This window comes from Anabrus simplex, chromosome 1, assembly GCF_040414725.1.
Source record: "Anabrus simplex isolate iqAnaSimp1 chromosome 1, ASM4041472v1, whole genome shotgun sequence".
Classification (NCBI taxonomy): domain Eukaryota; kingdom Metazoa; phylum Arthropoda; class Insecta; order Orthoptera; family Tettigoniidae; genus Anabrus; species Anabrus simplex.
The window spans coordinates 577471197-578047912 of NC_090265.1; the positions used below are offsets into that span (position 1 = coordinate 577471197).

General features: G+C 39.4%; 3 protein-coding genes and 2 non-coding genes across 9 annotated transcripts; 3 read left to right on the forward strand and 2 right to left on the reverse strand.

Annotated features, from left to right (window-relative positions):
* Positions 1–2448: 2448 nt before the first annotated feature.
* Psa (puromycin-sensitive aminopeptidase) lies at positions 2449–167994 on the forward strand. Of its 2 annotated transcripts, none has more exons than XM_067135579.2 (14): positions 2449–3112; positions 3210–3451; positions 16841–17003; positions 27931–28228; positions 33198–33346; positions 35196–35360; positions 53852–53956; positions 56577–56811; positions 75510–75781; positions 82081–82300; positions 108575–108774; positions 118950–119057; positions 134448–134570; positions 167476–167994. In XM_067135579.2, the coding sequence occupies exons 1-14, from the start codon at positions 2666–2668 to the stop codon at positions 167686–167688; spliced, it is 2940 nt and encodes a 979-aa protein (XP_066991680.2). In that variant the 5' UTR covers positions 2449–2665; the 3' UTR covers positions 167689–167994. The 2 variants fall into 2 exon arrangements, with proteins under 2 accessions (XP_066991680.2, XP_066991681.2); XM_067135580.2 differs by lacking the exon at positions 16841–17003 and adding an exon at positions 17052–17202 and having other exon boundaries at positions 2453–3112.
* On the reverse strand, positions 62343–397779 carry LOC136857155 (ubiquitin-conjugating enzyme E2 W). 4 transcript variants are annotated; one of them, XM_067135581.2, is made up of 6 exons: positions 397743–397779; positions 295064–295155; positions 284422–284524; positions 258780–258935; positions 239669–239744; positions 235533–239507 (listed from the first exon to the last, which is right to left on the reverse strand). In XM_067135581.2, the coding sequence occupies exons 1-6, from the start codon at positions 397764–397766 to the stop codon at positions 239491–239493; spliced, it is 468 nt and encodes a 155-aa protein (XP_066991682.1). In that variant the 5' UTR covers positions 397767–397779; the 3' UTR covers positions 235533–239490. The 4 variants fall into 4 exon arrangements, with proteins under 4 accessions (XP_066991685.1, XP_066991682.1, XP_066991683.1 ...); XM_067135582.2 differs by having other exon boundaries at positions 235533–239579; XM_067135584.1 differs by lacking the exons at positions 235533–239507; positions 239669–239744 and adding an exon at positions 62343–62400.
* A 14-nt stretch (positions 397780–397793) lies between these two features.
* On the forward strand, positions 397794–486786 carry LOC136857156 (putative inositol monophosphatase 3). The gene is made up of 5 exons (XM_067135586.2): positions 397794–398402; positions 429418–429586; positions 452808–452962; positions 459953–460064; positions 483693–486786. The coding sequence occupies exons 1-5, from the start codon at positions 398046–398048 to the stop codon at positions 483941–483943; spliced, it is 1044 nt and encodes a 347-aa protein (XP_066991687.1). The 5' UTR covers positions 397794–398045; the 3' UTR covers positions 483944–486786.
* Positions 427225–427298, reverse strand: TRNAS-CGA (transfer RNA serine (anticodon CGA)). Its single transcript has one exon. It is a non-coding gene; the product is annotated as a tRNA-Ser (tRNA).
* Positions 427611–427684, forward strand: TRNAS-UGA (transfer RNA serine (anticodon UGA)). The gene has a single exon. It is a non-coding gene; the product is annotated as a tRNA-Ser (tRNA).
* Positions 486787–576716: the final 89930 nt, after the last annotated feature.

Here is a 576716-nt window from a genome sequence, read left to right on the forward strand (position 1 = left end):
GCGTGGAATGACATCAGTAGACGAATAAGTTTGAGTGGTGTCTTTAAAAGTAGGAAAGATCACAATATGAAGATAAATTTGAAATTCAAGAGGACAAATTGGTGTAAATATTCGTTTATAGGAAGAGGAGTTAGAGATTGGAATAACTTAGCAAGGGAGATGTTCAATACATTTCCAATTTCTTTGCGATCATTTAAGAAAAGGCTAGGAAAACAACAGATAGGGTATCTGCCACCTGGGCGACTGCCCTAAATGCAGATCAGTAGTGATTGATTGACTGATTGTTTGTTTGTTTGTTTGTTTGTTTGTTTGATTGATTGATTGATTGATTGATTGATTGATTGATTGATTGATTGATTGATTGATTGATTGATTGATTGATTGATTGATAATGTAATCTGCCAAGAATACTGGGGTCATTGTAAACACCTGCTGTAAGTCGAGCTCAGTTTAATGTTTGTCTGTGTCTGTTCCAGCATCGCGAGAAAATTTACGGATGGATTTTAATGAAACTTGGTATTTCAATTTAGAACAAGTTTGAGTACGGTCTTAGCTTTAAGTTGTTCAAAAAATGTCAACAGGAAGGGGTGCTTCAGAAGGGGCTTAAAACATAAAACTCGGTGTAGGCCCTATCTCTCCTACGGTCGGTTTTACCCAAAATACTCTTGGCGAAATTTCGTTTTATACCTTTTTTCGATACAATGAAAAATAAGGGAAATGTATCAGTTGCAGTCGTATGAAAGTTGTCCAAGAGCCGGTAACTAACTCTATAGACGGTAAAAAGAGTTACTATGGATCAACGTTTCGGTGATGGCGGCGGTGGTGGTGATTATTGTTTTAAGAGGAAGTACAACTCAGCAGCCATTCTCTGTTAACATTTAATCAGAGAGAGAGAAAAAAGAAGGGGTCCAACACTTCGAAAAATGAAAGTATCGGGCAAAGAAAGACAAGGACCACGAAGGACGTGAAAATGAAAGACTTCTTAAGCCTCGCAACCTGATAGGCCTACCATCGGGGTCGAAAAAGAACAAGAGTCGACCGACGGAGGTCGAATAGGTTGGATGAAGGGAGGAGCCTAGCACAAGTGGAAGAAATGCCATGACTCAGCTAAGGGTTTCATAGTCGCCAATTACTACTACTACTACTACTACTACTATTACTACAACCTGTTTTCCAGTCAATGACCGGGTCAGGGATGGGATGAATGAAGCCCCCAACTTGCGGCGAGGATAGGAATTGTGCCGGCTGCCGAGGTCTGTCGCACTCCTCTGGGGCAATGATTAATGGCTGACAGATGACATGCAATGATAGTGGAGAGTGTTGCTGGAATGAAAGATGACAGGGGAAACCGGAGAAAAACCTCTCCCGCCTCCGCTTTGTCCAGCACAAATCTTACATGGAGTGACCGGGATTTGAACCACGGTATCCAGCGGTGAGAGGCCGGCGCGATGCCACCTGAGCCACGGAGGCTCATAGTCGCCAACTCACGCCCCCAAATTAAGAGCCTCTGGGGCCCCTTTTAGTCGCCTCTTACGACAGGCAAGGGATACCGCCCCCACCCACAGGGGGTCCAGCAACTTTGAAAGACTTTACACATCCGCCAGTATTGTTAAAAATATTAACCCGTTACGAAGTACAACTGAGCAACCATCCTCTATCAACCCTAAATCACAAGGGAAAAAGGAAGAGGCCCCGACACTTCGAAGGATGACATCATTGATAAAAGAAAAGAAAGGACCACGAAGGGCGTTGAGACGGAGGATTCCCTAGACCTCGCAAACCTAATACTGTCGGGGACGGAAGAGAACAAGAGTTGACCAAGGGAGGTCAGAAAGGAAAGATGACAGCAAGAAGGCACAAGTAAGTGGAAGCACTGCCAAACTCAGCTGGGAGAACTGTGGTTGTCAACCCACGCTCCCAAGTTAAGAGCCCCTTGTTCCCCAATAAGTCGCATGGTACAAAAGGCAGGGGATACCGTGTGTTTATTTTACTGCTCCCACCCACAGGGAGTATCACAAGTATTGTGCATAAGGCTGTAATGCAATGTTCGACTTATCTGCAAACTTCTAGTAGGTACAATATGACGAATGTTACCGGGGGCTAATTAAATTCATGTGGTAAAACTTATATGTTTTAAGTTTTAAGTACCAAAGCCAAACACCATGGCGCAACAGCCCCGAAAGGCCTTGGTCTACCAAACGACCGCTGCTCAGCGCGAAGGCCTGCATATTACGAGGTGTCGTGTGGTCGGCACGACGGATCCTCGGCCGTTATTCTTGGCTTTCAAGACCGGCTTTTTAAGTACATGCTTCTATTATGGCATGAATAGCGTGCCACAGCGAAAATCACCCCATGTTGTATTAGAATTTTCGCATGCGCTAACCCGTACTCTCGCTTTACAACCGTGTTTTGTCTACTGATATGGCAGCGCATATGTGAAAAATAATTGCGGCTCTGTAGGCGACATTAATTTGCTATTGTCAGCTGTTAAATCTGAGTGAGTGTTTGCTGATCGTTCGATTCTATTAAAATCTTAAAGAAGGGGTTGTGAAAGTAAACGAAGAAATACGGTAGTTTAAGTGGTGGACTTTCTCCTTCTTTTGACAAGAGGTGGGACTGAAAGGATTTCAAATAGGCCAAATCTACCTGACTTAAGGTCCATTTTATGACTCTTATTATAAGAGCAGGAGCGTGTAGTAGTATTATTGTACGACATACTAAACCGGTTTTTGTCGGACACGGATTGTGCCGTTACCGTTACTCTGTGTTGGAGCAGGAAAACAGGCTCAGACCTACTGATATACGTGTCAGTGGTGTAAGAACACTGCAGCGGGTTGGATCATCCATCCGAAGCCAGCGCCGTCTGTTTATTGCAGTGACTCGTCGATTTTGTGAAAAGTTATTACATCACCGAAGAAGTTTACGTTACCCGTGTACTGTGCCGTCGTTACGTTATTTTGGTGGCGTGTGTCTCGTACGCCCTCTTATCATGCCCGAAGCCAAACCCTTTGAAAGACTGCCGAAAACTGTAGTACCAACACATTACGATCTACATTTAAAGCCAGATCTTAAGACCTTCGTATTCGAAGGCAAGGTGACCGTAAATATTCAGGTAATTAAATGTCGTTTCAGTTTGCTTTACACTCTCCTGTGCATCATATAAACATTCGGTGTCATGAATGTTTGCAAGTGTATATTGTATTTTTCAGGTGAAGTGCACCACCGAAACAGTTGTACTAAATGCTCTGGATTTAGTTATTAAAAATGTAGAGTACACTACTGCAAGTGGTTGTTGTCATAAACCGTCAAGTACATATCTATCTGTTGAAGATGAAACGTTTACTCTGACATTTCCTGAACCAATACCCACTGGTGAAGGTTCACTTATGTTTGAATTCACTGGTGAAATCAACGATAAAATGAAGGGGTTTTATAGAAGCAAATATTCAAGGTAAGGGTATCTGTATTTCTATGTAGTATTCAAGTGAAGTAACTTATTCAAAACTGTTTTCATGCAAGTCTGCCTTTGTGCCATTAAAATGTTTAAGGGAAACCTATTGCATGTAGGGCCTATAGTGAACTAAATAAATAGTTGGTAGAGGTTATCATAGAAAAGAAGTTCCATAAGTCATTTCCGAGATGAATCGTTACATTTAGGCTACTGTGTTGTTCAGCAAACGAATGAATGGGTAGATCATGGTATGTTCGTCCTACTCCTAGGATGTATATTCTGGTAATGTTGTGATTTTATAATTCATTTTCTCCATATTCTTGATATTGCCATTGTAACACATTGTATGATGGGAACTCTAGATATATGTATAGGCCCTTGCTGTGTTCGTAGTAGTGTTTTGTGTGTAGGTCTTTGCTGTCTTGCTGAAAAAGGTTCTCGATCGTTAACAAATTTATTGATTCAATTCTCTCGTGTTTAGAGAGTTATTCCTTATTATAACGCTATCATTTGTTCAGAGCATTCGTTGGTGCAGTAAAGAGGGTGGCAACAAAATTGAGGTCACTATTTTAGAGCTGCCATTTGAATGACTTATGCATCTCTGTAGTAATATACTGTATAAGGATTTTCTAGTATTATTCAAAATTTAATTTTATGTCTGTAATTTGCGTTAGAACAGTCCTGTGACAGATGTTACATACTCCAATACTTCCTTGGGGGCCAGTGACCTAGATGTTAGACCCCTTTAAACAGCAGGCATCATCACCCCTTCCGCTACTTATGGTTGTCCCCCATGACAATGAAAAATGGTTTGCAATATTCTGCTGCCTAACAGGATTCTGACTGTTCTTTGTAAGACACTTTTCATTTTTCTTTTACACAAAATTGTGTGTTAATTCATTGTAGAAACTAGTGTGCACCAGACAGACAGACAGACAGACAGGACTTAAGTTTAAAACAGGACAAGGTGTGCTACTATAAAGCTCTTTATCATCATACTGTTTTGTCCAGACTTCCAAAGCTTTTCTCGGAAACAGTCCATTATGATCCATTATGACAAGACAAGCAAGTAAATCTTAGGCACCATGCCACTCAAGATAATGAGGGTCGGTAGCACTCTCAACCTACTCACATTCTTAAAGGATCAGATAAGAGCCATATTTCCATAAAAGAAATTAATAAAACGTTTCTCGGTTCCGGTAAGTTTAAACCAGCGGTTGGCAATATATTAAGCAAATTTATAATATTGTGTGGCACTTCTGTATCTGTGCCACCGATGATTCACAGCGGTTTATTTATCATATAGCTACACATTATAGTTAAGCATGTAAAATTAACAATAGGCCTACTTTCCTTATATTATAAATATTACACTGAGATATCTAAATTGGTCATCGTCATTTGACATCGTCATTTGCCACCAGGAAGTCGGTGAAGTTCCCATTATAGGACCTGGCCTTGCAGTCCTGTATAATGTGGTGGATGGTCTGCTTGTCAGCTCTGTCACATTTTGGAGATTGTAATTTCTTCCTCTTATGGAGAGCATGTGCGCACCTGCCATGGTTGGTTCATATTCTATTTAAGGCAGACCAAATTCTACAAGGCTGTTTAATTGCAGGAGGTTTCCTCGAGATGCAGGGTAGAATTTGACAGCTTAGAGGGCAGTTTTCTTACCAGCTTTGCTTCCAGGAACTAACAAGTTTGAAGTTTGTCATAGTTAATTTCCAACCAGTGATTGTTGCTGGGTGTCTGGATACTAGTTGGTGTCTTTGTAAATCCTCCATGTCATTATGTATCGGAAGCTGAGGTTTGTTAAAAATTTTCTTGTACTCTCGAAGAAGAGAGTTCCAATATAAATGGTCCGTTATTGGAGAGTTCCGCCGAAGGTCTGGAGGAAGTATATGACTCCAGATTGGTAACCAGATGGTGGGTGTTGTTCTTATAGTTCCATTGATAATTAGCATTGTACTGTTTAGCTGAGTGTCAACTTGTGTGAGTGCTGTTTAGCTACACTGTCATTGCTTGTAGTGGGCAATAACTGAGGGTGGTGGTGTATCAGGAGGTGATACATACGGGGTTGACTGTATTCTCCTTATTGGCAGCTAACTGTACTAAGATTTGATCCTGTACTACAGCATGTACAATATGTACATTAATTTTGCCAGAATTTACGAACCATGAATTAATATATTTTATAATGACTAGACATCCAAATTGTAGATTGAATTGATCACAGCGTAAGACCATTATATTTAGTGTTAAGTTAAGTTTACTATTAAGTTTCGATGTTTATAGTTTTAATTCTTGACCTTAAGATTTAGTATTAGGTTGAAGATCCCCATAACTAGGGTGAAACATGTCCCTAACTGGTGTTTTTAATTCATGTAGAATTTAATCGCTAAAAATATAGCCTATACTCGTATTGAAAAGGTGGACACAATAATTTTAATCTTGAAAGTGTTTTACTTATTGTATCTTCAATATGGACCAAATGAGATTTGATACTATCTTGTTAGCTAGCACAGAAAACGGCTTACATATTATGCAAAGGTCAGTGCTTGTAAAACGAAAGTGATGGTTATTAGCAAAAGTGTGACCTGAACTTGTAATGTTCAACCAGACCCCCTCTAGGGACACCAAGACCTTGACGTCAGTGTGGGGGCTTGTGTGCTTGTTGATCCCGAGGGCTGTGCCAGCTGAGGGTTACCCATGTTGGATTGGTCTCGGTGTAGGGTCAAACTTACAAGGTGTCTTCCGAGTTGCCTGAGAGGTGTCTGTGGTCTTTAGTTTTCATAACTATTTCTACCCTTCTATTCTCACCTTCATAAATTTCATTTCTAGCCACTCTCTCTGCCTCGGGTAGAATAGGTTAGTACGGAGGTTTTATCCTACCCCAATCACAAGTTTCGGGTCGTGGTGAGGTGATGCATGGCTACTGGGAGAGTAGTTCTTAGCGGCCCGCCCCAGTCACAAGTTTCGGGTCGTGGCGAGGTGATGCATGGCTACTGGGAGAGTAGTTCTTAACGACCCCTTTCCAGATACCGGGCGCCCTCTGGAGTATATAGTCTTGCCCTCGGTATGTCAGGGCTCCGCCGAAGGTCGACCTTTTATATCCCGGGCACTCGTGGGACTATGCATGGTTTATGAGTTTGGTTTTGATTCATTGAAAGCTGCAGGCCTTAAAACTGCGTCCTTTAATTGTTCAGTTAGGAAACATAAACGTTTCAGTTGTGTTGACCTGTCTAGTAAGGAAGTTTCTGAAGAGTGTTTGCCACGATTTCTGATTGCGACCATAATCGATGGACAGAGCTTTCAGAGAACCCATTTCTGATAAGCATTGCTGTGGAAGGTCTTGTTGGTGAAGTAGAGAAATGAGGAAATTGCGGTATGGTAGTATACTCATTAAGACTAATACACTCGTGCAGACTAAAAAGTTATTGGAAGCCAAAATGTTCGGGCCAGTGCCAGTTAAGATTGAGAGCCACAAGTCCTTTAACTACTGCAAAGGAGTTATCTTTCATAGGGACTTGATTAAGGCCTCCGATGATGACCTTATCCGGAGCCTTGCTCGTAGAGGTGTGTCAGACGTTAAACGTCTTAAGAGGCATGTTGGTGACAACCTCTACGACATGGGGGCTTTCATCTTAACTTTCAATCTTGAGAAACTGCCCGAACGTATTAAGGTATCCATGTACACACTTACTGTTTGGCCATATTTTCCTTCTCCTATGAGGTGCTACAACTGCCAGCGGTTTGGCTACTCCTCACCACGCTGCCAGGGATCAGCAATGTGGAAAACAGGTGCATGCCGGTGCGGAGTGCACACCACCACCAGTGTGTGTTAACTGCACCACCAAATGGAATAATAAAATGTGATATTTTAATGATAACACATTGTAAGTAGTATTGAATAGGTGGATAACCTTACCTCTGTTTTTGAATGCACTGGGGAGCACGCCCCTCGGTCCAAGGAATGCCCTACATTTAAACAGGAAAAAAAGATCCAAGAGATTAAGACTCTGGATAAACTTTCTTATCCATAGGCACGGAAGAAGTATAAATCAATGGCTCCTCCGGAATTTTCCGTCTCCTTTTCAGAGAAGGCTGCTAGTGTACGCATATCTCCCGTAAGCTTTGTACCCTCTGTCCCACCATCAACTCCGCGAACATCAAGTACCCAGCAAGTAATCGTCAAACCACAGGTTCAGCAGTCAGCAAGCACGTCATTGCCGAAGACGTCCGAGAAGAACTCTTCCCGGACACATTCGGCTCGGAAGTCCTCCCTCAGAAGGGCAGGGGAAAAGACTTCCCCAACAAAGGCTGGAAAATCACCTTCCAGCCATCTTTCAACTGGCCCGAAAAAGGAGGAGAAAGGGAAGCCTAAATGCTCCCGTACACATTTGGAGAATAAACCTTCTCCAATGAGGCCGGGGGTCCCAGGAAACCCAAAAAAGCCTGGCAAGTCATCTGTCTTAATTTAAGTATTCGAGAACGGTACGCAAGAGTGAGGGAACATGATGTTCCTCTACTCGATCACATTCTGTGGAACGAAGTTCTCTCAAGAAGAAGGTCCACCACTCGCGATCAATGAGATCACCGCCTGCGGAGTGCGTGGCTACCGCGTCTCCCACTTCTTCTAAGGAGACGATGGAGACTGAACCACTCATTATCTTGGATGATGACAATACCAACAAGAACAGCGGAAACTGGCAGGTAGCTGACCGAAAGAAGGGCAAGCAATTGTCCTAATTTTGCAACACTACCAGTCCACACAATGGCACTATCGCAGTGGAACTGCAATAGTTATCACTGTCACCTAGCTGAGTTACGTCAATTGATGTCCGTCTATGCGGCCTCCATAGTCTGTCTACAGGAATCTCGTTTGATTCCTGGACACGAGACGACTATGAGAGGATATCGTCTTTATTCTAAAGACAGAGTAGCTGTGGATGGCATGGCTACTGGGGGCATTTGTACCCTAGTTCGCTGCGACATCTTCAGCAACAATCTTCCATTCTGTACTCAGCTAAATGCAGTTGAGGTTCACACTCTGTTGCCAGTAATGACAACGGTGCGCAATGTGTACATTCCACCGGACAATGATATTTAAATGCGTGCACTACAAGATTTGATCACTCAGTTACCTCCTTCTTTCCTCATGCTGGGAGACGTGAACGCCCGTAACACACTTTGGGGTTCTCCGTCTTCCTGTGCTAGGGGGGAGATGCTCGAGAGATTGATAAACCTGTTCGACCTTTGAGTGCTTAATACAGGGGAACCGACACATTTCAGCAGTGCACATGGCACATTCTCACACCCGGATGTCACTTTGTGCAGCCGTGCGCTAGTTCCCCTGCTATGGTGGCAAGTACACGATGACCTCTGTGATAGTGACCACTTCCCGATAATTCTGTCCGTCTTGAATGAAAGACAGTCCGAAGTACCCAAGCGCTGGTTACTTCGGTGGGCAAATTGGCCAGAATTTTCCAAACACGCAGTGATGGCTGATGATGTGCTGGAGTCTATTGACGACAACGTTTCTTCCATTACTACTGGAATTTTGGCTGCTGCAGAGAAAACAATTCCTTCCTCGTCCGGTATTCGTCACAGGAAACAGGTCCAATGGTGGACAGACAAAATTGCAGCAGCCATACCTGATCACCGACGAGCTTTTAAGCACTATCGTCGGAATCCTACGATGGCCATTCATATCACACTTAAGCATCTGCGTGCGATGGCCCGTTTTTTGATTCGAGAAAGTAAGAAAGCACAATTAAAAATAGGAAAGAATTTCCACCAATCAATACTTGTTTTTTATTGCTTATATTAAGCTACAGCTGTAGCAATAAAAAACAAGTATTGATTGGTGGAAATTCTTTCCTATTTTTAATTGTGTAATTCGTCAATACGGAAATGAAGATTACAGATTACGAAAGTAAGAAAGCTACGTGGGAAAGGTATGTGTCTTTCATGATGGCATGTACTCCATTATCGCAGGTATGGACAAAACTCCGCCGTATTGTCGGAGTATAGAATGTGCCCTCAGTCCCTGGTATCTCCATTATTGGAGATATTGTTACGATTCCTTCAGTCATTGCAGGCCACATCACATCACATTTTGCAGATACGTCCAGTTCTGGGAGATATGACCCTGCATTTCTACCAATTAAGCACGAAGCAGAGGCACATCATATCTCTTTCGCCTGTAGTGCTTCGCATCCCTACAACGTGACTTTTGCGAAGTGGGAATTGCGGAGTGCACTCCTGTTATGCAGAGACAAAATCCATAATCAAATGCGTAAGCATTTGAGTGACAGATGTCTCAAGGATATCCTCACCCTATACAACAGAATATGGAGTGAGGGTGTGTTTCCATCTCAATGGTGTGAGGGAATTGTGATACCAATTCCCAAGCCAGGTAAAGATCCAAAAATCATGGATAGTTATAGGCCAGTATGCCTTACAAATGGCCTTTGTAAGCTATTTGAAAGGATGGTTAACCAGCATCTTGTGTGGGCCATGGAAAAGGAAGGTCTCTTGTCTAACTACCAGTGTGGGTTTCGCTCCCATCGGTCTGCCACTGATCATCTGGTCAGACTGGAGTGCGCCATTCAGGAGACCTTTCTCTGGAAGGAGCACCTAGTCGCCATGTTTTTTTGGCCTGGAGAAAGCTTATGATACTACCTGGCGATGTGAGATTCTTTTCACTCTACACCAGTGGGGATTTCGGGAAAATTTGCCTACGTTTGAGAACTTCATGTCCCTCTGGCTCTTTCGAGTCCGATTAGGAATTGCATTTTCTCAATATTATGTTCAGGAAAATGGAGTACCTCAGGGATCTGTATTGAGTGTCACGCTGTTCACAATTGCCATCAAGAGCATAGTTGCCATTGCTGGGCCCGCTTCCATCGCTGTATGTAGACGACTTAGCTCTATATTACAGCTCCGGAAGGGTGACATTTGCTGAGAGACAGCTACAGCAAGCTATTAACCGAGTTGACGGATGGGCCATGCAACATGGTTTTTGATTTTCAGCGGCGAAAACCTCAGTTGTACACTTCTGTCGACGTCGGCTTGTGCACCCTGAACCAGAGCTCTGCTTGCGAAACAGTGTCTTACCAGTGGTAGACACCTGCAGAATCCTGGGTCTCCATTTTGATAAGAGAATAACGTGGCAGCCTCGCATCCATCATTTGAAGGTTGTCTGCATGAAGAGACTTATCATGCTTAAGTTTCTCAGCAGCGCTTCTTGGGGGGCTGACCGTGCGGTGCTGCTACGATTTTACACGGCAATGGTCCTCTCCCGAATTGACTTTGGAAGTGCGGCTTATGGCTCAGCATCAAAATCTACGCTGAGCCTTTTAGAAAGTATTCACCATTGTGGAGTTTGGCTGGCAGCGGGAGCTTTCCGTACTAGCCCCATTCGCAGCCTACTCGCTGAAGCGGGAGTTCCACCTTTACGGATAAGGAGGCAGCAGTTACTTCTCACGTACGCTGCCAAAATTCGTGAAATGCCGCTACATTCAAGCTATCAATCCATTTTTAGTACCCAATACCACCAGAGATACCAAGACTGGCTGAATGCCACACGGCCGGTTGGGTTTTGAATTGATGGCTTGTGTCGTGATTTGAATATCGATATTGGTGGTTGTCTTGAACAAACTTTTAGCGAGGTACCTCCGTGGTTAGTTCCGCGACCGGATATACGTCTAGATCTACTCCGTGGACCCATGGTGAACACGAATTCCTCCCTTTATCGGAGGTATTTTCAGGACTTCATGGACCAATATTCGGCCGCAAAATGTATCTTCACAGATGGTTCTAAAATCTCCATGTTGGTTGCTCTTTCGTCACCGATGATATGAGCACGAAGATCTTGCTTCCTAGTGTATGTAGTGTGTATAGTGCAGAGCTTTACGCCATCTTAGAGACTGTGCAGTTTGCACTGGGTGACGAAAGAAGTCACTTTCTTATGTGTACCGACTCGTTAAGCTCTCTGCAGTCTATTGAAGCCTGTTTCTCGCAACACCTACTGGTGCAGCAGATTCATGACCTTCTAGCCAGGTTAAGTGATGCTGGCACCAGAATCACTTTCGGGTGGTTTCCAAACCACGTTGGGATTGCGGGAAACAAACTTGCGGATGAAGCTCCAAGACCTGTCAATGTACCTGCTAAAGATATCTGTTCTCAGCTACGTCCTGGGAATTGGAGTGGCTAGCTGTCCGAATTCCCAACAAGCTGAGATCAATTAAGAAGACAACTACCGTGTGGCGGTCCTCTTTCCGACTTTCATGGAGAGATGCCATAGTATTGTGTAGGCTGAGGATAGGTCATTTACAATCCACGCACTTTTATCTCCTAAAGAGGGAAGACCCCCCAGTGTGTTCTTGTGGTGCCGACTTCACCGTGGCCCACATCCTCACAGAGTGCGCCGATCTTTCTGGGCTTGGAGCCTTGGCCTGCAGGAAACACTGGAACGTATACTAGCTGATGATGCGACTGCTGCCGATTTCGTCATCTACTTTATGTGTGACAGTGAACTAATCGAGGGTATGTTAATTACAAGTGTACTGTTACTCAGGGAACGCACATTCCCTTTTGATTCGTTAGTAATTTTTTGGCCTAATTCAATAAATATTTGTTTTATTTTGTACTGCGTTTCCAAATTCCTTTGTTGAATAAATAATTTTGTTTCTATTTCAAATTTCTTTTCCAAGTAATTTGTTCAGATAGGATGATTACTTTTGTTGTACTTCCTCTTAAAACAAAAATCACCACCATCACCTGTTCAGCAAGACAGTATTCCAAAAGGTCTCAACTGTTTTTTACGTGGGATCCTCAGTAAAAATTGGAATTCAGTAAAAGAAATTTGGAGTCACATCAAGAAAGGGTATCTGCCTTTATCAGATTAAAAAACACTGTGTAATTTGCAGCTCAATGTACACGTCCAAACTATTGTAGAATACCACAATGTTATAATTATGTTCTCCATCCTTAATTAAGGAGTGAAAGTCTTGACTTGAATGAAGCACAGCTTGACGAATAGAAGCAAAATTATTTTGTTTTGGCCTGCATTATTGAATGTTAGAGAACATTCTTTGCATGTCATAAAGCAATTTGTTGGCATTATTGTTATACACTACTATGCGATACATGGTCAGAAATTGGAGAATTCTTTCAAGTGAGTGCCATTCACTTTTAGTTGCTCTGAGATATTATAGTTTCACTAGCTCCCTGTGTGGATCAGTGGTAAAGTGTTGGCCTCCAGATCTTATGGTCGCTGGTTCAAACCCGACATTGATAGTGGGATTTTTGAAGAACAGAAAAATGACCATTTGGCACTCTGTTCTGTACAATGTTAGCATGTTTACATGGTGACACATTTGGTGTTTATCTGGCAAAATTAATTCAAACTCAGCTGTAGGTCACCCAACAGCAGCCTGTTTCTCTGCCATCTGATGGAGTAAAACAGAACTTTGAAATTGATACACAGGCAGTCTACGTGAAATTAAAATCCCTGCACATGGCAATACAATTGTTATTATGGTTTTATTATAGCATTTATATTGTACTCTTAGTGTGGGGTGAACTCTAGAACCTATTGAATCTTGACATTAATGGTAACTATTTATTTTCCAGTTCTTCACCATGATGCCGTAAATGATCAGTGTTTGTATTCTAATTATTAATTGTCCTGTAATTGGAGTTGTTTTCTTCAGTGGCAGGATATCATTTATCTACAATTGAAATACGATTAACAGAACTCTTAAAGTGGAATACATCCTTGAAAAACTGAACTACATTTAACGTTTTTCTTCATCTCTACTTCACTACAGCCTCTATGTGTCATGTTAACAGTTATTGATCTTATCATTTGAGAATTTTACTGATGAAATGAAAACACATTCTGTTTAATTAATCTAATTGGCATCTGTCCGTCATAGTAAGAGGATGGTCCAGCATACTGATTAAGTTTCTGCATCATCTTAAGTAACTGAGGAGGACCCTTCTGCAGTTTTGGCACTTAAAGCACAAGGGGTCTTGGGAAGAAACCGTTCCCACTCCTTTTGACCGGCCCTTTTTTGCTACCAGATCTTCGTTCCATTTCCTCTCCGCTCTCTGCACCACACTTCCCACTTTTCTCGTATCTAGCAAGGGTTGTCCAAGTCTTAAAAGAAGTATGGTGACAAGGTATGTGCTAAAGACCCATATTTTTAGTACAGGGAGTATAGTTTAAGACTTACCACTTCTGTTCGCAGGCTGTCCCGTCCAGGATGTTTAGCTTTGTTGCTCAGTTCGCTAGTAACAATTGGACTTTTAAGGTGTGTTGTAAGGTTATCACGATGGTTATGTACACTACAGCACAGAGAATATTTTTGATTGAGTGTTATTTGCACAAGAAGAAGGAACCAGTTAAAAGCTCTCTTTGAAAATTCTGTAGAGAGTTTCCCAGTTCTACGGTACCATCCAGTTCACAAGAGGCATTGTACTGGTTCTGTTCCTAATAAGAAAAAAACAGTGAAAAACAGCTCTCACACAAGAGAGGTTAGAAGATATATAGGCAAGACTGCAAATTAGTCCACATAAGTTGCTTCGAAGAGTACCTCAGGAAATGGGTATTTCATATTCATCAGCAATGCAACAAAATGATTACATTTACGATGTTACCAGATTCATTTAGTCCATAACATACACTCTACAGATTTCATTGCAAGAATAAGTTGTTGCAATTGGCTAATGAATAGTGTCCATGATAGTATCGTGGATCCAAACTTTCTTTTTATGAGTGGCAAAGCATGGTTTCATTTGAGTGGATATGTCATTTCACAGAAACTAGGATACAGAGAAGCTGCACATTTTATAGCCAGGACCTCTGCATGATGTGATATTTTTTTCAGGACACAATTACTTCCGACCGTTACATTTACAACATTCTCAAACCATTTTTTGCTGAACTGACTAAAGAAGAAAGAGGTACGGCTATTTCCAGCAGAATGGTGCGACAGCTCATACGGCGCATAGCTCTTCGCAACGTTTGCAGAAAGTGTTCGATGATAATCAGATCATCAGTAAAGGCTCATGGCCCCCCTTGTTCACCTGATTTAAGCACCAGTGACTTTTATCTATGGGGAAATATCAAAGGAAAAGTTTACAGGAATAAACCTTGAACTTCAGAAGAATTAAAAATCGAAATTAGGAACACTGCGTTCCATCAGTGTCCATGAGCTGCAAAGTGTGTTTCGAAATCTCATTACAAGATGTGAAGCTTGCATCGCAGCTCAGAGAGATCACTTTCAACATCTTCTGTAAATACTGGTGAATTCAGTTTCATTTACTAGTTGATTTATTTATTTATTTGTCCTGAGAATGTATATAGCTGGTGAGTTCAGTTCCGTTTAGTTTATATAGGCAAAATCATTCCGCTTCTTTGAGACGACTATGTCTGCTCGCCATTGCGTGCACTGTACTCGCTGTCACCGCTTCTCTGTGCTCCTGTGCCTTGGTACTCTGCATGTAGTCTTAAAATATACTTCCTGTATCTACATTCCGCAGTCTGTTTGATTACACTCTGTTTTTCTGCCTGGACATAATGGTTATATCCTTGGCAAATTCTGTTAGTGATCTCAGCATCCAGAGACAGGGTGTTGGATAAAGTGGACCCTAGGTAAATGAAATCATTAACTATCTTCAGTGCATGTCTATTGATGACAGTGGATGGGACATTGTTGGCTGCTTTGGGCCATAACATTAGTTCCTATAGGATGACAGTAAAACGGAACTATTTGCAGGTATTTGAAAGTCGGTCGGTGAGGTTTTGGAGCTAGAGTTCTGTATATCAACATATAGCATATCAGAAACGAGTACCGTCTTCACCTTTGCCTTAACTTTGTCAGATAGCATTGGAGTCGGGTAGCATTGAACAAATTGCCCTCAGCTTGAGTGTATAGATACACGGCCTCAGTGTATTGTTGAAAAGCATAATTCAGAAGCATGAAAAAGAAGGTTCCAAAGGTGTGGTAGCCAGTACACAGTGCTGTTTCATGCTGAGGACAGATTCCCAATCTGCTTCCATTGAAGCAGATGGTTCCTTGCAAATTTTCATGAAAGGAGACCATCTTGCCAACCAGTTTGGGTGGGCGACCAATCTTTTGAAGCAATCTAAAGAGTGTGCTCCTACTAACTAGTTAAAATGCTTCAACCAAATCAGTTAATGCAGTGGAGAGTGATTTCTGTTGTTCCAAGTCTCCTGCAGATTAGAAGTTATGTAAAAAAAAAAAAAAGCCATAGAGGATGTAAATGGCATCAAGAGAGAAAATCGTGTTCGCAGTGGGTCGGCTTGATCTGAAACTGCATTGTGACTCTAGGTAGATGCATGAGGCACGGCATTGCCAAGCATCAAAGTAACCCATGCAAAGGCTTTTTGTATTATACTCTGGAGTGAGATGCTACTGTAGTTGCTAAAATCACTTTGGTCACCCTTCTGCTTGTAAAGTGTAACAATTTTTGCATCACAAATGTTCTGTGGAACATGACTTTCTTCCCAGCAGAGGCAGAGGAATGTATGTAAATATTGAAGAAGTGTATTTTTGTCAATCTTCAGTACTTCAGTTGGGATGCCATCGTCACCAGGGGTCTTTCGACATGCGAGGGAGTCACTGGCTCTGCTGAGCTCATCCATGGTGGGTAGCATATCTAGGCCTAAATCTTCCATAACTGACATCTTAGGGATGGAATCTAGGGCATCAGTTGTTACATCATTCTTAGTGGTGTACAGCTCAAGATAATGCTCTACCGAATATTCTATCTGTTAGTATTGATTGGTGATAACCTCTTAATTCATCAGTGTCTGCTGTATTCCAGGTAGTTTAAAATTTTATGTACAGTCCATAGGCTCTATCTCCAAAATTACAGTTCTATAATATGTAAAATGATTTGATAGACTGTATGGTTCTAATGGCTATGGTCTATTCACTTGAAATTTGTTCTCAAATTTAGTTGCAAAACACACATTCTGTAATTTTAGAACAAAGAAATATACAGGTATACATGTTTTTAGTTATTAGACTGGTATTTTTCCATATTATCCATTTAAGGGTTAAAAGTTTAAACTGTTGGATAATTTCAATAGAACATGACTGATTTTCTCCTTGTTTGGTGCCCACAAAGTGAAAGCCACATTATAGAACATGTAAAGTTCCTCACAAGTTCTAAAAGGAACTTCCCATGTTGTTGTAACTTGTGAATCATCTTTGGCAGACTATGAAACTATTTACTTATTGTGTGATTTATTATTAATTGCCATGAAAATTTAGTCTTTGATTTTAATGTAGTTTGTTCGTTTGTTATGAGTACGTGTGGTAGAATTATAAACACTTGGTGTGGCCATAGAACAGATGACGAGGGTGTCACGACGCTGAGCTACTCTGCAGTGACACAGCTGTGTTCGGTACATGCCCGTCGCTTGTTCCCCTGCTGGGATGAACCGGCTGTCAAGGCTCGCTTCTCCATCAGTATCAAAACAGCTCCTGGCTTGGTGGCTCTGTCCAACATGGTAAGATCTGTGTAATTCTATTGCAAGCTGTGTGTTGTCTTGTTACAGCCCAGAGGGAGAGGAACGATATGCAGGTGTTACTCAGTTTGAGGCAACGGATGCCAGGCGTTGCTTTCCCTGTTGGGATGAGCCTGCCATTAAAGCGACGTTTGATATAACGTTGGTTGTACCTGAGAGTAAAGTGGCTCTATCTAACATGGTAAGTGGAAAAGAATGTTGTTTCCTGTTTTGGTTGTGCACTCATAATTACTGCTCTGCAAAATTATTTTCTTTACATAATTTTTATTTTCACACATGAGTGCAAAGTTTTAAACAGGATAGTTTTGTAGGAGCATTATTAAAAATGCAATATTGGCTGCAGGAGCATTATTGGGACAAGTAATTCACATTCATATTCTGTTGTGACATCCAACTGTATAGTGTTTTTTATCTGTCCAGCTCCTTGGCTGAATGGTCAGTGTAGTAGCCTTTGGTTCAGAGAGCCCTGGGTTCAAACCCTGGCTGGGGCTTTTAATCACATTTGGTTAAGTCCTCTGATTCGGGAAATGGGTGTTTGTGTTTTGTCTTAACACACATCTTGGTTTACATTCATCACATCACACTTATCAACCATCACAGAAACACACTATAGTAAATACTTTCCTCCATTTAGAATTGGTCTGAGGAAAGGCATCTGATAGTTAAAATGTGCGTAATCCACGTTACTGCTGACCTCAGATAATTAGGAAAAGGCCAAGAAGAAGAATGTCTTAAAATTATCTGTTAGATCCAGTTTAATTAGGAAGGATTTTTAATATTGTTGTCTTGTAATCTAGATACAGGGAGTGTGATTCGATTAGTTTCAATATTTACACTAAGCATGTATTAAAATCAATATTTGTCAATATACACTGACTGACAGAGCAAATGCAACACCAAGAAGGAGTGGTCAGAACTTTATGCCAATTGCAGGGTAGACTGACGTCACTGAGGTATGCTCATGATGTGAAATGCGCCGTTGTGCTGCGCACGTAGCGAACGATAAATGGGACACGGCGTTGGCGAATGGCCCACTTCGTACCGTGATTTCTCAGCCGACAGTCATTGTAGAACGCGTTGTCGTGTGCCACAGGACACATGTATAGCTAAGAATGCCAGGCCGCCGTCAACGGAGGCATTTCCAGCAGACAGACGACTTTACGAGGGGTATGGTGATCGGGGTGACAAGGGCAGGTTGGTCGCTTCGTCAAATCGCAGCCGATACCCATAGGGATGTGTCCACGGTGCAGCGCCTGTGGCAAAGATGGTTGGCGCAGGGACATGTGGCACATGCGAGGGGTCCAGGCGCAGCCCGAGTGACGTCAGCAAGCGAGGATCGGCGCATCCGCCGCCAAGCGGTGGCAGCCCCGCACGCCACGTCAACCGCCATTCTTCAGCATGTGCAAGACACCCTGGCTGTTCCAATATCGACCAGAACAATTTCCCGTCGATTGGTTGAAGGAGGCCTGCACTCCCGGCGCCCGCTCAGAAGACTACCATTGACTCCACAGCATAGACGTGCACGCCTGGCATGGTGCCGGGCTAGAGCGACTTGGATGAGGGAATGGCGGAACGTCATGTTCTCCGATGAGTCACGCTTCTGTTCTGTCAGTGATAGTCACCGCAGACGAGTGTGGCGTTGGCGTGGAGAAAGGTCAAATCCGGCAGTAACTGTGGAGCGCCCTACCGCTAGACAACGCGGCATCATGGTTTGGGGCGCTATTGCGTATGATTCCACGTCACCTCTAGTGTATATTCAAGGCACGTTAAATGCCCACCGCTACGTGCAGCATGTGCTGCGGCCAGTGGCACTCCCGTACCTTCAGGGGCTGCCCAATGCTCTGTTTCAGCACGATAATGCCCGCCCACACACTGCTCGCATCTCCCAACAGGCTCTACGAGGTGTACAGATGCTTCCGTGGCCAGCGTACTCTCCGGATCTCTCACCAATCGAACACGTGTGGGATCTCATTGGACGCCGTTTGCAAACTCTGCCCCAGCCTCGTACGGACGACCAACTGTGGCAAATGGTTGACAGAGAATGGAGAACCATCCCTCAGGACACCATCCGCACTCTTATTGACTCTGTACCTCGACGTGTTTCTGCGTGCATCGCCGCTCGCGGTGGTCCTACATCCTACTGAGTCGATGCCGTGCGCATTGTGTAACCTGCATATCGGTTTGAAATAAACATCAATTATTCGTCCATGCCGTCTCTATTTTTCCCCCAACTTTCATCCCTTTCGAACCACTCCTTCTTGGTGTTGCATTTGCTCTGTCAGTCAGTGTATTTTGACCACTTTAATAATATTCCTTAGTACTGTAGAAACTTTTACCCTATGCAACAAATTTGTGCACCTTCTGGGGCATAGTTTGAATCAGGGGACTGTAAATAAGGTTAGGCATTGAACAATTGCTGGACTCTTCACTTCCTTCTTGCTTGGCATCCCTTATTTTATTATTGTTAACTTAAGTAAGTTTAATGAAAATAAACAAATGACAAATCAAATCATATAATAGAAAGATAATAAATAATAGGATTAGCACAATGACAGGTCATTGTGGGAAGAGGAATCAACAAAATGAGGAAACAAGGACAAACATAAAAATAAAATAACAAGGACAATCTACATCTTCATACACTGATGTTTTCTTGTACAGTAGACAGGCTCTCTCGTCATCAGTCCCAGTTCTACATCCAGGGGCGGATCTACTATAAGGGCCAGACGGGCCAGGTCCCACCTTTGTAATCTTTTGTAATTTTATTATTTGTAGTTATTACTGCAAACACTATGAAGGGAGTGTGATATTCAACGCTAATAGACCGTCAGTGGCCTTGGTTCCGTGTGAGTGTTGATTGTGAGTGAAGAGAAACAGTCTTATTGTCGTTACTGTGTGTTACTTCATGGTGAAAGATTGTAGTCAATGACTGGGTGAAAATTAAGGATCTAAACCATTCAATTGAACGATTTAAAACACACTAGGAAAGCGCACTGTTTGTCCAACCCTTGTCCCGTTTCCCTACGAGGTCGGGTATGAGGTGAGATGAATTTGTCGTGGCGTTTTTTATGACCGGATGCCCTTCCTGACGTCAACCTCATCAGAGGAGTTGATGGGAGATGAAATGAATGACGTGATATATGATAGTAGGGAGAGGGTGAAACCCGGTGCCGGCACATAGCCTACTCCTGTCGAATAGCACCAAGGGGTCTGCTCAAGGCTTAACGTCCCCATCCGACGGACGAATCACCATCAACAGCGTCATATGCCCTCACTCCATATGAGCACTGCGGAGAGGTTTGGAATTTAATCCAGGCTTTTGGCACGCAATCTAGTGATTAGAAATTGTATACCACCACCTCCCCTACCCTGCCGGCCAACATTCAGATGGTGAAATTTTTTTCGACCAACGGGACTCGAACCGGCTAACCTCAGTGTTAGACCGTTTTAGACTTCAGCGCCTTAACGATCATGGCCACCAGGCGGGCACTAGGAAAGCGCACTAAACTTAGAAAATCCTGTAAATATGAAATACAGTACACAGTTCACAAAAATTAGGGGAACATGTTTCTGAATGTATGCCACGCTCCACAAAGCAATACCTCACACCCAGATATATTACCAATTAAACCTTTATTCTTTACCGCTGAAGTACACAAAAGAACATAGATGGATTTGCATTCATTTTCACAACATAAACGAAAATGTCCAAACAGGGGCAAAAATAAAGTGATGACAGTCCTCCAGGCTGGATTTTTATCACAGTTGGAGAGCTTTAGTATGGTGTATATTCTCCATGAGCATTTATCACAGCTTGGCACCTGCGTGACATGCTCCGTATAAGTCGACAGAGGTCACGTTGCGGTATCAGGCCCCATTCTTCAATGAGAGCCTGTTCGAGGTCTTGGAGAGTCTGTGGTGGAACAGGATGCCCACGAATACTTATTTCAAGCCTATCCCACATGTGCTCGATGAGATTAAGGTCGGGACTCGCTGCTGGCCATTCCATCTCTTGAATGTCCAGTTCTGGCAAGACAGCTCTGGTGATGCGCGTTACATGAGCCCTGGCATTGTTGTGCAATAGTATGAATTCAAGGACAACACTGTATACAGCAACCAACAAATGCTGTAGCAGTATCTGTTCGATGTACCCTGCAGCAGTAAGATTATCACGGACGACGACAAGATCCATACGGCCATCAATACTGATACCACCGCACACCATCACAGAACCTTGTCCGAATCAGTCGCCTTCCTGGACAACATTTGGCATGTACTACTCACCACATCATCTCCATACACGTTGACGTCCATCATGCCGTATCAGGGGAAATCGGGATTCGTCTGTGAACAACACAGTTCTCCATTGGCGAAGTTGCCAGTTGACGTGGGTACAGGCAAACAGAAGGCAAGCTGCGTGATGTTGCTGTGTTAAAGGTTCACTCAAACAGGACGTCTGGGTTGTAAAGACACTTCTCTTAACCTGTTCCTTACTGTCTGGCCAGGCACCGTGACTCCAGTGATCCTCCTGAGGTCTTGTTGCAGTTCTCTGGCAGCTGCTGAACGACGCCGCAACGCACAGCTGGTTAGATATCGATCATCCTGTGGGGTTGTCAGTGTCCACGACCTTGTCCAACCCTCCTTGTGAACTGGCCTGTCACACTGTAGCGATTCCACAAATGGTGAATAACTGACGGAGAGACATTGAGATCCATAGCAACCCGATGAAAAGTACATCCTTCCTGGATCAAAGTGACGGCCCTTGTAACTTGAACTTTGTTAAGATGCCTCATGGGATGTGCTGGTTGACATACAACGTGCTCAAATGACCAAAGTAGTCTGCGAACCTCACAACAACACACGGTTGCACCGCTATTCACTTTGTTTTGAGGGGTCACCTGATATTTTAATGCATGGCTATGCCTACAGATGGAGTAAAACTTCGATTTGACATACTCTGAGTAGCTAAGGTCTCAAGGTATGCTGTCCGACCATCAGAACCCCATCTACCAAATTAACATTCACATAGCAGACGTTACAAAACATGTTCCCCTAATTTTTTTTAACTGTGTATTTGGGGCTATTAATATTGGTGCACAAATTGACTGTGCATATTAAATCTCAATCCAGAAACATAATGAAGTAGTCACAAAAAATACACATACTAAATAGAGTAGTAGAGTGCTTAAAACTTTGTGGAACTGACGAGTTAGCACTGAGGGGCCATAATGAAATGCAGGACTCAGCAAACCACCATAATTTCTTTGATTTGTTATATAGTCTTGATAATCTCAACAGTGTATAGATGACCATCTGAACAGCACTCACACATTAGTTTCTAAATATACGTCACACATTATACACAACTAATTATTAAATTGTATGTATTAAGTGTACCTTGAAGATTTGGTCAAAGATATCAACGCTGCAACTTTTGTTTCTCTGCAGGCAGGTGAAGTAACAGACATTACTTGCCAAAGTCAATTTGTTACTGTATTGCAGTAGATTAAGGACAATAAACCTGTTAAAATATTCCTGTCCTTTGAAAATGTTACTGATAGGACAGCCTATGGTTTCAGCAAGTTTCTGAAAAAAAAAAAAATGGCTTGAACATTTCAATGTTGAGAAAAAGCTGATAGCTCAGGCCTTTGATGGAGCTGCTGTGATGCAAGGGAGGTGTTCAGGCTCTGATGCAGAATTCTTTTTCGTATGCCACATACTTTCACTGTTACGCTCATCAACTAAATTTGGTAATACGACATGCTTGTAGCAAGAAGATAAAATCTGTTAGGTTGTTCTTCACAAACATTACAGGATTCACTACGTTTTTCTCTCCATCGCCTAAGAGAAATGATGTATTGCAATCAGTTTGCAATAAGCGGATTTCAACAGTTTCTTCAAGATGATGGAACTTTCAGTCTCGGGTTGTGAGAAGTGGTCATGAAAACAAATAATTTTTATAGGAATGTTTTGAGAAGATTGAGAATGAAGATGGTTGGGATGATGTAACAATAAGGGAGTGTTTTGGTTTAAAAATTTAACTCAATTCAGAATTTTTGTTTTTTCTGAAATTCTTCTATGAGATGCTGAAACCTGTTGATATTTTGTATAACACGATTCAGATGCAGAGTGCCACTGCAGTTACCATATCCAATGCACTGAAAGGTATCGGGTAGATGAAGATGAATGTTCTACTCCAACAACAAAAAGGTCTAAATATAGCTCTGGTGGAAATCTGACTGTAGATGCCAAAGAAGTGTGTGAAATAGTGATCAGCCAAATGATAGATTAATTCCAACAGTTTCATATATTTAGTAGTTTCAAAATTATCGATCCAAAAAAGTTTGCTACAATCAGAAAATTTTTCCAATGAATTTAGTCGATACTTTTCATTGGGTTGCAGTCCATTTAGGCTACTTCCCAAGAGAAATTGAGAAATGAACTTTCAGTGCTTTATCGCAATGATACCTTTAAAGATATTCCTTCAGTCTGTGATTTGTTCACATTCTTCATGAAACATTCCTTTAAAGAATCGTTCTCTGAGGTACACAAAACTCTACAAATTTCACTAACTACTCCAGTTTCAACAGCGGAAGCAGAGCGAAGTTTCAGCACACTAAAATGAGTCTACCGAGCTCGATAGCTGCAGTCGCTTAAGTGCGGCCAGTATCCAGTATTCGGGAGATAGTAGGTTCGAACCCCACTGTCGGCAGCCCTGAAAATGGTTTTCCGTGGTTTCCCATTTTCACACCAGGCAAATGCTGGGGCTGTACCTTAATTAAGGCCACGGCCGCTTCCTCCCCACTCCTAGCCCTCTCCTGTCACATCGTCGCCATAAGACCTATCTGTGTCGGCGCGACGTAAAGCAAGTAGCAAAAAAAAAAAAAAAAAAAAAAAAAAAAAGAGTCAAATATAGTCTAGGAATAGTATGGCTCAAACAGACTGAATTTACTCGTTGTTTGTTCAATTCATAAGGAGGAAATTGGTGAAATTCCCAACTTCAACAAGAATCATTGAAATATTTGCCAGTCAGATGAATAGGCATGCTCAACTGCTGTATAAGTAATGTGCCATTTGGCAAATTCAGTTCTATCTCTTATTTTGCTCTATGTACTGTTTTTTGGAGTTTTTTGTGGTACGGTATACGGTATAGAAATGCCTGCCTCAATCCCATATTCATAGTCAAAAACTTTATATTGGGCCCCATTGGCGAAATTGATCATGAGCCGCCACTGTCTACGTCCATTTCTTCTCAGTCACCTGTGAGCTTTTTTTCTGCTTTCCTGCTTCATCAGGAGGGTGTGCATCAGCTATCGTTGAGGGCCCATCGTGATGTATGTGCAATCTTCATGCAGGAAGTATAATAAAAGGAAGTCAGATAAACACAGGAAAAAGGAAACAAGATGTTAAATATGAATAACGGATGGTAAAATACTAGGAACATGGATCAAACACAGAAAGAGAGAAGGATCTCAGTAGGTCAATATAAGTAATGGAAAGGAACGAACAAGTTTCAGATTAAGTCATGCTTGTATATAGGGAGATAAGAACATGAGAGGGAATGCATAATAGGATAAACAAAATGACAGGTCAGCATGTAAAGAAGAGATAAACGTAAACCTGAAAAAACTAAAGAACAGTGACAATCTTCTCATCTTCATACACTGCATCTTGAAATGGGATGGACTCTCTCCTCATCCATATCAGTTTTCTACATCCAGCCTCCATCAAGTTCATGTCTGCTTCCCACTGCTGCTTCAAGAGGTGAGTATCAATACTCACCGAGGGGCCATCTAGACATATGTGCAGTCCTGATGTGGAAACTGAGGATAAGAAGAAAGTTGGATAAACACAGGAAAAGGGAAGGAACATGAGATTTAAAAAAAAGTAGATTGAGCTACATAGATTGATTCACAAGAACAAATTTTTAAAGTATGAAGGTGGTTCTGCATGATGATGGTTCATTCAGACGTGGAAATGTTTTTCTTATGATGCTTAAGATTGCAAATTGACAGCAGATGTTAGCAAATCCTGGGTATAGCACTGCATGCACCAGTCGCCAGTAAGATTATGTCTATTTCTTCCTGTTCATGCTTTTCTGTATGATTAGGTATCGTTGATTTATAAGCAATATTTGTTTCGTCAGCCATGTTGTATGGCTGGTTACAGCTGGTTTTGAACCACACTGTTGGCTCCACTATACACTATAGCCCTTATTCTAGCATAGTTGGTGATGGTTTATTTTCCTTTTTCTTCCTCTTTGAGTGACTTGTCCAACTTCCTGCAGGACTTCAGCTAACATGACAGATTGTTTGGTGTCTTCCATTATGGAGGATTTCACTATGGTGGTGGAAGAATATGGGGTAAGATTTTGAATATTGGCAGTGATATATTGGAGTATTTTATCCAGCTCAGATCTTGTTACTATCACACATTTATAATTTTTATTTTCACATTTTCCCCTCCACCTGTTCAATGAAACCATTGTTACCTGTCTCGAGAATTTCTTGTTTGAAAGCATTTCTGATATTGCCTTCGAATTGCATTTACGGTATGACCTGACTGCTCTTCCCATTTTTCATATCTTTACACACTATTATCCTAAGAATTCCCTGGTTATTTTTTATACAGCACTTTTGTATGTCACACATTTATTTCATTACCCTGCACCTGCTCACTGCGTATTTCCTCAAATTTTTCATTAAATACTTTCATGTTTACATTTGTTATACTGAAGCTTTTCCACCTTTATCATTCTCTGGAACCGGGCGAATTGGCCGTGCAGTTAGGGGTGCGCGGCTGTGAACATGCAACCAGGAGATAGTGGGTTCGAATCCCACTATCGGCAGCCCTGAAGATGGTTTTCTGTGGTTTCCCATTTTTACACCAGGCAAATGCTGGGGCTGTACCTTAATTAAGGCCATGGCCGCTTCCTTCCAACTCCTAGGCCTTTCCTATCCCATTGTCGCCATAAGACGTATCTGTGTCGGTGCGACTTAAAGCCACTAGCATTCTCTGGATATTCTTAACAGCAACGTATGTACCATTTCATTCATTAAGTGTTGTAAGCACCCAAAGGTAGTTTATCAAATGAACAAGGAGATTAACATGGGTACCTCCCCAATAACTGACCCTGGCTGTGGTAGGAAGTTGTCACTCTTGTATGATCAGCTTGTATTCCACTACATCACAGGGAAGAGCAGGCATTTTGTTTGTCACTGGCCTTCATATATAGTGATGTGATTTTCTTTCTTAATTGACACCAGATTATTATATTTTTTGTTTTTATTTAGGTTATGTATGATAAACAACAGAGCATTTTATAACAAAACGCATCTTTGAAACTAATCCTTGCAAATGGTAAGATGTGCCCTTTTGTTCTTCTTCCATTTTTCCATTTGTCTTACACCATTTTCGCTTTTCATACACTCTTTGTTTCACCGGGAGAGTTGGCCGTGCGGTCAGGGGCGCGCGGCTGTGAACTTGCATCTGGGAGATAGTGGGTGTGAATCCCACTGTTGGCAGCCCTGAAGATGGTTTTCCATGGTTTCCCATTTTTACACCAGGCAAATGCTGGGGCTGTACCTTAATTAAGGCCACAGCTGCTTCCTTCCAACTCCTAGGCCTTTCCTATCCCGTAGTAGCCATTAAGACCTGTGTCAGTGTGACATAAAGCCTCTAGCAAAAACATTTTTGTTTTGATAAAAACATATTACATATTCTTCTTCAGAGTTTATTAGAAGTTACAACCTTGTTTGCACTAGGACACCTCTGAAAGAAAGTCACTGAATCTTAATTATATAAACAATTTGTAAAACAACTGGATCACACATATTACATGGATTTACCAGATCTAACTTCCCAAGCTTTATCCAAAGAAGACACATGAACACATAGACGGATCAATATGTAGTTGGCCGTGATCGTTCTTCCTCTCTGTCTTTCCATCCTTTCGGGTAACATTCAGAAAATTTTTGTTTCTGGAACTGTATGTTCACTAGAATCAAACAATTTCTCTGGGAGAATTCAATGAGTACACCCCTACCTGATTCTTACTGAAATTGTTATAGCTGTTCAAAGGATTCATCATCACTTTCTAATTGGCAAAGCAATATTAAGCCACTTGTATCCACTTTCAGTTTCCATTTTGTGATTCATAAAACTATATCAGTAATTTTTAATTTAATGCAGTATGACTAAAGTTTAGATATATTTCATTAATTGGGGATTGAAAATGAGAAATGATAAAAATTATTCTTGTTCTAATAAGGGTCATGAGTCATGAGACCTTATTCATTTCTTGCGCTATATCTAAAAATACCTATTAACTATATATTTAGAGAGTTTCAGCACAGAATTTCGAATACATACTGAAGTTACAGATCATTTCTCATTTTCAACCCCCAATATTAACATATATTGACTTCTTCCTTAGTGATATAATTGGAAGTAAGTTTGTTATAGGCTTGTTCTGAAACAGAACTATAGCACTTGGAGGTAAATAACTTGTTCTGTAGTTGTTTTGTTTTATTTTTCATCCTGGTTTATTAAAAATAGATGTTTTTCATCCCGGTTTATTGAAAATAGATGTAGGTGATGCTTTTCATTTTATAAGTCCTAAGCATCTTTATCAGTATTAGTGCAAAACTTTAAAAAAAATTGTAAGTTTACAAGGCATTGAGATTCAAAAGTTTCTTGATTTTATATTGAGACTCTAGAGAAAGCGATAATGTGTAGAACTGCTATCGATGTCCCCTACTTAACATTAGAGAATTTATATGTTAATGTGAGGAACTAAATTGTCATTTTCATTTTCACTAAGTAAAATTCTAAATGTGTGCAATTTTTGGTGAGTTGTGTAAAAACAAGTAAGTGTCAAATTATAGACATTATGGATGATATTTTTCAGCCTGTTGTGTCAGAGACACCAGACATCAGTAATCCAGGGCTGCGTATTGTCAAGTTTGATACTACACCCATCATGTCGACCTATCTAGTAGCTGTGGTAGTGGGAGAATATGATTACTTGGAGGACCGTTCAAAGGATGGTGTATTGGTCCGAGTGTATACTCCTGTTGGCAAGAAAGAACAAGGACGATTTGCTCTTGAAGTGGCCACAAAGGTTTTACCTTATTACAAGGACTACTTCCAGATTGCTTACCCTCTACCCAAAATTGACCTCATAGCCATTGCAGACTTCTCAGCAGGTATAAATTCTCTTTTATTCTGCTACATTTGAACTTCATAAAAATAAGTCAATATTAATAAGTGGAAGTATAAAAAGTAAGTACAAAATAAAAATAGATGTGAATTAATGACACACTTCTTGGCACACTAGAAACGTAAAACTTGGTGACAAAGAACCTTATATTTCCAAGATTCTCAAAAAATACAAAATTCCTGACAAGGCCAAGCTGGGGGTTTTGATTATTGTTTGGTTGAAGGAGCTATACCAAATGAATGGAGAGTTGCTATAGTAGCCCCTGTGTATAAAGGAAAGAGTGATAGACATAAAGCTGAAAATTACAGGCTAGTAAGTTTGACATGTGTTGCATGTAAGCTTTGTGAAGGCATTCTTTCTGATTATATTAGACACTAGCTGATGTACCTGTGCTTCGCTACGGGATTCTCAGAAAGACTGACTTTGTGGTTTTCCTAACTGAAATCAACATAGGTCATTACAAAAACGTAAGTATGAATGTAGCGATTAAAAGCAATGCTATCATATAAAATACTCGATCAAATGGAAAGCCGCACATTTTATCACTTTTAACGAACACTGCTACGGTTAGATTGCGGTGCCAATCTAATAGTCCAAAGTTCCAGAGCTGGGATGACCAGGCCGCAGATTGCCATGAACACTCGTCTGTCATTGTTCCGTTAAATATGCACACTGTTCATTCCAATCAGTACCTCAGAGTAGGGATTGAATAGCCCGAATACTATGATGATCCAGTGTGTTATGTACCAGTAGTATAAAAAAATTTATAAACCAGGGGAATGGCATGCTAAAGAAGAAAGTTATCTAACTCACCAGCTACTTCCCATCAATATTCAGGCAGGCTGTTACACTCTGTCCGACTGGGCGAGTTGACCGTGTGGTTAGCGGTGCGCAGCTGTGAGCGTGCATCCGAGAGATAGTGGATTTGAACCCCATTGTCGGCAGCGCTGAAGATGGTATTCCGTGGTTTCCCACTTTCACACCAGTCAAATGTTGGGCCTGTACCTTAATTAAGGGCTAAGTCACTCCTAGCCCTTTCCTATCCCATCGTCGCCATAAAACCTATCTATGTCGGTGCGGCAGAAATCAAATAAAAATACTCTGTACGCAGCAGTAATCCTATCTACCGGAGATGAGGGGCAACAGAAGATGCAAAGCACATCACTACAAACCATGGTCAATGTAATGTTATTGTTGATCAGTGTTATGAGCTTTCTATATTGTAGGCCTACACATTTAGTTTTCTTTCGACTCTGTGATTTGTAAAATATTTTATACCGTAAACTGTAGTTTCTTATTCTCCGACTTTACTTACCGATTTTCATTAAATACTGTTTACCCATTTTCTCGTTACTTGGCGCTGATATGGACTTAATAACAAAAATTCAAATTCATGAATATCTTGGTGATCATAGCCAGTACGGTAACAATGTATAAGACATGAATAATAGGAAATTTAATACTATACAACCTTAGTTATCTAGCATTCATCGACTACACTTCTAATAAGAAATATTTGAGAATTACATTTTAGGCCTTCCCCTAAACTACCATTTCACTCAGCGCGAGTAAAATGATTTATAGCCTAGATTGTAGAGGCTCATCCCCTGACTTCACATACCGATTTTCATTAAATTCTCTTCAACCGTTTTCTCGTCATGTGTGTACATACATACAGACAGACAGACAGAAATTACGGAAAAGTAAAAAGTGCATTGTCTTGTTACTACGGACATGACCAATACAGAAATACCATTATTTTCAAATTCTGAGCAATGTACAGACAAAACTCTTATTTTATATATATAGATGTTTGCAAAATTAATAACTGGTTCGATAGAAGTCAGTTCGGTTTTAGGAAAGGTTATTCCACTGAAGTTCAACTTGTAGATATCTTGGATTCAGGAGGTCAAATGGACTGTATCACGATTGACCTGTCTAAAGCATATGATAGGGTGGATCATGGGAGATTACTGGCAAAAATGAGTGCAATTGGACTAGACAAAAGAGTGACTGAATGGGTTGCTATATTTCTAGAAAATAGATCTCAGAGAATTAGAGTAGGTGGAGTTTTATCTGACCCTATAATAATTAAGAGGGCAATTCCTCAAGGCAGTATTATTGGACCTTGATGTTATATATATAAATGATATGAGTAAAGGAGTGGAATCAGAGGTAGGTAAGGATTTTTGCAGATGATGTTGTTCTATGTAGAGTAATAAATAAGTTACAAGATTGTGAGCAACTGCAAAATGACCTTGATAATGTTGTGTGATGGACAGTAGGCAATGGTATGATGATAAACGGGGTTAAAAGTCAGGTTGTGAGTTTCACAATAGAAATAGTTCTCTCAGTTTTAACATTACTGCATCGATGGGGTGAAAGTTCCTTTTAGGGATCATTGTAAGTATCTGGGTGTTAATATAGGGAAAGATCTTCATTGAGGTAATCACATAAATGAGATTGTAAATAAAGGGTACAGATCTCTGCACATGGTTATGAGGGTGTTTAGGGGTTGTAATAAGGATGTAGAGAGGGTATATAATTTTATTCATCCTTAATAAAATTGTAGTTTAGGGGAAGGCACCTAAAATTAAATTTTTAAATACCTGTGTTATTGGTAGCCGGCCCCGTGGTGTAGGGGTAGCGTTCCTGCCTCTCGCCTGGAGGCCCCGGGTTCGATTCCCGGCCAGGTCAGGGATTTTTCTCTCGACCTGAGGGCTGGTTCGAGGTCCACTCAGCCTACGTGATTAGAGCTGAGGAGCTATCTGACGGTGAGGTGGCAGCCCCAGTCTCGAAAGCCCACAATAATGGCTGCGAGGATGCATTGTGCTGACCACACGGCCCCTCATAATCTGCAGGCCTTCGGGCTGAGCAGCGGTCGCTGGGCAGTCCAAGGCCCTTTCAAGGGCATTATATGCCATGGGGTTATGTTATTGGTCCTATCGAAAAACACTACATAACAAAAGTTATAGAGAATATACTTTCCGATCATTTATGTTTTTTCAGTTTTACCGTACCGACTATGATAATAGTGGTATTTCAGATTCGGAAGAAAACTAAATGTGAAGGCTTACAGCATCGAAAGCGCATAACATTGATCAACAATAACATTACTTTGACCATTGTTTGTTGTGATGAAGATAGGATTACTGCTGCGTACCGAGTATAACAGCCTGACTGAATATTGGCAGAAAATAGCTGGGGAGTTAGAAAACTTTCTTCTTTAGCATGCCTTTCCTCTGGTTCATACATTCCCTGATACTGCTGGTACGTAACACACTGGTTCATCGTAGTATTCCAGCTATTAGAGCCTTACTCTGACGTGCTGTTTTGAATGAGCAGTGTGCACACTTAAGGCAGATGCTTACTCTAGTAGTAGTAGTAGTAGTAGTAGTAGTAGTATGACCTGGTCTAGAATTACAATTTAGGCCTATTCCAAATTATAGCACCACAATTCACTAAGTAACTCAAAATTCAACCCTGAAAAGAGCCGTTTCTTAAGAAAAGTTCCTTTCTCTTCACTTTTATTAATTTCTACATTCATTTTATTCCAAATTTGCAGTGAAGAGGGAGTTTCTCCTCTAGCTTGGAGGAAAAATTTGCCTCCAAGTAGTCAGATAGATTTTTCTGCCACCAGTGTAGTGAATTGAAATCCCCCCCACCAAATAAAGACGAAGAGTGTTCGCGGATCACGGCTGTCTGCAGCTTCGTCATCCGAGCTCTGAAGCTTTGGTCTGTTAGATCGGCAGCATAGTACTGTTCGTTAAGAGAGAAAATGTGTGGTTTTTCATTAGATCGAGCATTTCATATGAAAGCATTGCTATTGCTTTTAATCGCACCATTCCTACTGACGTCATTATAATGACCTATGTTCATTTCAGTTGTAAAAACTAACTAAGGCAGTCTTTCTAAGGATGTAGAAAGGCAGGTGGAGAGTAAGTGTCTGCCATTATAATAATACTGGCGTGTGGCCTCCGAAGAGGCCGAGTGCAGGTCTTTCGAGTAATGAATTCTAATGCTGAAGACGACACATACCCCCAGCCCCTGAGCCATTGGAATTAACCAGTTATGGTTAAAATCCCCGACCCGGCCAGGAATCGAACCCGGGTCCCTCTGGATCAAAGGCCAGCGCGCTAACCATTTAGCCATGGAGCCGGATGCCATTATAATGAAAACTCCCCAACCTGATTGTGACTGATGGTAGGCAAGCGGGCCTACCCTAACTCAGTCTTCATATAAGAAAAGACATTCGGTTCCCCATCGTGTTTCTAAAGTAACGTTAAGAGCTATGCAATTTAATACAATCTTGCTCACAACGTATACACTACCTAACCTAGAATTCTGTATACAATGTAGAATTCCGTAGCAAAGCACGGGTACATCAGCTAGTCAGTTAATAAATGTTATCTTTTATCAGGTATAATCTAATTTTATTTTTGCTGCATTAGTTTTAACAAATGGGAAAAAACCTCACAGTTATAGATTAACTCAGTTGAAACTGGAAAGATATGGCTTCCATTATAACAAATTTTTCTCATGTTGCTAGTTTTCTTGCTAGGCAGTAACATTTCAGATGCTTAAAAGTTGCTAGATCTAACAATAAAGTTGCCGAGTTTGCAACACGGACTGTAAGATGTTTGAATAAATATATCATTATAGACGAAGTTGGTCTGTTCTTGAGAGATGTGCTCTAGTATCTTGACACATGTGGTGGTGTTTTTTGTTTTAACGAGAAGGATTATCTGCTCTAAACTGACATGTCAGTTGCTGTTACAAAAGTTGTATAGCTAAAATCTCTTTAACATGACGATCACAACGTTAATGGCTGAAAGGGAAAAAAGACATGTGCTTTGTCAGTTTAAATTTCTGTTTGGACAAAATCTTTTTCACTTGTGCACAATCTTAGTGTATCCTGCTGTCTTTGCCATGAGTTTAAGTGTGGATTTTTTCAGGTGCTATGGAGAACTGGGGACTGGTGACGTATCGTGAAACATGTTTACTTGTTGACCCTGAAAATACATCAGCTGTGAGGAAGCAGTGGATTGCTCTGGTTGTGGGACATGAATTGGCTCATCAGTGGTTCGGCAACTTGGTTACAATGGTGAGAAAGTAAGCTACAAAACTGCTAGTTCAATGTATACTTTTTTTAAGTCCAGAAAATATGATAGTTTGTTGATGGATTTATTAGAAAAATACTGTCTCTAGCTTTGTATAATGTTCCAAATCTTGATTTCATTGTAAACCCTTAATAAATATTTCCCAAGATCTGAATTTGAAGAGGTTATAAATGAAAATTCCACTTTGATTCAACTATTTTATTGTGCTCTAGCTTGATTTGTAGTTTAGCTTAGTTTCTTGTGCTTTAGATCAAGCTGAGGTTGGTGGGTGTATTGAAAATGGGAAGAAAATCATGGTTGTTCAGGGCATACATATCAGCATGTAAATGAAGTCGGCTATTTTAGTGAACATGCTCACTTAGCAAATTTTTCTCACTCTTGGTACTGAGATCCATTAAATTATAGTTCTTGCTTTTATCCTTGTAAAGCATCGACTTCTGTGCTGTGAGCAGAATGGTCATAGTGCTGACACACAGCAGGTTGTAACCCTCTTTCTGCCACATTTCTTACATTTACTTGTGCTAGGTACATGACTTTCATCGTTTGCATCCTGGTACATTCTTTCTTTGAAATATCTAGATGCTTTCTTACCTGTTTATATCAAAATCCTAATACAATGAACTAGAAAGAAAATATCGTAGTACCATCAGTTTGTTGCATTTCCTCTTCTTTCAATAATACAAAATTTCTGATGCAGTCTAACATGCAACTGAAGCCAGCTGATAGTCTACTATTGTTATAGTTTCAATCCTCTTGATTTACAGTTAAGATTTTCTCACTGAGCGAGTTTGCTGTATGGTACGAGTTGCGAAATTGTGAGCTTGCGTTCGAGGGATAGTGGGTTCCAACACTATCATCTGCAGACCTGAAGATGGTTTTCTGTGGTTTCCCATTTCACACTCAGCTGCTTCCTGTCCAGTCACCCCTTCGTGCCCCATCAATTTTAGTTAATGCTATGTAAAATAACTAACAAAGAAAAAATCTCAGAATGCGGTAGCACGTGTTTTCTGCGGGTGCTTGTGAAATGCTGTTGCATGCTGTGTTTTTATTATCTGAAAGACTGCCCTCTGAGATGGATGAGGCAGATATTTCCACTCTTAATGCGTTATAATGTCATAGATTCATACTGAAGAATAAATTTTTTACAATTTGTTTTACGTCGCACCAACACAGATAGGTCTTATGGTGACGATGGGACAGGAAAGGGCTAGGATTTGGAAGGAAGTGGCCGTGGCCTTAATCTAGGTACAGCCCCAGCCAGCATTGGCCTGGTATGAAAATGTGAAACCACGGAAAACTATCTTCAGGGCTGCCAACAGTGGGGTTCGAACCCACTATCTCCTGAATACTGGACACTGGCCGCACTTAAGCGACTGCAGCTATCAAGCTCGGTATTGAAGAATCAATCGTTATGGGATTTATCATTGTTGAGGAAATTGTTAAACTGAGATGGAATTTACATTACCTTAATGAAATTTATTCCAGAACCAGTATATTTTATCGTTGTAGAAAGCATTACCACTTGTTAGGAGATCACTGTATGTGGGTGGAAACCAAAGGTTTTTGAATCATCATTAAGAGACAGAATTACTTTTTTCTCAACATCAGCATCTCATCTTTTAGAATTGTTTCTTAAAGCTTGTTTTATTTTTAAGAGGTGATTAGGTGTGGAGTGGAACTAACTTTAGATGGATCAACACTAGTGATTAGAGAAAGGTGGCACTAGTCTTTAAAAAACATGAAGTTTCAAATTGTGTGTTCTAGAAATGTAACAAAAATTTGGAGATATTCTTTCAGTTTGTACTAATTTGCTGGTTTTGTGGATATTTCCAGGAATGGTGGACTCACTTGTGGCTTAATGAGGGCTATGCTTCATTTGTGGAATTTTTGTGCGTCGCTCATCTCTTTCCTGAATATGACATCTGGACGCAATTTGTTACGGACACGTACATCCGTGCTCTGGAGCTGGATTGGCTTAAAAACAGTCATCCTATCGAGGTACTAATTTTCTTCAGTTTGAAGGAATTTACATGTAATTGTAAAGTAGAAGTGTAATATGAAGTATAGGGTGCAGAATGAGGATGATATTTAGAGATTTGTTATACAATATGATAGACAGGTTATACACTTCAATAAAGTTTGGCCACCATGATCTGGAAATTATAAGAAATAGATTTTCAGAACTGTAGTTACAGTACATGTATATTTATAACTCTCTTTAATTAAAAAGTAAAATTCTAAAAATTAAAATTGCTTAGAAATTTAAACTTAGCGCATCATACATTTACTTAATAAAGCATTTGCGGCATTGAACTGCAGTATCTTGATGAATCTTTGAATGTTTGGATGAGATATTCTTAGTGTTGGAAAAAAAGAATTTAATGTAATGAAAAGGAATGAACAAGTGATAGTTCGTATTTGACACCTAAGAATTCAAACCTTGAATGTCCGATATAACTCAGTTTACACACGGAGCAAAAAATGTTTTTCTTTAGATTCCAAAGTCTCTGCCAATAGGTTTATTAATAATTATGTTGCATAACATCTTAGAAACAAGCATGTGTTGACTATTTACAAAATGTTTACCTAACCCTTTGACCTACTAATTTTTTTAAACTGTGCGCTTCCATACTCTTTATTTTCCTGTTATTTTAAGGAAATGCCAACAAATATATACAGGGATTTTACATACACAAAAATACTTTTTATGAGTTTCATTATACATTTATGGTTTGGAGATGTCTTCTGTATGAAACACAGGAAAACTGGTATCCTCATCCAAAGCAGCTTTGCATTTGAGACAGTCAAACAAGGTTTCGTTGCAGAGTCCTTGTACTGCACACACTCTGCACTGCTTAGATGGCACTGATTTCTTCTTGTTTGGAGCAAGTTTTGATGAATATATCGAGCCTGAAGTCACATGAAATAGTACCACTGTGAGGACAGCCTCTGCTTGGATACTGAGGCAGCTAGATGCTTTCTGGAAGTTGCTCAGCAACACTGATGCGGAATGAAGTGATTGGGTGTCTTTTTCTTTCCCAGATTGAGAATTTGCTAAATAGGATAAAAATTTAGCAGGGCCATGTCTAGCATGTAAATCATGTTGTAGCCCTCGACATATTTCCTCATAAGTGGGAAGGATGCTAGATGTTGATGGGAGTCAACACCACCCATTCCCTCATTGTAATCTACTACTAGATTTAGCTTCAGTTTTTCTTGTTTTTGTTTTGACAACAACATAATATGGTCTGTCATGTTGAGTTGACAGCATGTGTGCAGGCTTTTTGTCTACCCATTTTACAGCAAGAAGTTTATTTACCGAAGCAAATTTAAGTTCTCCTTTTTTCTTTGAAGATGGGAGGCATTTTCTATTTACTTTACCTGTGTCAACAATGTGAGTGTTCTTTTGCTGGAGAGTCTTATAAAAAAACTGGCGAACTGTGCCAATTATCCATATACAATGGTCTCCACCTATCCAGGAGGTCCTTACACGACAATCTTTTCATTAAGGAGCAGTTCATTTTTGTCACTAGTACCGTACTTCTCCAAATACAAGATGTTTTTTTTCTCAGAATTTCATGTGAAAAATTACGGGTCGTCTTGCCTTTGCAATGTAACTGTAATGAACACCACTGGCAGCTACCACGCTGCTTTCTTTCACCCCCCACTCTCTAACAAAACTCGACATTCAGCGTCTTTTGCTAGCCGCGGCAGTGGATTGTACAGTGTCTCAGTGTAATGTCACTGGTACTCGGAAAATATTGAAGTGAGAATGACATTCTACTAGCCTCTACAAATAAGTTTGTCAAATCTGCAGAATAGCATCAAAATATTAGGCCTACGGTACTCTCTTGAGCTAATTACAAGATCGATCATAATATACTGTACTTCTGAGCCCCAGCTGCACAGGAAAATGTAATTTGATTTGGAATAGCAAGGATGCAACACTTAGAATTCTTAGTAAGGCTACGGTTAATCAATGACAAAGTTATGATGCGTCTACTGTACCTGACGCTTAGTAAAAGTTTTATGCACAGCAGAAATATTTTCGCAATGGATCGTCATATTTGTAGAGACACGTGGAACACGTATTGCCGGCAAATTTTCAATGGGTTCTCTTCGGTATTACGATGCCTACTTTAAATTTTAAATTAATGTTTATTAAACATGCGGAACTAGGAAATAATTATGCAGCCGCAGGGAAATACCGCATAACTAAAGTCAGTGTTCAACGTTGGCGTAAAGACAGAGGTAGTCTAAAAATGCGTACTGTACTAGAAAGGCATCCAGTGGCCTGCAACAAGGAACATGAAATTGCGAGGTATGTTTGTGACAAAAGCAAGGTTGGAATAGCCATAGCATGAATCTGGCTCACGAATGGGAATTCCCTGAACTTTCAAAGGCAGTATCAGATATCTCTAATAGAAATAATTAGAGTAATAGGTAGGATTTACATGACATGTGTGTGTTTATTTTATTTCTCGAATTCAGTTTGAAATTTGTTATAAATAAAACTAGCAAATGTACCCGTACCTCACTATGGTATTCTACATTGTATTTGGATATTGAAGTAAATTACTGTACATGAAGTGAATAAGATTTTTTAAATTACATGTCTCTTGGCGTTATCTGAGAAACAGCATAGGGAGGTCCACAGACGTTTCCATTGTAAAGTGTGAGTTGCGGAGTTGTGATTATAATGATAGGTCTACTTGTCTACTGCAATTCACAAAGGAGTTGGGAATATTAGTTTAACGGCAGGCCCCATTCCCTACTGCGCGGCCACAATCGATTTGGGGAGTTTTCGTTACAATGGCAGGCCCCATTTCCTACTTTCAGACAGATTAAAGTTGAGAAATTTTTATTATAATGGCAGGCACCTTCCCTACTCCCAGTCAAAATTGAGTTGTGTTGTTATTATAATGACAGACCCATTTTCCTAATGCCAGTCAGCTTACTGCCAGTCCCACAGAGTTGATAAGGCCACTATGCGTAACGTCAGTTACATTTTAGATGGGTAAATTTGTTTATAATGGGGAGCACCTTTGCCTACTGATACACAGAATCGGGTAAAGGAGTTTTGAAAAAAAAAAAATTTGCACGCTCTCTTGCCTTCTCCTAATCAAATCGAGAGGGGAATTATTCATTTCAATGGTACACAGGAGTTGGAGGAGGACCTCATTCCTACTGCCAGTCAAAATTGATGTGGGGAGTACTGATTACAATAGCAAATGCCCTCCTGCTGACAGTCACTATCGATTTGTAAAGTATTAATTACAATGGTAGATACACCCTTTCTAGATGCATACCGTAGAGGCCACTGCGTAGGCTACTTAGAGCCACTGGCAGTGCCAGTGCACTTGAGACTTTGTCTCATTACCAAAAATTGATGCCTGCTTGGCTATCATGGCCAGTGGCTCTAAGTAGCCTACACAGTGGCCTGCACGGTATGCACTAGCCATGCGTCTTGGTAGGTGTGCTAGGTACCAACTGATGAGCCCAACCTAGCACACGGGGGCGAAACGCAGGCAACCAGGAATGAGTTAGCTGGAAAATTTATAATGTCCAATAACGGACCATTTATATTGGTATTATGAAGGCATTTTACGTTGTGTATCCGTGGGTACAGTGAAAGCTATATCTACCATTCCTCAAGATCAGAGGAAAGTATTAAAAGGTGTGAAAAACACGAGATAACAAATATGAAAACCTTTTCTGCTGGGGCTTATAAAATAAGAAGTGCACTGAAGTGTGTGAAAAACACCAAGCAACAAATAAGTTATGAAAACATATGCGCGCGGGCCACTAAAATATAACCAAGTATTATTGTAGATCACACTCTTTCAAAAAAAATGTTAGTAGAAGCCTTTTATTTCGGAGCAGTGGGTTGTAAAACATTATCAGGTCACACTCTTAGACAGTGAATTGGAGGTCATACTGGGCCATGTTTGACTGTGACAGAATGACTTTGGCTGCCATTTTGAAAAACTTCGACCAAGTTGGAACTCAAAGGTGTGAGTTCAACATTTCGCGACCTCTGCACGCTTAAAGATGCGGATGTCAGTCCACTTTCTGAAAGATTTTATTGTTTTCTTCATTAGAAAGGAATTTTACTTTCCCCATATCCATACCTAGGCTATCACAAAACAAATATGCACCATGCTAGTCAATTTCACACGTTTATGTTCCTGATGATGATCGTTGTTTAAAGGGGCCGAGCAGCTAATTCAGATATAGGCTACCATGTCACACGCAAAAAGCTTCACTGTACCACTCATCACAAAATAAATTTCTAACTTCTGAATGGAATACAAAATAAAAGCACAAATAGGCTCACTTTTTCCATAATCACGCAACTGTGGGGACAACTCTTACCCGAGTTGTAAATCACGTTTCTTCCACAAGGAATGACAAATAACATTTTCAGGGCAAGGAAAAATGTGATCATACTCCTAAGTGGTAATAGCAAAAATTTGTGATGCGACAGGTACCTATGTTTATATGTTCCAAATCCAGATACTGTATAGGCTTCCATATCATGCGACAAATTTTCGCTACACTTCACTGTACCACTCAACACAAAATCAATTTCTAACTTCTGAATGGAATGCGAAATACAAGCACAAATATATTCACTGTGTTATTCAGCAATCTTGCTGCTAACCGGCAAGCAAAATTGAACACTCCTGAGGTTAACAGCTTCCTCCCCGAACGTGCAACTTATCCTGTGAAATTCAGGATTTTAAAGCCTTTTTCTGTAATCATGCAACTGTGGTGACGGATCTTACATGAGTTGGAAATCACGTTTGTTTCACAAGGGATTGCAAATAACATTTTCGGGGCTAGGAACAATGTGATCGTACTAAGCGGAAATAGTGAAAATTTGTGACGCGATAAGCAAGGTATTTTTATATAGATTTAATACGATGAGAATCGGGACTCGAATTTATGATGTGCTAAGCGGGAAAATGTGTTAATGAAGAACGTACTGACGAGGTTTCGTTATATTTGTCGTGTGCTAGCCTACGTCTGGTTAGGGACATAATTGTGTGAAGTTGACTAGCGTGGTGCATATTTGTCTTGTGATAGCCTAGTTATGGATACTGAAAATGTTGTGAAATTCCTTACTAACGGAGACAAAATAAAAATCTCTCAGAAAGTGGACTAGCTTCAACATCTTTAAGCACGCAGAGGTGGTGCGAATGTTGAAACTTGCACCTTTGAGTTTCGGCTCGTACATTCGAGCTGATCGAAGTTTTGTCGGATTCAAAATGGTGGCCAGTGTTATTCTCTCACAGCTATCACGTATGGTCTGAAACAGAAGGCTTCTAACATTTGCTTAGAAAGAGTGTGATCTGCAATAATAAATTGATATTTTTATGGATCCCTGTGCAGATGTTTTCATATTTGTTGTATTGTGTTTTTTCACACCTTTCAGTGCACTGTTGTTATCCTATAAGCTCCAGTGGAAAGGTTTTTTTTTTTGTTTGTTATCTCGTGTTTTTCACACCTTTTAATACTCTTCTCTCATCTTAAGAAATTATAAGATATAGTTTTCACTGTACCCGCGGATACACAACATAAAATGCCCTAATGTTGGAAAAATTCATATCTAGTGTTTCCATATCTCTGTTGGATACTTCTTATTTGTGTATTCAGTTGTACGTTTTCTCGCTTAACATGTTCCTTTTCCTTGTCACTGGCACAAACCTCTTAACGAGATTTTACTCTAAATCTGCAACAGGTCTAACCTTCCTCAGTTTATCTTTCTCTATGGTAGGGAGTCTGTACAAAAATGCATAAACTTATGCTTGAATGCAGTGTTGCCAACTTATATTTTCAAGATCCGCTAAATACTACTAACCGGGCGAGTTGGCCGTGCGCGTAGAGGCGCGCGGCTGTGAGCTTGCATCCGGGAGATAGTAGGTTCGAATCCCACTATCGGCAGCCCTGAAGATGGTTTTCCGTGGTTTCCCATTTTCACACCAGGCAAATGCTGGGGCTGTACCTTAATTAAGGCCACGGCCGCTTCCTTCCAACTCCTAGGCCTTTCCTATCCCATCGTTGCCATAAGACCTATCTGTGTCGGTGCGACGTAAAACCCCTAGAGAAAAAAAAATAAATAAAAATATACTACTAAAAGTCTGCTAAAATTCCGCCGAGAAATCCGATCTCAAATAATGGGTAATAATAATAATTGAGGAAAATTCTCGGCCCCCGAAAAACAGAAGATGGATATAGACTGAGGTCATGCAAAGTGACAGAAGAGCTTTCCAACATTGCAGCAGACATCCGCAAAAGACGTCTGAAATTTTATGGGCACGTCCGCAGACTGCCAGCAAGTAGACTGACATACAAGATTCTCACCTACATAAAACATCCAAAAAATATTCCATGGGTACTGGAAGTGAAGAAGGATCTGGAAAAAGCCCAGATGAATTCAATTGATACCGTGGATAGAAACCTCTATAGGAAAAAAAATTAATGGATGAAAAGTGCAACCAGAGAACGAAGTGAAAAAGAAGACTCGAGCAAAGTGGACAGAAGAATGAAAAAGGATCCACGGAGAAAGGATGAGAGCTGTTTGGCAACTCAGAAAACAGAATCGTTAGAGCTTTGTGTGATCCATTGGGTCCATACGCACATAATAATAATAGCAATAATAATAGTAAATGTCTGTACTCACCTGATCTGTGAGTTCCACTGGGATTAACCCCTTGCCTGCGAGCCGGCTAGCTAAAACTTGTAGGCGTTTTACTGCCGGGTGCAAACTAGGCATGGGCGCCCATATGACAGTTTGTAGGGGGGGGGGCTAGACCTGGGGGTTCATATTATTTTTAATATTTTGGAAGATAAATGGCAACTTGTATTCTACGGTACAATAATCCACGGTATACCCTGCCTATAGGGGGGAGACGGTAATACCACTTCTACGTAATACTGACTTTCAAATCGTTTTCTTGAAAGGTAAACATTAGATTTTTGCCTTTCCCTGAGAGCTAGAGGGGGGCCGCGGCCCCAGTTTGCCTCCGTGTATGGGCGCCCTTGAAACTAGGTGAATCTCCTACCTCAAGGGCCACACACAGAACAGGCCAGTTCATTAAACGGTCTTCCTTCATAGCATAAATATAAATGCTACTCTCTCACAGTTTCATTATCTGTCGTCATTCGTCAACTAAGAGATAAGTACCCTTTACCCATGCATTATAAATTTATGATACCACGAACTCATAACATCAAATCCAAATAACATGTTTTCCTCATGCGACTGCTAGCTCCTGACATGAAATACAGAATAGCTCAGAGAAAGACTGGAGTACGTTTAAAAAAAAGTAAAATGGCTAAAACGTTAAATTCTGTTATAATAAATCTAGAATTCCGCCAAAAAATCCGCTGTCCGCTAAATGGTATATTTCTCTGCCGATGGTCTTCTAATTCCGCCTCATTTAGCGGAAAATCCACTAAGTTGGCAACACTGCTTGAATGGCATGGATTCAGTAAAAATAGCTGTTTCTATCACTCCACATGTTGGGTTTTTCTTTTTAAATTTTTTATTGTGGCATTAGTACACTCAGAACAAAGTGACCTTTGAACACATCCACAGTGACAGGAAACCAACGTTGTGCCTCATATGTTTTACTTCTTTGAGGGGAATTTGACAAAGATTCAAGACATTTTACATGCATAAGCATTGGTTTCTTTTGTTACATGATTCCAGAACTGTGGAGTTAGAAATTCATTTACCATCTACAGTTTTGTTGGATTATCTCCTCACCTTCCTTTACCACGGAGTGATTTTCACAAACTGGATTACGTGTGACATCAGTAGGTTTATTAGCAACAAAGTTCCCAGATCTACTCATTACTAATATTCTGACCTGTTGTTGTTGTCTCATCTCTCGAATTATCCATGTGCGCTGGCTCCTGGGAACTCAAATCAGATTAACTTTCACACCTTGAAAATGAATTATTTTCACTTCGCCCACTTTCACTGTTACTCTCAACATCACTACTTTCAAGCCACCCATGAATAATATCATTTGTGTCACTCCAGGCCACTGCCATTTATTTTACAAGTGACACATGGTGAGGTGCATTTTATTTTTTGTATTCCAGAAGCAAGTAATCATTTACATAATAAAAATGAGTTCCAGGTAGCTCCTGACATCTATTGGTCAGAGCTTTAAAACATGTTGTCTTTTTTTAATTTTTATTGTGGCATTAATACACACAGAACAAAGTGACCTTTGAACTCATCCACAGTGACTGGAAACCAATGTTGTTCCTCGTATGTTTCACTCCTTTGAGGGGAATTTGACAAAGATTCAAGATATTTACATGCATAAGCATTGGTTTCTTTTGTTACATGATCCCAGAACTGTGGAGTTAGAAATTCATTTACCACCTGCAGTTTTGTTGGATTATCTCCTCACCTTCTCTTTACCATGGAGTGAGTTTCACAAACTGGATTACATGTGACATCAGTAAGAGTGATAGAAACACCTATTTTTACTGAAACCATGCCATTCAAGCATTTTACATCAGTAAATAGGTTTATGCATTTTTGTACAGATTCTCTACCATAGAGAAAGATAAACTGAGGAAGGTTAGACCTATTGCAGATTTACAGTAAAATCTTGTTAAGATGCTTGTGCTGGTGACAAGGAAGTATTGTAAAGAAAGGAATAGAATTGAGTAATTTAATAGATATATACTTACCAGATATTGTAATAGGAGTTGAATCATGGCTGAGAAATGATATAATGGATGCAGAAATTTTCTTGCGCAACTGGAGTGTGTATCGTAGAGATAGGATAGGAATCGTAGGAGGGGGAGCATTCATTATGGTGAAAGAATAATTTGTAAGCTACGAAAAAGTTCAAATGACAAACATGAAATTCTAGGTGTAAGGCTCATCTCTAAAGATAATAGCCAACTTGATGTCTTTGGAGTGTAAGACCGGGAAAGGGTAGCGGTGACGCTGATTCAGAATTATTTGATAAGATAATCGGCTATGTGGGAAATGATAGGGAAAGGAAGGTGATTTTAGCAGGTGATCTCAATTTACCAGATGTCAATTGGGAAGGTAATGCGAACGACAGGAACCATGACCAACAAATTGCAAATATGTTAATATGGGAAGGGCATCTGATTCAGAAAGTGATGGAACCAACCAGAGGGAAGAATATTCTGATGTGGTGCTGGTAAAACCAGATGAGCTCTATAGAGAAACCGAAGTAATAGATGGTATTAGTGGTCACAAAGCTGTTTTGTGGTAGTTAAAAATAAATATGAAAGAAAGGAAGATATTAAAATTAGGATTATTAGGCAGTGCCATATGGCTGATAAAACAAACATGAGGGAGTATTTAAAAAGTAAGTATGATCGGTGGAAAATAGTAAATAAAAATATAAACAGACTCTGGGATGGGTTTAAAGCAATTGTTGAGAAATGTGAAAATAGGTTTGAACCTTTAAAGGTGGTACGGAATGGTAAAGATCCACTATATTATAACAGAGAAGTAAAGGGACTAAGAAGGAGGTGCAGGTTGGAAAGAAATAGTTAGAATCGGCTGTGGATGTAAGGAGAAATTGAAGGAACTTACTCGGAAATTGAATCTAGCAAAGAAGTCAGCTAAGGATAACATGATGGCAAGCATAATTGGCGTTCATACAAATATTAGTGAAAAATGGAAGAGTGTGTATAGCACTTTAAGGCAGAAACAGGTTCCAAGAAGGACATTCCATGAATCATTAATGAACAAGGGGAGTGTGTGTATGCGAAGATCTTCAAAAGGCAGAAGTATTCAGTCAGCAGTATGTAAAGATTGTTGGTTACAAGGATAATTTCTAGATATAGGAGGTGACTAATACTAAAGAAATATTAAAATTTACCTATGACAACAATAACATTTACAGTAAGATACAAAAGTTGAAAACTAGAAAAGCAGCTGGAATTGATATGGCAGACGTGCTAAGTCTCCCGATTTAAGCAGGAGACTCCCGATCTCCCAACTGCCGGGACCTCTCTCCCGATTTTCAGAGCATTATCAGTAATTTTCACATTATTTTAAACTCCTGCGGATTTCCTCGTTCTGTCGATATATGGCTGAGTATGGTTGGTCGATAGTAGTACTAATAATGATACCAGATGGCAGTATGGGGCACGGTGGCCAGTCATGTGCTCCTCTTTGGTCTATAATACAGTCATTCCCTTTGCAAGCGAGTCAAGCGAGTAACCTAACCTCAGAAGTAGCATGCCATAGTTGTCTACCCAAGCCAGGACCTGCAGAAGTGCTCGTGTTGTGTCTTAATATTCTTTTTGGCCAAAATGTCAAAAAAGAAATATGATGCAGTGTTAAAAGTGCTTGTAGGGAAGAGTTTCCATGTTCGAGTGAATCCAGGAAGGGACCAGCGTTCACATTCTGTACTATATGTAGGTGTGATTTTTCAGTTGCACATGGTGGGAAGTGCGATATACTTGAGCATTGCAAACGAAAAACATAAGGAGAGTGTCCAGTGTGTAGAAAGAAACCAGAAACTGAACTTTTCATGTAAAAACAAGATGTATATCCTGTGATGAATGCCGAAGCATTATTTACGTCATTTATCATAGAACATAACCTGCCTGTAAATTGCGCCGATCACCCGGGACCTATCTTTCACAAAATGTTTCCAGATTCGGAAATCGCTAAATTATATGGGTGTGCTAGAATGAAAACAGCGGCTATCATTACAGAAATGTGCATGGAAGAAAGGGCAAAAATTGTATCACATTTGCAGGTGAATGTATTTTCTATTGCTACTGATGGTAGCAATAAAAGCGACTTGAAAATATATCCCATTGTTGTAACATTTTTTAGGCCTGAACTCAATGAAATTCAGAGTTGTCTACGCTCTGTGCCTAATTTAGAAGGTGATGCTACTGGAGCTAACATTGCAAATCTTTTGCTCTCAATTTTTCAGGAATTCCTCATTCCATTAAAAAACTGCGTAGCTCTTGGTGCAGGAATGGTGTGCCACGATGTTTGAAGTGGGAAAATAGTAACATAATCATCGTAGGCTGTTCTTGTCACCTAATTAATCTTGCTGCAGAGAAGGGTGCGGTGTACTTGCCTGTAAATGTAGATGAAAGTATAATTGATATATTTTATTATCTGGAAAGGAGTGCAAAGAGGAAAGAAAAGTTCAGAGAATTTCAGACTTTACACAACACAGAGATCAGGAAAATTCTGAAGCATGTTCCTACTCAATAGTTATCACTAGGAAGGTGTTTAGATAGGATTTTGCTGTATTGGGACCCTTCGGTTACTTTATTTTCAGGAGTGAAATTGTGAGTAAGGATTCTCCGATGGGAACTTTGAAGACTTACAAAATTCCTAAGCACAGTTTAAGTGCAGATGTGTCTTGTTTGTCTGAAAAGGTGAAGAATTGTCATAACATTTCACCACACTCCTCAGTTAAAAGGAAAATCCAGTCATCAGTTTCACAAAAAAAAAAAACTACTGATGACACTAAGAGCCATGCATTGTCACGTGAAGGACTGTTCATGTTCCTTTCATCAAATTTACATAAATCTTTTTGCCATTTTCTCTCAAGTTTTATGGATATCTCTGAGAATCCGAATGTAGCTTTTCAGCCAAGTATGCTTCACATCTACTTACTGAGGTCTGTTTTGGATGAACTGTTGAAGAATGTGAGGGCAAGGTTTGTGAAACCACACATTATTAAAAGCTCCTCCTCTCTCCGTGATGTAGATAATCATACTCCAGCAAATCAAAAGGATGATTGTGATCTGATGATAGGGAACTCTGCATTTGTTTTAGTGAACACTTTGAAGTCTGAGGAAAAGTGCATATTCTTTAAGTCTGTTAGAAAGTATTCTCTTCATGTGACTACATAGTACACAAATATCCATTTAAAGATGAAGTTTTAATGAATGCAGAAGTTGCAAATATTTCTGCTATAAGTAAGGCTTCATTTTCTAGCCTTAGATTTTTCATTAACGAGTTTCCGAACATTCTGACTAGTGAAATGGAACATTTGGATAAAGAAACTGATATTCTGCACTCCCAGTTCTGTAACTTTCAGCTCGAAGAAACAGACCTGGCAAAAGGAAGAATTAATGTTTAATGGGCATTGGTAGGTCAGATGAAATCTGCTGATGGTAATTAAATATGACAAAAAAAAAAAAAAAAAATGAAACTACTGATGACACTAAGAGCCATGCATTGTCACGTGAAGGACTTAATTAAGGCCACGGCCGCTTCCTTCCCACTCCTAGCCCTTCCCTGTCCCATCGTCACCATAAGACGTATCTGTGTCAGTGCGACGTAAAGCAACTAGCAAAAAAAAAAAAAAAACAAACAAAAAAAACCAATTGCCTTAATTGGATTTTAAGTTATAAGTGGTATGTTCCAAGCTGTCAGTGGAGAGATGGCGTGGAATGACATCAGTAGACGAATAAGTTGTCTTGAAAAGTAGGAAAGATCACAATATGAAGATAAAGTTGGAATTCAAGAGGACAAATTGGGGAAAATATTCGTTGATAGGAATGGAAGTTAGGGTTTGGAATAACTTAACCAAGGGCGATGTTCAATAAATTTCCAATTTCTTTGTAATCATTTAAGGAAAGGCTAGGAAAACAACAGGTGGGGAATCTGCCACCTGGGTGACTGCCCTAAATGAGGATCAATAGTGATTTGATTGATTGATTTAGAACAAACCTTGTTGACTCTGACTGTAAATGTGTATTCGTAGCTAGCCGCGCGCGAGGATGGAAGTGTCTGTCAAAGTATGTTTGCATGTCTCATTCAGTGTCATGACTCAGCTAAGGACCCCGTGATCATGAATACACACTCTCAAATTGAGAGCGTCTAGGCCCCCTTTTAGTTGCCTCTTACTACAGGTTGGGGATACTGTGGCTCTTATTCTACCGCCTCCACGCACAGCGGGTGCCAGGTCAGGAATTTTTACCAGCATCTGACGGCTGGTTAGAGTTCCACTCAGCCTACATGTTTACACTTCAGGAGCTATATCACGGTGATATATCAGCCCTGGTCTAGAAAGCCAAGAACAATGGCTGAGAGCATTTCTCGTACTGACCACATGACAACTTGCAATCTGCAAGCCTTTGGCGCTGTTACGCCATGGTGTTTGGTTTGGACTTATTAGCCCAATCTTGGCGTGCAGCATACATCAACACAAATCACGGAGTGGGTGGGGCTGAGATTGGCAGAGCTTCCGTGCTTGAGATTTAGCTTCTTCATGTCTACGTTGTTCCTTTTCAAACAAACTGATATAGAAACAGTGTAGTGCAAAAGTGTACAATTCTCAGCAAGTGTATCCCAGGTTTGAGTGTTGAATCCAGCTGTCTTCATAGTATGCTTTAACTGGTCCTTGAAACACCTCAAAGGGGCTGTATGATGTCTTGTGCCAGAGTAGGAGACCTGGTATCATTCGTGCAATGGACATGCCCATATCCTTCTGAAGCAATGGCCAATGATAGTAGCGTTAATGTTTATAGCATGTCTTTCTCAAGAACCGCAAGATCGGTGATGCGTTCTTCCCATTTGATGTTTAAGATGGATCTTGGTTTTTGCAGATTGAAGCACTCTAGCTTTTTGATACTCAATTGTAGTGTGTCCAAATTTCACAACTGTAAAGCAGTGTTGATATGACAATAGCACAGTAAACTATGATTTTGGTATGCACTGTAAGGTCTTCATTCATGAAGACACAATGGGATAAATGTCCAAATGCTTAGTGGGCAGCACCAATTCTCCTATCCACATCTTGTGAGCAGTTGGCATTTGTTGAGAGGATACTTCCTAGATATAAAGAGTGGTCGACCTGCTCCAATGTAGTATCCGCAATGCAGATAAAAAATAACCTTGATATAAATGTCCATTCAATTAAAAATAAATCACCATCTAACATGATGTTCTGACAAGTCTAAAAACGAAACCAAACCCCACGGCACTTACGCCCTTGAAAGGACTTTGGCCTGTCCAGTGACCGCTGCTCAGCCCGAAGGCCTGCAGATTACGAGGGGCCGTGTGGTCAGCATGACACATCCTCACGGTCGTTATTCTGGGCTTTCGAGACCGGGGCCACCATCTCACCGTCAGATAGCTCCTAAATTCTAACCATGTAGGCTGAGTGGACCTCGAACCAGCCCTCAGGTTGAGGGAAATATCCCTGACTTGACCGGAAATCGAACCCGGGGCCTCCGGGCGAGAGGCAGGCACGCTACCCCTACACCACGGGGCTTGCTCTGACAAGTTTACCCTCCAATTAATGCAGTATATTGTAGGGATGTAGAGTACATCTTTTGGCAAAACTTAAGCTATTGCAGTTGGTGATATTTCGAAGTTGGAATTTTTAGTCTGGTTTCGTACGTTTGTTTATCATATAATTCACGGTTGATTTTCTTTGGCTGTCATGGCAGATCACAGATTTGATCAGAGAAATGAAGTTTGTATCGTATGGTTCCTGAAGGACTGAAATTTAGAAGCTTCAAGTCCCTGACAGAATAGAAGAGTATCTTTGAAGCTTTTTAATCTGCGTAGTTCACAAAGAAATCATACGGAATAAATTTTGCTTCAAGAGGGAAAGGTTTCCTTCGGTCCTCTTTTGTCACAACTGTATAATCTGATGGAAGGTGAATGTCTCTATTCTTTAGCTTGAGTTTAATCATAGCATGGACAGAGTCTACTTCCATCTGAGTGTGGCCTGTCACCAAATACTCATGCTTAATCTCAGTACTGCATTATGTTTAATTACAAACTCGAGTAAGGCTTTTGCAAGATCATTGCGTTTGTTTTGATGTCCACAGCTGTCGCTCCAAATTAGTACTTTTGTATTCAAATAGTCAGTCAAGCAAAAAGCAAAATTTTATGCAAGAAGTTCACCTTCATACTTGGCCTACCAGTAACAAGTACAGTGGCTGGAGGATAAATAATAAATTGTGTAACTTTGGACACACATCTTCGTCTTATAATGCAATGCACTAGCCTTTAGGTTTGGACACAGTTTGACTGACTGTAAGCACTTCTGTATTTTTGTCTTCATTTTGAAACAGTTCCTTATTCCATCTCTTATCCTATCTTCTATCTTCTCCTCTCTTGCAACTTCCTTTTCAAAAATGTGCTTCATCCATTTTTCTTCCACTAAATTTCCTGCTTGATAATCACAGAATATATCACATTGATCCTTTTTCAGTTGATGGAGAGCAATGTTCGCGTGGTCTGCTAAGATGTAAAACATGTTTCCTTCCATCTGATACACATTTCTCTTTGTAATGGTGCTTCCTATTAATAACCATTTCAAGATGAAAATTTGTGGTGTTTTTCCTACAGAAGTGAGCCAGAAGATATGGGAGATCCTTTGGAAACTAACCGCATACACCTTATTGGATTTCTTCCAGGTATATTTGGTGGTGTGTATTTTAATGTGAATTCCATCGTAAAAGTCTTTGACCAATTACGAACACACCATTCTTTCAGAGAGAATGTTTGTAGAAACATTTACTTGCATACATAATGTCTTATTCCCCAGTTTTAATTATTTCAAAGTGCCTGTCTTCTATCACCAGCATTATCCCTCTTTTGTTTTGTTGGCACTTACTCCACCAACAACTTGATGTACAGTTTCTTTTTGCTGAAGCTCAATTTTTTCCAGAAATTGGAATGCAACTCCCTCTAGGCATCCTCAGAACCATTTTGATATTTCACAGGATAATTTGGTGCATCTTGGACTAATATTTCTAGTAGGTCTTGGCACGTTTTGAATCAATTTGTAGTCCGTACTAGAGTTTTGTCAGTAGCCAATGTATTGTTCTCCTGTTATTTGAAGTCTCATACTAATTTTCTCCCCATGTGGTGGGAGCAGTAGAATAACACCCAAGGTATTCCCTGCCTATCGTAAGAGGTGACTAAAAGGAACCACAGGGGCTCTCAACTTGGGAGCGTGGGTTGGCAACCAGGGGGCCCTTAGCTAAGTCCTGGTATTGCTTCCACTTACTTGTGCCAGGCTCCTCACTTTCCCGACTCTGTTAGATTCCAAGTGTTAGAGAGTATTTTATTTTCACCCCCTTCGTGAATCTAGTCTTTTTTTGGCGATATCTGCATTTTTCTCTCTGACTAATATTATACAGAGGATGGTTGCCTAGTTATACTTCCTCTTAAAACTGCCACCACCACCACTACTCCTCTTCTCTTACTCTTTTCCATCTTTTTTACCTGAATTATCACCTTTTTTCCTTCATTTCTTTACTTCACTAGCCGGTTCATTCAAGACGTTAGCTTCTCTTATATCACGCACGATAGGTGGAATAACAGATAATATTTGGTCACTCTCAGTGTCATTGTCAATAGGAGAATCATCTACATTATCTCCTTCGGTAACAGCGAGGGTATTTTAAGTGTCTGAACGAGTGTTGCATTAGCATCACTGTCCTGATGGATGTTGACATTGCCAGCGTTGTATTCATAGTAGCATTCTTGATTAGTAATAAATTTTGCCAAGTTGATATTGGAATCAACTTTCTGAATATCATTCCCTAGCCCAGCCATTTCAATTACCAATTCTGCTTTACCATTAAGTAGAGGTATAATTTTATGCTGGCCCCGTGGTGTAGGGGTAGTGCCCCTGCCTCTTACCCGGAGGCCCTGGGTTCAATTCCCGGCCATGTCAGGGAGTTTTACCTGGATCTGAGGGCTGGTTTTAGGTCCACTCAGCCTATGTGATTAGAACTGAGGAGCAATCTGACGGTGAGATAGTGGCCCTGGTCTAGAAAGTCAAGAATAACGGCCAAGAGGATTCGTTGTACTGACCACACGACACCTCCGTAATCTGCCTTCAGGCTGAGCAGCATTTGCTTGGTAGGCCAAGGCCCTTCAGAGCTGTAGTGCCAAGGGCGTTGGAGGTATAATTTTCTTCAGTAGTGAGAGGATGGATCCTCAATAGTTCTGTCATCAGCTATCATAGATAGCTGAGGCATCACCTTAGAGGTATACTGAGCGAATGAGGAGTGAGGTAGTTTCCCCTTGCTTTCCTTGCTAAGCCAGATGCTGCTGTTACATATCAGTCTGCCAAGTCCACTGAAATGCACGCACCAACCAATACTGTGAGAGTCGTAACAGGGAGTGGCCGCTTAAGAAATGGCATAACTTTCATCGCTCATATCCCAATCACTTTCTATTGTCAAAGCCAGGATGAGAATGAGACAGGTCGGTGAACATAACAAATTTGCTCTAGCTCATACCAGAAGACATAATGCACTATAATGCACTTTGCCAGCAAAGGTAATCTTTTATGGTACAGAAATTAAATTAGAAATTTGTACAGAATAGACAATACTGAAATTATTGCTCATCTGCTGTACATGTTTCCTTAACAATAAAGTTTGACATACTGTGAATTCATATGAAGTGGCATGTTAGAATGGGCCAAGTTTGCTTGATATTAAAGAACAGTATGAGGAGCGATTTAATGAGGAGACATGAAATAACAAAGCAGTATTAGCTGTCGTTCACAAGTTCTATCATATGGGATCAGTCTTAAGCTAATGAAAGGGGACAACAGGGTGCCCGAGAACCATCACCACAAATGTGAATCATGGACGACTTCTCCAACAGGTGTTACAGTCTCCAAAGCGTAGCCTACAATGAACGACGCTGAAATTCGGATTACCGAGCTCGATAGCTGCAGTCGCTTAAGTGCGGCCAGTATCCAGTATTCGGGAGACAGTAGGTTCGAACCCCACTGTCTGCAGCCTTGAAGATGATTTTCCGTGGTTTCCCATTTTCACACCAGGCAAATGCTGGGGCTGTACCTTAAGGCCACGGCCGCTTCCTTCCCACTCCTATCCCTTTCCTGTCCCATCGTTGCCATAAGACCTATCTGTGTCGGTGCGACGTAAAGCAACTAGCAAAAAAGAAATTTGGATTGAACTATAGATCTGTTTGACAGACATTTAAAGAACTGGGTTTATTTGCATACTGCTTTCAAGGTGCTCAGTATCTATCGAAAAGGGATGAGTGAGTCTAATTACAGTATTACAGTAGAGTGTTGATAGATGGAGCTACAGCCCACACAGCAGAGCAGTTGCTTACCCTTCTGCATCTACATTTTTAAGATTCTAATTTCTCGTGTGGAACTCCATTCTCATACCCTTCCTTCTCCCTAGATCTTTAAGGCCCCTGGTGTCTACAAATGGGGTATGTTGAAGGAATATGTTTTCAAGACATGAACCACCGACAGATATTTCCAAATTACAGGAGAAGAAAATGTAATTTTTTCTCTCTATACAGCAACCTTTGTTTTTCAACAAGCTGAATAATCTTCAGAAACATTATGTACAACATGTGGCATGTGATGATACACATGTTAAACACTTAACCATACCAACACAAGTCATATTACAGTATCATTTGTTTTGTGGATATGGTAATTTTGCAATATTAATATTAGTATTTGATATTTTAGGTACCAGTTGGACATCCATCTGAGATTGATGAAATATTTGATGATATTTCATATAATAAGGGTGCTTCAGTCATCCGAATGCTGCACAAGTACATTGGTGATGAAGTAAGTTTCATTGAAATATAATTTTTTCGGATCTGCTCCGGCTTCTATTTGAAACTGAATATTGTTTGGCTCTTTACTTTCCAATTTTCTGATTAACCTTAAAGTCAGGGACACTTTTCTATCATATTTGATTTTAGAGTGAAAGCTGAGTAGTTACATATTTTGTTTGTTCAGTGAATATTTTTTTACAAGAATGTCAACATTTGATATTTTAATTAGATGCACTCCACCATAGTGACGAATTATGCAATAAGGGAAATATGTGGAAAGAGATGATCAAAGTTGGTATTTCAGTTCTGCTATTGTTTTTGACAGAATAGGCTAAGTGGGAGATGCAGAATTTTTCTGGTCATCTGCAAGTTGAGAACATTTAGGCATTAGGAATCCTGTTTTAGGCTGCCTTAAAAAGATATAATAGGCACCATCCACATTTCCTGCACCCTGGTATGGTACGTACAGTATAACCTCAATTTTGCATGACCTTGATTTGATGTAAACCCGCATTTAGCAGAAGAAATTTCCAGCCCCAGAAATTAATCCTTAAGAGCAATGCAATTTTACATTCGATTTAACATAATTCATAATAGGGCAAAACCCACATTTAGCATTAAGGAAATGTTAAAATTCTCAAGTATTTATTTCTATTCGTTTTGGTTATGGGACATTAAGAACCAGTGAAAAAGACGTCAGAAGCTTGCTAAGGATGATTCAAGGCAGAAGAGGAATTTAGAGCGCGGGCACTTAGGGCTAAAGTGAGATGTTGGACTCAGATACACATCCGACTGCGGCCGCTGTAGTAGAAGATAACCCCCGCTTTAATGACAATGTTAATACAACCTTCGAAAATTCCTATATTAATCTGTGCAATATCCTTTGGTTACAACGCGAAACCCATTGTCACGTCCAATCACAGAGACGATGTAACAACACGCAGACGCTCAGGCGTGCGCATGCCCACTGTGCGAAAATGAGTACTGTATATTTTGGAGCATACCATACGTGCACGGTAAACCTAGGTTAGGTGACGCCGTTTGAAGTAAGAAAATGGAAATTTTTGCCACAAGCCTGTAGAGTGATGCTATTACAGTTTTTAAGAATGTGTGTTCAGACTATTGGAATTAGAAAATATAGTACGTGCTAATGAGTAAGCCGCTGCTTGGAAAACATCCACAAGAATGTTTAAACAAATCGGTTGCTATACCGATTTTAATATGTTTTTGTGCGAGTTTGGTATCTTTCCCGACTTTTATGGAAAATCATGTATAACGGCATAATAACAACCTTAAAGCAAAGCGGTTTTTCATTCACTGACAAAAATTTATCAAAATGAAGCATAAACTGTAACTACAGTACAGTCTGTAGGATAGATACTTCCTGGTTTTATTGCTGTCACTGTGTAAATAATGTATGATGGTACACTTCATACAGGCAAAGTTCTCTGGAAAAGGTGTGTTTTCGACCGAAACCTGTGTGATGGTACAGTTTATGTTAATACAGGCAAAGATCTCTGGAAAAGGTGTGCTTTCTACTGAAACCTCGATTTAAGGTAAACCCCCACTTAAGGTTAAATAAAACAGGTTGCTGTAAAAACATTAAATAGGGGTTGTACTGTATTTGCAAAATATGATGGTATAGCAGTTTTTTATTTTATAAAGGAGATTATCATTCTGATGTGTCTCCCTGAATGTGGAATCCATCTTGAAAGTATCGGATGTGACATACATTGTGTTCAAACAAGAAAATACTGTGTTAAGTTTACATACCGTAAGTTGAAATAATTTTTGCTTTAAATTAATTGGTTGCCTGGAGCAAAATATAAAATAAAATTTAACAATTTAGGTGCTTAAATAGGGATTTATTGAGAAAATGGTCAAGATACACATTTATAGGCACTGACAGATGCTTTTATTTTTCATAATTTGATCTAAAACGGATATGACCTAGGCCACCATAGCTCAGCTAGTAAGAGCACCTGACACAATTGGGAGGTTGTGGATTTCAGTTCCACTGGTGTCCGGTTGGCCATTTTCTTCTGTATATAACATCTCTTCGGTACATATTGTGTGTACTGAAGACGACCTAATATATCGAAAGTTTATTTCAAATACAATGTGGTCATGAAAATTCAATATTCATTTACTCTGCACGTTTGGCAGTTGCAGGAACAAGGCATTTTAGGGAATACCCCCAGTCTAGTCATCATGATCAAACAGATCAAAATAGGCATGCTTACCTTTAACAGTCTTCACCATTGAATCCCAGAATTATTTTGAAGGTTTGATACTAAGGTTTACCAAAGTAATATAGTTTATGTACATTGCTGATAAGTGGTAATGTTCATCATGCAAGATATTAAAGTTGTGGTTGTATGGTGATCTTCAATTCACAGCCATTTTTATAACGTGTAGTCCATTGCAAAAAGATTACAATTACCATTGCTGTGCTTTTCTTTAGCTATAAGCCGAGATAGGTTATGGAGACGAGAAAAAATGTACTGTGTATAATATTGTATAATGTATGTCCAAGATTATTATTAGCCAGTAGCAAATACCAGAAGGTTTCTTTATTGAAGTTTATCAATCAACATTTGTTTCTTTTGATGTAATACTTCTCTGTTCAGGATTTTCGTAAGGGTATGAACCTTTATTTGACGAGACATAAGTACAAGAATACATCTACTGAGGATCTGTGGTGTGCATTAGAAGAATCAAGTAATAAACCAGTTGGAGCAGTGATGTCAACATGGACTAAGCAGACTGGCTTCCCTGTTGTGAAGGTCACAAGTCGGCAGGAGGGTACCAGCCGAATACTTACTCTTACTCAGGAGAAGTTCTGTGCTGATGGAAGCACTATAAGTGAGTTTTGTGGAGTATATATGTACATTTAAAAAGTATGGTACTGTAAGATGAGGTAAAACCAATCAATTTTTCTGCTTAGTCTGAACATAGCATATTGAAATTTTCAAAATTCATGTATAGGAAACAATTTTTCTTCTTCTTATTCTTCTACTACTACTACTACTACTACTACTACTACTACTACTACTGCTGCTGCTGCTGCTGCTTTCCCCCCACACTGTGGGGTCATGGGTGCGAACTGTGTTACACATGTGGATTTGGCCCTGTTTTACGACTGGTTGCCCTTTCTGGCGCCAACCCTGTATGGAGGGATGTAATCAGTATCTTTTTGTTTTAGTTGGTAGTGTGTTATATTGCCATAATATGAAGAAGAGAAGGTTGGGACAGACACAAACACCAGTCCCTGAGCCAGAAGAATTAATCACACATTATTAAAATCCCTGACTCAGGTGGGGATCGAATCTTGGACCCTCTGAACTGAAGGCCTCAATGCTGACCATTCAGCCAAGGAGTCAGACAGGAAACTTAGTTACTTACCTCTCACTAAACCACTCCACTCTCATCAGCTGGATTTTGAATTTGAAATGTGATTGAAATTCCCCCAAAGAATGTGGGGAAAGCATATCACTCCTACAATTTTCCCTTGTCATGGTGTTAAGCCATACGTTGCATAAAACCAATAAGTTAAAAAAAGGATAATTTTGTTAATTCTTCTTCTTATTATTGTTCTTCAAGTGCCCTGTCCATTCCCCTGGACGTTGGCGATCACCCTGGAGAAAGCACCCCGTTCTTTAGCTAACTTGAAGTGGTGTTGATGCAAGTCCAGTCTTTGATGTTTTGGAGCCATAATGTTGGTGGTCTACCAGCTCCTTGCTTGCCTTCTGTCTTTCCTTGTAATATGAGGTGTAGAAGCCCATACTTCGTGCCTTGTAAAACATTGCCTGAATAAGCTGTTTTCCTGGCATTGATGTTGACAGCTCGCGCTCAGCTCTAGCTCCCCTTAACACTTCATTATTGGTTGCAAAATAACCACATATGTCAAAATTCATTACATTACATTACAGTACTTACATAGGTGCATTACATTTTTCTATTTGTCCTTTTTTTGTTAAATATCAGAAGACCCATCAGTGTCTAAAGGCAATGCCTTGTCTATGCAACCATTCTTTCCTGTCCTCAGCTCCTCATTTCATTTCATAATAAGAACCATAATGGAGACTCTGTGCCAAGTCTTGAAGGAATTTTTACCTCAGTTGTCCTCGGTCTGTCTTTCCCATGATTTTAGTGTGGTTCACTGGTTCCAGTAAAGATTTTGTATGGTGGATATCTTTTATGTCTAACCGTTTCTTCTGGAGAATCTCAATCAGTTTTTCATGTTTGACTCTGTCGAATGCCTTCTCAATGAAACATGCACATACATCTGTGTGTTGTTCTTGGCATCTTTGAAGGAGAACATTGATACTGAACAATGCATGTAAAGAACAGTGGGGCGCTCAGCGACAAATTGAGGGCAATAGCATGTACTGTCAGAAAAAAAAAAAAAAACTCCATCAAAATAATGAAATAATTCACGATGTAACTATCCAGCAATGGGCTATGCAAGTTATTAATGAAAAGCAATGTGTGGGGTTTAAAGCACGCCGCACATGGGTACGTAACTTTAAGAGCCGCAATGGTATTGTGTCACGGAAAATAAAATCTGTAACGACGAAAAAGCAGACCAAGAAAGAAGGAGAAACCATGGCAGCCAGAAATATTCGTAGAAGTCCCTTGATGAGTGAACCCAACACGTACCGTAGTCCTGTTTAGGCAAGTGCACCCATTCAAACATGAAAACCTTAATGCTTTCTGTAGGTCAAGTAAGTAAATTTCTGAAAGAAATATATTTGTGTGTTGTGTGTGTGCGTGTGCGTGGGTGCTTTCCTTATTTAATCACCCCATACAATATTAAATCATTATACAGTAAAATGTCATTGTAACGAACACCAGTATAACGAAATGTTCAGAATAGCGAAATTATTTTCAGGCCCCTTCCCTTTTCCTTATTTAACGTGTGTTAAAATATTTCATTGTAACAAATTTCAAACTTTCAGTATAACAAATTAAAATGTAGCCTTTTTCTTCAAAATATAATTGAAATTCATCCGGTTTTATTCGCCGGGTATTTCACACATGTCTATACATCTAATACCAGATGGCACACACTATAAAACACACAGGCGAAACTACCCGATTACAAATCAGGGGAAAGTAAGCAAATGCATCACAATTCTGATGAGCGGGTTGCCTACCCAACAGCACATGAAGATTATCTTATTAAGTTTCAGTGTTTACCGGTACTGAATGTTATTACAGTAAAGCCTCATTAATTCGAACTCACTGGGATGCAAAAATCAGACTTCGAATTAACCGTCAACTCGTAATGCAGAAATGCTAAACATTGCCGCATCACAAAATATTCAAAGACCCGTTACTGCATGCAATTAACCTTGATTCACAGTTTAAACCATTCAGATGTCACGGAAAAAGCTATTTTCAAAATGTATCCAACAAGGTGCATGTACAGTATTCAGATAATGCACTCGGATAACTCACTGACAAACATAACCTCGCGCAACGAAAGAAAAACAAATCATGATTCAGGGATGAGGAAAAATCTATGCTGGCTCTCGTCTGCAAGTGTTTTATTCATTGGATTACTGTAATGTATGCATTTTATATGCCCTGTACTTGCACGGAAAGTGCCAGATGCCCTTAAAACGCAGTGACTTATCAAAGTTTCCTATGACAAAGGGATAAAGTCTCTCGCTTCTGTGTGCATTGTAACACAGTACAATGACCCCAACCCTTGTATGATTTCCTGGCTGGCACTTCTCTCCTTTAAAATCAGAAGTCCGTTTGGGCTTAGCATTAAAAGAAACAATGCAGTTTCATCGGCATTGACAATATAGAAATTAATTATATGAGCTAAGTTTTTCGGTAACTGTCGGCAATGCTAGTGTTTGCAGATTCTGCTTCTCCGCACACTGCCTGCTTCATGATATTGTGGCGTTCCTTAAAACGCTGAATACAAAGGAATTATGATTTCACTCAAACCTAGCAAATATGAAGCACACTGTAGACACACCAAAGCGAGTGAAAGTGCGGAAAGCTACCCTGTACGTTCCGGAAGACTTGTTCTATCCTGACGCCGATAAATGTTGAATTTAAGTTACTCTATAAAATACTAATTTTTTTTATGTAAAGGCAGTTTTGAATGAAATTTGTGTTCAATTCAAGTGCAGTGATTGCTGACTACCTTGAATATTTGTTTATGTCTGGGAGTGTTCAGAAGAACATCACAGACTTTTTCAAAAAATTAAGTTGAGGAGATAATGTACCAGTACAGGGTAAAATTTGAAATGCTGAAAACTTCTTGCAAGTACTTGTACTTAATATAATTACTTCATGTAAATATATGTATACTAATTTTGCTCTCATTTAATAAATACAGTATTAAGGTTTTTTTATTTGTAAATTCACGTTGAAAAAGCATAGATACTTCAACAGGTTTAGCAATAGGCGAGTTCTTAAGAATTTAATTATTTCAGTGTATCAAAATTTCACCATAACAAATTCATTTCTGAGGCTCCAAAAATTTTGTTATACTGGTATTTTACTGTTAGTACCTGTTCAAACTGTATTTTATGCTAAGTAATTTTGTCCTGTTTGAATTGCATTCTGGCCCACTGTGCGATGTTATGAAATGAATTGCCTGCAGGACATTGATTTTCATTTATGCCCTCTCTCCATTGTCCACGAGACACACAGTTCTTTGCACTAGTTTATTCCGGTAAGACTGCTTGCAACATTTTATAATGCCTGCATCTAATGGTTGCAGGATGCTAGTGGTACTTGGGGTGGGAATCACAATTTTTATGTTACGAAGGAAAGCAAGGTCCTTTGGATGGATAGCACACTTGTCTATAAACCGAATTATCTTCCTGTTTGAATTGCCATGGAAGCATCCAGCCCGCAAAGAAATCCTATAAAAATGTCAATGGTAGCCCAAGCTTTGGTGTTGGAAAAGTAAACATTGAACTGGTAACTTCTGAATGTTTTTGAAACACCTGGATTTCTGAAACTTTTCTATAACAATAGGTACACGCTTACCAGATGAATCATTTTTACAAGACAAAGTTAAGACATTACTACACATTACTACACAGTCATCCATCCAGAGGCCTTGTGCGCTGCAGAGTGCCTTGCAATGCATTGGAAGGGACTAATAGAGAAACTGGAAATGAAGGAAAGAAAAATTCTTAGAAAAATCTTGGGCCTAGTAACAGAAAACGGGGAATATAGGAGACGGTACAACCATGAACATTACATCCATGTGTAAAAAATAACTGACACCATGAGGAAACGGAGAATTACCTTTTACTGCCATATAACAAGAATGAACTTGATGCGATTGACAAATAGGATTTTCAGTTACTTTCTTCAAAAGAAAACCAAGGGAGCTTGGTTCACTGAGGTGGACCAAGATTAACAAGAAGTGGGAATTACAACGATATCTGGGAACGTGCCCCCCTTACACAGAAACTAACAAGACACCGATGTTTCCAAGAAAAACCTAAGCTTCCAACAGCCAAGAAGCGAAATGAAGAAAGGAAGCAATGGCATCGAAAACTTATGCGAAAGTACTGGGTGGATGTTAAAGCTCGATGCAGCAAGAAACAGTTCAAATGACGTGGTCCTTAGATGAAATAGTTTGAGGGACGTTCCACCATTCAACAAAACACCATTCAACTCTATCTTATCATAACCTATGATGGTCCTTAGATGGTCAAATCAAAAGAAGAATAACAACTCTCAAAATTGTCACAACCTACCCACTGACTCTAAATAAGTTAATTTACCATTATACGAATTAATCAGTGAAAGCATAGCCTGCAAATAAAAAATAAAAAAATGAACAAAAGAAATAGTGCATAATATCACTCAAAGAAAGTAGAGTCCAGGTTTTGGGATTAGCACTCCTATACATATGGAGAATACATATGGAGAAATTAAGACAGAAATTAGGACAGCTAGTTAGGACAAATTTGTGAATATCATGTGGATGCATTGTAAATTCTGATCTTATGAGTTATGGATGTTTGAAAGCGTAACACAGGAGAAATTTAGTCGCAAGGCATGTTAAATATTCAGATAAGATGACTTAAGCCTAAAGAGGCAAGGCAGCGGCAAGAAATTAAAGCAGAAAACCGAAATAGAGGATAAATACAGTAACAATTATAGTAAATGTCAGAAAACACCTTGCTGTGTGAAATAATGGGCTATAATCAATGGTGCTGTTAAAATATTAACAGCCTCGCTTAGCATTATTTGAAGATGATTGTAACCTCCAATGGTATTCACCGAATATCCTGCAGAATGGCACCTTGATGCCTTTCTTCCTTCTACCCAGTGAACAACCATGAGTTTACAGGAATGATGACGAAAATGGCGTATATTACTTCCCTGCTGGCAAGCAGATAGATGTTGCCGTGGCTACCGGTTGATTTGCTGCCGGTCTGCGACTCCTGCTGCAGAGCTTGAAACCTGTAGAGAATAATTTTCTCTGTTATTTGAAGAGTAAGCAAAATTATGTACATAACATAACTGGTTTAAAATGAAGGTTCATTTAATATATAGTTTACAGATTTTTACAGAAAATCAGTAGTGTATGAGAAAATATCAAATAACTCCTTTGGTGTTCCTATAAATCCTCAATCTATTCAGTGATTTTTAAATCATATTGTATATCAAAACCTGCGAGACGGGGAGAAATCTATGTCAGCTTCTCTGTGCAAGTGCTTTATTAACTGGATTACTATACTGTATGCATTTTTAGATGCCTTATACGTCCATGGAAAGTACCTAATGCTCTTAAAACATCGTGGCTTATCAAACTTTAATACAACGAGGGGAGGAAGTGTCTCGCTCTCTTCCTGAATTATAACACAGGACAGTGACCCTGTCCCTGTACAATTTCCCAACCTCGTCTCTGAATCGTGTCTCTGTTTTTCTTTTCCTGGCATGACGTTTATATTTGCCATTGAGATATCTAAATGCATTATTTGAAATATTGCACCATTTTGGACACATTTCAAAAATAGCTTTTCCATGGGATTTGAAATGTTTAAACTATAAATCAAGCTGATTGCAAGCATTAATGGGTCTTGAATACAGTAGAAGTCCGCTATCGCGTATACGGCATATAGTGAGAAATCTGTTGTAATGACAGATATCTTTTTTGTCCCTTGATAATTCCTATATTAAACTGCATTATCCTTCCTTTACATTGAGAACCCTATCACTGATGCATCCGTTATTACGAGCGATTAAGCGTGGGTTATTATTTCCATAATCAATATTTATGGACTCCAGCGATGAATAAAACCGAGATATCTCGGGGCCCGTCACCTACCGCTGGTGAGCGTACGAGATTTCTCGGGGCCCGTCACCCATGTGTTAATAAAGGGCATATGGGAGTTTGTATTTTTGCTAAGACAGGAATTGAATGTAAAGAAAGGAAGGATCTTACAGTGCATAATTTCGAATTAGAATTTGAACTACTGTAACTTCAGTGGAATTTAAGCTTCCCTGTGGTAAAAGAGAAATTATGTTAACCATGTATTGTTCACTGGATGCTGTTGCTAAGATTTTCTTAGGAAATTTAGATCAAGTCCTTCATAACATTTTCGGTAGGAATAGCAGCGCAGGAGTAACACTTTGTGGTGATTTTAACAAAGAATTAGCTGAAGTAAATCTACCGTCAACATCACAACTACTTCTACAACTACTTCTTCAAAGCTGTAATCTAAAACACTTGATTTTTACACCCACCTGGGTAACTGCCACCTCAGCTACAACAATAGACAACATTTGTATTCATTTCCATTGTTCTAAAATGCAAGTGTCCACTGTAAATTTGGGATTATCAGATCATCATGCTCAAATTTTGCAACTAGAAATTGAGAACGTTAACAAGCATTCAACCAAAATGAAGCAAGCACAATGAACTTGTTTTTTCTCTGTAGCTGCATGCGACAGTTTCATTGAAAGTCTTAAACTTCAAACGTGGGCTCCAATAACATTTGGTCATAGCATTGACAATAAGTATAGAACCTTTTTCACCAGTATAGCCTAAGCGTTCGACAAGCGAGGATATATTGAATAGACAGTCCCGGTAGTGAAGGAGGGGAGTGTAAGAAAGAAGTGAGGAGTTTTAAGATGATTGGTGTTGAACAATGCAGGGCAGTAATAGGAAGATGGCTGGGGAGAAAAAGAAAGAAGTGAAATTAGGAGGGAGTAGAATGGTATTGGGAATGAAGGGAGAGATTATGCTGACAGCAGCAGTGATTATAGTAATGTTATGGATCGGAGGAGTTGAATTGAACCCCGGGCCACTCCAGCGGAAGTATGAGTTGGGAAGACGTGGAGCTAATCAAAAGAGTTGTAAAAGAGGTGGTTGAAGAGGTGTGCCCATTTGAGCAACTAAAAAAAATTTGATTCAAGAGCATACAAAGGAGTTTGAGAAAATGAAGAAATGGTTTCTAGAGAAGGCAGATGACACAACAGCCCAAGTGAGAAACAACACCGAAGAAGTGGCATCATTAAGGGAAAAAATAAGTAGACTAGAAGAGGAAACGCTGAAGCTGAAATCAGAAGTAGAAATCTGTACACAAAATCAGAGAAAGAAATGCCTATTTATATATGGTGTGCCCGAGGAGAAGAGGGTGGACAAATTGCTTACAATTTATAAAGTGGTGGACCTAATTTAGGGGAAAATTAAAATTAATTTCAGTGAAGTAGACATAGACGATGTGGTGAGAATATGGAAAGTAAAAGGAAATAGGCCGATTAAAGTGCAAATGTTTTCCACTTTGATGGCCGATATAGTGATGGGAAATGCGGGTAATATACAGAGGGAAGACATGGGAAGTGAAGGGATCAGGAATTACATAAAATTAGCTTCATGGTCCGTATCGCACTTCAATAGATTCACAACTAAGTATTTATTTATTTTCCACCTAGTCGATACAATGATTGCCTAAGGCAATTTAATGGTTAAAAGTGGTACATGTTTCTTATATTATCAACATCTTCAGCCACATAACACTGTTCAGATGAAAAATACATAAATTGACAAAGTAATGCTTTGGAGGAAGTGTCCTTAAAATTAAGAAGCATATGATTCGGGCCAGACACCAAGGTTTGGGAGCTTCTTTCAGGGGACAGGAACTTGTAGTGACAAATGGCTGCTGGAAAAGTATTTGGACCGTGACCAAATTACTGGACCTGGAGGAAAAGATGACACAGGAGGAAGATAAGGATAAGTATGGGGAAGAGAGTGGTAGAAAGGCAAGTTACAAACAGCAATGTTGGAGAAGACGGACAAGGTGATAAGGAAAATACCAATGAAAACAGGAAGGTGAATGAAGAAAGACAGAGAGTGGAGCCTAGTGAAAGTGTAATCGTGAATAGTGAAAAGGGAAGAGCGGTAGACAATGGGGTGGGAATAGGAAGGTTTAGGGATACAGCTACGGGCACAGCAAGTGAAGAGGAAAATCAGAGAAGTGAATGCAGTGAAGTAAGGGATGTGCAGAGTGAAAAGGACACTGCAGAGGTACCCAGGTAGAGAATTGAACTGTGTTTGAGCAGAGGAAGCAAGTCGGGCCTAGGAAGGAACAAGAGCTTAAGGGACCTATGGGGAATAAAAAGAAATGATGAGGCAAGAAGCAAAAACTCTAATAATGTTAGAAAGTAGTTGTAGTTAATATGTTTGGAGGAGAGATTATAGTGGATATGATGGTGTGACTATAGTGGATGAGATGTATTTGGTATGTAAGTGATCGGTGGTTTATGGTGAAAATAGGATGAGGTGATGATAATTTGTTGGTGAAATGTCCTCTGGAGGTGTGTTTAGAGTGGCACGTGGATGGTAATTGTGATTTGGAAGTAATGGTGAGTTGATGATATTAGTATGGGGGGGGATATGTTTTGGAGGAGTGATTATGATGAAATTGTTGGTGTAATGTGTTCTGGAGGTGTGTTTGAGAGGGGGTAAGGAAGAGGTGGAGCTGGAGGTATATATTATTAAGTCGGTCAATGTATGTAGAGTTTGAGTATAGTGGATATGATGAAATTGATGGTGAAACATGTTCTGGAGAGGTGTTTATGGAGGTAGGTGTTGGTATTTTGAGTAAGCTGTATTTGATAAGTGATCGGTGGTTTATGGTGAAAATATGGATGAAATGTGTTTGGGAAGTATGATGAAATTGTTGCCAGATGAAAGTATTGGTGAAATGTGTTTTGGAGGTGTGTCATTCTGAGAGAGAGGGTGAGGTTGAGGTGGAGCAGGAGGTATATATTATGGAGTCGGTAAATGTTGGAGAGAGTATGTTAGTGATATAACGTTATCTGTATGGAGGGAATACGTTGAAATGTTTATGGAGAAGTGGTGTCATTTAAGTGCTGAGAGGGAGGAGCTTTGATGAGTGGTGCTTGTTTATATGGAAGTGTGATTGTGTTTATTTTATGGAGTTGGTAATGGCAAATATGGAGAATGGTTGGGTATTTAAATGAGATTTAGCATGATGAGATATGATAACTGTAACAGTATGTAGTAGTGTAAGGATTAAATTGCAACATAAGCGGCTGGTGATATAAGTTTTGACTCAGCTAGACAGAGTGGGTCAAGTGAGGAATGAAATGTGCAAAGGTTTGCGTGACGAGACAGGAGGGACGAGAAAGTCGCTGACATTAGACATGCCATGAGGGGTGGAAGATGACTACTGTGGTGACCTGCATTTTGGAGGTCACATTTCCGGAGTATCCGAAGGACCTCATGGCATGTCCAAGGAGAATCGTGTTTCCTTTTCCTTGATTATTATTATTATTATTATTATTATTATTATTATTATTATTATTATTATTTGTTTATTTACCCTGTTTTTTTGATCGTTTATGCCCATTGCTTGCCAAGGTCTATGGATCACTAATAAGGGTTGATCATGGCCATATGGCAGTGCATATGGGGAATGATTACCCTTTGTCAGTTTATTTTATTTGGATGTTTTTTTTGTATGTCGTTCAGGCTATACCAAATTTGAACCATGTATTGGGTGAAAACCTGTGAGGTTCAACAAATCTAAATCTATAGAACATTTTAAAGCATTTTTTAACACAATTTGAAGTACATTTTCCAAAAAACTTGCAGTAATTAAAGAAACTTGAAAAAAGCCTAAAAATTTTTCTTTTTAAAAAATAGCGCACTGTGCATATAAGTTTTCATTTGTTTTCCGATATTGCGCTTTTTACTACATTTTTTTCTTCTCTCTACAATTGTTTTTTCAAGTCAACTGTTTACCAAGAACTTAACTGGAGTACGGGTGCTCATTCGGTTGTACTAATTGGCGTTGTATATTTTTATATACGTACTTGGCTTCCCGCAGCCGTGACAGGTTCTGGACCTTCGAAACGTTCTCCACTCTACTTTGGTGTTTGGCCGCAGCGCGTGACCTTGAGTGTGCCGCGCTGGTCACCGGGAGCTGGCGGCTTTCTACTACAGATCTGTTCGTCTGCAAATTCAAGCCTTTTTGATCTTCGCATGTTGATTGGTAGTGTTGTGACTTTGTGCAGGACAGAATGTGGTGTCGTGTCTTTGTGCCTAACAGAGTGTGAAACTGACCTCCAACATTCATAAACATTTTACATGTTTTTTTATGGCTGATGATGACCTAGACTAAGGTCGAAACCGGTCCCATTTAAATAGAAATGTGATTGCTACGTTTCTTTCTTTTGAGTATTGAATAGGTTGAACCTCCTTTCCAGTTATTTAATTTTTAACACCGAATTATGTGACGTTGAAACGACAATAACTTCTCATCGTAGGCACCAGGAAGATGCTGTGAAATTGAGGTACACCTTCGTACGCTCAACCCATTTCTTTTATAAAAATTACGAAACCATCCTCGGCTTGCCTTAAACCCTTCCGATGAAAGTTCCTTTGCAATCTCTAATGCCTTTAGCTGACACATTTCGGTTGACACACCATATCCCAGTTCTCACCTTTCTGTCACATATTTGTAAAGTTTTTTTTCAATTTCTGGAAACTGTACACTCACTCCACAAAAAGCTCTACAATCACCACTACATGTTAATAGCACAATTTTCTTCTTTCTCCAATTGCGAATACACAACTCGCCAATATCGTATTTACTACCGGCGACATGATTTCCAATAATTTTGGCTTTCTGAACTACTTTCAGTTTCTCACTCGCAGTAAAAGTTCGCAAACGCCTTGTGGAATTCATATTGATACTTCGAGAATGTGTGTGAGATTGACGCCAAGCATGGAAGTAGCATATACTGAGAGCGGAGAGATTTGTTGCCAAGCTGCACTGACAGTGATACCCGATTTACGCGCATTCGGATAGATAAATTTCCCAAAATTTTAAATAAGACCCTCACCGAATTTTGGAAGCGATATTTTTGAAAAAAACAGTGCGGGTGGTATTCGAGATTATACGGTATATAAATGATTTCTTTCTATCCCTACCATATAAACTTGAAAATGCAAATAAATCAGATGTATTACCAGAACTCCCAAACTTTATGCAGAACTCTATGCAACTAACTCCAGTAACAGAATGGGAAGTTCTTAAAATCATACAGTCTTTGAAAAATAAAACTTCCACAGGTGTAGATGAAATTCCCACGAAACTCGTTAAAAAAATGTGCTCCTTATCTGGTACAGCCTTTAACTTATCTCATCAATGAATCATTTTTTAGTGGTCAGTTTCCTAATCTTTTAAAAATAGCTTAAGTTATCCCAGTCTTTAAAAGTGGGTGTTTACATGATATCAATACTTACTGTTATTTCAAAAATATTAAAATGTGCTCTGAAAGATCGGCTTACTAAATTTTTAATAAAATATAACTTGTTAAATAATGCACAACATGGGTTCAGAGGTGGCAGAAATACTTTGTCTGCTTTATCACATTTTATACAGTTGGTCGTAAATGCTCTTGATAATGATGAAAATGTGATAAGACTATTTCTTGATCTTTCAAAGGCATTTGATACTGTTGATCATGAAATATTGTTGCACAAATTATATCAGACTGGGGTTAGAGGAATTGTTAATGACTGGTTTAGATCATACCTGGATAAACAATCCCAGTTTCTTGAAATTACACCTTGTAACAGTAAAGGGCATAATGAGACATATCACTCTCAGGTGAAAAACATAGGCTTAAGTATTCTGTCAGGTAGTATTTTGGGGCCTGTTCTTTTCTTGATCTATGTGAATGATCTTCCTCACAATAATGAAGTAGAAACTGCAGTTCTGTATGCTGGTGATACAAACATAATTATTAATAATCCTGACCGTATGTCTATAGAAAATGCAGCAAATGCAGTCCTGTCTAGGTTAGAATCATGGTTCAGGAAAAACAAATTAACATTGAACCTAAAAAGACCCAATACATGGAATTCAAGGCAAATGCAATAGAAAATACGTTGACCACAAAATTTTTAGGTGTCCATATAGATGAAAAATTAACATGGGATTGTCATAGTAAAAAAAATAGAGAAGTCTCAGTTCTGTTTGTTTGCCTTGAGGATTTTGTCTAATAGTTGTAGTGAAGAATGTTAGAATAGCATGTTTTGGATATTTCCATTCACTCATCTCTTATGCTATTGGCCTCTGGGACTGCTACAAATCAAATCTTAGACGTTATTTTTCGAGTACAGAAATGAGCTATCAGAATTATATTGAGACGTAACAGGTTAGATCATTGCAGATCATTATTTAAGAGACTAAGGATACGCCCAGTACCAAGCATATACATCATGCAATGCTTTCTACACTTGAAAAAAAAATATTGATCACTTTAGAAAGAATTTTGACAATCACAATTACCAGACTGAACAAGAAATAATATTTTTATTGAGCGCAGGAGTAAAACCATTGCCTTGAGACATGTAGACTGTTGGCTTCCAAATAAGATTAAAGATATTAGTCCCGTCAGTCCATTTACCACAGCTTTAAAAACATCTCTTGCTGAGTAGCTGCTTCTATAGTACAGAAGAATACATAATGAAGTGCTGGTAATGATGCTAGCACTTATTAACTTGTAAACGTATATAGCCTTAAAAATATGTTGATGTCACATTGCTTATGTACACGTTGTTAACACCACACTCATAGATTTTTATTTTGTCTTGTAAATATTGATTATTAATATTACACTAGTGTCCAAAAGTTAAGCATAAGTTACGAGTAAGTGGGGCAACAGGAAATAGACTGCAAATCACACGACATACTGTATGCACTTACCAACTTTGTGTTCGCTCTGTATAGGAAAGGAGTGTTACCTGCTTTGACTAGGGGCGTAACCGCAAGGTAAACACAGTCAGTGCCTGCGCCCCATATTCCCTCAGTCGCGTTTGCCCTGTTATAGTGTGCGGAGTGTAGCCTCGTGGTGAACATGACAACTAGGGCTCGAAAGTTTATGACCTAAAGAAGCACAAAATATGCAAGCAAATATGACCTAAAAATTACCTAAATATGACCTGAGAAAGGTAAAATATGACTTAAGCATTTTAGGGGTGGGTAGCAAGTATTAGAGTACTGCTAACATTAAACCTGCCAAAGAGTGATTAGTGATGATACAGCAGACACATTCATACTGACAGACCTACACTAGATGCGTTAAAACTTTATACATTCATTCAATATTATAGCACTGTGGCCCAGTTCTCAACTCTGTTTCCCTAAAAAGGAACCCAAAAACGTATTAGCATGCTTTTTTTGTATCTGTCGGCGTACTTTTGTACAGCATCTCTTTCTCAGTACAAAACTTTCTTCAGCTTGTCCTAGTTATGTCTAGGGTCGCTGAAACCACCCAGGTTCATTTTGGTTCTGGCCGGGGGTTTAAGACCGGATGCCCTTCCTGCCGCCACGTGATTTTTAGATGAACATCTCAACCCAGGATTGACCGGGATTAGAACCTCGGCCTACCAGGTGGGAAGCCAGCAGCTAAACAACTGAGATAATCACGCCCCCATCTCTTTCTCGGAATAATGTTCTGTAAACCTGCTACCTAACTGTTTCAAAAAAAAGAAAGAAAAATACGTCTACTACAGTATTTGCAAATACTGTATTTGAAACTCGATGGAGATAACATGTATTTGTTAGAAACGTCACCTCAATTTAAATAAAAATGCTCAAAATACAACCAAATATGACCGTATATCACTAAAATGAGCAAAATGTGACCAAAGCAACAAAAATGGCTGACATGTGCATTTATAAGCAACATAAAATTGCTTTAAGCGGGGTCCGGGATCCATCATCCTCAGTCATTTATCAGATTTCTGGTAAAATGAGCGCAGGAAAGAAATTAACTTTTCCTTAACAACCGAACTTTAGTGACAACATAATGGCACAATGACTCCATTTGGACCCCATTTTGCAGGGTAGAATACTCGGCCACCTGGAAGCAGCCCAGACACAGACTAAAGTCGCCGTATCCTTGAATGTGCCTCAAAGTCTAATTTCCAGGCTTTGGAGGCGATTTCGAGACACAGGAGATGTTAGTCGTAGGCCAGTACCAGGTCGACCAAGGGTAACCACCCCACAGCAGGATTGATATCTGGCCAAAACCGCCCGACTAAATCGGAGTGCACCTCCGAAACAATTGACGGTGGAGCTTGCAGGCACCTCAGGGGTTGCCGTTTCCCGGCAAACTGTGTACTGGAAGCTCAGAACAGCAGGGCTGTTTGCCCGACGTCCAGCGGTGTGCGTTCTGCTCACTCCAGCACTGTGGAGCCGTCAGCATCGAAACTGGACCGTGAATTAATGGAGGCATGTGCTCTTCACAGATGAATCCTGCTTCAGTTTGTGGAACGATTCCCATCGCACATTAATCTGGAGAGAACCGGGTAGCCGATAAAGCAACAGGAACACCGTGGAACGGGACCAGTATGGTGGTGGTGGCATCATGGTGTGGAGCGGCATCATGTTAAATGGCCATATGGACCTGTACATCTTCATGGGTGGTCCGAGGAACACTGTTAACGCTCGGAGATACAGGGACGAGGTACTGAGATAACATGTTCGACTCTTCAAAGGTGCGGTTGGTCCAGACTTCCTCTTAATGGACGATTATGCCCGACCGCACCGTGCTGCTCTGGTGGATGAATTTCTAGCTGCGGAAGACATTCATCGCATGGAATGGCCAGCGAGGTCTGCGGATCTGAATCCTATAGAATATGCCTGGGATGCATTGGGGAGGTGAATTGCATCCCGTCAGCGTCCTCAAGGACCCTCCAAGACATTCGCATTGCCCTTTCGGAGGAATGGGATCAACTGCCACAAGAGTTCTTGGACCACCTGTTAGGGAGCATGCCACGGCGCTGCGAAGCATGTTTGGCCATTAGGGGTAACCATACATCCTATTAACAGCATATTTTGTTGTGGAAGACATTTGCAAGTTTTGTTAGTTGTTGTCAAAGTGTACCTTAGCTATCAGAACCTTTCTGACACTGTATTTTTGGGCAAGTCCATCTTATCTGAAGTTCCATACAACATCTGTTTTCTGTAAATAGCCATCACCCAAACATCAGTAGAACAAAGGTGGACTGCAATTTTTTATGTTTATTGACATTGAGACAAATATAAATATTTCTGGACTGGGAGGTGTTTCTTCTTCATTTTCAGCTCCCAGTCAGGGGTATCTTATCTGAAGTTCCATAATAAGATACTTTATCTGAAGTGGTTTTCTTGCAGAACATGTCATGGTGTGAACAGCTGGTGTGAAAATGTTGTATATCACCATACATTGTAGAACAGTGACAGTGAGAGGTAGGAAGTTCTGCAAGAGTTTCACTTAAAATTACGTTATATTGATATGTATTTTCTGATGTGGAAAATGAATAGAATATTCATCATATTGTCCTGAATTTTCTTTTCCTTCTTCCTTTACACTCTGTGGGTGGGAGCGTAGATGAAGAATTCACATGCGGGATCCCCTGCCTGTCGTAAGAGGTGATTAAACGGGGTGGCCAAGGGATGATTGAATTAGAAACCTGAAACTACTTGTGATTAGTACCATCACGCGGGGAAAGCCATGGGTCGCCTTTACTTGTGAGTAGTACCACTATGTTAGGTACACAATAGGTTTGTGATTAGTAGCAGCAGAGAGCGGTTCACTGTGGGTTTCCAGTACCTTGATTAGTACCACTATATGCGGAACATCACGGGCTTACGTTGCCTCTGATTTGTACCATAATGTGAGAAACACCACGTGTCTGGGCGTTGCCTGTGATTAGTACCACTATATGAGCGACACTGTTGTTCTGCGTTGCCTGTGATTTGTACCCGCTATGTGAGGAACGCTATTAGATAGTAACGAGTCCACATGGGTTTGCGTTGCTTACGAGTGGTGCTATTTTGTGAGAAACACCATAGAACTACGTTACCTGTACGATGTACAATACAAGTAGTACCATACTCTTTGGAACACCGTAAGTTTATGCTATCTTTGATTAGTACCGCAACTGAGAAATACCGTGGTCCTACTTAACTATTGGTAAGTGCCATTATGGGGAACCAATGACCTGGATATTGAACCCCTTTAGACAACAAGTATCATTGATTCAGGATTGTACTTTGGATGCAGTCCCTTGGTCAGTAATGTGCACAGTTCAAAAAAATTAGGGGTACATGCTTTGTAACGTATGGTATGTGAACGTTAATTTGGTAGATGGGGTTCCAAAGGTTGTACAGCACACCTTGAGACCTTAATTACTCAGAGTATGTCAAATCGAAGTTATACTCCCATCTGTAGGCGTAGCCATGCATTAAACTGTCAGGTGACCCCTCAAAACAAAGTGAATAGCGGTGCGTTCGTGTGTCATCATGAGGTACAGACTACTGCAGTCACTTGAGTACATTGTACGTCAACCAGCACATCCCATGAGACATCTTAACGAGGTTCAAGTTGCAAGGGCCGTCACTTTGATTCAGGAGGATCGACTTTTCGTCGTGTTGGTGTGGATCTCAATGTTTCTCTGTTATTCAACGCTTGTGGAATCACTACAGTGAGACAGGCCAGTTCACAAGGAGGGTTAGACAAGTTCGTGGATGCATGACAACCCCACAGGATGACTGACCATCTGTGCGCTACGGCATCATTCAACAACTGCCAGAGAACTGCAACAAGACTTAAGGACGGTCACTGGAATCACAGTGTCTGACCAGACAGTAAAGGAACAGGTTATGAGAAGTGTTCTTACGACCCAGACGTCCTGTTTGAGTGCCCTGTTTAATGCAGCAACATCGTGCAGCTCTGTTTGGCTGTACCCACGTCAACTGGTAACTTCTCCAATAGAGACCTGTGTTGTTCACAGACGAGTCCAGATTGCCCCTGACACAGCGTGATGTACGTAAACGTGTATGGAGACGTCGTGGTGAGCAGTACATGCCAAATGTTGTCCAGGAAGGCGACCGATTCAGACAAGGTTCTGTGATGGTGTGGGGTGGCATCAGTATTGATGTACGGATCTTGTTGTCATCTGTGGTAATCTTACCGCTGCGGGGAACATCGAGCAGATACTGCTACAGCTCATGTTGGTTGCTGCATACAGTATTGGCCTTGAATTCATACTCATGCACCACAATGCCAGGGCTCGTGAAGCGCACTTCACCAGTGCTGTCTTGTGAGAACTGGATATTCAAGAAATGGAATGGCCAGCAGTGAGTCCCGACATTAAGCTCATCGAGCATGTGTGGTATAGGCTTGACAGAAGTGTTCGTGGGTGTCCTGTTCCACCACAGACTCTCCAAGACCTTGAACAGACTCTCATTGAAGAATGGGACCTGATACCCTAATGTGACCTCCGTCGACTTATACAGAGCATGCAACGTAGCAAGCTGTGATAAATGCTCGTGGAGGACATACACCATACTGAAGCTCTGTGATAAAAATCCACCCTGAAGGACTGTTATCACTTTGTTTTCGCCCCTACTTGGACATTTCTGTTTGCGTTTTTAGAATGAACGCGAATCCATCTATATTCTTTTGTATACTTCAATGATAAAGAATAAAGGTTTAGTTGGTAATATACCTGGGTGTGGGGTATTGTTTTGTGGAGCATAGCATACGTTCAAAAACACGTTCCCCTAATTTTTATGAACTGTGTAGTTTCTGGGAAGGCGAGGCATTGTGGGTCGGATCCACTGATTGTTTTAAATTCATATTCAACCATAAATTCTTCATAATCACGTCTTGAATTCTGGTCATTGAATGAATTTTGTACTTTTAAATTGTCAGAGCATTTAGTCTCATTTTTGTACCATTAGGGGCCGACGACCTAGATGTTGGGCCCCTTGAAATAACAAGCATCGTCATTGTGATCAATAACAACCTTCTTCCTGTTTCTTGTTCACTTATTTACAAGGCTAGATCAAGATGCTATCTAAAGGATAATATTGAAAATCTGTGCAATATTTACAAACCATTAGAAAACTAGATTTGTAGTTATTTCTTAATATGATCATATTACTTATTATTTTTCCATTATAAAGGTTGTTTCTCAGTGGAATTGTGTGTATTATTAGATATACTTATCAATAACTTCTTTTTCTTATCATTAGGTAATGGCTGCTTGTGGATGATACCCATCATGTTGAGTACTTCCCAGAATCCGACTGGTACAGTGCATAGCACTATGCTGCAAACTCGTTCACAAGATGTAGTATTGAGTGATGTGGCTCCTAAGGACTGGGTCAAAGTAAATCAGGGTACAGTCGGTTATTATCGTACCCAATACCCACCTGAAATGCTTGCACAATTTGTACCTGCTATTCGTGACAAGAGTCTACCTCCACTTGACCGACTTGGGCTTTTGGATGATCTCTTTGCCCTGGTATGTACATTTTTCTTTAATATTCCACTTTCTAAGCCATTTACAGTGAAACCTAATTATGACGTATTAGTGCAAGCCAAAGAACATGAATTCATAATGAGGGAAATATGTTGAACAAAATAGATAATTAGGGTGACATTTAGTATTAAGCAGAAGAACATATCAGTATTTGTTTGTTACAGTTATATTAGTCGAGACTTATCTTGTGTTTGGAAGCATCAGCATTCCAAATATGTATGAAATCTTCAATATTCCAAACATGTTTGGAATACGTAGCATAATATCATCTTCTCCTCCCTCGCCTTTCCCTGTCATATGGGGTTGGATTTCTTTATCTTGAGGTGCCATTTACCGTACATGTGCAAATAATTCTCACCGTTGAATAAACCCCACACCCTAATTTTAGGAGAGGACATTAAAAAAAGTGTTCGTGTAGCTTTGTTAAATATTTATATTGAATACCATAAATACTACAGTACAATAAATAATAAAATTATGAAGCAATTTATCGCATCTTATCTCTGGTTGGATGATTAGGGTCTGACAAAGCCGGGGATTTTACTGCATATGGCAGAAGTAAGAAGGACATAAAATGCAGACTAGCACAAGCAAGCAAGAGCTTCCTTAAGAAAAGAAATTTCTCACTTCAAACATTGATATAGGAATTAGGAAGATGTTTCTGAAAACTTCATCTGGAGCATGGCATTGTATGGAAGTGAAACATGAATGATAACTAGCTCGGAAAGAAAGGGAATAGATGCGTTTGAAATGTGGTGTTACAGAAGAATGCTGAAGGTGAGATGGATAGATCGAATCACAAATGAAGAGATACTGAATCGAATTGGTGAGAGGAGAGCGATTTGGCTAAATTTGATGAGAAGCAGAGAGAGAATGATAGGATACGTGCTAGGACACCCAGGGCTTGTTCAGTTGGTTTTTGAAGAAAGTGTAGGTGGTAAGAATGGTAGGGGTAGACCAACATGTGAATATGACAAGCAGATTAGAGCAAATGTAGGATGCGATAGTTACATAGAAATGAAAAGGTTAGCACAGGATAGGGTGGCATGGAGGGCTGCATCAAACCAGTCTTTGGATGATGACTCAAACAACAACAACAACAACATGGTTTTTCCCCTGGTTCGGGGACTGGGGGTTTGTCCCAATACTGTAATCTTTATACACAGCACACCACACAAGTAACCACTACAGAAATATGCAACAGTGAATAACAGCCCTCCATGTAGGGTTGGTATCATAAAGGGTATTCAGCTATAAAATAGCACCAAATACACATGCATGACATAGTTTGCACTCGCAACACTGCAAGGGTGTGGGACAAGTGGTAGGAGAAAAATAAGACTAAAAAGAATTCCCTCACATTGTAAACCTTGTAGCCTACACTCAGTGGCATTTCAAAACATACTGGCATCCAGTCTGCATTACCCATTTGCGAAAATACATACTCATTTTTATGGTACAGAGTGGTAGCAAATATGTGGAAATACACTCTCTTTTCTTCAAAATCAGGAACAGGATATATGAATAGGTGACTGAAAAGAGACAGTCTGGATGAGCGGCCGCAGGTGAACTGTGGTAAGATGAAACCTAAATTATGGTGTGTAAGGTTAGCCATGGATGTCTCGCGCATGCTTTAGAATGAAATAAGTTTTGTAAGAAAGCAAACACTGTGAAATGTCTCCCAGTTAATTTTGAAGAAAAGAAAGTGAATTTCCACATATTTCCACCAAGGAAAGTAAAGGACAGAAATTGGGAGTAATTTGGCCACGGTCTATTAAAGGTACCATCCCAGTGTTTGCCTGGAATTGAGAATGGGAAACCGTTGAAAACCATTCCCAGGATGGCTGAGGTGGGATTCGAACCCACGCTCTTCTGAATGCAATCCACTATTAATTCATTGATGGTGAATTCAAAAATGAAACCGGTGCTCCATCAGAAGAAACAATGACTCGTGGAGTAAAACGTCTTTGTGATCGTACTGTGCGCAAACACTATACAAACGCAAAACAGAAAAAACTCCCACATAATTTTAGTGCATAAAACAGAGTCATAAATGTATGAAAAGTGCTCTGATATTTTCGGTACAATTGAAAAAATGTATTACTGTACAACTTATGTTAATAGATTATATAACATGTACTGTATTTGTTTTTTAGTTTTTTTATTATCTAGATTTTCGATAATCCGGAACAGTTCTGGTCCCACTTAATCCAGATAAACGAGGTTCTTGTGTACATGTTAAAATTTGATTTCATAGCATTTTCCTGTAATTAATGTTGCTTGAGGTTTGACATAGCTTCAGTGTATTGAATGACGATAAAAAAGCAAAGCAAAGTCATCTCCGTACAGGCCATGAAGGCCCTTGGAGGGGTGGAAGGTAAAGGCCTCCACTATCCGTAACCTAGGCACTTGATGGGGTAGAGTGGTTACCTCTACGCCCAGCTGCCGTTGCCCCCAGGAATTAACCTGGTACTCATTTTTGGTGTAGGCTGAGTGAACCTTAGGGCAATGTGCACCTCCGGAAGTGAAAATCCCATTTCTTAAATTTTACGATTTCCTGACAGGGATTCGAACACACGTTTTTCATTTACTTGCCAATAAGTGTGGCACGAAAACTGGCAAGTTTCTGCTAATAGAAGAGGAATTTTTGGAATACGTGATACCGTTGCGTAATGATGCTAATGCCATTTCTCATGACGATTTCTTCGGAGATAATTGAGAACAGTGTCAAGAAAACAGGAATCTCAAATGTGTTGGATGGAAATGAAGATGATTTGCTTTGGAAAGCTGCAAAGGAAAGCATTTTCTTCATCTTTCTGGTATGCCATTGTATACAGATGTGATTAGGACTTTAGCTAATTCATATTTATTTTGCTTCAGGTACTATTATTAGCTCGCAATGGGAAGAATACATTTTAGATACCCATTGGCTACTTCAAACTTGTGTTCAGTGTGTCATATGTAAGCTTATGGTCGTGACAGTTCATAAGAAAACTGATCTGATAATTTTACATCATATGACGATCAAGTTGAATTTTTCCTAATGTGGTCTTCTATATATTTAATTTTTTGTAAGTCAGAATTATACAATTAATTATGCAGGTAATTTCTTTGACCATTTTGCATTGTATCAGGTGATTCAATCTTATACCAAGAATTCCCTATCCTTCTGATACTAGTACTTTATATCTTCTGTCGGTTTTTCACAATTTATTAAAATTCGTATCCACCTTATTCAATACATTAAAATGTTGTACATATGTACACATACCGGACAATAGGACAGTATTTCAGATTGTGCGCAATAGCTTTACGTGTTACCTTTCACGATCACGCCCTCCGGAGCTCCAACAGGTTGCCGCCCCTCGTTTGCTCCTTCCTTCTTCCCCTAGTTCCCCTCTTTTGACCCAAACTAACCTTGGACACTTGTTAACACAACAAGGCTCGCTTAGCTACTCGGTGCTTTGCAAGGACAGCGATCATATGAGGTGAGTCACATAAATGTTTGTTATAAGACGTAAATTTTAAGTTTTTGGTCAAGCGATAGCTTACTGGTTTCCTATTATTTCAGGTCCGCATTGAACTGGGAATGAGATAATTGTTAACATCTAAAAGCACCGGCTTCTCATTTTCCACCTCACTACGATTGCTACAATATAACAGCTTGAAGATTTTATTGAATTAGTTTTAATACAGTTCTACATGAAATTTTTTTTATAAAGTGTCAAACAGAGCTAATGTTTTTTAAGAAGATTATGTTTTCAGTGGTTGTTTTTGTTAAACCCACGATAATATAATCTTACATCGGATTTTATCAATTCAAAGTTTAATACTTGCAAGTCTTAGATAATATGGACTTGAAATAGTTTAATTACATGTTTTTAAATCATCAATATGTTTTTAAAATTTGTTTTATGTGATATAGATAAACTTATACTGTATGTTTGCCAAATATTTCCTAGAATGTATTTCAGCAGATGATGACGCAGAATAAGGCGTTGAAACTAGTTCTGATAAAATATATGTTGTAATTTCATCCTAACAACATTTTAATCTATTGAATAAGGTGGATACGAATTTTAATAAATTGTAATCTTGGTTCAATACGGACAAATTATGAAATTTATCTACTTAACTGGTTTTTCACAAGACGCCTGGCTAATCCCCATAATTATTATTCTGTCTTTTTCTTTGCTTCTCTAATGTTTTCCAGCCTTCCTGTCCCACATTAAGAATGAGGCTTTCTCAATAATAGTTCTGTTAATTAGTGTGTAATTCTTTGCTACCTTCTGCTGATGAAGTTGGGAAGCAGAAACAGGTTGTCAGGCGCTGAGAAAATTTATATCTAAAAGACATGTGCACTACTCCCTTCCCTACCGATGACGTGAGACGTAAGATGGTACGCACCTAGGGGAAAAATGAGGCGTGGACCACGACTAGGAAAGGCCAAGAGAACACAGCCTTGAGCTGAAAACGTCCCTCATTGTTGATGAATAAGGATATCAATCTAATACTACAGCAATAAAATCCGAATAAAACTTAAATGGGGGTTTATTGATAAAGTAAAATTGAAACAGATAAGCAAAATAGTGATGTCAGTAACTTAAAAAGGGAAAAGGAATGTAACATAAGCATACCTCGTTCAATTGATGTCAAAACATTATAATGTGAGCACGGCGTTATTACACTCCAAGATACAGATAACTATTATCAGAAGCTCGCCGCCTCAAAATAACCTCGTTACATCATGTGCAGATATTAATACAGCTCACACGGCCCAGTTACGTCGTTCTTTTTACGAGATTGACTTCTTTCAAGCATATATATTCTTTTTGCTCATTATCCACACAACAACAATAGCCATATCACTACGAAAAACCTCTCCGCATCATGGAGAAGAAAAGGCAGGTAAAACAAATATGAAAGACAATATCACGCCAGAGAGAGGAATGTCTCTGGACCAAAGAAGTGTATTAAAATCAAAGGCGGAAACACGGGCACGCGCATCGCCCACAAGAATGAAAGTAAACAAACATGGCCGCCTCACGGGCAAGAAAGCACCCGAGACAGAGACCAAGATAAAATAAGTAATACCATACAAAGAACAAAAATAAGGTACAGAAACTAAATTAAAAACGAAAACAGAACTGACCAGTACATCATCTTTCTGCTCCCCTCACTCACGCACACACTCCCGAACTCACACACATATGCCAGTACGGCAGGCAATACGAGCGGTCGCTCCAATTAACAAAGTCCAACACCTATCCATATAGGGTGACTCACCTGGTCACGCACTGTAGGTCACTCGTACACCAGACAGCAGTGTGCACGACACAAACAATATAACAACGAGATCGGAAGAATCCCGTACTCAAAACCACCATGTCACGTGCCCCGTACGACGAGAATGGAGCTTCCAGTCGACACGGGGAGCACAGATATATTTGATGGCGAAATACCATACGATGCATTGCACATAAATGGAAGCAATTTGAGACTCAGTTATCATCATGGCATAGTCACAAACATACTAGCAGACACACGTCCCATTCATGCAGTTTGGAGCGGAAGACGCATATCGATCAACCATAATCAATAGGGCCAATAGTAATACTAAAGAACTGCAGAACCAAAGTTAAACAAGAATTAACGTACCTGCTATATGAATAATCAAAATAATAAGATGCATGTTACTGTGAGCAAGGTCTGAATATATTAAACACCCATTTATAAGATAGGAATGCAGTTCTGCTATGTGTGGGCTCCATTGTTAATTCATCTCCCGTAAACAAAGCAAAGATACCCTTCTCGTCTCGCAAAAGGAACGATCTTTCGTATTTATATTACACACTGCTGCCCTCTGTAGTACATTGTCAGAAACACATAAGGTATTCGAATTGAGGCCATAGGAAGCCATTTACATATTGAAAAAACGTCACATTTATGGACATGCCATTAGGTATGGCTCACATGATGAGGAGAGAACCTATATATTTTTAGACAGTAGGGTTGAGTTTTATCATTGTCCTTTTGTGTTTTTATTATTTCCCTTGACTCTGTTTTATCTTTCGTGTACATTCCTACCATACTTTGTTGCTTGTAGCTTTTTGTCTGATTTATATGCAAAAAAAGACTAAACAGTGATTTGTTCTGATTTGCTTGTGTGATTATGGGCTTTTTCAAAATTAGTTTCTTGTGGAGGACTGGTGTAAAAACTTTCTTACTGGCTAGGATTTTTCCTCTCTTCACATTTTCAAATTTGTTGTGTTTCATTGTAGGTACGAGCTGGCCAAACACCAACTGTAGAAGTGTTAAGGTTAATGGAAGCATTTACTAATGAAGATAACTACACTGTGTGGTCAAGTATTAGTAATATCCTTGGACAGCTGGGCCTACTTCTCTCACACACTGATTTTGAGCATCTTTTCCGTGCCTATGGTCGGAAACTGATGTTGGATGTAGGAAAGAGACTTGGCTGGGACCCTAAGGAAAATGAAAGTAAGTTTGATCAATTGATTCAGTTCTCTTTAATTCTTATAAATGTTTATACTGTTGAATAAATTTATTACAGCTTTTTAAAAAAATAAATAGTTTAAGTAGTCTTAGTAATTGGTTCAGTCTTATGTATGGTTCTGGATTCAAAGTCGTTTGCAGTTGAGACTTAACATTGACAGGTGATACTCATATATGCGCCCTTCCTGCGTCCAGGTCGGTCAACGTAAAGGATTCCCAGCCAGCTTCTCAGGGAATGTTGAAATTTGGTTCAGTTTCATGTGGGATTCGAAAGACTATTCGATGCGCCTATCACCATATCATCAATCTCAACCTCACTGATGGACATCTCCATCCGACACATCTCGGCAATGATATTCAACTTGAAAAATGCAATACCTTATTTCTAATACGTCTTATCATACTATTATTTCTATAAATAACACTTCAAGTTATCCATTACTTACAACTATTTATTAAACAGAATAATGTAATAAAGAATAGGAAGGGAAAAATATTATATACAAATTGTTTTCCAGTAGATAAGCAATCACTGAACAGTTGATTCCCTATATTATGCAACTAACCTTTGTATCTTACTTTCTACATTCTTCATGTCATTAATTGAAATGGGTTCGCTTTTCTCTTTTATGCTTTCTTATAAGTGGAGATTGATCAGTTACAATCTACATCTGACAATTCACATTATTCTAAACTGATTCGAAAGATTCTTCTTCTTGGTCTATACTCTTAATTGAAAATTGGAGTTTAGCATTGTATCTAACCAAAATTATACCATTTAACATCATCAGTTCAATATCCTAACAAAGGTATAATACTTTTACTGATTAATCTGAATCTATTTGATGTGAATTATTTTTTGAAATTATTGAATTTTATTATCTGAAATGTTATTATCAGTTATTTACTTAGGTTTTGGAATGCTCAATAAGTTTCTTGTATGCAGCCAGCATTTGATGTTATTAACCTATCATTTACAATGAAATATTTCTACATCTAACATTCTATATAAATGAGCATTAGAATTTAGACATGTGCCAAAAATGTATTGTACTTCCTTCTGTGGTGCTATTATAAGCTGACATTACATATACTTTCGTGTGCCATTTATATTGAATCACTTCATCTTGACTTGATCTGGAAAGGAGTAGTTCTTATTTCAAGTAGTGAGGCTATTAGCTGATTAGGGGACATTACTATGAGTTTTACTTAAGGTCAGAATACACTGTAATCATAGTAGTATACTCTCTTCTCAACAAAAACACTGCGATACAATAACTACAGAGTATGATCCTATTCTGGTGTCATCTAATATCACAATTATTCCATCTTTCCTGGAAATCGACGACAGATACACCTTCCTATCTTTTACATTTCTGTATTTACTCTATTCAACTTGTATCACTTCGTAGACTATGACTTTCATATCTTCTTAATACCTCTCATTCTTCAGAACATTCAACTTCCCTCAACGTTATTGCTTCTACACTTGCCCATAATTCACTTAGGATCTATTTCTTCTTATTACAGTATTATACAACCATCGTCCTGTCTATTAACATTATTATATCCTATAACCCATCTTGCCAGCCCTGTGGTGTGGGGTAGCGTACCTGCCTCTTATCCGGAGGCCCCGGGTTCGGTTCCCGGCCAGGCCAGGGATTTTTACCTGGACCTGAGGGCTAGTTCGAGATCCACTCAGCCAGAATTGAAGAGCTATGTGACGGTGAGATGGTGGTCCCGGTCTAGAAAGCGAATAACAGCTGAGAGGATTCGTCGTGCTGACCACACAACACCTCGTAATCTGCAGGCCTTCGGGCTGAGCAGTGGTTGCTTGGTAGGCCAAGGCCCTTCAAGGGCTATAATGCCATGGGGTTTGGTTTGGTTTGGTTTATAACCCATCTTAATTTCATACAGCATGTAACCTCTCCAATACTCTTTGAATGACAACCACATAGACCTTTAATATGATTTGGGATCTATACATCTATTCGTAACACATTCTGCTATGGCATAAAATATATTTTTAAAATGTGGTAAGATTGGAATTAGTTTATAACTATGTCACTTCCTACGCCAATATACATTGATTAGCATAATACTCATTTGTAAGTTCACATGAAATAAGTTAGCTTTGAAGATCACATTTGGCACATTGATTATATGTCACTTGCAATTAAGCTACTGAAATTATTCTCTACCAAATGATACATAAAATTTTGAAGGACAAGAAACTTATCTCTCTTCCTCCGCCTTTTTGGGATGGTCTCTTCTCCTCAGCTGCTACATGGGACCCTCGCGGCTGGTAGCTGCTCCTCTGAGTGTCATCTCTGATCACGGTCGATCATCTTGAGCTAAATTATGCAATCTTGGGCAGTCCATTCCCTCATCTTAGAAAGACTCCATGGTGACAAGCTCGTTCATGAAATCATAAGATACAATTTGTATGAAATAATACATGTTGATGCCGTTCATTAAATTTCTAATTCACTTATTTCTCCAACTATTTATGGTGAATATGAGATTTCTGAGTATTGAATTTGATTTTCTCGGCTAATATGAATATTAGACGCTTGATTTAACTCTTTCTCTTCTCTTGGTGGATTGCCTGAAGTTGCGTATAGCGCTCTAGTTTTCTTCTGATGTTACGGATCAATTTTTTCTGGAATTTTAGAATTTTCTCCACGTGATTTTCGCTGCCTATAGGCAGTTTCATTCAAGATTCTGGTGTTTCCTTGTTCTATAGAGATGATTTAATACAATATTTTATCCTTCCAGCTTACTTGCGTGTTTCTCTCAGAAAAAAGTGATTCAGAAGTCATTTTTTTCTTTCTCTTGTTGTTTCAACAATCCAAATCCTGTTCGTGGTCTTTTACACAGCTATCGCGATTCTAAGCCTTCTGCTATGATGTCAATCTGGACTTCATTGACATTTTTAGTTCATTTACTCTATTCAAATTTGCTGCTGGCACTCGCATTTTTCTTTGCTCTCATTTAATTTCCACTTTAGGGATAGCGTAGTGGTACATATGGAAGGGTCAAAGTACTTTTTGCAATAAATTATTAGTAACTAACTATGAGTGTACTGTAGTTATAAAGGATTACTGGACTTGTAAAAGTTTCATTCAAACAGGTCTCCCCTAGAATGAACCTTAACTCGTTGTTAGGGTGATATACTGCCTGACAAAAAAAATTGTAGCACCCAGAAGGGAAGGAGGAAACAAAATGAAACTTCATGTGTTGAGAGGATATGTAATGTTATTTCAGATTACAAAATCTAGTCAAATTTACAAAGAGCTTGGCAGTACGAACCCACTTATCAGCATGACGTTACACCCCCTCTGCCCTGGATTCATACACTAATTTGGTTGGGAAGGTGTCATGAAGCTGTTGTATCCTCTCCTGAGGCAAGCTGACCCACAACTGTTATAACTGGTCCTTGATATCCTGGATACTGGCACTGGGACGGAGTTGACGTCTGAGCTGGTCTAATACATGTTCTATCGGGAACAGATCTGGGGATCTTGCTAGTCATGGGAGTTCCTCAACACCACACAGAAAATTCATAGAGACACGTGCCGTGTTTGGACGAACAATGTCGTGTTGAAAAATGGCGCCACAATACTGTCGCATGAGAGTTGACACATGAGGACGCAGGATGTCCATGACATACCATTGTGCTGTCAGAATTCCCCCAGTTACTACCAGCTGTGATCTGAACTCATACCCAATAGCTCCCCAGACCATGATGCCAGGAGTAACACAGCTATGCCTCTTCAAAACATCAGAAAAATGGGCCCTCTCTAGGGACTGGTGACTTAGATGTTAGGCCCCTTTAAACAACAAGCATCATCTCTCCAAGATTGCTGTCATACTCTCAGACAATGGTCATCTGGGGTAGTGCAGAACCGTGATTCATCAGTGAACACAGTGTGTCACCATTCATCAGCAGTCCATGCTTTCCGGTCACTGACACCACTCCAAACGCAGCTGTAATTCCGTACCCCGGCTACTGCTAGTCTCCAACAAGTGGTGCAAATGCTGGGGCAGTACCTTAATGAAGGCCATGGCCACTACATTCCCACTACTATCCTTCTGCTGCAAAAAACCTTTGTGTTTGTGCGACGTTAACCCACTAACAAAAAAAATTAAAAAGCCCACACTCACACACTGGTTCACTATTAGGGACTAAATCACACTTATTGAAAGATTGATCTGGGCAAAAAAACCCATTTAATAACCATTTGTAGATGAAAAACTTTCCACAGCTTCCAGTTGTTGTTATGGCCTGAGCAAAATTTGTATACATCTTAATTTTCCTCATAGGTGGGGTTAGATTTGTATTGAAATGTATTCATTGAGATTTAGAGATATACCTTGCAAATAATCGATCATGTAATATTGGTATTTTCATGGGAGGAATAATTTTTTGAGACAATAATGTTCCATGTTTACATTTGTAAATATAGCAGTGCCCAGGTCAAATTGTGATGAACAGTTAGTGGAATCCAAGCATTTTGAGGAGTGGGTAAATGAAATATCAGATGAAAGTGATGGTGAATTTTATGGAAGGAGAATTGTTCGTGATAGCAGTGTGAATTAGAGACAGTGAGAAATTTGTGAACGAAAATGAAATGTGTGATTGGATTTGGATTGGTGACATGAACAGCATTGTAAAAATAAATTAGCTAAAAAAACCAATTAAATTAATAAATTTCATTGTTTGTCCGTATTGAACCAAGATTACAACTTTTATTATAATTTGGATCCACCTTATTTAATACATAAAAAACTGTTGTTTAGATGAAATTACAACATATATTTCAATCAGAACTAGTTTCGACGCCCTTTTTGCGTCATCATCAGCTGATATAGGTTCTTGAAAAAATTGGCAATCACATAAGTTTATCTACGTCCAATTGAACACAATTTAAAACCATATTAACAACCTAAAACTGTGTTACAATTATAATGTTTCAAAGTCTATATTTTCTGCAAGTCCGAGACTTGCGAATCTTAAATTTAAATTGATGAAAACATATGTAAACTGGTTTGCTCACTAATAAACTAACCTGGATTTAAAAGAACAACAACTTAAAAATAAAATAGTCTTGAAGAAACATTAGCTTAATTTAACACACCTCTTAAAACGTGACGTAGAATTGTATTAAAATAATTCATAAAATCTTCAGAGTCGCTTTAATGGAGCAATCCTAGTGAGGTGGAAAAGAGCAATCGGTCCTTTAAGATGTTAACAAGTACAACGTTCCCAGTTCAATGCGGACCTGAAATAATAGGAATCTAATAAACTATCACTTAACTGAAGAGGCATAATATAAAATTACGTCTTATAACGTAAACGTTTTTAAGTGACTCGCCTCAAAAGATCGCTGTCCATGCGAAGCACTATCAAGCCTAGCGAGCAGTGTTGTGTTAGTAATCAAGTGTCCAAGGTTGGTCTGGGCCGAAGGGGAGAAATAGGGGAAAGAGGGAGGAGCAACTGAGGAGCTGCAACCTGTTGGAGCTCCGGAGGGTGTGGTCGTAGAATGCAACTAGTAAAGCTATTACACATAATATGAAACACCATCCTATTGACCGGGATATGTACATTTTAAAAAAACTCAATAAGGAAATCAAAAAGAATATTTGATTTTTCAGAAATTTCATTTAAATTAAGGTTTGGATTAAAATACTGATCCAGGTGTATATAGCAACCCTCCGTAACATCCAGCAAACTTCCTTTTCCTAAGTTCTCCAAGATCTCAATGTCCTGTTCTATAGATGTGACTTTATGCTTTACATCATGTACATGCTGGCCTACTGCAGAAAATCTGTTATATTTTATTGCATTGGTATGTTCCGTGGATCTAATTTTAAAACTTTGTCTTGTTTGACCTACATATGTGCACCCACAGTTGTTAGGTTTAAATCTATACACACCCGATTTGGTATATGGGTTTGATCTATTAACTGAGGCTGAATTGTGCAATACAACTGTATTATTATTATCAGTACGAAAAGAAACCTTGACATTATGTTTCTTGAAAACATTAGTAAACTTATATATATCCTTATTATAAGGCCTAAATATTGCGAACGCCTTCCGATTAGGTTTGTCTTTGGCCAAAGTGGTTTGTAAACGGTACCTGAACTTGTTGATGATACGTTCAATAAATCATTCACTAAACCCAATAACCTTAGCCATTGAACGGATTATATTGAGTTCTTTATTCAAATTAGCTTTCATCATGGGGATCCTAAATGCCCGTTCTACTAAACTATTGTATGTAGAGTTTTTTTTTACTCTGTCGGTGTTCTGAGTCTTGTCTAATAATGACTGGGCTTTGTGTAGGCTTTCTAAAAATACTATAAGCAAAAGATGAATCCGATCTGTTGATTTTTAAGTCAAGAAAATTGATTCATTACTTTCTGACTCCAAAGTAAATTTAATCTGTGGGTCAATGTTATTAAATCTATCTAGAGTAGCCATTGCGTCCCTAACACGTTCGTCTAAAATTACTAATGTATCGTCCACAAACCTAGACCAAAACAGAATGTTGTCAAATTCTCTGTCGTTCTCCATCATGTATGTTTCCAAAGAATCCAGATAAATCTCCACCAAGATTCCCGAGGCCGGAGATCCCATTGCCATTGTCAAAGACGAAGTAGTTATTATTTACAAGTAACTTAACCAATTTCATGAAATCTTGTATTTCAAGTTCACTTAGCTGACTGCAGGATCTTAGATTCTTAAAAACAATAGGAAGCAACTTACTGGTTCTAATACTCGGAAACATGTTGACGATATCAAATGAATGTAAGGTATGGCGAGATTGTAATTTAAAATTGCTTAATTTATTAACCAGTTCTGTGGAGTTCTTTATGGATTTGTTTGCCGTAAATCTATAGTGTTGTTTAAGGAATATTTCTGAATGAACTTAGCTAATTTGTATAGAGGACTGGGTCTGCAATTTATTATGGGCTGAATGGGAACCCCGGCCTTGTGAATCTTGGAAGTCCCGGGTTCATATTTACTAGTTTTTGCTTCTCCTGTTCGGTAAAGAGGAAGGAAGTATTCTTTAATGTTTGTTTTAATTGGCGTTGTAGAGTTTGCGTTGGGTCTTTCTTGATCAATAAAAATTTTTCATTATTGAGAAATTGTTTAGTCTTATGAATGTAATCATCCTTATGCGTGATTACCGTCACAATACCCTTATCTGCTTTAGTGATAATGAGCTCCTCATCTTTAACCTTCTTTTTAAGTTCTATAATACACTTCTTATCAATACTGATGTCCTTGGAACTGTAAACGGCATTATCTTTCTTATTAGTAACTAAACTATTGTGCAACTTTCTTTTCAAATCTAATCTAACTTCATCCTGCATCTCATGTGGTAATTTACCAATCGCAACCTCCGATTCCACCACAAGTTTTGTGGTCTTTTTGGCTAGGTTGAAATTAGGCCAGTTATGTTTTGGGCCTTTAGAAAGAATTTGCATTTCTTTCTCCTTCAAAATGGTCTTGGAATGGTAGATAACTGGTGTATGAAAACTCCTGATTAAGCCTTTATTAGGAAACTGTTTAGCTTCGAAGACTGGTTTGCTTGAAAACGATTCTTTCTTTAGCATTTCTAGATTTTTTATCTAATACTTTCTGTTTAGCAGGAAGAAAGTTATCTAATTTATTCTGAACCGAGTCTTGAAAAATGTTCCATTGTGCTTTAGTAAGCAAGGCAGCGGCCCTGAGGTGAGTCTCATATAATTGCTGATTCAAAAAAGTTTTTTTCTTATAAAGAAATTTTAACTCAATTTTAAGACGAATCTTTTACATTTTTGTTGTACGTTACGTGGGTGCGAAAATACCATATTCGTTCTAAATACCCTCTTTAAAAAATTCGGGCTCAGATTAAATTCAACACATTTTTTGATAAACTTTATATCCTTGCCTATCTTTCCTACCTTGATTCTTAAGCCCAAATACCTATGGGCCACTATCTTTGCCTGGTGGGCCTCTTCAGTTAAATTAATAAATTTCATTGTTTGTCCGTATTGAACCATGATTACAACTCTTATTATAATTTGTATCCACCTTATTCAATACATAAAAACTGTTGTTTAGATGAAATTACAACATATATTTCAATCAGAACTAGTTTCGACGCCCTTTTTACGTCATCATCAGCTGATATAGGTTCTTGGAAAAATTGGCAATCACATAAGTTTATCTACGTCAAATTGAACAGAATTTAAAACCATATTAACAGCCTAAAACTGTGTTACAATTATACTGTTTCAAAGTGCATATTTTCTACAAGTCCGAGACTTGCGAGTCTTAAATTTAAATTGATGAAAACATATGTAAACTGGTTTGCTCACTAATAAACTAATGTGGATTTAAAAGAACAACAACTTAAAAATAAAATAGTCTTGAAGAAACATTAGCTTAATTTAACACACTTCTTAAAACGTGACGTAGAATCGTAAAAAAATAATTCAATAAAATCTTCAGAGTTGCTTTAATGGAGCAATCCTAGTGAGGTGGAAAAGAGCAATCGGTCCTTTAAGATGTTAACAAGTACAACGTTCCCAGTTCAATGCGGACCTGAAATAATAGGAATCTAATAAACTATCGCTTAACTGAAGAGACAAAATATAAAATTACGTGTTATAACGTAAACGTTTTTAAGTGACTCGCCTCAAAAGATCGCTGTCCATGCGAAGCACAATGAAGCTTAGCGAGCAGTGTTGTGTTGTGTTAGTAATCAAGTGTCCAAGGTGGGTCTGGGCCAAAGGGGGGAAATAGGGGAAAGCCAAGACCATTTTGAATGAGAAAGAAATGCAAATTCTTTCTAAAGGCCCAAAACATAACTGGCCTAATTTCAACCTAGCCAAAAAGACCACAAAACTTGTGGTGGAATCGGAGGTTGCGATTGGTAAATTACCACATGAGGTGCAGGAGGAAGTTAGATTAGATTTGAAAAGAAAGTTGCACAATAGTTTAGTTACTAACAAGAAAGATAATGCCGTTTACAGTTCCAAGGACATCAGTATTGATAAGAAGTGTATTATAGAACTTAAAAAGAAAGTTAAAGATGAGGAGCTCATTATCACTAAGGCAGATAAAGGTATTGTGACGGTAATCATGCATAAGGATGATTACATTCATAAAACTAAACAATTTCTCGATAATGAAAAATTTTTATTGATCAAGAAAGACCCAACGCAAACTCTACAACGCCAATTAAAACAAACATTAAAGAATACTTCCTTCCTCTTTACCGAACAGGAGAAGCAAAAACTAGCAAATATGAACCCGGGACTTCCAACAGCGAGAGCACTCCCCAAGATTCACAAGGCCGGGGTTCCCATTTGGCCCATAATAAATTGCAGACCCAGTCCTCTGTACAAATTAGCTAAGTTCATTCAGAAATTCCTTAAACAACACTATAGATTTACGGCAAACAAATCCATAAAGAACTCCATAGAACTGGTTAATAAATTAAGCAATTTTAAATTACAATCTCACCACACGTTACATTCATTTGATATCGTCTACATGTTTCCGAGTATTAGAACCAATAAGTTGCTTCCTATTGTTTTTAAGAATCTAAGATCCTGCAGTCAGCTAAGTGAACTTGAAATACAAGATTTCATGAAATTGGTTAAGTTGCTTGTAAATAATAACTACTTTGTCTTTGACAAGGTCATTTATAAACAGGATGGGTTGGCAATGGGATCTCCGGCCTCGGGAATCTTGGCGGAGATTTATCTGGATTCTTTGGAAACATACATGATGGAGAACGACAGAGAATTTGACAACATTCTGTTTTGGTCTAGATTTGTGGACGATACATTAGTAATTTTAGACGAACGTGTTAGGGACGCAACGGCTACTCTAAATGTACTTAATAACATTGACCCACAGATTAAATTTACTTTGGAGTCAGAAAGTAATGAATCAGTTAATTTTCTTGACTTAAAAATCAACAGATCGGATTCATCTTTTGCTTATAGTATTTTTAGAAAGCCTACACAAACGGCAGTCATTATTAGACAAGACTCAGAACACCGACAGAGTAAAAAAAAAAAAAACTCTACATACAATAGTTTAGTAGAATGGGCATTTAGGATCCCCATGACGAAAGCTAATTTGAATAAAGAACTCAATATAATCTGTTCAATGGCTAAGGTTATTGGTTTTAGTGAATGATTTATTGAACGTATCATCAACAAGTTCAGGTACCGTTTACAAACCACTTTGGCCAAAGACAAACCTAATCGGAAGGCGTTCGTAATATTTAGGCCTTATAATAAGGATATATATAAGTTTACTAATGTTTTCAAGAAACATAATGTCAAGGTTTCTTTTCGTACTGATAATAATAATAATACAGTTGTATTGCACAATTCAGCCTCAGTTAATAGATCAAACCCATATACCAAATCGGGTGTGTATAGATTTAAATCTAAGGACTGTGGGTGCACATATGTAGGTCAAACAGGACAAAGTTTTAAAATTAGATACACGGAACATACCAATGCAATAAAATATAACAGATTTTCTGTGGTAGGCCAGCATGTACATGATGTAAAGCATAAAGTCATATCTATAGAACAGGACATTGAGATCTTGGGGAACTTAGGTAAAGGAAGTTTGCTGGATGTTACGGAGGGTTGCTATATACACCTGGATCAGTATTTTAATCCAAACCTTAATTTAAATGAAATTTCTGAAAAATCAAATATTCTTTTTGATTTCCTTATTGAGTTTTTTAAAAATGTACATATCCCGGTCAATAGGACGGTGTTTCATATTATGCGTAATAGCTTTACTAGTTGCTTTCTACGACCACGACCTCTGGAGCTCCAACAGGTTGCCGCTCCTCAGTTGCTCCTCCCTCTTTCCCCTATTTCCCCCCTTCGGCCCAGACCAACTTTGGACACTTGATTACTAACACAACACTGCTCGCTAGGCTTCACTGTGCTTCGCATGGTCAGCGATCTTTTGAGGTGAGTCACTTAAAAACGTTTACGTTATAAGACGTAATTTTATATTTTGCCTCTTCAGTTAAGTGATAGTTTATTAGATTCCTATTATTTCAGGTCCACATTGAACTGGGAACGTTGTACTTGTTAACATCTTAAAGGAACGATTGCTCTTTTCCACCTCACTAGGATTGCTCCATTAAAGCGACTCTGAAGATTTTATTTAATTATGTTATTACGATTCTACATCACGTTTTAAGAAGTGTGTTAAATTAAGCTAATGTTTCTTCAAGACTATTTTATTTTTAAGTTGTTGTTCTTTTAAATCCACATTAGTTTATTAGTGAGCAAACCAGTTTACATATGTTTTCATCAATTTAAATTTAAGACTCACAAGTCTCGGACTTGTAGAAAATATGCACTTTGAAACAGTATAATTGTAACACAGTTTTAGGTTGTTAATATGGTTTTAAATTGTGTTCAATTTAACGTAGATAAACTTATGTGATTGGCAATTTTTCCAAGAACCTATATCAGCTGATGACGCAAAAAGGGCGTCGAAACTAGTTCTAATTGAAATCATCATCATCATCATCGGTTTGCCCTTCCAGCGAGCCGGGTAGGGTGTCTAATTGAAATATATGTTGTAATTTCATCTAAACAACAGTTTTTATGTATTGAATAAGGTGGATCCAAATTATAATAAAAGTTGTAATAAAACCAAGATAATTCCAGTCAGCCGAGTGATTTGTCTACAGAATTGGACATTTTGATCAATTCTTATATAATGATTTCTGGACACGCATAGTAAACAAAACAAACATATACCTAACAATATTCACAAAGCTCATTTCTTGCCAGTGGTGATACTCTGAATAAATTGACAGGGTTTGCTGTGGGTGAAATCAAAGCATACTTTGCACTCATCATTATGTCTCAAGGTAAGGAACCCAATAACTGTGATTACCGTTCCACCAAGAAAAGTTACTATTCTCTGATATTTTTGGTGAAGCTATGTCTACAAAAAGGATTATACATATTGGTATATATTTCCACTTGTCATCTTCTGTGGTCATCTCCTGTGGAATCAAATTACATATTGAGGAAATTTAGACTGATCTTTGACATGTATTGCAGTCATTCATTCAAGAAAGCATTTTTTCCAGGAAAGGAATTTTGCATGGATGAAGGTCTGATGAAATGTAGTAGTTGACTTTTATATGTACTATTCAATTTTTTGAAACAAGCTTGATTTGGGATCAAAATTTAGAAGTACATAACTGCAATACTGAATATTATCATAATTTCAGGATTTACTCTGGTAAGGAAATAAACATCCCTCAGGAAATATCCTAGTTCCTTGTCAGTGATGGAATTGTTTTAGAAATGTGTTCTGATTTCTTGGATCAGAGAGCCACACTAACATCATTCAATAGCGATGCTTACCTTAGCATCAGCACAACAGGAAGTGACTGCAAGCTCAGCCCAAGGAAGGAATCCTAAAAGAGGGGAATGATGGTACCATAATAATTGGCTTTACTCCAAAATTCAATGAAAGATGACATGAGGCTATTGGTATCAGAAGGAGCAATCTCCACCTTCCTGCACTTTACAGTGGGAGTGATTTTTTATCTAATGCATTTCGATTCACTCTATCTGGGTGATTTTTGTCTTATATACACAACAGACAGGCTGTGAGCGAGTAATCAAAGAAAACCTACCATATAATTAATGGTTAATTAGGTATTTTAAATTGTATTTCGGAGATTGTCCCTTTTGATACTAACTTTCAGATTTTCATGGATATTGCTCTTTTTGATACCAACATGTAAGGAGATTGCTCTTTTTTGCTAATAACTTACAGAATTGTGATACCTACACTATTTTTCTTTACACTAGATTGAAAGGTCAAGAATGTCACTATAATGTACTGTACATTTATTTAAGAGTTACAAAAGTGATGATAATATTACCTAGACTGAAAAACGGAAGACCACCAGCACGAAACACATCAGTTTAGATTTTCAAACAATCTTATTACCAATACATTCAATATAGGGTACAATAACATTTAAACATTAACATTATCCTTCAGATAGTCAGCAAGGGGCCGATGACCTTCGATGTTAGGCCCCTTAAAACAACAAGCATCATCAGCGATAGTCAGTAAAAAGAAGGAAGAGAAGTCTGTAAACTAAGGATAGCTGTTATATTTTTTGCTAGTTGCTTTACGTCGCACTGACACAGATAGCTCTTATGACGACGATGGGACAGGGAAGGGCTAGGAGTGGGAAGGAAGCGGCCGTGGCCTTAATTAAGGTACAGCCCCAGCATTTGCCTGGTGTGAAAATGGGAAACCACGGAAAACCATCTTCAGGGCTGCCGACAATGGGGTTCGAATCTACTGTCTCCCAAATACTGGATACTGGCCGTAGTTAAGCGACTGCAGCGGATAGCTGTTATAATAAAACGCCCTGAGGTTATGATCAGTTCATATGGATATTGAGTATACAAGAGTATATAAGTCCATTTCCCAATTGAATTTCTACCTGGCTCAGTCCGGTGGTATTTGAAGGTGCTCAAATACGACAGCCCCGTGTCGGTAGATTTACTGGCACGTAAAAGAACTCCTGCGGGACTAAATTCCGGCACCTCGGCGTCTTCGAAGACCTTAGAAAGTAGTTAGTGGGACGTAAAGCAAATAACATTATTATTGAATTTCTACCTGGTAAGAAAATATTTACTGACAATGTTATTGCCTCTTTTTTGCAACAACTTATTTCCATTTCCTATGATCGTGAGTCTATTCCCTCACTTTTGTGGGTGACACAGGTGTCACGTTTTGCGGTAGCATGTCCATCACAGAACACACTGAAGAAAGCTACAGTTTATTTTGGTAATATAATATGTTCATGCACGTTCATACAGTTTCAAAACAACGAAATACCTCCAGTATTACTCTAAAACCGAAAAATAGGCATGCATACGCAAGACAGTCTGAATTTATAACTCAGTTGAACCAATATGGCAGCACTCACATGGCGTGAGCAGAAAGAGCTGATTGGTAGTTCTGGAGATTGTCCCTTTTGATACCAACCGATGGCGGAGATTGTTCTGTTTGAAAGTAACACTGTACTTTCGTACTCTGAAACAATGGTATTTTGTTCTTTGTGAAAAAGACAAACAACATAGTTTTATAGATGGCTATTAATACAATATAACGGTATCAGTAACTCATTTCCAACGAAAAGTGGAGATTGCTCCTTTTGATACCAATAGCCTCACATATGGTACAATTTAACCATTCGATCAGTGAGTTTTTGGTGACACAGCCACGAGGAGCAAGTTTTTTCTTGAAAATTTTGAATTCTTGATTTTTAGTTGTTTTGATTCTAACTTTCCTCTATTAATAATGTTACATAATTTACACTTACAGCACATACTGATACCTTCAATTTAATTGAAATCAGTGGCATAGAAAATATTTTTCTCAAAATAATGAAAAGAATATTAAAATTGACAAAAACTTAATTACTGTGTATATGTGATCAAGTTTGTATCCTTTACAACACACTGACTTGACTTTACAAGAGTTTTACCTATCAAAATGTCTTTAGGATATTGTACTGGCCCAGACTTTCCAAAATTTTCATCATGTTCAATTTCTGCTTCCTTTCCAGAATAAACAATAAAATCAAGGATAAACACAGTTTCACAGTAGCAAAGTACCTATAAACACTTTTATACCAAACCTGTGTTTCTTTGATGGAATGGATTGTTTCCATTTTCAGCGAACATTCCAAGCAACTAGGCTCTCATCAATAGAGACATTTTGGAGGGGATAGAATATAGATTGGAAATTGTATCTGAAATATTTTATTATAGGCCTGGGTGTTGTAGATTGTTGTCAGAAAAGTGAAGATCTTAGAATGAGGGAGAAATTGTCGAGAGGGGTCACTTTCGATCAATTTATTTGTTGACCAGTAGTCTTTCATCCTGTTTTTCTTCACATGGCCCATCAACAAAACAGTTGCAGGGAAACATAGTCTCCACGGTTACGCCTTGCCACTTATGTAACTTCAACTTTTCCTTTACGTCCGTATTTCCCGTAACAAATTAGTACTTCATTTCTGACACTATGGAGTTCATAATATTATGATCAACAACTTCTTTGAAAATCCATACTTGAAAATCCATTATTGAATTTCTACCTGGTAAGAAAATATTTACTGACTGAATGTTATTGCCACTTTTTTGCAACAACTTATTTCCATTTCCTATGATCGTGAGTCTATTCCCTCACTTTTGTGGGTGACACAGGTGTCACGTTTTGCGGTAGCATGTCCATCACAGAACACACTGAAGAAAGCTACAGTTTATTTTGGTAATATAATATGTTCATGCACGTTCATACAGTTTCAAAACAACGAAAATACCTCCAGTATTACTCTAAAACCGAAAAATAGGCATGCATACGCAAGACAGTCTCAATTTATAACTCAGTTGAACCAATATGGCAGCACTCACATGGCATGAGCAGAAAGAGCTGATTGGTAGTTCTGGAGATTGTCCCTTTTGATACTAACCGATGGCGGAGATTGTTCTGTTTGAAAGTAACACTGTACTTTCGTACTCTGAAACGATGGTATTTTGTTGTAGATGTTGTAGATTGTTGTCAGAAAAGTGAAGATCTTAGAATGAGGGAGAAATTGTCGAGAGAGAAAAGAAGATGGTGTTCTAAAAACCCGCCAGTACCATGCCAGGAAACTATTTCAAACATTCACCATGAAACGTGAATAGATAGCGGTACAATTTAGGCATGAACTTCGAGAACGTAAATAGATGGCAGTACTCCCGTTAGCCTACAGTTTACAGGCTGTGTTACGATTACCGCTGATGTGGATAGTTGTTTGTGCTCTTCGTAGCTGTAAATATTTTTGGGTTTTAAATAAAACAATATATTTTTGACAACGGTTTGAGAAACACTTTACTACATAAAACAACGGAAGGAATGTTGCACACCGGACTGGAGGTGGGACACAAGATCTGCTACGCCTCGAAGGTCACCATTTTATGAGGCCACTCCCACAAAGCGAATGAAAAAAGTGTAAACTTCTCAGGCAATGCTACATGTACAAACACACTACCCGATCAGGACAAAAGAAGAAAGAAACAAGCTACGAGTATTCTACTTTTGAAGTTGCTCTCTGCGTACATCCTTGCTTTGAACAGTATCATACATTAAAAATATTTTGAAATGACAGTGTTTTCTCAATCTATAATGCATTTTCATGTCTCTCAAAGTTGTAATAAATGAATTTATTGTAATTTAAAAAATGATTTATTCCCCAAAGGTTGTTAACTGGTAAAATACACACTCGGATGCGGCCGTCACCGTGTGCACACTCTTCAAAAGGTTAATGAGGGGGTAACAATAAAACCCAACAAACTAAAGAGATTCTTGAACTACCTCTTACTGCTGCTGCTGCTGCTGCTACTGCTACTACTACTACTACTACATTGTACCTGAGGCTTACTTAGTACAAATTTTAAAATAAATCCATTTTAATAAGAATAATTTAGAAAAGAAGATGGTTGTTATTATTTTTATTATTATCATCATTCATACTAGCCTGTATTTGAACCACAGGAACCTGGAGCATGATCACACCAGTTCTAAGTTGCAAGGAAAATGAAAGCCTCAATCACCTAAAACATAGGAAATATTCACTTAAAATTCCTGTCAGAATGAAATTTCCTTCTTTTTCTTCAGTGTTTGCCCCTGCTGATGCTGGGATCCTCTTAGTACATGTCCAAACCATCATAGACAACTCTCACGCATTTTGTCTTGAATCGGTGCAATGCCATATCTCTCCCTTATGGATTTATTGGTGATGCGATCCAGTTTAGTGATACCAGCTGTCCACTTCAGCATCTTAGTCTCCATGACACCCAGTCAGAATGAAATAAAATAAAGTGCAAAACCACTGTCGTACACAATTCTAAACTCAAATTAATTTAATTACATTCAAACCAAGCCAGGATACGTCACGCCCACCCCAAACATCAAAGAGAACCAACAAACAACTGGATGTACCAGGCAGTGCACGCCTCCCAAGAGAAGAAAGGGATTATCATTACACAACTTACAATGGTGGCCATGCCCAAAATTCCATTGTTGAGATGACTCTAGTATGAATTTTACAAAGAGAAAAATTACTTCACGAATATGATGTTTGAGAATAAAGATAAGAAGGAATTAATTAAAATTAGTGCGTGGAAACAAACTTATTTAAAACTAACCAACAACCCAAGATCCATCCAAATTAAGAATACAATGAAAGGAGGACTATCAGTTACATTTAACACCTCCACAAATTGAAAATAAATTTAGTAATAAATCTTAAGTTGATATTCAGTAAATAAGGTGATACAGTTAAACCAAATATATTAATAAAGGAATTAATAACCAAAAGTCAAACCCCTCCACTCACAAACAAAAATAACAACAACAACAATAAGAACAACCACCAAATAGTACGATATGTAATTATAAGTTTCATCATCATCATCATCATCATCATCATCCTTTCCCCTTATTCAGTTCCTGCCAAGTTGGGACATTTATAGCACTTCTCCACCTTCCTCTCTCCTTCCACTATTCCTCTTCTATCATTTTGTCCCAGTCCAGTCTTTTTCTTGCACTCAGTAAAGAATTTCAAACTTCATCTCCATCATCTGTTTTGGTATTCTTTTCTTCTCCATCCCCTTCACATGTCCCAGCCATCTTAGTTTATTCCTATGAGTTCTCTCATTTAGGTTTTCTGTTCTAACTTCTATTCTAACATCGTTGTTTTTCACTCTGTCTTTCCCTGTCTTTCCCATCATACTTCTTAGGTATTTCATTTCGCTGGCTTGAATTCTACTCTCCTCCCTACTTGTCTCAGCTGCATAAATCAATATGGATGTGAATACAGTTTGTACATTATCTCTTTACGCTTCCTTTGTACTGCCTTATTCCAGACAAGGTTTCTTATATACTGGTAGAATGCATTAACAATCTGTACACCCATTGTAGTCCAACAGGTCTACCAGCCTTTATCATTTCCACAATTATTTCACCCATCCATGGTGCCTTCCCCATTTTCATTTTACAGACTGCTAATTACACCTCTAACATTGTTACATCATCATCTACTGTTGAGTCATCACACTGTATTACCGTATTACCATCTCCTCTGCACAATTTCTCACATTTAGCAGCTTATCAAAATATTGCTTCCATCTTCTCTTTGTATCTTCTGGATGTGTTGTAAACTCTCCACTCTTTCATCAGCTTTGTATAAACTCTTTCTTTCCTATTACTTCATATAATTCTATATAGCATTCTTTTACTGCCAGCTCCATCCATTTCCATCTTTGGTGTAAATTCTTCCCAAATTTTCTTACAATCTACTTTACGTCACACCAATGTAATCAATTACTGATTTTATTTACCTGTCACCCCATCTAAATCTTGTAATTTTCCTGCTGTTTTTCTTCCGAAACAGTATGTTGCCCACAATCATTCCATTCCTCTCACAAAACTCTGCTAGTTTCTCTCCTTCGCGTAGAGGCGCGCGGCTGTGAGCTTGCATCCGGGAGATAGTAGGTTCGAATCCCACTATCGGCAGCCCTGAAAATGGTTTTCCGTGGTTTCCCATTTTCACACCAGGCAAATGCTGGGGCTGTACCTTAATTAAGGCCACGGCCGCTTCCTTCCAACTCCTAGACCTTTCCTATTCCATCGTCGCCATAAGACCTATCTGTGTCGGTGCGACGTAAAGCCCCTAGCAAAGAAAAAAAAAAAGTTTCTCTCCTTCATTCCTTTTCCCATATCCATATAGTCCAGTTACTTCTACTTTTCCTTGTCTTTCGTTTCTCTCCTGTGCATTTAAGTCTCCCATTATAATCACTTCTGCATCCGTTATCTCCTCTTCTACTTTCTCCAGGAATTCTTCGATATCCTCCTCTTTGTTTCCTGTCTGTGGTGCACACATTCATATGAAGTCCTTCACTTCTTCCTCATTCTCAGTCTAATTTTCATTATCCTATCATTGATGCACTTTGCCATATCCACATACTCCTCCAACTGTTTTGATATTGTCGGACCCACTCAATTTTTTGCCTCTCGGCCTCCACTGTGTATCCTATTCTCATTCTCATCTTTCCTTTCCCCTTTTATTGAACTTCGCCGAACCTATCATTTCTGCCCTCTTTCTCCATAAAATCCACCACTTTTTATGGCCTTCTTGTCTGGGTTATAAGGTTGATTATGCCTTCCTTCATGATGTTTTCACAGTTCTCTCAGCACCCAAGAAACTGTGTCACTTGCAGGGTACGCCCTAACCTTTTCCAAGGAAAAAGTTTAGAAGCACCATACTCATATTTAGGCTATTACTGCGGTGAGGTCATCACTGCCAGAAGCATTTTATACTTACTGCCAGGTGTAACTTAGCCCCCTCTTCAGAAGTACAAACGTCTTTCGCAACAGCTTCACTGAAGTACAGACTTTGCTGACAGGAGAAAGTTCTTTCGTTTTATCTGTCGTTGGCACTTCTTCTGCCATCTAAACCATTGACCATGTTCTTGTTTCTGGTGTATTCCATGTCATTTCCTACACAGAGGCTTCATCTGACTTCCAAAGGAAGGACTCTTCTGCCCGTAGCCATTGGTCCCTCCCCCCTTTGAGTGTCAAGTTCGGTAATATCCATTTGTCTTCTAAGGTTATCCCATAATAAAGGTGAAGAATTCATGCACATCACCAGAAATTACAATATCAAAGCCCAAAAACGTTACTAGTGCATGTTAACTTTCTGACGTAAAACCGTAATTGTTCATAACCATTTTATTTATCTCGATAATATTTGGGCCTAGGAAGCCATCTTGGTTTCAAACAAATTAATACAGTCCTTGCTCTAAACTCAATAAACTATTCAGTGGCCTTAAATATACAAACAAAAACATGTGAACACAACACACTGTGTACTTAGATCCCACAGCTGGGTAAAAGGTGCATCTGAGCACTAGAAACATTTTTAAAAATTAAAAGAAACTAATGAACGCCCAGAAATAATTTCAGTAATTGAGCACACATTTTTACAGGTCACTAGCCTTTATCAATCTAGGCAACTGCCCCAAAACCTATGGTTGAGGCACAATTCCAAGTACCGAGAGACATAAGATCCATCGTGCTCAACACTTCAACTCCAATTGCTGGACAAGCTTGGCATGGGGAGTGCTACCAGGTGCGTAAGATCCATCTTGCTCAACACGTCAACTCCAATTGCCAGACAAGCTTGGCATAGGGAATGCTCAGACAGTTCAAAACAAACTTGCCTGTGTGAGAAAATAGTCAACAGCTCTTATCGGAGGAATAGTAAACATTCATTATTGTTCTTAAAAATTAATATTAGTCTTAATGGAATGCATAATTAAATTGCAAGTTAAAACTATTCTATAGATAGGTACTGAGACCTAAATGACACAATTTTGGAGTCCATTTTAAGGATGTAGTTTAAATAAATATATTTGCACAGATAACTGGTACAGTTCACTACACTTGTTTTACGTATTGCTCAGAAGAGGGTCTTATGCTGTAGGAACTGTTAGGCAAGATAAGAAAGACATTCCTACAAAGATGAAGCAATTAAACTTAAAAAAAGGGGAACTCATTTACTCCTCAAGCAGTGGTCTGTTGTATGTAAAACGGAAGGGCAAAAGGGATGTTGTGACATAGTCCACAAAGCATGAGAAATCATACTACGAAGAAGTTGTGACACAAAGGCAAAAGGGAAATGCCAACTGTAAGCCAATGCTGAAATCAATCTAGACTTCTCATGAATTACAGTGCAAACATGAGAGGATTTGACAAAAGGTTGTGCTCCTTCCCATTTATGAGATGATTTGGAAATAGTTGTCAGGGAATTTTCTCTCATTTGATGTGGTGCTGTACACAGCAGGTTTCCAAGAAAAACCTTCACTTCATAAAGTTCTGGAACGGTCTGGCTGAACAGTTGCTGCAGTCTGTTGAACATCCAGCATGGCCCCAAGTGGGAAGACCTTCAACATCTGGTAATTGCCCTCTCAGGTTGCAGGCAAAGTTTTGGACACATTTTATAGAGAGCATTCCACCAACTTCTAAAGCTTGGCCATCTAGAAAGTGTGTGCTGCCAAAGGAAAGAGATCTGCAGTTTGGTATCAGTGCAAGGTGTACTACATACCTTTGTTCTTAGAACTATGTTTTGAAGTTTATTGAATACAATAAAGAACTATTAAATTGCCAAGTGGGGAGGAGGGATGAGGAGATATTTTGAAATTGACCTGAATAAGAGATTTTGAAAAATATTCAGTGTGAGTGGGCATGAGTGCGCTAAAAAAATTTTCTCCATTCGGTTAAGGAACAAACCCCCTGTATTTACAGGTGGCCATTAAAACAAGGCAATGCATATCAAATTGTATCTATATAATATTTTTATTTCTTACTGTTAATATTTTATATTGTTATACAGTCATTGTAAAATGGAGTGTTTAATACCTGTAAAATGGAGTGTTTAGTACCTGTATCCAGTTGCTACTAAATCAATAAATAAATATATAATTTTAAAATATGAAGGAAAACCTGTAAAATAGAATGTGAACAAATGAAAATGAAAAAAAAGGTTTTTATGACTAACGTAGTGTGATACTTCTGCACTGTAGAGTTGGTATCTCTGGACCTTGATGAATCTTTGAAGGATGAGATTCTCAATTTCCCAAATGCATTTCATTGGAAGTTGAAAGCACATCCACGTGGCAGCAATTGATGAGGTACGGTACCTCGAGCTCCGAACATTAACCCCATTATTTCAGTTTCATGAAGGTGGTAATAATAACAATTTCGTGTGGCTATTTCTAGCTGGGTGCAGCCCTTGTAAGGCAGACCCTCCGATGAGGGTGGGCAGCATCTGCCATGTGTAAGTAACTGCGTGTAATTGTGGTGGAGGATAGTGTTATGTGTGGTGTGCGAGTTGCAGGGATGTTGGGGACAGCACAAACACCCAGCCCCCGGGCCATTGGAATTAACCAATGAAGGCTAAAATCCCCGACCCGGCTGGGAATCGAACCCAGGACCCTCTGAACCGAAGGCCAGTACGCTGGCCATTCAGCCGACGAGTCGGACATGAAAGTGGTATTTTGATTTGTGATAAAGGATGGTGGTTTTTTATTTTTCATAAAGCCAGTTGTTAAAAAAAGTAATTAAGAGCTATCATGTTAGTTCTCGGTGAACTGCCATTTTTATGCCAGTCTGTTTACCTCTTCATGTAAATTGAATCCCTTCTTTCTCAGTTCTTCAGTGATGTATTCTTATAATCGATACAAATAGTTATTTCGTTTTCCAAGAAATTAATGGGAGTTTTCTGGGTCTACAAGCGTATAATTTATTAAGTTTCTAGTGGGTTAATATATTTTGTGAAGTTACATATTAAATTATACTTCTACTCGTTCAAGATGCACAGTTTTCAAATAAGAGTAAGGAAAAAAAAGCTAAAAAATTGAAATTTTGGTTCTATCCATGACCATTTGCTCGTAAAACAATTTCCTCAATATACTTTATTGATTTTAAACTTTTCAGAACATTTTATGTGGTTTAATACAGGAACTTTTTTAGGCTCTGTGTGAGTGTCTGGGAGGCTACACGGAGAGGCGATAGTACATCTGGGTGGCTTGTTTGCCAAGAGATATATTTTGTAAGATCTGAAGCCAACTCTTTTCATTTTCGACTCATTTAGTTTATAACTGTTAGGCTGTTCAGTATGCCGAAACTAACTTTGAGTAAATAAATTTATAAATGACTTGGAAGAGAAAACATATGGTAACAGTATTATACCTGCAAAAGGCAGATGAATAGCCTAACAGTTATAAAAGGAAAAGAAATAGATATATTGCTTCATGTCCGGCTGATGTGATATAATGCAGTAGCGATTAAGCAGCAAGTCCCACGTCTTCACCGCAGTAGTTTAGTTTAACATCTGTGGTATTGATTGTGCATTCAGTATATTAGCTTTGAAATAGCATAGTTTCTGTATTAATACAAAAGTTATCATATGTTTAATGTCTGATTTGTACAGTAGAACAGTGTGTATTCATTGCTTTGTGCTATGCGAAGCATTCTTCTGTTAGAGAGTGCTGCTTTCAATACATTTGCAAATTTCCTGGCACCCTCTCTCCTCATAGGAGTGTAGTATGTAATTTAGTGAAGAAGTTCTGCACCACCTGGTCTGTTCTTAACAAGAAAACTTGCAGGAGGCAAACTGTTTTAACAGAAGAAAAGCTTGATGAAATAGGAGCTCTCTTGGAAAGAACTCCAACAAAATCCCTGTCTTGTCTCGTCTTGTCGTACAAGCTAATATGTTATTATCTTCTGTCCACAAAGCAACAAAACTGTTTAAAGCCAAACAGTATAAACTAGTGTCGTGCATTGTTCGAACTTGAGACAGGTAACCGAGACAGAACATCGTGTGCCTAGCTGCATATGCAACCAGTATCACGCATGAGTAGAGCGTGTAAGCTAAAATGTCCGAGTTTGCTCCAATTCGTTCGACAGGTCATGTTCAGAGCAAAGCTTGCTGACTAGGGAGGATGGCCTTGCTTGCTTTACTGACGTTGCAAGCAATGCGGATTTTCCAGATATAGGGAATCCCTTGTTTACATACAGCAAAGCCCGGGAATTCGGAGCTATAAAAGGGCGAAGGAATGGTTGAGTTACCCTTTTGTTTTGAGCTGAAGTTCACCATGGCACGTGAATCGACGGACAGCGTTAAGACTAAAAAGCAGTGAATATAAGCTAATCAACAGAGATGGGCTCAGTTCTGATGTTTGGAAGAAGTTCCTGCTTGTGGTCACTGCAGATAGTCAGCAGACATGGTATGTTTCCTGTGAAATGTGCAATGCACTGTTAACATATAACTCAGTACAACTCATTTAAAAAGAAACACGTTTGCAAATTTAATGCTGGCTTTTCTCGCCAAGTACTGCCCGGCATTACAAAGCAAACCGTAACTAGCGCGTGTGATTTCATGTGTGCCAAAGATTTCCGACCGTTTAACACTGTTGCCGGAGAAGGCTTTAAAGAACTAGGGCAAGAACTGATTAATATCGGTGCTAATTTTAGAAAAGTAGATATTGTTAATGTGTTACCGCATCCTTCCACCATCAGTAGAAACTCCAAGCAAAGACAGATGAAATGCGAAGCGAAATAATGCCGCTGATTATTTCTGCTATGCACGACAAATGTTGCTCGGCTACTGTTGATATGTGGACTGACTAATACAACCAAACCCATTATCTGACGCTGACTACGCAATATATAGACAGAGAATGGAAGCTGATCAGTAATGTGCAAGTATAATTGAGGAAGTTCACGAAGGAATGTCAGAGTTAAACATTCCTCAGTGTGATTATGAAGACATGTTTTTTTGTAACAGATCAGGGTTGAAACATAGTGACAGCTTTCGAAGAACATAGACGTGTGCCTTGTGCTGCTCACTGCATAAATACAGCACTTGCGCACATATTCAATGAAACGAGATTTCTTATGAAAGATGCTCCACTATTTGCAAACACAATAAATGCCACAAAGGCAGTAGTGAGTTGCCTGAAAAAAGCGGTCTTGCTGCCCAGCTTCAAACAATGGTACAGCAAGAAGTAATGACGACGTGGAATAGTCTCTATACGATGATACAGTCTGTTTTTAAGCAGGAGGAATACACGTGGCAGCACGTGAAATTCATTAACTATTTCTCCGACAGGAGCGATATTTACTACATTATTTTCCAGTATATATACGAGGCCACCCGAGTTCAGTATATTGTAGCATCACCGTCTAAAAATACGAGTTTAATTATTGACAGTTACTCAGTTGTAAGTCCACCATTGAGGCAAAAGCGAATGTTTCCATAGATAAAGGTGCGCGAGACAAACAGCAGAGTACGAGGGGAAGCGAGCACTTCTACTGTGCCTGAGACAGCGCGTGAAGGAGCGAGTATGAAGGGGCAAGTTCGAACGAACATAGCTCGCCTCGCCTGTGAGAAGCGAGGCTTGGTCATAGCCATACTCGCCAAATATGAACCGAGCATAGAGCGTGTTTTGCACGACACTTGTACAAACCCACCACTGCCCAACATTTAAGAGGACTTGACAGTTTCGCTAGGGTGCTGTATTGTAATTGGTTGCTTCAGTCTGTTCACGATGGGTTTTTGACCCAGAACTTTTATTTTTTTAGTGATGAGCCATGGCTGTACTTAAGTGGTTACATAAATAGACGAAACAATCGCTATTGGAGTGCTGAAAATTCCCACTAGCTGCATGTAGACCACTTCATGATGTAAAGATAGGAGTTTTGTGTGCAATAAGTGCTCTCTTATAGTCTGTGAAACAATAAATGCTGACCGAACATAGACCTCATTACCAGGCCTTTTTTTTTTTCAAGAGCTGATGGAAGGGATTAATGGTTACTTCACGCAAGATAATGCGACAGCACACACTACTAATTGGTTTATGGAGATAATACAGTAAGTTCTTAAAGATCGTATGGTTAATTACCCTGCTGGATCTTCCAATTTAAATCGCTGTGATTATTCCCTGTGGGGGGTGCTGAAGGGGAAAAGTGTATGTGCACAACCCTCACACAAGAGAAGAACTACAAGAGAACCTTGCACAAGTTATTTCGAAGATCACAGAGTGAGATTATGAGGTGGCACGCGAGTTTGACAGTTGAGGGACAACATTTTGAATATCAAATCTAATGTCAGGTAGGGTTTAGACTAATAGTTTAATTAGAAATAGCTTTTTATAAATGTGAGTTGCGACGTAGTGGGAAGGAAGGCATGCATTATACTGGCTAGCAACAGTGTGTTATTGCACCAGCCATGCCATACTCTTGAGTGGTGCTATGACCAAAGCTTTAAAAAAAACCACAGCTGTATGATATGGCCGAACACATAAAAGCATAAAAATTAATTCTGAGTTGTTGATTCCAGAGGACAAAATGTTTTGAGACCTTGACTAAACAAAACAACCTGAGCCTCTCTCATTTCTTGTAGTGTGTGGTGTGTTCATCTTTGATGCTCTATTTCATAATTTAACTTCAGTTTAAATATCTTCATCTTATTTTCAAATGCACTTCAGTTTTCCATACATGTATACTGGATGGTGTAATTGTCTCTATTGTTTATTGGAGTTATCGTATTGCAGGTCATTTGGATACATTGCTTAGGTCATTAGTGATCGGTCAACTAGCTTGGTTCAGAGAAGAAAGTATAATAGCTGAGGCCAAACGGAGATTTGCAGATCATGTGGAGGGCAAGGTGTTGCTGCCTGCTGACTTGAGGAGTCCTGTGTACAAAGCTGTTCTGTCAGTCGGGGATGAATCTACTTATAACACAATGCTGAGGGTATGTAAATATATATGTATTTTACATACTGATCATATTTCTTCTCTTATATTGGACTGATTACTGCAGCATTAGGCCCCTTAAAATAAGTCTTTATAATCAGTTCTCTTGTACTTTTTTTAATAGCTGAGTAAGTGGGCTGAATGTTAAGAAGCAGATGCAGCATGAAATAATTTTGAAAGAGTGGGATTATTCTGAAAGATCTTAATTACGTTATTTCAGGTCTAAAATTGTTTTAGAAATGCAAGTAAAGGCAAATCACATTATAAAAGATTTGTTGCAGAAAATTATCCTTACCTTACACCAGAATTGTTTCCTATTTTAACAAGATGGTCAAGTTGGTTTGTTGCTTTGAATTGCAACTTGATTACAAAACCTATATTAGAATTTCAGACACATAAGAAACCTGTAGCACACTGAGAGTATTTCTCTGAATCCAAGAAGACCCTGAATGCAAGAAGACCCCCCACATTTTCCTTCAGAAAAATTAAATCAAGCTTAAAAATTGCTTTGTGAAATTATAAGCTTATTTATAACAAATTAAAAATTTAATTTGAAAAAACCAAACCAAAGCCAACAGTGCAACAGCCCCGAAGGGCCATGGCATACCAAGCGACCGCTGCTCAGCCCAAAGGCCTGCAGATTATAAGGTGTTGTGTGGTCAGCATGATGAATCCTCATGGCTGTTATTGTTGGCTTCCTAGACCGGAGCAGCCATTCAACATCAGATAGCTCGTCAATTATAATCATGAAGGCTGAGTGGACCTCAAACCAGCCCTCCACGGCAGGGCCAGCTACAAATTTGAGAAAACAAAATAAACACCAAATATCATGTAAATTATACCTGCTTTCCTAGTCACTTTCATTAGAGGAATCTGAATCACTGTCACTAACATCCATCCACAGTGTGTCACACTATGTAACAAAATTTGGCAAAGTTTTTGTTTATTGATTAATTTGTAATATAGAAGTAGTTTTATTGATTAATTTGGAATATAAAAGTTTTTCTTAACTGTCAATATTTTGGACATGACAATGACTTTTTTTCTTCTTAAAAGCTACTGATATTACATGCTTATTTAGTACAACTAGAGTCCTATGGAAGAAAATTACATACAGTTACTTTTTTTTAAAGAAACAAATACACACATACACAAATATCATGTAAATCATACCTAATTTTCTGAACAGTTTCATTGGAGCTATAATTAGAGGCACTGTTACTGATCGGAACATTTCACTGCATGCCATTTTTATAAAATAATAATTCTAATGAGTAACAAATTGAATTTGAGAAGAAAACAAAAAAGAAAAAACATTGCACTAATATCATGAATTCTGCCTAGCTCCTAATAACTTTCACTGGGGATATCTGAATCATTGCCACTGACCTGAACATCCTTTCACAGAATGTCATGTTTATGAACTTCACCTCCGTAGCATAATGGTTAGCACTATTAGCTGCTATCCTTGGGGGTCCGGGTTCAATTCCCGGTACTGTCTGAGATTTAAGAATGGTAGGAGGGCTGGTGTGGGGATAAAATTGTACATGCATCTCACCTCCATTGTGGGGTGTGCCAGAAAAGAACTGCATCACCTTGGGAGGAGGACACAAGTTTTCTTTTTATGTCCAGCTCCATGATTAAATGGTTAGCATGCTGACCTCTGGCCCCGGGTGTCCCGGATTTGATTTCCACCCAGGTTGTGGATTAACTTTCACTGGTTAATTCCACTGGCTTGGGCAGCTGGGTGTGTGCGCTGTCTTCAGCATTAGAATTCATCATAGGTTGGGCCCCATCCTTGCAGTGCACAGAGAACCTATGCAACATCAAAAAAACCTGCACCATGAATCTTCGGAGGCCACACACCATTAAAGAAAGTAAATCTTTATGAAGTCATATTATTTAGACTTATAATGAATTCAACATTTAATTGGAGAAAAAAGTAAAAACGCACAAATACAAAAATTCCACCCATTTCCGTGGTCACTTTCGTTGGAGCTGTCATTGGAAACATCTGAATCACTGCCAATAATCTGAACATTCTCACTCCCATCTAGTACATTGGAGATACAACACTTCTCAAAACCTTCTGCAGGTGAATTACTGAAGATCCAGCCCCAAGTTGTGATGATCCACTACCAGAGTAGTGCTGTTGATTGCTTCTTTAGTTTCCCTGTAGGCTTCAAGCATGATCCCCATGGAGTAACCAGTCAATTCTATTGCTTCAGGTAGTTCTTGAATGGCCTATTTGCCACCACATCCAGTACTTGCAGTTGTGACATCATGCCTTCTGGGATAACAACAAGACCTGTGTTTGACTTCTTAACTTCCTCCTTGATGTCAGGAGTGAGATGACCCTTAAATGCATCTAGAACCAACATCTTACAGTATTTCAGGACACTAGGTTCGGGGCCCTGACCTAACTTTAGGCTAAGATTTATTTTCGGCTGATGATGCTTACGACAGTAAGCGAAACATGCCCCATCTTACAACGCCTGTTGTAATGTTTATCTCCTAAATATAAGGAAAGTTAAGCATTGAAAAGGTGGTGTTAACTATTACTCTTATTTTAAAGTTCATAATTCGGTTATTTTGTCATGCCAATTTTTGGAGAGTAATTTTTGTAATTTGATCATATCTGTACTTGTAGTCTGTATTTGCCATTAATCGACAACCTGAGGTTATGTGCTGGATGGTTTCTGGAAATGTATTATATCGTCGGCACTGACCTGAATAGAATATGAAGCCCTCTGTTTCTGGGTATATATCTGAGTGTGACAGTCCTTCATGCAACGTTTGTTTGTCGATATATGGCTAATGTAACTCATTTGGATGCCGTCCATGAAGAGGTTTCTTTTTCCATAGAACGATCTTTTCCTCATTTGTGGACATTGAAATTGTAAGTGAAGCCAGGGTGTTTAGATTGAGAGGTGTAAAACCATTATCTGCTACAACCATTGCACTATGTAGAGCAGAGGTTTCTGATTTATGTTTGAAGTAGCACTTTAATGGTGCAGTTTGTTCATTGTGTAATTTTTCAAGGACTGTCAGTCCACGACCACCATCGGAACAAGGCAGAGTGAGTCTTGCTGGGGCTGATTTTGGATAATGCATGTGGTGTTTTGTCAATAACACATTCACTTTCATTTGAAGATCCTTCAACACTTTATGATTCCAAATGAGTATATGAGAACAGGTATAGCAAACGTGTTGATGGCCTTAACAGTGCGCTTAGAATGCACAAATCGTCTTACTCGTTCAATATATGTCAGTCTTAATGCCTGTTTTGTGTCTTTGTGTTGAATCCTTGCTGATTGGTTATATCCAAGATATCAATATGTTTCATTTGTTGTTAGTGGTGAGATATCTGTTGCTTCAGACTGGATGCCTTGTGCCGAGAAAGAGCCGACGGAAAAACCAACCCTGGAGAGTAAACATATTAAGAAAGGATGAATAATAATAGTCCGCCTCTGTGGTTTAGTGGTTAGTGTGTTTAGCTGCCATAGGTTGTAGAACTCAGTAAGTCTGAAAGTGGGTTCAGAGCAAGACAAAACCATAGCAGACTGAGGGAATCCCCTTGGAAAATGCCTCTTTTAATATTGATATGAGGTCAGTTACCACACAGTTTTGTCCACTGTGGAGGTTAATAGTAAGTTTTCCAAGTCTCCTTGGTAGTTGCTAGGAATGTCACTATTTTAGGATCAACTTTATATACTCTAAGGACCTCAACAAACCAGGAATGTGGTACCGAGTCAAATGCCTTTCTGTAATCTATGAAACAAGTGTGTAAATTGGGAACATGCATCATTTTCAAAAATATTTTTTTTGAAAAGCACACCAATGAAATAGTACGTAAACGTATTACATTGTGGTATGTTGCCTTGTTTTCTACCATTAAAAAAATATTTAATAGTGCCTTTCCGCAAGGCGAGTGAAACGGCCTCTGACGTAAGCGGCGCGCTGTGACGTCACGATCCAGTACCGTATGGAGCTCTACCAGCCGTTGTGCATCAGCCGTTGCTAAAAGCCGATTGTTTATTATTCATGATCGCGAATAACTTCGAAATGACAGAAGAAACGTTCAAAACAGCACAGTCAGACAATCTACCATGTGTAGATGTCATCATTCTTGAAAAATGTGACTTTTGTGGCCGCAGAAATTCGCGGATAACAAGCAAGTTTGTAAGTGGCGTCTTTTATATACGTGCAATGTACTGTAACCCATAGTATTAGGATAACAACGAACCTGGATAGATATCACATCACTTTCAACATTTCCTTCTAGACTGATTCCCCTATTAAAGAATAACATTACATTTTCGGGCTTTCAGCATTAGTAAAGTAAGAAATCGGATTTCAGCACTAACATAAACATATAGGTAGCATTATAGTACTAGTCCGCTTCTGTGGTGTAGTGGTTAATGTGTGTCACTCCCGGAGGCCCGGTTTCGATTCCCGGCTCTGCCACGAAAGTTGAAAACAAATAGTACGAGGGCTTGAACGGGGTCTGTTCAGCCTCGGGAGGTCAACTGAGTAGAACGGTTTCGAATCCCACCTCAGCCATCCTCGAAGTGGTTTTTCGTATTTTCCTACTTCTCCTCCAGGCACCTAAGGCCACGGCCATTTCCTTCCCTCTTCCTTGTCTATCCCTTCCGATCCTCCCATCCTCCAACAAGGCCCCTGTTGAGCACAACAGGTGAGGCCGCCTGGGCGAGGTAATGGCCCTCCTCATCAGTTTCATCACCATACTCAAAGCCTCACGTTCCAGGACACTGTCCTTGAAGTGGTAGAGGTGAAATCCCTCGCTGAGTCCGAGAGAAAACAAACCCTGAAGGATAAACTGATTAAGAAAGAAAGAAAGAAGGAAAGAAAGAAAGAAAGATCATAGTACTATAGGGCTATAATCTATCATTCCCCCCCCCCCAAAAAAAAATATTTATGGTTGGGACAACTGGCCTACCCACTTCCGGGGCCCATGAAAGAGAATAAAATATCTTTGTTTAGGGAAAAAATTAAACATGATAAAGATAAATATGACTTCATCTAGTTTTCACAAGTCGGGCTGAGTGGTTCAGACGGTTGAGGTGCTGGCCTTCTGACCCCAACTTGGCAGGTTCGATCCTGGTTCAGTCCGGTGGTAGTTGAAGGTGCTCAAATACGTCAGCCTCATGTCGGTAGATTTACTGGCACGTAAAAGAACTCCTGCAGGACTAAATTCCTGCACATCGGCGTCTCCCAAAAATCATAGAAGTAGTTAGCGAGGCGTGAAGACAATAACATTAATTACATTTGGCTTTTAACAAGCTGAGCATATCAGGAAAGCAAAGTGTCCTGGTGACATTTTAGTCGCTCAATACAGGAATGTCATTGGGTGCTGTGACTTCTTTTTTTTTTGCTGTTTGCTTTACGTCACACCGTCACATATAGGTCTTATGGCGACGATGGGACAGGAAAGGCCTAGGAATGGGAACAAAGCGGCCGTGGCCTTAGGTACAGCCTCAGCATTTGCCTGGTGTGAAAATGGGAAACCACGCAAAACCATCTTCAGGGCTGCCGGCAGTGGGGTTCAAAACCCACTATCTCCCGGATGCGAGCTCACAGCTGCGCGCTCCTAACCGCACGGCCAACTCGCGCGGTATTTTTACCCTTCGGTTTATTGACTTGGCTTGTATAACCTAAAACTTTGGCTAAGTAGGATAATATTTTAAACACCTACATCACTATTTTCACCTGTGTGCAATTATGTTATTTATTTCATTAATATTATGATAATTATTATAATTGAGCATTGTTAACTTATAAGACCCCCAACAGACAAGCATTGGTTTTGTGTAGAGTTATACGTTTGTTAAATTCACGTTGTTTCCTTTCATGATGTACACGCCTATTCTTTGTTACATTATAGAGTATTTAGATATAGCCAAAATTTCTTTACCAATTAAGCTCTTCAATAAAGACATACGTAACTGTCCCATGCCAAGATATATTGGTAGAATTAGAGCTGTCAAAATGGTTCATAACCCCTTTGATTTATTATCTTGACATGGATCACCCAAAACATAGGTTAGGTTTGGAGAATACTTTAATAATCAGCATTATTTAATGCACTGTTTATTACTTTCATATTCCAAGATGTAATTGAAGCATTTAAATAAAGCATAATACATTAAAATTTAAAGTTTTACCACTAGAACAGCTGACATGGAAAAGTGATTTGAAAATTCAAACAAATTCATCTTACGTTAAAATCTTCAAAAAAATAAACTGTAGACTTTTCCGATATATCACCAGCATTTCTCCGGCTCGCCAAAATCCATTTCTGCCTAGTTTTAGCGTCTTTGGAACATTTATAAACAATTTGTTTGGTATGGTATGCGATGTGCTATTGCACATCGGAACTCTACACCATTTATAAGTTTTCTGCCTCACTGTCTGCGCAGGATTCATTTTAAGTCTTAAATATACCACTCAGATTATTATCCAATGTATAGACCTCGAATTTAACCATACCAGACACTAACATAAAGTATAAATACGCGAAGTGTATCCTGCTTCTCACAGCACACTATGTGTTATTTCGTCTGCTAATTCAGTCAACCTGTACGATGACGTCAGACCAATGAGATCGCGTACTTGCGTGACGTGACATTTTCGTAGATTTTAATCATGTTTGGAGTTATTATTTGTACATTCTGATCACATTTTTGAATTCTGCATGAAATTTTGAATCAGATTAGCATATTTTTAATTAAAACCCCGGATCATGCATGTTCCCTATTTTGGTTGTAATGGTATGCTTGTTCCATGATTATACTATCAATTATTAATTGTTCTTTACAGCCTTTTGTGAACCATTTGCAGCCCTTTTGTTCCCCAGCGATGATGTAATTGTCCCTGCAATGCTTCTGGATTCTGTTTGCTACAAGTGATGTTATAATTTTGTATAGAGTGGCAGGCATGTGACTGGCTGGTAGTTATCTGGATTTGCTGTGTTGTTATTTTTAGATTTTAGGTACATGATTACTGTAGTAAGAAAGTGTGGGAGGGGAACTGGTTTACTGATGAAAATTTGTATGTGGTAGGTAAGTAATCTGTGCACACTGATGAATTTCTTATAGTAGTAATTGTGTATGCGGTCTATTCCTGAGCATCTGGTTATCTGATGAAACTTTGTATGTGATAGATAAGTAGTCTGTGCACAGTGGTGAATTTCTTAAAGTATTAATTGTGTATGTGGTCTACTCCTAGGGTCTTCCAGTTGTGTAAATTGTTAATCGCTGTTACAACCTCCTCCAATGTGAAAACTGCTTGGGTCATGCTTTCAATTTTCTCAGCTTTTTTCTTGATAGTTTTATTATTATTATTATTATTATTATTATTATTATTATTATTATTAGAGCCTCCGTGGCTCAGATGGCAGCGCATCAGCCTCTCACCGCTGGATACCGTGGTTCAAATCCCGGTCGCTCCATGTGAGATTTGTGCTGGACAAAGTGGAGGCGGGACAGGTTTTTCTCTGGGTACTCCGGTTTTCCCTGTCGTCTTTCATTCCACCAACACTCTCCATTCTCATTTCATAGCATCTATCATTCATTAATAAATCACTTTGGGAGTGGCGACCCCATCATACTAACAGCCTATATCTGCTTCATTCATTACATCCCTGACACGGTCAATGACTGGAAAACAGGTTGTAGGTTTTCATCATCATCATCATCATCATCATTATTATTATTATTATTATTATTATTATTATTATTATTATTATTAAATTTGCCCGCCTGTTGGCTGTGATCGTTAAAGCATTGAGTCTATACAGTCTGACACTGTGGTTAGCCAGTTTGAGTCCCATTGGTCAAAAACATTTTCACCATCAGAATGTTGGCCGGCAGGATAAGGGAGGTGGTGCTATGCAATTTCTAATCACTAGATTGCGTGCTAAAAGCCTGGATTAAATTCTAAACCTCTCTGCAGTGGTCATATGGAGAGAGAGCGTATGACACTGTCGATGGTGATTCATCCATCAGATGGAGATGTTAAGCGTTGAGCAAACCCCTTGTTGCTATTCGACAGGAGTAGGCTATGTGCCCTTCCTACTATCATATCTCACGTCATTCATTATATCTCATTAACTCATCTGATGAGGTTGATGTCAGGAAGGGCATCTAGTCATAAAAACTCGCTACGAAGATTCATTTCACTTCATACCAGACCCCGTAGAGGACTAGGACAAGGGTTGGAGATAATATTATTATTATTATTATTATTATTGTTACGGGGATACCCGTGGAATGCAGAGGTGAAAGAAGGTGCGGGCTGGAATGGGTCTAACTACAAAGCCGAGAAATGAATTAAAATTTCATTAAAGGTTATATTTTCAAAACAGCCAAACTTAACAGTTTTCACATAGAATTTCCAACTTTAACCAATAACAACAAGTAATAAGGTACCAGTAACAAAATTTAAGTCTAGGAACGAAAGATTTGGTGGTATAACAGAACTTAGGCTTCAAGCCTTCACTTTACATTTTCTGAGCTCTCAGCTCCCAAACACATATTTACCAAAGGGCAGAAAACCCCTAATAACATGGAGCACTTGCTCCCATCTTCGAATATCAAACCTCTCTGAGATGCTTTTACCACAAATAAAAGAGCTGACCCGCTGTCAATTTTCGGAGCCTATCAAAGGCCACAACGAACCTTACTATCAACTGCCCTCAAGGCACACTTACAAAGAAACAGAGGTATCTTGTACCCAACCTACTGGGCCTTCGTTGAAAAAGAATAGGTTAAGTAAATGGCCCGCAACACCAAGTAGAATGGAGGCGTGTACTTGCAGTCCTACATGAAATCTTTTAAAACCTAAGAGGCACTAGGCCGATGAACCAGGGGCTATTCCCAAACTGTGGAGGTGACTCGTATAAGAAAATTTAATACATTAAGGAAGAAAAGGTTACCAAAACGTAGTCACCTCAAGGCAAAAATGAAGGGGCGCTCGAGAGGGTAAAGCACTCTCTATCCCCGATTTACAGTTAAAGATATATGAAGTTTTACAAAAGTGACGGCAATTTACATGTTTGAAGATAGGTTACATAATAAAGGTTTCGGACCTTCCCCGTGGGTTAAACTGCTGAGCTAGCAAGAAATAAAGAAGGTTAAGTGGCCATTACTTTGTTGAAGAGCTGCTGTCGGATGAAAGAGGTGCTTCCCGCCTCCTGCTACACTTCCATACACTAGGCTAGATGTTGTTCGAGTGGCCAGTAGACAAGAAAATCAGCAGTTTTTATACTCTCGGGGAAGATTCGAGATCTTTCAAGAATAATTAAGACACACCCCCAGTCGTTTAATAGGTAGCTTACAGTTACACATCAAAATCGAAGAAGAAAGACACGATTGGTCAAAAATTAATTACAGAAATTCCGGATTAGCTCAATTCAAAACAGGCAGAAAGAAAAGATTAATATTGCCAACCCACACATGAAGGAACGAAATTTAGTAAAAGCAAAAACTTATGAATACAAAATTTCTTCAGGAAAGTTCCTTCACTTCGCACCAGGGGGCATGATCATAGTTTTTAGGCGGTGACATCTATGAGAGAATGTCCACACTTCTTGATTAATAGAAAACAAAACAAGTTGAAATCCACACAGTATTGACAACTTTGTAATCACATTTATGGTAGTGACATCTTCTGAGAAACTAATGAGTTGATCCAGTTTTTTAAGTTCAGAGTTTCTCCTGTAGAGGAGTACTTATTGGCGGAAGATTTAAAATTGCAGCGTAAAGGTGTACCACCAGGTACAATTATTATTATTATTATTATTATTATTATTATTATTATTATTATTATTATTATTATTATTATTATTATTATTGTTATTTTTGTTGTTGTTGTTGTTGCTGCTGCTGCTGTTAATGGTAGGTCCATTAATGTTTTGATATTTTACTTTGGAGGCATTCTACTGTATTACTTTATTCATTATCTAAAAATAATAGTAATTGCAATTTTGTCTTATCAAGTTTTAAAAAGGAGGAGGGGGGGGGTGCAAAATTATTTGGGCCCAGAGGTATTGCAGTAGTTAAATTCGGCCCTATGTATCTCCTTGAACATTTTTTTTTTTCCTCTTCGCATTCAGTCAAAACATTGGACTAATACCTGGTATTTCTATTTCAGTTGTATCGAGAAGCTGACCTTCATGAAGAGAAGGATAGAATATCTAGAGCATTGGGTGCCATTACTGATGAGAGTATTCTCAGGAAAGTTCTTCAGTTTGCAATGTCGGTAAGTTATAATAGCATTTTGTTTTTATCCTTTTGTCTTTAGTGTCTGGTGGCTGCCACCTGAGCCGCGGAGGCTCTGTCTAAAATTTAATTCTCAAGTATTTATATTATTAGTGGTCCTATCGATAAATACTACATAACTAAGTTATATAGACTTAAAATTTCCGATCATTTATGTCTTATACACGTTTACTGTACCGGCTATGATAACAAAGATATTCATGAATTTGTATTTTTGTTGCTAAGTCCATATCAATGCCGAGCCACGAGAAAATGGGTTAACATATTTTAATGAAAATCAGTATATAGAGCCGGGGAATAAGAAATTACAGTCTAAGCTATAAACAATTTTATTCACCCTTGATAAATTGTAGTTTAGGGGAAGGCACCTAAAAATTATGTACCTATGTTATTGGTCCTATCGAAAAGTACTATAAAAGAAAAGTTATAGGAGAATGCAATTTCCGATCATTTATATTTACCGTACCGAATATGATAAGAGTGGCATTTTCAAGTCGGAAGAAAACTAAATGTGAAGGCCTATAATATCGAAAGCGCATAACATTAATCAAGAATAACGTCATCGAAAGGGGGTAGCAGCCTTTCGGTAGTTGCAAGGGCGGCAGTTTAGATGATTGACTGATACGGCCTTGTAATAATACTCAAAATGGCTTAGCTGTGTTGATACTGCTACACGGCTGAAAGCAACGGGAAACTACAGCTGTAACTACCTCCCGAGGACATGCAGCTCTCTCTGTATAAATGGTGTACTGATGGCTTCCTCCCGGGTAAAATATTCCGGAGGTAAACTAGTCCCCCATTCGGATCTCTGGGTGGGGACTACACGAGAGGGGGCGATCATCAGGAAGATGGATACTGACATTCTGCGAGTCGGAGCATGGAATGTTAAAAGTCTGAATCGTTGTGGTAGGTTAGAGAATCTGAAAAGGGAGATGGATAGGCTAAAGTTAGATGTAGTTGGTATAAGTGAAGTACGTTGGCAGGAAGAACAAGATTTTTGGTCAGGTGACTACCGAATTATCAACGCAAAATCAAACAGGGGAAATGCAGGAGTTGGTTTAATGGTGAATAAGAAAATAGGGCAGCGGGTAAGCTACTACGATCAGCATAGTGAAAGAATTATTGTCGTCAAGATGGACACCAAACCAATGCCCACCACAGTAGTGCAGGTCTGTATGCCTACTAGTTCAACGGATGATGAAGAAATCGAAAGAATATATGAGGAGATAGAAGATTTAATACAATATGTAAAAGGTGACGAGAATCTAATTGTGATGGGAGACTGGAATGCAGTGGTAGGCCAAGGAAGATAAGGTAGTACAGTAGGAGAATTTGTATTGGGACAAAGGAACGAAAGAGGAAGTCAGCTGGTTGAATTCTGCACTGATCATAATTTAGTCCTTGCCAATACTTGGTTTAAACACCACAAACGACGGCTGTATATGTGGACGAGACCTGGAGACACTGGAAGGTATCAAACAGACTTCATTATGATTAGGCAGAGATTCAGAAACCAGGTGTTGGATTGCAAAACTTTCCCAGGAGCAGACGTGGACTCTGACCACAACTTGTTGGTCATGAAATGCCATCTGAAGTTGAAGAAATTGAAGAAAAGAAAGAATGCAAAAGGTTGGGATCTAGACAAGTTGAAAGAAAAGAGTTTGAGGGATTGTTTCAAGGAACATGTTGCACAAGGGCTAAATGAAAAGGCTGAAGGAAACACAATAGAGGAAGAGTGGATAGTCATGAAAAATGAAGTCAGGAGGGCTGCTGAAGAAATGTTAGGAAGGAAGAAAAGATCAACTAAGAATCAGTGGATAACTCAGGAGATACTAGACCTGATTGATGAACGACAAAAATACAAGAATGCTAGAAATGAAGAGGGCAGAAAAGAATACAGGCAATTAAAGAATGAAGTGGATAGAAAGTGCAAGGTAGCTAAGGAAGAATGGCTGAAGGAGAAGTGCAAGGATGTCGAAGGTTGTATGGTCCTGGGAAAGGTAGATGCTGCATACAGGAAGATCAAGGAAACCTTTGTAGAAAGGAAATCTAGGTGTATGAATATTAAGAGCTCAGATGGAAAGCTACTTCTAGGGAAAGAAGACAAAGCAGAAAGATGGCAGGAGCATATCCAACAGTTGTATCAAGGTAAAGATGTAGATAATTTGGTTCTGGAACATGAAGAGCCTGTTGATGCTGATGAAATGGGAGACCCAATTTTGAGGTCAGAGTTTGACAGAGGTATGAGTGACCTAAATAGGAACAAGGCACCTGGAATTGATGACATTCCCTCTGAATTACTGACTGCCTTAGGAAAAACCAGCATGGCAAGGTTATTTCATTTAGTGTGCAAGATGTATGAGACAGGAGAAGTCCCATCCGATTTTCGACAGAATGTTGTTATATCTATCCCAAGAAAGCCGGTGCTGACAGGTGTGAAAACTACCGCACCATTAGTTTAGTATCTCATGCCTGCAAAATTTTAACACATATTATTTACAGAAGAATGGAAAAACAAGTTGAAGCTGAGTTGGGAGAAGATCAATTTGGCTTCAGAAGAAATGTAGGAACACGTGAAGCAATCCTGACTTTACGTCTGATCTTTGAGGATCGAATCAAGAAGGACAAGCCCACATACATGGCATTCGTAGATCTAGAAAAGGCATTCGATAATGTTGATTGGACCAAGCTATTTATGATTTTGAAGATGATAGGGATCAGATACCGAGAATGAAGAATTATCTACAATCTGTATAAAAATCAGTCTGCAGTGATAAGAATTGAGGGCTTTGAAAAAGAAGCAGCAATCCAGAAAGGAGTGAGGCAAGGCTGCAGTTTGTCCCCTCTCCTTTTCAATGTTTACATAGAACAGGAAGTAAAGGAAATCAAAGAGAAATTTGGAAAGGGAATCACAGTCCAAGGAGAGGAAATCAAAACCTTGAGATTTGCCGATGATATTGTTATTTTATCTGAGACTGCAGAAGATGTCGAGAAGTTGCTGAATGGTATGGATGAAGTCTTGGGTAAAGAGTACCAGATGAAAATAAATAAGTCCAAAACAAAAGTAATGGAGTGCAGTCGAATGAAGGCAGGTGACGTAGGAAACATTAGATTAGGAAATGAAGTCTTAAAGGAAGTAGATGGATATTGTTACTTGGGTAGTAAAATAACTAACGATGGCAGAAGTAAGGAGGACATAAAATGCAGACTAGCACAAGCAAGGAAGAGCTTTCTTAAGAAAAGAAATTTGCTCACTTCAAACATCAATATCGGAATCAGAAAGATGTTTTTGAAGACTTTTGTGTGGAGCGTTGCATTGTATGGAAGTGAAACATGGACGATAACTAGCTCAGAAAGAAAGAGAATAGAAGCTTTTGAAATGTGGTGTTACAGAAGAATGTTGAAGGTGAGATGGATAGATCGAATCACGAATGAAGAAATACTGAATCGAATTGGTGAGAGGAGATCGATTTGGCTAAATTTGACGAGAAGAAGAGATAGAATGATAGAACACATCTTACGACACCCAGAACTTGTTCAGTTGGTTTTTGAAGGAAGTGTAGGTGGTAAGAACGGTAGGGGTAGACCAAGGTATGAATATGACAAGCAGATTAGAGCAGATGTAGGATGCAATAGTTACATAGAAATGAAAAGGTTAGCGCAGGATAGGGTGGCATGGAGGGCTGCATCAAACCAGTCTATGGACTGATGACTCAAACACAATAACGTTACAATGACCATTGATTGTTGGTATGTTCTCTGTATCTTATGCTGCCACTCAAATTCGATAGATGGGATTACTGCTGTGTACAGAGTATAACAGCCTGAGTGAATATTGGCGGGAAATAGCCGGGGAGTTAGATACTTAGAGTAGAAAACTTTCTTCTTTAGCATGCCATTCCTCTGGTTCGTACATTTTCTGATACTGCTGGTACATAACCCACTGGTTCTTCACAGTATTCCTGCTATTCGATCCCTACTCTGACACGCTGTTTTGAATGAGCAGTGTGCACACTTAAGGCAGAGGCTCACTTAGTAATAGCCAAATTAGCAGTGAAGAGGGGGTTTCTCCTCTGGCTTGGAGGAGAAATTTGTCTCTAAGTCAGATAGATTTTTCTGCCGCCAGTGTAGTGAATTTAGATTTTGCAACTCATCAGGTCCTCCTAGGAAATAGATTAGCAAAAGGGAATCGTTTTTGCCCTGGGACTCCCAACTATTCGACTCCCCACCCCCTGCCGAAGAAAGACGAAGAGTGTTCACGGATCACGGCTGTCTGCGTCTTGGTCATTCCGGCTCTGGAATTTTGGACTGTTACATCGGTAGCATAGTACTGTTCGTTAAAGGTGAGAAAATGTGTAGTTTTTCATTTGACCAAGTATTTCATATGAAGGCATTGCTTTTAATTGCGCCATTCCTACTGACAACATTGTAATGACCTATGTTCATTTCAGTTGGGAAAACCACTAACCACTTTCTGAGGATGTAAAAAGGCAGGTGGAGAGCGAGTGTCCGCCATTATAATGAACATACAATGAAAATTCCCCAAACCAGTCTTCATATGAGAAAAGACGTTTGGTGACTTCCCCGTCGCGTTTCTAGGCTAATGTTAAGAGTTATGCAATTTAATACAATCTTGCTCACAACGTGTACACTACCTAACCTAGAATTCTGTATGCAGTGTAGAATTCTGTAGCAAAGCAAGGGTACATCAGCTAGTTTATTTCATATTCATTATCTTCTCAACTGAGGTTTGCATCAGGAACTGCATCCGGCCATAAAACTATACTGTAAAATATAATTTCACTTCATCCCTGATTCCGTACTGTGTTGCGGGGCTAATGGGACGATATGCATTCCATTGATAGCATCAGTAAACATTTATCTGTAAAAGTGCTTCTTCCTTAACCTTTTCACTGCCGAGTTTTGATGACCAGCCGAGCCCTGTGGGCCGGGGCTTTTTTTTTTTTAAGGAAGAAGCCCTTTGACTGATACATATTTACTGATACTATTAATGGAATGCATATCGTCCCCTTAGGCCTGCAGCCCAATACGGTGTCGGGGATGAAGTGAGATTATATTTTATACCATATTTTTACGACTGGATGCTCTTCCTGATGCAAACCTCAGTTGAGATGAATAAGAAATGAATTATGGTGAATGAAACGGCATAAGGAGATGGAAGGAATCGGCTGTGGCTTATGACTAGGAACTGTCCCGACATTTGCTTGGGAGTGCAAAAGGAAACCACATTTTTTTTAAAAATTCTCAGGATAGCTGACGGTGGGGTGCAAACCCACTCGCCTGCCGAGTGCAGAGCTTGGCCCCATAGCGGCAGCATGTTAATACGCACGGCTACTCCGCTCGGTGATGCTATTACTGAAATATAATATTGTTGATCCAAGAACTGGTATTATCAAAATCATTTACATTTGGGGGAAAAATAATTTATCTGAGGAAGAGGTGACAATTCCGCATGAGATTCATCATTACTGCTTTGTTTCGCACTTTCTTGTAGTTCAATATCGCCACTTAGATATTCTCCATTTTCATTATCAAAATATAGCTCTCCACAATCACTATTTATGCGGAAACATCCAATTTCTTCGTCAACAAGAGAGAAATGTCTATTTCAAGACCCCATGATGGCTACACGTTAGCGGGAAAGATGTTCCACTCCAACGAAGGTGAAATAACACCAGATCGCTTTCAAAACACGCAAAATGGAGTGGTATATCTGCAGTACAGAACTTCTTTGAGCATTTCCATGGAATGTCAAAGCATGAAACTAAATCACGTTCATTTGTGAGATTGGTGAAGTACACACAGCATCAAAACGTATATATACCGTTCAGGTTTGGCGGATGTGGCACGTCGTTCAATAACATATATATACAGGTTTGGCAGTGAATGAATTTTAAAAAAACCGGCAATGAAAAGGTTAAATTAGGTCTGTCAGTAGACCGTATATAACGAACGTTTAAGAATGTGTTATTTCTGTTATTTTATGCTGTACGTGTATTTATTGTATGACTGTAAATAACGGAGATGCTTATGAAAAATTGGATTTTTAGTCCAAGTCCCGTGGAAATCTTGGTGCATTTCACTTCAAGGTGGGTTAACGGGTTGAACTAAAGAGCCATTTTACTCCTTTCGATAGAACAGAGAATAGAGGAGGTTATCACCAACGATGTGTTCATGAGTCTTCAGCCACATTGCCTCTGCAGTTGTCAAAGAAACAACAATATATAACCGAGAAGCACGGAGAATTTCGCACATCTTCGGATCTGTAACTGTACCATACAATGAACTCTTTAATTGTCCTAATTCTGTCTGGACTTTGTTGATCTTTATCTTACTTCACGTTACTGCTGCGTGAATTCGTAGAAAAATATAAGTTTACATGCCGTATTAAACGTTTGAATGAATGCATGCATGTAAATTCACATGTATTATTGAAGGAAACATTTAATCCATTACCAATTACCATGCGAAGAACAGGTAGAAATGCTAGTTATTTTATAAACTTGGGAACTTATCCGGTCATTTCGAAGGATGCTCTAGTGATTCCAGTATTAAAGAACACCACATCAAATTCTCCATCAGATTACCATGATCTATAACCCCTCCACTTGCTAAAGCCCTTGAACACCTAATACACAGCCAATTAACTGAATATCTCGCAAATCATTCGCTACCGGACACTTTGCAATCTGGCTATAGGAAGGGCTGCAGTACTACGACAGCACTTCTTCGGGAACAGACGATATTATGCTTGCTATGGATAAATGACAGGTGACTGTACTAACACTCCTTGATTTTAGCAGTGCATTTGATAAGTCAACAAAAAACTCCTTTCAAAATCGCTCTCCCATGGCGCCGATAGGAGAGTGATCAGTTTCTTTATATCCTACCTCACAAATCGTCTTCAGTGTGTCTCAATAAACAATGTCCAAAAGGGCTATCAAATTATATGGCATTCCTCAAGGATCTGTGCTGGGACCTCTGTTATTCAGTCTGCATATCAATGGCATTTCATCCCCACTTCTTCACTGTAAATACCATGTATATGCTGATGACTTACAGGTATATTACCATACTAGAATAGATCATATATGCGAAGCGATCAAACATAAATACGAGTACAGACCTACGACGGCTCACTACATACGCCAGAAACATCTCCTTACTCATCAACCCACTACATACGCCAGAAACATCTCCTTACTCATCAACCCACGAAGGACCCAAGGCATAAAAATTGGAGACCAAATATTACTATGTGCTCTAAATAATAATGAAAATCCTCCTCCAATTACCATTGGTGATGATACTGAAGTCCCATACTTCAAGATGGTTACAAAACTTGGGGGTTACCTTAAATGTGACTCTGACCTGGAATGGACATATAAGTACTGTGTGCAGAAAGGTACTGTACCCGCTCAAAGCCTGAGTCCCAACCAGCATTTATCTCAGCGAGTGTTACGGTCCGAATCGGTCGCAACTAATAAACAATAAAATTTAATATAGAGATATAAGATCTCAAACTAAATGTATGGGCGCCATCCAGTCAGTACTACAGGGTTGAACGGGACACTTTAATCATTAACTTTAAGGCTCATTATAAAACACACAAAATATATTAAAAATCAAAGGGAAATTATGAAGGCTCCGTCCTAGGAATGGGGATGGATATTTAAACGGTCACCAAGGGTTTACTATTCTACAAGAACAAGAACCTGGAACTGTTTCCTTGCAAATGCTAAAAGAGAATTTTATTTAAGTAAAACAAAATAATTTTTTTACACACAACCAAAATCTGTTGATCCTTAATTTGCCGGTTATTTGGCAAATCATTCCTGAATATATACATCATATTTTACACAATATTTGACACTTTTGACCACCGTTGTTATCTGAAGGTATCAGATTTACCCTCGTTAACACAGTGACCATTTATGGTCATGGACCAATTACCTGTTGGCCAAGTGGGCGTGATCACATGACCCATGTCATCGCCTCCACTTTTATTTGAGATGAGACCAACCCGGGACACTACAAACTCTCGCCGGGTTCCTAACCAAGATATGCTGATCGTTAACTGAAGGAAACGACAAGGGGACTCTGGAATGGTCCAGATGTAGGGATTTGCCTTCATATTACAAATATTAACTTATTATTTACAACAACTTGACATTATTACGTTATTTCGCCAGCTGACTTCCCTAGTATCATTCATCATCATCCAAAATAATAATAATAATAAATATTTTTATTATTATTATTATTATTATTATTATTATTATTATTATTATTATTATTATTATTATTATTATTATTAATAATAATGGAGATCATGATTATCATAACCTGTAATCATCCTCGCTCTAATATTTCAACTTCTCACTCTTATTATCATATTATTATTGTTATTTTTATAGTAGTTTGAAAATTTCAATATTTTCATTTCAACTCCCACCATCATTATTATGTTCAGAAATATAAACAAATAAATTCTTCTTCTGCCCCTTCAGGTTATTATTATTATTATTATTATTATTATTATTATTATTATTATTATAAATTAATTTTGCTTGTTACACGGCAGTCCACTATTATTAGGTTTAAAGCATAACCCCTTTTACAATCAATTAAGACATGATTTACTTGGAATATTATTATTATTATTATTATTATTATTATTATTATTATTATTATTATTATTTCAAAAATTTTTATTTTAATTTCAATCTTTAGAACTTAGTCACATATGTTAACTCTCAAATATGAACCACCAAGATCCGATTTCATATCGGTTGGGACATAATAACGGTATTCGAACCCGCAACCTTATTTTCGTACTGTCGTTAATTCATGGAGACCATGTCGTCCTAAGACAAATCTCAAATCCCATAACACTTCGCAGTTGGGCAAATACCTCCAATCTCTGCAAGTGCTAAAGCATTCCTTTCTTTTCCTTTTGAAACCCATTTATTCCACTGGGACTCTTCAAAACATTTAATTAATTAACCCTCGGTGCGTGGACTCTCTTCTGCCACTCATAACACCGGCTCAGCATACGACCTCATTGTCGGCCTTAAGATTCATCTATTTCTTCATGAACATCGGTACAATTCACTTTCATCTCCTGCCGGATTTCTGTCCCACACGACTTCCGACCTCAACTTTTGGCTCAAATCACTCTGGGCTTCCAACATAGCGTGACCATCTTATACAAGTGCCTCTATCGTTTCTACAAAATTATTTATGATTATTATGGAGTCCAAACAAACGTTAAATCAACCATTAGTGTTAAAATCAGATTTCCTGCCCGAATTAAAATATTCACGCCACATGATATCTCCACATTTTAATTACTTTAATTTGTAATCGTTCTATCAAATTAGACCCGTGCCTTTATTCACAAAGCATTATTATTAAACACGCATTTACACATTACCCATATTAATTCATTACTCCGACACTTCTACTGATTATTATTATTTCTGTCCACTGGTGAAACTTCGTGGCATAAATAATCATCGATATTTACAGACAATTCAATGGACTTCATTCCGTCCCACAACAATTAAAATCACTTGGCAACCCTCTACTTCCGGAAAATCTTGCAACATGTCTTAATATCTCTAAAGTTTCCGTTAACTGAAAACCACAGTTGAGCACTTCTAGAAAGAATATTAATCTTATCTTTACGTGAAACGTGCTCCATATAATTTCAAACAATTCATGCACTTGAATAAACAAATCCACCCTACTCTACTCTATTAAATAATCAAAATTATGATGAGTGCTTGATCTAATTATGTACATATTAATTTGTCCCTTTGTCTATCTATCTCTGAATTTATACGAGCCGTAAACGGTTCGTTTCACAATCAAGTTACCGTAATGAAAGAATCCCGCTAACGATAGCAGTCTACAAATGTATATTAATGGGTACTCATCTCAGCCTGTAGTTTGCTAAACCGGACGAGGAGCATAGCCCTCACCCATGTTTAGCATTGCATCTTACTGGTATTCATGCCAGCTTGAAGAGGTAATCCAATGCACTTTTCAGATTTACACATTTTAAATTTCAAGTTTTAAAACTTTAATAATTTAGCACACACTAATATTGAACTGAAACTTTACATTTCTGGCCTTTTATCTAGTCCACTTAATGTCAATATACATTCTTCATTCCTTTCCCGGACACTAGGAACATGGGATACCTCGGGATCCCCTTTACAATTGCCCGGGCGCGCGCTCGATTTCCTGTCACGCGTTCGCGCAGCTGACCAGGTATCAGTTGATGATTGACTGTTTACTGGGTGAAATACGTCGAACACCCGTGATCGTTCTCACGCCACGTACTTTCTAATTTCTTTGTGTAGAATTTCACACTCCTATCTGTAGGTTTTAATATACTTTGTTCGGTAAATATTGGAACTTTTCTTGCTAATAGACTGTTCAAGACTATAATATGAACTGCTACACGTCACGAATCACTGTGCTACGTTAACATTCTAACACTTCGAACACTACTCCACGAGTAAATACACACATGCTCCCTGGCATAGTAACAGCACAGACAATATTCACAAGTAAGTTAAGCACCCCTGGCGTGGTAACAGCTCGAACACATTATCAGAAGTAAGTAAGTCCGTCTCCGCGACCCTATATTTATATTCGTCTCCCCTTTCCTCCGAGTTCACGAGAGGTTATCTTACGAAGCGCAGCTCTGATATCCTCATACGACTATTTGCGGCTCTGCCAGTGGCTTAAATATGGGATCCAATGATGTAATTATGTTCTCAATGGCTCTATGCCAATTCTCAACTAATATCGTTCGCTGGTAATTGATATAATTGCGAATTTAGCTCTTGTATCCTGGCCTGGGATTTCACGCCGTATTGTAGCGTCTCTTGCCTGCAGCCAATCAACGGATAGCATTCATGAATTCTCAGAATTACGCCAATCAATCTCCCTCAGTTAATAACTTTTAATAACTTTTATTATATGGTTAGGCTTCTAAATTTCACCTTATCCCGAATTTATAACTCACTTCCTTCTGTAAATTTAATCCGTGGAGTTAATGTTGCTAGTGCTTCTTACAATACAAAGTTATCGTGCCTGCTTCCTGGCCTGCGAATTTTACAATTGGTCCAAGCTAGCGCGGGAGAGAGAAGTTTCATAATTTTTTCTTCAAGTGCCAACTGTGCGCTCAGCTCCTGCTAGTAACTTGGAGCTCCCTTGACGTCTTTTCTAAGAATTTTGCACACGGCTCTTGCGGGGTTGCCACTGCAAATTTCGCTCGCGGCGATGAAATCTTTCCACTAACTTGTCAACAACTCTCGCCTCTCTCTTTTCCCTTCATCACCATTTCTGAGAAAACTAATTCTGCTGGCCATTGTGTTTCTTAATCTTAGTGGAGACATCGTCTGTGGTAGGTTTCACAACACCGTCTGCCTGGCTCGTACTTACAATACATAAAGTACGATTTTCTTGCTTCTGAAAATTAAATATATATTCCCCCATACTTAATTACAATTGAACGACGCCTATCACACCCCCACCAGGGCGCAGTACATGCGTCCCTATAATCCCTTAAAGCATAATAAGAATGTTCTCCCACTGGACCTTACATTAAATTAAAACCTCATACAAATACTTCAATTTCCAATCTTTGACTATGGTGACAGTATACTTACTGACCTAACCTGTGAACAAGCAGCAAAATTACAACATGTACAGAACTCTTGCATTTGATATGCCTTCCAGCTCCGACATGATGCACATATAATACTATACTACAAAAAGTTGGGATGGTTACGTTTAAACGACCGTAGAAAACCCCACCAAATAACCCTCGTGTATCTGTTGCTTTATACAAACTTTCCCACCTATCGTCCAGTTCTAGGTTTCTGTCTTCATTCCACGAAATTAATACTTGTTCTGGACCACTACTTGAAATAGAACAGCATCGAACAAGTATCTACAGCCATTCATTGCTGGTCACTGATTCGAGGTTACGGAATACGATCCCGGTAGTTATTAGATAGTCTTCCACCGAGCGAGTTGGCTCTGTGTGGTTAGGGGCGCGCAGCTCGCAGCTGTGAGCTTGCATCTGAGAGATAGTGGGTTCAAACCTCAGTGCCGGCAGCCGTGAAGATGGTTTTCCATGGTTTCCCATTTTCACACCAGGCAAATGCTGGGGCCTGTATCTTAATTAAGGCCATGGCTGCTTCCTTCCCACTCCTGGGCCTTTCCTATCTCATTGTCGCCATAAAACTTATATGTGTCGGTGTAATGTAAAGCAACTTCTGAAAACAAAAAGTCTTGCTTGTCTAGAATGTTTAAAACAGCAGCCTACTGTAAATTCCTCCTGAGTACATACAGTTGACTCGAATGAATGCAAGAGTGAATGACGTATCAGTGAAACAAAAATTACGTATTTAGTTTAACTATCTTACATTTTTACTCTTCTCATTTAATAATAATAATGTTAATGACTTTACATCACACTAAATACTTTTATGGTTTTCGGAGATGCCGAGGTGCCGGAATTTAGTCCCGCAGGAGTTCTTTTATGTGCCAGTAAATTTACCGACAGGAGGCTGACGTATTTGAGCACCTTCAAATACCACCGGACTGAGCCAGGATCGAACCTGCCAAGTTGGGGTCAGAAGGCCAGCGCCTCAACCGTCTGAGCCACTCAGTCCGGCTCTCTTCTCATTAAGAAATTTCCTAGAAATAGGTAACATAGTAATATGATTGTTAGTGAATTCAGATTGTAAAATAGTAATATTCAGTTAATTTCATTTTGCCTCGTATTAGAATCAGTTTTCCTTTTAGTTAGTTAGTACATATATTCTTTAATTATTAAGTTGATATCTTTCTGTTACTGTCCACTCTCTATTTATCCCGTAATTTTTCATCAGTTGCAATCATAATTAATTGTATTGCTGTTACTCCTTATCTGATTTACTTGTCTTATCTCATAAACTGTAATTGATTACCATAATATTTTAAATTAATGTCTAAAAATTGTATCTGGTTAAGTGTAAGAGAGGGCCTAGAGCCATAACTTTGCCACTTTATAAATAAATAAATAAATAAATAAATAAATAAATAAATAAATATACATAGTTCTGCATCGAATATCTTTTGAAAAACTAAACCAGGCAAACCATATATAGATGATAAACATAGTGGTGGAATGACGAGGTGCAGGTTAAAATAAAAGAGCAGTGTGCCTACAAAAATTTTCGGGACTCTGGTATTGATAGTGACATCGAACAGTATAGAAGACTTAGGTCTGAGGCCAAAAGAGCTGTAGCCTTAGCTTAAGCTTCTCATTTCAAGGACCTGTATGAACATTTTGATATGTCAGAAGGAGAAAAAGGTATTTACCGTCTGGCTCGATCACGTCATCGCCTAAGGCAAGATATTGGTCATGTAATGTATGTTAAGGATGAAGTGAACAATGTACTCCTGAAACCTAATGCAATCGCCGATCACTGGAATAGGCATTTTTCAAAGATCTGTAACGCAGAATTCCTGCATCCTCCAATACACAGTTTAACACCAATCTCAGGACCTCTCCCACTTATCATCTCTTCAGAAGTTAAGGTCGTCATGCAGGAAATGAAAACTGGCAAAGCCACTGGACATGACAATATTTCAGCTGAAGCATGAAAAATGCTTGGACAAGAAATTGCTGAGCTATTTGTAATCTTCTTCAAACCGTTTATCATAGAAGTAGTGCTGCCATCATCCTGGTTTACAAGCTTTACTGTGACTATTCGGAAGGGTAAGGGTGACGTCAATAATTGCGCAAACCATCTATTTGCCAAGAAGCTCTTTGAACGCATCATCGATCAGTGTTTATGGAGTATTGTCAGCATCAGTCCAAACCAGTGTGAATTTGTGAAAGGATATAGGATAATTATTTCCATTCATGCAGCTTGGTTACTAGTAGAAAGGCACTGGGGAAACAGGCCACTCCACATTGCCTTCCTGGATCTAGAAAAGGCCTTTGATCGCGTTTTTCATGAACAGACTTGGCATGCACTTACATCTCACGGTGTCCTTGAGTATGTCCACTGGATAAATTTGCTCTATCAAAGATCTACCAGCACTGTCCGATGCCCTGCTGGAATTTCACCGCCATTCTCCATTTGGGTTGGTGTCCACCAGAGATTGGCCCTGTCACCACTTCTTTTCATATCATGTATGGACACAGTCGTCTCCGATATCCAGTCATCACTCCTGTATGCTGACGATGTTGTACTGGCTGCTGAGGGGCATCAACAGATTCAAGAGCAGGTTCAGAAGTGGAATGAGAGACTAACAGTACACGGACTTCGACTGAATATCATGAAAACTAAATACGTGGAGTGCGGTCTGCAGACGGATGGAATCATTCAGATAGATGGCCAAGATTCAACAAAGTTGAACAATTTAAGTATATGGGTTCTTCGATCAACGCTGAGTATGACACTATTCCATACGTCCAAGCGCGAGTAAATTCGGCCTGGATGAAGATGCGGCAAACTACTGGTGATCTGTGTGATCGTTGAATACCAATCCACTTGAAGTCCAAAATTTACAGGACTATTGTTAGCTCAGTTGCTCTATGTGGCTCTCAATGCTGGCCAGCAACAGTCTAGCATGAACAAGCACTTCATGTTATGGAGATGCACATGCTTCACTGGTCAGTTAGCCTGATATGGCTAGATCATATCACCAACACAAGACCTTCAGAAAATCATGGGAGTTGTTCCTATGGTAGACAAGATTGGTGGTTTGATCATGTAATGCTTAGAGAAGGTAAATCTGTTGTAAAAATGGCGCTTTGCATCACTCCATCTGGAAATTGGCCATGTTGTCGGCCCAAGAAGACATGCGCACGGGCTTGCAAAACAGCAGACCCTGTTCCATTGTGGGACAAATACTAAGAAGATGGTGATGTCTATGGATATAGATATACAGACAAGAAGCTTGGAAGGAAGAAAGAAAGAGTTACACACAAAGACAAATGCAATAAAAATTAAACATGATAAAAAGAAGGGCAGTAGATAGAAGAAACAATGGCACACAAAAACCAACTGAAAGAACATGAGCAAAATCCACATTTTGCATTGATAAGCTTTCTCCTCATTAGTTTTTGGTCTTGTTTTATTTTTTCTCAGACCCCAATGATCACTCATTTCTGTTTCCCATTGGGCTAGATGTGTGTTCCCATTGAAAAGTGCTTCAACCTTGCAGTAAACTGGGACATATGGAGTGACCCAATTTGATTTTGCCTGTTTTTATCTCTCTTTCCATTATATAGATTTTTCAGTGAATTAACGTTTTCATTTCTTTTCAGGATGAAGTTCGTTCCCAAGATTCTGTTTTTGTCATTGTCTCAGTAGCAATGTCCAGGCGTGGAAGGGAACTTGCATGGGAATTCTTTAAGGAACATTGGCAAGAACTGATGAACAGATACCAGGTTTGTACATTTTAAAATTAAATCTGCTGTTTGCTTTAAATCTTACCCTAGAAAATACAATTCTTCAAGTGCTCCATTGCGGGTAAACTCTCATATCTTAGTAATTTGTAATGTGCTTCAAATCAATTGTAAATATGTGTGAAATATTTAATTTCAAACTAGCTTTTATATATGCATCATTCATGTGTCTTTTGTTTTTTTGTAATCTAAACTCTAATGTCACCTAACAGAGATGAGTGGTAGCAGAAGAGAGAAAGCACATCTCAGCTAACAGTTGTCATTCAAAGTAATGTTATTGTTAATAAGTTCTCTTCCAGCTTGGTATTATTCTTAGAGTAATGGTACGTTCTTGTTTTTCTTCTTATTGCGATTATGTTCATTATCTTCCTGATCTATAGGGACTAATGACAATGCAGTTTATAGCTTATAAAAAAATTGCAACAGTGAGCAACACATTGTTAGTTCATTACCATGACATTGGAATAATATTTCCATGTCAGCGATGTGATATAAAAATCTAAATTCATGAATATCTACATTAACCCTGACAGTAACACGTCTATAAATATATCGCTTTAGTTACACCACACGTTTCGAAGACGTGTCACTCAAAGCCTATTATTTAAAGTTACATTAAAGTTACCAGATGGAATGAACAAGGAATAGAGGTGGTGGAGGGGATAACTCTCCCCTCCTTAAGAGGAATAGATGGCATTCATTCGCACAACATGTCAGAAAAACGTATGGTGTTACTGTCAGGGTTAATGTAGCACATAACAGTTCTTCAAAAATGTTTTGTATATAAATGATTGGAAATTAGTTCTATAATTATTATATACATATTTCATATGCAACTAATATTTTCAGAGATATTTGAATGTTTGAGAATAATAATCGTAAATATCTCTTATTATTCCTTTCACAGTAATAATGCATGAAACATAAAAGATCAGAAATTATAATACGCTATAACCCTGATTTTGCGTGACCTTGATTTAACGTAAACCCGCACTTAACAGAAGAAAATTCCAGTCCTGAAAATTATTCCATAAAAGCAATGCTATTTTAGATTCAATGTAATTCACAATAGGGCAAACCCCACATTTAGCGTTACGGAAATGTTAAAATTCTCAAATATTTACTTCTATTTGTTTTGGTTATGGGACATTAAAAATCTATGAAAAAAGCGTCATAAGCTTGCTAAGGATGATTCAAGGCAGAAGAGGAAATTAAAGCTTGGGCACTTAGGGCTAAGGTGAGATGTCGGACTTAGATGCACATCCGACCGCGGCCGCTGTAGCTGAAGAGAACGCCCGTTTTCATGACAGTGTTCTTATAACCTTTGAAAATTCCTATACAGTAGAACCTCGATTATACGTTCCCCGAAACTACGTTTTCCCTTATTTTCCGTTCAAAATACGTGGTCCCGCGAGCATCCTAATTAAATCACGTTGTAAAAATCCCGCATCATCCGTTCCTCGAAGAAACTATTTCCCCGCATCAACCGTTCAGAAATTTCAGTCCCATCAACGCTAAATCCTCGATCATGCGTTTTTCAAGAAACTGTATCTCGCGAAAGGACGGCTACGGCATACTTGCGGATCTTGGTGTTAACGTCCAGTCATTGCGGTAATTTGAGGAAGAGGAAAAGTGATCGGCGGTGAACTTGCATAAGGGACCATCTTAGCATCGCATTCGGGTGGTATTGTTTAGAGAATCAAAATCATAAAGCAGAGTGTGTCCACAACAATTGGAAGGAGACAACGCATTTCGACAACTCTGCTTGAAGACGGAACGAGTTTCGTCAAATGTTCGTACTTGCAAAGCATGTACATTATGTCCAGGGTTAGATGTTTACTTTTTTTTTTTTTTTTCCCCGAGTGTATCGCCGAACAGGTTTTCGGCACTTCCCTCAGGGCACTGTATAGTCACTGAGCTTTCAGGTAGGAATCTAAACTGCTTCTTCTTAAGTACAGTAACACAAATTGAGTATGGTATCTTAATATTATTGTAGCCTATACGATTATGTTATCGAGACCTGAACAGATGTTGCACCTTACATACATAAAGTCATGGGAGGTTTTGGGATTGCCTTTTACTGTTTTGGTCCTAATGTAAGACTAGGAATTTCACGTTATTGTGTTAAAATGTTAAAACCGCAGTCGTTTTATTTGCTCACGTTACATGTAAAAACCTTTGCATCATTTTGCACTCGTGCCGACTTGGACAGTGAGCGCGTTTTCCAGCTGAGCTCAAGGTCACGAATAACCATAAATTCTGAAGTTTTGATGATAATTTTTCTCTTTCCAATGTAATCGTTATTAGTGACGGACATAATTGAATATAATGCATTCAAAAACTTGAGAATCGATTCTTACATTCGAAACAATATTCTCGAGTTCAACATAACCTTTAAAAGTCGATATAGGCCGTAGGCCTAATTTGCGCGGTACAAGATTTCCACAAACTGACTACGAACAGTACCTAGGTGCCAGTGACCAAATTACAATGGAAGATTTAAAGAAAAAGGGATTTTGCCATCATGTTGCGCGCTTTTGTATCTAATGTGCTTTATTTTATTAGATTTGAGAATTAAAAAATACTTGTGGTCGATTGTTTGGCTTGATGTTATTAGGTTTTTCAAACAGTTTGAAAGATCAAAGTTGCTGATCTGAAAGAAGTTTTCAGAGGAAACCGACGAAGTTTCCCCGGTAAAACTGAATGTAAAGATGTAAAGTTGAGAGACTTTCAAGCCGCATACCGGTAACTAATATTTGAAGCCGGCCCCGCGGTCGAACTTGCCTACCTCTCACCCGGAGGACCAGGTTCGATTCCCGGCCAGGTCAGGCATTTTTACCTGGATATGAGGGCTGGTTCCAGGTTCACTCATTCTACAATAACCTTTAATTAAGGTGCTATTTAATGGTGAGATGGCGACCCTGGTCTAGACAGCCAGGAATAACGGTCGAGAGGATTCGTCACACTGACCATGCGTTACCTCGTAATCTGCAGGCGTTCGGAATGAGCAGAGGTCGCTTGGTAGGCAGAAGGCCCATTGGGGCTGTAGTTTGGTTTGCTTTAGGGGTGTTTGTAAGATTTTAAGTATACATATTTTTTTTGGTGATGTTTAGCCAAATTGTTCATGGTTCATCAATTCCCGGATTTTCCGTTTTCCCGTGTTGTACGTTTTTTTACGGCGGTCCCTCCAAAAACGGAGAATCGAGGTTCCACTGTATTAATCTGTGCAATATCCTTCGGTTACAATGAGAACCCTTTTACTGATTCATCTGTTATTATGGGCAAATTTGGGTACATTAATTTGTATTCGTTATCAATATTCATATACTACCAAATACAGTATGTGACCCTACTCCAATGTTCATAATTTATATTGAATGCGATCGATAATCTTCCTTATCGATTCTTTGTTACGCGCGAGTGAGTCTATCTTGAGCGAGCCTGAGGTCTCCTCACAACTTCGAGTCTCCGACTCGTGTAAACAAACATCGGGATAATATGTTTTCGTAATAAGTGCAATGCCAGGAGTAGTAACTCCTGAGAAATAAAAGCTGAAGTAAACTATTGCTTAGTTTTAATACTATGTACTGAAATAAAAAAAGAATGCGATACTTCTCAAGATACAGCAGTGTGCACAATTAATTTCAGAGGTTAGGTTATGTACTTTCGCGTCTTGTTAAATTTCAGAAAGGCTGTTCTCGTGTAAATTGATACTGGTGTTGGTATCCGTACCAAGTGCACGTAACTTACGAACAACATAGGGACATTCACCTCCAAATTAATGAAACAATAGATCACTACATTGATAATAAGAAAAACCTATTCAAAGTATGAATGCTCCCCTTAAAGCTACATAAATCTAGACCCATATTACTATGAATAAACATGAATATCAATCAAGTTGCTCATCTACACAGAAAAGGATACCAACTCACAGATCAACTCAAAAGCAATGCCTGTTGTAGAAACGACAATATAGTTCGCCATCAAGCACAACATTCTTGATGTGTTATTCAGTTTAAAGTGTGGATATGTTCTTCAGACTTCATCAGTGGTTTAAATTATATCAGTGTTTACACAGAAAAAGATACCAACTCCCAGATCAACCCAAAAACGATAGCTGCTTGCCATCAACCACATTTTTGATGTGTTATTTAGTTTTAAAGTGTAAATATGTTATTTCAGACGTCATCAATAGTTTAAATTAAGACTATAAATTGTGTCATATCAGTGATTATATCATTATTGGTTATATATGCTGCGTATGTCTTCCAATTGGAGTGTGGCTGAAGATGACCCAATATATATGGGGTTGAAACTAGTCCCAGTTTTATAAGACAATATACAAACGAATAGTATTGAATAGGTGGACCCTTCCTACCCTTTGATAGTAATAAATGTTGTTTAGTCAGATGATGCGAAATTCAACTGCATGAGAGTTTCTTTGGTCAGTTGATGCAGGAATATCTTCAGGTGATATTTAGATTGGTGCATGGTCCTAATCGATTTATTTTCGATGTTCGAGAGTATGAATATTTTTTTCCATGTAGTTTGAAGCCTCGGCTACCAGGTGGTGTAGATATCTGGAAAATTGAGAATTGGCGCTTGGTCAAGTGATGCATAACACAATCCAGTTTTACTTGACTGGGAAGTAAATGAAGAAAAAGTCATAAGTTAGACATACGATGGCATAGCTGTAATGACAGGTGGACAGGAGGAGTTCAAAAGCTAGTGAAACAGTTTTGCCCATATGCTCTTTTTGTCCATTGTTAAGCCCACCAATTAAATTTGGTACTTCTGTGTGGCTCAAAAACAATTAAAACAGGTTCATTTGTTTGTCTGTTCCTTGTCTGCTTTTCACACATTTTTCAGCAAGTCTTCTAAAAGGACAGTTATGTTAACCGAAAGAGGATTTAAGCTTCCACCAGTTAGCCATACCAGATGGAAATTTCATTCGAGGGCAGTTTTCACCATTATGAAACATTTCAAAGGGTTGTACTGTATTTTTGATGAAATTATTGATATTTCTGCATTATATGCTAAATGCTGAATATTTGTCTAAGAAAAATTTGAATCATTGTGGATTAGAACACAAATACAGCTAGACAAAAGAGTATAAATGATGAATGAGTAGTTAAAACCTATTAAAATTATTTAAATTTTGTGTGTGCGTATTCCATTTAGGGCTATTTATATATTGGTGTTTAGTGCTTGTTGGTAGAAATTGGTAGTAGTATTATTTATTTAAATTTTATAACAAGTAATTCAATTGGTGTTCAGTAGATTACGTTTTCTAGGTTAAGTAAGCTAGCTAGGTGTACTTTATTTCGAACTTAGGTTTAGGAAATACTTTAGGTAATAATATTAACTTTTAAAATAATATTTTTAAATATCTGTAGGTTCTTTGGTATAATACTTACAAAGGCAGATTATCATAAGGAGTTCTAACTTATTGTAATTTCCGCCGCTACTTTTCCGATATTTCGTACAGGTATCCGTTCAAACTATCACGAAAGTAATAATTTATTACATTAAATAACACGATAAGCCTGTAAACATTGATTTAAAGAGAATTCACGGTAATTTCACTGGATAATTACGGTACTTAACAGTTACTTCGATTGTTGATGATTGTTGCTACATGCACATGATAGTTGTGTAAATAAATACAAAGTCAGCTGATTCATTATTCCCATAATTTGTAGTCTTAGTTCCCTGCATACTTTGTCATTTCCACCTTCGTTTATTCATAGAGTAAAAGTTAATAATCAAATTCCTATATCCCAATAAAATTTGCATTTCAAGACCCCGGCATGGTTTTGACAAAAATTATAGTAGACAACCTCTTATTCTCAGCATTTAAGGACACTTTTATTCTCCGTCCCGTGTAGTAGAGAAAATAATACTAATCCACCAGCGGTAAAAGTTCATATAACTACACTTCAGCTGAAAATCGTTGTGTGGATACAGTATATTTAGATAGTGCCATATCTTGCCTGCTATATTCGTGTGTTATCGTTTGTGTGCATCTATTAGAACGTAGTTCTAATAATAATTTGTCTAAGCATTTAGCTTTGTTGGTAATCTTTGAGTACAATAGTTCTTGCAAATTTCATTTCTGTTTGTGCTTAGTAGTGACATACGGTACCGGTATTGTAATTAGGATACATCTGAAAGTAGTTTAAAAATTTCTGTAGTGTACTGTACAGTAGTATACGAGAAGCCTAATATCCTATCAGAATTTAGTGTGCTTATTTTATTATTGTAAAATATTTGTGTAGTACTGGTGTATTAGAGGTATCCGTAGAAACTCTTACTAAAATTCTGTTGTTGTAATTAGGATAGGCTTAATTGCAGTTTGGAATTGTGTAGTTCTTGTGTATTCCTTTAGATATTCAGTATTAACAGCAGTTTATATGCTGTTAGGGGTTGTAGGATAAAAAAATAGAGTAGTATTGTAGTGTAGTCGTATATTAATGACCTTATTGTTGTGTGATCTTTGAGTACTATCCCAGACAATGTATCCCTCCGTTCATTTATTTTTTGCAAATAAGTTATTTTATTTTTATTTTTATTTTTTCCGCAAAAAATGGCTAAGGAGCGCAAGTGTACGAACTGTGGGTGTGGCGAGGCATTGAGGGGTATGAGGGAGGAGTTGGAGATTTTGAGGGAGATAATTAGGATTCTCACAGAAGACAGGAAGGAAGATAGGACTCCCTCAAACAATGCACGGGTTACAGTAGGTGTACAAGAGGGAGGGGAAGGAAAGGGGGAAGTTGTAGAAGACAGGTGGTCTAATGTTCTAAGGGGAAGGAGATTCCAGGCTAAGGGCTCTATTCAGGATCAGAATTCAGGACAGGTGTCTGTGCGAAATCAGTACGAGTCACTCCAGGTAGAACAACAGAGGGAAGATGAGGGAAAGGGAACTGTTGCTGAGATGTGTGGAAGTAGGAGGAAGGGAAAAGGTAGGAAAGGGAATGTAGAGTAGAGGATAGGAACAGACAGGTAGAACAGGGTCATGGGAAGGAGAAAATGGAGGAGGAAGTAGCTTCTGCAGCTATCAGGAAAGATAGGGCTGATGAGGAGGGGAGGGTATCAAATGAGGTGGGTAGGGTTGAGGCTTTGGTCATGGGGGATTCCATCGTTAGACACGTGGGGAAAGTGTGTGGAGGAAAGGGAACCAGGGTAGAATGTTATCCAGGAATTAGGTTGAGGCAGATGTTGAGGAAAGTAGAAGAGAGGGAGGAGGGGAAGGAGAAGGTGGTAGTGTTTCACGTTGGTACTAACAACGTAAGGCAAGCTGATAAAAGTACCAACATAGTTGGTAAATGCAGCGCGGGTGAAGTTTAAGAAAGCGGAGATTGTTATTAGTGGAATACTGTGTAGGAGGGATACTGACTGGAGGGTGATTGGGGATTTAAATGAGACCTAGGAGTAGGTATGTAGGAAACTGGGAGTGAAATTTCTATATCCTAATGGGTGGATAGGAGATAGGGATCTGCGCTCAGATGGCCTTCACTTAAACTGCAGTGGTACGTATAAGTTAGGAAATTTGTTTGGAAGGGTGATAGGAAGGTACATTCAGGGAAACGGGGTGGCCTAGGGAGCGGTGGTAAGGGAACAGGGAACTGGAAATCAAGTAGGGATGACATAAAATTGTTAGTGTTGAACTGTAGAAGTATGTAAAGAAAGGAATAGAATTGAGTAATTTAATAGATATATATTTACCAGATATTGTGATAGGAGTTGAATCATGGCTGAGAAATGATATAATGGATGCAGAAATTTTCTCACGGAACTGGAGTGTGTATCGTAGAGATAGGATAGGAATAGTGGGAGGGGGAGTATTCATTCTGGTGAAAGAAGAATTTGTAAGCTACGAAAAAGTTAAAGATGAGACACAGAAATTCTAGGTGTAAGGCTCATTTCTAAGGATAATAGGCAACTTGATATATTCGGAGTGTACAGACCGGGAAAGGGTAGCACTGACACGGATTCAGAATTATTTGATAAGATAATCAGCTATGTAGGAAACGACAAGGAAAGAAATGTGATTGTAGCGGGAGATCTGAATTTACCAGATGTCAATTGGGAAGGTAATGCGAATGACAGGAAGCATGACCAACAAATGGCAAATAAGTTAATATGGGAAGGACAGCTGATTCAGAAGGTGATGGAACCAACCAGAGGGAAAAATATCCTGGAAGTGGTGCTGATAAAACCAGATGAGCTCTATAGAGAAACCGAAGTAATAGATGGTATTAATGATCATGAAGCTGTTTTTGTCGTAGTTAAAAATAAATGTGGTAGAAAGGAGGGTCTTAAAAGTAGGACTATCAGGCAATACCATATGTCTGATAAAGCAGACATGAGGCAGTTTCTAAAGTAACTATGATCGGTGGAAAACGGTAAATAAGAATGTACACAGACTCTGGGATGGGTTTAAAGAAATTGTTGAGGAATGCGAAAACAGGTTTGTACCTTTAAGGGAGGTAAGGAATGGTAAAGACCCACCTTATTATAATAGAGAAATAAAGAGACTAAGAAGGAGGTGCAGACTGGAAAGAAATAGAGTTAGAAATGGCTGTGGAAGTAAGGAGAAATTGAAGGAACTTACTAGAAAATTGAATCTAGCAAAGAAGGCAGCTGAGGATAATATGATGGCAAGCATAATTGGCAGTCATACAAATTTTAATGAAAAATGGAAGGGTATGTATAGGTATTTTAAAGCAGAAACAGGTTCCAAGAAGGAAATTCCAGGAATAATTGGACTGTGTTATGCATCACTTGACCAAGCGCCAATTCTCAATTTTCGAGATATCTATACCACCTGGTAGCCGAGGCTTCAAACTACATGGAAAAAAGTATTTGTACTCTCGAACATCATTTATATTGAAAATAAATCGATTAGGACCATGCGCCAATCTAAATATCGCCTGAAGATATTTCTGCATCAACTGACCAAAGAAACTCTCACGCAGTTGAATTTTGCATCACCTGACTAAACGATATTTGGCGGTCGCTTGGTCATGTTATGCGTATTGCTCTTTCCCGCCTTTTTATTCCCGTGACAACAGTGAAGTTTCTCCGTGATTGTCTACAGTCTTCATATCAACAAAATTATTTTGAGAGTGCTTAATAACACTATTCACTTCTGTTTTGGCATGGATCACTCTAGGTCTTCCTCAAGAGCCCATCGAATCGTCGAGTTAGCAAGGAAGGAAATCTACTTGCAAACATTATTACAGGTTAGTTGTTCAGTCTATATCACAGTACCACTAGCATACATGACAAATACATGTTACTGATGGATTGTTTTTCAAACAGTTTCACCATTCTATATCCTCTTCTCATTACACAGGAAGATGAGCCGGATTTACATCCACAGACACCAGCTATTGCGACACCCGTTTACGAATCTCCAAAAGATGTCACTTTCTCCAGCAGTCTGACTGAGCTGAGTCCAATGAAACGCTGTCATGCTACCCAAAGTACTGTTCTGAGGTGTAGTACAGCCACGACTAGCAATCTTCAGGATGATTATTCAGATTTAAAACTGAGATGCTCTAGTGATTTAAACTTTGTTGAGGGAAGAATGGATGCAACAACATTGTTGAAGGTAAGTACAATTTAGTTAATGGAAAAGAAACACTATCATATCCTATAGCATTGCCAGGCAGATACTGTAGATTAGAGTCGGGTAAGGTTTTTCTAGGAAGAAATACATTCTTACTCCACAATATAGTGTTTCTGTTTTACAGGAAAATACACGGTCTGAAGATCAACAGCAGTCCGTTCCTGTATTACTGGACGAACATCACTTCTCTCATTCCCATACAGACGTTAGTTCCGATGATAGTAATGCTACTAATGAACATGTTGTTTTAGACTCCAGCATCTCTAATTATGCGGCTAGCCAGACCCATTATTCAACTCCTCAGCCGATGAATGAAGCATCTCAGATATCAGAAGCTCAAAATAATGATTCTCTGGGAGAAGGGAGACCAAAAAAAGGTCGGAAAAGAAAATATCCATTTCAGAATCGAAGAATTAGGAAGATGAAATGTGTTCAAAATGAAACCTATATCACACAGCGGGGATATCTTAAAGAACCCAAAGAATTTAGAGAATACATTTGTTCATGTAAATGTCTGAACAAGATAGGAATTGATGCAGTGAAAGAAGAGTTTAAAAACTTCTATAGTAGTACATCACACGATGCACAAACAGCTCTTATTTGTGCCATGGTAACAACAAAAGATGTCAAACGGAAGAGAGTGAAGGACTCAACAGCCACAAGAACTTACACCATCCGCGGTGTCAAAGTATGCAAAAGTTTCTTCTTGGAAATGTTTAGGATCTCCAGTGGAAAGGTTCATCTGGCAATTAAGAAGATACAGTCACCAAGGGGCGTTGTGGATCATCATGGATTGGCTGGTGGAAGAAATAAACTCCCTGAAAATAAACTGAGAGAAGTCATAGACCACATAAAGAAGTTTCCACGTTACAAATCTCACTATAGGAGAAGCGATACACAAGCAGAATTTCTTGCCCCTGAAATAACGGTCAATGTCATATATGATATGTACAAGGGCGAGGTTTCAAATCCTGTATCAAAAGCAAGTTATAAGAAGATATTCCTCACGAAGTTCAACATCAAAAGGAAACCACTGAAAAAGGACACATGCAATGTTTGTGACACATTGGAAGTTCAGATCCAAAACACACCTGGATGCGAAGCCGAGAATTTTAAATCAAAAAAAGAAAATCATCTTGAACAAGCAAAAATTGCGCAAAACAAAATGGTGCCCTGGAAGTTCTTTGTTTTGACCTAGAGAAAACCTTGCCATTGCCTAGAATTCCTACAAATACAGTCTTTTATAAAAGGCAGTTATGGCTTTATAACTTAGGAATACGCAGCAGTAAAGATGAAAGAGGACACTGCTATGTCTGGTTAGAGGGTGAGGCAGGCCGAGGGTCACAGGAGGTATCCTCATGCCTGATGAAATATTTAATGGAAGAGCTACCAGCTGTTGAAGAAGTAATCTTGTGGTCATATTCCTGTGGAGGACAGAACCGAAACATAAAAATGGTTTTGATGTTAAAAGCTGTCTTAGAACAGCATCCCACAGTGAAAAAAATCACTCAACGTTTCCTTGTTCCAGGACACAGCTTTCTCCCCAATGTCAGTGATTTCGGGGACATAGAATGTGCACTGAAACTTCAGCAAAGGTTGTATACAGCAGAGGACTACATCAATGTGATGAAATTTTGTAGGAAGAGGAATCCCTTAGTTGTTCACAGAATGAAGTCTGAGGATTTTAAAAGTACAGATTTACTTGAGAAACAAATCGTGAACCGGAAGACAAATAATTTGAGAGAGAAGATAAACTGGCTGAAAGTAAAAGAGATAGAGTTACATAAAGACAAACCATTTAGCATTTTCTTCACGTAGGAATATAAAGGACAGCCAGTTGAAATAAACATTCAGAAGAAGAAAGCTGTTGGTCGTCCTTCACAAAATGGCGTGACCCACTATTTTAGCAATGTGTTAACACCTCTGTGGCCGAATGGAAAACCCATTTCAGAAGCGAAGCTCAGCGACATACGCTCTTTGATGTCACTTATTCCAAAAGATGCCACTGATTTTTATCGTAAACTCTGCAGTCATCCGGGTATTGAAGACGATATTGATGGATTCGATTGCCAGGAACTTAATTTCATTGTTGAAGAGGAAACTTAGATGAAGCTGATGATACTTCCCATTCCTGTGTCAGATTGAACATTCTGAAGTTTATTTCAATTTCTGTTGTTAGTGATATCAAGTAGATAGACCGGCATAAGTGAAACCCATCTGTAAAATGTCAGTATGTAGTAGTGTGGATAATATGTTTCTTTGTATGTATGCTAACGGTATTGTAGAATAATAAACAAAAGTTTTGTTCAACATTACTCATAAAACTATTTATACGTCTGTTTACCTAGATTATTACCCTTCCGTAGTAACAATCCCCAATGTAAAAAAGTAAAAGCATAACATTAATATGCATCACATGACCAACCGACAAAATTATCACCTGGTCAGTTGATGCGAAACAGAAAGAATGAATTACTTCAGAAATTTAAAATTGACTAAGCGACATTTTATGGAAAATAAGACACTTAATGACTTGCTATACAGTTGGTGATTGGTCTGTAAATAGAACTGACCTTAGTCCTTCTTATGGTGAAAGAAATCTGCCAATTCATTCACGACTCAAATTTATATGCTAACAAACGCGTTCACGTCAATATCTCGAAATGACAATTTGGCGCTTGGTCAAGTCATGCATAACACCGTCCAATTAAAGAACAAGGGGAGTGTGTATGTGAGGATCTTCAAAAGGCAGAAGTATTCAGTTAGCAGTATGTAAAGATTGTTGGTTACAAGGATAATGTCCAGATAGAGGAGGAGACTAATACTAAAGAAGTATTAAAATTTACATATGATAACAATGACATTTACAGTAAGATAAAAAAGTTGAAAACTAGAAAAGCAGCTGGAATTGATAAGATTTCTGAGGATATACTAAAGACAATGGGTTGGGATATAGTACCATATCAGAAGTACGTATTTGATTATTGTTTGGTCGGAGGAGCTATACCAGATGAATGGAGAGTTGCTATAGTAAGCCCTGTGTATAAAGGAAATGGTGATAGACATAAAGCTGAAAATTACAGGCCAGTAAGTTTGACATGCATTGTATGTAAGCTTTGGGAAGGCATTCTTTCTGATTATATTAGACATGTTTGTGAAACTAATAACTGGTTCGATAGAAGGCAGTTCGGTTTTAGGAAAGGTTATTCCACTGAAGCCCAACTTGTAGGTTTCCAGCAAGATATAGCAGATATCTTGGATTCAGGAGGTCAAATGGACTGTATCGTGATTGACCTGTCTAAAGCATTTGATAGGGTGAATCATGGGAGACTACTGGCAAAAATGAGTGCAATTGGACTAGACAAAAGAGTGACTGAATGGGTTGCTATATTTCTAGAAAATAGATCTCAGAGAATTAGAGTAGGTGAAGCTTTATCTGACCCTGTAATAATTAAGAGGGGAATTCTTCAAAGCAGTATTATCGGACCTTTATGTTTTCTTATATATATAAATGATATGAGTAAAGGAGTGGAATCAGAGGTAAGGCTTTTTGCGGATGATGTTATTCTCTATAGAGTAATAAATAAGTTACAAGATTGTGAGCAACTGCAACGTGACCTCGAAAATGTTGTGAGATGGACAGCAGGCAATGGTATGTTGATAAACGGGGTTAAAAGTTAGGTTGTGAGTTTCACAAATAGGAAAAGACCTCTCAGTTTTAATTTCTGCATTGATGGGGTGAAAGTTCCTTTTGGGGATCATTGTAGGTATCTAGGTGTTATAATAAGGAAAGATCTTCATTGAGGTAATCACATAAATGGGATTGTAAATAAAGGGTACAGATCTCTGCACATGGTTATGAGAGTGTTTAGGGGCTGTAGTAAGGATGTAAAGGAGAGGGCATATAAGTCTCTGGTAAGACCCCAACTAGAGTATGGTTCCAGTGTATGGGACCCTCACCAGGATTAGCTGATTCAAGAACTGGAAAAAATCCAAAGAAAAGCAGCTCGATTTGTTCTGGGTGATTTCCGACAAAAGAGTAGCGTTACAAAAATGTTGCAAAGTTTGGGCTGGGAAGAATTGAGAGAAAGAAGGAGAGCTGCTCGACTAAGTGGTATGTTCTGAGCTGTCAGTGGAGAGATGGCGTGGAATAACATTAGTAGACGAATAAGTTTAAGTGGCGTTTATAAAAGTAGGAAAGATCACAATATGAAGATAAAGTTGGAATTCAAGCGGACAAACTGGGGCAAATATTCATTTATAGGAAGGGGAGTTAGGGATTGGAATAATTTCCCAAGCGAGATTTTCAATAAATTTCCAATTTCTTTGAAATCATTTAGGAAAAGGCTAGGAAAACAACAGATAGGGAATCTGCCACCTGGGTGACTGCCCTAAATGCAGATCAGTATTGATTGATTGATTGATTGACAAAAATAGTGAATGGGACGACGACTCTGTGAACTGTGTCATTGGTCTCAAAAGATATGGATGACCCCACTTTTGTACATTTGCTGTGTGTGTTCGAAGTTTGTTTCATTTACACAGTTTCAAACAGTTATAATCATCGACAGTAAGTATTGTAATACCAATTAAATGGTCCGTTATTGGACATTATAAATTTTCCAGCTAACTCAATCTTGGGTTGCCTGCGTTTCGCCCCTATGTGCTAAGTTGGGCTTATCAGTTGGTACTTATTAGCACACCCACCAAGACGTATGACTAGTGCATACCGTGGAGGCCACTCCATAGGCTACTTGAAGCCACCAGCAGTGCCAATGCACTATGAGAGACTTTGTCTCACTTCCACTTCCTGGCCATCAGATGATATAGATGTTGATTCCCACAGGGAATATGAAATATTTGTCCTCATCCCCCTGTGGGTGGGGGCGGTAGAATAACACCTACGGTATCCCCTGCCTGTTGTAAGAGGCGACTAAAAGGGGCCGCAGGGGTTCTGAACTGTGGAGCATGGGTTGGCGACCACGGGGTCCTTAGCTGTGTCCTGGCATTGCTTCCACTTACTTGTGCCGGGCTCCTCACTTTCACCTATCCTATCCAACCTTCCTTGGCCAACTCTTGTTCGTTTCCGACCCCAACGCTATTAGGTTTGCGAGGGCTAGGGAGTCTTTCATTTTCATGCCCTTGTCTTTCTTTGGCCGATACCTTCATTTTTTCGAAGTGTCAGATCACTTCCATTTTTTTCCCTTTGATTAGTGTTATGTAGAGGATGGTTTCCTAGTTGTACTTCCTCTTAAAACAATAATCACCACCACCATCACCTCTGCCATTTTGTCGATTAATTCTACTGACATTTGGAATTGTAAGAATAGATTTGCAGCTAGATGACGAGTACAAACTGAAAATGATCATAATTAGTAGAAAATAACAGGAAGGTTATCCAGTGTATAAGTTAAGACAAGGAAGATTCTATAAACTAGAAATTGAAACAAAAACCCTGCTGAGTACGAGACACTGGCAGATTATTTTAGAAAACCACAGTACTCACAGTTTATACTGTATTACAAAATGATTGACACAGTTGCCAGTACAGTAGATCCCTGGTAATCCAGACCCCGCAAATCTGATATTTAGGATAATCTGAATATAATCCATGAGTGAGGAACCAAATTATATATCGCACTTGCAATGTAAAGGAAGATTTTGATCATACTTCGGTACTTAATGATTACTTAACCTAGCATTTGCCGGAATAAAATTCAAATACTGTACAATATACATACGTACATACATACATTATCATTATAGACTGTTATGCCTTTCAGCGTTCAGTCTGCAAGCCTCTGGGAATTTACTAAACGTCGCCACAATCCTCGATTTGCAACTAGTGTTGTGGCCTCATTTAGTTCTATACCTCTTATCTTTAAATCGTTAGAAACCGTGTTTAACCATCGTCGTCTTGGTCTCCCTCTACTTCTCTTACCCTCCATAACAGAGTCCATTATTCTCCTAGGTAACGTATCCTCTTCCATTCGCCTCACATGACCCCACCACCAAAGCCGGTTTATGCATACAGCTTCATCCATCGAGTTCATTCCTAAATTAGCCTTTATCTCCTCATTCCGAGTACCCTCCTGCCATTGTTCCCACCTGTTTGTACCAACAATCATTCTTGCTACTTTCATGTCTGTTACTTCTAACTTGTGAATAAGATATCCTGAGTCCACCCAGCTTTTGCTCCCGTAAAGCAAAGTTGGTCTGAAAACAGACCGATGTAAAGATAGTTTCGTTTGGGAGCTGACTTCCTTCTTACAGAATACTGCTGATCGCAACTGCGAGCTCACTGCATTAGCTTTACTACACCTTGATTCAATCTCACTTACCATATTACCATCTTGGGAGAACACACAACCTAAATACTTGAAATTATCGACCTGTTCTAGCTTTGTATCACCAATCTGACATTCAATTCTGTTCAATTTCTTACCTACTGACATCAGTTTAGTCTTCGAGAGGCTAATTTTCATACCATACTCATTGCACCTATTTTCAAGTTCCAAGATATTAGACTGCAGGCTTTCGGCACAGTCTGCCATTAAGACCAAGTCGTCAGCATAGACCAAACTGCTTACTACATTTCCACCTAACTGAATCCCTCCCTGCCATTTTATACCTTTCAGCAGATGATCCGTGTAAACTACGAACAGCAAAGGTGAAAGATTACAGCCTTGTCTAACTCCTGTAAGTACCCTGAACCAAGAACTCATTCTACCATCAATTCTCACTGAAGCCCAATTGTCAACATAAATGCCTTTGATTGATTTTAATAATCTACCTTTAATTCCATAGTCCCCCAGTATGGTGAACATCTTTTCCCTCGGTACCCTGTCATATGCTTTCTCTAGATCTACGAAACATAAACACAACTGCCTATTCCTCTCGTAGCATTTCTCAATTACCTGGCGCATACTGAAAATCTGATCCTGACAGCCTCTCTGTGGTCTGAAACCACACTGGTTTTCATCCAACTTCCTCTCAACGACTGATCGCACCCTCCCTTCCAAGATGCCAGTGAATACTTTGCCTGGTATACTAATCAATGAGATACCTCGATAGTTGTTGCAATCCTTCCTGTTCCCTTGCTTATAGATAGGTGCCTTTACTGCTTTTGTCCAATCTGAAGGTACCTTACTAACACTCCATGCTAATTTTACTACTCTGTGAAGCCATTTCATCCCTGCCTTCCCACTATACTTCACCATTTCAGGTCTAATTTCATCTATTCCTGCTGCCTTATGACAATGGAGTTTATTTACTATCCTTTCAACTTCCTCAAGCATAATTTCACCAACATCATTTTCCTCCTCCCCATGAGCTTCGCTGTTTGCAACACCACCATGATGATTTCCTTTTACATTGAGAAGATGTTCAAAATATTTCCTCCACCTCTCCAGTGATTCCCTGGGATCTATTATGAGTTCACCTGAATTACTCAAAACACTGTTCATTTCCTTTTTCCCTCCCTTCCTAAGATTCTTTATTACTGTCCAGAAAGGTTTCCCTGCTGCTTGACCTAGCCTTTCCAGGTTATTACCAAAATCTTCCCATGACTTCTTTTTGGATTCAACAACTATTCGTTTCGCTCTGTTTCTTTTATCTACGTACCAATCCCTGTCTGCCTCGGCCCTTGTTTGGAGCCATTTCTGATAAGCCTTCTTTTTACGTTTACAGGCTGCTCTCACTTCATCATTCCACCAAGATGTTTGCCTTTTCCCATCTTTACACACAGTTGTTCCTAGGCATTCCCTTGCTGTTTCTACTACAGCATCCCTGTATGCCACCCATTCACTTTCTATATCCTGAACCTGCTTACCGTGTACTGTTCGAAACTTCTCACTAATCATATCCATGTACTTCTGTCTAATTTCCTCGTCCTGGAGATTTTCTACCCTTATTCGTTTGCAGACAGATTTTACTTTCTCTACCCTAGGCCTAGAGATACTTAGTTCACTACAGATCAGATAGTGGTCTGTATCATCGAAAAATCCGCGAAAAACTCGTACATTCCTAACAGATTTCCTGAATTCAAAGTCTGTTAAGATATAGTCTATTATGGATCTGGTACTCCTAGCCTCCCATGTGTAGCGGTGAATAGCCTTATGCTTGAAGAATGTATTCGTAACAGCTAAACCCATACTAGCACAGAAGTCCAGTAAATGCTTCCCATTCCCATTAGCTTCCATATCTTCCCCACATTTACCAATCACCCTTTCGTATCCTTCAGTTCTATTCCCAACTCTCGCATTGAAATCGCCCATTAGCACTATTCTATCCTTGCTGTTGACCCTGACCACGATGTCACTCAATGCTTCATAAAACTTGTCAACTTCATCCTCATCTGCACCCTCACATGGTGAATACACGGACACAATTCTTGTCCTAATTCCTCCCACTGACAAATCTACCCACATCATTCGCTCATTTACGTGCCTAACAGAAACTGTGTTGCGTGCAGTGGTATTCCTGATAAAGAGCCCTACCCCAGACTATGCCCTTCCCTTTCTAACACCCGTCAAGTACACCTTATAATCTCCTATCTCTTCCTCATTATCTCCCCTTACCCGAATATCACTTACTCCTAGCACATCCAGATGCATCCTCTTTGCTGACTCAGCCAGTTCTACCTTTTCTTCCATAAGCCCCATTAATATTGATAGCTCCCCATCGAATTCCATTTCGTTCGCCAAGTTGTTTCCAAGGAGTCCCTTGCCTGTCAAATGGGAGTGGGACTCCATTACTCCCATAGGTCCGAGGCTTGCTTAAAGTGTTCTGAGCTCGGTAAATTCATGAAGCAGGATGCTGCTCTACTTGCACATAGTCCAAGTGAGGATCTCTCCTCTAACGGGTTATGGACCACCGGTGAATTGTATAGTCCTAGCCGCCTGTGCACAAGGAGGGCCAGGACTCAGAATATGTCCGAGATGCCCACTCCCATTCCATAGCAACTGGTATCCCGACTCTCAGGACCACTTACTAGGCCACTCAGCCGTTGCCCATGGTTCACGAACTAGGACGTGACTACAGTAACCCACAAACATGTTAATTAAATTCTAATATACTGTAGCTCTACAGTGTTATACCATGTGATTCAGCCACTCCTTCCAATGTAGTTTTATGCAACCCACAATATCAATTCCGCCCTGAAAACATCTGCCATGCCGGTATGCTCAGATGACACAACTGGATATAATTTGCATACAAATTTGTATATTTCATTTTACTATTCCACCTTTTCATATGTATAACACAAGGAGTAGAAACATGAAAGCAAGCAGTCACCGTAATGTAACAAGTACCACGAGGCATTGTAGTAGCAGTCAAAGGGATGCACCATCATTTAAATATTGTAAAAAGAAAACATATCAACACCTCAAGATTCTCGGATTGACGTCCCTTCTGACTAAGCTCTCATAAAAACGAACTACTTCCAATGTAAAATCTGCTCGTAAAATCAAGACTAGTTCGAGGAAATGACCAATAGTTGCATTTCACCATCTACAACTAATAGATTACAGAAGCATGCCTCAAATCAAGACATGAAGCAGAATATTTCCAACGCATTTAAGATTTTAAACTTTAGACACTATTGAGTTTTAACAGAATTTACAACTCAAATTTTAATACAATAAATCAACTAACAATTGTTTTTAAAAAATAAAGAACTTGAGAATTTTAGCCAAATATAGTTATTGTGAAGATATTACCTCAGTCTAATATACACAGTCGCGAAGCTCGGCACATTTTTTTCATCCATGCGACTGTAGCGCTCCACGCGGCCAGCAAGCCACCGATCTTCTGGGATGTGTAAGTTGTATACGTTTTGTGAGGTAAGCGTGAGGTAATTACATTATAGATGATCGGTTTTCTATTAAATTGACATGGTATTTACGAAAAGATGTGTGTGTGGCGCAATAAATTGCTCAATTACAAGAAGACACCAGAGCTATCATTCTTTAGGTTTTCTAAAGATCCTCTACAGTAAAGCCTGAGTTACTGTTTACATTTTCGGATAATGGAACAATATTGTGAAGATTCATAAATTTAACTTCAGATAAGTAGGCATTTCGTTCATCAGTGATTCAGGAATGTAACTCATTGTGAAATCCATCCAATTATAATTATATGAACTTAAATAACGTTTTAACGCAACCGTAACCTCTAACACGAAGCGGTGTTGTAATTTTCAATGTGTATAAAATTGCTTGTCGCCTCTGTGTAGTGGTTAGTGTGATTAGCTGCCACTCCCCGGAGGCCCGGGTTTGATTCCCAGTTCTACCACAAAATTTGAAAAAAGTGGCACGAGGGCTGGAACCGGGTCCACTCAGCCTCGGGAGGTTAACTGAGTAGAAGGGAGTTCGATTCCCACCTCAGTCGTCTTCGAAGTCGTTTTCCATGGTTTCCCACTTCTTCAGGCAAATGCCGGGATGGTACCTAACTTAAAGCCAACGTCGCTTCCTTTCCTCTCCCTTGTCTATCCCTTCTGATCTTTCTATTCCCCACAAGGCCCCTCTTCAGCATAGCAGGTGAGGCCGCCTGGGCGAGCTACTGTCCCTCCTCCCCAGTTGTATCCCCCAACCCAAAGTCTCACGCTCCAGGACACTGCCCTTGAGGCGGTAGAGGTGGGATCCCTCACTCAGTCCGAAGGAAAAACCAACCCTGGAGGGTAAACGGATTAAGAAAGGCAAGGAAATTGCTTGTAAATAGTTGGAGGGCTGATTTATTGGAGAAACATGTGAACTATTTGTACAATAACATCACGTTATGTCCGAATCATTTTGGAGACAGCCAGTTCATGTCAGCAGAGAAGAAGAAATTAGTATGGAATCTCCGCAGATTTCTTCGAACCAAAAGTTATTGATAAGAGATGATTAGCTCGTCTCAAAGGAGCACACCACACAGTCATACGTTGCACTGACATAGATAGGTCTTTTGGCAACGGGGGGATAGGAAAGGGCTTGGAGCGAGAAGGAAGCGACCATGGCCTTAATTATGGTACAGGCTGTTTTGACAATGGGAAACCACGAAAAACCATCTTCAGGCCTGGCGACAGTGGAGTTCGAACCGACTATCTCTGAAATGTAAGCTGATAGCTACGCGACCTAAACCGCGCGGCCACTTGCTCGGAGGAGCCGAGAGAACATGGACTGTTTTCAGGAATTTCCTGTATGCTCACTAACTTGGATGTGCTATACTGTCAATTCCCTAATGTAAATACCTGATTTTCCACATTAATGCTCTGAAGGTACTAAGTCATTAGTGTAGAAATTATTTTTGAAACTAAGATTAGATTACATTGTGATATTTTGCAATGAAAGTTTTCAGTGTCATAAAACAAAAAAGCTCAAAATTCAGCCATTGAAGTACCTGAGATCTTTGAATATTATTTGAATTGTTTTGTAGTTCATTTCTATTTTTATGATTTATGTGAAAGTATCAAATTCAGTTCAATAATAGGACTTCGAAATTGGCTAAGGCCTTAACTACAGTGGTATGATCAGTTTTTCCTTCGAAAATAAACTATTGTTATTTTCCTTTGGTATTATTACCACGCTGTAACAATAAGTAGTCTGGTGTATCAACGTATTTTATTAAAATGTACAATTAATGTAGTTGAGGTGGTTACAGTTTATAATTTACGTGTGAAAGTGCAATCAGCTGTTGGGTAGAGAATTGTTCCGGACAGTTAGAGCTTGCTGGCCGCTACGATCGCTGGTGTCGTTCCACCTGTCAACAGGATGCCATTTCATCACTAAGGAGCTTCGCGACTGTGTATATTAGACTGTGATATTACTGTGTTTTGGACGTCATTGTTATTAGAATCACATTTGAATTGTTAAACTGTCCAAATGCCTATGTTTACGTATTTTACTACTTAGTTTTTAGAATCATAATTAAGTACAAATTAGTTATAAACAAATTAACAAAGACAGGTCTTAACCTTGAGATAAATTACAAAGGCTGAGGATGCTTGAGACCAAGTGAAACATGTCCCTTTTAATGTAGTTTTGTAGTAATGTGAACTTCTGACAACACAAAATCAATTGTATTGAAAAGGTGGAATAGTAAAATATACAAATTTGTAGGCAAATTATAGCAAATTTCAGTACGGGTCTAAACATGAGATTAGTTACATGTAAACAACTGGATATCACGGTATTTACTGCCTTACCATTATAAGACTCTGTAATATACTTGTATTAAAGCCTGGAGGGCATGCTTGTGCCTTCTAGATCATATGAACCTGCCACCCCAACGAAACACTAAATTGATCTTGTGACTGCAGTAAACCTGATGCATGTTATAAGCTACACAGTGTGCCGTACAGAACCGGAGCGTAGTTGGTAAAGGTGAGGCCGAGGGGGCTTCGAGTCCAGGGCGAAGATTCCATATTTTCAAGATATTTGTTTAATACGTATCGCACGCAATGCAAGTTCGTGCAAATTGTGTGTGAATGAATGTGTTTGTGGTCCTAAGAAGGGCCGATTAGTTAGCAGGCCAGACATGTACGGACCGGAAATCAGAGGAACACAACTGCCCTGATAGTGTTTTATCGCAGCAAATGCTTGATGTGATGACTGTCTTGGCTTGCACACTGAAGCATTTCAGCATTGCTCAGCAGGTGTTGTCCATGGTGAGTTGCCGGAGCTGGTCGGGGCTTTCCGGCGCTGGCAGTTCCTCGTCCAGTGGTTATGAATGGGTAAAGTCAAATGTGGCGGAGCTCCATCCTGTTGCAACCACATCGTCAAACGATCGTGCAAGGGCACATTCTCCAGCAGCAGTGGGAGTTTCTGACACAGAAATTGCAGGTAGTGTGGGCCCATCCAATGGCCCTCAAAGAAATAAGGTCCAATCAGACGATCCCGAAAGATTCAACATCACACATTCACACCCCATCAAACTTGATGGGCTATTTGTCGCACCCAGTGAGGGTTGTCTGGACTCCAATAGTGCATGTCGTGGTGAATGACGTTCCCATTATTGTAGAAGCGCGATTCGTCAGAGAACAAGATGTGCGATACGAATGCTGCATCATTGTCCTGCCTGCCTAATAGCCACCGACAGAAGATTCGAGTTTTGAAATCCCACTCTTGGAGCTCTTGGTGTAGCTCAAGATGGTGTGGGTGAAATTTATGTTCATGCAGTATTCGCTGGCCGGACGGCTGGCTGGTGTTCACCTGCCCTTGTACTGATGTGTGGATTATTACGAGCTGCCTCCAGAACGACCTCTTCTGTTTCACCCGATGTAATGGACCTATCGTGGACTGGTGGCTGCTTGGAAATCTTGCCTGTTGTCCTTTGGCGTCTTTGAACTCGGCGGAATGTCATAGCAGCCGGGTGTTGCCTGTCAGGATACTGTTTCTGGTACAGACGTAGTGCCTCGCATGTGTTTTGTCTTGCTTCCCCGTAAATGAGGAGCATGTCAATGTATTTCTCTGTGGAAAGCATGCTGAATGATAGCAGAGATTACATTCAGGCCCTAACCAGCGGAGTATGCGCAGGGCACAAGATGAATAACAGTGTCACTCTACTGTTTGAATGTGGCAAATGTGGGCCTCTGTTTACGTATTCAAACATCATACCGATGCAAAAATATTTGAACGATGCAGGATTCAAATCGCCAATGGCACATTTTGTTGATTGCTAGGCTAATGCCTAACCACATCCGCTACGCTACACTGCTGGGAACACACTGGTAGTACGACAAGAGTAGAGTACATACACCATCCGGTTCAGTGTTTAAGACTTTAATTACCGCACTGTTACCTATTTTTATGCATCGATTTCCCTCTTCGTTACATCCAGTCACGAGGCACAACACACTAACATAGTTATGGTCAAAGGATGTCGCTACACGATTTTGAGGCGTCATGTGTGAGCGATATAACCTGCCAGTAGGGTTCAGAATCATGTGCAAAATGTGCTCGAGCGATATAACCTGCCAGTAGGGTTCAGAATCATGTGCAAAATGTGCTCACTGGAGATGGCACCGTACAGTGCACTTGGGGGAGAATAGCCACCTCATAGCCATGTCACATTAGGTGGGTTGCTTAAAACTAAATTGGAAGGGGCGCTGAATCACACAGTACGTCTAGGAATTGATAGATAAAAAAAACAATTATTTTAATTGAATAAATCTATAATTGAACATTTTGAGGTCGCTGAGAATAAAATTATTACATGTCAATTTAATTATAGTATTTTATTTTATTTTAATTTTTTTAGTCAGGTTTATGGAGGTTTTTCTCCTTTTTGTCAGCCCTATACTGTTTCATTCTTTCTGAACGTAATTTTCTTTCTGCTTCTGGAATCACTCTTCCTATTCTCTGCTTGTTGATTTTTGTCTGTAGTCTAGTGTGTGTATCTTTCAATATTTTGAGTGTGTGGGTTTTGTATTTTAAATCTTCTGTTGTAATATGCAACTCTCTCATGTCTTCTTTAAGTTCTGTGGTCCAGCTAATATTACTCTTACATAATTTTTCTACTGATTCTATTTTCTGGTGACCGTATTAGATGGCCCAAGAATGATATTCTTTTCACAGGTTCTATTTCTTTATAAACTGTCTCATTGGAAGCTAGTCTCCAGACTCCATTTACTTGATAATTCTCCTTTCTAACTTGAGTACTCTATCTGTTGCAACTGTGTTTGTTGGTTTGAATAATGTTTCACTTGCATATGTAATTTGTGGCTGGGTGACTGTATTGTAGGGTTTCAATTTGGTTGCTATTGAGTCACTTTTTATTATATGTATTCTTGGTAACATGCTGTGCTGTAACCAGTTTATCTATTCTATTCTGTCATGCTGGTTTCTCGTTCAGATTATATGTGATTATTTCACCTAAATATTTAAATTTTTCTACAATTTTTATTTCTTGCTCTCCCAGCTTAATTTTGTTTGCAAGCGGAAGTTGAGTTAGCATAATTTCTGTTTCTTTAAATGAAATTTTCAAACCAATATTTTGAGCTATTTCCTGTACAAAAATTTATTTGTTGTTTTGTTTCCTGAATATCATTGGCCAGAAAAGCTAGATCATCAGCAAATCCTAGACAGTTCAAATGTTATCCTTCTGGGTTCCAATTTTTATATTTTTTGAGTTGTTCTTGTATCATTCCCTCATAACGTACTCCAGTGCCCAGTTAAAAAGAAGTGGTGACAATCCGTCACCCTGTCTTAAACCAGTTGTTACCAAGAATGGTTCAGAAAGTTCTCCTCTGAACTTAATTTTAGAAATCGTATTAGTTAGAAAAATAAGTTCAATCAATTTGATTAGCTTTGGGAGAAGTCCAAAATGTCTTATAATTTTTAATAATTTTGGTCTGTGGATGGAGTCTTAAGCTTTCTTTAAATCTGTTAATGTTATTGAAAGGGGCTTGTTTTGTTTTCTGTAATATGCCATGACTAGCTTCAAAGTTATTATTTTTTTCAGAGCAGCTTCTCCAAGGTCTGAAGCCTCCCTCGTATTCACCTAACTCTTGATCAAGTTGTTCTTTAATCCGATTACATAGTATCTTAGAGAAAATCTTATATGCGCAGTCAAGGATGGAAAACCTCTACAGTTGTCAAATGAATTGGATTAATTCCATTGTTCTGGGAATTTTTCTGATATCCAAATCTTCTGTAATATCATATGGAGGGATGTTTGAGTTGCACTGCCGGCATATTTCTACATCTCTGCAAAAACCTGGTCTTCTCCACACGCTTTGTAGTTCTTCATTTCTTTGAGCACTGTTATTTTTTGCTGTAGGTGGGTTTATATATTTATGGTTTTGTTTTTATTGCGGTATGTGTATCAATTAATAAGAACTTTTCAGGTTCATCACTGTTCAAGAGCTTGTTAAATGCTTCCGCCATGATTTCTGCATTTTCCTTATTGTTACGTGCTATTTTTCCATCTTTATTTTTCAACAGTAATGTGGGGGGATTGTATTTTTGCAATTGTTTACCAAAGGCTTTGTAATAATCTTTAGAATTGGTTTTGTAATAATTTTCCTGAATAGAGTTTATTAAATCTTTTTGATATTTTGATATATTGTATTATTTTATTAAAACAAACTGTTAAAAGTGAATCCACCTGTTTCAATACAAACTTTGCAAACAAATGCCATTTTGCCTGTCGTACACGTTCAAAGACCCCAGGCCTGTGCTGTATAGAGTGCGCTGCTGCAAGCATCTGAACGATGAGCTCTTCTTTGGATTTAATTGGAGTCTCATGCACTTGCTCTGCCCTGAATGAATGAAAGGAAATGTACTGTAGTATAGTAGTGTTGGCTACTGAATGCATGATTCGAAGCAGTGTATCGATTCATTCAAGTGTACGAGTGAATCGATTTGCAAGAACGGCGAGCTCACGGCACACGATTCAACTTACTCCCAGCGGACAGTGCTGAGTGGCGCACTCACTGGACGTTGACGGGGAACCAAGCTTCCACTGCAGCGAGACAGTGAATCGTGGCACATCGAAAGAATCGTGAACGAGCGCGGCTCAGTGAGACACATGATACACACAGCTCCTTATCGGTTCACTGGACACGCGGAGAGCCGAGCTTCCGCTGCAGCGAGACAGTGAATCATGGCACACCGAATGAATCGTGAACGAGCCAGCTCAGTGAGACACAAGATACACACGGCTCCTTATCGGCTCACTGCAGCGAGACATACAGTGGGCCATGCTACACTGAAAGAATCGTATGCTATAATGGACTCTCGAGCTCAGCTCATTTGAAAATAATACCCATTTGCATTGACTGTCCTCTTTTTACAGGGAGGTTTAAATAATAGATGGATTTATTTGCAGTATTAAAAGGCCAAGCCAATCACAACATAATTCTGAAGTAGCTAGTAAGTAGGTAGGCTATTAGGTTATACTATTTATTAGTTTAATGAATCTTAGTATTATAACTTAGTTGAATTTTGACAATTAAACTCGACTCTAGCCTGCCCTATGACTATGAGTCATGCTCATGACCACTCAAAAGTACCTGTTTTATATTGGGAAGAACGGCTCAGTATTCTCTCAGTTCATATGTCACATCGTTGCACAAGACTTCAATCATATGTGGACAGACGCAATAACAGTATGTTGAATCAGAAAACCAGCGGGTAGCCTATACAAAATATGACGATTTAAAAAAATCCTCAGCTGATAGAAAAATACATATTTTCAAAAATGACTGACCGAGTTGTCGTGCGGTTAATATCGCGTGGCTATGCGCTGGCATTCGGGGGATGGTGGGTTCGAGTCCCACCGTCGGCAGCCGTTAAGATGGTTTTCCGTAGTTTCCCCATTTTCACACCAGGAAATGCTGGGACTGTACCTTAATTCAGGCCATGGCTGCTACCTTCCTAATCCTAACCTCTCCCACCCTGCGTCGCCGGAAACCTTCGATGTATCAGAGTAACTAGCATTTTTTCTAAGAAAGGAGTTCATAGTATGAAGACCAGATGGCAGCTGCGAGCACTGAATGCTGTTGCTGCTGTCTTACCAGCACATACTACACAGATGCAGTAGGAGCGGTGACCAATGAGCCGTGAATCGGATCACTGTATCGATTCAGTAACGTGAACGGAATCAAATGAATCGATTCAGTAAAATGAATCAAATGTCCCATCACTACAGTATAGCCATTGCATTCTGTCATGGCATGTTTAACAGAATATGTGATATTGATGGTTTTGAAGAATGGGAGTCGTAATTAATTTTTACCCTTCCATTACAGATTTTGTTCTTGTCAGTAAATAATTTGTTTCAGACCCATGGTTATATACCAAACAAACATTTATTTTGGTCTTTCCTGTCATCCCTAGAAGTTGTAGTATTGAATGTTGATACCTCTTATATGAAATAATGAAAATAACGTAGTCATTAGAAGGGTAAAATGTTAATGATGAACCTATTTATGTACTGATGCAGGCTTCCCTAGAAAAACTACCGATATTTCTTCCAAATCCCAACTTCCATTTGGTGTTGAATTGTCGGCTAATGTGAAATATAATAATGATATTTTGGATTTATAAATATGAGCACGTCACATCACTGATGCTCTGGCAGAATACATATTTTACATAAGAAAAGAGTACAACTACTTTTTCTAGTGATTGTTTTAAAGGGCAAAACAGTGTGTTTTCTTGAAGTATTTCCTGTGTTGTGGAATTAAAGACTTGTTGAAACTATTCTTGAATGTGAAGTGAAAAGGAACTATGCAGTCTAGTGATAAAAGAGTTCCTTAAATAAAAAAGCACTAAATGCATATGACTTAAGTAAGACAGGGAAATTTATCGTCTGTTTTATTTGATTTGTTTTGTGTTTCCTTAGTAAAATAAACTAAGATGTGATGTATAAAGACAGGCACAATATGAAGAAAATTTTCCAAAACTATTTAGGACATATATGAGACGAATATTCTATTTACAGTGAGAGAACAAAGTAAAACACTCGTTATAATTACTGTAATTACAATATTATATTCTATATTCCTAGTGTATTGAGCTGTTTGCTCTTTCATGAGGATTACAATATGATAAAAGCAGCTTTTCAATATTTTTTGGCAAAACATTGCATCTTCTGTCAGTAAGTATTGTTTTGTACAATGAGAAAGACTGCTCCACATCACATGATGAAATTGGGATCATACTTGCTGTATTTGGTAGCTTAATATATACTAGTATTTCACTGCTCTTTTCTTCAAGCACCTTACTAATTTGAAGGATAATACTGTATGTTGAATTATTTTTCCAGCAGGTTTTTTTTTTTTTTTTTGTGTGTGTAGAAACTGCTTTTACAGGTGTCCCTCTAACTTGAGCCAATTCTTCTGTCAGGCCTTCTACATACTAGACTGATGTCAACAGGGGCAACTTCTCCATCATAGTAGTACTCTGGCAAAATGTGCCTGTATGTACGCTAGGTCTCCTTTTAGGTTTTTACTGCAAAATTCTTCCTGTGAAAGTTGCACACAATTTGTATTTGAGTGATAGTCGAAACTATTTATCACCTGCACCAAATTAATAAAATGCCAGGTTGAGTGGCTCAGACAGTTAAGGCGCTGGCCTTCTGACCCCAACTTGGCAGGTTCGGTGGTGTTTGAAGGTGCTCAAATACGTCAGCCTCGTGTCGGTAGATTTACTGGCACGTAAAAAGAACTCCTGAGAGACTAAATTCCGGCACCTCGGCGTCTCCGAAAACCGTAAAAGAGTAGTTCGTAGGACGTAAAGCAAATAGCATTATAAAAAAATTAATAAAAATCAAAACAAAATATTCATTAAAATATTCCAAGTTTCCATCATTTGATTCTCTATCAATGTAGTAAAAGTGCCAATAGGGGGTGAAGCTGATTCCTGCTCGTGGTGCCCCTGCATAGGTACCTGGATTAAAATTCCAGTACTGAACTGAACGTCAGCATTCCAGAAGTATCTACCAGTCAATATGACCCAATCGCTATATTCAGAACGGTCTTTATCAAGACCAACACTAACCATTATATCTGTAAATATTGAAGGTTTATCTCCATCTAAAGAAGGAATATTACACCAGCTTTGTCAAACTTACAAATGTGATATATTATGCCTTCAGGAAACTCACAGGGATGAGCAACTACGGCGACCAAAAATAGCGGGAATGAGACTTGTGGCCGAGATTCCCCACAGACAGTATGGCAGCGCTGTTTTTGCCAAACCAAATTTACAAATTTTGTCTGTTGCAACCACCAATGAAAATCAAATCGAGATAATAACTGTGGAACTCAGTAACTGCACCGTTTCGGGCATCTACAAACCACCAAATGTAGATTTCTCCTTTAAAATTCCAGATAACTACTTCAAGCAAAAGACAAACTTTGTGGTTGGAGACTTCAACAGCCATAACAGTGCATGGGGATATACAGATGATGATAATAATGGAGAAGCTGTATTAGAATGGGCTGATGATTACCAATTACAACTTATTCATGACCCCAAACTACCTCCATCCTTTAACAGCAGTAGATGGCGACGAGGCTTCAACCCAGACCTGATATTTGTGAGTGAACACGTGGCACAGCAATGTGTGAAATCAATGTGCAATCCTATTCCAAATACCCAGCATCGGCCTGTAATGTGTCAACTTTTCTCTGCAATTCAACCAATAAAGGTTCCGTTTCGAAGGAGATATAATTTCAAAAAAGCAGACTGGGAGAAGTTCAGCTCAACCCTTGATAAAATAATATCAGATATCCACCCAACACCAGAGTTTTATGATCAGTTTGTTGAAGCTGTGAAGAAAGCTTCCCGCGCTTCCATACCACGAGGATGCAGAGTTAACTATATACAAGGTCTAACTTCAGACACAGCTGCCCAAATGAACACATATATTTCACTGTTTCAGGAAGATCCACTAAGTGAAGACACTATCTCAGCTGGAAGGAAACTGCTTTCCTCAATTGCAGAGGCAAAGAAAGATGCTTGGATCAAACTTATGGAGGAAACTGACATGTCAAGGGATAGCCGAAAGGCTTGGAAGCTTCTCAAACGACTTAGCAACGATCCAACAAAGGGACCAGTCCATGCAAATGTTACGGCAAACCAAATCGCAAATCAGCTTGCCATCAATGGGAAAACAAATCACCCAATAAGGAAGATGGAACATAATATCCTAAAAAGCGAGGTAATGAAGTCCAGTAACCTATCCCGGCCATTTGAAATAACGGAATTACAGAAAGCGATTCAATGCGCCAAAAATGGAAAAGCGGCAGGATTAGATGATATCACAATAGAACAAATAAAACACTTCAGTTCAACCACACAGGCATGGCTTTTAAAATTCTTCAACAACTGCTTTACTTCCCTAAAAATTCCAAAAATATGGAGAAAATCCAAGGTGATCGCATTTCTGAAACCTGGAAAGGAACCTTCGAACCCTAAAAATTTCAGACCAATCTCCTTACTCTGCCACCTATACAAAATAATGGAAAGAATGCTGCTCAATCGCTTAATGGGAGTAGTAGACCAAGTCCTAATCCCTCAGCAATGTGGCTTCCGCCCAGGAAAGAGTTGCACAGCACAGGTTTTACATCTAACCCAGCATATCGAGGACGGGTTTGAAATGAAGAAGATTACTGGTGTGGCTTTTGTGGACCTCTCAGCCGCCTACGATACAGTAAATCACAGGATATTATTACACAAACTTTATAGAATGATTACAGACATCAAGGTAACCAAGATGATAGCTACTCTCCTGGAAAATCGTCGCTTTTTTGTCGAATTCCAAGGACGCCGAAGCAGATGGAGGAATCAAAGGAATGGACTACCTCAAGGCAGTGTACTGGCTCCTGTTCTTTTCAACATCTACACTAATGACCAGCCATTACCAGAAAATACTAAAAGCTTTATCTATGCCGATGACCTTGCACTTACTACTCAAACTGATACCTTTGATGAAGCAGAGATCTCTTTAACTGCTGCATTAGAAGAGCTAGGTAACTATTATGAGAAAAACCAACTCAAACCAAATCCAGCTAAGACTCAAATCTGTGCGTTCCATCTGCGGCATGCGCAGGCCTCTCAGAAACTCAAAGTACTATGGAAGGGGAACTTACTGGAACACTGCTTTACGCCAAAGTACCTGGGAGTTATGCTGGATCGCACATTAACATATAAGAAACATTGCCAAAACCTGAAACAAAAGATAGCTGCCAGAAACAACATTCTACGAAAGTTATCAGGAACAAGTTGGGGAACACAACCACAAACAATTAGAACATCAGCTCTAGCTCTATGCTATTCTGCAGGAGAATATGCCTCCCCAGTTTGGTACAGGTCAGCTCATACGAAGCAGGTCGACATAGCTTTAAACGAAAGCTGCAGGATCATCACTGGATGTTTGAAACCTACACCCATTGAGAAGGTCCAACTTTTAGCTGGTATTGCTCCCGGTGAGATTCGTAGGGAGGTAGCAGCTAACAAAGAAAGGCTCCAGGCATCTTCTTCAGAAGCACATCCTCTCTATGGATACCAACCAGCCATACAGAGGCTAAAATCTAGGAAAAGTTTTCTCCGCACATCAGTCAACCTTGAGGGGAAAGCAGAGAATGCTAGAGTCACAATGTGGAAAGAAAGAATCCACCACCTTTCCAACTGGATAGAGCCAAAGGAAAGTCTTCCATGTGGACACCAGGAGAAGTGGACAGTATGGAAAGCCCTTAACAGACTCCGTACAGAAGTCGGCAGAACCAAAGTAAACTTGCGGAAGTGGGGCTTCTCAAGTGATTCATCACTTTGTGATTGCGGAGAGCAGCAGACAATCCAACATCTATGTCAGTGTGTTTTATGTCCTTCAATGTGCACTATGAAAGACTTGATTGCAGCCTCCCCCAATGCTATTGACGTCGCCCAATACTGGGCAAGCATCATCTAGCTCTTGAATATTGTTGCTCTATCTGTGATTGTATAATAGACTTGTATATTTGTATAGTAGAAATGTAGATGTTGCTTTTTGTTAAATATCTATAAGTTGATACTTCTGACACGAATAAAGAAAGAAAGAAAGTGCCAATAAAGAAAATTTTAATATTTAGTGGAAATATTAAGAGAAAAAAAGTTGTAAACCTTACAAAATGTGAAGCAGTATGGAGATCTTCACAAAATATGAACGTTTTTATAAAATGTTATGGAATATTAACTATTTTTGTGTGCATTGCTGCCCAAACTCCACCATTTGTAAATATCCTACTTTCCAGAGTGCTAACAGCCATGGTTTAGAATATTTTTTTCATATTGTGCCTGTCTCTAGTGATGTAGTATGAGCCACATACACTAATAAGAACTTTGAGATACTTGTGTACTGCCTTCTGTACATAGAACCAGTTAAAATTGGGACAGATTTCACTGACAGTAGTTCAGGATTTTGTAATTTTGTTCCAACATTAATTGTTGGGTATGATATAGCTGAACATTATTAGCAATAATACAATCATTTGTAAAGAAAATAGGCAGTTTAAAAAATGTAATTGGCTTATATTTTGTTTCTTGCATTTTATATACCTGGTGCTTGTTGCATATGTAGTTTATATGTAGTTGATATTGCTGGTAGATGATAGGCCTACAAGACATGAAAATTAATGTTTTCAGATACTTGGTCACTAGTTACTTCTCCTTATTGTGTAAAATTTAAATTGCCAAATTTAAATTTTGTTTTTTGTTAACTTGAAGTGTGATGCTTCGGTGTTAAAAAATTTCTGTACTGTATGAATTTGTTTGCCGTTAGGGTGGCTTCCTCCTTGCACGACTCGTCAAGTTTACTACTGAGAATTTTGCCAGTGAGGACCGTGCTATAGAAGTGGAGAATTTCTTCAAGGATCATCCTACACCTGGTACAGAAAGAACTGTACAACAGAGCACCGAGACAATTCGTCTCAATGCTGCTTGGCTGGAACGTGATGGGAAGGACATTTCTAACTACCTCAGTGCTTTTGAATAGTGCAGACAAGTGTGCCAAAGTATATGCCAGAATCGTACAATTTATATACTTTTCTCGTCTGTATTGATAATTACTAGTATAAAGTGAGAATGAAGTAATATATTGCCTCCTGCACGAGCTGAATTCCAGTGAATGTTTTCTTTTTCTGTGGTTATCTAGAGCATATTATTTCATAAAACCTGCCTCATCCTGTATTATGTCTGAAATTTGTCTTACATCTATTTCTATTTATTTATTGAATGTTAAACCTCTCAAAATTGTTACTAAAAAGAAAACAAATAAATGAGTGAATGAACTTTACACTTATTCCTTTTTTTATTATTATAAAACCCCATCCCTCCCTGCAAGATTTTTAGTACATATTTCCTAAATTTTATTTTTCTCACACTTGCATTAAGAAATTGGGATACCCCTGGCTCCTAAGATTGTTTTGTGGATTCCAAAGCCCACCTGGCGGCCATGATCATTAAGGCGTCAAGTTTATATGGTATGACACCATGATTAGCCATTCAAGTCCCGTTGGTGGAAACAAATTTCACTGTCAGAATGTTGGCTGGCAGGGTATTAGGGTATTTTATATGGTATGACACCATGATTAGCCATTCAAGTCCCGTTGGTGGAAACAAATTTCACTGTCGGAATGTTGGCTGGCAGGGTATTAGGGTATTAGATCATTAGATTGCCTGCCAGAAGCCTGAATTCAACTCCAAGCCTCTCCACAGTGTTCACACAAAGTGAGGGCATACGCTGCTGTTGATGGTGAAGTTAAGCTTTTAGCAGACTCCTTGGTGTTATTCAACAGGAGTAGGCTATGTGCCGATATCAGGTTTCACCCTCTACTTACATCATCATCTCGCATCCAGGCGTGCAAGTTGCCCATAGGGGTCAAACAGAAAGACCTGCACTAAGCAAGCTGAACATGTTCTCAAATGTTCCCGGCAATAAAAAGCATGCAATATATAAATAAACAAATAAATAAATATATAAATGAATATTGATTCCCAGAATCTTTGCACAGAAAATCCAAGGTCATCAACCAATCCTTCTCCTTGCCTCCCTCTTGGCAGGACCGGAGATAAAGAAATAAGTAGCAGCGATCAATCTCTCAAACCAGCAATGCAAGTGTGGTGTGAAATGGGATGAAATAATAGTAGTTATGGTGCACGTTTGAAAGTTTTAAACTGTTTATTTTGCAGAAAAAAGTATGCATGAAGAGAGTTCAGGTAGAATCAAAATTAATTTGATAGTGAAAGGTTCAGAAATAAGAATAAACGAAAGACCAGTCCATACGTCAATTTTCATAACCCAAACTGCAGAAAATATCCCAAAGTTGAGAAAGAAGTGCTTGATGTAATGGAACTGAAAAATGATATCACTTTATCCCATAAAATGTTGCAAATGAAAGCAAAGGACACAAGAAACATGCATTACAAGTGTGCAATTGAAGGCGAGCATGGATTGGACTGTTCATTTCATGAGCAGACATGCACTTGGTGTTTGAAGATGAATTACATTGACTCGGTGTCTACCACATAATTACACATGCAAAGTAATGGAACTTTTACAGTTTTGTCATCAAACTTTAAGGATAAAATAATTTTCTTATCTCTCAAATTTTCCAGCACCATGGTCTAGCGGAAGGAAGCCTGCCTCTCATCTAGAGGCCCCAGGTTTGATTCCCAGCCAGGTTAAGGGATTTTTTTTTTGCTAGGGGCTTTACGTCGCACCGACACAGATAGGTCTTATGGCGACGATGGGATGGGAAAGGCCTAGGAGTTGGAAGGAAGCGGCCGTGGCCTTAGTTAAGGTACAGCCCCAGCATTAGCCTGGTGTGAAAATGGGAAACCACGGAAAACCATCTTCAGGGCTGCCGATAGTGGGTAAGGGATTTTACCAGGGTGTGAAGGCTGATTCAAGGTCCACTCAGCTTACATGAGAACAACTGAATACCTATCAGACGGTGAAATAATGGCCTAGGTCCAGAAAGCCAAAAGTAATGGCTTAGAGGATTCATTGCACTGATCCTGCGTTGCCTCATAATCTGCAGGTCTTCAGGCTGAGCAGCAGTCACTTGGTAGGCCAAGGACCACCAGGGCTGTAGCACCATGGGTTTTCATATTTGAAATGCAAACCAAACTCCAATGTTTCTGTGATAAGCCTCAAAGTACGATGATGCACATGAAGGAAGCATCCAGTGTATTTATACACACTACTGTACACTAGACGTTAGCAGTTATGGCAGATGTCAGAAAGCTTATACTTTTAAAAGGAAAACGTGATAAATTGCAATCTTGTTGCTGTCATTGTCATAGGAGTACATGAGGATGGATATCAGATGTTTTACAGCTACTAGACATCTCAGTTAAAAAATACTCAGACATCTCTGTCGATTTAGCAGGAAATGGATGGCAGGTAGTTTCTTCGATCTGACAAAAAGTGACATCATTAAGAAGCCCACAAAAGAACAAGTGTGCTTTTGGATTCTTTCACCATAAGCTTTGATTATGGAAGGAGAGAATTTTAAGACTGGTATATCTAATACAATGGAGGGCTCAGAGGATGACATCACATGGGATGATATGATAGATGCAAACGATGATGATTCTGCTGACAAAGTTGATGTGTCTCTACTGGTATGTTTTCTGATGAATGCTGCGCAGAGCAAAATACAAGTATGCTGATTTTTATTTACGCAATTATTGGGCTAATTTTGATGTTGTCGTTGTTGTTTAAAGGTGCCTAACATCGAGGTCATCGGCCCGGCTAATTTTGATACACTTATTTTGTTATATTTAACATTGCAGTATTGGGTAACATAACTTTTTTTTTTAAATTCCTATTTGTTCGGGGCATCGACCCATGTGGATCTTTTGCCCCTATTGTGTAACATAAAATATAGCAAATATTTTCCAGTCTGTCAAACAAACAAAAATTTCAATATAAATTATAACACTATAAACATACCTGTAAAAAAATATACGCTATTATACAAAGAACGACATTTCTATAAGAACATCCTCAGATTCTATCAAATCACTTAAATCATGTATATATATGTACAGTATTGTTTACATTGTGTAAACTTGTCAATGATAGGTGATACTATGAACAATTATTAACTCACTGGCACCGACTTAGGGAACCGTTCCGTATGCCGCCATACGGAACTGTTCCCGTACCAAGTTTTAAACATTTGTAGTTTTAGTTACTAGCAAGTGATGAGTCTTGTGCTGCATGTAGATTACTCCTTGAAGTTCAGTGAAATCTAAGTGGAATCCACCCTTCTAGGTTCACTGAATACTGTATAAAAAACAAAATGCTATCTGCTTGCGCTTGTTAGTAAATAAACATGGCTGATGATTATGTAGATATTGTAAAGTGGTTAGAAAGGGAATGATTTTTCTTCAGATGATGCTAATGATAATAGTGATGTTGATAGTGTTGGGGAAAATGATTCTAGTGATGACAACAGCATGGACGATGTAAATGAAGACCGAGATGGCAGGGCTGCTTTACGAGATGGATCTTCAACATGGAATTGGTCAAACATTTCCAATACACTGAAAACAATTCCATTCACTGGTGTTTCTGGTCTCAGTGCGTTGTTTCGAGAAGATTGGGCACAAATTTTTCTTTTATTAGATGTGTGTTCTGAATTTCTTGGAGGTGAGTTCTGGGAAATGACTGCGATAGAAACCAATGACTATGCTGCTTTCCAGGTGAATTATTTGATGAGAAAAAATCTGAAATGTGACAGTAAATGGTACCCTTCCATGGTTAATGAGATAAAAGCAGATTTTTTGCTGATGATTCTCATGAATCAGGTAGGAAAACCTAAACTTAAGTTTTACTAATCTAACAGAAAGGTTATAGAAACTAAAATATTTTCAGAAACTATGTCATTTGGACGATTCTCTCAAAGACATGATACTGTATAGGCTTTTGAGCTTATGCCGTGTCAAGAAAATAAGGTAAAATTCTTAACATTTCGCAGGGAACTGTGCCCTGCGTCTTCAGAAGAAATCTCGACTGTCCACGAGAAAGGCTTCTTAAACAATGACACTTTAAATTTGGAACATTATAATAGAAGTGGAAAATGGTACGTTCATTCGCCACCAGGTGGCCCCCCAGGACGTGGCAACAATAGCGTTCAAAGCGGAAGCTGGCCGAACCATCACAATCAGTCTATAGTCAGCATCAACTCAAGTCATAAGTGGCGCCTTTGATGTTATACTGGTAGTCAATTGAAGAACTAACAAAAATATCCTTCCGCATGTGAACATTTCCCCTCCTACACCACGCTCAGTCTCGGTTCTCGTCCTGAACGTGGCAGGTAATGTAAACAGCGTTTATAAACAGACATAACATCAAAGGGACCAGTTAGGACTTGAGTTGACTCCCAAGTATAAGCGGTTTACATAACGTGTTTGCGTAACACATGACATTGGCAGGTGTATGGCATAGCACAAGCCTGGAATGAAACATCGGGCAACGAGGAACGTACGAATTTGGAAAACACCGAGACAAAATAACAATAGTGAAGGGACCGGGAAGGGAACTACCGATGTAAATTCTTAATGGTTGATAGCCAGTGTCCCTGTTGAAATTGTTAGGATTTCTATGTATTTCCACAGCTTCCCGTATAATCCTGGACCTGTAGTGTAGTGTCTAGAGTGGGTAAGAGCTCGAGCATCTTGGAACATGACATCATGACCCGACGATAGAGCGTGCTCAGCTATGGCCGATTTGTCTGGTTTGTTGAGACGAATATTACATTCTTGTTCTTTGATACGGGTACCAATGGACCAGCATGTTTGGCCAATTTATACCTTACCGCAAGTACAGGGAATTTCGTATACCCCAGGATGTAAAAGTGGGGACAAACTGTCCTTGGTTTTACTCAGACTATGAGCAATTTTAGTGGCGGTGCCAAACATGGTTTTTATATTGTGTTTGGGGAGGACCTTGGCAATTCGATCTGTGGTGTTGTGAATGTAAGGCAAGTAGGCAGTTCCCTTCACTTCTTCCTTCTGTGAGCTTTGCTTGGTCATTTCTCTGGGATGTAGGGCTCTATGAATCTGCGAATCACTGTAACCCTTACCCTTGAACGTGACTTTGAGCGTGTTCATCTCCACCTGCATATGTGATGGCTCACAGATTCGTCTCGCCCTCTTGGCGAGTGTCGTGAGAATGCCTTATTTTTGTGCTGGATGGTGGTGAGGATCTGCTTAAAGATAACGATTTGTGTGGGTAGGATTACGATAGACGGTGTGTCCTAGGGAGCCGTCCGGTTTCTTTCTCACTAGAACATCCAAGAAAGGAAGGCATCCGTCCGACTCCATCTCCATAGTGAATTTTATTGGAGGATGTTGCTGATTTAGGTGGTTTAGGAATAGATGAAGTTTCTCAGGACCTTCTGTCCAGACCACAAATGCATCATCAACATACCTCCACCATATCATAGGCTTGATGGGCGCCAAAGCAATAGCCTCCTTCTCAAAATGCTCCATAAAGAAATTAGCCACTACGGTCGAAAGTGGACTTCCCATAGCCACTCCGTCCGACTGTTCTTAAAAGTTCCCACCCCACAAGAAATAGCTGGACGTCATGCAGTGGTAAAATAGCTTGGTAATGTCCTCAGGGAACAGGTGTTCAATGAGAGACATGATCGAGTCAATTGGCACTTTAGTGAACAAGGACTCCACATTGAAACTCGCCAAAAGTCTGGGGTAGGGCTCTTTATCAGGAATACCATTGCACGCAACATAGTTTCTGTTAGGCACGTAAGTGAGCGAATGATGTGGGTAGATTTGTCAGTGGGAGGAATTAGGACAAGAATTGTGTCCGTGTATTCACCATGTGAGGGTGCAGATGAGGATGAAGTTGACAAGTTTTATGAAGCATTGAGTGACATCGTGGTCAGGAACAGCAGCAAGGATAGAATAGTGCTAATGGGCGATTTCAATGCGAGAGTTGGGAATAGAACGGAAGGATATGAAAGGGTGATTGGTAAATGTGGGGAAGATATGGAAGCTAATGGGAATGGGAAGCGTTTGCTTGACTTCTGTGCTAGTATGGGTTTAGCTGTTACGAATACATTCTTCAAGCATAAGGCTATTCACCGCTACACATGGGAGGCTAGGGGTACCAGATCCATAATAGACTATATCTTAACAGACTTTGAATTCAGGAAATCTTTTAGGAATGTACGAGTTTTTCGGGGATTTTTCGATGATACAGACCATCTCAATTTACGCTTATCATATCAACAAGAACATCATAAGGACTTGTCTTTTACATTACACGATCTTTTTATAATTGAAGAAGAAAGGACTCATTTTACCATTTTAACATATAATTTATTTTAAACAACCTGTCAAATTGGTCAATTTTCATGTATGTATAACACCTTCTTATGTGATGTTTTAATAACTATATTTGTATATGACAGCTGAAGATGACCCTCGAGAGGTCGAAACCGGTACTGTGATTACTGTAACTAATAGTATATAAATAAATGTATTGATAAGGTGGAGGCTTCATTATTATTCTTATGTTGTAGCTCTGGTTTCAGCATGATGCTCCACCACGCTTTGGAATGACTGTGCATAACTGGTTAAATGAAGATTTTCCAGGGAATTGGATTGGTCGTGGGGGGTCCAATGTTCTGGCCTCCACGTTCCCCGGACCTTAATCCTCTAGATTTTTATTTGTGGGGACACTTAAAGGAACATGTTTATAGTACTCCACCCATGGATGTACAAGACCTAATAGCTCGGGTGCATGCTGCATCGGCAATGGTGGATGCAGGTGTGTTGCGTAGGGTCCGGCACAGTACGCTCCAGCGAGTGGCGAAGTGTTTGCAAATGCAAGGTGGTTGCTTTGAACATCTGCTGTAAAGTGAACGTTGCTCGTAAGTGTACGTACCGGCTCTGTGAAGATAAGACTGGACGTCACACATACACTATGGAATTATTGTGCGTAGCATAATGGGCAATCCAGTGTAGCCTACCTACTGTACTGTATTGTGTTTCCTTGTACCACATTGGATAGAGACGATGTTACTGTATCAACTATTGTGTTCTACGTATTGGCTTTATTTGTGCCATGGACGAAACAAAGTGGTCGTTTACGTCTGTAAGAAGTTCATGTTATGTTTGAATGTTTAAATAAAGGTAACTGTAACGGTAAGACAGAACATAGTGTATTGCATAGTGGAAGGTGTACATTGGATACAATTTGATATATTAACTGAAAAAAATTGGCACGAATGCAACTTGAACATCGGCGTGTCCACACAACCGGCATTTATGTTATTACCTCGTCTCGCTGAGCTAATGAGACAGCTCTGGCAGAGCGCCGAGTTCATGTGACCTGTGCTTGGCCATGCTGCATGACTTTACAGTGTTGCCAGAGCCTCGTTTCTTAACTTGCATTTCTATTAAACCTATTGGTGGGACTAGGTTTTGCAATATAAACTTATCTCGTGAATTTCAACGAGGAACCGCATGCCGACCTCCACGTGCGGCATTTTTTGTTCACCCTGTATAGGCAACGTGTGTACTGGACAAATATATATTTAAATAGTATGACAAGAAATACAGTACTTAATTACTAATGACCATACCACAGGTCAAGGTATACACAAGAATCTGTTCAGTCTTCACATCAGGAAGTGTACCCTGTGGAGAGTAATACTAATTCTCAAATGGAACATTTCAAAATCATTATAGTTGAGGAATGGTGGAAGATTATAATTTAGTGTTATTCTTTTACATGTGAACATAGTTGGAGTTTCTGAAATTTATCAGGAACTCTGATGCAGATGTTCAATTGATGGAAAGGAACAAATAAGAACAAATCTCATATATACAAAGATGGAAATACCGAAAGCAACACACAATAGGCCTTGGGAGAGTGGTAGATATCATAGTATTTCACTATTATTTTTCACTCTTGTTCCGATGTATTATCAGACCTTATGCTGGTAAGTGGTTTTTCCTTGCAATTGTGTAGTTTCCTCCTTAAGATTATCTAATACTTAAAGATTTCCATTTGTGCATGGAGTATCAAAGAGGGAAAGTATGTTATTCAAACATAGTTTAATATCAAGCCAATGGGCTCTTATGCAAGTGCTTGGGCAACTAAAACACACACAGCTAAATAATGTAAGAAAGTTATAATAAATGTGTGATGATAAGTTGGATATTGAGTACTGGTAGTGTATTTGGCCATTCTACATGTGTTGCCATATATGAAGTTATACTTGCATCTGCAGCATACCTTAAGCTGTACGTGTCCCCTGGCTGGTCTAAAATGACAATACTGCAATGAAATCGAATTGTCTGAATAGACCTCTCGGGCAAAGATTATGGAAAGGTAGAAGTAGAAATTAACAAAGAGGACAATTCCAGTAACCACAAGTTTGAAATATTAGACCATCACTACAAATCTATCAACTAAACATACAGGATATCAACAGGTCAAATGTGAATGCCTAGCCCAATCTTAGAAGGGACATTCGATTGATACTGTTGCACTTCAGGAAACTTATTTAGCAGATGACCTACAGTTGAAACTAGAAGGAAAAACCTGGGATTTAAACTAGCAGCTGCTCTTAAATCATCCGAAATATGAGTTAGCAATTATCGGGTGATAGCTTCAAGTTCCAATAATGTCTCCTCCATCACATTCATGACAATTGCGGCAATGTAACAACCAATATAAAATACCAATATAAATGGTCCGTTATTGGACATTATATCAATGTAACAACTGTCAATTTTTTACAAACCTCACAGTATCAACTGGCGAACTTCACTACTGCCAAACAAATGTTATTGTAAGGGACTTTAATAGCCATCATACCCTTTCAGGATGAAGAAATCAAAAATGGAGAAGAACTTTGCGGTTGGATGAAAACAGAAAATGTACTCATCTATGATGCTAAAGATAAAGCCACCTTCTACTCTGTACGATGGAACAAATCATATTACATGTGATCTCAAGTACATTACACAATCTTAGAACTTGTACCATCAAGTGAGATGCAAAGTAACTGAGAGATTTCCACCCAGCCAGCGTAGGCCTATAATTCTCCAGGTGGGAACGTATGTACCTATCGAGCAAGTTGACTGCATTGTTTGGGTTACGTAGCTGTGAGCTTGCATTTATGAGACGGTGGGTATGAACCCCAATGTCAGCAGCTCTGAAGATAGTTTTTCGTGGTTTCCCACTTTCACAGGCAAATGGAGGGGCTATACCTTAAGGTCACAATTGCTTCCTTCGCTGACCTATCCAATCATTGCAATTAAGACCTATCTATGTTGGTATGATGTAAAAAAAAAAAAAAAATGGAAGGAAAACCGGTATGTACCCTTCATTCAATCATATCCTAAACCAAGATGAAATTTTATGAAGGTAGATTGGGCTGAATTCTCCATACAAACCAACTCTGATATAAGATGGATCAGATATAAGATAGACAAAGCCAATGTACAATTACGGAAGATTCAATGGAAACCTAACCCCATGGCACTACAGCCCTGAAGGGCCTTGGCCTACCAAGCGACTGCTGCACAGCCCGAGGCCTGCAGATTACGAAGTGTTGCGTGGTCAGCACAACAAATTCTCTCGGCCATTATTCTTGGCTTTCTAGACCAGGGACGCTATCTCACTGTCAGATAGCTCCTCAATTCTAATCATGTTGGCTGAGCGGACCTCGAACAAGCCCTCAGATCTGGGTAAAATTCCCTGACCTAGCTGGGAATCAAACTCGGTGCCTCTGAGTAAGAGGCAGGCACGCTACTCCTACACCATGGGGCCAGCAATGGGATAATTAAAGGTGCCACCAAACATTGCATACCCAGAGGTTATTGCAGACAGTATGTTCCAGGCTGGAACAAAGACAGCGAGCGGTTTCTTCAAGATTTTGAACAATGTGCTGAAGCTGACAATGCCACTCACCTATTCCAATCGTATGAAACCAGGAAGAAAATGTGGTAAGAAACTGTAGAATCCTTAGACCATACCCACACAAGCAGAGAAGCAGGATCTCTGAAAAACTGGACACAATAAAACCATCAACAGACCACAACTTGGATAAAATTGAAAGAGAGTGCTACAGAAAAGAGCCTTAAAAGCCAAATCAAATCTTAGCTGTATATAAAGTAATGCTTAGCATCAAAATTCTCAAACTTTTCAGTCTCTTTCCAGCTGACCACAGAAGCTGCCCGGAGCATAAAACCAGGGAAAGCTGCAGGTATTGATGGAATTTACCCCAAGTTTCTTCTACATCACAGACCAGTTGCGATTGGATGGCTTAGGCATCTTTTTCTCAAACTTTATGAAGACTGGCAACTAACATACCACCATTTTTCAAGAAGACCAAAATAATTGCAATCCACAAACTCAATAAAGATTTGTCAGAAGAAGAAAAATTATTGCCCTATTGCCCTCTTCAGCATCACACTGAAGCTTCTAGAAAGACTAATCTATAACAGAACCTGTTACCACCAACAAGCATGTCCCACCAAAACAAACTGGCTTCAGACCTGGGAGGCAATGTTCTGAACAAGTTCTTGCCCTACGACCCAAAATGATTGTAGTAACATTCTGAAGAATAGATATTTGCAGGTCTTAGCAGAGTATTTACAGAGCAAAGTACATACGCTAAATGATGGGTTTCTACAAGGCTCTGTGTTAGCTTCTATTCTCTTCAGCTTACCTGAAACCAAAGGAAATTCATTTATGCCAATGACACTGCTTTGGTACGTCACGAATGAAGTTTCTCTGAAGCATAAGCAACACTTACTTCAGATGTGGAGAATCTGGATAGTTATTTCAAATGATCCTGTCTCCAGTTTAATCCTAAAGAAAAAAAAATAGCACCTATCTTCTACGTCCACAGTAAATAGACAGATTTTAAGCTAGTCGTCACATTCAGGGACACCTCTCAACTAGGTATGGGAAATGAGGGCACATGTTTCAAGAAGCCCTACAATTTCTCGATGTCTTGTTGATGAGGCATATCTTGTGAGACTCATCAGAATAGTATGTACACTTCCGATGTCATGCGGTACACTTGAGAGCGATAATGTGCTGTGATGTCTCGGTCAGTTAGACGAATCAGGAGGTAGTTTGGTCCTCCATTCACAGCAAATAGCATAGACGTTTGTGCAAGCAAGAAGAAAGATGGCAGGAGGTCTGATTTACCCCAGTCAACACACAAGGCAGACAGCACAAATCATCATTTCTTTGAGCCTGAGCCTTCAATTTACAGTGGACTCTGTTTGTAATTTACTGAATGTAGTCGTATGTTAGCATACATTTATGGCCACCAAGAGAAAGTCATCGGCCTGGTAGCACTCAACAAAAATCCTAGAAAATTAAGTGCAATATAATATTTATTCCGAATGTATTACGCCTAGTCCTGAAAGTAGAAATACATTGGACAGTATTTTTGCCACTGAAGAGCTACGAGTCACTGCAAGGCAGTAATTCATAATTAATTAATTAAATCCGAACACACACATTAGTTCTCATTTCTTTCTTTCTTTCTTCTTCTTCCTCAGACATCCACCTTTCATGATACTGTGCCTACAACCAAGGCCATACCATCATTCACCTTTTACTTCAACAACAATAACAGCGACAGTTTCAGCAACCAAGCAGATGTTACAAAACAACGAAGGATGTTCCCCCAACTCCTCAGCTAATTGTTTGAACTGCTAATTGTATTAACATAGGCACTTTACAAAATCATCAAGTTTGTACATGTTTTTACCCTCCATCGACAATTCAACTATGAATGTTTGAACATTGTAACATATGTTTTTTATTATCCACAGTAATAAATTAGAGCCGCACAGTCTTCCTCAATTTCAAGTTTTTATGCATCATCTTAAAGCTCTGTTCAACATCGTACAAAGGCACTGCAGTCATCTGTAACCTGGATCCTAGGATATTCTGTAAATATTAATGTGTTTTATGTCATTTAACCCATGTCAACCATTGTAAATATATTTAAAGGCAGATTTCATGTTGATTGTTGCTAAGAAGATCCTTTGATTTATCTATTTAATGTGAACTGATGATGATTCCAAGGGAATTGAAACCAGTTTTCACCTAATAAATGTTATGTATTATATATTGTGTTGAATGGTGGAACATCCCTCAATTAATACCCTATGATTTAATACTAAGCTGGACCAGGTAAATACATGAGGAATATGCTCATTTTTGCCCAATGTCTGTCCATAGCTCAAGCATCTGAAGCATGTGTATTTCATACAGGACACAATTTGGAACCGTACTCCCTCTTTTAACATTTGCAGTACCATTACAGGCAATACGGTTGCAGTCTTACAGCCACCCATATAATGCAGAAAAGAAATGGATAAGTATTTATGCTCAACAACCCATTGCACAGAGGAAAGTAAGAAAATAACATTAATATTTGAAAAATAAGCATGTCTTCCATAAAATAAAGAGAAAAGAGCATAACAAACAGGCTTACGGACCTAATACTTCGTCCACATGCTCTGGACTTCCTTAGTTCTTTGGATTTCCCACTGGACACAGTCCACCAGGTTACAAAAATAGTTCTCGTCCTGGGCGAGATTTTCCCGGACACTGAGAAGTTGATCCCACTACTAGTCTGCATTCCTTGATGGGTCGTCAATGTAGATGAAGAGCCTCCTTCATTTCAACACTGCCCATATGTTCCCAATGACGTTCAGGTTCATTGACTTCGAAGCCAATCTAAAACCACGATCGTAAGCCTCTTCCAAAACTATGCATGAACTACTTCTGATTGGTACGCTGGATGGTTATACTGCCAGAAAACAAATCCTTAATGATAACGTTCTAGGGAATGAGGGCATTCTCCAAAGTGTCAATATATTTATGAGTGGTTAACCGGCTGTGGATGCACTCAACATGCCAGTGTCGTCGGCAGACATTATCCAGCCCCTGCATAGCATGCTAAAGCATCCCAGCCTTTGATGCTGGTTCACATAATGTTATTCATATCTGATATCACGCTGATAAATGGACCCTACCAGTCAACTGAGATGCAAGTCTCGTTGGAGATGATGATGCTTCCCTATTCTATGTTCTCCCAACTGAGGACAGAAGCTTCACAGTCCACAGCATGCTCCTTTGTCAGGGCCTTAAATGACACCTCACATGATGTGCTACTACGCTGGAGTCCAGAGCTACACTAATACTTACCTGTGCAGCACAACAAATTTAGTACCTCAAGATTACATCACCCAATGATGTCATAATGAGGTCAGATTCTTGTTGCTACATACATTGGTCCTTCCTCTTTAAAATGAAGTATTGAACACTGCCGTCACATGTGTTATCTAGAAATTATGATTTTACAACTTTCACGTTTTTTTAATTCTTACCGGCCCATGTATGGTTCTGAAACTATATATTCTCTCAAAAAGTGATCTGATGCCAATAATAATAAAATAGTATGATTATATGTGAAACTGTATGTGAAAAAAAAATGAGCAATATATTCTGTTGTGGCAAGGTTCTTTGACCTCTGTGTTCAGGAGTGAGCATGCCACCATTGAGCGAACTCGATGCTCGGTCTAAAGCCATATATGTATTACTTGTGTCACTGTCTCTGTCTCAAACTAGATGTTACTTTGACTGCTTTCGATGAGATGTGATCTATGTAGCATTAGTTGTGACTATAGCCTTCATATGTTGGGCTGACTAGTTCAGAAGGTAGAGAGCTCAAGTGGTAGGTTCGATATTGAATAAGTCCAGCGGTATATGAAGGTGTTCAAATATGTTTGTCTCGTGTCAGTAGATTTACTGGCACTTAACAGAACTCATGCGGGACAAAATTTCAGCACCTTGGCGTCTCCAAACACTGTAAAAGTAGTTAGCAAGACGTTAAATCATTAATATTAGACCTTCATAATTTACATGCCAGTTATAATAATGACATACCTTAAATACATTAAACTGGGATGAATCTGTACAAAAATTGGAAATACTGAAATTTAAAAACATTCCCTTCACTGCAGTTAGAGCGCAATGTAAATTTGAAATTTTTGCTATTTAACTACGGTAATGTTACATCATTAATTTATATTTTGTTCAAAATTTTACCTATCATTAACACAGGACAGCCACAGTAATAGTACATAGCAAGAAAATTAGGAAGAATGCTGATACAGTAATATTAAGTCACAGTTTCTGCTGTTATTAAAGTGTTAAACATAAATTTACTGCTCCCGCAAAACCAGCGACGTTTGTTCAGACTATGTAGTCTATATAGACACCAATAGATTGTCTGTTTATTGTTTTATTTTCAGTGAGTGAGAGGTAATACCAAGGATCATTATTCTCTTTGGTGCAAGCTGATTTGTATTTATTGCTACTGGTATTGCTATATAGTTGTTTTCTTATTCATTGTGGATTACTTTACGTGTTTATGCTTGTGAAAAAATGAGACACGTTTAGAGAACATACTGAATGATATTCTTGATGAGTCTTCAGATGATGAAATCAATATATTCAAAGATTTTTTTACATTTTCTCTTCTCAATAAATTATAATAATTTCGAATCAAACTCCTGCACATGTGTTTTAAAGTTACTGTTACCAAAACTAAGACATGTCAGGTTCAAAGTCTAAACTTTCATTCACCGTTTTCAGTTCTTCTCTACCACAACACACATTCATTTGGTGACCATTAGAAGTTTACGTATTTTAACAAAAATACCCGTTGTTCACAGGTAATGGTGCATGTTTACTACAGTGAGTTTCTCTCATTGGTTGGCCGCCAGGTGCGCCCAGCTTATCTGCCTCCCATTGACCCATCACTTCCCGATACACAGCACAATGACAGCACGGGAATTTTCACACTTCAGGTCCATGTTTAGAACGTGTATTAAGTGTTGATCTGTCGCTCCAACTGTTCTCAAATTGTGAAGTGTTAGTTCGGAGTATACTTCTCACAATGCCTCCACATGTGTGCACGGTAAAGGAAAGGGTATTTATGTATTATAATTGTATAAAAAGAGAGTCTTGCAGGAAGTCGTTAGGCGATTTGTAACCCAATTTCCAGGTGTACGCCCTCCACATAGAGAGACCATGCGGAAACTCATAAACAAATTGAGAGGAACTGGTTCTTTACTTGATAAGAAGTGAAGTGTTAAAAAACGTGTACTTAATGAGGAAAAAGTAAATGAAATCACAGAAAGATTAGAACATAGTAGCTACAAAATCCCTAAGATGACTTCGATAAGAAGCTGAGGTTTTGAAGAGCTCAGCATGGCAGGCTACAAAAATGTTAAAATTCAAACACAGGGTAACTGTTCCTAAATTCTTTATTACTAATTTTCTTAATTCTTATGTTCTTAGTTTTAATTGTTATCTCATGTCATACACGGATAAAGTGAGCAAAGTGCTGTCCTTGTTGCTATGCCGCGGAGTGGGGATTAATGAATCAATGGGAGGCAGATAAACTGGGCGACTGCCAGCCAACCGATTAGAGAAACTCACTGTATAAGTGTCAAAAGTTAACTGTAGGTTGAAATCTGATCACTAATTTATTTTGCATGTAATAATGGAATCAGTCTATCAACAGGTGAATTCAATCCCTGTCTGTAGTTTTAAAAACTATGTAAAATACTGTATTTACAACAATGTAACAAATTTTATTAAGGCCTTAACAATTTGGAAAAATAGTACCACACACTTAATTCTAAGGATAGTGCTGTACAAAACATTTCAATTCTTCTTCTTCTTCTTCTTCTTCTTCTTCTTCTTCTTCTTCTTTTATGACCACATAGGATCACTTTAGTCAGTCCGTCGTTCAGGTCTCTTTGAAGGGATTGTTCGGGCTTTGCGGTCCTCCCAGTACTTCTTCAGACGCTCCGATCTTCGTGCCCTTTCCTCAGTTGAAAATGTGCGTGTTGTTGGTTTGTTTTGTGTAAGGGTAAAGCGGAGGTTTGTATTCTTGAGTTTTGTATTCAATTTTATCTTATTTTTGGTGTCTTCTGTTGTAAGGCCTATTTCCTTCAGATCCTCTCTTACTTCTCTGATCCATTTACATCCTGTTGTGGTATTTTTTGAGACGAGATTGTGTTGTACTAGTTGTTTCAGAAGTCTCGAGTCCTGCATCCTCATGATATGTCCAAAGAATCCCAGTCTCCTCTTACGCATAGTATCTGTAATGGGTTCTAGCTCTTTGTACACGACTTTGTTAGGTATTAACCGCCACTGTCCATCTTTCTGATATTTTTTGTTGATACAGGTTCTTCCAATCCTCCTTTCATTTCAATTATGAATGGTTCCTAAACAAATCTAAATTACAAGAGTTCCAAGAGGTAAAAAAAATAAACTGCCATCATTAAGAACGATTTACTCAATATCACAATCATTTATGACATTAAATATGTATATCATTTTGTTCGACCATACCGAAATGAAAATCCACAGCCTGTTTCCAGTCATTCGACCAGGTCAAGAATGGAATGAATGAAGCCCCCATCTAGCGATGAGGGTGGGAATTGTGCCGACTGCTGAAGCTTGTCACACTCCTCTGCGGCAATGATTAAAGAATGACAGATGTAATGAAATGATATTGGGGTGTTGCTGGAATGAAAGATGACAGGGAAAACCGGAGTACCCAGAGGAAAACCTGTCCCACCTCTGCTCTGTCCAGCACAAATCTCACATGGAGTGACCAGGATTTGAACCATGGAACACAGCGGTGAGAGGCCGGTGATCTGCCACTTGAGCCACGGAGGCTTGTTCGACCATACTATAATATGCTTATTACATGTGATATAATTGTATCATAATTCTTCACACCGTGGAAGCTTCACCTCTAAGATACAAAACCTTTACAGGGAGGATATTCTCAAAGCTACTAGGCAGTTCGACAACCTTCGGAAGAAAATGAGTAACTACCTGGATTGACTCGCCTTTCTGAAATGCTGCAGGGACAAACGCATTATACCAGCATGTGTGGGACTGAAATATCACACCAAGAACCGACGGACAGAACGTATTCTTCACAAAACCAGCATAAAACTCTTCAGAGAATGGATCAGTGACACCAGACAGACTCTGGACCACCTCAACAATAAATTATTTCACCTCCACCTGCAACTTGCCAGCACTTTGTCTCTCAATGACTGGACCACGTTAGACGGTATTAGCAACACACAATCCCAACATACACTGGAACTAGCCACTGCCAAACAAAACAAGAAATTCAACTGCCTCCTACAAAAACAGAAACCGAAACCACCTGTTCCACTGCAGAAGAATGTAATAGTTAACCTCACAGACAAGCCACTCAGTGAACCTACTACCTCGGTCTTGAAAAAAGTAGAAAACAACAGGAAAGAAAAACTGACCCACCCGAAAACAGCGATACTGCCATACATTAAAAATACAACAGACAGGATCGGCAAGATACTGGACAAATACGACATAAAAACCATCTATAAACCTTACCGGAAGCTAGCCCGTTATCTACCACCAGTAAAAGACACAATAGAATTACAGGCTCCTGGAGTATATCACATTGAATGTAGCTGTGGAGCTTGTTATGTTGGTGAAACAAAACGTCTGATCTCCACCCGCCTAAAAGAACATATCTGTCGCACCAAGAACCAAAACACAGATATTTCAGTGGTAGCCAAGCATTCCTACGAAACAAGGCACGGAATAGCATTTGACAAGACCAAGATCCTAGCAGATCCCTTGGAATCTGGAAAGGAAAATCCGCGAGGCTATCGAAATCAAGAAACATCTGAACAATATAAATTTAGAAGAAGGATATAAAATCAGTAATTCTTGGATGTCCATCATTCATAGTTTAAGACATACAGACCACATAAACACAAGGGCTGAAACCCCATTACATAACAGTGCGGTCAAGCCCGCACTACCTGGCTGTGACATATCTTCCAGAATATTCACGAGACAGCCAGGGCTTACGTCAGCCAGAAAGGCTAGAATATAAAAGGCCAAGGTCAGGGCCATTCTAGTAGTGTAAATTTCTGCCTGGGAGACTGATTACCTCGGACTGAGTAGGGGTATTTCAGTCGCTTTGACAAAGAATACTGCAATGTATTTGAAACGTCGGTAAACTGTACGTGATGTACAGACAACTACAACATGGTTCAACCTGGAAATTAAACTAAATAATCCTCTTCTTTATATAATTTGACAATATAATATTGCATAATATCTACTTGCTGTAATTAAATGTATATTATTTATTTATAGATTTTACATTTTATTTGAGGGGGCCCGAATTTTTATTTTAGCAGGTGGACCCGTATCACATTTCCTATGCCCCTGTCGGTGCTGGCACATAGCCTACTCCTGTCAAGAGCATGAAGGGGTCTACTTCAGGCTTAACTTTCTCATCTGACGGACGAATCACCAGCCACAATGTCATATGCTCTCACTCAATAATGAACACCGCAGAGAGGTTAGGAATTGAATCCAGGCTTTTGGCACACAATCTAGTGATTGGAAATATGCCACCATCTCCCTCATTCTGCTGGTGACATTTTTTCGAACAACAGGACTCAAACCAGCTAACCATGGTATCAGACCATATAGACTTTGTCACCACAATGATCATGGCCACCACACAGGCTGATAAAACCATTAAAGTTGTTTCATGAATATGAATATTTTCATTTCAGTGATGTACATCTTGTTACGAGTATTTCTGGTAAAGACTGATTTTAAATTTTTTTATCAAAGTACTTGTAGGTGGTATACATGCAGTATTGCACTAGGAATATCAAATAATGATTGAAAGAAGAAAGTACATACATACATACATACATACATACATACATACATACATACATACATACATACATACATACATACATACATACATACATACATACATACATACATATGTATTGTAAAAATTCAAAACTCAGACATTTAATTATGGTCGAACAAATACAGCTGACTGCATCTTGCCTATAATGATTATTAAGATGCTCATATGAAAATTATGAAACTTGCTTTGATCGTTTCATAAACATACCTGTCTCTTAATAAATACCATTATAGGCTTGTTGCATAATATACTATTACCAAGCCTTCTACCTCCACATTATCTAACCGTGATGTAGAGGAGCATGAGCGAAATGAAAACAAAGGAGCAGACCAGGAGTGGGACAAAGAGAGTGAAAAATTAAAAGTAAAGTTGTAACGATTGTAAAATTTCCTATCGAAAGAGGGTTGATAATTTATTGGTGCCATTGAAGATGATGCGTATGTGAGGACATTTTTGAGAAAATAAGTTGTTGGTAGTAATGTTTACTTTGTCTTTGTGGTAAATACACATGTACCTGAGGCAGAAAAAGCACAAATTGTTTGAAAGGTTGTACCGTTTTATGAACTTACATGATCGGATTCACACTGCAAAATTACAATATTAAAATTAGATATGGATAGTGTCATAATGGTGGTAACTGTGGACATGCTCATGAAGAGTAGTATTTTAGATGTTTGTATGAAAGTAAAAATATCATTACTTAACACTTCTACAACTGAGGTACTTGTCGGCAATGGAGGTTATCCAACTGATGTCTTTACTTACGAGTGCGGCACACACGAGAAACATCTGCTGACAATGACAATTGTTAGTTCTGTGCACTACAACTTAATGCTGATGTAGATCTGTTCATCCAGAACTCAAAATCACTGACTGATCAGCTACACGACTGTTGTTATAATGCCATGCCAACATTTCCTATTGTTGAAACATATTTAAATGATCGGATACATACCACCTGATTGATATCGCCTCATTTTACAGTACAATACCAGTTGCCTTTTAACGAATACTAGTCCCTCAGTCTGTACCAAAATGTAAACACTGCTTTGTGTCCTTGTGCATGCACAGTGTCTACTATCTGATGTTTCAACCATTCATGTTTGTCATTAATTATTTCTAGTACTGCACATAATCTGTATATATCTTTATTATCATATCATGTGCTAAATAAATAAAACTGTATGTTATTTCAAGGTCTATTTTTTTCTTTTTTCTTTTTACAATTTGCTTTATGTTGCACTGACACAGATAGGTCTCATGGCGACGATGGGATAGGAAATGCCTAGGAATGGGAAGGAAGCAGCTATGGGCTTAATTAAGGTACAGCCCCAGCATTTGCCTGGTGTGAACACAGCTGAGTGCCCCTAACTGCACGGCCAACTCGCCCGGTGGTCTGTTCTTTTCTTCATAGAAATCCAGGTGTAAACGTGGGGTAGAAAGGCTAATCAAGGGCAACATAATACAAGATTTAAGAAAAAGATTGGTAGATGTGGCTTACCAGGTGGTTGCTTGTTGGAACAAATAATGTCATATAGTCCAGGATATTTGGTGCAATGTTTGTTGAGGTGAGGGAAGTAGTGGCTTTCCGGCCAAATGCTATGTGGCCACCACAATACAAAATTATCTGCCCCCATCAATATTTTAGTTTACCTAACTACATTTGATGGCAGTTTCAGTGGAACTCCTTTTCTCTTCTCTCTCTCATCTTGAAATTCCATATTCATCCATTTTAGTTACGGAAGCTATTGTTCCCAATATTGGACAACTTTTCCTTCTCTTTCACCCCACATTTTCACAGGACACTCCCAATCTTTATATTGCCTTCCATAGCTTCATACTGTTGCCAGCTTTTTGCTAAAGTAACTGCAGTCAATTCAGGCAAGATTTGGAAGATTCCATGCATGTGGCTTGGAATCCATAAAACTATAGGTAGTGATGTGTGCGAATGATGCCTGGAATCGCGATAATCGGTTCCTACAACTCCAAGGTTGCATTCAATGTTGCATGCAAGGAATCGGTTCCCCAATGACGTCACCAGATTGTACTGGGTATACTTGCTAGGGTGAGTCGTCCGTATATAAGTAGGGCAAATTCGAACGTGCAATATTTACTATTTCTTTTGTATACAGTATAGTATGATATATCAACTTAAAGTATTGGTTGTCATGAATGAATTATGCCACATAATAATGAAATAACAATTTAACCCGGTAGTCTGGAAATCACATTACACATTTTGACACTGGGTGTAGCAATCGACATTGTTATTTATGCTTATACTGTATTTTTCTAATGTGGTTTTCAAATATCGCTAGTATAAACGTACATAAAGTCTGTGGAATTAACTCACATTTTTAATAAGTACACAATTTGTTTCGTAGCATACCTGTCTTCCATTACATTTAATTTGCAATGAACAATTCGTACTACCATCCGACTCATTGGATGAATTGGATGAGTTGAGGCCTTTGATTCTGTCACAGGTGTACAATGTGTTGGAAAATGGAAAGTGTTTATTGAAGACTTTATTTCTAAACCTTCCGTAGTACTTACTGTATGATATGAAGTATGGTGATAATGTTTTATTGGTAACAACCTAACCTGTACAGTGTAATATTTGATAACATATTGTATTTGTAAATAGTAGATTTCAGTTCTATATTTACTGGAAGTGTCCAGAAAAGTTGTGACACAAATTTTTGAACAGGGTGTGTTGCCTTTTGTTGGTTATGTATTCTAGAAAGTATGTTCTGACTATTCTGGAAATGGAAGATTCACGAGCGTGTGTATTCGAGAAACTTATTTAAAGTTCGCGACTGAAGTAGGAGTTGTGATAGGTGAATCTGGGTGACAATAGGCGGGCTCATGCATTCTGATTGGCTACTCCAAGGCCAGGGTTTCCCTTATTAAGAGAGCAGGACAGCATTTCATGGTCTGTCTTGGTCCGACTGGTCTGCCTTGGTCTGTCTGGGGTCTGTCAGCAGTCTATCTGGTTATCCGAAGTTTTGACGTCGTCTCGCTACCGGGATGGGCCACCGTCTGGGTAAGCACTCTTGATTTCCGTTCCAGCTTAAATTTCCTGTAATGTTCGCTTGCCTTTTCGTATAGGAGTCTACCGTAACCTCACCTAGATTCGCCACTTAATTATTTCTATTAATAATCTTGACCATAGTGGCCGGTATTGGATCCGTATTGACTTAATAACAGCAAGTATGTTGGCATATGGTCTGCCTAGTGAATACTATTATATAAATAATATATATTATAATATAATTATATAAAATATAAATATATAAATAAATATATAATATAAATATTTATAATTATAATTTTATTATATTAATTATATAATTATATTATATTATATAAATAGTATTGACTAGGCGGACCATCTACCAACATATTTGCTGCGCTTAATTATTTATGATGCCTTAGCTTTTCAGCTGGGCTGGCCTGTTTGTTTTCGAGGCATTCCCAGTCTCTTGTTTCGCTAAATATGTAAATCGTAGTTTAATATATTTACCTTGGGGTTTTGCCTCTGGTAGTTCAGTGTCATTTAATGTACGCCTGAGTTTTTGGAAAGTACGTTTAACTTCACTGTAAATTGTAATACCGTATTACGTTTCTTCTTACTTACTAAATTGCATTGTACAACTGGATTTGTAACTAGATGTATAGTTTGTTTGAATCCTTGAACTTGTAGGAAGCTATTGTCAATGAACGCGTATTAATAATTGGTGTGTGTCTCAGCTGAACATGTAGGTTGTATTTTATTATCGTTATGTGTCGGTACCTTCCGCATGGCGGAATTTGTTCGGAATTTATTTGTATAATCCATTTGTAAATAATATTTTGAAAATTAAGGATCACGGTTGATTATTTCTGAATCTGCGACCTAAGCCATATCCATGCCTTTGGTAGGTTCCCAGCCTCTTCCCACCTTCCTAGTTTATTGTCATCTAGTTGGCCCTACTGATATTTACTAAAGTTGTTATCGGCGGAGATCCGGGTAGTTTCAGCTGATGTTTCATTGAGTGTGTAGTGGTTTTGGTATTGTGTAGTTGCTCTTACTTTCCTCCCTTTATTGTGTTTAGTGTTTTCTTTAGTGTAACCACTGTAGTAGCGGTTACAGATTCAGAGGGCCCCGGGTTCAATTCCCGGCCGGGTTGGAGATTTTAATCGCCTCAGATTAGTTCTTTTGGCCCGGGGACTGGGTGTTTGTGTTTGTCCTAACACTTTCCTTTTCATATTCAGACAACACACTACACTACCAACCACCACAGGAACACGCAATAGTGATTACATCCCTCCATATAGGGTTGGCGTCAGGAAGAGCATCAGGCCATAAAAACAGGGCCAAATCCACATGTGCGATATAGTTTGCACCTGTGACCGCACAGGTGTGGGAAAAGTGGTAGAAGAACATTTCATACTACTGCTAAATATTTTATGAGACACAGTTAGAATTACAATTTTTGTTTTCATCACTGTTTACCATTAGTTAAGGCTGTCTCTTTAGTACAATTGTATTTTGCTGAAACAGTAGTATTATATTACATCATAATCCACGTACAAGTTTTAATTTGTTGACAATCCATACAATTAGTTTCAAACAGATAATCATATTTTCTGATTAAATTACAGTTGCGTTAAGAGTATATCACTCCAGGACACTATAATGAAAAAAAAAAAAGCATGGCTTGTAAAGTGACCTGGTTATAAACAAAAACGAACTCACATTACAGAACACATTTGTGCTGCACGTGTTAACATATCTGCATCATAGATGGTGCTACTAGTTCTTCGGAATCAATTCCGGAATCGGGTACCCTATTCGCCAGGCATATGGAATTGACTCTTCACGATTCCAGTCGCAACCCATCACTAACTATAGGTCCTTTGATAAGATCAACATGGTAGTCACCTTCTCGTTCTATCTATTCTTGAGAAGAATTCAGGTAACTCTGGAAGAACACTCTTCATTTCTCCATCGCAAATTGTACTGACATTTTTCTTCTGTCTGCATTAACAATTGCATCTTCCTTGGCAAGTTGCTACTCTCAATAAATTTCCTTTACTAATGTTATAGCACTCTCAGTTTCAGCTTCCTAATAAATCTTTGTTTAATGTATCATGAACAGAAATCTTGTGGATTTATGTGACATTTGACATTGTGGTGATAGCCAGGGGTCCTCTAGTGTCCACAGGGATGTGACCTTTCGTTTCAAAGTTCCTATGTCCATCAGCCAGGATCTGAACTGCAGACACTTTGGTGAGATTGAGAGTAACTGTGTCATGGTCCCATGGCTGTCATGGCTATTTCTTGGGTCATCTGCATTTCTTCAGTAATATAATAAGAAAAACCATCAGTCATTGATTTCTGAAAGGTAAGGAATCATGGCACTGATGTTATGAACAGCGAGAGAAATCTCTTGGCCTTGATCGATGCCCTCCTCTCCAAATTTCCTCCACTCCCTACTCATCCTCTTGTTCTCTGGGGTACAGAGATGGACACATGTTTTGTCGCAGGTCACAATACGGTCCAAAAAAGCCACCCTTCTTCTTCAAAGCAATTCAGAAGTCATTGACAGATGTCTTTCCGCACATTCTTTTGTGCCTCAGTGAGAAGACGTGGAACCCACCTTACCTAATTTTTTTAAATCCAAGTGTGTCCGATACAACGGTACAGACACTTCCAACACTTATCTCCACCTCAGATGCAATCTCGGCAACAGTAATGCAGCGATCACATTCAACAAGCTCAAGCATGGCTTGAATATTGTCTTCACCGACTCTGGTTGCTGTTTATGGCTTTGACTTTCCACTTCATCATGACCATTCTCCTCAAAATGTCACTCAATCTCACCCCTTTGGTAACAAAGAAAAAAATCACAATAATAACGCATTGCACAACAGACACTGGTACTTTCCGTTCACTCATAGCGATACTGAAATGGTGGATGTATGTAGGCTGTGAGCATGGCTATCCCCTCTCTATTCTCCTGCAACTGATCTCCCGGTGCACCACATTGCTCACATCACTACGCAAGTCAAATGAACAAAGTTCCAGTTCATATAAATTACCTTTGAAAATTTTATAAACTACCTGAAAAAGAAAAATTGTTTCTTTTTCAGGCATACTACTGTTAACACGTTTCTTTTAGGTAGTTTCTAAATTTTTTTAAATTCATAAATTAGGTTTGACAGACTGAGTTGAAACTGAAAAGAAATGGCTCTAAATATGATAAAATCTTGACCTATGGTATTGAAAAATGCACCCTCACAAAAAGAGACTTATCAAGACTGCAGGCATCACAGATGAAATCCCAGAGGTCCACTGCCCAGAAGAGCAGGATGGACAAGTTACCTGGAAAGAGAGGTTGAATGCTTGGTTTGAAGACTCAGAACCTGCTGGATGTATACGGCCAAGACTGACATGGCAGCAAGGGGAAGGATAATGGATGATGTCATGAAGAACAAGACATTCATGAATAAAGGAGAGTGGAAGTTCATCAAGAGTACCCAGGAAGCTGGAACTGTAAACCAATAATGACAACATTATTTACCAATGAAATTGCCAGGGTTGTTTATAATTTAGCAGCTCTTAAAAAAAACGTGAAGTACCCTATGGCACTACAGCCATCATGGGTGGATTAAAAGTCATTTTTAAAATTTGAAAAATTATAGACTTGAATAATTTTTCCTTATCCAGATGAACAGCTGGGTTGGGGTTGATATGATTCCCCATCTAGCATGTTCCAGATCAGATTATGTTATTGTACACTATTCTATTACATTGATAGGAGTCACCGAGTCGGACCTAAATCTCCAGGGAAACCTCGGCCAATCATTGTCAAATTCACATCATATCGAACAAGGCAGGAAGTGTTTCGCAATAAGCAAAAATTGAAAGGTACCCCGGTAACTATTCGCGAGGATCTAACCTCCACCAGGTTGTCAATTCTTAAGGCAGCTATTCTCTGCTTTAATCAGAGCAATTGTTGGACCTCGAGTGGAGACATCATTATTAAGAAACCAGATGGCAGTAAAATTAGAATTAACCGGCTGAGTGACATTCCTTAGGACAGTGACAGCAGTTAAATGTTACAATTCACTGAACTGAGTACACCAAACTGAGTGTTTATATTCCTAGATTAGCCCATATTTATTTCTCTCAAGTTCGTTAAGTTTTATATTAGAATAGTTTAGTGAATTATCATTTATTTTCGTTTAGCTTAGTTAAAATTTCTTTTTGCAACTATTTATCTATATGTTTTATTAAATAATTGCATTTACTTTCTTATTTACTTATGATTAATTTAATAACTTTCAATTTTAAATACTTTTAATTTTTATTTTATTAATTTAGACACAACACCCTTAATTTAGTCGCGCTTTACAATAATAGGTAATTCTAGGCACAGTTGATTATATTCCTGCACCTCACTACTTCAATTAACGTTAAATTCCTCCTAGCTCTTTGTGTTCATCTGTACATTTTGTTAACTTTCATCGTTCCAAGTTGGCAAGAATTACAAGTGACAAAACAAATTCCTCTGATGTCACCAGTCGATTTCAACAGTTACTGTATGTCGCCTCAGACCAGCTACCCTCTTCCGACCTTCCGCTGTCCCCATTCCCCTCACCCTCTAGCGCAAACCTTGACCAAAGCACCGCTAGTATCCTCAAGAATTTCGTCTCGCAACATCCCAGAGCCCTACACGTCTGTCATATAAACGCGCAAAGTATATTAGCAGCCAACCGAATGGACGAGATTGTAGAAATATTCACTCCACCTGTTTTCCATGTCCTGCTAGTGTCGGAGTCATGGTTAAAAGATAATAAGCCAGTCTTCTTTGTGTCAACTTGAAGGCTACTCGCTTCTGAGAAATGACCGCACTCACAAACGGGGTGGAGGGGTATGTGGCTATTTCCTAACTAACCTCAAACCTAAGCTGTTCGGTCATTCACCAGGCAGGTATGAGAGAAAACCAGAATACATGTTCGTAGAAATAACAACAAACGGGATTAAAGCCCTTGTAGGAGTAGTTTACAAACCTCCGGATACAGGTCACTTGGAGGATTTTGAAGGTGATTTAACTAAATTACTGCCAGACTACCCTCACACAATAATTATGGGAGATTTCAATACAGACTTAACTGACGCAACTTCTTCCGAATCCACACGACTCAAAACATTGTTTCAAGCCTATAATATGGAAATCTTACCTCTCTTTCCAACTCACCATACGTCTCATTCGCACACACTATTAGATCTTATAGTTAGCAGCAACTCAGACAGAGTTCTCAATGTTGGTCAAGGCTCCGTACCTGGTATATCAGCACATGACGCAATATACATCTCGTATAACCTCCGGCCACCGAAACCCTCCCAGAAATTTATCACCTACAGACCATTGAAAAATATAAATAAAGATAGACTCTTAGAGGATGCAGGCAAAATACCCTGGCATGACATAGCAAACTATAACAATCTAGATGACAAAGTTGACTTCTTTAATAGCAAAGTAACGGAACTATTTGACAAGCATGCCCCATAGCGGTGAGCGAGAATATCGAAAGGACCCTCCCCGTGGTTAAATGATGAAATTAGACAACTAATGAAACAAAGAGACTGCGCTCACAGACAGTACAAAAATGACCCTACCGCACAAAACTTTGAGGAATATAGGAAGTTATGAAATAACACAACAAATACAAAATGCTAAACTGCGACATGCTTAGAGCTTAATTACTCCTGACGGTAGAACAGTGATGACATTTTGGAAATCTATTAATAAGCTTGGACTTACGAAGAACAAGACCAGAGAAGAAATTACAGTACCTCTCGAGACTCTTAATGAGGACTTTACTGCTAGCTGCTCCGCAGTACGACATGACGACAAACAGAGACTTATGAATTATTATGGTACACACCCTACTCCTGACAGAGAGAAATTCTATTTCAGTCACGTGACGCCCCTCCAAGTCAGAAAAGCAGTCCTCAGAATAAGCACGAAAGCAAAAGGAATTGATGACATTGGGACTGACATGGTAAAACTAATTCTTGATTGTATATTACCAACCTTAACTCATGTAATCAATTTCTCTCTTCTATATTCCACATATCCAACTCTCTGGAAGAAGGCTATTGTGCTAACTCTTCCGAAAAGTCAAACGCCTTCGAATGAGGGAGACTATCATCCAAACTGTATTTTATCAGCTTTATCTAAAGTCTTACAATATGTAGTCCATACACAAATGTCGGAGTACCTTCGAATGCACAATCTCCTTAATCCTCTTCAGTCCGGTTTCCGACAAGAACATAGTATAACTACAGCCTTACTTAAAGTGACTGAGGATATTAGACAAGCAATAGACAGTGGACAATTCACAGTTCTGGTACTACTAGATTACAGTAAAGCTTTCAACAGTGTAGACATTGACATTTCACTTGTAAAACTGAAAGCTCTACATTTTTCTCAGAGTACGATTGCTTGGATGCATTCTTATCTTCACGGACGTCAACAATGTGTGAAAGGTAATAATGGAATCATTTCCTCGTGGTGCCACGTGAAGAGAGGAGTCCCTCAAGGCTCTGTACTTGGTCCTCTTCTTTCACACTCTTTGTGAATGACATATCATCCAATTTAAGACACTGCAAATACCACATGTATGCTGACGATCTTCAACTCTACACAGACTCTACAGCATGAGACCTCCAGGAAAATATCGACTTACTAAATATTGACTTACAGACTGTTAGTAATTGGTCTGCTGCGCATGGCCTGAAATTGAACCCTACAAAGTCACAAGTAATCCTTCTTGGCCATCAAAGTCAAATAACAAGTATAACTAAACATCAGTTGCCAAGAGTAATCCTGCAGGATGTTCCAATTCCTTCTGTATCACAAGTGAAGAATCTCGGTGTTATCATGGACGAACGTATGACTTGGTCTGCACCATGTCTTACATATCTGTCAAAAGGTTTACTCAGCTTTACATTCTTTATATAAACATATATTTCCAATAAAGCTTAAAAAGAAATTAATTGAAGCTCTTGTAATGCCACATTTTGACTATTGTGATGTTGTTTTCAATGATGTCAGGCCGCAATTTTCCCTAAGGCTACAGCGCACTCAAAATGCATGTGTGAGATATATATGTAATTTAAGAAAATATGACCACGTGTCACCATCTTTCCTAAAATTAGAGTGGTCGCGACTCCATGTTCGTCGTAACCATCATACTTTGTCTCTCCTCCATCAAGTTCTTACTACATCTTCCCCATCTTACCTTTCTTCGCGTTTCCATTACTTCTCAAATGTTCATGACAGACATACAAGGGCTCAAACATCCAACCTGCTCATCATCCCTCACCATCGAACTGCCGCATATAACAGCTCATTCTCGGTGTTTGCCGCACGAGAATGGAATCGTTTACTGGACGACGTCAGAGGAATACCAACTACAGTGTCATTTAAAAGAGCGTTAAGAGGTACAACAGGATGCAAGTGACCTGTGAATTTCTGGCCTTTCAGTGATTGTGCTACTACAATATCATTACTAGCTATTATTATCATCATCATTAATGCTGTTGTATGTCCTACTGTGGTGGAATTTTACTTCAGTTGTATTTTGATTGTGTTTTAATTGTGTCTTCTAGTATTAATTACGGTAGTATTACTTATGACTTTAATGTATACTAATTGGTTAAGTGTAAGAGAAGGCCCAATGGTCTTAACTACGCCAATAAAGACATTTATCTATCTATCTATTACAAACTGGATCTTCCTTGGCCAAATAACTCGACTCCTACGAAGGGATGACGACTTTGGGCAGAATTTAGCATGAATAATCACTAGATGACATTTGTTAATTGAATATAGGTAGATAAGGGTTATTCTGCCCGAAGGCAGGTCCGAACCTCCGCAGAGGTGTTCCTGAGCCGGAGTTTATGTGCAATTGAATATGATGGGACATTATCCAGAAAATGAAAAAGAAAAGAGTTATTCCTCTTTTGTCTACTCATTTTCTTGCCAAAGTTTTTTTTTGTTAATTCCACTTCATTCAATCACCCCTTTTTTTTTTTTTGCTAGGGGCTTTACGTCGCACCGACACAGATAGGTCTTATGGCGACGATGGGATAGGAAAGGCCTAGGAGTTGGAAGGAAGCGGCCGTGGCCTTAATTAAGGTACAGCCCCAGCATTTGCCTGGTGTGAAAATGGGAAACCACGGAAAACCATTTTCAGGGCTGCCGATAGTGGGATTCGAACCTACTATCTCCCGGATGCAAGCTCACAGCCGCGCGCCTCTACGCGCACGGCCAACTCGCCCGGTCAATCACCCCTTTGGTAGCACCCCCGCCCCCCAAATAATAACGCGTTGTGCAACAGACACTGGTACTTTCTGTTCACTTCAAGATGAGAGAGATAAGAGAAAAGAAGCAAAAACTGTTCTCCTTTGGATTTCAAAGTCTTCTCTCAATAGGTTTACTGATAATTCTGTTGCATAACATCTTAAAAACATGTGTGAGTATCGACAACCTGCAACCCATTTACTTAATACGCCTGTACTGGACATACAAGTTTTTCATACTTTCGTTGTTAAGAGTCACAAGGTTTTAATTACATTTCAGTACATGGTCTGAGACTTTCCTGTAACTCATTCTGCATTAAAAGTGGAAATGTTGAAATGATTTATTTTTATTTGAAAAACTTACTTAATTTAGGTAACTGTAATAGGTAATTTGACAACTTGATCTTTCATTAGTTATTTTATTAAATAAGCATTATTACAGACATCTACATCTAAAATGTTTAATCACTATCAATGACCGAGTACTTCACACTAAATTCTGCCTACTCAGATATATGTTACGTGGTTTACTAACTGATTGCTGGAGGGCAATATTATCCATTTTTTTCTATTTTTTATTAGCAGCTTGACATACAAGATCTGCAACCTTTGGTCCAAATATCCCCATATCAGAAAAAATCTAGTTTATGAGGTTTTCATTCATAGGTGTCTCTATGTTCTTTACAAAATTTTGTTAAAGGAACTTGCCTTCAGTACGGTGGCTCTTTTTAACCATTCCCACTGACAGAAAGGAACTGTTATGGACTACCTCAAAACTTGCCTGACTTTGATATGAAGGATTTTGATGGCATTGCATGAAAAGATAACCATATTTAACTGTTACAGGGCAGGTATTCCTTCTAGTTATTGCATCATTCATGTCATCTGCTTCACCACAGACCAAGCAGACCACAATGTAGAGATTCACTCTAAAAGCGTTGGAGCCAACCATTGCTTTTTGTAAAGATATCCCCATTGATAGCAACTGTTACAGACTACCTCAGAACTTGCCTGACTATAATATAGGAGGATTTTGATGGCATTACATGAAAAGATAACCATATTTAATCCGTGTTGTAGAGGGCTCTGACAAAATATATAGAATTGTTACAGGGCAGGTATTCCTTCCAGTTACTGCATCATTCATGTCACCTGCTTCACCACAGACCAAGCGGACCACAATGTAGAGATGCACTCTAAAAGTGTTGGAGCCAACCATTGCTTTTTGTAAGACATTTACTCCTAACTACATGGCAATCTTCAAAGATATTTCCTTTGTTAATGGCTTGCTTATCTGAATGTTCATTGAACTCTTAATTTTAAACTCTTCCAGTTTGAAGGTGTTAACTTAGCCAAACTTCTCTTGTGACTTCCTTTCCTCATCACTATTGACATCTGATTCCTGTTCATTAAAGATAATGACTTTTGCAAACAGTTTAGAGTAGATGTAGTACAGTGAGTTTCTCTCATCGGTTGAATGACAGGTGCGCCCAGCTTATGTGCGCCCCAATCACTAATCACTCCCCACTCCACGGCATAGCAACAAGGACAGACAGCACTTCGCTCACTTTATCCGTGCATGACATAACAATTAAAATTAAGAAAATAAGAAATAAGAAAATTAGTAATTAAGAATTAAGAAAATAAGCTCGTGCTTCAATTTTAACATTTTTGTAGCCTGCCATGCGGAACTCTTCGAAAACCTGGCTTCTTGCCACTTTGCTTCTTATCGAGTAAAGAACCAGTTCCTCTCAATTTGTTTACACCGGGCTGAGTGGCTCAGACGGTTGAGGCACTGGTCTTCTGACCCCAACCTGGCAGGTTCGATCCGGTGGATTATGAATGTGCTCAAATAAGTCAACCTCGTGTTGGTAGATTTACTGGCACGTAAAACAACTCCTGAGGGACTGAATTCCGGCACCTCGGTGTCTCCGAAAACCGTAAAAGTAGTTAGTGGGATGTAAAGCAAATAACATTATTATTAATTTGTTCACTTGTTTCCGCACGGTCTCTCTATGTGGAGATCGTACACTTGTGTTACAAATCGCCTAATGACTTCCCTGCAAGATTCTGCTTTCATATAATTATCATACATAAATGCCCTTTCCTCTACCGTGTACTGTGGAGGCATTATGAGAATTGTACCCCAAAGTAACACTTCACAATTCGAGAACAATTGGAGTGACAGATCAACACTTAATACACATTCTAAGTATGGACCTGAACTGTGAGGTGCGAGCATTCTCGTGCTGTCGATGCGCTGTGTAACGGGAAGTGATGAGTCAATGGGAGGCAAATAAGTTGGGCGCGCCTGCTGGCCAACTGATGAGAGAAACTCACCGTAGTTGTTTTTTTGTCCAACCCTTGTCCCGTTACTCTATGGGGTCGGGTATGAGGTGATATGAATCTGTCTTGGCGGGTTTATTTATGACTGGATATCCTTCCTGATGTCAACCTCATCAAAGGAGTTAATGAGATGAAATGAATGACGTGATATATGATAGTGGGAAGGGGGAGCGTGAAACAGATAGCCTACTCTTGTCGAATAGCACCAAGGGGTCTGCTCAAGCTTAACATCCTAATCTGATGGTCGAATCACCATCAACAGCGTCATATACCCTCACTCCATATGAGCACTGTGCAGAGGTTTTGAATTTAATCCAGGCTTCTGGCAAGCAATCATGTGATTAGAAATTGTATACCACCACCTCCCCTACCCTGCCGGCCAACATTCTGATGGTGAAATCTTTTCTGACCAGCGGGACTTGAACTGGCTAACCACGGCGTCAGACCATTTAGACTTCAATTCCTTAACGATCATGGCCACCAGGCGGCCTTCACTGTAGTTGTGTACAAATTAAAAGGTTAGCACAGGATAGGATAGCATGGAGAGTTGCATCAAATCAGTCTATGGACTGATGATCCAAACAACAACATCGACTTTTGATTTTAAAATTGTGTTTTATCTGAGACAAGAGAGATTTAGCTAATTTTATTTATGAAATAGCCTATCATTGTCATATTCATAACTCATAACTAACTCTCAATCTTTCCAAGCTCAAGACAATACTCCTTTTCAACAATCAAAATTTTTAGTGCACACCATGTTTAAACTGTGCATGATATTACACTTAAATCTTACTTTACAGTTAATCTGTTCATAAAATATATATATTTTTGAACAGTGACAAGGTAAATTTAATTGGGATCTCTTGTGAGTTTAAATTATGAACCTGCTTTCTGTCTAGCAACTAACAGCTATGTCCTTTATTCAACTCATGGAGTCCACAAACTGCTTGTAATGTTGGCATTCTGTGTAAACATTTTAGTGATATCAAGCCTATTAAGAATAATGATTTCATGTCTTTTGTTTGCTTAGGACCAAGCGAGTTGGCCATGTGGTTAGGGTTGCGCAGCTGTGAGCTTGTATTTAGGAGATGGTGGGTTTGAATCCCACTGTCAGCAGTTCTGAAGGTGGCTTTCTGTGGTTTTCCATTTTCACATCAGGCAAATGCTGGGACTGCACCTTAATGACTGCTACCTTCCCAATCCTAGGCTTTTCCCATCCTTGCATCACCAAAAACTTTTAATGTGTTACTGTGTCGTTACACCACTAGTGAAAAAACAAGTTTACTAAGGAGTTAAAAGTAACAAAAGAGCTTGTTAATGGTGGAACAGATGGGTGATCTATTATTGTAGTTCAAACTACATTAATGTCACAAGTTTTAAAATCAGAGCCCAGAAAATACAGAAGTTAATGGAGTTTGTCACTTTATAGGAAATGCTTGTGCAAGAGGTGTTGCTGCAATAGCCTGTGTATATATATACATGTGTGTGTGTGTGTGTGTCATCGTATGTGTGTATGTATTACATCTCCTCCTAAACCACAGGAGCTATTTCAACCAAACTTGGTACACTTATGACTTAGTATCAGGAGACAAACTGTGTGGGCGTAAGACACCCCAAGCAGCCTTAGGGGTGAGAGATATAAAAATAATCAAAAATAGTATTGAATCCATACCTTTCAAGGTCACTGAGATGACTATTGACACTCCAGATATTTTTAAAATCCTAGTTCAGCGCCCTTTGTGTTGGGTGGTGAGAGGGGAGTGAGATATAAAAATAATCAAAAGTAGTGCCAAATCAATAGTTTACGGGGTCGCTGAGATGAATACTGACACTCCAGATTTTTTCTAAGTCATAGTTCAGCCCCCCTTTGGGTTGAGGTTGAGATGGGAGTGAGATATAAAAATAATCAAAAACTGCAGTGAATCCATACCAAATACTTTAATACACCAATACCGGACAGCTCTATCTCAAGAGCATTGAATGGAGTGCGAACAGCGATGGTGGTGACATCTAGCGTGTTGGTGTAAACTGCATACTTGTCTATGCTAAAGTTGAGAGGATTGCACTACACTCATTGGAAATATTTTTGTTAAGATAATTGAATAATCACAATAATTAAGAATGAAATTTTTAAAATGAAATGCCTCTTTCATAAACCTACAAATGAGCATTATGTTAGCCATGCCTTTCGCTATGTCTTAAAAATTATAAAGCAGAATCTGTTTGAGGATCCACCCAGCCTCTGGGGGAAATATTTAACAACTACTCTCTCCTGTTCTTTCTACCCTTTTCTTAATTACCTAGTGCAGGATTTTGTATGGACTTAGCCTAGTTTTCCAGCCAGATGTCTTTCCTAACAGCAATCATATGTGGAGGGATATATACCGTACTCACTATTGCTTGTTTCTGGGGTTGTTTTTCATATGTGTTGTATATACTTGAAGATGCGTATGAATACGAACACAAACCCGTAGCCCTCGATCAACAGGAATTAACAGACGCGATTAAAATCTCTGACTCAGCCGGGAATCATACCAGGGCCCTCTGAACCGAAGGCCAGTACGCTGACCATTCCGTGGTGGTGATTATTTTAAGAGGAAGTACAACTGGCTAGCCATCCTCTATTAACACTAATCAGAAGGGAAATGGAAGAGGTCCAACACTCCGAAGAATGATGGTATCATAAAAGGCGGGGGGGGGGTGCACGAAGCACTAACCATTCAGCCAAAGTGACAAGAGGGGGCAGATAACTTAACAACATCCATGATTTATTACGATTTTGGAAAAGAGAAGCGGTAGTTAAGGAACAGGAGTTTTGGTCCATTATTTTGATTTTTTTTTGGTACAGCCGATCTTCCCGAACTCTACAGGTGAACTCACCTCACGCTGCTATCTCGCTTTTGCTGTACTTTGAATTTTCTGTTTTACTCTGAAGACAGAAATACATAATATATATAATACATATTGGGGTTACGTGAGTGTACTACGATGTTCCTGACAAGGAAGAAGTGTTCAGAATTTCCTAAAGTCTCTTTCACAAATTTATACTTGAAGAATTACCATACACACATATTAAATTAGTTGGACTGGTGCTCAAGCCTATGCTAATAATACACTGAAATAATTTTCTTACGCCGGACTGAGTAGCTCAGACTGTTGATATGATGACCTTCTGATCCAAATTTGGCAGGTTCGTATTTGAAGGTGCTCAAATACGTCAGCTTCATGTAAGTAGATTTACTGGCATGTAAAATAATTCGTGCGTGACTATATTCCGGCACCTCGGTGTCTCCGAAAACCGTAAAAGTACTTAGTGGGACATAAAGAAAATTATTATTATTATTTTCTTACAGTAAAAGAACAAGGTGACTGTATTCGAAACTCATGGCCTTCAATTTTCAATTTCAAAACTACTGCGATAACCATTACACTACAGGCCCACAAGTTTTCGATTGTGAAATTTATGGTACTGTATAACAATGTGAACCCTCAAGTTTCAGTATACTAGAGTTCCATATTTTGGTTTTATGTCCCACTAACATTTCAGTAGAGTATTTGATTGATTTTCTTAATATAAGGGGCAAAGAATGTAACCTCAACCCAGATGCGAGGTCATTACTTTTTTACTACTTGCGGTCCTTATCAGTTACCATGCCCATTATCTTGTTGGGTAATTTGCTCAGCGCATAACACTTTTCTTGGAATATAAATGCAATGTAAGATTATTTAGTGATAAACACTGATACATTATAAACAACACGGCAGTGCGCCAAGAATCATACAGATGGCAACATATTATTGAAGATTTGGTCACACCAAGCCATGTAGGTAGCAGCACTTACTGTATTGTCATATTAAAGTATTTGTCCATACTTTTTGGGGTCACTGAGATGAATTTTTTATAAGTTCAGCACCCTTTTGAGTAGGGGGCGAGGGGGGTGTGTGTGTGTGTGTGTGTGTGATGTAAAAATAACCGAAAATATTGTTGAGTCCATAGTTTTCTGAGTCACTAAGATGAACAGTGACACTCTGGATTTTTTAAAGTCCAAGTTAAGCCCCCTATGGGGAGAAATATAAAAATAACCAAAAACGACCGATATTTGTGTCGAATCCATAGTTTTCAGGGTTGCCGAGATGAACTGTGACACTCTGGATACCGTTTAAGACAAAGTTCAGTCCCAATCGGCAGGGGGGGAGAATGGATGAAGAAAAGAAAACGTACAAAGTGACTGAGTTTAAGGACGTATGTGTGTATGTTCTAGTGTACCTCTCAACCAAACTTGGTACACATATGACTTACTATCTGGAAGAAATTACTGTTGGGGTAAGATACCCCCCAGCACCCGTAGGGGCGGGGGTGAATGATTAAAAAATACAGAAAAAGGGGTGAAATATAAAAATAATACGTAACAAATATTAATGTGCAGTCCATAGTTTTCGGGGTCTCTGAGGTGAATAATGACAATGGATGTCGTTGAAGTTCATGTTCAGTCTCCAACGGCATGGAGATGAGAAGGGGTGGAAAGGAAAATGTCCAAAATTACAGATGTATGTGTGTTTCTTCCAGCATAGCCCTAATAAAAATTGGTACACATATGACTTACTATCTGAAAAAAATACTGTTGGGATAAAACACCCCTATAACTCCTAGGGGAGGTAGTGAAATATAAAAATAAATTAAAATTATATTAATGCTGAATACATTGTTTATGAGGTCACTGAGTTGAACTGTGACACTGGATAGTTAAGTCATACTTCAGCTGCAATCAGTATGTTGGTTCAGATGGGGTGAAAATTAATGTAAAAAATAACAAAGATTATGGATGTATGGGGATATGTTCCAGAATAACTGTCAACAAAACTTGGTACACATATGACTTACCATCTGAAAAAAAAAAATTACTATGGAGATAAAACATCTCAACTCCTGCTGGGGGGGGGGATGAGACGGGATGACATGTAAAAATAATGGAAAATATCCTATATTAATGTCAAATCCATTGTTTATATGTCGCTGAGATGAATTGTGATGCTCTGGATACCGTTTAAGTCCATGTTCAGACTCTATTGAGAGGGGCTTAAAAGAAAATAATCTAAAATGACCAAGATTAGTGTTGAATCTACTGCTTTTGGGGTCACAAGGCTGATTGGTGACAGTCTCAAATGATAGTTGAAATCATGGACATCATATCTATAGCATTACGGGGTAAATACATAAAGATATAACTTTTTTTTTTTCTTGAAAGGATCAAATACAATTCGAGCTTTCACACGGACACATTTTTACTTGAATATAGGCTACTGTTCGGATCAATATGACCCGACATATCAAAATGCTGTAGAAAACTTCTACATTTTTTGTACAGTTATTAGCTATTGATATTATTGTTTTATATCAATACTTTGTAGGGAATAATAATAATAATAATAATAATAATAATAATAATAATAATAATAATAATAATAATCATACACAAAACTTTATTAAAGGACATTAAAACATTGCTTATATAAATATTCACATAAATTTAAAACATCAGAGTTTTCAATACAGACATTCATCTTAGAAAGCACTACAATCCTTTTCTTACTTTTCTTCTTACTGATTGCAGTTTGGACACAAATAGGTGATGTGTGTTTTGCAAATATGTTTATTACATTTTCCATATGTTTGTTTGTCATTGCTTGACGAGCAGAACAGCGAGCACATTCCATAGGTTTTGTTGTTACTAATTCTGATACACTAGCCACATCTTTAGGATTTTGGATGCTCCTGATCATTTTCAGAGAATCTTCCTTTCTTGGGAATTGTGTTCTTGATGCAATCTTCTCTTACCAGTGACTTTCCAAGTTCCTCCAAAAATATTCTCCTCCTAGTCAATTTGCTCACATTCCAATTAAAGTCAATCAAAGTCCACAAGAGGTTTTCATTATAAGCAGAAACATCAAGAATATTGTAGAAAATTATCACTGACCACCTACTGGTTTTTCTTTTTATATCTGCATCCCCCTTTGGTTGAATTATATTCCAGCCCTGTCACTGATTTCGTCACCATGGTGGAGAGTACTCGTAACTACAACATTCTTATATCTCTTAGTAGCACAGTATTAAAGAATGATTACCAATGATAATGTAGTCTTTGTTATGATGTGTTTGTACGTTATTAATAGGTGCTAGGATTGGGAAAGAATCAATCAAATATCCAGTAAGGTGCAGTTTCAATATTTACCTTGCAATGAGATGAGGAGAAGTTAAAAACTTTTTCAGAGGAATTCACCATATACAGCAGTCATGAGCTTTAACTCGCACAAATAACCTGTTTAGTAAATATCTATAAATTTAATAATAAAGTAAGAAATTCTAAGGCACACACTAGCCAATAATGAAATTCCTATACAAATCAGTAGATTAAAATGTAGGAATTATTCTTCTTCTACCGCTTTCCCTACACCTGTGGGGTCGCGGGTGCGAACTGTGTCGCATATGTGGATTTGGCCCTGTTTTACGTCCGGATGCCAACCTTATATGGAAGGATGTAATCACTATTGCATGTTTCTGTGGTGGTTGGTAGTGTAGTGTGTTGTCTGAATATGAAAGTATTGGAATAAACACAAACACCCAATCCCGAGCCAGAAGAATTAATCAAAAACGATCAAAATCCCCGACCCGGCCGGGAATCGAACCCGGGACCCCCTGAACCGAAGGTCTCAATGCTGACCATTAGACCAATGTGTCAGACAGTAAAACATAAAAATATTAATCTTAAATTATTGTACTCTACCTAATCATCTGTAAATACACACTAAAGTTCTAATGGTTCACTATTGCTAATCATATATAGTGAAGCAATTTCAGCCCTGACTTGCAACTATATATCGCCATTTTTAGTTGAATTTAATACGCTACTGTTTATGACACAGCAGTATATTTATCATTCACTCAAATTTTTCAAGAGTGATTTTAATAACACCAATATTCTTGTCCCAATGAATCCTGTAATTTGTAACTTGATTGGAATGATTTCCTCTTTCTTGGGTAATATTTTGCAAATCAAATATTGGTTGCTATAATAATAATTTAAAAAACTGAATATTTGCACATTTTTAACTTATCTTGATTTTTAAGTCTCTTATTATATGGGGTGTGTATAAATTCCTATTAGAGTACATACTTTGAGGGCTTGTAGGGGACATTGATAGATAAAATTTTGAATAGGAACCCATCTCCAGAAATGTACAGTCTCCTCATTACAAGTATAGAGTTGAATAGCCCTTTTTACTTGGAAGGCTACTATTAATCTCATACCTGCAAAGAAATTCAGAAAGTATTTCCCATTTTTTTAGCTTCTATATCTTTCCCACATTTACTCCTCAATGTATCTGTCAGGTTTGGGTCACTTACCTTCTCATTATCAATTTATGTACAAACATGGAAACAAAAAGGATAACAACAACTATCAACAAACTTCTTTGACTGGCATATCAATAAAGCGTCCCAGGTATTTTTGAGAAGCAGACTATGATCATTAAAGAATAGAATTAACCAAAATCACCAGTATACTTTTGGACTGTAATTACGCGTTCAAGATCTGAGTCAAAGGAAAGTCAATGCAGTAAGTTTGCAAGCCAAACTCTCCTTACTTTACTCTATTTGACTAACATTGCTATATGGAAGCGAAAACTGGGTGGACTCAGGATATTGTATTCATAACCTGGAGCTAACATACTCAAAACCTCCCACAAGGCCAAACCCTCGTCCATGTCGTGGGAGGTGGGCAATGGCATGAAGTAGGGGATTGCCTGTAGGGGTAATGTACAGTGGGGACTCTGTGTGCCCCATGACCACTACAGTAGCTGTGGAGGCCCTACAGGAACCCTGAAAAGTGACGGCTAACGGGACTCTGGTGAAGACCTCAATGGCAGCAACGGTGGAGAAGGAGTCCTTTGGTACAGCGAAGCTGGCGGATGAGGCACCCTTCTTCTTGGGGATAAATAAAGAAGAAACCACTGCCTTGCGGTAAAGAGGGATCTTTAAAGGCTAAGGGAGATAACCCCTACAGAAGAATCCTGCGGTCTAGTGCAGACAGGAGGCAGCCCCTCCACTGGACTTAGGGTGCTGTGGGCTAATAACTCACACACCTGAATTAAACTTATTACAGAAACCAGACAAAATTTATGCCGGCCAGATTTTATGGAGACAGATTTTGCAATGAAATACAGGACACAAATCGTATTCTGGAATGTGAAAACTATGTATGAAACTGGCAGACTGAGAGAAGTAATGGCAGAAATGAAAAGGTATAAACTGGAGATACTTGGGTTGAGTGAAGCAAGACGGACAGGCTACAGAGAGGTGAGGACAGAAGAGGGTGGTGTCTTCATTTACTCTGGAAGAGAAAAAAATGATCAACATTCAAGTGGAGTGGGTGTCTTACTCACAAAGAAAGCAAAAAATAGCATAATGGAATGGACCCCTGTATCACACAGGATAATTACTGTACGAATAAGAACCAAAGTTTGACCTGTGACCATAGTACAGTGTTATGCACCAACAGAAGAAGAAGAGGAGGAGGAGTTTTATGATAGGCTGACATCAGCACTGGCAGGGATAAAGAAGATGGACATTGTGGTATTGATGGGAGATCTAAATGCAAAAATCGGTAATGAAAATGAAGGAAGAGAAATCATCATGGGTAGACACAAAATAGGAGAAGAAAATAATAATGGCCAGAGATTCATAGACCTATGCAGTAATTTTGGATTGGTTATAGGTGGATTATTGTTTCTACATAGGAACTGCCACAAGATCTCATGGGTGTCACCTGATCTCTGGACAGAAAACCAAATTGATCACTTGGCAATAAGTAAAAAATGGAGACATTCACTCTTGGATGTGAGGAATAAACGTGGAGCGGATGTAGGGAGTGACCATCACCTTTTGATTGCTGATATTAGATTGAAGGTGGCAGCACCAGTAAAACAGGCAGCAGTACGAATGAAACGTTTCAACTCCGGGAAATTTGGGAAACTTGAAATGCAAAATTAATTTAAGATACATTTGAAGAACAGGTCTGAAGCCCTCGCCGAAGAACCAGATGAAGATGTAAATACTAAATCGAACACAGTCAAGGAACTCTTTCATGACACATGTGAATCAATCCAAAAGCGAAGAGAATGCAAGGCACTTGTCAACTCCAGTAGAACGAGAAACCAGAAAGCAGTAGCAATGGAAAAGTACAGGGAGGCCAACCAGGAGGTTAAGAAGTGAGGAGAGATAAACAAGTGTTTACAGACCAAATGGCAACACAAGCAGAAGAAGCAGCAAGATTCGACAACAGCAAAGAAGTATATGCCATTACGAGAAAGCTTTCTTGGAGGAACTTTTCAGGAGAGAAACCAGTCAGAGATGCAAACAGAGTAGCCTTGACATCTGAGACACAACAATTGGAAAGATGGAGACATCACTTCATGGAAATACTCAATAATCTTGGTGAGGAATCGAGAACTGAAGAAACTGAAACCATTTTGGAGGATCCAGACATCTCGGTAGAACCACCAACACGACAAGAGATAGCACAAGCAGTGAAACAAATGAAGAGTGGCAAAGCACCAGGTATAGATAACATTATCCCAGAAGCCCTAAAGGTAAATCCAGATTTAACAGCAGAAATCATGGAGCCACTTCTAACACTAATATGGAACGAACACCTCCCTGAGAAGTGGAAGAAGGGTGTCCTCATCAAGATACCGAAGAAGGTGACCTCTCAGATTGCAATAACTGGAGGGGAATAACGTTGCTCTCATATGAGGAAAAGTGATGTCAAGAGTCATACTGAACAGAATAAGCATAGCCGTTGACAGGAGACTACGTCAAGAACAGGCAGGTTTCAGAGAAGGTAGGTCTACTGTGGATCAGATTAACACACTATGGCTAATCATTGAACAATTTGCTGAGTATCAGGCATCTCTGTATATACTTTTCATTGATTTTGAAAAGGCCTTTGACTCTGTCAACCGGAGGAAAATGTGGAAAGTTATGGAAAAGTTTGGAATTCCACAAAAGATAGTCCATCTTACACAAGGCAATGTATGATGGATATACTTGTCAAGTAGAACATAAACGGAAGCTGTCTGAACCTTTTGCTGTAAAATCTGGAGTAAGACAAGGATGTCTACTGTCGCCAATCTTGTTTATCATGACAGTAGATTATATGCTGAGAGAGGCAACGAATAGAAAGCGTGGCATTCAGTGGGGGTTAAATAACCGATTGGAAGAACTGGATTATGCGGATGATTTCTGTCTTCTTGCAGAATGTTTTTGGGACATGGAAATCAAACTGAATGTCTTAAAAATAGAAGCTAAAGAAGTAGGCTTAAAGATTAATAACAAAAAAACTAAAGAAATGCGCATAAACCATTGTAACAATTGTAGCTTGACTCTAGATGGAATGGATATATAAAGGGTAGAGGAATTTTGCTACTTAGGAAGCATGGTAAGCCAGGATGGAGGTGCTTTTAGAGATGTGGTGAGTCGTATAAATAAAGCCAAAGGAGCTTTTGCACAGTTACGACTAATATGGAGATCCCCTCACATTCGTATAAAAATGAAGCTAAGGATATTCAACTCAAATGTTAAATCTGTGTTACTGTATGGAAGTGAGACCTGGAAAGTGACCAAAGACATTATCACAAAGTTACAGACTTTTATAAATCAGTGTTTGAGGTACATTATGAGAATATGGTGGCCAAAGACCATCTCAAACAAAGACCTTTGGGAGGCTACAAGTCAAAGTCCCATACAGGAACAGATAATGAGAAGAAAATGGAGAGGGATTGGGCACACCCTGAGAAGACCATAAGAAAGTATCACAAGGCAGGCACTGAGTTGGAATTCACAAGGCAGTCGCAGGCAAGGCAGACCGAGGATTACCTGGAAGAGAACCATAGACAAGGAGATTGCTGGAGTTAACAAGACATGGAGGGAGGTCAAAGCAATGGCGGCAGATAGAACAAGCTGGAGAAATTTTGTCGAGGCCCTATGTTCCACCTGGAATTAAAGGAAATAAGTCGTCAACATACTAAAAAATAATGAGAAAGACAGGAGGAACAAGGCAGGAAGGTATTTGTAACGAGGATATAACTGCTGAGTTAGGAATGAACTCATTTTATAAAGCTGTGTGTATAAATGAACTGGGTGGTTGAATTATGTGAGGAAAATGGAGGGAAGAGATTAAGAATAATGGACAAAACGATAGCGGAGAACAGAAGCAGGGAAGACAATGAATAGATTTGTTTAATGATTTAAAAATAAGAGAGGTAAGGAAAGGTATCAAGGTGGTGTCCACTGAACTTGCTAAATATTTTTAAATGTCCGGGTTACCAAAAAAAAAAGTATAAACAGAGAAATGTATTTAAGGGGTAAATTATCTCTCTAAGTAGTGCATGTTACTGTCCAATTATATATTTTCTCTTAACAGCTGCTGTTACACTTGAACAAGACAAATGTGATGAATAGCTGCTCCACAACCAGGATGTCATCAATGAAGTACATTGATGAGATAGAGAAAACAGTTTGTTAGATAAGTAATGAAATACAGTACATATTTTCAGCGAGCTTTTTTGCAGGTACTGTACCCATGTAAAAACATTTTTTGCAGGTAATGTATCTCCATATTGTGACCGTATCCAGGTCTCGGCTGACTGAATATGGGTCAGTGTGTTACTGGGGTTCGCTTTGTCGGCAACGGCGCGTGTGGCCTTGGCCAGGTGATAGAGAACCAGTTTCTGACTTGAAGGGGGTAGCTGGCTGACTGGGAAAAAATAATACAAATGAAAGCGGGCAAGAGATAAAAATAGCCAGAATATGTTCGTCTGCAATCACATCGATTGGTAATAAATGAAATATTTATAATATCTTTGGTGGCGTGATATGCATAATTAAGAAGGTACACATGAATCATATTTTACTGAACTATGTTAATAATGTCACGTGTGAATTATAAAAATTAATAATTGAATTTTTACTTGATTTCAACGGCATTTCGGCTAGAAATGATGGTGAAATTATTTAATCAAACCCCAGAAGAATTCAGTACTTGAGCTGACTTCACTTCCTGCAACGATATTTAAGACAAGTCATAAGAGTACAAGCTCTCACATGTTCCTGGTCTACTCTCTGCAGTCACTTCGTGTACTTCGCTAGCTGGACTTCAACGCAAAACGTCAGTGGAATACTATCATCAGGGATAGTGGACTCATTCCTGTGTTCGACGCTTTCTACAACTGTGCAAATCTACGACCTGAGTTAGTGCAATAAACAGACGTCGAAATAGCAGATAAATTTTTAAAGTACGTGTTCCTTCCATCCTAAATTACATGTGTGCTCAGGATTTCTCTTAATACATTTGGTACAAGTTTCAGCAACCTTACGAGAGTAAAAGTGCAAGAGGACCTCTACATTATCATCGTCAGAAGATGGAAGTTCATGCCAGGGACTCCACACATTTCATCATGAAGTTCTAAGCCCATTGACCAGCGTCGGCAGCGGCAAAATGCAGGGACTTTCGCCTTAGAATGGGTGATTGAGGAACCCGGACTTCAAGATGTGAAGACAACTAAATAAGTTAAGTCGACTACATCTTATTTATATCTGTTCTATGTAGCTCTTTATTACTACTCTTAATCTTTCCTTAGATTTGTTCTGTAATATCTAGTTGATTTATTTTCACGGTATTTCACTGGTTATTTCCTAGAGGTGAGATAGGACTTGTAGCTTAATTTGCATACTTGCTTGATTCATGACCACGTGCTGTCGAGTTTGAAGATGATGGATCAGTTGAAGTTATCCATTTGTTATCGGAACCATCCTTTCTTATTGTATGAATTTCATTATGGTAGTGAGTTAATCTGTATCCGATGAATTTATCGAGGTGATATTTTCCCAATATTTTTAACATTTTCATGGTAATTGGACTTTTACTCGTACCTCATATTTATGATAGCATGTCATCAGGATATTAATTCCGAATCGAGTGTATGAATTTATTTAGAGTACATGCATTGTGGTATATGATAACTAATGGATTATTTAATCACTGAAACAAATTTAATGAGGATAAGATGTTTTGGGACGATGACAGGTCCTTATCATTTTCATGACTACACATGCTTGATAATTGGTTACGATGAGTTATGGTCGTCATTATGATGTTGTACTGTACGTGTAATTTATGAGGAATTTGTACGTACGATATGAATCTTTGTGAAATTGAATTTTCACGTGTTAATGTAGTAATATTTTTATACATGATGTTGATCATGATATAATGGAAATACGGAATCTTTGAGATTTTACGAGGTGTAGTTAATATAGGAATGTCTTCTGATGATAAGGACAAATTCATGTTGATCGATGTACTCCATAATTCAGGATAATATCCTAATAGTGTTCATGAATGTCAGTAATTCTAAGTTTAAGGTACGTGTAAATCTTACTGGAGGACCTTAGATCTGGGGAATAGATCCTCAATTGAATATGCTGATAATGTTACAGTTCAGAACCAGGCTGCTCACTTTTCGATGTCTTATTTCGTACTCACGTGGAGACTTTATTTTTTTTAACAATTTGGAATGAGCTAATGGGAGAATGGTGAGATTGATTAACAGCCAAAGATGATGACGTGTAAATATTGTAGATATTTCTTTCTTTGGCATTTTTCAGTAGGTAGTAGTAGATCTAGAGATTTTCTAGTGTTAAGACATTTATTTTCTGGGCATTTGTGTTGTGGTGATGTGTGGCACTTTGATGGTGTTAATTCATTATGTGGACAGGATTTCCACGTTGTGGATATTTTTTTCTATTTATTGATTTTTCTGAAGGGTCATAATGCTAATTTTTGTTCATATAATGACCAAGCGATAATAAGTTTTGTTATTAGTTCTCACAAGGAGATAAGTGGGAAAACGTGAACAGACATACTCGACGTCTCGAATTAACTTTCAGAAAACAAAGGCAAATTCAAATTTTCATTTAAATGTTAACTTAATTTTTGATGAACTGAATTTCACTCATGTTTTGTCAGGGTAGTAAATTAACTAATCTTGGATATTTTCTATTATACACTTTCTTAAAATTAATGCATTTTTCCAGACTGTTCGAGGAATTCTACGCAAGATCTCATTTTTCTAATCAATCAAACTTTAAATTACTAAATGAATGTTGTCAAACGAAGAAAAAGTAATGTTATATTCAACATTCTGTTAGAATGGTAGGGAAACTAAATTACGAGTACCATCCCATTTGTTAGTCTTTTTTTTTTGTCACATCAAGTAGTAATTAACGTAACGTAGCGATCATTTTCATTATCATAGATGTCAGGGTGGCAATATTTTATTTTCTTTGAACAAAAGTGTAATATGTTCTCTATACTTAAAACATTCTTATTTTCTGAACCTTATGTCAACCCTGCTACTTGCATATTTTTTAAGTCATCGGCCCTGCAAACTGAGCACCCCTGGGGTGTGTCTTGTTCGCTGGCAGACCTAGTACGGGGATAATTACATTAACATTCTTATAATAAAACTACTGAAGTTTCCAATGTAAAAGGTATTATTACATTAAAGAAATAACTGTTTTACTACATAATTATATTGAAATTCTTATAATAAACTGCTGACATTTTAATATAAAATGGCTTTATGATTCATCACAATCAGGACAGTCGTTTAATCTTAAACACTCTTTCGAAATCAACACTCTGTTGAAGTTATTTTGGCTTTGTCAGCTTTAGCTAATGCAGTTGGATTTTCTAGTTTTTATTCCTGTAAAAAAAAAAAGTTAACGGCACAGGGCATTACCGGCCTTCTTGTCATCCATGAAAAGAAATAAAGTTAAAGACACACAAATTCAAATATTAAACACACAATGTTGCCAGTACAAGACCAAACTAATAAAACATTTCTCCCATCCCGTCTATCAGCCTGACCAGAGTGTAATAGTACTGTTTAGTCCAAGTGATTCCAACTGAGGTGCTCCCACGGCCCCGGCCAGCCCCGTCAGCAGTCCCGGTGCTGTGCTATAGCACCGTTGAGGTGGTGGGGGAAGAAGGGGAAGTGACAGAGGCAGAACCACAGGTCGTCAGGTCAGCGCGCACCTTATGAAAACAATATTATTTATGACAATTCTGTGAACACATAAACACACAATTTATTCTGTACATACTTTGTGTTTGCCTTAATGTATATTCAGCGTTTAAGTCAATTGCTGACATCATTTTGCGGCAACTAATTTACCAACTGTAAGTACAGCCTCAAAGTCCGCATCAGACGGAGAAGTCCTAGTTCTCCATTAATTTAAATTCAGAATTGAAAACATCTGTTTTTTTGTTTTGTTTTTTTGCAATTTTCAGAGCAACAATAGCCCATAACGTGCTCGAACTGCGCCTTCTAAAGTATTGGGTTCAAGTATCTGTGGGACAGGGAGATAAAATAATTAAAATAATTATCTTTGTGGGTTCTTTTTTTGCAATAGGTCTTATGGCGATGATGGGATAGGAAAAGGCTACGAATGGGAAGGAAGCGGCCGTGGCCTTAATTAAGGAACAGCCCCAGCATTTTCTTGGTTTGAAAATGGGGAACCACGGAAAACCCTCTTCAGTGCTGCCGACAGTGGGGTTCGAACCCAACATCTCCCGGATGCAAGCTTACAGCTGAGCGCCCCTAACCGCGCTGCCAACTCGCCCGGTGTTTTTTCTTAGAAGCACACTAAGTCTAATTCTAAACAGTTCTTAATAATACAAAACCAAAAACGAAAGCAAATCTCCTAAACTGCATGTAAAACAATTCCTAATGAGTAAGTTATTACGTATCTCCGAAGAACTTAGCAATTCCGATTTTAACTTAGCAATTTGTTCGGTTCTTGCTGCGCCAACAATGTCATCATAGGTGGAAACATGTTTATTGTGGTAGTGTCGTCGCACGGTTGAAGACTTTACGCTTAAAATGACATGACAAATTAAACAGTGAGCTTTCCCTTCGGTACTGAGAACAAAATATAAATCCACCCATGAAGGATTAAACAACATTTTTAACGAAGGTGAAACCAACTGCTCCACTGTCTGTTCTATCGAATAGATTCTACTGAGAATGACACACACAGACAGAGAATGAGAATGAATGTACTGTCTCTTACGCACACATGCAACGACCACTGCGCGGGGTAGGTGGGGAAGGAGGGGAACGGTGCTGCTGAGTGCAGCGCTGGTGCGCCCCAGCACTAAGTGCTCGAGTTGGAAAGGCCTGGTTTAGTCAGATATAGTAACAGTACCTGCAAATAGTGTTTTTATAGGTAGGTACAGTATTTGTAAATAGCATCTCATGTGTAGGTACAGTACCTGCAAATAACTACATCAATTTATTTTAGCTACAAGCTTGCACATTGCTGCAGGTGGCATCAGATTTCAGCTTACTATATTGTTACACCTAACAAGAAGCAGGTTGTGAACACATGAATTCCTATGTCATGAAGTTGTTAGCTAAGCTAATTATTAGATGACAATATGGAACGTACTTTACACAATGCTACATTTCATATTTCACATGGAGAGGTTGGTCAACAGAGTCAACCACGTGGGAATGAAGAAACATAAAAGTGCTGTTGAGAATAAAGCTTCCAGCAGTAGAACTGTATATGTAATATCTTCATTGTGAAATTTGAAAGTGAAATAGGAAAAACAGTTATCCCTGGCAGAGCATAAAGCAACTTTCACTCATTGTACTGTTGTACACAACCACAGTTTTATATGTATGGCACAACAGCAATCGTGAAAAAACACACAACGATAAATTCAGATATTCTCAAATCAAGTGCAAGGCAATAACCATCAATGTTATTGCACCATTTGCAAGAAATAAGGTTGAAGAGCTAACTGGAGGTCACTTCATATCAGTGTTAACCAACTCATCCAACTAATTGTACAAAAACGTCAGTGCTTCCTATTAAAACAACAATCACCACCACCCATGGTGGTGAGATATTATCAAGGAAAAAATTGAGAGGGACACCCTAGATTTGCCATAAGACACAGAATAATACACAATAACAATTTTAAGGGAAGATAAAGAAAATTAATGTTTTAAAAAATGATAGATTACAATTAACCATGTTAAATGGCATGAACTCCATTTAAATGGTGTCAAAGAATCGAAACGGAGTATTTGATGAGTTTGACGACTATCTCATCTTGTAGACTTCTCGCTAGTTTATATTTTTGTCGCCATGTGACAAAAGATTTGGGAATTGTTCCCCTCGCGCCAAAGAAAAGTCCAGTCACTGTAATTTTTTTAAGGTTATAAACTCAAGAAAGAAAGGGATAGTTGGATTATAGATATCCTTTTTCTCATTGTCTACATCAGTCGGCTGAGAGGCTGAAGATTTCAAAGCGTACCATAGGATCAATAATTTCTGCTTCGTTCTTCCGTCTGTCAATCGCTATAATATCAATCCTGCGAGTGCTGCTGGACTTCTTCGTACACTTCTAGATTTTTGAGATGAAGAGCAGTTCTCCTTAAGGGCAACTCCCCAGCACATGTGATAAGGTTTCAAACTCACTGCCTGTGCTGATAGAACGTCCCGGCAGAGTACGTACTGGTGCAACCATCATGGTAATCTTCAACATCTTCCTCCATTCCGAACAAGTTAAACTATTCCTTCTGGTAACCCAAGAATTAGCAGCAGGAACTTGAGCAAATAACTCAACACCTCTTCCTTTCTGTGGATATGCACACCAAGCTTCAAATTCGCGTGTTCTAAGTATATCGCGCAGTTGTCCAACAGATTTCGTTGATGTCTCTTCATTGAGTTGGATCAGCGGTAGAGTGTCGGCCTCCGGATCCCAAGATAGCGGGTTCAAACCCGGCAAAGGTAGTCGGATTTTTGAAGGGCGGAAAAAAGTCCATTCGACACTCCATGTCGTACGATGTCGGCATGTAAAAGATCTCTGGTGACACATTTGGTGTTTACCCGACAAAATTAATTAAATCTCAGCCATAGACGCCCAAGAGAGTTTCGGTTTACTCGGTCTGCCACCTAGTGGGGGCCTAGAGAAAAACGGAACGTCGAAATTGACGAGCAGACAGCCAGATGGCGTCAAATTGAAATGTCTGCACACGGTAGCTGAGGCCATACGATTATTATTATTATTATTATTATTATTATTGAGTTGAAGTTCAGATAGACAGTGAGTTTTTATTGCTGTGAAATTTCGAACAGCATTTACGTGCCAATCATTCACAGCTTCTAGCTTAAGATTGATGTTCAGCTGTTGAAGGTACGCTTCCCAAGTAGCGCGCATTAATGCTAACCCTTTATATTTGTTGGATTGTTCACCCACTAATAGGGAACGTGAGCTGGGTTTAGACCGTCGTGAGACAGGTTAGAAGTTCAGATAGATAGTGAGTTTTTACTGCTGTGAAATTTCGAACAGCATTTATGTGCCAATCATTCACAGCTTCTAGCTTAAGATTGATGTTCAGCTGTTGAAGGTACGCTTCCCAAGTAGTGCGCATTAATGCTAACCCTTTATATTTGTGGCTCGAATAGATCGTACTTGTTGGCGTGTCACTCAGAAGTTGTAGAATTTCTTTAAGTGCACTTCTGACCATGTTGTCGGCTTTTAAAAGACTTGATTTGGGAATTTTCTCAATCGAAACAGTCTGGAAGGGGTATATCAGTGTAGGGCCAATAAAATGATCTATTACAGTCAGTTTTTGATGTGGTTGGAGTAAGTGAGTCCTGGTAATCTGATCTAAGTTAGCTTTCAATTTTTCAAGTACCTGATTATCATTGAAGACTAGTCTGTCTGAAAGTTGCCCCTAAATATTTTATTTCTTCACTATCATTCATACTTGTAATGTTTCCAGAGACTGTCACAATATCATCAGAATGAAGTTTACCATTTTTTATAATAATGGCATTTGATTTGTCTGCATTTATATGCAAACCTATTTCTTGAAGCAGATTTATGACAGAAGTGACTAGGATTGAAGCTGCTGCTTGGTCTTTAGCTATGATCACCAGATCGTCGGCAAACGATAGGGATGTTAAAGGTACAGTGAGTGTTAGGACTCAATTGAAAACCATACATTTCTGATACTTTGATGTCTGCGAGTTCATCAAGGATGTGGTTTATACCCCAGTTAAATAAGAAAGGTGAAATGGGATCTCCTTGCATCACTCCACATTTGATGTTGTATCTTATCTGTATGACCACGAGCAGTTTGAATTTGTGTTGTGTTTTCTGTGAGAAGGTTGACTAGTAACTTCTTAATGGATCTGGGTAGTATAGAGTTCTCTATTGTCGCCTTTAAGTGATTGTGTCCAATACTATCGAACGCTTTGTTGATGTCGAGGAATACTACACAGCCCAAAATCGTTTTCATTACAGCTGTTCGTAAAATGCCATCAACAATATTCATGTTAATGAAAGAGCCAGGGGTCATGACAAAACCTCTTTGGAACTAGTTCAAAGGGATGTATTCCCTTACAATTTTATCAAGGATCTTACTTAATATGTGCCGAATAATGGAGCAAATACTAATCGGTCTCCATTTGGACAGATCATTCTCTTTACCGCCTTTATGTATAAGAACAGTTCTCGCTGCCTTGAGAACCTCAGGAATGAACCCGCTTTCAAATATTCTTCTGATATAGGCTAAAATATTAGCAGCAAGTGGATCATAAACAGATTTCAATAAAACCTTATCCAGACCTGGGCTAGTGTCCATTGCTATGCTCTTGATAATAGAGAAAACTAACTCTTGAGATATTGAAATTGTATCATCTAAGGTATCATTCGTATAATCAATATAGGAGTCTCTTATGCAATCATTAGGAGTTTCAAATCTGTTCCTAAAATATTCTTCAACATCATCTTTCTCTAGTTTCAAATTATTAGTTCTTTTGCCACTTGAAATTTTTCTAATTGCTTTCCTCCTTTGGTAAAAATATTCATATTGAGTCAGTTCATACTCAAATTTAGCCTTCCGACATTTATGATCATTCTCAGAGGATCTCTGTAGGTTACTGGAGGTTTTATATTGTCGGTTGTTATTTTTGTAAGTGCCACGTTTACGAGCTTCAATATATCTAGTAACTGGACTCTTTGGACCTGGCAGCAGGTCTGTAGCTGTGGCAAGGAAGTTTACAAAATTAGTGACTTGTTCATTGAATTCAGCATCATTCAATTCATGCTGAAAAATACCTAGCCTTTACTCAGTTCATCGTGGTAAGTTTACATTTTTGCTCTCTTTGATCAGAGGTTATTTCCAACTTCGTTGACTGACCATTTTTACTAGAAATAGGAATAGGATCTGAAGGTGGAATCTTAGACTGGCTAGGTGTGGTCATAGATGGATTCAACAAGCAGGAGAGTTAAAAGATGACAAGAAGAGGGAAAGAAAAATATTGAGAATATAGCCTAACGAATGATTAATGGACACAGAACACTTATATGATAACAAGCGGCTACCTTAGTAATTTGTTGGAATTACCACCTAGATGGCGTTGGTTTGTCTTTAGCTTCTCTGTATAAACCTAAAGCTACTGGACATATAAATCAACGCTGAACAATATAAATCAAAATGGCTGTCGTCTTGGCAAATATTCAGCTCACTTATTTAGTGAAAATTTTCTATAATGGGAGTACAGGTATGATAGATAACATCAATTGGGGCACTATACATCTCAATATGCCACAAAGTATATGAATCAGCCTATAAATAAACACAATTCAGCGTGTTAAACCACTCCACCTACTTGGATTCGGAAGGTTATTAGAATTGGTTGTCCTGCAAGTGATACATAATGTGCAGACTGCTGCTGACTATTTACCTATCAGTTGTCCGTTAATAATTTATAAGAATTATAACCATTTCCACATTAACTGTGCATGAGTTGAGGAACTTAAATCATTTTGTGAGTTCACCAACACAGAATATAAAAACTCTTCTGGGCAACAGCAAGACAAGAAGGCTATCTCTTTTTCCTGCTGTCCAAAGAGTCAATTAAATTCTTCCTTCTACTGACACATATCCTACCAGTGACAAAACATTCTTTCAAAATCCCCTTTCAATTACTATCCTGTATTTCATTGCCAGCCAGCTGCAAACTTTTTCTGATGAAATCAAATATGTCAAAAAGCAAGATGTTACAATAATTGAAGTGAAGGATGAAGTAAACAAATTGATAGAAAAGTTAAATTGCAGGAAGACAGAAAAGTTTCTTACCAGTGCTATGAAAAATCAGTTGCAAGAACCGGAAAACAAAGGACACACACCAGTTGAAAAGTTCTGAAGTAGTAGATTTCTATGACACTTGCCTTGAATATATTTAGGACTGGTGTGCACCATTTCTCACCCTCTTCAGACTATGGATTGGATCAATTTGAAGGAAAAGGAGTATAATAGATGGAAAAACATACAAGAAAGCTATATATTCATGAAGAGAGTGTCACCAAAGTTTTCTGTGAATGGAGAGGACTTGTTTGATGTGTTTGCATGAGTGAAAAAAATATTGTAAAAGTAAATTCGAACTGTAGAGTGAACTGAGAAATCAAAATATCAGTGATAAATGGTGTGAAATGTTTGAACATTTTACAACAAAAAAAGGATAAAAACACTATGAATCTGAAAATCCTGGTAAGATTTGTTTGGGTCTGCCAGGATACAATGCAGCTGTTGAATGTTTCTTCATTAATAAATGCATTAAGGATGGATGAGAAAAACAGACTTAAAATTGAGACAGTGAAAGTATTAAATCATTGTAAAAACCCATTTAAAAGAGATCTTGTGCAGAGTTCCATGCCCAAAATATCAAAAGGAAACAAACTTCTTGAACAGGTTCATAAATCTTTGATTTGCTTTATGTCGCACCGACAAAGATAGGTCTTATGGCGATGATGAAACAGGAAAGGGCTAGGAGTAGGAAGAAATCAGCTGTGGCTTTGATTATGGTATATCCTCAGCATTTGCTTGGTGTGAAAATGGGAAACCATAATGTACAAAGTTTCTGTGATCATTTCTATCCCTGATATCATTAGACCTTAGTACAAAGAAGAATCTATCTCTTCTCAAGGAGAAATATCATGATTCCAGGCCAATGTCTAACTGTTGAGGCCAGTGACCTACATGTTAGCTTCCTTAAAACAAGTCGTCATCAACGTTTACTGTTGTTATACTTAAAATAGTTATCATCCATTGCCACCACTATTTCATTTGTAGGTGTATAAATAAAGTTATGCCACCACAGAAAACCATCTTCAGGGCTGCTGACAGTGGGATTCAAACCCACCATCTTCCACATGCAAGCTCACAGCTACACGACCTGAACTGCATGGCCAACTCACTTGGTTCGCCTTGCACAGAAGGATCTGTCTTTGTGAAGATATACTTTCTCTGTCTGTCAATTAAATATGTCCACACCATCTCCATCTATCCTTGTATTCTGTTATACATGTTTAATATCTACTATCTTTACCTTTATTACTGGCCAGATTACCTCCTTTTATGGATCAAAGGTCATGTGTCAGCCTCCGGATGCCAAAATCGGTTGAGATAGTTGAATTTTTGAAGGGCAGAGAAAAGTCTTTTCAGCATGTAAAAGAACTTTGTTGACATATTTGGTGTTCGCGCAACAAAATTAATTAAAACTTGGGCAAAGACCACCGAACAGAGAAATGTTTCTCACCTGATGGAGTGGAAACGGAATGTTGAAACTGACATGCAGGCGGCCTAGAAGGTGTCCAAACAAAATACTTACACACAGTAGCTGAATCCATATGATGATGATGATGATGATGATGATGATGATTATGATTATGATTATTATTATTATTATTATTATTATTATTATTATTATTATTATTACCAGCCAGAATGTTTAGATCTTTTTTTCTTTCTTTCTCAAGTTCCATACTGACCTTTGGTATAAACGATTACAGACTAGCACAGATCATGCGAAGGTATAGGATTTTACACGTTTTTCTCTACACTCAATCAAGGATAACAAGCATGTAATGTGCATGCATGCATGCACCAAGCATTCCTATTGCTCTCCATATTTTATGAATTCAACAGCAATAGTGTTCAGGAACCATAAAAATTTGCTATGAAAATTATTAAAGATTGATCTGTATGAAGAAGCCAGCCTCGTAGAGTAGGGGTAAGGCATGTGCCTCTAAACTGGAAGCCTCAACTTTGATTCTCAGCTCATCCAAGGATTTAAATCCTGGACTTAAGGGCCGGAATAGGATTCACTCAGACTCATGAGATCAACTGAGGAGTTGTCAACATAAGAGGCAGAAGAATCTGTTACGAGAGTCAAGTATATAACAGTGATGGGATATTCCATTCATTTTACTGAATCGATTAATTTGATTCCGTTCACATTACTGAATCGATATAGTGATCCAATTCATGGCATATTAGAGTCACCGTTCCTATTGCATCTGCTCAGTGTGTACTGATAAGACAGCAGCAATATCATTCAATGCTTGCTGATGTCATCTGGTCTTCATTCTATGAACTGCTTTCCTATGCATACGGCTGACTTGATGCGTCACTCTAGGTAGTTCTTTACTGGCCTTGACAATTGGGTCGACACACTGTAATCGGAGTAGTTTCATACTTCGACACGTGGTGCTGGCGGCCTAAGGTTCTGCAGCAGAAATGCATATTCCTCTGTGGAAAGGATATTGACTTTGATTACTGATTTATCTTAATTTAGAGGAATGGAGAATGTTATATAAGTTAATAATGTTAAATGATTAATCCTAAAGGCTACTTTCATTGATATTGCCGAAATAACGTTGTGGAATAAAACTGCGGAGAGATGGTGTAGTCCAGCTGATGTTCCTTAACTGTGAGGAGCAATAGTAGGTAATCACTTTTATTATCCATAGCATTTACACACACACTAGAACTTACCACAAGGATACTGTTCAATACTTTTGTCTTCTGATGTTAATCTTGAGGTTAATTATCATTGTTAAATTAGAGTTTTAATATTCTTCAAGTGCTGCAGTCAGGAAGGGGGTATGGTCGAAACATAAAATACTTATTTTTTCCTACATAAATATCCGGTGTGTGGATAATACAAATATTTTGACTCAATCATGTTTAAATTTTAATTTCAATATATAGTTTCAGATTACATTTCATTCATACTTTGCACTAGAATTTTACATAAAAATTCACTGAGATGAAAGTATTTTGAGTAAATACTTGGTAAACTGTTCACGGCACAGGTAACACTTTGCTTCATATGTTGGCCTTACTGTCGATACAGTAATGGTTTAAATTCTGAAGTTCAGCCTATTTTGGATAAAAATGTGTTGTATTGCTGTCATGTGGCAAATATGACTTCACCTAAAGGATTATTCAATAAAAGAAAATTTAGGGGTAATAAATATCCGAAAACAGAAACAGAAAATTAAGATGAAAGTGCTAATATAAGGGTGGTAGTAGAGAGCTATAATACAAACTTAGGTGTTTTCAATTATCCTTTGTGTCTGTAAGGTGAATTCTGCTACAGGCATATTTTCACTTTGTGCTAGTTGTTCTACAATGAAAATGATATTTAAAAATGAATACGTAAATCTCAACAATATCAGAACTCATCAGATCATGTCTCTATAGATTTCAACTTAGTGTTCTCAGCTTTATGTCAGATTGTTAGTAGTAGAGGGAGGCAAGTAATAAAGGACTTCTGAAAAATGCAAAAACCTTGAAGTGATTTCTTGAAAGATTACAGATTTTACCACCTAATACCATTATTTCCGAAACCAATGAACACGAAAAGAAGAAATTCAGAACACATGTAAATATTACACCTACTTCTCTCTCTGGCAGTATTGTTTTAGTAATCTTTCTTCTGGGACTCTTGGTACTAGCACATAGTCACCTTACAACAAGGATAATTAGGAAACACTGATGGTACAGAAAATTTCTCTACTACTCTCCAACTTTTGCCTACAAATGAATAATGATGTTGTTCTTTGAAATGAAGGCTGCAGACAATAGAAGAAGCAGAATTAGCATTAGGGACAAAGATAGCGAGAAATTGCTTTGAGACACTCCTTAGTTTAGTCCTGGTCTACAAGGAATTTGTGAAATGATAGTGTCCCTTTACTTTGCTCTTTTCCTGTCTGAAGTACAAAGAGGCACACAGTAATACGGCATGTTTGAATATTTGCAAACACAGTTTAAAAAAAAAAGAATCACAACACAATTTTTTTAAATGAATTAGTGCATAAAGGAGAAGTCTTGTTTAGGACGAAGTTACGGTGAGAAATCGCTTTGAGCCACTCATTACATTTGTTCTTGTTTGCAGAAAATTTCTGTTAGAAGTACAAAAAGGCACACAGCAATATCACACATTCCAGGATTTGCAAACACAATTTAAAAAAAACAAATCACTACACTATACAATAAAAAGCTAATTAGCGCATAACTATCAACTCCCAACAAGAAAAATCGCATTACAAACCCATTAACAACACTTACAACAGCATAATACAAATAAAACTGGAAATACAACAATTTGCACTATACAGCTTCCTGTCAGTGCCATAGGTGGCCAGCGCTCTACCGGCATTATGAGGAAACTTTCCAATTACTGCTTTATGCTGGGCTTCATAAGCGATTGTCAAGGCCAGTACAAGGAGGGATTAAGTCAGTCGTGCTATGCGCCATCTACTTTTCAGATTCAGGATTCTCATGATGATGATGATGCTTGTTGTTTAAAGGGGCCTAACATCGAAGGTCATCGGCCCCCAGGTTTCTCATGCAGCCACTTCTTCAAATCAAGGTTTGATGTTACAAAGCCTTTTCCCCACAGTGACAACTCCATTAAATAAGTATATAGATTAGATGGAAAAAATATGTGTTCACAATAAGTAGCCTTCATATTAAATATAACTCTAACAAGTTGCTTTACGTCGCACCGACACAGATAAGTCTTATGGCGACAATAGGATAGGAAAGGGCTAGGAGAGGGAAGGAAGCGGCCGTGGCCTTAATTAAGGTACAGCACCAGCATTTGCCTGATGTGAAAATGGGAAACCACGGAAAACCATCTTAACGGCTGCCAATGGTAGGATTCAAACCCACCATCCCCCGAATCCAAATTCATACCTACGCGATCCTAACTGCATGGCCAACTTGCATGGTCATCTTTGAAAATATGTTTTTCTATCAGCAGAGGATTTTTTAAATCATCATATTTCGTATATGCTACCCAAGATGTACAGCAGCCCTCTGGTTTTCTGATTCAACACCTTTTTATTTAAGCTATTGCGACAGTCGGCTCACTTACTCGCTGTCCACGTACACCGGTGATTTCGTGATTAGATTATCGAAGTCTTGTACAATGATGCGTCATACAAACTGAAAGAATACTGACTGGTTCTTTCCAATATAAAACAGACAATTTTGAGTGGTCACGAACATGACTCATAGGGTAGGCTAGAAAGTTGAGTTGAGTTAATTGTCGAATGTCAACCAAGTTATAATAGGCCTACTGATTCATTAAACTAATAAATAGAATAATCTAATAGCCTACCTATTTACTAGCTAGGTACTTTGGAATTATGTTTTGACCTTTTTAGCACTGCAAATAAATCTATCTATTATTTAAACTCCCCTGTAAGAACAGGACAGTGAATGCAAGTGGGTATTATTTTCAAACTGGCTGAGAGCGGGAGTCCATTATAGCGTACGATTCTTTCAGTGTGCCATGGCTCTGTAAGTTTCGCTGCAGCGGAACTTCAGCTCCCTGCCAATGCCCAGTGTACCGACAATGAACTGTATGTGTTGTGTCTCACTGATCCGTGACTGCGTAAGATTCTTTCAGTGCCATGCCTCTGTATGACTCGATGCAGCGGAAGTTCAGCTCCCTGCCAATATCCAGTGTACCAATAATGAACCGTGTGTGTGTGTGTTGAGTCTCACTGATCCGTGAGTGCACCACTCAGCATTGTCTGTTGCGAGTCAGATGAATTCTGTGTGCCGTGAGCTCACTGTTCCTGTGAATCGATTCACTCACACACTTGAATGAATCGATGCAATGTTTCGAATCATACACTCGGTACCCAACACTAGTATATAATAATGTTACTGATTTTACATCCCACTAACTACTTTTATGGTTTTCAGAAGAGAGCCAAGTAATACAGCTGACAAATTCAACATGCTGAACAGATCACACTCTGCAGGTCATTAGGATGGGTAACAGTCGTCTTGGTAAGGATAGGTCCTTAACAGGTTATATGATCACAGACCAACCTATATGAAACAATTTACATCCTAATAATGATTTAAATTTCACTTCAATATTTGTAATTTATACCAATGCTATTATTTCCTTTCTTTTTTTTGAAATATAGCTTTTACTTCTCTCTATTTCTATCAGAAATGACAGAAGAGATTCAGGAAAACTTACATAAGTTGATCTGAGCAGCTAGTTGCCTGCAATATTGTTAAAATTATCTGTTGCTCAGAAACTACAAGCTGCTTTATGTCGCCCCGACACAGTAGGTCTTATGGCGACGATGGGATAGCAAGGGGCTAGGAATGGGAAGGATGCGGCCGTGGCCTTAATTAAGGTACAGCCCCAGCATTTGCCTGCTATGAAAATGGGAAACCATGGAAAACCATCTTCAGGACTGCCAACAGTGGGGCTCGAACCCACAATCTCCCGAATACTGGATACTGGCTGCTCAGAAACTACATTCCCTCAAATGCAAACTCGTGTCCTCATACCGAGGTGGTGTAACTCTTTTCAGGCACACCCCTAATGGAGGTGAGCTGCATGTACGACTTCAACCACATACCAGCCCTCCTGCCATTCTTAAATTTCTGGCAGTACCCGGAATCGAACCTGGGCCCCCAAGGATGGCAGCTAGTAGCACTAACTGTTACGCTATGGAGGCGGACATTCTCTCAAATAATACCAGACCACTTCTTCAGTTCCAAAGTACAGAACTTTTCTTTAGCAAGTTTAGGTCACAAACAGGACATTTTTGTTTGTCAGAGGAAGGACATTACCAGTGCACATTAGTTTGTGGCAGAGAATGGTCGATTAGGGGATTCTAATCCAATGGCAAATTTGCTAAGTGAAATCTCTGTACTATTTACAGTGTTAATGGCATTCTTAGCCGAGACTACATCAATGATGCCGTGGTGTTCGATCATTTCACAACTTTCCACCACAACATAATGATGAATAATAGCTTCTAGCAATCACAAGACACTTTCTCATATCTTTCCCATTGTTTGCTAAAGAGCAATGCTGAACATGTTGCTTGCACATGATCTGATTTTACGACATGTATGAACTCTAAAGGTATTGTATTTCAGTTTTGGAAGCAAGCAGATCAGATTTCACTTGACCAGTGAAATATCAGCATAGCATAAAACAGTAGTACGGTATGTAGTAGTAGTAGTAGTAGTAGTAGTAGTAGTAGTAGTAGTAGTAGTAGTAGTAGTAGTAGTGGTGGTGGTGGTGGTGTTTTACACTTTCTCATATCTTTCCCATGGTTTGCTAAAGAGCAATGCTGAACATGTTGCTTGTACAAGATATGATTTTACGACATGTATGAACATGTATGTATCCTCAGTAATGTTAATTCTTTACCATTATACTATTGTACCACATCATTAAAATTAGAGCATTCATTAATGAAAATACTCATGAACTTCTGAAAATGTTACATATTGAATATGCTTCCAAAATTATTAACCATCTACAAAAAAAAAAAAAAAAAAAATATACATATATATATATATATATATATATATATATATATATACTGAAGAGTGAGAAAATAGGAGCTGAAGGTTCAAATTTTAATAAAGCAAAATGAACGTTGATACGAGTATTAGTTCATGACAAAAGATCTTTTATATTGATGCATACTGACACTGTGTGGAAGATCCCCACTTGCCTTTTAATCATAAATGTACAAATAAGTATAGTACATGTTGTAAAAGTACAGTACATGTTTATACTGAATTGATTATATTAAGGAAATTCTGTCCGAGAGAAATTTTCTCAGCAAAATCTAATGAAGCACACTAACCCATGAAAAAAGTTACACACTTATACCTGACTCAACTGCGAATATGAATGTCATGAAGAGTGTAGTTAAAACCAAACTGAGATGAATGGAGCAGTTAGTTTCAAAGTTGAAGGACTATCATTTAGGTTAATATTCTGCATTATAAACAATAGTAAGCTCTGTCTAGACAGAAATAAGATTTAAAATGCACAGAACACAATTTGTAATTGTAAGCAACGAGTTATTATAAGCATTCAAGAGAAGAAAACGAAAAATAAGATCACTGGCTGGTGAACATATTTGCTAGGTCAGAGCATTCAGCTTTGCTGTGAAGAAGTTAAAATTGACAATTTTCTGTTTTAGCAAAGTGTAGACACTTCTCAATACTCAGGTCTTTAATTACATCCAAGAACAAAATAACATTGCTTTCACTTATTTGTGTCAGACTCCTCTCTTTCATCCTATCTATTTGAGTCCCTTCAGTCCACTCTAGTTCTCTTCTGACTCTGACAGTATGTCTGTGAGGCATAGGTTATCCTTCACTTTCATGTTGTTAATGGACTTTCCCTTTCTTTGGCAAATAATATTATACTTTCTTTGAAGGTCAGAACTATTTTTCTTATGATTTGTGTTAAGAGAAGCTGATATTTCCACTGTTTTGAGCTTTAATATTTCAATCGCCAGCAATAGCAATACAAGCATCAAAACACCATCATCTCTCAGCCAGGCAAACAGCTCCACCAAGAGAGAAACAGAAGAAAAGTTACCATAGCTACATAGCGTCACTATAATATAGCTAATACTAGAGTAATATGATATATTCTAGTACCACTCCATCTATGGAAACCAACTTAATTAGCAGTTTAAATGATTTTAAAGACAATAATTTATTTAATTTTTTATAGATGTAAGCATTAATCTGAGAGAAAATATCACTAAACCTACAGCAAGATATTTTCTCTGGAATTCACACCCAGGAATATTCACACATGCTTATTCTCCACCTATACTGATGTGCTTGTTTCCCCAGTTTTACTACAGGAAATATTTTTAAAAAATTAAAAAAAGTGTATGGAACTATTGAGAAATAATGTACACGCTCTTCACCTGAATCACACTATTACAAAACCAAGACACACTTCTACACGTAGAGAAATGATACCAAATATTCATTTCATGCATTCTCTCATCAGTTATAATGAAATATAGGCAAACATAAAAAAGATAGCATTATCATGAGAGTTCTTCTAGACCACTATACTTCAAATTTACTATTTTTTAGATAAATATTAATTTAAAGAAAAAATATAAAATTTTAGACTTGTGCTTGCTAATATTGTCAGGATCTAGAAATTCAATCTCTGAAGTGGGTAGTGGAGAGTAGAATAAACAGACTTCATAACGTAAGTTACAAGAAAAAAATATTAAAAGTCTGTTCATTACTTACTGATGAAAGAAAATGTCTCATTCTCACTACCATGAAATTTAAAAGTTGGAGATATTATTCCAAATACTGCAAAGAAATTGAACAATATTGTATCTATGAAGTTTTGAACATCATGTGTAACTAAAAACATATAAATGGCAGCAATACAGTAATGTACATGGCCCATTCCAGCTGCTTGCTTACTAACTAGAATACTGTTTAAACATAAAGAGTGTTTTACCTTCGATTCAACAACTACAATTAAAAAAGTTGTTATATAATAATAACAACAACAACAACACAAGATAATTATGTGAACACTTTCTGCTATAAACTTCAGCTCAGTACAAGAAAAGAATCATTAAGGCTTGAAAAATACCATCATACAAGTATGACGAACTGGCAGTCTATCAGTGATTTAAAGAAATTGTTTTCAATATTTCAATTATTATCTTCTATATTTATGCACGATAATGGTTTTCGTACATCCTATAATAATTAGAACATCACAGGATACATGACTCCTTCGTTTTTCTACAACTGGTTCAGGGACATGCACTTGCATACAGCAAATTGCAACCATTGAAAGAAAACCCAAATAACAGCAGTGACTGATATTTAGGCAAAACACATTAAGAATATTGCTCACAGCGATATGTAAGATAATTTAAGGTACGGTGTTCATTCCAAAGTACATAGTGAAGAAATATAAAATATATAAGATTTTCTTTGTTTAGTTGTTTTTTCTTTGTCACTCACTATTCTTTGTGTATCCCTCCGTCAACTTTTAATTTTCTCTTAAAAAATGAACAAGAATGAATGGATTCTGTGCCATTTCTTGTACTTCAAAACAGTTACAATACTCAATCATAACATTAAAGTACAAAAGTCAACAACAACAGAATTATACACGTTAAGTAAACTAAGAGCAGCAACTTGTTACATTAGAATGTATTGATAGCATATGCTTAGAAGAAAAAATTTCCAGTTCTAACCTTCATCAGTGGAGAATAAAGTATTATTATTTCTCCAAATTGCAGAGTACCTGGATGCTGCAAAGGGAAGGTGGAGTAGAGAAATAGGGAAAGAGAAAACAGGAGCAATTACTGGATGTTAAAGATGGAACTGAACAGTTGTACAGGGTCCGAGTCTCTCAAAGTAACAAGGTGAGAGGAGGAGAACTGCTTAGAAACCTTTACGGTGACCTTGTGGTGTTTGGCTAGTGTGTTGGTAATTTGGCAATTACAGAAGGTTGAGCAAAGTCTGCACTGAAAATAATATTGGTTGAGGTACAGCCATGACAACCTTGTATAGGATATGCATGCTGGTGAATGTAGTGCCAAATACAAACAGAAAACAGACTTTACTGAAGGAAAAGAGCCAGGAGGAGGTGGGATTTGACATGATTCACAATGATTTTTCTTTTGTATGTAGCTACCTATAAGCATGGGGCATTTAGGAAAAGAATCCCAGATGTGAGGCAAGGATTACACAGGACCAAAAGCTTGCTTCAAAACACTATTGACCTCCTTTTCAGTCATTTTTAATTAGGTGCTAACTAAACTTTGACATTTCCTCACTCAATATGGATCGTATCAACTTCCACTTCCTTCACAGGCAATTTATGCTGTGAATGTAACTGCTGTAAGATCTCATGCGCGTGTGCCCAGCAATAAGTTTACCAACAAGCCTTAACCCATACAAAATCACCATGACTTCACCTCAAAATAACATTATTCAATATCTGCAGAGTAGACTCTGCCATACCTTCTATAAAGACGGATCAAATGAAAATAGAACAAGGGCTACAGAATGAAGTCAACAAAGGTTTATCTAAGAAGTAATCTCCAAAGTTATACAAGCGCATGCCGCCCCACTGTTTCACCAAGTGATGAATACCCTGATCATAGAACTCCTTTGACTGAGATTAGAACCAACTGTGACACTGTCGACAAATTCATTGTGCAAGCAGAAGCAGACCCTTCAATACCCTTTTCAACGAACTACTCACTGTATAACCCTGATCTATCACCTTGCAACTTCCATATCTTTGGTCTCTTGAAAAAAGGCATTGAAAGGTCAGCGCTTTTACATGGACAATGTTAACAACTGGTGCCAATCTCAACCAAAGGAGTTCTACCAGTATGTATTCACCTCTTGGTGAAACAGTGGGACAAGTGCTTGTGTATGGGGATTACTTTTGGAATAAATCTTGTTGATTTCATTCTGTGGCCCATGTTCTGTTTTAATTTGATCCTCATTTATACAGTGATCTTACTACCAACATTCTAATGGTCTAGGCAAATGACTGTATGGACATTGCAGTTCTAGCAAATTCCCAGCACTGATCTTCCTATTCTCACCTTGGTCCACAACAGCATGTTTGATGATGGCTTCATCATTTGAGTCCTTAAACCATTAAACATTAATCCCTATCCTTCTACCCTCTGTCCTAAGAGACTCCATGGTTTAGGATTAGCCAGTGTTCAGCTTCAGGGAACCACCTGACCTCAGCATAAAATAACTGGTCCTATTTGCCTTTCTCATCCTTGTCCCTCATCACATTCTCTCTATTGCAAAACAGCATCCTGATGTTGAACCACTAGGAGACCTATTACTCTCCCCTCCACTGAAAAATTTGGGTATGTGAAATGTTTTACTTTATGTGTAAGTTATCAGTGAATTTCTTACCTGATAAGTGACTGTTTTTCATCTACGCTTTGAAACTAAAGCACCTAAACATCCCAAAGAAAAAGTAGACTAACTTAACAAGATATATATACACACAATGGTCAGAATTCCTGCTCCTTAACAAGTATACTGCCTACTAAGCTAACGTGCAATGCTCATACTGTACTCTGTCTATCTGCACTGAATATATATGTCTGGCATTAACAATGCCGTTGTTTGTGTAATATATTTCAATACCATTAAATTTAAAAAAATCTAATCAAATATATTCTGTTTAAAATATCGACACTTTGGCCATTGCTGCAAAGGTGGATTTTCCAGTCTAATTCCTTTACAAATTATGAACAGAGTTAAAGGCTATGTGTATTACAGCCTGTAAAATAACACAACAATCCAATAATAAAGAATTTTAAAATACTGACTAGAAAAGGTATTTACTGTAGATTAGATATTTGAAGTCGTTCTGTTATGACTTGGCATTGCTGACCTCTACGTATTGTATACGAATTGCAAGAGTACTATTATAATTTAACTGTTCACATAAACAAAACAGTTAACACAGTTTAACAGACCTGATATTTTATTAATTGTATTTCAATAGTTTGTATCAGAATATCTTTCAACAAATATGCTCTAACAATATCAAGAGATACTTAACATTATTTTTATATTTTATGATCAGTATTTAGATTAGTAAAATTTCAGTTTGTTACAGAGAAAACTCAAAATGAATAGATAGATATTCTTAGGGCATATGCTGAAGGTAGCATTTCAGACTTAATGAAATCTTAAATGCTCTCCCAAATGGAAACATTAATTGTACATTTGGGTGATTATAGTTGATTTGCAGGCAGTTTCTTTGCATATTTACAGTTACCACTTGAAATTGAAATATCAATGCCAAAAACTTGGGAAATGGTCCCTATTTTGAAATAGCTTCTCCAACATCAAACAACAGTCTTACTAACATTACTTTCTCATTATGCACCCCAGGTACAAGAAGCAAAGTTAGCAATACCTTGTCCTTTGAACATCTATCTGAAATGTTTCATGAAACACTGAAATCCTTAGGAGCAATACCATTTCAATAAACCTTCTCAAGTAATAGTTTCTGCAGAATATGTGGAACATAGTTTTTGGAGAGCCACACAGCTATTACACTATTTATGTAGCATGAAGTCCAGACCTGCAAAGTTTAGTGCTATGGATAATTTACCCATAATTTATAAACTTATTTAATAATATTTCACCAGATAATGAAATATTTATAGATATTGGGCAAACTGTCTCTCTCATCACTGCACCAAATTCTTTATTAGAACTTACTAAAATACTACAAATTATGTGCAATAAATGAGCAATCCAGGTAAGAAGATTACTTTCCCTTTTTTGTTTTTAGGAAACATATAATGCCTAGTATACATTTGTATATGATAACGTTTGTATATTATTTCCATCCTGTAGAAATTAATCAATTTGGTATTCTCTAGAGAAGATATCATCTATCATCTTCCTAATCTACTGGTTACAGTAACAGGCTGCTGACAGAAGTCCCAAAATCCTGACTCTGGCAATAATTGAAGTGATCTGGCATGTTCTGGTAGCTCAATCTTGTAAGAACAAGTGGGAACCTACCTAATTTTGTGGCAGATAAAAGACTGGAAAGAAAATGGTCATCTTACTGCAATGAACTCTGGCTCAATTCTCCTAGCCAGAAGTCCTAGTCATATTACAATGACTTTGTCAAAGTATGACAGTGAACTGGGCTCAAATTAATTTAAAATATACACAATCATTTTGGTTAACAGAAGAAAATTAAGTCTAGTCTTAAATTTTTGACCAGTGTTGTAATTAAGCTGAAAGAATTACTAATAATAAAGTTATCTGTTTAATATCCATTCTAACTAAGTCAATGGCATGTAGTCATCACATTTAAACACCCTCAACACCAACAACCTCAGCTTATATCAACCACACTAGATTGGAAACAAAAGGCTAGTGACTTACCAATTGTGCCACTAGTCAGCAGGTTGATATATACATATATATATATAATCTTGTATATTATCACAATACTTAAATCCAATACTTAAATACTTATACTTAAATGATTATCCAGACTAATTGGTACTAGGCATTATATCGATAAGTAAAAATCTGGATAGTTGAATTCAAAATTTTAATGTAATAAAGTAAACATAATATAGGTACAGTACAGTATATGAAACACTGATGAATAATTATGAATTCAATTTTTTTTAGATAGATCCATACGAATAATAAAATAAATATTCAGTACAATATATAAAATATTTCTTTCTCATCCTGTGACTGCCCGGAAACCAGATTTTATGACAAATAGTGACGAGAAATCTTGGAAAGAAGACAGGAAGACAAAGGATCCACAAAATTCAGTAAGATCTCAAAGCAGCTGGACTCGAGATAGCAGATGTAGAAAACAAAAATAAAATTAACACCCTTCTTAAGGCACACAGTTTTAGCAAAAATGACACATAGATGAAATGAGAAAATTACATCGGAACAAATGAAAAAGTATTTGGCAGATCACAAGAACCAAATGGTACAACCTTCAAAGAGAAAGTGAGTATGGAAAAGTGGTCCAATGTGGCTAATAATAACGAAGTCTCAAAGCTTATGTAATATATTGATGGAGTAAAAAAGAAAGCACTCTTCATGTCTGGATAATTGAGGATCTGGATGACTAAGGTTCAAATAATCATTTTCTACTGTATTAAAGATTTCTCTTCCCATCTGGGTTACATCAGATTGTGTCTTCTGCCACATGATTATCCTATACAAAATATGAATTATAATTAGTCATTCTTCCATATAGCTGCAAGAAATAACCTTTTACCACAACATAATAGGGAGCATAAACAGGCAAGTTAATAAAATTTAAATTTCTGTTTTCTTGTGTATAAAATATCAAGTATCTTAATGAACTGTAGTAACTACTGAAATAAATGCTGAAAGAGGTGTTAGTATAAATACTATATACATGAAAGGAGTATTCAAATATCAGACAACACCCTTATTTTTGAGAATGCAAGATGTCTTCTACAGTTTATGCTTTTTCTCTGAATGACTAAAAATGAATCCATTAGTTCGAGGTGGAAAATTACCTCTCTGAACGTGAACTGAGGTAGAATGACCAGAGTTTGAGTTCTACTATTAAATACTGCATAGTTGGCCCATAATTTAACTGTAATGAGAAGAAACATCTGAAGCATAAATTGGGAAGCACTATTTTCCTCATGCAAAATTCTGCATACAGAGAGATCTGTGTATAGAATCCTCTATCAAAGATGAAAGGTAAGAAAGAAATCAAGGTGGAGATATGACGTAAAGTGACCAAAATCAAATTAATGTGCATAAATGTTCGGTACATTAATAGAACAGCATGGTACTCTTCGTATGATTTACATTCTTTTTGCATTCTTTGCCATACTAATTCATAAATAGAATGAAATAGTGTTTAATTAACTTATTAGGTAGTATCTTTATAACTAAACAATGATTTAGAGATTGGAAAATGAATGCATAGTAACAGTGGTTCTATAGTTGATATGAAAATATGTGATTTTAAGAATGAACTGTTTATCACATAGTTGTCAATCCAAGGTTGCACAAAGCTGGACAAGAGATGAGTATGTATCTGAGATTAAAGGTATGTTTCAACCTTTCTCATTTTAGTTTGTGTCATGGACAAGGACCAAGCTGTTAAGAACAGATTAATATGAGTCATACCATATATCTGAAACTTTAATGTTTGATGAATGAAGGCAAGAACATGAAGTTTGTCATGGAAGGAAAAAATGTATACAATAAAGAAAATAATAAAAATTCATTCTGAATGAAATTGCAAAATATCTGGGAAATGTACTTTTGAAAGCATTTCAAGATGCAGATTCTACTCTGTTCAATTGTTATATATTTGACAATTTATCATTATTATACTTCTCAATAAATAATAATATTGATGAACTGTTAAGGGGTTACTTTAAAATTTGGCTATAACAACTGCAGATGCATTTATTATGGTCAAATTATATTTTGAGGAACTACCCCTCATTGGAGATAATCCCGCAGGACTCAATATATTCTTAAAACAGGCTTACAAAAATAAAATTATAAATAATTTACATGCATACGTGCTGAATTAATACTTTCATTTGCTTTCTTAGGACTGCTGTTATAATTCTATCTCTTAAAGAGAGTGCAAATGTTTTAGAAAAACATCAAAGATTTAAGTATAACACTGTGAGATACTATTAGAAATCCTGCTACTTCTAGCATCAGATAACCCTTTTGTTTGAATTAATCAAATTTTACTACCATAAAGAAAAGGTCTCTTTTTTTCCTACCACTTTTTTCCCCACACCTGTGGGGTCGCGGGTGCGATCTGCGTTGCACATGTGGATTTGGTCCTGTTTTACGGCCGGATGCCCTTCCTGACGCCAACCCTATATGGAGGAACGTAATCACTATTGCGTGTTTCTGTAGTGGTTGGTACCATAAAGAAAATATACTGGAAGTTAAATTTTCAGAACATTAAATGCTTAACGAATTGAAGGAAACTCCTGGTAGCTGACAATTTTCTGTTGAAAGTCTTTCTCAATTACAAGTTAATGTTCTCTTTTTACAGCTTGTATTTTGTAGAAGTCTTTGAAAAAATAAATACATATAACTTCCTTACATTATCTGTAATCACTGTCTTGCATATACAGTATGTGTACATACTTTATTTTTTCTATAACAAAGGTTACTTGCTGTAGTCCAATTATTTATAATTCAAACCCTTTTCCTATTATACATTGCGAACTACATCATGAACCTCACTATCTCCGACCACTACTAATGCAAGTTTAGGAAACAAGAAGAAAGTGCAATGTTGTATGTATAAGCCAGTCCTATAATTTGGTGATAAATAATAAGAAGATAATATACTGAAATATTGAAACTATATCTCCCTTCATCTCTAGGAATATGATTATTCTAGTACTTGATTGTTCGGTATAATACCTCAACTGATGCAGGTAGTTTCATTCACAATATTCTCTTTTAACCGTTTCTACTTATCATGATATTTGAATGCCTGCAATGAATACACAGGTGCCATTTCATGAATACAATATATTATGTCTATGAACACCATTTTTGAAAATCTGACAACTACTGGGTAACTTATGCCATGGTCTTTTAACTATTTTACTATGGAAATCTCTAGTTTATGAACATACGAAGTGTTATTCTGGATTCTTCTTCACTCAAAACAACGGTAATGAATATAGCATTTGATTAAAATAGTTTTAAAAATAAAAGCTGAATAGATTATCGAGAAAATAAAATCCACCAAAGCTGCAATCTATCTATTTCCAACAATTCTCAAAGATGTACTGAACTGAAGCTCATAGTTTGTAGTACACTGACTTCACCCTTTTATTTTTAACTCTACGTAAAAATCACTGTGGCAACAATTAAATAAGCAGCAGTTGAAGGATCGTGGTTTGTGACAAGTAATTTGACACACTATCAACCACCGCTGATTTAAAACCTAGAGAAAAACTTACAGTAGTGCAGGTTTTAAACCTAGCTGAGCTGTTTGTCCAGATGAACAACTGGTTTCCAAGTCAGTCTTTGTTATTACAAAACACCACTTAATATTTTTTGTCTTGCATAATTCTTCTCATATACAAATATCACAACATATACAAATAGCCCCATTCTTGAGAACTTTTACACAATGGAAACACTTTGATACCTACAAAACGCACTGCAGGATTTATATTGTTTCAATAAAATGTGTTCACTGGTATCGTGAGATTAGATGTTCAACAACAGGTTAAAGTGGTAAAATACATCAAGTGTAAAGCACCAACACTGCATAGAATGAAAATAGAAAATTATCGGCAGATGTTTTGTCTTCTCTTGATCGAAACAAGCAAAATAGTAATATTCCAACGCAATGCATAGCCTGCTGTGATTTTTAAGACTTCCATTTTTCTAGAGAGAGAGAGAGACAGAATGAGTTTATTTTTACAGAACTAATTCACAGCCTCCCCTATACAGAATCGTCTGAAAGCAAACAATAAGAAATTATCAGTTCAACTATATATTTTTTAAGACGTTTAATACATTCAATTTCACTGAAATTTTCTACATACCATGGTACCACCACTTGGTCTTCTTTGGATTTTTATTACATGTTTTGACATAGAATGAGTTATCTGGAGGCCTTTTCTGCAGGAAAATAAAACAAAATTGTATGTAATTTACAGTCCGAAGTCAAATAACAGTTTAATGTTCTCATTACAAGTGTGTTTCAAATAAGTTCATGCAGAAATAAGTTAATCATGAACAGAGGATGCAATGCAGTTTATGTGTATGTAGACATTCAACATTTAATTTAAACTTGATTCACAACATTTTTTTCTATATTCATCTGTGCATTTTTTAATAGTATTTTTAATTTATCATGTAAAGCTGATGAGAAGGGAGTGAACTGGAATATGAACAGAACACAACATATCAAAAGTATCAAAAGTGCTCTGCATTTGCACTGTTTTCCGACAAGTTACTACTTTCCACCCAAATAAATATAATCACCGGTCAAGTCCTTTTCTTTTTTAGCACACTTATAAAGGAGCCAATATCAGCTTCTTTTGTATCATTGAATCAGCACAATAGGTCAAAAAATATAGAGTCTCGACCTCCATAATCATACTTTGCCTTAGAGCCAAAAGTTACAAAGAAGTTCACCATATTTAACACACATATGTATAAGACACAGGGGAGAGCAGTGAATTACCACATAAGCACTCATGGATGGGGAATATATAAAAGAAAAGTGTGGGTAAAAACGTTTTGGCTGTCGCCTTCACCAGTGGATAGTTTCCTTTCTTGGATCTCCTTTGTCAGAACTTACAGGTACAATCTCAAATTTATTATCTACCTACTTTCATGAGTACATGTTCTGAGAACATTATACCATTCTCTTCATCAGCCCAAAAACTCTCTTAGCATATCTAGAACTATTAAATTATAACATCACTACATCTACTTAAAATAATCTAAAGCTATGATTGAAGCACTTGAGCTTAACCTTATAAATGTTGTTGAAATAGTGTTCTATATTTAATAAATGAAATTAAGACAATTATTTAAAACATACAGGTAAGTCCATTTATGCATAAATATGACATGTTGAAATTTCAGGATCCTATGGTTTTCCTTTGTTTACAACTAAAATTCAATAGGTCTCTTGATGTGGTCTAAAATGTCCCTTTAGTGCATCAAACCCCTTGTTAATTAAAGCAATCCAATAACCAATTAGCTTTGACCTTGTTTACATTGTAGTGACAAAGTGTAACCATTAACGTCCTGGATGTGAATGTTTTTGCCTGCCAGGTTGTATAAAATTCCTCCTTATCTAAAAATAAGATGAGGCTTACCAAAGAGGATAATCACAAGGTGTTTTATGGAAGCATAGAATAACTCATTGGAAGCTAAGCTTGTAATATAATTAAAGAGTACTAGCATTCCCCACAAAAAAAAAAAGGATCTAGGAAAATCAGAAAGAGGATGATATTATTCCCACAGTACATGTTTGTACAATGATAATTAGTGTTATTGCTAAGAGGGTGGTTAGCTTGGGCAAAGGCAAGACTGTTTAGTAAATTAAAGGTAAGGACTCTTCAAGTTTATAATTCAGAGGGTAGTTTAATGTAAAATAATAATTTTGGTGATTAATAAGAAGAGAATTCTTCCCTCTGACTTAAAAAAAAAATCTTAATATCTTAATAGTGTTTTTATTAAACTTTTAAAACAATGGTAATAAGTTGAGCTATATTGATTTCAGTATTCTTTATGATTGAGTAATCGACCAGCTCTCACAGCTTATGGAAACAGACAGCTGAACTTCCAGCGCAACTTGGTGCAACAGATGATAGGGAACTTCACATCTCGCAAACGTACTAGCAGGAAAATAAGTTTACCCATCGGCTGTCCATCCCCTAAATTATTTCATTCTCTTGTGAAGATACCTGGTCGTGCCAAAGTGTGTGCTTTGTGTTTACAAATGAAAAATAGGGCAGTTTCTGGGAGAGGCAAACAAACAACATTCAAATGTAAGCAGTGCGATCTATCACTGTGCAGGACAGGGTGCTTTTTGGAATACCATCCGGAGCGAAATGTGGTTATTCAAAATAAGGGTGAGTACACATTTATATGCACTAATCTTTTAGGAACAAAATGCAAAAGAAATTACATTTATATCTTTATTCGTTTGACTTCTAGTTATTTTCTTTTAAAGGATGATATTTATGCTGCTGTGCCTATTGGGACTTAAAGGACTCTGTCAGAAAACACGGTAATTACGGCCAGGCATCCGCCTTTAAATGGTGTATGGCAAAAGGTTAATTAACATGTGCAAACTGTGTATGGATGGTAATGTTAGCTGTGTTTTGCTTGAGGGCAGAAAATCAAGTTCCTTCCTATCTCCTCTTCTATTCAACATTGCAATGGAGAAGATTATCAAGAAATTAGCTCTTGTACTTGCTGGCATCATATTGGGGAGACAACATAAAGTCCTTGCATACGCGGATGATATTGTTCTTATTGGCCGCAATGAATTGGAAATTAGGCAGTTATTTGTGGAACTAGAGGAAATGGCAGCAAAAATTAGCTTACGGGTAAATGATAAAAATACACATTGCATGGTTGTACAGAGACTGAATCATGAGGAGGTTGACAGATTGCTTTTGAAGATTGGGAAATATATATTTAAAAGAGTAGAGGAATTTAAATTCCTTGGTGTATTAATCGATGAGCAAAACCGAAGGCAACAGAAACACCAAGCTAGAATTAAGAATGCAAATAAGGCATTTTACTCTATGAGCCCTATATTAGGCTCAAATTTTTTAACAAGGAATGCAAAAAGGATTATCTACAATACAATCATTTGACCAGTACTCCTGTATGGTTCCGAGACACGGAGTATAACCAAGAAAGAGCAACAGCAGTTGCAAGTCTTTGAGAATAAAGTTTATAGAAAAATATTTGGCCCATGGTTTGATCGTATCTCTCAAAGCTGGCAGAAAAGATCCAATTATGAGATTTACACCCTCTCTCAATAACACACTATAATGGGTGCGATAGAATCCAACAGACTGCGCTGGGCTGGATATGTACTGAGGATGCAGGATAACAGAGCACCATAGATCTATACAAGGGATCTCTTAATGGGAAGACCCCGAAGCACATGGAAGAAGGAAATCAACAAGGTATGCCAGACCCTTCAAATTGATAACTGGGAAGAGCAGGCTCAAGATCGAAAAGGATGGAAGAGGACTGTGAGATCGGCACAGGAACTTCACCAAGTCCTTCAGAAGCCTACGGAGTGAGTGTGAGTGAGTGAAGAGCTTTATTTTAACATGGATTTTTAACATGTTTTTTCTAACGTTTTCTGTGTGTGAGGGGCCTTAGGGCTGTCTGTGCTAGTTTCTATAATTCGTAATCATGGCAATGATTTTTTTCAAACATTTAGAATTTTACAATGTTAAAATTTAGGTTTATGATTATATATATAATTTTTGTTTTGCTAGTTGCTTTACGTCGCACCGACACAGATATGTCTTATGGCGACGATGGGATAGGAAAGGGCTAGGAGTGTGAAGGAAGCGGCCGTGGCCTTAATTAAGGTACAGCCCCAGCATTTGCCTGGTGTGAAAATGGGAAACCACAGAAAACCATTTTCAGGGCTGCCGACAGTGGGGTTCGAACCTACTATCTCCCGAATACTGGATACTGGCCGCACTGAAGCGACTGCAGCTATCGAGTTCGGTGATTATATTTTTAATCCCACTGTGTTTTTTAATTGTTTACTGATGTGTGGTTCAGTCTTTAATATATTTTATAACTTTAATATTTTTCCTAGGGTGTGTATTATCAGGAAGCTATGGAAATTTGAGATTTTTGGTTGTGGCATTTTATCTTATAGGCTTATTTTATTGAGTTTTTTGAATTTGTGCTGTAATGATTACTGCTAGAGAATCAATCTTTTGTGTTAAATTATAAAATCAATTGTTTCAGGTCTATATTTTACTTTTATTATGAGGGCCACCCAATAAATAAGTTTCCCTATTTTTCCATCTGCTAACCACATGCTTTAAAATTAAGTTGGTACTGTAGAAACTGTCACTGTGGTATGGTGGCTGCGCTTGACCTTCAACAGCACGTGCTTGCTCCGTGTTTGGCAGTATGGCGCCATCTGCCATCGAGCTACCACTTGAAAACGTGTCCGCTTTTGAACTCCATTCTGTTATTCGCTCTTTCACGGAAAAATATGAAATGGCTATCAATATTCATCGCCATTTAGTGTGTGTTTATGGCGAAGGATGCAAGAGCATCCAAATGGTTCACCGCTGGCATTCATGGTTCCTGGAAAGACAGCAAAATGTGCATGATGACGAGCGCAGCGGCAGGCCCGTTACCGCTTCACACATTGCAGCCACTGTTGAAGTTCGGAGTGGGGTGGACGAAGATCAATGCATCAGAATTGATGAGATAATGAATCAACTGCCTCCTGGTATGGAAATTGGACGCTCCTCTACTGCGACAATCCTGTCAGATGTCTCGCAGTATCGAAGAGTCTGTGCAAGATGAGTCCCATGTTTGCTTACTGATGTTCACAAGCAAGAACAGATCGAGGTGGCTCCAGCTTTTCTGCAAATGTTTCAAAGAGAGGGAAATCAAACGTTTTCCCGCACTGTCACTGGAAATGAAAGCTGGGTGCATCATTCAACTCCAGAAACAAAATGACAAAGCATGGTATGGAAGAAACCTTGTGGACGTGCCCAAAATAGTCCAAGACCTCAGCCTCTGCGGGCAAAGTTAGGGCTACTGCCCTTTGGGACTGCAATGGTGTTCTATTGGTTGAGTACCTGCCCCGATGCACTATGGTCACAGCCGAGAGGTTCTTATGAATCTCAGAGCTGCAATCAAACGAAAACGTCCTGGTCTTCTGTCTCGGAATGTGTTGCGCTTTCATGACAACACAGGCCCCCATTCAGCTCGAAGGATCCAGGATTTGCTGCGGAACTTGAAACGGGACCTTTTCCCCCCATCGACCTTATTCTCCGGATCTTGCCCAGAGTGATTTCCATCTCTTTCTACAACTCAAGTTGCACCCTGGAGGCAGCGGTTTGCGACTGATGAAGAGGTGGAAGCGAAGGTGAACCACTGGCTACGGAGACAGGACCCAACCTGGTATGATGAAGGTTATCAAAAAACTACTGTCAAGATACCAAACGTGTTTGGACAGAAATGGTGACTATGTGGAGAAGTAGTGAATGAGTTGTAGAATGAAAATAAAGTATTTCACAAGTGTAAATAACCCGCTTGTATTTTTTGTAAAGTAGGGAAACTTATTTATCGGATGGCGTTCATCCTTATATTGTATTTTACTTTCAGAGATAATGAATCGAATTGGCGAGAGGAGATCGATTTGGCTAAATTTGACGAGAAGAAGAGATAGAATGATACAACACATCTTAAGACACCCAGGACTTGTTCAGTTGGTTTTTGAAGGAAGTGTAGGTGGTAAGAACAGCAGGGGTAGACCAAGGTATGAATATGACAAGCAGATTAGAGCAGATGTAGAATGCAATAGTTACATAGAAATGAAAAGGTTAGCACAGGATAGGGTGGCATGGAGGCATCAAACCAGTCTATGGACTGATGACTCAAACAACACACTTTCAGAAGAACGAGAATGTTTTCTTTTTATTTGTTTTTTGAAAGTAGTTTGATTTCTACTTTATTTTTAATTTTGGATTTGGGTTATCAACCTGAGTGTATGCAAGCAGGGGTGTATTTGTTGATTTATACTTCACTGGCTTCTTTACCCTTGTTGGTAGGGTTACTTAATGTCTATAGTATATATGGAAACTTGGATTTGAGATTAGTGACAAATGTTAGTTTATTTAATGTTTTATTTGGTTTTAATTTTGGCCTTTTTAACAAAGATCGTGAAGATTAGTAAAGTCTTTCTGACTGGTGGAGTTTTCCTTCAATTTTCTCAGGTTAAGTGTATAATAAACTGTAATATAATATCTTAAGAGGTCACTCTATTATCAAGTTACAACATTTTAAACAGCCACCATCTTGAATATCAAATACCAGTAATAAGATCAACATTATTTTTGTATCTACAGCTTGGGTAGCAGATTCCAGGCCTAGGAGCAGGAAATTCCTGTGGAATTTAACTTGAGCCTGCTACAGAAGGATGAAACTCCTGCTCTTTTACTCATACAATAGGTACTGTATCTGTCATTATTTCCATCATCGCCTACTCAGATCATTCATTTTGATGCAGAAGGGACATAATCAACATCTACATCATAGTCAATATCTTCTTCTTTGGACACTATGATAAATATGATGATAAATAATGTATTACTTCTTCCCGTGATCTAAAACCGTGACTTTCCATAGTAATGATGAAAGCTAGACTCTACGAAACAATACAATATAATTTTATACTTATTGACTAAACACTGTACAGCACAGAAATAAAATCGAAAGAATGCAGTTGCAAAAAGGAAATAATATATACAGGTGGCATGAAACGTAACACAGTTATCACTATTGTGATCTCCTGGGTTGCAAGCAGAGAAGTTCTGAGATGTTAATATCTCAAAATATACACCGGTCATAATGACCAACAGGGGTCCTTTAAGGTAAAAACTTTCATAACTCTCTCCATATATTTGGTAGAACTTCAATTTTTTGAGGAAACTCACTGTTGTAGTTCATTAGAAGTCTTTAAATGGAGGTGAGTTCAAATAACATCTGTGTAATTTCTCTAGTCTAGCAATAAAGCACTCTAACACGTCAAAATAACGAGTATGGTCTTTCTGGTGTTTACTGAGTTTTGACCATTGATGTCAAGGGAATGGAATCCTTCAGCATTCTTTGAGGGTTCCTGAATGAGATGGCAATAGAAGGTGGCCGTTTCCTTATGTTCTCTTGATTCTGCTCTTGTAATGAGTATCTCAGCTGTCTGTAGAGTAGCCTCAGATTGTTTACAGGATTTCAGATACATCATTAGTGGTTCCTGCAGTGCCCTGTACAGAAGTCTCAGTAAAAGTTGGTTTTCTTTATTAAAATAGCCTTTGCTGCTTTTCTTCTTAGGTGTGGAGGAACAATATTTGCTAAGACAACTAATGAATAAAGGTAGATCTGTTAAGTCATCATCATCATCATCATCATCATCATCATCATCACCACCACCACCACCACCACCACCACCATGTGCTGCAACGAGAGGTAAGTCTCATATAACCTATGCCATTTTACTAACACGCTCTCTCTCTCTCTCTCTCTCCTTCTATTCATTAATTTTATCTATCATTTATTCAGGTTAACTTCATGGACACTGCAATGAATTGCGATTTATACCAGCCACAAATTAAGAATGTGTCAGTTTTAACCATAACTCCATGTGCCGTCCTGACAATGTCCAACAGCATTTCAGCATGATTTTAATAAGCACTACAGGAACATTTCATTTTATTTACGTTGGTCGATGTGGAAACACCATCTAGCAGTTCTGCGTCAGCTGGTGGTTATTTACAGTGACATCCATACTGTTAACACCACTCAAGTAGATTTGGTGATTGATGATCTGACTACAGAATCAACATTTACCCGTTCCTGTTTTGCAATTGAAATTGTAATGATTAGCAGTGATGGAACTAACATTTCTATGAATATCAATACAAGAAAGAGTCTGGATGATGAGCACACTCCAGATGCTAAGAATTTAGAACCTAAATTATTTTTCAGATTTTACACTTAGTTCATCCCAGATTTTAATGTTAATTGTGTGTTTGTACATTATTTTTCATGTCAATTGTTTGTTTTTACATCTGATTAGTTATTAGATATATTACATTAAGGCTGAAGATGGCCAGCCAAGGCCGAAACTAGTCCCTAGTTTAGTAATGTGATTCAATGAAAAATGAAATGTCGTATGGCTTTTAGTGCCGGGATATCCCAGGACGGGTTCGGCTCGCCAGGTGCAGGTCTTTCTATTTGACACCCGTAGGTGACCTGCGCGTTGTGATGAGGATGAAATGATGATGAAGACAACACATACACCCAGCCCCCGTGCCATTGGAATTAACCAATTAAGGTTAAAATCCCAGACCCGGCCGGGAATCGAACCCGGGACCCTCTGAACCGAAGGCCAGTACGCTGACCGTTCAGCCAACGAGTCGGACATTCAATAATATTGCATAATATAGTACTGAAAAAGGTGGACCATACGACATTAATTTAGGGCTTGTACTACGACAGCCAGATAAAAGTGCGGTTTAAATTTATGAGGCAGATTGCACATTTATCTGGAAGTTTGGTTGAAAACGCATACTACGACTTTCGTTTATGTGCAATCTGGGAGAATATTCTCGAGGTTAGCTATGCCGAAGTTGTAGAGGCAGTTAACACTCTTATCTGGGACTTCGCTCCTATCAGGGATGCTACTGTAAGAATCAAGATGGCTACACATCAAGATGAATCTACATCTGCATGATGCTGTATGAAATTAAGTTGTTACAATGTAATCTATGTATATATTTATAAAGTATGTCATGCTTCCTGTCCAGCTATCACAGAATTCTTAAAGTTTCACCAAGCTAGCAAGTTGTTGCTACTGACTATATCAGTTGTACACAAGCAAGTCGACAGCAAGCTTCACGGATAGCCATGGTCGTTAGGGCAACATCGTCTACTGCTATGCAGTTTTTCGTGGGTTCAAGTCCCAATAGTCTAACATTTTTTTTTTACCCTCTAAATGTTAGTCAGTAGGGTACTAGAGGTGATAGTACACATTTTCTAATCATTAGAATGCGTGTTAAAAGCGTGGGTTCTATTCCAAATCTATCCGCGGCGCACGTATGGAATAAAGGTATACGATGTTGTTCATGGTGATTCGGCCGTCGAATGAGGATGTTAAGGAGGTTATATTTCTTTGACTTCATAACAACTTGCTACTAAGTATTTACACTAAAGTGAGATAAATGCTTGCCAGTTACTATTCTCACACTGTATTGAAAAGAAAGAACCTAACTACTTATTCAATGAGCAAACAATAAATTGAATTAATAATAAAAAATGATCCTATGTTGCATCAGTGGCATTAATTACGAATATAAATTTTACTTTCGTCGTAACGTGCATCCTTGTAAACAGTAGTAGGAAGGAAAAAAAGGTACATAACCTGAATCTTAACGTTTGCGTTCAGGTTACATTTTCAGTCTTTTTATTTTCTATAATAGTTTCAGTTTCGTTATATAGTTAATTAATTTTAACATTTCTTCGTATGTGTAGATTTCAGTCCTAATTCTGTTTTTGACCTCAACTTCCACATTATAGCTTAATAAGAGTCTGATATTGGATTCTAGTTATACAATTTCAAAAGGAATAGAGTTAAAAAAACTAAAACACCAGGGAACACGTATACCACCGTGCTAAATTTCACTATAATTTCAGTAACCTTATTACCAACCCAATAAAAATGTTACTACATCTTCCGCATTACAATACCGTCGTTAAAATCCGTTGGTAGTACGCAAGAAAATATTTAACTTCTAGTTTGCAAAACTGCAGCCTACGTATCTGGCTGTTTACCTGACAGTCGTAGTACAGGCCCTAAATAATTAATATTAGTAATCATCATCATCATCATCATCATCATCATCATCATCATCATCGTCGTCGTAGTCGTCGTCGTCGTCCTAGTCCAATTTGATCTCGGACTAGGTTCTCTGCCCGCCTTTCCACCATTCTTTCTCAAAGAGTTTGCCACTCTCTTCCTTAGGTCTTGTTCTCTCTATCGTTTCCTGGGTCTACCTCTGGGTCTTTTTCCTACAACCTCTAGTTCAAGCATCAACAGTGTTCTCCCTAGGACCTTTCCAATGGGCTAACATAACCTAGATATGTGCTAGTTACATAATATTAACACATATTTGAGTCACTGGGTGCTTCAAATTAAAATGTAAATACTGTAAAATTATTTACTAATATTATAATAATGTTATTTGCTTTACGTCCCACTAATTACTTTTATGATTTTCGGAGACACTGAGGTGCCGAAATGTTGTCCCTCAGGAGTTCTTTTATGTGCCAGTAAATCTACCGACACAAGGCTCATGTATTTGAGCACCTTCAAATACTGCCGGACTGAGCCAGGATCGAACCTGCCAAGTTGGGGCTAGAAGGCCAGCGCCTCAACTGTCTGAGCCACTCAGCCCGGCACTTAAATTATAAGTCTTATTTATTGTCAGCATAATTGCATCAATTGCATCGGAGTTTAAATGTTTAGCTTGACTATAATGTAGTGCATTCAATTCCGCATGATGTCACAAACCTGCATGGCACTCCACAACAACGGAGTGGTAAGCCGCGGTGAAACATAATTATGAACGAGCAGTAGAACACTAGAAGTTTAGAACACTCTGTTATATCTTGTTTGTGATAATAACACTAAAATACACTGAGCGGCACGAAAAATTTCCTTCAAAAACTTAAATTTATTCTAAATTTATGACACTTTTATGACATTAATCCACCATCTTATGATGGAATATTGTGGTACGGTCCCATCTAACGGTCTAACAATGAAAAGAAAAGACGATTATAAACAAATTGAACAAATTAAGCGAGAGATGCACATTTCAAGGAAATTTTGAGTAAGCTCATAAAGGTAATGCACTCTGTTTTAATGTTACACACTTCACACTTTCACTTCACAGACCTCGGAGACTATCTCGGGGACCACTGTTCGTATCTTCAAAAGCGTGTATTGCTACCTCTTGCAGCAATGTCAGCATTCAACATTTCAGGCATGCTCGTGATTAATGCGGTAATGTTCTATTGAGGAATCATCTCCCATTCTTCCAGGAGGGTGTTCCGTAGGTCCTGTAGGGTCTCTGGATAGCACTGACGGACTCTTCTCCCCAGCTGGTCCCAAACATGCTCAATGAGATTCAAATCGGGGCTTCGAGCAGGCCAAACCATAGCATGAATCTCTGTTTCATCCAAGAACTGTTGCACAATTCTCGCAACATATGGGCGTGCATTGTCGTGCATTAGTGTAAAACCATCACCAATAAACGGAGCGAAAGGCACAACATGCCCCAGAAGGATTTCCTCCACATACCGATGTGCGGTAAGGCTCCCATGCTCCACGAAGACTAAATCCGTCCTTGCAGCTGTATTGATTCCTGCCCACACCATCACAGAACCACCGTGAAAAGGCGTTCTGGATGAGAATGGGCAAGGGGAATACTTTTCGCCTGGCCTTCTCCAAACCCTTTCTCTTCCGTCAGGTGATTGGAGGCTGAATCGCGACTCGTCTGTGAACAACACTTGATCCCATTGTTGTACTGTCCAGCCAAGATGTTCCCTTGCTAAACGCAGTTGAGCTGTGCGAAGCTCTCTGGTGAGTTCCGGTCCTGTAGCAGGTCTTCTGGACTGAAAATTGGCTTCTTTCAGTCTTCTTCGAACGATTCTCTCACTAACATTGACCCCTCGAACTTGGTGGAGTCGATTTCATGCTTCAATAGCGGTGGTGTGACAGTTGCGGAGAACTTGAAGTTGTAAGAAGCGGTCATCTTTCTCCGATGTTGCTGTTCTCGGGCCTGATCCTGGTCTCCTTGCAAAGCCTCCAGTTTCCCTGTACCTTCGTACGGTTCTGGAAATTGTAGAAGGTGTAGTACACATCACTTCTGCAATGTAATGCATGCTGCCACCATCTTCCACCAAATCAACAGCTTTCGCAGCTTGTTCATGGCTTAACGGCATGTTTACTCCAGAAAGCTGATTAAGAGAAGCACAGAAAGATCCTACAAACACGTGTGATTGAAAGGGGAACAATTGACGGTACAACAATAAGCACTACAACAACGGGAAAACATTATTGGCTCACATCCAGTGATGTGTTTTCCAGGTTGCGCGGGAAAAAACAATTGAGGCTAGTGCAATAAACAATCAACACTTCACAGTTTACTCGCAAAGCAACGCCAATAGCATACCCCGTCTAAAAACAATGGTTGAAGTGCTTCACATCGATTAAATAAATAATTACACATCATTTATTGGGTGTTGCATTTTTCGTGCCGCTCAGTGTAGTTCAATTTTGCAGTTAATGTTTACCTATTATTGTTAATGCCCTGAGGGGAATAAATCAAAAATTTATCATTTTCAGTTTTTAAATAGTCTTCCCCATTCGGCAACTTACTCTTGCCACCCGGCTGATGAAAATTTCTGGGAAGAACACTGATCAACTTGGAGATCCTCTTCCTCCCATTTTTTTACGTGCCCATACCACTTCAGTCTCGATCTCTCTATTCTCTCCCACTCCACAAACACTTAGAGTTTCTCATATTACTGTATTTCTTATTCGGTCCTGTGTTGATTTTTGTTTTTTGCTAGTGGTTTAACGTCGCACAAGCACATCGAAGGTTTTCAGCGATGCCAGGATGGGAAAGGGCTAGGATTGGAAAGATAGCAGCCATGTCTGGTGTGAAAATGGGAAACCATGGGAAACCATTTTCAGGCCTGCTGATGGTGGGATTCAAACCTGCCATCTCCCAAATGCAAGCCCACAACTACGTGTGCCACTAAGTGCTCCTGACTTGCCTTGGCCAACAAACTTCTTAGGAATTTCATCTCACTTGCCTCGATTTTACTTTCCTCTGCTTTGGTCATTACCCAAATTTCAGCTCCATACCTCACGACTGGTAGAAAGTAGTTCTTGTCCATGCTTTCCTTGCATCATATTGGCACTTCCTTACTCTATAACAGCCCTCTCACACTTTGGTAAAATCCTCCACCTAACTAGACTCTTCTGTTTTTCTGCTGTGTCATTCTTCCATCTTCTGATAACACACCCCCCACGGTACAGAAATGTTCTTACTACCTCTAGTGGTTCTCCCTGAACTGTTACACCTCCTCTTCTGTTCCTTGATCTATGTGTAAGAACGACAGTTTTGCTCCTTTCTTTGTCAATTTTCATTCCCTATTCATTCCAAGTTTGGCTGTTCTTGAACTCCCTCTTCACTTTTGCCCAACAGCACAATGTCATCAGCAAATAACCATGCTTTTAGTATTCCTACCCCAGTCCTCTTTTTGATTTCTTTGAGTATTTCATCCATGATGATAATGAATAGGAAAAGCGATAGCACACTCCCTTGTCTCGGTTCAGTTCTAAATTTGAATTCTTCTGTCTCATATGCTTCCTTCAATGTGATAAAGGTCAGAATTTTATCTTTGTAGTATTCCCAGTATTTTTTCCACAATCTGTTGCATTGCCAATATCAGATCCACTGTTGATCTTCCACTCCCAAATCTATGTTGTTCCTTCCAGCTGGGGTTTCACCTATGGCCTTCATTTTCCCCCGGAATTCTATTTAACACTTCGATTACATGCAAAGTCAGAGTAACTCCTCTGTGGATTCCACAATCTCTCTGGCTACCTTTCTTAACCTATCACCATCATGTAACATTTCCAGCTTGCCAGGTAGGGTGGTGTTGAACAAACTCTTGCCAGTGTTGTCTGTCCATTTAGATTTCTCCCTTCATGATCACTCTCCAGTCCCCTCCTCTACTTTTGACACCTGTCTTCAGTTAGTATAGCCCTCGTTTCCTTGGTCGTCCAACAGGTCACCTTCCACTAACTGTCTGTTCCATGTGTGCATGTGGTGTTCGAGTGCCTGGTATTCTCTTTACATGCGCAAACTATTTAACCAATATCTGCCCAAATTATTTTTCTATGGAATATTGCAATATTAGGCCAGTTGTCTATAACCTAAATGAACAGTTTATGATATTTTTAGGTCTCGTTAACAAATTTTTCTGGAGATTTTCCACATCAACACAAGTTAACAGTGAGAATGGATGGACAGGGTAAAGGAGATGTCTGATGAAAGTACATTTCTTTACATTTTAAGCTCATATGAATGTAATAATCAAGAACTTATTCACACAAGTGTTGAATCGGCACAATAAAAATCACAAAATACATTATTTAAAACTTAACTGAAGAACAGTTTGGTCTCAATTTCTTTTTTTGCTAGTGGCTTTACGTCGCACCGATACAGATAGGTCTTATGGCGACGATGGGATAGGAAAGGGCTAGGAGTAGGAAGGAAGCGGCCATGGCCTTAAATTAAGGTACAGCCCCAGCATACGCCTGGTATGAAAATGGGAAACCACGGAAAACCATCTTCAGAGCTTCCAACAGTGAGATTTGAACCCACTATCTCTCGGATGCAAGCTCACAGCTGCGCGCCCCTAACCGCACGGCCACCTCGCCCAGTTGGTCTCAATTTCGAATGTACACTGTTCAAACATATCAGGACATTTATTCATATGTTTGTATTACTGTTATAATACCAAATTTTCAGCAAGTAGGGTCACTCTGCAAACAACAAAAACACATAACTACCAACAGAACTTCAGAACAGTTTAGTCTGTTTCGAAACTACACTCGCTTTTTTGTAGTCCAGTCTATTTTAATGTGAGTGAAATGCCATGAAGCAAAGTACATGGCAGTCAACATTAAAAGTCTCTGCACTGCTTCCTGGCTGGTTTACCACATAGTGTGCGTCACACTTGCTTTTTCCTTGTTTTGAGGTAGTGGGATACCCTATCATAACAATCTTCTCGTAACATGAGTGAGAATACTTTCATATTCAATCTTCCAGCATTAGGATGTTGAGCAGCACAAGACTGAATATATATTCCCTAGCCATGCACTGTGTCAAGGTCTAGTTCTTCTCTTTGTTCTTTGAGGTCAAACAGTAAAGTAGCCATGCACTGCTCAGGAAGACATTCAGAAAGAACGCAATTAGAGGTCAGTTCTATTTCTTATTTTTGATGCTGATGCGATAACAAGATACATTTTAAATGAATCGGTTGAGCTGCCCGTCATCGGAATAACTTGAAGACATACATAGTACTGGACCAGCTGCTACTTCACTAACATGACGCACTTCATTTTCGCTCACTAGGCCATTTTCAGTTAGTTTTATATATATATACTAGTTTAGCACCAGCCCAAAGATGACTGCCAGACAGACTGTTTATATCCCTACAGGACTTGTCACCATCGCTATCGCCATCACTATGAAAAGCATTTTCAGGTGGTTCTATGTACATATTAGTATTCAGGATGTCTTCTGCTGATACTAACGATTTCCCTGAGAGTCAATCTGAGAAAAATATGTGAAAAATCTTAACCAGTACTGAGGTAATTCCATACACACCCATTGTCAATATACGTCGACATGGAACTTTCATGCTCTGCTAGAGAAAAACAACTATCAATATACCAAAAATAAATTTAAAATCTGTTAAATGCACATTTCATTATTACAGTTAACACAACAGTTCGATTTTTACTAATAAACGTAAAAATATAATTATAAAATCATACTCACTGTGATGGAAGCATCATTCTCTTGGCTGTATATGGAACGATATTTCACACCCAGTCACTCGATAAGGCATGAAACTGAGTGTCTTGTGTTTTCGTTTTGTGCAGTACGTGTCAAACAATGAACTGTAAACAATAAATCTCAAACATGTTCTTTCTGTTGTCTGATATAAGATCAACAATGTTCAGATAATCACAAATGTTAAATACAGGGACAATAATTCCCTTTTCCCAATCTTCTGGGATATTCTTCTGTCTCCAGAATGTTTTAAACATCCTACTTAACCAATGTATTCCCAAATTCCCAGCAGCTCGAAACATTTCTATATTCATTTCATCCACTCTTGGGGATTTCCCATTTCCCATATTCTTTAGTGCTGTTTCTACTTCAGACAGAGTTACACCAATCTCATCGTGTGGATCATCCATCAGTGTCACAGATTTCTCGTTTGATTCATGAAGATCCCATTCCAATATCCAGTAGGTTCTAAAAGTACATTTTTCATTTTCTCTTGATGGCAGAAGCTTTAGTGATCACATTGCCTTATTCATCCATTACAATTAATATTGTTTCGTAGGGAAATTGCTCATTCTTAGGGATCCATACAGTTTCTTCTTGTCCTGACTTAACTCCTCTTCCAGTTCCCCTGCAAACTTTGTCCACCATATCTGTTTCTCTTCCTTTACTACCTTCTAACACATCCTTTTGGCTTCAGAGTACTACTACTACTTCTCTTCCTCACTCCCATTTTTATCCCACACCTTCCAATACCTTTTCTTTTCTCTCACCACATCTCTTGTTATTTAATTTCACAACGGTGTTTCCTTTGCTTTCTTTGTACAGCTAAGTCTTTTACAGATCTCTTCAGCGGTTTTACACAAATGCTTCGTTAAAATTCTCCCATTCATCTTCCACATCTCTTATTTCTGATTTTGGAATTTTGGCTTTTATCATTTCCAAATAAGTCTGTTTATCCTCCTCTTTCAATTTCCAAATGTTAAATCTTCTTTCTCTAACCTCTTTTATTTCTGCCATTTTCCCAACCCTTAACTTTGCAACAACTACTCTGTAATCACTATCAAGTGCCTCTCCTGGTATTATGTTAACATCTAGTAGCTCTTTCCTTTTTCTTTTCTCTATCAGAGAGTAATCTACAAGTGACTTAATTCTCCTTTCTTCCAAGCCATATCTTATTATTTTTCTTGATTTACTTTTCCTGAATGTGTTTCCAATTATCATCTCATTTCTCTTGAAAAAGTCCAATAATATCTCTCCTTCTCTGTTTCTACTTCTGCATCCATAGGGCCCAACCTGTTAGTACCAGTAATAATTTTCAAGACCTCATTTAGCTGAACATCTTTCCCCACTTCTATGTGGGGTCGATGTTTCTGACAGCTATTCTCCACTTAGCCTCGTCGCACACAGCTGTGACAGCTTTTTTTTCTTTTCTGTCAGATCATCCCCTGCGCGACCCATCAATCCATCCACCTCCACTTATGTCTTCCTCCTGCTCTTTACCCTTGTATCTCCACCACCCTCCTCCCTGCATATGTCTTTTCTCTGCACATGCCATATCACTGCAGTCCTTTTTCTTTTATCTTCTTTGATATTTCCACTACCTTCATTGTTCCTCCTTTCATTTATGATCTTGTCCATTTCAGTTACCCCACATATTCAACTGAACATTTTTATTTCAGCTACAACTAGCTTTTCCTCCTGCACTTTATTTACAGCCATTTTCAACACCATGCATCATTGCTGGTCTTTTTACAGTCTTGTATACTCTTCCCTTGACTTCGATTCTATGACCACAAAGAACTCCTGACATCCTTCTCCAATTTTACCATCCTGCTTGTATTCTGTGTGTTATCTCTTCCTCCATGTTTCCATCTTTACCCACCAGTGAGCCAAGGCATTTAAAAACTTATTTACTCTCTTCAACTATAACTCATATTCTTGATCCTCAGCCTCTGGGGCTCAGGCGGCAGCATGCCGGCCACTCATAACTGGGTTACATGGTTCAAATCTCTCCATGTGAGATTTGTGTTGGACAAAGTGGAGGAGGAACAGGTTTTTCTCTGGGTACTCCGGTTTTCCCTGCCATCTTTCATTCCAGCTACACTCTCCAATATAATTTAATTTCATCATCTGTCAGTCATTAATCATTGCCCTAGAGGAGTGTGACAGGCTTCGGCAGCTAGTACAATTCCTATCCTCACTGCTAGATGGAGGCTTCATTCATTCCATTCCTGACCCAGTCAAATGACTGGAAACAGAGTGTGGATTTTCATTTATTCTTGATCCTCTCATTAAACTCTAAGTATTCTGTCGTCTTCCCACTGATCTTAAGCCCTCTGTCTTCCATAGCTACTCTCCACTGTTCCAATTTTCTCTCTGCTACATCTCTGCTGGTCTTACACAATGTGACATAAACAGAAAACATCATACACCGCGAGGATCAATCTCTTATTCCATGAGGCACTAATTTTGGGTATATGCATATGGTTTTTCCCACACAGGAATGTAATAAACACCGGATAAATATGTAAAAGATTTACTCCAGAATTAAGCTTCCTGGAAATGTTCTATAAGTGTTGTTTAAATCCCACATATAGATAAAGTGGGGATGTTTGAAACAGCTCCTTATAATCATATGCTAAACAGGTGGAATGCAGTGCCCCTAGTTTTACTTAGGTCTGGTTGAAGCCTCCATTTATGGAAGGAGATGCTTAAAACAATTAGATCTTGAGAAAACGTTCTCACAAAATATTTGCTCTAATAAACTCATGCTGAGTCATCTGCAAATTTGATGTGCCTTGAGCATATGTAAGGTACAGAATATACAAAATAGGGGCCAATACTGATCTTTGCAACAAATGACTATTCAAGGTCCTACAAAAGAAATCAAAGATGCTAAGCATAACTTAACAAATTTAATCATCATCTACCTCCAAATTGCCATAAACTACTGAGAAATCAACAAAAGCTGCAGCTAATTTTAATCCTCTCTGGAAAACAGATTAAATTACGTTAGCATCTATCTTATCACAGCAACTACAATTTTTCCTTAAGTCTCCTTGTTCCATTAAGATAATAGTTATTATTTATTCCACTAAGATGATTCTGTATAGACCATATCCAGCAAGTAAGTATATATTAAATTAACCCCTGATCTAAGCTTCCTGGAAATGTACATAAAGTGGTGTTTAAATGTCAAGGTTAGATTAGTATGACCCAGATGCATTTAAAATACCAGACCTGGCCAGGAATCGAACTCAGACCCTCTGAAACGAAGCCATGATGCTGACCACTCAGCCAAGGAAATGGACAACAAAATGGGCAATAATACACATAAAATTTTTATTCTGAGTGGCAGTTGCATGGTTAGATGAAAATGTGTACTGTATATAGTTTCATAATATGTGGATAAAAATTTTCTGTCACAGCATAATTTGTGTAAGAATAAATTCCTAATAATGAGATTATTTCCATATTTTATAAAGCTCTAGTATAAAGTTAAATTTTAGGATGATACTGGTAGTAATGGTGATTATTATTTTAAGGGGAAATACAACAAGATAATCACACCATGATAGGATAATATACATGCCAAATGCAAGATCCCTACAGTCTCTGTACACCCTGTTTGGAAATGAAATAAGCTAGCCTTCAAACCAAGTCTTACTAATACAGTTGAATGAAACAAAATATACATAACAACTTTAAAAAATGTATACATCATTGCATCACAATTCATGACAAGATGGAATATTACCTTCTCTTTACAACTGCTGAGCATTGATACTATGCTGAGGCACACAGACTGGACAGAGAGCGCGGGTGACCAATCTTCGGTGAGAATCGATAGACAAATGTGACCATTACTGTACACGTGTGGATGGACTGGAATGTTTGGACCAATGAACGTAACCTGTATTAATAAACAAAACAAAGCAAATTATTTGCATGGGGCACTGTTGTGTATATTCGGATTCCAAAACAGTTTTGTTTAGCAAGCATATGGCGCTGCTGTGTTGTATGGTTGAATTTCACTGAAGGGGTCATACATGTATATCCTTTGTCTAATGTGTTTACTTGTGTTGACAGAACAAGTTGAACTTTTTTTTCCCTAGTGATTTAATGAAAGTAGTGGGCATGGCCTTACCTAAGGTAGAGCCCCAGCAGCATTTACCTGGTGTGAAAATGAGAAACCATGCAAAAACTACCTTCAGGGCTGCCGACCATCTCTTGAATGCTGAATGTATTACATTTTGTTCTCTAGTGTGATTGCAGCTGACACGAAAGGAACACAAATAGGAGGAAGAAAAAAAAAAGGGGTAAACAAACGTGCCTGTAAGAAAATGAGAAGTGATAGCGGTTACAGCAAGCAACCTCTATTGCATGTAAGCATATGCATGATGTCTTAAGCATCAGGTAGACTTTTCATGTAGTTATTGAACAACACTGGTTTTCCCAATCAAACAGATTTTTAATAATAATGTTATTTGTTTTTTACGTCTCACTAACTACTTTTACGGTTTTCGGAGATGCTGAGGTGCCAGAATTTAGTCCCGCAGGAGTCCTTTTATGTGCCAGTAAATCTACTGAGACAACGCTGATGTGTTTCAGCACATTAAAATACCACTGTACTGAGCCAGGATCGAAACTGCCAAGCTGGGGTCAAAAGGCCAGTGCCTCAACCATCTGAGCCACTCAGTCTGGCACAGATTTTTATTAATTCAGGTAACATGTTCATGCAATTTGGGTTGCAAAAATATATCAGCCATGCACCTTGAGTCTCTATTCCATAGTTTTTACTCAGTGACAAGTCAAGATAAAGCACTTTTCTTCCAGGTGGGTTTTTAAAAGAATGCAGAAAAACTTACCAAGATAAAATTTGCAGCAAGAAATAAGGTTGTCAGTGTATTAGTTGAGAAAGGGAAGGAGGGCCAGACTATCTATGAAGTAAAACATGGGGGGGCACACTATATCATTGTAATGAATGAGATGAAGGATGACATTAGCCAACATAATATACTCTCTGTGTCTGACGAGAAGCCGCTGCAGTTTGTAGGTATGGCACAAGTAACAGATATTATAAACTCTTATACACTCATTACAAACATCAATCGCGACAAGAAATAGATGCATGTTCATTATTTAACCGTTCATTATGAAGTACCTACAGTATAATAATAAATGTGTAGCTAAAGCACAACTGCACGACCACTTTAAAACTTCACAACTGCACCTCAATTCGCAAAAGTCACCACGGGTGAAACAGATGTTTATTGTCAGGCCTTGAGACATGCCAGACATGGCTACATATGATTTCTCGTCATACCGATCATAGTAGAATTGATATTAGATAACATACAGAATCGTTTCCATATGAACAAACCACTATAGTCAAACAAAATCAAACAAGTGCTTCTTGATTCTTAATTTAAATATCAATCGAATGTATGTAGCTTTCAAAAACAATCCTCCTAATTCTTTATGAATAATTCATAGTCACGGACGAGGCCTACATAAAACATGGTTATATTTAAAATCCTCCTAATACTTTTGTCACCTACAGAATGTACTATTCTTTATTCATGATGGAATACTCTTACCTGAAATTTGGAATGCCCTGCTCAGACTGTTGCAGAAGATGTGATCTACTGCAGGCCAAAATGAACGTAGCTTCAAAGGAAGAGAGAAAACATTTCCAACAATAACTAGAGCATCATCGGAAAGCTCAGAAAGCAAGAGGCAAGATAAAGGCAGACATAACAGAATCACAGACACCAACATGCATAACATTGGTGCTCACTATATATTTCCAACAGGTCTTGTTTAATAATAATGTTATTGGCTTTATGTTACACTAACGGCTTTTTAAAATGGTTTTCGGAGATGCTGAGGTGCCGGAATTTAATCCCACAGGAGTTCTTTTATGTGCCAGTAAATCTACTGACACAACACTGACATATTTGAGCACCTTCATATTGCACCGGACTGAGCCAGGATCGAACTTGCTAAGTTGGGGTCAGAAGGCCAGCACCTCAACCAACTGAGCCACTCAGCCTGGCAGCCCATACTCACTCTCACACGTTCTATTCTCAACAACTTTCAGTTTACAACTTGTGTGTTCATGTTTGTAATACCAATGACACATTTATGTGTTTGTGTACTGATGCTGCTGCAGAAAGAGGAGAAATGAGATAGCTTCAGTGTTACTGAAACTGCTCACAGAGAGGTTTGTGAACATTCACTCCAATGTAATTAGCTGCTGTGATAACTGCATTAGTCAGAATATCAGAATAAAAATTGAAATGGTGCTATTTGTCATGATGTTTTTGGTGTCCACTGTAATATGCAAAATACACAATTTGAACAGAGGTTTTTAATAAGTGGTCATTCTTTTTGCCCCTTCGATCAAGATTTTGCTGTAATAGAGATCTTTCTGCCTACTTTCAGGTTATAACAGTTAGAAATTTTGAAGGTTTGAAACCTTTTAACGATTTGATTGCCAACAATGTCAGTCCGGTCTATTCTTACAACTGAACCACTTTATTCCAATTGTATAAGTGAATCAATGTGTTTTCTTACATTTTACTCAATTTCGTCAGTATCAGATGTTTGGCACTTACTCCCTTACGCATTTCAACTCTTCAGTTTCTTTCAATACTAAATATGCATAGTTAATTCTGTAAGATGCCAGTTTTGTTATTCCTAGGCAAAATAAGCTACATAATTCCTTTCACCACATGTGGTACATATTATCTATTGTTTAATTATATCGACAAGATACAGTGACCAAAATTGATACCAGTTCCTTGAGCACCAATACCCTTAGTGTGGAAGAATATTTTTGAGGAATACTATGCTGATAGATTTGTAACTAATATTTTTCTTCGTCAACCGGCACGTTTACTTTGAACAAATTAGAGTGCTTAAAGCAGGCCGGCTGCACCTGAATACTGTGTGCATGGAATAATGGAATAGGACCTCGGTTCTATTTTGTTGGTTTTCGGAACCCGAGGTAATGATTAACAGGGACAGGCAGGGGCATTTGTATTGCGACGTTAGAGGTGAAATGCTTGGATCGTTGTAAGACGGACCGAAGCGAAAGCAAGTATGTTTTCATTAATCAAGAACGAAAGTTAGAGGTTCCAAGGCGATCAGATACCGCCCTAGTTCTAACCATAAACGATGCCAGGTAGCGATCCGCCGAAGTTCCTCCGATGACTCGGCGGGCAGCTCCCAGGAAATCAAAGCTTTTGGGTTCCGGGGGAAGTATGGTTGCAAAGCTGAAACTTAAAGGAATTGACGGAAGGGCACCACCAGGAGTGGAGCCTGCGGCTTAATTTGACTCAACACGGGAAACCTCACCAGGCCTGGACTCCAGAAGGATTGACAGTTTGAGAGCTCTTTCTTGATTCGGTGGATGGTGGTGCATGGCCGTTCTTAGTTGGTGGAGCAATTTGTCTGGTTAATTCCGATAACGAATGAGACTAGCCTGCTAAATAATCGCATCCGGTATCCGTTTGTGCTACCGGCGACAACACATCTTCTTAGAGGGCAGGCAGCTTCTAGCCACTTGGGATTGAGCAATAACAGGTCTGTGATGCCGTCTGTGATGCCCTTAGATGTTCTGGGCCGCACGCGCGCTACAATGAAGGAATCAGCGTGTCCTCCTAGTCCGAAAGGACCGGGCAACCCGTTGAACCTCCTTTGTGCTAGGGATTGGGGCAGGCAAGTGTTCCTCATGAACGAGGAATTCCCAGTAAGCGCGAGTCATAAGCTCGCGTTGATTACATCCCTGCCCTTTGTACACACCGCCCATCGCTACTACCAATTGAATGATTTAGTGAGGTCTTCGGATCGGTGCATGGGATCTGCTTCGTGCAGTTTCCGATGTGTCTGAAAAGATGACCAAACTTGATTATTTAGAGGAAGTAAAAGTCGTAACAAGACTTGCCCTCCAATGGATACTCGTTAAAGGATTTAAAGTGTACTCATTCCGATTATGGGGCCCCCTCTCCGGAATCGAACCCTGATTCCCCATTACCCGTTACAACCATGGTAGGCGCAGAACCTACCATCGACAGTTGATAAGGCAGACATTTGAAAGATGCGTCGCCGGTACGAGGACCATGCGATCAGCCCAAAGTTATTCAGAGTCACCAAGGCAAACGCACCGGACGAGCCGACCGATTGATTTTGATCTAATAAAAGCGTCCCTTCTACTTCTGGTCAGCTCAAGGCTAGTTTTATCATTTGTGAAGAAGGGAAAAGGTCACTTAACACAATGAGGACAGGTCCCAAGGAAATTCATGTTTGCCTTGCTGCGTGCTGCAGACAGGTTTAGAGTTATCTAGTGTCTGCTGCAGACTGAACTTTTGGGCTATTTTTTTGTGTTATATCAGAACTATTTGAAGGTCATGGATGATAGAACTGTTGTTGATGGTTTTACACAGTTGATAGTCGTATTTCTTTTAGATTACTCTTCATTTTATAGTTTCCTGACATCATATTTACAAAGTTTAGAGAGCCATGAAGTTAGAAATATGGCAGCCCCCAGAGATCAAGCATGTTTTAGATAGGGATGAAATTATTTGTGAATTATGTGCTGAGAGTTCAGAATGTCCAAATGATGGTGAATAATATTTAGAGTTTGATGACAGCAGAAATATTTCAAGTGATGATGATACACAGCCTTATCTTCACGGTGTGAAACTGCCATGGTAAAAAAAAAAAAAAAGAGCCAGGATCAAACCAGCCAAGTTGGGGTCAGAACACCAGCACCTCTACCTTCTGAGCCAATCAGCCCAGCTCATTACTACAAAGGAGCCAGAAAAAAAATATATATACATACACTGTTTACTACCTTGTTACACAATTAAACCAATTTCTTAAAAGTACAGTATACTGCTGATTGTTACTTATGCTCAATTCAGAATATTTTTTTTCTCCATTATTTAAACCTCTATATCAGAAAGCAACAAATGTTTAAAGTGCACGACAACTGATAGCATATATAAAACAACTAAACTACTTTTAACCTTTAATTCATACACGTAAAAATGATATTTCAAAGTATTTTAGTTGTTATACTTAACTGAATAGCATCTGGTTCTCTCCTGCATTTAACCTTGAGAGAGAGAGAGAGAGACACACACTTACTGTTCCTGTCATATTAACTATAGTGACGATAAGGAAGCAGCAAGAACATCACTTTCTCTGTTACATGAGTGAAATATCTACTGCCGGTCCTCTTTGAACAACCTTGACTATCTAGGCCAAGGCAAGTCACCACCTGTGATATATGCTACAATGTTTTGTTTTTCTTTAATTCAACCTATTGAGGGGAAGCTTATGTCAAACAGTAACAAGAGGAGAATTTTGAAGGACGTAGCAAGTGATCGCATGTGTTATTCTGGCATGTTACGATCAGGAAATACGAACCAATGAGACTTCATGTAATCATTTATGATAACCAACAGGATATTTGTGCTGTATTACACCTCAAGGCAGGGTAAAGGCATATAAGCAAGTTTACAAGTGATTATAATTATTAATTATTGATTATGAATAATCCTAGTATAGCATCCACTCAGAGCTCTGACTTGGAGATAGATTTTATGGCTGATGATGCCTGCAAAGACAGGCGAAACATGTACCATACTCAAACTTAATATAATGACAGTGTTATAGTCCTAAAGACTTAACTAGTATTGAATAGGCGGTTTCAATAACAAGCGAGCATCGAGAGAATTCTTTTTTTCCTCATTTCTGCTCGGAACTGCATGTTAACCCGCGAGTGGTCGCTAGCCGAATTGTAACATGAGTGGTCGCACGTGAGACTTTCTCTCACATTAAACTTCATTTAAAATAAATATATCTTCTACTAGCTGTAGTACCCGGCGTTGCCCGGATAGTTTCTGAATATTTACCTTTAAGATTTGCATTACCAGTTAGTTATGTGTGATGTAAATTTTTATAGAATTCCTTTCTGACTTGCAGATTGATATGTTACGATTTATTATGTAGTTTTAGAATTACTTGGATGTGTTTGATTTCAAGTTTTAGATTATTTAATTTTCGAGTAAAACTTCGTCCTTATGGAAGCTCGAATCGACTGGGAAGTATCTGATCCTGTCAAAAATTAATAAGTGATAACTATATGTATTTAGCCGTCGCACTATAGATACGATGTACAGGATTTCAACTGTCTATGAGACTGTCCCCCTCTCGCCCCCCACCCCTAAGAGATAAAAAAATCTGGATTGCCACCATTCATCTCAGTGATCCAGCAAACTGTAGATTTGACACTGTTTTAGATTATTTTTGTATCTCACTCCCCCCTCACCCACACTCCAAAGGGGGCTGAACATAAACTACAAAAAATTCGGAGTGTCACTATTCATTTCAGCGACCACGAAAACCATGGATTCGATAATATTCTAGATTATTTTTATACCACCCCCCTCGCCCCCTGCCCATAAGCGTGCTAGGGGTGTCTTACCCCCGCGCGGTTTGTCTCCTGATACTAATTGATAAGTGTACCAAGTTTGGTGAAATTGCTCCAGTAGTTTAGGAGGAGATGTGTCATTTACACACCCATGCACACACATACATCCATTTTTATATATAGTAAGACGAAGAAGATAAGATTTTTATATATAATTTTTCGATTATTTTTATATCTCACCCCCTTTGTTTTTTAATTATTTCTATATCTCACCCCCCCTTTCGCTCCCCACCTAAAAGAGGGCTGAACTTGGACTTTAAAAAATTCTGGAGTATTACTTTTCAACTCAGCGACCCCGAAAACTATGAATTCGACACTATTCTCGATTATTTTTAGAATAACCCCCCTGACCACCCTCCCTTAAGGGCGCTACGGACGGCTTACCCCCCACAGTGCTCGTCTCCCGATAGTAATATGTATACCCAGTTTGGTTGAAATTGCTTCAGTGGTTTAGGAGGAGATGTGTTATTTACTCACACACACATGCATCCATTTTTATATATGGTATAGTAAGATTTTTATACTTCACCCCCTTTCCATCCCCGTCCAAAGGAGTCCTATGAGTGCCATACACAACAGTATATTATTTTTCAGATATTAAGTCTTATTTGTTCCAATTTTGGTTGGCAGCTATGCCCAAACGTACATACATAACTCGCAGCTCTAGAATCCTGGAGCTGACATTGCCATGGTTACAGCAGTTCATTTCTTTTATCCGATTCCTAGAGCAGGGGTAGTGCGGTGCCAATATCTTTGTAACGGTTGGTTTTAGGGCCTTAAAACATGGTTTTCGGGCCCATAGGGCTTACCGAGTATTGTTCTTTGCGTCAAGAGGATTAAATTGAGCTTTGTCTCGTCCTTACACGAAAAATTTGATATTTTGCCTATATTAGCCTATTATTTTTATATATCCCCCGCCCCCCGTGCCCCCCACCTCGAATTGTTTTGAAAATAAAATAAAGCCCATGTTACTCACTGGCAATCTCTCTTTCTTAGCATTAATCCCGACTTGCAGGGTCTGCTGCTTTGCTAATCTCCTCCATTTCTGTCTGTCGTTGACATCTTCTGGTGTTAAGCCAATACTGTGCATGTCTGCCCTGATGTTGTCAGTCCATCTCTTTGCCAGTCTTCTTCGTGGTCTTGTTCCCTCTGGGTTGATGTGGAGCGCTGTTTTGGCAACTGAGTCGTCCTGTTTTCTCATGACGTAGCCGTACCAGCGGAGACGGGCTTCCCTCACTATGTCTATGATGGACGCGACACCAAACCTTTGCCGGACGTCCGTGTTCCTTATGTGGTCACATCGGGTCAGCCCCATGGACCATCGAAGCATCTTCATCTCCATGGTTGTCAACATTTGCTCCTGTTGTTTCGTCATGGGGCGACATTCAGTCCCATAGATCGCTGCTGGCTGTACCACACTCTTATAAACTTTTGCCTTTAGATATTTAGGCATCTTTTTATCACAGAGGACTCCAGTGAACTGTCTCCACTTGAACCAAGCTGCATTTACCCTCATCCGAGTATCAGGAGTGGTATCACAGTTTGAGGTGACGACGGATCCCAAGTACTTAAATTGCATGGTCTTCTGCAGGTTTTCTTCACTGATACTTATGGTACCTCTGGTTTGGGGGCCACATTCCAGGTATTCTGTCTTCTGGATTTTGAGGTGCAGTCCATTTTCAGCCAGTCTGTCCTTCCACGTTTGAACCTGATGCTGGAGTTCAGGACGGGTTTCTTGTGCAAGTACTACATCATCGGCATAAAGAAGGGTCCAGGGATGTGAAGTCTGTATGTCAGCTGTTGCCGTATCCATGCAGAGGATGAATAGCAATGGTGAAAGGGCAGAACCTTGATGAACACCCACAGTGATATCGAAAGGCGGAGAGATTCCAGCAGGACTCCGCACGACACTAGTGGAATTGCGATACAGAAGTTGCACCCAGCTTACATACTCATCAGGGACGCCATGACAGCGAAGAGCTCGCCAAATAAGTTTGTGTGGGATACGGTCAAAAGCCTTTTCTAGGTCTAGAAATGCCATGTGTACACTCTTCTGTCTCTCTCTGTGCTTTTTCATCAAGAGGCGTGTGGCATGGATAGCATCGATGGTACTGCATCCCTTAACAAATCCACACTGGTTTGGTGTTACAGAGACAATACATCTGAGTCTGCTGTCAAGTACACGTTCAAAGATCTTGAAAGTATGACAGAGGAGTCGTATAGGGCGATAGGTCGAGCAATCACTCACATCTCCTTTTCCCTTCCAGATTGGAACTGTTGTGCTAGTTGTCCATGAGTGTGGAAGCTGTTTCTCGGCGATGATTTGGCTGAAGAGTGAGACAAGGAACTCTGAAGCAGGCTTTCCGAGCATTTTCCAGATTTCCGCTGGTAAGTCATCTGGACCAGTTGCTTTTCCATTTTTCATTTTGCTAATGGCAAGCATTACTTCCTCGGATGTAATTGAGGGAACAGGGCCTACGATAGGATCAGGACTAGAAATTGGTGGATGCGTAAATTCTTTGTTGCTGATGTTATTAAAGTAATCTGCCCAACGCTGGAGAATGGATTGTTGATCTCGTAGCAGTTTGGCGTCGGCTCCCTTGATGTGCATGACGTGTCCAATGTCCTGAGTTGAACGGTGACGGGACTTAGCAAGACGATATATATTGTTTTCTCCTGATGGTGTGTCAAGCTGGTCGTATAGTGACTGGTAATAATGGTCCTTTGCTGCAGCTACAGCTCTTTTTGCTGCAGATTTCAGGTCGCGATAATGCTGAAGATCAGTATCAAGACGTGAGTTCCACCAAGTCTTGTAGGCTATCTTTTTCTCCTTGATTGCTTGCTTGACTTCGTCTGTCCACCACCAGGTTTGTTTATCAATATATTTTCGTCCGGGTATGGTTTTTCCCAACGTTTTTGTCGCCGCCTGATGTATCTGTTCCACAGCAGCTTTCCACATGTCTTGAACCGATTGATCATACTTCACGGAGAAGTTTGCCAAGGCTGTCATCAACTCGTTTCGTTGGGCATTCATCCGCCACCACTTAATTCGGTCAGGCCCAGTCTTAGGTTCAGTAGTTTTTGAGTCTATCCGTTACAAACAAACAAGTTTTTCCTCTTTATAATATTAGTATAGATAATTTTGCTGGGCGTAAGAGTGAAACGAATTACGGAGATGAGACTAAAGACTGTGTTATACAGTTTAGATTTTTAAAAAATTTATCCATATATTACAGAAACAAATTACTCCTTAATGGAAATTAGTCAATAGTTCAGTCAAATATAAGTACGTAATATTCACAAGAGTACCGGGCTGAATGGCTGACGGTTAAGGCGCTGGCTCTCTGAGCCCTAGTTGGCAGATTCGATCCTGCCTCAGTCCAGTGGTATTTGAAGGTGCTCAGATACGTCAGCTGTAGCTTTACTGGCATATAAAAGAACTCTTGTGGGACAAAATTTTGGCACATCGTCATCTGCGAAAACCGTAAAAAGCCGTTATTGGGACGTAAAACCAATAACATTGTTCTTAATAGAAAACTTTCTGACAGTCTCAATACAAAAGCAAGAATAAAGTACAATAGGTCTTCTCTCTAACATTTGAGTTAGCTGGAGTTTGTAACAGCATTTACTTCACAGCATTCTTCTTGGACTCAATAATTTTTGAAGAGTCGTTTATCAGTGATTGCAAATGGAGAACGTTATGCACATGATACTAACGCCTACAACAGAAGAAAGTTCCCCTCTCGACTTCAACATAACACTAACGCCACTGGCCGCGTGATGAGAGAACCAGGGCGCACTAAATCGTATGAATCTTTGTTCCGATTAGAGGAGGGGATACTTACCCTTCAAATGTGAATTGCCTTACTCACGACAGTTATAAACTCAGCTAGAAGAGGGAACAGTCACCTCCCTTGCATCGCTGAGAAGTAAACTCACAATACAAAATAATGTGAGAGAAAATCTCATATAGCGACCACCCGCGGGTTAAGTATTCTTCACGCAGCTCTGCGTCATCATTCTACATGTGATTTTGGATATACTCCTAAAGCTATTGTCTTAGTTTCAGCTTCCTGACAAATCGAGTGTGGACTCGGCAGTGCTGGTTAAATGCCTAATAATATATCTATAAGAGGATTTTGACGATATGAAGAGGTATATATATTGATTCCCATGGGCAATCTCAAATATTTGTCCTGAATGAGTAAATTCATAATTCCAATATAAATTGTCTGTTATTGTAAATTATAGTATAAATTTTCCAGCTAACTCATCCTTTGTTGCCAGCGTTTTGCCCCACTGTGATATGAAGATATGATATGGAGATATAAACTGGACTGCAACTTGTAAAGTCTTCACCAGCATGTTCAGCTGAAATGGTAGCATAACCCTAACTGTAGGAGTGGAATGCCAGAGAAATGAAGCCACCACGAGGTTGAACACCATCACCAATGGCTACAATTTTCCAATAGAATTTTTTTCGAATTCTTCCGAAAGTGCATCATGATCTTTTCTCTTTTTGTAGTGTAAATTTTCCTATTAGCTAGAATTCTTGTAGTATTAAACTTTCCATTTCTATTCCTTACTTTGGTAAACGGATGTTCTGTGATTTGATTATGGGATTAGAATTATAGTCACATGTGTGCAAGTTACTTCTTCAATTTTTGCAGGTCAACATGGATAAATAATAATCATAATGGTTCCAAATATTAAATCGGTGAACTTAAATCATATTTTCAGTGCTAATGTTGATCTAATTAATTTTAAGAGGAGTTAGTTGAATTCTTCTCTAATTATTATGTCGAGGATATTTTGTGCAAGTCATCTAGATTTATTCTCGAATAATCTTAGCATGACCCCGACCTGGCAGGAGCTGGACAAGGGAAAATGAAAATGATTATAAATCTTGGCATGGTTGGGTAACAGGAATAAAAATAATGATTATAAATGTATATTGCTTATTACTGGGATAATTAATCAGTTTAAATAATGCTATGGTTGAGTGTTTAAATTTGGTACACACTGCTGATATCTGAATAGAAATGTGAAGCTGTGTGGTCAATTTATTGTGAATTGATGGTGGAATAAATGATTAGGTTGTCATAACTAGAATTATATGGATTATTGAGCACTATCTTGGCTTGGTTGTTGCCATGCTGTTAGATAAAGAGGAATTTTATGCACACTCAACTCCAACTAAGGTGATAATAACCAAGTATAAGTCCACATCAGATGATATGAAGGTTATTTAAGAGTATTAGAGTTATCTTTCAACTTACTGCTTCAATTGCAAGGAATGAAATTCATATTTCAAGTTCTGTATTGACTATAGCATCTGAGTTAAAGTATAAAATTTCCACCTATCAATACTGCACATTATAATCTTATAGATTAATTAATTAACATTATATTTTAAAAGTGTACATGTTCAGTTAAACTGAACCATCATCAGCACTGGAAAGACATAAAATGAGTACAAACTTATTGAATAAAATATCTTGTAATGATATGATTATTTTATGGTATATATTATACATATACCATTCAAACCCAGCTGTGCTTCACTGTGGCTCAGTCTGATATGAAATGAATGTAGTAAGTAAATAAAGTATTCCAGTGAACATATATTCACCGAGAAAACACATCATTCAATTCAATACCCTGCCCTGCGTTGCTGAGGCTATGCTGTGGACTGCAAGGGAAGGAAGGAAAAGAGATGTTTTTCATAGAAATTTTTTTGTTGTAAAGCTAGAGAACTGACTACTTTTTTTCTTGTTTGTCTATTTTTTGCAGAAACTCGTAAGATCAGATGGTTTACTGACTCTGGAACATGCGACGTATAATTGCCCATGAGAGAAGCAATCGCTTTCTAAATTCAAACCGCACACTTGCAAAGATTGTCTTTGTGCTTTATTAGTAGTCATAGCGAACGCAAGGTGTATTGGAAATTGAAGTCGTTTGAACTTAAATGTTATGTCAGTCAGAATGAGTAGTACATAAATATAAGACTGATGGATGATCCTTCTAATCAATACAAAATATATTTGGTAAACAATAATACTATTATATAATGGTATTAGTTTCAGCCCTGCATGGGACCATCCTCAGCCATAACCATGAATATCTTAAAAATTAAATAACCTACGCATTAAAATGTTTCTCAACATATACACTTAAAATCAGTTTGTTAGATAAGAACATGGTAAAATGAGTCTGTGCTTGTGATGATGATGTTTAAAATACTTTGTACACACTTGAACTCTTGCATTGTATGTCACTTATGATTGATGTTGACAACATGAAGTTCATGTTGTCCATGTATTAAAAAGATAAAAATCACAATGTGCTAGTACATGTATAGGTGTTGACAAATAATTAACATCATTGTATTGTGAGTGTCACTTCAAAAAACAGTTGATGACTAGGAGTGCTATTTAAATTTAGTTGATTGGAGCATGTTGTGGTGGTGAAATCCTTTTTGTATGACTAGCTTGGATGTACTGAATGTCTGTAAATACAGAGAATTTGTATAAGAAACTGGACTACACGAGACTATAGGTGTGAGAGGCGTGTTAAATAGTGTACTTACTCCCGCTGGTTCGTGCAGATCTTCTTAGTACTACATTAGAGCCATATTGTTTGCTGTCATCTGTGCGAGATTCGCTGTGTGGTTAAAGGCCTTGAGTAAGGGGAGGGGAAGGTGTGGTGGGCGAGCTTGGAGGCAGAGCTTGTATTCGTGGTGCGGGTTGATTTACAGTATGTTATGTAGGTTGGAGAATTATTTGAGAAATGTTTTGGAAATGAATGGAGTAATAAAATCAAATCAAATATTTGCTTCTCCAGTAACTCATTTAGATTGTAATTTGGTTTGATGTACTGATCGACTTTACTGAAGAATTCCTCAGAAATGTTAAGCAGAGTGCCTTTCTTTTTGTAAAATTTTTTGATATGCAAATCTAGTTTTATCTTGCTAAAATTGTGTTTAAGGTCTATCGTATGCTGGCCATTAGCTGAGAATCTATTATGTTTGATGGTATTGGTGAGTTCGGCGTAGCATGTAGGAATGTTCCGTCCTGTCTGTCCCACATAACTTGCTTTGCATTCTTTACATTCCAGTCTGTATATTCCTGGGTTATGAAATTTATTAGTGGAATTGATCGTATTAGAATTATGAAAAAGTTGGGTGTTATTATTGGTAGTTTTAAATGCTATTTTAATGTGCTGTTTCTTAAACACATTAGTTATGTGGTGGATATTGCTGTGGATGAAGGTGAAGATTGAAAATACATTTTTGTATTTTTGTGGGACCAAGCTATAATCGTTTGCTGTAGTGATTTCTGCTTGATGTTCAATCAATCAATCAATCAATCAATCAATCAATCAATCAATCAATCAATCAATCAATCAATCAATCAATCAATCAATCAATCACTACTGATCTGCATTTAGGACAGTCGCCCAGGTGGCAGATTCCCTATGTTGTTTTCCTAGCCTTTTCTTAAATGATTGCAAAGAAATTGGAAAATTATTGAACATTTCCCTTGGTAAGTTATTCCAATCCCTAACTCCCCTTCCTATAAACAAATATTTGCCCCAATTTGTCCTCTTGAATTCCAACTTTATCTTCATATTGTGATCTTTTCTACTTTTAAAGACACCACTCAAACTTATTCGTCTACTTATGTCCTCCCATGCCATCTCTCCACTGACAGCTCGAAACATACCACTTATTACAAGTCATTAACCTCATTTTTGGTCCGTATTGACGACAGTGATTACACACCACTTAATCGAGCAGCTCGTCTCCTTTCTCCCAAGTCTTCCCAGCCCAAACTTTGCAACATTTTTGTAACCCTACTCTTTTGTTGGAAATCACCCAGAACAAATCAAGCTGCTTTTTTTTGGATTTTTTCCAGTTCTTGAATCAAGTAATCCTGGTGAGGGTCCCATACACCGGAACCATACTCTAGTTGGGGTCTTACCAGAGACTTATATGCCCTCTCCTTTACTACCTTACTACAACCTCTAAATACCCTCATAACCATGTACAGAGATCTGTACCCTTTATTAACAATCATATTTATGTGATTACCCCAATGAAGGTCTTTTCTTATATTAACACCTAGGTACTTACAATGATCCCCAAAAAGAACTTTCACCCCATCAACGCAGTAATTAAAACTGAGAGGACTTTTCCTATTTGTGAAGCTCACAACCTGAATTTTAACCCCGTTTATCATCATACCATTGTCCACCATCCATCTCACAACACTATCGAGGTCACCCTGCAGCCGCTCACAATCTTGAAACTTATTTATTACTCTGTACAGAATAACATCATCTGCAAACAGCCTTATCTCTGATTCCACTTATTTACACATATCATTGATATATATAAGAAAACATTAAGGTCCAATAATACTGCCTTGAGGAATTCCCCTCTTAATTATTACAGGGCCAGATAAAGCTTCACTTACTCTAATTCTCTGAGTTCCATTTTCTAGAAATATAGCCACCCATTCAGTCACTCTTTTGTCAAGTCCAATTGCACTCATTTTTACCAGTAGTCTTCCATGATCTACCCTATCAAATGCCTTACATAGGTCAATCGTAAAACAGTCCATTTGGCCTCCTGAAACCAGAATATCTGCTATTTCTTGCTGAAATCGTACAAGCTGAGCTTCAGTGGAATAACCTTTCCTGAACCCAAGCTGCCTTCTGTCAAACCAGTTATTAATTTTGCAAACATGGCTAATATAATCAGAAAGAATGCTTTCCCAAAGCTTACATGCAATGCATGTCAAACTGACTGGCCTGCAATTTTCAGCTTTATGTCTATCACCCTTTCCTTTATATACACGGGCTACTATAGTAACTCTCCATTCATTTGATATAGCTCCTTCAACCAAACAATAATCAAATAAGTATTTCAGGTATGGTACTATATCTCAACCCATTGCCTTTAGTATATCCCCAGAAATCTTATCAATTCCAGCTGCTTTTCTAGTTTTCAACTTTTGTATCTTACTCTAAATGTCATTGTTATCATAGGTAAATTTTAATACTTCTTTAGTATTACTCAACTCCCCTATCTGGACATTATCCTTGTAACCAACAATCTTTACATACTGCTGACTGAATATTTCTGCCTTTTGAAGATCCTCGCATATACACTCCCCTTGTTCATTAATGATTTCTGGAATGTCCTTCTTTGAACCTGTTTCTGCCTTAAAGTACCTATACATACCCTTCCATTTTTCACTAAAATTTGTATGACTACCAATTATGCTTGCCAGCATGTTATCCTTAGCTGACTTCTTTGCTAGATTCAATTTCCTAGTAAGTTCCTTCAATTTCTCCTTACTTCCATAACCTTTTCTAACTCTATTTCGTTCCAACCTACACCTCCTTCTTAGTCTCTTTATTTCTCTGTTATAATACAGTGGATCTTTACCATTCCTTACCACCTTTAAAGGTATAAACCTATTTTCACATTCCTCAACAACTGCTTTAAACCCATCCCAGCATCTGTTTACATTTTTATTTACCATTTTCCAGCGATCATAGTTATGTTTTAAAAACTCCCTCATGCCTCTTTTATCAGCCATATGGTACTGCCTAATAGTTCTAATTTTAATACCTTCCTTTCTTTCACATTTATTTTTAACTACGACAAAAACAGCTTTGTGATCACTAATACCATCTATTACTTCGGTTTCTCTATAGAGCTCATCTGGTTTTATCAGCACCACATCCAAAATATTCTTCCCTCTAGCTGGTTCCATCACTTTCTGAATCAGGTGCCCTTCCCATATTAACTTATTTGCCTTTTGTTGTTCATGCTTCCTGTCGTTCGCATTACCTTCCCAATTGACATTTGGTAAATTGAGATCACCTGCTACTATCATATTCCTTTCCGTATCATTTCCAACAAAGCTGATTATCTTATCAAATAATTCTGAATCAGCGTCAGTGCTACCCTTTCTCGGTCTGTACACTCCAAAGACATCAAGTTGCCTATTATCTTTAGAGATGAGCCTTACACCCAGAATTTCATGTTTTTCATCCTTAACTTTTTCGTAGCTTACAAATTCTTCTTTCACCAGAATGAATACCCTTCCTACCATTCCTATCCTATCTCTACGATACACAGTCCAGTTCCGTGAGAATATTTCTGCATTCATTATATCATTTCTCAGCCATGATTCAACTCCTATTAGAATATCTGGTAAGTATATATCTATTAAATTACTTAATTCGATTCCTTTGTTTACAATGCTTCTACAGTTGAGCACTAACATTTTTATATCATCCCTACTTGATTTCCAGTTCCCTGTTCGCTTAATACCACTCCCTAGGCCACCCCGTTTCCCTGAATGTACCTGCCTATAACCCTTCCAAACAAGTTTCCTAACTTATATGTACCACTGCGGTTTAAGTGAAGGCCATCTGAAACAATGAAACAAGCTGATTTAAAGGCATACAATGAGAAACATTTTAATGCTAAGGCTATTTAGTTTTTAAGATATTCATGGTTATATGGCTGAGGACGATCCCATGCAGGGCCGAAACTAGTACCAAATATATTTTATATTGATTAGGAAGAACATCCACCAATCTTATATTTATTTACATGCACCATCAATTAGGAACATGAAGCTTGTAAGTTATAAAGCTAACGCCAACTATGCACATTAAAAAAAAACATATAACTACCATAATTTAAGAACTAAATTAAATTAAAACATAACGTTTTTGAAAATGTATAGCACAAAATTTCGTTCCGAATTTTTTAAAAGGCTACAACAAGAAACATAGAAATACACAACAGACACGCTTAACTCAATACAAGACTAACATGATATGGTTATGAGATGAAGTAAAATTACTAAATAAAAAGATAAACTTCTTGAATTTGAAATTATATGAGACCCATTTAGAAGCTGCTCAAAGTGTACCAACCGTATACTGAAGTAATTTCTTAGTCCAAACCCACTATAAACTTGATTTCATGATCAAAAAACAACACACTCTGGATATGAAAGTAAACAAACTCAAACAAGCACATAGTAACCACAATAACCAAACCCATCATAATATAACAACTATCAATGAACCTGATAAAGTTGAATCAAGTAGTAATGACTCACCAAATATATCCAAACAATTTCATCCTCCAATAAAAAATGTGTCTAATACCAAATTCAATGAAGAAGAACTCAATATGCTGAGCACAGGGCCCAAACACAATTGGCCTAGAAACAATACATTTGACCATTTAGCAATCACTATAATAGAAACAGAAGCAGTAATAAATAAATTGCCTACCAAACAACAGGAGGTTGAGATTAAAAGGAAACTACCGAATTACATAAAGACTCTCAGAACTGAACAAAATCATAACAGTAATGACATTAGTAATTCAAATAACTAACAAATAAGAAACTTAAAAAAAAACTATTATAACTAAAGCCAATAAAGGCAATATGCCAGTAATTGGACTACATCAATAAGACCATGCAATTTTTTTAATAATGACACATTCAAAGCCATTAAAAAAGATCCAACTACCAGAACCAAAATTCAAAAAGAATTAAAAACACTAATGAAAAACATCAACTTTCTCCTCAATGATCAAGAATCCAGCACGATAACTATGAATCCAAAAATTCCTACAGAAAAAGTATTTCACAAAATTCATAAAGACAACATACCCATGAGATCTATTATAAATTGTAGACCCAGTCCCACTTATAAAACAGCAAAATTTGACCATACATTTCTGAAAAAATGCTATAATTTTAAGGCTAACAAAACCATTAAAAAACACAATATAATTGTGCAACAACACAAAGTCTTTAATGATATATCCCTATCATAATATAGCACCATATGACATCAAGGATATGGTACCCAAGTATACCAACAAAAGATACTATTTCCCTAATAGAGAACAATCTCAAATCACATGGACAACTTAGCAGAAATGAGATAGATGAGTTTATTACAATCCTCCAATTCATTCTCAATAACAATTATTTCAAATTTAATGACAAAATCTACCTACAAAAAGGATTGCCAATGGGTTCACCAGTATCAGGCATTGGGTGACTGTACTAGTGGTTGAACACTTAAGACATTTTTTACACTTAAATTTTAATAAAACTTTAATGGTTATTTTAATGTAACATTTGAAAAATGTGTCTGAAAGAGCAAATTTTACTCTACAAAAGGCATAATAAGTAAGTTACCAAAAATACATCTACAAATCTTTCATGTTAAAGAAAAAAGTTGCATTTCACTAGTAGCTGAACAACCCATCCCAGAAGTTGCATAATAGTGACACCATTATTTGAACAGTATTAAAACATCACTGTGATGTCCTCTTCAAAGTTCATCTTCAGTTTTGTCTTCCTACAGACGTGCTGTGAAGAAACTGGTACCTGTTTCTGTAATATTAGGATCATTTAGTTTTTTTAAAATCTGAGAGATGACCACAACCCTGACATCATCTTCCTCAGTTCTAAATACCGTACAACTTTCATCACAATTTTTAGAAGTCGTTACTTGTATTTCATCATTTAGAACTTTATGTATGATCCATACATAGTTCTATGATATATTTTTCTTTCCCGGAAAAATCACAAGAATAAAGTTTCCTTGTTTGCAGACACCTCTGACTTCATTAACACCTTCTTCTTTCTCATTTCCTTCATCTTCAATTGACAGAAACAGAGTTACATCATCCAGGCTGTCAGCACTTTCCACCTATTCCTCACTGGTTTCAGAGTCAGTTTCTTCAATTCTTCTTTTTTGTTTCCTTGTTTTCCGTTTAATTTTTTCATAACTGTCTGTGCATCATTTTCAGGATCTTTTCTAGCTGATTCTTTGCCTTGCAGTTTTCTTTTCTTTCTATTTTCTTTAACTTCTTTAATTTCCTCCTTATGCTGGACCCAATTTAGCCACTTTTTGGATGTTGTTGCATGCGGCAAGCGTTCCTTCTTTCTTCCTCCTTTAGCAGTTGGAGAATCGGTTGGCCAAGTGACATGATTATCAAATGAAGGACTAATCCTTGACTTCTTTACTTGAAAGACCTGATGAGCATTTTAAACCTTTGTAGTCCTACGCTTTACAGGAGTTAATGTTACACTTGGGCATGGATCTTGCTCAAAGTCAGTATTCTGCAAATCTGCATTGCTTGCTAGGCTCATTCTTGGGGCAGTGGAATTGACATTTTTCTGCTACTCCAGAAATATCTTCATTTGCAACAATTTTGTCACTCTGTTCAGTTACAATGCACTTGTTCCTTATTCCTTCCATACATCAAACAATTCTTTAGCTTCCAAAGGCCCTTCCCAGCCAGTTTTTCAGCATCTCTGAACTGTTTAGCGCTACCAGCTTTCATAAAGGATTCGAACATAAGGAGGCGTTCAATCTTGAACTCTGCTGGTTTCACAGACTCCTCGGTCATCACAACTGGTAGGCACTTTCTGACATCACTTGACATACATCTAGCATAGTCAACTGCATTGGGGTCAGATGGATAAAACCCACATTTTCTAAATCCATTTCTTATTACATCTGGAGTTGCCTTGTCACAGAATACTGCTGCTAATAATTTTCCAAATATGGCTTTGTTCACAACTTTATTGTTGTTCTTTTTCTTCCATTCATACACAACATTTTTCCATCCAGACTTTTAAAGGGTCAAAATATGCTAACATTTGCAGGCTGCAAGATGTGGGTAGCATTGGGCAAAAGTGCAAAGTGCAAAATATGATTATCTGAACAGCATTTTGCCACATTTTAGATAGTATGTGATTTGTGGCCATCTACTAGCAGAAGTACTGGGAATTTTATGTTTCTAGCCTTAAGCCAAGGATAAAAAAATATTAGCAATCTATTCAAAATAAATAGCCCCCCCCACCCATCATCCAACCATTTTTAGACCTGGCAATACCCCAGTTTGGGTCCATTTTTCCTGAAATGTCCCTTGGTATTCTTTGTAATGGAAAAACTACCATTGCAGGAACAGTTTCTCCAGCTGCATTAAAATTAGCCTTAACTGTAATAGCATCTTTTTCATTTTCAGTCTTTATTTCATATAAATTGTCAAATGATATTGGTCAAAGAACTTGTCCTGTCTTTGGACATGTCTGAAAACCACTTTCATCTGCCTTGAAAATCCGACTTGGATTATCAAGAATGTCCAAAGCATTTTCACTTTTGAGATAAGCATGCAGTTCTTCAAACCATTCTCTAATGTTTTCTTCAGTAACCCTGGCACGAGCAGCATTTATATTATCAATATGACGTTCAGATACTGTTGGATGCCTTTTCATAGAAGCTGAAAACCACTTTCCTCCAGGAGTACCATAAGTAAAGGGCGTTTCCCTACAATCTTCTTTTACTACATCAACAACAGTATCCATTAATGTTTGTCGTTTCACAGGAAAAGCTTCCTTGGCATAGGCATGAATCCAGCACACCAATAAACTTTCTTCCTTCTTAGAAAGAACAGTCTGCAGCCCCATTTTACATATTGTAGGAACTTTGCCACTTACTTTATTGGAGAGTGTGCTCAGAGGAACATTAAAATCTCTAGATACTTTCCGTAGACTTAATCCTGCATTAATGGCCTGTACTGCTGCTAACATAGTATCTTCGGAGTATCGGAATAACTGTTTTTTACTCTCCTTTAACATTTGTCCTGTGTCAGGGGCATGATGTAGGCCTAAATTTAATTCATCCATTTCGTCTGTCTGTGAAAGGGAAAAATTAGAATATTAGAATATTCTATAAGCTTCCTCTGTAAGTTGGCTATTACTGCTTTTGAGGGGTTCCAGTAATTGAACACACCAATGGTTGAACACCAAAACAAGTGTTCAACTACAGGATACAAGCAACACAAGCTCATGCTAACCTTAAACTTTTCCCAAACAATGTACAGCAGAACCCCTATTTAACGTTTTTACAGGGACCTGATTCTTTTAACCTTAAATGGGGGTTTACCTTAAATCGAGTTTTCAGCAGAAAGCACACCTCTTCCAGAGATCTTTGCCTGTATTAACATAAACTGTACCATCATTCATTATTTACACAGTGACAGCAATAAAACACACACTGTACTGCAGTTTGTGCTTCATTTTGATAGATTGTTGTCAGTGAATGCAAAACCGCTTCAGTTTAAGGTTGTTCTTATAACGTTATACATGATTTTCCATAAAAGTCGGGGAAGATATCAAACTCGCACAAAAACACATTAAAATAGGTATGAAAAAGCAATCAGTTTGTTTAAACATTTCTGCGTATGTTTTCCAAGCAGCGGCTTACTCATTAGCACGTATTTTCTAATTCCAATAGTCTGAACACGCATATTCAGTTTCATTCTTAAAAACTGTAATAGCATTAGCCTACTCCAGAGGATCATAGCAAACATTTCCATTTTCTTACTTCAAACGGCGTCACATCAGGTTTACCGTGCACGTATTATGGAAACATATTTCAAGCGCCCTGTAGAATAATGGTAACATTTTTACTATAAATTTATATGGGAACAGCCTTTCTGAAATTTAACAAGTCGCGAAAGTGCATAACCTAACCCCTGATATTAGTTTCACACACCGCTGTATCTTGAGAAGGAGAAGTATTACATTCTTATTTTATGTCACTACATAGTATTAAAATTAAGCAATCGTTTACTTCAGCCTTTATTTCTAATGAGTTAACAACTGTTGTCAGTGTCATTGCACTTATTGCAAAAATATGTTCTCCCGATATTTGTTTATACGAGTCGGAGTTTTGAGGAGAGCTCATGCCCGCTGAAGATCATCTTGCTCGAGCGCAGCGAGGAATTGATATGGAAGATGATCGATCGCATGCAATATAAACGCTGGAGTAGAGTGTCTGAATACTGATAACGGATTAAAACTAACACGTCCGAATTTGCCCTTAATAACGGATGAATCAGTAAAAGGCTCCTCGTTGTAACCGAAGGATACTGCACAGATTAATTTAGGAATTTTTGAAGGTTATAATAATATTGTCATTAAAATGGGGGTTCTCTTCTTCTATAGCAGCCGCGGTCAGATGTCTATCTGAGTCCGACGTCTCATATTAGCCCTAAGTGCCCGTGCTCTAAATTCATCTTCTGCCTTGAATCATCTTTAGCAAGCTTATGCCGTTTTTTTTCATAGGTTCTTAATGTCCCATAACCAAAACGAATAGAAATAAATAAATATGGGTATTTGAGAATTTTAACATTTCCTTAATGCTAAAAGCGGGTTTTGCCCTATTGTGAATTACGTTAAATCGAATATAAAATTGCATTGCTCTCATGGAATAATTTTTGGGATTGGAAATTTCTTCCGTTAAATGCGGGCTATAACCGATATGCAGTTACACGACACATGGTAAAGAAATAATAATAATAAAACTTAGATTACATGGAATTTGGACACCTTTAAGATAAACCAATGCATCCGATGAAACTGTATCGAGAAATAAACAAATGAACATCAGGTTGATCAACATGTCAACTACAGTAAAAGGAAGGAGTTGGAGGAGGTGTGGGAATCCTACCAGGCCCATGGGAAGATGTGCACTGCGGATTAAAAAAAAAAAAAAAAAAGGTGATCCCTTGATCTGTAGATATTTTTTTCCAAAATTTAAAGTTACAAAATAAATTTTGACAGTCCAATAAAATCAGGTTATTATACCCCAAATCAAACGAGTTAAGATGTAATTTACCAAGGGCTATTCCCTTAAGTCAAAGAGGCTAATGGAAAGAGATACATTAACATAGTACAACTTCCAGACTATAATGATTAAAGGTAATAGGAACCACATGATTAAAAATTTACAATATTAAGTGGAAGTAAACGACGCTTTCAGATAATCGTGCTACATAAGGGAACATGAGGGAAACCAGAAATGATAAAACTTGATGCAGAGGCTAGTTTAACTTACTCCCACACCAAAAACACTTCTGGTGTGCAGCAGAGGAAAAACTAACGTACATCAAGTGACACAAAGTTACAGGAGGCAAACCCAGAGGGAAATGTAATTTATCTATTAATTACACTGTTCACAAAACCAAAAGAAAATGAGAATTGCCTCCAAAATCAAACAGCCGGGCCCAGCTGAAAAGCTAAGGCATGTTAATAATTGAGTGGCGAGTCAGAGCGAGTAGGGGTAAACTCCTATGTGAAAAGCAAAGCAAACATTGAATTTAAATTAAGGTGGAAATGAAACCAACAGTGCTTACCCCCAGGCAGGCCATCCCGGGTGGGAGTATCGCCGAAGTGCGTCTGCTCGCTAGACTGGCGAGAAGCGAAAGACATCGAAGGTTTGCCTCGCTCTCTCGAGGAGGGCAAAGCTGGCCCCGGTCCTATCACCAGGTAACCAATCAGGCCACAGAACCGCTCGCCACTCAGATTCACCAATCAAAACCCCTGTTATTTCCTCCAATGGAAATATTTATCGAGAACCTTCCATCCTACGAAACTAGTATACAACCAGAAAATCTTTCTAGAATCAACACGGGCAGACACCCCCTGTTCCGAAAGTCCAAGTCACGAAAATTTCACAATGTTACAATTTTCAATGTTACAAAATATCACCCAACAATAATGAAAACAACCCTTTACAATTTAGTAATATTATAAGTACACCAGTCCAAAAACAATACATTTTTTTCTTTTTTCCCCTACGTTTTTACGTTAAATCGAGGTCACGCAAAATCGGGGTTATACTGTATTTATAATTAAGTTTTATAAGAGCATTCCTTCAAAAGAATTTTGTTATGCATGGTGGGTGACAAGCTTTTCAAGCTCTATAGCATCCAAAGGATTCAGAATATTGACGAAAATATCAATTAACTTAATGTAAATAAACAGTAACTGAAAGTAAGTCTCTCACAATTTCTTAATCCTTTGTCAGGAGAAGGAATGTTGCAAGTGTTCTCTTAAATAACTACTACAGGATGATAGCACAAAGGAAACTCAATTGAAAATAGTGGAACAGGTTCACCAATCTTTAAATTATAAATATCCTTTGTCGGGGAAACACAAAATTTCCCCCCACCTTATACACGGAGCTAAATTGATACTGTTCAACCGCTGGTGACTGTTCAATCATTGGTACAGCCACCCTATTAAACAAAATATACCTAGACCATCTTGAGCATACCAAGATCAGCAAAATTAATAACATCTATTACAGGACGAGATACATAGATGATGTGTTCACAATTCTACACACACGTCATGCTAATAGCAATCAAATATCAGAGAAGCTAAACACAATGAACCTACATATTAAGCTCACAGTGGAGAAAGAAATTAATCAATCACTCAACTACTTGGATTTACCAGTCGCAAGAATAAATTACCATTTATAATACAATATTTACAGGAAACCAACACAAACAGCAAACACTGTAAGACAAGATTCTATACTACCTACATCTCAAAAAAGAGTAGCTTTTTATAGCATGATTTATAGAGCATACAAGATACCATTATCAAAAGACAATCTACACAAAGATTTAAATTCTCTTATAAACATAGCAAACCAATATGACTTCTACAAAGATTTTATTAACAAGTTAATATCAAAAATAAACCTACATCTAAATTAGTCAAGGAATCAAATAACAAAAAATGTATTTTTAATCTTCACCTTCAACCATGGAACTTGGTCCTTATTTCCTCAGTCTGAGTACCCCCCTTTCATTGTTCCCACCTGTATGTATCTGCTATCAGTCACAATACTTTCATGCCTGTTACTTCTAACTTCTGAATAAGTTATCATGGTCCACCCATCTTTCACTCCCATACAGTGAAGTTAGTCTGAAAGCAGATCTTTATATCAAAAGAAAAAAAACTGTACTTACCTCTGGTGAATCAAAAGGGTATTTTGGACTAAATTTGAACTGTAGTTGGAATATTTCTCCCTCGTATAGTGTCCCTTTAGCACCATCCATTTGAATAATCCACCTATAACATAGTATCAGATACAGCAATTATGGAGCATTTCTAATTAAAGCTGAAATCTCTATACTTAATGTTTTTATAGAATTAAACAAAGGAATCGTCCCTTAAGAATTAATACACCGGGCGAGTTGGCTGTGCGTGTAGAGGCGCGCGGCTGTGAGCTTGCATCCGGGAGATAGTAGGTTCGAATCCCACTATCGGCAGCCCTGAAGATGGTTTTCCGTGGTTTCCCATTTTCACACCAGGCAAATGCTGGGGCTGTACCTTAATTAAGGCCACGGCCGCTTCCTTCCCACTCCTAGGCCTTTCCTATCCCATCGTCGCCATAAGACCTATCTGTGTCGGTGCGACGTAAAGCCCCTAGCAAAAAAAAAAAAAAAAAAAAAAAAAAAAAAAAAATAATAATACAGCGTAACTGATATTTTTGGTGAAAATTACCTTCTGGCACTGTTGTCAACCTTAATGAGTCCCTCACCTGTTTCAGCAATGGGAATTTCAAAATTACACATTGTTGTCCAAAAATTAGAGATGAAACAATACCGCTTAAGTACAGTGACATATATTTTTGAAATACCGCGTAACTGCATTGTCTTGTTTGGTGGGGTTTTGTGAATCAAGAGGATTTCCCTTGCATTTTTTCACTCCTGCCGATTCATGCATAGTGTAACATGCCCCCTCTAATAAAAAAATACATTGTTCTGTACCTGCTCATCAGCCTCGTGCACCCGTCATCTTCGCCTTCCTGCTTTATACTCAACATGTTCTACGTGCATCTGCTCTTCGACCATGTGACTTGTGACATCAGCAAATTTTCTCAGAGCTCCTCCACACTTCCTTTTTTTTCTTTTTTTTTTCCGAGGACATTCCTTCTGTCCTCCTATAAATACTTGTGCTATTTACTCAACAAATCATACAGCTTTGATAGCGTTCTGGTGTGGACGGGTTCTGGTTGAAGTGCGTGTTTTTACACAAACTCATTTAATTTCCGTCCATCTGGAATTCATCTCTGCGTGACGACTGGGTGAGCAAACAAAACGTATGTTTATTTCAGCATCAAAAACAGGGAGCTTGACTCCCGTTTCGCACTTCAGTCTTGGACTAGAACTATTAATCCCCATCTTTATCATACATTGTGTTCACTCTTTCATTCTGTGTACTAAACATATCTTTATTCAAGTAATTAACTCCGTCGAACACATTGTGCATCAAGATGTTGTCAAGGACTTGTGTTCTATTTAAATTCACCTAACTGAAATCAATGAACCAAGTTCTAGTGGTTCCTTTCATTTCTACAGTAATAAACTTCAGATGCAGAATTCAACCTCTCTCTCCCGACCTCTCCTTATCCTTCCCCATGTGTTTTCTCAGGGTAAAATTCTTTTTATTTGGCCTTTCCACTGGATGGATATGTTTTCAACTCACCCTTAAGGTAAATTTACTGTGGCCGAATTTCTCGAATTTCTTGATCGTACGATCTCTGTTGTCAAATTTCATATCCTATCAGAACACTATTTTTTTTTTTTAGGTACTTGTTCTAAAAAGAATTGTTATACTTCTCATATTCTAAATACATTTTGTCCATAGTTTGTTGAAAATTCATCTGTACCCTTTTTAAAATATGGTTCCCTATTGTTTATCATCTCTCTGTACCTACCACGGAATCTTTTTGGTTCCCAGCACTATCCCTGTACTCTGCTGATAATGTAATCATAGCGAATAGAAGGTAGAAATGTGATCCCCCCACTAGTTCATCGGTTCCTCCGCTAGGCCGCTCTTCCAGCAGTAAGTGAGCTTGAGCTTACAAGTCCACATATGAATAAAAGACTATTATTGCATGCAAAATATTATGCTTTTGCTTACCAATCCAGAAGTCAGTTGTCAGACAGTTTAGATAGCTTCCGGGTACACTTTGTTGTCTTAAAAGATGTCAGTTCCTTTCTCATCTGTCTTGTTACAAAATAAAATCGATACTTCATATAACGTAACACAAGTTTAGGGTTAATGTCCACAACATGGTCATCGCAGCATCCTAATTCTTTTGAATTAATAGTGGTACTGTGAAAACAGTCCAAACACTTGTAAAATACATCGTCCCACAGACTATGTTCACAGGAGAGTTTTTGTTCCACTACACCTTCAACTTGCACGAACACATTATAAATTGCTCTTGAAGGATGGGTGAGGAAAATGCTGTCAGTGCTATATTTATTGCCATAGTCCCTAATAAATGTGAGGGCTGTGGCAAGTATCTCTTCTGTAGGCTCTCCGTGAAGTAGGCTGACACATTTAGGACATTTTGTGACCCTGGATACATTGCGTACTATATATCCTCGCAGATAATATATCAAACAGTCCTTTGCAAGACTGCAGCTATCACTGTTAATTAGACCCAAATTGTTCTCCAAGTCCGGTAGGAGGTCATCCATGTTCTCAGTGAAGTCTAGTGCTTGTTTTATTTTATTTTGTGCATTTTCTACTACAGCCTTATTTGTCTCTTCTATCTTCTTAGCCAGTGTTCTCATTTGATTGATGAATGATGTCAATGTTAGATCAAATTTGGGCTCACAATTACTACCCGATGACAGGGCAAGTTTGATTGGGATATAAACAGGCTGCAACATGTGTAAATTCAGAAAATCTATTGTTGAAGGGTGGTCATCACAACTTAATGAGCGTAGTATACCAAAGTGCCGTTCTAGTGGACCTTGATTAAATTTGGCTGTGAGCACATATCGGAATCCATTATTCCATAAATACCTGGACACCTGTATGGTGCTCTCAATTGTTACTCTTAGGGATTCAAGAGTTCTTTCTGAAGCAAAAGTATTATTTTTCCCACAGAGGTTTTCTCTCCATTTTATTAAGGTTTGATGCCCTATTAAATCTTTATAAAGAGCCCCTACTGGTGTAGAAGTATTTAATACATCTATTAGGATGTTTAATTTCCTTGTGAACGTTTCTGTTGAACGCTGTCTTCAAATCCCGCAAAGTTTATCTGTCAAAAGAACTTTATGCCATTTGCAACAGAATTACTTTTTTTTTTTTTTCTGCTAGTGGCTTTACATCACACCGACACACATAGATAGCTTTTATTCCTGGCTCTGTCTCACCCCATAGCATATCATCTGCAAATACCAGTACATTACTTTTTACTTCTTTTATAACCTTATTCATTATAATAATGAAGTGGTGATAGACAACTTCTTTGTTGGACTCCGCTCTTGGTTTCAAAACAACTTGACCTGCATCCTTGAATTTTTACACTGTTCTTTGTTTCTCGATATAGATGTTTTACTTGAGCTATAATCTCATCTGGCAATTCTTTACGGATCAGACATTCTCATATATGTTTACCCAGTATGTGATCATCCAAGAATACAACTACAACCATTCTATTCTTATCCCAGTATTTTTCAAAGAGCATTCTTGTCAAAAAAAAAAAAATGAGGTCTAGGGTTGATCTGTATGATCTAAATCCATGTTGTTCTTCCTCAAGTTTAGGTTCTACAGATTTTCTGATTTTTCTCTGCAGGATGGACTCGTCTAGTTCTTGTACAGCTGATAGAACCAGACAGCGCTTATAGGAAAGGAGCAAATCAACACGAAAATAAGAAAAGGAGTGGTCTGTCACTTCTATTATTCAATGTGTATTTAGAAGAAGCAATGAAACAGTTTCCAGCCACCTCCACCCATGGAATAAAATAAATGGCCAACTGTACAAAACAATATGTTTTGCAGATGATATTGCCCTCATAGCTGAAACTGAGAAGGAGATAGAGACCTCACTAAAGAAATTGAATGATCTACTAATACTAAAATGTAACATGAATGTTAACAAAACAAAAACAAAGATAATGAAATGTACTCCGGATGGTAAACAGGATGTTAATATTTCGTTGGAAGGAGAAAAACTGACTCAAGTAAATCAGTTCATTTATTTGGGAAGCATCATTACATCTGATGGGAGGTGTGAAAAGGACGTTCGTTCTCGAATAGCCCAGGCTAAAGAAGTTTTCAATAAAAAAAGAAGCCTGTTAATGTCCAAGGCAATATCCCTACCAGTAACAAAGCATTTCATTAAGAGCTTCATTTGGAGCATTGCGACCTATGGCTCTGAAACCTGGACTCTATTAAAGGCTGATAAGGAAAGAATAGATGCATTCAAAATGTGGTGCTGGTATCGAATGTTACAAATACCCTGAACTCACAGGCTAACAAATGAAGAAGTTCTCAAGAGAGCAGAAAAAACCCATCAGTCTAGAGAAAATGATAACGAAAAGATGATGTACCGTATGCGAACCTTTTCTTGATTCCGAGTTTTACGGGGGTGAGGAGTAAGGAGGGAGCTCTGCCGGTTCCGGTTATACTGCCAACTGAATGGAAATTAAATCTAAATGGAATCGATAATATGATCGATCACTATTACTTTATTAAACTTTTATTATCTTAAGCCAACAACTGTGTCACACACATTATATAACATTATATAACATTTCTCGATGCAAATCTTGTTCCTAGCGTGAATTATATAGTTTGGCTTTCCTGTGTAAACAACAGCAGTACTAGAACGTGTACGCCAGATGTCTCACGCCGATGCATAAGCGATTCATAGTTTGTGTTTCAAAGGTTGCCAATACGAATCTCGAAGATAACCGAGGTCTACCAATTCAGCACTAGGGAGCTCAGGTATCAAGAAAAGGTTCGCGTATAATAGTTGGATAGGTCACTTACTCCGGCATTCATCATGGTGCACCACATTGCTTGAAGGGAAAGACTAGAAGAGAACGACCAAGATGGCATTAAAGGGCAACGTCCATATCAACTAATCAAGCAGCTGGCTCAGGATAGAAGGTCATTAGACGAGGACAGTCATGCTACCCACCAACCATCAGGTTGAGGAGAAGGAGAGAGAGATGGACTCGTATTATTTTTAACCCATGAGATAGAAGGGTTATACATCCATAGTTATCATACTTCTTTCGGTTACCTTTCCTAAATAATGGAAAGATCACGCCTTGCCTCCAGTCACTGAAGATTTAATTTTCTTCTAAAATTTTATTTAGTACTCGTACATCCATTGTATTTCAGGTTCTCCAAGTGTTTTGATGTTGTCCACACTGAACTCATTCTGTCCATCAGACTAATTGTTTTTCATTTTACATATTGCTGCCTCCACTTCCAGTCAGGTCACACTTCCTGCATTATTGTTTGCACAGTTATCTTGTGGGTCGTCATTTGTATTGCAGTTCAGTAAGTGATTGAAATATCTAATATGTACTGAACTCATGTAATATTTCATCTTCATTTCTAGTTACCTCTCCAGTTGGAAGCTCTAATGTAATATTTTGATAGTTTTATCATATTTAGACCCTTAAGAATTAATACCACCTAACTGACAAAACTCAAAGTTTACAGGAGAGACGAGAAAAAAAATAATTTCAAAATAATGCAAGATAATCGAGTTATTTTTTGATAGTGTGATGTAAACACTTTTTTTTTAAATGTTATTTGTTCGGGGCGTCGACCTATAGAGATCACTTGTACCATGTTATATGAACCTGCGTGTAATTGGAATGGAGGAAGTGTAGAGTGTTGAATGTGAGGAAGGGAACGTTAAGGACGACACAAACACCCAGTCCCCAGGCCAGGGATATTAATCATTTAAAATTTAAAAACCCTGACCCACTCGGGGATCGAACCCGGGGTTGCCGGGTGACAGGCGGACGCATTGCCCCCTATGTAAACACATTATTGGATTCTCAGATAGTGCTATTGAATTAATTTTTAGGTTTTTTTATCCGTAGCGTCAGTTACGCAGTATTGGATCAGTTGCATTTTCGGAAAACTTTGAGTTACATGGTATTGGATTCCATAATAAAATTGATAAAGCCTAATTGTTTACATTATTTTTAAACCAATTTTTTACTGACACAGAAGATTTACCATTAAATTTAAAATATAACCTTAAAAACAGAAGTCCAACATCCTTGATTTTTTATAGTACCCAAATTGGGCTACATGAAATGAGTCATCAGCTATGATCATGATACAGAATTAATAGCTTGTATTCTTTCTTAAGAGTGTGGAATATTGTCATAATAGAAGTGACAGTCTTTAGGAATTACACTTTTGAGTTGCTGAAGATGATTCCATTTTCCTATTCTTGATCTTTAAGCACTCTTAGTAAGTTTTGGAAGCTCTTGTTCATTTACTGGTCTGGGTCTCCTGGGCATCTCCACAAAATCACCCTAAAAATCCAATTTGTAGTAAATGACTCCTGTCTGATCGTATTTAATAACTTTAAGGTCCGTAACAGTTAGGTCATTAACTTTTTGTCTGGGACAAATGGAGTCATAAATCCATTAATCTTACGGCATAATTGGTAAAGAATGAGTAGTCGAGATAAACAGCCTTGTATGGTTGGGGTTTTCCTCCTGCTCCTTTCGACACAGATGCTTATTGTCTTGCAAATGTGATTTTTTCGTTCTTTAACTTCAATTGCACTATGGACTGAGTCACATTCCATTTGGGTGCAACCCTTTTCTAGGAATTTCTGAAAAATTACAACCGCAGTTTTCTTGGCTAGCTTCAACAAAGCATAAGACATCACTACATTCCGATTTCGATAGGTGCATCCGTTGGAATAAAAGATGATAGGAACTGTGGACTTTTCCAACTGCTTACTTATTGTATCAATTATCTAAGAGGCAAAGACTGAAGCCACCAGCTCAGCTTGACTTTCATCGAACCAATAGCATGTTACATCATGTGTTTCTGAGTTATATCCAGTAAATTATGTACTGCAAGCTTTGTTTTGTAATTTAATGCACTAGCCCTCAGAAACAGAGTTACCTTTACTACCTGAAGGTCCACAGTAAACACTGCACATGCTCTGGCTTCAGCATCCTTTCTGTTCATTTTCTCATTTCGAGTATAGCGATATGTTTTAAATATTCATACTCACTTATATTGCCAGCTCTGTAGCCAACACACTGGTCATATTCATCTTATCTTATGTTTAAGTCAGATAGAATGGTATCGAAGGTGTATCTACCCACAATCTCATTATTCGTTCTTTGGCAACTCTCTTTGTACAGTTCATACAGATGACTTACTGGTTGAATTACAGGCTCCAGATGTACTTTTGTTGGCTTGCTCCTGCAGTAGTGAGGTGATATTTCTGCCAATTTTTCCAAAAAGTCATGTACTCCACTCTTCTTGTTACAATTGCCTAATGAATAAAAAACATTCATTCTCAGCACGAGGAATAGTTCCACTCTCCAAAGCTCGACCTTTCCGGTACCTAACAGTCCACTCATTAATTCCGAATGTGTTTAAAAACATTTTTTTTACAAACTTATTTTTTCTGGTGGCTGATGTGAATGTAATGGTCCAACATACCACTGCGTCTTGATTCCCCTGTACAGGGTCGTTTTCTGGGGATAAAATCCTCGAGCCCAGAAATGTACAGTTTATGCTGATCCCAAGACATAAACCAAACCAAACCAAACCCAACCCAACCCCATGGCACAACAGTCCCAAAGGGCCATGGCCTACCAACCGACTGCTGCTCAGCCCAAAGGCCTGCAGATTATGAGGTGTCTTGTAGTCGGCATGATGGATCCTCTCAGCCATTATTCTTGGCTTTCTAGACCGGGGCCGCCATCTCATCGTCAGATTGCTCCTCAATTATAATCACGAAGGCTGAGTGGACCTCGAATGAGCCCTCAGATCCAGGTAAAAATCGCTGACCTGGCCAGGAATCAAACCTGGGTAAGAGGCAGGCATGCTACCCCTATACGCGGGGCTGGCACGATCCCAAGACATGTTCTACCAAAATTCCTTAAGTACCTCTTTTCTTTCTTCGTCTTCATTGTTGTTGCACTCCCTCAATTTCGACTTTCGCACATATTTGAAGTGCAAGTAGGTCCCTGCTTCCTTTTGTTTCTCTCGACATCTTGTATAACTTTTCCTTCTTTTGTCCTTCTGTGACCTAGGTGTGGTTTGCCTTTCATTCTTAATTTCTTATTTTTGTGTTGTTTCATGTATCTACTTTTCTTCCTTTTTCTTGATTCACTTAAATTTCCAAAGAATTCTTCATCTTGATCACAATCTTCTTTTTCGCTTTCTGGTGCACTGAATAGTTCATCCGATGTTTCAGGGGTGTAATCAGAATCACTTTCTTCAGATACTTCGCTGGCAGGAGGAAGGATGGGTGGACTTAAAAAGCAATTTTGGAGTGCCATTCTCAACAGCTTCCAACACCAGTACCTACCAAAATAAGCAGTTAAATTGACATTTTAACAAGGGCTCGGACCAGGATATCTGAATTATAAGTTGGAGATTCCCGGTGTAAGCAAGGCTCACTGATGGTGCCTCAACCTTCCAGTCAGCTCTGGATCGACACAGCCTATTCTGTAAATAAGTAGCGATATTATTTCCTCCAGCAGTTTGCTATCTGAGGACCAGAGCTGAAGGAACTCTCCTGTCAGCAGCACATTAACTTAAAAATCTCATATTACTGTATTTCTTATTCGGTCCTGTGTTGATTTTTGCTAGTGGTTTAACATCACACAAACACATCAAAGGTTGGGAAAGGGCTAGGATTGAAAAGATAGCAGCCATGTCTGGTATGAAAATGGGAAACCATGGAAAACCATTTTCAGGCCTGCTGATGGTGGGATTCAAACCCGCTATGTGATAATATTTTTGGAGATATACTGACCCACAGCACATGCATTATGAAGAGCGAGAATGCCTTGACAATATTCACACAATATTGAACCTTAGATGACACAACCTTACTGGCCACAAAGTTCTAAGCTAAAATTTTTCACATAGGAGATTTTGTCCCGGCAGCGACGATATCTTATACCAATTCTAACAAACAGACTGGAAGCAGCAACTTTGACTGGACATGCAAAAAGTTACGTACAGGTCACTGAAATGAAGTTCCTTCGGTCTTGACTCCAAACGACGAGAGATAAAATAAGGAATAAGAATATCCAGTAACAACTTGGATTACACACGAGTCTGTTGGAAACCTTAGAATTAACCAGATTATGATGGTATGGACATATGAGAAGGATGGGCCCAAACAGGATCCCAAGAATGTTGTTGGTAAGAGGTTCAGAGGGAGACCTCGATGTTTGGTTGGGAAAAACACATTTCCAAAGACCTTGCAAAACATGATGTAAATTGGCAGCACAAAATAGAACTTCAGCTGCTGATGGACAGGACTAAATGGAGAAGGCTCGTAAACACCCACACCCAGCTTGCTGGAGTAAAAAATTGATGATGATGATGATGATGATGATGATGATGATGGAATTAAACTTATTTTACTACAGTCTTCTTATAGTAAATTAATCATCTTGTTGGAGTGCTTCTGACGGCTTCTGTGCCTCTATCCTCATTTGATGTTCCATGCCTGTTACCAACATTGCAGTTAGAAAAGCAGTTTTGTACAATGTGGCTGTCAAGTGCATGTGAGTTGTGTCGGTTTACTCAGAATGTCTGCGTGTTAGAGAATATGAATTTTTCATATTAATATGGATTGTTTTTCATACTGTTTTACAGTGTTAAGTGTGTGTATCCTTCAGGGATGATGAGAAGAATTTTCATGCTTGTGTTGATATTGATCAGGAAAATTAAGAACGAAAGTGAGAAGATTGGGTTGAACTTAGATATCAGAACATAGTAACAGCACAAAATATAGATGTTAAGATTAAAAACTAACAATGAAGAAATAGAGGTAGTTAAGGATTTCATCTTCTCAGTTCTAAAATTAATCGGGAAGGCGACTGCATCCGTGAAGTTCATGTGGAAATTGACAATGGAAGGAACACAATGATAAGTTTGAAAATATCAGGAAAAGCAGGGACATCAGCGAGAGAACCAAATGCAGAATGGTCAAAGCCATCATTTTCTCTGCTGTAAAACATGGACCTTGAAGAAAGCTGATAGGAGAAGGATCAATGCATTTGAGCTTTGTAGTTCATGAAATCTGCTGAGAATATCATAACAGCCAGAATCAGTAATAAGAAAATCTTGGGACTACAGTAAGCCAAGCCAAAAATCTCTTTGGAAGGGAGTAGAGTGAAATAAAAGCTATCTTACTTTGGACATATAATGAGAAGTACCTCCCTGGAAAAGGATGTCATGCTCAGAATGGTGGAATGCAAAATAGGAACTGGAAGGCCTAGATCACACTGCCTAGATGATGTCAAAGGAGTTGCTGGCATGATGGTTATTTAACTGAAAGAAGTTGCCAGAAAAGAGCTGAATGGAGATGCTTGATCCGTAAGAATGAGAGATGTACTTGATTGAACAGATTAAAAACTAGACAGAGATATTGACGTCAGCATATTTAAGTCGTGTGAAGAGTGTGGCTGGCAAAAGCAGATTTTGTAAGATAATAGTGAAGTTAATTTAATTTTGTGAAAATGTTCCCATCACTACATAATGAATGTAAACAATGAAACATTATTTTGATGTTTCTGTCATTAATAGGTTTAGTAACATTTAACAGTAAATACTTACTGTGTTAGATTCTGCCCAGCACCTTCTGCATCGACCGTAACACCTGGTGGAGGTTCCTTCATGAGTGACATCAGCTCCTTTTGTAGCCGTCTCTGAAGAAAATAAAGCACATGATTCCTCTTGAAACAGTACTGGTACACATATATACTCTTCTGTGAGATACAAAGCAATTCTCTGCATAAGAATGAGCAGAGAACAGTCGCAAGAAATAAATCCAGTACGTATTTCCCCACAAATTTGAAACATTTGAGAGAACATAAGTACCGGTATGTCATTTACAAGCACTCTGGAATTAGTTACATTAGCATACAGGGTTGGATAACTGGCTAGACAGCAGGAGGGTTTTCCCATATTCAGTTGAATTCTATTTGGTACAAAGGAATCTATCACTACACATTAACATACTTTAAAAGATGCATAAAGAACATTAAACACGAAAAGAAACTTATATAATGAAAAGTGGTCTCAACCATCCTACTGCTTTGTATTCTAATGAACTTTCCTTCTCTGATCACGAACAAAACTTCAGCATCCAACAGAAATTAGTTCAACAACAAACTTTTATAACTGTAACCATTTTTAGATTCTAGTATCAATGCTATGCCATATACATTTCTTTGAAGTGGCAAAATATCAGAGGTAACAAACAAAAGATAATTTTCTTCTCTTACAGAAATGGATAGATGTGATCACCACAAGTTTCACCTGTTGAGTAGCACTGAAGTAACCAAAGGATGTATACAGAAATTTACCCTTGTTAGACTATGGACATACTCACAGAGGCAGACTGACTGACTGACTGACTGACTGACTGACTGACTGATTCATCATCACCGAGCCAAAACTACTGGACATAAAGAAATTAAATTTTGAGGATACATTTACGTTACACTAAGGGAGGATTTTTGGATATTCCGTCGCTAAGAGAGTGCAAAGAGGGGTGAATTTTTAAAATGAGTGTGTCTATAACTCAAAAATTTTAAAAGTTTATGGATGTAAAAATTGGTATTTAGAAATAAAGGAACACATATTTTTTTGTTTTTGGAAAATCCCACTAGGAGGGGTGAAAAAGGGGTTGAATGCCTTTAATGAGAATACTTACATATCAGAAACTGAAGGCATTACAGACCTGAAAATTGGTATTTGGAATCTCCTTTAAAAATAAAGAAACTCATATATTCCATTTAATGGGGATAACAAATGGAATGAAGTTTTAGAAAGACTATATCTACAGTATATCTCAGAAACATAAAATGTTACAGACGTAAAAATTGGTACTTGGAATTTCCTGTAAAAGTAAAGAAACAGAGGCGATTTATTTTCGGAAACTCCACTTAAACGGAACTGAAAAGGGGGTGAAACTTTAAAATGAGCATGCCTACAGTATACCTAAAAACTTAACATGTAACAGAAGTGAAAAATGGTACTTTTTTCTCTATTAAAAATAAAGAAACAAGTATTTTTGTTTTTGGAAAAATCACTTGGATTGGGGGGGGGGGGGTAAAAATGACTGGAAATGGGGTTGAATTATTTTTATTAGGATACCGATATCTCAAAAACTTAAGGTTACAGATGTGAAATTTGGTATTTGGAATCTCCTTTAAAAATAAAGAAATACGTATTTTTTGTTTTCAGAAATCCACTTTAAGGGGGGAGGATATTGAAAAATCATTTGAATTATTTGTATGAAGATACTATTATCTCAAAAACGAAAGATGTTGCAGACGTGAAAATTGGTATTTGGAATCTGCTTTAAAAGTAAAGAAACACGTATTTCTTTGATTTCGGAAAATCCAAGGAAGGGGGTGGGGTGTGAAAGAACTGAAAAATTAATTGAATGAATTGTATGAGGATACTTACATCTAATAAAAACTAAAGTTGTTACAGACGTGAAAAATTGGTATTTGGATCTCCTTTAAAAACAAAGAAAAACGCATTTTTGGCGGAAAATCATCTTGGGGTGCAGAGGTGAAAAGGAGTTGAATTCCTTTTATGAGGACACATATCTCACTGAAGATGTTACAGTCGTAATAATTGGTGTTTAGAAGATCCTTTACTAATAAAGAAACACGTATTTTCCCCGGAAAATTCACTTAAGAGGGAAGGGGGGAATGTGAAGGGAAATGAAAAAAGTGAATTATTTTTATGGGGATACTTACATCTCTAAACTGAAGGTAACAGACGTGATCATTGGTATTTGGAATCTCCTTTAAACATAAAGAAACACGCCTTCTTTTAGGGGGGGAGGGGGTGCAGGAAATCAACTTAACGACGGTGGGGTGAAAAAGAAGTTGAGACCAATTGATTTTACTGTTCACAATGTACTTGATTCTGATCATAAACTGATCATTTTAAATCTTTCCTGGGTTCGTTTTCAAGAGCCATCTTTTACTTTGGAGAACTTAAGTTAGATTACAGTAGATTCTCGTGGCATATAAATGAAAATTTAAACACATTTGAAATAAACGAGAGGAATGATATCGATCGTGTAATTGTTCACCTCTATAACAAGGTCAATAATGCACGGAAGTATATCACTCGTATCGCCAGAAATCCCGCACACTTGCCTACGCGCGACAATGGTGCTGGTCACATTGTCAGCAATGACAGATGTAATTTACCGCTAAGTAGCGGTCTTACATCTTGCTGCGGGGTCCAGCACATCAACAATATTATTATTATTATTATTATTATTATTATTATTATTATTATTATTATTATTATTAAGATCGCGAATTTTGGCGGATTTATATAAAATGTTAAGCACTCAATTATAAATTTCAGTATAATACCGTAGCGAAGCACGAGTATCTTGCTAAGTGTAATATAAATGTATCCACAAAATTTCATTTTTTTTAAATGTCCAGTAGTTTTGGCTCGGCGATGATGAATCAGTCAGTCAGTCAGGACATGTTCTTAGATTATTGGTCATCGGGCTCACTGCAGTCCGCGCTATCATTCCCATAGCTTTCGTTCTAGGATTATTTAATGCACACAGAGATTCTCCCAGCAGCTGTTAATGTTTTGAGTGTGCACTGCATATTTTGTGTACTGATAAAGAAGATTAGGTGCCTGTAGCAGATGTACCAATACGCAGTTTGATGTACACGCCCTTGAAGAGAGAGTTATCATGCTGTATCAAAATTCGAGGGTTCCATTTTGGTGAACTCTGGCGCCCAAATAACGGACATTTCAGTTAATCATTTTATTCATTGATTTTACTTATATTTGATAACATTAAGATTTAAAATTAACTCCTAAGCGTGAGGTGAGTATTACAGCTGTCGACATGAGAATTACAAAGCTTCCCGAGCCTTGTAAACCTGGAACCATCAAAGTTAAAAACGAAGGAGAGTTGATCAAAAAGGTCAGAAAGGAAACAAAGATGGAATTAAATTTAAGAGTTTGGCCAAGTAAGTTGAACCAATGCCTGACTCAGGTAGGGGTCTCATGGTCACCAATTAATACTCCAAAGTAGAGAGGTGGTGGTGGTGATTATTGTTTTAAAAGGAAGAACAACTAGGCATCCATCCTATATTAACACTAATCAGAGAGAAAAATAGAAGGGATCCAACACTTCGAAAAATGAAGGTATCGGCCAAATAAAGATAAGGTCCATGAAGGGCGTGAAAATGAAAGAATTCCTAGGCCTTGAATGCTCTTATACCGTCGGGGTCGAAAAAGAACAAGAGTTGACCAAGGGAGGTCGGACAGGGTAGATGAACGTGAGTAGCCTGGCACGAATGAATGGAAGTAATGCCAGGACTTAGCTAAGGGCCCCGTGGTCACCAACCCAAGCTCCCAAGTTAAGACCCCCTGGGGCCCCTTTCAATTGCCTCTTACGACAGGCAAGGGATACCGTGGGTGTTTTTCTACCGCCCCCACCCACAAGGGGTTCAAAGCAGAAAGCCCTTGGGAGTAGTCACCCTCTACGTTTAACTACATTTTACAACAGTCCCGTCACTGAATAATAATAATAATAATAATAATAATAATAATAATAATAATAATAATAATAATAAAAGAAATATGGGCACAATGGAAGGCAAATGCACGTCTCTAAGTACTTTGCTTAGTCCTAATAAGCTTATTCGCATATAATAATAATAATAATAATAATAATAATAATAATAATAATAATAATAATAATAATAATAATAATAATAACAGAGGACGAGGAGACTGCCATTAAACAGCTCGAGATAGTTTAAGAAAGTGCAGAAATGGTGGAACTACAGATATCAAGAGCCTGAGAACAAAATATTGTACAACTGACAGGGTTCCTTACTTGAAATACCTGGAAGAATTTATCGAACCGGGAGGCCTTGAAAATATCTCATAACAAATTCGTCCCAAAAAATTAAAGAAGCATTACGGTTAGTCCAAAACATCTACAACAAAAGATCCATGTCAAGACATACAAACATTCGGCATTACAACACAGTCAATTAACCAACTGTCCTTTACGTAAGTGAAACACTGCCACTCAACAGAAAACAATAACTTGAAGAAATCCAAAAAGAAGAGAGGAAGATCATTTAGGAAAATCTTAGGAGCAAGATACACTCAAGACGGTTACAGGTTACAATGAATCACAACAGAAAAGTTCTCAAACATCGAAATTGAATTTAGGAAAAGACGAATGAAATTCTTCGATCATCTCACTAGATTACCAGAAAATCAACTGAAAAAAGGACTCAACACCCTGGTTTTAACGAACTTCAAACGGACCTCAAAAAACGCAAACATAAGTGCAACAGACATTCTAGAAAGAGACGTCTTTAGACACAAAGTAAACAACTGGAAAACTATATCAGAGCAACCACAACAAAAACAGTACAGACCAAAGTGGTCGGAAGAACGAAAACAAGCCTTCTCGGAAAGAATGAAAACCTATTGGAACAACAATAAGAACCCACAGAAGAATTGATTGAGTTGAGTTATTTGCTTAACGTCTTCCAATATTGGGAAAATTCGCCGCCACTACTACTACTACTACTACTACTACTATTACTAATAATAATAATAATAATAATAATAGAGCCTGCCTGGCCGAGGCGTGCTCGATTCACCCGGAAGGACGTGGGTTCGATTCCCCGCCAGGAAATCAAACATTTAAGAAACGAGATTTCCACTTCCGGAGGTGCATGTGGTCCTGAAATTCACTCAGCCTAAACCAAAAATGAGTACCACGTTAATGCCTGGGGGCAAAGGCGGCCGGGCGTAGAGCTAACCATTCCACTATACCCCATCAAGTGCGGAGGTTACGGATAGTGGAAGCCTTTACCTTCCACCCCTCCAAGAGCCTTCATGGCCTGTACAGAGATTAATTTGCTTTGCTAATAATAATAATAATAATAATAATAATAATAATAATAATAATAATAATAATTGTACCGGGAGGTACACCCCAACGCCGCGCATTTAAATTTTGCGCCTAAAAGAACTCCTCTACTGGAGAAACCGTGAACTTGAAGCTAGACCCACTTAAAACTTCACTCTGAAGATGTCACCACTAAAATCTGATATAATTTTGTTATTGTGAAGTTTTCTGAACTGACTGTATTTCTACTTGTTTTGTTTGCTATTCATCAAGAAGTTTGGACATTCCATAGATGTCACGGCTGAAAAAATATGACCATGCACCCTGGTGCGAAGTGTATGAACTTTTGATTTAAAGAAGTTTTGTATCCATAAGTTTTTTTACTAACTGATGCTCATTTATTTTTGGGTTGGCAATATTTATCTTTTCTTTCCGCCAGTTTTGAATCTAACCAATCCCAAATTTCCGTAATTAATTTTCCTCCTATCACAGGCTTCTTCTCCGATTCTGTGTGCCACTTTTGAGCTCAACCAATAAAATTCTGTGGGTGTATCTTGATTATTCATGAAAGGTCTCGAACTTTCCCCGAGGGTTTATAAATTGCGGATTTTCATGTCTCTCGGCCAATTGATCGTCATCTGACCTAGTGTGTGTGTGTCAAGCAGGAGGCCTCTTCGTCAGCTGCTAGAACTTCTAACAGGTAATGGCCACTTAACATCTTCATTTCTTGCTAGCTCCGCAGTTTAACCTGAGGGAAAGGTTCGAAACTTTAACTATGTAACCAACTTCTCTAAAATGTAAATCTCCTTTCGGCTAATGTAAAAATTTCATAAATCTTTAACTGTAAACCGGGGATAGAGAGTGATATACCCTCTCGAGCTCCCCTTCATCTTGGTTTGAGATGCCACGTTTTGTTTCTCCAATGTATTAAAGTGATTTCTGTGATATGAAAATGGGAACTAATATTTACTGGACATAATTGAATTATAACATCAAAGCATCTAAGAGTATTTATTTATTCATCTGTCGTGTCGACTTGGGTATCGAGCCGTTATCAATATTATCGGCCATTGAAATTATACCTATGGCATGCTATCCATTGTTTTGGACTTGCGCCTCCCCTGTGTTCTGGCTTCGGTAGGGGAGGACTGTGATGTGAAAATGGGAACTAATATTTACTGGACATAACTGAATTATAACATGAAAGCATCTAAGAGTATTTATTTATTCATCTGTCGTGTCGACTTGGGTATCGAGCCGTTATCAATATTATCGGCCATTGTTGGAACTGTTACCTAACTGTGGAGGTTACCAGACAAATTTAATTCAAGTTACTTATCCATTATTGTCACGCATTTGACTGGACTATGTGATGCGCTGAATTATTATTTGTGACTTCTGCGCACCTTCGCGGTGCACGCGTTGAATCATAGGACTGGCTACTTTTCCAGATCAGTGTGAGCTCGGTAGTCTGGTCGCCGCTACACTCCAAGATGGCTGTGTTGTGTGAAGCTCCCAAGTGGACGGCTTGGCAAGAAGGGAAAGCGATTACAATGGAGCCTGACTCCGGTGGTTAAATGATGATGTTAGGGCTAGGCCCTGTTATTCTTTTGAAAGTTATCCAGTGTGCTCCAACCTTAATATTTTCTTAATGAAACATGTAAACTTGGTGCTGCGAGTTAACCGTTATCGGTATGAAAAGTTTTAAGTGTCTTGTAAGTAGGATATCTTAACTCCAAGTAAGTACTGAAAATTATAATTTATTGAAGGGATTCCGTTCGTTCAGACACTAGAGTGAGTAATTTCATCGTGGACATGACCAACATCATAAACGCAACTTTTGGTATAGTGTAACCTTGTAAGCAAAATTTGATATATATTTGAAATGAATCCGTTGGAAAAAGAAAATTAATGTAATGTAGGGAGATCGGGATCGCTAGTTATGCGTCTATGAGGTGGTATTTTGTGTAAGTGATTTTATCTTATGGTTTTGTCGGTGTGCATTATTGCCAACTGTTCTTCTTGATGTTCATAATGATGATAATGATTATTATTATTATTATTATTATTATTATTATTATTATTATTATAACTTATTCTTTTAGTAATTCATTTCGGTGCGTGTTTTCTCCCTTAATTTTTCCCTGGTTGGTGGTATTTGCTGTCTGTTTTTGTCCTATTGCCTTCGTGGCTGATTATTTGTACGTGATTATTATTGCATTGTTCCGGGCGTTAATTAATGACACCTCATATTCGCATCGTAGCGCAATCCAGGGCCCCATCTGTTCTAAAGTATGTAAGCCGCAGGGGAATTGATTAACTAAAGCTAATGCAAACTGGTACTATCACCTCTTGGATAAATAATAATAATAATTATTATTTTTAATAACTTAAAATCTTAAAATTGAAATTTGCTGGTCGAAATTAAGTTTAATAATGGGGGTCATCTTTCGTTGTCTTATAACATTTCTCCCATTGTTTGTGTTCCTTGCTTTTGTCTTTATTATGTCATGTCATCCCTTCTTATCTAATCTGAAGATACGTTATTTTTTGGGTGGCTTTGATGATTATTATGGGACACTGGCTTCGCGTCGGTAACTGGTAGCTCCTGTTGTGAGCTTCTGTGTTCTATTATTATTATTATTATTATTATTATTATTATTATTATTATTATGTGCGCACCGTTACTTGTAAATTTCCTTTAATATACTTCTTTTTGTTGGGGTTGCTGTGCGCTATTATTTTATTGTGTTTTCATCTAGCTCGTTTCTTTGGTGTAATGTTAATTCGCGGTTGGAGCCACGAATTTTTTTTCCGTTTTCGTGTGTCCTTGTGTGAGTCTTGTAATTTAGCATTTTAGTAGTGTAGCAAATTTCAATTTTAAAGAGATTTTATATCGCGGGCCCGCATATCGGTTGCAACCAAATTTTAAAATATATTTTAATCTTTCTGTATGTAAGGTAATGAGTTAGTAATGAATTTCAAACTTTGATTTGGGTGGAAGCCAATGTTAATTTTATGTAAGCTTCATTTCATCTTAATTTCAATTTATTATAAAATACTGTTTCTCTTATTTAGTTTAATTGCATTTTAAATTTTTGGAAAAGATATATCTATATATATATTTATTGTTCTTATTTTATACCATTTTCAAATTACATTTACTTAGTAAATTTTCTTCATTTTAAATTTATCCCGTGTATCATTTAGTAGCTAGCAATATTCACCTGGCAACCTGTCAAAGTTATGTAAGACCCTGGCTTTTTTAATTCTCGCCTTTGCCCTCCACGCTTCATATTTTATGCTACTGCCCTTACGGTAAGTATTGTGCTTGTTTTCTTCTTGATGTTTGTGCTTTTCATTTGGATGTTTTGTTTACTAATTGGTAAGGTTGCAGTAGTGATTGGTAGCAGAGCGTGGTTATCACTACTGCAACCTTACCAATTAGTAAACAAAACATCCAAATGAAAAGCACAAACATCAAGAAGACAACAAGCACAATACTTACCGTAAGGGCAGTAGCATAAAATATGAAGCGTGGAGGGCAAAGGCGAGAATTAAAAAAGCCAGGGTCTTACATAACTTTGACAGGTTGCCAGGTGAATATTGCTAGCTACTAAATGACACACGGGATAAATTTAAAATGAAGAAAATTTACTAAGTAAATGTAATTTGAAAATGGTATAAAATAAGAACAATGAATATATATAGATATATCTTTTTCCAAAAATTTAAAATGCAATTAACTAAATGAGAGAAACAGTATTTTAAAATAAATTGAAATTAAGATGAAATGAAGCTTACATAAAATTAACATTGGCTTCCACCCAAATCAAAGTTTGAAATTCATTACTAACTCATTACCTTACATACAGAAAGATTAAAATATATTTTAAAATTTGGTTGCAACCGATATGCGGGCCCGCGATATAAAATCTCTTTAAAATTGAAATTTGCTACACTACTAAAATGCTAAATTACAAGACTCACACAAGGACACACGAAAAAGGGAAAAAAATCGTGGCTCCAACCGCGAATTAACATTACACCAAAGAAACGAGCTAGATGAAAACACAATAAAATAATAGCGCACAGCAACCCCAACAAAAAGAAGTATATTAAAGGAAATTTACAAGTAACGGTGCGCACATAATAATAATAATAATAATAATAGAACACAGAAGCACACAACAGGAGCTACCAGTTACCGACGCGAAGCCAGTCCCATAATAATCATCAAAGCCATCCAAAAAAAAAGTATCTTCAGATTAGGTAAGAAGGGATGACATGACGTAATAAAGACAAAAGCAAGGAACACAAACAATGGGAGAAATGTTATAAGACAACGAAAGAAGACCCCCATTATTAAACTTAATTTCGACCAGCAAATTTCAATTTTAAGATTTTAAGTTATTAAAAATAATAATAATTATTATTATTATTATTTATCCAAGAGGTGATAGTACCAGTTTGCATTAGCTTTAGTTAATCAATTCCCCTGCGGCTTACATACTTTAGAACAGATGGGGCCCTGGATTGCGCTACGATGCGAATATGAGGTGTCATTAATTAACGCCCGGAACAATGCAATAATAATCACGTACAAATAATCAGCCACGAAGGCAATAGGACAAAAACAGACAGCAAATACCACCAACCAGGGAAAAATTAAGGGAGAAAACACGCACCGAAATGAATTACTAAAAGAATAAGTTATAATAATAATAATAATCATCATCATCGTCATCATCATCATCATTATGAACATCAAGAAGAACAGTTGGCAATAATGCACACCGACAAAACCATAAGATAAAATCACTTACACAAAATACCACCTCATAGACGCATAACTAGCGATCCCGATCTCCCTACATTACATTAATTTTCTTTTTCCAACGGATTCATTTCAAATATATATCAAATTTTGCTTACAAGGTTACACTATACCAAAAGTTGCGTTTATGATGTTGGTCATGTCCACGATGAAATTACTCACTCTAGTGTCTGAACGAACGGAATCCCTTCAATAAATTATAATTTTCAGTACTTACTTGGAGTTAAGATATCCAACTTACAAGACACTTAAAACTTTTCATACCGATAACGGTTAACTCGCAGCACCAAGTTTACATGTTACATTAAGAAAATATTAAGGTTGGAGCACACTGGATAACTTTCAAAAGAATAACAGGGCCTAGCCCTAACATCATCATTTAACCACCGGAGTCAGGCTCCATTGTAATCGCTTTCCCTTCTTGCCAAGCCGTCCACTTGGGAGCTTCACACAACACAGCCATCTTGGAGTGTAGCGGCGACCAGACTACCGAGCTCACACTGATCTGGAAAAGTAGCCAGTCCTATGATTCAACGCGTGCACCGCGAAGGTGCGCAGAAGTCACAAATGATAATTCAGCGCATCACATAGTCCAGTCAAATGCGTGACAATAATGGATAAGTAACTTGCATTAAATTTGTCTGGTAACCTCCACAGTTAGGTAACAGTTCCAACAATGGCCGATAATATTGATAACGGCTCGATACCCAAGTCGACACGACAGATGAATAAATAAATACTCTTAGATGCTTTCATGTTATAATTCAGTTATGTCCAGTAAATATTAGTTCCCATTTTCACATCACAATTTCCATCCGAGCAACCTCAGTAGTTTGGGATTAGCCCCTGTTTCGTTGGCTAAGTGCCCTATACGTCTTTAAATTTATTTTTGGAGTTCAATCTTCGACTCCATTCAAGTTGTATTCGGGCCATTTATTTAACTTGTTCCTTTTCACTAAGGCCCTTTAGGTTGGGTACTAGATACCTCTGTGTAATAAGATTTCTATTTGTAAATAGTGCCTTGTAAGGCCAGTGATTATTAGATTTTCATGTTATGTCGCCTTGAGTAGGCTTGGAATACTGAGAGCACCTTAGCTCTTTTTCAAGTGTTGTAAAAGTGCCGCTGGGAGGCCTGATATTGTAGTTTAAGGAGCAAGTGCTCCATGTATCAGGGGATTTCTGCCCTTGTGTAAATTTGTGAGCTTTATAAATTTGAGCTAGGAGCCCAAGAAATGTAAAGCTAGGGGCTTAAAGCCCAAGGTTCACGTGAACTCGAGGCTACGTGACATCTCCACAAGCACTATCACCCTAACACGAAAAACGACTTGAGCCAAAATTCTACGCGTTAACTTTTTACACTGATTGCTCAAAGATATGATGATAACTATTTCTAACCTGTTATTTGAAGTATACATTAGAGGGTTAAAAAAAAGAACAGAGGTGAGCTATGCTGTTACGAATCATCAACAGCAGTGCGCTACAGTGGACGCCGCAAATGTGTCTTGTTTCAAATTGTGGGTGGCTTCAAATAGAAAGTATATTACGTTATATCTGTAGCAGAGATTGGAAATTTTAGATAAGTTGGGCTGAGGCTCTTCGCGGAGAATCGTTGTTGCTGAATACATGTCGTTTTCCACACAACAGAAGTACGGGACGTAGTGGAAAATACTGCCATAATGAAGAGCTGGAGGAAAAAAGTGGCTATTGTTGCCATCGAAAGGTCCGGCTCCTCGGCTGAATGGTAATCGTAATGGCCTTCGTTTCACAGGGTCCCAAGTTGGACTTCCGACCGGGTCGGGGATTTTAGCCACGTCAGGTTAATTCCTCTAGCTAGGGTATCATCTTAACACACATATTCGTTTACATACAACATATCATAATACCAACCACCACATAAACAGGTAATAGTGAATATATCCCCACACATAGCGTTGGTGTCAGGATGGGCATTCGTTCGTAAAACTAGGCTTAATCCACATTATTGTCAACTCCAGACAACTGGGAAAAACACTAACTGACATCAAGTGGGAGTCAACAATATATATTTGCTTTACGTCACACCGACACAGATAGGTCTTATGGCAACGATGGGACAGGAAAGGCCTAGGAATGGGAAGGAAGCGGCCGTGGCCTTAATTAAGGTACAGCCCCAGCATTTGCCTGGTGTGAAAATGGCAAACCACGGAAAATCATCTTCAGGGCTGCCGATAGTGGGGTTTGAACCCACTATCTTCCGGATACGAGCTCAGAGTTGCGCGCCCCTAACCGGACGGCCAACTCGCCCGGTGAGAGAGTCAACAATACGCGATAGTGAAGAGCCACTTATTAGGAAATCATTAATTCCTGACATTCAGTACGGTACACTGGCATCGTGTAATCATTTTTTTTTTAAACGGGGGTGTTTTTCACACATCCTCCATTCTATCAATAATTAAAATCACTCTTCACTGAACATCGTGCGTTTGTTTAGAATATAATATTTCTCACTCTCTTGAACCTTTCGAAGAATTAAGAACAAGCGACGTTTTTAACAGGAGACAGCCAGCAAATTCTTCACATATTCTGTAGATAGCCTATTTCTCTCGCTGTCCAACTAATTGTAATGTCTTTTCCACGACTGCCATTATGGGCCCGGATTGCAATGGAAAACTATGGCATTTTCAACAATTGAATGCATCTGTTTTCAGAATGTCGGTTCATGAAATTTGTAAAGTGAATATACTTCTTTAAATACAGTTCTTTCCTACAGATATGAGAATTAACGGAAGTCTAGTGTATTAAGATACTGTTCCATTCATTCATATCCTAAAGGCAAGGCCTTGCCGCTACAACCACATTTGTCTCTCCTCTGCTGAGCTGTTCCAAGCTATTTTAATTTGCTAGTCATTTTTATATTTCTCATTGTTTTGCTATCTTCTTACTTGTGTTGGCTTAATGCTATTGACTTTTCACGTACTTAGAAATAAATAAATAAATAAATAAATAAATAAATAAATAAATAAATAAATAAATAAATAAATAAATATATAAATCCGTATGAATACATAAAATTACAGCATTTTTCTGATAAGGGCAATTCAGTTAAAAATTTACTTTCTAGAAATCACTTATATATGTACATAAATACAATTTACTTCTCCTAATTGCAAATTATTGTTATTATTCTAATCATTAACAACTTATTATGTACTAGTTATGTATTAACATAATATTAAATGCACTGTGTGTATTTCACAGCGATTTAATCGTTCCTTTTCGAATTCCTGCCATTGCTCTCGATGAAAATATTTGTGTTCTATTTGTCATGCAATACAAGTGAAAAACTATACTGCTGACCTTGAATCGAATCCTTTTCTTTTTTTCTTTGTATGAATTTTCCCATTTTTACGGCAACCGTCTGTACAGGGAAGTATTCACTATTGTATGTATCTATGGTGGTTTGTAGTGTAATGTATGGCATGGAAATTAAGAATGTGTAGGCCTACTTCGTATTAAGACGAATACAAATATACAGTCCAAGAGTTACAGGAATTAACTGGACAAAGTTAAAATCCCCGCCCCTGCCTGGAATCGAACCTGGGGCACTCTGATCCAAAGGGCACTACGCTGACCATTCAGCCAAGGAGCCGGACCTTATTTCTTGTAAATGATTGTGCAAAAAGGATTGTCTACATACAAGCAAGCAAGTGCGCCAACACGCTTAAACACAAATACAAATAAAATAAAAGGAACAATGGTTTGATGTTAAATTATATAATTCGTATTATATGCAATGCGCGCAAAAGATACACAAAGACTCCAGTTTTGTGTATATTTTGTTATGCAAAGAAATGGTTGAGGTCAGGGTTACCATATTCTGAAACCCCAAAATGAGGATACCCTCAACAGGATTGATTCCTTTTGTTGACACAAACATTTTAAAGAGGTTTTGCATTGCACAAGTCTAAAATTAAATTTTACCATTGCAAAATCTTTCTCAGAATCAACAGTCAGTCTGTTTCTCTTGTTTGTCCACTGTGTCTAAATTAAGGAGAACATCTTTTCAACACAAGCATTATGGGCTTGCACTGCAAAGAAGAACTGCACAATTTTAAGTAATCACCATTACCACATTTTCATCATCAATTTCAATATTTTTATCCAACAAAAATGTGATATATTCTTCCACATAATTCCATGATACATCTACAAAATCAAGCCTGTTAAAACAAGAAAATTCACAAAATGGTTGCATCCGCATGTTCAGATACTCTAAAAGTCCTTCACAGACGGTTCCAGCATTGCACTTGAAATAGTTTACTTTCGATGCGTAACTACTCATCTCCCATAGGAATCAATTTTTATTCACCTCACAGGCATAAAATTATCATAATTTCTATTTGAAGAACATCACGGAGGGGGGAGGGAGTTTTCTTTTTTTACTAAGTTGCTGATATAATTATGAAAAACACCCACTAAAGACTGGATATGCCATAAATATATCTCATTGATAGGATCCATAAAATAATTCTTGAGGACAGCTGGAAGTTTGTTTTGAGGAAGGGAAAAGGATTTCAGATCAGGAAACAAGTCTCTGAATAGGTAGAAATAGTGACAGCCATAATGTCTTGCTATGACTGAGAAGTTGTTGGTACTTTGGTACTCTATTTCAACAAAGTCACAACATTTCTTTAAGAGACTCAACAGGGACAGTATATACTGAAAAATGGTTATATAATAATTATTATTAAACCTTGTAAGTCAATCCCATGCTGAATGCAGTTGTTATGGACATGAACAAGGCATCCCACTCCAACCAACACCTTGTTAAGCATCCTCTTGAGGTTAGCAAACACATTATTAGTATCACCTCTTTTAAAACCACACCAACATTTGTGTTACAACTGCCACCACCAAACGCCACACATTTATCCTTCATTTTAAACTTCATAAGGGTATTAGTGTTATAAGTTGAAATAGTTTCTGCAGTTTCATTTGGCTTCAATTCGATATTGAGAAGCTTAATTTGCAGTCCTACATTCTCGTGGTCAAAGTAATGAACTACAACGGGGAAAATTTTAATATCCCCATGGTTGCAAGCATCTGTCGAGACACCAACAAAAGGAACGCATCCAAGATCTTTTATGAAGCATACTACTGAATGAGGTACTAGACATGAATTTACAATCGCTTCAATTTTGGTACGTCCACATGAGATTTTCGATTATATGAATGGGTGAGGGATTTTTTTTTTTCTTAATAGCCAGGGTTACAATCCACAGATTTATAACTGCTGTCGTGTAACACAGTATGATAAACAAGAGGGCCTTCAACAGCACTTACTTTATTTTCCGGTTGACAATTGAGTTTTATAAAAATAAAAAAAAAGGCACATTTCTCGATGAACTTGCACCCCTAAAACACTTCATATGTTTGTCTATCTTCAAGTGGAGTTCCGGGTCCCTGGCGCCATGATTTGCGATTGTAACATAACAGTGTGCACCGACTCATACATTCTGCTTCCCATTGTACTCTTCCGGGACGAAAGCTTGGACATTTGTATCGAAGTTTATCCGTAAATGTACATTTCCTCTTCGGTATGATGATAAATCATCTTAAACAAAAAACGAAACAAAGCATGATCAAAACGCATTGTTCAGCTATTAAAAAAACCTTTACTTATAAAATAAAACAATATTTCTGTGCCGTACATTTTGAAAATCAAGAAACTGTTGTTTCAACTTACCTAATAAGATGATTTATTGGGCGAGGAATGTGTAATTTAATGAAGACGCAGCTAGATGAAGGCACTAGTTCGCTCGAGTCTACAAGTGTATCGCGCAAACATGAACTGTTAAGTGAAAACCGGAAGGAAGGAAGGAAGGAAGGAAGGAAGGAAGGAAGGAAGGAAGGAAGGAAGGAACTATATCAACTAGCTAAAAAGATCGATTACATCGATTGTAAGCAATGTAAATCTATATTTCCAGTTTTACTAGCAACTAGCATAACATATAGATTGTAAGAGAATAACAGACTGTGTAATTCAATAACCGATAAGTTATAAAAATATATAACTTGTTGGCGATAAGAGATGAAAACAAAAATCAAAAGACCTTACTTCTCAAAAATAAAAAAAAAATGTGACATTAGCAGAAATCGTAAAAATTACGCAGACGCTATATTAAACGTCGAAAATACGGTCAAGTCCGCATAAATGCGAACGAATGGCAACCCTAGTTCTTATTAAAACCCTTTTTCTGTATTGATAATAAAACAAAAAGCACAGCTGCAACCCTTATCACCAAGTAATTCTGGTAAGCAAGCTAGCTTGTACTCTTATGTGATCATATGCATGGGACAACAGGGTCATGACTCATCATTTCAAAAATTCCACACTCCTTGGCTGGAATTCGAACCGTGGAAGCCATGGTGAGAAGCCAGTGATTCTGCCACTGGGTTATTATGCCCCTCCCACCAAATGATCTATTCTAAAATAAATTCTAAATATGCAGCTGCGCAGAAGGGCAGCATTCCATTATACATGCTTGGTTGATAGCTAAAGATGATAAAGCGGGGACATGCAGGAAAAAAAAAAAAGGAAAAAAAAAAAGAGGAACGTGTGCCTAGCAAGTGAGAGACGAAAAGGAAAAATCATCTTAGTTGCATAGAAATCATGTAAAGTAGGATGATATTTCTTTAAGTACACAGGCACCTTTTTATTTAGATGACAGTTTACACGTCCATCATTAGCAGTGCATTGAAGATGTATGACGTTATATAACATACATTTTCCCAATTATCTTTATTTCGGAGATATCAGGTCGCGTTACGTGCTATTTGTGTGGCAATGTAGGTCATGGCTATACTGTGAAGTTAGGTCAAGTTCGGTCATTTTCTGCAACAGAGACCTCCTTAGCACAGTTTATGAACTGGATGGGTGGTGATACCCGTCTAACATCATTGTTACATCCCTAATGAAGATCAAAGTAGTCAATTCGAGCAACCAAACATTCCCCCACCACCTCCCTTTTTTTTTTTTTTTTTTTTTTTTTTTGCTAGTGGCTTTACGTCGCACCGACACAGATAGGTCTTATGACGACGATAGGATAGGAAAGGCAGGAGTTGCAAGGAAGCGGCGGTGGCCTTAATTAAGGCACAACCCCAGCATTTGCCTGGTATGAAAATGGGGAAACCACGGAAAACCATCTTTAGGGATGGCGACAGTGGGATTCGAACCCACTATCTTTCGGATGCAAGCTCACAACAGTGCGCCCCTAACCGCACGGCCAACTCGCCCGGTCCCAAATGGTTCTGGATTAAGGACAATGCGAGGCGGAAGGAGTTTTGTTGCTTTAGTATGAGCGACTATATTGCCAGCAACATAAATGGTCATATTCTAAGTGGTGACCTGTCGCTAGTTTGTTAACATTTTAGAGGAGTTCTGGAATGCTTTCGTTAGTGATACTATTAAATTCCAAACAGAAACTTTCTTCAACCAGCCGGGCTGAGTGGCTCAGACGGTTAAGGCGCTGGCCTTCTAACCCCAACTTGGCAGGCTCGATCCTGGCTCAGTCCGGTGGTATTTGAAAGTGCTCAAATACGACAGCCTCGTGTCGGTAGATTTACTGGCACGTAAAAGAACTGCGGGACTAAAATCCGGCACCTCGGCGTCTCCGACTTACCAGTTTAGTTACTGAGCATGGTTTGTGTGTGTGTGTGTGTGTGTGTGTGTGTGTAGTTGGTTTATAACGTCCCGATGAAGAGAAACTGCTGTCTTCCTCAATATGCTTTCGGCTTTACGTCGCACTGACACAGATGGTTCTTACGGCGACGATGGGACAGGAAAGGGTCAGGATGGGAAGGAAGCGGCCGTGGCCTTAATTAAGGTACAGTCCCAGCATTTGCCTGGTGTGAAACTGAGAAACCACTGAAAACCATCTTCAGGGCTGTCGACAGTGGGGTTCGAACCCACTATCTCCCGAATACTGGGTACTGGCCGCACTTAAGCGACTGCAGCTATCGATCTCGGTCTTCCCCAATATACTTCATAAAAGGTATACATACATACATAGACCCTCCATTCACCTGAAACACTGCAACACTCGAGATTGTCTTCGACGTTTGAGTTCGAGAGTGACAGTTCGTAATAGTGAGTTACAAGCGAAGAAAATTAAATTTTCATGTATATTAGGTCTATATACAGTAAATGAGGAATATGGAAATTATAATATTTATAGTATACGGTATATATCAGTCAAGTATCAGTCGACCACGCGGTCGCCTGCTTTGATAACATCCCCCTGTAGTTCCGACCTTAGCCGCTTGGCTGTTGTATACACATTTTCCAAAACTGCTGGCATGACTGTCATCACTTCACACACGCGTTTGGCTACTAAAGGGTCAAAGACAATATAGCATAGTACACAAGCAAGAAGGTCTGACTTAAAGCACTCTATAGAAGAGTATAAACAGAGGTTTTTCTAAGCACTTATTAGCCAAGCTGCTAATGAATATTACTTTAATATGATACGCCCAATGCATGCACAGATAGATAACGAAAATACAACTAACCTCCCAACGAGAGGCGTCCAGACCGGGTTTACACTTGATCGTGTTCTTCTTCTCCAGAGAAGTCATATCACAAAATAAAGTAGCGACTGAACTGATGTTTGCATCATCATCTCGCTCCCATTGCCAGATGCTCGGTCGGGTAATGCAGCATGTCTTCCATTTGCCACCAGCTACACTGCCGGAGATTACGATACTGTCCTTTCATCACAAATATGTATTCAACTTCTGGCGCCCTGCAAGGTCAGCCATCGACAAACCTACACACAATTTCTCCTTACTTTTCAAATCACACATTAAATTGGCTCTATTAGCAGCTGTGTTGCTTTGGAGTTAAGAGGATAGAATAAAGGTATAAAAAGAGAAATGAGAAAGAGGGAGAGAGATCCACATCTCGTATCTTCCACAACACAGGCATTTGTCTACATGTCAGTATGAAGGTAACCGCACCATGAAAATGTTTTATAACAAAGAGGAACGTGGAAAACAGACGAATCAGCAAATTAAAATAAAAGAACGATACACAAGTTGTTGCTCCTCTTCTTAAGACAGATTAGCACTATGCGGTGATGTAGGTTAAACTGCAAATAATTAATCTATATACACTCATGTTTTTCCTTTCCTCGTCCGCTCAGGAGTGTATGAGACGCACAAATCCATATTAAGTACCTATTATCACATTACACTGACATGCATACATGTATGCATGCATGCAAATAAATAAATACCGGTAAATAAATAAATAAATAAATAAATAAATCGTAGGATGGTAGCATTTAAAGGTAATAGTCGATGGCGCCAACGTGCAATGACGTCTTTAAAATGCCAGGACTTGTATCAGGTGTGAAATGATATCTCAAGAGAGAGTGTAAACACTGTGCTGGTCGTGGCAAGGCAACATGAATTATAGTTATTCCAATGGGACATGATAATGGGGACCAAATGAATGGAACATTCTAGTGTCGAAGTCGAGGACATTTAACAAGCTTCGATCGACGGTGCCACGTGTGAATCGAGAATACCTCACATAAGGCATTATCACTCATAGTGAACAGCGCAGTGATGAGACGGATGCTTCGTGAATGCGATTAGCAGCGTCTGGATAAAACTGTCCGTGGTAATGCCGCGTTTACACGATGCCAGTTGATGAGACAATTGTCGGAATACAGTTGACTGGCTTACAATTACTGGCTACACTTCGGTCCAGTTGTCTAGGCAATTGCCCTAACAACTGTTCACGAAAGATCTTCCTTGCGACAATCACATAAATATGATTGTAAATAAAGGGTACAGATCTCTGCACATGGTTATGAGGGTATTTAGGGGTTGTAGTAAGAATGTAAAGGAGAGGGCATATACGTCTCTGGTAAGACCCCAACTAGAATATGGTTCCAGTGTATGGGACCCTCACCAGGATTATTTGATTCAAGAACATTTCAAATCCAATTACCTCTTACCCAAACATATACCACTCATAATCACGTTCATCATCTCTCTAAACATCATCTTCTCCCAATAATCTCATCACTACCTCTCTTATCAATCAGACGTACAGACCCAAACAAACTCCACATATCAAATTATCATCCAACTCCTCAACTAGTTTTCTTCCATTCCAATAACTCATAGTCAAATTCCCCACTTAAATTCAAATCACATATCCATCCATTTTACCATACTATATCTGAAAAACCATCACACTTTTATCCACCATACCACCAAATCTGCCTCTTACATTTATTATTGAACACTCTCCCATTTACCATATCAAAATCACTCAGCCAACCGTATACAATCATATCAATACATGGACACCGCCATTACACACATCAAACACTCACCACCTTCGACCAACTTTAACCCTACATCATTTACTATCTTTACTTAGCTTTTGATCCCTACTTACCATACATTCTTCATTTCTATCTCTCTTCCCCGACAAATCTTTTAAGCTCACACTTCTCCCTTTGTGTAGAGCCTTGCTTTTGTTAACTTTCTTCTCACTCTGAACTGGACCTTCACTTATATTGGGGCTTCAACCGCCTTCCATTTCGTTCAACCCTCTTAATTCACTACTCTCCGTTCTTCCCTTTCACGTTCTATACGTATTTCTCTGCCAATTTCCCTGGCCCACATTTTCCTTTTCTCATTGTCAGACCAAAACTCTTCGAAGCTATGATCTCGTCTCATTCCACCACACTCACTGCCACATTCAATTCACTCGACTCACTGCTTCTCTTCCTTCTGTCCCTTTCATCTTGCCCGTCATCTCCGCCGCTACATCTCGCACTCGGTGCACCACTCCTTCTATCAAGCATGCCCTCGCCAGCCCTACTCGTTTCGTTCTTATTTAAATCCTTCTCCACAGACAAAAGTGTCGACACTCCCCACTTTCGAGTCCAGTTTCCATTGGACACCACCAGCACTTGGCCCCTAATATGAGCTCTCAACACTTGCAGTCTTGCCCTGATCTTGTGCTTCCTCAAAATTTTGAAATTTCTAAACCCATCTCTTCCTCAGTCTCTCTTAATCCACATTTTTTTTCCTTCTGTGGGTTTCCGGCGTTTCTGATTACTATATCTGCCATCAATGAGGATAGCAACGTGACCTTTATTGGTCTGCACCCCCTCAGCCTGCCTATCCCCTTCACGTCATCTATATAGACCTCACTGAGGTTGACTTTCATTTTTCTTTGTATTACATCTACCACCTTGTATATTATGTCCACTTTAGTCTCTACCTTCTCTTCTTGAACTCCATAAATAAAAATGGCTTTCTTCATGCTCTCATGTCTGTACACTTCAACTTCTTTCTTCAAATTCATCACGTCCTCGTCCATATGTTTTATTTTCTCCTTTAGAAAAACTACATCTCTCTCACTGCTTTCCATTTTACCTTTGACCTCATTAGTGTTTTCCTGGATCTACCGTCTCGTCGTTTCATGCTCCTTAACTTGCTCTTGTATCATCCCTTTTCACTGCTCAAACGGATAGAGTTCCTCTACTACCTCCTTAACCACTTTCGTTATTACTTGAACGTCCTCCCAATTCATGCAGCCACTTCCCTGCGGGCCTGGGTTTACTTCCACCCCCCCCCCAAAAAAAAATCCAGCAGGACAGTGACAACCGCTGCCACCATCAGCATCTCGCCTTTCAGTCTCGTCCCTAAGCTAACTTCACTACTTTTGGCTGTAGCATTCTTCTTACTTCCCTGCCATCGACCAATAATGGCCCTATATTGTTCAACGCTGATCATCTTCCTTGTAGCACTCAAACTCGTCCTGACCGCTCCTCACTCCTACTCCACTCTCCCGGCACACTTCGCACAACATGTCCGTTCTCTTCGCTCGCCTTAGCTAGACCGCGTATTAAATGACTTAATTCTATTCCTTTCTTTACAATACTTCTACAGTTCAGCATTAACATTTTTATGTCATCACTTCTTGATTTCCAGTTCCCTGTTCCCTTATCACCGCTCCCTAGGCCACCCTGTTTTCCTGAATGTACCTCCCTATAACCCTTCTGAACAAATTTCCTAACGTATATGTACCACTGTGGTTTAAGTGAAGGTCATCTGAGCGGAGATCCCTATCTCCTACCCACCCATTAGGATCTAGAAATCTCACTCCCAGTTTCCCACATGCCACACTCCATAGTCTCATTTAAATCTCCTATCACCTTCCAGTCAGTATCCCTCCTACACAGTATTCCACTTATTGTGATTGACTGACGGTCAATTAATGATTCCTGGAATATCCTTCTTCGAACCTGTTTCTGCCTTAACAAAACCCAGTGTAGGAGGTTTCCGTAACAAGTAAAAGCCCGTAAGACCCATAGTCTTTTATCAATGCTGGATGCCTTACAGAAAGAAGTATAAAGGCCTCCACACACAGAAAGCTAAGATGAGCTAAGCAGTGCTAAGCTCTGTTGTGCTATGTCACCAGTGACGGTGGGCTCTCAGGAGCACATGGGCACGTGAACTTCCAGTTATAATGCATATTCACGCATTCATGGATAATTAAAAACTGTTTCCTTTCTTTCGACCTGATTTCGACAGTCGATCGAAAGCATTCGACTTATATCGAAGCTCCGTCACACCGACAGTTGTTTGTTTCGATTGACTATGCAGGGAGCACAATGGATATTGTGCTAATATGCTGAAGACAATACGCTTGCGCAAGCAGATGACGTTATGGTTTGTGCTCAGATATCCCCCATAAGCGAGGAGCATAAGGAATGTGCCTTCCTGTCTACAACCACCCTCAAACGAGAGATAGTACAGTATTACAGTTGACAGCAAGGGTCCACTACCTCCCGTATTACTGTTAGCCGCAGCCCTCCAGAAGGTAGTATGGCATTACATTAGCGGAAGACTTCGCTAGTAATTCGTTTTTTTTTTCTATTGGCTTTACGCCGCGCCGACACAGATAGGTCTTATGGCGACGATGGGACAGGAAAGGGCCAGGACTGGGAAGAAAGCGGCTGTGGCCTTAATTAAGGTACAGTCCCAGCATTTGCCTGGTATGAAAATGGAAAACCACGGAAAACCATCTTCACGGCTGCCGACAGTGGGGTTCGAACCCACTATCTCCCGAATACTGGATACTTAAGCGTCTGCAGCTATCGAGTTCGGTGCTAGTAATTCTGAACAGGCACTTTTTAGTTAATTGTGAACAGGTGTCTGTAATCACGGGAAAAAAGTTTGCTCTCCGAATTGTTGTCACAAACCCCATCACGACAACGGAGCCCTCTGAGAGGTGTTTTTCTACTTTGAAACGAATTGAAAGGTTTCTGAGGAACACTGACTGGAGAACGACTTGCTAGTGAGAAAATATTTGTCAGCAACATCAGTGACTTCAAGGGTAAAGTGAATGAGAAATTTGCACGTTTGAAGGACAGACGGACTGCGTAAATAATCAACATTTACGTGAGTTCCTAACCTAAATGCTATTATTTAATTAAGCATGATCTATTGTTGTTGGTTGTATTTCATGCTAAATTGTTTAGAGTAGTGCTGCTATAATATCCGAAATGATATGCCTTAATATGTGATACAGTAGATCCCTGATTAACCGAGATCATGTGGAGACTGTTGCGGTCATTTCGGAAACACTTATAAGGTATGTAAAATTCGACCGGTAAATGCGGTGCACATTATTGCTATGCTTCTCGTCACACGCAGGTGAAGTTCGTGCTATTTAAAAACCAAGAATAGTGCTTGCATGTTAGGAGTGTAGTAAAGTGGCAGTGAATTTTAATTTTGTTGCACTCTTAACAGATTAGGCTCGTAGGGCCTATAAAATTGATCCTCGGTTATAGGGGTTCTACCATATCAAGAGTAAAGATGATGATGCTTGTTGTTTAAAGGGGCCTAACATCTAGGTCATCGGCCTTTAATGTTACGAAATGAGACGAAATGTAATGACAAATTAAAAATCCCAAATCCTCCACTGACCAGAATTCAAAACGCGAGGACGAAGAATGCATGGAGAACCCTGGTATGTGTCATGTTGCGGTACTAATCAAAATTAACGTAGACTCGCGGTATTCCACACATTATGGTACTATTCACAGGTAATGAGATTCGCACATGTAATACAGACCTATGGTGTTTCGCACATTGCGACGCCATTTACAGGCAACGCAAACCTATGGTGTTCATCACATATGTGTACTAACCACAGGGACTCGCACTATCCCGTGGTGTTCCTCATATAGTGGGTACTAATCATAGGCAAGCCAGAACTATGGTGTTGCTCCTAAAGTAGTACTAATCACAGGTACTGTAAAATGCATCCTTAGCCACACACTATCGCTACTAATCACAAACCTATTTTGTACGTAACATACTGGTACTACGCGCAAGTAAAAGCGACCCATGGTGTTTCCCGCGTGGTGGTACTAATCACAAGTAGTTTCATGGTTCTAACAAAATCATCCCTTGGTCGCCCCTTTTAGTCGCCTCTCACGACAGGCAGGGGGTACCGTGGATGTATTCTTCGTCTGCATCCTCCACCCACAGGGGGTTGTGTGTTTGGTCCGCGAGAGGTATTCATTTCCCTCTAGTCCGCCGGCAAGCTGGTTAGGACCCCCCTATCCGCCACCTGGGACGCGCCACGTGGGAGTATCACTTCTCCCCCTGCTACGGCAGCGTAGTAGGTTCGTGGTTATGAGTGAAGAAAGAACCGTATAGGCAACTGAAATTATTAAAGTACCTATGCTATTTTTTAAACTGATTTGAGACATGAACAAAAATGTTGTGAACGTCTGAAAATTTTGTCACGAGCCATCACTTTATGTCACGAATAAAAAGCTAAGCTAAACTATGCTAGGCAGCCGTTTAAATATGGCGAATTAATAGAAGAGGAGACCTTTTTTTTATTGGCCGCTGACGTGGAAGATAGAAGAGAGAAAGAAACAGAAAGAGGAGAAGATTCTGTATACGTGAAATTGGAGGGAGAATAATAATGGTGAATTCCATAATTTGATTCAAGCATTGCGTGAAAATCAGTTCCGTCTAAATCAGGAACAGCTACGTGAACTTCTCTCTATTACTGAGGATGATATTTTTAAAAAATTGAACATGAAGTACCCAAATTATAGAATGTAAACATGTATGTAAAAGTAATAAATCATACGTGCAATCCGTTTCCAGAGTTTCATTTATTTGTTACCAACAGTTGTCCTTCATGGTTATATCTCTAACAATTTGACAGAAACGTATATTTTTGTATCTCTTCAATCAGTCTTTTATCCTTTGGTCTGCCTTCTATGATGAAATGGCGTATGGCTTTTAGTGCCGGAGTGTCAAGTAACAAGCACAGGAACAATTAAGCAATATAATAGCTGCTGTACTGCTGTATTAAGCCACACACATAAAACGACTGTTTGCTAGACACCGGGCAAAAAAGCGATTGTGCACATGCGCGAAGCCAGTTACAGCTATGAAAATCGCCTCCTTGGCGATCTGTAAAATTTAGCTTGGCATGGCTTGGGTTAGCGTAGCTTAGCATAGCAGTCTGTATTCTATATAACTTCATTGGAGCCATGTTTTCGTTGGTTTGCGTAGTATAGCGTAGCTTAGCTTTCTGTGCGTGGTGGCCTTAAGAATGTGGCTAGCGCGGACTAGCGTACGTTCTGGTGGTACCAAAGCGAAACAGCGGCGCCATGTTCTAAGCGCCCTCCTTATACACTAGATTTGTCCGCTTATAGTGCGTTACTTATAATATATTAGACCGAATAAATTAACTGCATACGTTACGCCGTCAGTGTGTGCGGCGTACAACTGAACAAATCGTATAGAAAACACAAAGGATGAATCATAGGCTATTTCAAATATGTTTTTCTATTTGTTTTACGACACAGGCAGGTCTTATTGGCGACGATGGGATTGGACTGGGGAGGAGTAAGGCTCGAACCCACCATCTCCTCAAATATATTTTTTAGTAAATCGCACGGCTTTCGGTGATTAGCAGAGTGATGTTGTCTGTGTTTTTAACAGAAACATGCATATGCACAGTAGGCATACTTTTCTTTTCTTGGAGGTTAGGGATTTTTACTTGTATCTGAGGGTTGGTTCGAGGTTCACTCAGTCTACGTGATTAAACTGAAGAGGTAACTAGCGGTGAAATAGCGGGCCGGTCTAGAAAGCCAAGAATAACGGCCGAAGGGATTCGTTGTTCCGACCACACAATACCTCGTAATCTGCAGGCTTTCGGGTTGAGCAGCGGTCGCCTGGTAGGCCAAGGCCCTTCGGGACTGTTGCACCATGAGGTTTGGTTTGCTTTGCTTTGCTGAACTTCTCAGAAGGAAATCATAATTTAATTGCACTCATAGTAAATGTTAGGGGCTGCCTGGCCGAGGCGGTAAAGGCATGCTCGGTTCGCCCGGAAGGACGTGGGTTCGAATTCCCGTCAGGAAGTCGTAAAATTTAAGAAATGAGATTTCCACTTTCGGAGGTGCACATGGCCCTGAGGATCACTCAGCCTACACCAAAAATGAGTACCGCAAAGGCGGCCGGGCGTGGAGCTAACCCCTCTACCCCCGAGGTTACGGATAGTGGAAGCCTTTATCTTCCACCCCTCCAAGGGCCTTCATGGCCTGTACGGAGATGAGTAAATGTTAAAACATTCAGGCTCTCTAGGCCCTTTCAGTCGTGAAATGGCTTCCTTCCGGAAAATTTCCTAAGTATATAAAAGCCAACGGAGGCATTTTATACACGTGGAGGTGCACTGTCACTGCGTTGTCCTACATAAGAGGCTTGCATTGGTGTCTCAACGGCTCACTAGCCGTCAGCTTCTACGAAAAGTGAGGCTATCCAACCGCCGAGCGCACCGCCACCACCACCACCACCACCACCGCTACACTTGGACAAAACGTTAATAATTTCATGATTGAAAAGGCCCAAAGAGCTTGAATGTTTTAAACAGCCGATGTGATGTTAATGCTATCAGTTGTATGCCATTAGGATATTATATGTCAAAGGATTTAGTTTTCTTCCGACTCGGCGATATTAGGGCATCCGAAGTCAAGGGAGTCTTTTATTTCCATCTTCCTTCATGACTCCCTTTTCTCGTATTAGTTTTCTTCCCATTTTCCTTCCCATTTTCATGGTAATCTGAATCATCTTCCTGATCAATATGGGCTGTTGATCACGCGGTTTTGTAGCATATATTAACTAACAGGACGCAGGACACTTAATAATGCGTGTTACGACTGTTGGCATCAATAACAGCTTTCATCCTAATCGGCAGGCTGGAAATTAAGGCGTCGATATCATTTTGTAAGACTGCCTTCCATTCGGCACAAAGAGCTGCCTTAAACTCAAGTAGGATTTGAAAAACTTGCTAACGAACAGCTCGTCCGAGCTATATGTGATTGAGGTCAGCTGGCCAGTTGAACGAGATGATTCCGGAGTCCTGCAGGAACGTTGACGCACATCCTCCTCGATGTACCGATGTGTACTTAGTGGTTCATTTTCAATAAACACCAGCTCAGTCCGGCCACGAGAACTAATCCCTCCCCATACCATGACGGAACCTTATCCATGGGTTGTTCTTGCTGAGAAGGTACAGGAGGCAATATCGCTCTCCAGGTTTTTTCCACATCCGGCGATCTGATGCATCGGTGAAGGGGACATTACTCCACTGTTCCTGAGTCCAGTTCTGATGTCATGAGCAAATCGCAGACGGGCCGCCCGATGCTGACATGTGAAGTCGGGGCCAGTAGAAGGTCTGCTTGAAACTAGAGCTGCCTCTCTGAATCTTCTTCGAACTGTCCACTCACTAACTCTGACATCACGCACTTCCTCTAGGCGACTTCTAACCTCCACGGCTGTGACATGACGATCTCTTAGGAATTGTATAATTAAAAATCGATCATATCTGGCCCTTATAGACCTTGGACGACCAGATCTAGATATCCTACGAAAGGTGCGGTGTTCCCGACGACGCCTAACTGCACTATGTATACTTATTGGTTATGTTCTTCGGACATTTGCAACATACTGGAAGCTGCACCCATCATCCATTAGCGCTACAGCTCTTGCAGCATCTTCCGGACTCAGAGTCACCTCTTTCACAGATTATAGGAAGTGAACTAAATTGGCGCCACGGGAGAACAATGAATGATTTTCATTATTCGCTACTTAACTTGGTCCCATTCTTGTAATCAATGATGTCATTCCTGTCTACAAAGGTGCAATATAACAATATTGTGAGGATATATATCATGGATAAGACCATTCTTGGACACCAAATTGTAATTAATTACAAAAATATACGTGCTACGATTTTTTTGCTCGGCAGTGCATTATAAAAAATATCTGTAGTGTTGAAAGAGGCCGCTCAACCGAAGAGGTAAAGACATGCTCGGGTCACCTCGAAGGACGAAGGTTCGATTGCTCGTCACGAAGTGGAAAATTTTAAGAGAGGAGATTTCCACTTCCGGAGCGGCACATGGCCCTGAGGTTCACTTGGCTTACACCAAACGATAACTAGATTAATTTCTGGGGACAAAGGAGGCCGGATATTGCTTTGTAGTCCTGAAACTACGTTCTGTACGCTAACATTTCTAAATACTTCCAATAGATGACAGAGCCATACACAACAGGATTCGAGCATTCGTGGCAAAACACTCCACTTCAGAGTGTAATTCCTTGTCTGTTACTTTCACATTCAGCCATGTCAAGTTTTTAAGATACCAGTAATTTAAATTGTTCAATAATTTAAATTGTTTTGGTAAACAACTCAGACTAAAGGCGGCTTAATCTCTCCAAATAATTTTCGAAAATAACTCATGAGCTCTTTCAATAACTCCATTCAACATAACCTCTCAAAACTGTAGCCTGAGATCAGGATCGTCATCCAACGGAACATGTATGACGTCTGGAATATAGCGCTTGCATTTAGACTGTATTATGTAAGATGCTTTGCACCGATCCACTTGATCTATCTACACTCTGCATGTGGTTTCCTTGGAACTTTGGACAAGTGAGGAAGACGAAATTATCGTTGCAATTACTGGTAGCTGTAATACGCCTATCTGCCGTTAGGCGCCCTATAATACATTCGTGTTTTTCGAAACGCTGCTGAAGTTTGTAGATTGGATTACGAATAGGTAGTGATAAATTAAAATGATAATTCCATCGATTGTTAACTTGATATCCTTATACCACATCCAAAATCTGTTCTTTCATAAAAAATGTTGTCATTAAACCGCAGTTTACATTAACTAGCAACAGTTGTCTCGTACAATGACTAGTAATGCAAGCTTGTGCTGACATGAAACTGAGGCTAAAAATGTTTATACTGCTAAAACATTAAGTTGCTGCACAGAAAGGTTATCCACAGTTACTGGTTGTGACCATCGCAACGAAATCATGTTTTAATGGATTTCCATTTATACTCCATGTAAATGAAGGGATAATACCTTTTTTTTCCACAGACCACGGTAGATTGTCTTGCTAACCTCGGCCCATTAGTCAAAGATCAACACAGCAAACAGGCCACCGCAATAATACGAGTTGTCAGAAGCATCTCACATGTGTAGTCGTAAATGTAACTGGTGACTATCAGGCTCTAAAAATGACAGGTGATGGAGGTGGTGAATTTTGTTTTTAAGGTAAGCACAACGAGGCATTATAGTAATATATTCTTAATACAAATCAGAGGAGAAAATAGAAGAGTTCAGAGACTGAAGGTAACGGTAAAGGAAAGAATGACCAGAAAGGGCGTGGAACATGCAACTGGAAACAATGCTAGACTCAGCTAAGGACCCCGTGATTGACACTCCACGCTGAAAGCCAGCACCTTGCAACACTGTCACTACTAAATCACGAAACAAATTATTCTGTCAAGTAAAAATGACAGCGAAATGCGCCAAAGAGAGCCTCTTCTTTTTTTTTCTTTTCTATTTGCTTTACGTCGCACCGACACAGATACGTCTTATGGCGACGACGGGGTAGGAAAGGCCTAGGAATGGGAAGGAAGCGGCCGTGGCCTTAAGGTACAGCCCCGGCATTTGCCTGGTGTGAAAATGGGAAACCACGGAAAACCATCTTCAGGGCTGCCGACAGTGGGGCTCGAACCCACTATCTCCCGATTACTGGATACTGGCCGCACTTAAGCGACTGCAGCTATCGAGCTCGGTAAGAAAGCATTTTCATGTCACCAACTCTACATCAAGCTGGAAGCTTTCCATATTGTAATACTTTGACGGAAGCCACACAAAAGTCTTTCACACACGATGGTCACATAATCGATAGCCATGGAAACCCTACAATCACAGATGACCTTCTGTGCATACGTCCTTCACGAGCGTACCACAGCGGGTTTTTGAATAATAATATTTTAAGGTAAGGACTGGATACAATTTGCTTTAGGTCGCACCGACACAGATAGGTCTTACGACGACGATGGAATAGGATAGGGTTAAGGGTGGGAAGGAAGCGACCATGGCCTTAATTAAGGTACAGCTCCAGCATTTGAATGGTGTGGAAATGGGAAACAACGGAAAATCATATTCAGGGCTGCCGACAGTGGGGTTCGAACCCAACTATCTCCCGAACGCAAGTTCACAGCTACGTGATCCAAACCTCGCATCCACTCGCTCGTTTAATTGACATTTTAACAAGGGCTCGGACCAGGATATCTGAACTATAAGTTGGCGATTCCCGGTGTAAGCATGGCTCACTGATGGTGCCTCAACCTTCCAGTCAGCTCCGGATCGACACAGCCTATTCTGTAAATGAGTAGCGATATTATTTCCTCCAGCAGTTTGCTATCTGAGGACCCGAGCTGAAGGAACTCTGCTGTCAGCAGCAAACTTAAAAATCTGCAGGTTGACACAATAATGTTGCTGAGGAAACGGTCTGGTAGTTATGGCAATGGCCATCGGTCTCTCTCTCTCTCTCTCTCTCTCTCTCCCTCTCTCGAATTACATTTGTACACGCTCCTTCCAAATACTAAGATCAAAACAAAAATGCATAAGAGAAGAATAAAAAACCGCCTTTAATATAAAATAATGATTTATTTTATTGCATTTATAAGCCGCTCCGACATAGATAGGTCTTATGGCGACGATGGGGCAGGAAAGGACTAGGAGTGGGAAGGAAGCAGCCGTGGCCTTAAGTAAGATACAGCCTTTACCTGGTGTGAAAATGGGAAACCACGGAAAATCATCTTCAGGGCTGCCGACAGTGGGGTTCAAACCCACTATCTCCCGAATACTGGATACTGGCCGCACTTAAGCGACTGCAGCTATCAAACTCGGTGATAACATGTTTAAAATCTATATATATATATATACATACATGTATAAAATAAGAGTTTTGTCTGTACATTCCTCAGAATTTAAAAAGGATGGTATTTCTGTATCAGTCATATACACAGTAACAAGGAAATGCACTTTTTTTTAAAAAAATCCGGAATTTCTGTCCGTCTGTATGTATGTATGTATGTATGTATGTATGTATGTATGTATGTATGTATGTATGTATGTATGTATGTTTGTATGTACGTATGTATGTACACGCATCACGAGAAAACGGCTGAAGAGAATTTAATGAAAATGGGTATGCAAAGTCGGGGAATAAGTCTATATAATCTACGCCATAAATAATGGTACTCACGCTGAGTGAAATGGTAGTTTGGGGAATGGCTAAAATTTAATTCTCAAATGCTTATGTTATTAGTGGTGGTATCTTAATGAAAATCGGAAGTCAAAGTCGGTGAATAAGTCGCTATAATCTAGGCTATAAATAATTGTATTCACGCTGAGAAAAATGGTAGTTTAGGGGTAGGTCTAAAATTTAATTTTCAAATATTTATGTTAATAGTGGTCGTATCTTAATGAAAATCGGTATGCAAAGTCGGGTAATAAGTCTATATAATCTACGCCATAAATAATGGAACTCACGCTGAGTGAAATGGTAGTTTGGGGAATGCCTAAAATTTAATTCTCAAATGCTTACGTTATTAGTGATGGTATCTTAATGAAAATCGGTATGCAAAGTCAGGTAATAAGTCTATATAATCTACGCCATAAATAATGGTACTCACGCTGAGTGAAATGGTAGTTTGGGGAATGCCTAAAATTTAATTCTCAAATGCTTATGTTATTAGTGGTGGTATCTTTATGAAAATCGGAAGTCAAAGTCGGAGAATAAGTCACTATAATCTAGACCATAAATAATTTTATTCACGCTGAGTGAAATTGTAGTTTAGGGGAATGCCTAAAATGTAATCCTCAAATATTTATGTTATTAGTGTTCGTATCGATAAATACTACATAACTAAAGTTATATAGTAAAATTTCCTATCATTTATGTGTTATACATTGTTACCGTACTGGCTATGATAACAGAGATATTCATGAATTTGAATTCTTGTTACTAAGTCCATATCAGCGCCGAGTCACGAGAAAATGGGTAAAAAGAGTTTAATGAAAATCGGTATGTAAAGTCGGAGAATAAGGAACTACAGTCTACGCTATAAATATTTTTATAAGGCGCCCTAATATCATAGAGTCGAAAGAAAACTAAATGTGAAGGCCTACAATAGAAAGCTCATGAAATTGATCAACAATAACATTACATTGACCATGTTTGTAGAGATGTGCTTTTGTGTCTTCTGTTGCCACTCTTCTCCGATGGATAGGATTACTGCTGCGTACCGAGTGTTTTTTTTTTAATGTTTAACGTCGCACCGACACAGATAGGTCTTTTGGCGACGGTGTGATAGAAAAGGGCTAGGAGTGTGAAAGAAGTGGCCTTGGCCTTAATTAAGGTACAGTTCCAGCATTTGCCTGGTGCGAAAATGGGAAACCACAGAACACCATCTTCAGGGTTGCCGACAGTGGGGTTCGAAACCACTATCTCCCGGATGCAAGCTCACAGCTGCGCGCCCCTAACCACACAGCCACCTCGCCCGGTCGTACCGACTGTAACAGCCTGCCTGAATATTGGCCATTCCTCTGGTTCATAAATTTTCTGATACTACTGGTACGTAACACACTGGTTCTTCATAGCATTCGATCTGTTCAATCCCTGCTCTGAGGCACTGAGTGGAATGAGAAGTGTGCATATTTAACGGAATAATGGCAGAGGAGTGTTCACGGCAGTCTGCGGCCTGGTCATTCCAGCTCTGGAACTTTGGACTGTTAGATCGGTACCGTAGTACTGTTCGTTAAAAGTGAAAAAATGTGCAGTTTTTCATTTGATCGAGTATTTTATATGATATCATTCTTTTTAATCGCTACATTGCTACTAACGTTTTTGTAGTGACCTATGTTGACTTCAGTTAGGAAAACCACAAAGTCAGTCTTTCTGAGAACCCCGGAGCGAAGCACGGGTACATCAGCTAGTACTGAAATAAATGGAGGTAAATGAAGGAATAATGGTTAAGTGTAGGAAATAAATGAAGGGAAGGTGATCAATTGCATAGAAATGTCACTGTAACAATGATGTGAAAGGGCATGAAAGAGAGGTAACTATATGTTAGACAAGGATGTAACTTATCGTTCATCAGGCCTATGTCCTAGTTGTTAGGTCCCCCTAAACAACAATCACTACCGTGCATGATTCTCAATGAGATTTGTAATAAAGGAATATATATTATTACAATAAACAATATTATGCATTTCTTCATTATAGAAACTGACCCTAAACGGGCTTGCCGTAAGACACAATATAGTGAAACAAGTGTCTTACTGTGCATAAAGATGATATCTCAAGAAGAGGGGAAGCCCTTTCTGAGAACCCCGGAGCGAAGCACGGGTACATCAGCTAGTACTGAAATAAATGGAAGTAAATGAAGGAATAACGGTTAAGTGTAGGAAATAAATGAAGGGAAGGTGATAAATTGCATAGAAATGTCACTGTAACAATGACGATGGAAGGGCATGAAAGAGAGGTAACTATATGTTAGACAAGGATGTAACTTATCGTTCATCGGGCCTATGTCCTAGTTGTTAGGTCCCTCTAAACAACAATCACTTCCGCGCATGATTCTCAATGAGATTTGTAATAAAGGAATATATATTATTACAATAAACAATATTATGCATTTCTTCATTATAGAAACTGACCCTAAACGGGCTTGCCGTAAGACACAATATAGTGAAACAAGTGTCTTACTGTGCATAAAGATGATATCTCAAGAAGAGGAAGAAATACGAAGCAGGAGTAAAGGTGCAAGCTGAAATGATCATCAGCCTAATATTTGCTGTTGATATTATCTTCTTAGTTTGTGTATGTGACTTCAGCCCGAAGGGGGGTTGCATTCTCAACAGCTCCACTATCAGCTACCACAGTAAACAAAAAGCCCCACTGAAAATACGGACTAAAGAAATGATGATTGCTTGTTGTTTAAAGGGGCCTAACATCTAGGTCATCGGCCCCTAATGATACGAAATGAGACGAAATGAAACGACAAATTAAAAACACAAAATCCTCCACTGACCACAATTCAAAACGTGAGGACGAAGAATGAATGGATGGATGTATATGAATTTAAAACGATCAGTGGAACCGACCCACAGTGCCTCACATGCACAGAAGCTGGCGTAGAACAGTAGTATTACTGACCAAGGGACTGCCTCTATAGCACGATACTGAAACGATGATGCTTATAGTCGAAAGGAGTCCAAAATCCAAGTCATCGGCCCCTCGTAATGGTACTTATCGCTAGAAAAATAGAACCATGAATTTGTCATGTTGCGGTACTAATTAAGAGTAGCGTAGACTCGCAGTATTCCACACATTATGGTACTACTCACAGGTAATGAAATTCGCACATGCATTACAGATCGCACATTGCGGCGCCCTTGACAGGCAACGCAAACCTATGGAGTACATCACCTAAGCGTACTAACCACAGGGACTCGTACTATCCCGTGGTGTTCCTCATATAGTGGGTACTAACCATAGGCAAGCCAGAACCATGTGTTCCTTCATCCCATGGTGTCACTCATATAAGTGCTACTAATCACAGGTACTGTAAAAGCCGTCGAGCCCTCGTTTGCTACTAATCACAAACCTGTTTGGTACCCAACATAGTGGTACTACACGCAAGTAAAAGCGACCCGCGTGGTGGTACTAATCACAAGTAGTTTCGTGGTTCTAATTTGATCATCCCTTGGTCGCCCCTTTTAGTCGTCTCTTACGACGGGCAGAGGATACCGTGGGTATATTCTTCGTCTGCATCCCCCTCCCACGGGTGGTAGACAGAGAGGAAAAAGAAAAAATAAGGGACCCGCCACTTCGAAAAATGAAGTAACGGACGAAGAAAGGCAAGAGCCACGAAGGGCGTGAACATGAGACTCCCTGGGGCTCGAATGCTCTAATACCGTCGGGGTCGGAAAAGAACAAAAGTTGACCAAGGGAGGTCGGACAGAATATATGAAGGTGAGGAGCCTGGCACAAGTAAGTGGAAGCAATGCCAGGACTCAGCTAAAGGCCCCGTGGTCGCCAACCCACGCTCCCAAGTTGAGAGCCCCTGGGGCCCCTTTTAGTCGCCTCTTATGACATGCAGGGGATACCGTGGGTGTATTCTTCGTCTGCGTCCCCCACCCACAGGGGGTGAACTAAAGAAATGAAGAGCGAGGTAGTTTCCCCGCTGAACCAGAAAGTGCTGTTACAGCCTTTATCAATCTGCCAAGCCCACTAAAACGCAAACATCAACCGACCCTATAAGCGACACCGTCACATTATTCATCACGGGGCTGTTTGCATAATCAGAAGTTACGGTGCATGGCAAATGAAATAAAAGCTACAGGCAGGAGAATCGCCCCAACTACGAGTGGGATTTTCAATACGACCTGGGTGTGGCGACAGGGAGAACATCCGATCTTAAATCTCCAGCCAAGTCCTAAACTGAGCCTAGGTGCTCTGCCAAATTCGCATAAACATGGGAAGAAAAATAGTAGTTCAGCTGAAAGTGGATTATTTCACCAGGATAGCGCATTTTCACAACCGTAATCATATTATTTTCATGATATACATACACGGAGCTAAATGCTGACCTTTAAAATAATTACGTGACTGCAATTAAAGGTCTTCATTCAATTTAGTAAATGCACGCAAGTCAAGCTTATGGTCATTCGAGAGATAACCCCTCTTCAAAAAGTTCTGGTTACGTAGTCCATGAACATCCTGAGATGTGCACCAAATCGAGGATGATCGGCTCTCACTGTAACAACTAAACTACTGTATCCGGGTAAAGATATTCTATACAGTCAGTACTCGAAACGCATGGCATTTCACGCTGCCTAACATGTATAACCTCAAAGATGTCGTTATTATCGGGTTTCTGGTCGAATAAAGGTAAAGGTGAGATTGTTCTGCGATTTTTGTGCCCACTTCGGAATAAGTGAAATAGCAGGTCAGGGCGTAAGTTGTGTATATTTCCTCTAAAAGGTTCTCTCAAGATTCTAAGAAATAATGTAAACAATCCTCATTTAGTATACAACGTAAGTTACCTTAATCATATAGTTTAATTAAACCACGGCTCGTACGGTTCGGTTTGTCATTTCAAGCCATAAATTAGGAAGTAATTAAATTGAAATACAACAATCCAGAACGGTACCCCGTATCCAATGTGTAAGTTGCTAATTTACAGCACACTTTCATTATTTATATTTATTAGACTTAAGTCAAGTGTATATCTTGTGTTGGGTGTGCTGCAGTGCCAATGTTTACATCTGTACGTAGTCGAATTCCACTAGATATTCGAAATTTCATGTTTCTCGGAGTGTAGAAGTATTGTGGATATATGAGAGTTAAATTATTCCTCTCGGGTCTTCTCTTTGTGATTGATGATTTTTATTCCTTCAGCGATTCAGGATTCTAGAACTATATAAAGAAAACCCATAGCAACCGTTACCCATAAAGGCTGCTTTCAGTGCATCAGTTAACTGCCTCTTTTGATTAGTAGTAGAGTGTCAGTTTTCGGATCTCAAGATCGCGGGCAGAGGTAGTTGGATTTTTGAAGGTCGGAAAAATGTCCATTCGGCACTCCATGCTGTACGAAGTCAGCATGTAACTGATCTTTGACGACACATTTGGTATTTACCCGACAAAATGAATTAAAAAGAGAGATCCGTTCCTCTGGCTTCTCAACATTTGTTTGATCTTTTTCAGTGTAACTCAAAAGGATACATGTCTCTTTTTCACGACAGCTGGTGTAAGCCTGCATATAAATAGTATGTGGGTTTGAGGTACAGTGAATGTTGTTACCCAGAGAACAGTCCGCTTCTTCGCGATAAAGTCAAGTAGTGAAAGCTGTCTATCCTGGAATATGATGGTTGATATCAACGTTTATATCTCGTACAATGCGGTCCAGAAAATTAAATATTCATTAAAACAGCTTAATAAGGAGTTAAACAAGAGGAAATGAATATGAACATAGTGAAAAATATTGCTAGTATGCTGGGCTGAGTAACACAGACGGTAGAGCGCTGGCCTTCTTAGTTGGCAGGTTTGAACTCGGGTCAGTCCTGTGTTATTTTAAGGTGCTCAAATACGTCAGCCTCGTGTCGGTGGATTTACTGGTACATAAAATAACTCTTGCGGGACAAATATTCGGCACCGCGGCCTAATCGAAAACCGTAAAAGTAGTTAGTCGGAAGAAAATCAAATAACATTCTTCTTATTATTATTCTTATTCTTCTAGCGCATGCACTTCATCTGTGGGGTTGCAGGTGCGAACCATGTCGTAAATGTGGATTTGGCCCTATTTTACTGCCGGAGGGATGTAATCACTATAGCGTCTTTCTGTGGTTATTGGTAGCGTAGTGTGCTGTCTGAATATGAAGTGGAAAGTATTGGGACAAACACAAAAACCCAGTTCCCGAGCCAGAAGAATTAATCAGACGCGATTAAAATCGCCGACCTAGCCTGGAATCGAACCCGGCACCCTCTGAACCGAAGGCCTCAACGCTAACCATCAGCCAAGCAGTCGGACAACACCAATAACATTATTATTATTATTATTATTATTATTATTATTATTATTGCTAGTATGGACAAAGGTAAACAATTATACAAGGTGTTCATAATGATCCGATTTAAGTAAAAATACTGTTATTGGTTTCATGTCTCACTAACTACTTTTACGGATTTAGGAGTCCCAGATTCCGGAATTTTTCCCCACAAGAGTTCTTTTACGTGCCCGTAAATCTACCAACTCAGACACATTTGAGCACTTTCAAATTACACTACACCAGGATACCAAGGAACTCGGACATAGAGGGAAAGTGAAGCAGAATCCATTTTCAGATTTACAATAATAATGTTAATCATTTCAACATGAGATATACAAAAGCCTCAGTGACAAAAGCACACGATACAGCGTTTGCTAGTAAAAGATAATTGCGAAACGCACAATTTCTTTACAAAGGCTTGCAAACTAAAGAGATAAAAAAAAACCATGGCACCACAGCCCTTGAAGGGCCTTGGCCTACCAAGCGACCGCTGCTCAACCCGAAGGCCTGCAGATTACGAGATGTAGTGTGGTCAGCACGACGAATCCTCTAGGTCGTTATTCTTGGCTTTCTAGACCGGGGCCGCTATCTCATCGTCAGACAGCTCCTCAATTCTAATCACGTAGGCTGAGTGGACCTCGAACCAGCCCTCAGGTGCAGGTAAAAATCCCTGGCCTGGCTAGGAATCGAACCCGGGACCTGCTGGTAAGAGGCAGGCACGCTAACCCTACACCAGGGGCCTGCAAACTAAATATATAACAGTCTATAATTTAAATGTATAGGCTACCTATGTATCACACAATACGGAACCGGTCTTTCTGTATTCATCCATTTCAAAGCAACTTCGATTGACTGAAGGCAATTTAGCACGTAAAAGAACTCCTGTGGACCAGAATTCTGGCACCTCGGCGTCTCCGAAAACCGTAGAGAGTGAGTCGTAAATTCAATAACATCATTATTACTTAAATCGATTTCTATCTCCACACTTGAACACCTTGTATAATTTAGATCACATATCATAAATAAACAAATAAATAATATAAAACGAAGTTATGTTATAAAATAGAAAACTTCATTGCTAGCATCCACAGTAAGCCAATGTATCGATTAATAAGATGTTCAGATACTCTCCGTAAAATGGCGACTTCTCCCTTTCAAATTTAACAGCATAATCCAATTTCTTCTCAAAAATCAATTAGTCTCACATATTCAGGAATATTTTACCAACACCACATAACTTATTATTAACTTACAGGAACGACTAAGGCCCAATCATTTTACTAATGGATACCAAATCTTCAACTAGCCTAAGCCTGACGAGGAAATGCCTTGCCTATTATTATTATTATTATTATTATTATTATCCAACTCCAAATAATATACTGTGTATGACTGTCTTAGGAAGTAAAGGCGAGTGGATTTTATTGTGCTAGAGAGGTGTTCGAAGAACTAATCTGAATAGTCTGAAATTCATTTAGAAGAGACACTAACGTGTGTTGTATTTTACGGCTTGATATCACAAATTCCTGGCAACGAGAGCCAAGCAATACGGCTGAAAATGTCGTCAAGGTGACCACGTGGTAATACAATATCTGCAGGCTATCAGTATGGGTATAAGTCGTCTTAGACTTGAACTCTCTTAATGAGCTGTATGTGTCATGGGTTTGTATGTTAATCTCTTGAAATCGTGACAATTTTTAAATTTTTCCAGCCAATGACCACTTGAAAATTAAAAACATTCTCGCACCTTAAAATTATAAAATGTCTTTTCCAAACGACGACTTAACCAGTGCCCTAAACGAGGCTGTGTCGTCCCATTTGCGATCACTCAGGTGGAATACAAGACCAGTTTATTTTTTACGAGTTAAGCATTGTCCCATTTGCGATCACTCTTATCAGTGACATACAAATAGTCATGTACAGGTTACTGTGAGGGAATTCCCTACTGAAGAATTAGTACAGGAAGACATCCCTCAAGTAACTGGCGAAACTACATACTAGGATTCTTACGAATCGTATATTGAAACTCATTAAATTACTTATATGTACCGTTTGGGACTGATGCTTTAATATCGGGACTAACATACAATAAACAAGATTCAAGTGAACCTTTTATTTAGTGTTACCAGATGGCTGCAGATGTAAAGGCGGTTAAATGAGTTTTAAGAAGTAGGACCCCCCCCCCCCAAAAAAAAAAAAAAAAAAAAAAAAAGCGTATTAAAACCGTTCAATTTTACAACTTCCAATTTCAAAACAAAGTATTTTGCTACGATCGTGCTATCCTTTTTGAAGCAATTGTAGCTCTTCTCAAACTTGACAGTTACCCCCTGCGGGTGGGGGACGCACATGTAGAATACACCCGCGGTATCCCCTGCCTGTCGTAAGAGGCGACTACAAGAGGCCCAAGGGGCTCTCTACTTGGGAGTGTGGATTGGCGACCACGGGGCCCTTCGCTTTCATTTTCACGCCCACCGAGCTCGATAGCTGCAGTCGCTTAAGTGCGGCCAGTATCCAGTAATCGGGAGATAGTGGGTTCGAACCCCACTGTCGGCAGCCCTGAAGGTGGTTTTCCGTGGTTTCCCACTTTCACACCAGGCAAATGCTGAGGCTGTACCTTAATTAAGGCTACGGCCGCTTCCTTCCCATTCCTAGGACTTTCCTATGCCATCGTCGCCATAAGACATATCTGTGTCGGTGCGACGTAAAGCAAATAGCAAAAAAAAAAATCACGCCCTTCGTGGCCCTTGCCTTTCTTCGTCCGTTACTTCATTTTTCGAAGTGACGGGTCCCTTCTTTCTTCTCTCTCTCTACCCCCTGTGGGTGGGGGACGCAGACGAAAAATACACCCACGGAATGCCCTGCCTGTCGTGAGAGGCAACTAAAAGGGGCGACCAAGGGATGACTGTGTTAGAACAATGAAACTACTTTTGATTAGTACCACCACGCTGAGAACACTATGGGTCGCCTTTACTTGCAAGTTGTTGTACCACTACATTAGGTACACAATAGGTTTGTGATTAGTAGCAGCAGTGTGTGTGTGTGTGTGTGTGTGTGTGTGTGTGTGTGTGTGTGTGTGTGTGTGTGTGTGTGTGTGTGTGCTGTGGGTTTCCAGTACCCGTGAGTCGTACCCATGTGAGCAACACCACGGGTCTGGGCGTTGCATATGAGTTGTACCACTATATGAGCGACACCGTCGGTCTGCGTTGCCTGTGATTAGTACGCACTATGTGAGGAACACTACGGGAATACCCGCACCCATGATTAGTACACCTAGGTGAGGAACCTCATTGGTTTGCGTTGGCTATGAGTAGCGTCATTTTGTGAGAAACACCATAGGTCTGCGTTACATGTACGAGGTACAATACTTGTGAGTAGTACCATAATATTTGGAACACCGTGAGTTTAAGCTACCTTTGATTAGTACCGCAACTTGAGAAATACCATGGTTCTCCCTCACTAGCAGTAAGTGCCATTATGCGGGATCGTTGAAATAGATATTGCCCCATTTAGACAAGCGTCATCGATTCCGGATTGGGCTCTGGAAGCAGTCCCTTGTTCAGTAATATTGTTTATGGCAATGTGAAGCATTGCGCGTCTTATCCACTGATTGTTTTAAATTCATGTTCATTGATTCATTCCTCATCATCACGTTTTGAATTCTGGTCAGTGGATGAATTTTGTATTTTTAAATTGTCATCGCATTTCGTCTCATTCCGTACCATAGGGGCCGATGACCTAGAAGTTAGGCCCCTCTAAACAACTAGCATCATCATCATCATCATCATCATCATCATCATCAAACTTGACAGTTAACTTACACTTTCTTTTACAATAGGGGACACTGTTAAATTACTGCTTAAATAATGCTCAAACTGTTCGATTATTCACACTGACACGGTAAGTCAGCTGCTCAAAATATGTATAATTAGCCTACTTTCATCTATCTCTATGTTTGTCTACCACTTAGTCTCGTTTCTTGATACTGGGTCGGGATAAGATGAGATTAATTTCTACGGGATGTTTCTACGGCCGGATGCCCTTCTTGGCACCAACCTCAATTGAGGAGCTAATGAAGATGTAATGTGTTATGGTGAATGAAATTGGGTAAGGGGTGGGAGGACACAGCTCTGGCCTACGGATAGGAACTGTACCGGCATTTACCTGGAAGTGAAAATATTAAACCACAGAAAACCATTCGGAGAACAGCCGACGGTGGGGTTCGAACCCACGCGTTTCGCGAATGCAGAACTTGGCTCCACGGCCGTAGCGTGTTAAAACGCACGGCCACTCAGCCTACTTTCACCTACATAAATAAAATTATAATTTTTGTCTATACGCTCGGATTAGATGTACAAGAGTCCAGAACTTAATGTTAAGAAAATGTTTAGATTAAAATAAGTTGAAAAAAGTGATAATTCTATAATGATGGCGCGAAAAGATGAGATTACATTCGGGAAATAGTGGGTTCGAATACCATTATCGGTAGCCCTGAAGATGGTTTTCCGTGGTTCCCTATTTCCACAACAAGCAAATGCTGGGGTTGTACCTTAAGGCCACAGCCGCTTCCTCCCCACTCCTAGCCATTTCCTATCCTATTGTCGCCATAAGACCTATCTGCGTCGGGGCAATGTATCAAAAAAGCCTTCAAGAGAGAGGTTCTGCGGAGTACCCCCTAATTAGCAGTCCCCGTGCTGCATGGACGTTGGAAAACCCTGATAGGCTGCTGGTAATTTTACAGTGGTCGCAAATGGGACACGAACTGGTCTTTTTCACATTCTTGTTTCCCACTCTAACTGGGAGTGATCGCAAATGGTACTGATCGCAAATGGGACACAACCAACGAGGCCAGGGTCTACTGATCATGCATCTTTAGTCAGAGTAACTTGCTACCCATTGAAGTGGTGACCTTGCTTAACTTTGGGGATTTCGTGGGATTCGATGTTTCAACATGGCAACAAAGTTGGCACGAATACCTGTATAAGATATAATTACCCTCCAGTTTTCTCCCACGTGGAACATTTATACCTATGTACAAAATTTTCAAACTTAACAGTATGCTATGGATTAGCCGTTATAATTTAAAGCTAAGAAAGACTGGTGTTCTGAAATAAAGCAAAGAGAGGTTTAAACGAATGAAAATCAAAAGATCTTAACTTGAAACATTATAATATTTATGACATCAAATATGCTTTAAATCTAACGTGAACAACGAAGCTACTCCTTAGCAATTACTTCAGCGACACTTGGTTTAGTATCTGTTTTAACTTTCAAGTTACAGTCAACTTAAAGGCAATTTCTTGAAAATTTCTCCAGAAATTAGTTGAAATTAAATAATACTGGAATCTCTTACAAATTATTTTACAACCGGGCGAGTTGGCCGTGCGCGTAGAGGCGCGCGGCTGTGAGCTTGCATCCGGGAGATAGTAGGTTCGAATCCCACTATCGGCAGCCCTGAAAGTGGTTTTCCGTGGGTTCATATTTTCACACCAGGCAAATGCTGGGGCTGTACCTTACTTAAGGCCACGGCCGCTTCCTTCCAACTCCTAGTCCTTTCCTATCCCATCGTCGCCATAAGACCTATCTGTGTCGGTGCGACGTAAAGCCCCTAGCAAAAAAAAAAAAAAATATATATATATATTTTACAGTCGAGAATTAAGATTTAGGCTTGCGGTATAAAATCCCCTCCCTCCGTTCTCCGAAAATTTATAGCGAAACTCATTTTAGGTACCCCTGTCTAAACCAATACCCGACAATATTAGAATTATAAAAATAAAAATAAGTTCCTTGTGATTGTCACCCATCCAGTTATTGCGTACAGAATGCTTCAGAATAACCCAGAGAACATCGAGCCGCAGTCATAACGAAGAAGAACTGAGAATATGTTTCCTTGTGTGGCGTATTAAACGTTGTGTATTATTTACTTGACTTCGAATTCACACATATTCTATGCTACGGAATGTTACAACAAATATTCGATACACTAGACTTGCAAATCCTTAAAGAACCTTTCAGTTCGCCAGAATTATTCAAATATGCCTCAAAGGATTTGTATTTCAACGACGAAATGAATGTGAAGCTGTGTACGATCCACGAACAGTATTTCGAATACCCTTTTTAGCATGTAACATGCGTACAATTCTATAAAAAGCAACAAGTAATGAAAACCCACGAAGCTTAATGAAAAGTCTGTTGTCTTTTAAACTGATTGTCAATCAACCGATCATGTTTAATTAAGCTACCTTTCTTTATCGCATAAATTTTGCAATACTTTCCTACGGACAATACATTTTATCGTAGGTGGAAGGAGTAAACAAAAATCGTGCATTGTCTTAAAAATTGATCACATACAGTAAGATGACCACTGGGATTCTTGGTTTATTATAGTTGGTACCTACATTATTTACCATCAGATTTAGAACACCCTAGACACATACATTTTAAGTAGGTACAGATACTCTGTAAGAAGAGGGCACTAAACACACTTAAAATAAACATTTTATCTATAGAGAAAATAGAATACAAAAATATTGTGCCTCTGCTGGCGAGACCTAGTCCTTACGCTGCCAGTCTCTGGTCCGTGTATTTCAGTGGGTTTGGCAGACTGATCTGCAATGGAAACTTCTGGCTCGGCGAAGAAAGCAACGGAAAACTCTCTTTTCATTTCCCTAGTATGCCACTTCGGTGACGCCTAGGCCATTTATGACGACTGATGGAGGAGTTGTTGAGGATAAAACTACTCTTCGGGATGAATGTTCAACATACAAGACTGCTTAAAAAACAGAAACCAAAAATATTTTCGATAATATTCTAGGCTGATTGACCACTGACCTCTTAATTAATACAGATATGCCGGTCCTTAAAATAACATTAAGATATTAGTTTGTTTGTTCATTTATTCATTCGATTTTATTCTCATTCTTTATTTACTTCCTTTTTGCCACGCGCTGTTGGTAGGGGGTAAGGGAATGGAGGAGCGGAAAGGAACTGGCCACCCTACCGTACGTAAACTCCGGCTCAGGTACACCTCTGCAGAGGTTCGGACCTGCCTTCGGGCAGAATACACCCTTACCTTACCTTACCTTACCTTACCTTAATCAACTAACTAATCTCCAGATGTCTCGTGCAGTCTTTTTCATCCTGCTTCAAAATATAAACACTTCGCAGAAAACCACCTTAAGAAGACGATTCAAGCCAACCATTAATGTGCTTAATATAAGAATATAACGGTTTGGTTTTGAGTATGATCAAATGTACCGTATAGAGCGGGTAGAACCAAGGAAAATCTCGTATGATGAGTGAAGTTCTATGACAATGATTACTATACCCTCAAGTAGACACGTCTCGCTACGTAATTCTACTCAGTGTTAAATAACATCTACTGAGTTTTATAAAAGTAACAGAATTCGTAACCCATCATCAGCAAATAATTTACAAATAATGACGCCCAATGTAAGACGAAGATATAGACAGTACATACATGCCGATGCCATCTTAATTATTTCATTTTCACAATAACAGGGTATAATTCCATTTCAAATGACAACACAACATCTTAGACCATCGTCGGTTCCTTAATTCCGTAAAAGTGCAGGGCGCCATTTTCACATTAAACATCCGCACTGCACGAGAACCGCGAAATGACTGGAATCGATCAGCTGACGGCTCAGCAAGCGAGCATGCTCCCATGGGTCTGTCCTTAACCTCATTCTAACTGTCCCCAAATATACTTGCAAGGTGTCAGCACTGAACACAATGAAGAGAGTTACGATAAGGACTAAACAGTTTCCACTGAAAACTTTGTGCTAAATCAATCTCATGTTTTACGCCTTACTTCCGTTGCCAGTAATAAACTACTTTTTTTTTTTAATATTTCATTTAAAGCTTACTTACTGCCAGTGTAACTGAAGTAACTGAGTAAAAGTAATCGTATTACTTGTAACGATTATATTCTTAGTAATTTTTATTTGCAATCGTTACTTTTTAGAAAAAGGTAATTTGTCTTGTAATTTATTTTTTGAAATAAAATTGTAATCGTTACATTCTAGTAATCGTTACTTTCTAGTAAATGATATACATCAAAGGGAAGCACAAATGGGAAAAATTATGAAGATAACTTTTTCATTTTTGTTACACCAGAACCAGTAACTTCACCGGTTTTGGATGAGGTACTTCCTTACCTCTCCTCTACTTCCAAATACACCATTCTTACACCAACGATGTTCTTAAAAAACACAGGTATTCCTTCATGTGATTTGTACGGCGTCTTTCCAATAAATGCAGAGATGCACTTCTCCCTCAAAGAAGTCGAGACTTAGCGATGAGAATTTTAATAATAATAATAATAATAATAATAATAATAATAATAATAATAATAATAATAATAATAATAATGCTATTTGCCTTACGTCCCACTAACTACTCTTTTATGGTTTTCGGAGACGCCGAGGTGCCGGAATTTAGTCCCGCAGGAGTTCTTTTACGTGCCAGTAAATCTACCGATACAAGGCTGACGTATTTGAGCACCTTTAAATATCACCGGACTGAGCCAGGATCGAACCTGCCAAGTTGGGGTCAGAAGGCCAGCGCCTCAACCGTCTGAGTCACTCAGCCCGGCATGAGAATTTTAAGAACCAACTATTTTATTGGTAGAAAAAAAAAGACAATCCACAGCCTGTTTCCAGTCATTCGACCGGGTCAGGAATGGAATGAATGAAGCCCCCATCTAGCGGCGAGGATGGGAATTGTGCCGGTTGCCGAAGCCTGTAGCATTCCTCTGGGGCCATGATTAATGAATGATAGATGAAATGAAATGATATTGGAGAGTGTTGCTGGAATGAAATATGACAGGGAAAACCGGAGTACCCGGAGAAAAACCTGTCCTGCCTACGCTTTGTCCAGCACAAATCTCACATGGAGTGACCGGGATTTGAACCACGGAACCCAGCGGTGAGAGGCCGGCGCGCTGCCGCCTGAGCCACGGAGGCTTTTTTGGTAGAGTAAATGCAAAATTATTTGAAACGATAAAAGTCATTAACTAAAATAAAAATTATGTGAAAAGATTATTTCGAAAGTTCCAAACTATCATGTTTAAGCACACCTAGTGATGATAGCCACTTAATTAGTCTCTATGCTAAAAAAAAAAATCCCACACAAAATTAATAATATATTCTCCTTGCAAACTGTGATATTGTTACAGCCCCGTGCGAAAAACTAAAAGATATCAGTAAATTTCTTAAGACTAGCGTTCTGTAAAGTAATTGTAATTTCGCTGATTACTAATTGAAAAAGTAGTTTGTAATATTGTAATTGAGTAAAATATTTCTCAGGTAACTGTAATTCAGCCCAATTGCTTTTTTCTTCTTCTCTTCCCATTACTGCTTATGACACAAATATCCTAACTGCAAACTAATTAAAAACTTCGAGCCGCGTAGCCAACTCACTCGTCCAAACATACACAATGCGGCCACTTTATTCCCTATCTTCTCCTGATCTTTTTCCTAATTTGGGGGGGGGGGAGTCTGAATCGGGTGTTTATCTGGCCCAGTTTTACGACCATATGCCATTCCTGACGCCAACCCTACATGGAAGGATGCATTCACTACTGTGTATTTCTTTGGTGATTGGTAGTGGGCTAAAGGAATTAATTATACGCAGTTAAAATCCTCAGCTCATCCAGGAATCGAATCCGGTGCCCTCGGAACCGAAGGCCACTACGCTGATAATTCGTCTAAGGAACTGGATACTTTACTACCTATCTCCGCTCTAATGAATTGCAAATGCACATTCTAATAAAATCTTCATACGTACGTACATACATACATACATACATACATACATGGTTGCATATCCGTAGGCCTACACATTACCAGTTAGACAACCACCTTGACGATAATGTCATTTTCTGACTTAAATTGGTAACAGATTTCCTTACATTTTGCACTAAAATTCACATGACTGACATTATTATGCTTGTCATCCTGTTGTCCTTGGTTGACTTATTTGCTAAATCCACTTTACAAGTAAGTTAATTGAATCTCTCCTTACTTCCACAAACTTTCGTAGCTTTGTTTCTTTCTAACCTCAATCTTCTTCACATCACTGAACTTTTCCAACAACACACAGTTTACTTCATGTAAATGAATCATTTCTCACCACAGCCTGGGAAGAATTAAAAGAAAAAAAAGTACCCGGTTCAACTGTGGTCACTTGCGTCGCTTCATTTTTAAAAATCGTATCTTACGCGAGATCTTACACCAAATTTAAGTAATCTACAAATGGTCTGATATAAGCTTCCCGCACGACGCAAAAACCGTACAAGAGATACTGAGGCCCACTATTCTGATAATTTGTATGAAATATGTACTGTACTGTACAAACTATATACACCCTTCATAGCTGTCACTGGAGATTTTTAAAATTTGCTTTACGTCGCACTGACACAGATAGGTCTTATGGCGACGATGGGACAGGAAAGGGCTAGGAGTTGGAAGGAATCGACCGTGGCCTTGATTAAGGTTCAGCCTCAGCATTTTCCTGGCGTGAAAATAGGAAACCACGGAAAACCATCTTCAGGGTTCCCGACAGTGGGGTTCAAACACACTATTTCTCGAATGCAAGCTGGCAGCTACGTGACCCAAACCGCGTAGCCACTCGCTCGGTAGGAGATTTGTGTCGTATTGGTCCAAGTAGGAATTTTCGTTAAAGAGAATATGGCGGAGCGATATCGCAGAAGACGTGATAGGTTACGACTATTACAGCCATACCTGCTCATCACCGTATCCTACAGTTTCGTCACAGCAAAATTGATAGAAATGTTCTTTCTTTTTCAAATTATTGTATACGGTTCAGGTAAATAGTATACAGCAGACGTGATAGCTTACGCCACGTAATTACTACTGCGATAACGTTCAGTAAAGGCTTACAACTGGAACATAAGGATTTAACACAAAGCAAATTTTCGAAGTGAGAACTTCAGTCTCCTAGTGAATACAAAGTTATAATGACTTCGAGACGAGAATTATAGGCACTAAAAACAGTTAAAATAGGCAGGCATACAGGCTCTTAAATTAGCCAAAATAGGCATGTAAATAGACAATAACGTGTAAAATAGGCAGCAAAATAGGCGTGAGAAATACAGTTTAATAACACACTCAATTACTATAAAAGGAATTTACAACAAGGCACTTTTCAATGTTTCCCAGTAAGAATCTTGCTCTCCTGTCGCGCAGACTGATTTTTTACAGAGAGAAAGATCTCTCAACATCACAGGAAGTGATTGGACAAAACTTCATTGAAGCCACTTCATCTGGTTTTAGTTCAACTGCTTTATCTACCTCACCTCGTAGCACCCTGACTACTTTTACTGTCGCTTTCCATCATGGATTCTGCTACAGGACTCTTCTGAACGTCGCAGGAAGTGACTGGACAAAACTTCAATGAAGCCACTTCATCTGGTTTTAGTTCAACAGCTTTATCTACCTCACCTCGTAGCACCCTGACTACTTTTACTGTCGCTTTCCATCATGGATTCTGCTAGAGGACTCTTCTGAACGCCGGTTTCAAAACCTCAAAAACGTCCACGAGAAGTAGGACTTGCAGAACGATACCTTTGTAAGATACAAGTGTAAAAATCGAATTGGTCTGTATATCCTTTTAACATATTGACCCTTCTATATTCTTTTAACATAATGACCCTTCTAAAGTCCTCTTCTCAGACAGCGGCTACCTTCCCAGAGGTCCGGTCAAAACTTCTCCTGACTTCTTCCACAATCCTCAATGGCACCACCAGGGGAAAGCCACTCTTCTCCAACTCGGTGATTGCTCCCGGCAGTTTGTTGAAGTTTGAAGATGCTCCAGTTTATGCAGGGGAATATTAGCTCCAACCATTGCAGTGCACAGATCTACAGAAAATTGTTGTTGGTCGCTACTTACAGTGGACAGGTAGAAAAGCTGTGATGACACAGCTTGCTGTACTCGTGTCAAATGCATCGCAGTATTTCTATGTTGATCTATGTACCGGGCGGTACACCCCTACGCCGCAGTTTTAAATCTTGCGCCAATAAATCCTCCTCTACAGGAGAAACTCTGAACTTTAAAAACTGAATCAACTCATAAGTTTCTCAGAAGATGTCACTACCGTAAATTTTGTGATTACGAAGTTGTCAATACTGTGTGGATTTCAACTTGTTTTGTTTTCCATTGATCAAGAAGTGTGGACATTCTCTTATAGATGTCTCTACTAAAAAACTATGATCATGCACCCTGGTGCGAAGTGAAGGAACATTTTTGAAGAAATTTTGTATTCATAAGTTTTCTCTTTACTAAATTTCGTTCATTCATTTGTGGGTTGGCAATATTAATCTTTTCTTTCCGCCAGTTTTGAATTGAGCCAATCCAGAATTTCTGTAATTAATTTTTGACCAATCATGTCTTTCTTCTTCGATTTTGAGTGTACTGTCTACACTGACTAATAAAATTGGTGTGGCTGTTTTATTCATGAAAGGTCTCGAATTTTCCCCGAGGGTATAAAAACTGCTGATTTTCTTGTCCCTCGGCCACTTCATCAACTTATAACCTAGTGTATGGACATGTACCCGGTCTAGAAAACCAAGAATAACGGCCGAGAGAATTCGTTGTGGTGACCACACGACACCTCGTAATCTGCAGGCCTTCGGGCTGAGCAGCGGTCGCTTGGTAGGCCAAGGCCCTTCAAGGGCTATAGTGCTTTGGGGTTTGGTTTGGTTTGGTTTGGTATGGACATGTAGCAGGAGGCGGGAAGCGCCTCTTTCATCAGGCAGCAGCTCTTCAATAAGGTAATGGCCATTTAACATCTTTATTTCTTGCTAGCTCAGCAGTTTAACCCTCGGGAAAGGTCCGAATCCCTTTACAATGTAAACTATCTTTCCGACATGTATTTTTTTCCGTTTGATGTAAAAACATTAAATCTGTAACTGCAATTCGGGGATAGAGAGTGCTTCACCCTGTCGAGCTCCCCTTCATATTGGTTTGAGGTGACTACGTTTGGTAACTGGTTTTCTTCCCTTCTGTAATACTTAAAATTTTTCTTATACGAGTCACCTCCATAGTTTGGGAATAGCCCCTGTTTCATCGGCCTAGTGCCTCTTAGGTTTTAAGAAGATTCACGTAGGAGTGCAAGTACACGCCTCCATTCATCTTTGTTTTTTGGGCCATTTACTTAACCTGTTCTTTTCTGCTAAGGCCCAGTAGGTTGGGTACAAGATACCCCTGTTTCCTTGTAAGTTGTGCCTTGAGGGCAGTTAATAGTAAGGTCTGTTATGGCCTTTAATAGGCTCAGAAAATTGAGAGCGGGTAAGGTCTTTTATTTGAGGTAAACCTGCCTCAGAGAGGCTTGATATTCAAAGTTGGGAGTAAGTGCTCCATGTATGGAGGGGTTTTCTGCCCTTTGGTAAACATGTGGTTGTGAGCTGAGAACTCAGAAATTGTAAAAATTGGGGCTTGAAGCCCTGATTGTTAATTTGTTTCTAAATCTTGGCTTTCCTGGTCTTGTACCTGATTGTCGGTTATTTGTTGACTTGTTATTTGTTAAATTTTGAAATTCTATGTGAAAATTGTTTAGTTTTGCTATTTTCGAAAATATAACCTTTAATGCAATTTTAATTCATATCTCGGCCTTGTGGTTAGACCCATTCACCCCGGCACCTTCTTTCACCTCTGCTGTTCCACAGATACCTCGGAACAATCTATATGGTATCTTTTAACATTTTGTCTGAAAAGTAATAAAATTGACTTAAATTACAATGTTCCTATATCTTAAATTTCTACAGGTGGGCTAATTGGCAATAATGCTTAGTATAATCATGCATTTGTTTCATGTTAAAGAAAAAGACTATTAGAGGTGATGTTTCTAGAAGTACAAAACTTTAAAGTAGGAAGAAGAGAATTCGTAATTTACATGGAAATACTGTTTGTCCTCAAAAAATGTTCAGTTATAATCTGGCAGTTTCCTGTCGAGTTCACCGTGTTAAAAAAATAATAAAAATGACTTGAAACGATACCTGAGTTGAGAGATCCTTCCTATATGCTTCCTAGGGACTCGCCAAGCTGCCCCTAGCAATATTCTTACTTATACAGAAGAATTAAAACGGAGGCACTATACATTTCAGATTTGTGAACATTTTATATGTTGCTATTCGCCGGCTTAATAACCTACCCTGTATGGTAAACAGATTAAGAAAGAAGGAAAGAAAAATGAAAGAAAAATTAAAGAAAATATTTCACTTATAAATCTCTATTTTCACAGGAAATGAATCAGATTTCAAAATACCGATTTTTAATTTTCATCCACTCTGTGACAAGAGACCGCCAGCGTTCTAACTCCTCGTTCAGTAATTAAATGCTTATTTAAATTTTAGTAATATAAATTACTAGTGGACCCGTGCGCTGCTCCACAGCATTCCTTATAAATAGGTCAGATAACTCATCTTGATATGCCTGTCGTAGTCATATTGTTTTTCCTGCCCATTTCAATAATTTTATGAACATTTAGTACCGATAATGTAATTTATGGATTTTCCAAAAAAAAAAAAAATGTGTTTATTTTTAAAGATTTCAAATATCAATTTTAACGTCTGTAACATCTTCAGTTGTACCATCCCGCCCGTATGTGCATCCTACCCTACAGTTTTCTTTCCCAAACAGTAAGTCATAATATGTTTACCATACCGATTGGGAACGAACTTTGACTTAAACGGCATTCAGAGTGTCATAGTTCATCTCAGCTACCCCAAAGACTATGAATTCGTCACTAATATCGTCATTTTCGGATTTTTAAGTTTCACCCACTTCCTTTAGGGGTGCTAGGGGTTTCTTGCCTCTACAGTAATTTTTCCAGATAAAAGCAGAAATAAGTTTTAAGGAAAACATCATGATCTTCACATACTGTTGGGTAGGCAACCCGCTGATCGGACTACCAATCAGATTTCGTTCAAACCACTTCATAATCCCTCTCAGATGTAATAAGAACTGCGAAAAATTCAGCGAAATCGGTCCAGTAGTTTTTGAGCCTATTAGCTTTTAAACATACCAACATCCAATTTATATATATATATATAGATTGAAAGTTCACGACTAACACAGCGTTGCAACAAAACAACTTTCCATAATACGTAATTTAATAGGCCTATAAATGCTACAATAAAATGCGATCGTAGTTCAGTCAAAAAAAAAAAAAGAACGAACGAACTTACTTTCTTACAGCAAGCTTGGCAGAAGACTACCCTTCCATCCGTAGTGAAATTGGGATCACCTGTGATCCACCGCTTCAGCCAATAGGACTTCAACAATTTTTCTTTGCAATTACATTTTTTTCGTGTCACGCCGACACAGATAGGTCTTATGATGACAGTGGGATGGGAGAGGCCTAGGAGTGGGAAGAAAGCGACTGTGGCATTAATTAAGGTACAGCCCCGCATTTGCCTAATGTGAAAATGGGAAACCACGGAAAATCATCGTCAGGGCTGTCGACAGTGGGGCTCAAACTCACCATCTCCCGGATGCAAGCTAACAGCTGCGCGCCCCTAAACGCACAGCCAACTCGCCGGGGATTTTTCTTTGGGCATTGCCACAGACACACTTCTTCACAATAAATCACAACACGTTCTGAAGATAAAGCGTACGCGTACAACAGTTCACATCGAGAAGGAGGTATAAGGGATATGGGTTGTGCAACGTAGTTCGACGTTGTCAAATTGTTCCTTGTTTCTCCTGACGGAAATTTCCCAAGAACTATTTCTGGTGACTTCCGAGAATTCCCATTTTTATTCGTGGGGTAAACAGTTCTTGAGAAATAAGATAATTTTGTCGAGCACATCAGTTACCAGTACTGGAAGAAAATCGGCTTCGTTAAAATAGATTTAAAAGGCATCAAATAGGCAAGTATACTCAAAACAGGTACAAACCCCTGAAATAGGCATTTATAGGCACAACAAAACCAACGAAATCTAGCTTAAATGACCCCAAAACGGACTCAAAACCTACGTTTTTGAACACAGGAATAAAATAGGCAAATAGTCAAATACCCGTCTCTAATAATGAGCCTACCAGCACACTTCAAATAGCTATGTGGAATTTAAGTTTATGGTAAATACCATAAACTTCTTGGTGTGGCGAGGGTTCAAAACCTCCTCAACTCATCACTTTTGTTTCTTTTTGTACTCGGGTAGTATCCTGTACGAAGCATTTCTGAAGTCTGGTGATAATGATGATGATTGTTGTTTAAAGGGGCCTAACATCTAGGTCATCGGCCCCTAATGGTACGAAATGAGACGAAATGTAATGGCAAATTAAAAGTCCAAAATCCTCCACTGACCAGAATTCAAACCGTGAGGACGAAGAATGCATGGATGGATATGAATTTAAAACAATTAGTGGATCCGACCCGCAATGCCTCACATTCACAGAAACTGATGTAAAGCAATAGTATTACTGACCAAGGGACTGCGTGTATAGCATAATACTGAATCGATGATGCTTGTAGTCGAAACGGGTCCAGAATCCAGGTCATCGGCCCATCATAATGGTACTTATCGCTAGGAAAATAGAACCATGTTTTTTGTCATGTTGCGGTACTAATCAAAAGTAGCGTAGACTCGCGGTATTCCACACATTATGGTACTATTCACAGGTAATGAAATTCGCACATGTAACACAGACCTATGGTGTTTCGCACACTGCGGCGCTATTTACAGCCAACGCAAACCTATGGCGTTCCTCACATAAGTGAACTAACCACAGGGACCCGCACTATCCCGTGGTGTTCCTCAAATAGTGGGTACTAAGCATAGGCAAGGCAGAACCATGGCGTCGCTCATCCCATGGTGTTGCTCATATAGGGGTACGAATCACATGTACTGTAAAATGCATCCTTAGCCACACACTATCGCTACTAATCACAAACCTATTTTTACCTAACATACTGGTACTACGCGCAAGTAACAGCGACCCATGGTGTTCCCCGCGTGGTAGTACTAATCACAAGTAGTTTCATGGTTCTAATAAAATCATCCCTTGGTCACCCCTTTTAGTCGCCTCTTACGACAGGCAGGGGATACCGTGGGTGTATTCTTCGTCTGCGTCCCTACCCACAGGGGGTTTTGTGTTTGGTGCGCGAGAGCTATTTTATTTCCCTCAAGTCCGCCGGTAAGCCGGTTAGGATCCCCTATCCGTCACCTGGGACGAGCCACGTGGGAGTACAATCTCTCCCCCTGCTAAGCCAGCGTAGTAGGTTCGTGGTTTCTGAAGTCTTGGATATACTGTACTTATACTGAAAGTTATAAGAAATAATTCCAAGTAAACGCATAATATGGACAACCTTATTGTGGGCACCATTGCCAGCAATATTCTGTACCTATTCAATCAAGTAACAGGTACAATACTTCACTCACTGGGAATGGCTGCAACTATCGGAGCCTAACAGGAGCATAATTCAACACACTGTGGTCTTTGCAGTGGTTTAACGTCGTACTAACACTTCGAAGGTTTTCGGCGACCCAAGGATGTGTCTATACATTCGAGTCATAGTTCTTGTACAGGCAACCACTATGTATTCAGGTGATGAGTACGTGAATATGAGACTAAAGACGTAATGCATGAGATGCACGACGCTTATACAAAGAAAGATCACCTGGACGAAGATACCGGCTTTGCATACGTTTCGAAGGGTTGGAAGACGGCTGCGTGAAACGATGCCCTTTGGAAGAGATCTGTTCGGGATGCGAAAGTGACTTCTTGTGGTGATACCAAAGCTGGGAACGGAGAAGTTGCTCCTATGATTGCAATTGGTAGTCTGAGTGCAGCGCTACAACCGTTATTATCCGATAGTAAACTGTTGCTCGTGAATCAATCGGTGCTCTGGAGGGCGAACGGAGGAACAATACTCCGTGCGGGCTCGCTTGCACTTGCAATAGTTGTGCTTGCGACGTGGTAAATACTGCTTTATACGTACGAAGAAGTCGAATATATGAAATATGAAAATTTGTACATTCTCATTTATCGTTAGTGTTTAATTTGTCGATTTTTTAACAATTTGCTTTACATCGCGCCGTCTTATTGCGACGATGGGATAGAAACGGCCTAGGAGTGGAAATAAAGCGACCGTGGCCTTAATTAAGATACAGTTCCAGCATTTTTCTGGCGTGAACATGGAAAACCACGAAAAGCCATCTTCAGTGGTGCCGACAGTGAGGTTCGAACCCACTATCTCCCGAACGCAAGCTGACAGCTACCTGACCCAAACCGCGCAGCTAGTCGCTCGGTCTGTAGGTTACTAGAACACATTAAAATGCCAAGAAAGCCGTCTGATGCCTGACATTTGTTGACGTATGTGAAGAAAACAAATCCGCGAAATGTAAGCTGTGTGATGAGGTTTATTCCACGGTGGTGAAATATCTAAACTAAAGGACCATGTGAAAATGGCCCATAATGAGAATGTTGATGAAATGACTTCACGATCTTGAAGTCGTAACAACGTCCCTGTCATAGTAACACTGGGGCAAAGAAAAAATTAGATCACTCTTTGCCTCCATTCGTGGCAAATGATAATCAAACTTTGTGAAATGTGGAGAACGAAGTGTTTAAAACGTTCGTACGTAAATTAAACCGTCGATACGAACTTCGATCACATTGCACTTAGCCAGGTGTGACACAAATGCGTCAGTCCGGTACAGCATATGACAACCTTCCAATCAGTTCTTAATCTTCTGTAATAAATGAGCTATAATTCATGTAAGAGTACCCTATATAATACGGTACATGTTTACATGCAACGGAATACAATTAATACTTACACTTTGTTACTATCAATATTATTGTAAATGCATTCGTAAGAAATATTAAATCTACATTATTCTATCCATTTTAATCTATTGCAAACTGAATTTCAGCAGAACGAAATATTTTATTCATAGCGTAACAAATAATGCGGCAATCTTGATACGGCTGCAGCATTTGAGTGACATACGTAAGAAGACACATGCATGCGTGGGATTAGTAATGAAACCTAACGCATTTGAATTTTCCGCCAGTAAATTCCATCGGAGAACTGCCGGAGGTCCCCGGAGAAAGAGCGAAAACAATGCTCCGCTCCGCTCCTACCGATCCCAGACATACCGAAGAAGCTGTGCATAATGCAATATTGAGAACAACCTGCACACCAGCGCATGAACCATAGCACATAATCTTAACATCGCCATGCGTCTATACTAGAGCAGTACAATGGATTTTTTTTCACTCGCTCGTATTCGTTCGAAGGTTCCAGACTCGAGCGGGTTTCTCCCGAGCGGAGAGGGCTTGCAACTGTGTTGAGCAAACTATGCTGTCGACAGTGAGGTTCGAATACACTATCTCTCGAATGCAAGCTGACAGCTACGTGATCCAAACCGCATAGCCACTCAGTCGGTAAATGCAAAATGAAACTCATTATTTGGTTCGAAAAGAAAAGCAATGTAAGAATAACGAGTGCGAGCAAGAAAATTAAATAACCATTTATGTTCGTTGCGTTACGGATTCTATTGTTATATTTAGTGTTTTATATTCATTTATATTTCAATTGTTGTATCAATATAATAATAATAACAATAATAATAATAATAATAATTTCGTGTGGCTATTTCTAGCCGAGTGCAGCCCTTGTCAGGCAGACCCTCCGATGAGGGTGGGCGGTAGTGACGCAAATTCCAGTGCCTCTGCTGACACTGGTGTGCACAGTGCCAGTGCCAAGCGCGTCACCGTACCAAAACACCCGTGCCGCGGCACTGTCAGTACCACGATGACTACTTATTCATTGGACTCGTATAAAAACGTTTATGCTTCATGTATTTAAAAAAAAGAACTACTTATATAGACATACCGTAATTTATATTAATATTTACATGCAAAATACCACAAAATAACCCTCAAACGTTTCCATTCACATTCAAGAAAAGTATTTTCTTTCACTTTATTCGCTGACAGTCTGTTAGTGAAAATTTGACCAGCTTTCGAAAACACACCTTCGGCAGGCGCGGATGTTGCTGCAACACACAACTTCCGAACACCTAAATTGTAAATGTTGGGATACTGAAGCTTTCTTCCCAACCACCATTTTAACGGATCTGCCTGCCTAGCTATTAAGGGGTCTTTCAGGTACGATGAAGCATATGCCATTTTAAACATGTTATCGTCGATTTGAACGATATACAAGATTTACAAATATCTCACTCTGCTATGTACTGGTTTTTACCATCTGGAGTGATTTAGCTCCACAAAGGGCTAGATTTTCGTCTATCTGCCATTGAAAAGGAAGGAGACAATCGATAATATAGCGAAAGAGAATAAAGCATAGCGTGGCACGGTCCGGCAGCACTTGGTAGGACGGGGTGACAGTAGGTAAGGAAATACCCCAGAAAGTAAATATCGCCACCCGATGCTCTTCTTTTCTCTTTTTTGTAATGGCTGATCACTGCTGCCAACCTGCCTGGTTACATATTAAAATCACCAGACATAACCATAACAAACTAACCTCAATGTAGGAAACACCGATAATCAATGGTTCCCTACCCTAGTAAATGATAAAAGATAAGATCAAATAAATCAAGATAATTATGAATATCTCGTCGATTTCCACGCTCAATGAGGAATTAAGGAAATAAACACACTTTCTCACTCAAATTATCCGTCTTTATTTTGATATACACTAGGCGTACTATAACCATATTCTTGACAAGAGGAGCGTGTTAAACGATGCAATTTATTTAATAAGTCTTTGCAGTGTGATTTTAGAAAGTTCCAGACATCCAATGACTTCCCTTTCTTTTGCGCGAACATTTCCTTCTCTCTTCAACACCGGTAACCAGTAAGGAGAGAAATTATTGGGCATATTTTCAGCCTGCAGGCTGGTTATATCTTCAAGCTTATCAGGAAACATATAGGAATACTAATGTGCCAAGCTCCGTGAACGGAAATTAGGTCAGGTTTCAAGTTCACTGCGGATTTGAAAATAATAATGTTATAAGCTCTACTGCCAAAATTTCGTCCCGCAAGAGTTATTTCGTGTACCGGTAGATCTAGACATGAGACTGACGTACTTGAGCACTTTAATCATTTCACGCAAACAATGTTAATAAATGCATTATCCGAACATGCCACAATTCTACTTACTTGGTATTAGCCAAATAGATTTACAATCCCACAGAAAAAGAAAATATGCTTTAAATATTCTCGCAAATGTATCACTAGTGACTTTAACGGCGATGCGGTGGCAACACGCAATTCATGCTAGAACAGTGATTGAACGTTGCCAACGTGCCAGATTAACGGTTAATGTAAGACGTCGTATCGGCATGTAGGGTCCCTAAACTGTATGGTTACCGACACTGAAAAAGACCTGCAAAATACCCAACAGCAAGAAAAGTAACTATAAATCGATACCTTAATATTACAGGGGAGAAAGGGTAAGGTTGCACCCTTAGGGTACGTCCTTACACGGAGAGGACTATACTGTAGAAGCGATCTGTCCTGGCAGTCACTGACGCCGGCACGGATCTGAGAGGCACTGGCCTGTACGTGTCGTGCCGTTGGCACGAGACAGTCACGTTGCCACACACAATAGTGCTTCGTTCAGCAACAGTGCCAGCCGCCAGTGGCCGCCATACTGTTCGATGTAGGCCTACTCATGGAAAAACAGACTTGATTGATGGTTCTTGTTCTTACTAACGGTATAAATAAGGTCAATATTCACGTCACAAACCTTTTTTTCTTGTAAACCTTTCACAGATTTATTTATATGGCAGTGCCACTGGCACTGGTTCAATTTAAATCGTGGCACCGTGCCTACCGTTCCGTCTCTGGCACCGGTGTCAAAGCACGGTGCCAGTGCCTTTCTTACATCACTAGTGGGCGGCATCTGCCATGTGTAGGTAACTGCGTGTTATTGTGGTGGAGGATTGTGTTATGTGTGGTGTGTGAGTTGCAGGGATGTTGGGAACGGCACAAACACCCAGCCCCCGGGCCATTGGAATTAACCAATGTAGGTTAAAATCCCCAACCCGGCCGGGAATCGAACCCGGGATCCTCTGAACCGAAGGCCAGTACGCTGACCATTCAGCCAACGAGTCGGACGTTGTATCAATGAAAATTAAATATGAATTTTTTCCAGTGTTTCAAATGTAATGTCCTCATTAAATGATGTATTTCTATTAAATGAAAACCAAATATTCTTTCCGGCTGCGTACAAAATCAATTACACGCGACTATTGTGTATCAACAACACATCATTGATTCTGTGTGGGTCAAGAGAGCTTACGTCTGACAACAGATATCCAGCAGCACTAAAAATTATTTCACTTACTGCACTTAAGTTGTTTTACGTCGCACTGACACAGATAGGTCTTATGGCGATGATGGGACAGGAAAGGACTAGGAGTGGGAGGGAAGCGGCCGTGGCCTTAATTAAGGTACAGCCCCAGCATTTACCTGGTGTGGTAATGGGAAACCACGGAAAACCATCTTCAGGGCTGTCGACAGTGGGGTTTGAACCCACTATCTCCCGAATACTGGATACTGCCCGCACTTAAGCGACTGCAGCTAACGAGCTCGGTACTTACTGCACTACATACAGGAATATAAACTATTTTTGGCGCAACTGTTGCAAGTTTGCGGTAAAGCGTACAGTTTTTGTTCCACAATTTAAGTTGATCGTCATCGATTGCAAGATAGAGGTCAACATCGTGTTTGCCTCATCAGTTTCAGTATCATGCCAATCTGCAAAGAATACTATTATTTCATTCTTTGCTTCGTGACTGGAGAGTTATTACGACGGATGGACCTCAAAAAGTACAACAAAAATGTGAATATATTATACTGTGAAAACATTTTTACATATAGCATATGCAGTACGTTCACATTCGACTTACAGCCACACCATCATTGGGGGTGGGGATAACAGAGCACATGTGCTTTACGGCACTGGACAAATATTCCCTCCCTTCAGAAATTTCAGTTTACGAGAAGGTGGCCAAAGGAAAGTACCTATTTTGTGCACTTCTTCAGATCTTGCAAGTAGTGGAGTGCACGTCCTGTAAGTTTCCGAATTTGCTAGAAAACGGTAACATATCCAATAAAGACCTGTGCGGTAAAATGTTGATCTTAGCAGAGAAATATACTGTTGGTCTGCATAGACATTTACGTGTACGAACCCACAAAAGTACCAATTGAATTGTCGGCTAAGTATCCACTTCGAGAACATCAGTCGCCTCTTTAAAGGGTTTCAGAAAGCTGACGAGATGCCCCACCAGCTCGTTATCATAGCCTTCTAGCATTCTTTGAGTTAACGTAACTCATAAATTGTATCGTATTGTACAAAAACTGAATTCAACATAGTAAACAGACTGTTCCATCTAGCTTCGATTTCTTGTTTTAGTGTTCTTTCAAAGTAATTAACGTAACCAGTTTTCTTCATAAAACGAACAAATTTTGTAGCACGGATTGTGATGTGATATTCTCTTAATTCGATTCTAGGTAAAGTTCATCAGAAACGTGTTTCAGTACTGTATTTAAACAACATGTGATACATGGATAATGACGGTAAGGTTCAAGGGCCTTCAAGATATTTGATCCTCGTTGATGATGATGATGCTTGTTGTTTAAAGGGGCCTAACATCTAATGTCATCGGCCCCTAATGGTACGAGATGGACGACATGCGATGATAATTAAAATGTATCCACTGACTAGAGTTAAAAATAAATGGTGATGAAAAATGATTACGAGAATAAAACAATCAGTGGATCTAATTCGCAATGCCTTTTTTCTAATAAAAGTATAGAAAATAGAGATGAGAGAGGTTGGCTAGACAGGAAGACGAATGAAATTTAAGAAACAGAGAACAGAAGGGTAGTTATAGTAATGGAGAATAAAGAGCACAGACACCTTGTTAGTCTGGCCCTACACCGAAGCCAATTCAGCAGGGGTAACCCTGAGCTGGCACAGCCCTCGGTGTCAACAAGCAAACAAGCCCCCGCACCGACGTCATGGTGTCCCTAGAGGGGGAGAGATGAACTGAGAGCAATAATCCAACTGGACAATGCTCCAGCTCGTCCAGATGCAGAGAAGCTTTCAAGCAAAGATGGGAGGATAAAATGCATGTACGAAGGTCGATCAAACATAAACGGGCTTTTGTTCCTGAACATCAACAGTTGGTAGGACTGGCCTCGCGCTTCTGCTATGCTTAGGCGGGACCGTTAGAAGTGGGGTGAGCGTGCTGTTAGATAATTCCCGCCGTTTCGTCACTAATGCTCACGATGTCGGAGCAACAGATGAACCACTCCACTGCGCAACGCATACTTATAAAACTTTTTGCTTGTAAAGGAGTTACAGCGGCGGAAATTTGCCAGAGATTGACTGCACAGTTCGGTGATCAAACAGTGTCAAGGACGCATGTGTTTGCCTGGCATAAAAAGTTAAAGGAAGGACAAGAACGTGTGGAAAATCAGCAATACGATCGCCGTCCTCGAACCAGCATTACGGACAAAAACAATCGTGCGGTTAAAGACATTTTTGACGACGATCAACAGTATCAGAAATTACAGAACAAGTCGTAATCAGTTATAGCAGCTATCAAGCAATTATCACAAAGGACCTACAGTCCCGTAAAGTGTGTTCCAGCTGAGTCCCTCGCCTTTTGACCGAAAATCTAAAGTTGAGATGTCTGGAAGTCTTGTCAGAGGCTTACAGCAAGGTTTGCGGAAGAAGGTGATGCATTTCTGAGTCGGATCGTCACCTGCGACGAAACATGGGTCCACCAGTGAAATCCAAGACTCGACTGTCAGCTGGCAAGGTTCTTGCAACCGTTTTTTTTTTCGATCGGCGAGGCATTTAGCTTTTTTTTTTTCTTTTCTTTTTTTTTTTTTTTTTTTTTTGCATGAGCGACGCACAATCAATGCTGCTTACTACTGCGAGCTGTTGAACAAGGCGAGGGTTGCATATCGCCGCAAAAGACGAGACTAACCGATTCGACAGATCATCCTACTCCACGACAATGCGTGGCCCCATATTGCAGCCCTGTTTCTAAGCTATAGGAAATGCACTGGACTACACTTGATCATCTTCTTACAGCCCGGACTTATCGTCCTGCGATTTCCATTTGTTCGGAGCGCTTAAAGAAGCTCTAGGAGGGCAACGATTTGAAGATGACGAGAGTGTGGAAGACTTCGTGCGCAACTGGCTGGTGACACGACCCTGTTCTTTTTACGACGAGGGGATCAAAAAACTGCCCATACGCTGGGACAAATGCATTTCCAAAGCAGGAAACGAAGTGAAAAATTAAACTGTAATTGCCTTGTGTTTTTCAATAAATGAATTTAAATAAAAAAATTAAACCCCGTTTATATTTGATCCCCCCTCCCCCCCTTGTACCTGCCGCCTAATACGACTAATACAACCATGGACCAAAGCATCATATACACAGCCACTACCGACGGAGAAGACAAAAGAGGACAACAAACTTTGCAAAATTTAAAAAAAATTCCCTATAACATACGGTCCATGACCTACCATTTGGCTGATGCTGTAAAAGAGATAAGCCGGCCCCGCGGTCTAGGGGTAGCGTGCCTGCCTCGTACGCGGAGGTCCCGGATTCGATTCCCGGCCAGGACAGGGATTTTTACCTGTATCTGAGGGCTGGTCCAAGGTCCAATCAGCCTACGTGACTACAAATGAGGAGCCATCTAACAGTGAGATGGCGGCGCCGGTCAAGAAAGCCAAGTATAACGGCCGAGAGGATTCGTCGTGCTGACGACACGACACCTCGTAATCTGCAGGCCTTCGGGCTGAGCAGCAGTCGCTTGATAGGCCAAGACCCTTCCGGGCTGTTGCGCCATGGGCTTTGGTTTTGGTTTTGTAAAAGATATAAAAACTCCAATGTTGGCGAATGCATGGAAGAAACTTTTATTAGACGAAGACACCAGGCGTCAGACGCAAGGTTTTCAAGAAGCCATGCTTCGAGGAGGTGAAAAGGAAGTTCGACTGGACAATATTAAGGCAGGGCTGAAAGCAGATTAAGATGACTCTGGCTATGATATTTTAACATAAGCGGAAATTGTGGGCAGTGTGAAAGCCGGTGAGAGCTCTGAATACTAAGAAGAAGGGGAAGCAGCCAGCAATTTCCCCAAAATAAGGCCGAGTGATGTGAAAGAACATACTACGTGATTCCACTTGATGAGGAAGTGCCGATGAAAACATAGCTGCGTACTACGACCACTTGAGACACATCCACTAATTATTAGTGAAGGAAATGCATTCCAAACACAATCAGGCACTGACCGCCATCTTGGAAGTTCTGTACAGGGGAGAAATTATAGAGATAGGCCTAGACTGAACTACATCGGACAACTAATGAAGGAGCTGGGCTGTCAATCTTACGTTGAGCTTAAGAGAATGGCACAAGACTGGGACTCTTGGAGAACTGCTGCCAACCAAACTCAAGAGCTGATAACCTTAGAGGAAGAACCTCATCTGAAATGCCGAATACCACTTGAGTTTGACGTTCGGTCTATAGGTAGAGCGAAAGAGTTATGTCTACTAACAATTTAAATGTACGCTTTCTAGTCTGCATATGAATATTCAAGATAACACATTCCCACTAGAAACAGCGGTTATGCAAAACTTTTTTCTTTAAATAATTTCCAAATGACTTTACGAACAACAGGGTTCTTAAAATTGTCATCACTATGCCTCGACTTCTATAGCGGGAAAGTACATCTTTGCATTTACTGAAAAGACGACCTACAGGGGAACTTGAAGGAATACCCGTGTTTAATTTTACGAGCATTCCCAGCAGTGATGTAGGAGAAGTATGATGTCTTTGGAAGTACTGAAGAGATAAGAAAGTACCCCATTCAGCACTGGCGAAGCTACTGCTTCTAGTGTAGTAGAATAAACATCTTCCCGTTTCTGCTTCCATGCGATGTATATCGATTACGAGAATGTAATGATTACAACTGTCGGGCTGAGTGTCTCAGACGGCTGATGCACTGGCCTTCTGACCCAACCTGTCAGGTTCGATCCTGGCTCAGTCCAGTGGTATTTGAAAGTGCTCAAATACGTCTCGTGTCGGTAAGTTTACTAGCAAGTAAAATAACTCCTGTAGGACAAAATTCTGGCATATCGCCGTCTCCGAAAATCGTAAAAGTAGTTAGTGCGACGTAAAGCAAATATTATTATTATTATTATTATTATTATTATTATTATTATTATTAACGATTACAACTTTATTTTTACGAAGTAAGTTACGAGTAAACATTTTATTTTGTAACAAGCAACGATTACAAGTAAAAATTACTAAGAAAATATTCGATACAAGTAATTTGATTACTTTTATTCAATTATTTCCTGATTCTGGTAACAATGAACAATTTCAAATGACAAGACATTGCTTTCAGGTGATGATGCTTGTTTAAAGGGGCTAACATCTAGGTCGTCGGCTTCATTCAAAGGATAGGGGGTAGTGGCGGCTGGTGCAGAAAATCAGTTGTGTGCTGTAATTCATCCCCTCTCCCAAAAAAAAAAAAAAAAAAAAAAACAAAAAAAAAAACCGTATTTAGAAACATTCACTCAAGGACAAATGAAGTCCATACTACGTTCACTCCACCTTGCTGCAGAATTTGCCAATCATCTTGGCGTTGAACCCCTCTATGCTGGAGACCATCTTCTCAGTGGAGAGCATTGCGAGTACACTTAGTCTTTCTTGTGATATGGTGTTCCGCAGGAAGGTTTCGATCCTCTTCACTGATGAGTAACACCTGTCAAGCTCTGTAGTAGACATGGGTGTTGTTACAAATGTCCTCAGAAGGTTATTTATTTGGCAGAATGTAACTTGCAGATTATTAGAAATTATGAAGTGCAGAAGTGAGACTGCCCCGCCAATGTCCTTAAAATCCGGCCTACAATACAGCACCGACAGTTCTGTTCCGAGCCCTTTCTTTTCCAACATGCTATAGGCCTGGGCAGTCACACCAAGTTTTGGAAAACTGTTCAAAGTTGGTGGCTCTAACAATTCTGCTGCTTCCAGGTGAAACAAGGTTTGGAAGCGATCACGGGCCTCACGTGTTATTCTGTCGCACACTTCCTTGGCATCAGTACGCCGACGTGATAGCTTTCTGCACTTGTTTTCTGAAGCACACGTTTATTCAGAAGTACTGGCAACATTTTCTACCGATTCCCGTACGTTGTTTATCACTGGAATGAAGCGTGACAGAGCAGATTTTATTTTTACAGCATCAGCTGTTCTTGACTGCAACTGGTTGTACATAATGTTCACATGTGGCATCAATTTCTGAAAAACTGATAGCTAAAAGATGAATGATTCGTCTACGAAGCCCGTTTGCATCAAGGCAAGTTTTATAGGATGGAGTTTTCTCCAACATTAATAAACACACCCTCATGGAATTCACTTTGTTCGTACTCTACATTTACGGTGTGCGACCTGAAAATCCATCTAGTCGCTGGTCCTTTTGGAATTCTTCGAGCTGCCATTGCTTCAAAGACACACATCCGTTGCGGCCCTTGAAAAGAAAACAGCGAAGGTTGAAAGGTGAGCGAAGAACACCCTAGCCGACTGATTCTGCGAAGCAGCATGTTCCACTGTCAGATTCAGCTGGTGAGCATAGCATTGGATGGAATATGCATTGGGATAGCAGGCTTGCAATTTGCTTTACGTCGCACCAACACAGATAGGTGTTATGGCGACGATGGGCTAGGAAAGGCCTAGGAGTGGAAAGGAAGCGACCGTGGCCTTAATTATTAAGGTACAGACCCAGCATTTGCCTGGTGTGAAAATGGTAATCCACGGAAAACAATCTTCAGGGTTGCCGACAGTGGGATTCGAACCCACTATCTCCAGAACGCAAGCTGATAGCTACGTGACTCATGCCACTTGCATGCCCCGTTGTAGGTCTGCGCAATAATTTTGTGCGGTGTACCTTTGAACGTGTTGTTCATTTAATTTAAAATACATAATGCAAGAGCATCCGCATCCCGACCTTCCGGTTTAAAGGAGCCCCGAAATCGTTCGTATGGAATATCATCGTTTTCATACCGAAATACCAACACTAACTGTGCCTGCTAACAAAATCTGCTTGCTGTATTTCTTCTGCTATCACTTCTGTGTGCGCCCAACAACTTGTTCTGGATGGTTTTCGAGGTCCCTTTGAAAACACTATTATATTCAATGTACTCCTCTACTGCACTGTCTATACTAGAAATTAAATTTACTAGGTTCAAGAAATCACCAGGATTGTCGGAACTATCACTTTCGTCGTGTCCCCTTAAAACTAATTCAAACGCATGCAAAACTTAATGCAGTCTACAATTCTTGATAACAAATACCTGTTCTTTCCCAGTTGTTGACTGTGCTTTTCCTTTTCTTCGTGGTAAGCACGGCTTAATAATGTTGCAATGTTAACCTTCCTAAAGCACTTACGTTTAAAGAACTATTAATGTGTTTCTCACTGTCATTATGCTTCTTAATTCAATCGTTTAGATGCCCGAGATCTGTAACACTCACTGTTCCCCAAGAATCGCTATTGCCAAAACACAAGCGCGGTAAACAGAAAAGGGCATTTTCATTTCCGCGACCGCACACTCAATCGTTTTCATACACTGCTCTATTAAATTTTCTAATGAATGCTCATTTGTTAGAAGTGGCTTTCTGATCAATACCTAAGTGTGGGGGTAGGTCTACGTAACTAATTTATCTTAATTTTTTCGTCCAGAGTTCTGGTTGAAAATCCAGTTTTCAAGAGGCTCTCCACTGAGTTTTCGATACTGTTAAAACACGCAAACAACCCCAACACATATACGCATTCCTCATACAAAACTAAACAATACAAAACACAATAACACCTGCAATGACAAAACATTCACGAACTCAAAAACACTCGCCGTGAGCGCTGAAAAGCAGAACTTTGCAATGTTACAAAAAGCATTGAAATAAAACCACCAACGCCGTAATGCAAAATTACAGGTTATGTTGCTATAGGGGAAGTGGAGGCTTACCACCCAAAAATCAATTCCTCCATGGACTTATAAAACATACTACATATAGAGTTGGTACGTATGTTTCGTAAATACTGTCCTTATTTGATGCATGTTCCCGAACATGTGGGAAGTAACGGGGTGGGGGGCGTAGACAGAACACCCCAAAACAACACAAAAGGTCCCTATGAAAATATGTCCTACTACGATCGATTGTTTACGAGCTACGCCGGTCTTAGTTATTAGCTGGAATGAGGGGATAGTTCGTATTTAGGATTAAAAGGCATGCCGTTGCGGACACTGCAGTACTTCGCTAGCGTGAGGAACAAGGTTTCCATCGAATACGTGCAATGCCTGGATTGTTCTAACGTGTCCGACAATCAATGAGGAGGCGTGTTCAGGCGTATTTACGACTACATTCAGGCGCACCGTGCACATTTTGAGGATCCTCTGTATTAGAATGCAGTACCCCTAATGGTAAACAAACATGGCGGCGGCCTAGTAAGGCTATTACCAATACTTCCTGTACAAAGCTAGAAAGTGGGTCGAATGTCTGACGTCAGAATATGACGGCTCGCTGAACATCACTGTCAGGTCCTAATTCTCTTCCATGGAGATGCGTCTACAATGACCCAATACGATGGATATCAGTCGATGCCTTGCCTGGACAAGATGGTCCATTACTTTTCAGAGGCACACCGCAGCAACTCATGTGAGAATTTGACAGTGTGGCTTAGTGTTGTCATGCACCAATACGATGCCTAATCACAACACATGTCATTCTCTACAACGTTTCGACGTTTGATGTGCCTTATAGTTGGAATAATATGATCACACCACTCACTTCAACGTCTCATTTTATTTCCGTCAGCCCCGCTATGTAGCATTTGATTTTTGGATGGTCAGCCTCCGTGGTTCAGGCGGCAGCGCGAAGGCCTCTCACCACTGGGTTCCGTGGTTGAATTCCCGGACAAAGCTGAGGCGGGACAGGCTTTTCTCCGGGTACTTCTGTTTTCCCTGTCATCTTTCATTCCATCAACGCTCTCCAATATAATTTCATCTGAAGCCGGCACAGTTCCTATCCTCGCCACCAGATGGGGCTTCTTTCATTCCATTCCTGACCCGGCTGAAACTGGAGCCCGGCTGTGGATTGTCATTTTTGGATGGCATAACTGATATCATGTGTGGCGTTATGCTCGTGAGTGGAAGCGGTGATAAAGCCTGCTCTATGTCGGTGTAAAATTGGAATAAAAATAGAGTCCGTATTACGTTACTTATTGAACCACATACGTACTATGTACAATTAAGGATTATAGACTATATACTAACACGGCTTAGGGCTGCTATACTTCAAAAACGATTTTCAAGAATGCGGAGAAAAAAAATGAAATTTCCACTATACAAGTTTCGATGGATATCTTTACAACAGCAGCATTAAAACGACAACTGGGAATAACTTAAGAATACTCCCACGTAAGATAAGAAAATAATGAAAACTCACTTTACGTTAACATATACGGCCGTACTTCATTTCTACACACTGTTCATATAAAATTCTAACCTTAGTTATCAATGTACGGAATTGAGATAATAATAATAATAATAATAATAATAATAATAATAATAATAATAATACCGAGCGAGTTGGCCGAGCGGTTAGGGTCGCGGAGCTGTGAGCTTGAATTCGGGAGATAGTTGGTTCGAACCCCACTATCGGCAGCCCTGAAGATGGTGTTCCGTGGATTCCCATTTTCACACTGGGAAAATGTTGGGGTTGTACCTTAATTGGCACTTTCCTATCCCATCGTCGTCTTAAGACCTATCTGTGTCGGTAAGATATGAAACAAAACTGTAATAATAATACCGTAATAATAATAATAACAATAATTGAGAAAATTTAATTATACTCGTCATCGGTACCAGATAACATCTCTCATTAGCATATATAGTGAACTCGTTAGCGAAAGCACATGTTCTACCGATACCCTTGTGATGGAAAAGCGAGGTCGTTTTATACCATGGCATGGAAGGAAAGACCTTCTGTAACACCTCTATTGCTTCAGCACTAAATTTTTCATTCAGAACGATATTATTATATAAAATTAGCATTTTACAATTACGTGTAACCATTTATACAGAACTGTTACTGTGTAAATTACCCAGTAACTGTCAGTTTTTTCTGTTTGGAAAAATCTGAGATGTATTGTACTGTAGCGAGACACAATGCCAAATTCTCATCCAAGTTCAAACTCCTGATGGTCTCATGGATTGTTCTATTTTCGTCTAGAGAGGTTTTCTTCTGTCAATATAGGCTACATCGTGAACATGTTAAAGAAAAGTGCCACTATTGGAATAGGAATTAGTCACCAACTAACCAAGGGTGTGTAAACAAATTATAACCCAGAGGACTACTTAGCAACACGAATTAGTCACACAACTTAAGGATCAAAAGCGTAAAAATATAGACATTTCCATCCTATACATTAATGAAAAACTTAGACATTTTAATTGGACTTGTTAATAAATTAATACTACTAAAAACGAGCAACATACGTAAGTTAATGCTTTATTTATACAAGCCTAGATATTGTTGACTCACCTAACAGAAAATATTAAAGTATAATTCCTTTCCCTCATTGCCGTTTTGGGAAAATGCTATGGCTTTGATCAAGAATATTAAACAGAACGAGACAATTCCAGATATCCAGGTACAATTGAAAGAAAAATGTAAGATAAAGGCGGAACTAGAGTGGAACGTGACAAATTTGATCGACGTTTAAAACAGTTGCCCCAGCGAATAAGAGACAAGGCTGTACTATCCAAGAAAAGAGAAAATCTTCAACAAAGACGAAAAAAAAAAAGCATGCAGATTATATGACGAGCACCATGGCGGGGCGAACACGGTGAAAACAGAAACATTTTTTTCAAGGTGTTAATAGAATCGAATGTGTCATTTATTCGACTACAGTTTCGAAGATTTTCTTTGAAGCTTGGGAAGCTCTGAAGCTATGCGGCTTTCAAATATTACGAAACATATTTTGCCTGAAGATGGTGTTTCCCCATGTTTACACCAGGCAGATGCTGGGGCTGTACCTTAATTAAGGTCACGGCCGCTACCTTCGCAGTCCCAACCCTTCCCCATCCTTGTCACCGTAAACCTTCAATGTGTTAGTGTGACGTTAAACCACTAAACAAAAACAAACCACCATATTTTCAGTCGTAACACACGCAAATACACATCACATACTACCATAAGAACTATTTAAAAATATACAGATAGTACGAATTAAAGCTACAGTGGACATCCTACTGAAGTTGATGCAGAAAAGCGGCAAATTTATGAGCCTACCATCCTATACAGTACTGCCAGAGGAAGTATAGAAGAAATCCCAGGCATCAGCCTAATGGTAGGAGCGCGTGGAACCATCCCTCGCGGCTTCGCGGATTTTTGGCGAACTATTTCTCTACAGACTGACGTCTTAAAGAGGATCGCAGTGTTGGTCCTGCAAAGATCGATCTCCATCTTCAGAAATCACTGCTACTGAGATGCAACCACATCAAAAACACACCATGGTGAACACTCAACATTTTTGCCAACTAAAAATTTGCTAAATACACTGACTGACAGTGACAATACAACACCAAGGAGGAGTGGTTCGAAAGGGATGAAAGTTGGGGAAAAAACAGAGTCGGCACGGAAGAATAATTGATGTTTATTTCAAACCGATATGCAGGTTACACAATGCGCACGGCATCGACTCAGTAGGATGTAGGACCACCGCGAGCGGCGATGCACGCAGAAACACGTCGAAGTACAGAGTCAATAAGAGTGCGGATGGTGTCCTGAGGGATGGTTCTCCATTCTCTGTCAACCATTTGCCACAGTTGGTCGTCCGTACGAGGCTGGGGCAGAGTTTGCAAACGGCGTCCAATGAGATCCCACACGTGTTCGATTGGTGAGAGATCAGGAGAGTACGCTGGCCACGGAAGCATCTGTACACCTCGTAGAGCCTGTTGGGAGATGCGAGCAGTGTGTGGGCGGGCATTATCCTGCTGAAACAGAGCATTGGGCAGCCCCTGAAGGTACGGGAGTGCCACCGGCCGCAGCACATGCTGCACGTAGCGGTGGGCATTTAACGTGCCTTGAATACGCACTAGAGGTGACGTGGAATCATACGCAATAGCGCCCCAAACCATGATGTCGCGTTGTCTAGCGGTAGGGCGCTCCACAGTTACTGCCGGATTTGACCTTTCTCCACGCCGACGCCACACTCGTCTGCGGTGACTATCACCGACAGAACAGAAGCGTGACTCATCGGAGAACACGACGTTCCGCCATTCCCTCATCCAAGTCGCTCTAGCCCGGCACCATGTCAGGCGTGCACGTCTATGCTGTGGAGTCAATGGTAGTCTTCTGAGCGGACGCCGGGAGTGCAGGCCTCCTTCAACCAATCGACGGGAAATTGTTCTGGTCGATATTGGAACAGCCAGGGTGTCTTGCACATGCTGAAGAATGGCGGTTGACGTGGCGTGCGGGGCTGCCACCGCTTGGCGGCGGATGCGCCGATCCTCGCGTGCTGACGTCACTCGGGCTGCGCCTGGACCCCTCGCACGTGCCACATGTCCCTGCGCCAACCATCTTCGCCACAGGCGCTGCACCGTGGACACATCCCTATGGGTATCGGCTGCGATTTGACGAAGCGACCAACCTGCCCTTCTCAGCCCGATCACCATACCCCTCGTAAAGTCGTCTGTCTGCTGGAAATGCCTCCGTTGACGGCGGCCTGGCATTCTTAGCTATACACGTGTCCTGTGGCACACGACAACACGTTCTACAATGACTGCCGGCTGAGAAATCACGGTACGAAGTGGGCCATTCGCCAACGCCGTGTCCCATTTATCGTTCGCTACGTGCGCAGCACAGCGGCGCATTTCACATCATGAGCATACCTCAGTGACGTCAGTCTACCCTGCAATTGGCATAAAGTTCTGACCACTCCTTCTTGGTGTTGCATTTGCTCTGTCAGTCAGTGTATATTTGATAAGCAACCCAGAAATCTGTGAAGGGTAGAGTGAATAAGTCCTACATGACGTGTTCAGAGCACAAGTGGATCAAGTCCATTTTGTAAACAAATCGAGATAATTGGTTTGCTCAGGATACCGTCTTTCTATATTGTCATCAGCGAAGCTCTGTAGTTTGTTTATTGGCCGCATGAGGCAGAGGTTGTCTGTGTACTGAGTAGAATGTCATTTGTCTTCGGAGCACAAGTAGCACCAGTCCATAAGGTCGGTTACTAAATTGCAAGTATGGACTCTGACGTATCAAGCGGTAACTTCAGCACAACGCAAGAAAAAGAACCACTAATAAAATCGTCTTGTTCTCATATTTTATTTGCAAAAAGCGATACCAATACCAAAGTTAACTACTTCTGTAGCTTATCATAAAAATAATCTGTAGTTTACAATTTTAGTATTCATTCTTTTAATTCTGGCAACTCATTTATGCACGCGTGGAATGAGACAGGAGAGAGGGCCTCCCAAGACATTTCTTCTTGTTTAGTAAGGCATCTGAAAACCCACGCTTCAGCTTGTGAAACCATAGTTCTTTATTCAGTCTGTGCACTGGCCCAAACCGAAACATTAAAATGGCTTTATCACTACTGAAGTTGACACAATATCCTGACATGGCAGTGAAAACCATTGATCACAAGTTTATGGTTAGTAGTCGCTCTTACCTTCCAAATGATGCGGATATTAGTATAATAGAGATTGCTAGTCAAAAACGCTAGTTTATTTTTACACCACAAGACTAGATAGAAACTGTGCAACAATCTAAACACAAATCTCCCAAGTTTGAAGTAAATGAGTGCAAAAGAGATGACTTCTTAACAATTGAGCCATTGGAATGTGCTGTGACAATCGGAAAAAGAACCGTAAAAGGTGAAACAGTTCAGCTGACTGAATATTCGGTAACTTCGTTTTGAAGACTCTCACCTTAGCTTCAATTTAAAACGTTATTCGATTCAAGACAAGATTTCAGCATTGTTTCTTTAGAAAAGAAAGGTCGTGGTCGCTCCGGCACAACGTTATCCAACATTGAACAGCCGGTACTTTACCCCACACGCCGTGCAATTACAAAAACAAATAAAAAGGACACCGAGGGATTACTACAGTTTATTCCACCGATCCATCATGCTTATTTCATGCAAATTATTACTGTCGAATCTCGGACAAGATCTTCGAATCGCTGTGGGAAACCAGAAGAGAGCGATTACGGCAACGACGAGATGTTGCATGATTGAAGTACCGAGAATAGTTCTATGAATATACAGTACTAGCAAAATACCCGTGCTTCGCTACGGTATTATATTGAAATTTATAATTAAATGCTTAACGTTTTGTATATAATCCGCCGAAATTCACGATAGGAGAGATTACGGCAATGCTCCTCCCATTTTTCAATCTTTCTTTCCAGCAATCGATTTCGTACTTCCCGGGCTAGGTCCAGGTATTCCACCCGGTCAGTTGGGTCCCTAAATCTTTGCCATCTTTTCCTGTAAGCATTTTTAATATGGATCAAATCCTTGAGGAGATCCGGCGTGGCGTTGTCTTGGGTGCCTTGGCGGTACTGAACCCGCGGCTAGACTGCATTCGTAGTCATTACCCGGCCAGGACCTGTTTCCAGCGCGGTCCGCACATTTTGACGACGGTCCAGAACATTATTATTTTTAGGGTGGGTGATATTAGTTGAATTTAGGTTCTTATTGATGTTCTGGACCCCACAGCAAGATGCAAGACCGCTACTTGGCGGTAAATTACATCTGCTGCCACTGTCATTACAGACAATGTGACCAGCACCATTGTCGCGCGTAGGCAAGTGCGCGGGATTTCTGGCGATACGAATTATATACTTCCGTGCATTATTGACCTTATTCTAGATGTGAACAAATGCACGGTCAATAACATTCCTATCGTTTATTTCAAATCTGTATAATTTTTTATTTATATGCTAGGAGAATCTACTGTAATCTGGCTCTTGAAAACGAACCCAGGAAAGATTAAAAATGATCGGTTTATGATCATAATAAGTACATTATGATCAGAATAAGTACATTATGAACAGTAAAATAAATTGGTCTCAACTACTTTTTCACCCCACCGACGTTAATTTGATTTACCCCCACCCCAAAACCAAGAATAAAGAAGGCGTGTTCCTTTACGTTTAAAGGAGATTCCAAATACCAATTTTGTAGGTATATTGGAGAGTTCGGGCGCCTCCGCCTCCGCAGTCTCCCAGGGGCCATCTCCTCCGCCACCGCACTGGGGGGGCCTCCTCCTCCGCTTCCAGGGCCCTCTTCTAGTGCTGCCAACTTAACCTTACTAGCGCGAGATTTGAATTGGTAAACAAAGCCACGTGCTTTTTCTGACAGACAACAACGCATCGCTAACCTCATTGCTGCCATCTTGACGGGCCTAAACCTCAGTGCTGTCAACTTAACCTCACTAGCGCGAGATTTGAATCGGTAAACAAAAATCCACGTGCTTTTTTGACAGACAACAACGCATCGCTAACGTCATTGCTGCTATCTTGACTGGCCTAACCTCAGTGCTGCAAATTTAACCTTACTAGCGCGAGATTTGAATTGGTAAACAAAGCCACGTGCTTTTTTGACAGCTATCATCCGCCATCTTTAATCAACAGAGCACCGAGCTCGATAGCTACAGTCGCTTAAGTGCGGCCAGTATCCAGTATTTGGGAGATAGTAGGTTCGAATCCCACTGTCGGCAGCCCTGAAAATGGTTTTCCGTGGTTTTCCATTTTCACACCAGGCAAATTAAGGCCACGGCTTAAGTTTACAGAAGAAAGTGATAATACCTTTCAACCAAAAACATAACTAAAAAAAGATCAAGAACATTAATGACAATGATGGGAATGGAACACTTTTGACCAATTTAGAGCAAGCTGCTGATCATTGGAGAAGGTAATGTAGGCTACTATGCTAAAAATTTGTGCTAATGGGATAACTAGTCATGTATTACAGAGTTAAACTAAACTGTGGAGAGATGGGTGAAGAAATCTGTAACATAATGTAGAATTATGGAAAATTTAGGCTATTTCGTTAATATAACACGCCTGCAAGTATCTTCTAAATACAAGCCGGAAAAAAATAGTACACCTGGAAAGACATCGATTTTGATCCGATGATGGCAGATGTCGCCTGGGGTATAGTAGATGTACCTACTGATAATGGTTTCAACGTCGTTTCCCAACAGATAGCGTAGTGACATAGATGCCAGAGCGTCATCTGCGTGTACCCTTTAATAGGGAATGTTTACAGCCATAAGGCTCAGTGTGATGTTGACGTGTGAAGCAAACAGGCACCATGCCACGGAGATGCACTCGTGGTTCATACAGCCAATTGAGCAAGTTTGACAGGGGTCGAATTGTGGTCTTCCGACTGGCGGGATGGTCCTTTCGGAGAACTGTCACACAAGTTCGACATGCTGTGTCAGTTGTGCAACGATGCTGGTTGCAATGGTCACGTGAACATTCTCACAACCGTAGACGAGGTTCTGGACGTCTACGCATCACAGACGTCTACCAAGGTCGTCATATTGTAAAGGAAGCAGTGGCAGATCGTACAGCTACCACAGCATAGATAAGAGGGTTTGTGAGCCCACAAGTGTCAACACGAGCTGTTGCCAACCGGTTACTAGCAGTGGGACTACGGGTACGCACAACTCTAGCCCGTCTTCCACTCACGCCACATCATGCGCCACAGCATCGACGAACACGGCTCGACTGGTGCCGTCAGAGGATCACTTGGAAGATGGAATGGTGGGTCGTTGTCTTCAGCGATGAAAGCAGATTCTGCCTGCACGCAAGTGATGGTCGCTTGCGCGTACGACGCGGACCTGGCGAGCGCTGTCTCGTAGAGTGCATTCGTCCAAGACACACTGGCCCCGCCGCGGGCCTTATGGTCTGGGGTGCGATAAACTACAACTCTCGTTCACCTTTGGTGTTTGAGGAGGGAACGCTGATCAGAGCTCGGTACGTACAGAATGTTGCAAAACCCGTTCTGTTGCCATTCTTGCAACAAGAATGTGATGTGGTGTTCCAACAAGATAATGCTCGCCCACACACTGCGCGTGAAACTCAACGTGCTCTGCAAGATGTGTAGCAACATCCCTGGCCAGCACGATCTCCAGCCTTGTGTCCCATTGAGCACGTGTCGGATATGATGGGACGACAACTGACACGTGCGACTCGTCAACCCACAACTGTTGCAGAACTACGTGAACAGGTCGAACAGGTGGGGAATGATGTATTCCACGACAGTATTCGCCATCTGTATGATCGAATGGATGCCAGAACCAGCGCCTGCATTGCCACCCGTGGGGATACACCACGTACTAATAGGGATTTTTCAGCATGGATCAAAACCTGGTACCTCAGTACCGCTTGCGCCATTGATCTGTAAATGTAATAATTTCATGTACTCCATATACACTGTTTCAAGAATAAATCTTGAGTGAATTGGAAAACTTTAAGAGGGTGTATTATTATTTCTTTTTTTTTTTTGCAGTGTATTACTCATAAACATTTGAGATGGGCCTATCACGCTGTTAGGGGCAATACCACCAGAGAAAACAGGCTTTGTAAAGAATAAAAGAAACTAGCAATTTCCCGCTGACTCCGCCCGCAATGTACAAAGTATGGTAGCGTTCGTTACTATCCTCACGGATGTATTTGCAAAGTTTCGAGTTAATGAAATAAAGCACATGATCTGCTGTGGTAATAGAATATAATATTACGTCAACAAAAGACTTGAAAATACATCACAGAAATAAATTGAATGGAACGTTCCTTGAAACAACACTACGGGCCGAACTGTTAAAAAGTCCTTCAAAGATCTTCGTCGTGGAGTCAAATGTACTCATAACTTTTCTCAGAATCTACCAATTTAAGTACTTATTCCTCAAAAGAAAGAGCTTGATCCACTGAGTGTTTTTAGACCAAAACAAACTGCGTACCTCAATTAGAAAGAAATATAGGATTGCTTCAATGAGAAAAAATGTTGAAGAAATGAGACGTCAAATTGAATATGCGCTCATAACTTTCCTCATAATCAACCAATTTGAATAGCTAAGAGTTGAAATCAAAGAGCTTGATCTACTGAGTGTTCTTAGGCCAAAACGAACTCCGTACCTCAATTAGAACCAAAGATATGATTGCTCCAAAGAGACAACAAATTTGAAAAATCAAATAATTTGAAGAAGGCGGAAGTTAAGTGATTTATAGTACCTGATGACAAATCAGTGCATGAATACCTTTCAGTTAAAAAAATGAAGTAAATCGAGCGGATATAATGGCCGGACTGACTGACTTTAGTTTTCATAAATTTGTTTAATATATAGATGTAAACAGGTTCGGCGCTAACAATTTCGCTGTATTTTCCCTTAAAACAATTACTAATATACACATCTTTATCCAACTGGGCTCCAAGTTGAAAAAGACGGTGGCTCTAGCCTACAAAGAAACTAGTCAAACAATACTCGCAAGATATACTGTATGGAAAATTGAGAGTTATAGTGGTATAACTGTGCACTTAAATGAGCCTCTTGAGGGTTCTGGTGCTCACTTTTACGGTGTTCAAACTTGGAAAACTAAAGATCAAAGGATCGATCATTACGGACGTGAGCATTCAAGAGAATATTAAGAATCAAGGACTGAAAACAACCCAACACCTTCAAATGAAAGCAACTTGATGTAAAAATCTCGTTAGACCGGATCTGAAACACAACAATAATTGTATATGCCATCATTTTCACCACCTGATGATGAAGCAAAGTCTCTGAAACGCGTAGCTTAATAAAACTTGTGACTGGCAGCGGTTTATATAATTTAATAATATTACTAAAAACAGTTGACCGAGCGAATGGCTACGCGGTTTGGATTAGGTAGTAATGTTATTTTGCTTTACCACATTTTTACGGTTTTCGGAGACACCAAGGTGCCGGAATTCAGTCCCGCAAGGGTTCTTTTACGTGCCAGTAAATCTACCGACACGAGCCTGACGTAATTTGAGCACCTTCAAATACCACCGGACTGAGCCAGGATCGAACCTGCCAAGTTGGGGTCAGAAGGCCAGCTCCTCAACCGTCTGAGCCACTCAGCCTGGCATTGGATTGTGTAGCTGTCAGCTTGCATTAGGGAGATAGTGGGTTCGAACCTTACTGTCGGCAGCCCTGAAGATGGTTTTTTGCGGTTTTCCATTTTCACACCATGACTATACTCAGGCTCTACCTAAATCAAGGCTACTGTTACTTCCTTCCCCCTCCTAGACCTTTCATTTTTTCCTTTACGTAGCACCGACACAGATAGGTCTTATGGCGATGATGGAGCAGGAAAGGCCTAGGAATGGGAAGGAAGCGACCGTCGCATTAATTAAGGTACAGCCCCAGCATTTGCCTGATGTGAAAAATGGGAATCCACGGAAAACCATCTTCAGGGCTGCCGACAATGGGGTTCGAACCCACTATCTCCCGTATGCGAGCTCACAGCTGCGCGCCATTAACCGCACGGCCAACTCGCCCGGTCTTTCCTGTTCTAACATCGCCTTAAGACCTACCTGCGTTAGTGCGACGTAAACCAAATTTTAACTAACATGAAAATAATTCTTATTCTTTTAAATAATGAGCTTTGCGTTCCGTGAGATACTTGTATTAACTTATGGAGAAAGTAATACCGTCAAATGTAAATCATTCTCTAATGAACAAGTCGTGCAAATAACTGCAAACTTCACATCATTTTTACCGTTCTTATTTAAGTTTGCTTATTATAAAATTTTGTAATATTTGAAGCCATTTGTTTTGAGTTTCGACTCAGTTAATTTATAATTGTTATGTTCTTCAGTTTGTCGAAACTAATTTATGAATAAATAAATCTAGAAGCTATCTCAAAAAATAACAGAATTATACCTGAAAAACAATCGACTGAATTAAAATTTAAGTTCTTTTACAGGTATAATTCTTTTACTCAGTCGGCCGTATTATAAAAATAAGAATGGGCATCTGAGACATAATCTCCGTCGTTGCCTAAATTGTGCTCAGGTAGTTTCTAAATTTGTTAAAAATTAATTTCTTTTTCAGGCATAATTTTGTTTTATATATATGTACTCCCTCACGGTTTGTTAAGTGGTAGTTTATAGTATTCAAATACAGGTCATCATCGAGCTCATCAAATTACTACGCAAAGTAAGGAAAGTTTTTTCTTGTCCGATGAAAATTATCCTCTTCAACAATATATTATTTGGCGGAAGAGCATTCCCAAACTAACTCAGAAAAAGGGTGAAATTTAATTCAAACCTTTGGGCATTGTTTGAATACTCGTAGTTCACTTTCGGAGGAAGCGGAGCAAGGTTTTTACGTGAGTACAAGTCTTCAAGCAGTGTGTCTCGTAAACACAGCATAAACTCAAATGTATAGTATTGCGGGCCATAAATCAAAATATAATGCATTTAAGTTACTTAAGTACTTCTCACATGTGTAGTCGTTCAAAAAACGAGCGAATGTTTCTCGCACTTAATTTTTATCAGACAATTTTATTTATATTATCAAAATACAATTCACCTCCCATGTAGATACCCACAACAAACATTATACCTGCAGGTTCAACAGTTTCTGAGAACAGCGTACTTGCGAGCAACTATGCAACACCATGCGCTCATTAATTTATTTTTTGAGCGACTGTACAAACAAGAACACAGGAAGTGAACGTTCGATTAATTGCGTTACTCAGTCGGCCGTATTATATAAAAATAAGTATGGGCATCTGAGACACAATCCCAGTCGTTGCCTAGATTGTGCTCAGGTAGTTTCTAAATTTGTTAAATAAGTTTTTTTTTTTTTTTTTTTTTTTGTGCTCAGGCGGCTACAACTATCAAATCCACCGATGGTTCTTAAACAGTAGTTATAAAAAGAATAATAAGGCCGGCTCCGCAGTCTAAGGGTAGCGAGCATGCCTCGGGTTCGATTCCTGGCCAGGTTAGGGATTGTAAACTGCATCTGAGGGTTGGTTCGAGATCCATTCAGCCTACGTGAGAACAATTGGAGAGCTATCTGACGGTAAGTAAGCGGCCACAGTTTAGAAAGCCAGGAATAACGGCAGAGAGGATTCGTACGCGCGGATCAGACATCACCTTGTATTCTGCAGGCCCTCGCGCTGGGCAGCGGTCGTTTGGTAGGCCAGGGCTCATCAGGGCTGTAACGCTAAGTGGTTTGCTTTTTATTGGAACAATAACAAACGAATAATGCAATTTGCTTTACGTCCCACTAACTACTCTTTTATGGTTTTCGGAGACGCCGAGGTGCCGGAATTTAGTCCCGCAGGAGTTCTTTTACGTACCCGTAAATCTACCGACACGAGACTGACGTATCTGAGCACCTTCAAATACCACCGGACTGAGCCAGGATCGAACCTGCCAAGTTGGGGTCAGAAGGCCAGCGCCTCAACCGTCTGAACCACTCAGCCCGGCAATAAGAAACGAAGCCACATCCTGCTTCATACGAGGGCTGTAAATAAAGTACCGTAGTGGCAATACTGATAGAACGCAATATTTAATGAACTAACAAGTACAAATGCATTATATGCCTTCAATGTTGATGATGATGCTTGTTGTTTAAAGGGGGCTAACATCTAAGGTCATCGGCCCGTAATGGTACGGGATGGACGACATGATCTGATAATGACAATTTTAAAATGTATCCACTGACTAGAATTTAAAACAAATTAAGATGGACAATGATTGTGAATTTAAAATAATCAGTGGATCTAATTCGCAATGCCTTATTTTCGGTAAAATGGTAGATGATGGTAGAATAAATATATTGCCTTAAAATGCAAAAACATGTCATGCAAATTGCTATTTAAAACACATTAAAATTGAAACCGTACAGTGTCCTGTACAGCTCATGGGAATGATATGGGCTTTTATACTCCATTAAAATTACTCCTAAAGGTCGCGTCATTGGTAGCAGTATGGGCGAAGGGGATCGAGCGGCGTCATGCCAGAACGGAACCCGCGAAAAGAACGCCTGCGAACAAAGGGAGGACAGGGCAAAAGCCAAGCCCCCGCGGAAATACGCTCTCAACTTGCAGAGAGAGATAGAAGGGGACGCGATGCTGGAGTAGTCAGATACGCCCCGAGGTGTGGTCTAGCTTCCCAGAGTTCCAAACGAACATAAGGAACTTCCGGTTTTTTATGCACGTGTCACGGGTGCCAACATCGGACTTTGGCGCGTAAACAATGGAATGATATTTTAATCCAGACATAGGAAAATTATGTGAGACACACCATTGAATAGAGCGGAATTTTCTGCGTTCCCCAGACTAAAAATATGTAATAACTTATGCAGGGGAAGAAATGAGGTCACCAGCTGTCAAGATGTAACATATCGCTAACACATGTGGATACAGCGGCGTCACCCAAGCCAAGAGTCGCGCTCAAAGTTAACTCCACCTCCCGAGGGACGCTAATGAATTAATCAAAGGCGGGAAGCAAATTACATAAAAACTGCTGATCGTAGGTCCAGCACGCCTGGCTCAAATGAAAGAGGAGACAGAGGGCTACAAGATGCAATATTTAAATATCGCCAATTCTTGGTGTGAAAGGAGCTCTTGTTCTTAATGAACCGTGAACGTTGACGCCCCCAAGCTTCCGGCGGGCAAGATAATATAGGCCGAGCAGGCCATTGCAGACACAGTTGTTCTTTCACGGGTCGTGAGACGGACACCGTGTCCCGCGGTGCTCCAGTTACAGTCAGAAACCCCTGACCGCGTACAAAGAAGTGTTATTGTGTCCAAAAGCCTTTGTGTAGTGAACGGGAGGCCAAACGAGCCTAGGTATTGTTTCTGTGCTGCGTGTCAAACTAGTAGAAACCGCGAGCATAATTTACCAACAAGTAGCAGAATACGGCTGAGAAACTGCCGGTTTAATGAGTCAGTGAAATTCATAATTAGGTATCACCCAAAGTGTTACTTTGAAACAGGGGCTCGAGTCTCGTGAGCCGCCCGATTCTTACTGTGAACGCGCCCGCCGTGGTTTGAAAGACCGTCTTATTCGTGGGTGTAAACTCTGAAATAGAGGACGTGTGACGAGTGTAAAAGTGTTACCCACTTGGATTACTGTAAGATTTCAGCTGTGACGAGTTCCCCAGGATGTCGGACTTGTATGGACCAGGGATGAAGGACTGCACGCCCGCCACCTACCGAGTGGTCATGGAGTACTAAGAACTTCACCATGGGTCTCCCGTGGAAGGATAAACAACGGCCACCAAACAGATGAGTGATGTCCAAATTTAATTTCTAAGCATGACATAACCCGGGGATAGGAGTAGCGCTCTTTTGTAAATATCAAAATGTTGTAAGTTAATGCATGTCCTAGATGGAAATTTTATTGATTTTTATAATGTTGAAGTAAAATTCAAGGGAGCTAAATTCCCGGACGACTCATATTTCTTTCTTAATGATTAGCTTATCGTGAGGGCTATATTTTTAGTAATATGTAGAATGTCCTAGCAAATATGGGAACAAGGTTAGGAGAATATTTGAGTTTCCCGTAGGGGCGGTTGGAAAAATAGTGCTGGCAAGCAGGGAAACATGTCGAAATATTGGTAGTCACTGTCCCACGAGGTTGTCAAATATACCAGGGAAACTCATGGGTCAGTCAGACAATGCATGCCTAGCTTACAGATATAATCAGTGCATGGACTGCAAGAAAGAAGAAGATCCCGACCGGGAGAGGTACATATTGTGTGATTTAGATAAGTGTGAGGAACCATGTGCAAGTCTCCCGTGATTTTTGATTAATTGGCCATAATGGTTTGGAGTGTTTTCTTTTAATCTATAGCCGGGGTAAGGCCCAGAGGCGGGAGTCCCTAATCTTTGGTCAGAAGGTTTAAATATAAGTGTATTTATGTGGTATGAACGAGGAGCCATGAGAGCCATAGGCCCAAGGGAAGAAGATACGCGATATGAGACGTAGTGAGAAGGCCGAAGAGGAATTTACGATGAGATGATTGAGAAGTGATCGTGCCCACAGTCTCAGTGATAATAATGAGAAGGGAGTGAATAAAAAGAGTATTTTATGGGAATTCCACGATAATATAAATAAGCAAATGAAATGGGCCAAGGATGTGTCCCCGAGACGAGAGGGTGAACGTTTGAGGGAGAGAAGAATCTGAATGGCCGTGCGAAGTGAATGGCCGGCCTTCCTTTTTTTGTGAATGTCTAGCTCTCGCCCTCGTGACAAAAGGGTCCCGTATCCCATTGTGTTAGGGCTTGGAGCCCGGGTCTGCCCGCGTTCTTTTGTTTGGGTTAAATGGCTTAGCTAAGAATACTTGTATAATGATAATATCACGGTAACTTCTTTTAAAGGTATTTAATAAATGAGTAGGGATCTCCCCCAGATATCCGGCGAGATGAGATTGTAGCTATTCTCGGGATCTACAGAAACCCACAGTACCTCTCGGTCGGGAGTCTGCCAGTTCGACTCCGGATTATGGTGGCGCCCTTGAGCGAGCTGCTCCAAGCTTGCGCTTTGGGCCGGAGACAGTGATAACCATGCTGTTTCTTTTCTAGGAATGGTTCTCCTTTGTGCATGAAGTGTATATATCCATATATCTGTGTATGCTTCGTAATTATGTGCACATATTTTTGAGTTCAAACAGAACCTATGTGCACGTTGTGTGGTCTTGGTGATAGATGAGTAGTCCGGGGTTTAGCAAAAATGGTATTTGTGTTTGTTTGTGCATTATGCAAATGTGTCTTTTAATATGATATTATGTAGTGTAGGCCCCGGTTATGTTCGTGCTTAGAACAGCTAGTAATATTTGTGTATAGGGACATCAGATCATCTCACGGTGTGATCGACAGAATAATGTACAAATTTCATGAACGGTATGAATTAATGAGGAAAAATGAACGATAGCAAGTCGCAAAACCTCAATCATACCGTTATGCAGACGACGCCCATGGGCGATTCGTATTTTAAAGTGATTATTATTTTCTTTTCCTCCCATGTGTGGAGAGTCATTGTATAGAGAGCTGTATCAACTTCTTTAAATTGTCATGTTTTGAATAAATTCATATTCGTAACTCCTATTTTATGATTCTTGTCATTTGCTTAGCAGTGTTAAGCAGTATCCAATAGGCATTTGAACCCAGAGATCCTACTTTCATATTATGGACATAAGGCTCCATCTTAAGTATTTGTTGTTTTTGTTTTTCTTTGAACGTACCACTTCCCCAAGTGCTCAGGCTGCCGGGCCGGCACAGAAAGTAGGAAGGGGAGCGGTTCGAAGCTCGTTAAGCAATTCGACCCGCTCTTCAATCAAATCTCATCCGTGGGTGTTTACCCCGTTACGTGGAGGCATTCTTATGCGTGGGTCATCCATTCGAAGCCCGGTAGGGTGTAAAATATACGTACACAAATTAAAACAGAGTCAAATTAATGAAACGTAGTGAACAATAATACAAATACTAATACGAAACGCTACGTTTATATGCGATGAAACAAGCCATTACCCCTCATAAAACGGATGACAAGATCTGCTGACTGCTCGTCATCTCGCAGGATGAGCGAGATGGTACTCGGGGACTGCTGTGTAGATCGACCAGGCCCACGCACTCCGTAAGGATGTGTACCATGGTAAGATGATTGCCGCAAGTACACATCGGAGGGGGTTCTCCTTTCAGTAAATAGGAGTGTGATACTATACCGTGGCCGATCCGAAGACGACATAATACCACTGCTTCCCTCCGAGAAGCCCGAAGGGAAGTCCTCCATAAATTCGTTGTACCTTTTATCGCTCTCAGCGGCCACTCCATCTCCTAATGGGGCATAACCAAATGCCTCAGCTGAGAGCGAATATCACTTGCTGGGACCTTGTAAGCAACGAGGGCAATGAAACAGCCCCCTCGGCAGCCTTATCAGCTAACTCGTTTCCCTCTACACCCATGTGGCTTGGGAACCACATAAACGTGATTCTGGTGCCGGCATCCGAACACCCGGCCAGCAGGTCCTGGATCCGCTGCACCACACAGTGCTGAGGAAAACATGTATCAATAGACTGTAGCGAGCTTCACATAGCATAGAGCTCTGCTGTGTACACACTACAGGATTCCGGGAGAGTAAAAAGAAACCTATCATTGTCGACAACGAACGCACAGCCCACTTTCCTTTCTGCCCTCGAACCATCCATGTACACGATGACTGAATCTGGATTTCGGCCAACAACGGACAGGAAGAGCATCCGATATATCGAGGGGTCCGTGTTTTCCTTCGGGCCAGTGTGCAGATCCAGGATTATTTCAGGTCAATGTATTATCCACGGAGGTGCCCTACTTGGTTGTCTGACAAGACAGGGAATCGAAGGTACATCAAACAATCTGTGACTGCTATCCAAGCGTACTGCAACTGGCCGCGTTACTCGAGAATAAGCAGCGTACAACCGACAGTTTCCCCTGTGGAATACGCAAGGATAGCTTGGGTGAAGTGGCATCTGTCGCAAGTTTGCAGCATAGGACAGAAGCATTTTGCTGGCACCTCAGGTGTAAAGGCAGCACACCAGATTCAGCAAGCAGGCTAGCAATAGGGCTTGTACGAAAAGCTCCCGTTGCCAACCTAACCCCACTGTGGTGGATGCTATTCAGTTTCGCAAGGACGGTTCGCCTTGCTGATCCAGTCCTCTGAAGCACGAGTGGCAAAACTGAGGTGATAACGTTCTACCTACCGCTTCAGTGTGAGGAAATTACGATGGTAATTCCCGGAGCCAGACACATCCGCGAAATGACTAGCTAGATGATTAGCAATCGACAGTGGTTCAGTGACGATACTGACTGCAATGGAAATTCCCGGTACTGAAGATGATCCATGTATACCCGAAATACGTCGAAGTTTATTTCACGCTTGAGATGACGGCGTATGTGCCGTCATAGACGAGACATCTCTCCGAAGCTATCTTACTCTGCCGGATAAGAACTCGCGCCTTAGCACGGAGTTTTTAAAATGTTACCAAGTTGGTCACAGTAGGCTGCCTACGATAGCGTTTGAATCGGTTCATAAAGAAAGGGCTTCAGTCCGGTTTAGCTAACTGTTGGGAAATCAAGAAAAACTGTCTGGACTTTTTACTATCATAATAGAAGTGTAAAAATTGTTACCATCAAATAGAGAATGCATATTTGGATTCCTCTGAACATATTTCATGAATTTATCATCAGTAGTTGAATTATAGATTTTTTAAAATCTTGTGGACTGATGACCTTTCTGTGTGAAAGAGGTGAATAGCTTTATCTAACCACTCAAAGTTTCCATACAGCCTTTTATTTTTCACACAAAAATGTTAGAATATTATAATATAACAAAGTTCTTAGTTTCAGGATGAATAGATACTGAAATGAGAAAATCTTCCGTGTCCTCCGCTAATAACCATCTTCATTGTCGTCTCCTCCTGTCAAGTAGGCCAATAAGTCAGCTCCGTGAAGTACTCCTGATACTCATCAGGCATATCCTCGAACAGTTTCTTCAGATCATCAATTTTCCTCTTCTTAATAGGTATCTTTCCTGCTGTGTACGCAGAGTGTATTGGCAAAAATGATGGCACTCGACTGGTTCCAGTCCGGACCGATGCACTTCCTTTACAAAACGCTAACTTTCCAATCGCAACATCACAGTGAAGGAGAGACTTGACGGATCCCGTTTCTTTATGAAACGATGTGATGACCATTCAAGATAAGAAATTCACTGTTAACTCAATTTCGAAAAAAAAAAAGTGAATGATTCCCTTTCTTTATGAACCAGTACGTTTATGAGCGCAACGGTGTTCTTTTATAGCTGCCGCTACTTCTTCGTTCCACCAAGGAACGAATTTTCGGCGAGGAGTCCCTGAAAAGGATGGAATGGACTCCTCAGCAGAAGCAGCAGCAGCAGCAGCAAGAATAACTTGTGTTATGTAAGTTATATCGCCATCTACGCTCCGCCTGGTCACGTCGTTAAAGACAGCTAGTGATTGAGAACTTGGGCCAATCAACACGGTTAAGAATCCATCGAGAAGCCTCGACGAATTTCTGTTTCAACGAAATAAGAGAAAAGGGAAAATTGTCACTGTCACAGAGATCAGCATGTGTATTCCACTGAAACAGGGGAACCAGCGTTCGGCTGCATCGTCTATGCGAGAGTATGTGCCGTAACGTGCACTGAAATGAGTTGGTTCGCCTATATTCAAAATGCATAAATCCAGAGCTCTCTTACTAATGTTTCTTAACTCCCTTCCCCTAGGGCAAGGCGTTTCAGAGCTCCATATAGGGTGATGGGCGTTCAAATCGCCCAATAAGAGGAATGGAGGTGGAATCTGACGAACGCGAACTGATACAGCCTCCAGCGGGGTTCTTAGTGAAACCTCTTCGCTATAGGTATACGAACGGACAAAAATGCCAACGCCACCGAAGCCCGGTTGGCATAATGTCGTTCTGTCGAGTATAGTCTAAAATTTCTCAAGACCGTATGATGACCTCGTCTGAGATTAGTTTCCTCAATGCACACTATACTCGCCGAATACTCACTAATTAGCTGGCGCAGCTCAACTAGATGCCTATCATAACCGTTACAATTCCACTGTAACAGTGACTAGTGTTGACTGAAAGGGGATGAGTGTTACGTTATACTTAAAACCTAAGCACTAACATCAACAGCTACATCCGCAGGTATAGGAACAGGCGTGCCTGTTGGCACCGATTCATAACCTCCAGATGGAGGACATGATTTCCCATTCGCAGGAGAAATGCGGGAGCGCCTAGTAAGGGCGCTCCGCTTCTCCACCTTCTTTTCTGGTTTAGACAGGCTGGGAGATATTTTCCCAGCCCTGGTTGACGATGCCGTCTCCGCCGGCGTGGGAACGGCTTTCACTGACCTCTTTGTGGGGAGAGACTTGGTCTTCCCCCTTGCTGCGCCGGCTTAGGAGTCCCAGCCGGCATAGACTTGTTGGTGGTCGAAGGTGGGGTGGTCCCCTCCTTCGAGCTTTCATTCTTCGCGGTTTTGCTTGCAGGAGCAACAGCCGTCTTGGGCGCAGCGATCGCAACAGGTTTAGAAGAAGTAAACAACGAACCTGGAAGACTCTGTGCTATCTTCGTGTAGTCTAGTGTCTTGGCGGATGCATTCATAGAATTAAACTTACGGCGCACTTCGTGGTAGGAAAGACCATCTAGGGTCTTAATTTCCTGGATCTTCTTATCACCGAGATATACCGGATAGTTCCGATCTCGGAGTGAATGAAGATCAGGGCAGTTAGTGCACCTGTAAGGAGTTCCGCACTCTTCCGCACCGTGAGCTACTCTGCCAGATGTATCACATGCAGGCGGATTCGAACAACGAGATACCATATGCCCGAACCTCTGGCATTGATAGGTTGTTACTTCGACTTTTTCTGGTAACACTGACAATTTGACGGAGACAATGAACGCAAGCGTGGCAACTTCTTCGCCGTTGACTTTGCGCGTAATGCGCCGGACGTGTGTAACACCACGGTGCTTCATGTCTTCCATCAACTCACGTCAGTGTTCAAGATGAGATCGCGGTGGAAGATAACTCCACGAACCAGATTCAAGGTGTTGTGCTCCTCCACTTTGACAGGAATATCACCAAAGTGGTCGCACTTAAGCAATCTATCAGCCTGCACGGCGGTGCGCGTTTTTAGCAACAAACTACCGCTGCGCATTTTTTTCAGATCTTCCAGTTCGCTGTAGACACCTATGTACCTACTAAACAAAACAAAACAGACTTTAACAGCTTGAAGTCACTTCCATAAGTTCTGGTAGCAACCAGAAACCTAGGGAAGCTGGATCCCATTCCTTCACGCTGCACATATTCCCAGGGTGTGGAACCCCTCAAGAAATCAAAAGTTAAAGACTTCGGTGGGAGATCACCTTGGGCAGGATGAAGACGTTTCGAAGCCATGCCCAAAATCATCCTCCCCGAATGCCACCCACTCCGATCAGGGGCCTCTGTAGCCGAACCAAGCAAACACCTGGTCGTAGCAGGTACTGCTGGGAGTCCAATGTTGGACGATGGCTAATACGGAATGACTGAGGCAATGAGTGCTAGGACTCCCTTCCTCCAACTACCCGCAATAGCATGTACCCCATAGCGTGTACAGAGTAATAAATATAGAGTTTTTTTAAGGTTAATAATAATAATAGTATTCTTGATGGATACAGTACTTTTGCATCCATCTCCTGGCACAGGCCAGAGTAAAGTGTGGCTTCCACCGAAGTCCCAGTCAACATCCATGGCTGTGACAATATGGAAGCTGCTGGGGTATGGGTAGTGCTGAGTAATGACATTCAGAGCACAACTAGTGCATCTGAGTGTTATGAAAGGTGCTGCTCACAGGGCCAGTCGTGCTGCAATAGTACTTTCTGACTCAGTGAGGAAAGCAATGACAAACTACCTCACTCCTCATCTTGCCTAGTACGCCTCATTTTGGTGCTGCCATTGGTTTTTGGGGTTTCCTTATAACCGCATAACTTTTGGTGGTGCTATTTGAGGATCCAACCAGCCTCTGGGTTGTTGACCTGACAGACAATAATAGTATGTCCTTCTGGCATTCCGCTGTGCGGGGACCTGTGCTGTCAGGTGGATACTACTGCGGGAATACATGACGCTCCCACCCGACGGGAGTTTTGGGAATACCGGCGGGCTTTCGGGCATAGTCGCACACGTAAGAGGTCCATCTCCCAGCAGCACGCACATCAAGAAATTGAATCAGTCTACAACTAACCCTAAAAAATGAAGAGGGGAATGATGGTCACATGACCCTTAAGGCAGGGGATACCGGGGGTGTATTCCACATCTGCGTCCCCCACCCGCATGGGATGTTAATTTAGTCGCCTCTTACGACGGGCAGGGAATACAGTGGGTTCATTCGCCTGCGCCCCCCACACACAGGAGGTTGCCTTCAAAGTAGTCACCCGCAAAGTGTATAGCCCTTTGCCAAATATCGGGAAGCCATTGGGGACCATTGGCAAGGCGTTCTCTGTTGATGACAGCGACGGAGCACCCTAATCTGCGGAGTGCAGATGCCATGCCAGGAAATCGGCGGCCCCGGGGGGAGGTTCCTTCAACTTCGAAACAGGTCGAAGTCATAAGGACTCATGTCTGGTGAGTACGGAGACTGTTCCAAGATTTTCAAATGCTAGCGTTGCAATACGGACTTGTCAAGCAACGCGATAGGGCGATCGTCTCGCAATAAATATGGACGTTTGCATCACATAGCCGGACGCAGAAGTCCCTCCAGAAATCGGCAATAGCACTCATAGTCACTGTTGACGGTCTATCCCCCAGGCACAGAATGTGTAAGAATAACACCCTCGTAGCCGTATGCCACAATCAGCACAAGCTTCACTCGACTGGGTTCCTGCAGTCCTGCCAGGTCTCCCGATTGTTTTGCAGCACATCAGAAAACCCGAAAAAATCTCCTGAAATTTCTTCTAATTTTTCCGAGAAAACTTGATTAGTTAGGTTCGTTATGGATCGTTCTACTTCAACAATTCCAATACTAATATGAAGAGGCAGTCCATTTTCTTGCAATTTCTTGATGGCTGAAGGTATGCAATGCAAATTGGAATGAATAAATATAAGTTGCTCACGAACACCATCTTTGCTCAAGACTTCCTGAACTTCTTTAATAGAAGCAGTTTCTTCAGAATTGAAGTCTTCAACTACCGGCAAAACGATTGGCATAATAAAGAGCAGCTTTGAGCCATGTTCCCCATCTTGTATAAACGGGTGAAGGCGGGAGCGGCATATCATCCACTGCATCCAAAAATAGTCCGACTCGTTGGCTGAATGGTCAGCGTACTGGCCTTCGGTTCAGAGGGTCCCGGGTTCGATTCCCGGCCGGGTCGGGGATTTTAACCTTCATTGGTTAATTCCAATGGCTCGGGGCTGGGTGTTTGTGCTGTCCCCAACATCCCTGCAACTCACACACCACACATAACACTATCGTCTACCACAATAATACGCAGTTACCTACACATGGGAGATGCCGCCCACCCTCATCGGAGGGTCTGCCTTACAAGGGCTGCACCCGGCTAGAAATAGCCACACGAAATTAATTAATCCAAAAATAAATTCTTGCAACTTGGAGCCTTTAGGAATAGTCTTTTCACTGTAGAGATCAACGTGTTTACTTCAGGAAAGAAAGCCCGGACTGTTTCTGTGACTTGATGAAGTCCATGTGCTACACATGTGACGTGTATCATCTTGGGATATAATATCCCAAGACCTGCCATGGCTTTAAACATGTAAGGTGCAGCATCAGTGCAGGCCACGAGAACATGATCATGAAGAATTCCTGATGGCCACAACCAAGAAAGTGAATCACTGAAAAATGCAGCAACTGTTGAGTGATTCACTTCTGGTAACACAGCCATATTTAGTAGATATGATTTTTCTCTCTCTTCTTCCTCTCCTAAATTTCCAAACATGAAATTAGCTACATATCTTTGATCCACCTCCGTTGTTCTGTCTAGTGAGACCCACATATATTTTCCATCAACTTTTCCCTTGATTTACCTAACATTACTTTATAAAGCACAGGACCATAATTCTTCCTAATTGTTGATTCAACTGGGACTGGTTGTACAATCCTGCAGAAACTGAATTATGTTCTTATTGTTTAGCTTAGCCACTGGTATGTTTGCTGAGACAAATGCTTTACACAGATCTTCAATAAATTTACTTTGTATTTGTCCATGTTTAACTAAAGCAGTGGTTACAAGAGGCTGATGTTTTTGTTTCAAGTTTACCTCCGTCAATTTACTGTGTTTCGCTGTTTGAAGATGTTGCTGAATTTGATACTTTTTAGTTGCAGTTATGACTGTGCTACAGTATTTGCAAAACAACACACTCCCGTCAGTTGAAAAGTCTTGAACCTCGCCTACATATGCTTTCAATACTTCACTAACAGTTCTCTTCTCCTTAGGCATTATCAATTAAGTAGCAAGAATACAGCTATTTAACGTACCATGAACCACAACCTCTCTCAACTCAAAGTAAGACTGACAAGAAAATTGTGCATGGAAGGTAACTACACTTAAGAAAATGGAAATTGCAAGACCATGAAGGCATTGGTCGTTTGTATTGATTTTCAAGATATGGAACGATGCCATGTAGGTATGTAAACGATCAAAGATTCAGACCCATTCGATTGTTGCTACAGGTCTTCTCACGTGATTGGTCGCGGAGGAATCAACTCCAGTAAGCGGACTTTGGTGTAGCGTAGTTGACTTGCAGTCTGTGCAGTGAAGTGTTCCCCGTCAAACATGCTTCGACGACACAGAAGAGCACGCTATCAACAACTGTCGCCGTTTGAGAGGGCTCGGATTATTGGGCTGTGTGAGGCTGGATTATCGCTAAGGACTGTCGCTGCACGTGTTGACCGACAGGCATCTACGGTACAACGTGTATGGCAGCAGTGGTCAAATGAAGGTACCCACACTCGTAGACCTGGCACTGGCCCAGCGCGACAGACAACTGTGAGAGAGAATCGCCCGGATGGAACCCCATGCAACAGCAGCGCAAATTCGAGCAGCGGTGGCACCCCACGTTACACAACAAACAGTTGGTAATCGCCTGCGTGCAGCTGGCTTACGAGCCCGTGTCGCTGCGGAAGGTGTTCCACTGACCCCACAACAGCGACGTGTAAGGCTGGCCTGGTGTCGAAAAAGATCGACGTGGGTCAACGAATGGCATAGGGTCGTCTTTAGTGATGAATCGCGCTTCTGTCTTGCCCGCAGTGATCGCCGGAATCGTGTGCGCCGACGTACCGGGGAGAGGGGCCGCCCAGATCTTATTGTCGAGAGGCACACAGGGCCAACACCAAGCATTATGGTCTGAGGAGCTATTGGCTTTAATGTGAAATCACAATTAGTGCTTGTTGAGGGCACTATGACTGCTCGACAGTACGTTGATAGGGTACTCAATCCAGTGGTTGTCCCTATGATGGCGAACATTGCTAATGGGATGTTTCAGCAGGACAATTCCCGGGTTCACACTGCACGTATCTCCGGAGAAGCTCTCCACGACATCATAACCTTAGAATGGCCCACCAGATCCCCAGACCTCAGTCCTATTGAGCATGTGTGGGACATGTGGGTCGACAACTGGCCAACCGTACTCAGCTACCCACAACTCTGGAACAACCGACCTGTGCAGTACAGCAAGCATGGGCCACAATTCCTCAGGAAGCGATTCAGGCCCTTACTGACTCCATGCCTCGACGAATTCATCAATGTATTGCAGCTCGTGGTGGGCATATCCTGTATTGATTGTTGTTCAAACTTGCGGTCAGAGGGACCTGAAAGTGTAATCATCGAATCACAACCGAACACTCGTCCTGCATGTTCAATTGCAGCAATGTAGCACCACTCCTTCTGGGTATTTTCTCCACTTTCTTCAGTGTATTTATGAAATGAAGAAGACAGCCCTGCTGTAAGAGGAATTCCAAGAATCAGTACCCACCTAACTGCGTTGCTGGTAGACAAAGCCATGGCCAGATGTAAGCTGGTGTTTCTAAATTTGAATATGCTGCTGACCTGTCAAACAGCCTACATGAGGATAACCAGCACAACTTAACACTTTAGTTATCTCAAATACTTGTCAAATATTCCAATAAGTTGGTGTCTCACAGAAGCTGACATCTACACTTAAGACAAAAAGTACTTTTGAAATATGTCCTAACAGGAAGAAAACCCCCAAATATGCACTGTTAAGATAAAACTGTTCCAAATATGCAAATGCATAGTTTTCTGAAGCCTGGTAATAAAATAGGGAAGCATATATACCAATAATGTTATTTGCTTTACATCCCACTAACTACTTTTATGGTTTTCTGGGACACTGAGATGCTGGAATTTAGTCCTGCAGGAGTTCTTTTATGTGCCAGTAAATCTACAGACATGAGGCTGACGTATTTGAGCACCTCCAAATACCACCGGACTGAGCCAGGATCGAACCTGCCAAGTTGGTATAAAAAGGCAAGCGCCTCAACCATCTGAACCACCCAGCCCGGCAAAGGGAAACATATCATTCTGCAGTGCACTAGTTTCAAACTACTTGGCATAACTATCTGTGACAATTTACAGTGGAATAGACAGTGTGATGAGGCAAGGTGCAAGGCAACAAAAATCCTGCAGTTCCCATAGAGGAATTTATAAGGGTTCAGTTTACGAGCAATAAGGTCAGCTTACCTTTGCATAGTTTGGCCTGTACTGATGTACAGTCTACCTGCTTCGCATTCCATAACAGCAGAGAATATGAGTAAGCTGCAAAAAGTACAGTGCCGTGTCAAAAGGCTAATTAACTGTCACTCCCCCCTCCCATCCAATAAGGTTAACTTCCATTGAGACAAAAGCCAAACATATTGACCTGATCTTTTTTCAGAAATCCCTCTCTGCTTTATAGAAATTGATCTCTTCCAACGTCTATCACTCATTTATTGCTCAGCTCAGACAGATGAAGGAGTTACCCTTTGTCCGCCTTTCACCTGTACATCTGCTTTTCTGACGGGTTTTCATTGGCATTGAGCAAAGCTATGGAACTCGCTCTCAGGGGACGTCAAGAACTTGCCTCTTTCAAACTTAAACATAACATAAAGAAAAATGTAATTTAATGGAACTGCTGCATATGTGTGCGAGTGTGTGGGTGAATGACAGATTGGTAGAGTGGAAGGAAGTTTGCAAACACAGGAATGACTAAATGAATGAGTGATTAGCTGTTGACAGACAGAATGAGTGAGCGGTAAGAAATAAAATATATAGGCCTAATGTATATCTTGCACAGTATTATTTAAATACTTTGTACACAATGTAAATATTGTATATAATATCCCATCTTAGGATAGGTCTAGGAAACATTTTATATGTTAATGGGGGCCCACTCCTTTTCTGTAGACTTTCCATATTTCTGAACAGAATTGTGGTAAATAAATAAAACAAATACAATTCCTATTCTGTCTCTATGATTACCATTTCATTTCCATGAGAAAATTTCTGCATCCATAATATCACTTTTCAGTCATGATTCAACTGTTACAATATCTGGTATATTAATGTATATCTCTTAAATTAATTCTATTCCTTTCCTTAAAAAATAAAAAAATAAAAATTAAAAAAAAAACCTGCTCTACGTCGCACCGACATAGATAGATCTTATGGCGACAACGGGATAGGAAAGGCCTAGCAGTGGGAAGGAATCAGCCATGGGCTTAATTAAGGTATGATCCTAGCATTTGCTCAGTGTGAAAATGGGAAACCACAGAAAACCATCTTCAGGGCTGCCTCAGTGGGGCTTAAACCCCACTATCTCCTGGATGCAAGCTCACAGCTGTGCGCCCCTAACCGCACGACCAACTCGCCCGATGTTCCTTTCTTTATAATTCTTCTAGAGTTTAACACTAACATTTTTATGTCATCCTTACTTGACTTCCAGCTCCCTGTAATCTTATCACAGCTCCCAAGGCCACACTTACTAAGTAACAAGGACTGTTAGCCTTAGGTTATGGTTAAAGATGGTAATGTTGGATGTTAAAGATAAATTTAAATAAGCATATTGTTGTATTTGCTGGTTTCTTTTTTTGTTTTTAAATGGACTAAGTTTTATTGCACATCCATTAACTTCTATGCTTTTGATTTCTGTTCTGTTCAATAAGACTAGACACAAAGTTTGACTATATAGATTTATTGATACTGCATTTATGCAGTGGATTTCTGTTCTACTGAATAATTTATAACCTACATAATACAACCTATCTCACTCAAGAATTTCTCCACTTTAGTTCACCCTCTTAATAGGGTAGAGGTATGCAAGTGCACCTTCTTGCACCCCTCTCGTGGTGCCCATGCCTGTTGTCTTTTAAACTTAATACACACAAACTTCTTATAAGGCTGAATACCACGGCCATCTGCCGTTCTTTTATGGCAACAGAGATGATATTGTGTTTGTACAGCGTTTAACAAGATAATCTAAAGCATTTGTACCATAACTTTGAAGAAAATGATGATGATGATGATGGTTGTTGTTTAAGAGGTTCTAACATCGAGGTCATCAGCCCTTTTGAAAGAAAGAAAAAAAAAGAAGAAAAAAAAAAAACAGCAGCTCAAAATGGAATTCGTGCACTGCTACCAAACTTTATATATTACAATAAATGAGTGCATCCAGCAAATTAAATAACGCTTGTATTTTACAATGTTATTCAGTTAAACAAAAACATAATTCATATTAAAGCCCGCCTGACAGCTATGTTCGTCAAGGCGTCAAGCCTATATGGTTTGACACCGTTGTTAGCCGGTTCGAGACCTGTTGATTGAAAACACTTTGGCTGGTAGGGTAGCAGAGGTGGTGATATACAATTTCTAATCACCAGATAGCTTGCCAAAAGACTGGATTCAATTCCAAACCTCTCATATGGAATGAAGCTATATGTCGCTGTTGATGGCGATTCGTTAGTTGGATGGAGCAGACCGCTTGGTGCAAGTAGACAGCAGTAGGTTATGTACCGACACCGGCATCCTCTTCCTTCCGACTATCATTTATATCAAGTTATACGTTTCATCTCATTACCAGTAATTAATATGATGAGGTTAACGGCAGGAAGGGCATTCAGTCGTAGAAATCGCTAAGAATATTCATCTCACTTCCGTCTCATGCAGAAGGTTTTCTGTCTCAAAATAACTCGATTACAACACAGTAAAAGTATACTTTGTCAAAGTAAAAAGAGAAGGAAGGTTGCAATTTAAATGTATTAATGTTTTGTGGGGAACCCATTCTCAAAATTTCCTAAAAGCTTCTTGGCATGGATGCAGGGATCTTGGACTATTCCTCTAATATCACTTTCTTCCTTCCTTCCTTATGGAGGGCTGCTGAAGTTTAACTTTCAGCTAGATCGTAGATAATCTGAAACCGGTACATTTTTGCCTGGTGACTGGGGCGGGCTTTCTAACATCTTGGAGCAGTTGTAAAGAAGCCAGTTATGTACTTTCAGGGCCTTACATTTAGGATCATTGTTCTTATAAAATATGAATATATTATTTATCCCTAGTTCTTTGTTCTAGACAACACATTCTTTTAAAAAAATGTTTAGGTACAGTGTACATTCTGGTCCATGGTACCTTAGTGAACTCGTAAATTATCGACCCAACAAGCAGCCATAGAATCCCATAATCATAACTGATTCCCCACAGCGTTTCATATAAGGTCATGGATGCCTGTATTTGGCTTACTCTTCTTTTCTAAACCAAACTTGTGAGTGAAATGAACCATTTTCCAAATTGGAATTAAAAAAAAAAAATGTGCTACACACCAAACTCTGTTCTCATTCTGTTAACATCGTTAACTAAAAGTTTCCTAACCACTCAGCAATGGATGTTGTGCCTTATCAACACATTTCTCACTGTTTCAGGATGACATTTCTTATCTAAACACAAAGCCAACTTAGGTGCGGATAATTTTGGATCTGTACGGGACACTGTCAAGAGCCCTGTGGTCTTGCCTATTGGTGCAAGTCATTTGTTTTCCCTTAAACTGCCCCATGTTAATGTCAAGTCATCCTTTGTAGGACGTACCCTAGCAATCTCCGACACTGTTGTCCTTCACAACTGACGTTGCAGCCAACGGCTGATATATTGTTATCTATACCATCACTGAACATTGTTTTTCTTTTGACTTTCCCACTGTAATATGTCAATTTTGTATCTTAGTATTTGCAATTTAATTACAAATCAGGTACCTGATTTATGCCTAGAGGTGGTACTATGACTGACGATGCCCTCAAGGAAGGGTGGAACATGTCTCATATGGAAATAATAATAAATTACTAAATGTCTGTCCGACTCGTTTGGCCGAATGGTCAGCGTACTGGCCTTCGGTTCAGAGGGTCCCGGGTTCGATTCCCGGTCGGGTCGGGGATTTTAACCTTAATTGGTTAATTCCAATGGTCCGGGGGCTGGGTGTTTGTGCTATCCCCAACATCCCTGCAACTCACACACCACACACAACACTATCCTCCACCACAATAACACGCAGTTACCTACAAAAGGCAGATGCCGCCCACCCTCATCGGAGGGTCTGCCTTACACGGGCTGCACTCGGCTAGAAATAGCCACACGAAATTATTACTAAATGTTTAAAATTTCTAATGTATTGAATAAGTGACAAACTTTTTTGCATCCTACGTATAGTATCTTCAATACGGATCAATAATGACATTTATCACTTGTAATTTTGGATCAGTCCTCACTTCGTTGGGGAATCAGTGTTCATGCCTATTACTGAACATTTCTGGCTTATTTACGAGTGTTTTGTGTTCTTTCAAACGTTTTATAGCACCTTGTACACTGTAATGGAATCTACACCAACCTGGCGATTTCTTTCAATTCTATTTTCGCCGATGATGGTCGGTGATCAGCTCATGTTCACTAGTGGAACTTCGACGACCCATGGTAGCCACAGAGTGAAACCAAGTGAAACATGACTTCACAGGAGATCGACTTAGAATGAATGGGAGATTAATTTTCCATTTGTTTTTGTTTCCTCTAGAATTGCACAGTGCACTTTTAACTTTGACATTGGACTGTCGCAAAGAGAAGTACCGTATATTATTTATTTTACTTGTAATACGTTGCTGCATTTAATTGTACAGTGACTCGCATAATTATTAGGACAGACACGATTTATTATAGTTTCCTTTTTATTAGTGGTTTCAATAATAATAATAATAATAATAATAATAATAATAATAATAATAATAATAATAATAATAAGGCACTGATATAAATTAGATACAAGTTTCTGTAAGGAATATACAGTACAAACTAAACGTCTATCATTCTTCTAATGAACACTGTCAATGAAAATATAATAATTTTAAAAAATCAAAACCAATATTGCACAAAATTATTCGGACACTTTCCGTTTTACTTATGGTCCTAAAGGTTCAGTATATGGTGGGCTTTCCTTTCATTTTAATTACCGGTACTTCCCTGAGTCGACTTGGCATGCTCTCCACTAATTTCCGGGTGTAATCAGGAGATATCTTCTGCCACTCTTCTTGAAGTCTGGTTTTTCAGTTGTTCTCTAGATGTGATTGTTGCTTTCCTTATTTCATTATCAAGTTTGTCCCAAAAGATTCTCAATCACATTCAAGTCTGGCGAGTGAGGGGGAGGATGAAATACCTTTGGACAATTAAACAATAACCACATCCTTACATTCCAGGCCATATGCTTTGGTTCGTTATCTTAAAATGTTCAACAATCCCCGTCTTTTCGGCACTCTTTTTCATATTGTCCATAAGTATTCTATAAAGTATTCAACGGGGTCCATTTTACCCTCAATAAAAACCAATTCACCAACTCTATTCGCCGACATGCACCCCCACACCATTACATGTCCACCGCCGTGCTTCACAGCTGTTTTCACATTTTTCTCTTGAAGCTCAGTTCAGTATTAGGTCACCGCCAAACTGTTATCCTCCCATCAGACTGAAATATGCTAAATTTAGTTTCATCAGTAAATATAACGCCATTACACCACTCACTGTCTTCTCTAACATGCTTTTTGACAAAAAAAAACATTCTCTTTCTTCGATTTACTCGATTTATGAACTCTCCGTATTGTTTCGGGACGCACTTTCTTTCCGGTGTCTGCGGCAATTTTCATAGCGAGTTTGGAACACTTAACTTCGGTTCCTTTTTCGTTTTTCTGATGATATAAAATCCTATCTTCCTCCCGGAATCAAATCAGAGACTGTACTTTTCTTCATATGTAACATTTCAGCAATTTTACGACAACTTGTACCTTTAGCATGGTGAAAAATTACTAGCTGCCGCTGTTCGAATGTGCTCTCTCTTCTTCTGCGGCTCATTATCACTTACACAGCACTCTAACTCACTGTTTACGTTCACATGTCAGTGGCTCTTCTATCATACACACGACCTCTGCACGGCAACTAACTTGTGTCCGAATAATTTTGTTGGAGCACGTTAATTGCGTTCTGAGGTTCCGAAGTCACTGGTTCTCTCCTGTTTTCTATAAGTACACATTTCAACGCCGTGTTGAATCTGTCAAACTGGATTCTGTCAGAAACTAGTTTGCGCGTACAATATAATTAACGTGTCCGAATAATTATGTGGGTCACTGTATATCTCCTACAGCATTTGGTAGAAAGCTTTGGTTATTGCAGACAATTCTGTCTGAGCCTACGCTATAGGAAATAATTTCTAATGCAAATTACACACTGGAAAACATGCTAAAATCTTGTTTACAAAATGTGTAAACACAATCTAATGTTGACACAATTCGTACCGGTTTTATCTTAGGTACTTAAGTGGTTTGCGAAAGAGTCTGGAGCCCATACAGTAGCGTCTTTCGAGATCCGAATTTTTTTTTTTTGAAATGAAGCATCTACTTCCAAGCTATTGGCCTAGGCAAAGTTGTACTATTTACACTATTACTAGCGGCAAAACTGGGTGACACTCTACTTTCCAATTAGCTTGCCAAGCGTTAATTTAAATTCTGAAAGAGCAAGTTCAATCAAATTTTTTAATAAATAGTATCCATTTAAATACAGTTTGAGCTAGTACTCGGCAGAGAAGGTACTTTTCGTTAGTGGTCTTGGTAGCTGCTGAACTGGCGTTAAAAACAGACGGAATACTTGTTGAATCCACAAAGCATACATATGTTCAAGGTTTTAGAGCAAAACTGTGTTTTTACAGAAGAATTACGTTTATTACTAAAATCCCCAGGATATTAATTCTAAATATGCAATACAGCTTCAGTGTAGGACAGCAGAATAAATGCCTTCAGTTTCACTTAAATAGTAAAACTCCAATCAGCTGGCCTGATGATTAAAGGAGAATTTATTTCCTGTTTCAACACTGACAAGAAGGAAACAAACTATTGAAATACTTCCTTCATAAATAGGGACTAGCCTACCATTGTGATTGTGGTAGGTTAGAAATAAACACATGTAATTACAATGCACTACGGGGCAAAAGAAACGCAGGATTGGGACAGTAGTGCGTAACAGGTCACCTTGTACCATATAATGTGCGGATGTTAGTAATACTGTTCATTTTCTCTCAGATAGCAGTTTACAGCAACTTTAAAATTCAGGTGAAACTTCAAAATTGTAGACCATTAATTCATGCATTCAATTGTTTTCGTTAAGATGCGTCAAGCATGACGTTTATAAAGTAATTAATTCACTTTTCCGACGATAAAACAGTTCAATTACAAAATAAGCTAATAAAAAACATTCATGGTTACATGATGGATTCACGTAACGGCAGAAAGACCGCTATTTCATGTCATATAGGGTAAATAATTGCATAACTTACCTCTGACGGTGACATGGATGCCATTATTTTCTCGCCGGTCAGCTGGGCAGCTGAAAAGTATGAAGGTAGTGTTGCGTCAAAATGGCTGCTGGTGGCTATTCCGAACGATTACCAACAGATGAAATGTCATAAACTGTTCTTTCTTAGCTATGTGCAGCGCACTCGTCGTCTAGGAACCAACAGAAAATTGTGAATATAGTGTGATAATCCATTTCCAATTTTCTCGACTAGTGCTTAGTGTTGTTTGGAATAGATTTGCTTATTTTGGTTATTTGGACTTCAGTTCAAAATCAAAATTTAAAGATGAATTTTGGTGGTACCATCAGGCTTAATCGTGTAGGGTTGTGTATTATTATAGGGGGTTGTATATCGTTGTTTCTTTATTTAAATACATACAATAAAATACACACTTCAGAGGATACAAAAACAGAGACTGGTAAGAGTGTAAATTCTGTTAATCTTCGAAAACTTTTAATTGCTTCCATAGAAGTGGCTGAAAAGGGCGGAAAGAAAGTGGTAGCTATTCGGAAAGAACATGATATTAAAGAAGAAATAAAAGGAAAACTCCAAGGAGGGGTAGATGATCCTGTCACAAAAGCTGACTTGCAGTCTCACTGCATCATGTATTACAGCATCAAACAGGGCTTTCCAAAACTTAAGGTGAGATTATATTGTACATTAGTATAATTCCCAGCTTCTCCTCATCCTAGATTTTAGCGTTCACTTTCCTAATTCAAGTTGTGCTTTTGTACATTGTGTAAATTCAACTGCAGTTTGCAAGAGTGATGGTTCTAGATGGTGATTTTAACAACTGTCATCTATATCATAGGTACCAAGTCAATTGATAACTTAGGTGGCATGTAGTTCTCGCCTTTTGTATATTCATCTATGCGATGAGCTGAGCAGTACTAAGTATCTCACCCTCTCTCTCTCTCTCTCTCTCTCTCTCTCTCTCCTCAGAAGTACTTAGCCTAGTGTGGTGAGGGATCCTAAAAATGAGACGAAAACATTTCAAAAAGTGATAGGCCTACAGCCTGGTTTTTCAAAAATGTCATAAATGCTATGAAAATAAAGCAACAGAAAATGTGGTTGTGCAAGTGTATCTTCTTTTACATGCTGTGTCTCATTTTTTTATTTTATTTTTTATAATCTGCTTTACTTCACACCGACACAAATAGGTCATATAGCTACGATGGGATAGGAAAAGGCTAGGAGTGTTAAGGAAGCGGCCATGGCTTTAATTCAGGTACAGCCCCAGCATTTGCCTCGTGGGAAAATGCGAAACACGGAAAACTATGTTCAGGGCTGCCGACAGTGGGGTTCAAACCCACTATCTCCTGGATGCAAGCTCACAGTTGTGCACCCCTAACTGCATGGCCAATTCGCCCGGTGTGTCTCCTTTTAAGATCTCAGGTTTACTGCCTGTGGTATTTGCAGAGAAATCCCACATGTATCATATTTAGGAAAACTAACACTTTTAGAATTTTCAGCCCAAAATATGATACAGCATTATTATTTCTTCTAGGCTAAATTTACTGTGATTAATTAGTCAGTAAGTAGCTAATGTTACCTAATTAAAACTATACTGTTCAAAAGAATTAGTGGGGCATGTTTCCGAATGCTTGGTATGTTAAATTACTTTTGACACAGTTGGTACCAGTGGCCTCATTCCATAGACTGAGATCTTGTGTATTGAAAGCAGGAAACATCTGAGTCATACTGTCTCTATATTGTCATCTCTGCAGTTCAGTACTAGGAGACCCCTGAAAACAAAGTGATTACGTGTGTGTTATAGTGAGGTAAATAGATTGAAGTTGTCATTTGCAGAGTTCGTGTACCATCGAGCCTATACAATGAGACGTTTTAATGATGTATAAGTTGCAAGAACAGTCATTTTGATCCAGGAAGGGTGTACTTTTCATCGTGTTGCTGTCTGCCATCGGTTATTGAATCTGTATGAGACAGGTCTGTTCACCAGGCAGGTTGGACTAGGTCATCGTCGAATCACAATCCAAACTGACTACCGATATTTAGTATTTGCTGCATTGTGTTCTCATGCTGCTAGTGCTAGAGAACTGCAACAAGATCTCAAAAGGGCAACAGGAGTCACATTATCTGATCAGACTGTAAGGATCAGGTTACACAAAAGGAACCCCAGACGACCTGTTTGAGTGCCTCACGTAAGCGGCAACATCAAGCAGCTTGCATTCTGTTTGCCCATAACCATGTCAAGTGGCAACTTTGCCATTGGAGAGCTGTGTTGTTCACAGATGAGTTATGGTTTGCCCTGACTCAAAGTGATAGCATGTATGTGTATGGGGAAGTGAGCATTACTTGCTGAATGTTGTACAAGTGGACAGATTTGGACAAGGGTGTGTTATGGTGTGGGGTAGCATTAGTGCTGACAGCCATACAGATCTCATCGTCCGTGGCTGCCTTTCTGCCAGGAAGTACATCAGCCAGTTCTTTATAGATCATGTGGTGGTTGCTGCATACAGTGTTAACCCTGAATTCCTTCTCTTAAACGACAATGCCAGGATGCACGTAGCGGACAACACCAGGGACGTCTTGAGAAGGCTTCACATTCAAATGATGAAATGGCCAGTGGCGAGTCCTGACCTGAATCCAATTGAGCACATGTGGGACATGCTTGACAGATGTAGTAATGTTCATCTTGTTGCACCATGGACTCTCCAGGAACTCGTTGAAGAATAGGAATGGACATTGCAGAGTCACCTCCGTAGACTTGTACAGAGAGTGCCACATAGAGGTCAGGCTATCAAAAAGGCTTACTAAAACTCTCAAACTCAGAAGAAAACCAAACTGGACAACGGGATGAACGGTTATTCTCACTTTGTTTTCAACGCTGTTTCGATATTTAAGTTTGTTACTTGTAAAAATGAATTAGAATCAAATTAAATTTCATTGTGTAATTTATTTGTAAAGAATACAGGTAACTTATATCTGGTAGCATTGCTAGTTGTAATTTATTGTTCTATGCAGTACGATGTAGGTCACGTTAAAAAATGTGATCATCCAGTACTTTGATAGTGTACCGGTATTTGAAAAATTAAAATATTCATTTCGGCTTCAGAATAACATCAAAATTTGTGATTTGATATTGTATTTAGACATGTTATTATACTAGGAATATTGTCTACTTTGCTGAAAAGGTGGGATACTGACTGAAGTATGGTCAGGGATTTAAATGAGACTACTGTTCAGAGTGGGTACTGTTTATGGGGAAGCTGGGAGTGAGGTTAGTAGATCCTAATGGCTAGATAGAATGTCAAAATAAGCACTCAGATGGCCTTCCTTTGAACTGCATTGGTATGTATAAATTACGAGGTTTGTTTACATGGGTTATATGGAGGTATATTCAAGGAAACAAGGTGTACTAGGGAGTATTGATGAGAGTACAGGGATTTGGAATTCAAGTAAGGTTGTTAGTGTTAAACTGTCTTAAGTGTTATAAGCAAAGGAACAGATTAGAGGAGAGATCCTTATTTGGACTATGTGTAAGTAGGGTAGTATCCAGCTTCATGAATTTACCAAGCTCAGAACATTTTAAGCAAGCCACAGACATATAGGAGTAACGGAGTCCCACAGGTGACAGGTGAGGGACTCCTTGGAAATAACTTGGCGAATGAAATGGAATTGATCAGTTGATGATGGCAAAGATAATTGATTATCATATGAATTTTAGTGAAAAATGGAAGTGTATGTATAGGTACTTTAAGACAGAAGCAGGTTCCAGAAAGGCCATTCCAAGATTCATTAATTATCAAGGGGAGTGTATATGCAATGATATACATAAGGCAGAACTATTTAGTCAGTAGTATGATAAGGATAATGTCCCAGTAGATGAAGTGATCAATAGAGTTGCTATAGTAGTCCCAGTGTACAAAGTAAAGGGTGATAAACATAAAGTGGATAATTACAGGTATTCTGCTTGACATGTGTTGCATGTAAGCTCTGGGATAGCATTCTTTGTGATATATTAAACATATTTGCAAAATTGTTTACTGTTTGAATATTTTAATAGAAGACAGTTTAGGTTTAGGACAGGTTATTCCAGTAGGATTTGAGCAAGATATAGCAGATATTTTAGATTCAGGAGGTCAGTTGGACCATATCACTATTGACCTTTTGATGGGGGGTGATCATGGTAGACTACTGACAGGAATGAGGCTGTTAGACTATGCAAAACTTGTTTGAATGGGTTGCTAAATTTCTGGAAAATAGAAGGGTAGAGTGGATGGAATAGTTGTTAAGCATTATCTGATCCTGCGATGATTTGTGGGGGGAGTGGCGGTGTGTTCTGCTAGGCAGTGTTATTATACCTTTATGTTCTCTTATATACACTGACTGACAGAGCAAATGCAACACCAAGAAGGAGTGGTCAGAACTTTATGCCAATTGCAGGGTAGACTGACGTCACTGAGGTATGCTCATGATGTGAAATGCGCCACTGTGCTGCGCACGTAGCGAACGATAAATGGGACACGGCGTTGGCGAATGCCCCACTTCGTACCGTGATTTCTCAGCCGACAGTCATTGTAGAACGTGTTGTTGTGTGCCACAGGACACGTGTATAGCTAAGAATGCCAGGCCGCCGTCAACAGAGGCATTTCCAGCAGACAGACGACTTTACGAGGGGTATGGTGATCGGGCTGAGAAGGGCAGGTTGGTCGCTTCGTCAAATCACAGCCGATACCCATAGGGATGTGTCCACGGTGCAGCGCCTGTGGCGAAGATGGTTGGCGCAGGGACATGTGGCACGTGCGAGGGGTCCAGGCGCAGCCCGAGTGACGTCAGCACACGAGGATCGGCGCATCCGCCGCCAAGCGGTGGCAGCCCCGCACGCCACGTCAACCGCCATTCTTCAGCATGTGCAAGACACCCTGGCTGTTCCAATATCGACCAGAACAATTTCCCGTCGATTGGTTGAAGGAGGCCTGCACTCCCGGCGTCCCCTCAGAAGACTACCATTGACTCCACAGCATAGACGTGCACGCCTGGCATGGTGCCGGGCTAGAGCGACTGGGATGAGGGAATGGCGGAACGTCGTGTTCTCCGATGAGTCACGCTTCTGTTCTGTCGGTGATAGTCACCGCAGACGAGTGTGGCGTCGGCGTGGAGAAAGGTCAAATCCGGCAGTAACTGTGGAGCGCCCTACCGCTAGACAACGCGGCATCGTGGTTTGGGGCGCTATTGCGTATGATTCCACGTCACCTCTAGTGCGTATTCAAGGCACGTTAAATGCCCACCGCTACGTGCAGCATGTGCTGCGGCTGGTGGCACTCCCGTACCTTCAGGGGCTGCCCAATGCTCTGTTTCAGCAGGATAATGCCCGCCCACACACTGCTCGCATCTCCCAACAGGCTCTACGAGGTGTACAGATGCTTCCGTGGCCAGCGTACTCTCCGGATCTCTCACCAATCGAACACGTGTGGGATCTCATTGGACGCCGTTTGCAAACTCTGCCCCAGCCTCGTACGGACGACCAACTGTGGCAAATGGTTGACAGAGAATGGAGAACCATCCCTCAGGACACCATCCGCACTCTTATTGACTCTGTACCTCGACGTGTTTCTGCGTGCATCGCCGCTCGCGGTGGTCCTACATCCTACTGAGTCGATGCCGTGCGCATTGTGTAACCTGCATATCGGTTTGAAATAAACATCAATTATTCTTCCGTGCCGTCTCTGTTTTTTACCCAACTTTCATCCCTTTCGAACCACTCCTCCTTGGTGTTGCATTGTCACTGTCAGTCAGTGTATATAAATTATATGAGTAGAGAACTGGAGTCACAGATAAGACCTCTTTTGGGTGATACTAAAAAATAACATTGCCATGGGCGAAGCTTATGTAGTACGCATTTCTGTCGCTAGGCGAGTATAGCGCAACTCGTTGCCAGTTCAGTGCCGCCTATGTTGTCGACCTGACTTGTTATGTTCATGTGTGGTGATTGTTTTTGCTGGCGCTGTTTTGTTCTTGTTTCTTTTTTTTTTTTAATGGCAAGTTTAAGTGAGTAATGATAATGTCCAGCTGTGAAATTTTGTTTTCTGCTCAGTAGAAGTGCTGCTGGAACTGTTTCAATGTTGAATATAGTTTACAAAGATGACGCTATGGGAAAACTCAAGTGTACAAGTGGTTTGCTCGGTTTAAAAATGGCAACATGTTGATGATGATTCTGGACGTCCATCAACTGCCTGAATCGACGAAAATGTTGAAATTTTTTTTAGATCTTGTGCTCACAGACTGTTGACAGACAATTGATCAACTGTCAGAGATTAGTGGGTTATCTTAGAGCTCAGTTCAGCAAATTTTAACGGAAGATTTGGGAATGAAAATGGTTGCTGCCATGTTTGTTCCTTGGGGTCTGACTGACAATCAAAAAGAACGTAGAGTTGAAACATGTCGTGTTTTGAAACAACAGCTTGAAACTGATCCAGATTTTCTGTCGAAGTTCATTACTGGTGATGAGTCATGGTGCTATGGATACGACCCAGAAACAAAGCAACAGTCAAGCCACTGGAGGACATCCTTGTCACCCTGTCCAAAAAAATGTCGTCAAGTCAAATCAAGCATCAGAACAGTGCTGATTTGCATTCTTGATGCCAAGGGCATAGTTCATTCAGAGTTTGTTCCCCCAGGTGAGACCGTCATTCAAACCTTTTATTCGGAAGTTTTAAGAAGATTGTGCAGCAATGTTTGTCAGAAAAGACCCAATTCATGGCAGACAGGAGACTGGTTCTTCCACCACGACAACCCACCTGCATACACAGCCATCTCTGTTAGTTTTTGGCTAAAAATGGCATGGTTCCGCTGCCCCATGCATCTTACTTGCCTGACCTGGCGCCATATGACTTTTTCTTATTTCCACCCATGAAAAGGGGCATGAAAAGACAGATTTAGCAACATTGAAGAGGTCAAGGAGAAAATGAGGGAGGAGCTGTTTTTGAAGGGGATAAGGTTGTTTTGTAAAAAAATTGAAAATATCCTTGCTTTTAAAAAATAATTCCTTTTTTTTTTTTTACAGGGTACTCCTCTTAGAGTAATACATTATTTATGGAATTATGAATGTTGTGAGATGGAAACAGTATGATGATAAACGGGGTGAAAAGTCTGGTTATAAATTTCACCTTGAGGAATAATCCCCTCGGTTTTAATTAAGGCCTACTGTGTTGATGGGGTGAATGTACCTCATGGGGATCGCTGTAAGTACCTAGTTTTTAATATGCTCACTGGCATGAAAAATGCAACTCTTCAAATCTTTAAAAGTACTTTTTAAATTCAAATCTTTTTTGGCACTAATCTACTAATTTAGGATAAAATGCTATGGTCCTTAAGATCCCTGACATATACAAAAGAATATCTTATAAGTTATAAATAATAAGATCGAATTAAGCCAGAGATACAAAGTAACACATACGGAGATACACTTCAAACATATTTTGAGGAAGGTTATGAAGTTAATTAATCATTGGTTTGGTTTTCTACACTTTACGGACTTCTCATCCTCAGAACCATGTATTAACGCCTCTTGCACCAGTCACAGCATCCAACCTTTCAGGCATGCTCCTAATCAATGCTGCAGTGTCCTCTTGAGGAATCATCGCCCATTCTGCTGTGGCCTTCCATACGTCCTTTTAGGGTGTCTGGATAGTGCTAAAGGACCCCTCTCCCCATCTGGTGCCATAGAAGCTCGATAGGATTCAAATCGGGGCTTTGAGCACGCCAAACTGTTACACGAATCACTGCTTAATGTAAGAACTGTTCCATACATCTCACAACATGTGGGCGTGCATTATCCTGCATTACTGTGAAACTGTTCATAATAAATGAAGCGAAAGGCACGACATACTCCAGAATAATATATAAGTAATAATAATAATAACGTAAATGTTTCCACCTTTTCAATACAATATATTCACAAAATTACAAAATTATACGGAACTAGTTTCGACCCATCTAGGGGTCATCATCAGCCGTATTGGAGCAAAGATCATTTGTGGCGAAATCCTAAGACAATATCCTTCACATAGCGATGTGCTGTAAGGTTCCCATGCTTCACAAAGACCAAATCAATACGCTCACTGACCCCTTGCGGTCATATTGATTCCTACCTTCACCATCAGAGAACCACCCTGAAAAGGTGTTGTGGGTGAGAATGTGCAAGGGGAATACCTTTCCCCACACCTTCTCCGGACCCTCTCCGTACTGTCAGGTGATCGCAGGCCAAATCATGACTCATTAGTGGACAGCACTTGCTCCCATTGTTGTATTGCCCAGTTATGATGTTCCCTTGTGAGATGCTGTCAAGCTGTGTGATGCTGTTTGGTGAGTTCTGGGCCTTTGGCGGGTATTCTGGATTGAAAATTGACTTCTTTGGGCAGTTCTCTCACTAATATTGACCCCTCAAACTCGGTGGAGTCGATTTCGTGCTTCAACAGCATTGGTGTGACGGTTCCAGAAAACTTAAAGCAGTAAAAAGTTCTCATCTCTTGCCGATGTTGCACTTCTCGGGCCTGAACCTCGTCTCCTTAAATAGCCTCCATCTTTCCTGTACAGTTCTGGAAATCATGGAAGATGTAGTTGACACCTTGGCTCTTGTGTTGACACTTCTGCAACGTAATGCATGCTGCGACCATCTTCCACCAAAACAACAGCTCCTGCAGCATAATGACAGAAATATCCTACAAACACACATGAACGAAAGGAGTACAATACAACACTACAACAATGAGTGCTTGGAGAGCAAGGAAACATTACTACTGCACATTCAGTGATGTGTTTCCAGGTTGCACAAGAGAAAAATTGCTAATGCAATAAACAATCCACACTTCGTTGTTTGATGATGATGATGATGATGATGATGCTTCTCGTTTAAAGGGGCCTAACATCGAGGTCATCGGCCCCTAATGGTATGAAATGAAATAACAAAAAAATTCAAATTCATCCACTGACTAAAATAAAATAAAAAGTCATGAAGAATGAATGGATGGACATGAACCCTACAAAGAAACAAACAAAAACAGTGGATCAGACTCAAAAAGAAGGTAGTTAATTAGAGTATTACTGACCAAGGGACCATTTATAAAGCACAATGATGCTTGATGACTGAAAGGGTGCTAAATTCACGCCTAAGGCCCCACAGAATGGTACATGTCGCGAGTAAAGTAGAACCATGGTATTTGTCATTTTGGGGTACTGATCAAAAGTAGCAAAGACTTACGGTGGTACACATAAGATGGTACTACTCACAAGTTTTGCAATTCGTACAGGGAACGCAGACGTATGGTGTTTCTCACACAATGGCGCCACTCATAGCCAACACAAACCGGTAAGGTTCCTCACCTAGGTGTACTAGTCACGGGCACCGGTATTCTCATGGTGTTCCTCACATAGTGGGTACCAATCACAGGCAACGCTGACCCACAGTGCCGCTCATATAGCGGTACAACTCACAGGCTACGCCCAGACCTGCGGTGTTGCTCACATGGGTACAACGCATGGGTACTGGAATCCACCAGGCCAGGCTTTTTACTGCAACTAATCACAAACCTATTTTGTACCAATTTAGTGATACTACTCGCAAGTACATGCAACCCATGGTGTTCACCGCATGATGGTACGAATCAAGAGTAGTTTCATGGTTCTAATTCAATCATCCCTTGGTCGCCCCTTGTAGTCGCCTCTTACGACAGGCAGGGGATACCGCGGGTGTATTCTACATGTGCGTCCCCCACCCACAGGGGGTAGTGTGTTTAGTCCGCGAGAGGTATTTTATTTCCCTCAAGTCCGCCGGCTAGCCGGTTAGGACCTCCCTATCCGCCACCTGGGACGCGCCACGTGGGAGTATCACCTCTCCCCCTGCTACGCCTGCATAGCAGGTTCGTAGACTTCGTTGTTTGATCACCAAACAAAGCGAACAACCTCCCCCATATGAAGCGTTGCATTTTTTGTGCCAGTGAATGTATAAGAACAGATCTTCATTAGGGGTAATCATGCAAGTGATGTTGTAAATAGAGGTTACAGATCTCTTAATATGGTTGTGATGGTATTTAGGGGTTGTGTAAGGATGTAAAGGAAAGGGCATGTAAGTCACTGGTAAAATCTCAGAGCATGGTTCCAGTTTATCCCTTTCAGACCGAGTACGCACAATTGTGCGGGTTCGTATTTTAGTTATCCCTGACCGTATTTGAAGTTTTTTCGGCGCTACACCGGACTGCAGTGATTGTGCAGGACACGTGGCGTGTATTTCAATTGATTTTAGTATGCGCTTGACCACCAGGGCGAAGGAAGAAGAGTTTAAAAAGCACAGTTGATCGGCGAGATGGCAGAAAGCAGTAGTGCCGAAAGTAAGTATTTATTTACTGCGTTTATATTAATCTAGAAGCTTTACTGAATACCGGAATATATTCAATGAAGTGTGTACATTGGTTAGTGAACGTAAATTTTGAAGCTACACCATCGTACGTGATACAACGAGGTTTTGAATTTTGATACGCACAATTGTGTGGGTCCTGTTTTTCGGATGTTAGTTTTTATTTTGTAAAATAAACTATTAATATGTGTATTGAGGAGCATTTTAGTCAGTTCTTGACGTACAAACAAAAATTCACACCTCCAGTTTTCTTTCAGGTCTGAAAGGGTTATGGGACCTTGACCAGGATTACTTGATTCGAGAAATGGAAAAGATCAAAAGGAAAGCAGCACGATTTATTCTGAGAAATTTCTGACAAAAGAGTAGTGTTATAAAAATGTTGCAAACTTTGGGCTGGGAAGACTTGAGAGTTAAGGGGACAAGCTGCTTGACCGAGTGGTATATTCTGAGCTGTCAGTGGAGAAGTGGGTGGCATGGAATGACATTAGTAGATGAACAAACTTGAATGGAGTTACTAAAAGTAGGACAAATCATAATGTGAAGATAAAGAATTCAAGAGGACAGATTGGGGAAAATATTTTATAGGAAGAGGTATTAAGGATTGTATAATTCACCAAGAGAGATGTTTGATGAATTACCAACTTCTTTGTAATCATTTAAGAAAAGACTAGTTAAACAATTGATAAGAAATCTACCACCTGGGCGACATCCTTAAATGCAGATGAGTGTTCATTGATTGATTGATTGATTGATTGATTGATTGATTGATTGATTGATTGATTGATTGATTGATTGATTGTATATGGCTTTTATTTGTGTGCCCAAGAAAAGTACTTTTTATCATCATATTGGATAAGCATGCATTTCTTAATTGGTTCCTACATATGGGAAACATTGATCCTATTTTTATAGCCATTCTATCTTTCAGAGCAGATACCACTCCTAACACAGATGTTCAGGCTGTTGGGAAGAGAGAGTACGTGTGAGTGTGTAAATATACCTTTGGCCCTTTTAAGTACAATGTAGTTGGTGGGACAAAGTTTGTAACTTAAGGTAGTAATAACTTGAATTTATCTATTCCTAGAAAAATCTAGAAGCTATAGACTGTTATGACCTAGCATTTATTCATGACCATTGGTTTAATTTGATGATTGCCAGCCTCTAGCTACGACAAAAGGACAAAAGTCTTAATCTAGAATTGTAACAACAAAGACAGAATACTATTTTTAATGTGAGCCGAGTAATGGGAGTGGAGATCAGTAATTTAACAGATAAAAATGTGATTAATAGTTTTCGCAGAGGAGAAATACATTGGTCTAAAATTCTAGGTACAATTTTGTCATTGGAGAAGAATTCAAAGTTAAGATCTGTATGCAGTTACTTGCTCTCGTTAACTGATTGGCTGATGATGACACAAAGTAGTGTCGAAACCGGTACCATAATAAGCATGTTGTGATATAATTTGCACAGCAAAATTGTATTGTATTGAAAAGGTGGATCCTTAAATATACCTTATTTTATTGTAATTGGAGAAGAATACAAGAGCAGTTTTCTGGATGGTCTTGTATCAGTATGGAGAGAGGGGGTGAACTGGAGTGATTAATGATCTTAAGGCTGGGGTGGGTCTGTACCTAAGATCTTGCTTATGTATGTTGGAGTCTTGCACAGCAAGGTGCTGGAAGGATTGAAATCAGTGTTACAGGTCATTGATTAGGAGCAATCATGAAATACTGTTCGTTGGATCTAGGTGTGATTAGTAATCACATAGCTGTTGACTTACATTCGGGAGATAGTGGGTTCGAACCCAACTGTCGACAGCCCTGAAGATGGTTTTCCATGGTTTCCCATTTTTACATGAGGCAAATGTTGGGGCTGTACCTTAATCAAGGCTACAGTCAATTCCTTCCCACTCCTTGCCTTTTCCTGTCCCATCATTGCCATATGTCCTATGGTTTTGGTGCAGTGTAAAAAAATAAAAAAGAACCTCATAATAATCTGGACATCAGAGTTGGAAAAATTTTCTAAGATCTATGGTGGCAGCGTAGGTACACGGTTACAGTGTTAACAGTCTGGCATTTTGAAGAAGGCATGAGAAAATTTGTTTGGATTTGATGTACTCTTGGTTTAGATGCAGTTATGGCTGCTTATGGTACGACTTGTTGGTACTTCTGATGGATGTTGTGCTCGTTACCTGCAGGTAATGGGTAAGACAACAGAGCCAGGTGGATATGGGGTTCACATTGTTTGTAATGAATGAGAATATTCTTGAGACCGAGCGAGTTGGTAATGCACTTTGGGTCCTGTAGTTGTTGGTTTGAATTCAAGAGATAATGGGTTCGAACCCCACTGTCAGCAGCCCTAAAGTTGGTTTTCTCTGGTTGCCCATTTTGATACCGGGCACATGCTGGGGTTTGTGCCTTATTTAAGACCACGCTTGCTTCCTTTACAGGCCAAGCGCTTTCCTATACCATTATCGCCATAAGGCCTGCCTGTGTCGGTGCAACATAAAGTAAATAGCAGGAAAGAAAAAAGAAAATTCTAGAGATTCAGTGAATGGCTTAACACAACTGTGGAGTACTTAAGAAGGTCCCGTTTGTAGGTCAACGATGAGAGAAGGATGAAGGCGTACGTCAAAAGCTGGGCTAAGTGGCTCAGATGGTTAAGGCGCTGGCTTTCTGAGCCCAAGTCCAGTGGTATTTGAAGATGTTTGGTAGATTTATTGGCCTGTAAAATAAAACTCCTACGGGACAAAATTCTGTCACCTTGGAATCTCCGAAAACCTTGAAAGTAGTTAGTGGGTCATAAAACCAGTAACATTATTGCTTACTTCAAATTTCTGTGGAAGTTCAGATTGCCAGGATGGTAGTTCGTTATGAAGAGTACACAGTAGGTTAGATTTCTTGGAGGGTATGATGCTCAAATTTATTATCTTGAAATTTGTTGAAGTTGTGTGAAGTAACCTGTCATTGATAAACTTCCTAGACAGGTAGACACGTGGTAGTTGTTGAAGTGATGGACTTCAGGTTTTGAGCAAATCACGTAAAATGGACACTAATTTGAGTTAAGGGAATTGAAGGAGGAAAAGTTGTTGATGTCAAGGTACAGTAGCAGAAAAGTGTACTTATCCCGCCGAGCTGAGTGGCTCAGACGGTTGAGGCGCTGGCCTTCTGACCCCAATCTGGCAGGTTTGATCCAGGCTCAGTCTGGTGGTATTTGAAGGTGCTTAGATACGTCAGCCTCGTGTCGGTAGATTTACTGGCACATAAAAGAACTCCTGTGGGACAAACTTCCAGCATCTCATTGTCTCCAAAAACCATTAAAGTAGGTTTTTTTTCTATTTGCTTTACATCGCACCAACACAGATAGGTCTTATGGTGATGATGGGACAAGAGAGGCTTAGGAATGGGAAGAAAGTGGCCGTGGCCTTAATTAAGGTACAGCCCCAGCATTTACTTGGTGTAAAAATGGGAAATCACGGAAAACCATCTTCAGAGCTGCCGACAGTGTGGTTCGAACCCACTATCTCCTGGGTGCGAGCTCACAGCTGCGCGCCCCTAATCACACGGCAAACTTGCCCGGTTGTTAAAGTAGTTAGTGGGATGTAAATAATATTATTATTATTATTATTATTATTATTATTATTATTATTATTATTATTATTATTATTTACCCCAGTGAACAACTTTCAGCTAAAGACTGAAAGGGTTCAGAGACAACAACATGCTTGTCGTGATTTTCTCTGGAAAGATAGTATTGCTGGGCTGAGTGTGTCTGATGGCAGAGCATTAGTTTTCGGAACCCAAGATAGTGGATCGAACCCCAACTCAATTGCACGTTATTTGAAGGTGTTCATGTCGGTACATTTACTGTACTAGCATATTGTAGAATTCCTGCGGGACAAAACTTACAACACATTGGCATCTTTGACAACCGTAGAAGTAGTTAGTACAATGTAAAACATCATCAAAATGTGTAGGTACTATTTAGCAAACAAAACCACAAGAATTCTTGTTTTCATACTCTTAGTACAACATCCATCAGCAAGTACCTTATATTCCCACGCAAGGTCCTGAGCACTTGAAAACAAATACATCTTTTAACTTAATGCACACTCCATCCACCTTGTAACGATTTGATGACTACCAATAAATAATTTCTTGAATATCATAAAATATATCATAAATAAAAATATGTAAATAAATAACATTACTCAAAAGCTTCATAAAATACTTGAAATAAATTAATAAAATATTTAATCGAAATGTCTGTAGTATGGGCGCCAGAGTTCACCAGAATGGATCCCTCAAATTTTGATAGAGCATGATAAACTTTATATCCCAGGGCATGTACATAATGCTGCGTACTGGTACATCTGCTACAGGCCTTACCTAACCTCCTGAAAACGACTAAATAGGTAGGAACTGCACCTAGGTTCATCAATAACTTCACTGATTCTAAAATAGCTAACTATATTCTTAACAAAATCCGTGCATGAGCACCTCATCAACACACAACATTATACATATAATACACACATAAAATATTGCTGGAAGACTCCATATTTACAACAACAACAATAATAAAAACCGTGGGAAAACGAAAGCGAGAACTAAGCTACCATTTGTAGGTAGTCCGATGAACAATGTACGTATATGTAGATAAATACCCTTCACTGTCTCTGTATCAGTACTACTTGCCAATTCTCATAATCAGCACTTCTAACATCACACAGATACTGTACCTCATAATACTGTGTTCACAGACTTTAACACTTGTTGTAAAGATATACACCGAGCTCGATAGCTGCAGTCGCTTAAGTGCGGCCAGTATCCAGTAATCGGGAGATCGTGGGTTCGAGCCCCACTGTCGGCAGCCCTGAAGATGGTTTTCCGTGGTTTCCCATTTTCACACCAGGCAAATGCCGGGGCTGTACCTTAATTAAGGCCACGGCCGCTTCCTTCCACTTCCTAGGCCTTTCCCATCCCATCGTCGCCATAAGACATATCTGTGTCGGTGCGACGTAAAACAAATAGCAAAAAAAAAAGATATATACATTTAAGTAACACACGCTTATCGATCCTGAAAATAAATTATGGAAAGTCTGAGATAGCGTTCACCAACATACAGTGCCAGGCCGCCACAAGTGCTACAATACTTAATGTGCAAGCACTCCGCAATCATCCACTTTCCACGAACATAACAAGACTACGCTCCACGAATGTTTGGAGTCCAGTCCATTGCAGCTGTGTCACTCCAGTACCGTGTATCAGCACCACTTCTTTCCCGTACAGTGTGTCAGTTGTTGTTTTCTTCCGTAGTGATTCCCTGGTTCCCGCCATTTGATCAACCTTTATAGACATCAACATTCCCCTTCCTCTCAGCTAATATGTCTGGATTGGTCCTTGCCAGCCAATCATGAGTGATGCTCTCGTCAAGACCATGCCCTGAACCCATACTTGGTCCCAAGAAATAAACAAACGCTGGGGTATATCACATGACTCATAGAACTTTCCTAGTACAATAACATCAACAAACACATCTCATCAGACACTGGGTTGCCCGCATGAGTCATCCAAATTACCAGAGTCCAATATAGCAATGTTTTCCCACTCGTGCAAAACAAATTACTCATACCTACATATGTGGATATCTCCCAGCTTACAAATATAAATGACAAAATATACAAATGAAATACAGATAATAATAATAATAATAAATCGAATACTGACAATAATATCTCTAACTTCTACATATAATTCGGGGGTGTGATATATGTACTATCACAACCTTATACATTGACTGAACTTCTAATATTGTACCCAAACTGCTACGTAATTCGTAAACAATTCCTGATATTGCACATTTGAAGATCGTAAGATTGTTTGACTCTCAAAATTCTGAAATGTCAATTGCTGTCTTGTGAGGAATTGGAGGCTGGATATTAGCAAGTGCTAAGGATTAAGGATTTTGATGGACTCATCTACGGTTTGCCTAGATAAGAGGAAAGGAGAACTGGGCGACATTCCTGGGGAGGGTACAAGAGATCAACAGACCAATAAATCCGGAGGCTGGTGGCACATCCCTTATATGCAGAATCTAGCATCAAAGTGGAGAACAAAAAATGTTGGAAACATGATAATGGTAGAATTAAAAATGGTGCGGTAAGCTAAGGATTTATTTTCTGCCATTTTGATCTTCCCAACATTTTTCTCTTCATCTGTTAAAAAAGATTTACTAAAAATTTAGGGTCATTGTGATGTTTATTATTTCTTTGTATACTGTTGACTTTGTCACGGGTCAGATCTGTTCCCTTAACTTGTTTTATTTTAAATATATTAAAAATAACATTCTGGAAATGGGCTACATTACCAACAACTATGTCATTGTGCCTCCAAAACCTGCTATGTACCATCAGCTGTAGTACCCATCATTGGCAGGACAATATTTACCAGGTGCATGATTAAATTTTTGTCCACCCCTCATATTGTTTCACAAATTCTGAGGCATAATAAGTGGGCGTGCCTCTCCCTGTCAGTGGTTTATCGTGACATACTCACTTCATTGCTCTCGGTGACCCTTTGCAGATTTATTTTAGTTTGTGTTACATTATTGGTGATGTTGATTTGATCTCTCTCTTCCGGTAGAAAAAAAAAAAAATTTCAAAACATACTTACAGATGTACAAAGCCTTTAAAATGTTGCTGGAATGATCTCCATACCAACTCTATTTACAGTCTATAGTTAATTACCAGCTCTTAGACTTGTGATATAGATGTTGATTCCCATAGGGATTTGTTCCGAATGAGTAAATTTATAAAAATGCAAAGCAAAGTCACCTCCGTACAGGCCATGAAGGCCCTTGGAGGAGAGGAAGGTAAAGGCTTCCACCATTGTTAACCTCGGCACATGATGGCGTAGAGTGGTTAGCTCTACGCCCAGCCGCCTTTGCCCCCAGGAATTAACCTAGTACTCATTTTTTATGTAGGCTGAGTGAACCTCAGGGTCGTAGGCACCTCCGGAAGTGGAAATCTCGTTTCTTAAATTTTACGACTTCCTGACAGGGATTCAAACCCACGTCCTTCCGGGAGAACCGAGCACGCCTTTACCGCCTCGGCCAGGCAGCCCTTGAGTAAATTTATAACACCTATATAAATGGTCCATTATTGGACATTATAAATTTTCCAGCTAACTCATTCCTGATTGCCAGCGTTTTGCCCCCGTGTGCTAGGCTGGGCTTATCAGTTGGTACCTAGCACACGTACCATTCATACATATCTCTGTTATAGCTGGTACAGTTAAACTGTATAAGACCCAAGAGATCGTAAATTATAATATCTGTAACTTTTGTTATGTAGTATTTTAACAAAACTTTCACATGACTGCTGCCATTATTTCCCTTATCTTTAGCTGTATCAGAAAGAGGTATAGAACAAAAACATGCCATGAGGTATATTCTTGTAAAAACCAACTGTAAGAGTGATACATTGATTTTTATTGTTTAAACATTGATATTTATGGTTTAAGCCATTTCTGTAGCACCCCCTGTTCAGGAAATTTTTTAAATAACTTTTAGCTAAGATTAAACTTGACCTTATTCTGAATTGAAACACCAAGTTTCATTAAAATCCACCCATCCACTTCCCCATGAAGCTGTGGCAGACACAGACAGACAGGCAAATATTAAACTGAACTCGATATAGGTCATTACAGAGACATAAGTATTCTCGTTAGAATACAACATTAACAGACTGGAATGTCGTGTTAAAAAGCAATGCTATCGTATGAAATGCTCGATCAAATGAAAAACTGTACAGTTCTTCACTTTTCATGAACAGTACTACGCTGGCGTCCTGACAAAGCTAAGTTCCAGAGCTGAAATTACGTACCCACAGGCACTGGTGAACACTCTGCCATTTTCCATTAAATGTTCACAGTACCACCCATTATTTTCAGAGCTTCATAGCAGGGATTGAATAGCTGGAATAATCACATATCAGTAGTTATCAGAAAATGAATGAACCAGAGGAATGGCATGCTAAAAAAACATAATTAAAAAAAAAGTTATCTAATTTCCCAGCTATTTTCTGCCAATACTTAGGCAGGTTGTTCTAGTTGGCCAGCAAGGGTAATACCATCTATTGGTGATCAGTGGCAACAGAAGAGATAAAGCACATTACAAAAAACAATAGTCAGTGTAATGTTATTGTTGATTAATTTTATGAAATTTCAGTGTTGTAGGTTTCTTCTAACTGATAGTAGGGCATCCAATGTAAAGGGAGTCCATCTTCCTCTCTTCATGATGTTCTTTCACAACTTTTTCTCAGTTCAATAGCCATCATTACAATTTTCCTTGCCAATATGGTCTGATGAGCACCTTAAAACTGTCATGACAAAAACAATACTATCACCAGTTAATACAACTGAACAGTATTTCCATTTTAGTAATGCTCAGCGTAAACATGGACTGAACAACAAAAGCCTAAATTATGAATATCTGGTATGTATAAGACATAAATGATCGGAAATTGTATTATCTACAACTTCTGTTAAGTAGTATTTATCGATAGGATCACTAATAACATCAATATTTGAGAATTACATTTTAGGCCTTTTCCTAAACTACCATTTCACACAGCATGAACAAACTTTATAGCCTAGACTGCAGTGCCTTATTCCCCAACTTTATATACCAACTTCATTTAAATTCTGTTCAGATATTTTCTCGTGACTCAGCGCTAATGTGGACTAAACAACAAAAATCTAAATTCATATATATCTCTGTTATAGCATTTACGATTAAACTGTATAAGACCCAAGAGATCATAAATTGTATTATCTGTAACTTTTGTTATGTAGTATTTTAACAAATTGTCAAATTGTACAGTATTTAATTATCCTCTTGATCAGTACATAATAGGGAGCGTCCACGGCCGCTCTTAGCGCCTCTAGCGGAAGAAATCGGTAACATTTTGGTGATCTTGTCTTTAGCGGTCAGTCCAGGCTGTGTAACTGTGGGTGTGAAATTGTGGTGGTAGTAGTGTATCAACATGCTGTAATCAATTAGGAATGTTGTGCAGTGAACTGCCACAACACACAATGAAACACGCATGGAAAAGGAATTACATTTCACACATTTCCTGGTCAACCATAGGAATCGGGCAGATGCAAGGAAGTGGATTTCAGCTGTGGGAAGTATGAAGTATGTACAGTAGGCTACCTTATTTCATTTGTGACGTAAATCACACATTCAAACATACCAGGTATGCCAAGTCAAGAACACATTCATTTATAAGTACACTTTGAAATAGTACATTTCATTTCAATTATGCATTGCAGCAGGTTCATATGTTTACATTCATGTCCTTCCATGTGCACGTGTCTTGACTATGCCGAATAATAATAATAATAATAATAATAATAATAAATGTGTTCCTGCATTTCAGTGCAAATGGAACTCCATCGGAACGCACCAAATGCTCCGTCATTTGCAGTGAACATTTTGTTGGAGGAAAGCCAAGTAATATTGAAAATCACCATCATATATACCACCTGTGTTTCATGAGAGCTATAAGGAGAAACCGAAGAGAGAATGTGATGTATCCCGGTTTTAAGAGCGAGTAAATGAATGAAATGCTCAAATATACATACGTCTTCTAATCAGGAAACTCATGAATTTATTGTGAAAAATGGGTGTGTGAAAAACTACATAAGTCGGTGCAAGCAGCATTTGAGATTGAAGCAACGACTTTCGAATTCACTTGTGTTTTTAGTGGGAATGATGTAGGCACACAGTGCTACTCAAGGACAGTACCTTCAAGTATTTCGGAAAAGGTGGATAAAAGTTGTGGGCCTAACACACACACACACACACACACACACACACACACACACACACACACACACACACACACACACACACACACACACCTGGATATGTGCAGAGGATTTCATGGATACCAGAACATAAAAAGTGAGGCACAGGTGAAGGATTTAACAAATGCTTCATTTGAAACATTCAATATTTTACTTTAGTTTTTTTTTTAAAGTGTCTATGAATATAAGTAATAGCAATGTTTGTTTACGCTTTTTAATGAAAATGAAATTGGGCCCTTGCTTCCTTGGCAGTCATATTTGGTGTACATCGGACTACTGCTGCGTGAATACTTTTTACTGCTGTCGGAATAGTCAAGAAACGCACTTCTAATTTTATTTTCTGGCCTAGCAAACTTCCGTGCAAAATAATTTGCTTCGCGCTTTTAAAACATATTATCCTGAAGCACGAGTTGTAATACATTGCGCAGAAATGAAATCAGAAATGCCAGCAAGATTAGATGAGAGATGTTACATGTATTTTTCGTGCAAGTCATGTTATACATTTAAATTTTTATTAGCTGTGGCCCCAAAAGGAACGATTGTTTTTGTTTCCCTTGTTATGATGGAAGAACTAGTGATACTTTTATTGTTAACAATTCAGGCTTCCTAAATCTTTTGATTGAAGGTTACGTTATATTAGCGGACAAAGGATTCCCAGGCATTCAAACAGTCACCTCATTCTTTGCTTGTTATGCCGCCTTTTCTTCACAATGGGAGATTTATAGCAGATGAAGTATTCCAAACTCAGCAAGTGTGCGAATTCATGTTGAACGATGCATACAGAGGGTGAACATTTTCAAAATCTTGAAAAATATTCCTAAAAATCGGTTTCCGTATATCAGCGACATTGTTCACGTAGCTTGTGTGCTAGCATATTTCTTGCCACCAATAATAAAGAACGTAGAACTGAAAGCCCTGCACATAATCCACTCATATAAATCTATCTTATCAGAACTTCGCTTTGCAACATCTACTTATTCCAACTGAATTCCTGTTTATTTGCTGCCTGTCAATAGCTTGTCAAAAGCAAGTCAATTTCACCGGAAATCTCACTCGCGAAATTTAAGTTTTCACAGATTTATAGATATGAGGTAGTCACAATATTATTAATTTCGCCGTGTGACAACAATATCAGGTTTAAATGTATTTTTATACGTACAGCATTACAACTTCCATAGCATTACTTCATATTTATCTTGACGACAAGATGCAATGATATTTTTTGCCGAAACTATGAAGCAAGTCTTCCAGCGGAACGCACTCTCACTGTAATAATTCTCGGAACTCCGCCAGAGCGCTCTGTTACTAGTACCGTGCACGCTCCCTATATACATCTAGTTAAGATGAGTTTTCAGTTAGACATGTTTCAACCCAAACATAGGGTCATCTTCAGCTGAAAATGTTTGGTTTGAAACATGTTTAATGAGATTTCTAGTCTGTAATTTGTAGTGTGTATCGATGGGACCAATAATAACATTGGTATTTGAGAATTAGAGTTTAGGATTTCCCCTATGCTACCATTTCACCCAGTGTGAATAAAATGATTTATAGCCTAGATTGTAGTACCTTATTCCCTGACTTTGCATTCCTATTTTCATTAAATCCTGTTCATTCATTCTCTTGTGATGCACGTACATACGTACAGACAGGAATGACAGAAAATTAAAAATTGCATTTCTTGCTTACTGTGGACATAACCAAAACAGAAATATAATTCTTTTTAAATTCTGAGCAATGTACAGACAAAATTCTTATTTTACATATATAGATGAGTTACGATAGGACCAAGAACACAAAAGGCATTGTCCCACAAAACCTGTTGTGTGAATTCCAGGTGGTTTCAATATTTTTTATATTAAAATACTCTGTGTTTTGATTCTGGAATTACACGTACAAAGTCCACTATGTCAAGCCTATCCACTTTGAATTTGAATGCGAGGGAGCTCAGACGCTGCCCCTCGTCTGCCAAGGGTTGACCCCTCGCTTCTTTTTACTTCTGCAGCTATGGTGACAAAAGAATACACGTGCTGGTTTGCTGACCTTGCCTTTCTAGCCGACGTTACCAACCATTAGAGTTATTTAAATGTTTGTTTGGGAGGCTCAAATGTGTTTTGGTGCTGTGAGGGACAGAATTTGTGCTTTTAGCTCTCATTGTTTGTAAAACAATTACATGATAAAGATTTTGAAGGAATCTTATCTTTATAACCATTTGACTAGTCCAGTAGTAATGCTGATAGTTACTGTAAAGACTTCAAGCAGTTTGACATTGGTTAAAGTATTTGCATAAATTAAACATATTTTATGATGCCCTTTTCTGTACATTTTTAGCAGGCTCCATTCAAATTTCAGAGAGAAAACAGTGTGACTCAATTTTGAAAGATGCATGCAAATTAGTTACTACGTTTGGCTGCGCATACCTTTCATATTCTCAGTCATGAATCTGAATAAGAGAACTAGGTCTTTTTTTTTTTTCTGGTATTGCATTGGAAACATGGTTATGCATTCATTCTGCTCAAACAGTTTTCCCTGACATCACTAAGTTGGTGAAATCAAAGAAATGTCAGGTGTCTTCCAAAATGCAGAAAACAGGACAGTTTTATTCTGTAGTATTGTTTTGTTAAAGACTGATTTTTGTTATTCTTTCTATGTCACAAAAAAGGTGTCATCGATACACCTCACTCCCCTCCGTCTCTTTCCCATCTCTTGAAATGGCCTGCGCTATGTGAGGGTAGCATCACTAAGCAGGTTCTTTCACTTTTGAGTCTGCTCCATTTTGCACTGATTATGGTTTGTGGATAGTTGTCTACCATATTATTGCACAGACTGACAATGAAATCTGCGCAGTGACAAATAGTCAGACTCATTGGCTGAAAGGTCAGTGTACTGGCCTTTGGTTCAGAGGGTCGCGGGTTCGATTTCCGGTCGAGTCGGGGATTTTACCTTCATTGGTTAATTCCATTGGCCTGGGGGCTGGGTGTTTGTGCTGTCCCCAACATCCCTGCAACTCACACACCACACATAACACTATCCTCAACCACAATCACATGCAATTATCTACACATGGCAAATGCCACCCACCCTCATTGGAGGGTCTGCCTTACAAGGGCTGCACTCAGCTAGAAATATCTACACGAAATTACAGTGACAAATACAACAAAAATTCTCTAAATACTACAAAAACCATCTGGGAACACCACAGCAATTGCTTAACAGGAACTTGAAGTTTTACTAATATTAAGAAATGCAACAAAAAATAACCCTACATAATTTAAGAATAATGTAACGAGTTGGCGGGGTAGTAGGATCAATTAACACTAGGCTGGCAGCTTCAACACTAATATTTATTAGCTAGGCACTAAACTACACAAGACTACACACAACTTTTGCTCATAACACACACTTACGCAGTTCAGGCGCTCTCTCTCCCTTTGTTTCTCACTTGTTCTCACACTACACAGTTTTACACTCACACACAAGGTCCTACGTCGCACGGCTACACGTTCTCTCCTTCGCCGACAGTCCGCACTGTAGCACACTAGTCCGATAATCACAGCAGTTCACATACTTCACTATACTGGCAGTCGCTCATGACTGAACCACACCAACTTCTAACTCAGTCTAACTTTCACTAACTGCAGGCAGGTCATTCCTCTCTTATATACCTGCGCTGGCCCTTCTAGAATCGTCCGGATGCTGGATGGATCCAGGAACATCGTGAGATGGAACACTCCAGATTAATCGTGGAGTCATTTCCATACTCCTCTGCTACGGGACCGCGAACGGAAGCGAGTGGGGCTGGCCTAGCACTTAAACGCTGCTTGTGATTGGCACAGCTGAAGCGCAAGGGGTGGGCCTATACGTTGCCAGGCTAGGCCCACTGCCAGTTGGCATGGTGGACGCTATGACCATTACACTGCCCCCTCCTCAAGGCTGCTCGTCCCAAGCTGCTCCACGATACGGTGCCAAGCGATCCAGGTGAACAACCATCATCTTCCCTCAGGGAGGCCGCTGGATCCGATAGACGACGTCGTTGATCCTGGTGATGATTGTATATGGGCCTTCCCAATGTGGCTGCAGTTTCGATGACTTCCCTTTTGTCTGTACCGGATGGTACAGCCACACTCTGTCACCTTCCTGGAAACCCGCAGAGTTTGTGAGCATGTCGTAGCAGGCCTTCATCCTGTCGCTGGCTACCCTTAGATGATGTCGGGCATAATCATGGATGTCGTTGAGCCGATCCACCGACTCCCATGCATAGTCTGTCGCTAGTTGCTGCTGGTCTGGTGCAGACCTGAACATTAGATCACATAGCAGGTGGAGCTCCCTTCCGAAGACCATGTTGGCAGGTGTCATGCCCGTCGTCTCATGGGTGGACGCTCGATAGGTCATCAAGAAGAAGGAGTCCCTCTCGTCCTAGTCCTTCTGGTGCGCCGAAACCACCTTCCTGAGCTGCTCTTCGACGGTTTTCACAAAATGCTCCACCATACCATCTGACTGAGGGTGAAGAGGTGTCGTACGTGTCTTCTGCACTCCTAAGCATTGCAGAACCTCTTGCATCAACCTGGACTCAAAAGTATCTTCCTTGGTCCCTATGAAGTTCCCTCTGGACACCGAATCGACAGAATAAGTTCTTGACCAAGACGTCGGCCACTGTCGATGCCTCTTGGTTCGGGATGGCGTAGACCTCCGGCCACTTTGTGAAGTAGTCCAAAGCCAGGAGTAGGTAACGGTTCCCGGCATCAGATTCGGGGAATGGTCCAACGACATCAATGGCGATCCTCTTGAATGGTGCTCCAACGTTGTACTGCATCATTTGGCCCCTACTTCTGGTACGTGGGCCCTGGCTCACCGTGCAGGTGTCACACAGCTGGCATATCCTCTCAACATCGTTCCTCAAGTGCACCCAGTAGGAACGCTATCGGGCACGATCTAGTGTCTTATTCACTCCCAAGTGGCCAGCAGTAGCGCCCGCATGCAACTCAGTCAGCACCTCTTTTCTCATGCTCTTGGGGATTATCAGTTGTGCAATGTGCTTCTTTCCATCAGTTGATTCTCACGTGCGGTTAAGTACCCCGTCACTAACCATGAGAGACGACCACTGGGCCCAGTACACCTTACAGGTTGGACTGCGTTCGGCGATGTCTTTCCATTCCAGCCTCTGCCCCGACTCTACTTCTCTTAAGATCAGCCCGATGTCGTCATCCTTCAGCTGCTCCCTCCTGAGGGCGTCTTGATCCCATCCTTCAGCGGCGGTGGCCCTCACAGCCCGGACGTCCACGATGCCTGCCTGTCTCTCCACTTTCTGGCAGTGTGTACATTTCGCAGGGCACGGTCTTCTCGATAGAGCGTCGGAGTTGCAGTGCTTCTTTCCTTGTCGATGCTCGGTGATGAAGGCGTTGCACCCAGCGAGCTGTCTGACCTTCCAGGTTTCTGAAGCTTAGGAGCCAGGTCAATGCGGAGTGGTCGGTGCGCAGGCGGAAAGGCTGTGGAAGTGCTGCAAGGTCTTCACGATGGCCAGCAATTCCAGACGCATCACGCAGTAATTTCTCTCAGCTTTTGACAACGTCTTGCTGAAATAGGCGATCGCCTTCTCCTGGCCGTCTTCCGCTTATGACAGTACCCCACCAATTCCCACGTCGCTGGCGTCGGTATCGATCATGAACTTCTCCCCAGGCTTGGGATATCCGAGGATGGGTGCAGTACACAGCGACTCCTTCAGCTTCTGGAAGGCAGCCTCGAAAGTCGCCGGCGCGTTGCAGAGGCCGAAGGGCATCACGGTGAACTGGTAGAGCCCTTAGCCAGTTGAGAACACCATCTTCTCCTTGTCTTCCGGATGGAGCGCTACTTGCCACTACCCAGACTTCAGGTCCAAGACATAACTTCACCACCATAGACCAGGACCTTCAAATCTTAAAGATTATCAACAAAGGTAGTCTTATGACTGAGTTTGAAAGCACCTACATCCTTTTAGACCAACACTTCAATAAAAATAAAAATCTAAATGACACCGTAGAAACAAAGAGCCCAGTCACAGAAAAATTCCTAACTTATTGTCATCTCTAAACATAAACAATAACAATTTTTTTAAAAAATCTTCAACTATAAATCCAACAATAACCCAACTCACTCCCTGCCAACAATAACACACCCTTACAATTACATAAAATCAGCTTCATGGTCCGTATCGCACTTCAATAGATTCACAATTAAGTATTTATTTATTTTCCACCTAGTCGATACAATGATTGCTTAAAGCAATTTTTAATGGTCAAAAGTGGTACATGTTTCGTATATTATCAACATCTTCAGCCACATAACACTGTTTAGATGAAAAATATATAAAATTGACAAAGTAATGCTTTAGAGGAAGTGACCTTAAAATTAACATAAGATTGACAAGATTAAAACAAACAAATAACTCAAGAGAAAATATATAAATTATTTCTACAATAGAAAGCAGTCGTCAAGGAAACACTTGTACAATATTCCATAGATAAATTGTCCTAATAAATATTCTTTTCTTAATAATTCATGAAAAAAGATCAATTTATAAATTATACAATTTATAAGTAATTATCGAAATGAAGAAATCCTGATATCACAGTGCGGCTCTTATTATTAACATAGATGAAAATATAACTACTAATTCCTAGTTGTCAAATCTTATTAAGCCTGCTTTCCTTTGGAACAGTTTTGCGCCGGGTGTAATATTGATGATGCGTTCTTCCTTGCTCTTGCACCTGAGGAGGTGGAGGAGCGGGGGATATAGGTGTGTCAAGAATTTCCTTGCTGTCACCTATAGCTTCAACTGAGGAGGAATAAGTTGTAGGGCTATATGTAGGTGGAGAAATTCCAATTCTTTTTTCTTGATCCTTCTCAAGCATTTTCAAATATACTAGAATTTGATAATATAATGGATTCTTATATTCTACAGCCTCATTAAGGTTATCATTTTTCTTTACAAGTTGGTCTAGATGAAAATCCACTTTCACACTGACCACTATCAAGAACAACTCGTTACACCCAGAGGCACAGAAAAAATCAGCATATTATAGTTACGTTAACAGAGCGTTTAGTATTCCTTTATCCAAATCTGAACGGAATAAAGAACTGTTGTTTATCCGACAACAAGCCCTCTTGAATGGTTTCAACAATAACATGATTGATAAAATAATTAATAAATTTTCGGAGAAGCAACAATCTAAATTAGCAGTCGAACCTAGTAAAACTGAAAAATATATCAAGTTCATATATAATAATCCAAACATTCATGTAATAACAAATTTATTTAAGAGAAAAAATTTCAAAATTGCATTTTCCACCAATAACAACATGAAACATAGTATTTTCAACCATGATACAATAAATCTCTCGGAAAAAGATAAATTTTTTGATTCCGGTATATATAAACTTACATGCTTTGAATGTAAGAATACACACATAGGACAATCTGGCCGCAATTTTAAAGATATTTGGAACATGTGAATGCTGAAAAACATAGAAGATTCTCAGCAATGGGATCACACATGACTGCCACAGGTCATAAATTTACCAACATAGAACAAGACCTGACCATCATAAAAAAGTTAAAAAAGGGCGGCTTAATGAACACATATGAAGACCTGTACTTTCATCTAGACCAACTTGTAAAGAAAAATGATAACCTTAATGAGGCTGTAGAATATAAGAATCCATTATATTATCAAATTCTAGTATATTTGAAAATGCTTGAGAAGGATCAAGAAAAAAGAATTGGAATTTCTCCACCTACATATAGCCCTACAACTTATTCCTCCTCAGTTGAAGCTATAGGTGACAGCAAGGAAATTCTTGACACACCTATATCCCCCGCTCCTCCACCTCCTCAGGTGCAAGAGCAAGGAAGAACGCATCATCAATATTACACCCGGCGCAAAACTGTTCCAAAGGAAAGCAGGCTTGATAAGATTTGACAACTAGGAATTAGTAGTTATATTTTCATCTATGTTAATAATAAGAGCCGCACTGTGATATCAGGATTTCTTCATTTCGATAATTACTTATAAATTGTATAATTTTTAATTTATAAATTGATCTTTTTTCATGAATTATTAAGAAAAGAATATTTATTAGGACAATTTATCTATGGAATATTGCACAAGTGTTTCCTTGACGACTGCTTTCTATTGTAGAAATAATTTATATATTTTCTCTTGAGTTATTTGTTTGTTTTAATCTTGTCAATCTTATGTTAATTTTAAGGTCACTTCCTCTAAAGCATTACTTTGTCAATTTTATATATTTTTCATCTAAACAGTGTTATGTGGCTGAAGATGTTGATAATATACGAAACATGTACCACTTTTGACCATTAAAAATTGCCTTAAGCAATCATTGTATCGACTAGGTGGAAAATAAATAAATACTTAATTGTGAATCTACACCCTTACAATACGAGAAGCAGAAATAAAGCAACTGTTCAGACCACCTCACACAAGCAACACAACAGGACCTCCTCGTAACGTCTAAAGGGTAAGTTTCAAGAACATTAAATCTACTAACTAATAAACCATCCTAATATAGCACTCACACACCTCTTTGTTTTATTCCACAGACTTTAATGCACCCACCAGCTACACACTACATCCAGAAACCAGTGAACTGCTCTTCAATCCACACTGAATAACTTCAAAAAGCTCCAACAAAACAACATACAAAAAGTTTATATGGTTATGTAATAATCCGTTATCTAACAAAACTTGATCAAACTCTCTAACAGATTTCTTGCCTTAATACTGATACTCATTCTTCTAGAAGTGAGGTTGACTACAAAATATTTAGACCTTCCCCCCCCCCCCCCCCAAAAAAAAACCAACATATAAGCTGAACGTGTTTAATGTCCTACAAATATAAAAAGAAATATTTAAATGCTATGACTTCAATAGACTACAATACCACATCAGTATCAGCATTATCTCCATTCAACAGGACATGAGTAAGACATCCCATTGAAACTTCAAGACAAGATCGACCAGTTCAGTTCCAAAACGTAACATAAGTTTGTATACATTAGTGTAAATTGTGTAAAAAATAGTTTTTAAGAATAGTTCTAGCACAATGAATATTGAATTTTCACGACCACATTGTAATCGAAAGCTACTTTCAACCTATTAGGTCGTGTTACGTACATTTAGTACGTGTTGAAGAGATGTTAAGTACAGAACAAAAATGGCCAACCAGACACCAGTGGGATCCGAACCCACAACCTCCCGATTTCGCGTCGGGTGCTCTACCAATTGAGCTATGGTGGCCTAGGCCATCTTTGTTCTGTTGGAAAGGATCTAAGCTACAGGTCTGGTACTACTACCATTACACTGTAGAGTGCGTTTAAGTTGCCCGTTGAGGGCCAAGTCAATGAATATTGAATTTTCACGACCACATTGTAATCGAAAGCTACTTTCAACCTATTAGGTCGTGTTACGTACATTTAATACGTGTTGAAGAGATGTTAAGTACAGAACAAAAATGGCCAACCAGACACCAGTGGGATCCGAACCCACAACCTCCCGATTTCGCGTCGGGTGCTCTATCTTAGATCCTTTCCAACAGAACAAAGATGGCCTAGGCCACCATAGCTCAATTGGTAGAGCACCCGACGTGAAATCGGGAGGTTGTGGGTTCGGATCCCACTGGTGTCTGGTTGGCCATTTTTGTTCTGTACTTAACATCTCTTCAACACGTACTAAATGTATGTAACACGACCTAATAGGTTGAAAGTAGCTTTCGATTACAGTGTGGTCGTGAAAATTCAATATTCATTGACTTGGCCCTCAACGGGCAACTTAAACGCACTCTACATTGTAAGGGTAGTAGTACCAGACCTGTAGCTTAGATCCTTTCCAACAGAACAAAGATGGCCTAGGCCACCATAGCTCAATTGGTAGAGCACCCGACGCGAAATCGGGAGGTTGTGGGTTCGGATCCTACTGGTGTCTAGTTGGCCATTTTTGTTCTGTACTTAACATCTCTTCAACACGTACTAAATGTACGTAACACGACCTAATACGTTGAAAGTAGCTTTCGAGTTCTAGCACAAGTTAATCTCCAATAAGTTGTAAAAATGTACAGATGATTTAAACCCATGTATCATGCCGTTCTCATTACTAACTCATGAATGTTGACAGTTAATATTATCTCCATTAAATGTGAACAAGATTTGGACGTGCCGGACTGAGTGGCTCAGACGGTTAAGGCGCTGGCCTTCTAACCCCAACTTGGCAGGTTCGATCCTGGCTCAGTCCAGTGGTATTTGAAGGTGCTCAAATACGACAGCCCCTTTTGGTAGATTTACTGGCACGTAAAAGAACTCCTGCGGGACTAAATTCCGGCACCTCGGCGTCTCCGAAGACCTTAAAAAAAGTAGTTAGTGGGACGTAAAGCAAATAACATTATTATTATTTTAAGATTTGGACATCACATAAGTACTTTAAAACATGGATGGCTTGATCACTCTATTGCAATTGTTACGTAAATAATATTTACTATGATTAATCCTAATATAGCATCCACTCAGAGCTCTGACTTGGAGATAGAATTCATGGCTGATGATGCCTGCAATGCCAGGCGAAACATATACCATTATCAAACTTAATGTAATGGCATTGTTATAGTCATAAAGACTTAACTAGTATTGAATAGGTGGTTTCAATAAATTAATTGTTTAACATTAATAATTGGAATGGTATGCCGTTCCAACTGACAAGCCAATGGCACGTTAAGCCAGAATACTGTTTCCATTAATATTAACCAGCTATCCTTGTGATTCATTTACTTTTATTGTAGAGAATAATAAATTATTAATTTTTTTGTCCCACTAACTAGTTCTATCCCTTTTGGAGACACAGAGTTGCTGGAATTTTGTCTCGACAGGAGTTCTTTAAAAGCCAGTAAACCTACCAACACAAGGCTATGGTATTCGAGTACCTACAAGTATCACCGAACTGAACTGGGATAGAATCTGCCGGCATAGAAAATAGTACCTTTGTAGCCTCTTCTCACATTTAGGTACTCATAGGGCCACTTTCTTTTACTGTGTTCATAATCTTCTTCTAACATTATCTGTATTTTGTGTTCATGTCACACCCTTGATTCAGTTTTAGTTGCTCTTCCTTTATCTGTTGTAAAAGATTCTTAAAACATAACTGATTATACGCTTTGAGGATGAAATGTGGATTGTATCTTATCTTTCTAAATACAAAAATGTGAAGACTTTTAAACTTTTTCTGGTTTTTGTAAATGATTCTTATGCAATTTTCCCCTGTGAATTGGTAAGTTTAGGAACTAGATAATTTATTAGTATAAATTGTATTTTGTCATTTTTGTGAATGTCTGTTCAGATATAAATACTGTTACTAATTGCTTTATGGTGCAGGTAATATCTGAAGAAAGTTTAGCTGAGTCAGATTGCCCAGGTGGTGTTCCACTTTTAGAGTTCAACTCTGGACTTAGCCTTGAAGCAAAATCCTTGCCTGATGATTATGCACCTGCAGAAGATGTTACTGTTTGGATTGATCCCTTAGATGCTACTAAGGAGTATACTGGTAAGTATGTAGAATGTTCGTTCAAGCTCTGTATCCCTAAATACTGCAAGTTATGAACACCTTCAAGGTTTTTATGAATTCTCATAAATGTAACTGGATATCTCTTCAATAATAATAATGATAATAATAATGTTATTTGTTTTACGTCCCACTAACTACATTTTTACGGTTTTCGGAGATGCCGAGGTGCCGGAATTTAGTCCCACAGGAGTTCTTTTACGTGCCAGTAAATATACCAACACGAGGCTGTCGTATTTGAGCACCTTCAAATACGACCGGACTGAGCTAGGATCGAACCTGCCAAGTTGGGGTCAGAAGACCAGCGCCTCAACCGTCTGAGCCACTCAGCCCGGTGATATCTCTTCAGAGAGACATAAAAGTCAAGTCATTTATTCATTCTCATTTGGCTTGTGTGCACTCGGCCATGCACACTAAGATTCATTTCATGAAGCAACTTGACAGTCGAAGTTCAGTACAGTAGTTTGATCCAAGTTACGCAGGCTTGCTCTAAGTGGTTTTTATATGTTCTCCTAGTCTAGTATCATAGGCATCACCACCAACCTGAGCATCATAAAGACTCCCACCAGTACATCTATTACAGTAACACTGGTCATTTACATACAGTCTGTAGAGAACATGGTCTGGTAAATTATTTTGCTGTAAGATGAGGACCAGCCCACTAGAGTTGGCTAATGTGTGTGTGCTTCAAAACACTGGGCCGGCGCAGTCAGCTCTCTCAGTGCCTCAACACAACAACGTTTCACTGTTTCAAAGCAGTGAGATTGCTTTGTGCATCATACCTTATGAACAAGAACTCCAGTCGTTCCATACATGTCGGCTGCATCGATGCTTCGAAAGAGTGGTGGTACTTTGTTTATCCTCTCGCCTGGATAGAAACACTCCATGTAACATTGCCCTGAAGATGAGCCGGCACTCGTTAACAGACTCTTCATATTCCAAATAGCGCGTCAAGTTACTAAAAGAACAATGTACTCGGCATTGCAAGGTCCTTGTTTTACACAGACAAAGGATATTGTTCTCAAAGCAAGGTCATACTATAACAGACTCTCCCATTTGTCAAGTACAGAAGTTTCAAAAATTGTTTTAAAACTTCAATTTGAAGTAGATTTTAAAACCGGATTAGGGCAAGTCTGTTACTGTACATATAATACCGATCTTTGACTCTTAGATTTTTTTTTTTTTTTTTTTTTTTTTTTTTTTTTTTTTTTTTTTTTTTTTTGCTATGGGCTTTACGTCGCACCGACACAGATAGGTCTTATGGCGACGATGGGATAGGAAAGGCCTAGGAGTTGGAAGGAAGCGGCCGTGGCCTTAATTAAGGTACAGCCCCAGCATTTGCCTGGTGTGAAAATGGGAAACCACGGAAAACCATTTTCAGGGCTGCCGATAGTGGGATTCGAACCTACTATCTCCCGGATGCAAGCTCACAGCCGCACTCTTAGATTTAATTACTTGTTTTAAATCATTCAGATTACTTCATTTAGTCTGTTAACTATTTTTCTATGCTTTCCTAACTAGTTTAGGTTGCTTGTTAATGTACGTAAAATTCCGATTTTGGACTCTTCGTAGATTTCACTACTACTCAATTTATAATTATTCAAGTTAGTGCTTTAGCGTGCTTTTAACGGTAAAACTCATACCTTTATTGTTACCTTTATTATCATCATAAGTGCTTAGTAAAGAAGCAAACTCAGTTTGTGTAATAATGTAGTATTATATACGGGTACTATTCTACTGTACATAATTTATTTATCATACTGTACTTTATTTCATGAACCTCATATTTTATCATCAGAACGTCGAACAGTTTATTCAGTGAATTGAACTTAGCTATGAAGCATGGTTCATGTTTCATCACGCCATTGTGAAACACTGCTCCTCTTCCAGTCAGAGACAGAAGTGCACCATGTTTCAGCACACTGCTTCACCATGCCATCGCGAAACACTGTCCAGGTACTGCATATAGGAACACAGTTTCTCTTGCAGTCCGAGGCAGAAGTGTGCTTTGTGTTGACACACTGCTTCGAAGCAATTTGCTGTACTGCATCAAATGTTTCAAAATAGTCAACCGTGTCACTTCGCCCATCTCTACAGCCCACTCCCTACAAATTTACTCATACATATGTTTCCAAATTTTTAATAGTTTGTGTATTTAATTTGCACAACTCGTTTTAATTTGAATTAAAGGGATACAGAAAAAAACAAATTATCCCAAATTCAGATTAACAGAATCATGCATTACAATGTTATAAAAAATATAAAAAATACTTTGTGTGGTCCTGATATTGCAAAGTGAAAATAATTCTTCTTGCAATAAAAAGCAACGTAAATGAAAAATACATTTATGTACAGTATGGTACTACACTTTATTTACACACAAGATAACTTACTGGAAACTTGCACCATCAACAAAAAGGATAAGAGCAGAGTCCAGGCTGCGGAAATGAAATTCCTGAGGTCATTTTTGCAGAAAACAAGACAAGATAAGATCTGGAATGAAAAGGTCTGCGAGGACATCCAAGTGAAACCACTCAACAAAATTCTACCATCATCAAGATTGAGATGGTTTGGTCACTTGAAGAGGATGGATCTGAAGAAAGTAGCACGAAAATGGTTTGACAAAGATCTAGGAGCAGACCAAGGACACGATGGATCTCCCAAATAAAAGATGATCTGCAAAGAAGAGGAGTGGAATTGTATAACATGGAAGAAGAAGAAATGTACTTTCATAGATACAAGTGGAGAGCGTTCCTGCACTACACCCGGCAAACTGTAGACGGTTAAATGATGATGATGATGATGATTGCATATTGAACACATGTAGGTGTAACAATCTTGGCTACCTGTTCTCACTTAAAGAAGTTTGTGATTTTTGTTTACTTCATTTTATTTTTACATGGTTAACAAAATCTTCAGTTTCATTTTGTTGTGTGGAAAAAAGTAGTCACTAACGTTTGCTTAATGTTCAATAAATCTTACATTTCCAACCATTTTTAAAACTTCAGAAGACATTGGTACAGGCACTTCAGTTACTTCATCCCCATTATCATCTTCTTCTTCATCATCATCATCAGATGGATCATGTTTTTGTGTCACTTCTTGCACAATCTTTCTTCTGTTAGCGCTCTGCACACCACAACTTTGCAGTCACCCTCTACATATGCATTGTAACTTACATCAGTAGCCATTTCTCACCGCTGCTCAGATACTTTTATGTATGATTCTTCTGGTTCAACATCGGCATTGGTTTTTCGTTGATGAAACCAGCTTTATGGAAACAGTTCCTAATTGTTTGTTGACCGACCTGATTCCAAGCTTTAGCATATGACTAGCATCCAGGAAATTAATGTTGGTTTTCTCCATAGCATTGTCTAGGATCTTAAGAACAAGCTGTTGTCCGTACAGATGTTTTAAATTCTGTATTACTGTATTCTTTGATTCATAGCCTGCACAACTGACATTGTGTTGGGAGGGAAGTAGATTATCTTAATGCAATTGAGTTAGGAACTTGGAGTGGGGCATGCTATTACTGATAAACAAGATTCTCCTGTTAGATGTATGCGACTTTTATGTACCATTGCTAGCCAAAGGTTTGCTGAGTCATCCAGGCTTTATTAGCCTTGTACTGCACTGGAAGACTTTCATAGATTTAAAACACCTTGGTTTTGCTGATTTACTCAGTAGACTTATAAAATGCCTTTGGGTGTGGTGAGCCCACTGTAAAAATAGCCTATATGAAGTGTCATAGTGGATCGGAACTTAGATCTAAATAGTACCCCAGAAGTGATGCACATCTCTTACGTCTCCAGGGAAGTATGAGAAGTGAATGGAGGTCAGTGATCCACAGTCTGACCCAGGAGCAACTCCCCGGATAAGGGTGTCGGAGGAAGAAGTAGTAATTGTAGCTTTTCAGAGCCATCCATACTTGCACCAGTTAATACGATGACTCTCTTCTTGCCATTTCTTCTGCTGCTGTATTTTTCCCCATTAAATGCTAAAGCTTTATTCGACGTGCACTTGAAAAACAATCCTGTTACATCAACATTAAATACATACATCTTTTGGCTCATAATCCTCGATGAGTTACACAAACCCTGTAAACACTTGTTAGCTTTTTCTACACCAGTTGAAGCAGTTTCACCATATATGTTTTTGAAAACAAATACCATATGTTTGTTTAAACCTGGTGAACCAACACAGACTTGCTTTAAAGTTTTCAATGTTCATTTTACCAGCAAATTCCTTCGCTTTGGTGCGAACTGATAGACCACTTAATGATATGTTGCACATACAGTACACAATTGTTTAAACCACTTAAGCCTACACTCATCAAGGTCGAGAAAATCACCAATGTTAAGAAGACAACAGTTTTATAATAAGATAAGGAACATAGTGATGAAGTTTATAACCAGAGTTTCCTTTAGTAATTATCATAAAGTACAACTTATTCAAGTGTTTTCTTATAAAGTTCAAACATAAACTGAGTTTTAATCAATGGACAATCATACTAAGCCGAAGACAAGATTGGCAACAGTTTTTAATTTTTAATTTAAAGAACTTGTTAAAGGTTTTATTTCACCAAATTCCAGCAGTGGTTTTAGGAGTTTTCATATTTTTACATTTCTGGATTTTCTAATAGTCAAACAAGAACATTAAAAACAGACTTTTTAACCATAATCTATATATAAAATTGGATGTTGGTATATTTGACGTTAATAGACTCAAAAACTAATGGGCCAATTTTGCTGAAATTTTTAGTTCGTTCTTATTACATGAACTGTGACACTCTGAATGCCGTTTAAGTCAAAGTTCTTTCCCAATCGGTGTGGTAAACATGTTATGACTTACTGTTTGGGAAAGAAAGCTGTAGGGTAAGACACACATACGGGCGGGATCGGAAATGGGGTGAAATATTACAGTCTATATATATTTAATTAGATGTTTGTATATTTGAGATTGACTCAAAAAATACTGGACCGATTTCACTGAAATTTTCACAGTTTGTTCTTATTACATCGGAAAGGGATTATGAAGTGGTTTGAACGAAATCTGATGGGTAGTTTTCTTATGAGTAATTTTAGGTAATTTTATGTAATTGCAAAGCCGTACCAAGATTGAATCAACTTGATGGACAGATTGTCGCTAGGCGACAGCATCTTATGCTATATCATGTAGTCTGATAATAAAAGCTGTATAGAGGAGGATGGGAACACGCTGCCATGTTTTATAAAGTACCTTTCTTGATAAGAGATTCATTCTTATGCCTGTTATTTGGAAATAGCAATCCAACATGCCGTGATTGAGATGTACTTTCAAGTCATAGGACCAACTTTGATTGGTCTGCCCAGTTTGAAGAATGTAGCTGTGTATTAGATGTGTAAAATATTTAAGAAACTGGGAAAAATATAGAATATCAACAGTAGAACAACACGAGTTATCACCCACTCCTAACGAATGGCAACTGGGGGTTCCCAACGAGCAAAGGTGAGTTTGTGTAATCCATCTACCCTATATATAAATGTCATTGTACATGGGTATGTATCGGGGGATATAGAAATTGGGTCTCTGAGATGAATAGTAACACACTTCAGATTTTTTAAAGTCAAAGTTAAGCCCTATTTGGGGGAGTTAGATATAAAAATAATAGAAAACAGTGTTGAATCCACAGATCTCGGGGTCACTGAGATTAATAGTGACACTCCGGAATTTTTATAAGTCCAAGTTTAGTCCCCTTAGTGGTAGGGGTGAGTGCATTATAAAACTAATTGAAAGTAGTGTCAAATCCATAGTTTTCGGTGTCGCTGAGATGAACAGCGACACTCCGGATTTTTTATACCTTAGTGTTGGGGGGCAAGGGGGATGAGATACAAAAATTATTGAAAATAGTGTCGAATCCATAGTTTTCAGGGTCACTGAGTTGAATAGTGACACTCTGGATTTTTTTCTGTCCAAGTTCAACGCCCTTCGGGATGTGGGGTTAAGGGGGAGTGAAATACAAAAATAATCGAAAATAGTGTCGAATCCATAGTTTGCAGGGTCGCTGAGATGAATAGTGACACTTCGGATTTTTAAGTCCAAGTTCAGCCCCCTTTGGTATAGGGGTGAGAAAGGGTAAAAAAATAAAATGCCCAAAATGACCGAGATTACGGATATATGTGTGCATATTCCAGCATAGCTGTCAACTAAATTTGGTACAAATATTACTATCTGTGAAAAATGCTGTTGGGGCAATACACCCCTAGAAACCCCAGGGTATGTGGTGAAATATAAATATAACTAAAACTACCGATATTAGTCTTGAACCATACTTTTCAGGACTACTGGAGTTTTTTCTACCAAACTTGGTACACATATGACTTACTATCACGAGACTACCATGTGGGGATAAGACAACTCTAGCACCCTAGGAGGGTGAGATATAAAAATCGGAAATTGTGTCGAATCCCGCATTTTTCGGGGTCGCTGTGATGAATAGTGACACTCAGAAACTTTTTACAGTTTAAGTTCAGCCCCTTTGGCATAGGGGTTCAGAAGGTTAAAAAGAATTTGTCCAAAATAACAGAGATAATGGACGTACGTACGTTCCAGCATAGGTATCAACCAAAACTGGTATAAGTTACTATCTGGAAAAAAGTACTGTTCGGAGTAAGACACTCCTAGAGCCACTAGGGGAGGGGTGAAATATATATATATATGTGTGTGTCGAATCCATAGTTTTTGGGGACACTGAGATGAACTGTGACACTCATGATGCCATTTAAGACAATGTTCAGCGGCAGGAGGGTAGGGTGAGAGTGGGTGAAGAAAAGAAAATGTCCAAAGTGACCGAGTTTTTTCTTTGCTATTCGCTTTACGTCGCACCGACACAGGTAGGTCTTATGGCGACGATGGGATAGGAAAGGCCTAGGAATGGGAAGGAAACGGTCATGGCCTTAATTAAGGTACAGTCCCAGCACTTGCCTGGTGTGAAAATGGGAAACCACAGAAAATAATCTTCAGGGCTGCCGACAGTGGGGCTCGAACCCACCATCTCCCAGTTGCGAGCTCACAGCCGTGTGTCCCTTACCGCACGGCCAAATCGCAAAAAAAAATACTGTGGGGTTAAGATATCCCTAGCAACTCTAAGGGTACGCGTGAATTATAAAAAAAACACAGAAAGAACGGTGAAATATAAAAATGGACAGCGATAAATATTAATGTACAGTCCATAGTTTTTGGCATCACTGAGGTGAATAATGACAATCCGGATGTCGTTGAAGTCCATGTTCAGCCCCCATCTGCATGGAGATGAAAAGGGGTGGAAAAGAAAATGTCCAAAATGACCCAAATTATGAATGTATGTGTGCTTCTCCCAGCACAGCCCTCACACAAAATTGGTATACACATGACTTACTGTTATGACACTGTGGATGGTTTATACTTCATCCACAATCAGTCTGGATTTTGGGAAGGGCTGAAAATGAATGTAAAAATAACAGAGACTATGGATGTGTATGTGGATATGTTTCAGAATAGGTCTCAACGGGAACTTGGTACACATATATGACTTATCATTGAAAAAAAAAAACTATGTAGATGAAACATCCCAACCTCCGCTGGTGTTGGGGAATGGAAGTGAATGGCAAGTAAATAGAATGGAATATAAGCGATATTAATGCTATAGAAGGAAACGGTAAATGGAAAAAGACAAAGAGGACGGAGAAGATATCAGATGCTGGACAATATCAGGATAGAATACAAGTATGAGGAAACAAAGAGGGTGGCAAGAGACAGCTGCCATGTGAAGACCTGCCATATGACAGAACACTGATGATGATGATGATTGTCAAATTCATTGCTTATATGCTGCTGAGACGAATTGTGACATTCTGGATGCCGTTTTAGTCCACGTTCAGCCTCCAGTGAGAGGGACTTAAAAAAGTAAATAGTCTAAAATGATCAAGATTCCATCACTTCCACCGATTTTGCGACAGTCTCAATGACAGTTGAAATAGTGTACATCATATCTATAGTGTGATGGGTAAATACATATAGTTATCACTTAATATTTTTTTGAAAGGATCAAATACTTCCCGGTCAGTTTGAGCTTCCACAAGGACAAAGTTTTATTTGCGAATTAAATAATCTAAAACTTGAAATCAAACGCATGTAAATAACTCTAAAACTACCCATTATATACCATCAAATTGACAATTCATAAAGGAATTCAAAAAAAAAAATCACTTCACACATAACTAAACAGTAGTACAAATCTTAGGTAAACATTCAAAAACGATCCAGGCACGCCGGGTACTACAGCTAGTACTTTATAAAATAGGAACACTGAACATAATCAGGATCCTGGTTAATGACTGTGAGGTGTGAGATAATTGGCTGATGATGCCCAGCAAATAGGGCGAAACATGTACCACATACGATAGTTATAAGGATTAAGTCCTAGTTATAATAACATTAACTTGTATTGAATAGATGGATTTATTTTCATAAATTTATGTATAATTTTATGATTTATACATTATTCAATATGGATTAAGAATGAGATTTATTACATGTACATACCACTTAGTGGAGCAGCTCATCTCCTTTCAACCAAGTCTTCCCAGCCCAAACTTTGCAACATTTTTGTAACACTACTCTTTTGTCGGAAATCACCCAGAACAAATTGAGCTGTTTTTCTTTGGATTTTTTCCAATTCTTGAATCAAGTAATCCTGATGAGGGTCCCATACACTGGAACCATACTCTAGTTGGGGTTTTACCAGACTTATATGCCCTCTCTTTTACATCCTTACTACAAACCTCAGATTCCCTCATAACCATGTGCAGAGATCTTTAGCCTTTATTTACAATCACATTTATGTGATTACCCCAATGAAGATCTTTCCTCATATTAACACCTAGGTACTTACAGTGATCCCCAAAAGGAACTTTTACCCCACCAGCACAGTAATTAAAACTGAGAGGACTTTTCCTATTTGTGAAACTCACAACCTGACTTTTAACCCTGTTTATCATCATACAATTGCTTACTCTCCATCTCACAACATTGTCGAGGTCTTTTGCAGTTGCTCACAATCTTGTAACTTATTTATTACTCTATACAGAATAACCATTTCTTTACTCATATAATTTATATATGTAAGGAAAGATAAAGGTCCAATAATACTGCCTTGAGGAATTCCCCTCTTAATTATTACAGGGTCAGATAAAGCTTCGCCTATTCTAATTTTCTGAGTTATATTTTCTAGAAATCTAGCCACCCATTCAATCACTCTTTTGTCTAGACCAATTGCACACATTTTTGCCAGTAGTCTCTCATGGTCTACCCTATCAAATGCCTTAGATAGGTCAGTTGCGATACAGTCTATTTGTCCTCCTGAATCTAAGATATCTGCTATATCTTGCTAGAATCCTACAAGTTGAGCTTCAGTGGAATAACCTTTCTTATGAACTGCCTTCTATTGAACCAGTTATTAATTTCACAAACATGTCTAATATAATCAGAAAGAATGCTTTCCCAAGGCTTACATGCAATGCATGTCAAACTGACTGGCCTGTAATTTTCAGCTTTATATCTATCACCCTTTCCTTTATACAGAGGGGCTACTATAGCAACTCTCAATTCATTTGGTAATTCTCCTTCATGCAAACAATAATCAAATAAGTACTTCAGGTATGGTACTATATCTCAACCCATTGTTTTTAGTATATCCCCAGAAATCTTACCAATCCCAGCTGCTTTTCTAGTTTTCAACTTTTGTATCTGATTGTAAATGTCATTGTTATCATAGGGAAATTTAATACTTCTTTAGTATTTAGTCACCTTCTCTATCCTTGTAACCAACAATCATTACATACTGCAACTGAATACTTCTGCCTTTTGAAGATCCTCCCATACACACTCCCCTTATTCATTAAAATTCCTGGAATGTCCTTCTTGGAAATTGTTTCTGCCTTAAATTACCAATACATACCCCTCTATTTTTCACTAAAATTTATAGACATCCAATTATCCTTGCCATCATGTTATCCTTAGCTGACTTCTTTGCTAGATTCAATTTCCTAGTAAGTTCCTTCAATTTATCCTTTCTTCCACAGCCATTTCTAACTCTATTTCTTTCAAACCTGCACCTCCTTGTTAGTTTCTTTACTTCTCTGTTATAATGAAAGTAGCGAGAATGATTGCTGGTACAAACAGGTGGGAACAATGGCAGGAGGGTACTTGGAATGAGGAGATAAAGACCTCATTGTGAATGAACTCGATGGATGAAGCTGAACATGTAAATCGGCTTCGGTCATGTGAGGCGAATGGAGGAGGATAGGTTACCTAGGAGAATAATGGGCTCTGTTATGAAGGGTAAGAGAAGTAGAGGGAGACCAAGACGATGATGGTTAGAACTCAATTTCTAATGTTTTAAAGATGAGAGGTATCGAACTATAAGGCCACAGCGCTAGTTGCAAATAGAGGATTGTGGCAACATTTAGTAAATTCACCGAGGCTTGTAGACTGAACGCTGAGAGGCATAACGGTCTATAATTATGTATGTATGTATGTATGTATGTATGTATGTATGTATGTATGTATGTAGTTACTAAGGGGGCCGATGACTTAGATGTTAGGCCCCTTTAAACAACAAGGATCATTAGTTACTAATGCCTTGTCGATGTAACCATAATGCCCTGTCTTCAGCTTCATATTTCATCTTGCTACCAAAATTGTTAGATAAAATGTTCGTGATTGTGGTTCAGAACGGACCAAAATCCGTCCGGATCCAGGCTCTTAGGATCTACGCTGAGCATCAATAAACTAGCCTACTTGATAGAAACGATAAGACGAAGTCACACGTATTTATTAAGGCACCAGTTAATGAACACACGGTTGAAATTGAGAAAAAAGAAGTCCATTAATTCAATTACTAATATATACAAACACATAATTAAAAGATTGCGGTGCAGGTCCCGTGAACACTCCTCAGTAACATAGGAATACACAGGATAAAGGATACCAGGTTGGTGGTGCAACTTACAGACTCTGATTCTTTTGTCTATAAGAATTTTAAGATTATAAGAGGGAATTCCTGAACCTCCATGGCTCAGACGGCAGCGCGTTGGCCTCTCACCGCTGGATACCGTGGTTCAAATCCCGGTCGGTCGTTCCATGTGAGATTTGTGCTGGGGAAAGCGGTGGCGGGACAGGTTTTTCTCCGGGTACTCTGGTTTTCCCTGTCATCTTTCATTCCAGCAACACTCTCCTATCTCATTTCATAGAATCTATCAGTCATTAATAAATCACTTTGGGAGTGGCGACCCCATCGTACTAATAGCCTATATTTCCTTCATTCATTCCATCCCTGACCTGGTCAATGACTGGAAAACAGGTTGTAGGTTTTCATTTTCAAGAGGGAATTCCTATCACCCGAATTTCTTCCTCTCGAAGTCACTCTTGTGATTTACATTGTTCAATAATATTAATCACATTTAAGTTTCTTCTCATTGCCTTTCTTCCCTTGTTGTCCACCACAAAAATCAATTAGTATTCTACATTTCCAAGACAGCATTCCTGGTGTAAAGCCTAATTTGGAGTAGGGAGACATTGCACCACAGACTAAATTGAAAAGATGGCAAAGAATTTTAAAAAATGTTTATGTCTACCCAGGTGTTTGATGTCACGATAACAAAATATCCTCGCACTAAATAGAAAGGAAGGTTATGTATCGGTAAACAAAATGAGAGTATTAAAATTAGAAAGCTAATACCAAACAAGGCAGGACATTAACACAGTTATATATCGGATGTGGTACGCAATTTTATCACGTATAAACAGAGCACTAATATTGAGTAGCTCCTCATATCATCTCATATATCGGTAGGATCCCATCACGTAACTTCCGTACAAATACATATATTTCTGCAACAGGTAAATGAACTCAGTTTGGGTTCATAATACCTTACCTCGGCAGAATGTGTGGACGGATATGCAGCGGAAGCCCGCATGACTGAACCGACAGTGCGTACCAAAAAAAAAAAAAAAAAAAAAACTCCAGTAAGCCATGGAAAATAAAAAAACAGGCACAATATCAAATGTCATCAAAATATCGCGTTGTTTGTAATCAAGATACAAGGTACACGAAAGGAGAATAAATGAAAAGGACACCACTGCTCAAAATGGCCTGGCTGAAATAATGAAAGAGTTAAATTACTAAAACACCTCACAAAAGGAATGCAAAAGGGAAACAATACAGTAATTCAGGTTATTGTGCCAACCAGGACACCCACATAGACGAGGAGGAAAACATTAACTTTGCATGAGGTTAAGAGACTGCTAAGCATAAATTATGAGTTTTCCACTGGAACTGTGTCGTACATATCATGCAAGTACGGAGGTCATTAATTTTTTTTAAAACTTGCTTTACGTTGCACCAACACAGATAGGTCTTATGGCAGCGGTGGGATAGGAAAGAGCTTGAAGTGGGAATGAAGGTACAGCCCCAGCATTTGCCTGGTGTGAAAATGGGAAATCACGGAAAACCATCTTCAAGGCTGCCAACAGTGGGGTTTTAACCCACTATTTCCCGGATGCAAGGTTACAGCTGCGCGCCCCTAACCATACGGCCAACTCACCTGGTGGAGGTCTTTAAAGCATCCATCTTAGTCAGATTATGAATCCTAATGTTCATTATAAGGAACATAATCCACAGTTGGGATAGTAAAATACAAAATCAGGTTAGCAAAATACACAGAATAGATTAGCTCGTTTCTGCAGGAGACCAAAGATATTCTAACAGAGACGACGGAGATCACAGGATCGATCTCGCTGCCATCTGTTGTGACCACCATATTAAAATCTTGCAACAGAACAGATAGTAAACAGACAAGAAAAGGTTTCTTGGAATGTCTTAAGTCTAACATTTAGCATCAGATAATGAAGACACTTGGCCCTTGGTCCTCCTCACCCTTCCTTTCTCAGAACTTTTTCCTCAGCAATGTTGGTCACGAATATGTCCCACAGTGTGCCCAAGGAATTTGGCTGTCCTTTTCCAGATCATGGTGAGTAGTTCTCTCTTGACTTTGATTTCATTCAGAACGCTTTCTTTTGATCTCCTTTCCATCCAGCTAATCCTCAGCATTCGTCTCCAGATCTACATTTCAAAAGCATCTAGTAATTTCATGTCTTGTATGTGAAATCATAACATGGTTTTCTTTTAGCACTTTGTAATCTTAGCATGACAAACATTGTTTCCGAGCATTAAATATTGTTGTCTTGATCTTGAAGTTTTGAATTCTACTTGTTTATGTAAGGACTAGCTGATGTACCAGTGCTTTGCTACAGAATTCTACTCCCTTGCCTGCTGCCAGTCACAGTTGAGTTGGGCAGTTTCCATTATAATGGCAGACACTCGCTCTCCGCCCGCCTTTTTATATCATCAGAAAGACTCTTCCAGAAGTTTTAAGGGATCTGCCAATGGACAGAAAACCAACATGACAGCAACATTAACGCAATATACCAGGTGATTTGGCTGTGCGGTTTGAGCCGTATAGTTGTGAGCTTGCATCTGGGAGATAGTGGGTTCGAACCCCACTGTTGGCAGCCCTGAAGATGGCTTTCCACGGTTTCCCATTTTCACACCAGGCAAATGTCCCATTAAGGTACCATTATTTGTACCTTAATTAAGGCCAAGGCTGCTTCCTTCCCACTTCTAGGCCTTTCCTATTCCATTGTCGCCATTAAGACCTATCTGTGTTGGTGCAACATAAAGCAAATTGTATTAAAAAAAAAAAAAATTGCAATAAAGTGTTTTGGCAGGGTATTCACTTTTAAAGATCCCAGCCAGCCATTTTCGTATGATTTGCTTCACATTATTTCTGCCTTTTGAAGTTTGTTCATAAGACCAGTTAGTTTCATCCACTAAACACTGAAACCATGCATCAGTCATAAAAAGTGAAGCAGTTTTCTTCTATCTGACATTTAGCTCCTGTATTTACATTGAAATCTTCCGATTTTGAAGCAGTGTCAACGAATGGCTTCCCAAAAGGTGAAGTACAGAAATATTTACATTATTTACAGTATCATCACTATCATGTGTATTTACATTATCAGTAATTACACATGTACTTCCATGAGCAAAAATGCCAACTTTCTGATTCTTCCCTGTTAGTTGGTGATCCATTTCAGTGTCACTGCCCTCGTTTTCATTTAAACTCCATTCTAGTTATAGTCTGAATCACTATTTGCTTGTATTTTGTTTATTTCTTCATCATGATGTGCTCTACAAATACTCTTCCGGTGAGTTAACAGTTTCACCATCAGCTGGATAGTGCTAAGGCATGGAATGTCCTCATAGTGACAAGGTCTAAACCACTTGAACTAGTTTCCACACAAGGCCAGGGATGTGCATTCATGTAAACCAGTAGCCATCTAGTAACTAGAGAATAAACTACTATGGGGTATATACGAAGGTTACGCTGCATTGAGATATGCTGATGACGGGCTTCACATTAACAAATGCCAGTGGTGGGTCTCCAATCAATCATGTAGCCCAGCAATTTTTAGATGACACCCGGCCTGGCTAGGTAATATGTAACACTCGGCTTTAACTTAGTATCTCTCCTATACTATAAACCCTAAAAATCTGAAGAAAGGAAATACAGTACCTTCACAAGATGATCTAGTATGATTTTGTTACTTGCAACGACTATTCGATATATCACTCCGCACCACTTGAAGAATCCCAACCGTGCACTTCAGAGACCTCAGTACTGGCATGTGTATATTTAGATCACACATCCCACAATGCAGGACATTACCTCAAGTGCTAGTAAAACGTTCATTTTCCTGCTATCTACCGGCAAATTGATATACTGTGTCATCTAACATACATTTGAATGTAAAAAGTTGGCACGAATTCAAATACTACTAAGGTCGGATACAGTATCTTACACACGTAAAACCTTATCCGACCCTGGTCAAATATGGGAGTGAATGTGTTAAAACACTGGGCTGATTTTTATTATGCTTCATTTGAGAAAGTGGCTGAACACATTGGCCTGGTATAGCACTCTAACAAAAGATCTTACCTATCAGTCAGTCAGTCAGTCAATCAATGATCTGCATTTAGGGCTGTCGCCCAGATGGCAGATTTCCTATCAATTGTTTACCTAGCTCTTTCTTAAATGTTTACGAAGAACTTAGAAAAAAAAAAACCAAACATTTCCCTTGATAATTTATTCCAATCTCTTACTTGCCTCGATTTGTCCTCTAGAATTTCAACTTTATCTTCATCTTTCCTTCTTTTAAAAGCTCCACTCAAGCTTATTCCTCTGCTAATGTCATACCATGCCATCTCTCCACTGACAGCCTGAAACTTACCACATAATGTAAAATAAGATCTAAAAGGTTTCCACGTATTCAGTACTCATTTATTGTAACCTAAAAAAAATTACATATATTTGAAACTAGTTTTGGTCTTTCTAGAGACCGTCATCAGTCAAAGTAATAAATTTAAGGCAAGACATAAATTATAATAGATAAAATTCAGAAAATAAGAGCGTGTTGTTTACGTTCGGTGTAAGACAAATGTACAGTTGAATAAGGCTTTCTTCTAATTCAAAGAATCTATATATTTAAAGAGTTTACTAAAAACAGCTTTGGCAAGTCCGTCCTTTCTACTGGATTGATTTGATTCATTTTTGTTATATTCTCTCCAGAATTGCCTGCCAGTGAACCATGAGACGTTGATAGGTCTCTAAGTTCAGCCAACTTTGAGTAATCATAAAATCAAATCATTAAATGATCACTCCATTAATTGCATGTGAATGCTTAGCCTAACCGCAATACATTCTGTACTTAGTAGGTTGCTAAGCGATTAACACTTTTATTAATATTCTGGTCCTTAGTAATGTCATTGCATGCTGCCATGTTTGATTCCTATCTGTCAAGCCAGAGAGTATGCACTTCCTCTGATCACAGATGAATACTATTCCCTGCTAGATTCCTAATAACGTACATGCTGCTAGGAGAAAAAATGTCTGCGTACAAACAGACCCCATCATCTCATACACCTTAGACCTTGTCTGGGAACACATATCTAAGGATAACCTTGCTACACTAGGAAAGTAAAATCCATGTATCTTAAAACAAGTTCTCTGCCTGGCAAAAAACGCTCCTTCGAGACTAAACAATGAGATTACAAGACAACTGTTCTATATAGAAGAACTGCGATTAAAGGTATCTTTGCCTTTTACGACACAATACCAACCTTTACATCAAGAACTGCCAGATAAGAAAGCGAATATATGGATAGATTATTTACCAAACAGACAGCATGTTGTCAGAATGGATGAATTCTGACTAAGAACTGCGGAATACCATAACATGCTTCTTATTAAATGTTCATAAAACCATTGAAGAGCGCAGGCAAAACAGTATAACTACGACAGGCTTATCCAGGCGAGTTATCTGACCTATTTATAACGCATGCTGCGGAGCAGCGCAGGTCCTCTAGTGCACTTCTTAAAAGATTAAGTTAAAACCCTTACAATATCAACACTTAGAGAATCTTCTTGAATTCAGTTCAGGTGAAATAAGTGTGAACAAAATAATCTTGATGGGAAGGTGTTGAGATGTTTCTTTTCAGTATGGATCTTTGAAAATGTTGAAAGAGCATAAGCAAAGAAACAGAATAGAGCTGAGTTGTAGATGGGAGGAGGAAGAGAAGGGAAGTATAGTGTAGCCTAATGTGGGTTTGAGTAATGTGGAATGGTGGGTGATCGCTGGAGGAAATTTAGAGGAAGGTAAAGATTAAAAAGAAAAAAAAAAAAAAAAAAAAAGGCGGTTTAAATTACTTCATTTCTTTTTATTGAAAATAGGTATTAATAGATCATATAAAGAGTTTGGGTTTTCTGATATCTCATTAAGGTTAAAATTGGGATGAAAATATTGATCCAGGTGGATGAAACAATTTTCAAAGATATTGAGCAGAGAGCCCTTTTAGTTCTTGTTTAGCATTATATTGCTCTTCAATACTGAATAATATGAAATTTATTACCTCGGACACACCACAGTCAGCATCTCATCTCCTTACTCCTATGTCTTCCCAGACCAAAGTTTGCACTACTCCAATTTTGGAAATCGCCCACAACAGATTGTACTGCTTTCCTTTGGACCTCTTCCAGTTCTCGTATCTAGTCGTCCTGGTGTGGGTCCCATACACTGGAACCATACTCTAATAGGGTATTACCAGAGACTTATATGCCCTCTCCTTTACATCCTTACTACAACCCCTAAATATTGTGTGTTCATAACCGTGTGAAGAGATGTGCTTTCTGAACAACCTTGTTGATATGATTACCCCAATGAAGATCATTTCTGATATTACCACGTACAGTGTTCCCCATGAAGTACTATCATTCCATCAACACAGTAATTAAAAATGAGGACTTTTCCTCTTGATGAAGCTTATAACCTGACTATCTATTCCGTTTACCATTATACGATTCTCCACTGTCCATCTCTCAATATTATCTAGGTCCTCCTGCAGTTGCTCACAATCCTGCAACTCATTTACTTCTCCACACAACATAACATCATCCGCAAATAGCCTCATTGTGATTCCAGTCCTTTACTCATATTGGTTATATATAGAAAAAGATGCAATAATACTGCCCTGTGGGGCCCCCTCTTAATCATTACAGGATCAGATAACACTTCACCTACTCTAATTCTCAGAGTTCTGTTTTCTAGAAATTTAGTCACCCATTCAGCCACTTTTGTCTAGTCCAGTAGCCCTCATTTTAATCTGTAATCTCCCATGATCTACCCTATTAAAACCTTGGATATGTCAACATCCACAAACTGTACCAGGTATGCTACTGATTTTATAAACTAAATGCTCCTCCCCACTTTGGTGTGTGTTTTGTAAATGTTCGGTGTATAGTTGATGTATTTTTCTATTTCAATTTTTCACATTCTGTGAGCCACTATTTAATGTGCTTTAAAAATGCAGTAAAATGCAAAATTTACTCAAAATATGAAATATAAACTAAAATGTTATATTAAATTAAAATCTTGTGTTTCTCTTTTCAAATATTGTTTTCTATTTTTTCTTCTGGGAATTTTAGCAGAAAATTTTGTGAACCTTTGAACTGCCTGCAGATCATCCTGTCCTAATCTTGGCTCGCCATTTTGCACGGTGTTTGGCATTGTGTGGTCTGCAAATGCTATTGGCTTTTAAGCTCTGATATCCAGAGTTTGCCTAAGCACCTCTGCAATGTATTTGGGGTCCTACGAAGATTGTGGATGCTGAATGATATTGCATCAAATACAGCTTAATGGTAACAGGTAGGATAACATGAATTCTGAGTGGAGTTTTCAGAAATGTTCTAAGGGGCTAGGTTTACACTAGTAGGTAACTTCTACAGGTTATTGCTGCAAGTCACGAGCTGCTGAGGTTACACTCTGAAATCCTATTGCAGTGGGATATTTCTCCTGGTGCAGTGTAACCAGTTCTTGCCGAGTAGCAGACAGAAGGAATGAGCTGCAGACAAGTCCAAATGGTAATCACGTAAAGCAATACATCTCAATTTCTCTAGTCATCTGGTAGATTCCATCAGTGGTAGTTTGGATTCAATACCATAGAAATCCTGTGAGATCCCTGTCCTTTACATCTAGGGCTAGCTGCAGAAATGCTTGAATGCCATCGCATTCGAAAATGAAACAACGTTGCTAGAATTTCCAGTAACAGATTTGGTCCCATCTCTAGGGCGTCATTTTAATGGTGGTTGGCCTTGTTCATCAGAAGAGGCATTAAACACATTCCCCTATTTTTTGCCGTCTCTCTTCTGCTCTTTCACAACGTGATGTGGTAGATAGAAGACGTTTCAGGAAATCTCATCCCTCGGAGCTATTTCCAATTGCTCCTTTGTTAATGGAGTCCAACTTATGCTTGTGGTATCTAGTTTTGAAGTTTTCATCCTAATCCATTCAGTTCTTAAGAGTTTGAAATATCTCATCTGTTGACCGCTTATCAGACAAGACTATGTCCTTTTCTTGGAAGTGATACAACTCTTTTTGGATAGGTCAACATACACAAACTATACCTGGTATTCTTCTGATATTGTGAACTAATGGGTCTCATGAAATTTATGAAGTATAGCAGCATCCTTATCATCCAATATGGTGTCTTACATATCACGAATTTCAATTTCCAGATCCAAGAATCCACATGGTTTTGCCAGATATCCTGCTATTAGAGACTGAGACATGGTGCATCATAACCTGAAGCGCCGGACCGGTTTCCTGTTAGTACTGTACCAGTAAAAGAGCCCGACTTTAAGATTTATTTTCAACGCAAGCATGGAATAGTTCTCAGGGCTAAACTGGATGAATAAAAATTTGAATCTGATTTGATAAGAGTTTATTCATGTAATGCATGTTAAATTGCACATCACCTCATGGTAGGGGTTGTCTTCCACATTGTCCTTTAAATGGCCCGGGTCTCCAGCTCACCAGGCCGCACCGGCTGGAACACGTTCCAGAAGATGCCCAAGTATTCCATCAAGATTGCGGACGGACCATCCAGGTTGGCTGCACAGAATACGCCTCAAGTTCCCGATGCTCGTGATGACCTCCGCTGGTTCCTGACGATGTTGAGTGTAATCACATTACCCAAAGTACAATGAGGTTGGTAGAATCAATGCAAACTCCGTAAATGTGCTCTTCGTCACTCGCAGAATAAATCAAAGTTCATGAAAACCTTGAGTAATGAGTTTTCTCACCACTAGTAAAATCACGAGACAATGTTCATAAAGACTTTCAAGAATCCACTCTTTAACACTCATGGAAATGACAAGTCCGTGGTCATGAAGACTTTCAATAATGTTATAGTTCATCAAAAAAAATTACAAGTCTTTAAGTAATCACTGGCAAAGATCACAAGTCTATGCTCATGGAAACTTCGAATAAATTTAGAGTTCATCACTCGTGAATATTACAAGTCTTTGAATAATCACTGGCGAAAAATTAAAGTCCAACACTGGTAAATATTACAAGTCTTATTGGTGAAAAATTAGAGTTCAACATTCGTAAATACTTAGAAAAATTCAGAGTTCCTCAACACTCGTAAATATTGCAAGTCCCATTTATAAAGACCTAGAAAAGTTCAGAGTTCCTCAACACTCGTAAATATTGCAAGTCCCATTTATAAAGACTTAGAAAAATTCAGAGTTCCTCAGTGAGACTATAACCACACGAAGATAGCTTCCAATGATAATGGCCATGCTGACTACTCGACTGTCACTGACTGAGATATCAGGCTATATGGAGCCCTCCTTATATTTGGTTTGGGACATCTACGTCACATATGCCGTGAAGCTGGTTATCTCCTGAATCCCTCGACGGATTTCCTTGAAATTCAAGCATTGCGACGTTTATGTAATTCCCTTTAAAATGACATGTTGATCAAGTTGCTACCACAATTATTATAGGAGTTTTAAATTTTTTATCCATCTAATGTTCCGGAAGGTGTGACGCTTGAATCTGGAACCTACGAGTTCAGGCTAGCTGCACATGGTATGACAGGCGGGTGATCTAACTAGCCCCTGCGGCTATGTCACGCATACAGTTGTTCTCAGCTTTGCTTGCTCGTCCTGCTGAATGTAAACAAACCAGGCTTGCACGGAGTGGTGATAAAATACGATCAACTCTCAAAAAAAATATGCATGTACAGGTCGTAACCGGTATAGTACTGAACCGGAGACTGTAGGTAGCAGAATGACGGAAGGTGTGATTGGCTTCAGCTGTTCCACTTTTACTATTTTCCAGTAATGGTCCACGCCGATTAGTATTTCAATAAGCGGTTCTTCATTGTCAATTTGTGGATCTGCAAGCATCAGTTTCCAGAAATCCTGAGGGTCACTTGGGCTAGAAGAATAGGTATTGTAACTTTCTAAGGTGAAGAGAGTTACGGTTGTCTTCACTGAAAATACAATCATGTCAAACTGAAAAAAGGTCAGTGTCACTTGGTGCTTGTCAATGCCGCTTCAAAGGCTGTCGCTGAAAGTTCTTGACTACGAGTCACGTGCAGTTGAAGAGCATCCACCAAAGACTTGGCTACGTAGCCGGACTGGCTTCCAGCATCCAGTAGACATCTTGTTAGCTTAGATATCCCTGTACCTGGCAATTTTTGCACTTTTTCTGTAAAATTTACAGAAAGGCACTGTGTTTTACAGTTTTATGGATGAACTTTAATATTTTATGATTTTACATACCAAGATCTTCTTTTTAAAATTTGCACCAAAACAATTTTTTGCAGGCTGCCGATACAGGCTGTGTGACCAGCGAATATTCAATACATTGTAAAATGTAGCAAAGGCTTTTCAGTCTGTCAAACACATAGCAGATACAATGTAAATTAAAACACTAAAAGCATATCTGTAAAACACATACTAACATACAAAGAATGACATGTTTCGTTGTACAAGAACATCCTCAGATTCTGTCAAATCACTTAAAATAAGCTTATATATGTACAGTATTGTTTACGTAGCGTAAACTTGTCAAATTATTCAATACATTGTTCTCATTTATATTCATCCGATCATTACAGACTTCGGTTGGGAATAAGAGATGCATCCTGCATCCTAGTTGATCAATATTGATTTGTTTGTGTTGAAAGAGACTGACTCTTGGATAACCGTTCGCCTGTTCTTTAATGCATTGATTCATTTGATAACCTTTACTGTACTGTATAAAAAGTAGTTCTTTTGTTCTTCACCACGAATTACAGCACAGCATAAGTTCGCACAAGGGCAAGCCAAGGCAAGAATTGACTAGCGAGGCAATTACCATTATTACACAAGATCTTCTCATAACCAAGCCCAGCAATTCAACTTTCAATAACGTAACATGTGAAAAGTTCCCTCTGTATTAAACAGGTCCAATACTACGCACAAGATCTTCAAGTCTATACATATTGGTTTATTCATCAATAGAATGTACTTTACTATAAACAGTAGGAACAAAACCAAGACTGTACATCCATTAGTCTTTCATCATTTTACTAGTAACTCATCGATACTGGAAAATGTAAGACTTTATCATAGTTCACTCAACGACAAGCTTACAAGTGAAGAATTTTGATTGCATGTTGCCAAATGTGGTTCAGTGGAACACAAAGAAAAAACATTTAAATAGTTTATCATAGATTGTCATTTTTATAGAGGACATATATTTTACTATTTTTAGATATGCTTTATGGAAGAAAGATGTCCCCGAAAGGAATGAAACCTGTTCCTCTAGTTTTAAAGAACAAAATTTTAAGCATTGTAAAGGTGGAGCTTTTTCTTGATAAGAATAAAAAACTGTTACAAAGTATAGGTCCTGTTGTAGTTACAGAATTACATGTGAATTGTGTTTGTCGCCTAATTTGCTTCATATTTATTGTCATGTGTTGTGAAGGTGAGGTTATGTAGTTGAGAAGGAACGTGATGTGTTTATTGCTTATTTTGTCTTATGATCATGTTGTTTATATGCAGTCATGTGTAAATCTACAAAAAATCATTATCATGAGGTGTTAGGGAAACCTGTTCTTTGGGTTTTCCATGTATACTGAAATATAAAAAAGGAGAATGAGAAGGAAAGTGGAAGGACAGTTTTATTACAAGAAGAGCAATATAGCTTTTCGGGGGGCCGATGACCTTCAATGTTAGGCCCCTTAAAACAACAAGCATCATCATCATCAATATAGCTTTTGAAATGAAAGATCAGCACTAGACCCCATCTTTAGTATGAGGCAGTTAATGGAAATACATTGGGAATAGGGAAGACATATTGTGATGACATTCCTTGATTTAGAAGAGGTTTAAGGTAGTTTACCCAGAGCAGAGGTATGGAAAGTAATGTAACAGGAAGGATTTGGAAAACAAATGATAGAATATGTACAAGCAATGTACAAAAATTGTTGCAGCAGTGCCATATACATATGGGGAGGACACAGTGGTTTTTGGAATGAAACTGGACTATGACAAGGAAATATGCTGTCACCGCTGTTCTACATAATAGTTACAGAGAGTTTCGTTGACTACACTGCCTGGCAAATCATTTGGCTTAAAATAGATTGATGTTTGTTTATTCAGTCCTAATATTTCTTCTTTTGTTTAAAATATCTACCATTTCAGTAATATAATGTAATGATTCTTTGTTGCAGAAAAGAAACTTGAGTATGTGACAACCATGGTTTGCATTGCAATAGCAGGGAAGCCTACCATTGGTGTCATTCATAAACCATTTCAACCTGAGCCTAACACATACTGGGCATGGGTAGGAAAACCTATTCCAAAGGAACTGAAATACTCAAAACAGGTAATATGTTGTGCATGAATTTTTATCACTGAGACAGAGAGATCTGAACATTTTTAGTGTGTGACATGTATATGAATTCAATTTGATGCTGGATGAAGAAAGAATCTGATGTAATGGAATAGATAGGAGACAGGTAAAAGCTGTGAGTTTTTTAGGTTCGTTGATGTCCTTTCCATTACCTTTCAAGAAAGGAGAGGAATAGACTTGTTAAATTCATCATTATAAAAATAATTTTGTTTATTTTTGTCATACCTTTAGTATTGTAGGTAATTTCATTACTCAGTTACTTATTTTATATTACAGTACTTACTAGTTACTGTTTTATACTATACTATAAGCTGATAGTAAAAAGCTTGTTATAACAATGGCATGTGGCCTCCGGAGAGGCCTGGTGCAGGTATTTCAAGTTGACACCTTATAAGTGACGTGCATGTCTTAGGATGAGATCTACATATAATGAATTGTAAAGCCGAAGACGGCACAAACGCCTAGTCCACAGGCCATCAGAATTAACCATTGAAGGTTAAAATCCCCAAACCAGCTGCAAATCTTAAGCCAGGATTGCAGATATGGAGACAGACAAACAACACGAGGAGCGCAAACAGTCGTCAAACAGCTGAGTGCACTAACGTAAATGCAGGCAAGAGTAGAAGAGAGATGTCAGCAGACTTACTTACATAAAATTGGATGAAATTACCATTTACTTTTCACCGAAACTTGACTGTCACCATTTGACTGAGTCCTTGCTTACGTCTGTAGGAGAGCCCTACACTGCCAAAAACTACAAGCAATTCGTGAATTTGAAAAATTGGACATTAAATATTTAAAGTAGGACAAAATTGGGGCAAATATTCATTTATAGGAAGGGGAGTTAGGGATTGGAATAACTTACCAAAGGAGATGTTCAGTAAATTTCCAATTTCTTTGAAATCATTTAAGAAAAGGCTAGAAAAACAACAGATAGGGAATCTGCCACCTGGGCAACTGTCCTAAATGCAGATCAGTATTGATTGATTGATTGATTGATTGATTGATTGATTGATGCTAAGTTTTACATGACTCAATCAACTAATATTTATACAATCTCGTGTAACATTTAATATATACAAGGAAATCTTATCCGGGAAGATGTTGTGCAGTCTGACCTCATCTACTTTCTTATCTGCAGAGTAGCAGTTGATTTTCATCTCGATTTACCTGTGCCAATAACGATCTCAACTAATGTAAACTCTCAGAATAATTCTATATTATGATGTTCAGGTCCATGCATACTTCTTCTAATGGGAGTATCTCTTGATAATGTGTCCCTAGAATAATATAAATCAACATAACATTTATATTAAAGATAGAATGCAGTATTGCTCTAAATCGAATACATATAACCCATGCCTGCACCAATCAATTCAATATTTTCTTCTATAACTCACTTTCTTCTTTTATTTCATCGTTGTATGCTCATCTATTCATTTAATCTTCCATTTTTACATATTACAATATTATAACTTCCTCAATATCCATTTCCCTTCATATTTCTTCTTATATTCTCTATTTTCTTCATATTTATCCTTTCTTGACACATGTATGCATTCTCTTCATTGGGGTCATATTCTTCTCAGCTTGTACCAATATCTCATCTGTCTGACAACTTTTCATTACTTGTGGCCCAGCATCTTATCGTATTCATGTACTCACTTCATGGTTAATAACGTATCTCCAACTACCTTCATTTTTAGCCTAGCCCTTGGAAACTCTAGCATCATAACTGCTTCTGTTTACTCTAAAGTCTTGGTTTGGTTATATGGCAGTAATATACTGCCTACCCTCTTTATTTCCATTTATTGATCAATCACTCGCGAGAATCAAACATATAAAAGCTTGTATGAAACATTTAACTGACACAATTAACGTTTCTCTGATAAGAAAAGAACTACTCTAATAAGATCTACTAATCTACATGTTTTATTCAAGAAACTTATCTCTTTTTGTTGTGCTTCTGGGACGATTTATCTCTTTCATCCTGTGTCGATGGTAGCGATCATCATCTCCATGGCTGGTGCTGCAGTTGTCTGCTGCGGTGTTGGCTTGTCTTGATCTAACTTAGGTCATGCCAGACTATCTTCCACTCGTCTTCTTAAAGACACTTCATCGTTTTATCTTGAGCAAATATAAAAATGAATGAAGACGTGTGAAATCAGCTCACACATTATGTTATATTCTACACTAGGTCTTATATTTTGGTAATGATTATTCCTTTAAGGTTTCTCTATTTAGCTACTAATTTCTACTTCAGATTCCCAACATGTCTGATTTAAATTCGATATGTGTGCTGTATGTGATTTGCATAATCAGTTCTCTTGTTGTTGTTCTTCTTCTTCTTTTTTTCCTGCCGCTGTTCCCACACATGTGGGGTCGCGGGTGCGAACTGTGTCGCACATGTGGATTTGGCCCTGTTTTACGGCCGGATGCCCTTCCTGACGCCAACCCTCTATGGAGGGATGTAATCACTATTGCGTGTTTCTGTGGTGGTTGGTAGTGTAGTATGTTGTCTGAATATGATGAGGGGAGTGTTGGGACGGACATATACACCCAGTCCCCGAGCCAGAAGAATTAATCAGAAGCGATTAAAATCCCCGACCCGGCCGGGAATCGAACCCGGGACCCTCTGAACCGAAGGACAGTACGCTGACCATTCAGCCAACGAGTCGGACAATCAGTTCTCTTGTTGTTATGTAATGCTATTCTGGATTTTTGCATCTTTGATAGGTATTTGTTTTCTTGGTGTAGTAGCTTGGCCGTCTTTCAAATCTCGTTGGCTGCTTTTCTTGACCTTTACACACCTTATCAATATTTGCTGATATTTCCATCTGTTCCTTTGACGTCTTCTTGTAGATAATGTTATTTCTTTAAAATCTCTTTGTTTCTTGACGTTTCTTCTATTAATGTGCTTCCAACTCAGTTGCAGTACTGTTTAACTTCACTGGGGATAATCGTGTTTACTCTAACTCAATCGGAATTTCACTTTTGGAATAGTGTAATGGTACAATACTTACATGAATTGTACTTTTATTAATTCATATTTATTTCACTTCAGGTCGTAATATCAACTCTTAACGGGAAGAATATTTTCCAGTGTCGGTATTTCAAACCCATGTGTCCAACTTATCTGATGTACCTATTTAACTTTTCAGAAAAAACACGCTGTAATTGTATGTCAAATGATGACAACCGCAAATAAGTTGAACCAATTGTGTGTATATTATATTTGATGTATCTTTTCAATGTAAATTGTAAATAATTTTTTAAATATCTGAATTCCATGAATAATTCATGCATCTACAGTTTTTGCATGTATTTTTCATCAAAAAAAGTGTGTTAATTATGCAAGAAAATAAAGTACTTACTATCTAGAAAAAAATACTGTGTGGGTAAGACACCCCTAGCACCAGTGTGGGTGGGGTTGGGGAAGGGTGACGTGTAACAGTAATCATAAATAGTGTCTAATCCATAGTTTTCGGGGTTGCTGAGATGAATAGTGGCACACCAGATGTCTTTTAAGTCCAAGTTCACCCCCACCGGTATGGGGTAGGTAGGGAGAAGAGGTAAAAGAGAAAATGTCAAAAATGGCCGACATTATGAATCTGTGTGTGTATGTTCCAGCATAGCTTTCAACCAAACTGATATACATATGACTTAATATCTTGGGAAGAAGGAAGGAGAAAAAAAAAAAAAAAGCAACTTGTGGGGATAAGATACTCAGCATTCGTAGGGTTCAGGGATGGAGAGGGAATGACATAGAAATAATTGAAAATGACCAATATTAGTGTCGCATCCATAGTTTTCGGGGTCGCTGAGATGAATAGTGAGACGTGACGAGGAGTGAAAAAGAAAATGTCAAAAATGACCAAGATTATGGATGTAAGTGTGGAAGTTCCAGAACAGCTCTCAATCAAATGTGGTACACATGACTTACTGTTTAGAAAAAGAAATACTGGGGGGTTGTTCACTGGCATTTCAAAAGGGAGGGAGCAATGAGTGGAAGTTGGATTAAAGCCATTGTGTTTTCAGACCACAGAGGGGCTGTCAGGATCAGATTGTTAGTATGCACCAAGTAATTGCAAAATGCTATGAGTGGAGTAGACAGTTATGTTTGTTTCGTAGATCTAGAGATTAATAAATCATTGTTATAGTGATTTAAAGATTATGGTAGTTGATCCAGAGAAGGCATATGACAGAGTACCAAAGGGAAAAATATATTAGCTATACTGGGGGACTACGGGATTAAGGGTAGATTATTAAAAGCAATCAAAGGTACCTATGCTGACAATTGGGTTGCAGTGAGAATTGATGGTAGAATGAGTTCTTGGTTCAAGGTACTTGCACAGGTTAGACAAGGCTGTAATCTTATACCTTTGTTATTCATAATATACATAGATCATCTACTGAAAGATATAAACTGGCAGGGAGGGATTCAGTTAAGTGATAATTTAGTAAGCAATTAGGCAGACAACTTGGTCATAATGGCAAATTGTGCTGAAAGCCTGCAATCTAATATTTTGGAACTTGGAAATAGGTACAATGAGTATGGTATGAAAATTACCCTTTCGAAGACTAAAGTGATATCAGTAGGTAAGAAACCTTAGAGAATTGAATGTCAGGTTGAGAATACAAAGCTGGAAGAGGTAGATCATTTCTAGTATTTAGGATGTGTATTGTCCCAGGATGGTAGTATAGTAAGCGGGATTGAATCAGGGTGCAGCAGAACTAATGCTGTGAGCTTGCAGTTGCGATCAACAGTATTCTGTAAGAAAGAAGTTGGTTCCCAGGCAAAACTATCATTACACCGGTCTGTTTTCAGACCAACTTTGCTTTATGGGAATGAAAGCTGGGTGGACTCAGGATATCTTATAAGTTAGAAGTAACGGACATAAAAGTGAAAATGATCGCTGGTACAAACAGGTGGGAACAATGGCAGGAGTGTATTCAGAATGAGAAGATAAAGGCTAATTTAAGAATGAACTCTATTGATGAAGCTTTACACATAAACTGGCTTTGGTGGGAACATGTGAGGCAGATGGTGGATTATAGGTTGCCTAGGAGAATTATATGTATTAAAGATATTCACCAATGGATACAGGATGTGATGGAGAATTTTCATTAGCATATCGTGGCCTATATTATCTACGCACCTAGCCTGGGTCTTGATGCATTTTATTGAGTCGGTCACTTCTTGCGGTGTGACAAGGCTGAAGTAAAATTTATTCCTGTGTGAAGAAAGCACATTATCATATGAAATATTTATTTTTCTTCGTATCATCATCATCATCATCGTCATCATCATCATTTCTTTGCTCCAGCAAACCGGGTGCGGTTGTGTATGAGCCTCCTCCAGTTTGTTCTATCCATCCACAGATGCTGCTCATATATGCGACACCAATTCACATCTCTAATTTCAAGGTCCTTCATTATCTGTTTTTCCCAGACATCACGAGGTCTTCCTCTTGGTCTCTTCCCAGGAACATTGTGGTCAAAGTATGTTCGCGTAGTCCTGTGAGGGTTCATTCTTTTCATGTGACCATACCATTGCAATCTCTTCACTTCTAGAGTCTCCAGCAAGCTTCTTTCCAATCCAAGCTGTTGTTGGATATCCACATTCCTTATTTTATCCATTTTTGTTTTTTTGTAGACAAGAACGGAGGAACTTCATTTCTGTTGCCTGAAGACGGCTCTTTGTTGGTCCAGTAAGTGTTGCTGCTTCCAGGCCATACGTCAATATAGGTGCTAGGTATATTTTGTACAAGCTGATCTTGGAAACTAACGGAAATGTTTCATCCCAAAGTATTTGACGTACACCGTGATAGAATTTGGAAGCTTTCTGTATTCTGTTACTGGTCTCTTGATGTATGGTATTGTCTGATGACAGAACACACCTAAATACTGGAAGTTGTCTACAATATCCATCTCCTCATCTCCAATTCTTAGATGAACAGTTGGAGAGTTTCTACTCATCACCAAGCCAACTGTCTTCGTTTTGCTGATTTTGAGACCTAAGGTTGTAAAAGCTTCATACCAGAGATCTAGTCTAGTTTGTACTTCCGCTTCTGTCTCACCCCATACCATTACATCATCAGCAAAAACCAGGGCATTACTTGTTAGATCCTTTCTCTTAACCACTTTTAAAACTTCATCCATTATGATTATGAAGAGAAGTGGTGAAAGACAACTTCTTTGCTGGACTCCACTCTTCATTTCAAACCAACCTGACCTTCCATCCTGGGCCTGGACACAACACTTGGTTTCATCATATAATTGTACTTATGCTATGATGTCATCGGGCACTTTCTTATGTTTCAAACATTCCCATATATGCCTGCGTGGTACATGGTCATATGCTTTCTCGATGCCCAGAAAAACAGTTATAAGTGTTTTACCTTTCTCCCAATACTTCTCATAGAGCATTCTGGTGGCAAAAATAAGGTCTATAGTTTTTTCTTGTTGGATTGATTCCTGTTGGCGAGGTGACAAAATATTCATTCAGTTCACCTACACTAACAATCAGTTCTTTGTTATATCTCTGGTTCTTGATGCCAAAATATTTCATAGATTTCCACGTCGTCACATTTCATATGTTAGGTTTAATCAAATTATGGTTGTAATGTAGTCTAGCACTTTGAAATTTAGAGGTTGTTTTATTATGTAGTATTTTATAAGTCTAGTGGTTCTCTTTTGTTGGATACTGTTTATGTCGTCTTTACGTAGCAACTCATTTAGCCATTAGGTTATGGATTTCATGATTTATCCATGGTTTAGGAGCTCTGGAGCCCTTTCCCATCTGCACAGGGGTATTTCAATCAAGCATTTCTAGGTCATTTTTATGCATATTCACTATGAATGTTGAAAGCAGCAGCTTTCTTCCAAAGTAAAGGAATTATTTTAAATCCTGTATGCTGTTTTCCCATGATAATATAGTTAACTTTTATCTCTGTCCTTTAGGTGGATAAGAATCTGAAAATAATAGTTTCTCTCTCTCATGCTGGCCCAGCGAAGAATGTTACAGAGCAACTCATTGGAAAGTCTGCCACTGTGGTGTCTGCAGCAGGAGCAGGTATGTAGGATGCCTAATTTATTGTCAGACTAGCAGAATGTAGACCTGTCATTGATGGGCGGGTAACACTAGCCAACATGATTTGGCGATAAAATAGAAAATACCATATTTACTCGCGTATTAGACCCCCTTTTCCCTCACTTTTACAGCCAAAAAAGTAAAGGGGTGTCCAAAATGCGATAACCTCAAATTTTGTGCAGTGAATACACGACTTCTAGGTTATAAAGAGCTATAAATTGTACTTGTAAACATTCTACACTGTTCTTTAACAAACCTATGAATATATTTGAGTTATACTGGCTATTTTCATTGGAAGGCTGTATTTCTAAATGTAAAATGTCAATAAATGGTGAACACTACTTTTGGTCTACATATAAAGTAAATATAATCCGTTTTAATTACTTATATCATGTCATTCGTTTCATCTCATTAATTCTCTGATGAGTTCTACATCAGGAAGGGCATACGGTCGTAAAAACTCGCTATGAAGATTCGTCTCGCTTCATACTCGACCCCGTAGAGAAAAGGGATAAGGGTATCATATTATCATATTATGCAATATTGATACAAAATAACTCAATGGCCAGTCATTTGTCTCTGTCAGTTGAGCAGTAGACTTACCACACAGTAAACCTGATCACTGCTTTAATTTGAATTATCGTCTTGCATCACTAACTTCCCTGCTACCGGTGTGTCGTCATTCCAAGTGACGTCATCTTCACTGCCATCTCGTCAGCCACGCACTGCAATTGAGACTGAGAGGTTTCGAGGTCCCATCTTTTTTAACCTTTTAAAAATAGTTTTGTTCCCAACTATAGAGTCCAAACTGTGTGAAGCTATTCCCAAATGGTTTCTGGAGATGGTCTCTGATATTCCCAGCTGGTGTATGTGTAGCAGAAGCCACTCCTTCTGAATAAAGCCGTGTTGTTGAAAGTGTGCCAAACCACCAGCTGATAACTAGGATATGTTAGGTATGTTACAAGTTGTATTTCCAAATGTAATACATAGTGACTGGAAGCATTCTTTTGATAGCTGTGGCTGTTGAAAGCCAGGCCCTTATTTTTAAGTATATTTCATGCTTGTTCTCTACATTTATCACATCAGGATTTAACTAAACAGATATAAATGAGATAAGAGAGTCTGCATTGTTTAGGTTAGGTATGGTATCACCCAGATAGTGCCAAAAGTTCCACAGCAGAAAGAATAAAAATAAATAACAGGAAAGTTTGCCGCATTTTTTGGTATCTACAGGTGTGGTGTAATGCATTTTATTACCATAATGTTTAATTTTGTACGTTCGTTGTCTCGCATTTTTTATTAACGCATACCCTAGTATGCTTTGTTTGGCGGCTCCAAAAATCGTTGAAAGTAAGTGGTGACATAAAAAATCAATCAATCAATCAATACTGATCTGCATTTAGGGCAGTCGCCCAGGTGGCAGATTCCCTATCTGTTGCTTTCCTAGCCTTTTCCTAAATGATTTCAAAGAAATTGGAAATTTATTGAACGTCTCCCTTGGTAAGTTATTCCAATCCCTAACTCCCCTTCCTATAAATGAATATTTGCCCCAGTTTGTCCTCTTGAATTCCAACTTTATCTTCATATTGTGATCTTTCCTACTTTTATAAACGCCATTCAAACTTATTCGTCTACTAATGTCATTCCACGCCAACTCTCTGCTGACAGCTCGGAACATACCACTTAGTCGAGCAGCTCCTCTTCTTTCTCTCAATTCTTCCCAACCCTAACATTGCAAAATTTTTGTAACGCTACTCTTTTGTCGGAACTCACCCAGAACAAATCGAGCTGCTTTTCTTTGGATTTTTTCCAGTTCTTGAATCAGGTAATCCTGGTGAGGGTCCCATACACTGGAACCATACTCTAGTTGGGGTCTTACCAGAGATTTATATACCCTCTCCTTTACATCCTTACTACAACCCCTAAACACCCTCATAACCATGTGCAGAGATCGGTACCCTTTATTTACAATCCCATTTATGTGATTACCCCAATGAAGATCTTTCCTTATATTAACACCTAGATACTTACAATGATCCCCAAAAGGAACTTTCACCCCATCAACGCAGTAATTAAACCTGAGAGGACTTTTCCTATTTGTGAAACTCACAACCTGACTTTTAACCCCGTTTATCATCATACCATTGCCTGCTGTCCATCTCACAACATTTTCGAGGTCACGCTGCAGTTGCTCACAATCTTGTAACTTATTTATCACTCTATAGAGAATAACATCATCCGCAAAAAGCCTTACCTCCGATTCCACTCCTTTACTCATATCATTTATATATATAAGAAAACATAAAGGTCCGATAATACTGCCTTGAGGAATTCCCCTCTTAATTATTACAGGGTCAGATAAAGCTTCACCTACCCTAATTCTCTGAGATCTATTTTCTAGAAATATAGCAACCCATTCAGTCACTCTTTTGTCTAGTCCAATTGCACTCATTTTTGCCAGTAGTCTCCCATGATCCACCCTATCAAATGCTTTAGACAGGTCAATCGCGATACAGTCCATTTGACCTCCAGAATCCAAGATATCTGCTATATCTTGCTGGAATCCTACAAGTTGAGCTTCAGTGGAATAACCTTTCCTAAAACCGAATTACCTTCTATCGAACCAGTTATTAATTTCGCAAACATGTCTAATATAATCAGAAAGAATGCCTTCCCAAAGCTTACATACAATGCATGTCAAACTTACTGGCCTGTAATTATCAGCTTTATGTCTATCACCCTTTCCTTTATACACAGGGGCTACTATAGCAACTCTCCATTCATCTGGTATAGCTCCTCCGACCAAACAATAATCAAATAAGTACTTCAGATATGGTACTATATCCCAACCCATTGTCTTTAGTATATCCCCAGAAATCTGATCAATTCCAGCCGCTTTTCTAGTTTTCTCTCCATGTCGTTTCCCACACAGCTGACTATCCTATCAAATAATTCCGAATCCGCGTCAGTGCTACCCTTTCCCGATCTGTACACTCCAAATATATCAAGTTGCCTATTATCTTTAGAAATGAGCCTTACACCTAGAATTTCATGTGTCTCATCTTTATCTTTAACTTTACCAAATTCTTTAACAAATTCTTCTTTCACCAGAATGAACACTTCCCCTCCCACCCTTCCTATCGTATCTCTACGATACACACTCCAGTGCCGTGAGAAAATTTCTGCATCCATTATATCATTTCTCAGCCATGATTCAACTCCTATTACAATATCTGGTAAGTATATATCTATTAAATTACTTAATTCTATTCCTTTCCTTACAATACTTCTACAGTTCAACACTAACAATTTTATGTCATCCCTTCTTGATTTCCAGTTCCCTGTTCCCTTATCACTGCTCCCTAGGACATCCTGTTTCCCTGAATGTACCTCCCTATTACCCTTCCAAACAAATTTCCTAACTTATACGTACCACTGCGGTTTAAATGAAGGCCATCTGAGCGCAGATCCCTATCTCCTACCCACCCATTAGGATCTAGAAATTTCACTCCCAGTTTCCCACATACCCACTCCATAGTCTCATTTAAATCCCCAATCACCCTCCAGTCAGTATCCCTTCTACACAGTATTCCACTAATAACAATCTCCGCTTTCTTAAACTTCACCCGTGCTGCATTTACCAGATCCCACACATCTCCAACTATGTTGGTACTTATATCAGCTTGCCTTACGTTGTTGGTACCAACGTGAAACACTACCACCTTCTCCTTCGCCTCCTCCCTCTCTTCTACTTTCCTCAACATCTGCCTCAACCTAATTCCTGGATAACACTCTACCCTGGTACCCTTTCCTCCACACACTTTCCCCACATGTCTAACGATGGAATCCCCAATGACCAGAGCCTCAACCCTACCCACCTCATTTGATCCCCTCCCCTCCTGGTCAGCCCTATCTTTCCTGATAGCTGCAGAAGCTACTTCCTCCTCCCTTTTCTCCTTCCCATGACCCTGTTCCACCTGTCTTTTCCTATCCTCTACTCTACGTTTTCCTTTCCTATCTTTTCCCTTCCTCCTACTTCCAAACATCTCACCAACAGTTCCCTGTCCCTCATCTTCCCTCTGTTGTTCTACCTGGAGTGACTCGTACCGATTTCGCACAGACACCTGTCCTGGATTCTGATCCTGAATAGAGCCCTTAGCCTGCAATCTCCTTCCCCTTAGAACATTAGACCACCTGTCTTCTACAACTCCTCCCTTTCCTTCCCCTCCCTCTTGTACACCTACTGTAACCTGTACATTGTTTGAGGGAGTCCTATCTTCCTTCCTGTCTTCTATGAGAATCCTAATTATCTCCCTCAAACTTTCCAACTCCTCCCTCATACCCCTCAATGCCTCGCTACAGCCACAGTAAGTACACTCACGCTCCTTAGCCATTCTTTACGGGGGGAAAAAATGAAATTAAAAATAAAATAACTTATTTGCAAAAAATAAATGAACGGAGGGATATATTGTCTGGGATAGTACACAACAATAAGGTAATTAATGTACGACTACACTACAATATTACTTAGTCGTGCTCTATTTTTTTTTATCCTACAACCCCTGACAGGATAAAAACTGCTGTTAATTACTGAATATCAAAAGTAATAGCCTACACAAGAACTACACAATTCCAAACTGCAATTAAGCCTATTCTAATTACAACAACAGTATTTTAGTAAGAGTTTCTACGGATACCTCTACTACACCAGTACTACACAAATATTTTATGATAATAAAATAATCACACTAAATTCTAATAGGATATTACTCATATACTACTGTACAGTACACTACAGTAATTGTAAACTACTTTCAGACGTATCGTAATTACGATACCGGTACCGAACTGTATGTCACTAAACTAAGCACAATAGAAATGAAATTTGCAAGAACTACTGTACTCAAAGATTACCAACGAAGCTAAATGCTTAGACAAATTATTATTAGTATTACGGTCTAATATTATTATTTGTTAGGTACGTTGGTGAGTAAAACAATTGTGATTGGATTGTTTTTATCACATTTTAAACCTACTTCTCTCCCAGAAAACTTTGTTAATTATCTCACCTGCGTATATTAATAGGTCTAGCAACAACCGTGAATATTTCTTAACTAAGGTAAACTTGTTTCCTCATCCGGAGGTTGTGCAGCTCTTTTTTAGACAGGCCCCCAGTGGAAGAGAGTTGCACGTACCATTTTTACTGCAAATCAACCGTTCTGCCATTCGTAAATCTTTGGCAACACAGTACCGGGAATTGAACTCAGGCTCCTGAGAACTGCAGCTAATTTTGCTGACCATTACGCTGGCGGACATTCTTTAATACAAAACACAGACATATATACATGACTGATGTTTGCTTGCAATGCGCGAGTCGGACAGGAAACTATTCACCTATTTGTGCATCGTCATCACAGCTGCAGTAGGCCCACGTTACGGAGGCAGACATTTCTTGACTACAAAACACAGATGTACCGCATAACTCGACACACGTTTTCGTTGCGTGGGTTGTACGGATGAAACTGTTCAAAAATTTGTGTGATGTCATCAGAGCTGCATACGGCTTGTAGCCGTTTCGAAGCGGAATCGTTGTTGTTCTCCGACAAATTACGTTGCAGGGTCTTTTATGCAAGATTTGTTTTTTTTTTGTTTCCTTTGTCTCGAAAAGCCAAGGGGGGTCTGATACGCAAGGGGGTCTAATACACGAGTAAATACGGTATGTTTTTTAATGAAAATCTATGTTCCGAGTCCAAAAATGATGTCACTTTTTTTTGTATCAAGTCTCGTTTTGAAATGTAATGTTGAGAGATGTTCTCACGCAACTGACATTGGAGTAATAGTATATTGCATTAAGGGAAGGAAACACATGATTCTTCCCATGTGTTGAAGATTTCAGATCGAGACGTAAGCCAGGGCTGATGTTCTGAGTTGTTTTTTCTAGAAATTTTGATATGCAGTATTAAGAGTTTGAGGGGGGTTGAATTGCACAAAAGACAGAGTAAAGTTGCTATCCCAGACCACTAGTATAAATAGAAGTGTTTTAATCTCCAGCCCTTATGCTGTGGTTATGTTGGACTGACATTCCTTTTCAAGATAATCTCTGTTGATACAGTCACACAGTCTGAGACACACCCCAACATGTATGCGTTTAGTGCGTCTTTTGCATTCATTTGTACCCGTGCGTGTGTGCATTAATGTGAATATTAAAACTGTGTTTCAGTCGATTGTTATTCATGAAACTTTTATATTAGTATTTTAAGCCCATTATGGCATTCGAGGTAATCTCACAACAGCGAAGGAACAGATCGCGAGAGTGGCAACATTTAAATACCTGGGATGTCACATCAATGATGACTGGGACCTTACTCACGAGATCCGATGCAGAATTGAGCAGGCCAGAACTTCTTTTCAGAGACTTAGGAAACTTTTGACAAGCCGTGACCTTTCCATTTCACAACGGACACGACTACTCCGGTGCTACGTTTTCAGCATTCTGTTGTACGGCGTTGAGGCATGGACACTAACTGAGACCATGTGCAAGAGATTGCAAGCATTTGAAATGTGGACGTACCGAAGGATGCTTAAGATACCTTGGACAGCTAAAATGACCAATATAGACGTTTTGCACCGTATGAACAAAGAACCAGAAATTCTCACTACCATCAAGAGAAGCAAACTAGAATACTTTGGTCATATGATGCGGAACTCTAAATACCACCTTCTGCAAGTAATACTCCAAGGGAAAATTAATGGAAAACGTGGTCCGGGGAGAAGTAGGACATCATGGCTCGGCAACTTGAGCCAGTGGTTTGGGGTGACAAAGCTTACTCTGTTCAGAACAGCTATGAACAAACAACAGATCATGCTACCGGGCGAGTTGGCCGTGCGCGTAGAGGCGCGCGGCTGTGAGCTTGCATCCGGGAGATAGTAGGTTCGAATCCCACTATCGGCAGCCCTGAAGATGGTTTTCCGTGGTTTCCCATTTTCACACCAGGCAAATGCTGGGGCTGTACCTTAATTAAGGCCACGGCCGCTTCCTTCCAACTCCTAGGCCTTTCCTATCCCATCGTCGCCATAAGACCTATCTGTGTCGGTGCGACGTAAAGCCCCTAGCAAAAAAACAGATCATGCTACTGATCGCCAACGTTCTGCGAGGACATGGCACATGAAGAAGAAGAAGATCAGGAGTGCACAGAAGGCAGTGTAATCAAAGTACTCAAAAGTTTTGTTATATTTGTGGTGTGTTTGATTCCAATTTGTGTCAAAGTGACTCATTTGTGAAGAAACGTTAGTTATTTTACTTCCATTTGAAAGATCAAGACAAATCTTTTGTACCTCATATTGCATGCAGTGCCTGTGTCGAGGAACTTCATTACTGGTATGAGGGTAAGCAAAACGCAATGCCATTTGCCGTACCCTTGCAATAGTGAGAGCAGGTTAATCATTAAGACTACTGTCGTTTTTGTATATAACCAACGTTGTCTGTTACAATAGGACAAAAACAAAATTACCGTATTTCTCTGAATACAGAATGACCCTCCCACTTTTTCCTTCAGAAAAATTAAATTAGGTTCAAAAAGTGCTTTGTAAAATTATATGAATGCCTTTCTTGCAAAGTACGCATTTTGAGACCATCTTTGTCTTCACGCCAAGGCTGGCAATACCTGTTCCACACATCTCTAAAATACGACGATCCATCAGGAAAATATTCCTGCTGTCCATAAAACTGTTACTTTTACTAATCGTCAGGTACAACCGGCTGTTGTTTCACGCATGTCTCGTTGGGTTCGGTCACTTCTCAGGAATTGCAAGGTTGGTGACCCGGTCCTCCCATTTGATCTTTGATGTTCAAGATGGATCTGAGTTTTTGCAGATAGCAGTGCTCTATCTTTCTGATATCCTGATGGTAGGGTGTCCAAGTTTCACAGCAGTAAAGCAGTGTTAATGTGACAACAGCGTGGTAAACCATGATTTTGGTATGCATTGTAAGGTCCTTATTCATGAAGACACAACGGGATAAACGTCCAAATGTTGAGAGGGCAGCACCAGTTGTCCTATCCACATCTTGTGAGCGGTTAGCATTTGTTGAAACAATATTTCCTGGATATAGTGGTCGACCTGCTCATATGGAGATGTTGAAAGCTGGGAGTTTCGACCCAGGTGTGGCTGTGCGAGTACTTTGGTTTTCTGAACACTAATGGAGAGACCAAAATGATCCCAAGCACTCTTGAAACAACTGACTGACTGTTGCAACCCCTCAGGTATGAGAGCAGCTGCAGCATCGTCATCTGCATATTGCATTTCCAAACGGAGGAAATCTAATAAGCTTTTGGGAGTGAAATCTAACTAGATTGTACAGTCCCCCGTCAAAGTGATATCGGACCTTTACACCTTGCTTGTCTGTAGAGTTCCATATAGCATGGTAGCTAGATAAATAGCGAAGAGTGTTCCAGCAAGCACGCATTCTTCTTTAATCCATGGGGAATTGGAAATGGATCAGAGATAATGTTTTGATGAATGATTTGCCCAGGTGTGTTTACATGAAGAGCCTTGACCAGATCTACAAAATGCTGTGGACAGTCAAAGTGTTTCAGTACTGTCCACAAAGCTGGTCTTGAGACTAAGTCAAAAGCCTTTTCCAGGTCATAGAACACTGGGTATAAATGAGTCTGTTGCTGTCTGCATTTTTCCATGATTTGCCTTGCACAGAAGATCGTATCTGTTGTGCCTCTGGACGTTCGAAAACCGCATTGCAACTCGGGTAGGATCCTCTCGGAAATAATCTGCCGACCATTGAGCGAAATTCTAGCAATAAGTCTACCTGCTATAGATAGCAATGATATACCACGATAGTTGCCGCAAACACTGCAATCCCTTTTTTTTAAAAAAGAGTAATGATATTGGCGTTTTTAAGGTCACCACGTACATCGCAGGTTTCCCATATTAAGAGGATAAGTGTATGAAGTCTGGTCTAGAGGTAGGCCTCCACTTTAAATCAATTCCAGAGGAATATTATCTGGGCCAGGAGCCTTGCCGGGTTTCAGTTTACGGAGAGCAGCATCGAATTCCTTGGAAAAGATTTTGTATTTAATGAAAGGTCTCACCGCTCAAAAACAAATGTTCACAAAATAGATCGAGGAAAATATAGCTGCAGTCCGTACTAGTTATAGAGTTGCACATTTATTAACTGTGCCATTTTCTGATGGAAAGTTTGTGAAGAACTGTATACTATCTGTAATAGAAGAAATGTGTCCTGATTAAGACAGAACTGCGCAAAAAATGAAAATCATTTGAGTGCTTTTCATTGGCTTTGGTTGAAAGTAATGACTTCTGTGATACAGCACAACACAGCACAAGATGCAGCAGGTCATTATGCTCGTTAGGTACCAAAATCGGTAAAAGAAAAAGAAAAATAGCAACATAAATTTTAATCTTATAGCAGTTGTATAGTATTATTTGAAGTAATTCCACAAAGTGTATATGAGTTGATTATGTTTGTAAGTACATAAGACATTATGAGTAGAATTTTGTAAATATAAATTTACTAAGGATAAGCTGTGTGTTCAATAGAAAAATTGTTAGTGTACATTGTATAATTTTTTTTAGGAAAATATCTTCTTCTCTTATCAATTTAAAATTTAGTTCTTGATTATAATGTATTTTTGTGCACCATTTGCCACCGAGGTAGACACCTTATTTGCAAATAAAGTGATTTGATTTGAACTTTTAATTTTTATTCATGGCATTGATAAAGCATGTGAAATAACTGAGCAGCTGGCATCTTTAAGAAGCTACAACAAGAAACTACAACAGGCGAGGATTTGTTTCTCCAACTGAGTGAAACATTGAAGGATCTTGATTTAGGATAGGATGGATTGGCAGATGTAACAACGAATGGAGCAAGGAATATGAATGGTAGAAAGACTGGATTAAGTGGAAGAATAAGAAACAAATTTATTAACAGGAATACTGATATGCCTCTTGAATTACACTGCATTATTCATCAACAAGTGCTATGTGAAAAAGTATTAAATTTACAACATGTGATGAACATAGTGACATCGTACAATTAACAATTACATGGACTCAGTCATTTTCATAGCAAGGTACACTGGCTGAGTCGAGGCAATGTTTTTGAAATGCTTCTTCCATCATCATGAAGAAATAAGCACTTTTATAAACATGATACAGAAAGAAGTGGCAAAATTTGAGGATAAACACAACATTTAAATATTTTGAATAAGCGATTACAAGGAAAAGGCATGCTTTTAAATGAAATTGATAGTTATGTGCTGGCGTTTGAAAATAATTTGAAATTATTTCAAAAGCAATTAAGGAAGGGAATGTTCCCACACTTTTCATGTTGTACTGAGCTTCAAGAAGCGATATCAAACAGTTCAGTGCCATATGGTCAGTTTATTAAGTTGGATTGACCTATTAAAAAATGAGTTTGAAAACATATTTAAAGACCTTTCTGAGAGTGCGGAGAAAATTATTTTGTTCGAGAATCCAGTTGCAGTTGATGTCGGTGAGGCATCTGTACAACTACAAGGTCGAATTAATTGTTCCCAATTAAGGATCAAGTTTGTGAAGGGAAATCTTATTAACGTTCACAGGTTGCTTTGTAATGAAAATTTTCTGGCTTTCTTAAAATTTGTGAGGAAGTACTTGTATGTGTTTGCAAGTACAGTAGAAGTCCTTTAGAGCGAGAATTCATGACTACGAAAAATTTACTCGCTCTAACGGATTGTCGTTATATCTGATTTTTTGTAAAAGTCTGGATAATTTCGTACACATTAAAATTGGTAAGAAACGGCAATCAGTTTGTTCAAAACTTGCGCTTTTGCGTATGATATCCTCACTATGGCTTACTCGTTTGTTATTTTTTGAAATGTGATACTACGTGAAAGAGTATGTCTAATTTCATTCTGAAAAAAATATAGTATCTTTCCAGAGGCCTCTGTAGTGAACGTCCCAGTTTTCTTCTTCAAACAGCACCACCTGCTGCAGTCGCCGCGCAAAGTACTGAACATAGCCCTTGAGGGTTGTATTGAACTGAGAGGCTATGCCCGCTTAACAACATTAGGGCAAATAATCATAGTTCCAACCATTAAATATACAACATAAGAAATAAGTTTCCACATATCAATAAACATTAGAAGACATCAGAAGAAGCAATTTAATGAACACAACAAGTTTTTTATCCAATAAATGGCTACTAATGCATCTGTGAAATGAACATTTTAACATTTTAGGACTTGATTCAGCTCTAATTTCACGATTTTATGAATGTAGTTGAACTTGATTTTTACGAGTGTATAGAATAATAGCCATCACAGAATATTGAAGACAACTGATCACTCAGAGATGAGATTTTACATTTTTAACTCACAAGGGTTATCTTGTTTGTAAATTACAGTTCTAAACTTACCATTAGATAGATATTAAGGAGTTAATTATACTAATATGCTGTTTTAAAATATTATATTTCCAAGTTTCTCTACTATTATACAGCTGATGATGGTGCCTAAATGAGCACCAAAACTAGTTCTGCAATAAAATATATGTTGTAAAAACCATCTAACAACAGTGAATTTGTATTGAACAAGGTGGAACCTTAAAGATTTTTATTTCAATTGTGATCTCAGTTCAATATGGGCAGATAAGATGAAGTTCCTCACATTTAACCATATATATATCATGAAAAAATATTTCACGCACATGTAGAGAAATAACCTCCTCAGTAAAAATTTACATGGGAACAGCCTTTCCAAAACTTAATCAAACACAAGAAAATATCAACTATCCTCTGAAATCTGTGATGCACTCTGCCATATCTTGAGGTGTAGCACATTCTTACTTAATTTCAGTATATAACATTAAAAACTTCAGCCTTTATTTCTAATGAGTTAACAACTGCTATCGACCACGTTATTTATGCACTTATTATAAAAACGCGTTATCCTTTTTCATTTTGAATTTTCTTGTAGAGAACAGCAGTTGATGAGTATTACTAATTGACTCCAACAATGCCTTGGAATGTCGACGAGAGAGCTCGTAAGTGTACATAGCGAGAAGTGTACATTTTGTGGCAAATGTTTCAGATTTTTTATTCATGCAGTGTCACCTAACCTAGCTTAACCGTACTATATGCATCTTGAAAACATATTGCAAGCGCCAGTAGAGAAATTATAACATTCTCTCTATAAATTTGCATGGGAATAGCCCCTCCGAAATTTAACCAGACGCGAGAAAATATAAACCAACCTCTGAAATTAATGGTGCACTCTGCCATATCTTGAGGCGTATCACATTTTGACTTAATTTTAGAGTAGAATATTAAAATTAAGTGATCATTTACTTAGCCTTTATTTCTAATGAGATAACAACTGCTATTGACGATGTTATTTACGTATTTGTTACGAAAACATTTTCTCCTCTTTCATTTCTAATTGTCTTTACGGAACAGCATTTGAGAAGTAGTACTAATCAACTCTGACGTCGCCTTCAAATATCGACGAGAGCAAAATTCTACTCCTTTAAGTCGGTTCATCTACACAAGTTTCACAAGCTGCTTCATTTACAAAATTTTTTTGACATGGCGTCCCCCTGCATCAATGTAGGCATGGCATCGTCACACAAAGTTCTGTCGTACCCGCTCTAATATCCCCAGTGTCGTTTGAATAGCATCGCAGCCAGCAAGAATTCTTGCCAGTGTCTCATACACAAGGCTTTCACATGGCCCTACAAGAAGAAATCAAGTGGGGTGGAATCAGGTGAACGAGCGGATAAGAAGCACATTGGCATCTGTTACGAATGGACAAACGTTAAACAATTTGGATTTTTAATAACTGTTGACTCAAACGTTTCCTGACTACGGTTCCTTATCTCAAATTGATCTATTTGCCGTTGTTCATCATCCCTGAAAATTTGTATCATCATCACGGATACACCCTGCATATCGAGCGCCAGTAGAAAAGTGATAACTTTCTCACTATTAATTGAGATGGGAATAGCCTAATAATCTAATCTTAGAAATTAGTGATGCGCTCTACCATATCTTGAGATGTATCATGATCTTACTTAATTTTGGTGTAGAGTATTAAAATTAAGCGATCGTTTACTTAGTCTTTATTTCTAACGAGTTAACAACTGCTATCAATCACGTTATTTACATATTTGTTTCAAAAACATGTTCTCCTCTTTAATTTCTAATTGTCTTTACAGAACAGCATTTGAGAGGTGTTACTAATCAACTCCGACATCACCTTCGAACGTCGATGAGAGAGCTCACAAGTGCACATAACGAGGAAACTATACCGTACCAAAGATCGATCACATTTTGTGGCAAACGTTTCAGTTTTTTTAAATTCAAACAGCATCACCTGACCTAACTTAACCATACTGTATGTGTCATGAAAGTATATTTCAAGTGCCAGTAGAGAAACGATAACCTTCTCGCTATAAATTTACATGATAATAGCCTTTCCGAAATTAAACCAGACATGAGAAAATATAAAACTAACCTTTGAAATCAATGATGCACTCTGCCATATCTTGAGGTGTATCCCATTCTTACTTAATTGCTGTGTTTAGCATTAAAATTATGCAATCGTTCACTTCAGCTTTTATTTTTAACGAATTAACAACTGCTATCGGACACGTTATTTATGCATTTATTATGAAAACATGTTCTTCTCTTTCATTTTCATTTTTCTTTATGGAACAAAATCGACGGGTATTACTAATAGACTCCGACATTGCCTTCGGATGTCGACAGAAAAGCTTGCTAGTGGACATAGTGAGGAAACGATACCAAAGATGATTAATCGCTGGGGGCATAAATATCGGTAACGGAAAAAATCGTGCACGCTTAATCGCTCGTAATAACGGATTCGTGAGTGATATGGCTCTCACTGTAACCAAAGGATAATACACAGTTTAATACAGCAATTTTGAAGGGACAGACAATAACGGAGCTCTCGTTATATGCCGTAATCGCTATAGCAGACTTCTAGTGTATTTACATTTGTTAACAAACATTTTCGAAAGTGAAGTTTATAAAATCAAAATGACATTCCCAGATCAGTGATGAAAACATACATTCCATTCTCTGAGTAGCTGTGTCACATCCATCTCCAGACATTTCAACACTGTCACTTCAAGCGAAGACCTAGACCTCTCGTTAATTGGTTAAGGTTAAATATCGAAAGTTACAGACTATTGTTTACTTTTCTCATTTTGTTTTGTATTGTGTGTCAGGTTATTGTTTGTATTATTGAATGGCCGTGTGACAGGTTGGTTGCTTAATAGGTTGGTGATTGAAGAAGGGAGCACCTGGTTGTGATGTATTTGTATGATAGGTAAGGATGGGGGTGAGGGAGAGAGAATAATGTGGCCTGCGGTTCATTTAGGAATCTGCCATTCAGCCCACCTGCAAATTAAATTGAGCACCCCTCTTTGAGTAAAAAGACTGATCCTTTAAGGTGATGTATCGTGCATACCGGTATAACTCATAGTTTAAAGTTTTAGAGAAATTCAAAGTAAGTCTGTACAGTTAAAAAAAAAAATCTTCAACAAGCATTTGGAAAAAAATCCAGTAGCAGTGCTACAGTTAAGTACAGCGTACATACCCAATTAATGAGGAGGTCTAAATATTCCATTGACGTCAGTAGAATTGTTAAGAGCTGATAGATTTCAACACTGATACTGATACTAGTGATCCAATACTTGTTTTCATGCCATTTTCTGTGTTATATAAACCAACCTCCAAAATTAGTGATGCGCTCTGCTATATCTTGAGATATATCACATTCTTGCTTAATTTTAGGTAGAGTATTAAAATTAAGCGATCGTTTACTTAACCTTTATTTCTAACGAGTTAACAACTGCTATCGACAACGTTATTTACGTATTTACAGCTCTGTCATGGTAATTTATGATTTTTTAAGAATTTCACCAGAAAGGAGGAATCAAAGTGATTCCCGGATATCACTCCTATATTAAACATGGTATCTCGCCATGTCTTCAATCATGACCTTAATAGTCAATTTTTTGAAGAGTGGGAAAAAATCTTGGCACTCTCAGTTGTAATTGAAGACTTGAAATTCCGAAGGGGGCAAATACCATATTAAAAGAAAGATAAAGAAAAGGCTTTGACACTTACAGGAGGAAACTACCAAGGCCAGAAATGCTCTCATCAGTTTCATTTGACTACTGAAAAAAAATGTAGTGTTCGTACTATATCCGCTGGGTTTGGAATGCCTGTGTGTGCTAAGTCCAGTTGCTGGCACTGAGTACTCTGGTGGTTTTCGGTTGTCATTCATTATCCAGGGTGATAAGTAATGTCATTTGGCTCATGCAAGTCTGGTGCAGTTTTTGTAAGGTAGACCCTCTAATGAGGGAGGGCAGCATCTGCTGTATAAGAAACTGCGTGTTTGTATGGTGGAAGGTGTATTATGTCTGGTGTATGATTCACTGGAATGCTGGGCTGGTGTACAGGGGATAAGGGGAAAATTTAGAAGATATATCTCCCCCCCACTGCCACCAAAGTTTTGTGGTAAAATAGAAGTAATGAAGAGGATTTTTTAATTTGCTTTTTGTTATTTAATGTTGGACTAATTGTTGTAAGTTTGGCAATGGTGGGATACAAAATGGCTAGGACTGGGAAGGTAGGAGTTTCAAGGCTTTAATTAAGGTTCATTTACCTGGAATGGAATTGAGAATCCATGGAAAATCATCTTCCAGGCTGCTGACAGTGAGGTTTGAACCCATTATCTCTTGAATACAAATTTACAGTTACCCAAGCCCATACCCCAAAGCTAACTCACTCCAGGAGGTTTATGAGGATTAGGGGGTTTATCATTTGTATGCCCTTCAAGGCCCTTTCCATTCTCTTGCCAGTATCTTCATTCTTTGAAGGATCAGGCTTCTTCCTTTTTCTCGTCACATTTGTGTTAAGAGGGGATGGTTGGGTAGATGTACTTCCCTTTCAAACAGTGATCACCACCACCTTATCCAGAGAGAATAAGGAGGACCTGTTGTTAAGAATATTAGAACACATGCCGTTTTTCACTGACATTTGTGACCGAGCATTTAATGTGTGCGTATTCAAGGTTATATTTGTCATCATAATGTTTTTGTACATTATTTCATTTGAATTTGGTCAAATATATATTTATTTCTTAATTTACATCATCAAGAACAGGAGAAACAACACATGGACTTAGCCCATTTCCAAAGCTCCATTTGTTATTATGTGGCATGTGCATTCTGTGTGTTCAGTGAAAACATCCGAGTTGTAATACACATTTCTAGTTCTCTAGTTGAAAGGAATGCTGTATTCATTTTGGCACTTAGCATCTTTGGAATTTCATATTTTCAATTATCCCTAGAATCATAAAGTCCCTCCAGTGTAACACGAATCATAAACTTTCGTCTGTCAGACTACCAAAAAGAAAAGCACTTTAATATGCATAAACCAAACACTTTGCACAAAATACAGAATATTATACTTAAAACTACCACACGTAGTGATGACAATACACTCTGGTCAGTTTTTCTTCAATAGACACATTCAGTGCACTGTTTTGCCTGGTGATGAAGACAAGTGCCTTCGGCATGTCTTACAAAAGAATCTGGTCATTCTTCATTTATTTGATGGACAAAACGCAAAAATTATTCTTCCTTCAGCAGTACCTGATTGAGGCTCTTCAGGAATGCCATCTTTTCCAAGAATTTCAGCGATGGTCCTCTTCAGGTTGCGCCTTAAAGTTGGTGTCTGAAGTCTCTCTTGCAGCTATGGAGCCATTAGCATTTTGGATATATCCTTTGCAAACTCTCACCTTGAAAGTGGATTTTGGCATTTTTCAACCATCTTATGCAGATAAATAATGTGTCCATTGACAAGTGATGTATTAATCATACAATAAAAGATACACATTGGCCATCTTCTCGTTTTTATCAAAGAGGGCATCAATGCTGACATTTCATCCAAAGTGTCCACGGCACCTTTAGTCCCATTGTAGTCCTCCCCCATATCTGGTTTCCCACTGGCTGCTATTGTTCATACTTCATGTAGAAAGGAGGATTACATTCTTGTTTGATTTTCCTTTATAGGATTCCATTGCTTTTATACCATTATAACAAAACATGGAGGACCCAAGCTTCCTTACTTTGACTGTTTTCATCTCTGGTGGTATCAGTGGCTTGTCTTTTCTCATTGTTCCAATGATTGTCAGGTTATTGTCGCAATGCAGATAATCAGCCAGACGAATTGAGGTGAACCAATTGTCTGTCGTAATATTTCTGTTTGATCCATGTATTGCCCGGGTAATTTCATTCACGAAATACATTACCACTAATGTCTCCTGAAGAGAGTGGTTCTCTGTCTAATTCAGAAAGAACTGCTGCTATCAATTCATCATCGTGCGCTAGATTTTCCATTTCAGTATCCTATTAAGCTTACATATTACGTATAAGAAAACATTACTATAATAAACCAAATATTCACATTATTTACAGCTATGTACAAATCACGAATACTTTCACAAATCATAAACTTTCGTCTCTCAGACGACGGTCATATCGCAGTGAACAAGCAACTGGACCTTTTTGCTTGAAATCAAGATCAGCACTTATTGTTGATAGCTGGGGAAGATTAGATGGAGGGGGAAAGCACAGTTCATTAGCGTCTGGAAATTCCCGCAGAAACTACAGGGGTGCGTAGTCTGGGAGACGAAAGTTTATGATTCTAGGGTTATTGGCATGCACAAAGACTCTCGAGAGCATACTGAGTTTTATTGTCAGTGCAAATGAAATGTGAAAATTAGATTGGAAGCTGTCTACGTGCCACTACTACAAAATTATTAGGCAAACAATGAGAGGAATTTTCAAAACCTGGTCATTATTTGTTTTTGATATCAAGAATAATTCATTCCTCACTTTCTCATTTTACAGTCACAAAGTGGTCAGGCTGCTTACTAGCAAATATACTGTCAGTTGCTGCATTCTGTACTTGTGCTAGAAATCACTGATAGTGATTCTGAATACTCTAGATCTCCAAAAACCATGAAAGTAGTTCATGGGATATAAAACCAGAAACATCATCATCATCATCATCATCATCATCATACTGTGTCTGTGTATTTTTGAGTTTCAAATTTCTTGCCATCATTTCCTTGGGTGTGAAATTGTATGAGTTGTTTTTCTGTCTATATGTAGTCCGTGTAGTTGCCAGTGGGACAAGATTGACTTCTGTTAGATCCTTGTGGGTGTCTTACTAGTCACTTTGTCTAGTCTACTTTGGTTTGTCAGATTCCATTGATGATGAGGAAGATTTTCCTGATCAGTCGTGAGACTTTCATTTGTGCTGTGATAGACAATATTGCAGTTTTGTTAGAGTGATTGGGATTCTCAGATAGCCTGCCTGGTGGCATTGAACGTTAAGGCATCTAGTCTGTATGCTGATATGCTGTATGCTGTATCAGAATATTGGCCATCAGGGTAGGTGAGGTGGTGGTGTACAGTTTCTAAAGAAACAGTATATTGCATGCCAGAAGCCTGGATTCAATTCCAAATCTCTCTGAAGTGTTAATATGGAGTGAGGGCATATGATTCTGTTGATCGTGATTTGTCCAACGGAATGGAGACGTTAAGCCTTGAGCAGGGTGGCCCTTGGTGTTATTTGACAGGAGTAGCCTATGTGCTGGCACAGAGTTTCACCTCCTCCCTTCCTAATATCATTCACCACGTCATTCATTTCATCTCATTAGCTCCTCTGATGTGGTTGATGTTAGGAAGGAATCTGATTGTAAAAACTCACTACGAAGGGTGATCTCAGGTCATACCTGACCGTGTAAAAAAAAAAAAAAAAAAAAAAATGGGACAGGGTTTGGATATACGTTGTGATTCTCAGATCTTAGTGATGGAATTGTTATCATTATCTGTCATCTCTTTTTGCTAGTGGTTTTATGTTGCACCGACACAGATAGGTCTTGTGGCGACGATGGGATAGGAAAGGCCTAGGAGTTGGAAGGAAGCGGCCGTGGCCTTAAGGTACAGACCCAGCATTTGCCTAGTGTGAAAATGGGAAACCACGGAAAACCATCTTCAGGGCTGCCGACAGTGGGATTCGAACCCACTATCTCCCGGATGCAAGCTCACAGCCGCGTGCCTCTAACCGCATGGCCAACTCCCCCGGTTCTGTCATCTCTGATATACGTACAATAACATTTAGATTTAACATTTTTAAATGTCTTTAGCTAATGCTAGTCAGGTGCAGCCTTTGTAAAGGTTTGTAGCAGTGTTGGAATCAGCAAAAACATGATATTTATTTAATACGTAACTTCGTGTCCTCATCCCGAGGTGGTGCAGTTCTTTTCAAGCACACCCCCAATGGAGGTGAGCTGCATGTACGATTTCAACCACATACCAGCCCTCCTGCCATTCTTAAATTTCTGGCAGTACCGGGAATCGAACTTGGGCCCGTGCGGACGGCAGATAATAACACTAACCATTACGCTACGAAGTTGGACATGCATTTCATACAAAAACAAGAGATGTACCAGGTGCTATTTAGAGGATATGCCCTCTCCTCTTGCTGAAAAAATCCCAAAATAAATCAATTAAAGAAGGAAAAATGATTTAGTTCTGACTTCAGGTTAGAGAATATGTGTGGAAAAACACATTGAATGTAGTTGTTAGTAGTATAATACACAACACATTATTTCAGTATATTTCATTCCTGTACATTTTTAAATATCTTTCCAGTAGCATAAAAATATACATTTAATCCATTGTGAAGTGATGCAACTTTAAGTTACTTTGTTGCAAAAACTTCCCTTCATGTGAGTGTAATCACAGCCAACTAGATGCAACAAAGCAGGGAACATTTCTGGAAGCTCTGGATGTGTGTGATGAACAGGGTTAGGATTTTTAGGTTCATACCTTTTTTGTTAGGGTAAATTAAAGCTGTTCGGAAAGATATCTGTGTGAAATTTTGTTTCTAGTTGCAAAAAAAAAGGGCATTTTTCATGCACCTTTATCCTTTTTTTTCCCCAACTATGCCCATAATCCCCTTTTCTCCCCCTTTCCCCCCTTTTTAAATTTTAATTCCAATTTATTCTATAAGATTTCTAATCAATATAAAATATTTAACTTTCAATTAATGTCTCTCTCACCGAGCTCGATAGCTGCAGTCGCTTAAGTGCGGCCAGTATCCAGTATTCGGGAGATAGTGGGTTCGAACCCCACTGTCGGCAGCCCTAAAGATGGTTTTCCGTGGTTTCACACTAGGCAAATGCTGGGGCTGTACCTTAATTAAGGCCACGAACGCTTCCTTCTCACTCCTAGCCCTTTCCTGCCCCGTCGTCACCATAAGACATATCTGTGTCGGTGCAACGTAAAGCAACTTGCAAAAAAGTAAAAATAATGTCTCCTCAGCTTGCTGTGTACGTGCAAACAGTAAGCCTACCTCTTTCAGTAAACACCACACGGGAGTTGAAAGCACACCTGCAACAATGGAAAATAATTGTGTGCTCGACAAAACCTCTTTTTCTCGCTTTACCGCTATAATGTAGCCCGCAATAATGCAATTGACAATGAGTAATTCTATCCCACCAGAATCAGTAGCCTACTGTTGGTGAATGTGAGTTTGTTACTGTGAGAGACATCATCTGTTTGCATGAACGCGTAGACTGGTGACGCAGAGATGTCAGCAACCGCACCCGTGTAGTTCCGAGAATTGAGACTCGGTTCTGCTCGAAGCTACTAGAAATCAGAGACTGCAGTTCGAGCATGAATGAGAACATTCTGGTAACTGTCGTGGTATTATAAGATAGTGTGGACAGTGAGTGAACGTGAGAATGAGTTGTGTGATTGTCGTATTGAGTTAGCAAGTGAACTGGTGTTAGCCCTTTGTTACATTACTAAATGAGTATACTACTAAATTTTACCATGCCAAAGGTGTCCAGTGCCCAATTTATTGCTGTGGCTCAGGAATTCAAACAAGATTTCATAGACACTGATGGAACTGTTATGCGATATACTATTTGTGATTCAAGAATTTTGTTAGATGAAAAACACCAGCAAGATCGCATCAAACAACACATTTCCAGCTCTAAGCATCAAATGAATAAGACTTCAAGCAAACAAATTGCAGCAACCTTTATTATGAAATGCGTTTCAACAGAGTTCTTCAAAAAGCCTAAATTTGATGGAATTAAACATTGATTTGTGTGCAGCTCTTACACAAGCAGGAATTCCACTCAATAAGGTGAACTATCCAGCCTTCAAGGGATTTCTTGAAAAATACACAAAGATGTCAATGCCCATTGAGAGTACTTGAAGAAAAAACTAAATGGAGCCTGTTTACCAAGAAACCATACAAAGAATCAAGAAGAAAGTGTCTGCTTGCGATGTGGGAATCATTGTGGATGAAACCATAGATTCAATGGAAGGATATGTTTTGAACATTTTAGTTTTTCCCTTGGCAGGGGAGAATGTCAAGCCCATGTTGTTAAAAATGTATGAGCTGCAGAAAGCCAATGCCAGTACAGTAATGCAATCAATTATGGACTTCTGCCAAAATCTCTGGCCTACTGGTCTCGAGTTTGAAAATCTACTTCTTGTGGTTTCGGACCAAGCTCCATACATGGTTTCAGCTGTTAACCAACTGACACCTTTATTTCCTAAGTTGAAGCATGTGACATGTTTGGTTCATGTCCTTCACAGGGTTTGTGAATCCATAAGGAACGAATACGACATATCAGATAAATTTTCATCTCTGCCTTGAAGACGATTCTACTGAAAGCTCAGAGTTGTGTTGTTACCTACAGGAAAACCACTAGCCTGCCCCTTCCTAATTTCCCAGTCATTACTCACTGGGGATCATGGAATGAGTGTACTGCTATGTTCTGTGAGAATTTTGACAAAATTAGAGAGTTTCTGCTTTCTTTGGATCCAGCCGATGCATGTGCAATTTCCAATGCGCAGCAACTTCTGTTACCGGAGAAACATAATTTGCAGACAGAACTATATTGTGCCCATAGTTACAAGTACCTAACTGCAGTTATTAAATGATTAGAAGAACAAGGTCTGGAAAAGGAAAAATAATGGAATTATTTTACTTCCATGAGGGAGCAGTTAGATGGCTTTGCCAAAGACAGACTTGAGTCTAGTCTTCAGAAGAATCCAGACATTGAGGAATTCGCCACATCTGTAGAGTTGCCATTCCGAGTGAATACAAAGTTTGCCCCACTGGTTTCTGTGGATGTTGAAAGAAGCTTTAGCATCTACAAAGACATTCTATCTCCTAATAGAAACAGACTTACTGTTAAAATGTAGAGATGCTTAATGTCTTGAAGTACAACAGCTTCATGTTTTTTTCTTCTTTTGATGAGTGATAATTTGATGTACTTGTTTGTAATTCAATAAACTAGAATAGAGGAAAGAGAAATTGTTGAATTAGTTGAATAAACCAGCACCTTTTCTGTTCCTTTTTCATCTGAAATTTGCACCTAAAAATCCTAGTCCTGGTGATAAGTTACTTAGTTTCTGTATAATATGTTATGGGTAGCATCTTCATGATCTATTTCCAACAGCACCTAGTGAAAGATCCTTCTTCTTCTTCTTCTTCTTCTCCTCCTCCTTCTTCTTCTGCTTATTCTTCTATGGCTTTTCCCACATCTTTGGGGTTCTGGGTGTGAACTGTGTTACACGTGTGGATTAGGCCATGTTTTACGACCAGATGCCCTTCCTTACGCCAACCCTATATGGAGGGATGTAATCAGTATTACGTGTTTCTATGGTGGTTGGTAGTGTAGCGTGTTGTCTGAATATGAAGTGGAAAGTGTTGGGACAAACACAAACACCCAGTCCCCATGTCAGAAGAATTAATCAGACATGGTTAAAATCCCCGACCTGGCTGGGAATCAAATCCGGGACCCTCTGAACCGAAGGCCTCAACGCTTACCATTCAGCCAATGAGTCGGAAGTGAACGATCTACTTGAAGGAAATTAGAAACCTATTGATCAGTTGAATGCTTTGGCGTGACACTGTGCTAGATATTTTTGGAAAAGTTAACCACTGCCTTCCTGGTAGTATAAGAGTGATTTTTGTTAATCAGTGAATGTGTTGTAACCTATGGCTTTATTGGGAAGTAACTCCAATCCAAAATTAATCTCTAAACAACAGTAATATACAAAATCATTGAATGTTTTTCTTATCAATGAGACAATGATTCCATGTTGTGTTTATTAAATGTGCTGTAGATTTGTTTATTCTGTCATGCTTTTCAGTTTTCTTAAAGTGTGTCATAACATAATAAATTATCCAGTCTCGATATGAGACAGTCTGTATTTACATTCACCGTATCACCCCTCCCCACCCATTATTTTCTAGATACACCCCTGGGCATGAACACCCAGTCAATGAGCAAAGGGAATTAACTGTTTAAGATTAGAAACCCTCGACTCTGACCACTCAGCCATCAAGTTGAAACATCAAGATAAAAATTTCTTGCTTGTGCTTACCTGATAATTTTTAATTATAGGAATGATTTTAAAATACTCATGTGCTTGATAATTATGTTCCTTGGTTATTCTTTGCAGGATATAAATCTTTGGAGTTGGTCCAGGGTAAAGTTTCTGCCTATCTTCACCTAACAGATATCAAGAAATGGGATACCTGTGCAGGTAATGCCATAATCAAGGCTGTGGGTGGCAGGATGACCACACTGAGTAACAATGAAATAGACTATTCTCCTAATAGTGATCCTGTTAATAAAGAAGGTCTGCTAGCAACGCTGGACAAACATGCGTGGTTTATACAACAGTTTGAAAAAGCGAGGCCTAAACCTTAAAGTGAACTGGGAGGTGTTAGAATGAAGGAAGTGTGACAGAGAGTCAGCCAACGCACTGATTTTTGTTGGAGGACAAGTTGTACATTTTACGTACAATTTATTGTTTGATGCGGTTGAGATGCAGGACGATCTTTTTCTTTTTTAGAATTTTATGGCAGTATTGTTAGATTTGTGTGAAGTAATTTTATCACATGCAAATGAGCAGCGAGAAAATCTTGACTTCGGCACTGACCTAAGATTTATAATGTTATACATGTTGATGAGTATTTTTCTCAGAACTGGTATTGTGTTGATGTTCTTGTTGTATGGCATAAGTACCAGAATTTCTTCTTACATGAAAGAGCAACAAAAGAATAATCCTTGGTGTTATTCATCAGTTGATCAAGGACCAAATCTCTTTTAAAGATTCTTCTATAATTGAAGTTATTCATTTAAATAATGCTGTGAATCCAGAAATGAGATTGACCATTTTTTGGTGGATTGATGAGTATCCCCATTACAGCCGACATATTTCTCATATTGTTGGATGCTTAATTGCTTGTTAATGATTTTACCAAGCTTGATAGCTGCAGACGCTTAAGTGTGGCCAGTATCCAGTATTCGGGAGATAGTGGGTTCGAATCCCATTGTCGGCAGCCCTGAAGATGGTTTTCCGTGGTTTCCCATTTTCACACCAGGCAAATGCTGGGGCTGTACCTTAATGAAGGCCCCTGCCGCTTCCTTCCCGCTCCTAGCCCTTTCTATCCCATCGTCGCCAGAAGAGCTATCTGTGTCCGTACGACGTAAAGCAAATAGCAAAAACAAAAAACAAAAAAGTTAATGATTTGCACTTATATCTGTTCCTGCTTTTTTATGGTAATTTGGATATTATCATGTATAATTCATATTTTTAGCTGTCAGGTTGTAGTAATTCAGTGTTCTTTGTAAATTTTTTTGGAGTTTGAATCTTGGACAGTACATGATAATTTTTTCTTTTTAAAGGAAGCTTACTTCCCCTAGTGTAAATTCCTCATAAAATTATATCTTAAAGTTTGTAACCAGAAGATATGATGTTCCATAAAACAATTTACTCACATTGTCTGTAACATTGCTTTTTACAGAGTGGCCCGAAAGTCCCTTTCCTCAAATTTGAAATTGTGTGGTTTTTGTACGACTTAGTTTCTATGGATCCAAAATTTCTGTTCGTGTTCTTCCACCTTCATAAAATAGCATTATGCACCTACATGTCTGATTGTTCATTCACAGCAGCAGATCAGGGGTAATGATTTATTTTTATTTTTTACATGGGAGTGTGAGAAATCTTTCATGAGACACTTGTGAGGGTCTGCACTCCACAAGCGTGTGAGATTCCTACTCACTAAAACCCACACACCCTTTTCCCACGACGTATACCTCCGCCCCGGAACTGCTCTCGCATTACTTTAGGGTTGTGTTATGCTTGTAATTTCTCAGGTTTCTTCTTCCTTTATTTTTCCTTTACTGCCAGTCATGAGCATTGAAATACCTCTTTTTCTTACGCAGGATGTTTTCTTCATATATTGCTACCTGATCCCAAGATTCTTGGTTTTGTAGCATCACCTACACAATAGTTTCTGGCATCAGTTTTCCTTGCTCAGCTACTAAACATCTTCTCTATGTTGACCAATGATAACATACAAAAAATGTGTGAAGTACATCGTCAGCATCATTGCATTAAATACACGCCGGATCACTCGCTCTACCTATTCTCTGTAGAAATTTCCGTGAGTATCTGTGACCCGTCAAGAGTTGCGTAAGATAACAGTTAACCTCACCATGAGCTCGTGCAACCCAATCAGCTAAACATGGTATCAGCCGCTTAGTCCATTTTCCTTGAGGATCTTCCTCCCATCTTTGCTGCCATCATTCCATTCGTTGCCCATAGATTAGCTCCTTAGCACACTTCTTTCTGAGCTCGCCTTGAGTTTGCCAGACTTCCTGCCTCTCTAAGGCCTACTTGGCAGGTTCAATCCTGGCTCAGTCCGGTGGTATTTGAAGGTGCTCAAATACGACAGCCTCGTGTCGGTAGATTTACTGGCACGTAAAAGAACTCCTGCGGGACTAAATTCCGGCACATCGGCGTCTCCGAAGACCATAAAAGCAGTTAGTGGGACGTAAAACAAATAACATTATTATTATTATTGCCTCTCTAAGGTAAATCAATCGGTGCTACTGCTGCTACTGTAAGAACTGCAGGTTCGGATACTGTGCGATATGCGCTTGTAATATGCAAAGCTGCTCTCAGCTGTACTGCAGCTTTCCTTCATTGGTATTTTCCAAACTTCGGAGATTCAGCCTAGACTTCAGCACCATAAAGAAGTGTCGAGTGAACTATCGACATCAGAAGTTGTCGTTTGCTAGACTTCGGACCTTTAACGTTGCTCATTAATCTACTCAGCGCAGTAGTTGTTTTCACCACCTTATCCATCACCTGTTTGATATGATCCAAAAATGTAAGTTTGGTATCAAGTGTTACACCAAGATACTTTATACTTCTAGATGTTTTGATTACTGTTTTTCCAGTATACATTGGAATAACAGTTGTGATCCTTTTTCTTGTCAAGAGAACTATCTCTGTTTTATGATATGCCAGTTGTACTCTGTGATTCACCATCCAGTCTTTCACCAGTCCCATCACTTGATTTACCTTAAACTGAGCCAGCTCTAAATTTCTAGCTACTATCAGAACAGCTATATCATCAGCACAGCCCACTAGCATAATAATGAAATGAAATGGTGTATAGCTTTTAGTGCCGGGAGTGTCCGAGGACATGTTTGGCCCGCCAGGTGCAGGTCTCTCTGATTCGACGCCCATAGGCAACCTGTGTGTCATGATGATGATGAAAACAACACATACACCCAGCCCCTGTGCTAGCGGAATTAACCAACGATGATTATCTTTCCCAACCCTGCCGGGAATCGAACCCGGGACCCCTTTGACCAAAGGCCAGCACGCTAACCATTTAGCCATGGAGCCGGACAGCATATTAATAATAATAATAATAATAATAATAATAATAATATCTCTTGGGTGTCTGAATTTTGTTGGGTGAACCCAAATGTGTCGCCAGAGATTTCCACATGCCGTCTGGCTCCATAGCTAAATGGTTAGCATGCTGGCCTTTGATCACAGGGGTCCCTGGTTCGATTCCCAGTAGGGTCGGGAATTTTAACCATAATTGGCTAATTTTGCTGGCACGGGGGCTGGGTGTATGTGTCGTCTTCATCATTTCATCCTCATCACGACGCGCAGGTCGCCTACGGGTGTCAAATTGAAAGAGCTGGCGAGCTGAACTTGTCCTTGGACACTCCCATCACTAAAAGCCATACGCCATTTCATTTTTTCACATGCCGCCATCATGTGACGTAGTGTTGAACGGACTTTCTTCTGCCATTCAAAAATAGACAGTTGCAAACTTTGTATGAACTGCTTCCTTTAGCTGCTCAATTTTGATGTATTGGTGTTTCCTTAGTTGTGCCTACACAAGACTCCAAATAGTATTGTCAGATGTGGTAAAATCAGGGCTTTTTACAGGCCAAGACAATTGAGCCAGAGATTGTTCTGGCCCTCGTCTAATTAATTCAGCAATTTGAGAAAATTTAGTCCAGGTGTCCGCTTATGTAAAAGTGAAATCGCTGGTGCAGTATCTCGTAAAAAAAAGAAAAGCAAAACAGTGCCAGCAATTCCTTTTCTCATCGATTGTTTTCAGACGACTGTGCTAAATAGCAGTGCCATCAAAGAAATTAAATCCAAGCAGATGTATTGCGGTCATCCCTGCCCTAACCATAACATGAGGTGGATTGTTGTCAATTCCATCAAAAAAGTTAGAATTGTCTTTTGCCTAGAAAAGGACGTTATGACTATGATACCTGTGACACAGAACAGAAAATATGATGTTCTCCTTGTCGTTTGTGCTCAGAGCGTGTGCTCAAAATGTTCAAGGATTAACTGACGTGCATGCACACGAGGTCAAAATCTGTTTACTCGTTAACCTTGGTTGTATGAAAAGATTTAAATTTCAAGTATCTATGCACGTTGTTTGGCATTGTTGATCTGGGAATGCAACTGTGCAGTGTTGATCATCAACCACAAGAAATGAACTTCATAATTATTCCGTATTGTCAACCTTGAACAAGTTTTAAGAGTGTTTGAGTAAACTCCACCTTTACAATACTCACTCACTCACTCACTCATTCTGTAGGCTCCTGACAGCTGAGAAGTTCCCGTGCCGATCTCGCAATCCTCTTCCATCCTTTTCGATCTTGAGCCTGCTCTTCCCAGTTACCAAGTTAGAGGGTCTGGTATACCTTGTTGATCTCCTTCTTCCAGGTGCTTTGGGGCCTTCCTGAAGGTATTCCCATTAATAGATCCCTTGTATAGTAAACTCCACCTTTACAAATTCTCAAAAATAAAAAAATTCTTTATTCAGCCTAATAACCGAAGTATGGTAAAATTCCTAATGAGCTGCCACAACAGATAACACATCCAAAATTTCTAGAGTTAAACATAACTCCATCATATGCACAATTAAAACATACACTTAAACAGGCCTACTTATGTTAAAAAACATATTTGTAGAAAAATGTCACATCTTCAGAGACGATGTAATGTTAAAAAAAAAAAAAAAAAAACATTGAGAAGTACTTCATTAATATAAGTTATAACATTCAACAGTTATTGGAAGAGTGGACACAGGTTTTTACATAAATGATTTTACACTTTTCTGTAATATTAATCAGTAAGTTATATATGTTTTAAAGTCTGTGTTTTGATCGATTCTGATAATGATCTTCTAAGAATGAAACATGTCATTCTATTTAAATTGTTTCTCTTTCAGGTATGATCTGTTGTATGTTTTCGTTTTCAGGAATTTTCTAAAATCATTCATAAATTAGTTTTGACAGACTGAAGAATCTGACATTTAAAAATTAATAAAACTCATAGAATGATTTGTTTTGTAACTTTTATTCTTTGAAGATACAGTATTTGAAGATGAGCAGTATAGACATTCACAAGAAACTGAGGTACCAGTGGTGGTTATCATGATAGTTGTTTTAACTGTTTTATTCAGAGGTGCAGCTTCAGAAATATAAAATACGATCTACTGGAATTTGTTGCTCATTCCATGGAATGTGTGGGACTTATGCCTTTTATAATTATATGCCACATGAGTGATCTGATTACAGTAATAGTATTTGTCTGAATAATGGGATATATGTTTAATTGTTGTGGTAATGGAGTGGTATGTATACCTGCTGATGGGAACTTTTTAACTACTTTTTCATTATTTTTGTCATGCGATTTTGTTATAGATGGAAGAAAGGAGAGTGCATCTTGTGTGTGTTATTTGGTCTTTTGGTAAGGAAATGATACAGTAACTAGGTGCGATACAGTGGAACCTCAGTTCAATTTTTGAATGGTTACTTGGTAAAAACTGTTTGGATTTATAAAAATAGTAAATGGAGTAATTATATTAAAATGTACATATTGTTGTGCCTGCAAAAACCACTCTGTGATGATGATGTTGGAGAAATAGGTACTGATTCGCAGCATATATAACACTAAGTATGAGAATTCTGTGGTATAACTTGCACAATATTGTTCACTTATCAAAACTAAATCTGACAAACAAAAATCCACAACCTGTTTCCTGTCATTCGACCAGGTCAGGAATGGAATGAATGAAGCCGCCATCTAGCGGCGAGGATATGAATTGTGCCAGCTGTCGAAGCCTGTTGCACTCCTCTGGGGCAATGATTAATGAATGACAGATGAAATGAAATGATATTGGAGAGTGTTGCTGGAATGAAAGATGACAGGTAAAACTGGAGTACCCGGAGAAATACCTGTCCAGCTTCCACTTTGTCCAGCACAGATCTAATATGGAGTGACCGGAATTTGAAACACGGAACCCAGCGGTGAGAGGCCGGAGCACTGCCGCCTGAGCTACGGAGGCTCTTAAAACTAAATGTAATTGATTCTAAAGAAGTGCGAGTTGAAAATCAGAAGTTCTTTGAGACCTGTACCTGACACATACCTATTGTCTAGATATACTTTTTACCATCCATCTTGCTACAACAACTCTTATTCAATAGTCTCTCGTACCTAATTCACCAAGAAATGGCTGTGTTTGGTGCACTGTATTATCGTGCTCTTGTAGGGAACCGGAAATAATTGCATTTGCGTACTTGGACATTTTTTGTTAATTAGAATACTACTTTGAGAAAAGCTATCTATCTTTCCATCATCTGATATATTTCTAAAAACATAATTGATATTTATGTATTTTGCCATATTATGTTTAGGTGTCAAATCTTTCATTAACATTGTGCAAGTCAACACAGGCTCTGATGTTCAAAGTTATTTGGCAGTTGTGTAGTTTCCCATCTTTCAGTGATGCAATATTGATCAGTGTTACAAGGACATGAATATTGGGGTATTTGACAAATATTCAAAGGAAGATTTAGCAAGAGAATCTCTATCCAAACATTTTTCAAAGTTTTAAGTTAGAATGTTTTAGATAAAAGCTTTTGCAGGCACAGCAATGATTCGTACATGCACATAAATAAAAGTATGGGTGTTTTTATGCCCGTTATAGTTTTTCATAGTTCTGGTCAGTATCTCTATAATCATTTATTCATATTCGGATGGTTCTATATAACTGTTCTGTTCTTTCATTTATGGATTCCTCTCCTATTAATTCTATCAGTTCATTTCTTCACCTTCCAGTCACTCCAATACTACACCTTTGAAACATTTCATAAGTTGCATTTTTGTATTTATTTACTCCATGTTTCTTCCAGTTTTCTCATTTAAATTTCCCAAGTTATTGAAACTTTCTACTTACTGCTGTTTTTTCTCAAGTAGGATTCCAAAATTTAGTGTATTCCTTTCAGATACTGTGATGACTACTTCAGCTTGTATTGTAGATACCATAACTTAATTCTGTATAGTGTAACTATTCTCTTCCATTCACTTGTACTTCTTTCTCATTTTAAAAATCCTAGTCAGGTAATTTTAATTGTTTAAAATTTCATCTCATCTTGTACCATTAGGAACTGATGACCTAGATGATATGCCCTTCAAACAGCAAGCATTGTCATCATCATCATCATCATCATCATCATCATTCATTTCCTTCTCACAAATTACAAAAATCATTTGCAAACAGTTTTGATTTCATATTACATTCTCCAATCATTCCTGCTATCCTGTGGAGTAATTTGTCCATAAATATCAGTAGTGGTGAGCATGTACTTTCTTGTCTGAAGCTACTTTTGAGCTTGAATCACACCATCATTTCCACTTCTACTTTCTCCTAGATCTTCCACATACTGGATATTGAATGGGTTGGCTATGCAGTTTGGGTTATGTAGCTGTGAGCGTCCTTTCAGGATATCATGGGTTTGAACTCTACTGTTGGCACCCCCTGAAAATGGTTTTCCATAGTTGCCCATTTTTACACCTAGTAAATGCTGAGGCAATGGCTAATTAAGGTCACGGTTGCTTCCTTTCCAGTCCTAGCTATGTCCTTCCCCATTGTTGTCATAAGCCTTGTCTTTGTCAGCGCATTGTAAAACTACAAAAACAAGCAGATCTCCCATAGGAGTGATCATATCTCCATCACTTTCATATTGTCAAAGATCATAATGACAGACATAAATGAAAGTAATAAATTTGTTCTAGCCCATCCAAAAGACATACTGCTCTGTGTTAACACTGCATCTCATGTGGGCTTATGCTTCATTATGCTTTTTATATTTCCAAGAAACCTCACCATTGTGGTCCAGTGTTGATCATTCTGGTCAGAAACTAAATGGTTCTTCTCTTAATACATTCTTTGTGATCCTGTTTAACCATTTCTGTAGGATGATCTCACATTTTCACACAGCGGCACATCAGGAGTTACTGTTCTATACTTCTGGAATTTCTAAAACTATGCTTTTGCCTGAGTTTCTGCTGTGGCATATTAATACGTTACCTGCCAGGACACATATCAAGAATGGCCAAAGCTTTTTTTTCTACTGTACATACAGTAAATCAAAAGTAAAACAATATTCAAAGTGTTCAATATATGTACTAAATACATTAAAAATTCCCAGCACCTCGAGGTAACGCCGTGGCTCCACACAAAAGTTTACTGTATGGTTTTGGCTAGATGGCCATAGTGGTAGAATCTAGCAGTACTAGAAACTTGCATTGCTTAATAGTACTCATTGTGCCATGATTTGTTTACCAGCACTTAATACTACAATCCTAAGGCACTCCTGCAGTAAGGGTGAGAATGAAATACTTGCGAGATATTTCTATGCTATTATACCAGTTATCGGAAAGTTTATAGTTATTAAAACTGAAGTCATTTTGTTCATGGATTCTGATGAAGACACTAATGTTCAGTCCAAGCTGCACTGATGTTACGAATAAATCTGTGTTTTTCGTGAACATGTATTCCTACAAACTATTTTGTATTCCTATTTACTCCTTGCCAAATGCTCATTGGTAATTTTATTATGTTGTCAATTTAGAAAATGCAAATCTGCTCATGTTTATGATAAATTTATTAGGTTAAGCATCAGGTATCAGCTAAGAGGAATAGGTATGGGTGCAAGAATTTGGAAGGAATGTGTGTGGTGTGAAAATGAAAACCATTAATGGGTTCCCCAACATTAGGACTCAAACCCACCAACTCCCAAATCCCAAGCTTGCGAGTTAGCTCACCTGGCACACCAAAGTGCATGACTAAACAGTTTGGAAAAAATCTGGCATACTGGTATTAAAAGGAGGTAGGACTAATAAACAAATAAAACTATAATTTGAAAACCAAGCACGCTGGGATTTTCTGCAAGGCCATTGTAGTATGCTAGCATAGCAAAGTGAACAGCTCAGCGGTCTGCTGGCCCGGCAGGCAAAGTCACATAACAACACCTCTCAGTGGTACTTTGTACACTGTGGCCTCACGAGAAAGTCACTCAGTGGTACAATGTACCACTCCGGCATAATTTGTAACATATCTTTCCTTGAAAATGATGAGTCAAACATTATTTTTAGTTAGGACCAAGAATAAATAATGTGGTTAATTAGACTGAGAAGATATGGTAGTGTACTTAATTAATCATTTTGCTAGGAATAAACATGGATGTATCCACATAAAGTTGGTTGACATCAATGGGACCATGGTACGTGAACAAGAAAGAAAAGTAATGGAAAGGAAGAAACAACAAGTGACAAGTCAAGCAGGGGCATGGCATCTACATTGCCGGTGTTGCCGCTGGCAAATATAAATTGGGTATCATCGTCACTTCCTAAAGTCTATGCCTTGTTGCTGCAAACATTGATCTTTTCTTTATGCAATTTGTTTCATATGTGCATAACCATAATACCCCATGATCTCCGCTACCTCTTCTGTGATCTTCTTGTGTGATTTTCCTCTGCCCTTCTTGTCCAGTACTTCGCCTTCAAATGTATTCTGCAGGCTATTGTTGTGCCAGAGATGATGACCAAATACAAACATTTTCTTCTTCTTTACTGTTATCAGAAGAAGCCTCGGAGTATTTATTTCTTTAAGCACTTCATCATTGGTTTTCCTGTTCATCCAGCTGATTTTCGCATCCTCCTCCACAGCCACATTTCTGCCACCTCTAGCCGTTTCTCATCCAAATTAGGTATATTCATTATTATATAATTTTTATTTTCTATCAACAATCAAAATCCACTAGATTCCCATAAAACGTCAGAAAAGATATGATTGCTATCTAGCACCAAGGAATTGAACTGACAGGTACATAGACAAAATGTCTTCAGTGTTTCTGATTTGTGCCACATGTTGCCTAAAATGCTTCAACAACAAACTCACCCAGGCTGGGTGTTGGTGACCTCCAGTAGCTTGGTGAGAGTGTGTCGTGCATTATTTGCTGGTTAGGCACAAAGGCAAACAGTGTTTCTGTTCCGCCCCCTACACTCCCCAAGCATGTCTTCTAAATTAACTGGTAAAGTACTCTTCTATGATTGCGACTGCGTTATAGAGAGCCTTTAAACAATTCCTTAAGAACACATACATTTAGTGAGAAAAGTAATATTTTTTCAAATGGCTGACCAACTCTGAATTAAAAAACTAAAAGAGGTTTTGAAGGACATATTAATGTATCATGATGTACAGAATCACCATGGCTGTGTGGTAGTGAAAATTTATCAAGACTCTTTTGCTGTCTGTGTGTACTGTTTTCAAAAAAAGAAATGGGTATCAAGAACATGTTCTACGTGCACATCACAAAAATTCTAAAAATCATGTTGCATTCATTGTTTCTGTTAAATTAATAAACTTCATTGTTTGTCCGTATTAAACAAAGATTACAACTTTTATTAAAATTTTGGGTCCACCTTATTCAGTACATAAAAATTGTTGCGTAGATGTAATTACAATATATATTTCAATCAGTACTAGTTTTACGCCCCACTGCGTCATCATCAGCTGATAGAAGTTTGTGGAAAAATTGTCAGTCGTATTTTATCAACGTCATCACAATTTAAAACTATGTTAACAACATGAAACTGTGTTAAAAGCATTCTGTCTCTGAGTTCATATTTTCAACAAGTCCAAGACTTACGAGTCTTATGCCATAAACTGATGCAAACCGGTTTTGCTCACTTATGAAATTAAAGTGGATTTAAAAGAACAACAAATTAAAATAAAACAGACTTGAAACACTATGTACTTAATTTATCGCACTTCTTAAAACTTGACGTTGTATCGTAGTAGAAATAATTCGATAAAAGCTACAGTGTCCCTTTAATGGAGCAATCCTAATGAGGTGGAAATGAGCACCAAGTCCTTTTAGATGTTATCAAGAACAACGTTCCCAGTTCAATGCGGACATTAAAAGGTCGCTGTCCTTGTCAATTTTGATTGTAAATTTTTCCTCAAACTTCTATCAGCAGTGGGGCGTCGAAACTAGTACGGATTGAAATATATCGTTGCTGCCGGGACAAAACCTCCTATGTGAAATATTTTAGCTTAGAACTTTCACCGGTAAGGTTCTGTCATCTAAGGTGCAATATTGTGTGAATATGGTCAAGGCATTCTCGCTCTTCATAACGTATGTGCTGCGGGTCAGTATATCTCCAAAAATATTATCACATAGAAGGTTTTGTCCTGGCAACGACGATATGTTGTAATTACATCTACACAACAATTTTTATGTATTGAATAAGGTGGACCCAAAATTATAATAAGAGTTCATTGTTTCTCTTGCACATTTTGGCAAAATGAGAATAGACTTTTCCTTAAAAGAGGCATTTAAAAAATAAACAGGAACATACTATGTAGCTGTGAAAAGAACCTGGTCGACAAATTGAACTGAAGTACAAGTACATAGGTACATCACAACCACACCACTGAAGTCAAGACATGTATGTCTTGAACAGTTAAGGAAAGATTCCATAGTAATCTAATGGACATGGCTGTTTAGAGTTAAGAAAACAGAGAGAATCCTAGAGAATAGTGATTTCAATCTGTACAGAAGGATTTCGTGGTAGACAGAGTGAAAAAGGAGAGGATGCATTGTGGAGGTTTTCCCAGAGCTTGCAGACTGAATACAAACTGGCTTTAAAACACATGTGCATACCTGCCATCTCTCCCAATTTAGGCTGATTTCTTACATAGCTTCCCAACTTCCTGGTCAGTTAATTCTTTCTCTCGATTTTAAGTCGGTGACTGCAGAACTTAAAATATGTTCTGAAACTCATGCTGTTTTAAGGTATTCTTTCAAAGGCTAAAGGTCCATTGTGAATGCCAAACATTCTTCTCTTATTGGCCATTATGAGTTGCTGCAGTGTGGTTGAAGTCCTGTTTTCACTGTCTGCTTTAAAATGAAAAGTGAATATTGTGATGATCAAATTTAGTGTTCTTTGTCTCCATGGTGTTGCAAATGTGATCATTTGTTAATGCAGTTTTGTTAAGTAAAGGTGTTACAAAGTGTTCGTTCCTGTGATGGAGCCAGATATTTTGCTGCATTTTGTGTTAGAGTTAGTTTAACGTACCGTATTTGTTATTACGGTAGAGCTTGGTGGGCTCATTTGAGATTGTTATATTATTGTGAAGAAATATAACTGATTTTCTGAAACAATTTTCCAAACAGTTTTTATGTACTACTGAATCAAGGATTTTTTAAATAATTTTTTATTCTTTGTAGGTGTGATTCTTCGATATTTCTTGGCATAAAAAGTTATGTTTTGACAGTCTGCCGATTTTTTGTTTTCAAAAGTTGGCTGGTATATGTATCGATATATATAGCAACCTTCAATCCATGAAATCTGAAGAGTGATTCTGAAAATGCAGTACTTCCAGTTAAAAAATAATAATAATTGAGGTTTCACTGTAGATATAGTAACTTTAAAGTTTTGTTCTTGTAGAATGAAGCATGTCATTTTGTTAATGTATTCCTTTACAGGTGTGTTATAGTGTTCTAATTGTTCATATATTTTGGTTCGACATACTTAAAAGCTTTAAAGTTACGGTATATTAACCGAGTCGACAGTGAAAAATAATGGCTTCCTTCATTAAAAAATTTTCACTATAGATCTTTTTTATAGTAAGGAATGTTCATGGAAAAGCATGGTTAAGATCTACCACAAGTATTAAAATAACATAATATTACAGTCAACTGAAATCATAAGAAAAGAAGGCAGTGCCCTGCAAAACTCATGTTTTTGCTCTCTTTAAAAGTGAGAGAAAGGGTCTGTGCCTAAAACACCTTGTGCAATAATTATATATTTGTACTTGTTAAGGGATTTGTAATAATTTTTAAAAATGATTTTGTGCAGATTGTTAAGAGTGCTTATGAAATGCTAAATGGGAGCTTCATTTAATTAGTATTACACTGAGCGGCACGAAAAACGCAACACTTCATTTTCTTTCAAAAACTGAAATTTGTTCTAAATTTGACACTTTTATGACACTAATCCACTAGCTTTTGATGGATTATTGTGGTACGGTCCCATCTAACGGTCTAACAATGAAAAGAAAAGACAATTATAAACAAATTAAGCGAGAGATGCACATTTCAAGGACATTTTGAGTAAGCACATAAAGGTAATGCACTCTATTTTAATGTTACACACTTCACACTTTCACTTCACAGACCTCGGAGACTATCTCGGGCGACCTCTGTTCGCATCTTCAAAAGCGTGTATTGCCACCTCTTGCAGCAATGACGGCATTCAACCTTTCAGGCATGCTCCTGATTAATGCGGTAATGGGTCTCTGGATAGTGCTGACGGACTCTTCTCCCCAGCTGGTCCCAAACATGCTCAATGGGATTCAAATCGGGACTTCGAGTAGGCCAAACCATAGCATGAATCTCTGTTTCATCCAAGAACTGCTGCACAGTTTTCGCAACGTGTGGGTGTGCATTGTCGTGCATTAGTGTAAAACCATCACCAATAAATGGAGCGAAAGGCACAACATGCTCCAGAAGGATTTCCTCCACATACCGATGTGCGGTAAGGTTCCCATGCTCCACGAAGACTAAATCCGTCCTTGCAGCTGTATTGATTTCTGCCCACACCATCACAGAACCACGTGAAAAGGCGTCCTGGATGAGAATGTGCAAGGGGAATACCTTTCCCCTGGCCTTCTCCAGACCCTCTCTCTCCCGTCAGGTGATCGGAGGCCAAATCGTTACTCGTCGGTGAACAACACTTGATCCCATTGTTGTACTGTCCAGCCAAGATGTTCCCTTGCGAAATGCAGTGGAGCTGTGCGATGCTCTCTGGTGAGTTCCGATCCTGTAGCAGGTCTTCTGGACTGAAGATTGGCTTCTTCCAATCTTCTTTGAACGGTTCTCTCACTAACATTGACCCCTCGAACTTGGTGGATTCGATTTTGTGCTTCAATAGCGGTGGTGTGACAGTTGCGGAGAACTTGAAGTTGTAAGAAGCGGTTATCTTTCTCCGATGTTGCTCTTCTCGGGCCTGATCCTGGTCTCCTTGCAAAGCCTCCATTTTCCCTGTACCTTCGTACGGTTCTGGAAATTGTAGAAGGTGTAGTACTCAACACTTCTGCAACGTAATGCATGCTGTGACCATCTTCCACCAAAGCAACAGCTTTCACAGCTCGTTCAGGGCTTAACGGCATGTTTACTCCAGAAAGCTGATTAAGAGAATCGCAGAAAGATCCCGCAAACACATGTGATTCAAAGGGGAACAATTAAAGGTACCAGAGCGGGAAAACATTATTGGCTCACATCCAGCAATGTATTTTCCAGGTTGCGCGGGAAAAAACAATTGAGGCTAGTGCAATAAACAATCAACACTTCATTGTTTACTCGCAAAGCAACGCCAATAGCATACCCCGTCTAAAAACCATGGTTGAAGTGCTTCACTTCGATTAAACAGATAATTACACATCATTTATTGGGTGTTGCGTTTTTCGTGCCGCTCAATGTATTTAGTAAATGTACTTTCTTGAGCAGCTTTAAGAAGATAAAACTATTCTCTCCATAATCTTCCAAATCATTAGTTATTGTAGATCCTACTAGCTCAAAAAAGCTGTGACAAGTTTTGTAATATTGAATTGGATTTAAAAGAATATGATTTAAAAAAATGTTTCTGATTGACATTTGTTGTTTTTTATTGTTTTTACTAGTTGCTTTACGTCGCACTGACACAGATAGGTCTTATGGCAATGATGGGACAGGGAAGGGCTAGGAGTGGGAGGGAAGCAGCCGTGGCCTTAATTAAGGTACAGCCTCAGCATTTGCCTGGTGTGAAAATGGGAAACCACGGAAAACCATCTTCAGGGCTGCCGACAGTGGGGTTCGAACCTACTATTTCCCAAATACTGGATACCGGCTGCACTGAAGCGACCGGAGCTATCGAGCTCGGTTGATTGATTTTTTTTTATACCTACTAGAACTTGGCACAGTTATGGAGGGTCATGGGAAAAGTCATGAGCAACTATTTTATTTTTTAAGGCTGGAAATAAAAGAATATAATGTACATATCTTCGTTCTTTCTCTGTTCATTACAGACATTATTGGTGTAAGAAATGTGACCTGCATGTCGCGCACTGATAACTATTGTGGTACTGTCTCATTACAGTCTTCTTAACAGTATGTACAACTTTAAAACTGTGGTTTACAGGACTAAAGTGTTGTAATACCCTCTTCACATTCAGTGGCGTAGCCAAGTATTGAAGATGGTAAGGGCTCGCCCGTAACTTACTGGACGTGCTACATGTTTCTGACATATGCTTGGGTTTCTAGCATTTGAGGATTCACAAGTAATGAGAGAGGTGCCTAGTTCAGATTCCTTTACTGCTTTGTACCAAGTGAAACTACCATAGTAGAATTAAGGAGGGGGAGATACAAATAAGTATACGATAGATATTTTTTGGTGTATCACTTTGTACTCATTGATTAAGAACAAGTGAAAGACAAATGACACTTTCATTTGAATTAAACATGACTACAGGAATTAAAAATAAAATAAATAGGTAACAGATCTTACCTCATGGTTACTGCAAGCCATTCTTCTAGTAGTATCTTCCACTGATGAAAGTTCACCAGTCCTTGGTTAATTAGTTTTTCTCTAAAATATAGTGGAATGTTTCAATTTCCATTTTAAAATATTCAAAAAAACATTCTCTATCTGATTTTAACTGAGGAAAAAGATGAAGATATTCAGCATATACTCTTTATAACTGGTTAATTTCCTAAACACCATATTTTTCTGGTCTTTAAACTAACATTTTCAGAAGCAATAAAAATAAAATCAAGCAGTTTACTTGGACTTCGTTTATAGGTGTGTGTATTCCTCCCGCCCCTACTGGTTTAACATTGTACTGACCCAGTGAAGGTTTCTGGCGATGGAAGGGTGAAAAATGGTTAGAATTGGGAAGGTATCAGCCATGGCCTTGATTAAGGTACACCCCCAACATTTGCCTGGTGTGAAAAAAGGGAAACCACGAAAAACTATCTTCCGGTCTGCTGATGGTGGGATTTGAACCCACCATCTCCTGAATACAAGCTGCATGACCCCAACTGCATGGCAAACTCGCTCAGTTTTATAGGTTTTATTTTAATAAAAAACAGCTTGGAAACACCTCATTTAAGACAATCTGACAAATGTGCAAAGTACCGAGCTCGATAGCTGCAGTCACGTAAGTGTGGCCAGAATCCAGTAATCAGAAGATAGTGGGTTTGAGCCTCACTGTCGGCATCCCTGAAGATGGTTTTCCGTGGTTTCCCATTTTCACACCAGGCAAATGCCGGGGCTGTACCTTAATTAAGGCCACGGCCACTTCCTTCCACTTCCTAGGCCTTTCCTATCCCATCGTCGCCATAAGACATATCTGTGTCGGTGAAACGTAAAGCAAGTAGCAAAAAAAAAAAAAGTGCAAAGTGAAGAGAAATACTGTTTAATATGCAGTGTGGAGAAGTGGAAAGGTGCACGAGAAAGACTGGTGACCCTGCTCTCCACTTCACCCCATTGTTCTAGTCTTCTCAGAAGTGGACTGTTGATGGAATACTGGTCTCTACACGTATGATTGTTGCAAACATTTTGGTATACTTCTCTCCATTTGTTACCACTTTTACTATCAATCATGTCTATCGGTAGAAATTTTATGCTAGATGCGCAAGTTGCCTATATGGTGTCAACTCGAAAGACCTGCACCAGGCCACACTTTATTATTATTATTATTATTATTATTATTATTATTATTACTATTATTATTATTATTATTATTATTATTATTATTATTATTGTTACCTCTTGGTCAACTCTTTTTCTTTTCCAGTCACATCACTGTTTATTGATATATATATATATATATTTTTGCTGCTAATTTTAAGTCTCATCAGCTCAGACAGGACTGATGATGATGGTGGGATAGGAGTGGGAATGAGGTGTCTGTGATCTTAATGAGATGTCGTATGGCTTTTAGCGCCGGGATATCCCAGGATGGGTTCGGCTCGCCAGGTGCAGGTCTTTCTATTTGACGCCCGTAGGCGACCTCGTCGTGATGAGGATGAAATGATAAAGAAGACAACACATACACCCATCCCCCGTGCCATTGGAATTAACCAATTAAGGTTAAAATCCCTGGCCCGGGAATCAAACCCGGGACCCTCTAAACCGAAGGCCAGTACGCTGACCGTTCAGCCAACGAGTTGGTGTGGTCTTATTTACAGTGTTTCATTGATACATTGGTTTACAGGACTAAAGTGTTGTAATACTGTCTTCACATCCAGTGGCGTAGCCAAGTATTGGTGATGGTAAGGGCTCGCCCGTAACTAATTGGACGTGCTGCATGTTTCTGACATAAGCTTGGGTTTCTAGCATTTGAGGATTCACAAATAATGAGAGAGGTGCCTACTTCAGACTCCTTTACTGCTAATTTGTGGGGTTTTCTTTGTGTGAAAAAAATCAAAATCTTTGATATTTTAAAACTTATTTTGTGTTCACTACTAAACTGAACTGATCAACACTAAAACCTGTAGTTGACTACAGTATACCCTTTAACCCGGCAGTGGTCGCATGGCTGTTGGCACATAAATGGTCACATCTGAAAGTTTCCCTCACCCGATAAATTCAATATTTTTTTTTAAATAAGTAGCTAACTTAAATGCATGTGTCAATGAAATGGAAATGTTCATAGGCATGTTTTTCATCACATAATATGAACACAGATAGTTCCACCAATTATTACAGCGTTATTTTCCAGCATAATATTCAAGTCTGAGAATTATGTTGTGTCATTCTGGTACAAAAGTGGCCGGGCTGAGTGGCTCAGATGGTTAAGGCGCTGGCCTTCTGGCCCCAACTTGGCAGGTTCGATCCTGGCTCAGTCCGGTGGTATTTGAAGGTGCTCAAATACGTCAGCCTCGTGTCGGTAGATTTACTGGCACGTAAAAGAACTCCTGCAGGACTAAATTCCAGCACCTCGGCATCTCCGAAAACCGTACAAGAGTAGTTAGTGGGACGTAAAACAAATAACATTATTATTATGGTACAAAAGTGGTCGCATCATGAGCATTTCTCTCGCTTGTTAAATTATGTTGGTGGTCACGTGCCGAGCATTTCGCTCTCTTCACAATCAATGCTAAAATCAGTTCGTGTTTTTTGGTGGGGAAGGGGTTGGTTTATTCCTTTCTTTTGTTTTATATTTGTTTTGAAGTGGACTTATAATGTATTCATTTCACAAATTTGTAATGCAGAAATAAAGCAGTACAATGTAAGGACTTGTTTAGAAAATAATTCACTGTACAAATGATAAATGGGGTATTTACCCCATGTAAATTACATGTAACTTACAATGAAAATATTACAGAATTTAGTTACCATTTCATTCCTATAATTGTTTTCCTTTTGACCTGACCAATTCATTCATAACAGTCATCTCCGGCCTGTTCTATGCCACAGTTGCTACAAACTTGTAGGATGTGCCCCTTACAAATTGGCACGAATAGAAGACTAAAATGCCTCGGGGCATAATTTTGCAGAAAAATTCAGGTGCAGTGCCGTCTGTTACCCAAAAATCCCCTGCATTTGTTTACGAGCCTTTCAAAATTGCAGTCACGTAAAGAAGACCATAAAGAGCCAAGAGTTCTTCCTTTGGTGTCCTTGGCATCTCCTTCTTGTTCGTATTCACCACTTATCTGTGCCATTTTAATGATTGTCTGAGGTTCGTGTGTCTTGTCATCTATGTGCTCAGTGCACAGTGACTGTCCCACACTGTGTTGTTGTCCTTTCCAGTATGACGCAGCACTGGTGCATGGTTACTCCTCTTCCAGCTCTTCCCCCGATACCTCTAAATCAGTATGATGATCACTGTTTTCTATATGGTCCGTCTCACCTTCACTTTCACTGTCATAAGCAACACCAAATTGTGCCAAATCACTTCCACCAACCGTATTTCTTTCTTACGTTGGTTCCTGTTCCACTTCGTCCATCCATTGAAGGATTTGCTGTTCTTGTGGATTAGCCATTCAATAACTACAAAATCTTCAGAACATTTAAAAGATTCAATATATCACTAGCGAAAGTACACCCTAAGAATTAAAACAACATATTGGAGATTTTTGTTTTATTTACATCATGTCAGAAGCAGAGTTACATATAAAAAAGTAAAAAAATGTATATATAAAATAAATAAAAATAAATTGCGTACCAATTATTGTGTTCTAATAAAATAGTAACGCTACTGGTTGCATGCTGAGCCAATCCCTCGAGTGCACTGCATAGTAAGAACAAAAATAATTCTTCTCTAGTGGACGGCTGACTAAAACTGATCATCCCGTGTGGAAGAGAAAATGTGCACAAGAGTTGGGCAATGACAGTACTTCATTTTCGAGAAGTGAGGCATTCTTTCACCACATGACTACTGTCGGGTTAAGAGCAGTTGGAAACAGATTCCTTTGATTTGGGATGCTGCATCTAATTAAGAATACTCATGTTACAATATATTTGCCGAATTGGACCTAGAACAAAAGTAATCTATTTTTTATATGCCTTTCAGGTTTCAAGATAACATAGCCACAGGGATTGTAAACAGACACTTCAGTGAGGTCATTGGCAGTAGAAACACAATTTTGTCAGTATGTGCTCGAAACACTAGATTCGATGCTAACATCGGTTGTTTTTGATTATTTTTACATATCACCACCTCGCCACGCCACACCTACAGGTGTCTTTTTCCTACGGTATTCTTTTCCAGATAATAAGTCATATTTGTACCAAGTTTGGTTGAAAGCTATGCTGGAAAACACCCACATACATCCATGATCTTGGTCATTTTTGGACATTTTCTTCTCACCTCCTATGCTGATGGGTGTTGAACTTACTTAAATTGTGACTGTTCATCTCAACAACCCCAAAAACTATGGATTTAACACAATTTTCTATTATTTTTATATGCCATCCACTCCCACCCCTAGGGGTGGCTTATCCTCACAGTGTTTGTCTCTAGATAGTATGTCATAAGTGTACCAAGTTTGATTGAAATTGCTCCAAGGTTTAGGAGGAGATGTGGAAAGGTACTTCATAAAAGATGGTGGCATTTTCCCTTTTGCCTATATACAGACACGGTCATGATCTTCCTAGCAAGAAAGGTACTTCATAAAATATGGCAGTGTGTTCCCATCCTCCTGTATACAGCTTTTCTTACTGGACTATCATGATACAGAGCAAGTTGCTGTTGCCTAGCGAAAATCTGTCCATTTGATGTGGCTTTGTAATTAAATTAATTACATAAAGTTAGACATCATAAAAATTTACGTATTGGATTTCATTCAAACCCCTCCCTAAACCCTATCAGGATTTATTAGAACAATTAGTGAAATTTTCAGCAAAAGCGGTCCAGTAGATTTTTAAATCCATTCGAAACGAACAAACTAATATTCATTTCTATATACTAGAAGATAGAAGATTTATTAAATTTACTTTATTTGAATTTGGGGAGTATAATTGATTCTGAAGTGTTGCATGGTTTGATGATGGCCGATGATTTGGAAAAAACTGTCTAGAATGATTTCATGTTAACCATATCATGATAATTTGCAATCATGATATATAAGCTGCTAAGAAACTGCTGCATACCAGGAGTTCATAATAATCTCGTTTTCCTGTAATTTAATGCGAATTGCATTGATAAGTGAACGGCATGGTTCATTGCCGTTCATATAAAGTTTTGACTTTAATTTTGTGCTGGATTCAGTGCTCATTACTTTAGGTGAATTGAATTATCTTTATTTTAGGCCCACTGTCTGTTGCAGTCTTTAATTATAAACTATACATTAATGACACCAGTAACTCAGCATTTCTTGCTCTTGCCCACATATATATTAGGACTTCGGAACCTCAAGCCTGTTGAGAATGGCATAATACAAGTTATTGGAACAATTGTGAGCAGTGACTTACCAGGTAAGAACACAGTAGCATTCTACCAGAAGACGAAAAAGTCATGTCCCTGTTGTTAATATTTATACAGCCAATTAAGTACTGTTTATTACTTAAGCATGAATGTGTTTTCTTCAGTGTGTAATTCTTTTGATTGACACCATAAATAATTCCATGTTAAAAAATATCTATATATGGCTATAACATTATACATTGCTCAGAATTAAAAACAAATAGTATTTCTGTATCAGTCATGTCCACAGGAAGAAGGAAATGCAGTTTTTTAATTTTCCATCAAATTGTACAGGCATCACGAGAAAATGGCTGAACGGAAAAAAATTTGTATGTTAAGTCAGAGAATAAAGTACTACACTTACAGCTACAAATAATTTTACCCACGCTGAATAAAATGGTAGTTTAGGAAAAGGCCTAAATTGAATTCTCAAATATCTGGTATTAGTGGTCCTTTTGTTACATACTATGTAACAAAAATCATATAGAATACAATTTCTGCTCATTTATGTCTTATATGGTTTTACTGTACAGGCTATACTAATAGAGTTATTCATGAATTTAGACTTTTGTTGATTTGTCCATATCAACACCGAGCAGCGAGAAAATGGATGAACAGATTTTAATCAAAATCAGTATGTAAAGGTGAGAAATAAGGCACTACTAGGCTATACACAGTTTTATTTGCACTGGGTGAAGAGGTATTATAGGGGAGGGCCTAAAATTTAATTCTTAAATTCCTATGTATTCCTAGTGGTCCTATTGATAAATACTACATAAAAAATTATAGGGAATGCAATTTCTGGTCAAGTTTTACTGTACTGGCTATGATAACAGAGATATTTATGAATTCAGACCTTTCTTGCTTAGTCGTATCAATGCCAAGCATCGCTAACATGAAAATATTGTTCAATCATGATAACTGGTGATGGTGTTGATTTTTGTTGCGATTGTCTTAAGGTGAAAACCGTGTGGATGTCAGCTTGTATTGACAAGGAAAATTGTTAAGATGACTGTCAAAATGAGAAGGAAAGATTGTGAAGAAACAATCACTTGAAGAATAAGATAATAATAATATTTGCTTTATGTCCCACTAACTACTTTTGCGGTTTTCGGACACGCCGAGGGGCCGGAATTTAGTCCCGCAGGAGTTCCTTTACGTGCCAGTAAATCTACCGACACAAGACTGACATATTTGAGCACCTTCAAATACCACCGGACTGAGCCAGGATCGAACCTACCAAGCCAGGGTCAGAAGGCCAGCGCCTCAATCCTCTGAGCCACTCAGCCCGCCTGAAGAATGAGACAAGAGGAGTCACGAAATGAGAAAGGACTCCCTTTAAATTGGATGCCCTAACATCAGAGTTGGAAGAAAACTAAATGTGAAGGCCTACGGTATTGAAAGCCAATAAAATTGATTAACAATAACATTACTTTGATTTGTTGTGACATGCTTTGTCTCTTCTGCTGTCACTTATCTCCGATAGAGGACATTACTGCTGTGTGCCATGTTAGATACGTAGAACAGCCAGCCTCAGTATTTGTGGGATGTGATGATGATGATGATGATGTTTGTTGTTTAAAGGGACCTAACATCTAAGGTCATCGGCCCCATTTGCGGAATGTAGCTGGGAGTTAGATAACATTTTTTTAGCATGCCATTCTTCTGGTTCATACATCTGATAACAACTGGCTCATTCCATATTCATACTTTCACTCTTGCTGCAAACCAGATTTATTTTCTCCATTTTCTTCAACCACCAACATGGCCGACTGATCACATTTTTCACGAACTTCCAGATATCTGTGGAAATATTCATTCTATCTAACGACAGTTATTGAAGATCTATTCTTTTAATCTTTTATGTCTCATACATTTTTACGTTACAAACTATAATTGTGGAGATATACATGAATTTAAGACGATATTGGCAAGTCCATCAACGGCAAGCATTGCTGACAAGGATAGCCTCTATTGTTCCATCATCACGGTAATCACCTAGCAAATAATGATTTTTATTGTAATAGTTTAAATAAGCTGCGTATCCGCTTGGTCATAAGCCACTATTGAGCAGGAAGATAATAATAATCGTATGGCCTCAGCTACCGTTTGCAGACATTTCGATTTGACGCCATCTGGCTGTCTGCTCGTCAATTTCGACGTTCCGGTTTACTCTGTCTGCCATCTAGCGGACCTAGAGTAAACCGGATCTCTCTTGGGCGTCTATGGCTGAGATTTAATTAATTTTGTCGGGTAAATACCAGTGGCGGCTGGTCGTATCTGAGGCTGGGTGTTGCACCAACATGTTCAATGTTGCAATTTTAAATGAGAATCTAATAGAAATAACAAGAATCCCTAGTATCCGTATGTAATGAACTGCATTCATATTAAAATTGAAATACATATCCAGCAATTAAAACACAGGAAATAAGAATATAACTACAGTTATTCTTATCTCACTTGAATTGAAAATTCGCCCTCCTGTTTTTCATTGATGCAAACTTGTCAGTCACCCGTTGATTGAAGTCCGCGATTTCCATCAGCAGATCTCTTTCTATAGAAAGCATCGCCAAGGCCGACAATCTTTCCTGGGTCATAGAGTTCCTTAAGGAAGTTTTTATTTTATTCAAAGTAGAAAAACATCTTTCTGCTTCGACAGACGTCATAGGGATTGTAAAATTAAACTTCAGCAGTTTCAAGCACTCAGTTCAGTGAAAGTCCTCTCCAGGTTGTTGGTTATTATAAACTCTGCTAAACTAACAGGACCCGACAATGATCTGAATTCTTGTGCTAAATAGGGGCTGTCTGGCCGAGGCGGTAAAGGCGTGCTCGGTTCGCCCGGAAGGACGTGGGTTCGAATCCCCGTCAGGAAGTAGTAAACTTTAAGAAACGAGATTTCCACTTCCGGACGTGCATATGGCCCTGAGGTTCACTCAGCCTACACCAAAAATGAGTACCAGGTTAATTTCTAGGGGCAAAGGTGGCCAGGCGTAGAGCTAACCACTCTACCCCATCATGTGCCGAGGTTAACAATGGTGGAAGCCTTTACCTTCCACTCCTACAAGGGCTTTCATGGCCTGTACGTAGGTGACTTTGCTTTGCTTTCTTGTGCTAAATAGATGGACGATAGTTCATGGCGTAGTTTCAGTTTGTCCCAAACCGTATACACTATTTGTTATAACTAAACTACACAAACACCGGCAGCTTTGTGACGAACTCTTACTCACAATTTAGAATCCATCAGTTTTAATAATAACGCACAGAAAAATTATCTAGAACCAAAATACTCAATCACCTGAAAACACACCAAGGCCTGCACGTGATAAATGTAAACATAACGTCTACATAAACACCAACAACTCCATGTCGCAATAGTCCAGCCGTTTACCAACATGTGACAATGTTGGCACAAAGCTCGTTTTACGGTTGGCAAATGCATAACATGAAGTTATGCTGATGAGAAAACGTTTCCTCCGAAAGTATATCCTCAAAACAAATTTTGGGATTTAATAAAAGGTTATGATTGCCCATGTATTACCAATGTTGGTAACATTGTGAATGGTGCGGTGCAGCTTACCCTTACCCTAGTGGCGTGGAAAAGAAATTACCGTTGCGAGTGGAGAGAAAGCAGGGATGAAGTCATCTCTGCAGAGTGGTGCAATCTAACGGGGACATTTGGAGTTGTTTTTCGATAGGGGACTTGCTGGTCTCATGCAACTCCCTAGGACCGATACTGGCGGGCTTGCTACCTGATGCTATACATCGTATACAGGCTTAGGCTCGACCCTGCTGAAACTAAATAGCGGCGCGCTGTGCGCTAGGGAGTTTGGCGTAGGAAAGTCAACCCCCTGAGTTTGATTTAAAGACGGCGGAGTTTAATGGTTCGTTACGAAGTATTAGTACATCGAACGATAAAAGGTGCTTGGTTTTAACACATTTTAGAGTACATGTTAGGTTTATTAAACTGCAAAATAGGAAGAAAAGACGACAAATCAAGCGTAAAATTATTGGGAGTTGTGCAAACCTGCAACAATACCACGCACCGCCCCTGGTAAATACCAAATGTATCACCAGAGATCTTTTACATGCCGACATCGTACGACATGGAGTGTCGATTGGACTTGTTTCCGCCCTTCAAAAATCCGACTACCTCTGCCGGGTTTGAACCCGCTATCTTGGGATCCGGAGGCCGACACTCTACCACGGATCCACAGAGGCAGCAGGAAGATAATGATGATTATTCAAATGAGAAGGAAATTGCCATCACTTGACAAATGAGGTAAAAGGGAATCTTCAGGGAGGTGGTTGGAAGCCTAAGCCTTGAATGCTCTCCTGTCGCCGAGCTTGAAGACAAATGGCCTACAATTTTCCAAGTCCGTGAAACTTCTCAGTTATAACATTACATTGTCTATTTATTAGTTGAAGTGTTCTGCAGTACCACTCATCTGCGCTAGCTGGGTTTACTGTCTCAGTTGCACAAAAAAAAAAACCCTCATAAACGATAGGTATGTATGTTCAGTCCATCAGCGATGCCACTGGTGGGATCCTCAACAGCTCTGCCATCAGCTGTCATAATGGCCTAGGCATCACTGAAGAGGCGTACTAGGTAAATGAGGGGTGAGGTAGTTTCCCGTTGCTTTCCTCACCGAGCCAGAGTTGCTATTACATATCAGTCTGCCAAGCCCACTGAAATGCATACACCAACCTACCCTATGAGCAACATTTTCACACCATCCATAGCAGGGACTGGCTGCATAAGGATTGGCATTACTAGCATCGCTCATACCTCAGTCACTTTCATATTGTCAAAGCCAAGGATAAGACAGAGACAGATCTATGAAAGTACAAAAATTGCTCTAGCCTATACCAGAAAACATAGTGCACTGTAAACACTACCGTACGTCCAGCCAGCAAAGGTGGAAACGATGGGTAGGAGAGTAAAAAAAGAGTATACACTGAGTTGTTCTAATTAAATATCTTTAAATTGAATTAATATTGAAATTAAACGTACAATGAGAAGCTATTCCAATTAAAAGTAATTAAATCGAAAATAAATTTGATATTAACATTTCTTTCTCAACAGTTTTGTTAACAACAAGCTTGTTTGCTTGAAATACTTCGTGAACTAAGATTTGAGTTTGTGTAAGACATCCTCCATCCATACGATTTTTTCTTAACTGTTTTCTTATGTAATGAATCATTACTCTTCATCTGATTTCCTAACTTGTATATTGATTTTCAAACAGATATTCTTACATGGAGAAATGCACTCACCGAAAAAAAAAAAAAAAAAAAAAAAAGCGAAACACTACGTATTTCAGTCAAAATTTAATGTTAGTCCATTTGAAACATGGTAAAAATCAACTATTATGACATTACAACAATATGGCAATGTATTCTCATTTGAGAAGTTTCAGCACAATAACTGATAAAGATTGTTGATCGTGGCAATCACAACATTCCATCAACACAAATTTGGAAATATTGAAAGCTGTAGCTCTGCACAGTTTCGTATGCAGTCCATTTGTCCCCATGTTTTCAACACACTTCCATTGCCTCAGTAACGGGTTATTACTACCTCTAGCCGCATTTATAGCTGTGATTCAATCAGGCATACTCAGGATGCAATCTCGAATGTTCTCTTGCAGTATTGGCTCCCATTCTGCTTGGAGCGCAGCCCGAAGTTGAGCCAGTGTGTCCGGGGAACGACTCCTAGCACTTATCCCGAAAATGAAATGGCGTATGGCTTGTAGTGCCGGGAATGTCCGAGGACATGTTCGGCTCGCCAGGTGCACGTAGGCGACTTGCGCGTCTTGATAAGGATGAAATGATGATGAAGACGACAACATACACCTAGCCCCCGTGCCAGCAAAATTAACCAATGATGGTTAAAATTCATGACTCAGTCGGGAATCGAACCCGGAACCCCTGTGAACAAAGGCCAGCACGCTAATCACTTAGCCATGGAGCTGGACGCACGTCTCCTAAGCATATCCCAGACATTCTCTATCGGCTTTAGGTCGTGACTACGAACAGCCCATACCATGTGCTCAATTCCGACTTCATTCAGGTACTCGCGTACACAAGCAGCAAAGTGTGGGTGAGCACTGTCATGCATCAGTACAAAGTTCTCGCAGATGACAGGTACAAAAGGCACCACGTGATCCAATAAAATCTCCTCGATGTATTGGTGGGCTGTCAAACTTCCATTCTCGACGAACACGAGCTCCGTGTGCGCATCAGTGGGAATCCCACCCTAGACTATCAGAGAGCCTCCATTGAACAGTGTCCTTGCAGAGAAAGTACAGGGTGAATAACGTTCCCCGGACCTTCTCCATACCCTCTCCCTTTCATCCGGTGCTCTCAAACAGAATCTGGGTTCATCCGTGAACAGCACTGAGCTCCACTGCTCTACAGTCCAGTTTCGACGGGAGGCGAATTGCATCAGAGAGGCGCAGTGCTTACGTGTAAGCAGAGGTCCTGTGGCGGGCCTCTTGGACTTTAAATCCGCTTCTTACAGCCTCCTCCGTACTATCCTTTTGCTGATGTGTATGTCTCGTACTTGCTACAAATGATTTCTGGCCTCCACAGTTGTGGTGTCGACCACGAAGAACTTCCGTTATGCGATCGCGCTCAGTAGTGCTTCTCCTACGACCAGAGCTGGGCCTCCTGGTCTAGATATTGTCCTCACTGTACCTTTCAATAGTTCTGTACCACGTTAGAACAAGACGTGCTTATAACGTCTGCTACATAGCGTATAGGGCACTGCGCTCATCCTCCACTAATGCTACGGCCCTCGATGCGTTTTCAGGTGAAAGAGCCAATATGATCTGATTAGAAGCGAGACTAAAGCCATAATGTCCATAAAAATGAGCAGCACGATAATTCACAGCAATAAACCTTAAGACAGCTCTTGGTATTTATTCTTGTCGAAAGGTGGGGAACGGCAGTATTGGTGTTGTGATTGTCACGTCCAGTCAAGTGTATCAGTTATTGAGCTGAAACTTCTTAAATCGGCTAATTAACTTGTGATACATTGCCATATTGTTGTCAGTTAATTCATACAAGGTTTCAAATGAACTATCATTAAATTTTGTTTGAAATGTGTTGTGATCCGCTTTTAATTTATTTTTGTTTTGCCGGTGAGTGTAGTTTCTGGAAAGGAAGCATAGTGATTTTATTCGTATCGCTGAGGAGTGCTGGTTTAATGTTGGTCCTTCGTAACTAATATTTTGTAGCATTAGTTGCTTTACTATTTTCGTGTAGAAGAAAAACTGTTCTCTTCAAAAAAGTACTTCCATTCTATGCGAGATGCGACTTCAATTGTGTATTTGAGACACCTCGCACAGGATTGAAAGATTATTGTACCTGTACAGTGAGATATTTAGATAAAAATTAAATAGTCCATTTTTATAATTATGTACGTGTTTGTTAATATTTTGAATGATGGTTGACTGACATGTTGAATTTCTAATATCTATGTAGATTTTTGTACTTTCTCCATTCAAATTCCTCCTTTAGTTTCCTTAGCTTGGAACTGTTTCATATGTATTGTACTAACATTATTGTTTAATATGAGAAGAGCTTTTATTGTTTTATGGAATGGAACTTATTTGCCATTTTACGATTGTGAATTGCAATATTTGTTAATTCCTTTTAGTTAATTAAATACTATTATTATTAAACTGTGTGATTTATTGTATATATCTAAGGATGAAAAATGAATATGTCACCTGATTGTACACTTCAGAAAATGGAAATTGCAGTACCATGAAGGCATTGGTCGTTTGTGTTGATTTTAAATATATGGAACGATGCCATGTAGGTATGTAAACGATCAAAGTTTCAGACCCATTAGATTGTTGCTACAGGTCTCCCCACGTGATTGGTCGCGGAGGAATCAACTCGAGTATACGGACTCTGGTGTAACGTAGTTGACTTGCAGTCTGTGCAGTGAAGTGTTCTCCGTCAAACATGACTCGACGACAGAGAAGAGCACGCTATCAACAACTGTCGCCGTTTGAGAGGGCTCGGATAATTGGGCTGTGTGAGGTTAGATTATCGCTAAAGACTGTCGCTGCACGTGTTGACCGGCAGGCATCTACGGTACAACGTGTATGGCAGCAGTGGTCAAATGAAGGTACCCACACTCGTAGACCTGGCACAGGCCCAGCGCGACAGACAACTGTGAGAGAGGATCGCCGCATCATTCGAATGGCCCGGATGGAACCCCATGCAACAGCAGCGCAAATTCGAGCAGCTGTGGCACCCCACGTTACACAACAAACAGTTGGTAATCGCCTGCATGCAGCTGGCTTACGAGCCCGTGTCCCTGCAGAAGGTTGTTCCATTGACCCCCACAACAGCGACGTTTAAGGCTCGCCTGGTGTCGAGAAAGATCGACGTGGGTCGACGAATGGCATAGGGTCGTCTTTAGTGATGAATCGCGCTTCTGTCTTGCCCGCAGTGATCGCCGGAATCGTGTGCGCCGACGTACCGGGGAGAGGGGCCGCCCAGATCTTATTTTCGAGAGGCACACAGGGCCAACGCCAAGCATTATGGTCTGGGGAGCTATTGGCTTTAATGTGAAATCACAATTAGTGCTTGTTGAGGGCACAATGACTGTTCGACAGAACGTTGATAGGGTACTCAATCCAGTAGTTGTCCCTATGATGGCGAACATTGCTAATGGGATATTTCAGCAGGACAATTCCCGGGTTCACACTGCACGCATCTCCAGAGAAGCTCTCCACGACATCACAACCTTAGAATGACCCGCCAGATCCCCGAACATCAGTCCTATTGAGCATGTGTGGGACAGGATGGGTCGACAACTGGCCAACCGTCCTCAGCCACCCACAACTCTGGAACCACTGACCCCTGCAGTGCAGCAAGCATGGGCCACAGTTCCTCAGGAAGCGATCCAGGGCCTTATCGACTCCATGCTTCGACGAATTCATCAATGTATTGCAGCTCGTGGTGGCCACATCCTGTATTGATTGTTGTCCAAACTTGCGGTCAGAGGGGCCTGAAAGTGTAATCGAATCACAACCGAACACTCGTCCTGCATGTTCAATTGCAGCAATGTAGCACCACTCCTTCTGGGTGTTGCAATTTTCATTTTCGTCGGTGTATTTGTCAGTCAGGCTTCGTGGCTCAGGTGACACATTGCTAAGCTCTAAGAGCCCAAGGTGTTGGGTTTGCTCATGCTGTACAACTGTTCTTGATGTGTACCATGTGTTGGATGGAGAAAGAAGCACTGACCCAACGAGTATTGGCCTGGGACCCAGCATGCTGGCTGTGTGATAAGGGCTGTGTAATTGTAAGGTTGCATTCAGGCGATTGTGAGTTCAGACCCCACACTTGGCAGCCCTCAATGTGGTTTTCTGTGGTTTTCCATTGTCACACTAGGAAAAGGCTGTGCTATACCTTAATATAGGTCACAGCCTCTTTCCTGGGCGCATGTTTTTAGATCTTCATATTGTCCTACTGAATGCGGTCTCGTCAGTAGTTGTCAAGAAACTGAAAGTCTGAAGCACCTGTGAGAAAATTGTTGACTTAAGAGAATCTTCAATTACGGAGATATTTCTATTCAAGTTGTCCTCCCCTTTATCTATCAAGGCTTACTTCACCTTAAATCGATTGTTTATGGTCTGATTTGCGTCGTATAGTTGAACTACAGGATTGCACGTAACTGAACTGAAACACAGTTTGTTTACACTAGGTACCGAGCGAGTTGGCCGTGCGGTTAGGGGCGTGCTGATGTGAGTTTGCATTCGGGAGATAGTAGGTTCGAACCCCACTGTCGGTAGCCATGAAGATGGCTTTCCATGGTTGCCCATTTTCACATCAGGAAAATGCTGGGGTTGTACCTTCATTGTGGGCACGGCCGCTTCCTTCCCACTCCTAGACCTGTCCTATCCCAACACCACCGTAAGACCTATTTGTGTCGGTGCAACATAAAGCAAGTTGGAAAAAAAAAGTTTACGCTAGTGTACTGCTCCCGTGAAAAGCTGATATTGTGTTTATTTTTCTCAAGATGGGAGGGTGTAGTGTGCTGTGTAATGCTGATTGTTGATTTAGGAAGTTAAAATAAATTTTCGTTCTCTCTTTACATATGTAAAATTTAGTTCTTGCAGACATGAATATAAGAAGAAACTCTTTAAAGATAGAAAATAAAATTAATGAAAATGAAAGTTACTTGCGCAGTAATATTCTTTATTGACTCATTTCTACCTTAATCCTTTATGTAGAGCTACATGCTGATTGTATACTAGAGACATTTAGTTATGGTGTTTACCTCCATTTTCAAATCTCTTGGCAATGTCTATATTCTATTTCCTCACAGATGGGTAATAAAAGTTCATCACTGGTACTATTAACACTAATTGTCTAAACAAATTCGATTTTTTAAATGCAGCCATGTTGATTTCTTGTATATCTCATGTGTAGTGATTTTGAACTGGCGGTGAACTCCTTTTCAGAATAAAATAAGAACATTTGAACTAATAGAGCGTTAAATGGAATCAGGAGGTTAATAACACAAGACATATAGTTGAGTCATTCCTTGTTTTGTTTTCATATTGTTTCATGCTCAAGTGATTGCGAGCCCTCTTGAAGCCCACTTCAGGATTTCTTGAAAGGGATGAGTAAGCCAGGATGGGGACCTCCCAGCCGGCCCAAAGACATGCCGCGGCCTCTCCTTCTGCTGTGCTTTTGTCTGGATTTCCCATAGGTCTTCTCGAAGACGAATCGAGAATACTTATCTAGCTGTGCCTCGAATATTCCGGTGTTTCATCACCAGAAATATAAATTTAGGGCCGCCGCAAACAAGAAGTTGTTGTTTTAGGGTGTCGAGACTGCGGTGGGTGTTCCACCAGAGTTAAGGGGGCTGTCACACAGGCTCGATCGAACGACTGCGATCAACCGACTAAGAAAACAAACCTACAGAGGGCAGTGGCACCAGTCACACAGCATCGATCGTCAGCGATCAACTACGAGCGATGAAGATCGACTGGTTTGTGAAAACCAAGACCGACTACAATATATCAGACCGTAATATCAAAACCAAGATGGTGGACGTCGTGGGCGCAATAGCTGCCGACTGATGAAGGTTAGGGTAGCACGCAATAACTTCATTTCGACGATAAACCAACTCACGATTTTCGGAGATGTCGGAATTTCGTCCCAAAGAAGTTCTTTTACCTGCCAGTAAATTTACCGACACGAGGCTGACGTATTTGAGCACCTTCAAATACTACCGGACTTAGCCGGGATCAAACCCGCCAAGTTGGGGCCAGAAGGCCAGAGCTTCAACCGCCTGAGCCACTCAGCCCGGCGTCACATTAAATTACTTGTGTTGATACCACTGAAAGAGCTACACAATATCTGATTCAATCCGCCAGAAATTAAGAAAAGATCGCGTACATATTTTGCAAACGGTGGTAGGTAATTTAACATGATAAATGTAACATCATAAGGAAAATCACTGTTGCACCTATGAAAACACTTCGCGAACAAGTACTCATCACATATGATCAACTAGAATCACGCATATTCTGCTAGAATAGATGGACAGCCCCACAGCAAAAGAGAACAACAGGCTGATTATTTCGAAATGTCACTTAGTCAAATAACGTTTTCTCTTAGATTACACTTCGCTGGATAGATGGAAATACATTATAAAACTGTTAAAATGATATTTATTACATCATTTGGAATGTTTAAAAATAATTTAAGGTTCGAAATTCCTCAATTTATTCAGCACTCGATAAAAATAAAGTACACCCGAAATGATTACGCCAGCTCAATGAACAGCCCCGGTGAGTTAAGCCTTCCTTACTGGAAACTCTTAAATCGTATGTTGACATATGATATAGTAGCACTTTCAACCATGATGGTAAACTTAGCAATGAAGCGTTCAGACACGCAAAATATAATAGGATTTTCCCCATTAAAGAACATGAGTAAAACAGCTCTATTGACTCTAAACAATGATGTCTTTAACCTACATGGACGAGCTACAATTTGGTGTAGACTGCTTGATAACAGATATCCACAGCATGAATCGGAAGGTATTGGTACAATAAAACCCCTGAGTTACAAACAAAGCTAATCCCTGCAAGTCCCCCTGTGGGTGGGGGCGGTAGAATAACACCCACGGTATCCCCTGCCTGTTGTAAGAGGCGACTAAAAGGGGCCCCAGGGGCTCTGAACTTTGGAGCGTGGGTTGGCGACCACGAGGCCCTCAGCTGAGTCCTTGCATTGCTTCCACTTACTTGTGCCAGGCTCCTCACTTTCATCTATCCTATCCGACCTCCCTTGGTCAACACTTGTTCTTTTCAGACCCCAACGGTATTACGTATGGATTCCTAGGGAGTCTTTCATTTTCATGCCCTTCGTGCCCCTTGTCTTCCTTCGGCCGATACCTTCATTTTTCGAAGTGTCGGACCCCTTCCATTCTTTCTCTGTGATTAGTGTTATATAGAGGATGGTTGCCTAGTTGTACTTCCTCTTAAAACAATAATCACCACCACCACTATCCCTGCAAGTCACTATTTCTTCTGTGTAACAGTGTACAGATTGCTCCATCTGTCACACTATAAGTTTTGTTATACACCAAGATCTCGCCAAATGTTCCCGCAGGCAAGCACAGATTCTTTCAAAATACAATTGCATCTAAATCACACGACACTTTGAAGCACATAGACACCATATCAATTATCACTATTTAAATGATTTTTTTTTTTTTTGTAGAGGAATACGAATAGGTCCACCATTTAGAATTAGAAAAATAGTTTTCCCTAATCTCAGACTTACTGTCAGATGACATATGCACACTACTGTTTTGTAGAAATATTCACGATGTATGTTCCTGATCCACTTCTCTCTTAATGTTTCATTCCTTAGCGAACTTAATAGATGTATGAGAGGCATTGCCATAGTTCGATTTAAATCTGGTTCACAACACGATCAAAACAAACATATTCTCACATGACTGCGTATAATTACAGATCTTAGTGACCACTGACCCATATAAATACACTCACACACTTATATTCTACATAGAAACTAATACTTATCGTCAACTTACATGAAATTACTCCGACTGAATACGAAAAGAAAAACGAATAGGCTCACCATTATCGGTTGGAAAGAGACCTTCCCTAACCACAAATTTTGGTTACACACATAGCCTACGATAGTTTGGTCTTTGACTTCCAAATTTTCCCGGTGAATATTCCTTATTCATTTCTCCTGTAGAGATCTATCTTCAGGGAATTTAAAAGCTTCAGCAACGGTATAATTAGATCTACAACCACGAACGCAGCAGGAACGACCCATTTTGTGCTATGTTACAGCACGGCAATATAAACACTATTATACATTAAAAATACCATCAAATAAACTTCTAGCAAAACACCATACTGATAAACCGTTATAGATTACTATTTTACCAAACATATACTTTATACTTCAATAACTGGATCAAAATAACACTCTTTAACAGAATGTAAACACAGATATGAACCAGCCACATGTCTCAAAAGCTCGCCCACGAAGTCGCCATTTTCCTCCCAATCGATAGTAACATTAAGGTCTGATATATTGTAGTCGGTCTTGGTGAAAACAAACGTGTCCGTTTTTCAGTCGCAGTCGTTCGATGATGGCGGACGCAACATAGTCATCTGTTGATGAAATCGAAACATTAATTTGCTTAGTGTATGAAAACAAAGTGGTGTATAATCCTAGACTCCCTGGATATAGTAATAGGGAGACCGTGAATTTTGTATGGCATTCTATAGCGTCGAGAACTGGGACAAAAACTGGTAAGTAATTATTATATTTTTACGATTATCTTATGAATAGTGTTATCTTAGATTATTTATTGATAAAATATATTATACGGAATAGATTGGTAAAAAAAGTTATACTAGGAGAACTAGTAATTATCATTCTTGTAACTTAATTGAAGAAATGTTTGGAAAACATAAGCAGTGCTTTCCTAACCTCCATCTCGTACCGGTACCTAATGAAATGAATAGGCCTACCATTGTTCGCTTTAATGACAAATAAGTGTAGGCCTATGCCATAAGTAGGCCTACTACATGTATATGTCACAATATTCTGATTCATTGTTTCAGGAAAAAGTTGTGCCAAAACAAGGCAAATTCTGAAGGCTGGATATCGAACTTGGAGAGATAACATCCTCCCTCTCCTCCCAGGTTCTGCAGTACAGAAAACATAAAATGGGTCTACTTCAATGCTCTCAACTTTCTGGAACTCTTCATTGCTGGAAAAAGGTACAATTCTGTAATATTTATTTTTAAAAGTAGGCCTACACTACAGACCAGTGTTATAGTTGTGAAAGAGTGAGGGGAAGATTCAGTCTGTAGGCCATAAGTTCCACCCATCTGTTCATTAATTTATCAGATATAACTGAAAGTAATATAATATAATCCAACCTAACAATCATCTTACTAAAATAATTATTGAAAGTAACAATTTCTTAAGCAGAAGGCTTGTGTCCAGACTAAAATATAGCTCCAATTTAGAAGAATTGCATTAATATGTTGTTCATTTTTTTCAGTTCTGTAACAAACACATCTATGGAAGTGGCACCTGATGTGTGAGAGCCTTTTCACCAAGCTGAAATAGAGGAGGAGGAAGCAGAAATAATTTGTGTTGGAGGGGTCTTACTCCTACAGATCAGAAATTACTGAAGGGACTTCAACTTCCAGTCCAGTGGCTTCTGCTTCCACAAACAGCTCTGCCAGCAGTTAAAAATAAAAGAAACAGAAATGTGAAAGTGACAGTGACAGTGATGTGTTAAGTGAATATTTAGAAAAGATACTGAAAACTGAAAAGAAGATGTAATCAGTGTTATTTTTAGTGTCTTTGTGATGACATGGAAAGAATGAGTGTACTAGGTCAAAGGGTTTTCAAAGTTAAAATTCAGGAACTGTTGTATACAGTGTTAAATCAAGAAAGAATCAAATAAATTTTATGTTCTTGAGAAATGTTCTACTTTTTTAATTAAATCAGTTTTTGTTATAGCCTACTTATCTATCAATATTTATTTGAATCCTCAGTGAGTTATGTGTATTAGCACCTGATGGGAAAGAACCTTAACTCCAATTTTTTTTAATTATTAGCATTATTACAACATCTTAATTTCTATATTTTATGTGGTAGAACATGTATGGTTTACAAGGAAAGGAGTATTTTGAAATACATGTAGTAGGTCCCTTCTGTGTGTATGTAGTAAGCAGTTGTACAGCACAGGTGGTCTGAAACCAGACCGGCGTATTGATAGTTCTGTCCAAGAGCTGACTTCCTTCTTTTGGTACCTATACTGTTGATCACAACTGCAAACTCATTGCATTAGGTATGTATACAGCACAGGTGGTCTGAAACCAGACCAGTGTAAAGACATGAGTAGTTTTGTCCAGGAGCTAACTGTCTTCTTACAGAATACTGTTGAACACAACTGCAAGCTCATTGCATTGGGTTTACTATATTCAATGTTGCCTACTATACTGCCATCCTGGAAGAATACACATCCTAAATACCTATTTGAAATTATCTACCTGTTCCAATTTTGTATTCTCAACCTGACATTCAGTTCTACTACTCTTCCCTACTGCCATCACTTTAGAATTGAAACGACTAATTTTCATGTCATATTCATTGTATCCTTTTTGAAGTTGCAAGATATTAGATTGCACAGTTTCAATAGACCAAGTCGTTTGCATAGGACAAAATTGTTACTAGAGTTATACCTGACAGAATCCCTCCCTGCCACCTTATACCTTTGTAACTTAGGTAGCCTTTATCTCCTCATTCCAAGTACTCTCCTGCCATTGGTACCTGTCTGCACCAGCAATCGCTACTTTCATGTCTGTTACCGTACTTATAATTTATTAATAACATATAGGCCTACAGGGGGCATCAAGGTAGACTGATTATTTTATTTCTTGTGCTGTAGATCCATATAAACAATGAAAAACAAAGATGAAAAATTCATTTGTAACTATTTTGACAGGTGTTTCTACCAAAGTTTTGTAGATTTTAATCTACAACATAAAAAATACTGTATTTTGTGGGATGTGATATTAAGGGGATATGATGGCAGAACATGTACATATTTATAAAAAGCATATCCATATGACAGTTACATGCTTGTAATGAAAGTTTGAGTAGATTAATTACCCTGTAAGTCAATCCAAGATCTTAAAAGACCCATACACCCTACTCTGTCAAACATTAATTTATATAATTGGTATTTACAAACAGTTTTGACAGGCAATGTAAGATATAGCAAAATTAAATCATTTACCACCTGAGCAACAGGCCTAAATAACATTTTACTGTAGATGGCAATAGTATTTAGTTGTTAGAAAGGCACACTCTTCACTTCTAAAAATAGAAGGCAAGGTGCTTGTTATTAGCACCTGTTATTTTTTGCAGTGTTTGGTTCTCATTTTGGGTTAAATTGAAGGCAAAGTTTTCATTTTCCTTGAACTGATTCATAAGGAAAGTATTTCAGGATGGATAGATAGGCTTGGTATTGTTCATATCAGTAAAGAAGTTACATATGAACAATACACAGAAAGGCAAAATCAACATTGAGATAAGAAAGAGAGTCCTACCAGACCTTTGCGGAAAAAGTTGTTACTCTGTACCAAGGAGTTCACCAGTAACTTGGATGGAAGTGCAGGATTTATATTAATTGGTTTATTATTGTCAAGTGAGCAATTAGAGCAGCTTGCCAGTGCGAAGTTTGGGGGGACAGTACTTTATGCTTAGTGATGAGGGTAATAAACAAGACCTTGTGTGTAATTTACATGTAGTTGTGACAAGTATCAGTCTATTACACTGCCAACTTATTAGAACAATATTCCAGAAGCTTTTCCTATAGTTATTAAGCTAGTGTAGAGCACTAGCCTCACCTGAACTCCTCAAGAAATGTACACATATGTGAATACACAGAACCCCAAAGAGAATTTACTTTGGAAGAGATGTCCATAGACAACCTTTCTTCACAGCCATTTGGTAAAATTAGCTGCTTTTGAAGCTGCTGTAGTCTTCAATGATATAAATTAAGACAGGATTGTCATTCTTGCAAAGTTTGGATATGGACCTAGATTCTTTGAACAAAACACAGTAGGCCTACAGAAATTCAGCAACATCTTTGTCATGAAAGCAATATGATACTATTCTGAACATGGCACATTAACAAAGAAGAGGAGAGGCAACAAGAGATTTGCAGAGGATCATGAGGGAGAGAAACAGTGTAAGGAACTCCAATACTTTTATCATTTTCACAATATTCAGAGCATATGTGCATTTTTTTTTTTTCTTTCAAAATTATTTACAGGATTGTAATGAAACTTGACACATTATTTCTACATTAGGTAATGTAAATTTTGACTGGAAGCATTTCTTGATATGTCTATTGTTTTGGTAGGTGGGATCTCACCAAGTGGTATGGAAAAAAAAAGCTGTTAACCTCCATCTAATAAACACCTCAAAATATAATTTGAAAAGACAGTAATTATGCTCCAAGATCCAGCATCATTAAAACAAATAAGCATAAATGGTATTAGTCTTATATTTGAAGTACAATGAGCCACTGTTGTGAGGCTTTTGTTGGAACTTTGACCCTGTCAAGAATTCTGGCTGTAGTGCTCTATGAATGGCATCACATATAATAGGAACAAATCCACTGATGTATTGTGAGCAATCCTAAATCTGTATGAGTCACCAATGTCCAGAAACCTGTAGGCCTAAATAAATATATTTCCACTGGTCATTGTAGCACCTTCAAATTATGAATTCAAATTGATGTAGGCTACATAACCGTTTTCAGTCCTTTTTTTATCAATACTTTATTAGAATCCTACAGAATGCAAAGAAATGTACCTGCCACTAATCCTTTATTTGATCTTATTTTGCCACGGACATACAGTAGTTGTTTCGGAGGTGAACATCACTTCTGACTTTAAACCTAAAAAAATCGTTGTGAAAATTGAATTTAACGATAGTGTCAGCCTTTCCTCAGAACTTATACTTTTCCTGTGATTTGTTTGCCTGATATTTATTAGTGACTACATTTCTTCCTCTAATTCCTTATACCGTAATTATTGATGAACATTCGGTACTAGTTCCTGAATTTTTCTTCGTCATTCCACAACGAAGGCACACTTTGGTGGAATTCTCCATGGCTCTTTACCTTGTCCACTGCGATCGTCTGGTTCTTTCCTTTCTCCTAATATATTCATAGGTTAGAATCATATTTCCACCCGAATTATCGCTTTCACAACACATTCTTTTTCTCGTAGCCTGTACGGTACTGGGCGGGAATATCAGCTGTTTCCGTGCAGTCGATCCCTCTCGATCGATGAGCAGTGTGACAAGGTAAATGAATTTAGTCGTTAGTACTCGATGCCAGTTGGTCGCTCTTGATCGTTCGATGCCCTGTGTGACAGCGGGCTTAGTGTCAGTTGTGGAGTGGCTAGAACGAAGAGTGGTCGCTGTTACTTAGTGGTGCTGTGTTGTTGTCCTGCCGAGTAATACTGCTGAGTAGTCCATTGCGTACAGCGGCCACATTTAATGTGAGATTACTGAGTTGACTGTGTTGATTGAGTTACCGGACTCGTGTGGAATCGAGTCGGGGAACAGTCGTCGTGCGTCGTGATTGGTGATAGATTGTGTGTTCGGGCCGGTCTGCGAGCAGCCGTTGTGTGAAGCGACAGCGTGCGAGTGAAGTGAAAGTGAGACCTGTCAATCAGTGAGCTGGTCTGTTTTGAGGACGACGAGGACTTGTGGTCGCGCGCTAATTGGATCATCCTAAATGAAGTCAGTTTCATAAAACAGTCAGTGTTTTATTTGTAACAATATGTGCGTCGGACTTTCAGTGAGGTAGAAAGCTACAATTTCCATGGAAGCAATTAGTGACCGAGCGACTTGGCCCTGCACTTACGGTTGCGCAGCTATGCGCTTGCGTTCGGGAGATAGTGGATTCGAATTCCACCGTAGGCAGCCCCGAAGGTGGTTTTCCGTGGTGATGTACCTCAACTGAGAACAAGGCCGCTTCATTCTCAGTCCTAGCCCTTTCCTATCCCTCCGTAGCCATAAGACCTATCTGTGTCGGTGCGACGTTAACCAAATATAAAAAAGTAGCAAAAATGCAGTAGATGCATTCCACTGTGCGGGAGCTTCTCGGCATTGATGGCTAACAAGCATGAGGGCAAGCAGTTAAAGTTTCAGAAGGAAAAATAGTTGCTAGACAGGGTGATTCAGTCCCCTTGTGGATTAGGGTACTAGAGTACATCCGCACTATGCCTTGATTGTTGTAAGAGGCGACTAAAAGGGAACCCACGGGATTTCATTTCAGGAGCGTAGTTTGGTGGCCACAGGCCTTAGTTGAGTGTGGTATTGTTTTCACTTAGTATACCGAACTCCGCACTTTCATCTTACCCAATCTCTCTTGGTCATTTCTTGTTCCTCGTGCTGACCACACGACAACTCATTATCTCCAGGCTTTTCGGCTGATCAGCGGTCGCTTGGTAGGCCATGGCCGTTTGGGGCTGTTACACCATGGGGTTTGGTTTCGTTAGGGAGTCTCATTTAAACGTCCTTTTGTGGCCCTTCTATTTACCGTTCACTCTTCGAACCTCTTTCTTTTCCCTTCTGATTAGTGTTAAGTCAGGTTACTTGCCTAGTTATATGTCATCATCTGAGTGAGTGCGACGGTAGACCAATGGCTTTCTGAACCCAAGGAGGTGGGTTATATCCCAGCTCTGTTCAGTGGCATTGGGGAGCCAAGAATTGAAGGTGGGGAGGGCTCACCCCCTAACTTACATGCATTATACTTGGGTTAGTAACATTGAAGGATTCACAAACAACGGGAGAAACGCTTAGGTCAGCTTTCTGTCTCCGTATTTTCTGCTTTTTTTTTTTTTTTTTTTTTTTTTTTTACAATTTGTTTTTCGTTCACCGACACAGATAGGTCTTATGGCGACGATGGGTTAGGGATGGCCTAGAAGTGGGAAGGAAGCGACCGTGGCCTTAATTACGGTACAGCCCCAGCATTTGCCTGGTGTGAAAATGGAAAACCACGGAAAACCATCTTCAGGGCTTCCGACAGTGGCGTATTTTCTGCTAGTTTGTAGGTTTTATTCTTTCTTTTTGCGACGAAATCGCTGAGCTTTTGGTACTCATTTTGAGTTCACTACCAATCTGAACTGATCTACACTAAAACCAGTAGCAGAATGAGCTTTCACTAAGCTTTATTAAATGGAAATTTTATCGCTAGCTAGAGCTGACTACAAGAAACTTAGAAGACCGCCGGAAACCTATTCTTCTGATTTAGAATGGTGCTTATAACTACGTCCGCCTTTGTGGTATTTTGGCTAACCTGATTACCTGCCACCCCCGGAGACCCGGTTTCGATTCCCGGCTCTGCCACGAAATTTGAAAAGTGGTATGAGAGCTGGTACGGGGTCCACTCAGCCTCAGGAGGTCAACTGAGTACAGGGGGTTCGATTCCCACCACAGCCATCCTCGAAGTGGTTTGCCATGGTTTCCCACTTCCCCTCCAAACAAATGCCGGGATGGTACCTAACTTAAGACTTGGCCGCTTCCTTCCCTCTTCCTTGTCTACCCCTTCCAATATTCCCATCCCTCCGCAAGACCACTGTTCAGCATAGCAGGAGATAACGCCTGAGCGTGGTACTAGTCCTCCTTCCCAGTTGTATCCCCTGTCCCCCAAAGTCTCACGCTCCAGGACACTGCCCTTGAGGCGGTATTCTGAGGGAAAAACCAACCCTGGAGAGTAAACAGATTGAAAAAGAAAACTTGTAACTACAGAATTCATGTTATAGTTGACAGGAAAGGATATATATTTGCCGAGTCGGACGTGGGATAAAAGCGATCTATGTTTATATGCCACTTGTGATACGGATTTAATTTTAGTAAGTTAAGTTTCACATTAAGATAACATAAGTCTCGAGGATTGTTAACAGACACTGCAGTGAGGTCGTTGTTGGTGGAAACAATCTGATTAAAATTTGAAAATATTTCTCTAAGAATAGAGAGGGCTTCAGCTGCGTGAGCCCCCTTCTGCCTACGTTTCCGTTTAGACATGTTGAAACACGTCAGGTTCGTGTCGGTAGATTACGTATAACAACTCCTAAGTCAGAAAAACGTATGGCATACAGTGCATAACAGTCTTGTTTGTACACTAACTTAATGCAACGAAATAACGGTTAAACTTTTGTATACAGTTATTCTGTTGTTTTTTATTGCTCATTTCGTAATAGATACACTAATAAACAATGTGAATAATACAAAAAACAGATCTGTGAGCTTACAGTTTAACACAAATACAAGCAATGTACCAACACCGGGCGTTCCATTGTGCAACAATCTTGTTTGTACACTTACAGAAAAAAAAAAAAAGTTCACTCAAAAACACTTGTTGCCTGGGATTTAATACCCCAGTGAGTATCCTCTGGCCTTGAGAACAGCCTTGCGCCTTCGCTGCCTGGAATGAACCAGTTTTTCACATCTTTCTGGGTCGGTTTTACCCCATACTTCATTAACTACAGTATACTTCTTAACTGCTCAAGTGATTGAAGTTTCCTTGCATGAACCCTTCTTTTTAGATGGACCCATAGATGGTATCTGGGGCTCAAGTCAGGGGATTGGACAGGAGTTCGCAGTTGCGTTGGTACGTTCCATATCGGCCACTGCTTACAAATATCAGCTGTGTGCTTGGGATCATTGTCTTGCTGAAAGATGCTGCGAGAACCCAACCCCATTTTTACTGCACTTTGTTTGACACTGTTCTTTAAAATGTTTAAATATCCTCATCTGTCCATGATGCCACTGATGATTTCGATATTTCCCACTCCACAAGACGACATGTACCTCCAACTCATAATTGAGCCACCTCCATGTGTTGCGTTGGGTAGAACATTTTCAGGTTTATTGGCTGTACTTACTTTTCTCCCTACATAACTGTTTCCTTCCGAACCGTATAGAGATATTTTGGACTCATCTGTCCAAATAACTTTGTTCCAGAACGTACAATCATTGTTTTCATACACTCTGCAAAATTTAATTCTGGCTTGTCGATTTTCCTTAGTAACAAGCGGCCTTTTCTGTGGTCGTTTACCGTGATAGTCATATTTCCAAAATATCCTACGAATTGTCTGACTTGACATTTTCTTTTTCGTACTTCCTTCCATCATTACGCGGATCTTCAGAGAAACTAGCTCTTTACAAAGGTTTAAGGTCACCTGCCGAGACTATAGTAATAGCCACGTAACGAAATACCCCAGAAAGTAAATATCGCCGCCCGATGCTCTTCTTTTCTCCTTTTTGTAATGGCTGATCACTGCTGCCAACCTGCCTGGTTACATATTAAAATCACCAGACATAACCAAACAAACTAACCTCAATGTAAACACCGATAATAAATGTTTCCCTACCCTAGTAAATGATAAAAGTTAAGATGAAATAAATCAAGATATTCATAATTAAGTCGGTTTCCACGCTCAATGAGAAATTTAGGAAATAAACACCCTTTCTCACTCAAATTAATGTTACATATATCTGTCTTTATTTTGATATGCAGTAGGCGTACTATAACCATATTCTTGAAAATAGGGGCGTGTTAAACGATGCAATTTGTTTAATAAGTCTTTGCAGTGTGATTTTCGAAAGTCCAATGACTTCCCTTTCTTTTGCGCGAACATTTCCTTCTCTCTTCAATACCGGTAACCCGTAGCCTAAGGAGAGAGATTGGGCATATTTTCAGCCTGCAGGCTGGTTATATCTTCACGGTTATCAGGAAACATATAGGAATACTAATGTGCCAAGCTACGTGAACGGAAATTAGGTCAGCTTCAAGCTCACTGCAGAATTGAATATTAGTTCTACTATCTACTTCTATCGTTTTCACATACACCGAGGTGCCAGTATTTCGTCCCGCAAGAGTTCTTTATGTACCAGTAGATCTAGACATGAGGCTGGAGTATTTGAGCACTTTCAAATACCGCCGAACTCGAATCCGCCAACCTGAGCTAGTCATACATTCTCTCCTTCACTCGCTTAAAATAATGTTAAACATTTCCTGCCTTTATTCTGATTCTGATGTATGCATTACTATAACTGCATTCTTAAAGAAAGGGGGGGGGGAATATAGATTGAATAATTCATTGCGATTTCTGCAAGTTCAAGGACTTACCACATAAGACATATGTCCTTCCTTTTAATAATAATGCTAACAGCTTTACATCCCACTAAGAACTTTTACGGTTTTCGGCATTTGGCATTTTAAACATATTTCAGCTTACAAGTTGGTGTATCTCAAGCTTTCAACATTACGGAAACCAATGTACAGGAGCACTATGAGTCAAACAACATTACCAGATTTTTACATATATATTGGCTTAAATCACATGAAGACAGGTTGTGATGCAAGAATTGGATAGGAAAGAGGGCTAGGATTTAAGATGTAAATAAGCGTACAGACACAGCACTAGCCTGAAATGAAAATGACGGGCAAAAAAAAAACTTCAGACCTGCCAACTGTGGGGTTCGAATACATCACCATCTCCTGAAACCAAGCTAACAGCAATGTGATCAAACTGCACAGCCAGTTCACTCAGTTTCCTATGACGCGTAATAGGCCTACCACATGGGCGACCCACTTACCTGTATATGGATCTTCAATTCTTCAATTATACATGTATGCAAAAACATTATGCACCTTAGTAAGAGGTACTTCCCTAGTTGGTTCTCTGATTGGTGCACGTATAACAAATATGTTTGGGAAGAAATACTTTTATTTTATATTTATTTATATCATAAAGAAGTCATGTTGTCATAGCAAAACGAATATGCAACGAAGAAATGAATCCGAAGAGATAAGCATTATTTACTGCATTAAATATTAGTTTATTTACATGTTAAGCTATATGTAGTAGTAATAACAATAACAACAACAAACGTGTGCAATAAGGAAAAAGGAAATAAATACAAGTAAATATAAATATAATTTACAACATTTAGAGCCATTCCATGGTCACTGAATTACAAAGCAGGGGTATGAATAAACAAACATAATAAACATGAATACTAATATTTAAAAAGCAAAAAGCAAAGTCATCTCCGTACAAACCATGAAAGCCATTGGAAAGGGGGAAGGTGAAGGCTTCCACTATCCATGACGTTGGCACTTGGTGGGGTGGGCTGGAGTGGTTAGCTCAACGCATGACCGCCTTTGCCCCCAATAGTTAACTGGTACTCATTTATCATACGCAAAACATTCCTTCCAAATTACGTTAAACCTCTGTCACTCATTATTATTATTATTATTATTATTATTATTATTATTATTATTATTATTATTATTATTATTATTATTATTATTATTAATAAATTGCAAATGGGAAATACCCCAGTGGCAACGGTCACTTACAGTAATGTGATAATAAAGTTAACATAATTACCCAACTACAACAAACAAACAAACAAACAAACAAACAAACAAACAAACAAACAACAAGAGTACAAGAAGCAGATATATGGAAGGAAAATATAACAAGAATTACTGCTAGTTTAATATTCTAAATCGAGCAACATCATATACAAATTCACACACAACTTAAGTATTTACAGTGCTTAACAATTTGGCTTACAATATTATAGGTTGACCTTACTACTAGCTTAACATTATAAGTGATAATAAAGTGAAGTTAAACCGTAATTACCCTACAACAACAACAACAACATTACAACAACAAGAAATACTACTAATTAAACTTTCTAAATCCAGTGTCATTATATACATATTCACACACAACTTAAGTATTTCCAGTACTTAACACTACAAATTACAATACTATAGATTGAACTTACTACTAGCTTAACACTACAAGTGATAATAAAGTTAAATCATACTACCCAACAACTACAACAACTCAAGTACAAAAAGGAATTCCATGGAAAAAAATATTACAAGAAATACTACTAGTCATTCTAAATCCAGCATCATGTACAGTTTCATACACAATTTAATTATTTCCAATACTTGCTACTATGGGTTACAAAACTATATATTGAGCTTACTACTAGCTTAACGTTACAAGTGATGATAAAATAAAGTTAAAAACATTGTTAATTAACCAAGAACAACAACAATTACAAAAACATGAGTACAGCAAGCACTTCCCTGGAAAGAGAAAACCACAAGAAAAAGCCTCCCAGTTTCACAATCGAAACCAAGCAGAAAATCACAAATTCAGTGCCCGTAATTTACAACTTTTACTTTTCATTTTACACAAATGGTCTTAAATGACTTGATACCAGAAGGGAATCTATCAAAGACTGCCGCAGGTAATTTATTCCAATCCCTTATGGTCCTGTTGACGAAGGAAAACTTGCCCACATCCGTATGCTGGTTTCTGGCCCTAATTTTATGCTTATGATAATTTCTCGATAAGTATGAGGGAGGTTAGATAGATAGATAAAGAATGGGTGAACCCTGCCTTCGCAGGGCTCCACACGTAGGTCTGTGAAGACCCTTTGTGTCCCTTAAACGGGTTTGCCTAGTCCAGACCTAGTGCTCCTATAAAGGATACCAGTGCCCGGATGTTGGCATTCCTGATGTCTTCCAGGCTCACGAAATGTGAGCCAAGGTATCGATGTCTAGTGCTTGCAAGAGCCTCACACTGACATAACACATGCGCGGACGTCTCCTCCTCCCTACCGCATCTTCTACACATCGGATCCTGACTGATTTTCATGATGTGTAGGTGTCTCTGTAAGGTATTGTGGCCTGTCAACAGTCCAACTACCATTCGCATTCTGGTCCTATTCAAATTTATCAGGACCTTTTTATAACTTTGGCTAGGCCCTTTGATAAGTTCACGTGCCTGCCTTGCTATAGTTAACCTCTTCCAAATGTCTAAGTGAGACTGGTTTGTCCACTGGGATATTGCCAGTTTCACGCTTCGGAGTGACACTCCCAGGAAGGGCTCTGGTCCTATAAAAGGACCTTTTGAGCCTTGTTTCGCTAGTTTGTCAGCTTCTTCATTTCCACTGATACCTGTGTGCCCAGGGACCCGTAATAGGGTAATTGAGCTAAATTCACACAGCTGATCTAACATCCTTTGGCATTCCCATACCATTTTTGATGTTGTTTTAACTGCACATAGTGCTTTTAACGCTTCCTGGCTATCGCTGCAAATAGTGATACAATGAGGGAGGTTATAACCTATTCCTAATACAACTCCAAGCAGCCCTTCCCGTATAGCTCTTATAAAGACCACACAGGCGAGCTCTAGTTCTTCTAGATTCAAGACTTTCCCAATTAATGGTATTCCTTCTATTCCCAGTTACGAAACGCATCGCTCTTCTTTGAACTTTCTCTAGGGAATTTATTAAACCAACATGCAGATCCATATTCGAGAATGGGTCTTACAACGTATTTATAAGGTTTATTTAAACCTACTAGGGTGGTGAGCACATAAATAAGAATTCAATGAAAGTATTTTCCTTCTGGACCTTCATGCCAGACAGATTTTTTTTTTAAACAAATTTTTTTTCACTATAATATGATTTATCTATAGAGCAAAACCGCTATGCAGTGTGCGTATCATAGCAATCGAGATGGAATTGGTAATGTACTATGTATCTGTAGAGCCTATATACGACTTTTTACAATTACTTCTAAAGTGAATTTCAGCTGTGTGACAACGCTGAAAAGACTATGGACTTAGAGATTGGCATTCCTGAAGAGGGTTTTCTACACTTTCCCATTTTCACACATTGATTCAAGAGTCTGTATTGACTTGTGACAAAACCACTGTATTCTTCCGAAAACCACTGATAGGGACAGGTTTGGTTGTGATCCACCGAAAACAAATTATAATGACCGGTTAGGTAGTGATCCATCGAAAACCACTGATTGTCGCAGGGTTAGGTTAGGTTTGACAGGATTTGTAATTGAGCGACTGTTGTCATTGAAAAAACTGTCGTGACGACTGAAGGCAATAAACATAAAACTGAATCCATTGGTCTACAAAGTTTTCATTCAGTAGATACGCTAGGAACTGGCGAACCAAAACCGTACATACAAAGTTTACAGGAATCAACAAAACAGGATATTAATTCGTGGTACTCATTGTTCTTTAAAGAGAAGAAATATCCTGTCAACAATAGCTGCAGTGAACATGCTTTTTCACTATTATTGTCTGGCCCCATGGCTAAATGGTTAGAGTGCTGGCCTTTGGTCACAGGGTGTGGGTTTGATTCTCGACAGGGTGGGGAATTTGAACCACCGTTGGTTAATTTCTCTGGCACGGGGGCTGGGTGTATGTCGTCTTCATCAACATTTCACTATTATTGTGTAAAATAGAAACTTACTAGTTTTGACAAGTACAGTATGTTCAACAGCGACTCCTGAATGATGACGGGCATGATGTCCAACCTCACTAATCTATGTTCCAGACTATTTCTACTTAAAAAATTGTATTTGTCCTTTAATGTGATTTTGCAAATTTTGCTGAATATTTATGTGGCTGAAATGAAGGTGGATAAGCTACATGGTCTCCTTTATATAGGAAGAATGTATCGTGGAAATTAACTCAATTTCGGTTTCATGTACATTACAGTTTCTCTAAGATATATTGATAGTAATTCAGTCATGTACGACGACGATGTATTTCATGGTAAAGACAGCTGCCTCTGTGGATCAGTGGTAGAGTGACGGCCTCCGAATCCCAATATAGCGGGTTCAAACCCGGCAGAGGTAGTCGGATTTTTGAAGGGCAGAAAAAAGTCCATTCGACACTTCATGTCGTACGATGTCGGCATGTAAAAGATCTCTGGTGACACATTTGGTGTTTACCCGACAAAATTCATTAAATCTCAGCCACAGACGCCCAAGAGAGTTTCGGTTTACTCGGTCTGCCATCTAGTGGGCCTAGAGTATAACGGAACGTCAAAATTGACGAGCAGACAGCCAGATGGCGACAACTTGAAATGTCTGCACATGGTAGCTGAGGCCATACGATTATTATTATTATTATTGTTGTTATTATGGTAAAGACGAATTACTTTGCAATGCTATCTATCTTAATGGTAATGTACTATGTACCTCTACTAGTGTAGGCTACTGAGTGCTTGATTCGAAGCAGTGTATCGATTCATTCAGTGTCCGAGTGAATCGATTCACAGGAACGGCAAGCTCACGGCACACAAATCATGCACAATCACGGCTCAGTGAGCCACACGACACACACGGCTCCTTATAGGCACACTGGACACTGGCGGGGAGTCGAGCTTTCGCTGCAGCGAGCCACAGTGAATCATGGCACACTGAAAGAATCGTACGCAGTCATGGATCAGTGAGACACAACACACACATGGTTCATTATCGGTACACTGGACATTGGCGGGGAGCCGAACTTCCTCTGAAGCAATACATACAGAGTCATGGTACACTGAAAAAATCGTATGCTATAATGGACTCTCGAGCTCAGCTCATTTGAAAATAATACCTATTCGCATCCACTGTCCTCTTCTTACAGGGAGTTTTAAACAATACATGGATTTATTTGCAGTGTTAAAAAGATAGAACACAATTCCAAAGTACCTAGGTTGTAAGTAGGTAGTCAATTAGGTTATTCTAATTACTGTATTAGTTTAATCAATCAGTATCTTTATAACTAGTTGACGTTCGACAATTACTTAAACTCAGCTCTCTAGCCTCCACACCTGGCTGAGTGGCTCAAACGGTCGAGGCGCTGGCCTTCTGAACCCAACTTGGCAGGGCCGAGCTCAGTGCGGTGGTATTTGAAGGTGCTCAGCCTCATGTCAGTAGATTTACTGACACATAAAAGAGCTCCTGCAGGACTAAATTCCAGCACCTCGACGTCTCAAAAAAAACCTAAAAGTTGATAGTGGGACATAAAGCCAATAACATTATTATTTAGCCTACCCTATGACTATGAGTCATGCTCATGACCACTCGAAATTGTCTGTTTTATATTTGGAAGAACCACTCGGTATTCTCTTAGTTTGTATGTCGCATCATTGCACAATACTTCAATAATCGAATCACGAGGTTACCGATGTACGTGGACAGTGAGTATGTAAGTAGACTGATGCAATAGATTAAATAAATGATGTTTAATCAGAAAACCAGTGGGCTACTGTACATCTCCTGTAGCCTATACAAAATATGACGATTTTAAAAAAGCCTCTGCTGATAGAAAAAGACATTTTCAAAGATGACCGAGTTAGCTGGCCGTGCGTTTAGGGTCGCGTAGCTATGAGCTTGCATTCGGGGAATGGTGGGTTCAAATCCTACCGTCGGCAGCCGTTAAAATGGTTTTCGGTGGTTTCCCATTTTCACACCAGACACATGCTTGTGCTGTACCTTAATTAGGACCACGGCCGCTTCCTTCCCACTTCTAGCCCTTTCCTATCTCTTCTATCCTCTTTGTCGCCATAAGACCTATCTGTGTTGGTGCGACGTAAAGCAAATTGATTTATATTTAATATGTGGGCTACTTATTGTGGACACAGGTATTTTTATATGTAATTCTCTCTATATATATACAGTATACGTGAGTTGTGACTTTCAGAGAACTGTGGAAAACCATTAGATTAGTGATGGGACATTCGATTCATTTTACTGAATCGATTCATTTGATTCCGTTCACGTTACTGAATCGATACAGTGATCCGATTCACGGCTCATTGGTCACCGCTCCTACTGCATCTGTGTAGTATGTGCTGGTAAGACAGCAGCAACAGCATTCAGTGCTCGCAGCTGCCATCTGGTCTTCATACTATGAACTCCTTTCTTAGAAAAAATGTTAGTTACTCTAATACATCGAAGGTTTCCGGCGACGCAAGGTGGGAAAGGTTAGGAAGGTAGCAGCCATGGCCTGAATTAAGGTACAGTCCCAGCATTTCCTGGTGTGAAAATGGGGAAACTACGGAAAAACCATCTTAACGGCTGCCGACGGTGGGATTCAAACCCACCATCCCCCGAATGCAAGCGCATAGCCACGCGATATTAACCGCACGACAACTCGCTCAGTCTTTTAAAAAAAAGTATTTTTCTATCAGCTGAGGATTTTTTTAAATCGTCATATGTTGTATAGGCTACCCGACATGTACAGTAGCCCGCTGGTTTTCTGATTCAACATACTGTTATTGCGTCTGTCCACATATGATTGAAGTCTTGTGCAACGATGCGACATATGAACTGAGAGAATACTGAGCCGTTCTTCCCAATATAAAACAGGTACTTTTGAGTGGCCATGACTCATGAGCATGACTCATAGTCATAGGGCAGGCTAGAGTCGAGTTTAACTGTCAAATGTCAACTAAGTTATAATACTAAGATTCATTAAACTAATAAATAGTATAACCTAATATCCTACCTACTTACTAGCTACTTCAGAATTATGTTGTGACTACCTTTTTAACACTGCAAATAAATCCATCTATTATTTAAATCTCCCTGTAAGAAGAGGACAGTGAATGCAAATGGGTATTATTTTCAAATGAGCTGAGCTCGAGAGTCCATTATAGCATACGATTCTTTCAGTCTAGCATGGCTCACTGTATGTCTCGCTGCAGCGGAAGCTCAGCTCTCCGCGTGTCCAGTGAGCCGATAAGGAGCCGTGTGTATCATGTGTCTCACTGAGCCGCGCTCGTTCACGATTCTTTCGATGTGCCATGATTCACTGTATGCCTCGCTGCAGCGGAAGCTCAGCTCTCCGCGTGTCCAGTGAGCCGATAAGGAGCCGTGTGTATCATGTGTCTCACTGAGCCGCGCTCGTTCACGATTCTTTCGATGTGCCATGATTCACTGTATGCCTCGCTGCAGCGGAAGCTCGGCTCTCCGCGTGTCCAGTGAGCCGATAAGGAGCCGTGTGTATCATGTGTCTCACTGAGCCGCGCTCGTTCACGATTCTTTCGATGTGCCATGATACACTGTCTCGCTGCAGCGGAAGCTCGGCTCCCCGTCAACGTCCAGTGAGTGCGCCACTCAGCACTGTCCGCTGGGAGTAAGCTGAATCGTGTGCCATGAGCTCGCCTTTCCTGTGAATCGATTCACTCGGACACTTGAATGAATCGATACACTGCCTCGAATCATGCATTCAGTAGCCAACACTACATTAGATAGTGTATAAAATTTAAGTTATGTCAGTATTTTAACAGGCGTACAATGTTTACATCGTGTATTGGTGACAGAGTGCTGTCTCCCTCTCTCTCTCCCCCCCTTGCCCGCTCCTCATCACATTGCGCCACAGCAGTTCTAGATAATTCCACTCCGATTGGACACTGATCCCCACCTGCACATCTATACCGCCCTGTAACTTGTAGATACACAATTCCCACAATTTTGAAATGTAACTTCGTTATATCAGAAAGGACGGGGCAATCAGAAATGTATTATTTCCCAGCAAAGTTATAACATTCTTAATCTCATGGAATGGCTCTTACAATGGTACAGCTAACTCCTCGGCTTCTCTTCTTTCTTCTTCTTCTTCTTCATCTTCTTCATCTTCCTCCTCCGATTCACTGCTTCCATGATGAATGACTAGTTCCTCCACTTCAGGAAGACCTCTCACCTCATTATTGTAGAACTCGACAATCTTCTTCTCAGTGTGTTTTACTTCATTTCTCCACATCTCTGCTGTCACCTATAAGATATATTGAAGTATCACAACCTGACAAGTATATTATAAACTCCACTTGCATATATCCAATAAATAACATTTCCACTTGGCCTACCTGATCAAGAGATTCTTTCCACACAGCTGTAGCTCTGTCCAATCCGTGACCAGGTCTTGAAGCCACTGTTTTGTTATAATACTGTTTTGCCACAGACCATACAAATTCGATGGCATTGAAAAATGAGTGGTATGGAGGAAGTCGTAAGACAGTATGGCCTTCACTGTGCAGCATCTCGTCAACAATGTACCTGGTTTTAAAGAAACAGAGAAATATTGTTATGCATACATGAAAGTCAAATACACGAGTGTAAACAACATTATCTAAACTTATGTTTACGTGCTTCTGTACCTCTTTAAGTGACTTCGATTCATATTACACAACCTTTGCAGCTCATCTTTTGTGGCATTTTCTGGTGGAGAAACTCCATTCTGCCTTAACCATGACTGTAAATTAAAGGAAAAATAAAAATTAATTTCTGTAACATCATTAAACATCATTCAGTAGAAGGAAATATTCAATTAAGTATAATTACCACTAATTGATCCTTCCTCCATTTCGTTGTTGGTTGATGCTCAACAAGCTTACAGTGATATGGTGCATTATCCATTACAATAACACAGGGTCCTATATTTCTTAATCCTACGATTAATTGCGTCTTCACCCACATCTGAAATTTCTCGCTGTTCATAGCACCATGGTAATCCTGATTTCTCTTCAAGTTTGTAGCAAATATCAAATCAGCACCTGTAAGAATTTTAAGTTTTAGTATGAAGTTATTTGTTCTAAAAAAAGTATAGGCCTATTAATAAAAAATGTGATTTCTGTTGAATGATACAAAAAGCTGTCTGATTTTAAGTAAAACCAACTACTGTGTAGCAAAGTCACCTGATGATGAAGTCAATTAATTACTACTTACACTACTTTATCGTAACATCTCTCATGAATGTATCTCCATTAGTAGGCCTATATCTGGATTAGAAGTCCACGATCACTTGCATAAAAGATATAAGTATAAACACCCATTTCAATACCTTAGAACAAATGTAATTGCTGCGAACACTGAACCTATATCAGGCAGTAAGAAATAAGAAGCTTGGAAGGTGTTCAACAGTCAGGTATCAAGCACTGATTCAGGTGGAGATTGTCGAATGCAGAATAAACATAATAAATAGGCCTACAATACAAGTAATTTACTGATACAAATATCCAGTAATATTATATGAAAATACACTGAGTAAGTTTTGATTGAAATACCTCTCTAAGGTTAATCCCACACACACATATTTATTGATGAACAACACAGGCGTTTAGCCCCAATACATGTTCACAATAGAGTCTTACCTAAGCCACCCTACAACTAAATAAATAGCTGAATAAATAAACAAATAATATAATAATAATAATAATAATAATAATAATAATAATAATAATAATAATAATATAATAAAACAATAATAATAAAGGAATAATAATATTAATAATCAACTGGCCAACGGTAGATTCCCTCGAACCGTTTGCCTTACTTGCAATATATCTCATATGTGATCCCGGGGCAAGACTACACCTTCCACCAACTGTCCTTTCTTACTCAGCACATTCCCACACCGCCATTGTTTTTCTGTTTGACCTACTCTGCTTTGTGCTCAGGCCAACCATGCCTATGTTTACCTTCAGCATTTTCATCAGCTTTATTGTTCCCTGACCTACTCCAAAATAAACTACCACAGCAACATTACACAAATACATACCAAACCAGCCAAAATAACAACAATATTCCGTCATTACATTCCAATCCACCATACCACAACTTTCACAAAACCTCGGTAATATTGCTTCATTTCATTTCATTCCTTCATAACACTCCATAATAACATTGAAATTTCGGCAATCATATACCAACACCTCTCCAACAACATATTTCTTCGTCCCTTCTGCACAAACAAACCAAAATTTACAAAATGATAATAAATCATCTCTCTCCAACTCTAAAAATTCAATACTCATACCAGACACAATACCACCTCCCAACTCCTACGAATTCAGCCGTAAATAAACCATCTCAATACCAAACCATACATCACCTCATAACCACATTTCCAACACCTCATTTCTATATATACCACTTCTACTTCTCCGACAATTACACTCACACAATCTATTTAACAGACATATCACATATCATAACTTATTCAATTTACCATACACTCATACTCCTCCTATTACCCATCATAATTACCTACCGAAAACTCCATCTTCCACCAAACCAAAATTTACAAATAGCCAAATTACATTACTACAACTTCATACTTTTCCAACACCACCTTTCAACATCTACAAATACCACCCACTCGTATACCATCATCACATTCAATACAACTTACTCATGAGTACTCCACCACTTCTCCATACCTTTCCAACACCACATTTCAACATTTACCACCTCTACTTCCAACACCACATTTCAGCCCTAGCACACACTCGTCCTCACAACATTTAATAACTTACTTACTCGCTATATTACAAACAAACCTAAATTTACAAAATGATAATAAACTCACCTCTCTCCAGCTCCAAAAATTAAATAGTCATGCCAAACACCAATACAATAAAACCACCTCCCAACTCCCACGCAATCATCCGTAAATAAACCATCTCAATACACATAATAGCAAACCATACATCACCTAATCATAAATACTAAGCTTCCAGCCCTAACACACACTCGTCTGCCATCACTCCGCATTTATACCAGTCACCAATACAATACAAAATGATAATCAATTACAACTTCAACTCCACCTAATAAAACACCTCAAGACAATTATTCAAACAAAAACACCACTTCTCCAGTCTTATCCCTTTCCACACTTAAAATCTATTCTTACTTCTAGTAGTTATCGACCTCTCATCCCTTATCTCCATATACCGTTCCATGTCCTCTGTATCTTCCATCCCTTTACGTACTTTTCCCCATATGTCTTTTAAGCTCCTACTTCTGACTTTACTCATAATTTTTTTACCTTCCTGTCGATCTGTCTCCTCGTGCCCTTTCTTGTCCACCTTCCTCTGTCCTTTCTTGCTCACTGCAACACTACACTCTACTCTCCCAGTTTCTTGCTGCTCACTCTCACCGTCCACTTCACTACCCCTTTGTTCTTCAGCCTCTCTCCTGCCTTGTCCGTCCACTGCTCTTTCCTTACCTTTGTTCATACTTCCACTTAGCACCTCGCTCTGTCTCTCTTGACACTTTCCCGTACTACTTCCTATAATTACACTTACACTGTTACTTCTTGTATTTTGTCTATCCTCTCCACTGCTCACTGCACTGCTCCCTTCTTCTTCAGCCCGCTTTGACTTCATCTCTAAGTCCATACTAATACTGATATCACTCCTCACTTCCCTACCTTTCGTTGCACTACTCACTTTTTCTTCGTCTTCTTTTATCCTCCTGTCCAAGTCAATCAGTCCATTTACAGTCCAGATTTTCTTCCAATTTCTGCCTGCTACCACTAGCTCTTGCCCTTTAATAGTCGCTCTCAAACCTTGATTAATTGCACGCATCTTGTGTTTTCTAAGTATTTTCTCGTTCCTAATCGTCTCCCATCCAACGTCTCTCTTGATCCATATTTTCTCTCTCTGCATATTACTCGCACTTCTTACCACAGCATCAGCCATCAACGTAGAAAACAGTTCCAGTTTGATAGGTCTTTTGCCCCTAATTTTTCCCACCCTCTGCACATCATCTATATCTACTTCACTAAAATTATGTTTCAACTTCCCCTGTATTAAGTCCACAACTTTGTAAGTTGTCAGTACTTTGTCTTCTCTCAACTCTTCCGGCACACCATAGATAAATAAGCACTTCTTTCTTCGATATAAAGTATTGGCTTCCACTTCTATTTTCAGCTTCAAGTTCTCCTTTTCTATTCGTCCTATTTTTTCCCTTAATGCTGCCACTTCTCCGGTGTTATGTCTCACTTGTGCTGTTATGTCTTCCGTTTTTTCTCTTAACCATACCTCCATTTTTTCAAATTTCCTGGTTTGTTCCTTAATCATATTTTTAATTTGCTCAAAAGGCCCAACTTCTTCCACCACCTCTTTTACGGCTCTTTTGAATGCGTCCATATTCTCCCCTTCTTCATTCCTACTAGGGGTCGGGCCTGGGTTCAACTCGACCCCCCCAATACATAGCAAAATTATAATCACCGCCGCTGATAGCAGTAATTCACCTTTTCTCTCCAAATCCATATAACACCTTCCTAATTTCATTTCTTCTTTCTTCATTCTTCCCTGCCATCTTCCTACCGTCGCCCTGTACTGCTCTATACTAATCATTGTACTTCTCCACAGCCTTCCAGCTCTCGGCACTTTCACCCACACCTCCCACTCCCGGGACCCTCCGCTCAACGCGACCTCACTCGTCCGTGGCTTAGGCAAGACTGCTCTAAGGTTAATCATTGGCCTAAAGTGAATACCTGCAAGTCTTTTTAATAACAGTGGAGAAGTCAAAATCAAAAACCACGTACAGAGCTCAATGAGCGGTAAGTTATAATGCCACTTCCGACCTAGTGCCAGTCAATTTCAATCAATCAGTCACCACTGATCTGCACTTAGGACAGAAGATGTAGTTTCAGGGATAGGCCTAGTATTTTCTTCAATAATTGCAAAGAATTTGGAAATTTATTGAACAACTGCCTTGGTAAATTATTCCAATCCCTAACTCCCTTCTAAAAAAAAAACAAATATTTGCCCCACTTTTCATCAACTTTATCACTGTACTGTGATCTTACCTACTTTTAAAATACCACTGAAACGTATTCGTCTACCAATGTCATTCCACACCACCTATCCACCGACAGCTCAGAATATACCACTTAGTCCAGCAACTTGTCTCCTTTCACCCAAGTCTTCCCAGCCCAAACCCGACAAAATTTTTGTAACGCTACTCTTTTGTCAGAAATCACCCACAACAAATCGTGCTTCTGTCTTTTGAACTTTTCCAATTCTCAAACCAAGCAATCCCAGTGAGGGTCTCATACACAGGAACTGTACTTAAGTTGGGGTCTTATCAGAGACTTATGTGCCCCCCCCCCTGCATCCGTACTACAAACCCTAAATACCCTCATAACTATGTAAAGAGAGATCACCTCACTACAATAAAATGAAGAAGAACATACCAGGTACAAAGCCATCCTTCGTTCCAGCATGAACAATAACCAGTCTTCCTCCCTCAGACACAGGTCGACGAATTACTCCTTGAACATCATGTCCAGATTTATGTGGTTTATTCCAGGAGTATGTGGGTGACCCTGAAAGACAAATGCACAACTGAAACCAAAGACACCTGATGAAGATAAATTATTCCAAGATTTTTTAAATATAAAATGTAATATATAACATATATATTCACCATTCATAAAAATCCAAGTCTCATCCAAGAAAACAACAGGTTTTGGTTTCTCACTGTCCTTATTACGCATGTATTCCCTCAGAAAACAGGATCTCTTAAAACAAATGTCTTCATTTTCTCTAACATACGCATAGGGATCACCTTTACTCCACACAAACCCCATGGCCTTCAAAATTCTTCTTAATGATGTTTCGGAGCCCTTGTACAAATAAGTGTCATAATTTGCTTTCATGTGGTCGAAAACCTTTCTTACAGTTACGACTTCTCCTGTGGGAAGAAAAAAGAGAGTTACAAGGGACTCAAAAGAGCTGTATGACAATACATGCACAAAACATTTCTGGGAGCTTATCTCACCTGCGTGCCAATTTCTATAAATAATGTTGCAATAGATTCCTTATGAAGTCACCTTACCTTTATGTAATTTATCATAAATAAACCTTGCTATCGCTTCCTTAGAAAAACTGTCTATGCCGGTCACTGGATGTTCACGCTTTCGGCGTTTACCTGGTGTAGAAAATTCAACTCCCTTCTTGAAATTTCCTATTACTTTTCGGACTAAACCGAAACTACACTGTAAGAATACACACACAGAAATATATTACATACACATATACCGTAAGTCAACATGAATACACAAAGGTTAAGTCTACGAACCGTATCGAAGTCGACACAAGACATGGTACCGGTATAGGCCTAGGCCTACATGATCAGGTTAGGTTAGGTTAGGTTCAGAATGAAATACTGCTCCTTTTCAACTGATTGTCATTATGCCAGAAACTTATCATAGAAACAAGATAAAAACGAACACTTACCCCAGTTAATAATGAAACTCTTGCCATTAGCTTCGTATCACTACGACTGATACCTTTTTCGTCGTCTTCCTGTTTCAATTGCTCGTAGCAATGTACAAGCATTTCTTGACCTGAAGCTTGTAAAGGACGTAACCTTGGTTTCCTTTTCGGAGGAGTTTTTGCAGATTTTTCTTCCTTCTTAGACATCCCAATCGAATTCTGTTCGTATAAGTATGGGACGAAATAGGAACGTAATTAATAAAATGATGTGCTCATCATTTCACACAAACTATGTTATTAAATGCATTATCCGAACATGCCACAATTCTACTTACCTGGTATTAGCCAAATAGATTTACAATCCCACAGAAAAAGAAAATATGCTTTAAATATTCTCGCAAATGTATCGCTAGTGACTTTAGAGGCAATGCGGTGGCAACACACAATTCACGCTAGAACAGTGACTGAACGTTGCCAACGTGCCAGATTAACGGTAACAGTAAGACGTCGTATCGGCAAGTAGGGTCCCTAAACTGTATGGTTACCGACACTGAAAAAGACCCAACAGCAAGAAAAGTCACTATAAATCAATACCTTAATATTACAGGGGAGAAAGGGTAAGGTTGCACCCTTAGTGTACGTCCTTACACGGAGAGGACTATACCTGCTGAGGACAGCTAACTGAATGGTTGAAGTATGAATGTGTGCGCGCCTGAGGATAAGTCATTATTAAGAGTTCTTACTTCTAATTAGTTTTATTATTAACTTAGTAATGTATTTAAATTTGCTCTCAATTCTACTAATTTTTTGTTTGGTTTTAACTATTTTAAATATCTCATAATTTTATGTATGGTTTTGATTAGTATGTGGTTAAGGGGAAGAGAGGGCCTCGAGCCCTAACTTCGCCACTGAAAAAAAGGCATTAATAAATAAATAAATAAATAAATAAATAAATAAATAAATAAATAAATAAATAAATAAATAAATAAATAAATAAATAAATAAATAAATAAATAAATAAATAAATATAAATAAATAAATTAGCCGTGTTAATCCCCTGAGGGCTATGGCCTCCTGCAATGCAGGGACAGTGCTCACTTTAGCTCATCAGGTGAGCAGGTCCTGAAGAGCATTATTATATTGGTTAATCTGTAGTTTGTTTCATGATAACGTATTACTGCATACACTTGTGTAGTCTCACCCCCGAGTGAATGCAATGGTGTTTTTCTGGATCAACAAGCCGCGAAAACGCACTGTTGCATTAATGACACGTGTACACTTTTTTCCCAGGGAGGGTTCAGGTTCCTTCTAGGTGAAAGCGCAAACTTGCACTCTTCGTTCTTGCATAGCTTCTTCTCCGAATGTTGTAGACGTTTCTTGTAATTTCTTGACCTTATCCTCCGTTGAAATTATCTTGACATACATTGCAAGTGCATATCCTCCTTCCTCTATGTGTTCCGTAATGAGTTATCATATCACTACTTCATGCAAACGTCTGTCTGTTTGACATTCGCCTTGCTATTCTCCCGAGTGCTCAGAAGATGACCATCACGGTATCCTCTTCGTCGAAGCGTCCAATTGTATGTTGTATACTTCGCCCCTGTCCTGAGAACGTACCACAACATGTTTTACACTTGCACGGCTTCTTTCCGCAGTGTACGCGAGGATGATAATTTTATATTCACCACTTCATAAAAACCTCTTTTTATCAATTTTACTGTATTATGCCGTAGTGATCAGAGAGGTTGCCTTCAGGTCTCTTTGTGGAAGCGCGCTTTTGCATATTTCACTGCTGCACAATATCTATAATATGTGTCTTGATCGACCTATGTTATCACAGGGCTTGAGCAAAGGTGTATCCTGTAAGGTCAGTGATTTCTGCACAAACTTTTTCCCAGCTCTTTCCACTCTTGCCTTATCTTTGCTGTTCTTGTCCATTGTTTTCCTCCCCATCTCGCAAACCAGTCTGCCCATCTAGTTCTTTGCCTTACCACGTTCCGTCTTCCTTCTCAGGGATCCCACATTGTCATTTTGTAGGTCCATCGATTTTGCTCCAGTCTCGCTACGTGTCCTCCCCATTTCCACTTTAGCTGATCGGGTGTCGTCAGAGCGTCTTTCAAGCCGGTTCTCCTTCGTATATCTTCGTTCCGTATTCTGTCTCTCAATGAGACCTGAAGTATTTTTCTTTCCATTTTGCTCTGGCATATCTGGATCATTTTCCTTTGTTTTAGTGTTAGTGCCCAGGTTTAGCATCCATATAGTAGGACTGGTATCACACATTTTTCTAGGACTTCAGCTTTAAGGGTGAGTTTCTGAGTCTTGTCTGTCAGTATGAATTTTAGAGACCAGAACCTCTTCCATGCTTGTCCTATTCGCCGTTTGACCTCTTTTTCTGAACAGTTTGAGAATATGTTCTGGCCAAGGTATACACAGCCGGGCTGAGTGGCTCAGACGGTTAAGGCGCTGGCCTTCTGACCTCAACTTGGCAGGTTCGATCCTGGCTCAGTCCGATGGTATTTGAAGGTGCTCAAGTACGACAGCCCCGTGTCGGTAGATTTACTGGCACGTAAAAGAACTCCTGCGGGACTAAATTCCGGCACCTCGGCGTCTCCGAAGACCTTTAAAAAGTAGTTAGTGGGACGTAAAGCAAATAACATTATTATTATTATTATTAGGTCTACACATTCCTCTACGTATTCCAGTATTTCTCCGTTTACGATAACTGGAGTTTCCAATGCATTAGTCATCAACTTTGTTTTTCTTGGATTCATTGTCAGGCCCGCTTCTTTGCTGATGTTGTCTAATTCTATTATCATTTGTTCTAGTTCCGTTGCCGACTCTGCCACCAATACGATGTCGTCTGCAAATCGTAAGTGCGTTAGTCTTGCTCCATCTATTTTGATGCCGTATTTGTTTTCACAATCTAGTTTTTCTGAACTGATTCTCCAGTAAGCGCGTGAATAATTTTGGTGAGAGCGGGTCCCCTTGCTTAACTCCTCATTCTGTTTTGATGTTCTTTCCTTCTCTTTCTGTTTTTATTCTGGCCTCGCTGCCTTCGTAGAGTTTATCCAGGAGTCTGATGTATTTGTTCTGGATACCTTGTTTGCTCAGTGCTTCTAAAATGTATTCCCGTTCTACGGAGTCGAATGCTTTATTGTAGTCCACAAATGCTATATAGACATCCAGATTGAATTCTTGTGTTTTCTCGATCAGTTGATTCACTGCTTGTAGGTGGTCTGATGTACTGTAATTTGTTCTAAGTCCTGCTTGTGTCACTGGTTGTTGTTCATCTAGTGTCTTCGCCATTATCTTAGTTAGGATCTTCATGAAGAATTTGTAAAGATTTACAATTAGGTTGATAGGTCTGTAGTTATTTAAATCGTATTTGGCTCCTTTTTTGTGCAGTAGGCGCACTTAATTGTGGATTCTGTTTTACTTGTTTCACAGTGTAACTTTCATCTCGCCTATTCAGTACGGTATCTTTTCTTTTGCTTTTCTTGGCAAATTATATGTGGTTCCTCTATATCTGAATTTGTTCAATCCATAGTGTATTGTGGAGTGCGATTTATTTACTTTGTGTCCAATTTCACGCAGAGAATATACCCTTGCAATCCAAGAGATACAATTACATTTTTTAATTCATCACTTAACTCTGTTCTTTTACCCATTATATAACTCACGCCCTGATGCACTAACTCCGAAACTATACATACTGGCACAGCAAAGATACACACCAGCTAACTAGGAGTGTTCCTGAGCGAACAAGAGGTAGTAAACGTGTACAAACAAGACTGTTGCTAACAAATAGGTCACTACAGAATATATTTCACTCCTATTCTTTCAAAATGATGCATCGAGACTTTTGATCGCTCGTATCAAGTTCTTAGCACTTTGTGCAATAACTTATCCAAGTCTCGTACATTGGTTATGTACTATTTCGAAATTATAAAGACATTATATCTGCTAAATGGCGTGTACAAACGAGAGTGTTATGCACTGTATGACAAGAGGCACGGGTGAAAATTAAATCTATACTGACGGAAAATGAAACCCCAACGCCAGAAAGACATCAGAGGAATGCAATTTAGGCTAAGCAATTGTCCAGGTAACATATTTATATGACTTAAGTTTCGATGTCACAGGCTCAAGTATGCGCGAGAAGACATGTGACATGCTGTAATCGCCACGATTTTGATTGTAAGCATGCCAACTTGCATATATTGTGTCATATAGGTCCGTATGTCATGTTGTGGAATGGAGTACCCCCACTCTCCCTGTTGCACTTTGTCCGGAAAATCGGGAACGGTTAATGCTGGTATTAGATGACGCTGGATTTGTCGTCCCATACGTGTTCAATGGGTGAAAAGTCTGGAGATCTCACAGGCCAATACAACTGGTCGGCGCACTGTAGAGCACATTGTGTTACAGCAGCGGTGTGAGGACGAGCGGTATTCTGTTGGAAAACACTCCCTTGAATACTGCGAATGAATGGGAGCACAACCGGTTTTCACCAGTCTGACGTACAAATCCGCGGTCAAGGTTATTGGGATAGCGATGAGATGCTCCTGCTGTCATAGGAAATCACTTCCCAGACCATAACTCCTGGTGTAGGTCCAGTGTGTCGACGCCGCGGACAGCTTTGTTCCAAGCGCTCACCTGACCTCTCTGAGAAACAACAGATTTTCATTCCGTCCTCTAGTGAGTTCTAGCTTAACACCACTGCAGTCGCAGATGGCAGTGAATCTGAATTAGTGGCATAGAGGCTACATGACGCCCGGCTCGGAGTTGTCCCTCAGTTACTCGATTTGTTACAGTTCGCTGTGTCATTGTGGTGCCATATAAAGGTCTAATGGCTGCTGCAAATGCAGTACGATCCTCCACAGCGATGCGGCTAGTACGGCGAGACACACCTTTACGGATGGTTCTAAAAACGGAGATAATGTTGATTTCTCTTTCGTCACCTATGATATGAGCACGAAGATCTCGCTTCCTAGTGTATGTAGCGTGTATACCGCGGAGTTTTACGCCATCTTAAAAGCTCTGCAGTTTGCTTTGCGTGACGGAAGAGACCACTCTCTCATGTGTACTGACTCGTTAAGCTCTCTGCGGTCCATTGAAACATGTTTATCGCAGCACCCACTGATACGGCAGATTCATGACCTTCTAGCCAGGTTAGGTGATGCTGGCACCAGAATTACTTTCGCGTGGCTTCCAAGCCTCGTTGGGATTGCGGGAAACGAACTTGCGGATTAAGCTGCAAAGGAAGCGGTACTTTTATCTCCGAGACCTATCAATGTACCTGCTAACAGTCTAGCTCGAGCAGCCGAGGAGTGAAGTCGCGTGGTGCAGTGCGTGCCGTAAACATGGTCGGTACTGAGCAGTACCGGGCCGCGATTGGAAAATGGCAGGTGAAGCAGAGGAAGGAGACCAAGAATGGACGGGTGTTAATAAAAGGAGTAAGAATGGGGGAAGCGATGCTGGTAGTGACAATGATAGCGGTGCTGCTGGTTATTGGGGGTGGGGGATGGAATTAAACCCAGGCCCAAATACCAGCGGCAAATTCAACATGGAGGACTTGGCAGCACTTAAGGTGGTAGTGAGTGAAGTTATACAGGAAAAATGTTAATGGGATAAGGTACAGGAAATAAAGGACATGATGGAGGAGCAGAGGAAGGAGATAGGGGACATTAAGAAATGGCTAGAAACGAAGACTGGGGAATCGAACAGGAGAGTGGACAACAATGAGAAAGAAATAGAGTTATTAAGAGGGAAAGTGAAACACCTGGAAGAGGAGGTGATGATGATGAAGAAGAAGAAAGAACCAGAGGGGTACAGGCAGGAGAGAATGAAGAAAGCCATATTTGTATATGGTCTGGAAGAAGGTGAGAGGGAAGGCAAGATAGAACTGATTTCCAAGGTGGTAGAGGTCATACGGGATAGGATGAAGATAAACTTCAGTGAAGTGGACATCGACGAAGTGGAGAGAGTGGGAAGAACAAAAGGGCGGAGGCCAATTAGGGTAAAATTTTTCTCAACCCTAATGGCAGAAATTGTGATAAGAAACGGCAACAATTTACAGGGCCAGAAAGTAGGGGTGAAAAGAGACATGGAAAAGGAAGTGAAAATATGAAGATACGGAATAGGCACATTTGGAGAGCGAGATATAGGGACTAAAGGCACGAATAAGAGGCCAGAGCTTGGTGGTGACAAACGGAAGATGGGTTAGGGAGCACTCAGTGGCGATGTTGAAGGAGATGGACGATCGTGCTAGTGTCGAGGGAGGAGAGATGACAAGGCAAGATGGAAGGAAGAAAGAAGTAACAACGAGGAGTGGAGCCGAAGAGGGAGAGGAGATCAACTCAGGTGAGAATGGACAGTGCAGTGTGTACATAGAAGATCAGAACAGTGAAGGGGTGAGTGAGGGTGAGCAGCAAGAAACGGCGAGAACAGAGTTCAGTGGTTTAGTGAGCGGGAAAGGACTTAAGAAGTCTGATAGACAGGAAAATAAAACAGTTATGAACAAGGGAAGAAGCAGGAGTTTAAAAGACCTTTGGGGTAAAGTCCGTAAGGAGATGGAGGATACGGAAGGCGTGGAGTGGAATAGGTCGGCAAAAAAGGAGGAATGGAGATAGGGGATGAAGGGGCGAGAACTACAAGGAGTAAGACTAAAGGAGAAGACTTAGAAGGGAGGGAGGGAAAATTATAACTATATTGGAAAATAGGATGTGTGAATATTGAGGGATTAATAAGCAAATTAGGAAATAAGAAAGTTCGGGAAGTAATAGAAAGTTCCGATGTTGTGGCACTCTTGGAGACTTGGCTGGAAACAGGGAGGGAGATAGCATGGAAGGGGTTTGTGATTAAATATAAATATAGAAGAAAGGAGAGGGGTAAGGAACGCGAACCAAGAGGGATGATTGTATTAATTAGGTAAGAAATTAGTGAAATGGTAGATGATATAGAGACAGATACGAAAGAAACTATATGGTTGAGATTGAATATGGGAGGGGTTGAGGGAAGGGGAAGAAAATAAATCTAGCATTCGTTTATTGCCATCCTAGTAGTTCAGCATATGCAAATAAGTATTTTTTGAAGAGCTATTGGTGGATATTAGTAGGATAAGAAGGAAGTTTGCAGGAGAAGAGGATATGTTGTTATTCGGAGATTGGAACGCGAGAATAGGGTAACAGAGCCCAGTATATAGTAGGGAGGATGGAATGTGTATGTTGAAAAGTAGAAGGAGTGAGGATAAAATGATAAACAGTTATGGGGAGAAGCTCCTAGAGATGTGCGCTGCAGGGATTTGTATATTCTGAATGAATGGATGGAGGGTGACAGTACGGGGAAATTGGCATATGTTACTGAGAAGGGAGGTAGTGTGATAGATATGGTTTTAAGCTCGGAAGGAGTGATTGAGGATATTGTAAGAATGGAAATAGGAGACTCGATTGAATCACACCATTTCCCATTGTGGGTTATATTGAAAAGGGGGGAAGAGAAGTGTATAAGGAAGGAAGCTGAGATGAAGGATAAACAAGGGAGTGGATATTATAAATGGTCAGAAAAAGTGGGTCGGGATTGGGATAGGGTAGCGAAAGAGGAAGTACAACTTCTGAAATATGGGTGGGAAGGTGCGTTAGAGGAGAATAATATTGATAGCGCCTTGGAATTGCTACTACATCCAATAAAGATGATAGTGCAGAAGGCAGAATGTAGAAGGAGAAATAAGAAAGAGGGTGAAGAATGGTTTAATAGAGAGTGTGAAGGAATGAGGAGGAGGGTGCTGGGTGTGTTAGGAGAGTATAGAAAGAAAGGTGGGAGCGCAGAAAGGGAGGTTTTCTGCAAATTGAGGAAGGTGTACAAAAAGAAAAATTGTGAGGTAAAAAAGGCGTGGTTAGAGGAACAAATTGAAGCTATAAATATTGTAAGACTAACAGCATTGAAAAAGTATGGAAAAAGATTTAAATAATTAAGGGGGAAAGGAATGTAGAGAGAATGAGCATTGAGGAAGTTAAGTGGGTGAGGCACTTTGGCGAATTACTCGGTGATAAAGGGGAAGAAAGGTGGAGGGGGACGGGAGAAAAAGTAATTTAGAGGAATAGAGTGGCAAATTATGAACTGGACAAGGAAATTACAAAGGAAGAAACCTTGAGAGTGATAAGAAGAGTCAGGGGCAAGTCCGCGGGGGGATGTAATGGGATAAATAAAAAATTTTGGAAAGAAATTAGCAAAAATGAGACAATGATAGAGGGCATAGTTAAACTGTTCAATAAGATCTATGAGGGGGGAAAGTACCCGAAGGAATGGTAAATAGGAATTGTATGTCCAATATACAAGGGAAAGGATAGTAGGAATAGTTTGAGCAATTATAGAGGAATATCTCTGTTAGACTCCTAAAGTAAAATTTACACGGGGGTGTTGGCGAACAGGTTAAGTGAATGGGCTGAGGGAAATAAAATATTGACAGATTTCCAAGGAGGATTTAGAAAAAAGAAAAGAACACTGGATAATACACTGACTGACAGAGCAAATGCAACACCAAGAAGGAGTGCTCAGAACTTTATGCCAATTGCAGGGTAGACTGACGTCACTGAGGTATGCTCATGATGTGAAATGCGCCGCTGTGCTGCGCACGTAGCGAACGATAAATGGGACACGGCGTTGGCGAATGGCCCACTTCGTACCGTGATTTCTCAGCCGACAGTCATTGTAGAACGTGTTGTCGTGTGCCACAGGACACGTGTATAGCTAAGAATGCCAGGCTGCCGTCAACGGAGGCATTTCCAGCAGACAGATGACTTTACGAGGGGTATGGTGATCGGGCTGAGAAGGGCAGGTTGGTCGCTTCGTCAAATCGCAGCCGATACCCATAGGGATGTGTCCACGGTGCAGCGCCTGTGGCGAAGATGGTTGGCGCAGGGACATGTGGCACGTGCGAGGGGTCCAGGCGCAGCCCGAGTGACGTCAGCACGCGAGGATCGGCGCATCCGCCGCCAAGCGGTGGCAGCCCCGCACGCCACGTCAACCGCCATTCTTCAGCATGTGCAAGACACCCCGGCTGTTCCAAAATCGACCAGAACAATTTCCCGTCGATTGGTTGAAGGAGGCCTGCACTCCCGGCGTCCGCTCAGAAGACTACCATTGACTCCACAGCATAGACGTGCACGCCTGGCATGGTGCCGGGCTAGAGCGACTTGGATGAGGGAATGGCGGAACGTCGTGTTCTCCGATGAGTCACGCTTCTGTTGTGTCAGTGATAGTCACCGCAGACGAGTGTGGCGTCGGCGTGGAGAAAGGTCAAATCCGGCAGTAAATGTGGAGCGCCCTACCGCTAGACAACGCGGCATCATGGTTTGGGGCGCTATTGCGTATGATTCCACGTCACCTCTAGTGCGTATTCAAGGCACGTTAAATGCCCACCGCTACGTGCAGCATGTGCTGCAGGTGCTGCGGCCGGTGGCACTCCCGTACCTTCAGGGGCTGCCCAATGCTCTGTTTCAGCAGGATAATGCCCGCCCACACACTGCTCGCATCTCCCAACAGGCTCTACGAGGTGTACAGATGCTTCCGTGGCCAGCGTACTCTCCGGATCTCACACCAATCGAACACGTGTGGGATCTCATTGGACGCCGTTTGCAAACTCTGCCCCAGCCTCGTACGGACGACCAACTGTGGCAAATGGTTGACAGAGAATGGAGAACCATCCCTCAGGACACCATCCGCACTCTTATTGACTCTGTACCTCGACGTGTTTCTGCGTGCATCGCCGCTCGCGGTGGTCCTACATCCTACTGAGTCGATGCCGTGCGCATTGTGTAACCTGCATATCGGTTTGAAATAAACATCAATTATTCGTCCGTGCCGTCTCTGTTTTTTCCCCAACTTTCATCCCTTTCGAACCACTCCTTCTTGGTGTTGCATTTGCTCTGACAGTCAGTGTATAATGATAGTAAAAACCGTGTTAGAAAAGTATAGGAGCCTGTCTAGTAGTACGGTTTATGTGACAGCAATAGATTTTGAAGAAGCGTTTGATAAGGTGAATAGAAAGGCTCTATTAGAGAAATTAGGTTGGTCGGGGGTTTCGGAAAAGATGTTGAGGGCAGTGGATGGAATATATAGGGTAGTCAGGTTTTGTGTAAAATTGGGAGACAGTCGATTGAGCAGACCCTTGGAGTCTAAGGTGGGTATAAAGCAAGGATGTAAATTATCGCCAATATTGTTTATTTTATTTATTAACGATATTTTGGAGGGGCATGGGGCCAGCAATTGGGCTGTGCCGGTAATTAATGGGCTAGAGGACTGATGGACTGATATTTGCTGATGATGTGATATTGATGACTCTAACTTCAGGAGGGATGCAGAGAACTTTAAATGCAGTGTCGCTTTTTGCGAAGAAATGGGGCTTGAGAATTAATGGGAATAAATCTAAAATGCTAGTAGCCCAGGTAAACAAAGGAAGAGGGGTAGAAGGGAAATGGTCCTGCAGGGAGAAAGGTTGTAACAAGTAAGGACGTTGGAATATTTGGGATTCATTATTAACAGTAAAGGAAATTGGAACGATCAGATTATTAGGGCGAAAAGCAGAGGCTTGGCAGCCCTAGCCTCAGTCATAAACTTGTTAGCTAAATATCTGGGTATTAGTTATAAAACCTTGAGGTTAGTGTTAAGATCGGTGATTTTCGGGAAGGTATTGTATGGCGCAGAAGTATGGGGGTTGGATGAGAAAATAAGTGAATTAAGACGTATTATTAGTAGTGATGGGGCTGCCGTGGTGCGCAGCTAATGCAGGGGCGGAATTAACGTGTGGGGAGGATTTGGAATCTGAGTGTGTGAAAAGAATAGTTAGATATTGGATGAATTTAAAAAGACAGGAAGGGGGAGAGTATTACAGGCCGCGTATGAACAACAACGAAAGAGTATGTATGAGGGTGGCTGACTGGAAAAAATTAAGGGATATTTGGAGATGATAGGATTAGGGCATCTGTGGGGGTGGTTTGGACGAAAACAGAAACCGGAGGGATGAGGGTGCTTGAGAGGAGGATTAGGGACATTCATAGACAGAAATGATTTGGGGAAAGTAGACTGAGAAATTCGCTGAATGTTTTTATTAAAATAGAGGATGTAACAGGCATAAATATTAGATACACTGACTGACAGTGACAATGCAACACCAAGGAGGAGTGGTTCGAAAGGGATGAAAGTTGGGGAAAAAACAGAGACGGCACGGAAGAATAATTGATGTTTATTTCAAACCGATATGCAGGTTACACAATGCGCACGGCATCGACTCAGTAGGATGTAGGACCACCGCGAGCGGCGATGCACGCAGAAACACGTCGAGGTACAGAGTCAATAAGAGTGCGGATATTGTCCTGAGGGATGGTTCTCCATTCTCTGTCAACCATTTGCCACAGTTGGTCGTCCGTACGAGGCTGGGGCAGAGTTTGCAAACGGCGTCCAATGAGATCCCACACGTGTTCGATTGGTGCGAGATCCAGAGAGTACGCTGGCCACGGAAGCATCTGTACACCTCGTAGAGCCTGTTGGGAGATGCGAGCAGTGTGTGGGCGGGCATTATCCTGCTGAAACAGAGCATTGGGCAGCCCCTGAAGGTACGGGAGTGCCACCGGCCGCAGCACCTGCAGCACATGCTGCACGTAGCGGTGGGCATTTAACGTGCCTTGAATACGCACTAGAGGTGACGTGGAATCATACGCAATAGCGCCCCAAACCATGATGCCGCGTTGTCTAGCGGTAGGGCGCTCCACAGTTACTGCCGGATTTGACCTTTCTCCACGCCGACGCCACACTCGTCTGCGGTGACTATCACTGACACAACAGAAGCGTGACTCATCGGAGAACACGACGTTCCGCCATTCCCTCATCCAAGTCGCTCTAGCCCGGCACCATGCCAGGCGTGCACGTCTATGCTGTGGAGTCAATGGTAGTCTTCTGAGCGGACGCCGGGAGTGCAGGCCTCCTTCAACCAATCGACGGGAAATTGTTCTGGTCGATATTGGAACATCCAGGGTGTCTTGCACATGCTGAAGAATGGCGGTTGACGTGGCGTGCGGGGCTGCCACCGCTTGGCGGCGGATGCGCCGATCCTCGCGTGCTGACGTCACTCGGGCTGCGCCTGGACCCCTCGCACGTGCCACATGTCCCTGCGCCAACCATCTTCGCCACAGGCGCTGCACCGTGGACACATCCCTATGGGTATCGGCTGCGATTTGACGAAGCGACCAACCTGCCCTTCTCAGCCCGATCACCATACCCCTCGTAAAGTCGTCTGTCTGCTGGAAATGCCTCCGTTGACGGCGGCCTGGCATTCTTAGCTATACACGTGTCCTGTGGCACACGACAACACGTTCTACAATGACTGTCGGCTGAGAAATCACGGTACGAAGTGGGCCTTCCGCCAACGCCGTGTCCCATTTATCGTTCGCTACGTGCGCAGCACAGCGGCGCATTTCACATCATGAGCATACCTCAGTGACGTCAGTCTACCCTGCAATTGGCATAAAGTTCTGACCATTCCTTCTTGGTGTTGCATTTGCTCTGTCAGTCAGTGTACGTTGACAGGTTAAATAGGCGTGGGATGGTGTGCTGGATTTTGGGATTGCATAAAAATAAGGGATGGTTACAAGGGAGAGACAAGACAGTGTGTATACTATGTGGGGCAGTGAATGACGATTTTCACTTATTAGGTGACTGTGAAGGAACAAGTAAGAAAAGAAATAGGTTACTGAGTGCCGAACATCGGAAACTATTGGGAAGAGGGGATGAGCAGGCTATTTTAAGATGGATTATCAAGCAGTGGGAAAACGGGGGCGAGTTGAACAGGTATCTATGTGCGGTAAAAAGGTCCTGTGAGAGCAAAATGAAAGAGGCAGAGTAAGAGGGGGGACACGGGGGTATATGATTGGAATAGTGATGTATGTCTAGGGTAAGCGTGTTTAATAATTTGATGATATACACTGGATGGAGATAGTATGATAAAATTAATGATGAGGGGAGTACTGGTATTGGGTAAATAGTTTAGTTGGTGAAGTTGGGTAAAAGGTGTGTGATTTTTTAAAGGTAGGGACTGTTTGTTTGTGATATGGCAGTATGGAAAGTAATTGCTGACTAGCGTTGTTTTGGTATTTATCGGGAGTAGGTCAGGGAACAATGAATTTGACGCAAGTTGTTGAGTGCATAAGGACACGTGATGAGTGTGCTGGAACGAGGAGTCGGTGACTTTTACAGATAAAATGATCTTGTATAGGATATATTTAGTATTTTAGGGTAGTTAAGGAGTATTTCGTTCAGGTAGCTAGTTAGTATATAGAGCTTCAGTTTAGAATTATTTGTAGATTATTATTATTATTATTATTCTTATTATTATTATTATTATTATTATTATTATTATTATTATTCACTTTTTATTGTGAACATGTATTTGGGCGCTGAACGCCTGTTATGTTCAAGAATAAATAAATAAAATAAAAATAATAAATGTACCTGCTGAAGATATCTGTTCTCAGATACGTCGAACCATCTTGGCGTCCCGGGAATCGGAGTGGCTAGCTATCCGAACTCCCAACAAGCTGAGAGAAATTAAGAAGACAACTACCGTGTGGCGGTTCCCTTTCCGGCCTTCACGGAGAGAGGCCGCATTGTGTAGGATGAGGATAGGTCATTTACGATCTACGCACTCGTATCTCCTAAAGAGGGAAGATCCCCAGTGTGTTTTTGTGGTGCCGACTTCACCGTGGCCCTCGTCCTCACAGAGTGCGCCGATCTCTCTGGAGTAAGACGGAGCCTCGGCCTGCAGTAAACCCTCCAACGCATACTAGCCGATGAAGCGACTACTGCTGATCTCGTCATCCGCTTTATGTGCGACAACGGACTAATCAAGGGCATGTAAATTACAAGTGTACTGCTACTCAGGGAACGTACGTACGTACTCTTTTGATTCGTAGTAATGTTTCGGCTTGATTCAATAATTTTTTGTTTTATTTTGTACTGCGCGTACAAATTTCTTTGAATATATCATTTTCTTTTATTTTAAATTTCTTTTCCACTAATTTGTTCAGAGAGGATGATTACCCAGTCGTACTTCCTCTTAAAACAAAAATCTCCACACAACCTAGTAAGAACTAGCTGTGGAGAGAGTGGTGTCAGAGAAGCTCCCTGAAGGTCGCAATCCGCAGTGGAGTTTTACAAAACAAAAACAAATAATGACCTTCGATATTCATTTATCGACTTCAGGAAAATTTCGACGAAATTCCTCTGCCACCCTCTGCAGAGTGGGCGTAAGGCAATTGCGATGAATCATTCTTGGATAAAACATCTTGAGACCTTGAGCAGCTTTCACCATATACGGAGCAGCATCTGTAACAAATGTTCCCAGGGCGAATAGCATAGTATATTCCAATAATTACATTTCCTACATATCTGCCTGCGGGGTCCGTCGTCTCATGAACTAATACCCAAACCTTACTGTCTGCTACACGGTGCTGTATTCGATTTACAGGATCTTCGTAGCTACGTGGTAGATAGTTTCTGCGCAATATTGATTCTGGAGGAACAGATTTCTTCAGGAAAATCTTGAGATAGTGATTGTTACCTTTGTTCAGAGGAATGTTTGCAGATACCATCGAAAAACCCGAACATTGGTCCATCATTTAGGGTGTTGTAGTTTTTTCGAATAGCAGTTCCTGTCTCTTTTCACCGATGCGCTATCGACTGGCATTGCATCTTTAGTACCCAGTACCACCAGAGGTACCAAAACCGGCCGAATACCACACGGCCGGTTTGGGTTTCGAATTGATAGCTTGTGTCGTGATTTGAATATCGATATCGGCGGTTGTCTTGAACGAAACTTAAGCGAGGTACCTCCGTGGACCCAAGGTGAACACGGATTCCTCCGTTTATCGGAGGTATTTCCAGTACTTCGTTCACTAATATCCGGCCGCAGTCTTCTTGAAAAGGTGCCTTCCCGTGGCCATTGTTGTCAACACCGATGCACTGTGGATATATCCGTGCCTCGTTCAAATACAATACAAGAGATTTATTTTGTCTGGCAAGATTAAGGCCACTGTCTAAAAGGTTCAGCGTAGGTTTTGATGCTGAGCCATAAGCCGCACTTCCATAGTCAATTCGGGAGAGGACCGTTGCCGTGAAAAATCGTAGCAGCACCGCACGCTCAGCCCCCCCACGAAGTGTCGCTGAGAAACGTAAGCATGTTAAGTCTCTTCATACAGGAAACCTTCAATTGACGAATGTGGGGCTGCTACGTTAGTCTCTTATCAAAATGAAGACCCAGGAATCTGCAGGTGTCTATCACTGGTAAGACATTGCTTCGCAAGCGGAGCTCTTGTTCAGGATGCACAAGCCGACGTCGACAGAAGTCTACAACTGAGGTTTTCGCCACTGAAAATCGAAAACCATGTTGCAGGGCCCATCTGTCGACTCGGTTAACAGATTGCTGTAGCTGTCTCTCAGCAAACGCCACCCTTCCTAAGCTGTAATGTCGTCTACATACAGCGATGGAACGACTGCGGGCCCAACAGCGGGCCCAACAGCGGCAACTATGCCGTTGATGGCGATTGCGAACAGCGTGACACTCAGTACAGATCCCTGAGGCACTCCATTTTCCTGAACGTAATATTGAGAAAAGGAAGGACATGAAGTTCTCAATAAACGTTGGCAAATTTCCCCGAAATCCCCACTGTTGTAGATTGGAGAAAATTCCATATCGCCAGGTAGTATCGTAAGCTTTCTCCAGGTCAGAAAATACCGCAACTAGGTGTTTCTTCCGGAGAAAGGCCTCAAGAATGGCGCTATCCAGTCTGACCAGATGATCAGTGGCAGGCCGATGAGAGCGGAAACCACACTGGTAGTTAGACAAAAGACCGTCCTTTTCCTTTGCCCACACAAGACGCCGGTAAACCACCATCCTTTCTAATATCTTACAAAGGCCATTTGTAAGGCATATTGGCCTATAACTATCCAGGAGTTTTGGGTCTTTACCTGGCTTGGGATTGGTATCATTGGTATCATAATTCCCTCACTCCATATTCTGTTGAATAGGGTGAGGATATCCTTGAGACACGTGGCACTCAAATACTTAAGCATTTGATTATCGATTTTGTCCGGTCCAGGAGCCGTGTATTTGCATAGCGCGAGTGCACTCCGCAGCTCCCACTCCATGAAAAGCACGCTGTAGGGATGTGAAGCACAAGAGGCGAAAGAGAGATGATGTGCCTACAGGACAACATCCCCGAAGAAGACCGTTAAACAATCTGCCGGTTCTCCTTCAAAGAATAAGGAAACGGCGGGAAAGAAGAAGAAGCCCCGACGGTCGCATGTTCGATCCCTATCTGGGGAACTCAATTCTCCCAGGAAGAAGGCCCACCGTTCAAAGTCAGGTTGCTCACCATTTACGGAGGTCTCAGTCTCCAAGTCACCCTCTGGTGACGATAACAAATCGGACACCGACAGAGACGGCGGAAATTGGCAGGTAGCTGACCGAAAGAAGGGCAAGAAATTGTCCTAATTTCGTAACGCTACCAATTCACACATTAGCACTATTGCAGTGGAATAGGCCTACTGTATAGGCCTATAACTATGTAAAAATGTAGGCATATATTCAGAAAATTGAAATCAGAACGAGAAAGAACAATTCATGAGGGCAGAATACCTTTATGAGAAAAAAGAAAAAGAAAATCCCAACCGAAAATGTACCTGTTACGAAGAATAAAGGAGTATATTTCACTAATTTTCCTAATTTACACAGACTTAGCAAATGTCATGGGATAGTCGCCTAATAGCGTGTGGGGCATCCTCTGGCCCTGCGAACTGCAGTGAGACGCCGTGGAAGTGAGTCGACAAGCCCCTGGTAGTCCTCTGGACTCAGTTGACACCAAATCGTTTGCAGAGCGGCCGCCAATGCTGGTCTGTTCGTGGGTGCAGTATCCATGGCACGGAGCCAGCGTTCCAGGAAATCCCAGATATGCACGATAGGGTTCATATCGGGGCTCCTGAGTGGCCATGGCAGTCTTTGGACCTCAGCTGCATGTTCCTGGAACTATTCCCGGGCGACGTGGGAGTGATGTTGCGGGGCGTTATCATCTTGAACACCGCAGAACCGTCTGGGTGCTGGAAGGCCAAAAATGGGTGGAGATGGTCTCCGAGTAGCTCAACATACCGCGTACGATTCAAAGTCTCTTCCAGAACAACTCCCATACCAGGAAAATGCATCCCAGACCATAACAGAGACACCAGCGCCCTGGACCACACCTTCGAGGCAGGCGGGATCCATCGCTTCTGTGGTCTGCGCCATCCATGGTGACTCCCATCGGCATGGTGCAGTTAAAATCGTGATTCGTCCGACCATATCACGTTACTCCATTGTTCTAGTGTCCAACCCTGGTGACTGGCGACAAATGCGCGTCGTTGTGCCCGATGAAGTTGGGTTAACAGTGGCACCCGTGTGCGGCGCCGGCTCCCATACCCCATAGAATCCATGTTCCTACGGATTGGCCACTGGGAGACGTGTCTAGCACGGCCTGTGCTGAATTGAGCCGTGATTTGTTGCACGGTTGCCCGCCTGTCACTATTGACAATCCGTCTCAGATGTCACCGGTCACGGTCATCGAGGGTGGCTGGACGGCTGGTCGTTCGTCTGTTATGGACGCTGACATCCGCATTCAACCATTCACGATACACCCTGGACACGGTTGATCGTGTGAAGCCGAATTCCCGCACCACTTCCGAAATTGCACTTCCCATCCGTCGGGCACCGACCACCATACCCCGCTCGAACGGTGTCATCTCACGACGACGTTCCATGTTACACCTGTCACATGCACAGCCACTGCTCACAAGGGGCACAGGGGGCGTGTGGTGCGCAGACAACACACCTGCGCATCAGTGCTCCGCTATCCCATGACATTTGCTCAGTCAATGTCCAAGAGGCGTTTTATTGTTGATACAGAACAAGCATAAAAATGGACAGTAACCATTTTAACGTACATATATTATGGTAAAAGGGAAACTAAATGCAATTAATAAAACCTAACCTTCTGTTAAATGATTTTAACACTTTTATGATCCGACTCGTTGGCTGAACGGTCAGCGTACTGGCCTTCGGTTCAGAGGGTCCCGGGTTCGATTGCCGGCCGGGTCGGGGATTTTAACCTTAATTGGTTAATTCCAATGGCACGGGCCTGGGTGTATGTGTTGTCTTCATCCTCATTTCATCCTCATCACGACGCGCAGGTCGCCTACGGGAGTCGATAGAAAGACCTGCACCTGGCCAGCCGAACCTGTCCTGGGATATTCTGGCACTAAGAGCGATACGACGTTTCATTTCAACACTTTTATGCATACATTTTTAAACTATTGCTGGCAGATAACATTTAGGTGTTAGAAGCAATACATACTTACTTAATCCTCGGCGCTACAGCCCATGCATGACCTTGGCATCTCTGACAATATTATAGCCCACTCTTCATGGTCTTCAGCACAATTCCTCCATCTCCTTATTGCCATCTTTCTTAAATCCTTCTCCACGTCATCCAGCCATATTTTTCTAGGTCTTCCTTTCAATCATCTGCCACCTGGATTTCCTTTGTAAATGTTCTTGACAGAACTGCCATCTGGCATTCTCTCTACATGTCCCAACCACCTTAATCTGTTTTCAGGTACACGATTTGGATGTCCATAGAACTCTTCCCATTCATGTTATAAGCAATGCAACTTAATAATTAAGTAATAAATACTTAAGTAATAATTAAGAAATTATCATTCGGCAATGTCTGTGAATGTGCAGAAGTAACTAACAGATCTTGCTGGTCAGTGCATTAATAATTGGAAAAACATGGGCTATTCCTAAAACAAAAATTGATACAAATGTTTGTGTGGAAGAAAGGGTCTGAAGGATAGCGCCAGAAGTGTCAAGGAAAAAAAAAGTTACTATATTTGTGGCCATCTAGAGGTATGGAGGTAAAGTCTATTATTATTATTATTATTATTATTATTATTATTATTATTATTATTATTATTATTATTATTATTATTATTATTATTATTATTATTATTATTATTATTATTATTATTATTATTATTATTATTATTATTCCGGGGTATTTGTGGACCGCAGAGGTGAAAAAAGGTGCCGGGATGAATGGGTCTAACTACAATGTCAAGAAAAGAATTTAAAACTTAAACTGAAGGTTATATTTTCTTAAATTCAACCTTAGCAAATTTCCATAACAATAAAACGTCAGGTACAATGACAAAGTTTAGACAAGACAAGAACATTCAAAATTTAGTGACTGTTTAAAAATCTGGGCTTCAAGCCCCTCGCTTTACAATCCTTGAGCTCCTAGCTCAAACTTACAAAAGAGCACAAATTTACTCAAGGGCAGAAATCCCTCAATACATGGAGCACTTGCTCCCAACTTACAATATCAAGCCTCCCAGAGGCACTTTTTCAACACTTGAAAAGAGCTGACGTGCTCTCAGTTTTTCAAGCCTATTCAAGGCAATATCAGAAAATTACCATCACTCGCCATCAAGGCACAACTTACAAATTTGAAACAGGAGTATCTAGTACCCAACCTATTGGGCCGTTGCGGAAAAGAACAGGTTAAGTAAATGGCCTGATACACAAATTGAATGGAGGCATGTACTTGTATTCCTAGATTAGAATTCTTAAAACCTAAAGGGCACTAGGCCGATGAAACAGGGGGTATTCCCAAACTACTGAGGTAGCTCGCAAGGAAATCCTCAAACCAAGATGAAGGGGAGCTCGAGAGGGTACTGCACACTCTATCCTCGATTATGAAGTTATTACATAAGCCGCCAGAAGTTACATTCTCAGAAAAGTAGGTTACATAGGTGATGATCCGGACCTTTCCCTCGGGTTAAACTGCGGAGCTAGCAAGAAAGAAAGAAGTTATGTGGCCATTACCTTATAGAAGCTCTAGCAGCTGACGAAGAGGCCTCCCGCCTCCCGATTGACACACACACTCAGTAAGATGACGATCAATTGGCCAAGTGACGTGAAAATCCGCAGTTGATAAACGCTCGGGGAAAGTTCGAGACCATTCAAGATTAAAATAGCCACACCCTCTCATGTTTATTGGGTACTTTCAAAGTTACACTGAAAATAGAAGAAGAAGAAGAAGAAGAAGAAGAGGAAGACTGTGATTGGTAGAAAATTAATTACAGAAATTAGGGATTGGCTAGATTCAAAACTGGCGGAAAGAAAAGATAAATATTGCCAACCCAAAAATAAATGAACATCAATTAGTAGTAAAAAAATGTTATGAATACAAAACTTCTTTAAATCCAAAGTTCTCTCACTTCGCACAAGGATGCATCATCATAGATTTTTTTGTAGTGACATCTATGGAAGAAAGACCAAACTTCGTGATGAATGGCAAACAAAACAAGTAGAAATTCAGTCAGTTCAGGAACCTTCACAATAACAAAATTACATTATATTTTATATATTATATTATATATTATTATTATTATTATTATTATTATTATTATTATTATTATTATTATTATTATTATTATTATTGTACCGGGAGGTACACCTCTACGCCGCACATTTATATCTTGCGCCTAAAAGAACTCCTGTACTGGAGGAACCGTGAACTTGAAACTAGACCTACTTAAATCTTTACTCAGAAGATGTCACTACAGAAATCTAATGAAATTTTGTTATTTTGAAGTTTCCTGTACTGTGTGAATTTCTACTTGTTTTGTTTGCAGTCATCAAGAAGTTTGGACTTTCTTCAACAGATGTCACTACAAAAAAACTATGTAAGAACTTTTGATTTGAAGAAGTTTTGTATTCATAAGTTTTTTTTACTAATTGATGTTCCTTTATTTTTGGGTTGGCAACATTGATCTTTTCTTTCCGCCAGTTTTGAACCCAACCAATCAATAATTTCTGTAATTAATTTTCCACTGATCACAGGCTTCTTCTCCGATTCTGAGTGTCACTTTTGAACTCAACCAATAAAATTCTGTGGGAGTGTCTTGATTATTCATGAATGATCTCGAACCTTCCCTGAGGGTTTATAAACTGCGGATTTTTTCGACTCTTGGCCAATTGATCGTCATCTGAACTAGTGTGTGTGTGTCAGGCAGGAGGTGGGAAGCCTCTTTGTCAGCTGCTAGAACTTCTACCAGGTAATGGCCACTTAACATCTTCATTTCTTGCTAGCTCCGCAGTTTAACCCAAGGGAAAGGTTCGAAATTTTAACTATGTAACCAACTTCTCTAAAATGTAAATCTCCTTTCGGCTAATGTAAAATTTCATAAATCTTTAACTGTAAACCGGGGATAGAGAGTGATATACCTTCTCGAATTCCCCTTCATCTTGGTCTGAAGTGCTACGTTTTTGTCTCTCCAATGTATTAAAGTTATCTCCTTCGGAGCAACCTCAGTAGTTTGGGATTAGCCCCTGTTTCGTCGGCCAAGTGCCCTATAGGTCTTTAACTTTTTTGGGGAGCTCAATTTTCGACTCCATTCAAGTTGTACTCGGGCCGTTTATTTATCCTGTCCTTTTTCACTAAGGCCCTATAGGATGGGTACGAGATACCCCTGTTTCAACTTGTAAGTTGGGCCATGGAAGGCCAAAAGGTGTAAGATATTTTTGGTGTTGCCTTGAGTAGGCTTGAGAACTGAGAGCACGTTAGTTCTTTTCAAGTGTTGTAAAAGTGCCTCTGGGAGGCCTGATATTGTCATTGTTGGAGCAAGTGCTCCATGTATTGGGGGATTTCTGCCCTTTGAATAAATTTGTGCTCTTTGTAAATTTGAGCTGGGAACTAAAAAATTTGTAAAACTAGGGGCTTGTAGCCCAAGAGAGTTAAAGTTCTGAAATCTTGGATTTTCCTAAGTCTTGTTTCTAAATTGCTATGTCATTGTTATCTCACTAAGTGAAAAGTTGTTAAGTTTGTTGTTTTTCAAAAATATAAACTCCAGTTAAGTTTTTAAATTCTTTTCTTGACATTGTAGTTAGACACATTAATCCCGGCACCTTCTTTCAACCTCTGCGTTCCACGGGTAACCCTGTAACAATTATTATTATTATTATTATTATTATTATTATTATTATTATTATTATTATTATTATTATTATTATCATCATCATCATCATCATCATCATCATCATCATCATCATCATCATCATTATTATTATTATTATTATTATTATTATTATTATTATTATTATTATTATTATTATTATTATTATTATTATTATTATATAATTCGCTGGAGGCATCAAGGACCACGTTAAGTCTTGTTGCATTTGACACTGAACTTGGCCTTCTTTAGAGCCCAAATTTCCCTCATTCTTTGTGAGTGGGCCTGCTTACGCTCCTCTGTCCAAGGGGCACCGTGTCTTCTCTTCGGTTGCTCGTCTCGCTTTAGCCCGTTCGTCAATATTTTCTTGCGGAAGAGATCTCTGTTAAGGGCGTCTTCAGCTGAGATATGTAGCATTTGCAGGTCTTCTTTGGTATTTCTAAACCAGGGAATTGTGGTTTTGGGGTTTGAATAAAAAAAGTGAAAGATTTCTTTAGTTAACTTTCTTCCGTCCATTCTTTTCAGATGACCGTAAAATCGTGCCCGTCTTTTTCTAATTGTGTCGGTAATTTTCTCTTTATTGCTGTAGACTTCCTTGTTGGATCTCTTTTGATGGATTCCATTTCTGTACTTTGATCCCAAGATTCCTCTCATTATTTTGCGTTCTCTTTTCTCCAGTTCTTCAAGGAGTCCTTTGTTGGCATTTAGAGACAGGGTTTCGGCTGCATATAGAACTACTGGCTTCAGAACTGTTTCATAGTGACGTATCTTGGTGTTTTGGGAAAGGCATTTTTTGTTGTAGATTGTGCGGGATGTTTGGTAGGCTATTTCCAATTTGCGTACACGCTCCTGAAGTGCTTCTTTGTCCAGTCCATTTTTCATGATGATCTCACCCAGGTATTTGAATTTGTCCACTCGGGTGATGTCCCCGTATTTTGTATGGAGTTTTGATGGAGCCTCTTTGATATTAGTCATTACTTCTGTTTTCTCAAACGATATCTGCAAACCGGTTTGTTCGGCAATTTCCTTTAAAATTTCAACTTGAGCTCTAGCGGTTTCTATGTCGTTTGAGAGAACAGCAATATCATCGGCAAATGCTAAGCAGTCTGTTGCGATCCTCTTGGATTTGGTTCCTAATCTCAATGGACTGTAGTTGGTTTCCTGTAATCTCACCCGCCAGGTTCTGATGATCTTTTCAAGAATACAGTTGAAGAGTATCGGGGATAGCCCATCACCTTGTCGGACTCCTGTTTTGATGTCAAGGGAATGCGAGAGACATCCGTGGAACTTTACCTTGGATTTTGTATCGGTCAGGGTGGCTCTAATTAATGCCAGCAGTTTCAAATCAACTCCAAATTCATTTAAGATGTTTAGCAGGACTTCCCGGTCAATGGAGTCGTACGCTTTCTTAAAGTCCACAAAGACAGACACATACTGCTTGGACCTTAGTGTACAATATCTGATGATCGTTTTGAGATTTTGGATCTGTTCAGCTGTTGAGCGACCTTTTCTGAACCCTCCTTGGTATTCACCTATTTGATGTTCGACTTGTGCTTCCAAACGCTCCAGGATGGCAAGTGATAGAATTTTGTAAGTCACGGGTAGTTGTTGATGTTCTTCATGCTGCCTTTTTTGTGTAATGGATGGATCAAAGCTATTTTCCAATCTTCGGGTAGGATCTCCTTGTTCCAAATTTCTTCTATTTGCTTTTGCAAGATATCAAGTGATTCCTCTGGGGCGTATTTCCATAGTTCTGCTACTACTGAGTCTTCCCCCGGCGCTTTGTTATTTTTGAGACGGGCAATGTGGCGCTTCATTTCATCTCTGTCGGGTTGTCTGGAATCTGGGTACCTGAGTAAGGGTTCCTTGGTCTTGATGAGGCTTTGCGGTTTAGAGCAATTAAGTAAATTCTTGAAGTAATCTGCCAGAATGCTGCAATTTTCTTCATTTGACGTCGCCAGTGTGCCGTCCTTTCGCTCAAAGCATAGAGATCGTGGTTTATAGCCAGTGATTTTGCGTTTGAAGGCTCTGTAGTACTCTCTGCTTTCATTCTTCCTAAAGTTTTGTTCTATCTTTTCAATGAGAGATTTTTCGTATTTACGTTTCTCAGTTCTGAACACCCTAGCTGCTTGGGCACGTTGGGTTTTGTAGGTTTCCCAATCATTTTCTGATTTCGTAGAGTAGTACTGTTTCCACGCATTGAGTCTTTCTCGGAGGACTGATTCGGAGGTACTATTCCACCAGGCATGCTTTTTGCTTCTCTTGATTTCTGCAACGTCTTTGGCAGCCTCAACAAGGAGACTTTTGGCTTTGTTAAAGTCACAGTCATTTGGTCTAGCCTTCTCCTGGAACTCCTCGACCCTTTGCCGAAGTTTATCATTGTCGAAGCGTGTGATCTGTTTGGTTGTCTTCCTTGTGTTTGCGGGAATTGGTTTGAATTTGATAAGAGACATATAATGATCTGAGGCCACATTGATGCCTTTCTTTACCTTGACATTCATAATCTCAGGGCTGTTTCTCCTGGAGATTGCAACATGATCAATTTGGAACTCTCCGAGAGCTTGGACGGGAGAACGCCAAGTCATTTGTTTAGAGGGTAGATGGCGAAAGTGGGTCGACATGACCTGCAGGTTGTGATTTTCGCAAATGGACACCAGTCTTTTGCCGTTGGGATTGGTTCTTTTGTGAGCAGGGTAATTTCCTATAACTTTCTTGTACTTCTGTTCACAACCTAGTTGGACATTGAAGTCGCCCCAAAAGAAGATTGACATGGTGTTTGGGGATTTTGTTTAATTTTTCATCCAGTAGGTCCCAGAAATTATCAACTTCGTCTGGATCAGACTTGTTCTTATCGTTTGTAGGAGCATGTGCTTTAACTAGGGCGTAGGTTTTGTTCGCGCATTTAATTGTGAGTATAGACAATCTGTCATTCACAGGTTCGAAATTTGCAACCGATTTAAGGATATTGGTTCTAACAGCAAACGCGGTTCCAAGCATCACAGCTCCATTGAGGATTCCTCTTTGCGCTTTGCTCTTGAAAAATCGGTAGCCTTCGGATTCAAAAATCTCTTCATCTGGATACCTTGTTTGCTGTAGGGCTATTATGGATATCTGATTTTCGTGAAGAGCTTTGGTGAGGGTTTTCAGCTTGCCAGTTTGTGTAAGTGAATTTATGCTGAAGATTGCTAGAAAGGTTATAGATTTTGGCCTGAGATTTTGACTCTTCGGGGTACACCGAGACGCTCCGACTCGTCTCTTGCATGATGTCGAGTCTCCCCCAGAATCCGAACGACACTCGTGCGCCGTGGCGTTCACGACGAGGGATTTATGCGAAGATTTACCCCCCTGGGGCATGTTTCTTGAAATGTTGTGCCATCATGCTTTTTGACTTGACTTTGCTTTGGACGGGTACCCATCCTTTTACAACTAGGGTTGTTAGCGCTAGAGGTTGCCTCAAGATGTTTTCTGGCTTCTGGTCATTTACCAGTCTTCGCCGTAACCCTGGCAAGGGACGAGTTTTTTTATCACGGTGGTATTTTATTTCCCTACTACCCTCTGACTCTGCTGGCGGCAGAGCCAGCGAGCTTCCCCAATTCCAATGGGACGCACCCGATGGAGGTAACCGGTAAATCCCCACACGGGTTATTATTATTATTATTATTATTATTATTATTATTATTATTATTATTATTATTATTATTATTATTATTATTATTATTATCATCTATGAATTAAATCCCGGTCTAGAAAAACAAGAATAACGGCCGAGAGGATTCATCGTGCTGACCACACGACACCTCGTAATCTGCGGGCCTTCGGGCTGAGCAGAGGTCTCTTGGTAGGCCAAGGCCCTTCAGGGCTGTAGTGCCATACTAAAACAGCTTTGGCATATTCATCCTTCCGTTCTACTGGACCGATTTAATTCATTTTGGTTTTATTCTCTCCGGAATCACCTGCCGGTGATTACTGAAATACTAATAGGTCTCTAAGTTCAGCCAACTCTGAAAAATCATAAAATCAAATCATGAAATGATCACTCCAATAATTGCAGGCGAAAGCTTACCCTAACCCGCCATACATTCTGTACTTAACAGGTTGCTAAGCGATTAGCACTTTCATGAATATTCTGATATATGTGATTTTTCATCCTTAGTAATGTCACTGGATGAGGTCATATTTGATTACTCTACCTGCCAAGCCAGAGAGTATACACTTCCTCTGATCATGGAAGCATACTTTTTCCTGTTCTAGAGACTCTTTGATTCTCCAACCTTTCCCAGTTTCCAAATATACTCAACAGATAGCAGAACCTGCTGCTAAGAGAAAAAAGTGTACGTAGCCTACAAACGGACGGGAAGTATAACACTAACTGCAATATATCAGACCGTAATACAGAATCCAACACGACGATTGTCTTGGGCCATTGCCCTTGGCGTAGATTTGCAGTCTTCTGTGAAACATGAATAAAGCGATGAACGTAAGTTCTAGATAAAATTATTAACGCTGATAATATTAATAATTTCTAAAGAAGAACATTTATATCCACTATTAACTGCGCTTACAAATTTCAAAACCACGAAATGATATTATTTCTCGTTTAAAAAAGTACATAAATCACGAGCACATATTCGACCCACGTAACCCCAAAAAACAGCAAAACCGAAAATCATAAACGTTTACCAACATCTATCGTAACAGCGTAAAATATATTTTAAAGAAAAAACAAAACACCGACTCCAGTACCATGAAGTGCCACTATCAATTACTATAAAGTAAAGCAGCCAACTTGAAATGTACACGTTACGATGTATTGTAAGAAATGAGTACCTATATTTTCAAAAGGTATCATGTAAGATTTAGCGAAAGGAAGTATAATTAAGGTGCCACGTCATTTTATAAAGAAGATCATTAGCTGTCAGGTTTCAGTATTTGGCGTTACCCTGCCTTTACTCCTGGGAATTAACAGTTCGGCTTGCTATTTTTACATTTTTGATGAGGATGCCCTCAGTAACTTCCTTTGAAAAAAATCCTCAACATCATTTTTGTAATCTATATATATAAAAGCAAGTCGGTCTGGAGCGATGGATATATACATATTTAAAAATGAAAAAGACGTGAATTAATGAGGCACTTCCAGAAATCTCAGAAATTTGAAACTTGGTACGGGAGAAGCTGATGACCCCAGGATCCCTAGAAAAATCGAAAATTCTCCAAATTCCCTCAAGGGGGCACGCTGGGGGCCTCAAATTTTGGGTTCAGCATAAGAACGCAGTCGTATAATTTATCCAAAACGTGGGTTTAAAATTTTTCGGGAATTTCCTAATTTTTAACCCCCGTCCCCCAAATCAAGATGGCGGCACAACCTGCCAGACGAGGTAGAAAATTGAAATATGATGAAATTATAGCTTTTGGTCCCTAACCGACGGAAAAATTCCAAGATGTTCAAATTTTTCACTTTTTACCCCCAAAGATATCGAAATATGGAGGCAATGACTGTGCAGACATTCCTTTTGAGCTATCTGTTGGCTAAACGGTAAGTCGTATCACAAAACGGATGGCACAATCTCACTTCAATTCTGAGTGATCTACAACTTTGGTCCTATGACATTTTGTCGTATCTCTCTCCCTTATACGTTAGATTTGGCCGTATTTTTGGATTGTTCGTAAATTTTTTGTGATTTTTACAAGTATATTTCATTGTTTGACACACTTATATGAATGATAGGATCAACAAGTTGGGTTCGCACATTGGTACGATCAAGGGCCATATGTGGACCAAATTTCAAGTTTCTAGCTTATAGATAAGTAGGCATAACGTAATGTAAAACGTTACAAATGTACCCAAATTTCACCCTATTCAAATTTTGAACTCAATTTACCCACTAAACAGGGGAAATACGAGGAAATGGTTTAGAAACCAACATGTAGAGCGATAAATGAGGCGCCTGATGGCGCAAACCATTTGTTAATTTCATGCACCGTTTAGGAGTTATGAATCTCGAAGTGGAAGTCTGCACTTTTCAACGAGCTTATGCTTATCCCTCATCTTCATCTTCTTCATCTCTTCTATATATAAAAGGAAGTGTTTGTCTGTCTGTGCGCGATGCCCAGCAAAATCTACAGCACGTAGAGATATGAAATTTTGAACATAGGTAGATGGAAAGGGGTCCGAATGCACCTCGAAGCCGGAATTTTCATTTTCGCTTTCGTTGGTGAGTTATGAACGAAAAACCATCGGAAAACGTGCATTGGGATATGACAATCCAACGTGCTGTCACCAAGATTAAATGCATAAGAGTCGCTGTCGCTAGGCAACGTACATAAGATAAGTAGAGAACACAATATTCAAGGAGCCATTTTACGTCCAGGACGTAGGAAGCTGTTTTTGGTCTTATATGGTGTGGGGGCATATGACGGTGTTGATGATGATTCGTCCGTCGGATCGGGACGTTAAGTCTGAGCTATTCGAGAGGAGTGGCATATGTGCCGGCGCCGGGTTTCATCCTCTTCATTCTTGCTATCATATATCATGTCATTCATTTCTTTCAACAAGCAACTTTTACAAGAATTACCCGATGTTCTACACAGTTACAGGTCTATCGACTACACGGCAGATCTTCGAAAGACTCGGAGTCACCGGGAGTACCTTCGAACATCTTAGAGCGGACGATTGTGGCACCCATTATCCTTAAGAATAAGAATCCTGCCCTCTGCTATGAACACGACTCTGAAACTGATGACTAATATTATTGAAGCCATTCTCATGATTGGGCATGCCGCGAGCGAAGTAATATTCATTCCTCAGATTCGAATAATTTCTTCGGATATACAGTTTAAGTTTAGATCTCTGCAGTGTTCAAAATAAAATTTCTCTATGTAATAATAAAGCATGCATAATCTTCTTACTATATATAAAAATGGATGTATGCATGCATGTGTGTGTATAAATGACACATCTCCTCCTAAACCACGGGAGCAATTTCATCCAAACTTGGTACACTTATGACTTACTATCTGGAGACGAGCACTGTGGGGGGTAAGCCATCCGTAGCTCCCTTCGGGGTGGGGGGTCGGGGGGGCAAAGTATAAAAATAATCGAAAAAGTGCCGAATCCACAGTTTTCGGGGTCGCTGAGATGAACAGTGACACTCCCCATTTTTCAAATGTCAAAGTACAGCTCCCTTTCGCATGGGGGGCGAGGGGGGAGTGATATACAAAATTAAACGAAAATAATGTCGAATACATAGTTTTCGGGGGTCGCCGAAGTGAATTGTATACTCTGGATTTTTAGTATCAGGAGACAAACAACGTGGGGGTAAGAAAGCCCAGAAACCCGTAGGGGCGGGGGAGGCGAGGGGGGTCAGATAAACAAATTAACGAAAATACTGTCAAATCCATACTTTTTGGGATCGTTGAGATGAATAGTGACACTCCAGATTTTTTAAAGTTCAAATTGAACCCTCTTTGGGGTGGGGGATGGGGAGTGATATATAAAATTAAACGAAAATAGTGTCGAATACATAGTTTTCGGGGTCGCCGAGGTGAATTGTACACTCCGGATTTTTAGTATCAGGAGACAAACCCCGTGGGGGTAAGACAGCCCAGGAACCCTTAGGGCAGGAGGGGGCGAGGGGGCTGATACAAAAATCATCGAAAATAGTGTCGAATCCATACTTTTCGGGGTCGCTGAGATGAACAGTGACACTCCGGAATTTTTTAAAGTCCAAATTCAGCCCCCTTCCTGGTGGGGGGGGGGCGATGAGAGAATGATATATAGAAATAATAATGATATACAGAAATAATAGTGTCGAATACATAGTTGCTGAGGTGAATAGTGACACTCCGAATTTTTAGTATCAGGAGACAAACCACATGGGGGTAAAACACCCCAGGAACCATTAGGTTCGGGAGGGGGGGGGCAAGGGGACTGAGATATACAAATCATCGAAAGTAGTGTCGAATCCATACTTTTCGGGGTCGCTGAGATGAATAGTAACATTCCGATCTTTTAAAACTCAAAGTTTAGCCCCCTTTAGGGTGGGGGAAGGGGGAGTGAGATATAATAGTAATGTAATATACTGCCGAATCCATAGTTTTCCGGGTCGCTGAGATGAATAGTAACATTCCGGATGGTTAAAGTCTAACTTCAGCCCCCTTTGGCATAGGGGGTGAGAAAGGGTGAAAAAATAAATGGTCACAAATGACCGAGATAATGGACGTGTGTATGTTCCAGTATGACTTTCAAGTATGACTTACTACCTGGAAAACGTACAGTGGGAGTAAGACGCCCCTAGAACCACTAGGGAAGCAGATAAAATATTATCCACACTAATAAATGGAAGTCTGTTTAGCGCGATCTATATGTACTGTACTATATATATATAAATTAAGGCATAAAAATGAAAACAGACGTAAATTATTGAGACCATTCTAGGCATCTTAGAAATTTAAAACTTGGTACCAGACAACGTGATGAATTCAGGGTCCCTAGAAAAATCACAAATTCTCATAATTCTCTGAGGGGTACAGGCTGGGAGTTTCAAACCTGCATAAGAACACAGTCGGTGATATTTATCCAGAACCTACAGGTTTTATGGGCTTAAAAGTTTCCTTAAAGTCCTGATTTTTAACCCACTCCCCCATATCAAGATCGCAGCACAATCTCCCAGACAAGTTAGAAAATTGAAATTTTGCAAATTTATAGCTTTTAGCAAGTAACCGACGGAAAATTTACGAGATGTTTAAAAATTTTAGTTTTTACCCCCGAAAAATATCGAAATATGGAGGCAATTTTAATGACGGTGCAGTCCTTCCTTTCGATGTATTTCGTGGCTAAACGGTAAGTCGTATCACAAAACGGATGGCACAGTCTCCGTTCAATTTGGAGTGATCTACAACTTCGGTCCTATGACCTTTTGTCGTACTGTATCTCCATCCCTTATACATTAAATTTTTCTCTATTTATGGATTTACCTAAATTTTGCACTTTGTACACGTACAATTGATGGTTTGATTCACTTATAGGAAAGATGGGATCATCAAATTCTACACGAATATTGGCCCACCCAGTAGCCATATGTGAGCCAAATTCTATGTTTGAAGCTGTCGCATAAGTATCTGAAAAATAATGCACTGTGTGAAAATCTTACACAAATTTCACCCCATTCAACGTTTCTAAAACATAATGAATTGTGGTAGACAAGTGCACCTGTCGTTATCATCACAACTCCACAACTCGCACTTTACATTGGAAACATCGTCTGCGGACCTCCCTATGCTTTTTCTCGGATAACGCCAATTTACATGCAATTTAAAAATTATTATTAACTTCATGTACAGTAATTTACTTCGATATCTGTATACAATCTGGAATACCGTAGTGAAGCACGGGTACAACTGCTAGTTGTTGATAAAATCTAGATAAAATAATTAACACTCATAATGCCCATAATTTCCGTAAAGGAGATGTTATATACGGCATAAACCACGTTTCCAGGGCCAATAATCGTAAAATGATACAGCTGTATCGTCTAAACATATTAAAACCACAAATAAATGTTCGACCTACGTACATAATACTATACCTAGCAAAGATGACAATCATTAACATTTACCAACATTTACCAGTAAACCACAACATTGTAGAAGAAGGAAGCTTTCACTCCATTCCGCGTTTTAATGATTGCTTCCAACGAAACAACATACACACTCATGATCAAGATTAAGCTACCCACGCTTTTTTCACTTACTGAATTCATAAACCTAGCCCGGCAGTGGCATTGAATTATATACGGTCTGCTACCGTGGTTAGCCGGTTCGAGTCCCGTTGGTCGAAAAACATTTCACCATTAGAATGTTGTCCGGCACGATAGGGGAGGTGGTGCTATACAATTTCTAATCACTATACTGCGTGCCAAAAACCTGAATTCGATTCCAAACCTCTCCGCAGTGCTCATATTGAGTGAGGGCATATGACGCTGTTGATGGTGATTCGTTCATCGGATGGCTACCTTAAGCCTTGAGCAGACACCTTGGTGCTATTCAACAGGAGTAGGCTATGTGCCGGCACCGGGTTTCACTCTCTCCCTTCCTACTATCATGTATCATATCAATCATTTCATCTCATTAACTTCTCTGATGAGGTTGACGTCAGGAAGAGCAACCGGTCGTAAAAGCTCACTACGAAGATTCATCTCACTTTATACCCGGCCTCGTAGAGAAACGGGACAAGGGTTGGACATCCTGAATTCATAAACCTACCAGTGGATCTATTTATTCTGTAACTGAAAACATTCATATTCATAATTGTCAATAGTCGACACCTGGGAAAGTCTGTAAACATTACAACACAGGATCAAGAATATTGATTATTGACACCTCATACCATGTTTGATCAATTGAATGAAATATAAAGAATTTCCACGTCACAACATAAAGGAAAACCTGCGTCTCTTGCATTGAACTTGGTATAAAATATTATAGAATATAAAATATAAAATAATACCAGTCACTTCGGAATGATGGAGATAGTCTTCCTAATCAATTTTTTTTGTCAATGATTTGATAATTGGGAATCGAAAAATTGTGGTATTAGTACGTTCATAATTAGATCGACAACCTGGCATAAACATTTACGACCCCTTAAATGTATCCATCACATTTTCTATATTTAATAAATATCCACTACAACATACCACAGACAGCAACCGAAGAGCAAGGAAACACTTCTGATACGGTAAAAGTTATAAATAGCTACCATGTAAGTACATATACCATGAACGGACCAGAAACTAGAAGGAACCGTAATATTATTGATAATGAAAACCTACAACCTGTTTTCCAGTCAGTGACCGGGTCAGGGATAGAATGAATGAAGCCCCATCTTGCAGCGGGGATAGGAACTGCGCCAGCTCCCGAAGCCTGTCGCACTCCTCTGGGGCAATGATTAATGACTGACAGATGAAATGAAATGATAGTGGAGAGTGTTGCTGGAATGAAAGATGACAGGGAAAACCGGAGTCGCCGGAGAAAAACCTGTCCCGCCTCCGCTTTGTCCAGCACAAATCTCACAGAAGTGACCGGGATTTGAACCAAGGAACCCAGCGGTGAGAGGCCGACGCACTGCCGCCTGAGCCACGGAGCCTTTATCGCAATATAACTGAACACACAGAAAAATTTCGAATACAAGATAATCTCTTCCGCTTGGACACACGAGCAATATAAATCAAACATAATGTAAACAAGACCCAATAACCACACAACGCAAGGTCAAAGCACTTGGCCGTTTTATCACTTAATGATGCATCCCTTCAGGTCTGATAACTGTAGTTAGTCTTGGCGGCCTAGGAAGGCATCATATCGAGTGTATTCGACTTCCGCAGCGAACAATATATCGCTGTCAGTCCGCTGTAGTCTGAGAAAATGTTATATTCAAAATGAGGTTTATAATTTTATTGTCTTTCACTGCTTACGGCAAAGAAATACACAGCGCTCCACAGCCTCCTTGATCATTTCCGTTACTATACAGCAGTGATACGTATCGTTCCTATTACTAGTTTATGGCCGTTCTGCTCACCGCCGTTTTTAAATTACCATTACATCCACATGGACATTCAGTATCGGGGCTAAAAGTGAACAGCAAAGAAGCACATCTCATTCGATCCGCCAATTTAAATTTGTATTTTAATTTTTTTTATGGCAAATGGAACGCAGGAAGTGCTCGTTTTTAAACGTGTTTCAACCATATATCAAGTTTAAGAAATTATTTCTCAAAA

Excerpts from the sequence above, each read along its gene's own strand:
- Psa (XM_067135579.2), top strand. The coding sequence starts at position 2,666 with ATGACTCTTATTATAAGAGCAGGAGCGTGTAGTAGTATTATTGTACGA. Across the intron at positions 75,782-82,080 it reads TGGATGATCTCTTTGCCCTG|GTACGAGCTGGCCAAACACC; the intron begins GTATGTACATTT and ends GTTTCATTGTAG. Across the intron at positions 108,775-118,949 it reads CTTATAACACAATGCTGAGG|TTGTATCGAGAAGCTGACCT; the intron begins GTATGTAAATAT and ends TTTCTATTTCAG.
- LOC136857155 (XM_067135581.2), bottom strand. The coding sequence starts at position 397,766 with ATGGCATCCATGTCACCGTCAGAG. Across the intron at positions 284,525-295,063 it reads GCTGGGCAGAATCTAACACA|GTGGATTATTCAAATGGATG; the intron begins GTAAGTATTTAC and ends ACTATGTTATAG. Across the intron at positions 239,745-258,779 it reads TCAGCAGTTGTAAAGAGAAG|AAAAGGCCTCCAGATAACTC; the intron begins GTAATATTCCAT and ends ATTTTCCTGCAG.
- LOC136857156 (XM_067135586.2), top strand. The coding sequence starts at position 398,046 with ATGAATTTTGGTGGTACCATCAGGCTTAATCGTGTAGGGTTGTGTATT. Across the intron at positions 398,403-429,417 it reads AGGGCTTTCCAAAACTTAAG|GTAATATCTGAAGAAAGTTT; the intron begins GTGAGATTATAT and ends TTTATGGTGCAG. Across the intron at positions 429,587-452,807 it reads TGCTACTAAGGAGTATACTG|AAAAGAAACTTGAGTATGTG; the intron begins GTAAGTATGTAG and ends TCTTTGTTGCAG.